Raw genomic sequence first — 576,716 nt, forward strand, 5'->3', positions numbered from 1 at the left:
CACTGGACATACAAAGACGAGTAAGTCATGGACTCTGCTCCATAGAGTTTTTTGTTGTTTTTTTTTTTAGTATTTATTTATTTGGCTGCACTGGGTCTTAGTTGCAGCACACGGGATCTTCGCTGCGGTGTGGGGTATATTTTTATTAGTTGTGGCGTGCATGTGGGACTTAATTCCCTGACCAGGGACTGAACCTGGGCCCCCGGCATTGGGAGCTTGGAGTCTTAAGACCACCAGGGACATCCCCTCCAAAGAGTTTTCTTTTTTTTTTTTTTCCTACCCTTCTTTCCTTATATGAAAGGTAACACACTATATTCTCTTTTGCACTTTGCTTGCTTTTTTAACCCATAGCTTCACTTTACTTTGTTCCATGGCTTTTTTTTAGCTTATTGGCTTTCTGTTTTCTTCTATGAGGAGCAAACCTTAAATGCTTGTTGTTTTCCCAAAATTACTGCTGCATAGTTTTATTGCATTTACTAAAATCATACTGTATTTACTTAAATCTTTTTTTTTTTTTCCAAGAAAAACTTGGATTTAACCTGTCACTTATCAGATGTGTGACTCTGGGACAAGTAAAATCTCTGAGTCTCTATTTTTCCTTGTAAAAATGGTGCCTTCACATCTATTATCCCAATTAAATCCCTCAAAGATAGCGCCAGGCTCGTGAAAGCCCCTCGGGAAGGCCAGTTTCTCCCCTCCCTTCCTCCTCATCCCCACCCCCTGCAAACCTTAGGCAGCTGCTAACAGCTCCTGGCCCGCAGGGAGAAACTTCACTGTGGAGAATTCTGGACCTGGTAACCAAAAGCAACACATTACAAAGACCTCTTGTTTTTAGGAAGCTGCATAATCTGAATGTTTCCAGGTGATTTATTTAGAAACCTCCTTAGAAAAGGAGTCAAAGTAAAGTAAAACTAATTTTCTCCATTCCCAGTTTTTTCCAGAAAATAGATTTATTTAAGAGAATTTATAGGCAAAGCCCTATTCAGGAGGAAAAGCTAAGAAAGCTCCCTTTTAGTTCCCCAAGTATGCTTTGTTGAGATGCAGCCTTGCTCCTTAAACCATGGAGAAGGGTGAACACCAACTGGGAGCCGACACTGCCCCATCCCTCTCCCATGACACACATTGAGAATCGATGTTAGTATAGCTTTCTTTAAGGACCTTGGCCTCAGAATCTTTCTGCATATGGTTCTTCAGGCAGTGTCTCCTACCTGATCTACCCAGGCAACACCTAAGCACCATCCCAGCCCAAAGGCTGCCAGGGCACCACTCCAGGTGTGGTGAAGGCAGTGTAGTTGCAAACATTCATAGATCTGAAGAGGGAACTCTTTGTTTGCACTTTGCTCCTTAGTAAGAAAAAGTTTCCCAATCACTGGCAGATCATTTGTAGCCAGGGTAGGTAACTGGGGTAGGACTCGGCATTGTTGTGGATGTGCGGGATCAGGGGCACCCAGAAACCTTTTGGGGGACAGTGTTGTGGTAGGGAGGGCTTCCTAGGGCATCTGGAAAAAAACAGCTGCTGTCAAGTGGCCAGGTAGTCCGTGTGCAACAGGGGTCACTGCCATGGCCAGGTGGGTGCCACGCTGCAGTAGGTTTGGCAGGTCAGACACAAGGACCCAAGTGGATGAGGTCAGTTTACTCCACAGTCAGCCCCCTTGTGCCGAGGACAACACAAAAGCGAAAGGGGCCAGATGACAGGCAACATGAGTGGGGACAGGGCACCAATTCTAGAAGGCAGTGAATTCACTTTATAGGCTGCAGCTGTACCCTAAGGAGCGGCCAGGTAGAAGGTCCCCGGCTGAAAGGAATGTTCTGTGAACGCCTCCTACGAGATGGAGAGGCCGACAAAGTGGCTGTGATAGCTCCTCACGAACTGCCCACCTTGCCACGTTCCTGGGATGATGATCTCAGGCCACTGCAACAAGACGAGGGGCAGCCTGCAGCCGAGCCTGGCGCACGCGACCTGTGTGGAGGTGTGCAAGGTTGCCAGGGTGCCACGGCAGAGCCATTTTCCTAAGGCGGCCACCCCATCACGTTCCACGGAAGGGAGTGGATATGAAAAAGGTTTTTACCGTCGAGTCTGCAGTTGGAGGGTATGCCTGACAGTCCTGAACTTCCTTTCACCCAAGGAAATTATCTCCAGATATAATTTGAGTTTGGTCAGAGGAAATTTCTTAGAGCCACTTGTTTCTAAAATGCTTAGTTTTTGTAAATGTCCAGAGTCCCTTGAAAGTCAAAACAGTTCATTTACCAAATACCTTCTCTTTAAAATAAAAAGGTTGAGGGAGGCTCCACACTGGGACTCCTTCCTTCTCCTCCTCCCTCCTTCCTTCTCGCCCTTCTCCAGATGGATATATAGTATCTGCCACTTATTCTGTGTTTAAGGGCCTGTCCGCAGATGGACTAATACCGCCTGAGCTGGTGAGTAACTCCTACGTCATGATCAGGAAAACAGGAAAAGGGACACGGAAGGCAAGAGGCAACTTAGAACTTCAGGTAACAGTCCAGCCTCCCAAGATCTTGGATTTGATGCTGCAGAGTAGAAAATAGAGTTTTGTGTGTTTTCAGTGATATGCTAGCACCATTCATGGAACATTGGGACTGCATAACTGATGTCTCAGATTGATTTTACCCTCGTCACCAGAATATCCCTAGGCACGCCCAGCCTGGGTGCAAACGAAGTCATGTGAACAACAATTACTCAGTGGTGTTGGCTGGTCCTCACTGACATACTGCAGGACCAAGTGTTTTGCGGGGGTCCGTGAGGGATGCCCCAGATCCGCTCGTGAACAAGCCTTGCCAGGACCCTCTTGGCTGCCACGCATGTGGGTGACTCCCCACTGAGGCTACCGGTTCGACTGGTATTTGTCTTCAGAGATCTTTGCTAACTGGCCAGGATTAGAGTGACTCTGGGATGAAAGGGTTGGTTTTCCACTTCAAGAGAATGCCTCCTCTTTGTAGGTAGAAGCATGTGGGTGTTCCAGGCCTTGCATTTAGGTCAGAGGAGCTGGAAAGATCCCCTGGAGTTTCCACACTGCCGTTGTCCCCCAGTTCAATGAGGGTATTCTCTTAGGAGGAAACTAAATTACACCACCACTTTGCCATTTAGAAAACTTCGCCTGCTCGTTTATTTTGCTTGGTGCGTGTCTTAGTCATAACCACAGCAGTTTGTAACCTTCGACTTGTCCCTGTTCCCTCTTTGGCTTTAAAATGCCACACAATCCCCCTGCTGAGATTGGAAAGAAACTCTCTTTTACTCTAATTTCAAGGAGAACTTGTAGAGTATTAGGATAATTGAAAAAAAAATCGATATCATAATATCAGGGTACAGGTTTACAGATGCCTTGGGGATGTCAGACCAACAACAATTCAATTGATTTGGGGTCTTGTTTTGGTGTTTGCACAGTTTCTCTGGCTTCCAGAGCCTCACAGTTTCTGTGTCCTGGGCAGTCATGTAAAGGCTCTTTGTTGAGAACTCAGATTCCAGTTTGCCATTAATCTGAATACACCCTGCTCACCTCAACCAAGTGTGAAACTAGAGGAGTCTCAGAAAGGAGCTATTCAGCTGAAATTGTATTTTTTATAAGAAAGTCTCAGCTGCCAAGCCGAGTATAGTGTTTGCTTACTTGGGCAGCTTATTGCCTGTGGGCCCAGTTTGTGTAAGAGGGATGGCAGGGATGAAGTTAAGCTCAGTAGTTTTCAATTATAGGACATTTAAAAAACAAAAACAAAAAGAAAAAACAAGAAAGAAAGAAAAGAAGAAAGCAAAGCCTGCGTTGAAATTGTGATCTTTCAACCTTATTTGTTTTCCATGTAGATGGTTATTTAAACAGTACTTTTCTCCTCAATTAGGTCTTCATACTAAAAGCAGAGGTGGATCCCAGAGGCAGCACTTCTTCCTCTCTGATGGTCTGAACAGTTTTCAATGGCTAATGGCCTATAAACAAGTAATATCTTATAGCCATTGAGGCCAAGAGAAGTGAAAAGGAGTCTTTGACAGTTATTGGTTTTCTTGGATAAAGCTTCTAAGCAAAACAGGGAGACTGCCATGCCAGAAGACTCTATTATTCAGCCTGCATTTGGTTCTCCAAATTCGGGAACTTGTGGACATCCATTTGTCAGCATTCAAGACAATTTGATGCTTCAAGGAACCTCACAAGGTTTTTAAGTGCAAGGTGATCAGATAGAATGATGTGAGTGCTCATCCCCAATCAGCCACATCAGCTTGGTTTGCTGGATAGCCCTCCTGAAGGAGGCTGCATGGAGAGGTCAATCCTTAATAGGTGGGAAGTTCCCCTCTGTTCCCTCTCTGCAGGGTGGTGCAACAATTTCCAGATGAAGCTCATCCTGGAGGAGAGGAGAGTGAGAGAGTTACCTGGTCCTCCTGTCCTGCTCTGGTCCTTCCTCTCCTTTCTGAGACTCTGCCACCTCCCTGACCTTGGAGTTCATGAGTTTCCCCAGGTTCCTTCCAAAAATTCCCCCTTTGCCTGAGTTACTGTGAGGAGAGTTTCTGTTACTTGCAACTGAGAGAACTTTAAATGACACAGCCTTCCACGGCCTGGCCCCTGCCTCAGCCTCAAGTTGCATGCTGTCACTGTGTGTCACACTGTCACAAGCCTCCTTGCCTCCCTAAGCATCTTGGGCAGGGACCAGGTCTTATTTATCTTTGTACCCCAGCACCTGTCACAATGCCTGGCACATAATAGGAAGTTAAAACATGTTTGTTGAATGAAGCTCAGGAAGGTAAACAGAAGTGGGATTTTCATTTCTGCAGGAAAAATGAGAGCGTAAGGCGAGGAACAGAGTTTCCCTATGGGTAGGTACCTGAAGAGGGTTCTGGCCCTAGAAAAGCAGTGATTGTAACAGACAGTAATGAACCTCAGAAGGGTTCGAAAGAGTGGTGCAGTCCGCGTGGAATTAGGTCCTCTCTCTTTCTTGCCGTCATATCCTGTTTCTCTCTTCCTGAAATATCTCTGCCTCCCATTCTACCAGTGCCATTGTATTAGGGGTTGGAACTGTCAGGTTACTTAGATTCAGAGTTCTCATTCCCTGCATTCCATGTCCTTGGTGATGTGTGTGTGTTGTGTCCCCTAATGGGAAGGGGCTACGGACATCACTGGAAAATAGGTGGGTCAGGATTGTGCATCCAGAGAGCCTAAGTCTATCTGAGCAAGTCAGGGAAGGCTCCAAAGAGGAGGTGGCATTTGGACTGAGACTTGAGGGATGATTAGGAGTTTAACAAGAGGGTGGGGAGCCCAATGTGTTCAGAGAGCTACAAGGACTATGGACTGTAGATTAAAATCACCCAGCTTAAGTGAGGGCAGGTGGCTGTCCAAAGAAGCAGGAGGAGTGATGGGGGGAAGTAAAGTTTGCATTGGATGTTTAACAGACTCCCACTTCGTACATTTAATAGGCCCTGAGATACACTTAGCAGAATTATACATACATTTTAAATTGCCAAGCTTACTAGAGAACCCCCTATGCAGCCACTTTGGTTATTTCGTGTGCCACCATCATAAGAAGCAAAGTCGTTAAGTATATAGACCCTGGAGTCAGGTTGCCTGGGTTTAATTCCCAGATCTGCCTCTCCTAGTCCTATGACCTTGGGCAAGTTACTCGACATCTTCATGCCTCTGGTGCATGATCTGTAAAATGAGAATAATAACAGTACTTCTTGCAATAAGTCATAGGGTTAAGTGAGTTAATACATGCGAAGCCCTTAGAACAGTGCCCAGCACGCAGCAAACACTCACTGATTGTTAGGCACTTCGTGATTATTTCTCTCATGAGGTTGTTTGCAATCGCCAGTCATGCACTCTGTGCATAACCCCATGATATTAATTATATGGTTTTAATTGTTCATTTGTGCATGGTTTCTCACTGGACTGTGAATCCCTCAAAGCCATTAGTTGAATAAATATCTCTTTCCAAAGTAATTGAATTCATGCATTCAAGCATATTTCCTACTTACTACGTTTATATATTGGTAACCCAAGGGGAGCACTTCTCTTAGGATGGTGACTAGAAGATAACATTATATTTTGGAAATTCCTCTTTCAGGCTGGAAAATCCTTGGTCACAGAAGCATTGTCTTCTTTATAAACCCATGTTGGTCCCCCTGAGACTGCCGCTGGAAAACTTGCTTCAGGGAGGTTCTGTCCTGTTCAAAGGGTTTAAAGAGCCCAGAGAAACAAGAAATATCTGAACATGGTCAGTTTGGCTGAAAATTTTTAGTAGAGCCTTGTTGCAAAACTTATAGCCAAGAAACCTCTTTCAAAGAGCCTTAACTCTCAAGAGATGGGCCAATTAAGATGAGCGGAGTTTAGACATCACTTGCATCCAGAGAAGCTGGTCCGATGCTCCTCGTCCGCTTGTTTTGGTTGACTTGGAGGAGAAAGGGCACGGAAGAGGTTTCCTGCTGAGACCACGGAATGAAAGATGGAGTTGCCTTAGGAGATTGGCTCCGAGTCTGCAGGACCCAGAGAGCTCCACAAAGGCTGGACCAGAGCCCCCAAGTGTGCAGAAGCAGGTGTGTGTTTGTGGGATGCCCAGAAGGCGGTCAGATGAGTCAGGACATTGGAAGACAGGAGATCTGAATTCTAGTTTTATCCCTTCGCATCAGCACAAACTTCTTAAGGCCTGGGTTTCCTTTTTTTTTTGCCATTGAAGAGTTTGATGTAGATTGTCTCCAAAGTTCTGTTTCTGGTGTTAAGATTTCAGCGTTGGCGCAGCAGTGCTGGGCACAGTTTAGGTTGAGCAAGTTGGCATTTATATGCAAGTCTCCCATGGCACCTGTCACCACCAGGACCCTTGTCTCCACCCTGCTCCATGGACCTCACCCAGCCCCACCTGCACTGCAGACTTCCCTCTTGAGGCCCCAGAGGCCCAAGCCCTTCTTGCCCACTCTTACCTGAAGCCTGGTTGTCTTCCTCAGCCCCCCGCGTGGAGGCTCCTTGTGCGCTCTCACCCCACATGTTTCAGGACTGGAGTCGGGATGGGTCTGCTCCTAGCTCCCTTGAATCTGGCCTCGGCCCTCCAGTCCTGTCACTGCCGTCCTCTCCCAACCTCCTAGTCACCTCTGTCCTCCGCTGGGCATCCGTGAGCCTGGCTCACTGCTTCTCTCTCCATCCTGACTCCTGTCACCATCTCTGGCGACTTGAACATCCACATGGACAATTCTGACGACACCGTAGCCTCTGAGGACCTCAAGCTCGGAGCACTTCACCTCTGATGGTCCACACAGCATGTACTCAAATACGTGTTGACAACATGTCGACAATGGGCACGTTTGAAGAGGTTTCATTTATCTTCAAAATTATGATACCTATAACTAGGGTGACCATATAATTTATTTTCCAAACTGGGACAATGAATGAAAGAGAACACCAAAATAATTAAAATTATGTTATTTTTGGAAATATTTACTTATTGATGACAAATTGGTTTTTATATTAAGGCCCCTGTAAAATAATTATATTCCAAAACTATTTTCCAAAATAAAATTTTTCTTCAAAAAATTAACTCGTGTACATTGAAAAAAAACTTTATATCAATTATCTGCACATTCAAAATCATAGGCAGAATAATTGTTCCTAGTACTTATGTTCTTTAATTAGTTTCCTAGCTAAATCTGTCACTAATAATGTGTCACTGGTATCTTTATGAAGAATTTCCTTTTTGAAGCTCGTTTTCGTATTTTGAAGGTTTTGAACAAATCTGTTTGCAATTGCTTTCGAAATAAAATCTATGGTTAATAAATTTGAAATTGCTGACACCTTTCTCTGTAGACCACAACATTTTTAACTGACAATAACTCCTCAGGTATTGAGAATTGGTAAGTTCTATGCAAATTCTGCTAAATGGATGCTATTTTCAATTCAGAATTTCTTATGTAAATATTTTGTCCCAAGTATTGACACAGGAACTGTCTTTTGGCCTCCATTCAGGGTAGCATTCTCAAGCACACATTTTTACAGGATATAACTTGTCAAGTTAGTCATCTCTATTTAGGATTCTTCTGAATGTTTCCCTATGGTGTATGTAATTTCACATCCTAATAAATGAGTCCTCGGTAGAAGCCAGAAGTAAAAAAGTGGAGTTCAACCAAACCCATGCCAGCTTATTTTAATGCAACTAGTAATAACAGTATCTAGTTAACAAATGAAATATGCAAGACAAATGCTAAACTAAATGGGACTCAGAACAACAGGCATAAACAGGGGCTCTCCCAGGAAACAGCTCTAACACTGACCCCTCCGAGGCAGCTCAGTAGTTCTCAATCCTGGCAGCAAGCAGATCATCAGTACCACCTGCCAATGCTCAGGCTCCCTCCCCAGAGACTCAGCTTTCACTGGATTAGGGTGGGGCCTGGGAACAAGCATTTTACTCTCAAGTGATTCTAATGTGCAGCTCGGGCTGAGAGCGGCTGCACCAGCCTGATGCACCACTTTTAAAGCCAGGTCAGTGTGGTCCTCCAGGGCCATTCCCCAACTGCTCCATATACTGCGGCAACACAGTGATTCTGATAATAGAGACCAGGGAGGTAAATCGGGAGCAGCCGTGCTGCTGTCACCTTGTCTCTGCACCCCCGTGGGTGTGCTGTCACCTTGGGCCAGGAGAGAGTGCACGGCAGGTGCTCTGGGGTATGAGTAGAGCAGAGAGGTGGCCCTGCCACGAAGCCTGTGAACACTACCCATGACACGGTCAGAGTGACTGCATGAAATCCTTTCAAACATTTAATTAAGCAACTCCTATATTGTCATGACAAAAATGAAACTTGTGGAGAGTTACAGAATTCTAATGGGGAATAAAAATGTTACAAATCTCACAAAAGCTCTAGTTAAGCCTTCGTAAGTGCTGTGTTCTATTCTCAATTTTTATTTTGAAAACAATTCTCAAAATGTAAAATCCCCAGCATTCCCAAAACAATGTATCATTTTGGCTCATTCTACAAATTTATGATCACCTTTCTAACTCTGTGTTTCGAAGTATGAAAAACCACACTGGCAAAGAAAAATAACATGCAGTTTCCGAGCCCTAAGTGCCTTGCTGCCCCACGTGTGTCCCATAAAGCGTTGGGGATTGTCCCAGAGCCAGTCGGGAAAGCGGCATCTGCTGGTCCTTTGCCTGCTCTGAATTTAGTTCCGAGGCTGTGAGTTGAACTCTGTACAAATGTTCTGGATGACCTTGGGAACCGCTTTGTAGAGGTTGTCGAACTCGTCCACAAAGAAGGCGTGGTCCCTGGCAGGGTGAGTGGCGATGACTTCCAGCTCGTCCTGTGCGGCCCATGCCACGCCTATGGCGTAGGTGATCACTCCTGTGGGGACAAAGCGTAGATGAAACAAACGTCCCCAAGGGAAAGTCCTGAAATGAACCCTTTCCTTCCTGCTGCTCTGTTGGCCATTGTGCTTGAAGGCAACCGAGTCCAAAATCAGAAATGTGCCCAAAGCATGAACATCTGCTGTATGCCAGCAGCAATAAAGTTGGTATAGTTGCTATCTCATAGGAGTTTACAATCTTTTCGAGAGAAAAAACAGGAAAATGGAGTAAATGCATGATAAGAATTTCATGTCCAGGAGCAGCATGGGGATGACATTTGGACAAGTGAAACTTTGGTGCCGTGCAGATTGCACCACATGGCACACACTTGCTCTGTGTGTAGAGGCGCATAAAATTCAGAGAGTCTTATATGCATCGAAAGTCGGTTCGAGATCTTTTAAATGAAAATGAAACTATGGGTAGTCAAATCCATTTCACCTGTCTTCACTAATCAAGGTCGTTTTAAGACTTGCCTGTCCTCCAAGTGGCACATAGCCTAAACAGTAAGATGTTTGTTCAAGTTGTACTCCAGAAACTTGGAGTCAGCTGTGAGCTGACCTTAGCGTCAGCTGCGTCTAGCTCAGCTGAGCTGGTTAAGACAGGATAGGACCACTGACCCTCCAACGGGGCATGCGCGAGTGCCCGTTTGGTGACCTTTAGAACAAGTGCAGAGGCCTGTAGCTTGGTTACGCCTGCGCAGAGCAACAGTTCCACACCTTTTTCTAATCACACTCCCCACGCCTCAGAGCGCCCTGCTCCTTTACTTGTTATCCTATAAATACCCCGAGCTCCTTGCCCTTGGGGAGGTGGATTTGAGGCTGGTTCTCCTGTCTGCCTTACGAATAAACTGCTGCAAACCTAGGCAAAAAAACGGTGGCATTGAATTACTTTAGGCTTGAGGGTGACTTTATAAGCCATAGGCTCCAACCTCATTCCCGGTGCAGGAACCCTCCTTGCACAAGGACCTGGAGAGCTGTGACCCAGCATCTGCTCCATCACCACAGAAAAGTAAGTGCTTACCGATAAGGAAGTGGCGGGCAGTGTTGACTGATGCAGGAGGTCATGGAAGATGAAAGGGAAAAGCGCTCTTTGGATTCAGAAGAAACAAAAACGAGATATTGGTAGCTTGAAGGGAGCAGCGGCAGGAGAGTAGATGCCAAAGAAACCAAGTGAATTGCTGTGAGTTGAGAGTGAAAAAGAAATGAAGATGTGGGGCAGCACATATAGCTGATTCTTTCCAGAAGGGTGGCTATAAAGAGGAGGCAGGTGGTAACTGGAGCTAGAACATGGGGTCAAAGAGAACTATTTCCCTTTTTAGGAAGAGAGGGACTTGAGCTGGTCTAGATGCAAATGGGAGCGAGTAGAGTAGGATTAAAGGGTTTGGACTGTAGCATGGAGCAGGGAGGAGAGGAGTTCGGAGGGCAGGGATCTGTTCTCAGTGGGGAAACAGACTGCCTGGTGTGTGGTTCTTGCCTGGTGAGCAGGCGTGACCTATTCCCATGCCCCCTCCAGGCTGGCCATGAGACGGGAGGGCAGAGCCTGGGTGAGGGTTTCCGCCCAGGCTCCTCTCCCCTGCCAGCCACTCACAGGGCCCACATCGTGCTCTCCAGCATCTTCCGGGTGCCCTGTCCTGCTGACTGGAGAGCCATCCACACCTCACGTGGTTCTGGCCTAAGCTGGCCTTTTTTTTTTTTTGGCCGTGCCACGCGGCATGAGGGATCTTGGTTCCCAGACCAGGGATCCAACCCGTGCCCCCTGCAGGGGAAGCTCGGAGTCCTAACCACTGGACTGTCAGGGAATTCCCTAAGCTGTTCTTCTATTGTGGCTTGCTGAGCTGAAGTTAAGTTGCCAGTTCCTTCTCTTACCTCTCCAGTGTCTTTTCTCTGAACACTGTCCACATTGGGAAAAGCCAGTGTTGGGCTTTAGACCCCTACCAGGTGGCTGCAGGAACAGCTTGGCTGCAGAATGGGGCTTAGACTGACTAAGCCCTCGTTTCTGCTCAAAGATGGAAGGACTGCCCCCCAGTAAAGACAGCATAAGCAGTACTAGAGATTTCTACTGGTAACCCAGCCTCGGCTTGGATACTCCCACAGTGCTCATTGCTTCCATGTCACTTGCATCTATTAGTCCTTGTTCTTTTTTTTTAAAAACCTTTTATATTTTGGTACTTTTTTTTTTTTTTTAAAGATTTATTGATTGATTGATTGCTATGTTGGGTCTTCGTTTCTGTGCGAGGGCTTCCTCTAGTTGCGGCAAGCGGGGGCCACTCTTCATCGCAGTGCGCGGGCCTCTCACTATCACGGCCTCTCTTGGTGCGGAGCACAGGCTCCAGACGCGCAGGCTCAGTAGTTGTGGCTCACGGGCCTAGTTGCTCACGGCATGTGGGATCTTCCCAGACCAGGGCTCGAACCCGTGTCCCCTGCATTGGCAGGCGGATTTTCAACCACTGCGCCACCAGAGAAGCCCGGTCCTTGTTCTTTAAAGCTGCCCAGAACATAACAGCCCTGATAGTGCCCAGGACATCTCCCTCGGTCTTCACTTCTCCTGACAAGTAGGCCAAGGCTACCCTCTGGGTGAGGTGCAAAGGAGGGGCATCTAGGAAAATGAGTGAGTGGAGCTGAACATGAGTGGGACCAGACATTTGGAAAAAGCAGGAGAGCCCTGGGCTTGTCGAGAGCTGCCCCACCTGCCTCCTCCCACTCACTTTGGAACTTTGGGCAGGTTGCTTCTGAGCCGTAAACCATCTTCCCTCTGCTGACATGAGCCCAAGGAGCCCTGTGAAGGCTGGCATGCGGCCACCTGCCATCCCACCATTATGAGTGCTCCCCACAGGGCAAATCACTGGGAAGACCATCTGAACCTGGTGTCTGGTTACTTTGGTTTCCAGAAGCCAGAACTGCTGGTTCCTAAAGGCTTGTTTATTTTTACACCCTTCCTTGTTTCAAGAAGGATTAAAAGCAGCTTTAAAGAATATGGAAAATCTTGCATCTGAACCCAAGTTTAATGTAGGCAGACACTCAGTTTACTTCTCTTATCATTACTATTATTACTATCACTTGGGGTTTTCTCCAGGTTGTTTGTATTTTCCTGGTATTTTATGGCACTTTCAAAACTGATTATACATAGATTCTGTCAAAAAGCATTAAATATGACCGATTTTCTAAATATTTACAAAAATATTTTGCTCACTGTTAATGGTCGTAAACTTTCTGTTGCCCTCTTCCAAATTTTCATACGGAAATATCTCTTTAAATATTTTGAATGAAAATTTCTTTGAGGTCTCTCCCAAACCTCCAATATCTGGTTAGCAGTTGCTTACAAAAATAGCACTTTTCTTTTAAAACATCCATTTTCTTCAAATTTCTAACACAATTTTGTGGTCTTCAATGGAGATGAAAGCCATGAGTCAAATTCCTCTTCAATGTGTCACATGTTGGTGTGCGCTGCCTCAGTGTGCGACGTTAAGGAGAGGGTTAACATCCGCAGTCACCCACAGGCCTTGGTTTGCCGTGACACTGTGGAAACCACCGTGGTGCCCCCTGCCTGACCCTTCTCTGCTGCCCTGCAGTGTTGAACTGCACCCCTAACACTCTCCCTACAGTTTTGAACAGTTTATTAGGTGATAGGCAAAACCAGTGCATAGAGAGACGTCCCTTCCTTGGCCCAGTGGCCCACCAAGCCCCAGAGGGATGCTCAGCCCCAGACTGGTCAGCAAGACCAGCTCACTCACCCTTGTGATGGGCGACCATGGCCGGTATTCGGACATCGTCATAGGACCTCCCGTCAGTGATGAGGATCATTAATTTCCTCTTGTTGGGCTTGGACTTCTTGAAGAGCTGCTCCAGGGCGTAGTTGATGGCAGCCCCCGTGCTGGTCCCACCACTCCAGTACCCCACTCTCTTGATGGCGTTGAGGACGTCAGGCTTGGTGCTGTACACGTCGAACCCAAACTCCAGCCGCTGCTCGTAGGTGTACTGCACGGCCCCGATCCGCGTGTCCGTGTCGGAAATCTCAAACTCTTTGCTGAGGTTGGCCACAAACTGGAGAACCGTGCGGAAGTTGCCCGTCCCTACGCTGCTGGAGCCGTCAATGATGAAGCCAATGTCGGCCGAGTTTAAGCAGGTCTTGCTGCAGGCCAGTCGGTCGGTGTCACAGACCCGCTTCACCAGGGGCTGCACGGTCTTGTGGAGGCTGAACCAGTTCTGCACATTGAGCGAGTAGAAGCCGTTTGTTCTGCACACAGCCTGAAAGACAGGGGGAGGCCACCCGCCAGGTCAGGGCCCTGGCCACGACCCCTTGCCACGACCCCTGACCCCCAGGGCGGGTGAAGGAGCTGGCAGATGCTTGTTTTCTGCACCAGGCCACCTAATGCTCTCTCTCCATCTCGGTTCACCCAGTCAGGTGCTCACCGGGGCAGAGAGCCGTCAAGTTATCCCTGGACTCACTCCCACGCCCTCAGCCAGGTCTCTGCTTTTGTGGAGAGCCGTCAGTCAAGCAAATCCACAGGGAGAGGGGAATCACTGGTTTCAGCTTCATATTTATGCCTCTTCAGGCCCCTCTGTTCATTTGTACTGGCAGCCAGCCATGAAGTTGGCATTGGTGGGCATCAACCCAGGAGAGATTAAAGAAAGCTTTTGTTCTGATTGGGAAAACAAAAGGCACACATGAGACATAGCTAAAGAATTGTTTCCAGAGCAGCCCTGCATCCAGCAGGAAGGGGGTTCCACATGTGTCAGACACCACGCTAGATGTTCTTAGATTATCTCACTAACCCCCCACCTTAACCCTACAGGGTGGAATTATAGCCCCCTTGTCATGAAGGAACAAACTGAGGACCAGCTGTGAAGTGACATCCCTGGAATCCTTGAGGCCGGAACACAAATCTGTCTGCTCGTAGAACCCAAGCTCTGTCCTCTGGACAACCCTGCCTCCAGGCAACTTAATATTTACTTGTGCCCAAGTTTGTTCCAGAAAAAAACTCAAGGCATCTGCAAATAAACATTGAGCAAGCTGGTCGGTGTGCTCCTGGAAGTGACCGTTTCCCCCTTGCCGCTGCCTCTCTGGGGGGCGGGGTGGGTGTGCGTGGGTCACAGAGAGAATCACAGACCTGATGGCTACGATCGAAGGTGTATAATTAAAACATTATCTTAAGACAAGAAATGACTTTAAAATGTCCTAGGAAATATACTTTAATTGGTTTGTAAAAACCTAATGGGGTTCATAAAACTTTCCATGGCTTAGGTGGCATATGAGATGGGTGTTGAGGCTGAGCTGAGTTGTAGCCAACGGATGGAGAGGAGGGATTCCCCACCACGCAGCCTGAGAAAGTCACAGCAGGACACCAGGTGGCTGGAGTTAGGAGGATGCGCCGGGAAGCTGGGTTAGGACCACACTCCAGAAGACCTTGGGAATAATAGGGAATAATGAAGGATTTGAAGCAAGGACCCCACAGGACTGGAAAAACTCTTCATAAACATGAGCTTCATTGTGAAATCTAAACTGGAGAGACCCAGGAGGGAGAAATAATAGATGTAAAGTAGTAGCTTGAACTGGGGAGGTGGCATTGGGCATGGGAAAGAGTGGACAGATGTGAGATACGTGACATGGGAGATGACAGGGTGTCCTGGGGTGACTCTGGGTGTCTGAGACAGCTGTGGGGCCCGTAATGTACAGTCCAGAGGAGGAAAGAATTTGGGTGGGAAAGATGATGCACTTGGCATTTTGCATGTAACTGTTAAGGTTCTTGGGGACAGCAGGTGGAGACTAGTCAATCAGCTGGAAACAAATGGCTATTGAGCTCCGGAGAGACCAGGGAGGGAGACATATGAGTGTGTCATTGCCTGTGAGCGAAGGCTGAAGCTGTGACCCTGGGAGAGGTTCTGGAGGGAGAAAACCTAGTGAGAGCAGAGGAGAGGGCCAAGAACTGAGCCCTGGGGAAGTCTACACTTAGGGTACAAGACAGAAAAGAGGAGAGAGCAAATGAAGTAAGAGCCACACCGTGTCCTAGAGGTTAAGGGAGACGAGAATTTCAAGGACAATGAAGTGCAGGATTCGTGCAGGGAGCTGAGCCCTAGTAGATCTGGAGACACAGAACACTAAAGCTGGCGGGCATCCCCCCACCCCTCCTCCTATCCTCTTCCTTTCCTTTTTTTTTTTTTTTTTTTTCTTTTTTATCATCTTTAATTTCTTTCATCAGTGTCTTATACTTTTCTGAGTACAGGTCTTTTGTCTCCCTAGGTAAGTTTATTCCTAGGTATTTTATTCTTTTTGTTGCAATGGTAAATGGGAGTGTTTCCTTAATTTCTCTTTCAGATTTTTCAGATTTTTTTATCCTGCTACTTTACCAAATTCATTGATTAGCTCTAGTAGTTTTCTGGTGGCATTTTTAGGATTCTCTATGTATAGTATCATGTCATCTGCAAACAGTGACAGCTTTACTTCTTCTTTTCCAATTTGTATTCCTTTTACTTCTTTTTCTTCTCTGATTGCCATGGCTAGGACTTCCAAAACTATGTTGAATAAAAGTGGTGAGAGTGGTCATCCTTGTCTTGTTCCTGATCTTAGAGGAAATGGTTTCAGTTTTTCACCATTGAGAATAATGTTTGCTGTGGGTTTGTCGTAGATGGCCTTTATTATGTTGAGGTAGGTTCCCTCTATGCCCACTTTCTGGAGAGTTTTTATCATAAATGGGTGTTGAATTTTGTCAAAAGCTTTTTCTGCATCTATTGAGATAATCATATGGGTTTTATTCTTCAATTTGTTAATATGGTGTATCGCATTGATTCATGTGCGTATATTGAAGAATCCTTGCATCCCTGGGATAAATCCCACTTGATCATGGTGTATGATCCTTTTAATGTGTTGTTGGATTCTGTTTGCTAGTATTTTGTTGAGGATTTTTGCATGTATATTCATCAGTGATATTGGTCTGTAATTTTCATTTTTTGTAGTATCTTTGTCTGGTTTTGGTATCAGGGTGATGGTGGCCTCATAGAATGAGTTTGGGAGTGTTCCTTCCTCTGCAGTTTTTTGGAAGAGTTTGAGAAGGATAGGTGTTAGCTCTTCTCTAAATGTTTGATAGAATCCACCTGTGAAGACATCTGGTCCTGGACTTTTGTTGGAAGATTTTTAATCACAGTTTCAATTTCATTACTTGTGATTGGTCTATTCATATTTTCTGTTTCTTCCTGGTTCAGTCTTGGAAGGTTATACCTTTCTAAGAATTTGTCCATCTCTTCCAGGTTGTCCATTTTATTGGCATAGAGTTGCTGGTAGTAGTCTCTTAGGATGCTTTGTATTTCTGTGGTGTCTGTTGTAACTTCTCCTTTTTCATTTCTAATTTTATTGATTTGAGTCCTCTCCCTCTTTTTCTTGATGAGTCTGGCTAATGGTTTACCAATTTTATCTACTCAAAGAACCAGCTTTTAATTTTATTGATCTTTGCTATTGTTTTCTTTGTTTCTATTTCATTTATTTCTGCTCTGATCTTTATGATTTCTTTCCTTCTGCTAACTTTGGGTTTTGTTTGTTCTTCTTTCTCTAGTTCCTTTAGGTGTAAGGTTAGATTGTTTATTTGAGATTTTTCTTGTTTCTTGAGGTGACATTGAATTGCTCTAAACTTCCCTCTTCGAACTGCTTTTGCTGCGTCCCATAGGTTTTGGGTCATCGTGTTTTCATTGTCATTTGTCTCCAGGTATTTTTTGATTTCCTCTTTGATTTCTCCAGTGATCTCTTGATTATTTAGTAATGTATTGTTTAGCCTCCATGTGTTTATGTGTTTTACGTTTTTTTCCCTGTAATTCATTTCTAACCTCATAGCGTTGTGGTCAGAAAAGATGCTTGATATGATTTCAATTTTCTGAAATTTACTGAGGCTTGATTTGTGACCCAAGATGTGATCTATCCTGGAGAATGTTCCGTGCACACTTGAGAACAAAGTGTAGTCTGCTGTTTTTGGATGGAATGTCCTATAAATATCAATTAAATCTATCTGGTCTCTTGTGTCATTTAAAGCTTCTGTTTCCTTATTTATTTTCATTTTGGATCATCTGTCCATTGGTGTAAGTGAGGTGTTAATATCCCCCACTATTATTGTGTTACTGTCGACTTCCTCTTTTATAGCTGTTAGCAGTTGCCTTATGTATTGAGGTGCTCCTATGTTGGGTGCATATATATTTATAATTGTTATATCTTCTTCTTGGATTGATCCCTTGATCATTATTTAGTGTCCTTCCTTGTCTCTTATAACATTCTTTATTTTAAAGTCTATTTTATGTGATATGAGTATTGCTACTCCAGCTTTCTTTTGATTTCCTTTTGCATGGAATATCTTTTTCCATCCCCTCACTTTCAGTCTGTATGTGTCCCTAGGTCTGAAGTGTGTCTCTTGTAGACAGCATATATATGGGTCTTGTTTTTGTATCCATTCAGCCAGCCTGTGTCTTTTGGTTGGAGCATTTAATCCATTCACATTTAAGGTAATTATCGATATGTATGTTCCTATGACCATTTTCTTAATTGTTTTGGGTTTGTTTTTGTAGGTCCTTTTCTTCTCTTGTGTTTCCCACTTAGAGAAGTTCCTTTAGCATTTGTCGTAGAGGTGGTTTGGTGGTGCTGAATTCTCTTAGCTTTTGCTTGTCTGTAAAGCTTTTGATTTCTCCATCAAATCTGAATGAGATCCTTGCTGGGTAGAGTATTCTTGGTTGTAGGTTCTTCTCTTTCATCACTTTAAGTATATCGTGCCACTCGCTTCTGGCTTGTAGAGTTTCTGCTGAGAAATCAGCTGTTAACCTTATGGGAGTTCCCTTGTATGTTATTTGTCGTTTTTCCCTTGCTGCTTTCAATAATTTTTCTTTGTCTTTAATTTTTGTCAGTTTGATTACTATGTGTCTTGGCGTGTTTCTCCTTGGGTTTATCCTGTATGGGTCTCACTGCGCTTCCTGGACTTGGGTGGCTATTTCCTTTCCCATGTTAGGGAAGTTTTTGACTGTAATCTCTTCAAATATTTTCTTGGGTCCTTTCTCTCTCTCTTCTCCTTCTGGGACCCCTATAATGCGAATGTTGTTGTGTTTAATGTTGTCCCAGAGGTCTCTTAGGCTGTCTTCATTTCTTTTCATTCTTTTTTCTTTATTCTGTTCTGCAGCAGTGAATTCTACCATTCTGTCTTCCAGGTCACTTATCCGTTCTTCTGCCTCAGTTGTTCTGCTATTGATTCCTTCCAGTGTAGCTTACATTTCAGTTATTGTAGTGTTCATCTCTGTTTGTTTGTTCAATTCTTGTAGGTGTTTGTTAAACATTTTTTGCGTCTTCTCGATCTTTGCCTCCATTCTTATTCCGAGGTCCTGGATCATCTTCACTATCATTATTCTGAATTCTTTTTCTGGAAGGTTGCCTATCTCCACTTCATTTAGTTGTTTTTCTGGGGTTTTATCTTGTTCCTTCATCTGGTACATAGCCCTCTGCCTTTTCATCTTGTCTATCTTTCTGTGAATGGGGTTTTTGTTCCACAGGCTGCAGGATTGTAGTTCTTTTTGCTTCTGCTGTCTGCCCTCTTCCTTTCCTTTTTAAACCTGGGGTCCTGTCTTTGGAGGAAGGTTTATGTGGGGTCCCACTGTACAAAATATACAAAAAATGGGCTGCTTTGGGGGGATGGGTGTGAGGGCCTGGATCCCCATCTGTTCTGCTCACATCTCCTGCCAGGCATTTCCGCAGAACTGAGGGGCAGCTGAGTTTGAAATCCTGATCTCCCTGACTTAATTCAATACCTTTTTCTTGTTTATCAGATTAGTCAATTTGCAGTGCATATGTGCCCATGTGCATGCTCGTGTGAAGGCTTGCTGGGCTGCCCACTTGAGGGCCCCTGGGGCTATAGGAGGAGCTCAGGGGAGCCTCTACTGTGAGACCTTGGGGACCCTGCTCCTCCCAACGTGCTGATGCTGGGCCTCAGTTCATCAGGTACATGGTGGTGGTCGTGGGGTGGGGGGTTGCTTTGAGAGGGTAACTGCAGGTTCCAGACTTACTAGTCTCTCACTGGAGGCCCTCCTGCCTAGAAATGAGCTTAACACCCATTTGAAGGAAAAAGAGACACAGCCTGGATGGCTGTTACAGCTTTGCAAAGTGTAGGGAATTCTGATGTTGGGTGGGTCTCCCACTTACATACCTTGTTTGCAAAGTTGGGCTCTAGCACGTACTGCTTCTCATTTTCAGAGGCACCTTCCATGGTGATGAAGAAAATGTTGATTCCTGACTCTCTTGCAAACCTTGATGCCTCCTCCACCTTGTCCGTGGGCCAGCCGTCCACCATCACCACGGCCACGTTGGGAGCACCGCCTCTGTTTCCATTAGATTTGGAAAAGAATTTCTGAGTCACAAAGGAGATGGCCCGGCCTGGAAGAAAAAGAAAACTCATGCTTGGAGTGATCATGGAACTGATCATAGCAGCATAAAGAGATGCAGAAAAATACTCATTCCCTCCCTTGTTGGCTTGTTTTCTTTTTGAATCACATTTACTAGTTTTAGGTGTACAGTTCAGTGGTATTAAGTGCACTCACAATATTGTGGAACCATCAACACTAGCTGTTTCCCTCCCATTTCATTTTAAGCCTTTAACTTCTAATTCTCTTTTTTTTTTTTTTTAATTTTACACCATTTGCGGCAACCTGGATGGACCTAGAGATTATCATACGAAGTGAAGTAAGTTAGACAAAGACAAATATTATATGATATCACACGTGGAATCTAAAAAATAATACAAATGAATCTATATACAAAACAGAAACAGATCAGACATAGAAAACAAACTTATGATTACCAAAGAGGAGAGAGAATGGGGGGAGGGATAAATTAAGAGTATGGGATTAACAGATGCTAACTATTATTCATAAAATAGATAACAAGGATTTACTGTAAAACACAGGGAACAATATTCAATATCTTGTAGTAACCTATAATGGAAAGTAATCTGAAAATATATATAACTGAATCACTTTGCTGTACACCTGAAACTAACTTAATATTGTAAATCAACTGTACTTCAATTTTAAAAATTAAATTCAAAAAATAATAAAAGTTTTAAAGACCAGCAAGCAGGTGAGAAAAACTTTCATAGGAACAAAAGTGTCCATTCTTTGCCTGGGTGCTGGAACCAACCTCACTAAGCCCCTGCGCCATTTCCCAGAGTGTGGGGTGGGGGGAGCTGAAGTGACGGGAACCTCTCCTTGGGCTGCGGCGACTTGGGGTGAGCCCGGTGCTCCAGCAGCCGCTGGGTGAGGAAGGCTATATTCTGGGTTCAGTGGAATCTTGTGCCCAGTTCCAGCAGGGGCACAGGTCTGGCTGGCTCGGGATGCGCTGCACCCACTAAGAACTAAGAGAAGTGTTCTAGCCTGGCTATGCCGCCTACCGGCCATGTGGGCCTGGGCAGGTCACTTGGGGCCTCTGGGCCTTGGTTTCCATGACGACAGCCTGCCTCAGCTGAGAGCAAAGGTTGAGAGGGATAGCACAGCCTCCCAGCATGGCTTTCTCAAGCATATACTTCACACTGTCTAGGGTATCATGAAATTTTTTGGAATCAAGGAGGGTGATCAACTGTTCCAGTTTTCCGGGACTTTCCCAGTTTTAGCACTGGAAGCCCCATATGCCCCTGGGCAAACTGGGATGACTGGTCACCCTAGAGTCAGCATAGCTGCATATAGTAAGGTAGGGCTCTTAAGCTGGGCTCTGTGAACCCCTGGGGCACTGGGGGTGAGTACCCACAAATCCCCTGAATTTATACACAGTATTTTGTGTATATAAGTATTTATTTGGGTACAAGGGCCATAGCTTTCAAAGGGGTCCTCAATCAAAAGTTAAGAGCTACCTTCTTAAGACATTAGGGTTAATGGCATTACACTCAATGCTTCTTTGGTTTTGGCCAGCATCCTGGCTCCACTGGCTAGTATAATCTTACCTGTCAAATGAAAGGATCAAATGGTTACATACTCAGTTGCTGGAGAAATGTCTCGGAGAACCCACGTGAGCTCGCTGCATAGAACACAGTCGCTAAGGGAAACGTTGGCTGCTGAGAACTGCTTTCACAGCCAGGGCTGATTTCCCTCAAGGCCCAAGGCACCCAGCATTACCCGCCCCCCCCCCCCCACCCCCGCCGCAGTTTAATGTTAACTGCCTGTAGACAGAGCACAGGGAGCCATCAGAAGATCACCTTGACCTCACCAATCTTAAATTTGGAGGTCATGGTCAATTTGTGCTCAATACATATTCCATCCACCTTCCAGCATGTCTTGAAAGCAGAGGCTGGAAATCTGAACACTACATTGTAGAGACTTCCTTGCAGCTAGTTCTGGATTTGTTTTAGTTTCATGAAATGATGCACACACATGAGATTTGATTCTGCTATTTCTGCTGACAAGTCTGTAGAGTGTTTGACTTCTCCAGGGAAGTGTTAGCAGAGGCGCCTATGTTTGGGTCACCAGCTTCCTTGGTGTTGAGAATGTAGGGTGCAGAGTATTCACTCTGTGGCTGTGAATGGAGCAGGCAAGGCATGGTTTTGGAGCTGGCAGCTATAGCAGAAACTTCCTGATCATGGTGGCTTCCTGGTTGAAGCAGATTCCTAACGAGGCTGTGGTGGCAGAATTGAGAAAGCAATTTCCTGATCTTGGAAGAGGTACAGCTCCTTGGAAGTCCTGGTTCTGCAGGTAGCCTTTGGAAGCCATCTCCGAAAGCTCAGCCTAGAGTCCATTTCTTCAGTAATTCTCAAAACCATTTAATACCCTGAAATAAATCCCTTTCTGCTTAAACCAGCTGGAATGGGTTCAGTTCTCTAAACCCAAACCCAGATCAATACAGGACAGAGATAGAACATGTTACCCACTGAAAGAAGGTATGCTGATTTTATTAATCCCATCAAAGAAACAGACTGTCTTCTGAAGTTTTAAAGTTTTTATTTTTTAAACAATTCTTTTTAAAAGTTTTAAATTTTATTTATTTTTGGCTGCGTTGGGTCTTCGTTGCTGCACGTGGGCTTTCTCTAGTTGCAGCGAGTGGGGGTTACTCATTGCAGTGCGCCGGCTTCTCATTGCAGTGGCTTCTCTTGTTGCGGAGCACGGGCTCTAGGCGCGTGGGCTTCAGTAGTTGTAGCACACAGGCTCAGCAGTTGTGGCTCGAGGGCTCTAGAGCGCAGGCTCAGTAGTTGTGGCGCACGGGCTCAGTTGCTCTGCGGCATGTGGGATCTTCCCGGAACAGGGCTTGAACCCGTGTCCCCTGCATTGGCAGGCAGATTCTCAACCACTGCGCCACCAGGGAAGCCCCTGAAGTTTTAAAGTTTTACTCCATGATACATTACTGGAATTTCACTGATCTAAGTATTAAATTGAAAACAAATCAGACTTCAATTCTATCATGTTCCTGATGAGGTACTACTGATTTGGTGTCTTGGATAGCAGTGACTTGGCCAGTGTGTATTTAGACTTGTTCAGAGATCAAAGGCTCTTCCTTTGCCAGATACTAATATACTGGTCTACAGAGACAGACACTGAGGTGGAGAGGGAAATAATTGATCAGGTTTCCTGTAACTTTGAAGATGATCCTTCAAAGCTAGTTCTACTCCCTGTGTGCACTCCATGTCAAGCAACTGTGGCTCACTTCTCCATTTCCCTGGATTGCGATGGTACAGACAGGTTCCCCAAGAAGTGGACAGCCTTCCCAGTGCCCCCAAAACCAGACCACCATTTATAAATTAGTACACTGGCATGGGCTCATTGGTGGCCTTTGAGCTTGGTTAGTGTGAAACTGTTTCCTAATGCCTGGTCACCTCTGGGGAACTGATAAAACGGAGTTTCTGGATCTGCCCCATTGAGGACTAGATCTTGACCTTGGAATTCTGGTACCCCACTGCCACCGCCCGCCCCATCACCACCACCAAGGATCAGATAGAGACTCAGCCTGAAACAAAGACCATGTCTCGTTTTGCACAGTTATTACTATAACAGGAGCTGATTAGAAAAAGACTCCCAAGGGGCACTGTGGAGCTTCCTGAATGGAACTGGTTACAAATTTTACTTATTTTTATTAAAAAAAAAAAAGTTTTTACAAAATATAATGAAAAATAGTTGATGACTCGGAGAACAGTCGGGATAGTCATGATTGCAGTTCCACTTGTCCTGAAGAAAGCTGCCATACTGAGGAACCAGGCGTGCTAGAACTCTCCAGCATGTGTGTGGTAATGATTTTTGCCCCCTGAATCCATGATAATACTTGAGGAAAGATACAGATATTATGTGAGTCATTTCTTGATGAATTATTTTGATTCTTTCCTTTTTCTATCTAGCATGTTAGCAGACGACCACACAGAAAGAGAACCATGGTAGCAAGAAGATCGGTATCCGGATCACATACCTACATTAGAAAGCCCTCCTCTCTGGGTAATTTTCTCTATGGCTGTCTTCAGATCCCGGGAATTCATGTGAGTCTTGAGATTAAACTGGGTAACAGGGTTGTCTCTGAAGATTCAGAACAAGAAATAAAAATTAGCTGGAAAGTTATTACACTTTGAGGAAAGCAGAAATCAGAGCTGATTGTTTTAGATATGAACAGAATGGAAGCTGCTTCAAAGCCTTAAGCTGGTGTTTATAAAATGCCCCACTGTGGACAGAAGTAATGGGAGGACTGGGTCCTCCGCAGTGTGTATAGAGAAAATCGGGCTGTTTCAGGGCTCCGAAGGCATGGGTTCTAGTTTTGACTATGCTGTTTCCTAGCTGTGTGACCTTGAGAAGTCATCTAACTTCTCTGGGCCTCAGTTTCCTCATCTAGATAAAAATCAAGATCATGACGTTTATGTTGTTAAAGAGCAGGACTGTTGTCCAGTGGGATTTTGCAAATGTCAGGGTGTCCCCAGGCTGCCCCAGGCTGCCCCAGACCCTCCTTTCCAGGAAGAGGGTCTCAGCTGATAGCCACCCCCGGGTTACCCCAGCACTGGAACTGCATCTTAACAGCCGTGTCAAGGAGAAGACATCCCTTCATCTTTCTCACTCTGTGGCTCCTGTGACTGGGTGAGAATATTCAAATCTTACCCAGAAGGTCAACATCTATTTTATTGAAGCCTGAAAAATGTTAGCTGCAGAGGAGTTGGAGTGAATTAAGTGGAGAAACAGAATGAGAACCCTTCTCTAGACCAGAGTCTCCTTGGGTAACAGGCTTGGGAGCAGCTGAGCAGGGGGTGTGGAATACCTTTCGTGACCAGGTGGAAGGTGTGTTGGGAGGGACGAGGGCTCCATGGGGTGGACGTGTGTGGTCACACTCAGGATGAAGTGGGGATGCACAGTGAAATCACATCTCTCGAAGCACTGACACTCAGCCACTGGCAGCGCTTCGTGCAGGTGTGACCTCTAAGGTCACACGGAGCCCCAGACTCCAAAAGCGCCTGCACTTGCTTCAATGCTCTGACGCTGCTGTCTTGAAATTCTTAATACTTTTTGAAACTGAAATGTGGAACTGCAAATTACGTAGCTCGTCCTGGCTGCAGATTACTGAGTCTTCAAGGAGAGGGAGAAGGAGACCTTTAAAAGCAGTCTTTCCATAAACACCTGGAGTAGATCCAGGAAGAAGCAGGTTTCGGCAGTTTCAGGTGGGAATTCCCGGGCCCTACAGTGGATTCTCAGCCAGTCCTTTGGGGAACCTGGCAGTGCAGTCACCAGGAAGCCAGTCCCCCAGGACCCGAGAGGAGACATCCTCTGCCTCCCTCCCCTCCCCTGCTCCGACCCTATTATCCGACCCTCCTAGCTATCACAAGGTGATCTATGTCGGAGGAGAGTTCGGAAAGAGGCTGGAAGGATGCCCCTCTGTCCTCCATCTCATTAGTGAATATGAGGGACACAGGCTGGTTCTTAGGCAAAACCAAAGCAAACTGCCCAGAAGTCCGCTTCTCTAAGCGAGAGGTGATGTGAAACTGGGAGGACCAACTACCTTCAGCGAAGACAAGGAAAGTTTAAGACAAGCTCAACTAGGGTGGGTGTTGGGGAAAAATCCAACCAGATGAAAAGCCACCAGGTGAAAACCAAGTTCTACTTTAGCATTAAACACAAACGAACAACAACAATAAAGCAAAGTGCAGAACAGAGAAATGTGGGCATTCTGGCTGAGCTCAACCTCACCATCAAGCCACATGCGAAGGCTGCGAACCGAACCGAGGCTGCTTTAACACACCCCACTGCTCAGGGCCCAGGGAGGGGAATCACAGGGAAGGAACTCTAGTACTTTCACAGTTAGTCTTCTTTCCCTTGGGGCTCCAGGGCTTTCCGGTTTCTATTCTCACAGATCAATTTCAGTAACTGCTGTACTTGCCCCCCGGCCACCTAGGCTCAAAACCTGGACCCCATCTTTACTTGCTCAGTCATAGGACCCATGGGACCTGTCAGGCACATCTCCTAAGTTCCTCTATGTGGAGCACTTTCTTTTATCCTCTCCTCTGTGTTTCTGTGCAACCCTCTGAGTTCAGGCCCCCTTACTTCTTGCTGGTTCTATTATGAGTCTCTATGTCAGTCTCTGCAATGCTGGGTATATGCCTGTCTGCTAGAGAACCCTTCCTCATGTTCAGCTCTGACTGTAAAACTTGGCTCAAAATCATCCGAGACTCCTATTGTTAAACTTCATATTTTGGCTTTCAAAGCCCATCCGTAACTTGATTCCAACCTAGCAGGCTCATACCGTTCTCTCTCTCACTCTCACCTATATTCTACTTAGAATGAGCTACTCACTATTTCCTGGTTTTCTAGCCCTGTGCCTTTGCTCATCGGTTCCCTCATCTGGGAAACCCCAATTGTGCCCACCCTCCAAGCTCCAGCTACCTGTCTCCCTGGGCCCCGATCCCAGCTGACAACCTCTGTACCTGCTTCCTCTAGCTCACGACACCTCGCACAGTATGTGGTACCTGCAGGCACTCCATTAACAGTATCAGAGAGACATACATTTCTTCTTTCCTCTTCTGTGCATCTCTACCTCTAAATGCTGGTGTTCCCAGCAGTTCTATCTCCCTCATGCATCCCTTCTTAATTTATGCACAACCCTGGGGGATCTCATCAACTTCAGCTACCTGGGGTTCACCGACCATTCATATGCCAACAGCTGTTTCGTGCACACTGGTCGGTCCTCTCTCTTGAACCTCAGAATAAATAAAAAGGCTTCCATACATCTGGAATACTTCCATACATCTGTGGTCCCTGGTGTGGTCCACAGGCTCCTTGGCTTTGATATTTCCAAAACTGAAGTCAATTATCTTCCATATCTGCTCCATCAAACCACCCACATCCCCTTCTGTAGTCCCTCTTCTGACTCATCAAGTCATCCCAGCAATATGCACTCTTGTCAGACCAACCTCTTAAATATTTCTTGTGTCTCTCTCATCCTTTCCATCCTCAAGTTTGGACTATGATCTTCTCTTTCCTGAACTACGGCTATAGCTTCCTACCTAGTCTTCCTGCACCACAGTGGCCTCTGCAGAGGATGTTTTATCCAAAGGTGCTAAGTGCCTATCAGAGGTGGATTAACTTGGATGTTAATGATACTTCTTCCAAGGGGCCTAATTTTGTATTTGTAATTTTGTGTTATTTTTCTTAAAAGAGTCCCCAAGCTACATAAGCTTCAGACTCCCCAAAGTCTGGATCTACCCTTGGTAACCAAGGAATATGAACTTTTCAGGGACTGGAAAAAAAAAGAATGAGTTAAAACAACAAAAGTATTATTAGCTAGAAAATAGAAAATTGAGAAATTGATATTGACAATAACAACTACGTAATTGTCTACCAAACAATGTTATATATGCCCCATTAACTGGAAAATTTTTGGCTCTACTTACATTTGAAAATGGTTTTGAGGCTAGATTTTCTCACTTTGAAAGATTTCCTGAGTGTGTCTGACGATTGTGAAGAAATCATAGCTGATCGTAAATTAAGCGTTGCTCATAGACAAATAATTTCAAAAGCAAAAACATAAAATTTTCTTTCAAAAGTGTTTACAGAAAAGTATTTAAATGTGGAAGCTAGTCACCTAGTCACATCCATAGTGTTCCCCTGCTCATGAGGCTGTCTGAATGTCGATCACTTTGTAGAGTGGTGGATCACCTCTTTCCCATACTACATGTACTGTCAAGTCCTGTTATCTGCAATAGTTATGTTTTATAAAGCTGCTGCAAACATCAAATTAGCAAGTTCTGAGCCATTGCTCCTAGGGAAAACATGGGGTTATGTTCCTGTGGGCCTCTGGTGACATTTTCATCAATAGATCAGTATATAAACTTGTTTTATGTATGTTTCTGTTTCAAGGTACCCAATTTAATATATAAGTTTCTTACAAATAATTATATGCAAATTTTCCGTATAATGAAACACTAGCTGAGAAGGGTTTAACATTTTCTTGACCCTGGGTAGTGCTACTGTAAATTTTTTGGCTTTCAGTCTCACAGTGCTATCCACTGTGCCTAAAAAAAAAAAATCAGTCATCATTTCATGAATTCCTAACTTCAGCCACTTTTCCTTCTTTTCCATAGCTTCATCATGCATTATAGATATTAGGTACTTTAGCACTTTCTGGAGCAGATCAAATCTGTTGATCACACACAGATCAACAAATTTCCTCTCTTTTTTGCTGAATATAGCAAGTCATCAATTCGTTATTATTGAACTCATGACTAACAGCACAATAAGTTGCCTGGAGGAATTTTATCTAACACCTGCAGTTTCTCCATAAGCACATCACAGCCTTCTTGTGCTTAGAACACTAGATCGCACTCCAACACTACACTTGGGGCCATTAAAAATAGTGAAATCACCAATGAGTGGCAGAAAAATGAGGTGCTAAATAGACTGTGAAAAGGACACTTGTTTACAGTACGAGCTGAAACTAGAAGGCAGAGCATCGCCTTGTTGAACCTCAGCTGGGAATGTTGTGTATTTCATACCCTCTCTGTGCATGTCCACACAACAACTGTGAAAGTGCCATAAGTATTGATTTTGGAGATACAAGTACATTTGAGGGAGTAGGTGAATTTGCAGATAGGGGATCTGTAAATCATGAAGATTGACTGTAACCTACTTGTGAACAGGTGCTATGTCCCAGTATTTCCTATCCCTGGTGCTTAGCATACAGGGGGTAATAGAGAATTATGGAAAGGAAGGAAGGAAGGAAGGAAGGAAGGGAGGGAAGGAGGAAGCTCAGATGTCCTCTCCTCTCTTAGATCATCCCGGGTAGAGCTGAATACTCCCCTCTGAGCTCCACACTCCACTCTCTTCCCCTATTACATCATAGCAGTAGATGACTCTATCTTCAGAAGCAGACAGATGAGCTATTCATATACCCAATGAATAGATGCTTTTCATTTTATTTAATGTTATTTTAAAGATATCGCCTCCCTTACTAGCTGGTGAAGTCCCGAAGAACAGAATCTCTATCACAGTTATTTATTTTTAATGAATTGAAAGGTTGGATCAGAGGACCTCTGAAACTCTTTCCAATTGCTAAAATTACGATTAGGAGTAAAGCCGCAGAGCTCATCCGCCAAGGGACTTACAGGCAAATGTAATCAAACCACTTAGATGAATTTTACATTAGTATCCCCTGCAAATGGCATAGTGCTTAGACCGTGGTAAACACTCAATAAATCTTTGTTAAAATGTAATGTAATTAAATTATAGGAATGAATGGTAAGTCTTTAACCTGCAGACTCTGGCAGCTCTCAGTACCAGAGCACATGGGTGTATGTGTCCTTTTTTAGGATATATGGGCTGGTGGCCTTTTATTTAAAAGGCACCAGGCTAGGGGTAGGGATTTTTTAAATAAAAGGAGAACCTTTTTATTTAAAAAATCCCTACCCCTAGCCTGGTGCCTTTTTCAGAGATGAAGATTATTTTAAAAGTTCAAAGAGATGTGCCACTATATTTTAATGTAAGCAACCTTTTAATTCGTAATTTTATTAGATCTCATTAAAGGAAAACACATTTTTTCCCTCAGTGATATCAAAGATTTCCTTTGAAAATAAGAGAAGAAAATAAAGATTTACAGCTCAAGGAGAAAATATCAAATTGTTCTATGTTTAGAAAAAGAGCTAAGGCTAATGAAGAGAAATGATAGGGAGCCAGCATTTGACTATGCATAGAAAGGGATAATTCATGCAATAGGAAAGGACTATCTCGCAAGTGTGTGAGAAGAAAGAATGCCTGTTAGAGATGGGCACAGGTGATTCCTAGGAAGGCTGGGGCCTGGGGGCAGGGAACTGGACAGAGCATCTGTGTCTCCAGGCCTCCCTGATGACAAGTCTCACCTGAGGCACCCTGTTAAACTACACAGGTTACCAGGTCTCCTCCCAGCAGAAACTCAATTCAGAAGGTCTGGGCTGGGGGTAGGGATTTTTTAAAATAAGGGATCCAGATGAATCTCATCCTTGGGACAGTTTGGGAAGCCCTGGATTTTAGAGGACTTCTGAGGCCCTTTCAGTCCTAAGGTTCCCATTTGGTTGAAGTCCCAGAGTCTATTGGTTTACCCCATAATGCTTTGAGTCACATGGAGTGAGCCTCTCAAATGAATTTTTATGCCAGTAGAGACATATTAACTAACCATATTCCCTATAACAAGAACCTTTTGAAACTGTTTCCTACAACAAGATATCATCACCTTAAGGTTAAAATAAAATAACATGACTATCCTTAGCCTTTTAATTAATGCTAAAGTGTGATGATTTATGGACTTAGTCATTGAGATGAACCATGCCTGTGAACTCAGGAGGGTGTTCTAGGGTGACCCTGGTTGCCTAAGGACATGCTGCTGGCTGCAGGTCGGGTGGCAGACTTGTCCCTTGAGGGTATTACCTGCTCAGAGTGAAAATGATTCTGCCCTTCCCTACAAAGCACTGAGCATGGGGCCCAGGCCGACCTGCTGAGGGAATTATCACAACTAGCCCCTTTTGAAAGGACACTGGCCGTTCTCACATTTCCTAGGATCAGAGACGTGGAGCAGAGTCTTATAATCAAATTTTGTTTTTAGAGGAGTAGGGTTTTTTCTTGGTAATTAGCAACAATAATTCCACCCCTCCACCAAAAAATAGAAAATGAATCTGCAAGCGTCTTCCTGCTGGAGGAAATGTGGGTGAGTAATCTGCTGATCTAAGAATTACTCTGGAGCCAGGGGGCTGTCCGGCTTGCTGTCTGTTACCACGTCGCTGGGCTAGGTAAGTCCAGTGACACGGAATGTCTTGGCAACAGACACAGTGTTTGGTGCTTTCCCAAACTTAGCCGTTTGGCCCGGTCGCCTGGGGATTTTGTTAAAAATGTAGATTCTTTTTTTTTTTTTTAATTTATTTTTGGCTGCGTTGGGTCTTCCTTGCTGCGCATGGGCTTTCTCTAGTTGCGGCGAGTGGGGGCTACTCTTCATTGCGGTGCACGGGCTTCTCACTGCGGTGGCTTCTCTTGTTGTGGAGCACGGGCTCTAGGTGCGCGGGCTTCAGTAGTTGCAGCATGCGGGTTCAGCGGTTGTGGCTCGCAGGCTCTAGAGCTCAGGCTCAGTAGTTGTGGCGCATGGGCTTAATTGCTCCACAGCATGTGGGATCTTCCCAGACCAGGGATCGAACCCGTGTCCCCTGCACTGGCAGGCAGATTCTTAACCACTGCGCCACAAGTGAAGTCCCTAAAATGTAGATTCTAACTCTGCAGGTTGGGTGCGAGGTCCGAGGTTCTGCCTTTCCAACAGCCTCCCAGGTGAGGCCGTGGATCACATTTTGAGTGGCAATGTCTTAGAGGATGCTGTAAGAATCAAGAAAATCAGCAGCGGGGCTGCCAGTGATAAGAGGAAGGGAGAAGAATAAATAAGAAGTCTGGAGCAGGCATAAGAAAGGCTGAGAGGAGGGAGGAGGATGGAGCTCCTATAGCCCTAGGGTGGCAACCTGGCGGGGAGACAGTTGGGGCCCGGGACACAGTGTTCACCAGATGAGAGCACAGCCCCGTGGGAATATTTGTGCCTTCACATTCTGGTTGTGCAACGGAATCACCTGGGGAGTTTTAAAAATGAATGACGCTTGGGTTCCACACTCAGAAATTCTGATTTAATCGATCTGAGGTTGGGTCTGGGCATTGGGATTTTCAGATGCTCCCCAAGTGGTTCTAATTTGCATGGGGGTGGCCACCTGCTTCTCTAGCAGAATGGTCCAGGGGGTCTAGGGAGAATGATCTCAGCATGGGTGGAGGGCACTGGGATAAGCCCCAGCGATGTGCGATGGGGGGTCGAGGGGAACCATTGAGTAGAAGTGGTGCAAGTCGAGGGCAGTGTCCTCATTTCCTTTGTCCCTCTGGGAGAACCACGTGGTGGGGAACAGGAAAAGCATAAGATTCTTGTGTGAGCTGTATTCCCAGCTCACTCAGCCTTGAGACTGTGTCCCCGAGGCCTGTGGCTCAAGGGTTCACCTGCCTTGAGAGAGGAGTGGCAGGGGGGGTCTTTGCAAGTGCCATTAGGCCCTGGAGAGCCCTCTCAAGCAGTCAGGCGGCTGTTCCGGATCCTGTTAGTTCCTGTAAAGGCAGTGTAGACTGAGGGCATGAGGAGAGGACGGGGCAGGAGTTGGAGAGACCTGTGCTCGGCTGGGTGCTGCCCTCTCACCTGGGAAGCCGAGCTGTCCCTTGCCCTCTTGAGGAGTTGGTGATTCTCACCTTGGCTACAGATTGGAATTATAGATGAAAAGACCAGCTTCTGGGTATTTGCAGGATTCTGGTTTAGTAGGGCTGGGATGGGGCCCAGGCATCAGCATCTCTAAAAGCTCCCCTGGTGATCACAATGTGAAGTCAGGGCTGGGCACTCCCTTCCTGCTCTGAAGTCCTGAGGTGCTGAGACTTGCAACTCCCAGCCCCCTCCAGCCGGGGCTCATGCCCCAGCCCCTCCTATCCCTTCCTTTGCTGCAGACTCAATGAAATGTGACAGAATGGTCCTCCTTGCCAGATGTATTAGTTGCCTATCTCAGTTGTAAACTTAGGGGCTTCAACAACACACTTACCAGTTTACAGCTCTCTAGAGGTCAGAAGTCCGAATTGCGTCTCCCTGGCAGGGCTCTGCTCCTTTCTGAAGGCTCTCGAGAGAGTCATTGCCTTGCCTTTTTCAGCGTGCATTTCTTGGTCAGGGCCCCTTTCCTCCAGCTTCAAAGAAAGCTGTCGCATCTTTCTGACTAATCTTCCGTAGTCACATCTCCCTCCAACTGATAATAGCTGGGAGAGGTTCTCTGCTTTCAAGGACTCAGCTGATTAGACTGGGACACTGGGTAATCCAGGACAATCTCCCCATCTCAGGGTCCTTGACTTTAACCACATCCACAAAGCCCCTCCTGCTCTGTGAGGTAACACATCCAGGGGTTCCAGACGTGGGCAGCTTTGCGGCCATTATTCTGCCCATCACACCAGACCCGACACCTCGTTTCTTCTCCCTCCTCTGGTTGCCCCACACTCAGTGGCTCAGTTGATCCACGGGAGCCTCTGGGCATCCTTCCTGCTTTGGGGGCAGGAAGGGAGGCTCAGCTGAGGGTGCGCAGTCAGGGCTGAGCTGGGTGGGCTGTGAAGTAAAAAAGTAAGGAGATGCAGCCCACCTCAGAGCCAAAACATGGGGCGCCTGTCAGAGAACCATGAGCAAAGAAAAACGGATTTCACTTTGAAATGAAGAGAAACCGATATTTTGCTTTATTCTTCTACAGCTGTTCTCCAATGTTGGTATCCTGGGGTTGATTACAAAGTTCAAAAGAACCTGTGCAATTCTGTTCCATTTATACTGAAATCAGGGACAAAAACAAAATCCTACGGAAGGTCCAGAGGGCATTTAGCCCCTGTGGATCCAGGTGGCAGCTAAAATGTGAGCTGCTTGTCTTCCTTATTCTGTTTGCTAGACTTCACCTAACAGCAACTTGCTCTGGCCATTCTTTCAGCTGGCCTCTTAATGTTCCTGTTGGTCATAAGCGCAATCACGAGCATGTTGGCTGTTTAACTGCAAATTAGAACATGTGTGCAAGATGGGGGCTTGAGACTTGGCCTTGTCTTCAGCAGTGTCTCTGTCCTCAGTTTGGTGGAAAGCCTCCATTATCAGGAGCTTTCTTGGCAGAGGAGCAAAATCTTGAAGTCAATTTGGTTCGACATGTTAGGGATTAACCCAAGATTTAACATCTCTCCTCTCCCCAGTGGTCATGCATTTAGCTGTGTGTTCTTAGGGAAGTCACTCAACCTCTCTGCGTCTGTGTCATACGCTGCGTCTCTTACTGGAGGTGCGTGATGACTGTGGAAGGAACGCTGTGGTTGCTGAAAGGTTAACGCGGGCCTGGGCTCCGAGCCTCTGCGGGTGCGGCGGGGGGGATGTGGGAGAGGGAGCATGATGGCACCACGGGGGCTGAGGAGCTCCCCCTGGTCCGGACCAGAATTAGGAGGCCAGCCAGCGCAAGGGGGAAGTTACAGAGGAGCAGAAACCACGAGCCTGGCAGGGGATGTTGCTGGGCCACTGAGGAGAGAGCGGAGTGGACAAGCAGAGAGACAAAGAGATGCAGGGAAAGGAGGAGGGAGGGGATGACCAAGACTTGCCAGTCCTGTGACATCACTCTCCCTTCACCTGCCTGCCTGGGTTGGTTTTCTGTTTCCTGCACCCAAAATATCTTTGTGTAGGATGCTTACGGATCAGGATACAGAACGAGCATTTTGTACATCAGGTCATTTTTAGCCTTCTCGTATTTTTATTTCTTATTTGCCTTCTGTTTCCTGTTAATAGTATGAGTCTTCTAAATTCCAAATTTAAAAGTCTAAGTTCTGCCTCAGCTCTAAGGAAAACCAAGGGAAGGAATCTTCTGGGGGGAGTCTCCCATGTGGACCCACGGCAGCAGTGACAGAGGGGAGAGGCCCGAGAGCAGGAGAAATTCTGAGCTCGGGAGTCCTCCAACCTTGGCCAGCTCCTTTCCAACCCCAGTCTCACCTTGAGTGCTCGTTCTTGCCAAGGTGGTCATTTCTTTTAGAGCCTTGTTTCCTCATTGTAACACGAGGAGGTGGAACCAGGAGCTTTCTAAGGCCCCACTGCTCTGTGATTCTGAGAGAGCAGGGCTGATTCCCTGTGGGTGTGAACTGGGCACTAGAATCCGGTGAGAACCCAAAGTACCTGTAGAGGAATCAGTTTCCCAGCCAGCCGAGCACTGGAAAGCCCTTTTCCAGAAACACTGGCCCCATGTCTGCATCGACCTCTGCCCCCATACACTTTCCTTCCCCACCCCCTTGCCCTCTCTCGCACTAAGACCATTTGCTGAAGAAAGGACGGATGGGAGCCACCCAGGTGGCTGAAATAAACGCAATTTCAGCTGGGTGTGTGGATTTCCCCTTCAGCCTCATCACACCTTCCTAATGCCTCTCTCCAACTGATTTTGTTCCCCGCGTTCCCCTGACGGATGTATAACCTCTGTGCAGCCATCATTTCATTGCTGATCATTCACCCACCTAATCAGAACCTGAGGCTGGAAGGGAGAGGATGGTCACCCAGCATGTTCACCCAACATTCACTGATTGGATGTCTTCTGAATACAGAGCCAGTCACTGAATTACAGAACATCAGGGCTGGCAGAGCCCTAATAAATCATCTGGTCCGACCAGCCTGTACTTTAGAGATGGCAGCTCTTACATGGAGAGGTTAAGTGACTTGCTTAGGGTCACACAGCGGAGCTAAGGCTAGAATTCAAGACGTCCTGTCACCAGTTCATCGTGCTTTCCACTCCACCCCGTGGCCGAAGGAGGGTGAAGATGATTGATTGGTTTGTATGAGCATAAAGTGAAGGAAAACAGACACATTTCCCTTAAGGGCTTTAAATTAATAAGGACCCTGGACGGAAAAAAAGATGAATAGGGAAGGCATTTTTAGAAAGTGACATTGGAAAGCCTGGAGGTAAACTCTTCCCTGTAAATGGTGATGACATTAGGAACACGTGAGAGAAAATGTCTTTTTGAGGGGAAGGAGTCTTTATTGATTTTTTTCCTTCCCTGCTACATTTGTTCTTTAATCCATGTTCCCATCAGCACACAACACAATGCTCCTGCCATTTTTCTTTTCCTTGACATATTTATCACCTTATTTTCATATTCTCCTATAAACCTTGGTATACACAGCTTTTAAAGCAGCTATTTTTAATGCAAGATGACATACCAAGCTTTGAACCCCCCAATAAAACTGACCGGGAACATCTGGCACTAAAACACTTACATTTCCTCCCCAGATAAGCCTGCTATTCATCTGCTAACTTTAAAAAGTAACACAAGAATGAAAATAGGTTGACGTCTTGAAAACAAGAAAACAATGACCAAAACCACGTATTTTCCTATTTCCAGTTAAAATCCCCCAGAACATCTGACATCGAGAACATGTGTAGCAATTGGTTATTTTCATATATTTGACTCTGACTATATACAAGTGCCACTTAGCTATTTTCCTTCACAGAAATAGAAGATAGTGCTAAATATGTTATTGGAATTTAATTCTAAAAATACAAACATTATAGGTTCTTATGAAAATAAAGCATTTTATTTCTTTGGACATCTCAAAACTAAATATTCTAATGTCTGTGACATAACAACCTCGGTTAAAATGCTGTTCTGGGATGTTCCCGGGAAATATTTGAAGGGACCGGAGATGGCCCCAGATGTTGTCAGGTGTGTGTTTTTTACTTTTCAGACTGTGGCTTCTGAGCAAGAGGTACCAAGGCCTAGGGTAGTGTCCAAGGCCGAGGCTAAGCTGCAGATCTGGGAGAAGGAGGGGCGGGTTGTGTCCGAGATCCTTTGTGGAAAGTGAGACAGTTATCCTGCCCTTAATCTTGATCAAAAGCCCACCTGTTATTTGAAATTTGTGCTTGTTTACGCCTTTGATTGCCTATTTATTTTCAGTTGATATCTGTATATCTGCTTTAGCGAGAAATCTATTACATCTGAAATAAGATTGACTTCTTATCCCCAATGAGAGAAAAGCTGAGATTGGATGTTAGTATGCGCCCTCAATGTCTACCCTACGTAGAATAGTAAAATGGACTGGGGACAGTCACCTGGGTGAGTGCTGGGGGCCATCCCCCCCCCTCCACCCCAGTCCTCCCCATTGCCGGGTGAGCTTTCCCAGTACCTGTGTGGAGGCCTAAGCTTGTCCAGAGAAAGGAGGAAGTTCAACCTAGAGCACCATGTTTTCTGGGCATCCCACTTATAGGTGGAGCACAGGAGCCCCTCAAACAAATACTCTAATAGTCAGGGTTGAAAGGGGGCCAACCTTGATGAGGAAACTGACCGTGAGAGAGGTGAAGGCCTAGCCCAAGGCCACGCAGCTTGTTATTGGCTGAGCAAAAACTTGAACTCGGCTCTCTTAATTCCCAAACAAATATTCTCTCTACCAGTCAGGAGTGCAAATGCCATTTAGTTTCAAGTGTGGATTAACTTGTCCCTCCTTCTGGAAGCCTCAGATTTCTTCAGCGGCATCTGGATTGCTTCCGTTTCTTTCATTTACATTCGTATCAGGGAAGAGAATGAGTCTGCTATGCTCTAGGATGTGTCGGTATTTTTTTCTGGCACAAAATTAAGCGTGGGACATCCCTTGATTTCTGAATTCAGGGCAGCACTTACCCGTACTGAACAACACCCATCAGTGGACCTGCAGGGCCAATGTCAAGAACTTGGGCAACGTCGGCCAGGAACTGCTTCTGGATTTGGAATCGACGTTTGCCAATGCTCGCGCTCCCATCAATTAAAAATGACAAGTCAACTTTGCAGCCTAAGGAATGGAAAGGGACTCTGTTATTCTGCTTCTCTCTCATTGCATTCACTGCTCACTCCCCTCTTCCTCCACCAGAGCCCCCTGAGATGCCAACGAAAAGAAAGTTAAAAAAAAAAAGTAGCAAGATGCAAGGTATACTTATTTATTTATATCCGTAACTGATTTTCACCGGGTACCAAGGTCCTGGACACTGGGCTGGTACTTATTTCCATGACTGTTGTAGAATTCTCTGTATCAGCCACAGTTACAGACTATAGAAGCAGGGACCTCCCAGTCAAGTCTAAGAAGGCCCTCAGAATGGTCTCCTAGTTCAGACCATATAAGTGCAGACCCCCAGATGTGGGCATTCACCCAGACTGAGTCCCTGGAGCTTATGGTCTTTTACTCTCATCCTAACTTTTTAGAATTGTGTGTTGGCTCTCTATAAAGGTGGGAAGAATCGGCAGGGCCAGTGCAGAGGGGAGGGCAGGAAGTGTAGATTGAGAAATGGATACTTATCTTATCCTTCACTTCCCTGGGTGGGGCAACCCTAGAAATTATCCACCTGTCTCGACAGATACCTGTTCTTATTTGTAGCTACCTTAGATTTTTGCCCCTTCTCTTAGTTGTAACAAAGACTAGGACAGCTCTGGTTAGGATCTCGGGACCTCTGCAAGTAGATGAAGGTTAGGGTGAAAGTGGGGAGATGGTGGGGCTGCAAGCTGGTTCAAACTTTCAAACGCTGAAAGGAACTGATGGAAAGCCACGTAAGCAAGTAGAAGTCGGTGTCTTTTTTATTTATGTATGTATTTTTGGCCGCGTTGAGTCTTCGTTGCTGCGTGCAGGCTTTCTCTAGTTGCGGTGAGCGGGGGCTACTCTCCGTTGCGGTGCGTGGGCTTCTTATTGCAGTGGCTTCTCTTGTTCTGGAGCACGGGCTCTAGGTGCGCGGGCTTCAGTAGTTGTGGCACGTGGGCTCAGTAGTTGTGGCTCGCGGGCTCTAGAGCGCAGGCTTAGTAGCTGTGGCGCACGGGCTTAGTTGCTACGCGGCATGTGGGATCTTCCCGGACCAGGGCTCGAACCCGTGTCCCCTGCATTGGCAGGCGTATTCTTAACCACTGCGCCACCAGGGAAGTCCAAATTGGTGTCTTCTTTGCTCTCGACTGAAATTATATCATCTCAGGATGATAAAACTGATTATTCAGTGCTGATCAGAAGTTTCTTATTGGGAGGTATGTAGTCCCTTGATTAACAAAAAATGAGGAATGAGTTCTTTAACAACTGCAATTTGGGAGACAAAAATATTTCAAAGCAGAGTTCCGTGGGCGAAAAGGAGAGAGACAGTAAAATTAGAAATTTCTGGACTGGAGTGTCTAGGAGGACATGGGGGCCAGCTCTGCCCTGTGTGGGAAGGGTGCAGCTGTCCAGACCAGCCTGGATCTCTAAGCTGCCACACGATCGCCCATGAGGCTGCTCTCAACTTCTGTTCTCTGCATTGTATTGCTTCCATGGGACTGGGGTCCTCCCATTCCCCAAAAGGAGAAGCTCCATGGCAAGGAGGGATATATATATATATATATATATATATATTTAATGAAAGGAAGAAATGAACATGAGTTGATACAGTTTTAAGCAGAATTGATGAGAAATATTTAGTAAAGAGTGACACTACAGAATTGGCAGGTTAAGGGCAAAAGTTCTGAGAACATGCTTTATTCTGTTGCTGTGGTGCATGGCAATCAAAACCAGAGGAGAAGTAGGTGATGACAGGGGCCTCTCTGGGCCTGGCTGACTCCGCTGCATCTGGAATCAGTGCCTCGGCTCACTAGGGACCTCGCAAGCTTTTAGACCCTGTGTGCCTGTATGGTCAGGGCCTGCGGACTCTTCCTGTTCAGCTGGCTTCCCCTGTCCTTTGCTGCCCCCAAACTGTCTATGCTCAAGCATGACCCTCGAGATGAAGATTGGAAGAAGTAAATAAAATCAAGAAGCGGAGTTCAGAGATGCCACTAAAGCCTGGGATAAAGCAAAAGAGAAGCAGAACTGCTCTATGGCTTGGCATGTTCCCCAAACAGGGCCAACCCTCTTTCCTAGGTCTGGGCTTGCGATGTGAATTGCCGCCAGCAGGTGGCAGTGGTGCTCTTTAGGGCTTGCCGCCCACTGGCACCTATGCTGGAAATGTGGACGGAGTCCCAGGCTCCACCCCAATCTATAGAATCAGCTCTCAGTTTAGCAAGATCCCCAGGTGATTCCTATGCACATTAAAGTTTGAGAAGCACTCCTGAAGAGAGGTTTTCCTTCAGATGTCAGCATAGTTCAACTTTTGGCTGCGTTGGGTTTTCGTTGCTGCGCGTGGGCTTTCTCTAGCTGTGGTGAGCGGGGGCTACTCTCTTCGTTGTGGTGCGTGGGCTTATTGCGGTGGCTTCTCTTGTTGCACAGCACAGGCTTTAGGCATGCAGGCTTCAGTAGTTGTGGCACATGGGCTCGGTAGCTGTGGTGCATGGGCTTAGTTTCTCCGTGGCATGTGGGATCTTTCCGGACCAGGGCTCGAACCCGTGTCCCCTGCATTGGCAGGCGGATTCTTAACCATTGTGCCACCAGGGAAGTCCCTCTCCTTATTTCTTACATCTTGAACTGTGCTCAAGATTGATGTGTTGATTTCATAGGTTTTAAGGAGGTGAGGTGTTTCTCTGTTTCCTTTGCTCTCTTCACTCATTAGCCTGATGGCTGATATCGGGATCATCTTTGCTCCTCCTTCCCAAGAATGTTTTAATGACAATGGATCCCGCTCAGGGCGTGTGCTCACTGAGACCCTAGTGGCTTCCTCATACAGAGATGAAAACATGCTGATGTGAAGATGACAACATCAGTACGAAAGGACAGAACTGGGTTATGAAATGTCCAGCATGAGCAATTTATTACGGTCACTGAGGTTGCAGCAGGAGGAAGAAAAGGTAAGACAGAGTGTCTACAGTAATCAATCTACCAATTTTCTTAATTGCTTTGGTTTTCTTCAACGTGATACAATTTTATAGATTAACGCTTTTTGTTGGCCAGTATATTAGGCCAGTGTTTCTTAACCCTGGATAAGTATCAGAGTTGCTTATGCAGCTTCAATAAATAAAGATGCCTGGGAATCACTCCAGGCGGTGCTTCTCAAGGGCTAGCATGCAAAGGAATTGCTTGATTCAGTAGATCTGGGGGCAAGTCTGAGGTTCTGCAGTTCTAACAAGCTCCCAGGTGACGTCAATTCTGCTGGTCCTCAGACCACACTTTGAGTAGCAAGAGCTAGAGAGAGACTGATTCAGTAGGTATGAGGCAGGAATTGGTACCTTTCATTTTTAAAAATGTCTTTAGGTGGGACTTCCCTGGCGGTCCAGTGGTTAAGACTTCGCCTTCCAATGCAGGGGTTGCGGGTTTGATCCCTGGTCGGGGAGCTAAGATCCCACATGCCTTGCGGCCAAAAAACCAAAACATAAAACAGTAGCAGTATTGCAACAAATTCAATCAAGACTTTAAAAATGGTCCATGCCAAAAAAAAAAAACCCCAAAAAACGTTAGTCTTCAGGTGATTCTCACCCAGAGGTGAGTTGAGACTCACAGCCCATTGGTGGCGGACTTGTCGCAACTTTCTGGGAGAATTTGCAGGTGCTCTCCTTGGCTTGCAACACACAGCTCCCTCCTGGTTTTCCTCTTTTTCTCTGGTCCCTTCTTTCTGGTATCCTCAGGTGGCTTCTCTTCCACCGAGTTAGTCTTAAAGGTCTTCAGGTTTAAGTCGTCTGTTTCTTCTTACTCTATCCTGTCTCCCTAGGTCACATTTTCTGTTCTGACAGCTTTGGCTTTGAGCTATGGCTCATCATCTTCCAGCTCTAAATTTCTGGCTGGGCTGTCCTTTCAGAATGTCAGATCTGGGTAGTTAACTCTCTGCTAGACCAAACGTCTTACAGAAGATGATAGATGTAAACACTCTCCTGCCCCAATGTGCTCGGTCCCCGTGGTCCTCATGGCAGCACCATTTGCCCTAGTTGTCCAAATCATCTTTAATGGCTCCCTCTCTCGCACTTCTACCTCTAACCCTCTGGATTCTTCCTTCTCTATCTCTTGAATTTGCCCATTTCTCTCCATTTATGCTTCCCTCTCTGAGCTCTGTGTACCATCATCTCCACTGGACCACTGTCCTCGCTGGCAAGCGAGTCTCCTCCTTTCATCCGCCTTGTCGCCCCACTCCACCCCACCCTGTTGCCATAGCGATGTTTTAAACATCTGATCCTCTTGCACATAGATAGTGTAAATCCTTCCAAAGCTTCCCTTTCCCCTTAGAACAAAGTGACAGAAGAGAGGAGATAAATAGATCCAGGGTAGGAGAGAGGCGGATTAGGGTGGGAGTGAGTGCAGAGAGGGGAGAGAGAGCAGATCAGATGTCAAAGCCACTATGGGCTTCTAGTTGTCAATTAACTTACTTGGATCTCCCTGGGATACTGGCTCCAAAGACTGTGTGCTTAATTCTTTTTTTGGAACAAATCCTGGAAAGAGCAGTAAAACTTTTGGTGACTTACAAGAACAGGAAGCATCTGGCCTCACCCCAGGGATGGGGACAAAATGGATATTCACACTCAGCTCAGGGGGCTTGGCTTACTAAGTGTGCTCTTCTCCATAACACCCCCATCTTAAGAGAGAAGAATGAATGAATACTTACCACCGACAGCCTACTAGAGACACAGTACTCCCCTGGGTGCTTACAGGCATTTGAAGTCAGGAGACTTGAGATTTGTCCCCTACCGCCCGTTAGGAGATAGCCATAGTCTCCTTATCTGAAAGCATTAAGCACTTTGCAGGTGTAAATTATCCCTCTGTAAAATTCTGAAAATCTTGAGGTCAGGGCACGTGTCTCACTCATCACGTGAACCTTTCGTGTGGTCCTCAGTCAACATTCAGTGACTGAGTTGATGAACAAAGATGAGTGAGACTGAGGACAGTCTAATGGGGGTTGGGTGTAGACTGGAGGGGAAGAGATGAGATACAAGCAACTCAAACAAATAAGAGAGTCTATAATGCTTCCCTTCCCCTCCAGCAGTCTGAGACCAGAGTACAGATGCAAAAGGGTTTAGGGCTTTGAGAGGGGGTGTATGTGAGTTGAATTTCAGCCTCAAGGGTCTTCTTCAGAGCTGTTTACCTGGGAGCCAAGTTCACAAATATATCATATAAGGAAATAAAGACAATAAATACGAGTCTTTTTAGGCTTGGTAAGGCCAATGAGTTTCTTGGGCAGAGTGAAACCTGCAGCACCAACCAGAAGTGAGTCTCCCCGTTTCTGGGATGCTGGGTAGCGCCACTGAGAGTCTCCCCCAGTGGAGGGAGGTGCTAAGGGCTCTGCTCGCTCCTGGCTGTGGTGAGCTTTCTCCTGGCTTGTTAGTTTTTCCAATTTGCAAAGCACATGATTTCATCTTCCCATTAAAGGTCAGCTTGCTCATCCCACTTCCTCACATCATTTAAAAAATTCACGAATGACATTTCTCAGCCAGGAGCTCCGGGAGGGGAAGAAATACATGTCCAGAGGCCCGAGTCCTCTCCTCCATCTCCCCCTCACCCACCCACCAGCAAAATCTGCCTTGGAACCAAGAGTCAGAAGGCCACATTTGCTGTTGGAGTTTCAAATACTTAACGCAGTAAACAGGGAACAACATTCATTCATGTGAAGGGAAAATCTGAATCCCATTTGCAAAGAAGGAAGAAGAAACAGAAGGAAGTCAAAGTGTGCTCCCAGACGGAGTGAGGGTCTAACCCATTTTGGGGGCCTGGAACTCACTCCCTTCTGCTTTTTTGTCTTCACATTTCCTTCCCCCTTAGTGATCCAGTCTTGTCCCTTACCCAGGCCTCCCTGTAGGAGTTTCAGTGGGCCCTTCGCATGGTCACCAGACCCTAATGTTGGAGGTGACACTGTTGGAAAGCCTTCTCTAGCTGAGCTTAGTCTCTGTGCCACCTGCTGTACGAATCTTGATCTAGTCATGGCCAGGAGGATGGGCTGTATAATTACCTGCATCTAGAAGCACCGATCCAGGTTTCCACAATTCAGTTTCCCCTGATTTTCAAAATTAAAAAGAAACAAACTCATTACTTAGATGAAATCAGCAGACGCTCTCAAGTGAACTGCCAGGATGATAATGTTTTCTAACTGTGGCAGAAAGTTCAGTAAAAAAGCATGAGACCAGACTTTGGGATGAAGCAACCTGAAATCTGTGGGATTTTCTCATTTAAAGCTCTTAAAGCCAAAGACAAAAACATCTTTACTCTTTTCTTCCTTTCCCTGTGCACCAAGAGTCACGGAATAATAGGAATCCTGGAATTCAAGGGGACCTAAAAGCTCATTCAATTTGAACCAACCTCCTAACCTGCTTCAATAACATCTCTACCTAAGCGAGTGGCTGGCTGGTGCTTGGATACCTCCAGAGACAGGGAACTCATTACATTTGCAACCAAAGTAGTGCATTTCTTCTTGGACTATTGAGACTTTGAGAAAACTTTTCATTGTATCAATATGAAATCTTTATCCACCCATCCATCCTTCCATCCACCCATCCACCCGTCACACTCAATAAGCACACAAAATATGCCCAGCATCATTCTGGGTACATTTGCCTTACCCATCTGTTTGTGTTTCTTTCCTTAGAACCACACAGAACAAATTTGGCCCCTTCAGGGAGCAGGCAGTCCACTCATTTCCTGAGGCTCTGCTTCTCATGGTGTGCCTCAAGCAGAATAGAGCAAAGTGGCACCTGGCATCCCATCTGTTTAATGCCCTTCACCACAAACCAGTGCTGATGAAGTGGCAGCGGTGGTCGGAAAGGGGAGATTCTTACCCAATAGTCCCTGATCTCTTTTGGAGAATTATGGCTGGGAGGGGCTCAGAGGCAGCACAAACATATTAGGAAGCCTCGTAAGGACACCCTAATGGCTGTTTCTCTCCCTCTCTCATTGCCTCCCCTCTCCACTTGCCTTTAGCTCTCAAGGCTGAGAGCATAACCAACTGTTTCATTTCTTAAAGGCCATCAGCTTTCCAGCACACTGCAATTATTAACACACTCAAATGAAGTGGTATTTTCTTTTGCATGATTAAAAGATGCCAGGCTATTTTGAAAGATAGTCTGTGTTCTTGCAGGTTCTGGGTTAATGGTGAGAACTGAGTTTAATTTGGCTCAGCCATTAACCAGGTGTAGGACCTTGAGCAAGTCACATGTCCTCGATGAACCTCAATTCCTTTTTGAGTAACATTAGCAGTTTGGGTGGGATGATCTCCAAGTTCAAAATATTTATGATGTATATGTTTAAACATTCAGCTTCTTTAGCCTCATTACTCTATCGCCACCTACTGGTAAAAATATGCGCTTTGCCCTTTTCCTTAAAAAAAGGTGCTGGTGACGTCTCAGTTTTTGCCCAAGGCTTTCAGCACCCTTGGGTGTGAGGAAGGATTAGAATGCTGGAGGCTCTATTACTTTGGCAGGAGATAAACCGTTCTCTGACATGAGGGATTTTCAAGCCTCTTACTCCTGTCCTGGAGGCCTGTCCTTCTGTCCATGCCACTTTCATTTGTTTGGGACAAGTTTGAACCAAATCGCTTTCATCCAAAAGCCAAAGGCTGAAAAAATATCTGGACGGCTCAGACTTGGTGTTCTGGGATTTGGTAGTAATGAGAAGTAGATTTGTGAGAACATTTGTGCTCTGGTGTTGAGGTCTGAGGGCGTGGTGTGGGGAGAACAGAAGTCAGAAGGCCCATCCTGAGTCTACCAAAACACTAGCTGGGGGTCTGGGGGGCTCACCTACCTTCTCTGATCTCCAGTTTTCTCCTGCGTAAAGCCGAGCTCATAGGGACTTCTCCTGCCCTGCCTCACATGAAGGTAAATGTATATAAAATCACTCTGAAAAGTGTAAAAGGTGCTCGTAAAAAAACAGCTAATTATTTTTGTGATAATCCTGGCTCGGTCACCTTATAGATACAGTCAGTGTCTAAGAGAGGTATTGATTTTGAACATGCACTGACCAAGCTCCTTCCGAGCATTAAGTCACAATAACCCTGTGGGTCAGGTACAGCTATGATCCCACTTTACAGGTGAGGAAACCGACGCACACGGAGTGGCAGAACAGAACATTAAGCCCAGGCAGGCAGGCTCCACCTGCATGTAATCACCACCTGTTTATCACACGGGAGGCGTCATGGTCGCTTCAGCATCTCAGGGTACTGGGTGAGGCCACGGAAAAGCTAGGCCTGGAACTACACCTGTAACGCACACGAAGCGTGAGGGCCCAGAACATTCCTGTTTTAAGATCCGTGACGACCTTTGCACTGGTTACAGCTCCTTCTGTTCCCTGCACATCTGGAAGTCACCAGCCCGGGACCCAAGTGGGAGCCCCCTAAGGGAGGCCCTTAGGGCTCTCAAATTTTATGGGGCAGAAGCACAGGTGACCCTTTAGCCCCCCGGCTTCTCCCCGGTGACTCCCGGTGCAGATTTTAGGAGGAGGTGGTCGTCTGAGAGGCAGCAGCCCCTGGAACCAGGGGACTCTGCACACCCCCTTTCTGGGGCCTGGCTTCATGCCCCGAGGGCTGCACATTTCCCTTGGAGAACTTTCTCTGGCTGCAGTGAGATGGGGGCACTCGGAGAGCAGCTGCAGCTGTGCCAGAGGAGCCTCGTGCCTGCAGCCCGACGCACAAGGGCTGTCAGAGAAGGCTGAGTACAGTCAGAGGTCCTGGGCAGGGGCCGTCAGGCCGGCGATGCGTCAGCAGTCCCGGGTTTACAGGTGGATTCCCTCCAAAGCTCCGTGTGGAATATTTGTTTGGCAGCCTCTTCTCGTGGAAACAACATCAACTCCACTGTTAGGTTTCCAGGCCAGTGAAGCTTATCTGATCAAACAGAGCTCATGGTACCGTGAAGCCCGGCAGCAACAGGATGGTTCCAAGGAAGAGTCCCCGAGTTGTTTAGCTTCAGTCACTCCAGTCCCGTCTCAGAGGGTCCCGGTAGGAGGGGCAGGGGCCTGCCTATGGGGGCTGGAGGAGGCCCCAGAATTCTAGAATCTGAAAATATCTGAGTCATCTTTGTAGTTCTAACAGCACAGTGTCTGACATATAGTACGCTCAGTAAATTTTTTTAAAATTAAAGAACAGTTCCCCTGCAGTGGAAGCGGTGGCTTAAATTGGGGACGTGTCCAGTTACACCTGTGGGCAGAAAGCATAGTGGGAGGAGGAAGCAGGAATCACTCGGGGTCATAAGTTCGGTGTCCCGTGGAGGAGAGGATGAAATATTGAGGCCGACGACAACATCATTAGGTCCCTACCTAGCTGCCTGGGTCTGTTAATGGTTTGCCCTAAACACAGATGGGGTATTTAATGGGGCTCATGAGATTCCGTCCCATGTGATGTAATTTTATCAGTGACTGGAAAGGAGACAGGTGGCGTGTTAATCAATTTGGTGGATGACACAGAAGTTGGAAGGATTGTTAATATATTCAATGACAGAATTAAGATTCAGGAAGACTACAGGATTGGGGTGACCTGCTTCTGTAGAAATACCTGAGAAAAAACCCTGGGAACTTGAGTGATTGCCAGTTCAGCAGGAGATGAACGGATGATGAGAGAGAACCTCCCCCCCACAGGGAACTTGGGATGTTTTCATGGAACCGGCGTGTTTAGGGCGAGAGGCAATGCCCGGGCACAGCCCTTGAGGCGTCGTGTCCTGCTCTGAGTGCCCTGCTCTCACTCACTGACGGACCGTGGTTTAGCTCGAGGGTGTGATGCCGAGTTACGTAAGGACCTGCTGGGGGGATGAGAGGAATTTGTCCCAGAAAAGATGAGACGTAACGGAGGACGTGAAGGCTACTTTCATATATTTGAAAGGCTCGCTAATTTATGCTCTTAAAAATATTGAAGACCCCCAAAGAGCCTCTGTTTGTATTGGCTACGTCTACTGATTTTTCTCATGTTAGAAATTAAAACTGTGCATCCTCTCATCTGAAACACAGTATTAACTATCCATCTATTTCACTATTTATTCACTTCAAAATAACAATAGACCTATCTATTCTATTCTAATATTTTTTATGAAAAATAACTGTTTTCTGAAACAAAAGCATTCAATGAGAAGAGTGGCGCATTTCTTCAGTGTCTGACGTAATAGAAGGCAGCTAGAATCTGATGTCAGTTCCTTCAGTCGATCTGTGGTGAAATCTCGTTTTTGTTGAAGGGTATGAAGAAAATCTGGCCTCACGCAGTTATGTATGCAGAGAAGTGAGGGTCTCAGAGAAGGCCTGAAAGCAGGTCCCCGGACCACACTTTGAGAAGTACTAGTTTAGAAACATTAGGAGCAGCGGGGCTTAAGTTCTAGATAATATGCTTAACAATGGGACTGGGAAGTTATCCTACACAGGGCAAAGGTCTCTGTCATGCCATAAGGGATGCCTTGGTTTGGTGGGAAATTAGATCAGAGGAACTTTATACGATTCTTTCCAATTCTACCATCTGCTGATTTTCTAGCTGAGGAATTGGGTGACTTGTCTGAAATGCACGATTATGTGGGAAGTGAGAGCCGGTCGAAGGGTAGCTAAGACCCCGCGTGCGAGTGCTTCCCGGCCTGCGGGAGCAAGCGCGGGGCTTCGCCACTGTCCAGGCCTGTGTGCCTTGGGGGAGGAGGGGCCCCAAGGCAGGGGCACGCGGGGGTCCGCGGGAGGGTCTGAGGCGCTCAAAGCAAAGCTGCAGGGGTGACGGTGGAGGGGGAGGAGCTGCAGAAAGGGGTAGGCTTTGAGGCTGAGAAAGGAGCTGGGAGCATCTGTGCGGTCAACGAGATAGAGCTTTCGTTAGTTACTGGAGCGTGGAGAGAAAGGGAGGCTCAGAGCTACAGACCCAGGGGGAAGGTTACGAAGGGTTATAAACAGGGAGTGGGATCAAATGCTCAAAACAGCCTTGGGTTGCTGGGCAGGAAAAAACACGAGCTGGAGGTCAAGTAAGCGCCTTGTTGCCATCATGCCCCAAGCCGAGTCTGATTGGCGACGTGTGTCTGGGTCTTTGCTCTGTGTCCCGGAGGCGGGTCCTGGGGTGGCACGGGGGCGGGTGGGGGGTGCCTCTCCAGCCGACCCAAACCCCTGACAGCCCTTGGGTGTCTGGACTGGCAGAGACGTACTCTCGACGCACTGAGAACGGACAGAGCAAAGAGATGCTTACTAGAGTTAAAACAACTTGGCATGACCTGGAGGTGAGCGGCAGAGGCCAGCAGGTGCGGGGAGAAGGTGTTTGTTAAGTGCGGCAGAGCAGGGACGGCAAGCAGCGGGCAGCCTCGCCAGGTTTCTGGAAAGCAGCTCCGGAGAATCCTGCCCTTGGATACCCGGGGGGATTACACAGGGTCAGTTGATTTACATGCAACCAGCAGTCTGCTTTCTCTTATTTTGCCCCCTGATGAAAGTGCCTTGGAAGTCAGCCAAGCTTTCTGTGGCTGGCTCTACTTTTGGGGGTTGCAGAGGAGGCACAGATCCTGGCCAAGGGCACTAGAGGAAGTAGTGCCCCAGGCTTGGCTGCCTGAACTGTCCCATGGGCCTGTTAGGGTCTAAAATGGCCTTGGAGTCCTTGGCCTGCCCAGCGATCTGATCCTTAAGCCCTTTGTCCTGAACAGCAGCATGTACGTTGCCAGAGGTGCAGTTGTGAAGCCACAGAAGCTCTTAGCCCTGTCCAGGGGACCTGGTGGAGCCCCTACTCCCGTCTGGAATCAAAGCAAAACAGAACCTACAGTCTCTAGGACTCTTTGAACTTGTGGAGGACAGACAGGTATCCCCCAGCAAGAGAAAGGCCTGGACTCTTCTGTTCCTAGTGCCCCGAGGCTACAAAGGAAATTGTATCTCAAGTCTGTCAACTCATGGACCAGGCCCCAAGCAGAGTTTGTGGAAAGCATCTAACCGGGTGAGATTTTTCTTTCTCATCTCTGCAGGCCTCAACAGCGTCTCAGAGAAGAGAACTTGTTTCTTCTCTCTGCATTCCCAGTTCTTGGGCCAAACCTTGAAGAGATGCACACAGAAGTGAAGAAAGGGGAGCCAAGGGAGTGTCGTAATTCATAGGAGAATTCCTGGAGAGAGAATGTATTTCTATTCCCCATATCACAGAACTACTCAGGCAAAATTGGCTCTGCCCTTTCCTGGGAAATGATAAAAATTTCTCTCTTTCTTTGACTCTTGTTCCTCAAGTATAAACCCGAGAGAGTATCCCTTTTCAGGTTTGTAAGAGCCTAGTTACTGAATCCTTAGGAATTTCTATCACAACCTCCACAAAATTGCCTCTGGGGAATGGCGATTGTGAAAGCTTTGCTTATTTAACAGCTTCCTTACTTTCCTTACAAGTTGGGCCCTTGAGCAGTATCTTTTGTTGGCATATCTGGTTTAATGCTTTCTGTCCAAATCTGAGTCCAATGACAAGGATTTGGAAAGACAAACCCCATGTAAACAAGCTTAACTTTCGTCAGTAGCTAGAAAGGTGAGTTCAGGTTCTTACCTGGATTAGTTAAGGTTCCTACCTGGATTAGTTCAGGGGCTATTTTGGCTGTTAGTGTAGGTGGTGGTGGACCAGAAATCTGTAATAACATTTGACTGGTCAGAGCATGAACTTTAATCTAACTGTTCTCATTCTTTCCTTGATCCATCCTAGCAAGACATTACCAAGGTCAGAACCAAGGTAAAGTTTGTCCTTGGGTGGTCTGAACCTGCCCTGGAGGAGGCATTGAAATGCGGGGAAAAAAAAAAAATGGATTTAACTCAAAACACTAACTGACAATTCCAGGTAACAGTAACCCTTGTACTTCACAACTGTCAAAGTAAGCATCTTTTACTAAAGTGCCATATTTCTTTATACTTCATTATTCTTACAATAATTCAGCTGTGCCACTCCTGAGGGGGTTAAAGTAATTCTTCAATAGAAATGTCACTTAACATTTAGCAATTTGCTTAAACTGCATTAACATGGTATTGATGCAAATAGCATTAGCTTTCAGTCATTTTTAAGGGTACACAATGGGTTATCCTTGAGTACTCTGTGGGAGAATCAAATACACTTCAGCATCCATTATTCACTGGGCAATTTTTCTGAAGCAAGGCTTTAAAAGGGAGGAGGGAGATGGGAGATTCTGTAAAGAGAGATGCAAAGTCCATTTTTGGGGAAAGGGGACCACATAAAAAGCAGCTGAGGGAAAGAACCAAGTTTCATGGAAGGGAAGAGATAAGAGGTCATGGGAAAATATCAGTTTTTCTTAGAATCAAATCTATCTGCCATAACTTTTCATTCCCTTTGTCTTCATTCCAATTATTTGGACACAAACTCAAAATAGCTCTGTTTTCTAATTATAAAGCGAACACATGCTGACTGTCAAAATATAAACTATGGGTAGTAAGGAATCATCTGCAATCCCTCTATACAGCAGTGGCTGGTTTACAATTTTGGTATATAGTGTTCTATCCCTTTTTCTATGCACATGTTCTCATGTGCAAAAACATAATTATAAAACATGAGATTGGTACCCATCCTGTTTTGTAGCATGCTTCTTTGACTTAACAACCTGTCACAGACCAATCTTCTGTCAGTAAGTGCACATATTTTAATAGCTGTATAGTAATTTCTTTAACTGTTCTGACAATGGGCGATTAAACTGTCTCCGTCTATCTTTCTATCATGAACAACATCTGTGTCCAGGCTTCTTTTGACTTTGGCTGATAATTACCTTAGGATATATTCTTTTTTTTTTAAAGAAATTCACGTTCTTTTATTTATTTATGACTGTGTTGAGTCTTCGTTTCTGTGTGAGGGCTTTCTCTAGTTGCGGCAAGTGGGGACCACTCTTCATCGCGGTGCGCGGGCCTCTCACCATCGCGGCCTCTCTTGCTGCGGAGCACAGGCTCCAGACGCGCAGGCTCAGTAATTGTGGCTCACGGGCCCAGTTGCTCCGTGGCATGTGGGATCTTCCCAGACCAGGGCTCGAACCCGTGTCCCCTGCATTGGCAGGCAGATTCTCAACCACTGCGCCACCAGGGAAGCCCAGGATATATTCTTTTAAGTGCAAATGCTGAGTCATTTCTCCATACTTGGGCCCAAACTGTGTTTTACCAATTTCCAATGTTAATTGGTGAAAAATGACATCTTATTGTTTACTTTGCATTTATTTGACTCCTGGTGAAGTTGAACGCCTTCTGTTGTATTTATTGGCCATTGTTAGTTCTTCCGTGGCCTGCCTGGTCATGGCCTTCACCCATTTTTCTTTTGGAATATTTGTCTTACTATTTTGTAAGACTGGATTTTAAGAAAAACCTTCTCCTGACACCTTAAGGAAGATAAACATTCAGAGATGAGATACATGTTGTTGAGAAGGGAAATTGCACGTGGAAGGGATGGGCAGTTGTAGATGCTGGTTCCTTCCTGTCCCAGGTTTCACCACTTCCTCCTCCTTAGCTGCCCTTGGTCAGGGGGTGGCATGGAGTAGAAAGGTGCATCACCATGCCTTGCCACTAGGTAGCGCTCTGCTCCCTTCCCTGGTTTACCCTTCAAGGTGGACATTCTGATGATATGTTAGATCAGCGGAGGCAACCATGGCACTTCTTGAGGCGAACCAGACCAGGAAAACAATGCCAGGCGAAGCCACGTTCCACCTTCCAAGCCTGTGGTAGATTCAGCAGGCCCTGCAGCTGGGCCTGACGCATTCTCCATCTTTTCCAGAACTCTTTGCTCAGCGTAACTATGGACCTCATTCTCCAGGCTGCCCCCTCTGGCCCCGGGATGCAGCCCTGCGACCTCCTGGCTCCGCTGGGTGCCCAGGTAGTCCTTGGCAGGCTCTCCCGTGAACAGCCTCGCTTCTGCCCTGTGGGTGGTCTCTGTCACTGTGGCTCTTGGCTCCCCGAGCCCCAGCCTTGACTTGTCCCGTGCTCCTCTCTGCCTTGTTGGGTTTGCACATCCGTGGGGCAGTTAGGGGGCCATGAAGTGGCCTTGGTGTCCAGCCCCGTCTTCCTTGAAGTCCTGCCACCTACATCAGCTCCTCTTCGTGGGCTAGGGCTGGGGGAACCCCTTGCTTTTCCTACTACAAAGTTTCTATTCTTTCCTGGACTCCCTCCAAGTTCCTGTGTCCTGTCTGAAAGGGCATCTTTACCTCATCGTAGAGCAAAGACGACTCATAGACCCCCAAATGCAGGCTGCTCCTGTTCCAGCTCACACTTCTCAGGTGTCCTGCTGCAGGGATCTTGGTGGGATGTGTTCACCGACGTAGCCCAAGACCCTAAAATGGTGCCTGACACACAGTGGGCACTCAAGAAATGGTTTTGAATGAATAAATGAATCAGGTTTTGCTTGCACGCCCCATCTACAATCACTTCTAGAATCTTTTGACTATAGTCACGTATATGAAAGGAAAAAAAACACTTCATAAATGCATCAACAGCAACTTGCTTGTCCATCAGCAGAAGAGTTGCTCTCATAATTAACAGAATATTTTCAGCTATTTGAAGAAATAAAGAAGTTATCTCTATATTAAATATTATTTAATATGGTTGGGCTAAAATATCACAGCGAATATCTGTAGCCAAGCACTAGGACAGGCATTCATGAAAGTAGACTGGTGGTTATCCAGGGCTGGGGGAGAGAAGGCTTAGGGGGACACAGTGAGTGACCATCAGTGGGTGTGGGGATTCTTTTTGGGGTGATGAAAATGTTCTAGAACTGACTGTGGTGATGGTCGCACAACCCTGTGAGTATACTGAAAACCATTGAACTGTGCACTTTATTTATTTATTTTTTAAAATTTATTTATTTATTTATTTATGGCTGTGTTGGGTCTTCGTTTCTGTGCGAGAGCTTTCTCTAGTTGTGGCAAGCGGGGGGCCACTCTTCATCGCGGTGCGCGCGCCACGCCTCTCACTATCGCGGCCTCTCTTGTTGCGGAGCACAGGCCCAGACACGCAGGCTCAGTAATTGTGGCTCACGGGCCCAGTTGCTCCAAGGCACGTGGGATCTTCCCAGACCAGGGCTCGAACCCGTGTCCCCTGCATTGGCAGGCAGATTCTCAACCACTGCGCCACCAGGGAAGCCCGAACTGTGCACTTTAAATGGGTGAATTGTATGGTAGGTGAAGAGTATCTCAATAAGGCTGTTATTTAAAAAAAAAAAATAGGCATTCAAACACCGATCTTCACTCTTCTTCATTCCTACAGAAAATCCTTTGAGTAGGCCATACACATTTTAAAAAGTCTTCTCTTCCTTCCTACCCCCCGCCAGTTTGGCTCCTTTCTTAGCAATTAGGGCACAGGCTGCACGGAGCGCTTGCCCTGAATATTTGTCTAGCAGTCTGTGGGGCGGCATGGACGTGGGTGCTGGACCAGGATGAAGAGCGAACACTGATGGGCTGCGAGGCTGCTGCCCAAAGCTCCTGTCCCCAGGCCAGGAATAAGGAAGCTTTGCCAGGCTGGGAGCCACTGCTTCAAGTTGCCTGAGGTTTTCCATCAGCACAGGCCCAACTTGCAACAGGATTTCCAAGCTCCTGGTGTAGCCAAATAAATATGCCCCGGGCTTAATTATATGTGTTATGTAAAAACTGACATCCTCTAAGGAGACACCTACACACTCAGCTACTCAAAAGTCTTTGAAAGAACCAAGATGGTGGGGGAGTGTCTAATATATTTCAGAAATCATTTGTATGGTATTTTTATTTGGGGACTTTATATTATAGCTTCTTCCACGAGTCATGCATACAGGGTGCCTGGCGCAGGGAGAGAACGAACTGTGAGTTCTGTTACTGGTGCTAACCGATCACAGCGGGAATTGGCTGTGCCTAAGACCCTCGAATCTTGTCACCCCACTGATGTCAAGGCAGGTCAGGCCCCTGATTCTGTGCTGCATCGTTAGTGCCTCGGGTGTTCGTTTATGGCAGGGATGCCTCCTGCAAGGGGATTCATGGAGAGCCGGCTGCCGGGCGTGAATCGCGGCTCTGCTGCTTCCCAGCTGTGTGGCTGGGGACCAGTTGCCTCACTGACCTACTCCTTGGTTTCCTCCTCAGTACGATGAATTAGTCAAACTAGAAGTAATGTATCTACTTTCTAAGGTTGTTCTGAGGATTTAATAGGTTAATATTTGTCAGGTGCTTAGAAGAATGTCTAGCACATTGAAAGTGTTTGGATTTGTTGAATAGAAAGATGACCAGGGAGCTGGGCTCTGACATGGAAGGTGGGGAAGGGGTTGTGCTGCAAGGCACTGATGTTAGGAAGCTGGAGGTGAGGCTGAAAGAACGAGTCCTAGGCACTTCCTCCTGGGACGAAAACGTGGCACCAGGTGGGAAATATTTGGAAAAAGTAGCTTGAGACAACAGGGACGCTCCCGCTGTGGAATTTCCCACCCTCTTGCCAGAAGACCTTCAGAGCTGGTATAGGTGCTCATTGCCCAGGAAGCCTGGTGTAGAAGTCTGTGTAAAACGGGTGTTTGGATTATCAAATGGGCTCCTAAGGTCGTATTTGATGTAATACTGAGATTAATTCCATAAACTGGACTTTGGTAAAACCTAAAACATGATTTAAGAAATGGATACAAGTGGGCAGACATAAAGCAATCAGAAAAGGAATAAAAACTTGAGCTATCTGGCTTTTCCTAAAGGGATTCTTTTTGTTTTGTTTGCTTCTAATATTTGAAGACTTCCGGGAGTATTCAGTTTGTCCCTTAAAACAAAACAAAACCCAACAATATTTACATAGAAATCTATTATCCCTTCAACTGAGCTTTTGGAGAAATGGGGATTTTGCAATGGGAAAGTTTCACGTCATATCCTACCTTCCCAAGTACGATTAACAGCAGTCCTTTTTTCAAATCTATATTAAGTCCCTTCTACATAGTTTGCTTAGCTTTTAGCTTGGTCCTGAATTATTACTGGGCTCAGGTTTACCCCTTGAATCTGGGAGGGCATGACACACACCCCTGGCCCAGGTCTCCAGCGCTCTCCCCTCACCCAGCTTAAAAGATAGGAGATAGGCTCATACACAGGCATTCAGACAGAGCTACTAACTCTAAAAACCCCAGTCTTCCACTCTTCTAGCACATGGCAACACACAGTCTACCTACTGACCCAGCTCCTGGCTTCTCTGGCCCACAGGCTGTGGTCTGAGGCTGCTGGTGGTAGAGCCTGCAGATGGGGGTGGCTTTGACAAGGTGGTGTGGGTGCCTTCAGCTGCGGCGGTCCCCAGTACTTGCATCAGGGGGACTGGCTGTGCTGTTGTCCCGGGAGCTGATGGGCTCTGATAGGCTTTTGTGGTCTCACCTGTAAGAAAGTGGAATTACACTGGGTCTTACGAAACAGCCGGTAGGCTCTTCAGGGCAGAAATAAACATTTCTTGAACACTAGCTATGAGCAAAGTCCTGTGCTAGCTGCTGTGGAGGAATGTACAATCTGGATGGAGGAATAAGCCAATAAACAAACCAAAGATGAAATAACAAAATACTTAAAAGACAGCTCCAAACAACATTAACATAGACAAGGCCAAACATGATTAACTGTCAAATTAATTTTCCATACACCAGAAGCAATGGTTCATGAACGTGTTTTTTTTTTTTGCTGTTTCAGTTAGTGTTGGCCTGGGGATAGGGCGTACTTTCAGGGCTTTCACTATTTTAGACAATGTGTCTTAGATGTGCTAGTTTAGATTTGGTTCATGACTAGCCGACTGACTCCTCTGGACCCCAGTTTCCTCATCTATAAAATGGGGTATCGGAACTAATTAGATGGTAAGGACCATCTAGATGATTCTTCTGAATTGTGCTCTTCATCCACGTGTGATGATTTAGATTGTTTTGGTAATTTTAAACGAGTCTGAATTTGTTAGGTTGAGGGCATGAGGACACGGGGCCCACTGGGCCTTGGCGTTGTATTGAGAACCGTGGGTCTGCGCCAGAAGGAGACAAAACATGGTCCCCAAAGTGAACGGCACCGCAGTCCTGGGAGGGAACAACAGCCACCAGCCACTTGTGTCTGCTGGACCCATGGCAGGTATGCCAACTTCTACACCTGTGCATCTCTATTAGTTTCCTGGGGATGCTAACAAATTACCATGTGCTCAGCGGCTTAAAACAACAGAAATTTATTCTCTCACAGTTCTGGAGGCTGAAAGTTGGAAATCAGTGTCACTGGACTAAGCTCCCTCCAGAGGCTCTAAGGCTCCCTCCAGAGGCTCTAAGCTCCCTCCAGAGGCTCTAATCTGCTCCCTGTCTCTTGCATTTCCTGGTGGCTGCTGGCATTCCTTGGCTTGTGGCCCCACGCCTCCAGTCTTCAAGGCCAGCATCTTCAATCCTCCCTCTGCTCCATCTCCATGTGGCCTTCTCCTCTGTGTGGTCAAATCTCCCTCTGCCTCCCTCTTTTAAGGATACATGTGATTGCATTTAGTCTCTTCCACAACCCTGCCCCCAGACAATCCTGGATAACCTCCCCATCTAAAGATCCTTAACTTAATCACACCAGCAAAGCCCCCCTGCCTTCCTCCCCACTCCTCCTTTTTTGCTGTATAAGGAAACATTCACAGGTTCCAGGGATTAGGACGTGGATATGTTTTCGGGGGTCGGTTTTCAGCCTATGAGAGCATCCCAGCTCTAGCCTTAACCCTGCTTAGGGATGAAGCGTCTTTGGTCACAGAACAGCAGGTCAAGGGGGGTAGCATCTGAGACAGAAGGAGCTGCACTCTTCATGGGAACCACCCAACCTCCTCTTTGGCATCATACAGCATGCTGGGCAGTGTCCGACCACAGCCCTGTCCAGCCGTGCAGACAGCTGTGAGGTGGCGTCGGGTGTTTGGACCCACTGCTCAGCACTGGCACCTGCTCATTTCCCCACCCTGACGCTATTACCTCCTGCGGGAGAGCAGGTCAGCACGCAGCGCCCTGGGATTGGGTTGGAGTTCGGCCATCCTGTCTGCTCTTGCAGGCATTAGCAAGGCAGGAAGTGGATCCCTCATTTACCCTGATGTTTGCTAACAGTTGGTTGCCTTTAATGCCACCTGGAGACTGTGCCAGACAGATTGCTAAAGAGCTGGCAGCGGCCTCGGGGGTTCAGCCAGTCTTCACGCCATCCTTGGGCAAAACTAGTGTGATTTATGACATTTCCATTACTCTAAAGGAATTGAGCTTTCATAACAAGTCCTAGGGAAGTTTCTAATTTCTCTGAAGTACTCTTCTGTTATACCCTCTGGTAAATGCTACCAGGCAGTAACGCCTCTTTAGGGAGACGCAGGCCCAGGTTCATACAGGGAAAAGCCATTTAATAGAATCACTTGTATATTTTATGAAATAGGATATAATTACTAACTTGGAGAGAAATATATAAATAAACTGACAGTACATTTTACTTGCAAAGTATTAATTGAACCGCAATTAATTAAATTAAAAATAAAACTTCTACTTGGAAATAGTCAAAATTTTTGCCACTTTAAACTCATTGGCTATGGAGGATCTGGTTTATCTTTTTCTCACACCATTGGCTAATTCTGAGGTTTCTGAACCCCCCCCCCCCCCCCCCCCCCGCAGTTTGCCTTTGCAGGTATTGATTTGCTAGAGAGCAGATTAAATATCCTGAGGGCAGCCATTTATGTTACTTGCTTAGAACACAGATGTTTTCAAGCACATCATAAATTCAACCAACAGAGCCAAATCCCTGGTCTTCCACTATCTTCCACAGAAGACCTAGTCGTTTTTGCCTGCTCTCCTTCACAGAATATAACTGTCTTTAAGAGGGAAATAGAGAAGATACTCTACCCCAGTGCTTCCAGTTCCTTGCTGAGCATAATGCCTGATGTGACCCAAAGTGAATTCTTCACGGGACCAGGTTCTTTTTGAGCAATTTGAAATAAAACCACCAGAATAGTTTCTTCGTACAACCTCAGATACATGGAAGTTTGGTCTTTTTTCAACGATTTTCATGGGAAAACATTTCAAAACTTCCCTTAGACTCGTAACGTATTACTCTTTGGACAAGGTCAAGGACAGCTCCAGACAACCACCTTCTCAACAGCACCAGGAGGGCCTCCCAGCTTCCTACACCTGGTCATCCTTAGGATCACAGTGGAGGTGATCCAGGGCCCTATTCACAGAGATTCTGACTCACTGATCTGGGCTGGGCCTTGGAAATCTGATTTGAGAACCACAGCCAGCGCCAGGCTGGAGTCTTGGCTCCAGCCCTCACCAGCCTGGCCACTAGGCTTTCTTCAGCTTTCTGAGCCTGGCTCCCTTTGCTGGAAAATGGGGATGGTCAGACCTACTTGGGGGACTGTTGTCACAGGTAGAGGTCATGTCTGTAAGGGGGCCACACAGTGCTTGGCACATGGTAGGCCTTCGATAAATGACAGCTGCTGACATCATCGTGATATGCCTCCCTCTCTCCCAGTGGAAAACAGTGCTTTCAGTAGGTGTCAAATGTGAGGTGACTGAAGGAAATTGAAACCAGTTTAGCAGCAACACCTTGGGGTCAGAGCGACAGGGAAGGATTTGGCTCTTCCCATGAGAACTTATAACATGCCTCGGGGTTCTACATGAGGGCAGGAAACTTAATATTCACTGAGCATCTACTATGCACCTCTTTTACAGAAGCATTCGCATATGATATTAATCACAATCCTGAAAATGATCCAACTATTCCCATTTTTAAGACAAGGGACAGATTCTCCAAGAGGTCAAGGAACGAGTCTCAGGTCACATGGACAGCAGGTAGCAGAGCCAGGATTTGGACCCACATTTGTTTGATGCCAAGTTCCACACTTTCTCCCACAAAAGGGGAACAAAGTAGAAGTCATGAGTCACTTCAAGATTCCTGAATGGGGTTCCCCTCAGAGGGTGGTCTGAGGTCTCCAGAGTTCTGGTGAAGTAATCTTACTCCCAAGACAGGGTGAAGGGGTGGCCTTGGAGGGTGTTGGCAGTGAGGGCAGATGGTCCCTGAACAGTCAAACTTATTACAATAAACTTGGGCTTGATTTTCTTCCAGGGCAAGGGATGACCAAGGGGAGTCAGGAGGGGGTTTTCCTGACACTCTTGCTCAGCAAGAGTAAAGATTTACTTTCCCTTCTCTTGTTGCGGTGCCGGCAATGTGCCTTCTCAGCTTTGGGGGAACTTCTACAAACCGACACTTACCTGTTTTTATTGAGCTCAGAGTAGTTTGAGACTCCAGCCAAATACCAGCTGCCTGTTTAATGGTTGCTAACTGCCTTGGGAACAGCGTTTAAATCTCAGGAATGTGTTTTCTCAGCAGGAGCTGCACACGGCAAAGCAAGATGCATCCTATTTTGTGAGTGAGATAATTTCCCATGAAAGAGGGTTGTTATGCTTTGGGGCGGTCGTCCTAACCTGATTTACCTGTTCACTCACATTCTTGGAGAGATCAGGAAGTGTCTTGCAGGGGCATGCTGGGACCCGAGCAGCTGCTGGCCCTCACATCTTCATTTCTTCTGCTTCCTTCCATTTCTAAAGGAATTTTATCACTGAAGGAAGAGTAGCAACAAAGGGAGCCACCCTTTTACGGTTCTCATTGGAATTTTTTATTTGAATTGGTGAAACTCACTCCATGGTGGGACTGTCACTTGAAAGAGAGGTTCCTCTAATCTTGAAGCTGGATGAGACCCCAGTATCCCTTTTATGTTGGAATCCTTATAGCTGAGCTCAGAGTCTGCCACAGAGCAGGTGCTCACTACATGGTTATTGAATGAGTGAGTGAATGAATGAACTTAATTTTTCAGGCTCTGACAACCATGAATAATCTTGTGATAGGAGGCTGATAGTGATACATGGTGATGGTGTCATCGAAGGTGGAGATGTTTTGGTAGAGGGGACAGATGACAGTAGCAATGCCTGACAGTAGCAATGCCTGATGTTTTGCTAATTTTAAATGTACGTAGCAGCATGGGAATTCCCTGGCAGTCCGGTGGTTAGGACTCTGCGCATTCACTACTGAGGGCCCGGGTTCAATCCCTGGTCGGGGAACTAAGATCCCACAAGCTGAGCGGTGTGGCCAAAAAATATAAAATAAAATAAAATAAAATAAAATAAAATAAAATAAAAATAAAGTACGTAGCAGCAAAGTGTGAGAAGGCACCCCGGCTCCTCCACATTCCTCCTGGCCGTCAGTGAGTCAGGCCTGCTGGGGTGGGCAGTGCTAAGCTGGACCACGGTGCCTGGGGCAGATAGAGAAGTTTTGAAAACGATCTCTGCTATGGAGGACGTAGAAACCAATGGATTTTATCACCTAAGTCGTCATTTGGCTGTAGTTGTTTTCTCTCCCTTCCACCCCCTCTCCCTTCAACTTGACCTGCTTCGAGGGGATGCGATCAGAGTTTGAGTGCTGTAGGGGCCGGTCGGAGTGGGGCCCTTGGGCAGGGGCTGAACCTTATCTGAAACAGGGGTGACCCGGCACGCTGCCTCAGGGTCACTGTGTAGGACAGGTGTCTGACACAGAGAAAGCACTTGCTGATTGATGGCTTCAGTCACAGGAGGTTGTGCAGGACTCTTCCTGTTGTCCAGATTCTGGCTACGACTAAAGTCAGAGGGCCCCAGTCCCCCTTTCTGCATGAGGAGAGGTGCCACTGAACTTCCTATGGGTGGGGCTGTCCCAGCAGAACCTGCACCATCACCAACCCCACCTGACCCAGGCTCGTCAGCAGAGGGACAGGACCAGAAGAGGGGGAAGGGTCCGAGGCCACCTCTGGGGGAGAGCAGTGTTCAGGGTAAGAGGATATTCCCTTCCTTCCTTCACACTTTGTCCTCCCCAAGCCAGACGAAGGGGCTTCAAGAGAACCTCTCATCAAGACCACGGGGCCTGCGGGGTGGGGGGTGGGGCGGGGACAGGCCCTCGTTTCCCGTTGGCCTTTCTGAGCTGCAGCACCGACAGGCCCACCTGGCGCACTGCAGGAGCGGAGCTCAAAGAGGAAGTCTGGGGGTGTATTCTGGGAGTCGAGAAGTATTCCCCCTCTCACGGGAAACAGGGAGTGCTTGGCATGTGGTCCCTGAAGCTGGAGGGCTTCCTTGAACATGGGGTCTGTTCCTGAAGTGGGGGAGGGGTGCTGCTGGAGGGGCTCAGGAGGCCAAAGGTGAGGTGAGATGGGACAAGAAAGGCGACCAACCTCATCCCATCCTAGTTCTCCTCAGGCCCCAAAAGGGAAGAGGAGAACCCCAGCCACTCCCGTGACTCTGTGTGAAGGAGCTGCTGCCAATGGATGGGGCCCCTAACTCAGAGAAAGAGACGGGGCCAGGATACAGTGGAGCACTGCCCCCGGCTCCAGATACCCACACACAAAACCTGCTGAGAAATCACTGAGAGCTTGGACGAGACAACAGAGAGGCCAGGGACACTCTCCCTCCACCAATTGGCCAGCCACTTAAGGAGACCTCTGTCCCCTAGTCCTCTCCCCCGGCCCACACCAGAAGAGGACAGGTGACATCTCAGAAATGGTCCACAGGGCACCACCACCCGCTGCCAGCTTGTGGGCGGGGTTACGGAACAGGTGGTTCCTTGCAATAAAACAAACAAACAAAAACAGGTCTAGATTACTGGAATAATTAAGAAGTCATTAAAGATATAGTTGGAGAGGAACTGGGGTGGAAAAATGAAAAACATTCCCTATTTGAATGCTAAGGTACCTCAAATCAGGATTCTTTATATACACTGAAATTAGCATAAGAAAACATAGGATAATGGTGTAGAGAGGGGTTTCTGAAGCCGGATTGTCCGGATCTGATTCTAAGCTCTGCTACTTACTTGCTGTGTGGCAAAGGGCACGTTACTAAACTTCTCTGGTGCTGCATTTTCCTCAAACTGTAAATTAGGGCTAAGAACAGTACATACCCATGGTATTGTTGGGGTGAATAAATACAATAATCAGATAAAACTCTTGGAACAGTGCCTGGCACACAGCGAAAGCTCAGTAAACGCTAACTTTTATTGCCTATTCTTAAACCATGTTCACCTTAAGTACATGAACAAAATCAGCTAGCTCTTCAACTTTCTGGAAGTAGTGTTAAATCCCACCATAAAACAACTCACAGCTTCTCTTTGTGTGAGAAATCAAAGCATACCTTCCCCCAGAAGAGACAATAATGCATAGTATAGTTCTTGCTTTCACACAGAAGCCTAGAAAAAGGTATATTCCTGGCCTGAGTTTTACTGTACCCCCTTGGTGGTTCACAGGAAGCTGGGTCGGCACAACCTCACAGACTGTATTTTTGGCCTGGGTTGTTGAGATGAGCTGCTTGCTGCTATCACATAAGCCACATCGTCCTCTTTGCTTCCCTCCATCTCATACGTAAGTAGAGACAGTCTTTTCCCTTTCAGCTGCCAGGGAACATTTCCACACAGAATGTCATGTCATCTTCTAAAGTAACTATACAGTCGAATTCAGGGCAACAGTCATTCTGAATGAAAATGACACAAACTCAGAGATAATCTCAGAATTGCAAAGCAAAAAATAAAGCCTCACTCTTCAGCACATTGATTTCTGTGCCCATGTTCCTGGCATCTGTTAAAATATTACCGGAGTCAGTGGAGCTTGACTGGTTAAGTTGCTTATTTTTATCCTATCCCCTAAAACACAATATTGTCTGTTTACAAAATCAGAAGATTTAAATGAAATCACACGTGGACACTTGCCTGCTTTGGCAGCTGGGCTTTTAGATGATGAATATGTAAGAAATGATGGGTGGGTTACACCCTTTTGGGGTTTACCTTCTGCAAAAAAAAAAAAAAAAAGGAAAACAACCACAACGATTTATTTCTAGAGCTAGAGGTTTTAGATGGTTTCGTTCTGTTAAGTTGACTCCCTCCTGCTGATTTGTTTCTCTTGAGTTCAATGAAATCAGTCAGCCTCCACACCCCTCTCCCTTGCTGAATTGTTGATTACAATGAGAAAGTCAAGTGGCATTCTGTTTTCCTGTATCACCTATGTTTTATTAATATTAGAAAGGAGGCAATAAAACCTCCATCAGAATTAACATGAGCAACCCTTATTTTGCCCATGAAGATGTGAACTGGAAGTGAAGTTTTCATACACGGGACTTTCTGAATGTTGAATCAGGTCAGTAGATGAATGGAAAAACCCTCCCCACGTTCTTTTCTCGGAGGCTGAGAGCTCTGGTCATCGGCTGGCTATATGTGAACAGCAAACCTCTCACTTCCACAGACCCCGTGGGACCCATCTGAATTCCACGGCACTAGAGAAACTTGAAAGTAAGTAAATAGAGATCGGCCTTGAAAATGACCATTTGTTGTCCACCCAGGGAGTGAAAGTTTAGATACCAGGCGAGGAGAAGGAATGCTAATGTGTATCAGGGAAACCACGGAGGCATAAAGAAGAAAAACGATCAGGGCTGGGGAGGCAAGCCGCAAGCCTGGTGTGACTGAACATGCCTGAGAAGGCTGCAGTCCGCAGTCCTCCTCTGCCAGGGAGTGCGGCTTGAAATTCCAGCAAGGAGCTTCATTCCACACGAAATGGAAAGTGTCACTAGAATGTAGAAGCCCCCCTGAGGCAGGTGATTTGTCTCACTTGGTGGCTGGTAAATTCCCAGGGCCTGGAGCAGTGTCTGGGATGTAGTAGATGCTCAATAAGAATAACAGAGGAGGGGCTTCCCTGGTGGCGCAGTGGTTGAGAATCTGCCTGCTAATGCAGGGGACGCGGGTTCGAGCCCTGGTCTGGGAAGATCCCACATGCCACGGAGCAGCTGGGCCCGTGAGCCACAACTACTGAGCCTGCGCGTCTGGAGCCTGTGCCCCGCAACGGGAGGGGCCGCGATAGTGAAAGGCCCGCGCACCGCGATGAAGAGCGGTCCCCGCACCGCGATGAAGAGCGGTCCCCGCACCGCGATGAAGAGTGGCCCCCACTTGCCGTAACTAGAGAAAGCCCTCGCACGAACCGAAGACCCAACACAGCCAATAAATAAATAAATAAATAAATAAAGTAGCTATAAAGACACTCTCTAAAAAAAAAAAAAAAAAAAAAAAAAAGAATAACAGAGGAATTATCTTAGTGTTTAGGTCTCTGTTAAAATTTAAATGCCTTTGGGAGGGGTCTCACCTGTTTTGCGATATTTACACCTGACAATGAAAGCATTTTAAACTCTCAACCTGAGGGAATATTTTTATAGGATGGGCTAGGGGAGGAGAGGTGAGGAGAGTCAAATGGGAGGTGGGAGGTGGAACACACTCTAGTGCCGGATTTCACCAAAGGTCCTCCTGGTACAAGGGACGGCAAGAGTCATGAGGCAGACAGAATAACAGGGTCTCAGGAGGGGCTTGGGATTGGGAGCAAGAACATCTAGGTTTCCCCTTCTGTTTTGCCATTCATTAACTGCCTCAATCTCTGAGACTCTGGGTTCTTTTGGTATTTTTTGTTTTTTAATTCAGAAAATATGGATAATGATGTGGACCAACTTACCACACAAAGTTGTAGGGATCTAAAGGTAAAAAAAAACAGTGAAGAAGTTTTGGAACTATGTATCACCACAGAGATGCAAAGAAGTTATTCTGGTATTACCTATACATGTCACTCAAGGTGGGGAAGAGGCAAATGTTGGGGCTCATGGGAGTTACCTCATCTCACAAAAGCCACCTGGGAGCCGGGCTGGGCACCTGCACGTCCTCGCCCTGGGCCGGCCCTGCTCCAGGTGAACAGTGAGTGAGGTTATTTCAGACCCAAGGAGGGCGCCTTGGCTGTGGGCCTCACTTTATCCACAGCGAGCGCCTCAGAGACACCGGCTCCCTCAGTTTCCTATTCTTCTCGCATCTAAAATCCTATGGTTCTCTCTGTTTCTATTCAGAAGGAAAAGGAGCCTGAGCTCAGTTTTCTGCAATGTGGATGAGAGGACAAACGGGCAGCATTAGGAGGTCCTTGCTGGACCTTTCCCATCCCTGAACTGTGGAAAGATTGTGCTGAACAAAAACACACGTCCCCTCTCCTGCCCCCTCCCAGCCCGCCAAAGTGAATTAATTAAAGACGCATAGTGAAAACATGTGAAAAGTGGAAATAAAAGCCTAGAGAAAAGTCATGGAGGCATCAGAGGCTTCAGAGAAGGACTCTGACACGATCCAGCAAAACTTGTTGGCCAGAAGCCTCCGGACAATGGAGAGCCTCCCCTGGCCACCGCCAGCTGAGACCTGTAGCCGGCATTTCACTCTCCTAACTCATTCATTGGAGACCCCTAGCCATTGCAGAAGCACATGTGTTTATTATCATTGGCAGAAAGTGTTTCTGGTTAAATGTCACTAGGTTGAATGAGAGGACATGGAAGTTGAGATTTATAGGGAATAATCACAGCAGATTGACTTTCATTTAAAAAATCCAAAACATCTCTACTCTCATGGAATTAATTTTCCTTGTAAACCTCTGCTGGGATTCTTGGACTGCAGGCTAGGCAACAAAGATCGAAACCCTCTTATTTCGCCAGGAGCTACTTGGTAAACACCAATGTGGAGATTATATGTCTATGATTGGCAAATTTGTATTCTAGACCTTAGCATTTTTATATGGCCCCAGTTCTGAATGTTTTGTTACAGGGCAAAGCTTGCAGTACTATGGTTGATAACCTCCCATTATTTGACATAGAAACCAGTGTAATTTGAACCCTAGGTGTGCAGAATTCCACAGGTAAGAGGAAACAGGTATTGCTTAAATAGAGAAGAATCTTAAAAGGTCTGATAGCAGTCCTATTAAAACTCTGATCAATGGATAGTAGAGGTTGGGACATGGGGTGTCTAAAGGTGCAAAAAACCCACCCAGATTGGAAGGCCTGATATATTATGAGACAGTTCTGTTTTCCTTGCTTTAGCTGGTCTTCCATAGGTAGTTCTTTCTCAGGAGAGTCACATGTCTCCTGATTTTGTGGGATGCCAGAAAGGTTTGCTAGAATGTAGTTTAAAATCCTGCAGTGCCTCTTTGGAGAAGATGGGAGATTCAAGGTCCAGTGTAGGGTAAGTATAAGGTGAGGATAGAATGTTGTGTTGTGCTCAAACGCTAATGAGGCATGTCAAAAGCTGGAAGGGCTCCCACTGGCCAAACCTGGAAATTTTGAGCAACAGGAAGAATAATGATGATAATAGACTATAACACATTGTACTTTAAAAAAACAATCTGTGAGTCCATAGTGGTACTTGAAAAAATAGTTGTGGAGAGAGGCGGGAAAGCCCTCTTCCTTGTGTAATAACACTAGCTAATAAATGTGGAAGAAATGACAGAATTAGAACAGATATAATTTTGCAATTTCTGATGTAATTCTTGCTACAGCAAGGATCATCGATAGATGTTAAAATCATTGGGTGAAATTTTGGAGGGAACAAGATATTCATGTTGTTTTGAAGTATCACCCTACAGGTTGCTATTAATTACAAAGTATCTTTACCATGAAGAGATATGGTAAAGTATCCAAGTAATCAAATTTAGCATCAGCGACAAATGGACAAAATGATATTATGTGTCTCCTGATATGGCCATTTGTGATACTACACAAGGGATATGCTATGATACCACCTATATAGTATTCTTGACAAAATATTTAACCTGAATCCAACCATGAGGAAATAGCTGGACCTGTTTGTGGTCCAGACTGTGGGACATAGTACTAGATGACTGGCTGGGACTTCAAAAATGTCATCACTACTTATGACCAAAAAAGGAAGTGTGGTGGTAGACAGTTCTAGATTAAAGAAGACTAAATAGACATGACAACTAAATACAATGGATGATTTTTGATTGGATTGTAGATCCCCCCCCCAACAAAAAAGAAGAAGAAATTACTGTGAAGAATATTTGGGGGATAGTTGGATACAACTGAATAAGAACTTTTTCTTATTTATTAATATTTATTAATATTATTGTATCAATGTTAATTTTTTAGATGTGGTACTGTGGTTATTTAGGAAAATGTTTTAGCTCTTACCATACGTGTGCTGAAGTATTAAGGGATAAAGTGTCATCATGCCCACAGCTTATTTTCACATGGTTCAAACGAAATATAAATAGATAGATAGATAAAGCAAGTATAGCAAAATATTAACAATTGGTGAATCTGGGTGAAGAGAATATGGTATTCATTGTACTATTCTTTTAATTTTTCTGTAAATTTAAAAGTTTTCAAAATAAAAAGTTAGGTTGGGGAAATTCACAAAAATAAAAAGAGGGGAGCAGGCAGGTCATGATGATGGTACAAAGACCTTGGTTATCTTTTTACTGTGAAATAACACAGCCATGAGTTCATTCATATTACCTCTTTGGAAGAGGAAAAAAAAAAAAGAGTGAAAATGATTATCTATAAAATCCTGTGGAGCGGGGCTTCCCTGGTGGCGCAGTGGTTGAGAATCTGCCTGCCAATGCAGGGGACACGGGTTCGAGCCCTGGTCTGGGAGGATCCCACATGCCGCGGAGCAACTGGGCCCGTGAGCCGCAATTACTGAGCTTGCGCGTCTGGAGCCTGTGCTCCGCAACAGGAGAGGCCGCGATAGTGAGAGGCCCGCGCACCGCCAAGAGTGGCCCCCGCTTGTCACAACTAGAGAAAGCCCTCGCACAGAAACGAAGGCCCCAACACAACCATAAATTAAAAAAAAAAAAAAAAATCCTGTGGAGCCAGGTAGTGAGAATGGACTAAACAGTGAAACAATTAATTAAAAAAAAGAAATCTCAAATAAAATTGTAGCTCAGCGTTCTAAAAACCTGTCCCTATCTATCCATTTACCAGAATTCTCAAGGAATAAGCTTCCAGATATGAGGCACATTTGGCATAACTAAAGGAGTAGTTCAAAAATCCAGTTATTAAATGTAATTCACTTAATTAAAAGTTTGATTGGACTTACTGATAGCTACTGTGTGTTTAAAATGAGTAATTGGAGCCCTTTAATATTTCCAGACTTTGTAGTGATTTATCACTGTAATTATAATTCATTGTTTCATGATCTTAACTATCAGAAGAACTAATGCTTCAGATTTTTATGAAATGAGGTGGGCCATAAACTAAAACTAATGGCACACTGAAAAGAGCACATTTCATCCCGTGAGGTCACTTAACCGAAGTGCCAGTTGTAGGGCAGCGTTTCTCCAGGGTGTGGGCATACCTGAGACGACAAAGGATTCTCTCCATCGTGGAAGGGATAACGACTGGACACCATTGGAGTAACTCCCTTTATAGCCAGACTGTCCAGCAACTTTCCGAACAAGTATTTTCCCTCCTGAGTTATCGAGCACACCACTGTGAAGAGAAAAAGAAAATTTTTTTTGAAGAAAGAACAGAAAAATATTGTTTGACATATAACAGACTTTGAAACCAGCCACCATCTTTATTTTTTTTCTTGTTCTACATGTTATACATTTTAAAAAATTTATTGGAGTATAGTTTATTTACAGTGTTGTGTTAGTTTCAGGTGTACAGCATAGTGATTCAGTTACACATATACATATGTTCATTCTTTTTCAGATTCTTTCCCTATATAGGTTATTACAGAATATTGAGTAGAGTTCCCTGTGTGATACAGTGGGCCCTTGTTGGTTATCTAATTTATATATAGTAGTGTGTATATGTTAATCCCAAGCTCTTAATTTATCCCTCTCCCCTTTGGTAACCATAAGTTTGCTTTCAAAATCTGTGAGTCTGTTTCTGTTTTATAAATAAGTTCATTTATATCATTTTTAAAAAATTAGATTCCACATATGGGTGATATCATATGATATTTGCCTTTGTCTGCCTTAGTTCACTTAGTATGATAATCTCTAGGTCCATCCATGTTGCTGCAAATGGCATTGTTTCATTATTTTTTTATGGCTGAGTAATATTCCATTGTATACATATACCACATCTTCTTTATCCACCCCTCTGTTGATGGACATTTAGGTTGCTTCCATGTCTTGGTTATTGTAAATAGTGCTGCAATGAACATTCTCTTTCTCAAGATTGCTTTGGCTATTTGGGGTCTTTTGTGTTTCCATACAAATTTAAAAAATTTTTGTTCTAGTTCTGTAAAAAATGCCATTGGTAATTTGATAGGGATTGCATTGAATCTGTAGATTGTCTTGGTGGTCTAGTCATTTTGACAATATTGATTCTTCCAATCCAAGAACATGGTATATCTTCCCATCTATTTGTGTCATTTTCGATTTCTTTCATCAGTGTCTTATAGTTTTCAGAGTACAGGCCTTTTGCCTCCTTAGGTAGGTTTATTCCTAGGTATTCTTTTTGATGCTATGGTAAATGGGATTGTTTCCTTAATTTCTCTTTCTGATCTTTCCTGATTAGTGTATAGGAAAGCAAGAGATTTCTGTGTATTAATTTTGTATCCTGCAATTTTACCAAATTCATTGATGAGCTCTAGTAGTTTTCTGGTAGCATCTTTAGGATTTTCTATGTATAGTATCATGTTATCTGCAAAGAGTGACAGTTTTACTTCTTCCTTTCCAACTTGGATTCCTTTCATTTCTTTTTCTTCTCTGATTGCCATGGCTAGGACTCCCAGAACTATGTTGAATAATAGTGGTGAGAGTGGACATCCTTGTCTTGTTCCTGATCTTAGAAGGAATGCCTTCAGCTTTTCACCATTGAGAATGATATTAGCTGTGGGTTTGTCATATATGGCCTTTATTATGTTGAGGTAAGTTCCCTCTCTGCCCACTTTCTGGAGAATTTTTATCATAAATGGGTGCTGAATTTTGTCAAAAGCTTTTTATGCATCTATTGAGATGATCATATGGTTTTATTCTTCAGTATGTTAATATGGCGTATCACACTGATTGATTTACAGATATTGAAGAATTCTTGCATCCCTGGGATAAATCCCACTTGATCATGGTGGATGATCCTTTTTGTTTTGTTTTGTTTTAAATTTTATTTATTTATTTATTTTTATTTATGGCTGTGCTGGGTCTTCGTTTCTGTGTGAGGGCTTTCTCCAGTTGCGGCAAGCGGGGGCCACTCTTCATCGCGGTGCGCGGGCCTCTCACTATCGCGGCCTCTCTTGTAGCGGAGCACAGGCTCCAGACGCGCAGGCTCAGTAGTTGTGGCTCACGGGCCTAGTTGCTCCGCGGCATGTGGGATCTTCCCGGACCAGGGCTCGAACCCGTGTCCCCTGCATTGGCAGGCAGATTCTCAACCACTGCGCCACCAGGGAAGCCCCGTGGATGATCCTTTTAATGTATTGTTGGATTTGGTTTGCTAGTATTTTGTTGACTATTTTTGCATCTATGTTCATCAGAGATATTCAGTCACCATCTTTATTTAGAGATAGGAAAGCAGGGAGAGTAAGAAAACCTTCACCTTGACCTGCAGCCCAGCCCCCAAGAATGATGCTTCCATCACGTGGCCTGGCATCTGACTTCCCATGTTCGATGTCCTTTTCTTTCGTATTACAGGACCTGACCATGCCTCAAATTTCTTTTCTTTGGCTTCTTAATTCCTACTAGTTCTCCCTGAAGTAAAACCTGTTTCCTGACAATTTCCAATTTGGTTTTGTGACATCACAGAACGACTCCAACTATTTCAAAAGCTGGTACATTTTTTTTTCCATTGTTTTTTTTTTTAAATTATTATTTATTTTTATTTATTTTTGGCTGTGTTGGGTCTTCATTTCAGTGCGAGGGCTTTCTCCAGTTTCGGCAAGCGGGGGCCACTCTTCATCGTGGTGCACGGGCCTCTCACTATCGCGGCCTCTCTTGTTGTGGATCACAGGCTCCAGACGCTCAGGCTCAGTAGTTGTGGCTCACGGGCCTAGTTGCTCCGCGGCATATGGGATCTTCCCAGACCAGGGCTCGAACTCGTGTCCCCTGCATTGGCAGGCAGACTCTCAACCACTGCGCCACCAGGGAAGCCCCAAGCTGGTACATTTTTAAAAGCAAATTATTCCTTTTATTTTGGGCTAGGGAACGAAGGTGTGTAGCTAAATTAAATTCATTTAAAAGAGTCCCCAAAGGCTGGAAATTGTTTCTTTAATTTCTAGGATTTTGAAGGTTTTAGATCCTGATGTGATAGTAACTGACATATCTAACTCTTTGCCTCCATTGAAGCAGGGGCTCCAGTATGTCATTTCCTTGCCCCAGAGCCTAACACGGCTCCCTTGGGTATCTGTAATCTACAGCACAGGGGAGCTAAAAAAGTTCTTAGATTTGTTCCCATCAACACCCTTCCTTCCCTACAGGAATGAGCGTTGCCATTTCCTGCCCTCCCACCTTCATGGTGAGTCAACAACTTTCAACACTCCACTTCCCAACAACTTGGAAAGAAAGTGATAATAATACTTGACATGTAAAGCCCTTAATTGCTTTAGAATCATCCCCACTAATGGATCTCACTGAGTTCTCCTAGCAAACCTACTGGCTGTGGAGCAGAGGGAATGCTGTTATTCCCACTTCACAGAGACAGGCTTAGACAGGTGGAGGGACTCACTCCAGATTTTGTAACTTCTAAATTGCAAGGTAGGGATTTGAACCCAGGTCTAAATGACCTGGAATCCTGGGTTTGCCCCACTTGGTCACAGTTGCCTCTCAGGGTTCAAAAGCCACGGGCATCTCCCAACACCAAGTCCTCATCCCTCCATCATGTCTTTGCAACCCTGCCTGCCCTTCTCCAGGCAGCTCTCAGTCAGGGCCCCTCACTTCTCCCAGCTGCAGCCAGGCCGGCCTCTTCTCTCCTGACGGCCCACTTGATTCCCACTCCTGTGGCTCTGTTCATGCTGTTCTTTGCTCTGGAGAACCTGTGCCTTCTCTCCAACACCTCCTTCTCCATGACTTTGCTATGCCCCTTCCTAACAATGCCTTCGAATCTTGTCTTTCCATGGAGACTCTGATTTTATTTGGTCTTGTGCTACTTCCTAAAAATTCCTTGAGTTAACTTTGTCTCCCAACTAGATTAGAAATTTTCTTATGGGAAGACAGTGGTTTTGCTTCTGCATTAGAAGGCCTGTCGGTGTGCGGACACCACTCATGCTGGCTTGGGAAAGCCAGTTATTAGGCTTCAGGATTGTGCCGGTTCATTTCACAATGGTAGTTTGAAATCAGCCACAATGGGAGTATTTATGCCACAGATGTTGGTAAATCAGCACTCCCCAGCCCTCCATTTAGGAGGGCTGGTTGGTGAACCTTTACCACCACACCACGGTCATAGGCTGAAAATTCAGATTATTTTTTAAAAAATTACCCCAATTATCCCATGGTCCCTAACTGATAAGTGGGGGAAACAGAAATAGCTCTTATCTGTTTACTTCCCCCCTGGAGAAATTATTCTGCCCCTGGATTTATACTCCATTGTATTGAGGAAATGTTCGTGCACTCATTCTTGTTTAAAAGTCAGAAGCGCTGTAGGTGCCACTCAGAGTGGAAAGAGGGGCTGAGCTTCCCTTTGCTCAGGCTGTTTAAAGGGAATGGGGTGGGCCCGGGGGGTTCTCAGGCTGGACGGGGAGGCTGAGATCCCTTGTGACAGTGATATAAGACCCAAAACCCAGACTTTGGGAAAGGCATGGAAACAGAACTCTTGTCTTCTCATGAGATTTTCCTGTTGCAGAAGAGAGTGATGCCTTGTGAATGGACTTCACTGGAGGCCGTGCACGTTCCCACACATTGTCCTAGAGGAGGGCAGATCCTGGGGCAGTCAGTGGTCTATCAACTCCAGGAGGCGACAGAAATCCCAGGGGAGGAATGCACCGGACGCTTGTTCACCACAGGAGATACCAGAGGAGGGAGAGAGCCTGAAAGGCTGTGGTTGTACTTATAAAGCAGATGGGGGCTCAGAGCCATGGTAGTTTGGAGAATTTATATAAATGCGACCTCATGTGTACCCTCATTGAGGTGGAGGCACTTCATATATATTCTCTCAAAGAACAAAACCAGTTCCACTCCTTTGCATTCCTCAGACACCCTGCATGATGCTGAACATGGCTTTGAGGTTCACCTCCTCCCTGACGCTGGTACCAGGGCACTGGGATAATCTGAGGGTCAGCTTAGTGGCTCAGAGAAAAGGGACTGCCCACAACGAGGCCAGGTTTTGAATGGCTGCCATTCTCAAGGTGGGCGTCTGGTCAGAAATCCATGCTCTGCATGGAGATGGCCTCTTCATTGTCCCATCTCAGAGAACTCTCCCCTCTCTCCAGGCCTTGGTCCCACTTTAAACACAGAAATTAGTTCAGGATAAGACTGAGCCAAAATATGATGCCTCAGATATGTTCATTATCCCTTTGGTTTGAAAGAATCAAGGGGATCACTCATAATAAGGCATCTGATTGTCATACTTTGTATGAAATTTAAATCCTTTAAGCTAAGTCTGAATTTCTAAACCAAAGTGTGCTCTCTCCAGTTTCCCAGTTCTGACTGCAGGGGACTCTGGCAGGACAGTGATGCGAGGTCCTTCACACATTTTCCACTCTATTTTCTGTCTTAAATCCTGCCTTCTAAAAACAGACTCCTTCTGTTTGTGAAAAACGGAACTGGTATTATCCAAAATTCCTATCTGTTTTCCCTTAAGACCTCTATACCTCCTCCTTATGGATAGTGACTCCTTCTTTCCAAACAGTTTCCTACAGTATCAGTCACTGGTCCAGGAAGCTACAAGGCATTCCGTTGCTCCAGCAGCGAATCTTGTTTCTTGAAACAGTCAGACTCTTCTCCTCTGTCCCTCTCCCCTCATCTATATTCTTGCCAGATAGTTCCTATGCTCCAACCCAAATGCTGGGATTGCTGAGTCCTGGTCCTTGTCAATGCCCTTCTTATTTTCTCTCTAGAGGTGTGTCTGTTCATCATAAAAACCTTTCCCCACTCTGACCGCCCCATCACGTCCTCACGTCCTCTCGGTTCTTATGTAAATGTATCACCTGGGCTCTGGGCTGGAAGTCAGGGGACACAAGTTCTAGTCCTGGATGTGCAACTAACTAGCAACTTAATTAACTTCCCTATGCCTCCCTTCCTCTTCTAACAACTGGGGATGCTAGCAGCAGCCTCATAGGGCTGAGATGATGCTAGAAGGAGAGGATCTCAGTGTAAGGGGTTATTGTCATTATGATGACATCTTGGTGAGCTCACATTAACTTGTGTGGCTCTGTACCTCACAGGACCAAGGAAAGGCAAGAGAGAGCCAGCAAATGCCAGACGAAGCAAGTGCCAACCATCTCAGACCACAGTTGGAAAAATACAGGCAGCCTTAAGATGGGCTCGGCCTCTGTAACATATGTCAGTGTCTACACAGACACAGACTGGAGCGTGCTAATGGTTGGCGGAGCTGTATTGGCATGCACATGTGTGTGTCAGGGTGTGTGTGAGCATGCACATGTGTGTTCTAGCACGTGTGGGAGGCATGCATATGCGTACAAGTGATTGTGTGGAGGCATGCACATGTTCACGTGTAGATCTGCATATCGACTTGGTGCACAAAATTGATTTCAGAGTGAAAACAAAATATTTTTATTCCACAGTTTGGAGTTAAGGAACAGCATTTGGTGTTTTGTTCTTTAACGTTCCTCTATATATCCTTAGTAGAGCTTTTGTATTCCCACTCCCATTGAAAAATCAGGTAGCTGTTCATCTCTTTGGCTGATGGGGAAAAGAGTATGGCTGACAAAGTCTATTAGTAAGTCTTAAATCTTATTTTAGGCATAGATTTTTTTTTTTTTACTTCTTCCCCAAATTTCAGAGAGACTACTGACTAGACACCTTGAAAAGGAATGAATTTTATGTCACCCCTCTCTCTGGCGGAGATACAACTGAACAATCAAGTGACTGGCATGCAAGTAAAGAAAAGGAAAAAGATACCGGAAGCCTGAATAATTGAGAAACTCATCAGTATCCAGCAGCCAACCACTGACTTTGAGCCACATCTCAAAGTAGTGCTGGCTGGTGAATAGAAGTGGGGGGACTGGACTTGGGTTCCAATCCCCACTCGGATACTTTTTAATGGTGTGGCTTTAGAAAGGCTATTCAACCTCTCTTCACCTTTAAGAGGTCGACAACAACGGTGGTAGATACCGCACAGGGGAATGGTGAGGGCCCCGAATTAGATAACACAGGTGGAGTGCTTGACACATACCCATTTTCAAAGATATTAAGCAAACATGCATTTCCCTGGGTTTTGGCTCCAAGCCTAAGCAAAAGAGGTGTGAGGCTTCTGTGAAGGTCGCTATTGCCTTTCCTCATTTAGGCAGTGACGTGGTCCAAAGCATGTCATGCCTCCTGTCCTCCTTCCCGGATCCCCCATCAATGGCTGACCAGGCAGGACCCCCTGTCACCCTCCTTCTCACTTTTCCTGTTCCTATTTGTCTCCAGGTCATCAACTGGAGCTGTGACATTTCTTCTCTAAACTTCTGGGCCTTCCTTAGTCATGTCCCTATTATCTCCTTGCTCAGCGCATACAGGTAAAAATAAAAATGCTTTACATCATCAAGAACTTTGGTTTCCTCATTATGAACACAAAAGAGTAGGATTCTCCCTCCCACCCCCACCCATTAAGGTGTAAAGAGAAGTCAGTCCTCCTTTCCAGAGAGATCTGAAAGGAGATCCAGGACCATGCACAGATTCTGGGTCATCCCGTGGGATAGGGCTGCCAGATAAAATACAGGATGCTCCATTAAGTTTGTTTGTTCTTGCTTGCTAATCAGGCAACCCTGCACCGGGGGCTCCCTGCCCACGCCCTGATTGCTCGTGCTTAAGAAGCTCAGCGCTACCCACCTGTGAACTGCAGCGCCACACACGCTGGAGTAGGATGCATAGACGTCAGTGCCATAAACGTGGTACCTGGGGTCTTGGCATCCTGCTGGACATTTCACAATGAACTCGGGATTGATTATCTTTCCAGCTCTCACATCACAGTTGATCTGAGGCACAGCTGGGAATGCAAAATGAGGTCAAGATTACACCTTGTGGTATCAGCTTATATATGGGGTGACTGTTAGGTCATAACTATTCATTTACTTAATCTCTAAAAGCCAGAGCCTGGGCTGACCCTGGATCCCCTCCGTATAATGAAAGCAAAGAGGTAATTAGGACACTCCTCAGACCAAAAGAGCAATCACCATCCACTGCACTTAACCTGCTGAGAGCAAGAACAAGAGGCTCATTCCTGTGCTTATTTGAACAATTAATTAATTGAAGAAGAGAACGCTGGGAAAAGACCTGCCTCCAGTGGTCAGAAATGTCAGCCTGAGTCCGCGATTAGAGAATACTGGTTTTTCAGTTGCTCTGGAGCTAGCCCAGGAAAAGAGGAAACTCTCAGAAAACCTCGCAGGAGGAAGAAAGGTATTCGGAAAGGGCAAGCGAGAGAGCATGGGCCTTGCGTCGGGACCAGCCGGGACAAGGTGGGCTGCTGCAGCAGAGGCCCCGGGCTGGAGCCTGTGGGGAGCCTGGCGATGGGCAGGGCTGGGCCAGGTGAAGGAGGCTTGAGTGCTTGCGTTCTGTGCGGGAGGTGGGACTCGATGGAAGGTGTTTGGACAGGGGAGATAGATAATGAAAGTGATCTTTTGTCTCGGTCCTAGAGGCTGGGTCCTAGCTCCAGGGTCAGGATGGGAGTGATCTTTCCTCATCCGCCTCCACACTCGGTGGAAAGCTGGGGACTGCCCTGCTAGGCACCCAGCGGAAGCTCATTCATTCTGTCCTCCCTCCTCTCCGGCTTGGTGACGCCATTGACAGGCTAGCAGCATTCACTAGGCAAGGCTGCGTTAGCCCGAAGCTTGCTTAGGGGATGAGACAGTGTAGATGCTCTAGTGGCAGTACCTAAAAGGGGGTGTGGCTGCATCTTCCCGGAAAAAAATTTCCCTCAAAAACTCCTGAATGAAAAGGTCTCCTAGAGGACCCTATATTGATGTCTGGGAGCTAGGAATAGATCCTCTAGAAGGGACTCTGAAACATAAGCACTATTCAAAGAGTAAGCAGGCTCAGGAGGGATCTGGAAACCACCAGATGGGAGGGCTGCCTGGCGGAGATGGGGTGTTTGGCCATAAGAAGGCGAGCATTTGGAGGCAAATACAGCTGTCTTCACACGTAGGACTGTCGTGTGCTATGACATCAGAGGACTGAGCTAGAACTAAGGGGGAGATTTTCTATGGAGGCATTTTTTGCCAAAAAGAACTTTCTAGTAAATGAAGTTGCCCTTGAAGGAAGGGGCTGGAAGTATGCAAGCAGGGACTGAACAGTTGAAGAGGGGATGTCTCCACTGGGTGGGAGGTAGAAAGAAAGCCCCGCCCAGTGGTAAGAGCCTGTGATTACAAACATGGATTCAGGATCTCTGCCAGGCCACCCATCCTCTAACTGGGTTACTGAGATGGTCTCAGAGTTGTTAATAGCTTCCAGCTGTATCCAAAATGCACTTTTTTTTTTTTTTTAACCCTTATGTGTCTGAATGGAGCAGAGTTGCATTTCATTCAGACCGGAGAGAGAACTAAAGTTAGAACTCCTGCTCTTTTCCTAACCCCCCTCCCAGACAATCTTGGCCACGCAGGGCTGGGCCAGCATGGAAGTCTTTCTCCTGGGAGCCCGGGGGCTGAGTGTGATCACAGGCTAAAACAATTTGTGGTCCACATTAGGGAGGGAAGCACTGCGCTTAAAATGGTTTTGTGGTCTCGTTCTTCCCACCACACGCTGCTTCCTCTCCAAAGTTATTTTCTTTTTATCTTTCATTCTTTTAAACCCTGATACTCAAGGCTGCCTTGACTATTTTGAGTCTTGGATTATTGTTCTAAAATGCCAGTTTTGGGACTGAAGATGCCTGTGTAGTCTCTCCTTAAATTAGTTAATTGTTGGATCACTGGGTGTAACTAAATGCTTTCAGCTCTCCTCCCTTCCACAGATCACTGCCCCACTCCCGAATGCATCTCCTCCCTTAGATGTAAAGAAAATGGAAGCATTCCTTCTCAGCTCTTAGTTACATGAAATAGGAAGTGACGAGCTCTGTGACTTGGGATTCAATTTGGATGTGACTTTGTCACCCTGAGAGTTTGGATCTCCTGGTAGGCCAACCCAACTCTTCTGGAGTTGTAAACTAGCTCTATCTAGAAGCTTATTGCATGAGTGTCATACAATGATCCAACCTATTGCAAGAAAGGTGCAGATGCGGTAGAATTTTCCATGAAATAGTTGGTTTAAAAAGACAAGGGGAAAAGTGTTGCATGGGAATATTTTGCTTCCGGCTAATCAATTCCCACCCCTCCCCACCCCACCCCTTCCTGTAGGGGGAATTTGTTTTTTGTTTTTCTTTTTGCTTTGTCTTGTTTTTACAAAGGCCTGGGCAAGCCCTTAAATAAGATCTGCTGCTTTATCTGCACCCAGCTGGATTAGAAAACTTGGTGAATTAGCTCATCCCACGGGGTGGGGGGCTGTAAAATGATATCAAGCACATATGCTCATGCACTTTGGAAGAACAGGGTACAATGACAAAGTTGGCTAAAGGTCAAATATTTGTTCAATTTGTACAGAAAATTCAGCTGGAGAGAGTGAGCTAATTACAATTTCAGAGTAATTGCCAAAATCATTGGAAAGTGTAATGTCTAAATCCAGCTGGCAAGAAGCAGCATCTGCATCTTTTTTGGCTGCTCTTCTTTGAGTATATGGAAACCACGATTTATTCTTTTACAGTATTTTCTCAGTTATTTGTGAAGTAGTCTGTTTTCTTATAACCTTCCAGGAATCTTCCATCCATCCACTTAAAGCCGAAATGATATGATTTATCTTTGCATTTACTCTGAATACATTTGAACTATTCCATCTTACAGCTTAGGTCTTCCTTTTCTCTCTCTTTCTCTTCTGTCGTATAGGTTCATTTTCTTTCTCTCTTCTTTTTTTTTAACATCTTTATTGGAGTATAATTGCTCCACAATGGTGTGTTAGTTTCTGCTTTATAACAAATGAATCAGCTATACCTATACATGTATCCCCGTATCTCCTCCCTCTTGCATCTCCCTCCCACCCTCCCTATCCCACCCCTCTAGGTGGTCACAAAGCACTGAGCTGATCTCCCTGTGCTATGCGGCTGCTTCCCACTGGCTATCTATTTTACATTTGGTAGTGTATATATGTCCTTGCCACTCTCTTACTTCGTCCCAGCTTACCCTTCCCCCTCCCCGTGTCCACAAGTCCACTCTCTATGTCTGTGTCTTTATTCCTGTCCAACCCTTAGTTTCTTCAGAACCATTTTTTTTTAGATGCTATATATATGTGTTAGCATACAGTATTTGTTTTTCTCTTTCTTTTTTTTTTTTTTTGGGTGCAGAGTCAGTTTTTTATTGAAGTACAGTTGATTTACAATGTTAATTTCTGCTGTACAGCAAAGTGACTCAGTTAAATATATATGCATTCTTTCTCATACTTTTCCATTATGGTTTATCAGAGGATATTGAATTTAGTTCCCTGTGCTGTATAGTAGGACCTTGTTGTTTATCCATCCTATATATAATAGTTTGCATCTGCTAACCCCAAACTCTCAATCCATCTGTCCCCCAATGAATTCATTTTTTTTTTAAACATCTTTATTGAAGTATAATTGCTTCACAATGGTGTGTTAGTTTCTGCTTTATAACAAAGTGAATCAGCTACACATATACACACGTTCCCATATCTCCTCCCTCCTGCATCTCCCTCCCTCCCACCCTCCCCATCCCACCTCCCCAGGTGGTCACAAAGCACCGAGCTGATCTCCCTGTGCTATGTGGCTGCTTCCCACTAGCTATCTATTTTACATTTGGTAGTGTATATATGTCCATGACACTCTCTCACCCTGTCACATCTCGCCCCTCCCCCTCCCCATATCCTCAAGTGCATTCTTTAGTAGGTCTGTGTCTTTATTCCCATCTTGCCACTAGGTTCTTCATGACCATTTTTTTTCCCCTTAGATTCCATATATATGTGTTAGCATACTGTATTTGTTTTTCTCTTTCTGACTTACTTCACTCTGTATGACAGACTCTAACTCCATCCACCTCATTACAAATACCTCCATTTCATTTCTTTTTATGGCTGAGTAATATTCCATTGTATATATATGCCACATCTTCTTTATCCATTCATCTGTCGGTGGACCCTTAGGTTGCTTCCATGTCCTGGCTATTGTAAATAGAGCTGCAATGAACATTGTGGTACATGACACTTTTTGAATTATGGTTTTCTCAGGGTATATGCCCAGGAGTGGGATTGCTGGGTTGTATGCTAGTTCGTTTTCAGTTTTTTAAGGAATCTGCATACTGTTCTCCATAGTGGCTGTATCAATTTACATTCCCACCAACAGTGTAAGAGGGTTTCCTTTTCTCCACACCCTCTCCAGCATTTATTGTTTGTAGACTTTTTGATGATGGCCATTCTGACCAGTGTGAGGTGATACCTCATTGTAGTTTTGATTTGCATTTCTCTAATGATTAGTGATGTTGAGCATCCTTTCATGTGTTTGTTGGAAATCTGTATATCTTCTTTGGAGAAATGTCTATTTAGGTCTTCTGCCCATTTTTGGATTGGGTTGTTTGGTTTTTTGATATTGAGCTGCATGAGCTCCTTGTATATTTTGGAGATTAATCCTTTGTCAGTTGCTTCGTTTGCAAATATTTTCTCCCATTCTGAGGGTTGTCTTTTCGTCTTGTTTATGGTTTCCTTTGCTGTGCAAAAGCTTTTAAGTTTCATTAGGTCCCACTTGTTTATTTTTGTTTTTATTTCCATTTCTCTAGGAGGTGGGTCAAAAAGGATCTTGCTGTGATTTATGTCATAGAGTGTTCTGCCTATGTTTTCCTCTAAGAATTTGATAGTGTCTGGCCTTACATTTAGGTCTTTAATCCATTTTGAGTTTATTTTTATGTATGGTGGTAGGGAGTGTTCTAATTTCATTCTTTTACATGTAGCTGTCCAGTTTGCCCAGCACCACTTATTGAAGAGGCTGTCTTTTCTCCATTGTATATTCTTGCCTCCTTTATCAAAGGTAAGTTGACTATATGTGCGTGGGTTTATCTCTGGGCTTTCTATCCTGTTCCATTGATCTATATTTCTGTTTTTGTGCCAGTACCATACTGTCTTGATTACTGTAGCTTTGTAGCAGAGTCTGAAGTCTGGGAGCCTGATTCCTCCAGCTCCGTGTTTCTTTCTCAAGATTGCTTTGGCTATTTGGGGTCTTTTGTGTTTCCATACAAATTGTGAAACTTTTTGTTCTAGTTCTGTGAAAAATGCCATTGGTAGTTTGATAGGGATTGCATTGAATCTGTAGATTGCTTTGGGTAGTAGAGTCATTTTCACAATGTTGATTCTTCCAATCCCAGAACATGGTATATCTCTCCATCTGTTTGTATCATCTTTAGTTTCTTTCATCAGTGTCTTATAGTTTTCTGCATACAGGTCTTTTGTCTCCTTAGGTAGGTTTATTCCTAGGTATTTTATTCTTTTTGTTGCAGTGGTAAATGGGAGTGTTTCCTTAATTTCTCTTTCAGATTTTTCATCATTAGTGTATAGGAATGGAAGAGATTTCTGTGCATTAATTTTGTATCCTGATACTTAACCAAATTCATTGATTAGCTCTAGTAGTTTTCTGGTAGTATCTTTAGGATTTTCTATGTATAGTATCATGTCATCTGCAAACAGTGACAGCTTTACTTCTTCTTTTCCGATTTGGATTCCTTTTTTTTCTTTTTCTTCTCTGATTGCTGTGGCTAAAACTTCCAAAACTATGTTGAATAGTAGTGGTGAGAGTGGACAACCTTGTCTTGTTCCTGATCTTGGAGGAAATGGTTTCAGTTTTTCACCTTTGAGAAAGATGTTGGCTGTGGGTTTTTCATATATGGCCTTTATTATATTGAGGTAGGTTCCCTCTATGCCTATTTTCTGGAGGGTTTTTATCATAAATGGGTGTTGAATTTTGTCAAAAGCTTTTTCTGCATCTATTGAGATGATCATATGGTTTTTCTCCTTCTGTTTGTTAATATGGTTTATCATATTGATTGATTTGTGTATATTGAAGAATCCTTGCATTCCTGAGATAAACCCCACTTGATCATAGTGTATGATCCCTTTAATGTGCTATTGGATTCTGTTTGATAATCTTTTGTTGAGGATTTTTGCATCTATGTTCATCAGTGATATGGGTCTGTAGTTTTCTTTTTTTGTGTGACATTTTTGTCTGGTTTTGGTATCAGGGTGATTGTGGCCTCGTAGAATGAGTTTGGGAGTATTCCTCCCTTTGCTATATTTTGGAAGAGTTTGAGAAGGAAAGGTGTTAGCTCCTCTCTAAATGTTTGATAGTATTCGCCTATGAAGCCATCTGGTCCTGGACTTTTGTTTGTTGAAAGATTTTTAATCACAGTCTCAATTTCAGTGCTTGTGATTGGTCTGTTTATATTTTCTATTTCTTCCTGGTTCAGTCTCAGAAGGTTGTGCTTTTCTAAGAATTTGTCCATTTCTTCCAGGTTGTCCTTTTTATTGGCATAAAGATGCTTGTAGAAATCTCTCATGAGCCTTTGTATTTCTGCAGTGACAGTTGTTACTTCTCCTTTTTCATTTCTAATTCTACTGATTTGAGTTGTCTCCCTTTTTTTCTTGATGAGTCTGGCTAATGGTTTATGAATTTTGTTTATCTTCTCAAAGAACCAGCTTTTAGTTTTATTGATCTTTGCTATTGTTTCCTTCATTTCTTTTTCATTTATTTCTGATCTGATCTTTATGACTGCTTTCCTTCTGCTAACTTTGGGGTTTTTTTGTTCTTCTTTCTCTAATTGCTTTAGGTGTAAGGTTAGGCTGTTTATTTGAGGTGTTTCTTGTTTCTTGAGGTAGGATTGTATTTCTATAAACTTCCCTCTTAGAACTGCTTTTGCTGCATCCCATAGGTTTTGGGTCATTGTGTTTTCATTGTCATTTGTTTCTAGGTTTTTTTAAATTTCCTCTTTGATCTCTTCAGTGATCTCTTGGTTATTTAGTAATGTATTGTTTAGACTCCATCTGTTTGTATTTTCTACAGATTTTTTCCTGTAGTTGATATCTAGTCTCATAGCATTGTGTTTGGAAAAGATACTTGATACGATTTCAATTTTCTAAAATTTACCAAGGCTTGATTTGTGACCCAAGATATGATCTATCCTGGAGAATGTTCCATGAGCACTTGAGAAGAAAGTGTATTCTGTAGTTTTGGATGGAATGTCTTATAAATATCAATTAAGTCTATCTTGTTTAGTGTATCATTTAAAGCTTGTGTTTCCTTATTTATTTTTGTTTTGGATGATCTGTCCATTGGTGAAAGTGGGGTGTTAAAGTCCCCTACTATTATTGTGTTACTGTTGATTTCCCCTTTTATGGCTGTTAGCATTTGCCTTTTGTATTGAGGTGCTCCTATGTTGGGTGCATAAAGATTTACAATTGTTATATCTTCTTCTTGGATTGATCCCTTGATCATTATGTAGTGTCCTTCTTTGTCTCTTGTAATAGTCTTTAAAGTCTGTTTTGTCTGATATGAGAATTGCCACTACAGCTTCCTTTTGATTTCCATTTGCATGGAATATCTTTTTCCATCCCCTCACTTTCAGTCTGTATGTGTCCCTAGGTCTGAAGTGGGTCTCTTGTAGACAGCATATATACGGGTCTTGTTTTTGTATCCATTCAGCCAGTCTGTGTCTTTTGGTTGGATCATTTAATCCATTTACATTTAAGGTAGTTATCGATATGTATGTTCCTATTACCATTTTCTCAATTGTTTTGTGTTTGTTATTGTAGGTCTTTTCCTTCTCTTGTGTTTCCTGCCTAGAGAAGTTCCTTCGGCATTTGTTGTAAAGCTGGTTTGGTGGTGCTGAATTCTCTTAGCTTTTGCTTATCTGTAAAGGTTTTAATTTCTCTTTCAGATCTGAATGAGATCCTTGCTGTATAGCGTATTCTTGGTTGTAGGTTTTTCCCTTTCATCACTTTAAATATGTCCTGCCACTCCCTTCTGGCTTGCAGAAAGATCAGCTGTTAACTCTGTGGGGATTCCCTTGTATGTTATTTGTTGCTTTTCCCTTGCTGCTTTTAATATTTTTTCTTTGTATTTAATTTTTGATAGTTTGATTAATATGTGTCTTGGCGTGTTTCTCCTTGGATTTATCCTGCATGGGACTCTCTGTGCTTCCTGAACTTGATTGACTATTTCCTTTCTCATATTAGGGAAGTTTTCAACTCTAATCTCTTCAAATATTTTCTCAGTTCCTTTCTTTTTCTCTTCTTTTTCTGAGACCCCTATAATTTGCATGTTGGTGCATTTAATGTTGTCCCAGAGGTCTCTGAGACTGTCTTCCATTCTTTTCATTCTTTTTTTTAAATTCTGCTCTGCAGTAGTTATTTCCCCTATTTTATCTTCCAGGTCACTTATCCGTTCTTTGCCTCAGTTATTCTGCTATTGATTCCTTCTAGAGAATTTTTCATTTCATTTATTGTCTTGTTCATCATTGTTTGTTTGCTCTTTAGTTCTTCTAGGTCCTTGTTAAACGTTTCTTGTATTTTCTCCATTCTATTTCCAAGATTTTGGATCATCTTTACTATCATTACTCTGAATTCTTTTTCAGGTAGACTGCCTATTTCCTCTTCATTTGTTTGGTCTGGTGGGTTTTTACCTTGCTCCTTCCTCTGCTGTGTGTTTCTGTGTCTTCTCATTTTGCTTAACTTACTGTGTTTGGGGTCTCCTTTTCGCAGGCTGCAGGTTCGTAGTTCCCGTTGTTTTTGGTGTCTGCCCCCAGTGGGTAAGGTTGGTTCAGTGAGTTGTAGGCTTCCTGGTGGAGAGGACTGGTGCCTATGTTCTGGTGCATGAGGCTGGATCTTGTCTTTCTGGTGGGCAGGGCTGCATCTGGTGGTGTGTTTTGGGGTGTCTGTGACCTTATTATGATTTTAGCCAGCCACTCTGCTACTGGGTGGAGTTGTGTTCCTGTCTTGCTAGTTGTTTGGCATAGGGTGTCCAGCACTGTAGCTTGCTGGTTGTTGAGTGGAGCCAGGTCTTAGCATTGAGATGGAGATCTCTGGGAAAGCTTTCGCTGTTTGATATTATGTGAAGCCAGGAGGTCTCTGGTGGACCAGTGTCCTGAACTCAGCTCTCCCACCTCAGAGGCACCAGCCTGATACCCAGCCAGAGCACCAAGACCCTGTCAGCCACATGGCTCAGAAGAAAAGGGAGAAAGAAAGAAAGAAAGAAAGAAGGAAGGAAGGAAGGAAGGAAGGAAGGAAGGAAGGAGGAAGGAAAGAAAGAAAGAAAGAAAGGATAAAATAAAGTTACTAAAATAAAAAATTATTAAAAATTAAAAAGTAATAACAAACAAACAAACAAACAAAAAATGGACAGACAGAACTCTAGGACAAATGGTAAAAGCAAAGCTATACAGACAAAATCACACAAAGAAGCATACACATACACACTCACAAAAAGAGAAAAAGGAAAAAAAAGTATATATAAAAAAGAAAAAGGAGAGAGCAACCAAATCAACAGACAGATCTACTAATGATAATAAACTCTAAATACTAAACTAAGATAAACATAAAACCAGAAACAAATTAGATGCAGAAAGCAAACCCCAAGTCTACAGTTGCTTCCAAAGTCCACCACCTCAATTTTGGGATGATCTGTTTTCTATCAGGTATTCCACAGATGCAGCATACATCAGGTTGACTGTGAGGTTTAATCTGCTGCTCCTGAGGCTGCATGGAGAGATTTCCCTTTCTCTTCTTTGTTCGCACAGCTCCCGGGGTTCAGCTTTGGATTGGCCCCACCTCTGTGTGTAGGTTGCCTGAGGGCATCTGTTCTTCTCTGAGACAGGATGGGGTTAAAGGAGCGGCTGATTAGGCGGCTCTGGCTCACTCAGGCCGCGGGGGAGGGAGGGGTATGGAATGTGGGGTGAGCCTGCGGTGGCAGGGGCCGGCATGAGGTTGCAATAGCCTGAGGCGCGCCGTGTGTTCTCCCGGGGAAGTTGTCCCTGGATCTCGGGACCCTGGCAGTGGCGGGCTGCACAGGCTCCCGGGAGGGGAGGTGTGGAGAGTGACCTGTGCTCGCACACAGGCTTCTTGGAGGCTGCAGCAGCAGCCTTAGCATTTCATGCCCGTCTCTGGTGTCTGCGCTGATCGCCATGGCTCGTGCCCGTCTCTGGAGCTCATTTAGGCGGTACTCTGGATCCCCTCTCCTCACGCACCCCGAAACAGTGGTCTATTGCCTCTTAGGCAGTTCCAGACTTTTTCCTGGACTCCCTCCCAGCTAGCTGTGGCGCACTAGCCCCCTTCAGGCTGTGTTCACGCAGCCAACCCCCGTCCTGTCCCTGGGATCTGACCTCTGAAGCCGGAGCCTCAGCTCCCAGCCCCCACCTGCCCCGGCAGGTGAGCAGACAAGCCTCTCGGGCTGGTGAGTGCTGGTCGGCACCGATCCTCTGTGTGGGAATCTCTCCACTTTGCCCTCTGCACCCCTGTTGCTGTGCTCCCTTCTGTGGCTCCAAAGCTTTCCCCCCGCCCACCCCCCATCTCCGCCAGTGAAGAGGTTTCCTAGTGTGTGAAAACATTTTCTCCTTAACAGCTCCCTCCCAGAGGTGCAGGTCCCATCCCTATTATTTTGTCTCTGTTTTTTCTTTTTTCTTTTGCCCTACCCAGGTACATGGGGAGTTTCTTGCCTTTTGGGAAGTCTGAGGTCTTCTGCCAGCGTTCAGTAGGTGTTCTGTAGGAGTTGTTCCACATGTAGATGTATTTCTGATGTATTTGCGGGGAGGAGGGTGATCTCCACGTCTTACTCCTCTGCCATCTTGAAGGTCTCTAGGTTCATTTTCATCTCTCTTTGGGTTTCATCTCAAAAGTGCAGAAATAAGACTTCCTTCAGAGGACAGGTCAAAACTAAGGCAGCTCAAGAAGTGTCCATCTCAGGTTTGAAGGGAGCAGGAAGACACTGATGTGGCAAATAAGACTCAGGGGACGGGGAATGGTGCATCCCCACTATTAACCTTGGGGGAGAACTTAGAAGTCATAAGAAGGTTTACTCCCAGGAACATTTGGAGAAAGCAAGAAGAGAGCATCTTCCATTCCTTCCTGAGTGGAGTTTTGTTGGTGGAAATGAGAGAACCCTGGGCTAAAGTCACAGAGATCCTGGGGGAGCCCAGAACTGCTTGAGTGGAAACTGCACAGAGACCTATTCCTCAGCCATCTGCTCTGCTTCCCCTCATATGATTCCTCAAGGTTACCTTGCCTTCTCATGGCCGTTGTGATTTTCTCGACAGAGCTCACATTAGAGCATCTCAGAATCTGCCAAGGATTCCTTCCCAGAGGCCCTTGGCACCAGACACAGGGAAAAGAGAACTATTTGCAACCCGATGGTTAGAATGAAAGGATAACCTTTAGATGCTGCTCACTGAGGTCATGTGTCTGCTGTACTGATCTCAGAGTGTTCCTGGGCAAAACTGGTACTGTTTGAGCCACTATCTTCATGCAACATTGGAATCTTAGAGGCACAGCTGCAAATGTTTCTGCTGTAAGTTGGTTCTTCTGCCTGACCTAATAACAGAGTGATTATTGGGTGATGTCCTACACAATAAGCCAATGATGTAGAGGCCAAATCAAACTGTATAATCTGTTTCTTATTTTCCATTCATCTTTTCAGTGAATGGGGCTTTCAAGGCAAGCCACATTGTTTTGGGAAAACAAATTTCTTCATCAATCAGAGGCGGCCATTGTAAGCTTGCCTCTTGGCTGTTAATGAGAAGAATTATTATAACATAAAAGCACTTATGCATAAACAGTTTTGATATGAAACTTAATTTTGTTCTACTGTGATATTCAACTAGAGTAAAATTCTATTTTTAAGAAAACTATGCAAAAATGTTAATTTAATGAAATAAAATGATCATCAAATAAAATTTGAAGATGAATGCTTCCTTCTCCTGACACCAGTGACCAGATCATGTTAATTCTTCTTTGGTAGCAAATTCTTTTGCAAAGCATTCTTTTCCATTTTTATTTTTTTTCTTTTTTAAAAAAATATTTATTTACTTATTTGGCTGCGTCGGGTCTTAGTTGCAGCACGTGGGCTTAGTTGCCCCATGGTATGTGGGATCTTAGTTCCCCAACCAGGGATTGAACCCATGTCCCCTGCATTGGAAGGCAGATTCTTAACCACTGGACCACCAGGGAAGTCCCTCTTTTCCATTTTTCTTAAAAAGTCTTTGACTATGTTGAGTCTTTTTTAAAAATTTATTTTATTATATTATAGTTGATTTACAGTGTTGTGTTAATTTCTGCTGTACAGCAAAGTGCTTCAGTTATACATATATATATATTCTTTTTCATATTGTTTTCAATTATGGTCTATCACAGGATATTGAATATAGTTCCCTGTGCTATACAGTAGGACCTTGTTGTTTATCCATTCTATACATAATAGTTTGCATCTGCTAATCCCAAACTCCCAGTCCTTCCCTCCCCCACCCACCCTCCCCCTTGGCAACCACGAAACTGTTCTCTATGTCTGTGAGTCTGTTTCTGTTTCATTGATAAGTTCATTTGTGTCATAGTTTAGATTCCATGTATAAGTGATATCATATGGTATCTGTCTTTCTCTTTCTGACTTACTTCACTTAGTATGATAATCTCTAGGTCCCATGCTGCTGCAAATGGCATTATTTCACTCTTTTTATTTAATGGCTGAGTAGTATTCCATTTTATATATATATATAATACACACACACACACACACACACACACACACACACATACACATACCACATCTTCTTTAACCATTCATCTGTTGATGGACATTTAGATTGTTTCCATGTCTTGGCTATTGTAAATAGTGCTGCTATGAACACAGGGGTGCATTTATCTTTTTAAATTATAGTTTTGTCCAGCTATATGCCCAGGAGTGTGATTGCTAGATGACCACATTGAATCTTTGGTCAAAAGCTATCAATATCTTTCTGCTGCCTTGAGGAAAAATTCCAAAATCTTTAAGGCCTTTCCACAGTCCCCTCCATGGAACTTCTGGGCTTGCCAATACTGCTGCTGGTACTTTTCAAATGCATGTTATCTTGCAAACTTGGCTTGTATCATTCCTTACACCTCGAAGCCTTTTTCCTTTCAGCTCTTCAAATGCTACTACTTTTTCAAGGTCCCAGTTTGTTACATTTTCTTTCATCTACTAGACTATACACTCCATGGGGGCAGGAATTTTTGTGTGTTTTGTTCGTTGCTGATCAACAGAATGTCTGCTGGATGAATGAAGGGATAAATGGAACCCATCCATTAGCAAGTCCTGCTAGTTTTATTTCCAAATCTGCAATTTCTCTCTGCTTTCGCCTTGGTCCAGTTCACTGACATTTCCTGTCTGGACTATTAACACAATAGCCTCCTAGCTTGTCTTCTTCTTTCCATATTGCTCACCCTTTGCCTCAGCCCTTTCTCCATTGAACAGCCAATGTGATACTTTAAAAATGTAATCACATTTCATCATTCTCCTGCTTAAAACCCCTCATTGGTTTCCTGCTGCCCTAACGTCCAAGCTCCTTAATATGTTCCACAAGGCCCTAAAGGATCTAGTCCCTGTATTCCTCTCTATTTACTCTCCTACCATGGTTACTTGGATGATGAGAAGTTACCAGCCAGCAAAGGTCTAGGAGGACCTTCCAGGCAGAAAGAAGAACCAGGACAAAAACCTTGATGTGGGAAAGGGCTTGGTGGTTTGAAGAACATGAAGGAGGCCAGTGTGCCTGGAGCACAGTGTGTGGGCTGGGGTAGGTCCATGATGAGGTCTGGGGAGTCAGCAGGGGTCACATCACATGGGCACTGTGTGAATTAATAGTCCCACTGTGACCAAGGTGTCAACAGTTGTTTTTGCTGGAACTCTTTTCAGAACTGCACAATATTATTTTCAGAAGCAATTTCCTTTTTCTTTTTGGAAAATTCCATTTTTAAAAGTTGGGATACCATTCACATACCATAAATTGGTCCTTTTAAGTGTACAATCAGTGATTTATAGTATATTCACAAGTTTGTGCAACCATCATTATCTAATTCCATATCTTCATCATCTCAGAAAGAATCCCAGTTAGTAATGTCAAAAGAGAGACAACAGGCCCAACATAGAGTCACTCGTGCAAAGCTCACGTTACCAAACCGAGACAATGCCTAACCTAACTGCAGTTTCATTCTTTCCCAGGAATGTAATCTTAACAAGTCCATCTGGAATTTCCTGGTCAGCACCAGTGAGGTAATCCACCTGACAGACTGCTGTCATCCTCTAAAGGAAGGTGACGTTGCCTGAAACAATCAGCTCTGCTAGAATAGTTCCCTGGTTCCCTGACCAGGGATCGAACCCTCGCCCCCTGCAGTAGAAGCTCGGAGTCTTAACCACTGGACCGCCAGGGAAGTCCCTAAAAGTAACCTACTTTTAATTTAGAAAGGATGTAATACACACTTTTTCACTTGACTCTTACAAAACCCTGAGAGGCATATTGTCCTCATTTTGCAGAGAGATAAGTTTATTTGTTCAAGCTCAGGTACCAGGAAAGTGGCAGAGCCAGGCCCTGAACTCATACCCTCTGGCTCCAGACACAGAGCTTTGCCAGCTCCACCTGGTTGCTTCTCCCATTACTGAAGAAAATGAGTTAAATGGTTGCTTCCCTACTCTAATCCTACGAGGCTTTTCTGAACTTGAAGATCACTGACAACCACTAGTGGGTAAATACAGGATATGTCTTGTAAATAGGTTGTCTGTCTGGGTGTGTTTGTGTGTGTGTGCATTTGTGTGTGTGTCTGTATACATCTGTGCATGTATCCCAAACACCTGCAAGGCAACTCTTCTAGTGCAATTTTCCTTGCATTCTTTGCCTGTTATTTCTGAGAACTGCCATGGCAGAGCTTATTCAACTGAAAATCTACAACACAGAGAGAGTCCACCTCCCTTCTCACCCACACACCAGAAGGAGGGCTAGAGAGTTAATCCACTTCCTTTTTCATGGTGTGAGAAACGGCACACACATCAATCTGTGTGGAGAACACACTGGTATTGGTACCAAGTGTCTAAGGAGCAAGCAAACATTGGGGGTTCCTTACAAGTTGCTATAGCTAACGACATGTGAGCCCAGTGAAGAAGCTGTGCGCTTGCTACACCCAAATCCTACAGTCACAGAGCTGTATGTCTTCAACAGTGTCCAATGGACTCAATAACCAAGTCCCAGAACAATTACCTCTTCCTGCTGAGGCAGTACCTCTGGGAATTATCCACCCTTTCCAGGTTGATTGCAAAAATCTTTCCATGCCTTACATGGTATTAAGGTTAACTTATTGGAGAGAACTATGTGAATTAAAGGTTATACATTTCACCCCAAGTTAAGACTATTTCAACAGACTCCAATGTAATGGAAATATTTCAGAACATGGCTTCACTGCCTGTGGGGAATATCTTGCTGTTGTTTATCTTGCTGACTGTTGTCTTCATCATGTCGATTTCCTGCTCAGAACACTTTCAGTGGTTCCCACCCTCTAAAGAATGGCAAAAAACAAAGCTTCTCAGACTGGCATTGCCTAGTCTTAACCCACCTTCCAGTTGCATCTCCCACGACTCCCCAACGCTTAAACACAGTCACGCCCCTCACTGTTTCCTGACCCCATCTTCCCCATGACATCTGGGCTTAGGGCACCTCGAAAGCCCTTCCACCTACCTCTGCAATTCCATTTATTTTTCATATCCTACCTTAAATGCTCCTTCAAGAAACTGGTATGAATCCTATTGTAGACCCCTTGTTATTCTTTTGTAGCATTTACCACATTTTGCTTTATTTTACAGTGTTTTGTTTTATTGTTGTAATTCGTCCAACAAATACCTAATGAGCACGAATTATTTGGTCTAGTTGAGAAGACAGACTGTATAAAAAAGCTCTAAAATAATGTGCAGTAAGTAGACAGCAGAGGAAGTGTAGCATACAGGAGCCATCTAAACTGGTTTTTTGTGTGTTGGCAATTGGTGTTGGGTCCAGGAAGGCTTTCCTTTGCATAATTTTATTTTACCTTATACAGGATGGGGTGCTCACTGAAGTCAGAGACTTTGCAGGATGGACAGGCAATAAATTGTTGGAGTTAATCATCACAGCTCTCACCTGTGTAACACTATCTCATCTGACCCCACTTTAGGCTAAGGCCATTGCTTCTGGAGCTCTTCTGGGGCTTCCTTACATGTAGAAAAGCTATTGAGGAGATTTTACAACTTAAAAGCTTTTCTCTCTCTAGCACAAACACTCTGCCAGACAGGGATCGTTCTAGAGTTGTTGGTAGACATAATTTATGGGGAAACATATGATGTGTTTATTACAGTATGGGCTAAAAGGTTCATGAGTTGAAGAGTAGGCCTTTTTCAAATGTGGAATCTAACATAAATGAAGTTAATCCTTAAAATCTATAAGGTATCTTGACTGCCTTAGGAGAAGTGTTTTATGAACACACCTAAACCCTTCAACCATTATTTGTAGCCTTCAACAGTCAAGAAAAGTGCAACCACGTTTTGGTCATTTGTTAGAAACTGCTTGAGTAGGTTTAAGCTGACTAAATATACTCGTGAGGTACCTGTGGGTAAGATCGGATCTATGGCTCCCAAACATAGCAGGAAAATGAGAGCCTTGAAAAAGTCACCTCTGTAAAGAAACTCGGTAAAACTCTCATTCTGTACAGTATGGTAAACTTTACCCTGCACCATACAGCAGGTTAATTTACTAAGACATTAACTTATGCTTATTCTTATTGTATTTTTCCCCTTACTATTCTAAGAAGGTAGTCAGACTTTTGTGTTCTCCTATCTCTGGAGCTCAAGGTTGCAAGAGAGGGCAGGGGTTGCCTGGCAACTCTCCCTCAAGGTTCTGGGAATTAGTTGCTCGGAAGCCTCCTCGTTTGAGGGGATTGGGCTTGGTCAGCCCAAAGAGTGATGGAGAGAAAATGACCTTCCACGACAGGGAAGGTGGGAGTGGGCAGGTAGGTCCCGGTAAGGGAAATGCCCCTGTTCCCTAAGCAGCTGCCTTGGATCAACATCACTTTGGAACAGTACCTGATGTGGTGCCCCTCTGGGTAGAAACTTCGGCATAGGGCTTCCCCACATTTGCCAAGATCCCACCATTCATGAAACAATGGAGCTACTCAGCTTATAGGAATAACATGTGCTTTGACACTGAGCAATGCAGGGGCTCTCTCTGAATGTTGTAAATTGCCTAAGGCTTCCAATGCCTGGAGCTGGGAGGGAGCAAGCCCTTGTAATGATGGAATTTTAATATCTCAGCCCTAGGCAATTGGCAGTCTGGAGTCAGACTTGATTTGATTTAGAAAATAAGATGCTGTGGTAAGCCAAGTGACAGAATAAAATTGTACCCAATACGACTGTGTATGTGAGAACAAAATACTAGCTTGGAATGAATGGTCATGTATGGGTGGGAGGAGTAGATCCGTAAGAACTAGTCCCATTTTTATTTTTTTTTTCATCTTTGCTTTCCCTTTTGTAAAAGCCCCATGCGAAATTATTTTCAACATGTACTACCTTTTTTGGCCCAAAGGGCCTCCAGTGGAGCTAACCAAGGTCCATAAGGGCTCCTGGGGGCCATGGGTAGACCAAACAAATAGAAAGAAGGAAAAGGAGATGAGAAGAAAAAGAAAGCAGAGGAAGTAGGGAGGAGAGAAAGTGACAATTACCTAAAGTAACAGTAACCGTATGCATAGACAGAATAGATGCCCTAGTGTGGCATAAGGTCTCAGGCCAAGCCAAAGGATTAAGCTCATGCATTTACTCTTTTTTCTATTTTCCCACATTTCTTCTACTTTACTTCCTATTCAGTCAGCCCTTGATGATCTTAACACCTCATCTGCCTCTAGGCAATGGATACTTAATTCCTAAATGGCTAGCTTGCCACAAGGCACTGGAAAAGCATCTGGTGTTGAGCCTCACAGAGACCTGAGTTTCAAATCTGGCTCTGCCAACTCATGGTACCATGTCTGGTCACTAGATCCTCTCAAGAGCCGAAAGCAGTGCTATGTGTGTAGTAGGTGTCAGTAAACTGTCCTCTGGGCAAAACTCTCAAACGACCTCCTCCTTGTTATTTTACCTTCAGTCCTCTGGGTGGTGAAGACTTTTAGTCCTGAATAAACACTGGTGAAAACTGAGGGCTGGCTAGGAAAGAGGCAGAGGGCACTGAAGAGAACCCATGATTTCACATTCACATCTGTAAGCATCCCTGATCTTGGGTACGTCTAGTCCAGCGGTTCTCAAATTTTACCAGGCGTCGGAATCACCTGCAGAGTGCAAGGTCTCCAGAATTCTGATCCTTGGATCCACAAATATTGATACTCACCTCCAGAAGGAGTTTAGGGGTCTCCAGGTATACAAAAGACACTCAGGAGGTCCATGTATTTATTTTTCCAGGAGTTAAGTTGTAATTGTTCTGTCTTCTACTTCACTGTATAAGTTTGTGTGAAATTCTGTCCAGACTTGGTAGATACTTTCATCCTACCTGTATATGAATGTCTATCTGTAATGCTTACTCACTAATATATTGTGTACTCTCTCTTCTCTCTTCATATGCTGGGACAAAGGGATTTTTGTTGGGTTTTGTTGTCAGGATTGTTTTACTTCCCTAACACAGCCCTAACCATCCTACTCTTCTCTGAAAACCACCCTCCCAGCCTAGGCTGATGCAGTTAGAGTTTCTCTCCCAGGAACTTGGGATCAGGGCTGAGAGACATGGTCTGCATGAACCAGGGGGTTGGGGGGTGGATAGTGAGGCAGACATGCAGAGAGAAGCAGAGGCACCAATTCTTGAGATCTTTCCACCTGGGGTACAGTCCCAGTGAGTGCGAGCTGCCCTCCCCACCTTGGGTTCTGCGAGACACCTCATGTCATGTGAGCTACCTCATGTACTGCCAAAATCTTTTCTGCTTAAGCAAATTGGCCTTGGATTTCTGCTAACTGCACCTAAATAATCAGCACTCAGATATTCCCCATTGCCCTCATTGATGAACTGCAGATTCCTAGACACAGTAACAAAGCTCTTCACGATGTGGTGCCTGCTTACCCCTCCATCTCTTATCTCAACACATGCACCTCCCACTCTATACCTCAGTCATATGGAACTACTTTTTAGCTCTTTCTCTTCTTCAGGGCTTAGGCATGCTTTTTCTTTCTGCTTGTAACACTCTTTTCCCCTCATCTTTGCCTGGTCAATCCCTATTAGGCCTTCAGATATCAGTGTAGGTGTGTCACTTCCTCCAGGAAGCCCTCCCAGATACATAGCTTTTTTCTCCATATTCTTGGAGTACCTTTAGCTCCCGAGTCCTAGCACTTACATAAGACACCATAATTGCCTGGTGACTTGTCTTTCTTCCTCTAGATTTTGAGCTCTGTGAGGGCACAGTCTGAGTCTCAATTGCTGTTGTATCTGGGTGTCTAACCGTACCTGGTACTTGGCCAGCACCCAATAAATACTTGTCAAGTGAATGAACGATGTACCTCCCTTGCTATCAGTCACCTGCCCCAGTGGCAGATTGACAAGGTTGAACAGAAAAAATGAAAATTACTTTGGCCTCAAGGTATAGATTACCATTTGGAAATACTCCTGAGGTAAAGAATCAGGTAACGCCATAGTTTGGGAATATCCTATTACTTTCATTTTATATTTTTCCCTCTTATTTAATGACCATGACAGAGTTTCTAATTAGAGAAAAGGCCTCATGCATACATTGATTCAAAAGTGCTGTATCACTAGGGAGATTTTGAGAATAAGGTTAGAATTTAGCATATCAGAAGTTGAATCCATTTGAGATCTCTCAAAGAGGTTTGCCCTTGGGTCGTTTAGCACAGACTTTCATAGTCACTGAAAACTGTTGTCATGGTAATCATGGAACCTTTTATGATTTTTGTAGACGAGTTAATGAAGATACTGGAAACAGCCCAAAGGAATTCATACTTGGGTGTGCATTTGTCTCCATATTAACCCAATCACTGTTTTGAACACACATCTGCCCCTGGCCTGATTCTCTTGGCTCTCCTTCCTGACAGGAATAAATAAACAACTGATTCCTTTTTAGTATTTCAGACTAGGAGGCTGTGGATGGCTGCCCTTTTGGTCTCATTTCAACAGGAAGTCCTGCACAAAGGGCTTAAAGGAACAGAAGAAAAAAAATGCTGCGTGAAACAAATCTCTTCTTTTATTTCAAAATTTTAATGTTGCTGATTTAAGGCACATAAATCTAATGCCTGTACAGAAGTTTCTTTTGTAGACAGCACAGAGCACTGAATATACCTAAAGTCTTTTTCTTATGGTCCTTCATAAATATACCTTAATTCAAGCGTCCATCAAGTCTACAAATTTACATACAGATAGCTCAGTGTGCTCACAAGATTTGAGTGTGAGATTTTCCATTTATGTCCTGTCCTGCTAGTTCTTTCCCAATATCCATTCTCTCTTCTTTCCTAATAATAGTACTCCTTACTTTTAGCTAGGCATGCAGATGCTTGAAATCAAGACATTTCCTATTCTCCCTGAATTCTGGTCAATGGTATTTAAGTAGAAGTGGTGTATTTGACTTCCTGGACTTGTCTTTAAAGGGAGTAAGTATGTGCCTTTCTTCATCCCTTCCTACTGACTGGAATGTGGACATGATGGATGGAGCTGGGGTAGCCATTCTGGACAATGAGTTGAGAGCCACGTTGAGAAAAGCAGAATGACAAGATAGAAGGAGTCTGTGTCCCTGAAGATTGTGAAGCTCCCATAAAAGCCCAGACTATGTTTACAGGAGAGAGAAAGAAACTTCAGTCTTATCTAAGCAACTGTTATTTTGGCTTTTCTGTCATCTAACCTTAACTATCACCCAAAAATGAAATTAATTATTCCTCTTTCCACTGATTGGGTGTGAAACTTTTCTGTGAGATTACCCATTGATTCCAGGGCACGCTGGAAGGTGGGCAGGTCTGCTGGACTTTTGCATTAGCCAGACTGAATTTTCTGGTATGGGGAATTGAGACAGAATGGCAGAAAAATACCTACTCCAGCTTAGGCATAGAGACATAGTGTCACCTGGTCTTTGTATGTGCATTTTGAATTTTTCTAATATAGTAGAACCACGTATCTACCCTAAAATAAGAACTCTTATTTCAAATGCTTTTTGGAATGAAGTAGATGACAAATAAGAATCATTACTAATTAGTCTGAGTGCAAAATATTGAGATAAGACACACAAAAAAAACCCCAAAACAGAAAAACCCCAAACTTTCCAAATTATCTGAAACAAGTGTAACAGTCCTCCACATGGGAGACACAAGTCTTGTACCAGTGAGGAACTGCAACTTTACTTACTGAATTTGGGCCTTTTAATCTTCTTTGTCATTTCTTTATTTGAGTGTATTCCGGTCACCAGCAAAACTACATGAAGAAAATGCAAAAAATCTAATCAATATTATTTCACCTAAATGCTTTCTCTCTTTTGACCTTTATGTTTGCTTCAAGCATATGTTAAAGTATTCTCGTTAGTAGAACTAATTTTCCCTTATTTTATGGTTGGGGAAATAAGATGTATACTTTGTGCTTTTCTTAGCCTCTGCTGAAAGGGCCTTTTAAAAATACCTCTTGGATATCTGTCCTGTGTTTTTGTTTTTGTTTTTTTTTTAATTATTTATTCATTTTTGTGTGCATTGTATCCTCACTGCTGCGCGGGCCTTCTCTAGTTGCGGCAAGCGGGGGCTACTCTTCGTGGCGGTGCGCAGGCTTCTCATTGTGGTGGCTTCTCTTGTTGCAGAGCACGGGCTCTAGGCGCGTGGGCTTCAGTAGTTGTGGCTCGCCGGCTCTAGAGCGTGGGCTCAGTAGTTGTGGCACACGGGCTTAGCTGCTCCGTGGCATATGGGATCTTCCCAGACCAGGGCTCGAACCCGTGTGCCCTATATTGGCAGGCGGATTCTTAACCACTGCGCCACCAGGGAAGCCCCTGTCCTGTGTTTTGCTGTCTTTAAATTTCACCACACCAGCTCCACCATCTCCACTTTCCAAAGGCAGGAACGTGGGTCTGGCGAAGCCCACTGATTTGCTTGGTCCCAGGAATAAATTATAGAGGTAGGATGAACACCCAGGCCCTTCCTGTTCTCTCTGCTCCGTTCCACACTGAGTTTCCGAATTCCCAGAGAACCGCATACGCATGCGCGCGTGTGCACTTGAAGTGCGCGCATGTGCCTGCGGGAGAGACGGGGAGGGCCTGATGAACGGCGTCCGTACAAAGCCTCAGAGGAGGACTCATTGGAAAGGAAGTCAAGGAGGAGGGGGACTGGGGAGACGAGAGAGACTCCTCTCTCTCGCAGGTATGGTGCGACCTGACTGTCCTTGGTGGTCCTTCCAGCCCCAATTGGTGCTGCGCCCCCCAGAGGCCAACTGCAGGTAGGTGAGCTTCCTTCTCAGAAACGAGCAAAACAATAGGGGAAGAAAGGGGAACTGTTTATCCCTTTAAGTTTAAAGTCGCGTTGCTAGTGTGAGCCTTGTGTTTTTTGTTTTTGTTTTTTTTTAAATTATTTATTTATTTATTTATGGCTGTGTTGGGTCTTAGTTTCTGTGCGAGGGCTTTCTCCAGTTGCGGAGACCGGGTGCCACTCTTCATCGCGGTGCGCGGGCCTCTCACCACCGCGGCCTCTCTTGTTACGGAGCACAGGCTCCGGACGCGCAGGCTCAGTAATTGTGGCTTGCGGGCCTAGTTGCTCCGCGGCATGTGGGATCTTCCCAGACCAGGGCTCGAACCCGTGTCCCCCGCATTGGCGGGCAGATTTTCAACCACTGCGCCACCAGGGAAGCCCAAGCCTTGTGTTTTTAAAATATAACATTGACCGAATTTTTCTTATTAGCAAAATAATACATGTTCCTTGTAGGACAGTAAAAAAACACACAAAAACAATACTACAGAAAATAACGGATGAAAGCAAAAAGTATAATATTTTCAGGCTTTTTCTCTATATATGTATGTATTGTACTTTGAAACAAACATTTGATGATGCTTATACTGTTTACAATGTGTCATAAACTTATTTCTACTTAAGGATATATAGAAACATTTTTTCTTGTCATTTAATGTTCCTCTCATAATTTTAACTGCCTACAAAATATTGCAATTCATGGACATACCATAATTTAGCCAACTCCTGATTTAATATAAATAGCTTTATCTTTGCATGGATTCCTTATTATTGCCTTAAAATAAAATTCCAAATAGGGTTTCTTGTCTGAAAGATATGCCCACTTAAATTTTTGATATATATTGTGAACATTTCTCATAGCAATTTTTTAATAATGTCTGAAAATGCTCACTTCTCTGTACCTAGACTAATTCTACCTATAAACAGAAAAGCATGTTTTTCCTTTCAAAAGGCTAGTCAGTCTCTATTCTTCTTCCTTCCTTTCCAGGCCTTCTTCTGCCTTACCCACCCAAAGATGATACTGCTCTAACTTACCTCCATTTTAGCTACTTTTTTGAGAAACCCACTTTCTGGATGGAGTTGGAATTCTGGAGGTGAACATGAGGCAGTAGAATAATTAAAATAGGTATTTTACTTCCTACTTTATGTGTTTTTTTTTTTTTTAACAGAACACAGATGCTTGATTAAAGCATAAATCAGGACTTAGGCATTCTTGAATTGGCAACTGTCTTTGAAGGAAAAAGTGGCAATGTCACCAAGTGTTTGTTAAGAAAATTTTTTATTTATCTCATGATTAGCTGAGCTGTGCCAATGATGTAGCTCCTGAATTATCCCGTTTTGACTATTAGCACTAGCTGAGGCCTGGACAGCCTGGATACCGTGTCCTGCAAGAACAGAGCCATGAAAGAGAACTGAGTGAAAACCAAACGTCTAGCCAAATAGAATGAAGGCAGACATTTTTTAGGTGTTATTTACTTCTGGGGTTTGCGTAGGGTGGTGAATGTCCTGGAGGTCTGATTTTTATAGTAGGCTCTGTGTCATTTAACTCTGTCTAAAGACCGCATCTTCATTTTATACACAAAAATAAATAACTAGAATATTTTTTAAAAAACAAGTACGAAATAAATATATAGAAAAAATTATGCGCGTAAAGCAGAGGGAGTAAGTGAAATAGTAGTAAATTTGGGTATCAGTTCTTGGTGGAAAACCAAATACTGTCTTTCTGGGGCTGTGTACCCATGGCACGTGGTTTATAAGTCTTGGTATCATTAGGACTATAAATATTTCAGTTAAGACCACCCCATCACTCGCATTTTCTCGCCCAAGACCCTCCAGGCTGAAAACATGCAGAGCTGGGTTCAGTTTTAAGCAGTGGTTAATAAAGTCATTATTTTCAGTGGTACACAGAGGCCCTCCCCTCAGCTTAGATGCTTGTTAATTAAAGCTCCCCAGAAGCCACTCCTCAAGGGGAGGGCTGGTCAGTAAGGCTGCAGATGTGCTTGTGCCCTGAAGCAAGTCATTGCTCATCTGCAAGACCTCTCTTGCTACCTTGGAAATGGTGACTTGCGTGTGGAATTTGGGTGAGAGAAAAATCAGTCTTGTGTTCCTGTTCTTAGGAAGCCTGGCAGAGCACTGAGATGGATGACAGATGCTCACTTCAAAGTACAAAGCAGAACACAGGTCTGAAAGCCCTTCCATGGGAGTAGTTAGTTATCTGGCCACAGCTGAGGCCATTAGAGTCTAGAGTCCTTGAGGAAATCAAGGCTAGAGTCTGAAGTTCCAAGGCAACCATGATTTACCAACTCTGCAGCAATACTTCTCAATTTTTAAACATTCAATGTTCCAGCTTTGAGTAACATGAAAAGTTCTCACCTTTCGCTAGTCGTGTTTGAAATTTCAAAACAAATTAAATACTGAATTTATTTTTTCAAATAAAAATTTTCCTCTGCTCTCTTTCTCTCTAATGTGGCCATCAGTATGATTAAGATAGGTGAGGTGCAATTGTTTTAAAATTCAATTTAAGTAAATTATCATCCACATAATTTATAGAGAAAATACAAATGAGTTAGCTTGAAACAATGTTCAGTCTCATTAATGATAAAAAATGCAGGCTAAAGCAGAATGACGGGATATTTTCTCATGGTGTGTACTGAATACTGAACACAAGATTATACTTAATCCTGGCATGGATTTGGGATTAGGGCAGTCCAGTACATTGTTGGTAAATTCTAAGCAGGTGGAGTCATTCTGGAAAGCCATTTGGTAATACATTTCAGTAGCCTTAAGAAACATTTATATTCTTTGTCCTAGAAAATATATACCTAGTAATATATCCCAAGTTATAATCAGAGACATAGACAAGGATTTATGTATAATAAAAGGTGTTCATTACAGCATTATTCCTAATAGCAATCGGAAATAATGAAATCTTGGAAATGTCCCAACAGTAGGGGAATACTAAGCATTTATTACAAATTATTTTAGCAGAAGATTAAATGACCTGGGAAGTTCTCAGCTCTAACTTTAAGCATGATGCTGACAAAATTAGAATATACGCAGAGAGAAATACCTGGAACAAATATACCAAAATTTTAATAATGGTAGAATTATAATTCCTATTTTATATTTTCTGTATTTTTCCCATTTCATAGTAAAGTTCTTACACATAAATGTTCTATGTTTTATGTAGAATGTTTCTTTTCGAATTAGAAAAAGACAATTGTTATTTGATTTGGTCATATCGAAATCAGATAGACTTATAATAATGAAAAGTGCTTTCTAAAATCATTGGCATGGTTAATAGGCACTTGTGTTTCACTTTTCCTGTCAGTATTAAGTCATAATCAGAATCCATTTATTTTCAAGAAAAGACATGAAGTGCCAGAACATTTAACCAATTATCAAATCAGTAAGTACTTACTGAATACTTATTACGTGTCTAGAACTTTTATAGGAATGCTTCATTCTAGCCCATAAATTTCTTGTGTGATCCCTTAGTGCCACTCAAGATACTAACTCAGGTGGTGTTGACAGGGACTCTCCTTCACCAAACTTTACTCAGACTCCTCTAAGCCCTCTTCTCAACTAGGCTTTGACCTTGGGCTTCTGTGTCTGTCCTTGTTGGGCCTGCATCACTTAGTTTTAGCAGGAATCTTGTTTAGAGAGAATCCTCCATCCTTGATACCTGATCACCCTGGTCTGCCTTTAGCAAGAGTCCTGTCTGGTCGGTTTAGCAAGAATCCCCTGATTCCCATGAAATCTCCTCTTAGTAATTTCCATCCCCTGACCCCTGCAAGCCGCTCCTTGGCTATAAATCCCCACTTTTCCTTGTTAATATTCGGAATTGAGCCCAGTACGATACTGAGGTCTCCTTTCCCCTATTGCAATGGTTCCTGATTAAAATCTGTTTTTACTGCTTTAAATACTGTCCAGCTCTGGTTCTCTTGAACAGTGTCCACAATGCCTTCCTGAAAACTGATTTATTAAGCAGATGATTTAAAATCAGCTCAAATTTCCCCTATGCTTTGCTTTTGACTTACTTACTTAGTGAAACATCTAGCATGAAATATATCAGAGCTTCATTGCAGAGACAGGATAACTTATTCTCTATAATCACATAAATCACAAAATTATGCTTCAGATCATAGAATATTGAAGCTGGGAGGAGCTTTGGAGGTCATCTTTTTATTTTGTAGAAAAGAAACCAAGGTCAAGGTTGACATCTCAGCTAAAGTGGCTTTGGAGGGGGAGGGGGCAGAAGTTGGAAGCAGAATGCAGGTTTGCTGGTGCAGCCTTAGGCTTTTTATGCTACTTTCTCCCCATAGCGCAGTCATTGATTACTTGTGGTGCTCCGATGACAGTGGGCAGCATACAGCTCTGCTACATCATAAATTTAAACATATTTAGAGTGACCATGCTAGCTCTGATATATACCGATTAAACACTTAATTAACATTAATTTAGAGGGCTTTTGGGGGATCTTTGGATGGTTCTCTGTGATATTATGATGTATGATAAATATATATTTTGGTGTTCCGGCCACAGTTCCTGCCTAACAGCTCCCAAAACCCTTGGAATGTCCTGAGTGATGAGAGCAATGGGAGCATCTTTTGTTATAATATATATATTTTTTACTGGAGTAAAATTGCTTTACAATGTTGCGTTACTTTCTTCTGTACAATGAAGTGAATCAGCTCTATGTATAACTATATCCCCTCCCTCTTGGACCTCCCCCCGCCCATCCCACCCTTCTAGGTCATCACAGAGCACCGAGCTGAGCTCCCTGTGCTATACGGCAGGTTCCCACTAGCTCTCTGTTTTACACATGGTAGTGTATTTATGTCAAACCTAATCTCCCAATTCGTCCCACCCTCCCCTTCGCCCCCTGTGTCCACATGTCTGATATCATATTTGATTTCTTGTCCTCAGTTCCTGAAATCAGAGCCATAAAGGTGAAATGGGTGTCTTGTTTTTCATAATAAGCCCCCTTCAATCACAACTGAGTTTATGTTAATGAGGTGGCTTTTGAAAATCCCCTAAAGATGAGGGAGCTAGTTGCCAGGGAAACCAACTGTGAATAGAAAGTTGGAATTTTCAGTCCCATCTCCTGATTTCCCAAGAGGAGAGAGGGGCTGGAGGTTGAATCAATCACCAATGGCCAGTGAGTTAATCAATCATGCCTATGTAATGAAGCCTCCATAAAAATCCAAAAGGAGAGGGTTCAGAGAGCTTCCAGGTTGAGGGATGAGAGCTCGTCCATGTGCCACCGTGCTGGGCCCAAATTCCACGGGGACAGAAACTCCTTTGTTCAGGACCTCGCCCTATGTATCTCTTTATCTGGCTGTTGATTTGTATCCTTTAATATCCTTTGTAATAAACTGGTAATCTAGTGAGTAAACTGGTTTCCTGGGTTCTGTGAGCTGCTTGAGAAAGTTAATCAAATGCAAGGAGGGGGTCATGGAAACCTCTGCTTTATAGCCAGTCAGTCAGAAGCACAGGTGACAACCTGACTTGCAATCGGCATCTGAAGTGTGTGTGTGTTGGGGGGCGGGGGGCAGTCTTGTGTGAGCCCTTACCTGCAGGATCTGATGCTATCTCCGGGTAGGATGGTGTCAGAATTGAGCTGAGTTGTAGGAAACCCAGCTGGTGTTGAGGAATCACTTGGTGTGGGGAAAAAATTCACACATAGGAATTGGGTGCAGAATCAGACTCTGAAACCTGAAAAATCCAACATCCCTGACAAGAATAATTTATTTACCAATATTTCTTGAGTGCCTGTGAGATGTGCTGAGAACTGAAAATGCAACAGTGAGCAAGACACGGCTCCTGCTGTCAGTATCGTACAGTGGCGGGGAGGCAGCCTCATGACGAGGTGAATGCCATGGAGTCGTGACTAGAATCAATACAGGGCACCAGGGAAGCCCACAGGGAGAGGGTCTGATCAAATGGAGGGCAGAGGAAGCTTCCTGGAGGGCCAGTAGGGGGTGTGGGGGTGAGAGGAAGAACATTCCAGGACAGGGAACAGCATAGTCAAAGACCTGGAAGGGAGAAATGACTCCACCTTCAGGGGAATGAGAAGGTCAGCACTTCCCACGTCCCTGGAAGCCAGGCTGGGCTCTGTGGTAGGGAGGAGAGCAGGAGAGGACGGCAAGAGCCATATGAGAGAGGCCTTGCCAGCAAGCAAGGCGCTTTGAGAGATGTGGGCTCTGTCATAAAGACAGAGGGAAAACACTGAGTGTTAAGTCAGGAGAGTGGGATCAGATATGGGCTTTAGGGAGATTAATTGGGGTGTGGTAGAGAATGAGTTAGAGGGGTAAGGATTTGGGGCAAGGGGGCTGTCACCGTACTGAAGAGGGTTTCGGGGGACTTAAGGGAAATGACCCTGGGATGGAGACAAGCAGATGAATAAGAGAGATTCCAGGGAGGGGCATATAAGGACATAAGAGAATCTGCGATAGGAGTCTCCCTTTTCTACTTTGATTTCTTGCTTTGTGAATGAGCAACCCTGAGGGGAAAACGGTTTTGCAGAAGGGCATGCTGAGAGGGGGCAAGACAAGCAAGGACAGTCAAGTTCTTCTTGGTTCCATGATGTGGGGGACATGGCAGAGTGTGAACCAGCCTCAGGGTTTCTGTGTTTTGTTTTGTTTGTTTTACAGTAGCTAAATCCTTCCTATTCCTAACCCCTGCCCCACTGTCATCCCACCCTGTGTTCACCCCTACTAACCTATAGGTTAGTATGGGGTTGCGGGGAGATAGCCTCTCAGAAGGGCAAGGTGGAAATGAAGGACCCTGTGCTCTCAACGAGAATATTCCTTAGCAAGTTGGTGGTGGAGTCAGGACCAGAGCCTTATCTTCCCTCTGACTCCCAGCCCAGTCTCCTTCCACCATGCTGAGAGCCCCTTGCCTTCCCAGCTTTGTCACCTCTTTCTCTTCCAGTCCTCAGTTCTGCCACTGTAGATTCCCTCTGCACAGACCTTGCACATTCTGACTCTATTATGGGTTAAATTGTGTGCCCCCCTCCCTAAATTCATAGGACTTCTGTTGGACTTCGTGTTGAAGTCCTAGCCCCCAATACCTCTGAAGGTGACCTTAATTGGAAATAGAGTGGTTGTAGATGTAATTACTTAAATTTAACTAAATTAGTTAGGATGAGGTCATCCTGCTGGAGTAGGTTGGGCCCCTAATCCAATATGACTGGTGTTATAAAAAAGGGGCAGTTTGGATATAGACACAGACAAACACAGAGGGAGAACGCCATGTGAAGGTGAAGGCATAGATTGGGGTGATGCCAAGGATTGCCATAGATTGCTAGCAAACCACCAGAAGCTAGGAGAGAGGCATGGAACAGAGTTCACTCTCACAGCCCTTTGAAGGAACCAGCCCTGCTGACACCTTGATTTTGGACTTGTAGCCTCTAGAATTGTGACAGAATAAAATTCTGTTGTTCTAACCCACCCAGTTTGTAGTATTTTGTTATGGCAGCTCTAGCAAACTAATATTGACTATCTAAAAGGCCTTTGTACCCTTCTGTGGCAATAGTTTCACAGTGACCCACAGGATCACTCTGCCTGACACAGAGTGGCCACAGCACAGTGGGGTCAAGATTAACCAAAGATTACCCTTGGGCTTAGTGCTAAACCCATCAGCACTTTTCTTTTGTCTGGCTGACCTGCTGCTCCTTAAGGGCCTACCCTGAATTGTGTTCTCTGTTGATAATATAAGTTTAAAGGGTTTCATCTCTAAAAGTATGAGTTGCCAATGGTACAAGTAAGGCCATGTCAGTGATAAGAATTTTTTTTTTTGGAGAAATTAAGAAATAAGTTCTCTAAATTCAGAATCTGTAAATATGCTTTATCTGAAATATTTGCTGGTTGCTGAATAACACACACACAAATATGTGTGTATATATGTGTGCTTAATATATGATATGTAGACATACATATGTATACATATGTTTGCTTTATATGAAAAATATATAGACATACATTCTGAATTTGATCTACATTTAACATTCTCAGTTAAACATTTCTCCAAAATGTTTATCATAAAAAGATACACTGAACTGTTTATATGCTCTGTCTTGGTTTAAATCTTTTGTTGGCAAGATTCTTTGGACATTAGGAGGATGTTAAAAGCGTATCCAGATACACATATAAAAGTACTTACCAAGGAACATTTCAATAACAGATGCCTTCATGGTGAGGACAACTATCCCCATAAATATCAAAATGGCACCCTAGAGAGGAAGAAACAATAACATCATTATATTTCAGCCAAGAGTTCTGAATTGGACGCACAGAGTGTAGGGAGGGGCTGCCTCATTTTGCATTGCCCTCTGGAGTCTTAGGATTTCAAGCTGCGGCTTTCTGTAAACAACTCATGGAGATGGCAGTGGCCAGCCGCACTGGTACCCAGAGAGGCTCTTCTCAGAAAACCTGTTCTAGCCACCAGCCTCCTCTTCTTCAGAGATTTGGTCTTAGACTAAAGAGGAAATAATTCCACAATTTCCAGAATATGTTCACCAGTCTTCAAATTAGGACAAAAGCCACACTTTCGGTATTTAGAGAACATTTTTAGATTACACATTGTGGGGTTTTTTTTTGTTTGTTTGTTTGTTTTTAATAAATTTATTTTATTTTTGGCTGCATTGGGTCTTTGTTGCTGTGCACGGGCTTCCTCTAGTTGCGGCGAGCGGGGGCTACTCTTCGTTGTGGTGTGCGGGCTTCTCATTGCGGTGGCTTCTCTTGCTGCGGAGCACAGGCTCTAGGCGCGTGGGCTTCAGTAGTTATGGTGAGTGGGCTCAGTAGTTGTGGCACACGGGCTTAGTTGCTCCGTGGCATGTGGGATCTTCCTGGACCAGGGCTCGAACCCGTGTCGCCTGCATTGACAGGCGGATTCTTAACCACTGCGCCACCAGGGAAGTCCTACAAATTGTTTTAGATTACAAAAACAGTTCACTCAATAAATATTTATTAAACTCTTATTGTATGTCTAGGGATGAGGTGATTAAAATTGAATTAAAAGATAGTTCTTGCTCTTAAAAGACTTATAGTTCAATAGAAGTGAGAAAACATACCTGGACAGAAATAACCATAACATTAGAGAGTGTGCAGGCCCCCAAAGGGAGATTAAGGGGAGTTTATGGACCAGTGGTTCTCAAACTTTGCTGCATATTAGAATCATCTGGGAGTTTTAAAAGGCCCTGATGCCCAGGATGCATCTCAGACCAATTGAATCAGAACCTCTTGTAGGTGGGGTCCAGGCATCAAGCGTTTTCCAAACTCCACAGGTAATTCCAATCTGCAGCCAAGTTTAAGAACCAGTGGTTTAAAGCAAGGCTTCCAAATCTTAATGTGCATATGAATCACCTGGGGATCTTGTTAAAATGTAGATTCTAATCCAATAGGTCTGGGATAGTGTCAGAGAGTCCCCAAGAGGTTAGGGAATTTAGAGGAGGGAGAGATTATGTCAGCTGTGGGAATAAGAGGAAGCCTCTTGGAGGTGGCAGCAATTGGGTTAACTCTGAAAGATGAAAATAGGAGATGAAGTGGCTCCAAGTTGGGGGGGAACAGCATCGACAGAGGCTCAGAGGTTGGAAAGCAGAGTGGATACAAGGATGCTATTGAAGCAAGATTTTTTTGACCCACCTCCTAGAGAGATGGAAATAAAACCAAAAATAAACAAATGGGACCTAATGAAACTTAAAAAGCTTTTGCGCAGCAAAGGAAACCTTAAACAAGACCAAAAGACAGCCCTCAGAATGGGAGAAAATATTTGCAAATGAAGCAACTGACAGAGGATTAATCTCCAAAATATACAAGCAGCTCATGCAGCTCAGTATCAAAAAAACAAACAACCCAATCCAAAAGTGGGCAGAAGACGCAAATAGACATTTCTCCAAAGAAGACATACAGATGGCCAAGGACTACATGAAAAGATGTTCCACATCACTAATCATTAGAGAAATGCAAATCAAAACCACAATGAGGTATCACCTCACACCTGTCAGAATGGCCATCAAAATATCTACAAACAAATGCTGGAGAGGGCGTGGAGAAAAGGAAACCCTCTTGCACTGTTGGTGGGAATGTAAATTGACACAGCCACTATAGAGAACAGTATGGAGGTTCCTTAAAAAACTAAAAATAGAACTACCATATGACCCAGCAATCCCACTCCTGGGCATATACCCAGAGAAAAGCATAATTCAAAAAGATACATGTACCACAATGTTCATTGCAGCACTATTTACAATTGCCAGGACATGGAAGCAATCTAAATGTCCATTGACAGATGAATGGATAAAGAAGATGTGGCACATATATACAATGGAATATTACTCAGCCATAAAAAGGAATGAAATTGAGTTATTTGTAATGAGATGCATGGACCTAGAATCTATCATACACAGTGAAGTAAATCAGAAAGAGAAAAATACCGTATGCAAACGCACATATATGGAATCTAAAAAAACGGTACTGATGAGTCTAGTGGCAGGGCAGGAATAAAGACACAGACGTAGAGTATGGACTTGAGGACGTGGGGGAGAAGAGGAAACTGGGACGAAGTGGGAGAGTAGCATTGACATATATACACTATCAAGTGTAAAATGGATGGCTAGTGGGAAGCTGCTCCATAGCACAGGGAGATCAACTTGATGCTCTGTGACGACCTAGAGGGGTGGGAGAGGGAGGATGGGAGGGAGGCTCAAGAGGGAGGGGATATGGGGATATATGTGTACTTATAGCTGATTGACTTTGTTGTACAACAGAAACAAACACAACATTGTAAAGCAATTATACCCCAATAAAGATATATAGATATATATATGATGCTGTTGATCCGTAAGGGGTTCCCTCTTAAGGCTACGGGGAAACCCTAGGAGGTTTATTCACACCATCATTAATTGAACATATGATCCCCGTTGAAAAGACAAGGAAACTAAGGCTTAGAAAGATAAAATGTCATACCCACGGTGGCCAGGCAGTGAGTAGGATTAGAATGGAGGTGGGAGTAGGTGGGAAGGATCTGCCCTGGGCTTAGGCGATAAGGAGTAACATTGTCTGTAGAGAATTTAAAGACTTAAAGTTGGTCTGCTCTTTATTATCCTTATAAACTAGCAATTCTAAACAATGTCAGTGATAAAGCACTCTTCCTCTCTGGGGCAGATGACTCCCACTACATCTGCTCCACCCATGCCACAGCTGTGTGGCTTTTAGGCTTTAGCTGGCATTCATAACCCTACCCTCTGCTCTGTCCACGGGTGTGCTAGGAAAACGGCTGTCTGAAAAAAAGCCCCGATTTAGCCCATTTGTCAATTTCTGTGGCATAAATCCTCCCACCGTGGCTGAAGTTGAAGTCACCAAAGTGACTCACTGCATGGAGATTTGGAAAGAGATAAACAATCTGGTACTAGCTAGGTCTAGAGCAAGCTTATATTTAATATGTAGATACAGTGCTGTGCAGAGTTTATTAACAAAAAGCAATGATTAGATTATGGTTGAGGTAGTAATACAAGCACTTGATGCAGTCAACTTAAATAAAACTGGTAGATGAAAGGCTTTATTACAATTAAATTAGGCAGCAAGAGTAACCCCAGACAGAACTGATCACTTTGTTAATTTCCAGCAACAGTTGCAATGTGTTAAATTTCCCAATTAAGGTAGTTGACCACTAGCTAAGGAAAAGGCAAATACCCATCTTTATCTTCAAAATAGAAATAGTCACATATATGATTGGCAATTTGATACTTAATTAGCTGGGTCATATTTTGGAAATAGTGTGATGACACATCATTTTTTTGTCTTATATTAATTAGAGGAGCTGCAGATCAACTCACATGTTTTCAGGCCTAAAAATTTAATTCTCCTGTTGGGATAAATGCAGTATATCAAGCTACCCTACCCGACCCACCTTACTAGCTCCACTAGTTGGCTGTTACCATATAGCATTGGACATTTTGTCTGTGAGTCATCATAGATTTCTCTTTCTCTCGTACCCCACATCTTTTCCATCAGCGAAGCCTGTTGGCTCTACATTCATAATATATCCAGAATCTGACCACTTCGCATCATCTTTACCATTGCCACCTGGTCCAGGTCATACCCTCTTTCACCTGGATTAAAGCAATTAGTCTCCTAACTAGGTTGTTTCCTCCTTCTCCTACAATCCAAAGTCCACACAGCCAGCCAGCGTGATCCTGCTCAAAGTAAGTCAGTTCATGGCATTCCTCAGATCAAAACTTCTGTGGTTCTCTACTTACTCAGAATAAAAGCCAAAATCTTGGCAAGTGGCTCAGGAACCCAATAGATTTGGCCACCATTGGCCCCTCTGACCTCTCTTCCCTCCATTCGCCTTCTCACTTATTAAGCTCCAGGCACACCTCTCCCCTGAGGGTCTCTGTAGTTACTGTTAACTCTACCTGGATGCCCTTCCCCCAGATCAAACATGATTTACTCCCTCATTTCTTTCAAGTCTTTGCTAAACATTATCTTCTCTTAGGATTTTCCCTAATCACCCAACTTAAAATTGTAAGCCCTCTCCCACCCACCATCAATTGTACACCCTCTCCTTTCCCCACTATCTTTTCTTCCCGTCACTTATCACCTCTGACATACTCTATACTTTGCTAATTGTATTTGTTTATTGTTTGTATTCTCTACTGGAATGCAAGCTCCATGAAGGCAGGGGTTTTTATTTGATTTTTTATGTGCTCAAAAAATATACTTAATCCATGAGTGAGTAGTTAGGGCTCTTTCCTTTCCCTAGGAAATAAAAAAAGGAAACAAAACAAAGGGAAGACAATCTGTGAATACTCTAAATCTACTGAATTGTATACTTTCAAAGGTGTATTTTATGGTATGTGGATAATATTTCAATAAGCATTATTATTATTTTTTAAAAGTATTTATTTATTTATTTATGGCTGTGTTGGGTCTTCGTTTCTGTGCAAGGCCTTTCTCTAGTTGCGGCAAGTGGGGGCCACTCTTCATTGCGGTGCGCGGGCCTTTCACTATCGCGGCCTCTCTTGTAGCGGAGCACAGGCTCCAGACGCGCAGGCTCAGTAATTGTGGCTCACGGGCCCGGCTGCTCCGCGACACGTGGGATCCTCCCAGACCAGGGCTCGAACCCGTGTCCCCTGCATTGGCAGGCAGATTCCCAACCACTGCGCCACCAGGGAAGCCCCTCAGGGAAGCCCCTTCAATAAGCATTATTGTTAGTCAACATACAAACCAAAAGGGAAGATAGAATTTTGGAGAGAAGGGCTCTCAGATCTGTCTTACAACTTTAGAAGACACCATAGACCGGACCTTTACACAAAGGGATGAATGGATAAAAAAACAGCAGGATTCCAGGAAGCATGCTAACCCCAGAGGAGATATCCCCCAAGTGCTGACTCATCAGTAATGGAACTCGACCAGAATCACTCTGGTCTCTTGGAATCAGAATGTTTGAGGCTTCTTTCTTACCACTTGAATTTCTCTCCTTGCTTGGTTCATTTACTTATACGTTTAAAATGTAAATGTGCTTTTTGAAATGTGTGAAAAAAATTCAAACCCTCTCTCAGCCATTCCAGAAACTGGGGATAAGAATGACCACCAGCACTGTTAAGCAGTTTCTGCAGGCAGTTCAACGTCAAGGAGCTGTAGGTGCACAGTAATGTTGGAACCTTAACATCTCATGTGCTCACCAGGGTTCTAGCAAAAACAGAACAATAAGGGTTTCCAAAAGAACATGTTACTGATTCATAAATGTATGAATTGTGCTGTGAGATGTAATATAAACAGTCCTGAATATGAAGTTCTGGTGAGGCAAATGAAGGCTGATTGTGAAGTAAAAATATACATAATGTAACTAGAGTAGCCAGCCAATTTAATTAGATCTCTTGTTGCCTGGAATTAGAAAAGAGCCGATTATTTATCGGTAATACATGATAATGCTGCTTTATATTTTTATGGTTCTTCACAGTGTTTTTTCTCCGATGTTTAAAATTATGGTAAAATACAAAAACGTAAAATTTGCTATCTTAACTATTTTAAAGTATACAATTCAGCAGTATTAAGTACATCCATAATGTGCCGTCATCACCATTAGCCATCCATTAAGAACTCTTTTTGTCTTGTAAAATTGAAACTCTATGCCCATTAAACAATAACTCCCCATTCTCCCCTTTCCCCAGCCCCTGGCAACCACCATTCCACTTTCTGTCTCTATGATTTTGACTTCTCTAAGTATGTCATACAAATGGAATCATACAGTATTTTCTTTTTGTGACTGGCCTATTTCAAATAGCATAATGTTCTTAAGGTTCATCCATGTTTTATCATATGTCAGAATTTCTTTCCTTTTTCAGGCTGAATAATATTCCATTGTATGTATATACCACATTTTCCTCATCCATTTATCTGCTAATGGGCACATGGGTTGCTTTTGTGTTTTAGTTATTGTGAATAATACTGCAATGTACATGGCTATAAAAATATTTCTTTGAGACCCTGCTTTCAATTCTTTTGTGTATGTATCAAGAAGTGGAATTACTAGATCATATGGTAATTGTATTTTTAATTTTTTGTGGAACCTCCATACTGTTTTCCAGAGTAGCTGTACAACTTTACATTCCCACTAACAGTGCACAAAAGTTCCAATGTTTCTATATCCTCCCCAACACTTGTTATTTTCTGTTTCATTTGATAGTAGTAATGGGTATGAGGTGGCATATTATTGTAGATTTGATTTGCATTTCCCTAATGATTAGTGATGTTGAGCATCTTTTCATGTACTTGTTGGCCATCTTTATATCTTCTTTGGAGAAATGTCTATTCATGTCCTTTGCCCAGTTTTTAATCAGATTGTTTTTTGATTGTTGTTGAATTTTAGAAGTTTTCTATATATTCTGGATATTAATCCCTTATCAGATATATGATTTACAAATATTTCTTCCCATTCTCTGGGTTGCCTTTTCACTCTGTTGATAGTATCCTTTGGTACACAAAATTATAAAATTTTCATGAAGTCCAATTTGTTTGTTTTTTCTTTTGTTGTTTATGCCTTTGGGTGTCATAGTCAAGAAATCATTGCCAAATCCAATGTTATGAAGCTTTTGTCCTATGTTTTCTTTTAAGAGTTTTACAGTTTTAGGTCTTACATTTAGATCTTTGATCCACTTGAGTTAATTTTGTATATGGTATTAGGTAAGGGTCCAACTTCTTTCTTTCTCCATGTAGATATCCCCTTTTCCTGGCACCGTTTGTTGAAGAGACTGACTTTTCCCCATTGAATGGTCTTGGCAAAAAAATCATTTGACCGTATATGTGAGGGCTAATTTTGGGGCTCTCTATTCTGTTCCATTGGTGTATATGTCTGTGTCTATGCTAGTACCACACTGTTTTGATTATTATAGCTTTGTAATAAGATTTTTAGATCAGAAACTATGACTCCTCCAGCTCTTCTCTTCTTTTGCAAGATTGTTTTAGCTGTTTGGGGTCCTTTGAGATTCCATATAAATTTTTGTATTTTTTTTCTATTTCTGCAAAAAATGTCATTGGGATTTTGATATTGCATTAAATCTGTAGATTGCTTTGGGTAGTATTGATATCTTAGCAATACTAAGTCTTCCAATCCATGAACATGGGATATGTTTCTACCTATTTATGCCTTCTTTAGTTTCTTTCAGTAATGTTCTATAGTTTTCATTGTACAAGTCTTTTACCTCCTTGGTTAAGTTAATTCCTAAGTATTTTATTCTTTTTGTTACTATTGCAAATGGAATTTTTTTCTTAACTTTTTTTTCAGATTGTTCATTGTTAGTGCAACAGTGATTTTTGTGTGCAACTGACTTTTGTGTGTTGATTTTGTATCCAACTACTTTGAATTCATTTATTAATTCTAACAATTTTATTGTGGAATCTTTAGGATTTTGTACATACAAGATTATATTATCTGCAAACAGAGATAATTTTATTTCTTCCTTTCCAGTTTGGATGACTTTTATTTCTTTTTCTTGTCTAATTGCTTTGGCTAGAACTGCCAGTACTATGTTGAATAGAAGTAGTGAAAGCAGGCATCCTTGCCTTGCTCCTGATCTTAAAGAGAAAGCTTTCAGGTTTTCACCATTGAGTATGACATTTTCTGTGGGTTTTTCATAATTGTCTTTTATTATATTGAGGTTGTTTTCTTCTATTCCTAGTCTGTTGAGCGTTTTTGTCATGAAATGGTGTTGAATTTTGTCAGATGCTTTTTCTGCATCAATCGAGGTAATCGTGTGTTATTTTCCACTTTCATTCTGTTAACATGGTGTATTACATTAATTGATTTTTGTATGTTTAACCATCCTTGCATTACAGGAACAAATCCCATTTGGTCATGCTGTATAATTATTTTAATATTCTGGTGAATTTAGTTTGCTAATATTTTGTTGAGGATGTTTTGCATCAGTGTTTATAGGGATATTGTATTGATATGGGAAACTGTAGTTTTCTTTTCTTGCAGTGTCTTTGGTTTGGTATCCAGGTAGTGCTGGCCTCATAAGATAACTTAAAAAGTGTCCCCTCATTTTCAATTTTTAGGAAATGTTTGAGAAGGATTGGTGTTAGTTCTTCTTTAAACGTTTGGTAGAACTCACCAGTGAAGTCATCAGGTCCAGGGCTTTTCTTTGTTGTAAGATTTTTGATTATTGATTCATTCTCCTTACTAGTTATAGATCTATTCAGATTTTCTATTCCTTCATAATTTAGTCTTGGTAGGTTTTGTGTTTTTAGGAATTTGTCCATTTCATCTAGATTATCCAATTTGTTGGTGTACAGTTATTCATAGTACTCTCTTATAATCTTTTTTATTTCAACAACAGTGGTTGCTTCAAGGAAAGAGAACTGGGTAAGTGGTGATCAGGGATAAGAGTGAGTTTTACAGTTTTGTTCTGTTTAAATCTTTACCCTTTGCACCTATGTTAATAAATCAGAAATTAATAAAATGATCTCTTGGGAAGACTTAACATATACAGACAGTGTTGATATCAAATGAGAAGCTACAGTAATCTCCTAACTCTCTCCTTGCTCCTTGCTTTTCTTGCTCCAGGTCATCCTTCCCTTCAGTTGGAAAGGATCAGCTTCCTGAAGCACAGGTCTGACTATGCATTCACCCCCTCAGAATTCTTCTTCACAGTCCATTCATTCTCTGTAGAATAAAGCCCAAATTCCTTAATGAACTTTTCATGAAATGTCCCAACTTACTTTTCAAACCATCTTGCTGCAATTCTCTTCTGTAATCCTCTGCTTTGACCCTAGCACACCCTGGGATTTTGGTCCTTTGTCTACACCCTGCACATCAGGGTTTTGGCTCATGTTCTTATTACTGTTCTATTTGGAATATGTTACCGCCCCTCATCTGCCTCTCACAAGCATATCCATCTTTCAAGGTTTGCTCATAGGCCACTTCTATTTAAATCTCCCTGATCTTCTAAAGTCAAAATTCATCTTCATTCATGCATGCCTTTAATCATTCAAAAAAATTTTGTGTGTGCACACTATGCTTGGCAGAGAGGAAGAAGGTGCAGGTCCTATCATCAAGTTGCTTTAAGTCTTCTAGAAAGAAACTGATGTGCACTTATCATAACTAGCATTAATGGAGCACATACTAAGTGTCAGTATTGTATTAACTCAATCTTCACAATAACCTGATGAAGTCGGGGCTATTTTTTGCCTTAATTTGAAAAGTAAGGAATTGGAAGCACACAGAGGTTAAATACTTTGCCCAAGGTTTGCAAACCTGGAAAGAAGAGGAGCTGCAATTCAAACCAGGCATTATGAGTGCAGAGATCCGGTATTTCATTTCACTACTTGCCATAGATGTTTCATAATAAACAAGTGTACTTCCCTCGTCTACATTCTGATTTAATTGGTCTGAGTTGAAATCACTATTGTTTTAAAGTGCCCCAGGTGACTCCACCGTGCAGCCAGAATTGAGAACCTCTGCTATTGAGGATATGGTGATAGCAAAAAGGGTAGATGATTAAATAGGCCTGGGGCATGAGGATTGGAAGAGGCTTGAATTAGTTTAACTGGAGATTGGAAAACAGTGAGTGGTGAGGGAAGGACAGGACATAAGAGATGGAGGAGCTTCAGGAACTGGGAGCTGTTGGGCCAGGCTGGGAGAGGAATCAGACTGTTAGAGAAGAAAGAAGGGGCCATGTCAGCCTTCAATGCCGTGCCTAAAGAATGTGGAATTAATTCTTTAGACAATAGGGAGACATGGAAGGCTTAATTATTTTTGCATTCATCATTTTTAATAAGCCTCCTAGAGGCTTACATGAGCCACTCACTTGGAGAAAATCTGCCCTAGTGGATGTGTAGGATTTATGTAACACTGGTGTTTGTCTAATCTATGGTGCTACGTGGGGGAGCACCTAACAGTACCCTTTGTCCACAAGGCAGAAAGAGCCAGTGTTCATTTGGAAGCATGTAATAGTTATGACAGGCTTGTGCTATATTTCCAAACTGCCAAAAATCCTGTCAGGACAGACATCTCTGAATGGGGAGAGGCCATATCTGCAGCCTTGCTTTCTCCATCTCTGCCAGATATAAAGCCTCAGCCGCTTGTCAGTGGATGTGGGTTGATCTGGTGAAGATGGAAAAAGGAAGGCTGGCACTAAGAGGGGCCTTTACAATGTGGTGGTGGTCTCAGTCTGCATATAAAACTTTATGCAGATAAGGAGCTGCCAACTGGAGTGGTGAGCAGCCTTGCTGAACGTCAGAAGAGTGACCTAATAGAGCCAATCTGCAAGGACTGGAAAGTGGATTACAACAGGAGAAAATCAGACTTCTATGCAGTGGATGCTTGACGCATTTTTAGAAGCCTAAGGAAGCCACAGAGAATAAAAAAGGAGGGATGGAGAAGCAGATAAAGGTGGGGAAACAAGGTTTCTAGAAATTTAAATTATAACATGCCCAGCCTTGCCTAAAATCATAATAAGTTCACAGACACGCCAAAACACACCGCCAGACGCAGCCCTGCCCACCAGAAAGACAGGGTCCAGCCTCATGCACCAGAACACAGGCACCAGTCCCCTCCACCAGGAAGCCTACACAACCCACTGAACCAACCTCACCCACTGGGGGCAGACACAAAAACAACGGGAACTACGAACCTGCAGCCTGTGAGGATAAGACCCTAAACACAGTAAGTTAAGCAAAATGAGAAGACAGAGAAACACGCAGCAGATGAAGAAGCAAAGTAAACACCCACCAGACCAAACAAATGAAGAGGAAATAGGCAGTCTACCTGAAAAAAAATTCAGAGTAATGATAGTAAAGATGATCCAGAATCTTGGAAATAGAATCGAGAAATTACAAGAAACGTTTAACAAGGACCTAGAAGAACTAAAGAGCAAACAAACAGTGATGAACAACAAAATAAATGAAATTAAAAATTCTCTAGAAGGAATCAATAGCAGAATAACTGAGGCAAAGAACGGATAAGTGACCTGGAAGGTAAAATAGTGGAAATAACTACCACATAGCAGAATAAAGAAAATAGAATGAAAAGAATTGAGGACAGTCTTAGAGACCTCTGGGACAACATTAAACGCACCAACATTCGAATTATAGGGGTCTCAGAGGAAGAAGAGGAAAAGAAATGGACGGAGAAAATATTTGAAGAGATTATAGTTGAAAACTTCCCTAATATGGGAAAGGAAATAGTAAAGTCCAGGAAGCACAGAGTCCCATACAGGATAAATCCAAGGAGAAGCACGCCAAGACACATATTAATCAAACTATCAAAAATTAAATACAAAGAAAAAATATTAAAAGCAGCAAGGGAAAAGCAACAAATAACATACAAGGGAATCCCCATACAGTTAACAGCTGATCTTTCAGCAGAAACTCTGCAGTCCAGAAGGGTGTGGTAGGACATAGTTAAAGTGATGAAAGGGAAGAACCTACAACCAAGATTACTCTACCCAGCAAGGATCTCCTTCAGATTCGATGGAGAAATTAAAACCTTTACAGATAAGCAAAAGCTAAGAGAATTCAGCACCACCAAACCAGCTTTACAACAAATGCCGAAGGAACTTCTCCAGGCAGGAAACACAAGAGAAGGAAAAGACCTACAAAAACAAACCCAAACAATTAAGAAAATGGTAATAGGAGCATACATATTGATAATTACCTTAAATGTAAATGGATTAAATCTTCCAACCAACAGACATAGACTGGCTGAATGGATACAAAAACAAGACCCGTATATATGCTGTCTACAAGAGACCCACTTCAGACCTAGGGACACATACAGACTGAAAGTGAGGAGATGGAAAAAGATATTCCATGCAAATGGAAATCAAAAGGAAGCTGGAGTAGCAATTCTCATATCAGACAAAATGGACTTTAAAATAAAGACTGTTACAAGAGACAAAGAAGGACACTACATAATGATCAAGGGATCAATCCAAGAAGAAGATAAAACAATTGTAAATCTTTACGTACCCAGCATAGGAGCACCTCAATACATAAGGCAAATGCTAACAGCCATACAAGGGGAAATCAACAGTAACACAATAATAGTAGGGGACTTTAACACCCCACTTTCACCAATGGACAGATCATCCAAAACAAAAATAAATAAGGAAACACAAGCTTTAAATGACACATTAAACAAGATGGACTTAATTGATATTTATAGGACATTCCATCCAAAAACAACAGAATACACTTTCTTCTCAAGTGCTCATGGAACATTCTCCAGGATAGATCATATCTTGGGTCACAAATCAAGCCTTGGTAAATTTTAGAAAATTGAAATCGTATCAAGTATCTTTTCCAACCACAATGCTATGAGACTAGATATCAATTACAGGAAAAAAACTGTAAAAAATACAAACACGTGGAGGCTAAACAATACACTACTTAATAACCAAGAGATCACTGAAGAAATCACAGAGGAAATCAAAAAATACCTAGAAACAAATGGCAATGAAAACACGATGACCCAAAACCTATGGGATGCAGCAAAAGCAGTTCTAAGACGAAGTTTATAGCAATACAATCCTACCTCAAGAAACAAGAACATCTCAAATAAACAACCTAAGCTTACACCTAAAGCAATTAGAGAAAGAAGAACAAAAAAAAAACCCCCAAAGTTAGCAGAAGGAAAGAAATCATAAAGATCAGATCAGAAATAAATGAAAAAGAAATGAAGAAAATGATAGCAAAGATCAATAAAACTAAAAGCTGGTTCTTTGAGAAGATAAACAAAATTGATAAACCATTAGCCAGACTCATAAAGGAAAAAATGGAAAAGACTCAAATCAATAGAATTAGAAATGAAAAAGGAGAAGTAACAACTGGAACTGCAGAAATATAAAGGATCATGAGAGATTACTACAAGCAGCTATATGCCAATAAAATGGACAACCTGGAAGAAATGGACAAATTCTTAGAAAGGCACAACCTTCCGAGACTGAACCAGGAAGAAATAGAAAATATAAACAGACCAATCACAAGCACTGAAATTGAAACTGTGATTAAAAATCTTGCAACAAACAAAAGCCCAGGAACAGATGGCTTCACAGGCGAGTTCTGTCAAACATTTATATATATATATATATATATATATATATTTTTTTTTTTTTTTTTTTTTTTTTAATTCTTGGCTGTGTTGGGTCTTCGTTTCTGTGCAAGGGCCTTCTCCAGTTACGGAGAGCGGGGGTCACTCTTCATTGCGGTGCGCGGGCCTCTTCACTATCGTGGCCTCTCTTGTTGCGGAGCACAGGCTCCAGACGCGCAGGCTCAGTAATTGTGGCTCACGGGCCTAGTTGCTCCGCGGCATGTGGGATCCTCCCAGACCAGGGCTCGAACCCGTGTCCCCTGCATTGGCAGGCAGATTCTCAACCACTGCGCCACCAGGGAAGCCCTATCAAACATTTAGAAAAGAGGTAACACCTGTCCTTCTCAAACTCTTCCAAAATATAGCAGAGGGAGGAACACTCCCAAACTCATTCTATGAGGCCACCATCACCCTGATACCAAAACCAGACAAAGATGTCACAGAAAAAGAAAACTACAGGCCCATATCACTGATGAACATAGATGCAAAAGCCTCAACAAAATACTAGCAAACAGAATCCAACAGCACATTAAAAGGATCATACACCCTGATCAAGTGGGGTTTATCCCAGGAATGCAAGGATTCTTCAATATACACAAATCAATCAGTGTGATAAACCATATTAACAAAGTGAAGGAGAAAAACCATATGATCATCTCAATAGGTGAGAAAAAGCTTTCGACAAAATTCAACACCCATTTATGATAAACACCCTCCAGAAAATAGGCATAGAGGGAACTTACCTCAACATAATAAAGGCCATATATGACAAACCCACAACCAACATCGTCCTCAGTGGTGAAAAACTGAAACCATTTCCTCCAAGATCAGGAACAAGACAAGGTTGCCCACTCTCACCACTATTATTCAACATGGTTTTGGAAGTTTTAGCCACAGCAATCAGAGAAGAAAAAGAAAAAAAAGGAATCCAAATCGGAAAAGAAGAAGTAAAACTGTCACTGTTTGCAGATGACATGATGCTATACATAGAGAATCCTAAAGATGCTACCAGAAAACTACTAGAGCTAATCAATGAATTTGGTAAAGTAGCAGGATACAAAATTAATGTACAGAAATCACATTCCTGTACACTAATGATGAAAAATCTGAAAGAGAAATTAAGGAAACACTCCCATTTACCATTCCAACAAAAAGAATAAAATACCTAGGAATAAACCTACCTAAGGAGACAAAAGACCTGTATGCAGAAAACTATAAGACACTGATGAAAGAAATTAAAGATGATACAAACAGATGGAGAGATAGACCATGTTCTTGGATTGGAAGAATCAACATTGTGAAAATGACTATACTACCCAAAGCAATCTACAGATTCAGTGCAATCCCTATCAAACTACCAATGGCATTTTTCACAGAACTAGAACAAAAAATTTCACAATTTGTATGGAAACACAAAAGACCCCGAATAGCCAAAGCAATCTTGAGAAAGAAAAATGGAGCTGGAGGAATCAGGCTCCAAGACTTCAGACTATACCACAAAGCTACAGTAATCAAGACAGGATGGTACTGGCACAAAAACAGAAATATAGATCAATGGAACAGGATAGAAAGCCCAGAGATAAACCCATGCACCTATGGTCAACTAATGTATGACAAAGGAGGCAAGGATATACAATGGAGAAAAGACAGCCTCTTCAATAAGTGGTGCTGGGCAAACTGGACAGCTACATGTAAAAGAATGAAATTAGAACACTCCCTACCACCATACATAAAAATAAACTCAAAATGGATTAAAGACCTAAATGTAAGGCCAGACACTATCAAGCTCTTTGAGGAAAACATAGGCAGAACACTCTATGACATAAATCACAGCAAGATCCTTTTTGACCCACCTCCTAGAGAAATGGAAATAAAAACAAAAATAAACAAATGGGACCTAATGAAACTTAAAAAGCTTTTGCATAGCAAAGGAAACCATAAACAAGACAAAAAGACAATCCTCAAATGGGAGAAAATATCTGCAAGCAAAGCAACTGACAAAGGATTAATCTCCAAAATATACACGCAGCTCATGCAGCTCAATATCAAAAAAACAAACAACCCAATCCAAAAATGGGCAGAAGACGTAAATAGATATTTCTCCAAAGAAGATATACAGATTTCCAAGAGACACATGAAAGGATGCTCAACATCACTAATCGTTAGAGAAATGCAAATCAAAACTACAATGAGGTATCACCTCACACCAGTCAGAATGGCCATCATCAAAAAGTCTACAAACAGTAAATGCTGGAGAGGGTGTGGAGAAAAGGAAACCCTTTTGCACTGTTGGTGGGAATGTAAATTGATACAGCCAGAATGGAGAACAGTATCGAGGTTCCTTAAAAAACTAAAAATAGAACTACCATATCACCTAGCAATCCCACTACTGGGCATATACCCAGAGAAAACCATAGTTCAGGAAGAGTCGTGTACCACAGTGTTCACTGCAGCTCTATTTACAATAGCCAGGACATGGAAGCAGCCTAAGTGTCCATTGACAGATGAATGGATAAAGAAGATGTGGCATATATATATATAATGGAATATTACTCAGCCATAAAAAGAAACGAAATTGAATTATTTGTAGTGAGCTGGATGGACCTAGAGTCTGTCATACAGGGTGAAGCAAGTCAGAAAGAGAAAAACACATTCCGTATGCTAACACATATATATGGCATCAAAAAAAAAAAAAAGGGTTCTGAAGAACCTAATTGCAGGACAGGAGTAAAGACGCAGATGTAGAGAATGGACTTGAGGACACGGGGAGGGGGAAGGGTAAGCTGGGATGAAGTGAGAGAGTGGCATGGACATATATACACTACCAAATGTAAAATAGATAGCTAACGGGAAGCAGCCACATAGCACAGGGAGATCAGCTCGGTGCTTTGTGACCACCTAGAGGGGTGGGATAGGGAGGGTGGGAGAGAGATGGAAGAGGGAGTGGATATGGGGATATATGTATACATATAGCTGATTCACTTTTTGATACAGCAGAAACTAACACACCATTGTAAAGTAATTATACTCCAATAAAGATGTTAAAAAATTTTTTTAAAAAGAAATTCATAGTCACTGAAAAAAAAAAAAACTTTATACAGATCATATTCCTCTGGGCTCAGCCCATAACACTGCATTTCCTGTTGCCATGACATCAGTGGTCACTATTACAATCCCCAGGATTCTGTGAAGGAGAGAGAGAGAGTGAGCCAGAGAGGACAGTAGTTTTTCTTTCTTATTTCCCTTCTTTTTCCACTTCTTCCCTTCTTTTATCTCAAAGAAACGCCAAAAGAAAAGTGCAAGCCAAACAGGCAAGAAAGGCAGGGGAAATCTTTGCCTTTTCTCAATATGTTGGCTCCTAAGGATGCACCCGGCTCCTTGAAGATGTCCCCTGAGTCAAGGCATCTGGACCGAACACTCTTGGTTGCCTAAGCAGAGCACCTGCTTCCCTGCTTCCTTCTTTATAACACAACCCAACTTGGTAAATGGAATAAATGTAGCCAGAGGGCTCAAAGGAAGCTGGTCCATCCCCAGCTCCTGGGGAGGATCCCAGTTCCAAGTCTATGCCAAGGATGGTTTTATATATATGTGTGTGTGTGTGTGTGTGTGTGTGTGTGTGTGTGTGTGTGTATAGTCCCCCTTGCTGGTGATTGCTTCAGGGCCGCAGGCTTGAGCCCGTCATCAGAGGGCTCTCTCCAGTTGATCATGACTATTCAAGGGTGGGCTGTGTCCCACGATGTATCAGACAGACAAGAAGGAAAAACTTTAATCGTATGTTTTTCAGGGTGAGGTCGCCTCTCTTATTGGAAATGAACAAGGGAGCAGGTTGTTCCAGGTATGCTGGCAGCCATGTTGTGACCATGGGGCAAGTTAGGCTGAGGAAAAAGCCAGCACATAAAGGAGGAAGGCAGCCAGATGAATCAGAGAAATGGAGCTGGAGCTCTGATTGTCTTGTGCCTAGAGGCTGGGGCTACCTCTGGACCACCTATTCTGTGAGATAAAATTTCCCTGTCATTTGGGCTTGCCGCTGAAAGATTATTCCTGACTGCTGTCTAACTCACCGTGCCTGTCCATACAGTGAATTCAACTAGGGAAGACTGTAACGATAGAAGTTTATATCAGAATCTGCAGAGTGTTTTCTCAACAGTTCTCTCATCCAGACCACCTAAGATCCTCTTGAGGCCATAGATAGACATTATTATTCCTGTAACTCAGAGCAGTGAAGTGACTTGCCTAAGGTCTCATGGCTCAGATCTTCTCGATTTTAATCTTGTGCTCTTTTTACTATATCAAGTTCCTTACGTGACTGTTACTGTAAATTCTGAGCTATACCACAATTTATTATATAATACTATTATAAGATTAAAATTCCACTCATTTGTATAGTGTCTTTCGCTTTTAAAAGACTGGTTACATCTATGCTTTAATCTCACAAGACCCCTGAAGTAAGCGGTTCAGATATTATAGTCAGATGCAGAAATAACAATCGCTGAAATTAAGAGACTCAGCTGGTCAAAAGCCTATGATCTGGAAAAAAAACAAAACAAAAAACAAAAAAACCTAGGCCAATCAAGATCTTTCTTGGGATTTTGCAATTAGGACCTTGAAAACTGGGAGCCAAGCTGAAGGTAGGGAGAGATGGAGAAGAGAAAGCAAGTGGCCCTGGGAGAATCAGGGAGAGGAGATGCTTATTTCCTGGCCACATCCCAGGTCCCATTTCCAGTCTGAAGGAGGCCCAGCTGGACTCAGTCTCTGGTGCATAACAGAGTAAAAGGTTTTTCGGGCCCTGTTACTCCAGCCAGTTTGAATTGGTTGCTGTTCCTTGAGGCTTTGATCAAAACGCTTTTCATGTTTGTTGTTTAATTACGTCCTATTTCCCTGAAATGATTGCGAGGGAAATGAAGGCACGTAAAATGAAAAGGCCATGTGTGCTTGTCTTTTGGTAGCCTCGAAGCAGGGGTCTCCAGAGAGGCCTTATTCAACTCTGGGGCCAGGCTCTAGGTAGAAGCATATCAAAGAATCCCAAGAACTGTGGTAGCCACTGAGAAAGAAGAACACAGCCTGCATACCTGGGATGCTCTGGGAGGAAAAATGAGAGAGGGAGACCTTGGAATCACGCCGTCAGAAAGTCCCTGTGGACTTCACGATATAGTTATGACCATGCTTCACAACCAGGGCTGATTTTAACCCCTCAGGAAAGATTCGTCAATATTTGAAGACATTTTTGGTTGTTAACAACTTGGAGCAGGGGATGCTGTTGGCATCTAGTGGGTAGAGCCAGGGATGCTGCTAAACATCCCACAGCACACAGGACGGCCCCCCCACAATGAAGAATTATCCAGCCCGACGTGCCAATAGTGCCAGGGCTGAGAAACTCTGATTTAGGAGGGTGTTTGTTTTTCGGTGTATGTATCAGAATCTTATGCTTGTTGATGTTCCAATCTAGGAATTTACCATAAATATTATAAGTACTTGCTTTCGATGACTAAAGTGTGTACTACTAAGGCTCTCTATCTCCAGGCTCATTTTTGATCACTGCATCACTCAGGGCAAATCCTAAAGCAAAGATATTCACTCCTGGGCAGTTGGGTGGATTAAAAAGAGCTTATGCGTGTGTTCGATGACCGATATATGCCCATGCCATTAGATTCATTGATCCAAGTGGCATGTTTCTACATGTCACAAAACCAAAAAGAGAAAGCCTTTTCTGGTGCATGTGTTTCAGACCATCATTTTGTACCTCGTTAAGAGTCTGACATATGGTAATGCTTACCCCACATCCACAAAGGCTTCAACCAATAGTGATCTCTAGTGAGACTGCAAACAGTAATTACGTTTCTGAAGTGGTAGTTTAGATCTTATATTGCCAGTGGGAAAAAACACTAGTTTGCAGACATGTCCCCAGATGAGCTCTAAAGAACTCCTTCCAAGAGTTATTTATCCTCTGTAATGGAAGTGGGGCACGAAGGGCAGTAGATCTGGGGGAAGGGCAGAGGATCTCAGGAAAAGACGAGGTGGACGATGGCTGCTCCTCTTAGTTACTCTGGACACTGTTCTCGGTTTCAAAGATTCTCCTGGAAGCTTTGGAAGATACGTTTCTCTCAGAAGCTTCTTTACCTAATGTGTTTGACACTGTGGATTAGCCCTCCCTCCTCCCAGTGAGTTTTCTGCCTTGGGCTTTGAGGTTTGTGGTTGCCAAGGGGCCGTCCACTGTGATCTGGAGCTGGTTATTTGGTTCAGTCCAACTGCGGTCCCCAGAGCCTAGACTGTCCCGAACACTGTGTGCTTTTTGGTCTGTCTTCAATTTTGAGGCCCAGAAAAACATTTTCGAGTCTGGCACAGCCTTCCAGCTGAGGTAGGAAGGAAGATGAGGGTGTGTCTGCAGGATCCATAGTATCTTCCTGTCTGCCTCTGGGTAAAGAGTGGGTTCGTCTCAGATGACAGGGTTTTAGGTCTCCTCGTGCTGCTGTGAGGCAGGCGTGGGGCTGCGGGTCAGAGTGCATTCCTGAATCCCAGCAACCAGAGGCTTGGGGAGAGCGGAGGGGGTCGAGGAGGGCAGTGACCGCCGCTGAGCTGTTGAGGGCTGTGGAGGATTAAGTCCCAGAAATTAGAGGGGACCAGCAGAAAGAGGCATTTAGAAGCAGGAGACCCAGCTTTCCAAAGGGAGCCGTGTAGCCTCATGCTCCAGAGGCCCTCTCGGACCTTTCCGGCTCTTCCGGAGCCTTTGAGCCCTCCTGACAGTCGTGGCAGAGCTGTCTAGTGGCCTGTTACACGAGATGGGATTGGTCCTTTGTTCCTCTTCATGGAAAGTTTTAGAAGTTTAGAGTCCTATAATAATATTGTTTGTTGAATGCTCACCATATGCTACACACTGCACATGTTGTGATCTTATTTATCATGGTGATCCTATCAGGTAAGTACTATTGTGCCCATTTTTCAGGGTACGAAATGGAGGCTCAGAGAACTTTAGGAAGCTGTCCAACTTCAGTAAGCTGTAAGTAAGTTATGGCATGAACATGTAGCAGAACCAGAATGCCATTCCAGGCTTCAAACATTTAACCCCACTCACTACCCCATTTTACTACTCTAAAGATGGTTTCACCTTCGTTTTTGTCTTGATGCATCTATCCTAGGCTTTTTGAAATACTCTGTTGACGATAGTTTGGATGTACACCGTGAAATACATACTTTGTGTGATAAAATTTTCTTAACTATAAAGATTAAGAGATTTTTTTGTTTAAGAGTCATATTTGGGCCTGAACTCACACATGGCGTTCTCTCTCTCACAAATGTTATTTAGGGTAAAGTGATGCACCAGCCATATTTTTAAGTTTAACCAGACATAACACACCCATCTAAATAAACATTTGAGAGTATTGTAATTGGCTTTGTAATGGGATGTTAAAATGGGATGATCCTTTGTCTTAGTTTCAGCTGAGACTAAGAGCTAACTACTTCCATGTTCTGAAGTGGTCTCCTTGAGGCTCCTCTCACCATTGCCTGAAGTGGGTGGGAGTGGGGAGACCACCGGCTCCCCTTCTGCATCTGGGGAGGGAGAGGAGGAGGGAAAATGCCAACAACGTTTCCTAAAGAAACTCTGCCTTCTGATCTCCAACTACCCTCTCGGCTTCTACAACCACTTATGTTGTCTGGAGGAATGCAGATGGCTGGGGATCCTGGTTCTTGGTTACTTCCTTTGGAAGTCCAACTTGGATGCCTGGTGACCCCAGTTGAAAAGACTGAGTAGTTGCATCCCTTGGGCTTGAGGGCATTGTGCACTGGTGTCTGACTCCTGATTAGGACAGGAGAGGGAATAGCTCATGACAAACAAGACTAGCTGTGTGAGAGTCAGCCTGAGGTTGCGTTAGGTCCTGCCCAAGCCGGGTGCAAGGAGAGCTCAGGAGATGGCAGCAGAAAGCCACTGGAGGTCGATTGCCAGCTGCTCAGGGGCTGAGGATGGAACCGTAAGCCCCCAGCCAGAGCAGATTCATATGTAATGACATCTGGGACCTGCAGTTGAGGGGTCCCCAGCAAAGTCGGGGGCATCTCTGAAGAGCCCATGGAAGTGCTTCCATGGGGACAAGAAACAGCTGTACATGCCTGCCAAGCCCAGGGAACCTGGATGCCAGCTCAGAACAGTACCAACCAGTAAGGACCTCTGTCACCTTTGTCTTTCCTCTCTGCACACTCTTCAACTCTGGACATGAAGAAACTACCATTAGCAGCCAAGCGGAAGGGTGATAAAGGTGCAAAAGCAGAGAAAGAGAATGAAGTCATGCCCCTTCCGTTGCAGAAAGCAAGCCTGGGGGTGGGGGATGAAACTGTGAATGCCATTTTCAAGATTTTAAGTATTACCTAAGTATTACCTCCACATTAATGACTGAACTGAGATTGTTTGGGGCTGTAATGTGAGCACGCTCTTTTAAAAAACTCCGAGCGTGATCTGCAATATTAAGGGACCTACTCAGATTTCATCCAGGGCAGAAGCAGGAACTGCCCACAGGTAGTGTGTGAGTGGGCACTGGGGGCATATGGGGAAAATCTGGGAGCGTTAGGATGGCGCCCTCTGTGTCTGCTTTCCAAAGGACACCCTGGACCTCACCTCCTGTCTTCCTCACTCAGCCTGCTCCCAAGCATGGTCCAACCTCAGGGCCTTTGCATTTGCTTTTCCCCTATTATCCACATAGGTTGCTCCCTGGCTTCCTTCACCTTTCTCTAGGTTTAAATGTCCCTTTATCAGACATTTATCTAACCACACAATGCAAATCATCACCCCTCTGTCCAGCCCCCTTATCCTACTTTCTTAAGTTTTTCATAGCCCATATCACCACCAGACCTAGACCTCTTACATGTATTTGTTTATTGTGTGGTCCCAGATTGGCAGCTCTAGGAGAATGGAGACTATCTTGTTCACTGTTCTTCCGAAGCACATGGAATTGTGGATGGCACATGGCTGTGGCCCAATGAATATTTGTTTTGCTATCATTGTCTATCTCTGCTTCCCCAGACCCCTTTTACTGTTCAGAGTACAGATCTACTCACTATGTTATAAAAGTGAATCCAGTCCGGGCAAGTTGACGTGTACCTTTATATCAAAAGCATGTTTTCTCTGTCTGGGATACAAAGGAGCCCAGAGGAGGGAATTCACTTCTCATTGAGATGTCAGTGAACTGATCTCTTGGAAACTATACATTGGGTTCCCCCAAAGGAATAGATTTCCTTTTTCTTTTTGTTTCTGAGAAGAAAAAATGCAGACATAATTCCTTCTCACTAGAGCCCGAAGGGTGATTTTTATGAATCTTTACCACATGTCCGCACAAACTTTAGCCTTTCTCTCACTGAGGGAAAGAATTTGAGCAATTTTTACTAGAGTCTTGTCAATGCAGAGGGCTTTATCAGGGAAAGTGATTTTCTGAAGTAGTCTGAGTCATAAGGAAGTACACTTCTTTCTGTGACTTGTTGCCAATTTAACCCTAGAATGAAGATAAAGGATACCTTTTGGGGACTGGCTACTCAAAGAACTTGACAATGAAGTCTGCTCCTTGGCCTTCCCCCTGAGAGTCAGGTCTTCCCAACACCATCTGCAAAGTGATTCTGAAGTCAGGAAGTTACTCAAGAATGACAGAAATAAAAACCCTCTCTTCCTAACAGCCTTTTGTGGCTTCCATGCCTCCACACGCTTCCATCAGTATTCCCGGGGAGTTTATACTTACAAGGAGGAATGAATTTCTTAGAAATTTGACTTGGCTTGAAAACAGTATTTTTAGGGATGGCGAAGATTCGTTTGATGCGGTGATAGAAAAACCAGGACCATGTGTAATTGTTGCCTGTCCGGTTAAGAATATGAGCTCTGAAGCTAGACTGCTTGGATTTGAAGTTGAGCTCCATCACTTACTGGCTGTGTGACCTTGGACAACTTACTTCTCAGTGTCTCAGTTTTCTCATCTGTATAATGGGGATCACCAATAACCACCCATCTCCTATGGTAGCTGTTAGGATTAAATGAGTTAATATGTGAAAAAGAGCTTAGAATAGTGCCTAGCACATAAGACTAACTCTGTAACTGTTGGCAGTATTTATTATTGTTGTTTTTGGGGTCATGATTACTATCATCATCATTGTTCTCATAACCATCCTCTTGCAAAACATGGCCCATTTAGACTTTAGGACTTGGCAGAGGTAAAGCCACCAGTCGAATCTCTTTCAGTAAGGTTCTGCCAGGATTAGCCGTGGCTTGATTTTAGGATTCTTGGTGAAGGAACCACATGGCTTTATGACTATCACTGGGCTAAATTCTCCTAGGGCCCCAGAAAGGAAGCAATTCTGTAGTTTTGTTCCTGCCTTCTCTGCTCAGAGATTTTTAGGGATCTTTGGCCCATTCTCATGGAAATCTTCTAGATGATTGTGGGACACTTGACTCAATCGGATGGCTAAGGAATGATGTCTAGCATTCTTAAAAAGAATTGAAAAAAGCATCTTGTGAAGTGATAATGTAGAAGAAATGGGCCTAAATATTTGTTTTTAATTATAAGACCAGAATCAAACACAAACGACAAAATATTTTCTAAGCTGAATCTAAACAAATGAATTTTTGTTTTGCTTTGTTTCAAGACCCTGGCCTGTGAATTTGACTCAGGAAGGATTCTGGCATCTGTCATCTTAGTTCACCTTTCTCCCTCAGGGTATAAGCACTAGAGGAATGCGGCAGTGGATTCCAGTCACATCTGCCGTGCGAGAGATTTGCCTTTTGCAGGTTGCCACACGATGTGCTGCCGATTTTATGGGTCTCAACTCAGAGCATCGGCTGGTGCCTGCTCCTTGCACTTCCCAGGCAGCCCCGAGCATTTCCGATAGGCGGTCTCTCAGGATTTCTTTAAGGTTTGCAGTCTGTTGGAGTGGAAAAGTTTTCTAGTTGGTTAAAAACAAACTCTGAATCCAGTATCCACAACTGTTTGTTTCGTGGTAACCATAGGAAAATGCAATCAACAAAACTGAAATAGTCTTTGCTCTACTGTGAATGCGATTTTGGCCCTTCACCTCCTGGTCTGTAAACAGGAATTCACCTAGATGATCTCAGACTGACTTAAGTTTGTTTGTGTGGGCTTGCCTGGTGGCGCAGTGGTTAAGAATCTGCCTGCCAATGCAGGGGACACGGGTTTGAGCCCTGGTCTGGGAAGATCCCACATGCTGCGGAGCAACTAAGCCCGTGAGCCACAACTACTGAGCCTGCGCTCTAGAGCCCGTGAGCCACAACTACTGAGCCTGCGTGCTACAACTACTGAAGCCTGGGCGCCTAGAGCCTGTGCTCCGCAACAAAGACAAGCCACTGCAATGAGAAGCCCGCTCACTGCAACAAAGAGTAGCCCCTGCTCGCTGCAACTAGAGAAAGCCTGCGTGCAGCAGTGAAGACCCAACACAGCCCAAAATAAATAAATACATAAATAAATTTATAAAAAAAAAATTGTGTGTGTATTTTTTTTTTTAATTAAAATTTCCATTTGGTTCTTTTTTTTTTTTTTAAACTACACTATGACCACATTTTTAAATTTATTTATTTATTTTGGCTGTGTTGGGTCTTCGTTGCTGTGTGCAGCCTTTCTCTAGTTGCAGCAAGCGGGGTCTACTCTTCATTGCAGTGCGCGGGCTTCTCATTGCGGTGACTTCTCTTGCTGCAGAGCACGGGCTCTAGGCGCATGGGCTTCAGTAGTTGCAGCATGTGGGCTCAGTAGTTGTGGCTCACGGGCTCTAGAGCACAGGCTTAGTAGTTGTGGCACATGGGCTTAGTTGCTCCGCGGCATGTGGGATCTTCCCGGACCAGGGATCGAACCTGTGTTCCCTGCACTGGCAGGCGGATTCTCAACCACTGCGCCACCAGGGAAGCCCTCCGTTTGGTTCTTTATTAATGTTTTCTATCTCTTTGTTGAACTTCTCCTTTTGTTTTCCTGATTTGGTTAAATTATTTATCTGTATTTTCTTACAGCTCTCTGAGCATCTTTAGGAGAATTATTTTGAATTCTTTGTCAGGCAGTTCATGTATCTGCATTTCTTTGGGGTCAGTTACTGGAGGTTTACTGTGTTTCTTTGGTGGCAGCGTGTTTCTCTGATCCTTCATGATGCCCGTAGCCTTGTGTGGATGTCAGTGCATTTGAAGAAGCAGTCACCTCTTTCAGACTTCATGGACTGACTTCTGTAAGGAAAGGCCTTTGCCTGTGGGAGGGGGCACACTGGAGCGTACTGTGACCCGGGTCGAGTGGGCCAGGGCCCCACGTATGGGGCTTGTGTTGCCTCCAGGTCCAAGGGGATGTGATAGCTTGACAGCTCAGGCCACAGCGTCAGCAGCACTGTGCTCCCTGGAGAGCGCAGCGGGGGGTCCATAGTGGCTGCCAGGGCTGTTGGGGTCCTCAGTGGCGCCTCCAGTGGCTAGGGACCAGGGCAGGCAGTACTGGTGGCCGGAGCTGGGGGTGTGCATGCACTGGGCTGCGGGACCAACTGCAGGTGCGTGTCCAGTGGCAGGGCCAGTTGCAGACACACATGTAGGGGCGAGGGCCAGGGTCAGCAGCAAGGGCTGGGGCCACCTTAGGGCACATTAGCAGCTGTGGGGCCCCTGGCTGTCAGCGGGCACTCCTGTCACTGCAGGGTCTCATCTTGGGCTGTGCACAGCAGTGGAGTCTGGCGAGGGGAGTTGGGGTGCAGGTGCGCAGCTGGAGAGGCTAGTTGCAGGGGAGCCCAGTGGTGCAGGCCAGTGTAGGAGTCAGGCCCTGGCTATCTGTGTGCACTCCTGGGCCTTAATGAAAATTTAAGAACTGGCACTACCAGAAAGCCATTTCTGTGGCAGCCTAGATTGGCCCTGGTCTGTCGCTTCTTTCTCGCCCCGTTCTCTGCACGAGCAGAAGCTGCTCGCTGCCGCTTGCACAGGGAACTTTCATGTCTGTGAAAACTAGCAAACTCCCTTTGCACTTCTCTCTCTCACTGTATGTGTGTTCAGGGTGCAAGGAATTTCACCACCTTCTGCAAACCACAGGGAGACGCATGTTCAGGCAACCAGAGGGGAACCTTTAGGGTTTCTCAAAATACAGACATTACAGAAGATGCCTCTCTTGCCTTTAATATTTGCTGAAATATTGATTAGTTCAGATCCTCTGGATGAAGAGATGGCAACAAATTTCTAATAATTATATTAATATCACATAGTTGCAAATATCTATTTGTTTACTACATCCAAAGAGTTAATGTTTAAAAGTTTGAAGAAGATTGCAAATGATTTGTTTCACAGCTGAGTTCTTCATTCCAATCCCATACGTTAAAAACTTACTTGCTAACGTTTGGTACTGACAGTTGTACCAGGTACAAGTTGAAGCTTTTTGCCACAACTCTATAAGGTAACCACTAATAATAGACCCTTTTTACAGATGAGAAAACTGAGGCCCAGAGGGTTTACAAAATTTGCCGAAGTTAACACATCTAAGAAGTGGCAGATCCTCCTGCCTGGCAAGCCCCCATAGGATCCATAAGCATAGGAGGGCCACTTGGCCTTGCCTTAAATTTAGATATTTGACACGAGGTTATACTGTCCTAGAAATACACCAGAGAACTAAAAGAAGTCTGTCATACAACTTGAACCAAACTGTCCTCAGTACACTATGGATAGATACATGTAAATGTACATGCACATATATATATGTATACGCACATAATTATATTTCATTAACATAAAATTATGTTACTAAGTCTTTAGTTAGGTAGACATAAACATTTTAAATATACCATAGGTTCTATAACCCTGTTTTGATTTTGTAGTATACGGAGAGTCTCAACAGTGAAATTGGCCTGGCCGTGTCTTAACACTGAAGATGTTTCAGTGCATAGAACCATAGGATTAGGAGGGAAACTTAGAGACTATTTTGTCCAACTTCTTCATTTCATTTGTGAGGAAATGGAGACACAGAGAACATTGAGTAACCTCCCCAAGGTCACACAGCTAGAACACCCTCCCAGTGACAGAGCCGTGTGCTCTGCACCCGCTGCTCTTGATACCTGGCTCATGCCTCCAAACTAGCAAGGAGAGGACAAGTCGCACACGTGGGCATGTGTCATGGGAACATCCTGGAGGCCACGAAACATTTATTTTACAACCAATGATTCCTTCCCATGCGGTCTTTTTTTTTTGAATATGTGGGAAAAATGATTCAGTTTTTTTTAGAACTTTTCACATTTCAAAACCCTTTTAAAACTGAGAATCGATATTGTACCTCATGACCATCCTGGGAGGGGGGTGTATGCAGGCATTGCTATTTCTATTTTTCAGATGGGGAAACAAAAGTCAAAAACTGTTACACAACTTTTCCAAGGTAACACAACTAGGTAGTAGCAGAGCTGTGACTGAAATTTAGGGTTCCTGGCTTGGGACATGGCACTGAACTGCACTGCTTTCCTGTATACAGTATGTCTTACAGGAATTACAGATGGGAACAGCACAAGCATTTTTGTTCTCCTGATGCTATTCACAAACCATTCTCAAACCCAATGTATTTTCTCTGAAAGAAACTATTCTTCATGTGATCAGCAACTTGGCAAAAAAGATAATTAGATCTTCTGAATGCTATTCATAAAGTAAACGCTATGTCAGAATAGATATTAAGCGTTTCCAAAGTTCCTAACGTATTTCCTTTCAGTGGTGAAGTGTAAGATATATTTAAATGAAGCTTAGTCTGGGAAACCAGCATATTGCAATTAAAAATGCAGCCCTTGTAGTCTTGCAATTCTTTGTCTAAAGCCTTTTACAAAAGAGGGTATTTTAATTCAATAAATAAAAGACAGGAAAAAAAAAAAAAAAGAGAAGCACTTCCAGCTCTCCTATGGGCAGCGTAGCTTGCAGTTCACACACACAGCAGAGAAAATACACAAACAAATAGTATTTGATCTTGCCTTGCTGCAGGCTATTTTCATCTTTCAAGAGACCAACGGAAAAACAACCTCAGAACGTTACCACCAAAATTTCCAAATTTATTGCAACACAACGTAATGGCAAAATGCTATTTTCTTAGTGCTCACATTTTTGAATAACCACCATGGCCAAGAATGCCTGGTTTTATATTTACAATAAACCCAAAGAAAATCTTGAATTCCCCTCTTGATTTGGGGATGGCAACGATGCGGGAGGTTGTTCAGAGCAAACCATCGAGTCTAATTATTCAGTCTTATCCTCTCTGTTTAACCTGAGCTTGAGGCATTTATTTCACGTTTATACTGGTTTAACACAAATCATTCTTAAAAGAGATTTCGTATCCTGTTTCCCTGTGCAAAGTTGGGCTACAGTAGTGACTTAACAATGCCATCCCTTTCTTGAGCTTATCAGTTTAAGAAGCATTCAACCTAAGAAAACACTTCCAGTGTAAACAAGATACAGAATTGCACATCCAGCCACATTCCTCCGAGATCTGTCTGAATAGAGAGAAGTATAGATCTACATTAAATAATTTCTCTTTTAATTTAGCATTAACATGCCCATATCCTTTTCTCCTACATTGTGATAAGCAATTCATTCTGTTGCTACTGTATTCCACGTAGGAAGTAAAGTATAAAAAAGGGCAAGACTTAAACGTCCTTTAAAGCTCTGCACAAGCATTATACTTTTCAACTTATTTTAACCATAATTAAGTTGGTTTAAAAGATACAGTGAAAGTCTTATTCTAATCTTATCTCAGCACAATTTATTTATAGTTGATATATGTATATTAGTTGTTTTCAAGGATGTCAACTACCACCCACTCCCATCTCACTTCTCCTGAAACTGAAATTTGTACAGACTGATTACTTGGTCAAGGGATGTATTCTAGTTTCTTATTGATAAATACCTTTTTGTGTTTTCATAACAAGGAATGGAAATCAAACTATCTACTTAGCTTAGCAATTCATCAGACATACCTTGTTTGAAGAAAGCAATTTTTTTTCAAAATTTTTCCACCACAGAGAATGGATATCCTTTTTTCCTTAAGCTTTTCTGCATCACAGATCCCATCCAAATTATTCTAAAGAAGAAATAAGAAGAGGTCCAAGCACCTTTCTCTTCTGAGAGGAGCTAATCAAACATTCCCATCAACCTCTCAGCACTTTGAAAAGCACATTTTACACCACACACACACATGCACACACACACACACACACACTCATACACACACACACACTGCTTCTCACACTGGTTTTAGTGCTGAATTAGGCGGTACTCTTTCAAATTTCCACGCCCACTTTTTTTTTTTTTTGGTGTGGGGGGCGGTTAAGGATTTCTAAATATTCTTTTCTAGCCCAAAGCACACCTTTTCAGCCAGCAAATTCTACAATTAGAAATTCTAAAAAGTAGCAGAGAAGCACCTAGATAAAACGGAAAATTTTAAGTATACTTTAAAATTGACTTAAGCAGGGCAATTAAATTTTCTTTTTCAAATGTTAGCGAACAGCTGGATTAAACTGCATAAAGAAAGAAAACTGTGCAAACATTACTGAGCTGATTCTACTGGACTCTCATTTTTGGAGTAAAAATAATTTTCCTACATGTTAAAGCTATTTTTTGGTTTAATTTGCTTCGGTCCTTTCTACATTTTGGCAAGTTTAATGAAATGACTGTAGTCTATGCTGCTGGGAACAGGACACAAGATAATGACAGTGGGAAGTAAAACCTGACTCATGTTTCAAAAACAAATGATGGATAGCTCACATAATAAGTGAAGCCTACCGGATTTTATTTACGTACATATTAGTGTCATCAATTAAATTGAAGGGATTCAGACCCAAAACATACATTAGCCTATCACAGCATCTTAAAAACAGACCATAAAAAAGTACATCTGGCACTCCTTGAGATTCAAATGTTTATCAGTATGACAGCTCCTTCTCTTCAGCAGGGTGGGAGGGAGCACAGAGTCGGTCCACTGCCTGCTGGGGACTGTGCACTCACACAGCCCAGCCCGAGGAGGAAAATCTTCCTTACTGGCATAGTAGCCTGGGGATTGCTCCTTATTTAAGATTATGGTTTGAAGCTTTTTCCCTCCACTTGGTTCTGCATTTAAATAATTTCTCTATCCTGTTTCTTCCTCCACAAAATCCTGAGCCTAGGTCCATTGGTGGTAAGGATGATACTGCCACATGGAGGATGGCCTGTCCCACCCTTTGAGTCTGGGAAGGTTTGGATGAAATGGCAACCCAAACATAATTAATAATATTATTATTAATGTTAATAATAATAATGCTAATTGCCATTTATGAAATACTTATGCTGGGAATGGTGATAAGCCTTCTACATAGATCAACTCATTTAATACTTAGAAGAACCTAGAGGGGTCAGTACTATTACTTCCGTACTACAGATAAGAGAACTGAGGCTCAAAGAGATGAAGCGACTTTCCCAGGGTCAGCCAGCTGGAAAGGCAAGAACTGGTGTTCAAATTCAAGGCTGTCTGACTCTGAGGCAATGTGCTATGTTAGGGTTTACAGCGTCTTTTCTTTCGTTAGTTTAATTTGTTTTCTTATGGTGAATAAGGCAGAATCAAATATAAACGTACTGAAAGCGTATGAAGAGATGCTCAAAGCGAAATGCAAATCGAAAAGCAATAATGTTTGCGGTGATGAAAAGTTTTCGAAATACATAATTATGGTTGCACACCACTATGGATGTAACTAATGCTAATGAATTAATTACCTGAAAAACGGTTAAAATGGCAAAATTTTTGTCATACATATTTACCACAATAAAAAATAATATTGAGAGAGAGAGAGAGAGAAATTCTCCTTTAAAATGAGCAATGAAATATCACTTTTTTACATTGATTAAATAATTTTAATTAATTAATTTTAAAATATCTCTAAGAGCTCAGGAAATTCTTTTAATTTCCTTGAAATTCAGTTCTCTCACTTTTTTTAATTTCAATTTTTAATTTATTTTTAATTATTTATTTATATTTTAAAAAATAATTTTTATTGGAGTATAGTTGATTTACAATGTGTTCAGATGTACAGCAAAGTGAATCAGTTATATATATACATATATCCACTCTTTCTTAGATTCTTTTCCCATATAGGCCATTATAGAGTAGTGAGTAGAGTTCCCTGTGCTGTATGGTAGGTCCTTATTAGTTATCTGTACATAGCAGTGTGTGTATATGTCAATCCCAATCTCCCAATTTATCCCTCCCCTCCCCTTCCCCTCTGGTGACCATAAGTTTGTTTTTTACGTCTGTGACTCTATTTCTGTTTTGTGAATAAGTTCATCTGTACCATTTTTTGATTAAAAACTTGTTTTTATTATTATTTTTTTAATATTTATTTATTTACTTGGTTGTGCCGGGTCTTAGTTGCTACGTGTGGGTTCATTAGTTGTGACATGCGAACTCTTAGTTGCAGTATGCATGTAGGATCTAGTTCCCTGGCCAGGGATCAAACCCGGGCCCCCTGCATTGGGAGCATGGACTCCTAGCCACTGCGCCACCAGGGAAGTCCCTATACCATTTTCTTAGATTCCATATATAAGCTATATCATATAATATTTGTCTTTCTCTGTCTGACTTACCTTAACTCAGTATGACAATCTCTAGGTCCATCCATGTTGCTGCAAATGGCATTATTTCATTCCTTTTTATGGCTGAGTAATATTCCACTGTATATATCTACCATATCTTCTTTATCCATTCCTCTGTCAGTGGACATTTAGGTTGCATCCATGTCCTGGCTATTGTAAATAGTGCTGCAATGAACATTGGGGTGCATGTATCATTTTGAATTATGGTTTTCTGCAGGTATAGGCTCAGAAGTGGGATTGCTGGGTCATATGGTAGTTCTATTTTTAGTTATTTAAGGAAGCTCCATACTGTTCTCCATAGTGGCTGTACCAATTTACATTCCCACCAACAGTAAACAAGGGTTCCCTTTTCTCCACACCCTCTCCAGCATTTATTGTTTGTAGATTTTTTGATGATGGCCATTATGACCGGTGTGAGGTGATACCTCATTGTAGTTTTGATTTGCATTTCTCTGATAATTAGTGATGTTGAGCATCTTTTCATGTGCTTTTTGGCCATCTGTGTGTCTTCTTTGGAGAAATGTCTATTTAGATCTTCCACCCATTTGAAATATCACTTTTCATCAGATTGGCTGGAATTGCAAAGCTGGAAAATGCCCATGGCAGACATATGGTGGCCCTGATGGGCTGCTGGTGGTGTGGACAAATGGGGTTATTCTAGAGAACCATGCAGAAGTACTTAGTCACATTACATGTGTACCCTAGGACCTATGAAACTCCTTGTGGGATAGCCTTTGGTGAGCTTCTTGTGCAGGGCCATGAGAAATCCATCCCTAGAAAATTAAGAGTAACTGTGTGGGAGATGCACAGTATGAAATATTATGTAGCAGCTAGAAGCAAAGAACCAGATGCAGGGTTTGAACAATGATCCCACACCAGATCACCTAGGTTTGACTGTTAGTTTTGGCACCTGCCATTTGGCAAGTAACCTAACTTCTCTGTTTCTTAGTTTCTTCTTCTGTAAAATGGGAAAAAATAATAAAACTGGTATCACTGAGTTATGACAATTAAAGGAATTAATACTTGTAAAGTTCTTGGAATCTTGCCTCATGTGAAACAAAAACACTACTGCATGTGTTTTTTAAATAAATAAAATGTACAGCAACACGACTGTATTCATTTTCTATTGCTCTGTAATAAATTACCACAAATTTAGTTTCTTAAAACAGCACCCATTTATTATCTTGTAGTTTTGTAGGTTAGAAATTCAGGCATGGTGTGACTGAGTTCTCTGCTCAGGGTCTCACAAGGCTGAAATCAAAGTGTCGGTGGGACTGGGTTCTTATCTAGAAGCTCTGGGAGAGAATCCACCAAATCAGGTTGTTGGCAGAACTCAGTTTCTTGCAGTTGTAGGACTGAGCTTGCTATTTTCTTGCTGGCTGTCAGCCAGGGGCTGCTCTTAACCCCTAGAGGTCACCCCACTCCTCATCACATGGCTGCTTTCATCCTTAAACCAGTCATGGTGTGTTGAATCGTTTTCGTGCTTGGGTTTTTTCTCTGACTTCCTCTTTTGCAAGAAGCCAGAGACAGCTGCTTTTAAAGGGCTCATGTGATTAGGTTAGGCCCACTGGGATAATCTTCTTATCTTAATGTCAACTGATTAGTAACTATAATTATATCCACAATATTGCTTTGCCATGTAACATAACATCATCATGCACCAGGGGCAAAGATCATGGGGGCCATCTTAGCATTCTGCCTACCACAACTATTGATCTTAAAAACGTTATTCTGAGTAAAAGTAAGAAACAGGATGAGAAAACCAATACAATACTGGGATGGTTAATTTTATGTGTCAACTTGACTGGGTGCCCAGATATTAGGTTAAACATTATTTCTGGGTGTGTCTGTGAGGGTGCTTCTGGATGAGATTAGCATTTGAATCAGAAGACTGAGTAGAGTAGAGTACCCTCCCCAATGTGGGTGGGCCTCATTCAATTCATTGAAGGCCTGACTAGAATAAAAGGCTGAGTAAGAAAGAATTCTTTCTCTCAGCCTCTGTCTTCAAGTTGGGACATTGGTCTTCTCCTACCTTTGGACTTGGACTTGGACTGAACTATATCATCAGCTCTCCAGGGTCTTGAGTTTGCTGACTGCGGATCTTGGACTTCTCAGCCTTCAAAAATCACCTTAGCCAATCTCTTATTGTATATCTCTATCTCTATCTATATATCTATATCTATATCTTTATTTCTCTCTCTGTGTATACCTCCTATTGGTTCTGTTTCTCTGGAGAACCCAGACTATTACAAATGGAATTATGAAAATTAACATATATACACCTAAAACAACAATATACATTTTGCAGGAGCATGTGAGTATATATATAAGTGAATATATACTCACCAGACCCTTGGTACTTCAGAGACTTGTACTGGCTGTTCCCAAGGGCTTCTCTTGCATATCTGCATGGCTCACATGCTCACCTTCTTCACATCTTTATTCAAATGTCACCTCCTGAGTAAGGCCTTGCTTGGCCAACCTGTTTAAAATAGCCCTACTTCCCAGCATTTCTACTTCCTCTTCTTTGTTTTATTTTCCCCATAGTATTTTTTATCCTTTAATAATATTTACTACTTAATTTTTCATTGTGCATCCCTCACTGGAAGGTAGGTTCCCAGAAGGCAGTTAATTTTTTTCTTTTTTTAATTCTGTTTTGGTCACTGATGTATTCCTATCCCTTTGAAGTGACACATAATAGGCATACATACAATAAGTATTAACTAAATGAATGATTACAAATACATTAGAATGCTTGCCTGTGGGGAAAGGGAATGGGAGTGGAGAATTGGGATAAAATGGAATAAAAAAACATAAAAGCAAAAGTCCTGGAGCCTTGTGTGGACCAGTGATGACGATGCTGAGAACTGACTCAACCCTCCGCTCCCAAGCCTGGCAGCAGAACCGTACTTACAAAATAGTCAAGTTGGTAGCTTCCGTGAAATCTTTGAGATTCTTTAACTAAAACAAGATCACAGCTTCCTGGTAAGTGTCCTTGAGCTTGCTGCTTGGCATTAACTGAACTTCTAGATTATTTCCAGTTGAGAACAGAAACTGTGATGTTCAGTGTTTCCTGCATTACTACTTGAGATTCTGTTTGCTTGTAAATCACTTATGGTTGCTTGAAAGCATCAGTTCTTTCCTCAATGACTATTTGTCACTACGTAAACTTAGTGTCTCAGTCTTGTACTGTGTCCAGTATAAAAACTCAAATCTCTTTTAGAACATTCTCTATTGAAAGTTTTTATTATTGTCATAAACACTGAACTTGGTGACTCTTTAAAATACTGCCTCATTTTTTTTTCCCACTCCAGAGATAAAACTCAGAGATATCAATGCATTCTTCATATCACAGATCCATTATTTTATGTGACTTTTAAAAATGCAGGATGGCAATTTAAGAGTCTAAGTAATGAGATAGCCTTTTCAGACACTTCTGATACTTTTACTGCATGCAGGTATAAAACACAAGAGTTACACTTTTCATAACACAAGCTCACTGAAATGTCTAAGGCTATATCATGTTTGATGCTACGTCAGTTTTTCATAGAAACATGATTTGCCTTGAACTCATTTACAGCAGTTTGGGGACTTTATCTCCCTGCACTTTGGTAGAAGCTTATTGCTACCAGATGTTATTTCAGTTTCCTGGACACCGTTGAATATCGCTGCTTAGTACACATGTTTTGAGTAGTGTAGGTGTGAATGGAAAATTTGCTAACATAATTAACTCTTGTTACATTTCTGTTATCCCTATCTGCCAGAAGCAAAGAGGTTATTACAAGGAAAACATGTTTTTCAAAAAATTGAAGGAACCAAACTGGGAGCATGAATAACCTACAAATGGTAGACTATAGGAAGTCAAAAGAGATTTTGCCAAAGAATGTAAAAGCCTCCAAAACTAGAAAGAAGAGTTCTTAAGAATAAATCAGAGGGAAAATTGATTAGAGATTAGATAGGAGTTATTGATTATGATTCAAAAGGTAAACTTAATGGTGCACAGGAGATAGTGAACCAATAGAATTCATATTCTTCCTCAGGCTATTTAAAAAAAACGATGTTAGGAAGATTACTACTCCCAAATGCCTCCCTGAAAGAAATGAGCTGGAACCACTGTATCAAATATTGGACAACACCCACAATATTCTAGGCCAAACTGACAAAAAATAAATGCAGATAAATCACTGTGATTGCAATAGCATAAAAGAGATTCAAAGACCTAAAGAATAGTATTGGGAACTGGAGGCCATAATGTAGATCCTAGCATTAAAAAAGGCTGCTGGTCTGGCAGATTAGCAAAATACAAAAGTACCTTATTCAAAACAAGGGCTCAAAATGGTTGGCAAGAGATTATAGGCGTTATATCTCCCTTTTATGCCAAGTAAGCAAATGGAATCTAAAATAAAGGATTGGTTCACTGAACACTCGTCAGCTGGGGCTCTGCTGATCTAAGCTGTGTTGTGCTGTGCTGTACAGATCTGCTTCTCATTATAGGCCTGTGTTTGACTATGTATTTATTTGGGTGCCCATGCTGCAGGGCAACAGCTGTACAGGGGAAGAGTTTCTTCTCATGGCAATGGCAAAGTCATAAGTGGGCAATAGAAAATATGTGAGGGCTGTTAAGATTTAGTCTTAGAACTGGCACACTGTCATTTCTTTTTAGCCATTTAATTGGCCAAAACAGTGACTAACCCCAGAGTCCAGGGGCAGGGAATGAGACTCTGACAATAGAAAGGCTATGGCAAGGGTGGATGAAGAGAGGTGTGAAGATTTTTATAGTTAATACACTGGCATATTTTATCAGCGTCCATGTTTGCCATTGTGTCTTTCTTCCCATACCTTCTGCCTGGATTCGGATTTCTTCTTGCTGATAAAAATGTTCAAGAAAGTAAGAACTGATGGATACTTTAACATGATATATATACCTTAGTCCTAAAATCCATCGTCTTACTTAAAGGGGAAACTCTAGAGGCATTTCCACTAAGATCAGAAACTCAGCAAGGATACCTACTATCTCTACTACTGTTCAGTATTGTACTAGAGATGTTAGCCAATGCAATTCAACAAGAGAAATCTATTAAAAGTAAAAGAATTAGTAAATAAAGAGTAACACTATCTCTATTTACCAACATAGAAATTTATATAGGGGTGTGTGTGTGTGTGTCTTAGCTTTGCTTGCTGAGAATGCCTAGAGGCAATGAAGCCCCATGACAGATGAGCACATATAGAACAAAAGCTTTGTTTCTAAATATCATTCTTCAATAAACAAAATCAGATACACTCAGAAAGCACGTGATTTTAGGGCTGGGGATGGGAAAATACAAGATGTACCTGGCCCATTTTGGAGCTAGTGAGAAAAACGATGGTAATATGTCAAAAGAATACAGGAGCCAACTTGAAGAAGCTCTCAATGGCCAAATCTGGGCAATTTGAACAACAAATCAAGTAATGATATTAATGAATTAAAACACATATAATAAAGGAATCATATTTGGGTTTGTACATAAATAAATAAATGGGGGAGAGGAACCGTTTTTCTTTAGAAAAGAATTCCAACTAATGAATGAAGAAAGAATGATGGAAATAGAAAATTACTGTTCAGCAAATAAGTAGTGGGTGAAAAGAAGATGAGAAACAGAATACTTATGTAGTCTCAAAGTATCTCCGCAGAAGATATTTATTAATTAAATAGGGGAAAATATCTTTACAGTGGAGAAACCTGGAAGATACCACTTAACCTTGTGATCACAGTTTACATTATCAGTAATTAGACTAATTGACATCTTGTGCCTCCTAATGTGATGTACTGGGAAGAACACAACATCACTTCTGTGGCATTCTTTCCAAAAGTGCATAGCTGACTTTAATTATGAGGACTCATCACACAAACCCAAATAGAGGAACAGTCTACAAATGAACTGGCTAGTGTTGGGTTGGCCAGAAGTTTGTTTGGTTTTTTCTGTAAGATGGCTCTAGTAGCACTTAGTTGTCTTTAACTTCATTCGAAACAGTTTTGTTAGACTGTTATGTGACAGCTGTCATATCAGTGTGCATTTAAAACAAGACTCATCAAAATTGGTGAATTTTTGTGTAGCCATTTAATATTGAAGATGGAAGAAAAAAAGCAACATTTTCGGCATATTATGCTTTATTATTTCAAGAAAGGTAAAAATGCAACTGAAATGCATAAAAAGATTTGTGCAGTGTGGAGAAGGTGCTGTGACTGATCGAATGTGTCAAAAGTGGTTTGTGAACTTTCGTGCTGGAGATTTTCCTCTAGACGATGCTCCACGGTCGAGTAGACCAGCTGAAGTTGATAGAGATCAAATCAAAACAGTAATTGAGAACAATCAATGCTATACCATGTGGGAGATAGCCAACATACTCAAAATATCCACATCAAGCCATGAAAATCATTTGCACCAGCTTGGTTATGTGAATCACTTTGTGTTTGGGTTCCACATAAGTTAAATGAAAAAAACCTTCTTGACCATATTTCTACATGCGATTCTCTACTGAAAAATGAAATGAAAACATCCCATTTTTAAAACAAATTGTGATGGGTGATGAAAAGTGGATACCGTACAACACTGTGGAATGGAAGAGATTGTGGGGCAAGCAAAATGAACCACCACCAACCACACCAAAGGCTGGTCTTCATCCAAAGAAGGTGATGTTGTGTATATGGTGGGATTGGAAGGGAGTCTTCTATCATGAGCTCCTCTGGAAAACCAAGCGATTAATTCCAACAAGTACTGCTCCCAACTAGACCAACTGAAAGCGGCACTTGACGAAAAGCATCCAGAATTAGTCAACAGAAAACACATAATATTCCATGAGGATAACGCAAGACCCCATGTTTCTTTGATGACCAGGCAAAAACTCTTACAGCTTGGCTTGGAAGTTCTGATTCATCCGCCATATTCATTGCACCTTCGGATTTCCATTTATTTTGGTCTTTACAAAATTCTCTCAATGGAAAAACTTTCAATTCCCTGGAAGACTGTAAAAGGCACCTGGAACAATTCTTTGCTCAAAAAAATAAAAAGCTTTGGGAAGATGGAATTACGAAGCTGCCTGAAAAATGGCAGAAGGTAGTGGAACAAAACGGTGAATACATTGTTCAATAAAGTTCTTGATGAAAATGAAAAATGTGTCTTTTATTTTTACTTAAAAACTGAAGGCACTTTTTGGCCCACCCAGTACTTTTCGAAAGTGCCAAGATCATCAAAGACAAAGACTGAAGAACTGTTATTGATTAAAGAAGACTAAGGAGATACAACAATTGATGCAACATGTGATTTTAGATTTGATCTTAGATATGTTAATAGGAAAATTGGTGAAATTTAAATGAAGTCTAAATATTAGATAATGATGTTGTATCAATGCTAATTTTCTGATTTTGATGATTGTATTGTAGTTATGTGAAATGTTAGTATTTGGGGAAGCTGGCTGAAGAGTACTGTCATCCCTCCGTATCCATGGGGGATTGATTCTAGGAATCCCTGCAAATGCCCAAATCTGTGAATGCTCAAGGTCCCTTATATACAATGGTGTAGTATTTGCATATAACCTATGCACATCCTCCGTATACTAAAGCATCTCTAGATTACTTTTAATGCCTAATATGTAAATAGTTGCTGGTGCTCAACAATTTCAAGTTTTGCTTTTTGGAACTTTCTGCAATTTTTTCCCCAAATATTTTCCATCTGCAGTTGGTTGAATCTGTGGATGAGGAACCCATGGATAGAGAAGACTGACTGTATGCATAATTCATTGTACTATTTTTACAACATTTTTATAAATCTGAAATTATTTCATTTTAAAAAATAAATCTTTAAAAAGGAAAAAAGATGACATAACAAATGGAAAATTCATACCCAGAATATCTTTCATACTTAGAAAGAGGTAACAAGTTTTTGTAGAAATAACATCAGATTTGTATCAGGAAACCTTATTCATGTCTTTTGGCTCTTTAGCCTCAAACTAGGCACTTGAACATTCAGATTCTTTATTTGTAAAATGAGGAATATAATTTCCCTGACCATTTTGAGTATCAAATGAGGTAAAGTTGATTAAAAAAAAAAAAACCCTGTAATCTGTAAATTGCTATACAAATTGTTATTATTAATGATAATTATCATATGGCTTGTTTTGGTTAAGATCAGAGGATTCAGGAATCAGATCCTTTTCTTAATATTTATAACTGCTGTGGAGAAGTACAGAATAGATTTTAGAGCTTTCCTATGGCATCCTACTGTGCTGGCTCCTAAATCCATATGAATGGAAACAAATGGAAGCCAGGCCTTGATGGGAAGCAAGGCAAGGTGATGCAACTGGGGATAAACCAGATTCCTGCCACATGCATAAAGGAAGGGCTCAGAGTGCCATTTAAGAGATACAGACAAAGAGCCTGGGTCCCTTATGCAAGGGACACCAAGAATGCCTGAACAAACCCTGGTCACAACAGACCAACATGCTTGTCATAATATTTGGGTCTTAATGTAGAAAAAGATGGCAGATTACCATTTGGAAATGTGTGTTAGGTGACTGTCATCTGGATGGACAAATAATTAGCAAGGTTTATGCTGCATCCTTGAGCTGGAGGTTAGCCAGTCAAGAGCCTGGCTCTCACGGGGTAGGCGTGTGGTTGGGGCCTTTCCAGCACTCTGATCCTGGAGGCCCCCTTGGTTCAGCACCACCCAGAGTCCTCTGGGGGTATTCACTAAGGTACTGTGTTGTGCCCCAAAGCCCCAGTTGTTACTGGCCCAGGGGCCGAGGGAAAAGCATCTGAAATCCTGATAGGTAGGGACAGGAGTCCCGCTATGTGTTATTTGAATAGCTTTATCTTTCTATGCCTCTGGTCTCAGGAAACATTGATAAGAATGGTGACTACAATATTAATACAGCAGACTCTTGAACAACACAGGTGTGAATTGCGTGAGTCCGCTTATATGTGGATTTTTTTTCAATAAATATATAGAAAAAACTTTTTTGGGATTTGTGGCAATTTGAAAAAACTTGCAGACGAACCTTATAGCCTAGAAATATGGAAAAACTAAGAAAAAGGTATGTCATGAATGCATAAAATATATGTAGATATACATATAACATACAAAATATGTGTTAATCGACTGTTTATGTTTTCAGAAGGCTTCTGGTCAGCAAAAGACTATTAGCAGTTAAGAGTTTTTTGAAGTCAAAAGTTATTTGCAGGGGCTTCCCTGGTGGCGCAGTGGTTGAGAATCTGCCTGCTAATGCAGGGGACACGGGTTCGAGCCCTGGTCTGGGAAGATCCCACATGCCGTGGAGCAGCTGGGCCCGTGAGCCACAACTACTGAGCCTGCGCGTCTGGAGCCTGTGCTCCGCAACAAGAGAGGCCGCGATAGTGAGAGGCCCGCGCACCACGATGAAGAGTGGCCCCCGCTTGCCACAACTAGAGAAAGCCCTAGCACAGAAACGAAGACCCAACATAGCAATAAATCAATCGATCAATTAATCAATAAAGTAAATCTTTAAAAAAAAAAGTTATTTGCAGATTTTTGACTACAGGGGTGGGAGGGTAGTCATTGTCCCTAACCCATCCCCCTTCCCCACGTTGCTCAAATGTCAACGGTAAAATTTATTGAGCATTTACTCTATACCAGGCACAGTTCTAAGCATTTTGCATCTATGAATTCATTTAATCTTCAAGCAACCCCAATGAGTAGCAATCATTTTAGAAATGAGAAAACAAGACAGAGAGTGACATGCCCAGGGCCACATAGCTAGGGAAACAGAATCAGAGTTTAAACCCAAACAGCCTCTCTTCTGACCGTGCTGTCTCCACCCCAGGTTGCTGTGAGGATCAAAACAGAAAAAATACGTGAAAGAGATTGTATAAAATCATAAAGCAGGATTTACAGAAGTAAGGCCTGTTTATTGCTTGGGAGGTAATAATAAAGAACATAATCTGCAACACCTACCTTGGCAGCATTTGCTGATAACTCCTCATTTAAAATTCGAATAAAGAATAAAAATGAGTCTTGAAAAATCTCTTTATTTTTTTAAATCATAAGCTAGTTGAGAAGGGATGTCCTGCTAACTGAGAAAAATGGGACAAGGTATGGTTTGGCTGAGCTTATTTTTCCAATTTTCTGAATGCAAAATTTAATGCAGACCAGAGCAGTTTTTCAGCAAATGGAGGTTTTCTGTGGTCCGATTTGTCTAGTTACGTTTCCTTCCACTCTGCTTTTAGGGTGAAGAAGCTTAATTTAATTTGCAAGTAAGAAAAGTGTTTTGCTTTCGCATGTTTTGTGATGTATTAATGTATAACAAGATTAATTAGCATGAAGGATTAATTACAAAGCACTTGAACTAAGTGAATGCTAATTATGATGAAAGCTCAACATAATCACTTCATTAGCAGAACAGGGAAAATGAAAACGGCATGCTCCCAATCCTGTGACAGGTGAGCAAAGGCAGGTAGGCTAGCTTTCAGGACAGTGCAAAAGCCGGTGGTCGGTGTCCAGCAAGTGGGCTGAGTCACAGGGCAATGGCAGTCTTACAGATTCCAGAATGGGCGCAGTTGACCACCAGATTGCCTGATTAAACAAAATCATGTTTGGAGATGCTCCCAAGTATTTTGAAACACTGAGTTAGTGACGTGACTGGGCTCAGCAGGTGTTAGGCTGTTTATTTACCTCTTTGTGCTCTGGTAGCTTCTTCTCACTCTCCTTTGAAAGCACCTCTTCTGTCTGTTCCTCAAACATGACATTCCTTAGTGGTCTAGCCCTGGCCTCTTTTCACCCAACACGCCCTCCATAGACACTAGTACAAAGTATGTGCTGAATATTTCACATCTTTCCGCCTGGACTCTTATAAGTTCCCCTGGCCATTATTCATTACCATCTTGACACTTCACAGGCATTACAAACCAAAATGTCCACAAAGGAGCTTGTCATCCTTCTGAATTCCCTGTCCTGATTTGTGGTGGCCCTATCCACCCAGCTCAGCCAGTAAGAATCAGAGAATTGTCACTACTCTCATTCCCACTTCATTGTTTTTCTAGAAAAAATATTTTTATTGAGATGTAATTCACATATCATAAAACTCACCCTTTTAAAGTGTACAATTTAGTGGCTTTTAGTATAGTCACAGAGTTGTGCATCTATGACCACAATCAATTCTAGAACATTTTCATCACCCCACAAAGAGTATCCCTTAACCATTCTCCTAATCCCTCCTCCTCCTAGCCTTTGGCAACCACGAAGCTACTTTATATCTCTATAGTTTTGCCAATTCTGGATACTTCATATGAGTGGAATTATACAATATGTGGCCTTTTGTGATTGGCTCCTGTCACTTAGCATAGTGTTTTGAGGTTTATCCCTGTTGTAGCATGTACAGTACTTTAATTCTTTCCAATGGCTAAATAATATTACATTGTGCTCATCTTTCTTGAATGGACAATTGTATAATTCCTAACTTGTTCCTATGCTTCCAGTCTTATCCCCTCCAGTCCATTCTCTATGCTGTTTCCAGAGGAATATGTAAGCACAAATCTGATTATGTCCTGCTTAATGTCTTTCGGTGGCTCCCCGCTCCTTGCAGGAGGAGGTCTAAACTCCCGAGCATGGTGTACCAGTTCTAGGGTGCTTCCACTGACTACCCAGCTTCTGTCCCAGCCCTCTCCTTCTGTACCGTGGGCGCAGCCAGAGGAGACCACCTACTCTGTTTGTTCTGTGTGGAGTGACCCCTTCCTGTCTTTGCAGGTACAGCTTCTCTGCCAGGAATGTCCTTCCTTGTAGACTCTGCCCAGCACACGCCTGCTCATCCTTCTCTATTTATATGTCATCTCCTCCTTGAGTTTCCATAGGACCTTGAAGGCAGCTCTGTTAGGGTATGTATCACTTGCTATAATTATTTGTGAATATCTGTGAACTTAAATCCAGGAGCTAAGTTTTGCTTCCCACTCTATCCTCAGGGCCTGATACAGAGCCTGGAAGACAGGCAGAAATTGATAAATGTTTGTTAAATAAATAAATGCTTGGAGATAGAAAGAAGCATAATCTTTTAAATATTCCTATTAGTAGCTTATACACTCATAAACAATGTGAATATTTTTGTCTGAGCACATGGGTAATAACAGGGTTACTAAATATCAGACTATTCTAGGAAAAAAAGAAGGAAAGATGCTATTAAAAAGAATAGAAATTTTATTTCCTGGGAATAGCTTAATTTATTTATCAAAAATTCACTAGGCAATTGCTGACCACTCTGTTTCATTCTGACCCCAGTAGCTCAAGGATCTCAGTAAATAGCTGGTTTGTAGAAAGAATCTGCTTTTGAATTTCATTGTGCAAAGTGTCTTTCACCTGTACGCAATGAATTTTGATGGTGAAATTCTTGTAGTAACTGAAGTCACGATCAGTACATGGAGGTATCAGAGGGCTCTGTTGCCACACACTAAATCCAAGAAGCCAAATAGAAGTCCTTCTTTTTAGGAAGTGGCGTGGTTGGCTCTCACTGAATTGATCAGCAGTCTATATGTTGTTCTGATTATTGCAGTCATCCCATGGTTTGTGTTTGATAGTTTTGAGGATTTTAAAAAGATTTCAGTTTTGAGGAGTTCTTGCTCTCTTTAATTCGTAGCAACAGTATGAGAACGTCCTTTTGCAATTCTCAATTGGAGATGGAATTGTAAAAGTTAATTGACTTGGCAGACAGGTTCACGAGGTATGTAATGTTCAAAGGCAGATCACAGCCTTTATGTGCTGCAGCACATAAGAGATCTAAGTGAAGCCGTGTTCTCAAACATCAAAGGTTAGTGAAAGTCAAGATGGCTAAGCTACCCAAATATTTTTTCTCTTTCCCTCTCCGCCTTTCTCCTTCTCTTGTTGGAATATTACTTGAATTAGCTAGTTGGACTCTTAGAATTCAAATTCTGATTAGTAAAGCACTACAGATATCTGTCAACCTCACTCCCCAGGGCAATCTAGGGTGGATCTGTGGAAGTTGAATGCTCGTAAGCAGAAAGAAGAATAATGAATTTCTATTAAGAACTTTGTTTCCAGTGTCCTGGCCAAGGGCAAGCCTTCATGTACATTATAAGATCCTTATTGCCTGACAAGGTACCATTAGGCCATCTCAGAATCCTAGACCTCTGGTACCTGAGAAGTAGCAGTCACACTCAAAAACATGGCCTTGCACATACGCTATGCCAAACAGAATTCTCAAGGAAAGTTTGGGTGATGCACAGAACCTGGATGTTCATATATGAAAATATATTTGATTGAATCCTTTTCTTCTCTGAACTCTTAATGCATTGATTGGTTTTATTTCCCCAGTAATATTAAGTCATACATTGCCCTTTTTGTTCTCTAGTTGTTTCCTGTGTTAACCATTTCTTTCCAACTGGATTTTAAGAATACTGAAAACAGGGTCCGGACATTTAGACTTTTCTAGCAAAATCAGTTAGTGCTGGGCAAGACTTTGATACTTGTTTTGGACTAGCATTCCTACTGATTACAATGATAAACTCTCAAAAATTACTCTGTCCCAGTCAAAATCCCAGCAAATTATTTTGTAGATATTAACAAACTGATACTAAAGTTTATCTGGGGAGGCAAAAGATCCAGAATAGCCCACACAGTATGGAAGGAGAAGAACAAAGTCAGAGGACTGACACTACCTGACTTCAAGATTATTAAGCTACAGTAATCAAGACCGTGTGGTATCTATTACTATATGTAAAAAGAGTAACCAACAAGGACTTACTGTATAGCACAAGGAACTCTGCTCAATGTTATGTGGCAGCCTGGATGGGAGGGGAGTCTGGGGGAGAATGGATATGTGTCTATGTATGGCTGAGTCACTTTGCTGTGCGCCTGAAACTACCACAACATTGTTAATTGGCTATACTCCAATATAAAATAAAAAGTTAAAAAAAAAAAGACAGTGTGGTATTGGCAAAATAATAGACAAATATATCAATGGAATAGAATAGAGAAACCATAATCAGACCCACATAAAGACAGTCAACTGATCTTTGACAAAGGAGCAAAGGAAATACAATGGAGAAAAGATAGGCTTTTCAACAAACGGTGCTGGAAAAATTGGACATCCACATGCAAAAAAAATGAATCTAGACCGACTTTACAACCTTCACAAAAACTAACTTGAAAAGGACCATCGATCTAAATGTAATATGCAAAACTAATAAACTCCTGGAAGATAACATAGGAGAATTCTAGATGATTTTGGGAATTGCAATGACTTTTAAATTACAACACCAAGGCACAACTCATGAAAAAATAATTGATGCACTGAACTTCATTAAAATTAGAAACTCCTGCTCTCAAAAGACACTGTCAGGAAAATGAGAAGACAAGGTACAGACTGGGAGAAAATATTTGCAGAAGAAATACTTGATAAAGCACCATTGTGCAAGATATACAAAGAACACTTAAAACTTAGCAATAAGGAAGTGAACAACCTAATTAAAAAATGAGCAAAAGACCTGAACAGAAACTTTACCAAGCAAGATATACAGATGTGAAATAAACATAAGAAAAGATGTTCCACATCATATGTCATAAGGGAATTGCACAATAAAGCAACAATGAGCTACTTCTACACACCTGTTAGAATGTCTAAAATCCGAAACACTGACAACAAATGCTGGGGAGGATGTAGAACAACAGGAACTCGCATACATTGCTGGTGGGAATGAAAAATGGTACAGCCACCTTAGAAGACAGTTTGGCAGCTTTCTTACAAAATTAAACATACTCTTACCATACGATCCAGCAATCACACTCTAGTATTTACCCAAGCTAGTTGACAGCTTATAGCCACACAAAAATATGCACACACATCTTTATAGAAGCTTGATTCATAATTCCAAAACTTGGAAGCAACCAGGATGTCCTACAGTAGGTGAATGGAGGAATAAAATGTGGTACATCCAGACAATGGAATATTACCCAGCACTAAAAATAAGTGAGCTATCAAGCCATGAAAAGACGTGGAGGAAACTTAAATGCATATTACTAAGTGAAAGAAACTAATCAGCAAAGGCTACATACTATAGGAATGCAACCATATGACATTCTGGAAAAGGCAAAACTATGAAGACAGTAAAAAGATCATTGGTTGCTAGGAGTTGGAGGAGAAGGGGAATTAATAGGCAGAGCACAGAAGAATTCTAGGGCCGTGAAACTACTCTGTGTGATACTATGGTGGTGGATACATGTCATTGTATATTTGTTAAAACCCATAGACTATTCAACACCAAGAGTGAACTGCTAATGTAAACTATGGTGATAACAATGTGTCCACGTAGAGTCATCAGTTGTAGTAATTGTACCACTCTGGTGCAGGATGTTGATAGTGAGAGAGGCTGTGTGAGTAGAGAGGGTAGGAAGTATATGGGAACATTCTGTACTTTCTGCTCCATTTTATTGTTAACCTAAAACTGTTCTAAATTTTAAAGTCTGGTTTTTTTTTTAATTTACTCTTTGGAGGCACTGGCGAGTGACCCAGAGATGGGAGACAGTGGAGGGATATGTCCTTTGAAAGAAAACCACACTGCATGAGAGCCACATTTATCTGGCTTTTGTCCTGAGAGTATTCCCCAGTCTGTGCAACCCCTGGGGGACAGAACTCAGGCTGGAGGTGGCTGTCTTATGGAGCTGAGAAGTCAAAGGTGGAGTCTGGGAATGCCGGAGCAGCTGGATATTGAAAAGAGAAGTAGTATAAAAGAGAGTCATAGGGTGGGGAACCCGAAATCTATGGTACATGAAAACTCCCCTCAAATTATTGGCAGGTATGGAACTGTGCATGCATGATGAGACTTCCAAGACACCCCAAAGAAAAACATCATCTGAAAGGCTGAAAAAGTTGACCAGAGACTTCTGCAGATGCCCACTGCCAGGGGAACAGGAATTTGGAGTTCATGTCCTGCTAAGTTAGATGGACTTGGTAAATACCTCAGGCTGTCCATTGAATTCATGGAAGGGCTAAGCCTTAGGAGTAAAGGCCGCATCCGAGGATTAAGAAACCCACCCTAAGATTAATGGCAAAACCTGTATAGATAGGCTTCCCTGGTGGCGCAGTGGTTGGGAATCCACCTGCCAATGCAGGGGACTTGGGTTCGAGCCCTGGTCCAGGAAGATCCCACATGCCGCGGAGCAACTAAGCCCGTGTGCCACAACTACTGAGCCTGCGCTCTAGAGCCCACATGCCACAACTACTGAAGCCCGCGCGCCTAGGGCCCGTGCTTCGCAACAAGAGAAGCCACCGCAGTGAGAAGCCCGCGCACCACAACGAGAAGCCTGTGCACCACAACGAGGAGTAGTCCCTGCTCACTGCAACTAGAGAAAGCCCGCTCACAGCAAGGAAGACCCAATGCAGCCAAAAATAAATAAATAAAATAAATAAATTTATTTTTAAAAACCCCCAAAACCCCAAAAACCTGTATAGATGACCCAAACAAAGCCTAAACCAGGCCTTCAACAGATAGGTGATCCATTCATAATTTAACTGCTAGAAGAAAAGTAATGCTTTTATTTTATTTTATTTTTGTTGGTTTGTTTTGAATTTTATTTTATTTATTTTTTTATACAGCAGGTTCTTATTAGTCATTTATTTTATACATATCAGTGTATACATGTCAATCCCAATCTCCCAATTCATCCCACCACTACCCCCACCCCCCGCTGCTTTCCCCCCTTGGTGTCCATACGTTTGTTCTCTACATCTGTGTCTCAATTTCTGCCGTGCAAACCGGTTCATCTGTACCATTTTTCTAGGTTCCACATATATGTGTTAATATACGATATTTGTTTCTCTCTTTCTGACTTACTTCACTCTGTATGACAGTCTCTAGGTCCATCCACGTTTCTACAAATGACCCAATTTTGTTCTTTTTCATGGCTGAGTAATATTCCATTGTATATATGTACCACAACTTCTTTATCCATTCGTCTGTTGATGGGCATTTAGGTTGCTTCCATGACCTGGCTATTGTAAATAGTGCAGCAATGAACATTGGGGTGCATGAGTCTTTTTGAATTATGGTTTTCTTTGGGTATATGCCCAGTAGTGGGATTGCTGGGCCATATGGTAATTCTATTTTTAGTTTTTTAAGGAACCTCCATACTGTTCTCCGTAGTGGCTGCATCAATTTACATTCCCACCAACAGTGCCAGAGGGTTCCCTTTTCTCCACACCCTCTCCAGCATTTGTTGTTTGTAGATTTTCTGATGATGCTGGTTCTAACTGGTATGACGTGATACCTCATTGTAGTTTTGATTTGCATATCTCTAATAATTAGTGATGTTAAGCAGCTTTTCATGTGCTGCTTGGCCATCTGTATGTCCTCTTTGGAGAAATGTCTATTTAGGTCTTCTGCCCATTTTTGGATTGGGTTGTTTGTTTTTTTAATATTGAGCTGCATGAGCTGTTTATATATTTTAGAGATTAATCCTTTGTCCGTTGATTCATTTGCAAATATTTTTTCCCATTCTGAGGGTTGTCTTTTTGTCTTGTTTGTAGTTTCCTTTGCTTTGCAAAAGCTTTTCAGTTTCATTAGGTCCCATTTGTTTATTTTTGTTTTTATTTCCATTACTCTAGGAGGTGGATCAAAAAGATTTTGCTGTGATTTATGTCAAAGAGTGTTCTTCCTATGTTTTCCTCTAAGAGTTTTATAGTGTCTGGTCTTACATTTAGGTCTTGAATCCATTTTGAGTTTATTTTTGTGTATGGTGTTAGGGAGTGTTCTAATTTCATTCTTTTACATGTAGCTGTCCAGTTTGCCCAGCACCACTTATTGAAGAGACTGTCTTTTCTCCATTGTATATCCTTGCCTCCTTTGTCATAGATTAGTTGACCATAGGTGCATGGTTTTATCTCTGGGCTTTCTATCCTGTTCCATTGATCTACATTTCTGTTTTTGTGCCAGTACCATATTGTCTTCATTACTGTAGCTTTGTAGTATAGTCTGAAGTCAGGGAGTCTGATTCCTCCAGCTTCGTTTTTTTCCCTCAAGACTGCTTTGGCTCTTCGGCGTCTTTTGTGTCTCCATACAAATTTTAAGACTTTTTGTTCTAGGTCTGTAAAAAATGCCATTGGTAATGTGATAGGGATTGCATTGAATCTGTAGATTGCTTTGGGTAGTATAGTCATTTTCACAATATTGATTCTTCCAATCCAAGAACATGGTATATCTCTCCATCTGTTGGTATCATCTTTAATTTCTTTCAACAGTGTCTTATAGTTTTCTGCATGCAGGTCTTTTGTCTCCCTAGGTAGGTTTATTCCTAGGTATTTTATTCTTTTTGTTGCAGTGGTAAATGGAAGTGTTTCCTTAATTTCTCTTTCAGATTTTTCATCATTAGTGTATAAGAATGCAAGAGATCTCTGTGCATTAATTTTGTATCCTGCAACTTTACCAAATTCATTGATTAGCTCTAGTAGTTTTCTGGTGGCATCTTTAGGATTCTCTATGTATAGTATCATGTCATCTGCAAACAGTGACAGATTTACTTCTTCTTTTCCAATTTGTATTCCTTTTATTTCTTTTTCTTCTCTGATTGCCGTGGCTAGGACTTCCAAAACGATGTTGAATAATAGTGGTGAGAGTGGACGTCCTTCTCTTTTTCCTGATCTTAGAGGAAATGCTTTCAGATTTTCACCATTGAGAATGATGTTTGCTGTGGGTTTGTCGTATATGGCCTTTATTATGTTGAGGTAGGTTCCCTCTATGCCCACTTTCTGGAGAGTTTTTATCATAAATGGGTGTTGAATTTTGTCAAAAGCTTTCTCTGCATCTATTGAGATGATCATATGGTTTTTATTCTTCAATTTGTTAATATGGTGTATCACATTGATTGCTTTGCACATAATGAAGAATCCTTGCATCCCTGGGATAAATCCCACTTGATCATGGTGTATGATCCTTTTAATGTGTTGTTGGATTCTGTTTGCTGGTATTTTGTTGAGGATTTTTGCATCTATATTCATCAGTGATACTGGTTTGTAATTTTCTTTTTTTGTAGTATCTTTGTCTGGTTTTGGTATCAGGGTGATGATGGCCTTGTAGAATGTGTTTGGGAGTGTTCCTTCCTCTGCAGTTTTTTGGAAGAGTTTGAGAAGGATAGGTGTTAGCTCTTCTCTAAATGTCTGATAGAATTCACCTGTGAAGCCATCTGGTCCTCTTTTGTTTGTTGGAAGATTTTTAATCACAGTTTCAATTTCATTACTTGTGATTGGTCTGTTCATATTTTCTACTTCTTCCTGGTTCAGTCTTGGAAGGTTATACCTTTCTAAGAATTTGTCCATTTCTTCCAGGTTGTCCATTTTATTGGCATAGAGTTGCTTGTAGTAGTCTCTTAAGATGCTTTGTATTTCTGCGGTGTCTGTTGTAACTTCTCCTTTTTCATTTCTAATTTTATTGATTTGAGTCCTCTCCCTCTTTTTCTTCATGAGTCTGGCTAATGGTTTATCAATTTTGTTTATCTTCTCAAAGAACCAGCTTTTAGTTTTATTGATCTTTGCTATTGTTTTCTTTGTTTCTATTTCATTTATTTCTACTCTGATCTTTATGATTTCTTTCCTTCTGCTAACTTTGGGTTTTGTTTGTTCTTCTTTCTCTAGTTCCTTTAGGTGTAAGGTTAGATTGTTTACTTGCGATTTTTGTTTCTTGAAGTAGGCTTGTATAGCTATAAAGTTCCCGCTTAGAGCTGCTTTTGCTGCATCCCATAGGTTTTGGATCATCGTGTTTTCATTGTCATTTGTCTCTAGGAATTTTTTTATTTCTTCTTTGATTTCTTCAGTGATCTCTTGGTTACTTAGTAACGTATTGTTTAGCCTCCATGTGTTTGTGTTTTTTACGTATTTTTCCCTGTAATTGATTTCTAATCTCATAGCGTTGTGGTCAGAAAAGATGCTTGATATGATTTCAGTTTTCTTAAATTTACCGAGGCTTGATTTTTTACCCAGGATGTGATCTATCCTGGAGAATGTTCCATGTGCACTTGAGAAGAAAGTGTAATCTGCTGTTTTGGGATGGAATGTCCTATAAATATCAATTAAATCTATCTGGTCTATTATGTCATTTAAAGCTTGTGTTTCCTTGTTAATTTTCTGTTTGGATGATCTGTCCATTGGTGTAAGTGAGGTGTTAAAGCCCCCCACTATTATTGTGTTACTGTCGATTTCCTCTTTTATAGCTGTTAGCAGTTGCCTTATGTATTGAGGTGCTCCTATGTTGGGTGCATATATATTTATAATTATTATATCTTCTTCTTGGATTGATCCCTTGATCATTATGTAGTGTCCTTCCTTGTCTCTCGTAACATTTTTTATTTTAAAGTCTATTTTATCTGATATGAGTATTGCTACTCCAGCTTTCTTTTGATTTCCTTTTGCATGGAATATCTTCCTCCATCCCCTCACTTTCAGTCTGAATGTGTCCCTAGGTCTGAAGTGGATCTCTTGTAGACAGCATATTGATGGGTCTTATTTTTGTATTCATTCAGCAAGCCTGTGTCTTTTGGTTGGAACATTTAATCCATTCACGTTTAAGGTTATTATTGATATGTATGTTCCTATTACCATTTTCTTAATTGTTTTGGGTTTGTTTTGGTAGGTCCTTTTCTTCTCTTTTGTTTCCCACTTAGAGAAGTTCCTTTAGTATTTGTTGTAGAGGTGGTTTGGTGGTGCTGAATTCTCTTAGCTTTTGCTTGTCTGTAAAGCTTTTGATTTCTCCATCGAATCTGAATGAGATCCTTGCCAGGTAGAGTAATCTTGGTTGTAGGTTCTTCCCTTTCATCACTTTAAATATATCATTCCACTCCCTTCTGGCTTGTAGAGTTTCTGCTGAGAAATCAGCTGTTAACCTTATGGGAGTTCCCTTGTATGTTATTTGTCGTTTTTCCCTTGCTGCTTTCAATAATTTTTCTTTGTCTTTAATTTTTGCCAGTTTGATTACCATGTGTCTCGGCATGTTTCTCCTTGGGTTTATCCTGTATGGGACTCTCTGCACTTCCTGGACTTGCGTGGCTTTTTCCTTTCCCATGTTAGGGAAGTTTTCGACTATAATCTCTTCAAATATTTTCTTGGGTCCTTTCTCTCTCTCTTCTCCTTCTGGGACCCCTATAATGTGAATGTTGTTGCATTTAATGTTGTTCCAGAGGTCTCTTAGACTGTCTTCATTTCTTTCATTCTTTTTTCTTCATTCTGTTCCGCAGCAGTGAATTTCACCATTCTGTCTTCCAGGTCACTTATCCGTTCTTCTGCCTCAGTTATTCTGCTATTGATTCTTTCTAGTGTAGTTTTCATTTCAGTTATTGTGTTATTCATCTCTGTTTGTTTGTTCTTTAATTCTTCTAGATCTTTGTTAAACATTTCTTGCATATTCTCAATCTGTGCCTCCATTCTTTTTCCAAGGTCCTGGATCATCTTCACTATCATTATTCTGAATTCTTTTTCTGGAAGGTTGCCTATGTCCACTTCATTTAGTTATTTTTCTGGGGTTTTATGTTCTTCCTTCATCTGGTACATAGCCCTCTGTCTTTTCATCTTGTCTATCTTTCTGTGAATGTGGTTTTTGTTCCACAGGCTGCAGGACTGTAGTTCTTCTTGCTTCTGCTGTCTGCCCTCTGGTGGATGAGGCTGTCTCAGAGGCTTGTGTACGTTTCCTGATGGGAGGGACTGCTGGTGGGTAGAGCTGGCTGTTGCTTTGGTGGGCAGAGCTCAGTAAAACTTTAATCCACTTGTCTGCTGATGGGTGGGGCTGGGTTTCCTCCCTGTTGGTTGTTTGGCCTGAGGCGACCCAACACTGGAGCCTACCTGGGCTCTTTGGTGGGGCTAATGGCAGACTCTGGGAGGGCTCACACCAAGGAGTACTTCCGAGAACTTCTACTGCCAGTGTCCTTGTCCTCACGGTGACACACAGCCACCCACCACCTCTGCAGGAGACCCTCCAACACTAGCAGGTAGGTCTGGTTCAGTCTCCTATGGGGTCACTGCTCCTTCCCCTGGGTCCCATTGAGCACACTACTTTGTGTGTGCCCTCCAAGAATGGAGTCTCTGTTTCCCCCAGTCCTGTCAAAGTCCTGCAATTAAATCCTGCTAGCCTTCAAAGTCTGATTCTCTAGGAATTCCTCCTCCCGTTGCTGGACCCCCAGATTGCTAAGCCTGACGTGGGGCTCAGAACCTTCATTCCAGTGGGTGGACTTCTGTGGTATAAGTGTTATCCAGTTTGTGAGTCACCCACCCAGCAGTTATGGGATTTGATTTTATTGTGATTGTGCCCCTCCTACCGTCTCATTGTGGCTTCTTCTTTGTCTTTGGATGTGGGGTATCTTTTTTGGTGAGTTCCTGTGTCTTCCTGCCGATGATTGTTCAGCAGTTAATTGTGATTCTGGTGTTCTTGCAAGAGGGAGTGAGAGCACGTCCTTCTACTCTGCCATCTTGAACCAATCTCAATGCTTTCATTTTTATTTTTTTAAACCTTTTATTTTATATTGGAGTATAGTTGATTAACAATGTAGTGTTAGTTTCAGGTATATGGCAAAGTGAGTCAGTTTGTATCTCTTCTTTTAAAAGGTAATGCTTTTAGAGGAAGATAACAGAATCCAGAGTTTTTAAAATGTATCATCTACAGTGTTTGGGCTACAATAAAAAAAAAGAAAACAAACAAACAAAAAACAAACAGAAAAAAACCTTTCCACAAAGTAAACTCCAGGCACAGATGTTTTCACTGGTGAATTCTGTAAAACCGTTAAGAAAGAAATAATACCAGTATTACACAAACTCTTACAAATAGAGAAAGAGGGATCACTCCCCAGTGTTTTGGAGATTCATCTATGTTGTGATGTATATTTATACTTCAATCTTTATCATTCTGTTATATGAATATACAAGGATTTAAAGCTGCTATGAACACTGTTACACAAGTGTTTTGTGGACATAGATTTTTAATTTGTGCTAGTAAATATACAGGAGTGGAATTGCTAGGTTGTATGTCTAATGTTACAAACTTAAATTGATCTCTACTCTGTTTCTGTTCCTGCTAAAAACACATGACACTCTTCTGGCCTTGTTCTTATCTGTAAAAGGGAAGATTCAGATTATTTGATCTCTAAAGACCCTTCTGTTTTCAAATACTATAATTATGCTATTAAGCCATTCCCAGATATTCTAATTTTTTTTATTAATTAATTAATTTATTTTTGGCTGCCTTGGGTCTTCCTGGCTGCACGTGGGCTCTCTCCAGTTGTGGCAAGTGGGGGCTACTATTCGTTGAGGTGCACGGGCTTCTCATTGCGGTGGCTTCCCTTGCTGTGGAGCATGGGCTTTAGGTGTGCGGGCTTCAATAGTTGTGGCACACGGGCTCAGTAGTTATGGCTCGTGGGCTCTAGAGCGCAGGCTCAGTAGTTGTGGTGCATGGGCTTAGTTGCTCCATGGCATGTGGTATCTTCCCAGACCAGGGCTAGAACCTGTGTCGCCGGCATTGGCAGGTGGATTCTTAACCACTGTGCCACCAGGGAAGTCCAATGTTCTAATTTTTTTTTTTTTTTAAACAACAGCTCCTGTTTATTTTTTTATTTTTATTTCTTATTTTATTTTTATTTATTTATTTTATTTATGGCTGTGTTCGGTCTTCGTTTCTGTGCAAGGGCTTTCTCTAGTTGCAGCAAGCGGGGGCCACTCTTCATCGCGGTGCGTGGCCCTCTCACTATTGCAGCCTCTCTTGCTGTGGAGCACAGGCTCCAGACGCGCAGGCTCAGCAATTGTGGCTCACGGGCCTAGTTGCTCCGCGGCATGTGGGATCCTCCCAGACCAGGGCTCGAACCCGTGTCCCCTGCATTGGCAGGCAGATTCTCAACCACTGTGCCACCAGGGAAGCCCAATGTTCTAATTTTTAATTAACTTTTTTATTTGAAATAATATCAAACTTACAAAAAGTTGCAGAAATAAATGTAGTACAAACATCCATATACCCCCTTTTATCTAAATTTACCTATTGTTAACATTTGTCCCATTTGCTTTGTCATTTGTGCCTTCTGTATCTATATAGCTGTAACCATATCTGTTTACATGGAATTTTTTCTGTACTATTTGAGGGTAAGTTATATACACATCATGGTCCTTTATCCCTAAGTACTTTAGTGTGTATTTCCTAGGAGTAGGGATATTTTCTTCCATAACCACATTACAGTTATCAACTTGATAAGTTTACATTGACACAATATTTTAATCTAATTTACTCTCCATATATAATGTCCTTTAAAGCATTTTACTCCCCTTCAATGCAGGTTTCAGTCTAGGGTCAGGTACTGCATTTAATCATCATGTCTCTTTAGCCTTCTTTAATTTGGAACATTTTCAGTCTTTCTTTGTCTTTTATGACATTAACATTTTTGAAGAATACAGTCCCTCTTCATTTTTATTTGATTTGACTTGATATATTTATTTTTTAAAATATTTTTTAATTAATTAATTAATTAATTAATTAATTTTGGCTGCTCTGGGTCTCAGTTGTGGCATGCAGGATCCCCGTTGCGGCATGTGGGCTCTTAGTTGCAGCATGCAGGCTCTTAGTTACGGCATGCAGACCTCCCAGCTGCGGCATGCATGTGGGATCCAGCTCCCCAACCAGGGATCAAACCCATGCCCCCCGCCTTGGTAGCATGGAGTCCCACCCACTGGACCACCAGGGAACTTCCCCGTCTTCATTTTTATTTTAATAGAAAATTCCTCATTTTATATCTGCCTGATTTTTCCTCTGCCTGATTAGATTCAGGTTATTCATTCTCAGCTGAAGTACTGCATGAGTAGATGATGTTGGGTCACTTTTGGGGTATTACATGGCAGTTGCATTTTAACAGAGACAGAAGCTCTAATCTGAAGGGATAATGTTTTAAGCATGATTTTCAGGATTTGGTGTTGGAGATACAGCACATTTTCTGCTGAATTCTCACTTGACCTTTTATTCATTCACACAACAAGTATTTATTGAGTATCTGCTATGTACCAGACACTGTCCTAGATGCTGAGAATACCGTGGCAAACTAAAAAGGCACCGTTTCTCTCCTTGTTGAGTTTATATTTTCATCAGAGGTTTAGACAAGAAACAAATAAACAAATACTGTAATGTGTATCTTGAGAGGAGGAATGAAAATACAAAGATGATGTGGTGGACAGTGGCAGGGGCCATAGGGTTTGCAGGGGCTAATTTAGTCATTTGAGCTGAGACCTGAATGACCAGAAGGAACCAGGTACGATGGCCCTAAGGCAAGACAGGGAAAGGAAAAATTTAGGGTGAAATCACAAAACCCTCAGAAATCCATTTCCAAGGTCATTCTTGAACTTAATCTCACCATTCTCTGTGTGATTTTCAAAACGTCAACTTCAATTTCATTCAGTTTCATTACTTTTCCTATCCTTCCATCTTACCTGCTTTAGTACCTCTGCTCCAACAATTTTTAAAGAATTACTGAGATTTTCAATCTCAATACCCTACCTTTTGTTCATTTCCCACCACCCTCATGTCTGCTTTTCTGTCCTTAGGGTTCTATGGTCATGCATCCTAAACTCCTTGACTCTTCCTCCATCATAATCATCTGGCTGAATTCCAACCATGGCTAACCTCAACTACCCACCTCATCCTCACCTGCTCCTGAGCTGCTGAAGACTGCCTGGGAAGAACACATAATATTCTGACTTGTGTCCTATTAAATTCATGGCCATAAATCTCACAGGCAGTCAACACCACCTATTGCTTCATTCTGCCCTCTTGTGTTTGCTCTCTCACTCTTCAAAAGACTGCTCACATTTGCCCCTCTGTCTTCTCACCGTCCATGTCAGTCCCTCCGCCACAGCCTCCACTATCCCCTGTTGATTTTGCTTCACATTTTCCGTAGAAGATAGGAACCAATTCAACAGGAATACTCTCATCTTTACACAACCAAGTCTACAAAATAATCTGCGTGTATAGCCTCACCTTTCCTTTCTGTTTCAGAAATTCTCTGTGCCCCTATACCATCCCTACTTTGCCTTGCAAATAACAATTTCTCCTTCTCTTCTGGAACATTCTTATCAGCACTCTAACATGCTCTAAAATCTTTCGTCTTGAAAAACAGACCAAAAGAACTTTCTCCCATGATTCCATATTTCCATCTAGTTACTGCCTCAAATTTTTGCTTCCCTTCACCTGCAAACTTCTTGAAAGTTGTTCATATTCACAGTCCCCACTTTCTTATTCTCTCTCTCACCTTTTCTAATGGGATTTGGTCCTCACTACTCCTGAAACTGCTCCTGCCAAGGTCACCCGTTACCTCCACAAAGTCAAGTGCAAGGACCACTTTTCTCTTGACCTCTTACTTGACCTTTCAGTGCATTTGACACGTTCTCTTTCTTGAAACCTTCTTTTCTGTGGCTACCCAGACAGCATGATGGCACCCTCTCTGGTTTTCTCCCATCTCACTGACTACTCCTCCATTTCCTTTGCTGGCATCTCCTCCTTTGCTTCGCCTCTATTTGTTGGTGTCCCCAGGGCTCAGTCCCGGTCCCTTTTCTCTATTTTACTCTCTTCCTAGGTGATCCACTGATTCCCATGCTTCTCCCTTCACCCATATTCCAATAACCTTTCTTCTGCACATGAGGGTCTCTAACCCCAGGCACTAGATTTCTGAGGCCACTGTCAAAGAGGATGGTAGATTTGCAGTGTGGTCTCTTCCCCCTGACCACAACAGTGACTATCCTGACTGGTTAGCAAATTAAGATCTGACTTGAGACAAAAAAATATAAAATTTATGATCTGAAAAGACTAGCACACATCATTAAAAAACATTTCTTATGGTAAATTATTTTATGATTTCAGCATGAGAAAGCTCATTTCCTACCACACATAGCCAAATGCACTGCAGTTTGTTTTAGTTTCAAGCTTCCTGGCTCTAAATTTAAAAGTGAGCTCAAGTCAACCAGAGTGCAGATTCTCTGTGTGTGGCCTGCCCGCCCTCCTTCCTTCCCTAATTTTGTAGTTGGAAACACCTTAAAAGGAAAAATAACTACCCTTTGGGCAAAATGAAGCAAAAATGTAAACCGCTTCTTATGCTCTCTTGAATGAATGTATGTTTCCCATCATTACATTTCGTGGTTCAGAGTAGGCTATTTAGAAAAAATGGAGAAAAGAAGTAGAAAAATATCAAAGCACATGCATAAAATCATAAAAATAGAAGAGAGGGCTATGTGAGAGCTTACTGAGAAAAAAAATAATAAACTTGTCTATTTAGTTCTCATGCCAGATGAATTTTTAGCATCTCTAAGAATAGGTTGGTAAGAATTAATAAAATGAGCTTTCTGCATCAAGCTTCCCAGTCCCTGCAGAATTCAGGTTGCTATTTACTCTTTGTGTCTTTGCACAATTGGCCTAACCCCTAATTCAGTCCTCTTGTCTAGAGGACTTATTTCTTTAGGGAAGTCTCCCTTCATTCACCACGTACAACTGCCATTCTACCCTCCAGAGCAAAGGAGGGATTCCCCTTGCCCCCCACCACATCTGCCCTGATGTCTAGATGATACTCTGGAAATTCCTGCAGAAGTGCCCATACATAGAAACTACAAAGTTTAGAAGAACTATAATTATGAATCACTGTGAGGTTGCTAGAAGGTTCTGGAAGAAGAAGCAGGGAAGGATAGCATTGTGGAAGTTAATCTTGGGGAGAAGGGGCTGATGTACCTTTTTTTAAAACCCTGGTTTTTATGCCATGTTCTGGAAAATGTCTTCATTATGCCTATTTCCCAGTTGCAGAGGTGGGTTTGGGGGTGAAGAAAGGAAGGAGAGGGTGTTTCTGAAGATCGTACAATATGTGTTTTGTTGTCTCCAAAGCAACTGGTCACATCAGTTTATCATTCAGGTTTTGTATTTTACAGCCACGATCTGTGAGGTTATAACCTTTGAGCTCTGTGCAAAGGCACATTAATACATTATATAAAATTAACAACCTCCCTCTCCTTGCTCTCAAAGACTTTTGCAAAGAGGCAGGTGGCATAAAGAAAGAGGTTGTTAAACAATGAAAGTCTAAGGGGCACATGTAATAAATTCCTCCTCAGAGCAAATAGTGCACAACCAGAAAATAGGGTAATGAGTAAGATAGAGAATGGGTAAATCAATGCTGAAGTCAACAGCAGTGAAAAAAAAGAGAAGAAGAAGAAGAAAGAGGTGAGGAGAAAAGTTAGGGTGCACTGAACTCCATAAGCTCTGGTCATCTGGTGGAAGGTGTCAAATTATCATTGAGCCCATGAGAGAAATGGCTATGCCTAAGAATGGTAATTACTGGAACGCGGGAGTCTTACAAGAAGGGTGAGGCAAGTAAGTTGGAGTTTAGATCTCTTTTCCTTTCGTTCCTTTTTTTTTACACAGCTTTATTGAGATATAATTTACATACCATAAAATCTGTTCATTTAAAGTGTACAATTCAATGGTTTTTACAGAGTTGTGCAAACATCACCATAATCTAAGTTTACAACATTTTTATCATCCCCCAAAGAAACCCCAGTACTAGTTAGTAGTCACTCCCATTCTGTCCTCCCCCCAGCCCCTGGCAACCATTTGTCTACTTTTGTCTCTATGGATTTGCCTCTTCTGGGCATTTCATACAAATGGAATCATATAACATATGGTCTTTTGTATATAACATATGACTGACTTCTTTCACTAGGCCTAACATTTACAGGGTTCATTCATGTTGTGGCATGTATCAGTGCTTCATTCCTTTTATGGTTAAATAATATTCCATTATGGAATACTGTTTGGGCTGTTTTCACTTCTTGGCTATTATGCATTTGAATAATGCTGCTATGAACATTCATGTACAAGTTTTTGTGTGGACAGATGTTTTCATTTCTTTGGGATAGATACCCAGGAATGAAATTGCTAGGTCATGTGGTAACTGTTTAACATTTTGAGGAACTGCCAAACTATTTTCCAAAGTGATTCCACTATTTTACATTTCCACCAGTGAGGCATGAGAGTTCCAATTTCTCCACATCCTTACCACTTGTTACTGTCTGTCTTTTGATTGTAGCCATCCTAGTGGGTATGAAGTGATGCCTCATTGTCATTTTGATTGGCATTTCTGTAATGACTAATGAAGCTGAGCATCTTTTCATGTACTTTTTAGCCATTTTTCCTGTCTCTCTTGCCACCACACATTCATTCATTATCCCCCAATCTTCCATCCTCTCCTCTCTCTGAAGATGTAGCACAGAACCTGGGTAGGCAGGACCTGTGTTGAGAGGCTGTTTTCTATGCTGAAACTGTCTCTCAAGGAAACCCAAGGACAAGTTCGTTACTATTGATTCTGAACCATTAAAATTACGAATTTTCGTTTAATTCAAGCTAACAGACTTTTAGTAAGTACTTTCAAGGTATTTATGTTCAAACTAGTGGAATATTATGGACTTACTGACCATCAGGCTTGACATCTGATGGAGAACACAAATTAAGTCCATCAGTAAGTATAAAATAGGGAGAATTAAGTAAATATCATAAGTAAAGTACTAAAGTGCTATCTATGGAAGAAGAGAAAGCCTTCAAAATGGGCTTACTGTTTGATTCAGCAATCCACTACTAGAAATCTATCCCAAGGAAATAAATACATATTTCCACAAAAGTTTAGGTACATGGGTATTTACCCAAGTGTTATTTCTAATTGTGAAAAATCAAACACGTCAATAGGTAGGTAAATAAATTGCCATACATCCATGTAATAATTATGCATTTGTTTTAAATGATTTACAAGTATATTTATGAGAAATATATGTATATAATTCATGCAGAAAGTATGAGAAATCTCCAGGGGCCAGAAAAAAAAAAAAAGGAAAATGAAAACCAGAATGGTAAACAGGTGAGCTGGTGCCACAGCAGGACTGGGGAGAAAGGGTTGGGGAGGGATTGTTAGGTTTAGTGATGTAGGGATTTAGGTTTTAACATTCATATGGGCAGGAGATAAGAGCTAGGGTCTACTAAATGTACTGCCCAATGTAAAGCCAGACGCCCTGAAGGACTAAATCTCAAGAAGGACGTGGATTAGGGCAAAATCCCACTCAGCAGCAGAAGTAACATGGAACTCTGTCATTTCAGATAGTCTCTGGGTAGAAAAAATAAGTTTATTTTGAAAATTTATAATCATGGACCTGTAACTCATATGGGTTTGGGGTCCAAATTGTACTATCTGAGTTCAAGAGGAGCCCAAGGTAGGAAATTTTTTTAAAAAGTCTCTTAGCCAGAGTCACCAGGTTCAGAAGCATTTTATGATTACCCGATTATTTGTAGTTGTAGGTTCTCCTATTTTTTATTTTATTTTATTTTTTTGAAGGAATGTTATCTTTTTTTAAATAAATAAATACATTTATTTATTTATTTTTGGCTGTGTTGGGTCTTCGTTGCTGCGTGCAGGCTTTCTCTAGTTGTGGTGAGCAGGGGCTACTCTTCGTTGCAGTGAGCGGGCTTCTCATTGTGGTGGCTTCTCTTGTTGTGGAGCACGGGCTCTAGGTGAGCGGGCTTCAGTAGTTGTGGCACACGGGCTCAGTAGTTGTGGCTCGCAGGCTCTAGAGTGCAGGCTCAGTAGTTGTGGCACACGGGCTTAGTTGCTCCACGACATGTGGGATCTTCCTGGACCAGGGTTTGAACCTGTGTCCCCTGCACTGGCAGGTGGATTCTTAACCACTGTGCCACCAGGGAAGTCCCTCTCTTATTTTTTAAAATGAAGTATAGTTGATAGCATGTAAGTTACAGGTGTACCATATAGTGATTCACAATTTTTAAAGGTTATACTCCATTTATAGTTATTATAAAATACTGGCTATATTCCCTGTGTTGTAAGGTCCTCCTATTTTTTATCAGCTTCTTTGAACCATTGTCATTTATTTCATTAATTGCCTGGCAGTTTGGGTTTGTAAACACCCACCAGTATATCTGCAATTCTTTGTAGCTCCACTCAACTTTTTACTGGCTCCATCTATGCTTTCCTTTTCTCTTTAGTATTTAAAAATGTTGCACCTTCTTCAGGTATCATAGCATATCCTGCTTTAACCATCATTATTTATTTTTTTAAAGGAGTTAGTGCATTTCATTCCCGATTTGTAAAAAATATATTTTTATTATTGTTGTGACAAGACTACCACTACTTTTGGAATTGTCTGCTCTAGGTTTCTGCTAACTTGTACTACTTCAAGATAGTGTAACATATTTTAACAGAAACTCAATATTTTTTGGAAGACTTGTTCATTGCTTTAGAAACTCATCTGGCTGGATAGTCTTGTTTTTGTTCTTTCAGATGATTTTACTTTTGAGTTGCAGTTCAAGTTTGGAGGTGGTGTCCTCCACAACAGTTGTCCCCCAGATGGCAATGAGAGGAGTGAGAAGCTGGGAAATGATGTCTTGTGAGAGAGTGTTTAAGGTCCTGGAGATGATCCATCCGAAAAACCGAGAACCCAGGAAAGCCAGAAGGACTGTCCCCAAATATCAGGATAATGAGAGGGGGAATAGTCAAGGAAGTTCTAGCTTTAATATGCAGAAGAAAATGTTAATTAGAGTCATTGCAACAACCAGATATATCATTGCAGGTGAGGTGCTTTTTATCAGTGGGGTTTGAGGAATCATGCACAGGCTTCAAGCCCAGACCAAAACTTTGCTCCCTTTTAGACCTGAACAAGACACATTCCATAGTAGGAAGAAAAAAATAAGTGTGTGAATTGTATACACAGTTGTCTTAAAATTTAGTGGGTTTAATTATGAGATGAACCATGGAAATAGGGTACCATTATATTTTATGCCCATTTTTGTCTCTTTCCTTTAAGGGAAGAGGATTTTCTGTGATGTTTCTAAGGTTCTTTTTACTATTTAAACGTCCTTACCTTTGGGGCTTCGTGTGTGGAAGAATAAGACAACACTTAGGACAAGTAGCTTTTATTTTCTCTTTACTCTTTGGATTAGACATTGAAGTATACAAATTAGAAAATATGAAGGGTATTTTGTTTCTAAGAAATATTAATTCATTTATAATACATAGATTAATGCACATGAATATGATTGGTTCTTTGCTTTTGTCAACTCCTAAAATTTGGTTATAGTCTCTAAACTAGAGAAAGTTTCTCTTGTAAAGCAAAACAAAACAAAGCAGAAAGGAAAATAGCAAAACCCTGATCAGATGTCAGTTGTCCCAAAGTTCCACAATGGGGCACTATTGAGTTTTACAAGTTGCCCTTTCAATGGGTAGCAAGGGAACCTTGCTATAAGTGATCACCTAAAAGGCAATGCTTTGGTTTCTCATAAAAGAATTATGTATTATGTATTTTTCTTAAGTGATGTTAACAAGTCCTCATCAAAGAGCTGAGTATATATTTGTATAACCTCGCTTCAGAAGTGCCACAGTCTCCTGTTAAAAGGTATCAATTGGGCCAGAATTCTTTGGAGATGTGAACAAGCATAGGGAAATTTAAAAATATGCAAGTGGTGTGCTGAAGGAAAATTTCTCTTCTAGGCTTTGCATTTGTGAATTATTTCAGTCGTTAGATTATTCTTAAGTATTCCAAAGGCCCTAAAATCCCACCAACTTTGAGTCTTTTCAAATATAATGTTGTGTGCCAATTTTCGGTTGAGATATGATATATAAATAACCTGTGAGTTCAGGTAATCTGGTGAAGAGAGCAAACTGATTGTTTGGCACTGTGTATGTAGACCGGATGATTAATTTTTGGTTCTATTTTCTTTTAAAATTATTCTTTTGTCATTATTAATGAATATATTTAGGCATGTATTTTTCTTAATGATCTTTTTGTTTCCTTTTGGATGAAATTGCTCTTGCGTAAGAGAGCAGTTTTGAAAAAAAAGGAGAAAAATGAATGTGTTAATGCAAAACATGTTTTTATCCAGTCCTTACTGAGCTTACAGAAGTATGGTATTTAGAGACATGGAGAGTTTCAGAGGACGCTTTGTTTAAACTGCATCCAGGGGGATCAAAAATATCCTAGCAGGGAAGCCATTTGGCTCCTACTTGGCTACACCCAGGGAAGGACAATGCTTTGCCTACCAAGGCAACCACTTCAAACAGCAAATTCTCAAAGATCTCGTCCCTTTGGCCTCAAAAGGGACGAGATATGCTGATCTCTGAGTGCCATCACAGCTGCAATAGCACTGACCATCTATCTCTCCTCTAAAGTGTGACCTCCTGGAAGACAGGACAGTACCTTAGTCATTATCACATCTTTGGCACAATGCCTGGAAAATAGTAGCCGTTGAAGAAATGTTGGTTGCTGCATTAATATTTCCGGGGACGGGAATGGCTTGTGGTTCCAGCCTCTCCGTCATTGCTATGTCACTATTCTCACCTGAGCACGATGGAGCTGTTCCTTAACATCACATGCATATACCAAGCAGAGCTAATTTAATGGGGAGAAAGAGAGCCAGTGTTCTTTCTGGGATTTAAAAGCTGAAATGCTAGCACTTTTAAAAGATTAAGGCCAATTTTTAATAATCCAAACTAGACTTTTTCTGGAATTGCTATCAAGCTCATCTGCTGCTTCTGTGCAACCTTTTGTTCTCCTCTTTGAAGTTCAGGCTGCCTGTCTGTCTGTGGCCTGAGACATTCCTCCCAATGTCTATGATCTTGTAACACTTAGCTGAACACTTGGCTTTGCTGTGACATGAATTTCTTCTGCACTCCTGTCATTTATTTCACTCCTGAGATTATTTCATTCGGAGCATTACCTCCTTCTGCCTGTTGGGGCCGTGTTTTCCATTTTGAAAAAGAATCCACTTACTGAAGAACAAGCAATCACACATAGCTCGATAGACCTCGCTTCTCCCAGTCATCAAAGAGTTCTCTGTGGAGTCACACTTCATGTTTTTCTGTCTCTCCCCCTCTCATCTGCTTCTCTTTCTTTCCTCACGTCTGTCCTTCAGTCCTTTTGGAATTACAGAGGATCTTATGGTCCGATTTCAGTTTTTAGATGCATGCATTTCTTTCAAGCCACCTACTCTTTGAGAATATCTAAGCATTGAATCTTCCCGCTCTTTTCTCTGATTTATTTGAAATTCTCTCAGGTTGCAAACAACTTTTTTCCTGATCATAAAAGTAAAATTGGTTCATTGGCAAAAATTTGGAAAATACAAAAGAGTACTGACAAAAAAAAAACCCCACCAGTTTGTATTCATGTCCCTCAGAGGATTCTGTTTTGCACTTTGGGGTGTGTGTTTGAGTGTGTGTATGTATTATGTATGTATGTATGTAAGTCCTAAGAATATGCCTGGAACCTCTCCTTAAGTGTGTGTACCATTGTCTTTGTGTTTGGGGGTAGCAAAATAGGAGGCCACATAAAAAGCCCCATGTAACATTCTGCTTTCATATAAATATGTATAATCTACATGTACTATAAAAGGATGATATTTTGAAGTATTAATTGATTAATATTTTCTCCCTATACTTTTTAGTTCTGTTACCTTTCCCCAGATGAGTCAGGAGACAGGAACTCCTTTGCTTCATGGGAGGCTGTTAGGATGGAACCAGATAACAAAAGCTGTAAATTCTTGGTTTTTAATTTCAAGAACTATAATCCAGGTGTGAGACTGAGGGATCAGGGAAAAAATAGGTGATCACCTCAACTCTCCTCAATATCTTTTCCCCTTTCCACTACAAATAATGAGGACATATGACAAAAATTGTGTTAGGAAATATAACAAGAGAAAGATCCCAATGACAACAGCAACAATAACAAAAATTATCAAGAAATAAACTTCAAAAGAAATGTACAGGGCTTCCCTGGTGGCACAGTGGTTAAGAGCCTGCCTACCAATGCAGGGGACACGGGTTTGAGCCCCGGTCTGGGAAGATCCCACATGCCGCGGAGCAACTGGGCCGGTGAGCCACAACTGCTGGGCCTGCACGTCTGGAGCCTGTGCTCCGCAGCAAGAGAGGCCGCGATAGTGTGAGGCCCGCGCACCACGATGAAGAGTGGCCCCCGCTTGCCGCAACTAGAGAAAGCCCTCGCACAGAAATGATGACCCAACACAGCCAAAAATAAATAAATAAATAAATTAAAAAAAAAAAAAAGAAACCAGCAGATAAAAGTGACTACCTTCTCTTTAAAAAAAAAAAAAGAAATGTACAGGACTAACATACAGAAAATTATTATAAAAATAACTACTGAGGCTCAGACAAAAAGGAATAAATGTATAGACATGCCTTGCTATTGGATGACACGGAGACTTAATATTACAAAGATGTTAATTCTCCCTAAATTAATTTGTAAAGTTCGTTCAATCCTAATAAAATCTCATCTTGATTATTTGTGAAATTTGATAATATGATCTCAAATATCAAATGGAAGAATAAACATGCTGGGATACTTAGGAAATTCTGAGTTGGACGGGATGAGAAAACTTGCTCTACCACAAATATATTATGAAGCTAAAATTTATATAATATAACTTTATATTATAAAATGTATTATGAAACTATAAAGATTTTTGCAGTGTGCTACTGGTGTGGGAATAAATAATCTGATCAATGGAACAGAACTGAGCTCTGAAATAGACTCCAAGGTACACAGAACTTTTCTTTCCCCAAATTTACTTCAATAATTTCCCAATTTTCTTTATTATAATCCTCCTTCTTCTATTAGCCTCCTTCTAGCCTTTCTCCTCAAAACATACAGAGTTATTGCCTAAAATAACATCCAGAGTTATTGCCTATATAAACCTTTGGCTTAAAAGCTTTTGATGGTTTTCCACCATAATTCAAAAAGAATCATGTGCCACAATGTTCATTGCAGCTCTGATTGCAATAGCCAGGACATGGAAGCAACCTAAGTGTCCATCGACAGATGAATGGATAAAAAAGATGTGGCACATATATACCATGGAATATTACTCAGCCATTAAAAGGAAATGAAATTGAGTTATTTGTAGTAAGGTGGATGGACCTAGAGACTGTCATACAGAGTGAAGTAAGTCAGATGGAGAAAAATAAATACCATATGCTAACACATATATATGGAATCTAAAAAAAAAAAGAAAAGGTTCTGAAGAACTTAGGGGTAGGAGAGGACTAAAGACGCAGACAAAGAGAATGGACTTGAGGACACGGGGAGGGGGAAGGGTAAGCTGGGACGAAGTGAGAGAGTGGCATGGACATATATACACTACCAAATGTAAAATAGATAGCTAGTGGGAAGCAGCCCCATAGCACAGGGAGATCAGCTCGGTGCTTTGTGACCACCTAGAGGGGTGGGATAGGGAGGGTGGGAGGGAGACGCAAGAGGGAGGAGATTTGAGGATATATGTATATGTATCACTGATTCACTTTGTTATACAGCAGAAACTAACACACCATTGTAAAGCAATTATACTCCAATAAAGACATTAAAAAAAACTTTTGATGGTTTTCCATGCAATTGAAATTAAATCCATATTCCTACCCTGAATACCCAGATACACTAGTCCTGCTAACCTAATCTCACAGCATGTCTCTCCATGCTCAGAATGTCTCAGCCACGCTGGCCGGTTTTTTTTTCCTGCAAAGAGCCAAATTCTTTTTCCCTTGGAGCCCTTGCATGCACTGCTGCTTCCACATGGCATGCTTGTCCCCTGGCTCAGTGTGAGCCTGGCTCAGTCTCATGCTTTGGGCTCCAACTTAAATTCAATGGGACTTCCTTCAAGCAGTCTGTAAGAGGAAGCTGCCCTGCATCTCCACCCCATCATTCTCTCTCTGCGCTGTATTTGTTTCCTTCGTAGCCCTTTGCAAAATATAATCGTTTACCTGCTTATTGTTGTCCTTCCACCATACCATAGGCCCCATTGTATGGCACTGTATGTCAGGGACTGTGCTTTGTTCATCACTGTCCTTTCAGATTCTAGCACAGTGTCAGGCACAGTAGGCATTCAGTCGACATTTGTTCAGTGAAAGAAGGAATCCATACATAAATAATTAATAAAGGTAGATTTTCAGATCACTGGGGTTATTTTGAAATAATGTTTGGACAACAGGATAGCTCTTCAGAACAACAACAAAAAATAGCACTAACTCTTTATCTTCTTATGCAAAAAAGAAATCTAAGGTTGATCAAAGTTTTAAATTTAAATTTTAAAACCATAATATTTTGTAAAGAAAACATGAGTGTATATATCTGGCAAGCTAATACATGAATACGATTCTATAAGATATAGGCAAAATTACTCTTACGTTAAAATTTTAAAGTCACAGGGACTTCCCTGGTGGTCCAGTGGTAAAGAATCTGCCTTACAATGCAGGGGATGCAGGTTCGATCCCTGGTCAGGGAACTGGGATCCCACATGCCGCAGGGCAACTATGCCTGCGCTCCACAACTGCTGAGCTCACGCGCCTCAATCCCTGGGGCCTGCGCGCCGCAACTAGAGAAAGAAAAGCCGCACACCACAACTAGAGAAAAGCCTGTGCCTCAATGAAAGATCCTGCATGCCTCAACGAATATCCTGCGTGCCGCAACTTAGACCCGACGCAGCCAAAAATAAATAAAAATAAATAAATAATAAATTAAAAAAAAATTTTAAAGTCACTTTATGTTATGTCAATATTTTTTGCATTAATGTATATTAAAAACCTCATGCTATTAGGAACATCACTGTTTCTCATCTTTCAATGTAAGTTGCTGTAACAGACTACTAAAGGCAAAGGCTTAAACAAGATAGGAGCTTAGTTTGCTCTTAAAAAAGTTACCTAGCTAAGCAGTTGAAGGTTGGTAGGGTGACTCTGCAACCCTTAACCTGCATCTTCCATCTCCCAGCCAATGGGAAGAAGGAGGGGTAAAGGGAAACACAGGCTATCTCATTCTCCAGAAGACCTAGAAGCTACTCTTGTGGACATGACATGCATATTTTCTGTTCATATTCCACTTTCCAGAACATGGCCATGCCTAGCTGCAAGGGAGGCTGAGAAATACAGCCTTTAGTTGGACAGACTTCTTCCAAGCTCAAATTTAGAAGTTCCATTATTAAAAGACGGGAGAATGGTTATTTATGCACATCTTGGAGTCCAAAGAGGAACTTGGCTCCAATGCTCCTGAGCTTATTTTTTTCTTCTCACGCATGTTTTGTCTTATATTAGTTTTTAAATCTATATGGATTTTTATATGGGTTTTTTCCCCTTCTGAAACGCAAGATTCAAAGTTCACGGGGAAGTTTATGCTTTTCTGGCCAGTATCACTTTCCTCAGTCTTTGCAAAAATTAATTCAGTGCATCTTCTGTTAGAAAATGCATTGCCCTTGTCATATGCGCTGATTCAGTAAGCCAAACTAGATGTTTTAGCACCATCTATGTTCCAGGTATTTTTTTCAAGAGCCTTTTTCCTAAGGATCCAAAATCATGTCCATTAACCTGATTTTGTAGAGCAGGGATCAGCAAACTTTTCCTGTAAAGCAAATATTTTAGGCTTTCTTGGCCACATAGGGTCTCTGTTGCATACTTTTTTGTTTATTTTACAACTCTATAAAATATAAAAATTACTGCTAGCTTTCAGACTGTACAAAAACAGACTGCTGGTCTGTATTTGGTACACATGCCTTAGTTAGCTTACTCCTGCTGTAGAGCGATGAGTGATAATGCATGTCTGTATATTTCTCTTGAACAATGAGGGAGTGGAAGTTACAGTATTCCTGCACCAGATGGTGTATATCAAGGAACTACAAGGAACCTCTTGCTCTCTGTAACCCTGACATAGATACGTTTGCTGCTAGACACTGAGTCTGATGGCCAAAAATTATGATATAGTCAGTATCATGAAGCTTTATGCTCTATTTATATCATGTCACCAGGATGAAAGTTGCAGTTTGTCATATATATCAATGCTTTTTTAAATTTTATAAACAACCCATTTGTATATATGTTTGTTAGAAGAATGCTGATGATACCCTAATAACTCAGACAATGTGTAGCTTAGAAATGATTTTCTAATTCCTAACTTAAAAACACCTACAGATTGCATTCTCTCTGAATATGCAGTAAATCATTCATTACATGATTAATCAGCAGGTATTTATTAAACACCTATCATATTACCAGGCATTGTACTAGGTTCTGGGAATGCAACAGTGAACAAACAAAGTCCCTACTCTCCAGTAGGGGGAGCTCACATTCTAGAGGAGAGACATGGAAAGTAAATAAGCAAGTACATTTAAAACACGTAGAGTGCTGACAAGTGCTATGAAGAAAAATAAAGCAGGGAGGAAGGAGAAATAGGTATTGTTTGAAGGAGCTATCATTGAGTGGTCAGGAATCTCTAAAATGAGGTGAGAGTTGAACTAGGTCAAGAAAGCAGCAGAGAGCAAGCTCTGCAGGTATCTAGGAAACAAATGCAAAGGCTTTTGGACAGGAGCTTTCATGATCAGGAAGGGGCCAGCTGGCTGGAGAGTAGAGAGTGAAAGGGGAGGGTGTTATAAAGATGGTCAGAGGGCTAAAGAAGCCAGATAGTGTAAGACCTTGTCATTCATTGTAAGGACTTTGGAGGGTCTTGAACAAAGAAGGGTTTTGATCTGACTTAGGTTTTAAAAGGACCACTCCAGTTGCTGTATAGAGAATAGACTAAGGGCAGGGTAGAAGCAGGGACTCTGTGTAGGATGCTATTGTAATTGTGCAGGTCAGAGATGACAGTGGTTGCACTGGGTGGTGGTAGGAACTGTAACTGTTTTCATGTGGCTCAGCACACAAGAAGTAGGTTTGTCTTGAATTATATATATTTATAATCCTGGAGGAATCCCGTACCACCTAATTGTCCCAGAATAGGTGTTGCAAGCCAAGACCTGTTTCAATGGAAAACACAGACTAATTAAACTAGGATTTATTATATGGTTTACTTTTATATCTCAAAATCTAGACATTGCCATGTTATTATTACTAATATAGAGTCCTGGCTATAAATTAGGATGACTTCATGAGGCAATGCTTCCTTTAATATTGAAGAGTTGATGGAACTCTATTTAGAGCTGAGTTATGTAGAACACTAATCTTTCAGCGATGGCTTGATTTTCAACCCTCTATTTACATCATTGGATTGCTTTGTTGCAATAAGGAATGAACACAAACAAATGTAACTCTATGCCTAACAATGCAGGGCAACAACTGCATATAAACAAAGCTAAGCTCACAGTGGATTCTCAGTTGATTGTGGTGAATGACAACCGAGTGATGGATTTTAGCGTTTAAAAATTAACACATTCAAGTGCTGAGGACACCGTTGTAAATTAGAGGACTATGAATACCCTCCAAGTTAATTTATTTTTTCTAATTTACTGCCATGGAGTGTCTTAGGTTCAGAGTGAATGAAGCTTATTATTTCGTCTCTGCCTTCCATCTCTCTGCCAATTTTTGAAGTTCACTTCAATGCTAAGTTTGGCATTTCTTTTTTCCCTTTACAATATTACCCCAACTCATTTACTAGTTGATTTTGTTTGTTTGTTTGTTTTTCTTTTTTACATCTTTATTGGAGTATAATTGCTTTACAGTGTTGTGTTAGTTGCTGCTGTATAACAAAGTGAATCAGCTATATGTATACATATATCCCCAGGTTTCAGTTTTTTTTTTTTTTTTTTTTTTTTTAAGTTATTTATTTATGTATTATTTATCTATTCATGGCTGTGTTGGGTCTTCGTTTCTGTGCGAGGGCTTTCTCTAGTTGCGGCAAGCGGGGGCCACTCTTCATCGCGGTGCGCGGGCCTCTCACTATCGCGGCCTCTCTTGTTGCGGAGCACAGGCTCCAGACGCGCAGGCTCAGCAATTGTGGCTCACGGGCCCAGCCGCTCCGCGGCATGTGGGATCTTCCCAGACCAGGGCTCGAACCCGCGTCCCCTGCATTGGCAGGCAGACTCTCAACCACTGCGCCACCAGGGAAGTCCCCCCCAGGTTTCAGTTTTAAGCCTTCTGTTTTTACTTGAGTCATTGGGCCTCTTAGAAAGCTCAACAATTCTGGGATCTTCATCTCTTATGTAGTTTCCAGGAGCTCCTGGCACTTACCACTATTTCCTCTTTTTTTTTCACACACACACACTGTATTTTATTTTTACAAGAGATAAATAAACTGACACCAAGCATTGTAAATGGATGGCCACAACAAAAGCAACAATGATTGCAATTACCAAACACGAAACACACTCATGCTATGTCATAATATTGACATTCAGTCCAGTAACTAGTTGATTTTTGGGTAGTAGCTTCTCTTAAAAAAAATCACAAAGGGAGATAGCTTATCACTGCAAATGCATCTTCTTGCTAAGATTAATCTTTCTTAGTTATTTTTTTGATAGTTATAGCTTATATAAAGGGAAGTATACAGGGATTTCCCTGGTGGCACAGTGGTTAAGATTCCGCCTGTCAATGCAGGCGACACCGGTTCAATCCCTGGTCCTGGAAGATCCCACATGCCGTGGAGCAACTAGGCCCGTGCACCACAACTACTGAGCCTGCGCTCTAGAGCCCACGAGCCACAACTACTGAAGCCCATGCATCTAGAGCCTGTTCTCTGCAACAAGAGAAGCCACCGCAATGCAAGCCTGCGCACCACAACGAAGAGTAGCCCCAGATCTCTGCAACAAGAGAAAGCCCGTGCGCAGCAACTGAGACCCAACGTAGCCAAAATAAATAAATAAATAAATACCTTTTATAAAAAAAAGGAAAGTGTGCAGATTTAAATAAACTATATAGCTTAATGAATTTTCATATATGTATATACTCATATAACTGTTACCCAGATTAAGATATAACATATTTACAAAATCCCAAATAACCCCTGTGTACCCTGCTAGTCAATACTCCACCAATGGAAATGATATTCTGCCCTCTAGCTCCATAGTTTTGCCTTTTTTTGAACTTCATACAAATGAAATCATATAGTACGTACTCTTTTGACCCTGCTTCCTTTTACTGTATATTAGGTATGTGAAATTCATCCAAGTTGTCACATGTAGCAGAAGTTTATTTTTTTCACTGCTGTTTATTATTCCACTATGTCAATATACGACAGTTTATTTATCCATTGTACTGTTGATGGCCTTTGGCTATCTCCAGCTTTGGGCTATTATGAATTAAGCTGCTATGAACATTTTTATACATGTCTGATAGTGGACATGCTTACTCACTTATGTTGACTGTGTACCGGGGGGTGGAATGCTGAGTCAGAGGGTCTATGTATGCTGACTACTTTTTGCACCAAAGAGTGCTTTTTATTACTGGACAAAGAACAAATTAGTGCCAGAAAGAAAACAGTGTTTGAGGACTGTAGGCAAAGAATTTGATAGAATATTTAATTGAACTACTTGGAATTGTTTGCTTGGTTATTATTTTTCTTTTTATAGAAGGCAGTGAGGAACCACAATGAGATATCATCTCACACCCGTTAGGATGGCCACTATCAAAAAACCCAGAAAGTAGCAAGTGTTGGCAAGGCTGTGGAGAAATTGGAACCTTTGTGTACTGTTGGTGGCAATGTAAAATGGTGTAACTGCTATGGAAAACAGTGTAGAATTTCCTCAAAAAATTAAAAATAGAACTACCATATGATCCTGCAATCCCATTTCTGGATGTATACCCTAAAAAATTGAAAACAGGATTTCAAGGAGATATTTGCATACTCATTTTCATTGCAGCATTATTCATAACAGCCAAGAGGTAGAAGCAACCAAAATATTTATGGGCAGATGAATGAATCAAGAAAATGTGGTGGGGCTTCCCCGGTGGTGCAGTGGTTGAGAATCTGCCTGCCAATGCAGGGGACACGGGTTCGAGCCCTGGTCTGGGAAGATCCCACATGCCGCAGAGCAACTAGGCCCGTGAGCCACAGTTACTGAGCCTGCGCGTCTGGAGCCTGTGCTCCGCAACGAGAGAGGCCGCGACAGTCAGAGGCCCGCGCACCGCGATGAAGAGTGGCCCCCGCTTGCCGCAACTAGAGAAAGCCCTCGCACAGAAACAAAGACCCAACACAGCCATAAATAAAAAAAAAAAAAAGAAAATGTGGTATGTACATACAATAGAATATTATTCAGCCTTAATAAAAGAGGGAAATACTGTCGAATGCTACAGCATGGATGAACCCGGAGGACATTATGCTGAGTGAAATAAGCCAGTCACAGAAAGATAAAGCAGGGTTCTACCTTGCACAAGGTACTTAGAATAGTCAAAATCACAGAGATAGAAAGTAGAATGGCAGTTGCCAGAGGCTGAGGAGAGGCGGGGGGAAGGCAAATTGTTGTTCAATGGATATAGAGTTTAAGTTTTGCAGTATGAAAAAGTTGCAAAACAATGTGCATATGGTTAATACTACTGCACTGTACATTTAAAAATGGTTAAGATGGTAAACAAAAAAAGATAGATGTTATTTTTTTTTTTTAAACGTTATGGCTTTGATTGAAAAATACTCCTCTCCGGTTTCAGGCAAACATATCTTAAGGAAAAAAGATGCAGACTGGTCTCTATTAGATTTACATGTTTTATAGGCCTTTGTAGAACATAAATGTATTTGCTCACTCAGGCTTTCTGTTCCCTTGTTACCAACATGAATGGTTTGAGGGAATATAAGATCCTTGAAGTTGAATAAAATTATATAATTGTTAAAAGGCAGTGAGGAGTGATTGCTGGTCTATAGAGATTAAGAATTTACAAGTACAAGACTTATTCTCTAGCTCTCTGACTAAGTGAATCTGTTTTTGTATTTCTGATCTTTGCATGAAACAAAAACCCTGAAGTTACAGTGACTCATAAATAACTGTAGTGAAGCATTAAGTCCATGACCTAGCTGGTTGCAGGTTGTCAATAGATGTGATGGAGCGTTAAGGACCTCTTGACAACAGCTGTGCTGGTGCTAGAGGCCCTACCCCGCAGAACAGAATGCTACCTCTGTGGGCGGGAACCATTGCCTGCCTCTCCGCTGTGGGCACCAGAACTTTAGGAGCAGATCTGAGGCTTTAGCGAGATATACCTTTCCCCAAATGGTCATGAATGTCGGTAAGTCAGAGGGCATCGCAGGCACTTAGTTGTTGATGAAGGGCAGGCTTTCCAGCCAAGGATATTATTGGCCCTTAGTTGTTCTAACCTCAGCTTCCTGAGTTGACCTTATTTGAAAATAGAACGGGTTATTCAGATGCTCAGAAAGAGTCACTGTTTAATGTTGTGGAATTTGGGAATTCGTTTTTACCTCTCTCGGGGCATGAGCCTTTGGGTTCGTGTTGGGCAGTCTTTGACCTTGGGCCACATGCTGCCTGCCCTACCCTTGTCATAGGGCCCAGGATCTAATTTCAGAGTCAAAGATTGGAATGCTGCTTCCATTTTGCTGCTTCCTAAATAGACCCAGATAACAACATTGTAACGGCTAAAATAAGAAGTCTTATTTTTCTCATGTGTACTCTAGTTTTCAATACAGCAGATAATCTAAACTATAATATTATACATTTTCCATGCAACTAAATAAAACTATTTTTATTTAGAATGAAAAAATAGTGTAAGCAGCTTAAATTATTTTCCGTTTAATATTTTTTGCTTTTCTTTCTTTTTCCCTTTCCTTCTTTCCTTCTCTTTCTTTCCTCCCTCCCTCTCTCTTTCCCTCCTTCCTTTCCTCCCTCTCCCCTTCCTCCCTTCCTCCGTTCCTCCCTTCCTCCGTTCCTCCCTTCCTTCCTCTCTCTCTACACCCCCCTTCTCTCTGCCCCCCTCTCTTTAGACACCAATTGAGTCCGTTTGGAGTAGAGGTCTCCAGTTTGAACTCTAGAGTCAGACAATCCCAGCTGGGCTCTCACTAGCCATGTAACTCTGGGATACCTCTTACCCCCTCAATGCATCTTTTCTTCTGTTATAAAATAAAGATGATAATAGTATATCTCTTAGTGTTGCTGTGATGATCACATGAGATGATTTGTGCCTGGCCTATAGTAAGTACTTGATAAATATTAGCTACTGTATATTATTAATATGCTGCACAAGTAACAACAAGAACGTTGATTTTAAGTAAGAAAAAAAGGAAAAAGCTCATAAGAGCAACCAAAAAGCTAAATATGATGGCAAACCTGTTGGAAGAGATCTTGAAACTTTGCTAATTAAATACTCAGGAAAGAAGCAAAAAGTAGGAAAAATATATAATTTTAGTCTCTGAAACAACAAGAATAAGATTGTTGCATTAGATGAACAAAAGTTAGTTCAGGCCATAAGCCACAACAAGGGAATTTTCCTAGTCATCAGCAGCATTTGTACTGGTAAGACGGATTCAGGAGATTACATTTCTTTGAAGTATATTGGAGATCAGAAAAATTTTGAGCTTACGAATCACCTGGCCCAACACAATCATTTTACAGGTGGATAGACTAAGCTTCCAGGAGGTTAAGCACTTTGCCTAATGTTACACATCTTCTGATGGCAGAGCTGGACTGGAACATGGGTGTCCTGATTGGAGCCCAGGGGGCCGTTCTACTGGAGCACACAGCTTTCAAAATGTGACAAGATCAAAACGCCCAGAGAACTTTCATGCTTTAGTGAGAATAACTTTGCATTCACAGCAGGGATTATTTTTCACCCCTGGAATTCAAAGCATCTGAAAACAGATATCATTATCTCAGGTTTACAATTGGAAAAAATAGGAATCAAGAGAGGTTCTCGGTTGACTGGCTTTGTTGCCCAGCTTCAGGCTCCATAAAAGCACCCCTCATGCCCATGCAGGCTGGTGTGTGAAGCTGCTGCAGGCACCTGCCCCTGATCCTGGGACACCTTCCGGCTTGCCTCCATTGCGCACTTCCGTATTCCGTCATCACTGTCTCCTCCCAACTAAATGTAAGATGCCCAAAGGAGATGTATTTTGTTGTTGTTCATAGACAAATCCCTACCTTCTTGAACAAGTGCCTGGCATTTATTTGACTATCAGTAAATATTTCTCAAATGAATGAAGAAAAAAATTGATTCTCTGGGCTTCTCCATCTGGTTACTTGGATTGGCAGATGCATTTGGGCCATGTGTCTAGGCTCTGATTTTGAGACCTCTACTGTATGTTGGCCAGTTCCATGCTTTGCAGTCTTGGGTGAAAGGAGCCTGCCTTTGGACTGCAGCCTGGATTCCAGGACACAACCTGCTAAGCATATTCTTTGCTCCACCCAAGACTAATAAGAAAGAGGGTAAGATTCTAGAAGATTGGACTTCTGTATTTCAGAAGTATAAAAAGGAATCCTCCAAACCCTGTATACTGTGGGAACTCTGTTGATGTTTCACTAGGGAAGTCAGTGAAGTGGGCCCTCTGGGAGAAAGAATAGACATAACGCCCATATACATAAATGCAGTGAATCCAAACACGGCCTTGCTCCGCTGTGCTCATCCGACCTGCCATTATCAAGGCTAACTCACCCTTCAGACTGGGTGTGTGAGGTTTTCTTTAGGCTGAAGCTGCCTTTGATGTTCATTTGAAGCTTACCTCACCAGCAAAAACAGACTACTTCATCCCTGCTGTCACAAAGAGTTGGACAGTGAAACATCTCTAGGCTTTTGCTTCATTTCTTTTTTTTTTAATTAATTTTTATTGGAGAATAGTTGCTTTACAATGTTGCATTAATTTCTGCTGTACAGCAAAGTGAATCAGCTATACGTATACGTATATCCCTTCTTTTTGGATTTCCTTCCCATTTAGGTCACCACAGAGCCTTGAGTAAAGTTCCTTGTACTATACAGCAGGTTCTCATTAGTTATCTATTTTATACATAGTAGTGTATATATGTCAATCCCAATCTCCCAGTTCATCCCAACCTCCCTTCCCCCTTGGTATCCATATGTTTGTTCTGTACGTCTTTGTCTCTATTTCTGCTTTGCAAATAAGTTCATCTGTATCATTTTTCTATATTCCACAAATGAACGATGTTATACATTTGTTTTTCTTTGCTTCATTTCTTTAAGCAAAACAGTTTCAGTCTCCCTGGTGAAGCAGACCTCCAGTCAACAACCTATATGTGTGAACAGAAAACATTCCACAAAGCCTGCCTTATACAGAACTGCTACATCTCCTGACTCCCAGATGTTGTCTGTAGGGTTTTATAGAATCCTCAGTGGGGTCTGCAAGTTTGCTGCCTTCACTGATGCGGTCACCTTCCCAGATGGTATGTTTGCCCTCCCAGGCTCCCAACACCCACCATTTCTGATATTTCACACCACTTTAGGAGTCATGCCAAAGATAGGCTGAGTGTGACCTTCTCCTCTGATGTATGCCATGGGAAGATGATCAAATATAAGGTCCATCGTTGTTCACGATGAAGCCCCTAGAGTGGATATTGCATTTTCATTTCTCATCCATCAAGAACAACCGTATCATCATCAACTACAGCTGAACTGGGCTGGTCAAGATCTGCAAAGTGACCATCTGCAAGCAAGGACAATCCGCATTGGTCACACACAGCTGACTAATGGCAACACGCTTCTTTTGGGGGAAAGGCTGGACAAGCCATCCAATGAGTCATCAAGATGGGCAAGCACTTCCAGACCATGGGAATGTTTTCAGTGACCTCTGCTTCAGCCCTAGTTGTTCCTATCTTTATGCTGTCATGTGATCAACAATAAGACACGGGGGTTAGAAGGGAAGATTATGATAAGTAATTGAAATAAGAAACAAACAGCATCTGCAACACAGGCTACTCCATGCACATACTTGACCAGGTCTTCTGATGGCCAAACTCTACTTGTTGCTACGCAGGTAACCTGTGATACCACATTGGCAGACCAGGTAAAACCCTTTCTCGTCAAACCTTTAAAAATAGCACACCAGGTAAAAACCCTTTCTCGTCAAACCTTTAAAAATAAAGATCTTAATTAATAACCCCTAGAAAAGATGTAAAGATGGGAGACCTCCTTCTCCTATAAGTAATCCTTGACGCTGTGCAGCCTTAAAGGCAACTGAAATAGGTGTGGGCAGTTCTGTGTTACCATAACACCTATTGATTGAAGAAAACTGTTCTGTGGCCTTGGAATGTTGGGTTGGCCTTTGTGAGGGACATGGTCATTATCAGAGAAGGAAGCAGAGGGGATTTTTGTGGCTTTGGTGAGGTTCCATCTAGTTCTGTACCTGTTTCCCTGGTGAACCATTCTGCGCTATGTTTGTTAGGAAGCTGAAGTGGGTGGGCCACTGATGGGTCTTTAAAGACAAGACCAATATGACTCTCCCTTCTTCTGCCTGGCCTCCATGACAGTACCAAAAGTTCAGATTATTCCACAGGTCATCAGGCTGTAGGCTTAGGAAAGGAAGTCAAGAAATGTTTTGCAAATAACTTATTATCAGAGGAAATGTCAGCTGAGTCAGGGGCATTGTTCCTCAAATGTACCCGGGTGTTGAAGGATTTAATTGGGGTGAATAGTTGAAGCAGGACAAAGATGGTTTTTCCTTGGGGACCCATGTACTCAGTTAAAAGGCCAAAACAGAAATGCTTATGCAATGACTTTCTTCCTAAAAATTCAGAACACTTCAAAAATTCCCACTAATTGTATTCTCACCACAACTCTGAAGGCTAGTACAGTTATCATGCAAATATGTTTTTAGGGCAGTTAAATGTGTTCCCATAATTCCTTTTATAGCCATGCATATTCATTAGGAACCCTGAAAATTTATTAAGTAATCACCAAACGTTTTCAAGGACTGCAAATGCAAACTTTGTGCTGGAAGAGGAGAGTATTTAGAGATACTCCGAGAATTTAAAGAATGATCAGCTCATTAAGTCTTCCGGCAACGTATATTTCAATTTCAATATTTAAGCTCTGGATATTTTCACTTGCTTTGTCTTGAATGGAGAAATTTGATTTTAAAGTCTTTTCTTATAGTGGGTTTGCATCTTTCCATCATTTCTGCTTTATGAAAGTAGATGCTATGTTATTTGGTGTGTAGATATTTATAACTATTGCATCTTCATTATAACTTGGAATCTTTAACATTATAAAGAAGCACTATCCAACAGAACTTTCTGTGATGATGGAAGTGGTTTCTGCACTATATAAATTAATGAACTAAAATTAAAGATTCATTTCCTCGGTCACATTACCCGCATTTCAAATAGCTACATGTGTTGCTCATGGCTACTGAAATGGACAGCACGGTTATATAGTATCTTCTTTGTCTTGCTTAATACACTTTTGGCTTGAATTCTACCTTGTCTGATATCAAAGCCTTAACCCCTGCTTTCTTTCGGTTTGCTTTTGACTAGCACTACTTTGCATAACCTTTTATTTCTAACCTTTCTAAATCACTTTTGTTTTAGGCAAGTCTCTTGTATACAGCATAGAGTTGAATTCTGCTTTTATCTTAGGTTAGTTAAGATTTATCTATATAACATCTGTGTTTGATCTCATTTCTTTCATTTTAAAATACATATTATAAATACTAACAGTCCCCTCTCTCCTTGGTTTCACACTCTGAGCAAAATAAAATTAGCTTGCACACTCTCTCATCTCTTGTTTGCTTTCCAATTTTAGTCAGTAATATTCTCTTTCTTAGTGTTTCTCTGTACTTTTAGGTGTCTACAGTTCTGTTTGTTAGCATTAAATCATATCCTATGACCCCCTCTTACTGCTCATGATGCAATTAATGTTATTCTACTTACCCTATTCTCTCCATCCTTTTTTCCTCCAAAATTTTATTGTGAAAATTTCCAAACTTAGAGTGAAGTTGAAAGATTTTTACAGTGAACACCCATATGCCCACTACCCAGATGCTGTAATTAACATATTACTATATTGGCTTTATCAATATGTGTCCATCTAGCTATTGGTCAATCCATCTCATTTTTTGATGCACTTCAAATTAAACTGCAGATACTAATACATTTACTCTTAAATACCTCAGCATACATATCATTAACTAGAGTTCAATATTTATTTAAAGTGTTTTTCTTTTGGTGTAAAATTTGTATGCTGTAAAGCACCCAAATCTTAAGTATACCTTTGCTAGTTTTGAAAATTGCATGCACCTGTGTAACCCAACCCCTAACAAGATATAAAAGGTTACCATTGCCCCTGCAAAATTTCCCTGGGGCTCCTTCCCAGTCAATCCCCACTCCCCTCCCAGAGGCAGACTTCTGATTTTTTTCCACCATAAATTAGTTTCACCGGTTTAGAAACTTCACGGAAATAGAATCACACAGTATGTACTCATTGGGTAAGAGTTCTTTCACTCAGACGTTCATTTCATTCAGACACAAAGACGTTCATAATGTCTTTGAGACACGTCCATGCAGTTGCTTGTATCAGTGATTTAGTCCTATTTATTGCTCAGTAGTATTTCACTGTAAGAACATATGGCAGTTTGTTGTATATTCTCTTATTAACACACACTTTGTTTCCAGTTTGGGGCTATTATGAGTAAAGCTTCTATGAACATTTTTGTACAAGTGTTTTTGTGAGCTTTTAAAATTTCTCTTTGGTTAATACCTAGGAGTAGAATTACTGGATCATAGGGTATGCCATAGGTGTATGTTTGGTTTATAAGAAACTTTGAGACCATTTCCCAACTGGTTGTACCATTTTATATCCACACTCACAATGTATAAGAGTGCTGGTTTCTCCACATTTCCTCACCAACTTTTGTGTTGTCAGTCTTTTAAAATGTTATCCATTCTAATGGATGTGTAGTAGTATCTTAATGGTTTTAATTTTCATTTCCCTGATGACTAATAATGTTGAGCACTCTTCATTCCTTTATTGCCATTTGCATATTTTATTTTATAAAATGTGTATTAAATTTTTTTGCCCGTTTTAAAATTAGGTGGTTTGTCTCTCTATATTGAGTTGTAGATTTGTTTATTTGTTCTAATATATTGGATACCAGTTATTTGCCAGATATACATTTTAAGAGTATTTTCTTCTAGTCTGTGGCTTGCTTATTCATTTTCATAGCAGCATCTTTTGATAAGCAGACATTTTTAGTTTGTTGACATTTGATTGATTGTTTTTAAAATTTATAGTTATTGCTTCTAGTGACCTAAGAGGCTTTTGCCTACCCCCAAGTCACTAAGACATTTTCTTATGCTCTCTTCTAAATGCTTTATTGTTTTAGCTTTTACATTTTGGGCTATGATCCATTTTCTCCCCTTTTCCTCCCACATTTTGTTAGATGTGTTAGTTTTACAATACCAGAGCACATAATATTTGCATATTATTTTCTACTCATTTCTGAATTTATTTTAGTCCCATTTCTAAATGTGTTTATGCTCACCACCAGTTCCTTTGCCAGTATTTCCCAGTTGTCTCATGGTTGGGTGAAGCTTGTCTGCTAGCAGGTTCCTAGTGAAGGGGGCCTGGGTACAATAGTCTCTGATTTTCAACCTCAATACTTGAGGGATGTTTGGGATTGATAAAACATCTTTGGTTCATACATTTTGCTTTGATTAATGTTTCAAATATTAGTTATGCTTATTGTTTATTATTTTTCCAAAGAGATTTCAGTTATATAGAAACTGGAAGAGAGATCCATTTATTTTAGACTATTTTCTGAAGATGTACATATAAGCATTTCACCTTAATACTGTCTTCAGGGCTTCTCTGGTGGCACAATGGTTAAGAATTTGCCTGCCAATGCAAGGGACATGGGATCGAGCCCTGGTCCGGGAAGATCCCACATGCCGTGGAGCAACTAAGCCCGTGCGCCACAACTACTGAGCCTGAGCTCTAGAGCCCGCAAGCCACAACTACTGAGCCCATGTGCCACAACTACTGAAGCCTGTGCGCCTAGAGCCCATGCTCTGCAACAAGAGAAGCCATGACAATGAGAAGCCTGTGCACCACAACGAAGAGTAGCCCCCACTCACTGCAACTAGAGGAAGCCCGTGCACAGCAATGAAGACCCAACACAGCCAAAAAAAACCAAAACCAAAAACAAACAAAAAAAACCTGTCTTCAAGTCCATGCAAAGGGCTGCAAAGGGCTGCCTTGTGGGTTCCTTTGGCACTAACAGTCATGATGGACTTCCTTGTAAAACTGGGTTCCTGTGAGTTTTGAAGTTGTGTGTAGCTGTGAAAGCACATAATAAATCTAAGATACTAAGAAAATATGTGCAATACTACTACTACTACTATTCACTACTGTTTTTTTTGGCCACACCAGGTGGCATGCAGGATCTTAGTTCCCCCACCAGGGATCAAACCTGTGCCCCCTGCAATGGAAGCATGGATTCTTAACCACTGGACTGCCAGGGAAGTCCCTCACTACTATTTTTATAGTGAGAAGTTTATATCTAAGAAGGCAGAGGGGGTTTCCCTAAAACAAGAGTAGAATTCTAAGGCTAGAAACACTAATTTATTAAGTTGATGACCCAAAATTTAGATAACTTAGTTTCTTATATAAACTTGGGACCCAGATGTGAATTAAATTTCAATTTCTGATTCTTAGGAAACCTTTGAGTAATTACAAGTTGGGTAACACAGCTGAATTCATGGGGTATGCATTTTTTCCCTACTTAAATCTTTCTGCATTTGATGCTTCCTTATTTAGCAAGTCCATATAAGGAATGAGGAATCCATTATCTCAAAACACATTAAAGATTTTTAAGAATCTCTTGTAAGCACAGACACTAACATCTGATCTAACTGGGTTAATGTGAGATAATCCATGGAATTCAATATGCTTCTCTGTTTATGTAATATGAGCATCACAATGATTTCCAAATACACGTCACCCTGGTATAAAAATAAAATTATATTAAAAAAAGGAAGTAAAAAAAGAAATATGTAACTTACAATATGCTGGAATTCTTTTTTTTTTTAAATTATTTATTTATTTATTTATTTTTGGCTGTGTTGGGTCTTCGTTTTCTGTGCGAGGGCTTCCTCTAGTTGCGGCGAGCGGGGGCCACTCCTCATCGCGGTGCGCGGGCCTCTCACTGTCGCGGCCTCTCTTGTTGCGGAGCAGAAGCTCCAGACACGCAGGCTCAGTAGCTGTGGCTCACGGGCCCAGTTGCTCTGCGGCATGTGGGATCTTCCCAGACCAGGGCTCGAACCCGTGTCCCCTGCATTGGCAGGCAGACTCTCAACCACTGCGCCACCAGGGAAGCCCTGGAATTCTTAAATATTGACTTGTGTAAGAAAGATTGAATTCATCTAATACCACACTGGCAACTGATGAGCAAAGAATAAGAATAGGGGATTTTTGCACCTTTCACATGAGGACAAGACCTAAAGTTTTCATGAGGACAGTCAGTCTCTGTTCACTGGAGTGAAAAATAACTAAATGGAAACTTTGCCTTCCATGGAAATTTTAATTTCAAAATAGAAATTGATATATTTAATGTTTCTTATTATAAAAATTATATATGCTTCAAAAATGTAAAAAATATAATTGCATATAAAATAGAAAATGAAAGCCCCCACTGCTACCCCCATAACTGATCTCATGCCACAGAGAAATCACTAATATTAATAACTTAGTGTTTCAGACATTATATAAATATGTTATGTATTATAAATTTTTAAATTGTATAATTTATAAATACAATTTTTTGCATTAATAGAATCTGTAGTCTTATCTTTTTGCATTCAACACCACATCTTGGACATGTTTCCATGTTAGTTCATATAGATCTACCTTCTCCTTTTCAGTGGATTGATAGTATATAGTAGGCCATTGTATGAATGTGCCTTTATTTATTTATTTTTTTAGGGATTGAACCCGTGTCCACTGCATTGGCAGGCAGATTCTTTTTTTTTTTTTTATTTATATTTATTTATTTATTTATTTATTTATGGCTGTGTTGGGTCTTCGTTTCTGTGCGAGGGCTTTCTCTAGTTGCGGCAAGTGGGGGCCACTCTTCATTGCGGTGCGCGGGCCTCTCACTGTCGTGGCCTCTCTTGTTGCGGAGCACAGGCTCCAGATGCGCAGGCTCAGTAATTGTGGCTCACGGGCCCAGCTGCTCTGCGGCATGTGGGATATTCCCAGACCAGGGCTCGAACCCGTGTCCCCTGCATTGGCAGGCAGATTCTCAACCACTGCACCACCGGGGAAGCCCGAATGTGCCTTTATTGAGTTAATGAATCTCTTGCTGATGCATAGTCAATTTGTTCCTAGTTATTTGATACTATAAACTGCACTGTGGTAAACACTCTTTTACATATATTTATCTACTAGGAGAATTTATATTTTTTTAGAAGTGAAATTTTGAGATGAAAAGGAATGGATATTTTTAGTTTTGATACCTAATGCTAAATTGTACTGTGGGGTTGTTATGGTTGGCTTGGAAGATGACCAATAAGAGAATAATATAAATTTAAGATACTGAGGCCACATTAAAATTAATATCTATTATTAAGTCATTATTTTTGTTATGAGAGAGACAATAAGACTAGTGAGAGATTTCAAGGTACTGATCAACTATTTTACAACACGGAGAGGTAATGAAATGGAAGGGATACTCTCCACCTTTTTATAAAATGGCAATAAGAGTACTTACCTCATAGGGCTGTTGTGATGATTTAATGAGCTAATAGTTGTAAAAGTCCTAGATGAGTACCTGGTACCTAGTAGGTACTCAGCGAAGTATTACTGATATTTCTATTAAGAGAATTTTTTCTCATAAAAGACTCCTCTCTTAGCTTTCATGATCACAGTTAAATAACTCCTTTTGGCTTCTGCTTTCATCAAGTATGAGACCATTGGTAAATACTTAGTACTATTTAGCGTGAACAAGAGACAGTTGTATTTAAAAATGAGTGATCACATTTTATGCTACAAGATGTGGGAGGCTAGGGATTCAGTCAAGGCAAAAGTTGGGGCCAGCAACATCTGCCATATGCCAAGGGTCAGTGCCTGAAAGGTGAGCAGTTACCAGCCCTAGCTCCGATGTCAGGAAGTGAAAGCAGGCCAACAGTCAACGAACAACATGACTCACAGGTAACAGGACACCCAAATGTCGGGAGTCAGAGGAAGCCAGGAGCCTGGCTTCAAGCACAGAAAGGCTCAGGCCAAGGCAAGCTCTGAAGTTGTGAAGTTCAAGGTGGCCAGCCAGGGGCCCAGGGGGACAAAAGCACACATCCATGCTGGAGAGACCTGGCTAATAGCTGTTTCTGAGCTCTTCCAGGCTGGCGTGGGTCAGAAACCAATCACAAAACAGCTTGTCTAGGTCCTCCAGGTACAAGTAGGTGAATGAAGCTGCAGAAAGTTAGGTCAGATATAGGAGGAAAGAAGAAATAAACTTCCTGAGGTAGCTGCAACACGCTGTGATGGAACCCTTCTATAGCAAAGCGTTAGAAAAGCTATATATGCTTGTATTAGCAAGCCTCGCATCTGCTATCATCCCTTGGGAAATGAAATGTTGCTGTGCTCTTTTCTTTGCATTTCTAAAATAATCAAATATCTAAAATTCATACAGCTTTGCTGAGATTCAAGCAATTATGGCACTAAAGCCTCCATCGTATGTCTGTGTCTTATCCTCTCCTCTGTTTCTTCCTCAAAGAGATTGGGAGGTGACGTTGGCAGGAGACATGGCTGTGTGCTACTATCAGGTAGATGGGGACAGGATCGTGTAAGTTATTTTATTTTATTTTTTAATTTAGTTATTTTTTGGCTGCATTGGGTCTTCCTTGCTGCGCGTGGGCTTTCTCTAGTTGTGGCGAGCGGGGGCTACTCTTTGTTGCGGTGCACGGGCTTCTCATGGCGGTGGCTTCTCTTGTTGCGGAGCACGGGCTCTAGGCGCGCAGGCTTCAGTAGTTGTGGCTCGCGGGCTCTAGAGCGCAGGCTCAGTAGTTGTGGGCACGGGCTTAGTTGCTCCGCGGCATGTGGGATCTTCCCGGACCAGGGATCGAACCCGTGTGCCCTGCACTGGCAGGCGGATTCTTAACCACTGTGCCACCAGGTAAGTCCCATCGTGTAAGCTATTTTAGAAGCATTGCTCTTATACTTGGAACCATGAAGCATGTATGGAAGTGTAAGTAACTGTCTGAGGCTGATCCCTAGAAAACAGTGCCTAAGGCTAAACCTTAAAACACTTTACTGGGGAGCCCAATCCCAGGAAGCAAGAGGGAGGCAAAGGAAGAAGGAGAGCGGGTTACGAAGCTGGCCACAGCTGGGTGACAAGTGCTGTTGATTGCTCATTCTTGCAGGATGTCTTCAGAAAGCTGTTATGAAGCTGTTGCAGCTCCTTTCTGGCGGTGGTGGGGAGAAGAATTATCCTCTGGCTCCCATTTCCAGTGATCAAAGTTTGCTCTGCAGGGCGTTACTGCCCCACACTTCCAGGTTGCACCACCTGCTCCCTCCATCAGCTGTCTGTCTCAGCTGTCTGTCGCGGAGGCTAGATCCAAGATGGCAACTGTTGCATCTGTAGCATAAATCACAGTCCTCAGGGTGAGCCAGAGTGTAGGCATGCGTCAGTGGCACTTCCCACATCCTTGCCTGCAACATGCAACCTCGCAGGCCCCGCTTGGTGGGTGCCCAGTGGGTTCCATGCCATCATTTAGCCCAAAGCCCATAGCGTCTCATGCCTCAGCAACAAGAGGGAAGTCCAGGTAAGATGCTGGCTGGTCATGCCCACAAGTGTCATGAGAGACTGCAGCATTGCCTGACGCCATGACCACAGGAACAATACAAGACACTGCTTAGGGCCACCTCAGCCAGAATGTCAAGCATGTGTCCGAATCTGGGGTGGCCCATCCATTGAGCCCAGTACTATGTCATTTACATGTTTCTGATTGTACAGTAATAACATACCATTTGAGCACTCACCGCACAAAACATTTTATACATAATCTCGTGTATGAGTCTCATTTAATATACATTGGTTTTTTTAATATATTGTTTTATATTCTATTTTTTCCACTTTATTTTCTATGGTGAAGATTTTCTCATCTCTTTCAATATTCTCCAAAAGCACGTTTCACTGGCAACAATATATTCCATGATGTGGATAAATAGTAATTTATTTCACTTTCCCATATTATTGAACACACTGGTTGTAATTCTCTGCTCTCATAAAGCATTCCATGTGTGCGAGTCAAATTTGTCTAGTCTCTGTTGTTATAAGAAGCAACCCTCAATTTTCGGTTGCTTAAAATAACAGAGATTTATTTTTCACTCACATATGGCGTTAGTAAGGGACCTCTGCACATCATAGTCATGTAGGGACCTAGTCTAACAGCAGCGCCATCTCTGATGTAGTTGGCCACTGTGCCAGAGGGAAAATATAACTCTGGAGAGATTCATAGGGGCGATTAAATGCATCCTGGAAGTGACACATGCCTCTTCTGAACTCATGGGTCAAGTCTAGTTGCAACCACGAGGAATACAGGAAGGGAAAAACAACCAGACATGGCAAATCTTACTGAGTGTGACACAATTACAAAAGTCCTTGTACATAAATCTTTTTGTGTTTTGCTACTTATTTCCTTAAACATTTATATAGGAAAATTGTTGTAATTGGCAGTATATAAACATTTTTATGCTGATGCATGCACTGGAGTTTTAAATTTTGGCTCTCAGACCCATACTTGCCCTTTAATACTCTCTTCTGTTCAGGTGACTGGGAGCCTGCAAACTACATTTCCCAGACTCCTTTGCCTGTTGGGTAGAAGCCATTTTTTTTCCTGCTTTTGGCTCCATCAGCAGCCTTGGGAGCCAACTGCAGGTGATTACAGGGTCCAGCAGCAAGTCCAGAAACACCAATGTTGACTTTCTGCCCAGGGCCTGTGGTGGCGCTTGTGGACCCTGTGTAATACCACCTTTTTCCTTTTGCTTCTCCAGGCCAAGGGGTAGAGTTAGTCCTGAAGTTAATGACCTCCAGGTAGCATGATCTTCCCCTTTGTTTTCTCTGGCCCTTCTGTTATCTGATCAACTCTTGTATTAAATTTCCTGTGTTTAAATGCCTGACTGGGCAACAACTGCTCTAATATATATGCCAAATTGCCCTCTAGAAAGTTTATACCAATTTACACTCCATCCCAAAGTGTTTGAAAGTACCTCTTCCCTTTAAACCTTCACCATAAAGAATACATTTGATATTATCATTTAAAAATTACCTTCTAGGGACTTCCCTGGTCATCCAGTGGGTAAGACTCCACGCTCCCAGTGCAGGGTGCCTGGGTTCGATCCCTGGTCGGGGAACTAGATCCCACATGGTGCAACTAAGAAGTCTGCATGCCACAACTAAAGATCCCACATGATCCCGCAACTAAGACCCAGCACAGCCAAAATAAATAATAAAAAAATAAAAAAATAAAAATTACCTTCTAATTTTATAGGCACTGATTATCTCACTTTAATTTGTATTTCCTTGTTTACTATCAACACTGAACTTTTAACTTGTGTATTAGCCAATTGTTCTTTCACAAATTGATCATTCATGATCTTCACCTATTTTAGGGCTATCTCTATTTTTCACAGATTTGAAAACATCTGTATCTGTTAACGACTTTCATTGTCTCTTATCTATGTTTCAAATATAATCCCAGGTTGTCATTTGCTTTTTGGTTCTGTTTATGGCATTTTATAACATAAGGAAATTAATTTTTTACAAAATTAAGTCAGTTCTGGTAGTTTACTGTAAGATTTCTGCTTTGGGATTGGGCTTTAAAGGCTTAATTAAGGTTTTTAAAATTTTCTTCGTAAAATATAGTTTTAACCAATTATCTGTTAGGGTCTAACAGATAACACAATTAGACGTTCATGGCTTGAGATGGTTTTATTATTTCTCCTTCTTTATACCTTTTCTTATCTGGATGACAAAAGGATGTACAAAGGGACAAGAGGATGATGGTACAGAGCCAGTTCACAGTGAAGTGAGATGCTCCCCACAGAATCACAGCAGCTCTACTCTCACTGGCCAATGAGCCCACCCACAGTTCCAGTGGAACGTGGTGCATGAAACTGCTCTCCTGCAGGTATCATTGTGGCATGAGAAGTAATGCCCAGAAGGTCAGACCTGCAGAGCCAGCTGTTGGATCTTTCTCTGTGTCAGTACAGCCAGGTCCTTCATCTCTTTATTCTGGGCCCCAGTCTTGAAAACTGGCTTTTCGTTAGTACACAGGGACTTCTTCTCTGGGCACTACCTCCCACTCCAAATTATGCTCCACATTTTTAGCTAATGCCCTTCTCTGCTCTTCTTTTTTTTTTTTTAAGGAGTGAAGCAGATTGTAAGCAGTACATAGAATGATTTGTTTTCTCATATACGCATTTTAAAATTTATTTTATTTATTTATTTATTTATTGGCTGTGTTGGGTCTTCCTTTCTGTGCGAGGGCTTTCTCTAGTTGCGGCAAGCGGGGGCCACTCCTCATCACGGTGCGCGGGCCTCTCACTGTCGTGGCCTCTCTTGTTGCGGAGCAGAGGCTCCAGACGCGCAGGCTCAGTAGTTGTGGCTCACGGGCCCAGTTGCTCCGCGGCATGTGGGATCTTCCCAGACCAGGGCTCGAACCCGTGTCTTCTGCATTGGCAGGCAGACTCTCAACCACCGCGCCACCAGGGAAGCCCTCTGCTCTTCTTTTAGGTCATTTAAGAACATGAAATTATGTGTTGGATGAACATGTATCTATATAAAATTTTATACATAAATAATTTATACTTAATATTTCACTGGAGAATAAGTCATTTTTCTACTCTATTGGTTTCTTTCTTTACTTTTATGCTTAGAAATTACTTTTCCATTCCAACATCAGGAAACCATTGATCTATCTTTTCTGTTAGTTTGGAAATAGCAGCTTTTGCTCTGAGCAGTGAACAGTGGTTAGGCTGTAGAAAAATCTTGTAGCAAACAGCAGTAGCTGATATACATAAAAATAACATATTTGTCTCCTGTTCTTTTTCTGAAACCTTTTTTTTTTTTCACTATGAAAAGCATAATTTTCCACTAGTCTGTTTCACTTCATTTCTCTCCTGGAGACTGTTCTGTTGGCCCAGGAAGAAAAGGGGATCCTGGACAGGGTGACTATTTTACACTTCCCAGTAGCAAATACTGCCACTTCCTTAGCATAGTAATAGCCTCACAGCTCTATCCACCTAGTCTAGAGGTTGGCAAACTTTTTCTGTAAAAGGCAGATAGTAAATCTTTTAGGCTCTGAGGGCCTTAAAATCTCTGCTGAAACTACTCAGTTCTGCCATTGTAGTGAGAAGCAGTCATAGACAATGTGTACACTAATGAGAGTGTTCCAATAAAGCTTTATTTATAAAAACTGTAAACAGTTGTAGACTTCTGCTCCAGTCTAGTGCTGCAGAAACAGGTAATCTGGTAAACATGATTAATGAACCCTTCAATTTTCGTTACTTTTGTGTAAGTTAGGAATGCCAACTGATTTGACTCTCAATGTTTGTTTAGTTTGGATGTTAGTTATTGCTGTAAGGTGAGGCAGTTTTTGACCTGTGTCATCTATGCCCTGTTCCTCTTCCTCATAGAGAGTCAAGTTCACTGTCTTTCAGGTCTGTGGATGGTTTCTGTGGCTGCTTAACTGTGGTACCATTTTGTCTTGGAGGTGAAGTGGAGAGCAGTTATAAGGTAGGTCAAAGGCCTTGCCTGAGAAGTCACTGATTGCTTCTGCCCACAGCAGTTTGTTCATTATCACAGGTTACAGGTTATAATAGCTGCTGAATAATTTTCAGGGGGTGAGGAGTGGATCAAATAGAAAAATAAAAGATCAAGAAGATCAATCTCCCCTTAAAATAATTCTGATCTCTGATCTTCACAATGCATTTAAGGACCTTCCTCCCCCTAGGTAAGTCAGAGAGTAAATCAATGAATAGACCTTTTCATCTTCAGTCCACACTTGCTCTCTTCCTTCCCACCTCTCTTCCTATTTTTTTCTTCTAAAACCCAATTTTAAAAAGTGGCCCATAGTAGTAATAGAGTAAAATATATATTAACCTTGTTCTCATTTCAGAGAATATTTCACGTTTCGCAATTTTCATATGTCCACTATGTTAGGACTTTCATTTGCCCTAACTTGTCATCAGAGAAGTTCAGAGAAACAGAAAGTACAGAAGGTTCTATTCTCTTGGAGGGTTAGGTGTATTTAGAGCAATTTTATCAACTAGACACCTGGTTCAAGCTCACCACATCTGGGCCTAAAATGGAATTCCAGCAAGTGTGGCCAACTTGGATCACCACGGTGTCTCCTTGAAGAGCATCTGTCCTAAGGGCAGATGGAGCCAGGACCAACTTGCTAAAGTAAATCCCAGAGTGATAGGGAAGGCATGTTTCTAAAAGCCATGAAATATCTGTAATTCAAAAGTATTCCTGACCCAGCTCCATAGATTCATGTCTAAGGATTGGCAAAAACAAAGATATGAAAACTCAAAAACTTGTCTATTAGCAGTTTTCTAAGACACCAGCGTGCAGTAGATTATAGAGCAAAAGACCGAAAGGCATTTCTTCCCCACCTCCCCACAGACCATTTTGTCCTTTTAGAATCTTGTGGACTGCCATGCATCAGTGGCTATGCTCAGCAGGAAGGTTCTCGATGGTTCTCGATGGAAGTGGCAAGGGCTTCGCAGAGGTGGTGCTGCACATCGGAATGGGCAACAGCTCAGAGCTGCCACAGTGGCACACAGTAGGTATGATGGGGCCCTAGGGGAAGCACCTGTGGAATCCAGAAGCCTGTGCAATGTTCAGCCCCTGTTGTGGTACCCAGCCATGGCACTTGTGTCCTACAGATGTGGTACTGATTGATGTCTGGCAGAAGCTGAAGTCCTCAGAAGGAACCTTGGTAGCTAGAAGAAGCAGAAACTGAAAAGACTTGATTCTAAGCACATGTGAGGCAAGACCTAGCTGAAGGTGAGGGCAGACACGGTGTGACCAGCATAAGTCAGTAAGGGCAAGTGCAATAAAACATGGATTATTATCTTTAATGTAGTTTGACCCAGAGAGTCCAATGGAGCCTTGCTTTATACGTAGAATATATGGAACCTAGAATCAAAGTTGACGAGGAACATAGATGTCCTTTAGTGGAACCTCCATCGCAATGCAGGATTCTTTTCTCTAGCATCCTTGGAAGAGCCTCTCAGCTTAAATGTTAATTAAGGGGAAGTCACATCCTTAAAGGTCTATTACATTGATGGATAGGTTTAAGTCTTTAGAAATTTTAATGTCTGTAAGAAAATATCCAAATCTCAGAAATGCTGAGCATATACTGTAGTCTGTTATTAACTAGTAATGTAAAATGTGACCCATAAGAGAAAATGTGACTATAGACATATTTATATACATAAAACATATATATCTTAATACACATATTTTTATATACAAATGGATCTCATTAAACTTACGTATAACATAATTTTTTAAAAGTGCTATTCTTCCAGTAATAAAACAGCATTAGTTGAAATATTATTAGCTGCCATAACAGATAAACCCCTGAATCCCAGAGGCTACACAATAAACAGTTTATTTCTTGCTAACTTGAAGAACAAAATGGATGTTCAAATTTGGTTTTCTTCCCAGCAGTGAATAAGAGAAACCCAGCTTCCCTCCACTTCATGTCTTTTTTACCTTTGACTGTGGTTTGCCAGGTCACTGTGCTTGCGTGCCTTAAGCCAGTGGAGGGGGAAGAAATAGAGGCTCTTGGGTGGAGGGTTTTCATGGGCTAGGTCTGGAAGGGGGACGCACATCTCTTCCATCCACATTCCATTGGCTAGAATGCATTCACATTACCACACCCAACTGCAAGGGAGCCTGGGAAATGTAGTCCGTACGTGTGCCCAGGAAGAAGAGGAATCTGGTAGGATATAGGCTAGCAGTGTCTACCACAGATATCCTCCCTGTTTGGCTTTAATAAAATCTCCTCCCGAGACACATGTTGTACATACTGAAGCATAGTCCAGTCTTTTGCAGTTTTAACTAAAGCTTTAAAAATTGTATGTTCATGAATATTTAACTACTTGCAAATGGCGGTAAATGTGAGGCCAAACCTGGCTGATTCCACCCACCTCCTTAGTAGAGGCCACTTGATTAGGGGCAGTGCAGATTTTTGGATCCTGAAGCTTGTATAATTTGGTGGAATCTGCTTAAGAAAAAGATACAAAATTAGCTATCAAACTAAATATTTAGAATGAGAAAAATTTATAACAAGTAACATTTTCTAAAAAGGTGACAAATATCACAAACATTATAAAATCCAGAAAAACAACATAATATTATAAAAGAAGTAACTTTCTTTTTTAAAAAAATTATTTTATTGGAGTATAGTTGATTTACAGTGTTGTGTTAATTTCTGCTGTACAGCAAAGTGATTCAGTTACACATATATATATTCTTTTTCATATTCTTTTCCACTATGGTTTATTCCAGGATATTGAATATAGTTCTCTGTGCTATACAGTAGGACCTTGTTGTTTATTCATTCTGTATATAATAGTTTGCATCTGCTAATCCTAAACTCCCAATCCATCCCTCTGCCATCCCTTTCCCCCTTGGCAACCACAAGTCTGTCCTCTGTATCTGTGAGTCTGTTTCTGTTTTGTAGATAAGTTCATTTGTGTCCTATTTTAGATTCCACATATAAGTGATATCATATGATATTTGTCTTTCTCTTTCTGACTTATTTCACTTAGTATGCTAATCTCTAGGTCCGTCCATGTTGCTGCAGATGGCATTATTTCATTCTTTTTTTATGGCTTAGTAATATTCCATTGTATAGATATGCCACATCTTCTTTATCCATTCATCTATCAGTGGGCATTTAGATTGTTTCCATGTCCTGGCTACTGTAAATAGTGCTGCTATAAACATAGGGGTGCATGTATCTTTTTGAATTATAGTATTGTCGAGATATATGCCCAGGAGTGGGATTGCTGGATCATATGGCAACTCTATTTTTAGATTTTTGAGGAACCTCCATACTGTTTTCCATAGTGGCTGCACCAATTTACATTCCCACCAACAGTGTAGGAGGGTTCCCCTAAAGAATTACCTTTCTAACACATCTCTATAATACTTTTCTCTTACATTTTGGCTGTTATTCTTGATTTACCTTTCATTGGACTGCAATTTTGTAACATCATTTTCCACAGACAACAGAAAGAAAATTCAATCTTTTCTCTAACATAATTTATCAATATATTTTTCCTTATTATTAGTAAATAATTAGTAATTTGGTCATCCTTCTTTGCTCTTCTGACATTTTTAGAAGGTGTAAGTGCCATATTTCCTTATAGCTGATCTTCAATTAAAGAATTTTATTTCAGAGAACTAAATATTGTTTATTTTATTAGACACTGGAAATGGATCTCTGCTTCCTAGGTCATTTAATATTATTAAACTCATATAAAATCAATGCCTGCTTCAGGGAGTATTAAAGCAAAGTCTTTAGCTGTGTCGCCCTTTGCTTTTGGGAGACTAATTTGATATCAATTTTAAATGTAGAACAAGCATAGAAACAAATCAATCTTCAAAACAATTCATAGAAACAAATTCCTAGGTAGGACACTGCCCGTAATAATAGTGGCTTATCATAGTCTCTCCTTTGTTCAAATACAAGAATCTGTCCATGTGCAACTGTTACTCTTTGTGTTTTATTGGGAGAATTGGAGAGATATTTTCAGTTCTCTGTTGCCTAAAACATTTCTCAGGTGCTAATGACAAAGCAAGTGGTTTCTGCTGCTTCTTAAATTTTGGCTGTCTTTACTCAATTAGTGAAATCTTCTGAGGAGTGAGAGGCTTCAGGATCTTCTGATGTATTATTTTTTCATTCCTATCAACTTTTTCCATGAACGTGTACACAGGCATCTCTGTTTGGAGGGCTGGAATTTGAGCCTTGTGACAAAGCAAACTCGAATAACCAAGGAGAGGAAATGAATAATAAAATTTTTTTGACAAATAAAAATGATGATATATTAGCATTAAACCATGTATTCAGCAAAGGAGAAAGGATCTGTATTTGTCAACTACCAAAGCCCTAAACTTTGAGGTAGGGATGATGGATGCATGTGCTGAACCAAATCATTTAACATCTCACAGCAAAAGGTAACCTTGTCATTTTCACCTGAACTGCATTTTCTTGCAAACTTTCTTTGGTCACAGAGAACCAAAGACACAGAATTGGTGTCTTTGGTCCTCTGTGACTTCCAGTACTTAATACCTCCCAGCCATCATTCTTTTATGATGGGACCAGAGATTTGGTAGATTTTCCCCTGATCTGTGACCCATTCAAGCAACTGCACTGCATCCTGACTGCAGCCTGGAATTTTGGAAGACTTTTCATTTAGATGGTCCTCATCTGTACTTCATTCTGTTTCTACTTGGTATTGTCTTTATTTGGTGGTTTAAATGTAGGTTAATTATCATTATAGTGGTGCCAGGTGATCTCAGTCGAGGTTGAGTTTGATTGTACTGGGTTTGCAAACTCCTTAAGCATTTGTATTTGTATGAGTTGATATTTATCAGGCATTGCTGTTTTTGAAAGAAAATGGGAGGGCTTTGTGCATGGGCTGCAGGGAATGGGAACCAGCTCAGAGAGATGAGAATAGAGAGGTTGTCTATGGTGTCTGTCCAGGGTGGTTAGAGCTAAAGTTTTTGAGTGTCATGGTGCTGAAATATGGTATAGGTTGAATTTGGTAGAATACAATGAGGAAAAGTCTCCCTTTGCTCTCCCATCTCAGCCTTTAACATGCTCTGTCCAATTTCTCCTCCCTACCTCTGACTGACATCTTGGTCAGATTCTATGGCTTTTCTGTCACTTTCATAAATCTAAACAGTCTCATTTTCAGGTAGAAAAAATCTGACTCAGTGTAAATAACCACTTCCATCTTATGTTCATGTCAAAACTTCTCCCCTCCCCTGCTCAGGGTTGACCTGGGAACCAGCAGGGGAAGGGGTTTAGCTTGCCTTTTCACTCTGTCTGCATCGCATCCCTTTTTGCTCTGCATCCTCCCTTCCTCCTAGGTTGAGGTCTCCTGCTGGAGTCTCCTTAACCCTGCTAATATCTTTTGGTGGGACCTTGTAAGGTGACTTGAGTCTAGCTACCTTCTGGGGTGTCCACTTGGCCCACAGGGGAAAATCATAACACTTGCCCAACAAACAGTGTATGTGTGTCTGCTTCCTCTGCTGCCTTCTCTCTTTGGACCTGTCATCACAGGCAGCTCCTCCAGCCTCCTGTCTACAGAATTCTCCAGGCAAGGGGAATCTCTAGTTTGTAAGTTCTGTTCCAAGAACTCTCGGTGTCCTACTCTGGGCCCATGGGAGCACTGGGATCTGGGTCCTGCATCTCAGTAACCATCTGGCTGGAGAGAAGGACACTGCTTACCCTCAGTGCAAGCTCTGCCCACTCTCTGGTTCTTGGGAAGCTCTCTCACTTGGCTTGAGTGGGGAGTACCCCAACCATATGGGGGGGCAGCTCTGCATCTCAATGACTCTAATCCTTTATACTTTCTAGTCTTCTCTCCTATAGATGAGTAATGGGATACAGGGAAAGGTCTGGCTCTGCTCTTTATTAGTAATTCACCCATTTAGCATTCTGTTACTGTTATTTCTAGGAGAGACCAATACTCAGAAGAAGGAACGGAATCATATCTGTCCTGAGCTCAAGAGGAGACTCCCAGAAACCACTGGTATGACCTGGGGAGGTGTATTTGTTTGCTAGGGCTGCCATAACAAAATACCAAAGATTTTGTGGCTTAAACAACAGAAATTTATTTCTTCACAGTTCTGGAGGCTAGAAGTCAAAGATCACGGTGTCACCAGGGTGGTTTCTTCCGAGGGCTCCCTCCTTGGCTTACAGATGGCCACCATCTCGCTGTGTCTTCACATAGTCTTTTCATTATGCACCCCTGGTGTCTCTTCCTCTTCTCATGAGGACACCAGTCATATTGGATTAGGACCCTACCCCAGCTACCTCATTTGAACTTAATCACCTCTTTAAAGATCTTATCCCCAAATACAGCTCTTCCTTGACTTACAATGGGGTTATATTCTGATAAGCCCATTGTAAGTTGAAAATATTAATTTGAAAATGCATTTAATTCACCTAACTCACCAAACATCATCTCTTAGCCTTAACCTTAAAGATGCTCAGAACACTTACATTAGCCAGTAGTTGGGCAAAATCATCTAACACAAAGTCTATTTTATAAGAAAGTGTTGGATATCTCATGTAATTCATTGAATACTGTACTGAAAGTGAAAAACAGAATGATTGTGTGGGTCCAGAATGGCTGTAAGTGTATCGGTTGTTCACACTTGTGATCACGTGGTTGACTGGGAGCTGCTGCTCACTGCCGCTGCCCAGCATCATGAGTGTCAGACCACGTATCACTAGCTTGGGAAAAGATCAAAATTCAACATCTGAAGTATGGTTTTGACTGAATGCGTATTGCTTGTGCACCTTTGTAAAGTCTAAAGATCCTAAGCTGAACCATGGCAAGCTGGGGACAGTCTGTGCAGTCATAGTCTGATGTACTAGGGGTTGAGACTTCAACATGAATTTGGGGGGAACACAGCTCATTCCATGACAGGAGGAGAAGGCTGAGGCTGGGGTTAGCTGGCCCCTCTGGGTAAAGCCCTGAGCATGGCTGTCCTCTCAAATACCACTCATCTGCTGGGTTTAGGCAGCAGCAGTGCTTGGAGTCTTGAGTCACAGAGCGGGAATGACTGAGCTAGTTCCACTGGAACGCCCAGTCTGGTGAGACTCAGGATCATTCAGGGTGTACACGCATCCAGTTTTCCAAAGAGCGAATCAGCCCTTCACAATTACAAAGCTACTCTCTCTTCATGATGTGGAATAAAAGTAACCTTTCTTTCTTTAAAAAACAACATGGAATTCCCAAGATACCTAGTCTTAACCCTCTGATACAAGATTAGAAACAGTTAGCTCACTTCTGACTGTAGTCAAATCCAGCAGAAAATTAAGCAATTATGTGTGTGTTTGCTTAAATTATGTAAATAATTATCTTAATAGGCCACTCTGCTTTGCTTTTGCAGATCCAAGCCCTATCTGACTTAAGTGGTTTATTTATTTAGATCCATAACATTTTGATGAGCCTCTTTGGATGCAGCAATACTGGTGCAGCTCCTTAGATGTCAAGACATTTTGACTACTCTTTTAAAAAAAAGAAAAGAAAAACCCTGTTAAATTTACAGCTTTAAGAAATTATAATGTAACATGTAGAACAGATATCCGCCCCCCAGTCTCAGCCCATCCCAGCCTCACTCACAATGAAATTTTCCTTCTCTAAAGATAGCAAAAGAAATGTCAACATCTCTGGAAACAAAATTTCGGAGGGAAAAAGCAAGTCGAAGACAAAGACCCGAGAAAATAAAAGTCCAAAGACACTCCAATTTTAATACTTATTCTTGTAATACCCTCATCGGTCAAATTTTGGAAGACTCCTCCAGCTGATTTCATGGAGTATTGCTGGATGCTGTGGTTCCCCATCCTAACACTCTTGAGACTGTGGAAATACCCTTATAAGAAATTTATATTAATACGTATACCAGAAAATAGAACATAATGCACATGATGAACATAAAATGTGCGACCTGGATCAGACAAAAAGTATCATAATTTACAGAATCCATTTAGCTCATCCAAATGTGATCCAAGCCTCCTGGTTTCTCTTCAGTTGCAGTCCTATGAACTGTGTGCATCTATGTCTTACTATATATCTGGAGGAGACTCTATTAATGCCACCTGGTCCCCTGAATGAATGTGCTGTCAGTCTTCCCCAGCGTCACCTTCTGACAGTCCGTTGTTGTGCTCAGTAGAGCTTATTTTTATTTTTTAGTCCCCCACCCTGCCAATTCAATAGGAGGTGGACTTGGTCTGTTTTCTGGAAGGCACCTTTTCCTCTTTATTTTTTTTCCTGTGTTGGGCCAGAGAGATTTCCATCTCTACTGAATTTCTTCTCCTCAGAGTTAGCCCCTCAAACTCAAGTCTTCAAATGACAACAGTCGATTTTATCAATCTTGCATTACTTTCTAGTGAAGTCAGTGTATATAATTGCAGCATAAAATACAGTTTGAATCAAAAAGTAAAATAGAAGAGATAATTAACAAGTTAACAGTCCATCAACAATTACTCCATACAGTGTATGAACTAATTTTAAATGTCTGATTTGAATCCACTTTAAAGAGATCAGATGTTGAATAAGCAGGGCATATCTGTACAGGGCAATTCTAACAACTGATTCAATAAAGCCACTCTGTTTAGAAAAAATCGTGGTTAAATACACATAACATAAAAATGATCATTTTAACATTTTTAGGTGTTCTGTGAGTTAAGTTCATTCACAATATGTGCAGTCGTCACCACTATCCATCTCCAGAATTTTTTCATCATCCCAAATGGAAACTCTGTATCCATGAAACACTAACTCCCCATTTCCCCCTCCTCTCAGCCCCTAGCAACCACCATTCTACTTTCTGACTCCATGATTTTGACTACTCTAGGTACTTTGTATAAGTGCATATGGTATTTATCCTTTTGTGTCTGGCTTCACTTAGCATAATGTCTTCAAGGTTCATCCATGTTGTAGCATGTGTCAGAATTACTTACCTTTTTAAGGCTGAATAATATTCCATTGCATATATACATACATATATACACACACCCTATTTTGCTTATGCATTCATTTGTCTGTGTACATTTGAGTTGTTTCCATTTTTTTGGCTATAAAGCCACACCTTAAAAAAATTTTATAGAGTTAGATTTACATGCAATAAAATGTACTTATTTTAAGCTTACTGTTCGATAAATGTATACACCTACATAGTCACCATTATCATCAAGTCATAGAGTTTTTCCATTACTCCAGAAGTTTTCCATGTGTCCTTTTGCAGTTAATTCTCCTACCCCAAACCATCCCATGCCCCAGGCACCAACCATCTGCTTTCTGCCACAGTGGATTAATTTTGAGAATTTTTTAGACCTGAATGATCTTGGTTGGTAATGAGACAAAGAATTCAGAATAAAGGGTTCATTAAATATGGGCAAGATAGGCTCGGGGAGACAAAGATGCTGAAATACATACAAGGACCCCAGTGACAGAGGTACTGAACTCAGGTTACTTGTGCACAAAAATGTCAGCTTGACTGATTAAGGTTAGGACTAACTTTCCTGTGGGAAAGTTAGAGATGAATGTTGATGTGGAAAAGCCAAGATCACAATCTTCTGAAGAGAAGAAATAATAAAGAATATATTACATTCCCATTGTTATAGTTCTTTTGTTCATATTTTGTCTTACTCATAGTCCTAAAGGAGGCAAGAATATTCTTCTACAAATTTTAAGAGCCATGTGTAGCCTCTTGCTCTTGTTTGTGGGAGGAAGAGTTTCCACTCCTCATTCTTTGTTCTGTGATAAGATGAATAGTGAGAGCATACAGTACTGACAATCATAGAGAAGAGGGAACAGAGAGGGCTTCACCATCCCAAGATGCCTCCGTGCACAGAATACTGCAAGTCTTAAAAAAAAAAAAAAAATTAGATAAAATTTGGCATATTCAACTCTGCATGATCTTAATTTCAGATGAGAAGAATTAAGAATATTCCAAAGCAGAGAATTTAGGCAGTTTAGAGTGTGCACTGGGTGCTTTCCATAACAGGATCCTTGAAGGTTAAATTGTTAGAGCTGTCATAATGTTAGATAAATAACAGCTGCTAATAGTTGTTTCCATTAATTTTTCTGAGACCAGCATTTGACTACCCAGAACACAACCAGGTATATACTTGGCACTGTCTTTCCTACTCAGTTATTTTGATACCTTGTAAGGCTGTGGCCATGGCCAGTCACCTTGGTTCCTTCTCTTGGTGGTGTAGCTCTGCTTCCACAGACCCTTGATCAAGTTCTGCTTGATCAAGACTCTGATCTGATCATTAAAATGAAAGATTCATCACTAACAAACTTGGACAATTAGAATTAAATATTCTTTAATAATAAAGCCTACACTGTGATATTTTGATTACTCAAAAGTTTCTTGATTTTTTTTTTTTTAATAGAGACAAAATGGAAAGAGCCCACCCTTTCCTTTTTTGGGAAACCAGCAACCTTTCCTTAAATTCTTGGTTCAACATATGGATTTCTCAATTCTTCTTACTTTTGTTGTGTCAGCTCTGTTTTTATTTATTTTTTACCTTGTTATTGAATAAACTTAGCCATTAGCTTAGCTTTTCTCAAGAAATTTTCATTTATATACATTCGCATTGTCTTACTCTTGCTTTATAATGCCTTCAGCATTTGCTTGTGTGATACTTTAAGAACCAGATATTTTCTGGTCCTGTGTTCAATGGTTTGTTTGTTTCTTTTGCAGTTCTTATATTTTCTGATTAATTAAATGTTTAGGTGGTCTATATGTTGAATAATCTACTTTTCTATTTTTTGTTACTTAAATTTTCACTGTGATATACTATATATGTGCAAAATTTAAATAACGTTGTCAAACAAGATAATTAACTTTTTCCATCTTGAATGATTAATCTGAGCATAATACCCAAGTGCCATGAAGCTCTCTTTAAAACTTACTCTATATTATCTTTCTAATTTTGAATCAAGTGCTGAAAATTCATTCTATAGGCTAACTTTTCTTAATACATGGAGTGAGCAAACATGTTTACACGTGTTCATATTTATCTGCTCTCTAGGAAATAAAAGCCTGAAATAAATAGATTTAGTTGGACAAATTAGAATTTGTCCTAAAATTTTCTACTAGAATTAGTAGAATTACCTCATGTGAGATACAGTGAGGTCAGGGGACCTCTTCTTAATCAGAAGCCTTTGGGTGTTGATGGAGTGAACTAAACAGGTGAGACTGGCAGGAAGTGTATGGTTTGGCCAGATCTGTGGCAACTTTAGGAAGCTAGAATTTAGCTGATGGGAAGAAGAGTTGCTGGAAAGTGGGCTAAGGTTGCTGTCAGGAAATTATTAAGTGAGGAGGTTTAGGGAGTAGTGAAACTGTAGGTAATCATTAGTTAAATCCATTTCACCTGTAACTTGCCTTCACTAATCAAGGTCATTTTAATTGTTGTTAAAAAGACTTGCAGGTCCTGTAAGCTGCATGTAGCCTAAACAGTAAGATCTTTGCCCAAGTCATTATCCAGGAATTGGTGTCAGGTGTGTCTAGTTCCAGATGAGCTGTTTAAGACTGGGTAGGACCACCCACCCTCCAACTAGGCATGCCTGCTGGGTGACCTTTTGATGTTAGAGGGCTAAAAACTCCACCCTCAGATTGTGCTAAACTCCTCCACTTCTGAACCTGCAGAGGCCTGTAGCTTAGTTCCACCTGTGCGGATTAACCACACCTTTTTTCAATCAGGCTCCTCAGGCCCCCCACGCCTCAGACTGCCCTACTCCTTTAGTCTTTATCTCATAAATACCCCAAGCCCCTTGTCTTCCTGAGGCGGGTTTGAGAGTGGTTCTGTCTCTACTTTGACTGCCTTGTGAGTAAACCCTCTGTTTCCTGGCATTTCAGTGCTTTTGCTTGCTGCTCCTCAGGCAAAATGAACCTGGTTCTGTAACAAATGTAACTCTGGGAGCTGGATTTTCTAAAAAAAAAAAAAAAAAAAAAAGCAGTTTGAGTGGAGGACCAAAAGGACTAAAGGAAAGAGCAGGCATAAAGAAATGAGGCCACAACCGGGTGGAATACAGACTCCTGCTGGATGTCCTTGAAGCTGTGGAGCTCTGTGCAGCCCCCAGGTAACCCCATGGGGAGAGAGGTGTGTGGAAGGCTTTGAAGTACTGCTACTTTATAATTTTACCTGGCTATGAACGTTTTACATTTAAACTTTTCTGTTGTTACTCTTTCATGTTTACAGTCATTATTTAAAATCTACAGGAGCACCAATTAACATTTTATTCCATACTATAGTTTCTTTCTAGTCTCATTGCTCTTTCCCCATAAAGTAGCACAGTTTTCTCCTAGGCACATTTTTGGGGAGCACTTTTATAGATTGTGTTGAGTGCCAAGATTACTATAGGTGTGCTAATATAAATTAATTAAGAAAAGTGATTCAAGTCTTGTTTTTGCAGTGGGGTATTCAAAGTGTCTGGGGTGATACCAGGTAATTTGCATTTAATTAAAAGTAAAAAGCCTCCTATGTGGAAAATTTGACTAAAATAAAATTCTGAGACCACTAAAGCTAACCCAATAGCAATTTATTTGCAGGCATATGAAAAATTTGACAGTTGTTACATTTAGGTGGGAAGAGTAAGTAATTTTGATTTCCACTAACAAACATACATATGCCACACAGGTAAATGGAAATACAGGTCAAGAAAAAAAATTATTTTTTGCCTTAGCTATGTACATAATTAGAAGAGCCTGAGTCAATTCCATAGTTTCTCATGACTCTAGCCCAATACCTAGAGAAAAATAGATCTTTGATACATGTAGAGTATCATTTTTGAGTAATATTCAAATAGGTGAATGTCAGCTGAGCTAATGTTGTCTCATCAACCCCAAAGCTATTAACCATTGAGTAATTAGTTCTAGCTCTTGGCTAGTTAGAGCTCAACATCTGCTCCCTTCATGGTTTCAAAGGAAATGGGAAGGTAATGATATTGCCTTTAAAGTAATTATCAGCAGTTCCTTAGGCTTGATTTATAGACGTATCTTGTTAAATATGGGACAAATCATTGAAATACGAGACAAAATTCATCAGAATGGTAAATAGGAAATTTTGGTATTAACACGTATTCTTTTTTTTTTTTTTTTAAATTAATTAATTTATTTATTTTTGGCTGTGTTGGGTCTTCGTTTCTGTGCGAGGGCTTTCTCTAGTTGCGGCGAGCGGGGGCCACTCTTCATCGCGGTGCACGGGCCTCTGACTGTCGCAGCCTCTCTTGTTGTGGAGCACAAGCTCCAGACGCGCAGGCTCAGTAGTTGTGGCTCACGGGCCTAGTTGCTCCGCAGCATGTGGGATCTTCCCAGACCAGGGCTCGAACCCGTGTCCCCTGCATTAGCAGGCAGATTCTCAACCACTGCGCCACCAGGGAAGCCCCTAACATGTATGTATGTATGTGTTTGTTTGTTTATTTATTTATGGCTGTGTTGGGTCTTCGTTTCTGTGCGAGGGCTTTCTCTAGTTGCGGCGAGCGGGGGCCAGTCTTCATTGCGGTGCACGGGCCTCTGACTGTCGCGGCCTGTCTTGTTGCGGAGCACAAGCTCCAGATGCGCAGGCTCAGTAGTTGTGGCTCACGGGCTTAGTTGCTCCGCGGCATGTGGAATCTTCCCAGACCAGGGCCCAAACACGTGTCCCCTGCATTGGCAGGCAGATTCTAAACCACTGCGCCACCAGGGAAGCCCCCTAACATGTATTCTTGAGGATAGGTTCCCACGTTGTCAAGACATGGACAGAGCATGTCTGGGAAAATCTTATTTTCTATTATTAACTTAGTATTTATTTTTCAGAATAGGAATTCATCTCTTATGACCCAACTATGTTCCGATTCCTAAATGAAGTATTTGATTACTGCAGTCCAAAGATACTGCTTCTGTCAGCTCCTAGGTATTTGTTGCCCCTACATATTCACACTCCCTTAGAATTATATCTTTTCCCCTAATTTTTTTTTGATGGTAAAATACACATAACATAAAATTACCATCTTAACCATATTCAAGTGTACAGTTTAGTGGTATTAGGTACATTTATATTCTTTTTTTTTTTTTTTTTTTTTTTATGTGGGATCTTAGTTCCCCGACCAGGGATGGAACCGATGCTCCCTGCAGTGGAAGCGTGGAGTCCTAACCACTGGACTGCCAGGTAAGTCCCCTGTGTAGTTATTTTTAAAATTTATTTATTTTTATTTAATTTTGGCTGTGTTGGGTCTTCGTTTCTGCGCGAGGGCTTTCTGTAGTTGCGGCAAGTGGGGGCCACTCTTCATCGCGGTGCGCGGGCCTCTCACTATCGTGGCCTCTCTTGTTGCGGAGCACAGGCTCCAGACGCGCAGGCTCAGTAGTTGTGGCTCACGGGCTCAGTTGCTCCGCGGCATGTGGGATCTTCCCAGACCAGGGCTCGAACCCGTGTCCCCTGCATTAGCAGGCAGATTCTCAACCACTGCGCCACCAGGGAAGCCCATTTATATTCTTGAGTAACCATCTCCAGTGCTCTTCATCTTGCAAAACAAATTCAATACACATTAAACAGTAACTCTCTACTCCCAATTATACGTTTTGGTATAAACGCTTTCCAGTTTTATCACTCTAACTGCATTGTAAGCCCGTTGTAGGGAGCAGTCATGTATTAGTTATAAAACATACACATTTGGTACTTACTGTCAGGCACTGTTCCAAGTGCTTTGCAAATATTAACTCGCATAATTGTTCATCTTTGTATGTTGCAGAGGGTCTAGCACGTGCTTTACACGTGGGAGACATAAAATATTTGTGGAATGAATTTTGGTACCATTTAAGCATTTCCAAGTGACTATTGCTGTTCTTCTGGTTGAAAAGTTACCAAAGGAGCCAGATTACTTTGGGGAAATGATCTGGGGAGTAATCTGACACTGGGTGCAAGTTTAAAGAAGTCCTTTATTTTAGCCACATTTAGGCCAGGTTCCCACTAAGGAAATCTTAGAGTAAAGCTATTCCTGAATGATAGACTATAGGAAGTGACTCAACGCAGTTAAAGTTTTCCTTTCTACCGGGACCAGCGCTCAACTCAAAGAAGACTCAGGAGAAGGGAAGACCCCGGGGCTGCAAGGCCCCGGGAGAGGGCCAAGCCTCCGCGGGAGGTAGGGGGTGGGGCCTCGGGCGGGGCGGTACTTCGGGGGCGGGGCCAGACCGCGGGGCCGGGGCCGGGGCCGGCGCCGGGGCGTGGCGGGGCGGGGCGCGGCGGGGCGCGCGACTGCACCAGGCGGCGATGGCGGCGGACGGGGACTGGCAGGATTTCTATGAGTTCCAGGAGCCGGCCCTGAGCCTCCAGGACCAGGAGAACTGTAACGCGAGCCCCGAGGCCAAAGCAGGTCCGGGCGGGGGAGGCGACGGCTTCCCAGCGCTGGCCTGCAGCTTGGAGGAAAAGCTGAGCCTGTGTTTCCGTCCCTTGGGTCCGGGTGCCGAGCCCCCCAGGGCGGCCGTGCGGCCCATCACCGAGTGCAGCCTCCTGCAGGGGGACGAGTGAGTGCGGGTCCCGGCCGGGAGCGGGCGGGAGCCTCCTCTGCCCCTCGTCCAGCCCCTCGGCCTGCCCGCCGGCCCTCAGTCAACAGCCTCGGCGAGACTCTGGCCGCAGGCTCCTCCCCGCACCCTCCTTCCGCCTCCATCAACTCCGGGGTCCCGCCCCTCCGTGTTCTCCCACTTCCTTCCTTGGGGCTTTCGGCCTCTGCGCCCCTGGCTATTTAAATCCCCTGCTCCCCTGGCCCCCAACGAACCCTTAAACGTCCTCCTCCTTCCTAGAAACCAACTCCTGTTTGGTTTAGAGGGGAGTCTTGTACAGAGCCCCGTAGTTTAGAGATAGTATCTCCTCGGGCACATGTGTAGACATTCATTCATTCAACTAGCATTTTTTAAGCGCCGGCTACGTGCCAGAGGCTGCTTCGCACTGGGAATACCAAGATGACTGGACATTACCCCTCTCAAGCAGAGGGCAACCTAGGGTGGGAGCTAGATTTGTAAACAAACATTTGTATGGGTGTGACAAACGCTCTAATGGATATATGTACAAAATATAGGAGATTTAGTGTGTGTGTGTGTGAGAGAGAGAGAGAGAGAGAGTCAGGAAGGACTTCATAGGGAAAGAAGTGTGAGAACTGGACCCTGATGGGTGAGTGGGAGTTTGCCTGGCAGGTGAAAAAAGGTCTAGCATTCTAGCTCAGGGATACAGCACATGCAAAGGTACTGACGTTGAAGCAGCGTTTTTGCCACAGGAATTTATTGGCTCCATCTGAGAGCCCAGGTTGAGTGTGAGTTCCCACAGAGGCATAAAGGAAAAGCTCTGGTTATTAATAGCAAGGATCTCCTAGTCTGGTAGGGAGACCAATGCATAAACAGGTAATTATTACAGAATCATCTAAGTGCAATGATAGGAAATTGGCAGGGCTTTATGAGAGCTAGGGGAATGGAGGGACAGAGGTTATTTAACTGCCCAGAAACCCAGTTATAATTTGGTTAGATAAGGGTTGTAATTATGTACCATAGTTTTACTCCAGAAGATACAGAAAGGAATGATGAAAGTGAGGGAATTTGACAATATTGTAATGTAGGGGGAGAGGAGCCCTGGAGAGGCTGAGGGTGAAATTATGGAGTAAACACTGAGGTTGTGGGTAGGGGTGGGTTTTCAGAGCATTGAAGGGATGGAGAGGTTAGGGAAGAATTCTTGAGAGAAGGATTCATGGGCATAGAAAGGGGCTTGTCAGTTTCCTCTGTGAATCAGAAGATTTATCAGGAAGAGGGGGTTGGGAATGGGGGCCTGTAAACATAGCTTAGCAGTGGTTCAGGCCCAGCTATGCTTGGAGACTATATCTTTTCATTGCTACCTCTGTACACTGTTCTGCCCAGGCATAGAAGGAAAAGTTTTTGATTGGATATTATACACACAGATATGCATGCAATCAGTGGCAAAAGATGACATTTTAAACAGTCTATTCCCAAAGAGAAGGTAGTGTTATACATAGATCTATATACTCGGAATCACTAGACTCAGGACATTCTCTGGATTTTAAAATTATATTTATTATACATTTGGGTTTATTAAGAATAACTTCTCAAAACAGATTAGTGGTTTGTACACAGATAAGATTCCCTATTTTTGCATCACCTGTACTGTCTGAGAAGTAGTGTATTTTAGCCTTTGCTTAAATCTTTGGTTGATATAAAACTTAAAAGTTTTGTTACTCTTGATAATGGTTTAGTAGATAGTAGATGTTATGTTGGTGGTACAGCATGTCACTTGATTTGGGAATGCATAAGAAATCTGTCTCTCTTTTCTGAGCTGGGGTTGCTCACCACTCGCATTGTCCCTGTTCTATTGCATAAATCTGCTCTCCATTGCTTGATAGAGTCCATTCCTGTTTCTTTCACTAGAGAGGGCTGAGAATTCTTTCACCCAGATAGTGCCTTGCCTTAGGGCACTTTATTTCACTTCTGAGTCCTGGTTTTAGTTTTGGTTAAATACAGATTGTGCTTATCTGCTAAAGTTTTACTTTAGTAGGGTCTGGTGTGGGATTCAATGTCAGCAGGACTTTGACCTTTGGAAAAGAGCTGCCCTGCTAGTTGTTTATGACTGGCTGTAATACTTTATGATAAGGATGAAGGTAGTTCATGTCTTGACTGGAGAATTCTACAAATCTTTCAGTTAACTCGGCCCTGTGTCTTTCCAACCACAAACGTTCTGGCCCTGGTGAAGATAGAGGACGGTGAATTGTGCTTCATTTTCTTGGTAGATCAAATTCACCCACAGTCAGTTCTACATGAAATCTTACACTCCACTTGTCCTTTTATTATAGCCTCATTTAAGAAGGAGCAAACAAGCAGACAAAACAAACCTCAAAAACTCTGGACTGTCTTCACCTACTGGAATATGCTAGTAGTTCCTACCCAGGGTTAGATACATGGTCAGTTATTCAGTATTTGCAAATCTTTTACCCAGGAAGATGTGGGCCAGAGAAACCCAGCAAATTTAGCATCCAGAAGTGTTGTTTCCAATTTGAGCACATTGGCATTAGAGGAGATGATTCCTGCTGAGAGGAGGATAGGAATGAACCATGCATATGGGAGATTTTCTGGGTAAATGAGCCAGTTTTCTAGAGCTTTTTGGGTTCACATTTTCATTGAGGCTAATGTGCATTCCAAAGCCAGACATCATTTTGGAATTTTTGGCAGTTGTGGTCACATTGCTTCTTCTCTTTAGCACCAAATCCCAATTCATTAAATCAGTATGTTGTTTCTCTATTTTAAAGCTTGCATTCTTATTTTTATGTTCCCGGTGGTCTTGTTTTTGTATCCTAGTATCTTACATGCTTGGAAATAAAACCCACCCAATTTTTTAGTGGCTTATTCACAATTGGATACCTGTTATAAATGTTAGGGTGTTTTTGGTTTTTTTGGTTTTTTCTTTATGACTTGTATGTGTGTATCTCTGGCCATTAAGTAGCTTATATGTGTAGTGTTTAACTTTACTTACCCTAATTAAATTTCATCTCATTTATATTTCTGAACTCATGTTTTTCATATAATGTCATTTAAAAGAAGAATGCTGGTTAATACTTTGGGACTGAAATTAATTTTGGTCATGAAATTGGAGTTTGCAGTCCTTATTCCGGTGTGGTTTGGGACTTTTCTCAATACAACTCATTTGAATTAATGCTTAGAGTAATAGAGTTGGAAGGAATGTCTGCTATTCTTGTCCAAGCTTCTCGTTTGAAAAAGTCCAGCTAACACCTACAGAGGTTAAGGGACATGGTCAAAGACTCATTGAGGATGAATGTAGACAAGTCTGTTTTCTGAATTTAGTCAAGTGCCCTTTTCATTTTACCCTGTTGCCTCCCCAAAATGCTGTTTGATAATAAGGAAGGGTAACTGCACTGGGTATAATCTGCATTTTATTGTGAACTCCCTTTCTTTCCCTTTTCATCTTATCTTAGTCTTAGTCTATTATAAATTAGATATTAAACCCTAGTCTCACATTGAGACTGAATTCTTTCTCCAGAAAATTCTTTCTTTTTGGTTAGAGAGAGATTATTCATTCTATGAAATAGTCTATATGTTTGGAAGTTACAGAAGAAAAATAAGTATAAAGCACAGTGTATTTACTACATGTTTTGGCTTGAGAAACATTGTTTAACCTTCCTGTGCTTTAGTTTCTATCTGTCAAATGGGGATAATAACAGTTCTTCATAATACTGTTTTTGAGGATTAAATGAGTTAATGTATGTAAATTGCTTAGAATATATGTAAATTGCTTACTTAGAGCCTGGCACAGGATACAGTGGAAATGTCAGCTCTCGACTTTGTGAGAGTTTTCTATGTCCTGTCACCTTCCCTCAGGACTTCTTGTCAGGCCCAGTGACAGGATTTTCCTTTTGTCTTTTTCTGGAGTCTCTACTTTGTTGATGCTTTTCTGAGAAACAATAGCCTCCTGTTTTTCTGCTTTGATACTTTTTGTTCTCTCTTTCACTGTAGTACTAGGTATCTGTTTAATAATGACATACAGAATGTTAACTTTCATTGATTGTAGTTTTCTTCTTTTTAAGGATTTGGAATGCCCTGACAGATAATTACGGAAATGTAATGCCTGTAGACTGGAAGTCATCCCATACTAGGACCTTGCATTTACTTACTCTGAACCTCTCAGAAAAAAGGGTAAGTTAGGAATTGCACCAGTAGTTTCTGAATAACTGATTCTGATAATGGAACTAAAAAGTAGCATTTCTGTTTAACCACAGTTGGTTGAGTTGCTTCTTATTTCCAAGCTTATCGCAATTGGAGTGGCCCTCTTTTGCCATCTCGGTTCTGCTACTGTCAGCTTGCTAGCACTTCCCTCCAATTCTTCCCCAGCACACAACTTTTTTATGTTCAGGTAAATTTTCATCACCTGTGTATGAACAGCAATGATCAGCATTTTTTTCCAGCTTAAATAACATAATTTTGATGTGCTGAGAACACTCAGTAAGAACCCTAGCCTTTGATTTAATATATAGAGGGTACTGGAATATCTACAGAGTTAGTTAACTTTCTGATGAATTTAATGACTTGCTAGATGTGACATATCATCTGAAGATTGTGTTTTTCTGTGAATATTGGGGAACCTTTAAAAGATTTCAGTTCTTGGCTTTTTAATGTGTTCTTGGCTACCTGTTGGAGGCTGCTATATATGTCTTGGAACTGTAAAGTGAAGACACCTTGAGTAAGAAGTGTGAGCACAGGTGATAGGACAACAAGGCGGACAGAAAAACGAAGAGAATTGCTTTAAGTGGAAAATCACAGTGTGGTTTAAAGCTGATGAGAAACGAGGCCAAATGGAAGTTTCAGGGCCTGACTCTTTAAATTCTTCATCAAATAGCAGTGTCAGCTCATGCCAGGTCTTTTGGCATGCTCCGTATTTCATTAAGTGTATTTGTGTAATTACCGGGAGTATAATGCAGTAGGGCTGTGAGTATTTTAAATCATTTTCTGAAATGATTTTCTTAAAAATGTGATTCAGAAAAGCTTGCTCCCTACTATTTTCTTGTAAAATATATAATTCTGACTATATTTCTTTGTATTCTAGTAGATACAGGATTTATTATTTGTACCAATTATTAATCCCCTTAAGCTGTTTTGCAGGCTGACCTGACATACATTTAGGGAAAGGAATAAAACAAAATATCTTATGATCTGTCTTCTGTTTATTTGCATCTTAGCTATCATTCTGGGCTTAGTTCAAGTTTCCCTTCCTCTCTGAAGCTTCCTATTACTGTTTTAGCCTTTGCTGATCTCATGGAATTATATAATTTTAGAGTTGGAAGGGACTTTAAAGGACACTTAATCCAGTCTCTCATTTGGGGGGAATCCCCATCTACAGCATCTCTGACAGACGGTCATTTTGCCATGGCCTCAATCCTGGCACGGAAGGAAAATGCACTCCTCTCTGTGGGAACCGGTTACGCTTGTTGGGGTGGGAAAATCGTAAAGGACTCATCTGTCCCACAGAATTTAGCCCCCTAGTCTCCTGCGTGCTGGTCCTCACAGTACTTTGTCCGTGTCTCAAATCATTATTGTGTTCTCTTATTATGTATCTGGGTCTGTCATTAGATTGTAACCTCCTGGTAGGTATCTTTGCCTTTCAGTAACCACCACTGTGCCTGGCACATACTGATTACTAAGACAAGTGTTTGTTGAGTGAACAAATGAATAATCTCATCAGTGAGGCTATATAAGGTCAGAGACCATGGTGGAAAGTTTTTTTTGAATGTTTTCTATATTATTTAACATAGTGTTGAATCCACAATAGCCAGTCAATGAGTACTTTTTTGTTTGACATATTAAAAAATAGTAGAGAAGAGATCTTTTCATAGTTTCAAAGGGAAGTACATTAGTAGCATGAATGGAACACTCTAATCCAGTTTCATTGAATATTGTTATTTGGTTACCTCTGGGGGCGTCACTCCCTTTATCTGCCTTTTGACTGTTTCAGTGCTAGAGCAATGGCATAGCCAAGGGTAGTGATTAGTAATGATGTGGAGTTTAGTACTAGTACTGGTTGTGAAAGCCTTACCTGGAAAACTCAGCAGGTTAAAATGGACAAGTGATCATCTAACATCTGTCTGTCTTGACATGACTACCCAGGTGTTGAATACAACTGAGATGAGAAGTCTAGTCCTCAGGAATGAGTAGCACACGTTAAGTTCCTGAAGAACAAATGCACAACAAGGTACGATATAAGAAGCAACCATGTTATTAGGTAGCATATAATTAATTTTTTTTAACCTGGGAAGTTGCCAACTGTGTGCTCTATTCTTTTCATAACTGAACTATGCACAATTTACCTTTCAGAAGCATTCTTTAGATTATTCCAGTTGTATAACAGTATCTATATGAAATTTTTATTTTTTAAATTTATTTATTTTATTATTTATTTTTGGCAGTGTTGGGTTTTCGTTGCTGTGCGCAGGCTTTCTGTAGTTGCGGCGAGTGGGGGCTACTCCTTGTTGTGATGCGCAGGCTTCTCATTGCGGTGGCTTCTCTCATTGCAGAGCACGGGCTCTAGGTGCACGGGCTTCAGTAGTTGTAGCGCATGGGCTCAGTAGTTGTGGCTCGTGGGCTCTAGAGCGCAGGCTCAGTAGTTGTGGCTCACGGGTTTAGTTGCTCCGTGGCATGTGGGATCTTCCTGGACCAGGACTCGAACCCGTGTCCCCTGTGTTGGCAGGTGGGTTCTTAACCACTGCGCCACCAGGGAAGTCCCCTATATGAAATTTTTGACAAAAGGGGAAGAGGTTTCTTTTTGGTTAGGATGAGAAAAACAGGAAACCATAGTTCCCTAGATTTGTTCTTAATTTTTTTTTCATTGATGTTTAAGATGGCACACTTCTAAATTTGATGGGTCTTTTCTAGAGTAAGGCAACTGGTACATTCCAAGTTCTTACATGGGCACATTTTTTCCATTTGAGGCAGCTTCAGTTTTATAGAGGGAAACAGAACCATGGCTCTGTATCTAAACCTGGCATAGGAAGGAGTGATGGGAATGTTTGGCAAAGAGGCACATTGATGCCGAGTGGGAGCATGAATGATGATACCCATGACAGTCAAGGTTAATTTTCAAAGCCCGAAAGGGATTCCAGCCCTTAGCATATGCCATCTCTGTGGGGAATGGGCTTGGCTCCCTCTCTGGAAAGATGGTCTGGGATCATTATTTCTGTTGTCATGGAAATTTATTCTAATGGCTTATTGGTGTCACTCATGTGTTTTGGCAATAGCTGTAAACCTGTTCTAAATCCAGTGCCATTCTTGATCATGCGTATGTGATAGAATGCTTCTAAATCATTTTGCCTTAGGAACATCTCCTGTGCCGTGTTTTTCCTTCTATCATGAGGATTTCTTCAGGGACAGGGACTTTGTTTAATGCACCTTTTTATCTTCAAGAGTAGAAACAGAAGATAATAATGGCTTCCTTAGGAGTAATTTTAAAATTAAAACTTTCACTTGTCTATAAGGGGAAAAATAAGACAAAACTATGGTCCTCAAGTCACAACATAGAGTTGTGATTTTGGGGGAGGGTGTTGAAGTTTTAGGATCAGTGAATGTAATTGTTAGGTACTCTACATCATCGTACACCCTCGTGTGGCACTTTTCATCTCCACTTCTACTATCTTGAAATCAAACATCCTCTCTCATCAAGAGCCAAATCTCTTGACCTTTCTCCTTTCTTATTAACACGATAACTGTCTAGTTTAAAAAAGTGAACTAAAGCTATAGGACTTAACATGAAAAAGCAGCCTCTGCCCTACTTACCTCATCATCCTTGATTTCATTTACCAGAGGCAACCACTTTCAACTACTTCAACTGTTTCGTCCAGCAGATAACATTCTCCTATCATTTTACTTGATTTTATTCAACTTAGACTTTATTCATTTACTTTCTACCCAGAGGATGAGGGTTTAGTACTCTCAAAGTCTTCCCTCCAGCCCTCCAACCACAACCCTCAGAAAAACTTTTGCTTCCCTCATCTTCCTAATATAATTATGTCAAAATTTTTGGTTATATTAACCTTCATAATTCATATTGACCTTTCTTTTAAAAATTAATTAATTTATTTATTTTTGGCTGTGTTGGGTCTTTGTTGCTGCACGCGGGCTTTCTCTAGTTGTGGCGAGTGGGGGCTACTCTTCATTGCGGTGTGCGGGCTTCTCATTGCGGTGGCTTCTCTTTATTGCGAAGCATGGGCTCTAGGCACATGGGCTTCAGTAGTTGTGGCACGAGGGCTCAGTAGTTGTGGCTCATGGGCTTAGTTGCTCCGCAGCATGTGGGATCTTCCCGGACCAGGGCTTGAACCCGTGTCCCCTGCATTGGCAGGTGGATTCTTAACCACTGAGCCACCAGGGAAGCCCTATATTGACTATATAAATGTTCACATTTAAGTACATTTTATGATTGTGTGTCCTCTTTTTTTTGTTTTTTTGTTTTTTCTTAAGGTAGTAATAATTGCCTTTTTGTGGTTGATTTAGGTTATCATTAGCTCACTAATTCAACCTCAACAGAGCCATAAAAGTCATTTTAGTAAGTGAAACACACTAGGTAATCTGTCAGGCTTTCTTTCTCTTTTTCTTTCATGCTTTTCTTGATTCCTCTGCAGTAACAATTCTAATCTGAACTGGTTACTCTCTAGTTTAGCTCCACAGTCATCATTCTGGGATCTTTACTTCACTGTTATTATAAGAATTCCCTTCACCTCTTTCTTGTGTTAGATCCTATGTCTGCTTCCTTTTTGGTTTTCCTCCTGGTTTTAATGGAACATACTCTGCATGGCTTTCTGAGAAAGGGTACCTGAGAGGTAAATTCTTTGAGAAATTGAATGTCTGAAAATCTCTTTATTCTAACCCCCTACCTAATTGTTAGTTTAGCTGGATATAGGATTCTAGGGTGGAATTTATTGAAACATGGAAATTGCATTGATTTTTTAAGTCTCTTTTGTTGCTGTTGAGAATTCAAATGACATGTTGATTTCTGATCCTTTTAATGTGATGGTTTTTTCTCTCTGGAAGCTTTTAGGGTTTTTTTTTTCTTCCCCCACACAGCTTTTTGAAATTTCATATGTTGAAGGCTATGTCCAGGCCTTTCCTAGCCTGATGGTACAGTGAGAAATCGAATGTGGAGGTGTGTCATCACCGTGATGCAGCATGGCATTGCAGTATGTGGTAGCAGATAGAGCTGGAGTGCTGATGTGGCTCCTCCCCCAGCCTAATGTTATGAAAGGCAGCATGTCAGTGTTTTTCTTTGCACTTCTCACCTGCAGGTTTCTTATTCTGTGGGGTGTATTCACCATTAAACTTCAGACCTGTAGGAGCTAGGGAGGCAGTAGGGACCTACATCCATCCAATTGTACCTTCAGTTTTTATATATATCCTCTGTAGTGGTAAATAATTTTCCCAGGTAAAATATATATTTTTTAAATTACGTACTATCTGCTAGAACTACACGGTTGCTTCTTACGTAGTTCCTAGTTGCCCATTTGTTCTTTGGGAACTCAGTGTGCCACTCCTTCTGATGAATAGAGTTCTAGTTTTGTTCTATTCATCGTCTGAATGGTCATGTCATGATGGATAGATGATCACTTGTCCATTTTAATCTGCTGGGTTTTCCAGGTCAGGCCTTTATAGTTAGTAAAGGTGAGGTCATTATTATAGGGGCTGTTGATATTCATGTGGGCAGGTTAAGAGACACCATACGATGTAGACATGGTGCAATACCCTGGTGGTGGCAACAGCAAGCAGCCCTTTAGCACCCTTAGGCATGAAGAGAGGTAAGGAGAGGGAGAAGTTACCAGAACCTGGGGAGAGTAGCTATGGGGGAGAGGTCAGCTGGACAGGAGCTGCAGCCTTTGGAATCTGGTAGGGAGGGAGACAGCAGAATAAATGCCCAGCCCTTCCCCTCCTGCCTTCCAGTCTCCTGTTAGTGTCTACCAGTGTGTTAACCCACCTGGAAGCCAGAAGTCAAGGGCATCCTTTGATGTAGCTCATAAAGGTCAGCCTCCGGGGGCACAGATTGGGGAGAAAAACGGTAGTGAGGCAAAGAGAAAATCTCCAGTAGTTTGGTTTAAAGATATTTTTGGAACCTAGAAATACTCTTTTTTGGAAGAAGAGATAGATATTCAACTGGAAGGGCTCAATATGATCCTCGTGGACAATTGCCATCTGCCAGGGAGTTGATTACTTATCTTTTACTCTGTTAAAGTTAGTTACTCGCAAACTAACTTCTGTGTTTTCTGTGGAATTTTTACATATACTAATCTTCCTATTAGATCATTAATTAAATAACATTTGCCCCTGTCTCCCGCCCCTCCCGCCCCATTTGCTACAATTCCCTACAAATTGCTATCGAACACCATATATTTTTGTACTTCCTAGACACTCTTCCCCTTGGAATAAATAGCTAAGTGTGTGTCCATTTGGGCAAGAGGGGATATATGCAGCACCTTAATTTCATATTTATTCTACATTCTTCTCATTTCTGTTTGAGATGACTATGCAAAGCACCTCACACACTGCCTGGTACGGAGCAGCTGTAATAATATCTGCCTTTTGAAGCTCTCAGCAGATGCTTCCCTCTGCAGCCTCCTTTACCCAGATGCTTCGACTTTGTTGTGATCAGAATGTCCTCCTCTTAACAGTGGGTAGTTTTTGTTTTTAGACGAGTGACAGCTTGCTCTTTGATACCTCAGACGATGAGGAGCTGAGAGAACAGCTGGATATGCATTCAATCATCGTCTCCTGCGTTAACGACGAGCCCCTCTTCACGGCAGACCAGGTACAAAGGAGAATCCCATCCATCAAGGGAAGGGATCCTCGGCTGAAAAACGATTTCTTATTGTGGCCATAAGTGATGGGGTGTTGGAATTTACTTATTTCTATTGTATTTTCTGGTAATACAGGCTTAACAGTTTTCTCCTGAGGAAAGAAGAAAGTATATGATGTAATCTGAAGCAGCTGGATTATGTTAGTTGGGAAAATTTTTCAATATATGCAATTTTCCAAGATAAGCATTGTTAAAGCAGTACAGCGGGTTACTTTAAAAGAGGGTTATTACTTACACTGGAATCAGAAAAAATCCTGTGAATTTTCTTCTTTCTTTACATTTAACCAGACATGGGCAAACTATATCTGTGCAGAAATTACCTAGTTTCTCTAAAACCTATGTAGAAATCATTAGCACTTATTAGAAGTCTTTATTGTGTACCCAGGAAAGAAGTGAGCATTAGTCCTGTGGAATGCTCTAATAATGTCAACCCTGTATTCATTTAAAACCAGTTGAATCAGCTTTCTCATTTTCTAAATACTCTTCCCACTTCTGCTGTATTGTCGAACTGTGGTGCAAGAGCTTCTTCCTGAAGTCAAGTGTTCCACAGCTACTGGGACTGTGAGTTCTACCGCGCTGTGTTTTTAGGCTGGAAAGACAAGGCTGGTAAAGAGAGATATTGTGGCAAGATTGGGAGGAGTACGTTAAAAATGTGTCATTTTGATGCTCCTCTTAGTCATATTTGTGGTTGGATTGTCCGAAGCTTGGAAAGAGCATGGTGCTTAAAAAACAAGATAGTAAGTTAGAGGGCTGAGTGCGGTACAGCCTGATATTCCAGTGAAAGTTCATTGTCTCCTCCGTACTCTGCCTGAAAACCATTAGCTATCTCTGCTTTTCATACTGAGAGGACTTCCCTGGTGGTGCAGTGATTAAGAATCCGCCTGCCAATGTAGGGGACACGGGTTCGAGCCCTGGTCTGGGAAGATCCCACATGCCACGGAGCAACTAAGCCTGCGAGCCACAGCTACTGAGCCCATGAGCCATAACTACTGAAGCCCGCGTGCCTAGAGCCCATGCTCCACAACAAGAGAAGCCAACGCAACGAGAAGCCCACGCACTGCAACGAAGGGTAGCCCCCACTCGCCACAACTAGAGAAAGCCTGTGCGCAGCAACGAAGACCCCAACGCAGCCATAAATAAGTAAATAAATTAAAAAAAAAAAAAAAAGGACGGAGAGAAACAGATTCTGTAGCCTCTTTCAGTGTCTCATTTTCCTGTTTAAAATGCCTGTTTTGGAAACTCTTCTTACTAATTAGCATAATCCCCACTCGCTCAGGTTTACCTGTTTTTCCTTAGTACTAAGTGTTATACGTTAGGCTTAATGATTCATATTGTATTTTTTTAAATAGTTTTTTTAAACTCTTAGGTCCATTTTTTTTTAAAAATTATTTTTATTTTTATTGAAGTATAGTTGATTTACAATATTGTGTTAGTTTCAGGTATACAGCAAAATGATTTGTTTATATATGTATGTATATATCTGTATCTTTAGATTCTTTTCCACTATAATTTATTACTATATATTGAATATAGTTTCCTGTGCTATACAGTAAATCCTTGTTTATCTAGTTTATATATATGGTAGTGTGCATCTGTTAATCCCATACTCCTAATTTATCCCTCCCCCTCCCCTTCCCCTTTGGTAACCATAAGTTTGTATTCTGTGTCTGTGAGTCTGTTTGTTTTGTAAATAAGTTCATTTGTACTATTTTTTAGATTCCACATATAAGTGATATCATATAATATTTGTCTTTCTCTGACTTACTTCACTTAATGTGATAATCTCTAGGTCCATCCATGTTACTGCAAATGGCATTATTTCATTCTTTTTTTATGGCTGAGTAGTATTCCATTGTATATATGTACCACATCTTCTTTACCCATTTATCTGTTGATGGACACTTAGGTTGCTTCCATGTTTTGACTATTGTAAATAGCCAATTTTCACTGAGTTCTATATCCTTCTCAACTTCTGGAATTTGGAACAGGACAAGAAACTGCTGTAAGATTTGAGCAACACAGTATATGACAGTGGATCATTGTTTCAAAAGCAGATATATTTCTGAAATTTTCCTGCTTTCATGTAGCTTTTTTTTCCTCTTTAAACTTCTACATTTAAAGTAATTTTTAAATATACCTTTATCTTCCAGTGAATTAATATATGAAATTCTTTTTCTGCTGTTAAAGGAAAATTTTGCTATCATAGAGGTAATTTCTTGCTTTACATATAAATTTTTTTACACTGTTGTATTTTCTAAATTTTATGTCAATTTTATTAAATAGCTTTAGATTGAGCACTTGGATGTGGTATATGGTAAATCTTCTGTCACTTGCTTTCTTTTAACTATGACTATGATCTGGTTCTGGCATGTCTGAAGTAGATTATATGTGTGTTTGTAGCACCATTTCTCAGACATTACGAGATCTGATAGGGCCTACTGAATCCTGATGGACATATTAAATCATATTTTGTTTATTTTTCTGTTTAGTATATTGTAACTTTTTTTTTTTTTTTGGTAAACCATGTGTACTCTTACAGTCAATTTTTGTTATTGAGAACACTGACTCCTGCACACTGTTAGTTAATGGAGAATTTAGTGTACTTCTACTGTGGTTGCTTCAGATGAGTGCCTTGTTACAGCTGGGTCATTTTTCCTATGTGTATTTAATTAACAGTGGTTTGTGTATTTTGGAAGGTGATTGAAGAAATCGAAGAAATGATGCAGGAGTCACCAGACCCAGAAGATGATGAAACACCCACCCAGTCAGATCGGCTTTCAATGCTTTCCCAGGAAATTCAAACTCTTAAGAGGTCTAGTACAAGCAGTTATGAAGAGAGTAAGAAGCCTGACTTAAATCAGTACTCTTTGTGCTTTTGTATACCTCAGCCATGTAGTGGGACCATCTCCAGAAGTCTTTGGCTCTCACAGGCTGTGTTATATACCCTTCCCCTGCCTTCCAGGGGAAGGGTATATATAATATATGCCCCTGCCTACTCGGGGCATATATTCATCATTGCTCAGGGACTGTGTCATACTCACCTTTGAATACTGTATTTGTCTGCTTGGGCTGCTCTAACAAAGTATCACAGGCTGGGCGACTTAAACCACAGAAATTTGTTTCTTACAGTTCTGGAGGCTAGAAGTCCGAGATCAAGGTGTTAGCAGGTCTCATTTCTTCTGAGGCCTCTTCCTTCTGTCCTCACATGGACTTTCCTGTGTGTATCTGTGTCCTAATCTTCTCATTTTTAAGGGCATCAGTCACATTGGATTAGGGCCCACCCTAATGGTTTCATTTTAACTTAATTATCTCTTTGAAGACCCTATCTCCAAATACAGTCATATTCTGAGGTACTGAGGGTTAGAACGTCAATGATGTCCTCTCACATAAAGGGAAGTGCTGAGAAAAAACTGAAAAGGGGTTTCAGGGAATATTCTTCCCTTCATCTTCCCAATTCTCAATAAAACTCACACATTGGGGCATATGTGTTTAAATATGTATTTAGCTTAACACAACATTGTAAAGCAACTATACTCCAGGACTTCCCTGGTGGTCCAGTGGTTAAGACTCCGCCTTCCAACGCAGGGGGTGTGAATTTGATCCCTGGTCAGGGAACTAAGATCCCATATGCTGCGCGTTATGACAAAAAAAAAAAAAAAAAAGTGCAACTATACTCCAATGAAAATTAATAAAAAATATGTATTTAGCTTAATTCTTTCAAATTGCCTTCTCCTCTCTTCAGTGGTGTCCCGGAGCCCTGCTAAGTTGCTTGTGATTTCTTGTCAGCAGGTATTTTCTGTACCCTTCCTCTGCTTTTGTGTTTGTTCTTTTTCTTTTACAAGCTTATTAAGTCTTGACTGAACTACTATTCATGGAATGATTTTTTTTTTTTTCAACATCTTTATTGGAGTATAATTGCTTTACTGATTTTTAGACAAGTAAAAAAATTTTGTTATACTTTTCTTCTCAGTCATTTGAGAAGTAACTTTGCCTACCTACCTCTACTCAGACCTGCCCACCAGAAGTTTGAGGAGTCTGAGAAGATCATGAACAATTTAATTACTTAGAATATGATGTTTTGCTCTTTGGCATTAAACACCTTGTTGTGCTGCCTTGAAACATTTTGGTCTTAGTGTCTGCTGTGCTTTGCTTTTTGGTCATAGGAGTGAAAAGGCTGTCTGTATCTGAATTAAATGAACTGCTGGAAGAAATCGAGACGGCCATCAAGGAGTACTCTGAAGAGCTGGTACAGCAGCTGGCCCTGCGAGATGAACTGGAGTTTGAAAAGGAAGTGAAGAACAGCTTTATTTCAGTTCTCATTGAAGTGCAGAACAAACAGAAGGAGCACAAAGAAACAGCCAAAAAGAAAAAGAAACTCAAGAACAGCAGCTCTCAGAATGGGAAGAACGAGAGAAGTCACCTGCCCGGCACAGTAAGTGATGTTTTGCAGGTAACATCGCACTCTGGAAACGGCTTCAGTGGTCATTCCAGTGCTTCGGACCAGCAGAGGCGGGCAGGGCCCATGCATACAGGAGTAGGGGTGCTTCTCACCAGAGAGCTAAAGGGATTCTGTTCAAGAATGCCACTGTGCTCTGCTCCTTCAGAAAGGTGTTTTCTTGGTGAGTGTATAATGGTTATCTGGATAATTCAATGCTGAAATATTTAGGAGGGAGGTAAGTGGAAGGAAGAGGGGGAATAAAGGAGAATGTTTGAAAGAAAAAGAAGCTTTAGCAGGTGACCATTTCAAAACATCATAAAGTTAATAGGGGTGATTTATGTTCGGCTGGTGGGCAAATGAATGGTATTGCTTTCTTGTTTTTGCTTATCTCTTGTGAGTTGTATAGTAGGAAAAAAAGGGGTGCTTTTAGAGGTAGCTGAACTGTGCTGAGCCTAAAAGCGTAGGTTGACTTGTAAACCATTTCCTCCTGATTTACGAGTGAAGTTGGAATGTGAGGATGTTAGAGGCAGTTACATGACATCGGCCATTTGGCCTAGTATTTGGCAGACTAGAATATTACTGACTGGTGAAAACAACTTTAGGATATTTGAATCTTTGACTCTTGGTATGAAGTTTTTTGTTTTCTGCTTTTCATTTTTCTTAAGGTGTCCTGTTAACTTCACTTGATTAAATTTCATTATAAACATTAACTGTTAAGTATTTGAGATGCATTTCCTTATTGGTCTTATGGCCATTTCATTATTCTTTGATCAGTTGAGACCTTGTACCTTTGTTAAGTATTTGAGATGCATTTCCTTATTGGTCTTATGGCCATTTCATTATTCTTTGATCAGTTGAGACCTTGTACCTTGTCACCTTTATCTTGTTTGTATGTGAAGAAGTGTTGGTTTTATTTTTAGAGTAAAATAAAAGGAGAGAAACCCTTTTTTTTTTTTTTTTTTTGGTAAGAACACTGGGATTTTAATTTTGTAAACCACATATTCGAGTGCTCAATAACAGAATGTTGCCCATAGAGAATTGGGGCCTGGGCTGAGAACTTGCCTCTGCCCAAATGCAATATCACGCACTACTACCAAGAGCTAACAACAGGTCTGTCCAAATGCTAAGACCAGGGACTTCAAAATCTCCATCTTGAGCCTTACAGGACTTCAGGGCCTTTATCTTTCAGAGGTGGAGGGGCCTGACAGAGGCTTTGAAACCTGCTGAACAACAACTCCCAGGGCACATCCTGGGACTCAGTTCCAATCCAAAGGCCTTTCTGAAGGTTGTAGTGCAGTTGTCGACCCCAGTCTGTTAGCAGACCCCAGATAGACCCGGGAGAGCTCTAGATGGGCAAAGGGATTTATTTTTCTAAAGGGAGTGTACTTTTTAAATTCATAATATTGATAACATGGTAATGCAGATCATCACAGACTGGCTGTTACATGGTTTGCAATTATAAAGGTTCTGTCTTTGACTAAGTCTTGATTCACTTTTTTCTAAAGAATACTTATCAGAGAAATAGATCTCATTAATCAGACTCTGATGGAATTGAGGACAGACAGTGCAGTTCTGGGGTGCTGAGCCACCAATGAGAGTTAATACAAACAAAAAGAATCTTACAATTTAGCCCATTCATTATGCTGTTTTTGGCCTATGAGTAAATGCACATTTTCTTAGTGTAATGTCGTTTGTACATAGAAAAGACAGTTTATAAACTGACTTTGCAAAAGTTGCCAGATATGTGGAACAAAATACTTTTTAGAAATGGTAGTATTGGTTGAAAAGTGTTTAGTCACTTCTAGTGACTACAATGAAAAAAACAGACAGCACCCACCAAACTAAAAAAAACCCACCAAAACATGCAAAAACCAAAACATTTGTTTGAATATACAGTCCTGGAAAGTTTGCTTTAAAATATTAGGGACAATATTTTGTATCTCAGATTTTTAAAAAATTGTACCCTTTAAATCGCCCTATAATGCAAGTGTGATTAAATAAAATGCTTAGTTAAGAAGTCATAGCATGGTTGGTAATGTCTGCCTGTCTGCTTTTAGGGATTACATGTAAATCCTCCGTTTATTCCTGTTAACACTTGGCTGAGGAAAATAAATGTATCCCTAGAGACATTTAAGGGCTTCTTTTTCTAACTCCCATATAAAAAAGGTTAGAGTGGATTCATTGTGTAATTTTACATGGCATTTATATTGAGAAATGGATTTGACAAGGCAACATTTAGGTCTTATTTGAACCTTTATTAGTCTTGAAATAGATTCATAGGAACAGTAAATTTTTTTTTCACAATATTTGGACTTGTGAAGTTGCTTCTTGAGTTCTGATCTGCTATTTGTGTCAAAACCTTTAATCAGGCTAGTAATGGCATGGTTAAACTTGTAGTACTAGTTCCCTCCTTCTTTCTGACGCCTGAAATGATGGCAAAAGACCATTCCATTTGTGACACAAGGAGCCTGAAACCTATGATTCTGAAAATAGTGGTTGGTGGCTCAAAAGAACCTTAAAGTGAACTGGCCAGTTGGCTAAACAGATTCCAAGATAACTTCCTTTCCAGACCTTTTGTATAATATACAGTTTTGGCAAGGCCTGATCTCTATGAGTTAGCTATCATCAGTGATACTAATTTCTAAGAATTGGTGATATCGTGCCTTACCTGTTTTCTAATAACATTGGTCACTTTTTTCTTTCTACCTTAGATATGTTTTATTAGCAGGACTTGTACTTTTTCCTTAAGCATGGAATAGCTTCCTGCCATTTTTCCTTAGCATATTTCTTTGAAACAAAACATCAATTTGTAGTTGGTATCACACTTTATCCATCATTGCTAGCTTGTTCTCTTAGGTCCAGAGATACTGTAATGAAATACCTGCGTGTGAATAGAACTGAGTTAAACTCTTTAGGTGTTCATTTTGGAGACATACTTTGTTTGAAACATTTGCTGCAGTGAGAAAAAAATTTAGGGGGCTTAGGGATGCTATTTATAAATATTAAATAAAATACTGAGTATTATAAAAGTGAAATGTTGATTTGTTTTAATTTTTAAAGTAATCTGTTATATGTTGGATAAGATAAAGCTCTTCATTCAGTAAATACTTGCAGAGTGTCTTTCTTGTGCCAGACACTGAAGATACAATGGTGAATAAAATAGGCAAGGCCCCGGGCCTCTTGGAGCTTACATTCTAATGAGGGAGACAGGTGCTAAACAAAGAAAAGAATGAATAGACAGCGTAACTTCAGGTAGTAATAAATGCCACAGAGAAAACGAAAGGCTTGGTAAGGTTATTATCAGTGCTGTGGGGAGCTGTTTTTGAAGGGGTGGTCACTGTGTCACTGCCCCTTCTGATTGGCAGGGCAGGCTGTTCTGTCCCTCTCCAGTTCTCTGTTTGGAGGGGAGGTTGGAAGAGTAGATCTTCTCCTTGGCAAATGAGACTCAACAGATTCAAAAACTTTCTGTCTCCTTTATCCTGTTCAAAATCTAGAGAAACAGGGGTGGGGAGTAGAGACTGGAATGGCTGAAGGGCACTGTCTGTTAATGGGTTTGATGACCCACATGCACTTCTTTGAACTGACTATGCTGTTTTGGGCCGTGATGCTTCTATTTATGCTACTGCCTTTTCCTAGAACAGCCCTCCTTCTCCTTTCCTGCTTCCACTGTCTACTTGGGAGGTTTTTTTTTTTTTTTTTTTTTAAACTCATTCTTCAAAATCATGGTCAAGCAGTGTCTTCCTTTCTTAGAACTTTTCTAGATGACTCTTCCTCCAGTGCAGAATTGACAACTCTCTCCTTCTGGGGTTAGTATTATTCTTCTTAACTATTTCTGTTAGTACTGTCATATCATATTGTAATTTTTTGTTTTCATGTCTGTCTCTGTTAGGTTCCCTAAGGATAGAAAATGTAACTTTATTTTCATGGTATACCCAGGTCCCACATTAGGTACTCAATAAACTCCTGATGAATAAATAGTTAAGATTTTTTTTTTTTTTTTTTTTTTTTGCAAATTTGTATTTCTACCTTGGATCTTTCTGCCAGGTGCCAAATGTATTGAGGCTGAATTGCATATTGATTAAGAACTTTGGGTTAAGAGCTGTGTTTGAATCATGATCCTGCCACTGGGTACATACTCCTTTGAATTTTGGAGGGATTAAATGAAATAATGTATGTAAGACTAGCATATATCCTGAGTAAATGCTAGTTATTATATGTCCAACTGTTTACTAGACATTTCTCCCTGAGTATCTTGCGGGCATTGAAATTTATCAGACTAATGTTACCATCTTCCTGAAGGTGAACTTATTCCTTATATATTTCTTTTGTCAGTGAAACTAGTCTACTCATTCACCAAAACCAGTGGAATTTTTTTTTTAAATTTATTTTATTTTATTTTTTGTTTAGAGGAATAGGTGGATATGTTTTTATTTTTTATTTTTAAATGTTTACTTATTTTTTAATAGGAACAAACTACTTATATTGTCTTTATTCAGAAAGAAAAAGTGAATTACAACACTCAAGGATATCCTTTTCTGCAATACAGTTGACCCTTGAACTAATTAGGGGTTAGGGGCACTGACCCTCTGCTCAGACAAAAAATTAAAACCAGTGGAATTTTTAGGTCAAAGAATATGCAGTTTTAAACAGTCTTTTCAAATTGTCCTACATAAACATTACCCAGTAACAGCATAAGTAACTGGCCATTTCTCCAAACCTCCAACTTATGATGGATATTATTAACCTTCTCATATATACTGATCTGATAGGCAAATAAGGTTTTGATCTATTGACTGTATTCTTTTGTGCATTGCCTGTTATATCACATTTGAGTTGTTTTTCCTATTTATTTATGAGGGTGCACATACTTCTTATGTCCTAGTACTATATTCTATTGTAATCATTTGCTTAAATCTCTCCTTAGAAAAGAGTGCAGCCTTCCCAAAGGCTCATTCACATTGTTTCCCCAGCACCTCACCTAATTTTTCACTTAATGCATGTTTGTTAAATTGAAACTTCACTATAAAGGAGATGGAATCCCAGAGGATTTGTGGTATTTGAATTATTATTGTTCTATCAGGGATTTTTTTTTTTTGGCTAGTCTTCTGTTTGTATCAAATAGATTCACAGGTCATTGAATTTCAGTGGCAGTTCACATGAGTAGAAGAACAAGTTGAAGTATATCAGTTATCTTTAAATTAGTAATTTAAAAAATTAAAGTAATTTAGTAGTGGTTGTCATCTGGAGTTATCTGAAGTTGTAAAGACATTAGTATTTACCTGCCTAACATCATACCTTACTTAGTAAGCTTATAAGGATGAAAACAGACGTACTTCCTCCTTTAGAATCCAGTGTTTGTAACTTAAAGTCATGTGTAAGGCTTCTTATTCGAAGTCTAGGATTGAAAAGATGGGAATGTATAGTATCTTTTCTGTTGTCCATATCACATTGAACTTTCAAGAGAGAGTTCTAGTGTGTTGCTCTCACCACCAGCAAAAATGTATAATTCCTTCAATCTAACCTGAAGAAGTTTGTTCTGAAAACTTCTGGGATATTAGCAGTCAGTGACTCCATTGTAAAAAGAATCATATTATCCTAATTTATTGCTTTTGGGGGTTGGCGAGCTAACTGCTTAAGGATGAGGAGGAGCTAGGGCTTGGATGATAGATGCTCTTTCTTGTATATATTTTTCTTTCACAGATGCATTGCTCCATCTGTCTTTATGACTCACTTAGCTCATATTCTGACTAATAGTCAATCTATTTTGTTTCTCTTTTACATGCAAAAATGCCCCAGTAATATTTTTTCATTTAATCTTGACCAAAGCTGACTTTAAGGTAAGAGAAATTTATTTTTGTTTAGACAGCTACTATTAGATTGTTCTGAAGTTGTTCTAATTTATGCTAGCAATAAGCCTGGAAGGAATTGTTCTGGCACAACTATTTGAATTTGGTGCTTTTTAAAATAATAAGGACCTGGCTTTTTGTTGTTGTTGTGCCTTCTTTTCAATTTGGAATTTTAAAGATGATTTAGCCCAGGGATTGGCAAAGCAAACTACTGCCTGAGGGCCAAATCAACCCTCTGCCTGTTTTATAAATAAAGTTTTATTGGAACACAGCTATGTCATTTCATTTACATGTAGTCTATGACTGCTTTGGTGTTACAAGGACAGAGTTGAATAGTTGTGACAGAGACTGTGTGGGCTGCAAATCTAAAATATCTACTATCTAGCCCTTTATAGAAAAGTTTGCCAGCCCCTGATTTAGACTAAAATTTGATAAAATTAAAAATTAGAAAAGATGTAAACTCCATTTAAGCGAGTTTGTGAAGATAAAGAGATCACTATATTGTGACTAAAATTTATTATAAAATGTAGCCTTGTTTTATCCTAAGAGTTTGTTGAGTTACTCCTTTGCTTAGGGCCCCTCCAGCAGCCTGAGTTGTGCCCACAGATGGTGACCAGCCATCTCCAAGTCACGTGCCACAGGCACCCCACCTGGCAACAGCCCTTTGTGCTGTGTGTGTCAGATGCCCAGTACGCTGGGTGAAGAGAGTCAGCAGGTAGCCCAGTTGTCCCCAGATTGGGGGTAAATGAAAAAAATTAAAATGTTGGCAGTGCTCCGGGCACATTGTATTTATACACAGTGATAAAAGGTAGTTTAAAGAAGGCAGAGGAGAAGGAGGAAAAGGGCTGTGTCCTCCCCTTTTCTAAGTAGTGGTAGTTGAGAGGATAAAGTCTGCCCTTTATACATACTTGAATGTAAATACTAACACATTTTCAACAATAATTTGTTGGTGATCTTTGATAGTATTTCTCTGCATTTATTTATTTCAAAGAATATTCCTAAAAATTAGTGTTAGGCATAAAATGGAAAGTCATTGTAGAGTGGAGAGAAACTTAGTTGTGTCATGTTTATTGTTTTAATAATTCATACCTATGAATTACGAATTATTTTAGATGTGAAACAAATTTTTTTTTAAATTTATATATTTTTGGCTGTGCTGGGTCTTCGTTTCTGTGCGAGGGCTTCCTCTAGTTGTGGCGAGTGGGGGCCACTCTTCATCGCAGTGCGCGGGCCTCTCACTGTCGCGGCCTCTCCTGTTGCGGAGCACAAGCTCCAGACGCGCAGGCTCAGTAGTTGTGACTCACGGGCCTAGTTGCTCCGCAGCATGTGGGATCTTCCTGGACCAGGGCTCGAACCCGTGTCCCCTGCTTTGGCAGGCGGATTCTCAACCACTGCGCCACCAGGGAAGCCCACAAATTTGTTTTTTGAAAGGTAGTATTGCCTAGAGAAATATGTTATCAGCAGTTTTTGAAATCTTACCATTATCCACTATTCGTTTTCTGCAATGGTTTTTTGGTGTTAGACTGGTAATAGTGAGCTTTTATGACTCAGCAGTTACTGTAATAAAAATCAGGAGTCTATTCTTTTTTTTTTTTTAATTTATTATTTGTTCATAAATTTATTTTATTTATTTATTTTTGGCTGCACTGGGTCTTTGTTGCTGGGCGCGGGCTTTCTCTAGTTGTGGCGAGCGGGGGCTACTCTTCGTTGTGGTGCGCGGGCGTCTCACTGCGGTGGCTTCTCTTGTTGTGGAGCACCGGCTCTAGGCACGTGGGCTTCAGTAGTTGTGGCACGTGGGCTCAGTAGTTGTGGCTCGCGGGCTCTAGAGCGCAGGCTCAGTAGTTGTGGCTCACGGGCTTAGTTGCTCCGTGGCATGTGGGATCTTCCTGGACCAGGGCTCGAACTCGTGTCCCCTGCATTGGCAGGCGGATTCTTAACCACTGCGCCACCAAGGAAGCCCAGGAGTCTATTCTTGACTCCTTTATGTCTTGGAGAGGTTTGTTAATTATTTGTTAGTATGATACAAATTCACATAAAAGCCATAATATGCCAGGAAATTGTGATCTTATTATATATTTAGAGTATCTGTAAGTATCAGAAAAGAGTTTATAAAACTGCCAGGGTTAATTATTTTACTCTAGTTTTAGTAGCTTTGAAAATGTTTGCTGATACTTAATTACCATATTAAGATTAAATTACATAAAAATCTTAAAAGATCTTCAGATACAAAAACTTAAATTGATGCTAGTCCATTTAACTCCTAACTTTGAAAATCTTCATTCACATCTTTCTGCTTTGAGATTGAACTTATAAATTAGTAGTTCAATATTTAAGACATGTTCAAATATTTATCTGCTTTGGTGTAACTCATATTTTCTCACTTACTTGGATCTTTTTCAAAAAAGTATTTTTTTGGTAGAATTTGCATTTATAACTGATTTATCATTCACATTAAAATTATTTGATTTGAAGAAGTGTCAAAACAAGCAAGATCAATTTTTACATCTTAGGTAATAGCTTACTAATTATTTGAATGTTTTTACTTTTTTTTTTTACATTTAACTATTGCTTTCAATTCTATGCTGTTCTCATGTTTTGTATTTTGATTATTTTAAGAATTTTAACTAAAACATTAACTACTATTCCATAAATTAATATTTGAAATCATGTCACTCAAACTACTAAAAATGATGTGATGTATAAAGAACAATAATTATGTTTGAATTTTACTTTCTTTTGAACCTCGAGTATAAAGAATATTAATGGAGTGAGAGCATAGATTAGAGTCAGAAATAGATGAAAAGGCATTTCCTAATTGCTTTTCCCAACCTTTTTTTCTGTTATTGAGCTTTGATATTGAGATTTTTAAAAGCTTTTCTGGCTAGTTAGAGATCTGTGCCACTGGGATCAGGTGAGGCCTCAGCTTAAGAGAAAAGCTAAGAAAAGTTTGATAGCAGGAATAGTCTGAATTTCCTGACCTCTGGGTTAGTTTGACTTTTCCCTGTCTTGGATCCTGCTTTCTGTGAAATGAGTTGAGCTGGTGAATACACTGTGCAGAGAATGAGTTGGTATGGTTAAGACTCTGGAAAAGAATGAACAAACCACAACTCTCTATCTGATTCCGTGTTGCTTTTCAGTTTAGGTGGTATTTTCTAGCTCTTTTCTTTTTATTATTCAGAAAGACCTTGAATTACCTAAAAGTGTTACTTGTTTTCTGTTCAAGTTTTCTGGCTGATTCAGTCTCAGACAGTAGTATCTTTTCCTTGTGTTGTCTTCAGACCTTTTAAGCTAGAGACTATAATGAGGGTGGTTATTTCTCAGTTGCCATTTTATTTATATGAGGAGAACTTGAAATACTGTTGTTTACTGTTTGGGAGAAAAGCAGAAAGGTATGGTTATTTCTGTTTGGGAGTTATGTCCCAAATGTTGGTCTAGCCTTTTGAAGGGAATACAGCCCAGACTTTTTCTGAACATTTATATTTGTTGAACACCCTGCTAAGTGCTTCTCGTGGATTATTTCATTTAATCCTCACAACAACCTTATAGAGCAGGTATTATTGTTGCTGCCATTTCATAAATGGGTAAACAAAAGCTCAACAGGCCTTAGCTCACAGAACCAGTGTACATTGGTGTGAGGATGTACAGAGTTGTACAGAGGTGGGTGCAGGGAACCCATGGCTCTGGAAGTTCTGTGCAGGCATATTGTGGATGGGCATGGAGGTCTTGGCTCATTTCTTTGTCTTTCAGATTTTTATAGATTTTTTTTTCTTCTATATCTTGTTTACACTTTGTTGTTCCTGGTTTCGTCTGAGAAAAGTTTCCAGAGAATGACTGATTTTGAGACTTTCATACGTACTCACGCCAGGGAAGCAAATGGTCGTGAGGCAGTCGTGAGTATTCTCAGTATGAACCATGTGACCGAGGCCCTGAACTCAGTAAACCCCTTCCCCTGTCCTTGCCACGTTACTTTGGCACTTTGTCAGCGGTGAGGGGAACAATAAAGTGAATACTGTAATGCTTAATCATTTTCCTGCTTATAAAAAGGCTCCCATCAAAAATTGCATTCTGCGAAGGGCATTTTACAGAGCTATTAACTCCTTCATAAAGATGCGGTGGATAGATTACGAAATAATTTTAAACTCACAGAACCTTCACAGGCGCTTCGCTTTGAATTTGAACATTTGGATCCTTTACGTCAAACCTAGAAGTGGTGGATTACCTGGAGGCATGATTGGGCTTTCTGACATACTTAATACTGCTGTTATTTTAATTAAACTGTAACAACCCTTTATTGAATGTCCTTTGTTTCATCGAGCATTCATAACCTTGAGACTTAACTTCTGTCAATGCTTTGACATGGCTCTGGCACTGTCACCTTCAGAAATGTTCAACAAAGAAATGCCTCTCTTCTCCCCTCCATCCCTCCACCCCCCCCCCCACCCCCCCAACTTACAAAATGTAAGCATAGAGAGAGTCTTCCCTCTGGCCCAGTTAAGTACCATAAGCACCTAATAACACTGTATCTGCCCTCAAGCATGTAAATGCAGTGTTCCTAAATGAGGTGATGTTTACTAAAAGTAAATTTAGTCTGCCTCTGAGGTTTTATCTTTTTTAAACTCATTTGGCCTTCCAAGAGGGTGTATTGTTTTTGGAATTTATAGGGCAGTTGTAAAGCAGACTCTGTTGTGTGTTTTGCGGAGCTCTTTTCCTTTTCCTTCCTTGTCTCGCTGGTAGTCTTTTCATTCTGTGATCCTTCTAGTTCATTGACCTTCTACTTGCTACGCTTTTATTATCCCAGGGGTTTTATATTTCTTAGTCACTACACTGTTTTACAAACCATGTCAACAGGATGATTTTATCTTTATTAATCTCATGTTGACTTCTCAGACTAGGTTCTTCAGTGGGCTTTTCCAGAACTCCGCTGTTCACACCTTTGACAAAAAACTTTATATCTCATCATGTCATCCTTCTTCTGTTCACCCTCAGATTATTTTTGCCTTTTAGCTCTTTTAAAAATGTTTCTCTCCTGCAAGAAGTCAAGAGGCCTCCCGATATGGTTACCACAGGCTCTAAGAGTGGTCTTAGGTGTGTTACAACTTCAGCTTAGCAGACGTTTATAAATGCCTGCTGTGGCACAGGCGCTGTGCAGGTCACTGGGATGGAGAGACTAAGACCTAGTCTCTTCTCTTCAAAGTGTACTCATGTCACAGAAGAAAAAGGAAGCCACGGGAGTAGACAGCTCTGAATGTATCATCTCGCTGGGCAATTCTGTCATTCTAGAGCACTAATATCATAGCTTATGTGACCTTTTAGTCATGTACTGTTCCGTGTGCCTGTGTGTGCGTGCATATGTATGGTTTGGATTTGCCTTCCTAAGAAATCATGTATCTTCTAGGTGGAGTTAACTTGTCGATTCACAGAAGTTACAAATAAGAAGACCTTTAAAAATGACATCATTTAATCATCCATTTCACAGATGAGGAAATGGGCCTCTGCAGGCTTAGGGACTGCTGTCATGTCACACAGTTAGTGGCAAAGCTGGGAGAGAGCCCAGATTTCTGATTTCTAGTCCAACATTTTTCTATCCAAGAAGACTGTTGAAAAATTTTCTGATTCCAAATACTTTTGACTAAGGTGTGATTCCTGGTTTCATTAAAAAAAAAAAAAAAATCTGGAAGTATTTCACCGTTAGGGGAAGTAATTGCTGAAAAATTTTGCAGTTGAAGCCAATGACGATCAATCAAGTGCCTCCTGCATGCTGAGGATGGGCTTGTGCTTTGTGGGCATACACAAGGGGTATCTGACATCATTTCTCTCCTTAAAGATTTTGAGATAGGGTTGAGCTTATGAAAAGTTAACCTAACCAAAACTTTCTTTTTTCTTTCTGCTCTGTTTTTTAGATCTTGTGCTTCATCCCCACTTTAAAAGAAAAAAACTCTTTCTTTTTTCCAGTTTTATTGAGAAATAAATGCCATACATTGCTGTGTAAGTTTAAGGTATATAGCATGAAGGTTTGATTTATAAATATGGTGAAATGATTACCACAGTAGGATTAGCTAACATCCATCTTCTCATATAGATACAATAAAAAGAAAGAAGAAAGGAGAAAAAAGGTTTTCCTTGTGACGAGAACTCCTAGGCTTTACTCTTATACATTGTATTGTCAGTGTTAAGTAAAGTCATCATGTTGTACGTTACATCACTAGTGCTTATTTATCTCATAACTGAAAGTTTATACTGGTTGACCACCTTCCTCCAGTCCCCTCTCCCCACACCCTCCACCTGTGGTAACCACAAGTGTGATCGCTTTTTCTATGAGTTTAGGTTTTTATTTTTTTAAGATTCCACATATAAGTGAGATCATACACTATTTGTCTTTCTCTGTCTGACTCACTTCACTTAGCGTAATGCCTTCACGGTCCATCTATGTGGCAAATTAAACTTTTATCTTTTCATGTAGTACTATTAGACAAACATATATTGATATGTAATTATGTGCCAGGCATGGGTGTTAAGGATGCAGAGTAAATCGCAGCCTCCAGGGACATGCTACCTGTGGGCAGGGGATCTGATGACAGACCATCCAATGCACATGCAGTGATTCTCAACCAGGCCAATTCTGTCCCCCAGGAGACATTAGGCAATGTCCGGAAACGTTTGTCACTGTCACTACTTGGCGGGGGTGTGTGTCACTGGCTTCCGGCTGAGTAGAGGCCAGAGATGTCATTCAACATCCTACAATTCACAGGACTGCTCCCACGTCAAAGAATTACATATCTGTAATTCAGTGTCAGTAGTGTCAAGGTTGAGAAACCCAGGGATAGGGTAATTATTGCTATATTCAAAACAGCTACCACGTTTTTAGTGCTTTCTGTGCCTGGTACCGTCCTGTGGTAGCGGTGTGTGTGCATTACTGTCACCCCGAGTTTGGTTGAGGGGTCTGAATTGAGTCCTGAGGACAAGCAGAGGAAGGAGGGGACAGGCATACCGAGCAAAGGGGGTGGTGTGGGCAACCACCTGGAGGTGACAGGGCGCCTGGGGAACCGCAGCTTGTTCATTATGGCTAGAAGTCGAGGGAGGAAGTGAGTCAAGAAGAAGAGGGTGTGGAGTAACAAAGTAGAAGCCAGAAAATGGAGGGCTTTGTACTGTATGCCTCGCTATGGCATTTGGTCCTTATTTAAAGGCTGTAGGAAACCAAGGAGAGGTTTTGAGTGGCTTGTTACATATTCAGATTTGTCTCTTGGAAGGGTAACTTCAGAGTTTCAAGGAGAAAGTAATCGGAAGGAGACAACTAGAGATAAGGAATTGACTTGGAGGCTGTTGCTGTCATCAGGAAAGAATTGAGCCAAGGAAGTGACAGCAATGGGAAAATAGTTGAATTTCAGAGATATTAAGGCGGTTGAATCTATCGGTTGGGGCTCTGGAGAAGGGAGGGGCCAGGATTGGGTCATTGATTGCTGCCTTGGGGTGGCATAGATAGAACATGTGTACCCCTTCCCCAAAGTGAGATATGCAAATCTCTTCAACAGTAACTGCATCTAGCACAGTATCTTCGGGGGATGTCTGTCCTTCCCATCAGCTCTGGATGATGTAGCTCCTTATGGTACAAAGAGTAAGCCTCCCATTCCAGCACATCCAGCACATGAAGATGGAGAGAGAACAGGGCCGCTGTAATAAAACCTTCTTATTGGAAGGAGGGCAGAATGGAAATACTCAGTAGCTACTGTTTCACATCCCGCTGCAGAAGAATAACAGGACCCCTGCTCACTGGCCGCAGGGTGAACTCCTTGGTTGGCCAGTTTGGCTGCTTTTGGTTTTGTTCTGAGAGGATCTCTTGTCTGTTGTCCTTTGTAGCTCATCTGGGAGGGTGTATAATTCATGTTTCAGCTCAAATGTCACCTCCTAGGAGAACTTTTCTGTGACCTCCCAGTATAAAGTAGGCATCCAGGTTTTAATTGTTGTAGCCATTGGCAGGGCGTGCATTATCTGCAGTTATCTAGTTCCTTTACTTGTTTTATTTTTTCTGCTCCTCTTAGGCTGGAATGTCAGGTCATGAGGGTGGGAGGGGCCTTGGCTGATGTGTTCGCTTTGAATCCTTAATACCTGGAATAATATGTGACTCAGTATATATATATATTTTTTTTAATAAATTTATTTATTTTTATTTTATTTTTAATTTTGGCTGTGTTGGGTCTTCGTTTCTGTGCGAGGGCTTTCTCTAGTTGTGGCAAGCGGGGGCCACTCTTCATCGCGGTGCGCGGGCCTCTCACTATCGCGGCCTCTCTAGTTGCGGAGCACAGGCTCCAGACGCGCAGGCTCAGTACTTGTGGCTCACGGGCCCAGCCGCTCCGCGGCATGTGGGATCTTCCCAGACCAGGGCTCGAACCCGTGCCCCTTGCATTGGCAGGCAGATTCTCAACCACTGCGCCACCAGGGAAGCCCCCAGTATATTTTTTGAAAGAATGAATAAATGAAGGAGGTATAGAATGCTGAAGGAGAAACAGGCTTTTAATAAAAAAAAAAAATTTCTGGGGGAGAGGAAGATGAATTCAGTCTTGGATATGATGTGTTTTTAGAATGTTTAAGTACAAGTGTCCAACAGACCACTAAACATACAAGTCCGAAGCTCAGGAGGGAAATTAAAATAAAGGTAGCTAGTGTTTCTTGAGCCCTTCCTTTGTGCCAGGCTCTGTTCCAAGCACTTTATTGCTCTTAGTAAAGTGGAGCTGTAGATCTACAGAGGCAGAAGTTGAAGTGGGAAAAGTCAGAATGTGCATGAGGAAAAAAAATAGGGACACAATCCCTGGGAAACACCAGTATATAAGAGGTGAGCAAAGAAAGAGGCACTTCTCAGAAGAAGCAGCCTAGAGGCAGGGGGGACTCTGGGAGAGTGTGGTGTCTAGGAACCCAGGCAGGCAGGGAGGAGAGCTTACTGGATGTCTGCGAGGGATCTGAAAGGTGTCCACAGACCTTGGCATCAAAGAAATGATGCTGGGCAGAGCTGTTTCTGGAAACCCTGGGGAAAGAGAGGTTGAGGGTTTCAGAATTTAAAGTTGGCAATGTGGGAAAGAGCTAGCAGAGGGGAAGAGTTTGAACATGCAGTAAAGGGAGAAAATTGTTACTGAGTGGTTTCTGGGGAGGTGGGAGTTGATGGCAGCTGGAGCATTGGGGGTGGAACGTTCTCAGCGGTATCTCATAGTTGGTTTCTTTGTGCTTCCCCTGAATGTTCTGATTTTTCTTGTTCTGTCATTTTCCCAGTTGAACCTAGTTGGCTGCCGTGTTGCTTGCCTGGTCAGGATACAGTGGGGCCTGACTGGCCACAACTACTGACTCAGCTGTCATCAGCCGCAAGGGCAAAGGTTCTACTGGGAGTTCCTTTACTTAACTTCTTTCGTTTTTTATGTTCCTAAGTTACTGTGGCTTCACATGATTGCATTTTCATTTATTTCCACTAAGCCTGGTTGCATGAAAGCCACCTTTCACAAATACTCAGGCTATTGGCAGTTGAAATGGCTCAGTAATGTCCACAACTGGACATTTAATAAAGAAATTTAAATTACAGCTTAAGAATTTAAAAATTTGCATAAACTGCTTCCACCCCCACCCGCAAGAGACGGGAATTAGGTTTCCAACTGGGAAAGGTAAAGATGGTGTTTTTAGAATACACTGTTCAAATATGAAGTATACCTTAGTTTTCTGATACATGGATTCTAAAATGCTTCATCTTGCTTGAGATTTTCTGAATTTGTATCTGCCTTTAACATGCCTGTAGATAATGGAGTGAAGTAATATAGAAAATTCAGTATTTTTCTCTTTGTTGCTTTTGAAAGGAACTACGTTTGATAGACATAATTTTTTTAAAAAAAGAGCTGACTTGTTTATTTGAAAAGACTTTCCCGTAAGTTTTATTGCAGACGCTGGAGGCTAAGAGGTCCTTTCTTTTGATAATCTCTTTAAAAAATGTGAACAAGTTATATGATAGCATGTGAAAAATCTGCAGACATGGTTATCTGTAGGTTTTCTTTTAAAACTAGCCTACTTCATCAAAAGAAGAGTTACGCTGCTAGCAAAGTACAGCATGTTTAGTGGAGCTGTCTTGACCTGGACCACACTTTGAGAATCACTGGGCTACACTATGCCTTTCTTGAGGGCAGAAACCATTGCCTTAGTTTCCTTTTTTCTGTTCATTAGGGCCTGGTAAAATACTCTTTATGTTGACTCCTCAAATGTATTTACTGATTCAACTCACCCCTATAAAATTACAGGGGGAGGAAGCATCCGGTGAATCAGGACTGAACTTCCTTTTCAGAATGCCTTTCCCCTTAATTAGTCATGCGGTAAGAGGATCCATCGAAGTCCTTTGACTGAGCAGCCACAGAGGTGCCACTGGACTCTTTTTCACTGTCTGATGACATTGTAGACTGGTTACAAATCAAGATGAGGAGTGTAGGAAAACAATATTCCCTTTTCAGTACAATGAATTCTAGGAAGTCTTGGAGGTTGCTGGGAGAAAAAAGCTAGAATTGTTTCCAAGAAACAGAATGGAAAAGTCTGCAAAAGTCTTAGGGGACCTCGCTGGCACATGGGATCCACTCTGCTCTCCAGGAAGCATATGTGCTCTTCTAGTTCGAATTTTCTGCCCCAAGGCGATGGCAGGTGTCCTGAAGAGTGAGTGGGAAGCAATAATCAGCTCTCCAAGTAACAGCATTTTCATTTGCCAAATGTTATGTTAATGTTCTCCAAACTTATGGTAGAAATGTGCAAACTTAGACTGAAAATATGCATACTGTCAGTGTTAAGTTTTCAGACTTTTGAAAAAATGTAGGTAAACAATATCAAAAGGTATCTTTAAAGTTATGTGGTAAATTTTGCATAAAACAAATATGTGTACAATTTACAGTGTTTATATTGGAGCACATTTATCAGCTACGTCAGGAAAAATCTTCATATATAGTTGCATGAAAGTAGTTGCTTTTGCATTTGACTTGCAAAGAAATGGAAGCAAAAGCATTTTAAAACAGCATGATTTTGTCTGCTTTATCTGAATGAGTTAGTGGCATTTTCTAACTGCTTGCCTCTTGGGTACATAAGTCATCATGGTACATTCTTACTAATAGTCTTTGAACTTCTTTCTCTGTCCTTTTCTTCTGGGCCGTATATCGCTGCCTTTAGCGCTTCAGCATGGAAGGGATCTCAAATGTCATTCAGAATGGCCTCCGCCACACCTTTGGAAATTCAGGTGGAGAGAAACAGGTGCTTGGTTATTCTTATTTTCTTCATTCTCTGTTTTTTCATTCTCTGTGTAAGTGAGGTCCTGAAAGCTGGCAGTCTTACTAATCTACTAAGACTATTGCTTAAAGAAATGAAAGTTCATTATATTTATAGCCTTGATAATGCATAGAATTTCCTTTTAGGAAAAAGCATTTTTCAGATTAGACAGTAGATTCAGCGTATTCTTAATACATGTTTTAGAACTCTATTTTTCACTTTTACCTTTAAACGAATAGCTGTTAACATATTGACTTAATGAATTGCATGTGTAGAATATATAGCTGTGAAAATAACTAAACTAGAATATGCTACTGTAATTCTAAAAGTTTAAGAAACAAGATCTCATTTTGGGGGAAAGAAAGCCAGATGTTGGTATCTTTTAGACTACAGTTCTAGGTCAAAATGTTTATAGAGCATCCTTACCTACTTTTAAATGATAATTCATGTGCTTTTAAGGTGTATCATGTGGTCAGTCAACTCAGTTGTCTGCTGAATGAGGCATGAGACATTATTTATACCAAATTATACATGGATATAAATATACAGTCAAATGTGTAGCAGTTTGCTTTTTATTAGCATTTTTTGACATAATGACTTAAGGAATGTCAAGAGCATGGGAAACACATCTACACTGAATGTGCTTAGAATTTTCACAATTGAAACCTTCACTTTAAAAAGAAAACTCTTCAATTTAGTTCTTAAGTGAAGAGTGAGAAAGTGTGCAGAGTGTAGCTTGTAGGCAGTTTATCAGAATAAGGCATTTGAGCCTAGGTTTTTACTGCAGATAGTTCTGTATTACTCAAGAAGGGAAATAATTGACATTAAATAATCCTTCACACTGACATTTGCAGCTCATAAGTGGACTCCATTAAGGGATGGTTGAATTTTTATTTTTTATTTTTTGTTCTGGTGCCTCTCACCTCTCTCAAACCCACAAGATGGCAGAATAACTTCCAAACTGACCCAACATGTGGGAGTGGGGCAGGAAGGCCTGAAAGTTTGGCTAGACAGCATGCATGCCAAGGTGCGGCTTCCTGGCGCTTCTACAAGTTGCCCGACATGCATGCTATTAGCGAGACCCCAGGAGGGCGTGTTTTGGCTTCTTGTGTATTCTTTACAAAGAAACATGTTTGGTTATACAACTGGGCGTCATCTTGGAGAGGCCTACACCATAAAGATGGTGGAAACTAAGTTTCTTAGAAATTGAAACAATTCATTGTAATCAGTTATTGTTAAGCAATTCTATTTTGTTTTTTGATTATGAGTGGGATAAAATTGCTCAAAGAGGATTAGGAATAGAGCTGAGATTCAGGACTGGGGCTAAATAATGGGTGGGTCTGGAGAGATTCCAAGTAAAAAAAAACTAGTAGATCTCTAGATAAGCACATGCAAACTACATTGAACTATACATTTTTTGGTGGTGTGGCCAGAATAGGAGAATCTGGACAATAATTTTTAGATTATGCTTTCAAGGGACATAGTTATAGGACATAACTGATACTTGTGAGCCTTTACAGTAGTGAACTAGGCAGTTTGTCTCAATATCAGACATGAATTTTCATTATTCATTAGGCCATTATCTCCTTTCACTTTTCTCTTTTCCTTTAATACCTTTAAGCATTGATAACTACTTACACAATAATTTAAAATAATAGTAATACATCTTTAAAATTATTTGGGTAAGTGTTTCTTTTTTAGCTTCTGGAGAAAGCTGGTATTCATTTTTAAAGTTGTCAAGTTATCCATGTGACTGGTTTTGTTCAACCAGAAAAAAAATGGTCTAAAACAGAATCATTTGACTGTTGGGAACTATTTTGTTATGCAGAATGGTTATGTTTTTAGTTTAAATTACCATTTCAAAAATGTGTTGAAGTATGCAAGGAGAATGTTAGATAAGACTTCACTTTAAAAATGAACAAATTGGACACATCACTCTCAGACTTACTCCTGTGAAATTTTCAATAATTGAAAGGCGAAAAAGTAGATATTTATGTAAACAGGTGGGCAAAAAAATGAGTTCCAGCTGAGATAGTAAGATACCTGTGTTCATCACTAAAGTGGCTCATGTTTCTCATGTTATAAAACGAACCTTCTAGTAGCTCTATCAAATTTTTGCAGAGAAGGTAATTCAGATTTAAGTGACACTTTTTTTTTTTTTTTTAACTTGGCAGTACTTGACAACAGTCATTCCTTATGAGAAGAAAAATGGACCACCATCTATTGAAGATCTTCAAATATTAACAAAAAGTAAGCAAAGACAAAATTAAACTGTTACCTTATTTACTTTTGCTGATTCTAAAAGCTGATTTTAGTTGGCTGGTTTTGTTTCTGTTATTGTTTTATTTTGTCAATTTAGGATAGTAAATGATGGATGTCATCATTTATTCCTTTGAGAATGAAACCATAAATGGTTGTGACAAACACAGCACTCAATCTAGAGTTGATTTGTATTTTTCCTGCTTTTCTTATCTTTTGAAACATTTACAAGCTGAACTTTTGGAGGAAAAATGTAACAATTTCCCATCACTTCTTGTATATTTAAGAATATATCCATTTATCAATTAATAAGGTGCTTCATGGATCTTATATTAGTATGACTGTCAGAAACTCAGTAGGAAAGATTTAGAAATGCAGCCTAAAACACTCTCCTTTCTTAGGAATGTAGAAACCAAGGTAGGTAGTTACAGGTAGAAAAGAAATTGATAGTAATATTTTAAGAATATTTATTCACTCAGCAAATATTTAATGAAGGCCTACTCTGTGCCAGGCCATGCTCTGAGCACTTGGGATACTTCAGTTAACAAAGCAGACAAAAATACTCCACCTTCAATGGGCTTGCATTTTAAAATAATTTGTTAGACTTCAGAGACATTCAATATAATGTATATTTATGATAGCCATAAATGAGCCCTGAATTCTGGTTCTATCCGTTACTTATAGGGATATCCTTGGAAGTCATTTACACTCTCTCAGTCACAGTGAAAAATGAGGATTAAAATATTTGCTCTCTTTACCTCATATTAAATAAATTAATGTATGTGTGATTTGGGATAATTCAATCACTTGGCCTTGTTTTTCTTGAAGGGATTGAATTTGCTGCTCTGTTTGGTTCTTTCTATTTATAAATATTTGTGATAACTGTGAAATAAAGAGGGAGCTGAACGAGAGAGCATCACATGAGTGGATATTAATGATGATATTGATTTTGGAAATTGAGGTGATTGAGGCATGGGTGGGGGGAGCACGAGGAAAGAAATGTCTTACTTGCAAGCAGCCTGCTTGCTAACCTGAAGCTTTTATTCTTTCCTTTGAACAGTACTTTTCCAGAACATTTCATACTTATGTGATGCCAGCCTGTATAAAATAAAGAATTAAGAGATTAACTGGGTGGCTAGCCCTCTACTTTTCAGGAAGAATGAGTGTCCAGGATCACACAGGAGAATGGTTCATTACAGGGCTGCGTCTCGTAATTTCCAGTCCGCCGCACTTTTTAATAATGCTGGATTTTAATAGTGCTGGTTTTTGGTACGTGATTTTATGTAGAACTGAAAACAAATCTAAAATACGATTGGAAGCAGAAATACTGAACATTAAGTATTTCTCTAAGAAGAGAGCACAAATATTGCCTAGAAGCCAAGAATTACTGAGGGATCTCAGCTTCTCAGATCAAGGACAAACACATACTTGGCCAAACCAAAGTTGTCATAATTCACACATCAGGATGTCCTAGGCCGATCCTTAGATGATGTCTTTATAGACTGACACAACTTGGAATTTGGGGTGAGTGAATGTATGTAGGGTGTGTGAATGCGTGTCCAAGTTAATATACTACATGAAGACAGTAGATGGAAGGATGGCCTTTACTCTGAAAGTTTAAGAAAGGTGAGTTATCTCCTGAAAATTCTGGGGAGAATCTGAGCCTCTGCCGTCCCCACCTATAGATGTTACTGCAGGGGAAGCCCCGTAGAGACAGGCAGTGTTTAGATATGTATCCTTCTTCATAGAAGCTGTTGGAGGTGCAATAATAGTAGTGATAAGAATTAGAATAATATTAGTTGTGCTAATAATGATGGTAATGCTTACATAGCGTATATTATGTTCCAGGTACTAGTTTAAGTCCTTTACACCTGAATTAGTAACTTACTTAATACTCACAACAACCCTTTGAGACAAGTCTAATGATTATTCCCATTTTACGGATGAGGAACTGGGTGATTAAGTAACTTGCTCACAGTCCCACCGCTAGGAAGTGGCAGAGCCGGGGTTTAAACCCAGGAAGACTGACTTGACGGTTACACTAGGTTGTCTTGTCATGACGTCTGGGGGAGAATAGTGAGGCCTTTCCCCAGGATGCTCTGGAGAGTTTGAGTTGGCAGTCACTGTGAAAGGGCAGTATAGGTGGTCTAGATGTTTTTTAACCACTGTAATAGCAGCTGTGTTTTCTATTTTGTCTTTGCTTAGAGATCAAATTGTCAAAGATTCTCTTTAGGATGAGGCGAAATCACCCAGGTGCCTCTGGAGTATCAAGAAGTAAGCAGCCTGGCTGGGTGCTTGCTTCATGGAAGTCTGTTCTTCATTTTGTTTTTTTCTTTAAAAGTTTCCAAGAAGCCTGACTGATGTGCTCCTTGGAGAGTACGGCTAACTCTTCATTTCCCTAAGAGTTCCTCCAGCTCATGAGACCTGCAGCACCAAGGTTCTCCTCTCCACAGCTCATAGAAGTGTACATTATGGTAACTCACTTGCCAGTATTTATGGTGACAAAACTGGGGCTCTGTGTAATAACCCAGCTCCTGTTTCCTGCCTCCACTGTTCAGAAATTTTAAATCAGGGAAATAGCTCTCAGGTAGCTGCAGTATTCTTACCTGAACGAGGACTTATTCAACTATAACAAATTCTTGAACATTTGCAGTTGCATTCTCTCATCCAGAAAATAGTCAATTTGCATGAATTGGTTATATCATGTAATTAAGACTAAGGCTACCATGATTGAGGTTATCTGAATTTGAAATTCTTGTATTTTCTTTCTCCTTTATTTTGCAGTTCTTCGTGCCATGAAAGAGGATAGTGAAAAAGTTCCGAGTTTGTTAACTGATTATATACTGAAAGGTGAGTTTTAGAATAGTGTATGTGCAGTGGTTGGGAAGTTTTGATTGGTCAATAAATGCATTGTCTTGCTAATAGATTAAAAAGTAACTTCCAAATGCGCAACTTATATTTTGCAGGGTGAGAATAGATACGTGATGACTTATTTATGCTTCCAACATTATAAAGTACGGTTATATAAAATTTAATTTTTATTTGAAGTCCTGGGCTAGAAATAATTTCCACAGCTAAATTATAAACATCAAGGAAGGCAATGGAGGGACTTCCCTGGAGGTCCAGTGGTTAAGACTCTGAGCTTCCCCTGCAGGGGGCACGGGTTTGATCATTCCTGGTCGGGAAATAAGATCCCACATGGCTGCGTGGAGCAGCCAAAAAAAAAAAGAAGGCATTGGAGGAAATATTATGGAGATATTGCCATAATTATGTGAGTCTCAGGTGTTGACACTGAGGATTTGAGAAAGGTGGCCTCTGTCATCTTGGGGACACTAGAAGAAGGACGGATGAAGGAGGGAACAGTTAGATCAGTTAACAGTCCCAAAGGGAATATGAACGGGGATGGGGTAAGGGACAGGGAGTGGAGGGAGAAAGAGAAAAAGAATGGACTTTCATAAAGCCAGGGCAGTGAAGAACGAGCCATAAATCTTACGAGCAAGGTCAGGATCTCACGGGATGGGAATAGTGATGAGGCAAAGGAAGATCGTTTGAGACTTTAACGAGCTCACCTACTTTGCTGAGGAAGGAAGAAAATTTGGATGATAGAGGGACTGAAGAACTTATTTAATTATAGGCAAAAGTAATACTTTTCAGTGAAATTATTTCTTAAGAAGTAGCAGCTTTTTAGGTAACATGTTTTCAGAGCATCGTAAAATGCATCCTGTAGTGTTTGATCCAATTTTGAGAGCAGTCCTCCTCTGGTCACACTTCTCTTCTTTGGGTTCTCTCTCTTCTCCATCAAGAGTAGTAGCTAGCTGAACCAAAGGTTGGGATTTGTGAGACATTAGATAACTCAGATGGGACTTTTCTTCAATCATAGCTTCATAAAGGGGGGGAACCCTTGGTATAGTCATGAGCACAAAGTGAGTATTACGTGAGTATCACCTGTAAGACCTGACACCAAGCCAGCCATTAGTAGGTTAACAGGAGGGTAGAAAAGACTAAGTTGACATGATCGTTTTTTAAATAAGCTTCTTTCTTTTCTTTCTGATGGAGGAGGGTTTTCTCTTCCTATTACGTTCTGAATTAAAAACAAAACAAAACAAAAAAATCTGACATCTTTGTTTGCTTTTGTGTTGTGCTAGCATTGGTATGAAAGCTGGATTGTTCTGAGGTTTGTTCTTCATAGATGTGAATCAGGAATGAGATGCACATAAAGAACATGTCTTAATTTTCAATTATAGTGGGTCCCTAGGGCACTGCCATGAGGGCCAGAGATAGAATGAGCTTCTGAAGCATTCTCTAGCTATTTTATCATCAGACTGCATGGGAGAAGTTTATGACCCAGAGAGCAGTGTTCCAGGGGGATGTGGGCGTGTGATTTGTTTTTTAACATCTTTATTGGAGTATAATTGCTTTACAATGGTGTGTTAGTTCCTGCTGTATAACAAAGTGAATCAGCTATACGTATACATATATCCCCATATCTCCTCCCTCTTGCGTCTCCCTCCCACCCTCCCTATCCCACCCCTCTAGGTGGTCACAAAGCACCGAGCTGATCTCCCTGTGCTATGTGGCTGCTTCCCACTAGCTATCTATTTTACATTTGGTAGTGTATATATGTCCATGCCACTCTCTCACTTCGTCCCAGCTTACCCTTCCCCCTCCCCGTGTCCTCAAGTCCATTCTCTACGTCTGTGTCTTTATTCCTGTCCTGCAACTAGGTTCTTCAGAACCTTTTTTTTTTTTTTTAGATTCCATATATATGTGTTAGCATATGGTATTTGTTTTTCTCTTTCTGACTTACTTCACTCTGTATGACAGACTCTAGGTCCATCCACCTTACTACAAATAACTCAATTTCGTTTCTTTTTATGGCTGAGTAATATTCCATTGTATATATGGGCCACATCTTCTTTATCCATTCACCTGTCGATGGACACTTAGGTTGTTTCCATGTCCTGGCTATTGTAAATAGAGCTGCAATGAACATTGTGGTACATGTCTTTTTTTTTTTTTTTTTGAAGATTTATTTATTGATTGATTGATTGATTGCTATGTTGGGTCTTCGTTTCTGTGCTAGGGCTTTCTCTAGTTGCGGCAAGCGGGGTCCACTCTTCATTGTGGTGCGCGGGCCTCTCACTATCGCGGCCTGTCTTGTTGCGGAGCACAGGCTCCAGACGCGCAGGCTCAGTAGTTGTGGCTCATGGCCTAGTTGCTCCGCGGCATGTGGGATCTTCCCAGACCAGGGCTCGAACCCGTGTCCCCTGAATTAGCAGGCAGATTCTCAACCACTGCGCCACCAAGGAAGCCCCCATGTCTCTTTTTGAATTATGGTTTTCTCAGGGTATATGCCCAGGAGTGGGATTGCTGGGTCGTATGGTGGGGGTGTGATTTTTCCTTTCTTCCCTGAAAACCTGGGACTGTAACTGCGACCCTGCGCCGCCTGCCCTAGGGAGGCGGCGTGCCTCCAGCTCTGCTCCCCTTGCTCAGGCCGCTGGCTCTGGTCTGCGAGCGCAGGTCTAGCTAGACTGTACCTGCGGCTGACGAGCTGCTTGTGTGCATGTGTTGCAGTTTTGGTCTTGGCTTTGTATTGTGAGGACTGGGTGGAAAAGAAGCTGGGGTTCAGACTAAAGGGCGACTCTGTGCTCTGAGAAAATGAAGAGGGGCGTGTAACACTCAGAGGAGTTCACGTGCGTGGGAAGGTGAGGATGGAGGGCTGTTTAAAACGCTCTTTTCCACCCATTCTGGAAATCCATAGCCAGTTAGTGATTTCTCTTCCTTGGGGACCAGTAGAACATTTTGCCCAGGAAGAGGGTATTGCTCAAGGGAGAACTCTCCTTCCCCTTTCCTGGTGGGACTCTCTCCTTGTTGTTTTTAACGCCAGTGACTATGGCTTAGCTGCCTACATATACCACCTTAATTTCAGTGCGAAGGTGAGACGTGAAAGAAGGTAGAAAAGTGGCCTCATTTGGCCTGGAAAAGATGGGACGGATGCCGTATGGGCTACTTAAGCTTCTCTTTCTCTCTGCTGTGTAATTACGCCCCCGCAGCCTGCTCCCACCCCGGCCCTCAACAGCCGTACCAAAGGCTAGTAGTGTAGCTCTGGCTGCCACTGTGCTGACCCCAGATGGGAAGAAAATTGTGTGCAGACACTTGGATCCTTCTTTGACTTCACTGGGGAGCCGTTTGCTGTGTTACAAGCCTTGTACAGGGCTAACGTTATGGGTTTATATCTCTAAGTGGTACCCTAAGAGACATGGCCTTTTGGTGTCTCATTTCTGGGCAGTTCTCATCAATGTGTCTTGAGAAAACGTTTCATTGTTGGGTGTAGCCTTTTATACCTTAGAAAAAAATTGCTACTATAGATCCTTGCATTAATGTTTAGTTCTAATGGTGTTTTTTATATACATATAAAATGTATATACATAAAAATGTGTATAAATATATATACATCTTGTGTAAATATATACAAAATATTCATTTCTATTTAAAAGTTTTTGTTTTGTTTTGTTTTGTTTTTCTTCCTCTAGTTCTGTGTCCTACATAGGGCAGCATAACTTCAGGAACAGCTTTATCTTCCGTGGACAGCAAACTAAATTGCTTATAGCATTATTCTGAAAGCTGGCTACCATTACCTTCCTGCTATTGGAAACTCAGGACACCTGAACTTGGGTTTGTGATTCAGTATTACTAGACCATGCCTTCTCTAATGCTTTATATTACGAACCAAGGGAACTATGGCACTGTTTTGAATTCTATAGATGGTTTTTTGTTAAATACTAACAATTATGAACTCTTCTCTTTTCCAGCTTTATAGAGTAAGGGGGAGTGATGTTAATTGTGCACGTGCAGTTATATTTTTCATGCCTGTTTGAGTTTTTAAGGCTTTCTAGATCTAAACTGCACTCACTCAAGAACTAGATCAAAGCATTGAGAGATTTATACTCGTTATTTTTCAGTGCTGGCAAGAACCAACACTGATTTTTTTTGTAAGAGAATTGTCAGTGTAAATATTACCTACCAGTATTGTCCAGAGAGACTAAGACTTAAAAATTGAGGTGTTCTTGGAAGAAGGGAAACCAGAATATGCGTTGTCTTGGCTTAATACTTAGTCAATATCGAAACAGCTGGAGATGACTGATTTTAGAGGTTGCTGCGTTTCACCATTGTTCACATTTTAACCATTAAGATGCCATTTACTTTCAGAATCTTGTATTGTTTAACTTTAGAGGTTTCAATGCTTCATTTCACTTGTCTGTGAAGAAGTGTCCTTTAAAAGGAGTTTGTATCCTTTGAGGTGCTTAAGAAACTGTGTGCTGCAGCATTGCCCATTTCCTGTTACTGTTATATTTTATTCATGCCTATGTGTTTTCCTAAAGTACTAATTCTAGAAACAGCTACTCATGGATCCATCACTAGTCATGAAAAACTTTTGCCAGTTCCAATCAAGTCAATGTCATTTAATAAATATTGGGGAAAAAAAAAAGGTAATATACACTCGAGAGCTTTATTTTTGAGTTTTTGGTTTTTTGATTTTTTTCTTCCCTTAACAGTGCTGGATCCCTCCCCTCACTGTTCACACATTGTCCATCATTATAGCGTGTGAGCTGGTGAAATCTTGATTAGCCTCATGATGCTAAGGAGGGGAGAGAGGGACTTTTTTCAGGTCGTGCTAAGCTGCTGTGGAATGATGGAAGTCCTGTTCTTTTTCTGGGTCCGTGAGGCATTCCTAACAGCCACGGCAGCTTCTTCCCATTGACAACGTGAGTGTAAGTAGAATCTGTATAGGACCTGCTGTCGGGCTTTTAAAATTCCACTTAAACATCTGTGAGCATACAGAGCTACCCGTATTCCTGACTCTGCTCCGTAACTGGGACACCAGGACTGCAACGGCAGTGGCTCAGTTTGGAGTTGATGCCAGTGTGGCACTTAAGCCGTTCTCTAGGAGTATGTGGAACTTGAGATGGTTCCTTGTTTTATTAATGTCTTATTTGAAAGTGGATATGTGGAACCAATTTGTCCCTTGCCCTTGAATTGATGAAGAGGCATACTAATACAATAATATTAATACTTTAATCTGAATTTGTAAAAATTGTCTTATACTGAAAAAATATCACTTTGGAGGGCATCCTAAAGAGTCAAAAGAGATTTTTTTTTTGAAGCGACTCAACAGTGGTGTGTTTATAGTTCATTCTTAAGTTGATGCCTCTGAAATGTATGAAAAATATGCTATTTTTTCCTGTCAACTCAAAGTCCCCTCTTAATGAGGTTTCCCCTGTTTTGCTTGGTAACCTCTTTCTTCAGCATCAGTAAAACCCTAGGGTTTCCCTCTATAAAACCTTTCTCTTACACATGATGAATGAGTTTGACCCTAATGATGAGATGGGCGTGTTTCTGATCTGTGACTGACAACAGGTAGGTTTTAAGTTTCTCTCTCAGCAGCATCCCTGTGCGGTACACTTGATTGCTGGGCCGGGGGGCTGGGCCAGGACGACACCTTTTTTTTTTTTTTTTAACAAGGATTCCTTGGGAAAGGCCTGCCTTCTGAGAGAAGCGCTGGGGCTGCTTGTGATGCCGGAACTGACAGCCTTAAAGTAAAAGGACGAGTCATCTTTCTCATCTCAGACACAGAATCTTTTTGAAAGTGACACTGTGTGATTTAGAGTCAAAGTGTTTATTTGCTGCCAAGAATCAAGTTGCAGGTAATCCTCTTACAGCCTTGTTTTTTGAGGAAAACAAAACAAACTGTAGAACTATAGTGCACTCCAAGTGCCATATATCTATTTTATTCTTCAGGAAATTATATTTTTCTTTTACAGAGCACAACAGGAACCAAAGTAAAAGAGTAATAGATATAGCACTCAGGATAAATCAAATCTTTAAAATAATAAAAAAAATTTACACCTCGTCCTATATCCTGTTAGTATTTTCATAATATGGCCATGATTGAAAAAACAAAAAGCAAGCATTTACAATTTTTTGATAGACTTTTTATGCCAGGAATGGATTAATTGTCAACAAAAATTTATACTAATCAGGCTGATGTAAGTCTATTTTGGTAACATATCATTAACAAATTTATTTTGGAGATAAAAATATTGCCCCTTGATAATAAATCTTTTTTTCTTTGATGCAAACAGCTAGAACACCTTTTTCTTTTCCTTTTTTTTTTTTGATATTCTAAGACAAAAGAAATGGTTAATCTTCAGATTAATAAATTAGGTCATTATAATAATAAATTAATTTTTTTTAAAGTTCAGCAACCTCTGTCCAAGTATTTACAACAATACTTGAAAGTTCCTTTACAAAACAGAACACATTTTCTTTTCACATTAAGCATACTGGGTATCTGTGTCTTTCACAACAAGCATTTTAAAAAGAAAAATCAATGCAACAAATGGGTAATTAGTATAAAAGTGCTAAGAGCTGTTTGAAAAGTTAACACTATAGTATACAGTCAGTTATATCTGAGGCAAACTACAACAAACTTCCAGCTTATTATGGACAATATTCCAGTAGTTGTTTCAAACAGTTGTTTGAAAGAAAAAAAAAAAAAAAAATCCAGGAGCTGATTAGTGATGCAGATAAACTGCCATCAAGGTCTCTGGCTAGTGAGCAAATTGAAAACCAAAAGCAAATCCAAATGAGGAAGATTTTAATAAAGGAATACCTTCTCCATAGCAGGTACGATGCTGACTGCTCAAGGCGTGTGCATACACACACAAACACACATACACCCAACACTCACACGTTTCTCTTCCCAATTAAACTGCAAGTAGATTGAGACTTTGTGTTAATCAAAAATTTAAGTGATCAAAAGCACTGATATGGAATGCCTGTTTGTTTTTGTTCTGGTTAAAATCTCATAAAAATACATTCAACAGGAAAACATAAATTGTATGTGTATAAATATATATGCATATATATTATATACACACGCACACAAATACTTTTGTTTTTCTGAAGCATAAGATAGTTACATAAATATTCCTATAATTGCTAAAGTTTAAAGAGGCATAATTTTTTTTTTTGAGCTTCAACAAAGGTGCTTGAATAATATACAATTAAAATGAAGTAGTTTCTATTTTGTAGAATCAGTATATAAGGAAAAAAAGATCCCCAAAGTCTTTTTTTTAAAAAAAGTTTCTTCTTAAGCTAGAGCTTCAACGAAAACTATGAACAACCAACAGAACAGAAGAAAGCAACAACAAACAAGGAAGTATAGCCCCTGGAAATGCCTGGTGTCCTTCACCCTCTTCTCCTTCCTGCCACGCTGCTGTCAGAAAAGCTCCAGTGCTCACATCAAGAAACGACTCAGGTTTTATTCATTTGCTGACTCTGCTAGGAACTGGCTGATTGGCTTGGAAGAAAAAGAAAGCAGCAAAAAGTATAACTAACTGTATATATCCTTAATCACCCGCTTTAGAGAAACGTCGCTACCCCATTTCTCTTGCTTCCTCACCACCTACTGCAGCTGTGACTGTATATAAAAGAAGCATGTGGCTTTAGGCCTGGGTTGGCTATCAAAAGGGTCTGATGTGCTCGTCTGGTAGTCTAAGGTGGTTATGGCAGCTGGATCGCAAGGCCTTTTTGTTTTCCTGCTCACTCAGGCCTGAGCTTTGCAGCAACCAGTGCAAGTCTTCCGAGCAACAGGAAAAAAAATATCCTCTGGGCCACTGGACTGGATTTCTCCGCAAGCCAAGCTGACCAATTTGTCTTCCCATCACCACCCTCCCACCCATTCGCCCCGACCAAACTCACTGTCCCCGTCCCCAAGTATCTCTACAGCTATATTACAAGCAAATATATCTCAGCAACTTTAAAACCTTTGGTTCTAAGACAACACTTGGTCAGTTATCTTGAGGAAGAGTGGGAATGCTTGTTCTGCACACTGCTGTCGACAGAGCCCAGCCCAGGAAGTCCTCAGCGCTGTACATCAAGTCACAATCCAAAACAATCCACTAAGCAAGTGCACGAATTCTAGTTTAAGAGCAGATTGAGTCGTTTTTCTGTCTTTCAAAACCTCATCCACACTGCCTCTCTTCACACCGTTTGGTAGAAATTGTCTGCCTGTAGGTGGTTCTGTTTTTGCATGCTGTAGAAGCCACTGAATCTGGCGTCTGGTTCTGCGATTCTCAGCATTCTCTGGGAACTGTCCACCTGGACTCGGGTTCCTTTCTTGCAGTCCACAGATACCAGCTGATTATTTAAAGAAGAAGGCTATTTAATGGGAGGAGGAAAAAGAACCACAAAGAATTAGCTGCTTTACATATCTATCTCAGATCAACAGATATTTAGTACCTCATTCAAGTGAGAAAACAGCATCACAGCACATGGATGGGCAGACTATGTGGGTTCACATCCTGCTCTGGTGCCAACTATACTTTTTTTTTTTTTGTGGCTGCGCCGCATGGCACGTGGTATCTTAGCTCCCCAACCAGGGATCCAGCCTGTGCCCCCCGCAGTGGAAGTGCGGAGCCTTAACCACTGGACCGCCAGGGAAGTGCTGCCAACTGTACTCTTATGAGGGATACTGACAAACTGTGTTTAAGGGTGAAATGTCAATAACTTACGTCAAACGGAGGGGATGAAGGAACTGAGAAAATATGGAAGTGACATAATTATTTTCAAATCCTTGAAGTACAGACTAGTGCTTAAGAGGGTTGAAAGATGAGTGGAAGGTACCAGATAGGCAGATTTTAAGATAAATGGACCATTTCTTATCAGGCTGTAAAATCAGCATCCCAGGTTGGGCCAGTCTGTCTATATCCAGCCATACACACTATGAGCGGCTCTCTCCCCATCTCTGCAGGTAGGGACTGTGTCTTGTGCAGCCCTATATCCTGACCCAGCATGTGCCCAGCACAGAGGCAATTCACATATTTGTTGTAAGAAGATCAGTGGTAGGATAACCATCTGACAGAAATTTTACGTGAAAGTATTATCTGGATGATAAATTGGCTGTTTTCAATTCTTGAGGTTGTATATCTTTTTTCTTTAGTAAAAACCAAACTGCAAAAGGTAGAGTTAGTGTTCAAAGGAATTATGATTTATTTCCCTTCATGAAAATGAATTATTTCCTGCTTTTTAAAATAGGCAGATTGAGGCCCTTTGCATTTGTATTGACAACAAACACATATTCTTTCCCCTGCAATATGAAATCTGACTCTGTCCACCTTGTCTGGTATTATTTCACACAATCTCTTCATCGTTTGCTACCTTTCCCCTTTCTGCCTGCCTTTGACACATCTGCCTGTCCTTTGGACTTTTGTACATTGTCATGATCTTTTAGCTCTCCTCTTGCCCTCTTCTGTGTGTTATCTCCCTAACCTTGTGATTTTTTTTCTTCCTCTCCCAATTCTAAGTTGATAGATGATTGAGAAATACCAAGTGACCAAGTTTTAATATAAACAACAATCACTTAGGAATCAATCCAGGGGTATCTGCTTATTTGAAAACTTTAAAGTAAATCCAGGAAATTGGATCTGTGAAAGGTCAGGATTCATTAACTGATGGAGACTTGATCCAGCCATCTAGCCCAGGGCAAATACTATATATCTTGATCACCACAGCTTGATGTGCATTTGAAGCTATGAAGAGCAAAGTAAACATTTCACTGGCTAATAGAGAAGATATCAAGCAACTAAGGAAATCTAAGCATACAAACTTTCCTAGTTTGATCGTTTAAGAGGCTGAAACTTTGTCAGTACAGTACCTTAGTTGGTGTTCGATACCAGCAAAGCAGTGGTATCCACTGTTTCTTCTGATTGATGAACAGGAATGCTATAATAATAGAGAGGCCTATTATTATGGGAACCACAACTGAGGCAATGGAGTCCAGCGAAGAATCTTCTCCTGAGTGCAGCCTGTTATTATCTCTGTAATCTACCTGGAGGGGACCCACGTCTAGAAGAAAAAAAAATTACAAGCATTTATTACCTAAACCAGAATTTTTAAGGATTATTTTAATTACATTGCAAATAGAGATCAGCAACGTGGTTTTATTGCTTCCTAGTACTTTAAGGCTAAAACATGATTAAAGTCTAATGTGGATCCAAAGAGCTCTTATGAGAGGGCAGAGCTCTTAGGGATGGATGTAAAAAAGAAAATATTAGGGTGAGAAGGTTTAGTAATTGGGCAGGATGATGCTGATTCTAGCTAGTAAAGAAAATAAGAAAATTCTTACGTAAACTTTAAAAAAAAGTGACTAGGGCTTCCCTGGTGGCGCAGTGGTTAAGAACCCGCCTGCCAATGCAGGGGACACGGGTTCAAGCCCTGGTCCAGGAAGATCCCACATGCCATGGAGCAACTAGGGCCATGCGCCACAACTACTGAGCCTGTGCTCCAGAGCCCGCAAGCCACAACTACTGAAGCCCGTGCACCTAGAGCCCGTGCTCCACAACAAGAGAAGCCACCACAATGAGAAGCCCGTGCACTGCAACGAAGAGTAGGCCCCGCTCGCCGCAACTAGAGAAAGCCCGTGCACGGCAACAAAGGCCCAATGCAACCAAAAATAATAAGTAAATAAATAAATTAAAAAACATTTTTTTAAAAAGTGACTAAAATTAGACTACTGAAAATATTTTGATTAATGTTAACCTTTATGGTCTTCTAAGATTTTGAAGCATAAACATCAGCTTAGCTCCCTGTTTACTAACAAATAGGAGACTAGGACAAAGTATATGCTTCTACTTAGTAGTGTACTAGATTAGACTAATTAGTAGTGTACTCGTAAAAACCAAGCCAGAATCAAGAGCTTGGTCTTTTGGTTAATATTCTGGTTTACTGAGCTCTAAGCAAAAATGCTGTACTTTTCATAAACTTGAAAACTCACTGGACCTATTGGATCATTTTCCTGCCTTAGTTATTGTACAAGGGACGTTTAATTTTGCTCTTATAAATGATGGTCTTTTCCTTTAAATCATCATTCTTGCAATGAACACTGCAGACAGAGATAACAAATTTAAATAGATACCAATCAGGAGCACTCTCTGAAGATTTCCTTATTTTTCTTTTATTTTGTTTCAAATAAACCACTGTAGTCAGGATGTCTTTAAATGCATCAAAGACCAGGTTAGCGAAAGATGCAGAACACATGCAATCAAAAGGACTTGCTTTTAAATTGTTTTGGAAACTCAGCTCATGAAGTGGCACAGCTTTGTGATGTTAATACTGTCTATAGTTTAAAACTCAGATTTTAATTAATATCCTTCTGTGTGTATGTGGGGGGACGGGAAGAAGAGACCCTTCCTAGTTATTTTAGACAGTGTAGATGGTAATACTTTATAGGAAGGGGGGGAAAAAAAGGGAACATATTTATCAGCATCAAGAAAAATGCCAAAGGGGGGAGTTCCCTGGTGGTCCAGTAGGTAGGACCCCGTCCGCACTTTCACTGCTGAGGGCGCGGGTTTCATCCCTGGCCAGGGAACTAAGATCCCGGAAGCCATGCGGTGCAACCAAAAAAAAGAGTAGTTTCTAATTGCCAAAGGTAAAAGTAACATTTTACTGATGAATTCAGGTTTCAAAAACACAATGAATAAAGAATGAATTTTCACCTTCCCACATTCCAAATGATATTGGAAGTGTTTTTAGGAATATATGTCATATAAGAAGATTAAAAAGTAAATTAAGGAAAATCTTGGGGAAAGGAAAATGAAGCTTCAGTTGAGGTCTGTTACAAAATTTAGTCCTTAAATTCTGTTTTGATGCAAAAAGCAGACCATAAAATTAGCTTTAAGCTTCCTAGCAGCCAAAGCAAAAATGGAAATAAGCAACATCGATAAGATTCACAATGTCTTTAAGATGAAAACAAATCAGTTGCTTAGGAGAATCATAAATTTTCTTGCTACTGATATATGAAGAAATTTCTCCTCAGGGTCTTTATAACAGAAATATTATGTAATACAGAGTCCTCAATGTAACATAATAAATATGGCTATTCTTATGACTAAAGCTCAGCATCCAGATCAGTATGTGGCACAGAGTAGGCACTAATATTTGTTGACTGAATGACTGTAAACATAATGCTGAAGCACCATTCAGTCAGCAATTATATAAGGAGCCAAAACATGGGTCCAGGAATCTGGTGCTCTGGTCATCTGGCTTGATCCAAGCATAACACAATATCTAGCGTAACAGACCATTAATCTCTCAAGCAATGAATACTGCTTCTTCCAAAAGAAATATAAAAACAGTCTAATAGTGATTTTGAAAATGTCCTTGGAGTAGACAGGAGGCAGTACTGAGTCATGACTAAGAGCAAGCTTATACTCTTTTGATCAAGAGGACTACTTTTAGAGAGAAGGCAAGATTGACAGGAACTTGGCCTTGCTTTACCACTTAGCTGCTGAGAGGCAGAATAACATCTCTATTACACACGACTAAAAGGACAGAGCAAGGGGGAAAAAAAAAAACACATGGACTTAAGCCTGATGAGTGGAAAAATCAACACATTAGTAATAAACTGAACTCCTCATGGAGTGAAAACTACCTGGAAGTAGAGGGTAACCTAATGGCATAAATGCTTAGTACAGAATCCACAGGGACAAGTGAGTAATTTATTATTACTCTGCTTACGAAGTTTATTCACACACATACCTTTGAGAGATGGCTTAGAAATTCCAGATACCAAGAAGCTCTTATGACCAGGGACATAATTCTTTCCATCATCATTAAGCCTCTGAGCATGTGGGACCAGAAAAGACGCATTTTACCCACTTACCTGCAGACTTATTTCATCATCCTGGGTGGTTAAATATGTTACAGCCAAGGAGGTCTTTCTTGGAGTGGTTATTTGAACTTACTTGGGCACGTATTTTAAAAGGTTACCCAAAAGAAGTTTTGAAAATTAAAAAAAAAAAAAAAGTAAACCATACACAAGACTAGACAGATCTCAACTGACTTTGGCACTTACCTCTGGGGATATGGATAATGTCATTTTCACTAGGTGTGGGCCACAGGGGAACCTCCAGGTCAATCTCTCCACGATGATTTGTCTTCTCAATGGGTATATTGGTTGGTTCCGGGACATACATTTCTAAAAGAAGGGGACATTTTTCATAAGAGATGATGGATGGGCTCCTTATTGACTTGTCTCCTCAATCCAAATGGATGGTGCATTCAGTACAACACAACATGTCCTGGGACATGAAAGATCCAGTTTCCACCTTGACATCATTAATGCTAGAGAGTTACTAGCTTTGTAGGGGTGGGAAACATGTCCTATAACCATTTAAAAAGATGGGAGATTACTCCTCCACCTGGGTCAGAAGCTCTGCTTTTTCATGACAAATGCTGTTGGCTCTACAGATTCGTGCAAGCTGATGGTCACTGGCTGAAATGAAAGGATTTCTTTTACTTTCCATCTGCTAAATTATACTTTAATAACTTGTTCTTTAATAAATGAGTGTTGAATCATTTATATGAAATATGTCACAGGAAGTGAAAAAGTTAAAGCATCTTCCATTCTTTATTCATTTCCCCTCCACTCCCTTCCCCTCAATGGGAATGGATGTTGGCAGAGCTCATGAGGGGCTGCCCGATTTAAGTCTTAAATGTCTACTATGTTATTCCTGGAACCATGTAGATTGGAAACTGATCTTGAGTAAACATATTAATATTACCTAACTCGATCATATAGACACTTTCGTCAACAAGATACTACAACATGAAACAAAACTGAGAATGATATTCATTAATCTCCAATATCAGGATTTTTTTTTTTTTTTTTGAAGCCAAGTTCTAAAGGGACCAGTGAGAAAATTCAAAGCTTTCCTTGGTTCCTACATAAATATCTGTATATCCCTACTTCATCTGGCTAACAATAATTAGCCAACTTTTAAAAGAAGTAATTCTTAAGAATCTCTGTTTTCAAAATAAAACAACAGAAGTCAGCCTCAATCATGTACTTCTTGGCCAGGGCCTGCCATATTATTAACTGATTTTTATATTAAGGTTACCCAACATTGGTAATACGAAATACTCACTAATATACAGCCTAATTTAGTCCAAAATAAAATGCATGAAATACGTTATATAAGTTAAAAGAAAATCCTCTCTGCTCACAGTGATCACTGTCTATCCCAAAGTTACCAGCCTTTCAAGAAGTGAACTTTAAAAAGGATAAATCTGAGAGAAGGGAAGAGTGATAGAGAATAGAATACGTGCTAAACTTCCACTGTGAGTTAACTGAGCACCTGCCAGGGAAATAAATGCTAAGACGTTAAGAAATTGCCCAAGATTATGCACCCAGGAACCAGCAGAGCTGGGCTTTCAATCCAGTTCTGTGATTCCAAAGCCCAGGTCTTCCTATTGCCCCTAAGAATAAAGTCACTTTGGCTTTAGCTTTTCTTACTTAAATTATAAGACCTCAAACACGGCAAGAACTAGACACTCTTAGAGTTTTGAAAGGTTCAGTAGGTCTCTAAAAACTCTAGAATTAAAAAGAGAAGTTATTGAAAACATTTTCATTCACAGAAGCAGGGGTCTGAGTATAAACTAGTGATTGCAAACTTTTCTATCATATCTGCATCACCTGAGGAGCTGATAAAATGTGCTGACGCTCACAGGTCCTGACTCAATAGGTCCGGGCTGGGTGGTTCTGGGGTGGGTGTGTGTAGGGATGGCGTTCAGCTCGCCCACTGAGACATCTCGATATGTGATACCAATTTCCTGGAGGAATTTGGGAAGAAAACCCCCTTGACATTTACGTGACATCTTTCAGTGCCAGGGCACCCTGAGCCCCTGCCCTGTCTGGTCCAGTGCACAGCCTTGAGCTTTCCTATCACAACAGGGGCTGACCTGCCACTGCCTTCTGAGGCCTCGGGAGAAAAGGCTAACATGAGATCCATGCGGAAAACCTGTGAATGTCAGCAGCTAAGCAGCAAAGACCTCCTCTGCTGAGACCCCCAGGGCTGGGGACAATTCAGTTCAGCTCAGGGTCTTTCCTGAGTGACAGCAGCAGGCAAGCAGCTTTGAAATTCTTGTGTCTCATACCTGCCTACAGGTAGATTTCAGTGAAACCCTACAAACAACAGACTTGACAGTGTGAGTTCTCTTCCCACAGGTGCTTATTAGAAAGGCTCTCCTTGGCAACAGAGGGGAAAGTTGGAAGGATCTACCTAGGATGGAGGAGGATGTCTTACTCAGTGATTACTTAATCACCACTGTTCAGCAAATATTTCCCAAGTATTTCCTATGTGGCAGGCACTGGCCTAAGTTTGGGGGATACAGTTGTGAGCAGGACCAGTCCTGCCCTCATGGGCCTCTCATGATGAGTTACTTCTCACCGGCTGGCAGCTCATGGCCTGTCCTCTGGACCAGTTTGCTCCACTAAACTCAGTTCGGCTCTGATTAAAATCTACCCACACCTCCTTTATCATAAAATACTCAAAGCTCTAGTTCAGAGCCCTCAAGTCTAAGGGGAGAGTGTCACTTCCCTTTGATGTGAACTTAAGAGGGAAGCCACCTCTGAGCAGTTTTGCCAAAAAGGATAAATCTTTCAGCAAAAAAACTGAAGAAACAAAAAGAAGTGTGGGTGCCGCTGTGTTTCCATGCCTAGGCCCAGGCCTGCCATGGCCAAAGACTGCATTCAACCCCAACTCTAAAATAGAACCCTTCCAGCATTTACTACAAGAGCCCTTTATAAAGCTGCTGGCATTGTGGATGACAGGGCCAAGGGAGTGACACAAAACTTTACCTGGCTAGGTGGCACAGATCACGGGCCACTTGGTCACAATTAAAGAATTACAACTGGAGTCAGATTTGACCTGAACTTCAGAGGAACCTAAGACAACTTAACTGGGGATGTATTTTCCAGTCAGAGGCACCTGGCCCATTGTAACAGCCAACTTCCTTAAAATGTCCTTTTCTGGATATGGGGCAGGGTGCTTGGGGCTTACAAGGTGAGGACACCATTTTCTGGGAGATGGAACCATAAGTCAACTTAGGACTGGGGACTCCTGGGTCGTCTGCTAACTAGCTGCATGGCTTTGGATAATTCACTTAACTTTTCTGACCCTCAGTTTTCTATAAAATGGGACAAGTACTAACCAGCAAATCAGTTCACAGGTCTGGTACTTGTATCCAAAGATGGCAGAGGGGGAAAGTGCTTTGTAAAGGTGAGGCTATTCAGAACGTTAGCTGATGTGCATAGGGGACAAAGCCAGGTAGCTTGAGCTTTCCAGGTGAGAATCGGCAACCTGAAACTTCAGAGGGCCCAGGAGAAAAACGGGACAGGAATCCAGGCTTCCTGGCAGGCCACACTTAATCAAATGTAAGGTGGCAGAGCTCGCCTGACTGCAAAATTTGGTGAGATAAGATGGAGAAATGATTCATGAATAATACATCAGAAGCAGAAGGGGGACTTACCAAATTAAATTCCAATCCAACAGTAAATGCTGACTGAGAAGTCGTTGGAGAAATCTCTAGTTATGAGCAGGATGTTAGTGAAACCTGCACTCTTTCCTCTATTAAACTCGCAACCGAGGAGAGTGGATCTTTCCCTCCATTCCTGCCGCCATCACCTGAATTTGGGTCCTAATCATCACACACCTGGGACGTCTACAGTGCAAGTCACAGCTGTCCTGGCTTCTGGTCTCTCCCTGCTTCAGTCCTCCTACAGATTACTGTTTGGCTCCCCAAAGCACCTCCATGATCTTGTGTTTCATCTGCTCAAAAATGAGCCACGAAGGACAAAGGACAAAATCTACCTCTCCATTTGACAATTAAGGCCCTAAAAATCCTGACCAAAGTCATCTTCTCTGTCCTTATTTCCCGCTACTAGAACTCCCTACTCCAGGGGCATTTGGCCTTGACCTTTCTGTCTCAGGGTCTTTGGTCAGATCACCCTTTCACTCCAATTAAGAGAACCCACTGTTTTTCAAGGTCTAGCTCAATCCTTCAGTGAAAGCCTCCAAGATCCCCCTCTACTCTACAGGAAAATCCTATCTGTGAACTTAGCGCTCGTGGTCTGTAGCTGGGCTGTGTAATGGTTGTCTCCAATTCACCCCCTCCCCTTCTCTCTAGAAACCACTCTAAGTAGGTTTTGCCGCCACCACTGTACGCAAATGGCTCTCGTCACGACGACTAGGACAACGCTGAGTGCACAGCAGTCAGTCCCTGCTTCTCACCTGATGTCACCCAACAGCACTCCTCCTGCCCTCTCTCCATGTGGCTCCCAGGTCATAGCTCTCTCAGTTGCTTCCCGGGTGGCAGGGGTTCATTCTCTGTTCCCTCTGCCAGTCCCTCCCCACCTGCCCAGACCCCAAAGTTGGAGGGTTCCTGGGCTCAGTCCCAGGCTCCCTTTTCCTCTCTATATCCACTCACTCCTTGAGTGACCTTGTCCGGTCTCAAGGCTTAAAAACCACCTGTGGCTGACAACGTTCAAGTTTATAGATCCATCTCCCATTTCTCTCCTGAACTCCAGATCAGACAGATGCACTGTCTATTCATTATCTCCACTTAGATGTCCAATGGAGATTTCCAACTAAAAACTCCCCAAACCAAACTGACTTTACACCAGAGCTGCAACTCCATGTTTTAGTCAAAAACATTATAGTCGTCCTTGGCATCTCTCTTTCTCTCACTCCTCACATCACGTTCAAATCCTATGGATTCTACCCTTTCACTAGAATCAGAACCCAACCACTTCTCCCACCTCCACAGCTACTGCCCTGGTCCAAGCCACACTCACCTCTCACCTGCATCACTGGCCTCTCTGCTTCCACTCCTGCACGTCACATCCCATCACTCCTCTGCTCAAAACCCTCCAGAGTTTCTACCTTGCCCAATACAATTCTAAAATCACTCATGAGATCTCATGTTTTGGCACACGGCTACTTCTCTGCTTTCCTCTAGTTACCCTCCCTGCTCATGGGGTCACATCCACACAACCTCCCTGCTTCTCTTTGAACGTTCATGGCATGTTCCCACCCCCTGGGCTTTTGTCTTGCCTATACCACAGAGATTCTGCCTCTACCCCATGATTCCTGCCACTCTCCTGGGTCCCTTTATAAATGTCATCTGATCAGTGAGGCATTCCCTGATTATCAGAACATCCTGTCTCCTCTTCTGCCTAGCCCCTCCTCCCCGACCCCGGCCTCGCTATGTGTTTTCTCTGTGACCCTTATCCTCATCTTGTGCGCTATTTACTGTTTACTTATGTGCTGCCTGTCTCTCCCTACGAAACCATCAGCTGTGTGGACGGGGACTTGTTGGATTCACCCTTGTCTCCCCAGGGCCTCGAGCAGTGCTTGCATAGGGTAGGCACGAAATGAATCTTGAATAAATAAGATCAAGTTTCACCATTTGAACTGCTCAAGGCATATTACTAGGAAAACTGGTATGAAACTTGTGAAACAGGTGAAATGTAATAGATAAAGCAACTCCAATGAGAAATACATGTTTTTCCTCATTCTTCTCGTGCAGAACACTTAAGGATTTTGTTTTTTCCCTATGTGGACACCGAGGGATACAACATCACAGATGTGAACTTGTGACTTTCAATTTACACCTTAAACAAGGCCAAGGAGACTAAACTGTGAAAAGCACCCAATAAGAGATCTGAAAAGGACTCAGCCTCCTGACCTGGCAGAATATCCCATCCTTTTTAGGGGATAAATGGACATTTTTAGACGTGCCCATTAGGGCTAGTTTGCACAACAGCTAAACAAAAGGCAAATGTATGCAGAGCTCAGTGAAACTCTTCGGGTTTAACTGGCTATCCCATTTTACAAGTGCACGGTGTAGATGCCCTTCTAAGTTGCCCTGACTCCTAGCCCACTGTGCTGCACGGAGCGAGAGTCTCTAACACAATGCCGCAAGAAAACACAGAATCGAGGTGAAGATGGAGGGGCTCTTGACTTGCTCAGGACCTCTCTGGGCTCCTAGAGTGAGCCCTCCCTTTGGTCTGTGTGGTCTGGACTGCCTGTGAAGTCTGTGTGTTCAGGGCTTTAGATCTGGAACACTGCCCAAAGGCTGTCCTGCCGCGGGCTCAGGTCCCGCATTGCTGGGAACGAGGGGCAGAAAACAAAGGAGCTGTTTTGGCAGGAGACACAGACATGGAAACCAGGAGAAGGCCTGGGGGAGGATCTGGGCAGCTGTGGGGGACTTAGGTTTGAAACTGGGAGGCGGATTACTGAGCTGACATGAAGGGTGGAATGTGGGGACAGACGTAGGCATGTGATTCTGCAACAGCCAGCTGGGGGCGTGCTCTGTGGTTCGGGTCTAGGTGGGAAGAGATGGAGAGTTCACGGGAGGGCTTGGGAGACGGCTCCATGGGGTGGCCTGGGTACTACTGGAACTGATGAACTGAAGAAAGATGGGACCAGCTTCGTATTCTTTAAATGCAGCTCTTCCATTCTGGTTCTGATAGCTATTCACCTTAGAACAGCTGTTAAGTGTATTCCCTACTGTGTCCGATGATGGACCTTTTCCGCTAGGCTCGTCCAACACTGCACTAAAACTGTGCTACTCGGACACGGCAGGTGTCACTCACAGGTCTGTTACACCCATAAGGTCTGCCACTTAACGTTTAGAGAATGCAAGTCAGAAGACAGCAATACTGGCATGGAACCAAAAATCAGGCACTCACCTAGTTGGTCACAGGCTCTCAAGTTACCCGCCAGGTCTCTGTTTGGGCCACAGGAGCTAAGGGACGGGTGGGGGAGGTTCTGAGTCTGTCCTAGCTTCCTCTTCAATCAACATCACAGCTTGGAAAGTGGCAGGGCAGCGGCTTAGATACCTGGGCACATAGGGCAGCAGCTCCCTTCCACGTTGATGGGCTCGACGCAGGGCAGCGGCGGGCAGCTGACAGTCGAGCAGAGGGTCTGGCCCTGCAGGCAGTAGCAGTGTGTGCAGCTGTCAATGTCCCAGCGCTCCTCATCAGCGTAGGCCTTCCCGCTGAAGTGGCACACCACCTTCTTTGGGATTGTGTCCTCTAGTGAAAAGAACGGCACATGGTGGAGTCACTCCATGTGACAAACACAATTTCTCATCATACTTGAGACATGAAAGGGAAAAGCTCTACACAATCGCAACATGCTCTAGGATTCCCAGAATTGGGTAAAACTTCTGCCTCCCCAGTCCCTACTGTTGTTTTCCTCTGCTCAGCAGAAGCCTCTGAACTCTCATCTTGTGGCCTGAACCTGATCAAGGGCCACTAAGGCTGACACAGGTGGTAACTATAACAACCAGCTGGGAATGATACCCGTTGGCCAAGAGTCATTAGACTGTCATTGCAAAATATACAAACTTAATCATCGCATGGCTGTTGAACATAGCACATGAAGAAACTAAAACTGAAATACAGATAGGTAGGGAGACAGGATCACAGGTTTTGTTCCATGGAAAGAGAGAAAAAGTCCAGCTGAGTATACTTATAGAAACAACTGAAGAAATTCCCATCTCCAGTTAATCTGTGTAAATGATGCAGGGTAATGATAAGGAATGACAGTGGTCTGTTGCAGGCAACTGGCAGGCCTCCTGTGCTCTCCCAGAAGGGAATCAGCATTGAGAGAACCATTTCCTTCATTTTTCAGGGATGCTGGATGGATCTCCCTCTCAGTAACCAGGACATTCCTACTTCAAAAACAACCTCACTTCATTTCAATCCATTTTTTTTCCCAGCAAACTATGCTTTTTGAGAACAATATATTTTTAAGAGCTATTTTTTATGTATAAGAATTTACAGGGCTTCCCTGGTGGCGCAGTGGTTGAGAATCCGCCTGCCAATGCAGGGGACACGGGTTCGAGCCCTGGTCTGGGAAGATCCCACATGCCGTGGAGCGACTAGGCCCGTGTGCCACAACTACTGAGCCTGCGCGTCTGGAGCCTGTGCTCCGCAACAAGAGAGGCCGCGATAGTGAGAGGCCCGCGCATCGTGATGAAGAGTGGCCCCCACTTGCCGCAACTAGAGGAAGCCCTCTCACAGAAACGAAGACCCAACACAGCCATAAATAAATAAATAAAATTTAAAACAAAACAAAACAAAAAAGGGTTCATTAAAAAAAAAAAAGAATTTACAGCTTAACACATTCTGCTTGTCTTTTTTCTCCGTTCTCCCCTACCATCCTCTCATCTTCCCTCTCCCAACCTTTTCCTTGAAAGTTCCTTTCTCTTTGATTCAACACCTTCTCCTGGTTTCTGTGAACTTACTAGTGGTCACATTCCCTCTAGAGCTCAGAGCGAGGCCCAATGCCCAGCAAAGCAGCGATGGGGCCAATCAATGGAGAAACACGGGATGGGGGTGGGGCAGCCCCTCCCTGTCACCGGCCAGGCCGATAACTGGATGACCCTGCAAAGCTGGGGAAATTTTATGCTCAGATTCTATGGGCAGCTCCATTCCCCACTGGTCACTAGTAAATGAAAAACTATAAAGGCATCTGGAAGGAAAGTTCCTTAGGAAAGAAGTGGTGTCTTCTCCCTGGAAGGCACCTTGGAAGCTCTGAGAGGGGCAGTATTCACTGCCCAGGCACAAAGGACAGAACCCACAATGCCTGAGGGGCAATAAGGAACATATCTATATGCAGGGCGTCAGGACCCCAGCCTCTGCAGCCAAGTGCTTCCGGGCGGCTGGAACCACTCTGTAAAGACCTAGCATGAAGCTTCCTGTTGAGCTTTTCCAGAGAAGGGTCACAGGCAGAAATATCTGTCTTTGGAATCCACATTCTCTTCTTACCAATTACTCAAGTATATGCCCCTGACTAAATGGCACTAATAATGTCCTATGACTATAGGATTTTGTGTTTCCAAAGGTATGTCTTGGTCCACTGTGGAGTGTTATAAGTAAGCATGGAAAGGACTCTATGTCTAGTGTTAAAATGCATAATCTCTGTTTCCCAATGCATTTTCATTATTTCTCTCATTACTGTTGCTTGATGTTCAGCAAGGGATATTAAGCAATCACAGAAAGTTCTAGTTGTAAGCAGAAATTCTTTTTCAATATCTATTTAAAAATGTACTTCACTGTATTTGTGAGTGTTCCACAGAAAGGGTTCTGGTGCACTGAATGTTAACCTTAAAAACTCACTTGGAGGCTTTCACACCAAACTCGTGGTAGAAGTTTTTGCTAATCTGAAATCCTTAGAGGAGGTGACTTCATTAAGATACCCAAAATGTACATGTCAAATGGATGAGTAGAATCATGTAATGAACTTAATTCAAGTAATATACTGACCTTGAGCCAACACGTCATTGAGGACATTAGATTTGCCATCAAATCTAGAGTCTATTATGCAGAGAATTCTTTATGAAAGGAAGCATTTCTTCATAAGGCAATACTACTGATTATATTTCACATAAACCTTGTAACAGCTCACATGATGGACCAATGTCACCGCATAAAATTTGAGTAACGTATTACTGTGCAAAGACCTGGGAGAAGAGAAGGTTACATTCCCCACCCTATCTTGTCCATCACCTTCTCCTGTGCTTTTCCTCCCACAGGCATCTTGCCAGTTCTCATCTTAGAGAAGAGGAGGAAGGGAATGAGAAAGAGGCACAGAAAGGATGAGGGGGCTTCCCTGGTGGTGCAGTGGCTAAGAATCCACCTGCAAATGCAGGGGACAGGGGTTCGAGCCGTGGTCCGGGAAGATCCCATATGCAACTAAGCCCGTGCGCCACAACTACTGAGCCTGCGCTCTACAGCCCGCGAGCCACAACTGCTGAGCCCGTGTGCTGCAACTACTGAAGCCCGTGCGCCTAGAGCCCATGCTCCACAACAAAGAGAAGCCACTGCAATGAGAAGCCCACACACCGCAAAGAAGAGTAGCCCCCTCTCACCGCAACTAGAGAAAGCCCACGTGCAGCAACGAAGACCCAACACAGCCAAAAATAAATAAAATAAATAAATTTATTTAAAAAAAGGAAATAAAAATTTCCTTTGCCAGGAAAGAGGGTATATTTGGCAAATTTCCCCCAAACCACAAAAATAAAATAAAATAAAGTAAAAAAAAAAAAAAAAGGATGAGGACTTCGTAATAAAAGAAATTCAAGTCAAGGCCAAGCACTGGTCTGTATTTTCTTAAGATCTAGGCAAAAACACTTATTACATCTTAATATATTAAATCAATGCTAATATTTGTAAAGTTAAAACTATAAAATTAAGATATTAAAAATAGTAATTATGTGTTAAACATTATAAAGACATTCATTCACTTATTCTACAAACTTTTATCATCAATGGGAAAAAAGGCAGGACCAGGACCCTGACCCAGAGGACTGAGCAGAAGTGGTGGAGACAGGCTTGCGACCAGGACTCCTCACCAGGTACCATGCAGCAGCCACAGTGCTGTGAAGTCAACGTGGAGTTGGACAACACAACACGGAGGGTGAAGCAACTGTCTGCTGGGGGAACTGGGAGAGGCTTCACCCAGGATTTGATGCTTTAGTTTTACTTCGAGGGATGAATAGAAGATAAAGAAGCTGGAAGGAAGGACACTGCAAGTAGACGGTGGTGCATCCAACAGTTTGCCATGTTGGAACGACAGTGAGGGGTGTGAGGGCCACAGGCAGGATGGCTGGAGATGAAGTTGGGATCAGATCGTAAAGGGCCTTGAAGAACAATGACAGATTTAGAGCCTTCCTGCAGTGGAGGAGACGGGCCTTATCAGCTTTGTCTTCAAGAAGAGAACTCTGGAATATGACCATGTGGAAGACTAAACAGGGTTAGGAAGATGGGGACGCTGTTCACTGGGATGTGTTACAGGCCTGGATTAACGCAGAGGTGATGGAGGTGGAAAGGCAAGGCTAGGCTAGCTATTACTGAGAAAGAGTGGTCAGGATATGGACAGTGAGGGGGGCGGACGTGTGAAGGACAACCCTGTTTCTTGCAATGGGAGGTGATGCAGAGGTAATTCCAATATATGAGTCACTTTCCTGCTTTAACAGATAAACAGCTGGAGCCTGTCAAGGACCTGGTCGAGCCTTATCAAACCAGATATTCCAGCGGGTCAATCAGAGCTGCAGCAGTTGACCTTCAAACTCTTAGCCTTTCAGTGTGAACATGACCATGAAGCTGCCTCTAGGATAGAACTGATTTGGGGCTCAACAAGGTAAAAGGGAACACATTTTAGTCACCAGTGGTGAGAATGTGGGGTAACAGGCAAAACTGGCAGTATCCCTCATGTATCCTTAAAAACATTATACTTCTTTAATCCAATAATTCTATTTCTAGTCAGCTATCCCAAGGAAATAATCAGAAAAGGCCTAAAATAAGTTGTTTATGTAGATGTTCATCACAATATTATTTATAATAGCAAGAAATTGGGGAAAAAAAACCTGTGTCCAACAATAGGGGATATTTTAATGACTCAATACAATCTTAGCAGAGAATATTGTGCAGCTGTTAAAATGCATCATGTGTAGTATAAGCTCAACCACGTAAAGAGGAAAATTTAAAACTGTCTGGAAAGAAACGAAAATGTTAACAGTAACTGTTAGAATCAAGGGTGAATTTTTCTCTTTAACTTTTCTTTTGCAATGAATATGAGTTACTCTTGATAAGGCAACAATATTAAAATGATTATTTCAAACAGATATGTGCATGCATTATCAACCTCCCCTCCCATCCCCAACACACACACACACACACACACACACACACACACACACACAAATACACAATGAAGAGAAAAGCTTAGTCTGAGCCTGGTTCTAAAGAACCTGGTAATGTGCTTTCTGAACGCTACTGACCCACTCTGAAGAATTTCAATGGTCTGCAAGAAAATTAAACCACAGAAGACATGCCAGAGAGCAAATGCTGAGCTACAGCATAACGTAGTGTCTATGCAACTGCTCATCAAGTAATTGTATGAGATCACTGTCCCAAGGAGTATTTATAAAATGATAAAAGAGGGAGAGTAACTACTCTGGATCTCTTGGAGGCAGTAGGTTGAACCAAGAACTTCGACGACATATTCGATGAAACTGAAGTTTCTCATTCGATTTTGTTACAAAAATAAATCTTTTTCTGAATTCAATGAAGATTAAGAGTTCAATCGAGTGCAGCAATATGACAAAGAAACGGTGAAACCCATTCAATGGGAGCCGCACAGGGATGCTGCAGCAGGCTCTGCACACAGCTGCGGAGCTGGAGTCTGATCAGTGGGGCCCCGGGAGATGCAGGGGCCACAACGAAGCTCTTCCCCTCCAGGGAGGGGCTGACCGCCATGGACCCAACTTCCAGGTGCTTCTACCAAGTTAGCTCTATTCCATTCAAGCTCTCCTCATCAGATTACCGTGGAAACATCTCACCTTCAATTTCACTTCATTTTCAACGGAATTAACTCTGACTTGAGATCAGGAAGCTATCTTATCAGGTTTAAACAACTGGGGGTGGGGGAGGGGTGGGTAGAGCACAGAGGCCGATGCCAATCAATCGCTGGTTGAAAGCAGGGGCCGAAAGAATGAGTCTCTCGCTGGAGGTGGCAGAGAGTGCAAAAGGGACCAGTGGCCCCAAAAAGACCTTGTAAAGGGACCTGATTATAGGAATGAGGTATCTCAAGGTCTGCCCAGAAGTCTAAAACCAGTGTTTAGGCTCGTGTGCAGAGCTCAGCTGGACCACAGCAAGATCTAAGACCTGCATGATCAGCACTCTCACAGCTGATCTCCTTACAGACGGGAGGTCGGAGGACGCAGGTGGTAGAGGCAAGAGGGACGGTCCTGAAAGAAGGATCTAGGGCCAAGCACTGAAGAAGAGAACTAGCATCTGCTGAGCATCCGTGGTACCCAGGCACTGTGATCAAAAGCCTCCCATGGTTCAGCCTCATGGCAACTCTCTGAGGTAGGGCTGTCTATCCTACTCTTGGGGAAAATCAGGTTCAGCGAGGGGAAGGAACCTGATGTAACCAAGCCAGTAGGCGGTGGAGCCGGCATCTCCTCCTGGCTCCATCTGACTGCAAAGCCCCCATTCTTTGCCTTGAGCTCTACCTAACAGCTCCCCTTCTTACCCTCCCAGGAACACACAGAGCCCCCTTCAGGTGGCCTCAATTGTGCCTGGGCCTCTCTGGAACAGTGGACAACTTTTTGGCTATCCAGCTTTTTCAGGTGGAGGCCAAGCTGGATCCAATGTGTGACCAGGGTTGAGCCACGGTTAGCACTGGACGTTTTATGTCAGGGCCAGCTGGCTTGAGGACGTGGACTTCAATCCATGACAAGCCCCATTTCAGAGTCGGCAACAGTTTTCGTGATATCTCCACATCTGATCAGTCTGAGTCGCAATATCAATATATTTCGCAACAGTAAAGTTTGTTTCTTCAAACATGCTTTAAAACAAAGCCCCATTTAAGACATGGGTTGGTCACCACTCTGTGGAATTTTCATGTGAAATAAATGAGGACTCCTTTTTGTAAAAGCCTTGACTAATTTTTTCTGAGGTGGCTGCTATGTGGCCCAGATTAGACTAGATTAGATTTTATTACTTAGGTTCTAGTTAATGAGGCTTTATAGAGACATCTTTTCTTTTGACCAAATTTCATCTGAAAAGCCAGTGATCTAAACAGAGGCCTGAAAGTATGTTGTGAATTTCAGTTGACTGATGGATCCCGGTGCCCCTATTTCTTTTTTTTTTTTACTGAAGTATAATTGATTTACAATGTTGTGTCAATCTCTGCTGTACAGCCAAGCGACTCAGTTATACACATTTTTTTAAAAATTTATTTTATTTATTTATTTTTGGCTGTGTTGGGTCTTCGTTGTGGTGCATGGGCTTCTCATTGCAGTGGCTTCTCTTGTTGCGGAGCATGGGCTCTTGGCGCGTGGGCTCCAGTAGTTGTGGCACGCAGGCTCAGTAGTTGTGGCTCGCGGGCTCTAGAGCACAGGCTCCGTAGTTGTGGCACACGGGCTTAGTTGCTCCGCAGCATGTGGGATCTTCCCGGACTAGGGCTCGAACCTGTGTCCCCTGCATTGGCAGGCGGATTCTTAACTCCTGGGCCACCAGGGAAGTCCCTATACATCCTTTTTTAATATTCTTTTCTGTTATGCTGTATCACAGGATATTGGATATAGTTCCCTGTGCTATACATTAGGACCTTGTTGTTTATCCATTCTAAATATGATAGTTTGCATCTACCAACCCCAAACTCCCAGTCCATCCCTCTCCCTCCCCCTGCCCCCCTTGGCAACTACAAGTCTGATCTCTATGTCTGTGGGTCTGTTTCTGTTTTGTAGATAGGTTCATTTGTGCCATATTTTAGATTCCACATATAAGTGAGATCATATGATATTTATGTTTCTCTGACTTCACTTAGTATGATAATCTCTAGTTGCATCCATGTTGCTGCAAATGCCGGTGCCCCTATTTCTTACACGCTCATTTCTTTTCCTGGATGGACCACTTCCTCCCATGGCACATTTGGGTCAATCTGACAAAGCTCTGTCAGAAAATTTTAGAAATGACTTGGTTTACAGGGAGACATGGTGGCTAATCTACCCAATTTGCGGTTCTAAATAATAAACTAATGAAGTCATTGTAGTTTTGGGGGGAAAACAGCATAGTCTAATTGAAAGTCCATATAAAAGCATTTTAAGCTTTAAGGCTGAAGAGGGATGCAGAAATAGAGATGTGGGAACTGTCCAACTAAAAGTAACCTAAACAGTTTCTATTTGGTTATCGAGTGGGCTGTCCATTTCATTCTGACTGTGGTATTCATCACTCCAACTGGTTGCTTATGCTGACAGTGACATTAGGTTTATTCTTCAATACCTAATGATAATCATAACTTCCACTTACTGACTGCCTACTATGTACTGGGCATGGTGCTAACCAAGCATTTTTTTTTTCTTCTTTTGGCTGTGCCACATGGCTTGTGAGATCCTAGTTCCCCGACCAGGGATTGAATCCGGACCCTCGGCAGTGAGAGCAGAGTCTTAACCACTGGACCACCCTAACCAAGCAATTTTCACAAGTCAATTCCACATGCTCTCCACAGGCCAATGGAACAGGGTGTTATTTGAATTCCACAGAAAACCAAGGCACAGGGAGAATAAGTAACTTGCCCAAAACGCATGGCTAGGAAGTGGCAGGGCCAGGATGGAAACCACACACACCTCCACAGTCCCCGCACATTGTCTGCCTGCCTCGTCCCCAGCGGGATAACCTGAGAGCTCCATGTTCCTGGGCAAGGATCTGGGCCACACAAACAAAAGTGGTTACTGCTCACTAACTCTGGAGAATGGGCGCTTAGACTTCCTACCCCTTACATTTGTTGGGGCTCAAGGTCTTTGCCTTCAAAGGTAGATTACCCTTCAACCGACTGCATGAGACATCTGCACAATCCTATCAAGGAATGGAGATACAGTGGTTATTGAGGACTTGTGGTTCTTCTCAGGCAGATTTCTATTTAACACTCCTCTCTCTCTCAAGGAAGAGGATTCTAGAAGAATGTTCCAAGGAAAACATGAGGTATGACACTAATATAATAAGGTTTATTTTTAAAACAAACACATCAGGAGTTACATACCCAAACACATGTGATCCCTTTCTACGTAGTCATTGTTGAGGGCTATAAACGTACTCCGGTGATATTGCCCCTGCTTCATACAGCTTTGGAATTTTCCTTTTGCAATGACATCCAGAGCCAAATTTTGAAACAGGCAAGGAAGACGATCACTATTTTATGGCCATTCCTTGGTTTAGATCAGCTTTGGTATTTGGTTTCCTCAGCTCTGGCCTCTATCTTATCCATCAGATCGGCTTGAAATGACTTTTGGCCTCTATCAGAAACAAAGTCCCTCCCTGCTAAAGGATGGAGGTTTACTGCTGCGTCATTCTCAGCATCGTGTGTCAGGAGCCTGGAGCACTCATGCCCATAGCTCCTCAGGCAGGCCAGCCATTTAACTCATGCAGCGCTCAGACATATGTCTTATATTTTTGGATTCAAAAAGAAGCAATATTGGCTTCCCTGGTGGCGCAGTGGTTGAGAATCCGCCTGCCAATGCAGGGGACACGGGTCCGAGCCCTGGTCTGGGAAGATCCCACATGCCGCGGAGCGGCTAGGCCCATGAGCCACAATTACTGAGCCTGCGCATCTGGAGCCTGTGCTCCGCAACAAGAGAGGCCGCCATAGTGAGGCCCGTGCACTGCGATGAAGAGTGGCCCCCGCTTGCCACAACTAGAGAAAGCCCTTGCACAGAAACGAAGACCCAACACAGCCATAAAAAAAAAAAAAAAACACACACACACACACACACAAAAAGAAGCAATATTATCTTGCATCATGTTTGACTACAATAAAAATATGTGATCTCTTTCAGTGATAGAGTTTGGAAAACTCAGCGTGGTTTTCCCTTTTTCCTCTTCCTCAATTCTGGTTATCTGAAAGGGCTGAGGAAGAAGTGGCAAGGCCTTGAAATGTTAACTCCTTTCGAGCTGACCTCTCCACCTGTCTGAACCTCGCTATCTTACTTCTTTTTAAGATAAGAAGAGGCTTACCAGGCTGTTAAAAGTTGGACTTTGCTTTTACTCTTGAGCTATTTTACTAATTACACCATAAAGCTAATTAACAGTAAAACCTGGATACTAGAATCATGTCGTTTTCTTCCTCTATAAAAATCCAATTATTTCAGGAGTCACTGATGTAGTAGCTCAGGACCTTGCTCTGAATCTGACCATGATGAAAAGAAAGCATTTCCAGATTCCCCACCCCCTTTGCTCTGTGAAAGGTTTTAAAACCTAAAATCCACTAGAATCTGCATTACCGTTGGACTTCTCCATTTCTACCAGGAGACAACGTTCCTGCATAGATAGTTCAGATTCTAACTCTGGTTGTGATGGCCATGAAGTCAGAGCCTTGGTGTGGGAGTAGCTTCCGAGGAGGAAGTTCGGCAGCTTTAGAAATTGCATCAGTTCTTCCAAATCTCCAACGTACTATTTAGAGACCTGAAAAGTAATTTACTCTGGGATGCTCGTGGCCAAGAAAGTAAATGCAGCTCTTACTCTCAGAGTAAGTCCCACTGCAAAACAATCCAGCGCAGTTGTGCAGCAGGTGCTCGTTCTCTCTGCACATCGCTGTAGAGAGCACCGTTCTAAACGCCGGGGGTGCAGTGGTGCACAAGGCAGGTGGGGGTCTCTGTCCTCGGGGATGTGCTCCTGGATCCAGAGGATCTCCTCAGCTCTGTGTGATTTCAGTTCAAAACAGATGCGCCAAATGATTTGAAAAAAATTGTGCAAACTGCAGGCCCTGCCAGTGATATTATACTTCAAATCAGTTTAAGTGTGACGTTCGAGGGATTTTAAAGAAATCTTTCGTGCAGTCATTTAGGCAGGTGGAGAAAGATACCAGGTACACTATGGGTAACACAAGACTTAGAAGAGAGACTGAAAAAGGCAGCCAAGTGTTTCCACTGACATGGCTGACTTGGGTAAGTATAGAGGAAGTGCTTTTTAAAATTTTGGCTTATGACTGTAACAATGCATTACAAATACTCTATAACTCCCACAAAGGAATGAGATGCTACTATTACCTTATACTTTATTTTCTCTTAGCTGACAAGACACTGTGATCCCTGGCCTTGTGACATCCTCTGTATTTTTATATCCCAAGTTGGGCACATTCGGGGCACAAACTCCACGATGGAGGATCAATGGAACGTGGGTGCCTCCTGTTTGAGAAACCAGCTTTTACTTTTTTTACATAAAGTGGAGACAAACAGAAATCAGAATGAAGAAGGAATCTGAGCAAATAAACAAGCAGGTCACTAAGAAGTGGACAGAGATTTGCAGGCATAGAAGAGGACGACTGATTTTGAACATGCTGGCTCGCTGGACCTCCACAGACTGGAAAAGAATATAAAAGCGGAACTCAACTGAAGTCTTACTAAAAACAGACGCAGGTGGCCTAGGCAATTTCATTGAGGCAGAGATCTAATACACAGTAATTTTATCAGCAAATGTTTAGAGTTTTTTGCCTAAAAATGCAAAAAAAACTTTATTAACCTCAAAAATTGCATACTTTATCTTACAACTTTTAGCTTCTAATAAATAAAACATCTGCTCTTAATTCACTTACATAAAAAGAAAAAACTGAGACAAATGTTGCCATATAGGCTGACTCCTACTTCCATATAATGTCTTTTTTTTTTTTTTTTTTTTTTTTAGCAGAGAAAGGTTTATGGCAGGGCCAAGCAAGGAGAACGTGTGGCTTGTGCTCAAAAACCCCAAACTCTACAATGTCTTAACTGCTGTAAAGGCAGATCAGACCACAGTTTTGAGACTTTTCTGAAAGTCCCATTTTTGCTTTATTTTATTCTACTTCTGGGACAGGAGTCCAGGTCTCCTTTATAAAGGCGAAAAGAGCCTTTCAGGTTTCTTCAACATACTGGAAAGAACAGGTGATGACACAGGGTTCCAAGTTAATAGAGAAATTATAAACTTCCCTGAGTTCCACCAAGAGAAATCTCACCAAACTGATAAACATAGTAACTTCTGGCTGATTCCTACTTCATGCAAAGAGGACGGACTTTCTCAGTAATAGAACTTATTAATCTTTGTATTAAGCATCTGTTATGGGTTGATTAAGCACTTCATGGATAGAAGTTCAAGGAAACATTCCATTTCCAACTTGATAAAGAGTATAAAGACTGACTCTTACATAGGCTAAGAAAACTTTGAGGTAGAAGCCCAGCGTGGCCAGTTTCTGCACCAGAGGAGTTTCTGCACCTACAGGAGGTGGTTCATCCTGTCACAGCCCAAGAGCTGTCAGGAACACTCCACCAGCAGCCTCCGGGTGGGTTTGCAGACTGACTTCAGGTCTGATTGCATTTTGTCGCTGAAATGTAATCCTGCTATAGAGGGTTGTTCCTCCCTCATTAGAGGGTACACAGTCAGGGCTGGCCTCCTGGGCAGAAATAAGAGGCAAAAGGCACCTGCTAATAATCTCTGGAAACACCAGCGCCAGCCTCCCTTCTGTGCAGCAGACGTCTTTAAAACAAGAACATGGGGCCGGAGCCCTGACAAAGAAATGCCACTCAGAGGTTTCCCCCAAGTTAACTAGAACAACTTGAATTTCTGTTTACACAGCCGGGGGCCTGGAAGGGATACTGAAGTGAGAAGAGAAAGCTGCTTAGGGGATAAGCAAGATGAGATATTTCCTAGGGTGGAGGGCAGGACCTAATAAACAAACTGAAATCAAACCCTGTTTATTTTTGTTGGGACAACTTTAGACCAGTTCCAAAGTTAGTACAGTGCCTGACAACCAGAATGCCGTCAGTCTTAAACTCTCTAAACATTACACAGAAAAGCATCCTGCTTCCCTTCCCTTTTGTTTAAAATCACTCGGCACTAACTGTGACCACCGGGGCTGTGGAGCAGGGCCCCCTGGAACTGAGAGCTCTGAAGAATGTGCAGGAAGCACCCCGGGGCTCCTTCTGACAAGAACACTCCCCGATTATAAATGCCACAACCTCTGTTTCCAGGAATCATAGCGGATCCCGCACAATGAGTCCTTGAACTCCTCAAATGGGACTAGCCTCTCAACGCAAACAGAAAAATAGAAGAGCTCCATTCTCTCTCCCACGAGACATCCAGAAGTATGGGAGGACAGTGAAGTGCTGAGGTGTGGGGCCAGGCACGGCCACAACCCGGCTGCACTACAACCCCTTAGACAGCACGCTGCTCCCACCGGGGTCACAATAAGGTGACTGAAGTTGTCATGCGCTATTTATTTAAGCAAAGAGTGTGCAGGATGAGGTACACCACACCAAAGTGTTTTCTCAGATATTCTCGCCCTTCAAAAACTTATCATTGGGACGCAATATCCAGGCCTTTCTCCTGCAGAAGGACGGATGCCATATTTAAAGTGAGATACCAGAGTCCACGTGACGTCTGTTACCCACGTCAGGTGCACCCTGTGTTAGGAGAGCTGTAACTCTTGAGCCAGTATATAGTCGTATCCCGTTCACTGTTTACAAAGTGCTTTCATATATGTATATTATGTCGCTTAATTTTCATAGCACTTTAGTGAAGCACAGGATGATATTATTATTCCCATCTTATAGATGAGGAAACTGAGCTACAGTTACGTCCTACCACTGAGACCTACAGCTAGAACGTGCCAGAAATGGGGTCAAAGTACATTCTCTTTCCAATACACAGAAGTTTTTAATTTTAAGAAAACACACTGGAGAAACAGCTGTGAAAAGTGTTCCAATGATGATGCCGGTATCATAACATTATGGCTTAAAAATGTACAACATTTAGTTCTGTGGGTTGTATATCTTAGAGATGCTGAATTAAATATTTACTGTTTGATTCCTGGGCTGAGTTAAATACACAATAATCAACAGATGTTCCAAAGAGATACTATTTGTATTTATCTCTAAGAAAAGATACCTATGGGACTTCCCTGGTGGTCCAGTGGTTAAGACTCCGTGCTCCCAATGCAGGGGGCCCGGGTTCCATCCCTGGTCAGGGAACTAGATCCCACATGCATGCCGCAACTAAGAGTCCACATGCCACAACTAAGAAGTCTGCATGTCACAACTAAGAGGCCCGCATGCCGCAACTAAGAGTCTGCACGCCACAACCTAGACCCAGCGCAGCTAAAATAAATAAATAATTAAATAAATATTTAAAACAACAAAACAAAAAAAACTCTGTAATGATCATAGAGGAAAAGAATCTAAAACACAGTGGATATATATATATGTATAACTGATTCACTGTGCTATACAGCAGAAACTAACACAACATTGTAAATCAACTATATTCCAATAAAAATTTTAAAAAGATACCTAAACAAATCAACATAAATCTAAGCAAAAAAATGAATGTGGTATGATAGACTGACTTGATATAAAGCGTAGGCATGGTCCCTACCAAGAAGAAACATTATTAACCATTTGCTAGTTAAAGATCACTATGGAGAGGAAATAGAATTACACCATCACGACTGAGTGCCAAGCCAGCTGGACTCCACCTGAAAGCTCTAACTCAAATATTAATATAAGACATATAAAAATATTAAAAAATAGCTAACCTCTAATCAGACAGATGTACAACCTACAAGAAAATCATTTTTTCATGTACCATCTATAATAGAACTTGTTTTCAGAGATCCTTAAAGATATGAGATACTTAAAGACACTTAAAAGATACTAGATGACTTGAAGACATGTAATCAGAGCATCGTAACTTTGTTCACATCAAATTACGAAATAAATATGCGTGTGTATATATACATACACACACACATAACATACAAACAACTATCATCCCAAGATAACTAACCTTCAACAAAAACTTAAATGAGAAAGATGCACTGACTCAGGGATTTCCAGCCAAAAAATATCTAAATATCTGATATATAAATATCTCTAAATATATGACCTCAAATATTTTCTAAAATAATACACGGTTACAAATAAGTAAAAATGCTTGCCAAATGGTAAGTTTCAAAACAACATTCTATGCACTGAGTCATACTTATGACTTGGCCAACACAAGGGCTGCTTACGCAACTCTTCATCGGGGGACACCTGAGCATCTACATTTCCAAAGTCAACAGGTATGATGTAGCAGCAATATGAGCTTGAAGACCTCATACATTAAATTAAGAAAGATCTTTATGATCAAGGTAGTGCCTTTCTTTATAATATTTCTGTAATAGATAATATAAAATTTATATTACATAATGTAAATATAATAGTTATGAACATAACCTTCAGGAATGACTGCACCCCTGGCCATGGTGCAGATCTGCTGGGATGATCTTGCTAGACAGAAGTTGCTAGAGTCTGGCCCTTCGCAGAAGCATCACCCACACAAACATCAGAGCAAGGGTGATGTGTCAGGACAAGCATCCCCTCAGGCACAGGAAGTGCCGGTGCTGTAAGGGTTTTGGGCTTAATTGTTTGCTGCCCTTTAGGAGCGATGGAATAAAGATCTCACTGAAGCACCGAAATAATGTTTTGCTCCAGAGAGGTTAGAAAGGCATGGAGCATGTAGTCAGTGATAAGGCTATCAAGGCTATCTTGCATGGTGAAGTCTGTCATGGCGAAGGCATCTGTTGTTTATAAGGAACCACATATCAAATCTGCTATCACACATTAGAATTCCCAACAGGCCTTTTATCCTCCCCCCGCCCCCGCCCCGATCTACATTCAAGTCATCTCTTGATTCTTGTTCCCCTTTCTTTAAGCCATCATTACAGTCAAAAAGCCTATGAAAATAAAATCTAAGTTTGTGTGTATTTGTGTAGGAAGCTGGAATATAAAAAAATTAGGGAATCAGAAGATGTTCCATTAAAATGATTGGGTAATTACTACTTAGTTTCCTTCTAGGACAAGGATGAATTCCCTAATGATGGGTATTATAAGTAATTAGGCAAAGCTGTTCACTTTTCAAAATTAATCATCAATCCTATTAATTATGTCTGTATTACACATTCTATTAAATTAGCACACATAATATGAGGCCTTCATACACCAGAAGAGAAGCATTATCATTGCACTTTAGTGACTTGATAATTTATCTGAAAGGAACACAAACATTCGTAATTACACTACTTTTAGTAGGATCACCCTTTTCAATTCTCTTGTGGTAAGAAAAAAGGCTACTTTACAAGGTGAAAGCAAGCACACTTTTCTTCAGGGGTTTTAGCACTAAAAAAGAAGCCAGATTAAAGGTAGGTTTGAGGTTTTTAGAGATCCATATTTGACTGATTAGGGAGAACATTCCCCCAGGGAGGAGACCTGCAGCCATGGTGAGGTCAGCACTATAGGCTTGGAGGAGGCACATGTGACCCCGGGAACAGATTATCTGGGTTAATAAGGGGCTGAGTTCAAACTGAGAAAGCCTAAAACGAGACAATGAAAGCACTGGTCCTCGATGCCTGCTGAGAAGCAACTGGGGGCTTTATGACATGCAGAATGATGGCCTTCCTACCTTCTTCCTTTGCTAGGTGATCTTGATGGGGATGCAGGCTTTGCCACTGGGGCATCACCAGTAACCGCCTGCAGGTGTACTAGTGCTGCCCGGGCTTGGTGCCCTTACAGAGGGACCACACTCACGTGAAGCTGACAAGAGAATAAGCCTGGAGAGGCCAAGGGAGCAAACTGGAGGGTCAGAAAATCCCCATATCACAGTCATGAACTGAACTTGACTTCATATGCTTGGACATAACCTGGTCCTTGCTACTTGCAGAAAAGTATGATGCATATAGAGGCTCCTAATGACTATTTCAGTAAGAAAACATGTATGAAGCACTAAGATGAATGCAAGGACAACAGCACACAGCATCACACATCAAATGTTAAGACTCCCCAATACATTCCCCAGAAGATACGTCATAGGTTTATACAGTACAGTTATACCTGTGTCAAGGGGAGGGGGTAGTAGTTGTGGAGGGAGATGTAACAGAAATAAAATTTCCACTCTATCATTATGAGCTTATATGAACCACAATTTAGTGAAAGTGCTTACAATCTAACTTGAAATCAAAATCACAAATTGGGGCCAAATTGGTATTTTCTTCCCCACACTAAAGATGAATGTATAGTCTAAATCAAGGGTTCCCAGCCCCTGGGCTGCGACCGCTACCAGTCTGAGGTCTGTTAGGAACCGGGCCGCACAGCAGGAGGCGAGTGGCGGGTGAGTGAGTGAAGCGTCATCTGCGGCTCCCCGCCGCTCCCCATCGCTCGCGCTACCAGCCTGAACCAACGCTACCTCCCCCCATGGAAAAACTGTCTTCCATGAAACTGGCTCCTGGTGCCCAAACGGTTGGGGACTGCTGGTCTAAATAATGCAGGAATTGGAATAGGAAAATATGCAGGCAAAAAAAAAAAAAAAAAAAAAAAGACAGCACAGAATACTATGATATGCAGGTTTCTTTCCATAAGTTTGGTTTTGTTAAATTGGTTTTGTGAGAAAGAGAAGTGATTTACTGTTATCACATGGAAACAAATTTACTAGTTGAGTAATCTACTAATCACACATATTTACCAGTTAAGTAGCAAAACACAACAGGAACTTTTTTTATCTAAAAATAATTAAATTTGAGGGTTTTCAACACACAAGAAATTCACTGCTGGGTTTTTCCTCTGAAGGTAATAGAATTCTCAGGCCTCCTGGGCCCTAGTTTCCAACTGTGATCCAAGTGCCCCTGGTTGATTTATCATCTGTTTCCTTTAGGACTGAAGTTTTGGTATTTAAATACAGTGGTCCTGGCTGGACATTTCCCCCTCCCTCCACCAACACCCTGGTCTGGAATAGTGGCCTGGTTACACCTTTCATTCAGGTCTCACCAAGGGCTGTGCCACTTTCCAGATGACTGTTGGTCAGCTCTCTGAGAAGACACGTAGCAGTAAGCTGGGTGGATGCCTTGATACATTTTTGGCTCCATTTAGGAGCTACGAAGCTTTCGGGTATTACAGCAGACCCAACGCTCCAGTCACTAAGAGGGGCAGCAACCGTATGTCCCGATTTACTAGGGACACTCCCGGCCTACAGCCATGGTCCCAACATAATTATTAACAGTCCCCACTTCACTCACAAAAGCATGGTTTAAAGAATAAATTGGATAGACAGCACCCTATTAAAAGAATCCATCTTTCACACATAATTTTTAATTTTCCCCGACCATTACATTGAGAAACTCAAGCTCTGTAAAATTCCTGAGACCAGAAATTGTGCTTTAAAAATCTTTCCCTCTCTTGTATACCAATGCGTAGAATAAGTCTCCAGAGGAAGTGGCCCCACAGAGTGGCCAGAGGAGCTGTCCTGATAAGCTTGAATGGTGGCCAATGTGCACCTGAGCGCCATTTATCGACTCATCTATGGGGATCGTTACAAAGCCCTGTGGCCAGAGGATTTCTCCTCCTCCTCAGGCATCGCCCCAAATATATGCACTGACTTGCATCTACGAAGCATGCAAAAATCTTCAGCAATAAATTGCACGATGCCTGTCATTAATACAGCTTGCCTAATTTTTCACCTGCTAACTCTGATTACAGGTTCACAACTGGACTGTGATATGTCACTGTCTTTCACTTGACTTTATGAGCTTTACTTGAGACAAAAGCAATCAAAGAGAGTGAGAGCCTTGGGAGCAGGGACTGTGCCTGTAGTAGAGCTGCCAGCTGTCTGAGCCTCGCCTTCTGGACTCCAGAACGGCATCTGGCTTGTGTCCATAGGACCAGTTTTGGTATAGACGTCAGGGGCTGATATACATATGTCCTCTGCTCACAAGATGTATCCCCGTGGGTCACATGAAGGAGAGGGCTCTGTCAGTCACTCAGGCCTCACTCTGTGTCCCTAAGCCCTCCACACGGACAACCACATGGTTTAAATAGAATCAATGAAGTGTTAGCAGACAGAGGAGTAATTGGGGGATTAAATTAGTATATGGTATTTAGCTGATCTCAAGGCAGTGGCAAGCTTAGGCACTAAGTGTACTCTGATATGGGACATGGTGTTTCTCTGTGGACAAAAAGACCACGGTCAGTAACAGGGTGAAGGAAGAGTTCCAATATTGAAAATCCTGAAATGGCAAAGGAGCCCAAGAGAGACAGCGCTATAGCATCACGACATCCTCAGAGAGCATTTCTTATTCTTAGTATGCTTTATCTCAGGAACACATCCACCATGTCTTTCCTCCGCCTGATGTGACTACATTGATTCTATGTGGCACGTCAACCAGAAAAACAGATTTCAAAATTGTTAACTGATCTAGGCAAATGGCTGTCAATGTAGATTTAGTGGCCACTGGGAGAAAGGAAGGATTTTTTTTCTTGGTCTTACCTATGCAGTAGGGACAACACTGGCCTTTTCTCAACACAGGTCTTTCACAGGATACTGAAGGGCAAGACTCAGAGTAACAGCTAATTACGCTATCCATGCACACGCAGCTGGTACACACATCTGGCTTCCAGGACTCCGCTGCCAGGAATATATCCCCTTCATCATTTTTGCAGTAACTAGGCACGCTGTCATTATGGGATGAGGAAGGCTGGATAGGTTCATCTGGAAAAATGAACAGAAGGTCAGCAGAAAAAAAGATGCTGCAGGCCACCCACTGTGCAACACAGTGAGTTTCACTCTGTCCCATACAAAGCATGCTCGGTCACCAGGGCTTTGTGTGCCTCCTTAAAATGGACTCAGTAATGACACAGCACATCTGACTCTGACAGGGTCTGGAGTTTTAAAACAAAAACAACAAAGACCAAAAGGGATCTGTTGCAGAGATTCTGTTAGTTGCTTGCACGATATCCACTCTACCTTTCCTCCTTAACTTAACGAGCTCCTGATTTTAAGGTCGGGGGTGGGGTGGCTGAGGCCCTGGATCACAAGGGGGATGTGTCACGTGGGACCACTGCTCCCTCCTTTTCTAGTCTCCGGCACAGCTAGGGGTGGCCATGTCACCTGGCTGTGGCTAACGGATTCACTGGCTAATCAGGGATTTCTGGGAAAGCTTTCACTTTCTTAAAAGAAGGGCAGATGTGAAGCTACCCACATGCTTCCACATTCTTCCTGCCTTGAATATGAGTGTGTCGCCTGTAGCTATAATACCCTTATCATACCTGTAAGAGAGAGGCCTTGATATCACTAAGACACTAAATCAATGGGGTCAACATCTGTCTCCAAGCTTCTCATAATGTATGGAAAAGAAACCTCTGTTTAAAAACTGTAGCTGGGTTTTCTCTTACTTGCAGCCACACGCAGTCCTAACCAATTAACACCCAAACAGATTTTCAAACTGTATGTAACACTTCAATGTTCAGGCAGTCACATTAATGGCTGAAAGATGATGGGAAATGTAAATCACTCCTGAGGATGCACCTACAGAGAAATCATCTGCAAGACTTGTGTGTTTTTGCTACATAAATACAGACTAGAGGGTCTCCAGATCTAGTAACAACTTGAAACAGAAAAGAACATCACCAGAAAACTCAGATATCTCTTTGGGTCTTGCCATTCACTGAATTGACTTGAGAGCTGTAAGCTCAAGCAGAAAGCTGACTGGGATACAACAAAGGAAAGTGTAATACTAGTTAGTGAGGTTTCCTAGTTTAGAAATGTCACAATTGCACTGACAAGAGAGCACTTCCAACCACTTTTGCACTTGAGAGTCTAGAAAAAGCCATGATGGTCCCACCCAGCAAACCTCTAAGAGAATCCCATTTTCTCAAAGGATACAGGGTCAGAAGAATCATCTGTTCTCATAGTCAACATCATGAAGTCTGCTCTTTCATTTACATGTAGTTATCACAGTGATGCAGAAGCTCTAAGTGTCCCACTTTCCTCCCATCCACCTCCTGAATACACCCTACAGCCAACAAGTTTGATTTGACAAGAGGAGTCTCTTTGAGAAGCGGGGCAATTGCTTTATTTTGGGCTCTGAACCCAAAGCGTGCAACTGTATCTCCTACTGCCAGTCCTGAAGGCAGCGACAGTGAAAGAAGAGCCATTGGTTCCATTGTTCCAAATGTGCTTCAGGTCCAATTTTAGGTAAGTTTCCATAGATCACATGCATATGAGTTAAAGATGGTAAAATGGGATTACTTTCTCAGGCATCTCTTCTGGATCATCCATGTCTAGGGATAATTTCTTTTTAAGAGATTGACTGATGTTAACTTTTGATTTGGCTGGAAATCAGGGCAACTCACACTACTCTACACGAGGCTCTGCAAATTGCCACGAGGTTTCTGTGTGTTATGACAGCTTAGCTCTCACAAGCAACACCCAACCTGGTGTCTGAAAACTTAGAAGAGGAAGCAGGGACGGCAGCGATGGAAGCATGAAATAGTAGCTGAAATGAACATCCTAGAGTCTGGAGGGGACCCCAGGAGACATGGGAATGTGCCGGCAGAGCTGGAGTGAGAGCTGCAGCTGAGATGCAGTGTCTGCAGGTCTTTAGCCCCCAGAGCAAGAGACTTCTGAGCCCTGACTGAAGACGTCATTTGGGCATCTTGCCCAGGCTATCTTCCTCCTTTGGGCCTTTCTTTCAATTTTTAGGAAAAAATGAGACCCCTTCTTTACACTTCTGATTCTAAATATTAAGTCACTTATTTTGTTTTTACCAGTTCTTTCACTGGTGTTCATTCATTCTTTTTATTTCTATACCAGAGAAATAAAAGAAGAAACGAGGGATCTCTCTTCCGTGCTACGCTTCTTTCCAACTTTAAAAAATCAAAAATGAAAGAGAATTTTAAAAGCGTGAAAAAAGAAAGAAGTGCTTTTCTATTCTCTGCCTTTCTCACCTTGGTGAAGTATCATCACCTACAGGGATGCTCAGTCTTTCTTCATGAGCCCACTTCCGTTTCTAGACCTTGCTCTAAACCAGGCCAGAGGAGAGGGGGAGTTAAGGACAGAGGGAACGACAAGGCATCCCAGGAGATACAATCACCATGAGGGATGCAACTCTTCTAGTTGTACATATATATCATTTTGGGACAACTTTAGGATGCAAGTATCCTAAGATTAGAGATGGTATTTTTCTAGATGTGAAATACTCCATTTATCAATGCTGCTGTCGAAATTTACTGCAATGTGAAGAAATCAATGTTCTGAATTTTAAGACTTTTTATCTTTTTATCGCTGCAACACAACCATGAACGGAAAGTTCAGAAAGATCAATGATGGGGTAGGTGACTGATTTTAAAATACAAGAGCATTCTAGATACAAACTTATTCACAGATTTAAGTGTAACCTTCAGAATACTGATCTAGGAAACAGAAAGTCCTGACATTTAAGATGAAGGCTATCACTGAAGTATCTCTCAAGTTATATGTAAAGTAAGGGAGAGTCACCTAGGCATACGTTTATATAGGAGAAGCCAAAGCCAGGCACACATGGGGTGCTTGTTCCTGTTTCTAGAGGGGAGATCTCTGCTCTGCTAGAATCGGCAGGGCCTCTGCTCACGCGCACTGGCCTTCAGACCTGGCTCTAAGAAATCAGTCCTTGGCACACACAGGAGTCCCATTTCCAGGGAGCTCTTGTTCTTTGCCTGGGCTGAACCTCTGAGTCCAGTCAGGTGTCCCACCAATAAATTTGGGCCAACCCCTATATTTGTCCTCAGATCCTCGGACAAGTGGGAACAGAGGTACTTCCCACTTTAGTTAAAGCTTCCTGGGTTCCACGTGCTCTTAATGCTTTCCTTTCCAGGCACTCCTCTCACTCTGTCATGATTTACTTAAAGGTGGAGTACTGGATTGCTCAGCTCTTCTTTTGGATTACTGCTCCATAGGACAGGAGTTGTGGCTGTTCTCATCAACCCCGGGATCCCCATGGCTCAATTCAGGCATTCCATAAGCACTTGTAAAATGAATATATGAACGGATATACATTCATGATCACCACTGAAGAGACCACTCAGAGTAGTTTCCACCAGGAGGATGGGAATAGTCATGGTCATATATTAACAGAGAAATGTTAGGGTTTGTGTCTAAGTAAAAGAGTGATGATAAAAATATAGGAGGGACTAGGGTATATCCTAACAACGTAATACATCTGAACTATTTCTTATACTAGAAAAGACATTGCACTGATTAAGCTTTTCAGATTAACATGGTTGAAAATTACGCCAAAGATTCTGTACTAAGATGATAATACCTCAGCAGCAGGGCATGATGACAACAGCAAATAATGTTGCTATCCCCACAATTTCCTCTGATGCAATTAAAAAATATCATCAATGTGAACCCAGGAAGAATTCTGGACATCAACTACGCTGGTTATATAATGACAGAACAATAGATTCTAGCTGGCTGACTAGATAATCCAATGTAAAAAAAGTAATAAAATACAAGGGCTTGTGTTTTACTAAGCAGAAATGCTCTAAGACCATACATTTAGAAGGTAAATGATTATTGATTTAAGTTGAAAAGATAAAAGACTGAGCAACAACAAAACTATTGTGCTGTCAACTTGGTAATTATACAAATTAAGTCATATATTCTAGTGTTAATTAGAATTGCTACTTTCGTTGCATCATCAGCAACTTATGTTTAAAAGTCTGACAAAATTTCATTATATTTGTTTCATGACCATAAATTCACCTGCTAAGGCCAGATTATCTGAGAACTAAAAAAACCAAGAAAACAATAGTACTCTTTGTACATATGCAGTGCTGGTCACTTAGTACTTTTGGATCTTAACTTAATCATCACAGATTTGAGAAGGTGGGCATTATGCATCTTTTAGCGATTCCTCTGTTTAACATTCTCAAAGTATCTCCACCACCCTTACATATTTCAAAGAATTTTATTTACATTATTTATCAATAACTGCTCTTCACATTTTGTAAAGACAAAGATGACTTTTCACATTAGCAAAATCATCTGGAATCATCTGGTACAGCAGGACTGTCTCTTGAGTCTGAGATGCAGGGTTAAGAAAAAAAGGGTAGAAAGAAACAATTTTTTTTTTTGCTGTTGTTGTTCAAAGTCACCTCAGGTGCAAGGCATATTGATTGCATAAATATGCGGTCGATAGAAAGGAATGAATTTAGAAAGCTGCCTGCCAGATGTTCCTGCCCGGGTTACTGGAGACTGGGTCTGGCACACTCCCACGTGGGGCTCAACCCAGCCCACCGGTCCTGCAGAATGACAATGCCCAGACTGCAGCCCCTCCCCGCCGGCCCAGTGCATCCCGAGGCGCAGTGCCGGTTACCTGGACACTGTGGGCAGCAGGAGTCCTGGGTGCGCGTGGGGTTCTGGCACAGCAGCGGTGGGCACACCTCTGTCTCACACAGCACCCGCCCACTGTGGCAGGTGCACTGAGTACAGGTGTCAATGTGCCACGTTTCTCCTTCCACAAAGTACTCTCCCCCAGGGGCATGGCAAATGGAGGGGGTGCTGAGCTCCGGCTTCTGCACCACAAAGTCATCTGGGGAACGACACAAAATCCAAACACAAGAAATTATTCATCTGCAGTCTTACCAGCTCGGGAAGAACCTGGTGCTGTGGGCTTTAAGGGACAGAGAAGATGAATTGGCTGTTTCCCTCAAGAGAACAGGGAAGAAAACATTCCATGCACAGAAATATAAGGCAATAGCAGAAGAGCTAGTTTCAGGAAGTGAGGTTCAAGTGGTTCCAGTTTGTCAATAGTAATGAGAGGCTCCAACGAGATAATTAAATTACGGGGACTCCTACTGTTGAAGAGAACAGGAGCCCCTTAGGGGATGTCTGCGAATGTGTAGGGTTATCTAGAATAAAGATCTCTCATTTACTGAATGCTTACTATGGTCCAGTTTCCATGTTAGTGCTTTACATATGTCACTTCACTTATTCCTTACACCAATCATGTGAACAGGTACTGTTATCCTATTTAACATATAAGGAAACTGAGAACCCAGAATATTAAGGGCAGACAAGGGATCTGAACCCAAGTCTATGTTTGTCTGGATCATGGATACACCTCCAGATTAAATACAATTGTAAACTGATTTGTGCCCCATTCACTTCATTATCTCTGGGACCCTGAGTCCTTTCAGGCTTAGAAATAAATCCTACTGTTGAGCAGGACACACCCCAATCCCGACCAGCTGCCGGCACACTGAGCAGGAAAGCTCTTTCAGAATCAACAGTCTGAACCCTCACCTGAGACTAAACATTTGTTTGGCGATATGATCAAGAGAGGTAAACGCCCAGGGGCCGATGACAACTAAGTTCTTTCCCCAGACGAGAGGCGATTTGGGGCTCTTGGTGAGATGATAGTGATAGAGAGGGAATTTAATGCTGCAAATGTCTAGAGAGGCACTGGGAGTTGCCCTCAAGTTGTGCTGGGGAAATGAGACGTATGAAGATATTAACCATATTCGTGTCATCCAAATACAACAGGCGTTTCAAGAAGGTGCTGACAGTGTGCAACCCTGCGGAGAAGCCATCTGGAGACACCATGGCGGGCTCACGCTTGGAGATCAGTGGAATTTGGGCCTCCGAAGAACTATCCTGTTTGTGCAGAGATACTCAGAGCTGACGTCTCCTAAGAACTCACGGGCTGTGACTTTCAAAGCAGTGGTCAGCCTGAGAGGTAGCAATACTGATGAGATACAGTGGTGTGGGCCCAGCTCCAGCTAAGAAGGCACTGTATAACTTTTAATACAGCTTTATCTCAAGGGAGCTAGTAAAGACTGGAACTTTGACCAAATGGACATATCACAGAAAACTGACATCAGCCAACGCTTACATTCATAACCAACCGGGCCAAACTTTCTAGTATATGAGGAAAGTAGAAAGGAAGATAATTAGAATGAAAATTGAGCTGCGATGAGATAAAAGTGCATTTCTCACCGTTTATGGAAAAAGAAAAAATAGTTCCAAAGACTATTAGTAAACTACTGTTGGAAAAAGTCTCCCTTTTGAAAGGACTCGGAGAGGATCGACAATTGCTGCCCTTTTAAATGCTGACACGTAAGGAAGTGGTCAGAAGAAAAATGATGTGTGTTTGCAGGTGTCTTACTCTGTGAATTCCTTTGCTATATATATACCCATGTGCCTCAAGGCAAAACATGAGTGACCAGATAGACGGAGGTGATAGAAAAACTGAAAGGTAGAGGGTAAGAAAGATAGGGAAAAAAAATCTGAGACACAGTATCATTTGGTGAATCTTCTGTCAGAGGAGTTCAGAGGCTGCTCACTTATCTCAGAAGGAAAAACAGCTGATCCTTGAATAGAAGGCAGGAGAAAATATTCTTTAAAGTAGGACTCCACAATTGCAACAATGCTGGGGTCTCTATTCAGAAAGATCCATATGTGGCAACTCAGTAAAGACTTTTGGGAAAAAAACATACCTACACATCCATACTACATATATCAATACCTGTATGTTTTTATATGTGTATATCTAGATAGTCACACATCCACAATAATACATCAATAATTCTGTGTGTGTTTAAGAACTTTCCATATCTCTGTAATAGAGAAAACTAGATTTGGTTTCACTGACTTTTCAGTGCTTAAGTCAATCATCTATTCTTAGTAATATCTTTGCATTTCCACCTGTCGGAGTTCTTCACTGAGTCCACTGTTTAGCAAAGACCCAGGTGCAGGCCACACTCTGCACACTCATGCCTATAATTAAAGCATGGGGTCTTCATTGGAACAAATGACTTTTCCTTCCCCAAAGAGTCAACACAGAGTTCTGTCTCATTAAATTGTTCATTTATCTTCTGTTTCAGTGGACACTAGCGGTTTTTCATATTTAACTAGCAAAACATGTGAATGAGGAAGCAGTTTTGACACAGAGCACATCTGGCTTAACTACGCAAAACAAAACAAAACAACTTTGTCATCTGGTCCCCTATAGGGGTATGGGGGCTGCCTGTCACTTTGATACCTTAGTTACTGAGGTGTGTAGAATGTCAGGGCTAAAAAGGACTTCCAGTGCCCCTCTGCCAACCCCCTCCCTGGCAGGCAAAGCAGGTGCAGACTGAGGTGCCAGCATGCGGTACCTCCCTCCCAGGCCAGGCCTGCCTTGTTGCAAAAGGCCCAGGCCTCAGGTTCCTGACTGCACCCGTTGCACAGGTGGAGGGAGATACAGAACCAAGACTGACCGGGGAAATACGATCCCTACCCCAAAATCGGACAGTACATTTCAACTTCAAAAGAAATCCGATGCAAGAATCAGGAGACTTCATGTCTCCCTGGCCCTCTAGCTGACACACTACTTTACTCTGGGTAAGAAAGCTAATCTCTCTGTGTCTGTTTTCCAAACAAAAACTGCTTAAGCATATTTTCCCCTAATTCAGTGGCCTCCACTCGGTGGAAGAAATAATAACTATGAAACCATGCTGAGCTCTTTGGATCAAAGGCACTAGATGAGGTATTACGGTAATAATTACTGTTATGGACAACCATAATTTGGACCGCTATGAATTATAAATCTGTTATGTTCTTCTACTAACTTATCTTGATTACCATTATTATGACTGTAAATGTTTTGGATGTGTGGTCACTCTAAACATCTCCATTTGGCAAGACTACCACATATCCATTAATTTAAAAAAAAGCAATATCCACAGACTTCAGTAATTCTCTCCCTCTCGAATATTACTTTATAAATAAGAAGCTTTCATGGAATAAAATTAACAACAACCCCCTCCAATTAACTAAGACATTCAGTCTTAATACACTATCCGTAAGATGGAGAGCTGGAGCTTTAAGTACATAAGCCCACAAACCTGTACACAAATGTAGTTCAAAGACCAATGTAATTGAGTAAACCTTCAAAAATAAGGAGAGTGGTTTTAGAGCTTTAGAATAATTCTCTGGTTTTTGGCTAATCATGTATAGCACCCTGGCTGACACTCGTGGCTATTGTTGACAAAAACCAAAGAGCTGAAATATGTTCCAGGGGTCGTCCCCTGCACTTCCCCCGGAATTACAGATGTGATGAGGCAAAAGTCACTTGCTTAGGGAGCACACGAGACGGCGGCCAGCTTTTACCTGAACATGACGGGCAGCACTGTCCCGGATGAATGGTGGGGTTGCCACAGGCAGGCACCGGGCAGGTGATCAGAGCGCACATTTCCCGTCCACTGTGACAGTAGCATTCCCGGCACCCATCATGCCAGCTTTCCTCATTTTTATGATGATGACCCTCCATGGACAGACATGTGCCTGACAGGACGGGTGGCCCGGCTGCAGCAGGGACCTCTGGACAGACAGAAGGCAGCCTGGTAAAGAAGGAGCTACTGCACAGGAGAAACAGCCTGTAGTTCCTTACAGGTAATGCTACCCAGCCACCAAAAATCCTGTCTACATAGCACAGCTTGTGACACAGGAAAAGATCGTGAAAAGAATTTAAGTTAATATGCTCTCAATTTTGAAAAAAGGGAAAAGGGAGAAAAAAACCCTGCAAATACGTTTCTCTGCTATTGGTAGGCTTATAACTTATTTTTCCTCCCTTCACTCTACGTTCTCATATTCTATACAGTAAACAAGCAATGACTGATTTCAGCGTGAATGTTACACATATGTTTAATACATGCAGAATAATCACTCTAGAAATCATCATTCGGGGGGCAATCCTGGGCCGCTAGTAACTAACAGATTTTTGTTCAGCAGAACAATTGAAGCAGTGACTAGATTTCTGTTTACTCTGACCCCCTAAAAACACTGTTAAGGTGGTAACTGTCCAACTCTGAAAAAACACAGAACAAACTTTAGGGGTCTTTTACTGCTTCATCTGTGGCTCATGTGGACAGCTAAAACCAACTGGGGTGGGCAGTGGCGCTGGAGCTGGGGTAAGGGCTCACACAGCTTCAGGAACATTCCTTGAGGGGGGAAGTCCTGCAAAAGGTACACCCAGGACTCACACCTATACACAACTATAGGCTGGCATGTGGTTATTCAGCAAAAGTCTACATTCTCAGGGAAAACTGTGTTACCAAGAAAATACACAAGCAGACTGTTTAGCCTCACCCACCCTCAAAGGGCTGTGAAAAGGGACCTTCGCTGTATCAATCGTCTCGATCCATTGCTGGACAGAGGGAGACTCTATGGAAGCCAAGATAAAGATGCTTTAGGCTAAAGTTCCTGAGACAAGTAAAACTGAAGAGCTAAGAAGTGATTAATTTCGTCAACGTGTGGCCCGTTCCTTTAAATTCTATTCTGAGCTCTTATTCCACTGAGATGAAAGGACAAGGGATGGTCCTCTAGAGAGTGACAGTGGTGTCAGAGTGGACAGCAATCACTGAAATTATTTCATTGACTTCCGTTCTTGGTTTCTGTGCCTCTGACTGCTCTGAGCGGGGAAGGGTTATGCGCTGGGACTTACCTCTGCACTTGCAGATAAGACAGCCACGACTGTCCTGCTGGAAACCCAAGGGGCAGATCTTACTGCATGGGAGCTCTGGGCATTTCTTACAGCGACAGATGTCACAGCCATGCTTATTCTTCCTGGGTAATTAAAATTTTGTCAGAGGTCAGAAAATCCAAAAGTCTCAAGTGATACCCAAGTGCTTAGACCAAGGGTCACTGAAGTGATATTCTCATTAAGCAGAATGACTTGACCCTCTGCTCTCAAAACCCCCTGGAGTGATGTGTAATTAGCTCCCTGTGGCCAGGACCACCACCCACCCATGGCCAATGGTTAGAACTGTCCAAGCACTTAGGTGCTCTAGGATGTGACTGTCAGAATCCCAATGACATAACTGTTGATTTAATTGGGAAAAGTGGTACCACAGTACAAAAAGATGAATGTGCAGCTCCATGAATAGGAAGGTGAAGGATATATTGCTGGTCAATGTTGGAGGCCAGCATTAGGGCAGAAGTCCTTCTTCTGTCAGAACCATAGGCTTCCTCAGACGACCACATTCTCTTGAGAAATTTCAGACACTACTAAACATTTTACTGAGATATCTACGGAATTTTTTAGCAGATAGGAGAACTTAAGGATCCATTGACCTGGGAATGCTGCGTAAATGTTGATGAAGAACAAAACGTTTAAGAAGTCCTGCAGTCAATGTCCAGTAATTACCTCAATTAGTCAGAAAAGAATACCAATTGAAAAATGCTCCACCTGTGGGGCATGACTGAAGCACGGAGGATAAAGGGAAATGGCTGGATGAACTTTTTTTTCCCTTTAATAAGCTAGAGTGCCTAAATTTTGTGTTGATCAGAAAGATGATAAATATATGTTTATTAAAAGATCACCATAGTTTAAGAGGACAAAAAAATTCTTAGCAACAATTCCTTATTTTCTCTAAAAGGAGAATGACCCTATTACAAAAGGTGCTAACCCGCCCTCCTGTGTCTTCTGTCCACTACCTGCAGCTCCTCTCTTAGGCGCCTCTACATCTCCTCTACAAGCTTTGCCCTAGTTGGGCTTCCTGGGCAGCAGAGAAGGTGGAGTTAAGTCTATTTATCCTTAGGTTTCATCCCAAGGAGCCCTAAGTGGCAACAGTGGTGTTCAACTAAAAAAATAAACCCTGTTCTTTCTCATCTTGGACAAATTAAGGGGCTCTAAAAGAAGATGGTCCCATGGGAAACCGTTGGTATATAACTGCCCAAGTGACAAACTACAATCTGCTAAGTGAAATGAGAACTGAACACTAGGGTCTACGTATTTATATCAATATAATGAAAACAATGAATTAAATGAATGCTCCGCACTCCTGTCATAGACTGTGCCATTTTCAAGCCCTAACAGGGCTTTAATGGATTTGTTTGTTCACTCATTTATTCACCTATCCGTTCCTTCTTCCTTCTCCCATTCCCTTCTCGGTATTTCTCCCTCAGAGGCTGTCCCTGAAACATGTGCTAGCCAATGCAGTATTCGTTTGCCTACAAGAGTCAACTTGGTCCTTCTTGAATGTGTTTACTGACAGGAATACCAAGTGGAATCTATAATCCTCTAAGAGTTTTCTCTCCAAGGTGAAGTTTGGACTTGAATGCAGCCTTGGTTCTGAACTACCATAACACTGCAGCAAGTGGTTGTAGGTACTATTATGATAATAATACTTTATTCTACATCAGCAGGTAAGCTAAGAAATAGTTCTACTTTTATTAATATCATATTCATATTTTAGGATTAAGAACAATGATGATTTATTAGTTTACTTGGGGAATTTTAAAGAATAATGTTCCCAAGCTAATTATCCAATTAAAATTAGAATTAAGGTTCCCCTCTCCCTGCTAAACTAGAATTTCCAAGAGGAAGAATAAAAGCAATGCCTTTAAGACGCTGGGCAAGAGGTGATGGCTCTAAATCCCTTATAATTACTAGCACTATATAAAAATATAACAAAGTGAAAAGGCAGAGAGACCAAACTGGAAGGAACCAAGGCAGGAATGACTAAGCAAAATTCTGAAAGGTTATTTTTAAGGAACCAACTTGACATAAAGACAGAAGTAGATTCTAAGACAGACACAAAAGTAACAAGTGTGAAATGTCTATTTTCCCTCTAGAATAATCTGAATTTTCATGGGATTTGATTCAATAAAGAATATTTTAAAATACAAGTCATAGTTCTTATCACCAAGGAAATTCATAAGATCTACTGCTATTTAAAGAATATTATAAACGTAGACAAGCATCAAGGTAGGACAGGGAGGCGTGACAGGTTAAGGATGCTCCATGTTGCAAATCAGTAGCTGTCAATTCATCTTAAAGTACAGATTAAATAAGCTATCACAAAACAGTTGCTGCGACAGTGGTGCAAAGTTGAAGCGCTTACGACACCGGGACCTCATGACAGTTCCACTCCCCTTGGCAGTGTCCAAAGGCCCTTGCTATGAGGAAATCTCACCTAACAGCCCCGAAGTGTCATAACAAGGCTCTGGCCCATCTTCAAAAAAGAGTAAAACTTGATTCTTATCTTTGGAGATACCTCCTTTCCCTGCTTTCTAATTCCTCTAACAAAACAAGTATAGATATTCTGGATTCAGTACATTGCTGATTCATTCACAAACACACACAAAACAGCCAACAAAAAAAGTAAGAGACATTTCGTCAAGTTATAGATAATTAAGAACAGATCTTCTGACTTAAGAAGTACGTACAGATATCCAAATGGACAATACTTGTCACAGATTATGAGTCTGCACTTCTTGGGGCGTGGGCGGCACTGACAGATCTCACAGTTGTGGGCGTCGGTTAGGAAGCCGAAAGGGCAGTCCAAGGTGCAGCCTCGTTTGAGGCCCGTGCAAAGTTCCTCCCCTGTGAAGACACATGGACAGCACGTTTCTTGCAAAGATGAAAGGAACAGAACATTTGACACTTCAATGCCTTCCCCTAATCTTCCAATCTTCCAGCGATGTAAATTTCTCAGCTCTACCACAGCATCAGCAATGGTTAAAAATTATAGATTGTGCTATTTCATGGTTATCAGAACGTAACTTCATGTTTTGGTACTAATATACACAATAAAGTCCAACTCTGAAAAACAGATTTCTGATGTGTACTCCAGACTGGGGCTAAAGAGCAAGCTGGCAACTACTATTTGAGATGCGGACAAAACGGAGGGCATTTTCTCATGAAATTTGTTCTTATCAGCCATTTCAAACCACTGATTACCATTTATTGTTCAAAATGTGAGAAGTGGAAACTTACATCCCAAATTTCATTATGTATTTTTGTTCCTACTGCATGCCCATGAGAAACACATTCTTAAAGGTTCACACACGTTTACTTTTATGAGTTCTAGATGTTACCATGTAATACTGCGTACCATACGCAGCATAAAGCATTGCTTACCCTTTCTTTAAAAGGTATATCTCTAATAACATAATACAAAGTGAAATAATCAGTGTTTCAATTAGATATTTTTTTCCCTACCGTTGACAAATATCCAGGTATTTAGATACATTTAGTTAATTGACAAAAAAAAAATGTATGTGCCAAAGAAATACCTAGATTAATGTTTAACTATCCACTATTTAAAATGTTCAAACTCTCCGCTGTTAGCAGAATCTGGAGTGATGTTTAACTGTCCTCTGTTAGTCAGTTATAACTTATTATTGTAGAAGGGAAAAAAAGGAACAAAGAAATGGTGGCTGGCACAAGAAACTTCTATTAGCTTAATGGAAACCTTGTAAAGAAATTTTAAAAGGTGTGATGTAGGGCTTACTAGAGTAATATAGGCAATAAAAACGTTAAGGTAAATAAGAAAAGCATGCTTGGTGATGTAACTAAAGCAAATTGAGACTTGTCTGAATTAAATGCAGAATTTGAAAGATAATCAAATTTAAAGAAGTAGACATGATGATGGCAAAAGTATGGCAATATCTGATTATAGTTCTGCGTGGACTGGTAAAATGGGAAGCTGAGACTACTTTTGTTGGAATAATAAATGAATTTTATGTGGATATCCTTTAAGCATAAACATTGTAAATTATGTATAAGTTACTGGGAAAAACAGAACACATTTGTCCCCTCCACACACAAATCTTATAACCTAAAATTAAACCTTAACTACAATTAATAGGTGAAATGGGTTCATATTTTACATAAATATTTTAAGATAGCATCTTTTGCGAATCTTAGCTGGCAATACTTGCATATTTAGTTTGCTATCTTTTAAAAAGGATAATGTGATTTATAGTATAATTTTCTACTTTGTCATCATCATAAACCTTTCATTACACATATTTAATATAACCTCGTGGGTCTGTATCATACTGTGAAGCAACTGATTACTAATTTGCATCCTTAAAAGTGAAATTCTAAATGGCTCATTTAAAATTTTATAATTATATGACTTGAAAGGTCATCATTTTTCATCTCTTTCCCATTATTAAGGGAATGATGAAGGAGGGAGAAGACTGTCATAGCCACATTTCTTTCTCTGACACCAAGATCTAAGTGGTGAATCCATTTTTCTATTGCAAAAATTTTAAGTCTTGACACCAAGTAGATTATGTTGAGAAATAGATGAACTGACAACACTGTGAGAACATCCCTGGGGATTAAATTCCTTGAAACTCTGAGTCTGAGCACCTTTGTGCCTTTATTTCTCTGGTCCTGTAAAAAAGGAGTTTTCCCATAGTTTTTAATCTAGAATGGGCTTCATCCTTAATGAAAGCTGTTCCATCACTAAGTTTAAAAAATTTGATACAAACTAAGTTTGTCTTTACCTCTGCTTTGCAGTGGAAGGGAATTTCAAGCAAAAGCTGCTATGTGTGAACAAAAATACAGGACGTTCATAGACTTCGGACTGGCTGTGACATCTTGGGCAGGTTGCCACAACGCTGCCCTGACTTGGGACTGCTCACCGTCCTGCTATCTCGTTTCTCCTCCCCAGTAGAAGGGAGCTCTAGGGCAGGGACCTATTTTCTTTATTTACACAGTCCAGGTGCTATCATGGTGCTCAGCATGGAGTGAGTGCTCAATAAATACTTGCTGAATGAATGAACCAATCAAGATTCTTGCTATTTACTCCTCTACTCTCATCAAGACTGCCACATTAACAGAAAAATAATGGGATGAAAAAACTTACTGTTAGTACTGAAAAATTTCACAATGCTGGCACTTGTTAAACATCTCCAAATACCACCTTCTAGCTTAGAAACAGAGAACATTAAAGATTTCAAGGTATTCCTAGATCCATGTATCAATTATGGATTTTTCTTCAGAGAAGTATAACGTCAAGGCAAAACATTTACATAAAGAGCAGAACAGAGAGATTAGAAACATCTTATTCACAGATGGGTGGGAGTTTATTAGTTTGTTTGAAAAGCTTTAGTACATCACTGGAGGCAACCACAGAAAGAATGGTGGCTTTATGTTCATAATTTTTCAACATTATGACTTTGTTGTGATCTAAGAATGCTTTCTAATCCAGAGGGGAAAATTACCATTGAGGAGAAAGTGATAAATAATGGCAAAATACAGAGCCTGTGCATTATGGCTGGTCGATAGCAGCTATGCAGTAAACTCTCTGTTTATTCAGGAGAAAAAAAAGATGTTTTTGCTCCCAGGGCCAAAATGTGGCCCAACTGTGTGGGAGCATCGTTTGTACTTTGTTGTAATTGAACACCATGGAGCTTGCACACAGAACACAGTGTGATGGTGCCCCTAGAGTTGTGTTGTGCTTCTCTGTTGCAGGACTTCACACTCTTGGGTTCTGGCAATTCTCAGCAACATGCAAGCAGTTAAGGATACCATGAATAAAGTTCCTGAGACTGTTAAATAAAGAAGTGCAACACTGCAAATGGTGGTCCCAACCTTGACCTTGATAAGTGTTTGTTCAGAGTAACAATGAAATGAAAACAGGAGCCTGCCTCCTTGTATTTGATGCTGCGACCTTCTTTAGATGCTTGATTCAGATATATGTTTCATGAAAATTATGAAAGGTTTTTTTCTCCCTGCTACCATTAATTTTCTATGCCCTCATTGGTTTCTAGTTAAAAGCACTATTAACCCCTAGAATTACAGATTGTTAAAACTGGAAGAGCAGTTACGAATAATCTGATGAAATCCACTTGATTTAAAAATGTAGATGATAAGATGCTAAAAGATGGATGCCATTTAATTCACATAGATGTCATTTACTACATATAGTACCTATAGTAAGCTGAAATGTATTATGTATGTTTGACAGCAAACATTTTGGTTAAAAAGGAATGCTACTAACAGCTTGTACCAATGAACTGTTAGATTTTTAGTAGCTTATCTAAATGATTTTAGTTTTAACTTTTGCTGCTATCATACATTCTTAAGCATTTTCTACCATGTTTCTTTTCTTTATTCTAAGTATGTCTTTGAAAAAAACTTAAATTCTGTATATGCCCTTGATGCATTACTTTGTTTCGCAGTGTTATAAGAAATGTTATTTGTTACAGGTTAAAAAAGAAAAGCTACAGTATGTTCAAATAAAAGAATCCTTTGTCATATACCTTCCATGTTCTTTTGAAGAACGTGTTTCTACTGGGTTTTGATTTCAATCTTCAAGTGACTGTCTATAATATGCTTGATTATATTGCAATAGCATTATAACATATTAGCATATTACCAATATTACCAACACATTACCAAGATTAGTCAGGGATAAGGTCCATTTTTATCTTTTTTGTACCCCTAGTTCTTGGTGTATAGTAGGCACTCAATAAATGCTAGATGAATGAAAGAAGGAATGAATGAGCAGACAACAGGCCAGTAACAGGGGAGAAATATTTATTTGGCATTGGTCTTATTTTAAGAAAGAAATATTGATGCCAGTGGTCTATATATACAACGTCTAACCCCTAACGGAAAACTTGGGTATAAATGGTTAGGACCATTGCATGTGAAACAGGCTTTGGTGGGATGCAGAAAAATAACATAAAGGAGAGATTTAGACAAAATCCATACTTATCACATAGCTGCAATGGGAAAAAGAATATACTTAGCTATCCTTCAGTACCAGGGACTTCCTTTTTTCTAAAGCCAGGTGAAAGAGAGTGAGAATATTCGAGGGTTAAAATTAAAAGGCAAAAGGAAAGTTGTTTGTGTGCGTGTCCTCAGAGGACAGGAAGAACGGGAGGCAGGTTGGTGTCGGAACAAAGGAGGGAAACGGGGGGCTTTCCACGTCAGCTAGCTCTAGCTGACTCAGAAATGCATGTTATAAAACAGCTATCGTGTCAACAATTACCGTATGTCGGGTAGTAAAGCTAGCTTTGCATTCACTAATTAGTCCTCAAAACAACCCATTACTTTGGTATTATTACCTGCCCTTTACAGATGAGGACACAGAGGCTCTAGGAAATAAAGCAACTTGCCCTGATCACCCAGAAACAAGTCAGTCTGATGCCAGAGTCTGGGAGGAGAGCTGGGTACATACAGTCACAAGAATCTGACAACCGAGGATGTGGCAGGTTGATTTAATTTGACTCACCGCCCAAAGGTGTCAAATAATCAGGATTGCTAATGGGAGGGGATGAAAGCAGAATGCTCTATGGCTCTGTCATATACTTTCCGTGTACTTTTGTGTATGATATAGACAAAATGACAAATTCCAGCTGACATAAAATGCAATGATCTCCTGTACATATTTCCTCCTATGTGTTAATGAAATGGAGGTGCAAAGCAGGTAGTATGCATGGATATTCCTTTTACAAAGCCAGAAAGCAACACTAACACAAAGACAGGCAGAGCAGAATTTTCCTGATAAGTCTCAATTTGCAAAAAGCCAGTCACATGCTTCTGACTTGCTTCAATGACAACTGAGGGAAATGCTTCTTTGGATTTAACTACAAAGGGCTCATTGTGAATCAGCAGGGGTCTTGTGTAGGTGTGCCCATGTGGCCAAAAGTTCATAATAGCAAAGCCCAGGTGAAGATGGTAGGCGGGGTGATTAGGCATAATGAAATCTATATTTTTAGACATCAAAAAGTTCAGGAAAAAAAAATTAGATATGCTCCCATGATCAGAAAGGATGTACAGCCCAAGAGATATGAGAAGGATTAAAATATAAACTCTTTGTGATACAATCACCAATTATCTTGGTGTCAAAAAATCAAAGTTGACCATTTAAGCCAACAAATATGGCTACCAAAGCAGCTCCCTAGTAAACTTGGCTTTCCAAAGGGAGGTATAAAAGGCAGATAAGTGTATAACAGGGACTGGTCCTCCTCTGAACAGAAACAAGTGTAGGAAGGCAGGCAGTCCCCGATGGGTGGAGGCTTATGGGAAATTTAAAGGTGGAAACAACCATCATCACAACAACAGTTTGATAACCTCCCTTTCAGCACCAAGTCCATCCCACAGACAGTGTGATGGTAACAAGTAACTGAGAAAATCGAATTATGCAACTCCTACTTAGTATCTGTCTTCACCGAAAATATTCTTACAAAAGAAAGCATTGAATGATTAAGGTGAAGAGGAATACAGAGCCCAAGAAAACTGATATATAAGAAAGAGATCATCTCTCTACATTAAGTAATTCTAACTCTCTGAATCCAGGGTAATTATACCCAGAGGCTCATGGAGAACCTGCTGATTACAGAAGCATTGTCCATATTTGGAGACATCAGAGGGAATGGAAAGAGATTTCACAAAACTAAAAGAGGCCAAATGTCACTTCAAAAGGGACAAAGGATTCTAACACTACAGGAACTAAGCTTGACATTCACAACTGAAAATTCTGCAGAAGGAATGGTTAAACATGGGATATGCGACATTTACGAAAGAAAGCAATGACTACCAGGAGCCAGTATAGGTTCATGAAAAACAACCCATGCCCTACTAACTTCGTTTTATGTTTAAAGTAGGGTTTCCAGCAAAGGAATGTTGTAAATAGAATGTATTTCGATTTCAGATAAGATACAGATCAAGAGTTTCAAGATTTCCTTGTGGAGATGGAGCTGATATGTTGTTAGCTGAATAACTCCATAGAAAAAGTGAGGATTATGTTCCAAGTCATTTTGCAGGAAGGCCTTCAGTGCTAACAGGGCTCTCTCCTTGGTTCTATACAGTTTAATTTGTTTTAGTGCAATGATTTAGATGAGGACATGTAAGTTATGCTTATTTGATATAAGCTGGGAGGCATAGATAAAGTATGAGGTCATATCATCAAGATTCAAAAATATCCCAACTAGTTGGTAAACGGTTGAAAACTCTCAGGGTAATTTCTGGTTAAATTTGGCCCTGCATTTATATCATTAAAAAAAAAAATCAAATGTTCAAATACAGAACAGATGAGAACCACCTATGTGCAGCTGATGTAAAAAGTACCAACTGGTTCTAGTTGCTTATGAACTCAGTGTTTGCCAACAGTGTATAATCCAAAGAGCAAATGCTCACTTAGACCACACAACAGCACTGCAGTGACCAGACCAGATTCTGCAATACTTTGTTTCTAGGCCACACATTTACATAAGGACCAAGAAAGTTCTAGAAACTATGTCACCTGGGGAATGACTAAAGATGTTTATTCTGGTAGAAGAATTAGAGGAATTCAAAATCGTTTTAAACATGAAGGGCAATTTTTTTTTCCAGTAAGGAATGCAATATACTCTATCACGTTTCAGAGATCATGGCCTGGAGACATGATTGGAATCTACATGGAAGAGAGCTGGGATCAAGAAAGTGGAGCACATTCTAAAGATTATGGCTGCCACACATGGAATGTGACACCTCTGTGTGAGTGACCTCCTTGTCACTGATGACCCCGGCAAGGGCGGTACTGAGAGCTCCCTGGGTGTTTGGAAACATGTGCTCCAGAGCTCCCAGGGCTGCACCCATGATGCAGCCAGACATCAAGGAGTATCTGAATATAATGAAATGAAGGCAAAAACCGGAATAAAGGAGCAGCTCTTTTTCTCCAAATGACTGTGTGTTTATGTTAAATACACTTTTTTTTTCCTTCTTTCAGGTTGCTAAGGGAATGTCATGAATAGGAATGAAAAAAAAGATATTCAATCACACAATATGCTTTGACAATATTAGGTTCTGAAAAAACACAGTCTTGCATGTACTCACTGCTTTTGCACTGACAAGTTCGACAACCATTGTGATCAAGTTTGAAACCATAAATGCAGTCCTTCTCTGTCAGGGTGCAGTTTGATGACTCTCCACACGCAGGTGGATCAATTGTGATGTAGGTTGGTTCTAATAATAAAGAGAGAAAAGAAAAAATCAATGAAACATATGATTACCTCTTAGATGCTATTCAATCTTTGAAATCCCACATTATGGTAAGTCACAGGAAAAAACCTAATCAGTAATCTTCATCAAATCCTAGACTTTTATACTTTCATAATGTTGTTAACCCCTGAAAAAGAAATATTTTTATTTAAATTTTTGAAAATCCGGATGCTCTATTTCTTTACATTTGAGCAATTTATGCATTTTGGGGTACCCTCACCCCTATAGAAAGCAGACAAGAAAGGTTAAAATGAATTTAAATCGTTATTCTTCTATTTCCTCCTGATGTTTTCTGAGTTTTTTTTTTTATAACAATCAGGAAACAGCTTCCAGCTGTCAATTATCTCACTCTCCATTTTGCAATACTTCTGAAATCTATTAGCGACTTTTCAAGTTAATAAATCAGAGATGTTTCTGAGACTTTAAAATATCTGAATTTCTTTGACCTTTTATGTGACACTCTCTCAATTATTATAGATGACATGACAGATCACATCATCTATAGGAGCTTATACTCAGGGCTTTAGGGAGTGGGGGAGAGAGACACAAGCATTCGGGAGGAAGAGAGAGCAGCCATCCTGAGACGAGATGCACAGAAGAAACCAAGGCCAGAGGTGATTTTGACCTTCACTGCCATGTTAATAATGAAGAATTGTTCTGGGTAGTAACAGTAATCACACGCTTACGTAAAGTGTATTATGCGTCTATATAACATCTGAAGTGCTCTTCATAAATGCCTTCAAGTTTTGGATCACAGTCGGAAAGAGATGGGTGCTGTCATTATCCCTATTTTACGGATGAGGAAATCCAGCATACTGACTTGTCCAAGGTCACAGGGTTAGTAAGTGGTGGACCCCAGATTCAAACCAGGTGTTCTGGCTCTAGGGTCACACTCTCAGCTTCTGTGCAGTACAAAGCGCATTGTAATGGTACCTGTTTTGCAGTGATTGATAAGGGACAGTTTATACAATGTCAGACTGTGGAGAGAGTGTTGTCAAAGGGAACAAGGACACTGACATATTTACGTAGCCTCTTTTCAACCCAAAGATACTATGAACTTCTTCAGAGTAAGCTGGTTCTCACAATATCTTTGTGAAGCGCTAAGTACAGAATGTCTCTACCTATGTTTTCACAAATGGAAAACATGAGGTGCAGAGAGGGTAAGTGGCTTATCTAAGTTTACATAGCAACCCAGTAGCAGGCTGGGAACAGAACAGAACAGAGGTGCCTGACCTCCTGTCCAACACTCTATCCATTAGTCCACACTGTCTTCTCAAGTTTCACCTCCCGTTACCATGGAAGAGAGACCAAAAATAAGTGTTTTATGTGCCACTGATAAGATCAAGAGTTCTACATTTTTATCCACCTGCTAAAAGAGGCCAGTGATTCAACTCTTCACAGGTAGCGAGCAACTAGGACTTATTAAAGAGATGCTTTCATCAGCATTCTCCCAGTGAAAATCTGTATGAAGACGGTGTAGCACATTCTCTATTTTTATTACAGCACAGTTGGAAGAACATCTCCCTGAAATTTTTATCTAAGATTTCCACTGCTGTGAAATTTCTAATTTCCTTCCACGACTAAAGTATCCTTTCTGACAGGTAACTGTAAACATCAAAAAGTGGTTTAGTTTTAGGCAAGTTTTAAGACTTAGTGAATTAAATATAGTAGCGCTGCTCTCCTCCATTCTCTTAAAATTTACTGTAAATATCGTCGGTTTTTAAACCTACAGTCTCTCCTTTATCACTACTCTTGTTATATACCCAAGATAATAATTCTGTTTCAGCCTTTAGCCATAAGACTGCTGAGGTTTCGTCAAAATTATTCTAACCACAAATATAAGATAGAGCAGGGGACCTGGATCGTGTCTGAGTAAACCATACCACAGATGATCCCATCGAAGGAGGAGTTAGGTCTACATTCCAGAGAGTTAACAGCAAGGATCAGGGAAGGATTCTAAACTCTTTGTCCAGTGCTTTAGTGCATGGCTTACGGGCAAGGAAATGTCTTGGGCACATATGCACAGACCCAAGCTTGTATTCTTTTTTTTTTTTTTTTTTTTTTAAAGGACTTGATCATTTTTTTTTTTTTTTAATTTATTTATTTATGGTTGTGTTGGGTCTTCACTTCTGCGCGAGGGCTCTCTCCAGCTGCGGCAAGCGGGGGCCACTCTTCATCGCAGTGCGCGGGCCTCTCACTATCGCGGCCTCTCTTGCTGCGGAGCACAGGCTCCAGACGCGCAGGCTCAGCAATTGTGGCTCACGGGCCCAGTTGCTCCGTGGCATGTGGGATCCTCCCAGACCAGGGCTCGAACCCGTGTACCCTGCATTGGCAGGCAGACTCTCAACCACTGCGCCACCAGGGAAGCCCCCAAGCTTGTATTCTTTACTGACATTTAAGTTTATGAGAAACTTTTGCCTTCAGAAAGTATATGATGGAAAAATATACATCTGGGCAGATGACACTGACACTGAAAATACATAATAATCACAGGGCTTATGGGATTTTATTTTCAGTGAATTTTAGGGATTTGTTAAGAGAATCAATGGTGATGTGCATACTATTTTTGGTACATATTATGATTAATGGATGGGATTAGGATTGTGCTCTGTGGCTAGAAAGTAAAAAAAAAAAGAAATTGGGTTGTTTGAGGATCAGAACGATACTGACAGTCCCACCCTTTATCCAAATGACTGTAACAGCTAGGTAGCCAGCTCCAGGGGTACATCAAGCACACATTTCTTTAGCAGAAGAAATATGTTCAACACGTTTCCCTATAACATTCAGGATAACAGCTTGAGCTCAGTTTAACAAATGGGGGAAAAAAATGCATAGAAGGGCTATTTAAGTAGGTGCTGGTTCTACAACGCTGTGTTGTAAATATTTTAGGTAAAACAAGTCCTCCTGGATGTCTTCCAGGCCTCAGATGATGTGGCAGAATGCAAAGAAGCCAAACATTATTCTGTGTCTCTAAAATTAATATTTCCCCATTCATCGATAATGTACATTAGAGGGAAGAAACCGGAAAGTATGTAAGTTTCAAATTCTGACTCCCTCAATATTTATTAAAATAAAACACAGAAAAACTCAACAAAACCAATTTACTCTAAAACTATTCACCTGCCCCTCAATAGATGAGGCTGAACACAACACTCATTGTGATACATTAAATGTAGACAGAAGTCTAAATTATTTTTAAAAAGCATTTTAACACTAGTCATCTCACTTTATTACGTTAAATAAGTTTTGTTTTCCTTTTCAAATACAAAGTGGAACAAATTTTAAAAACCTTTTAAGGATGGTGGCGCATGTGTTTGGGGTACTTACTTACTGCTGTTGTCCTCTGTCACTGGAGTAACTGCTGATTTGTAACAGACACATATGCCGGCAACTAGCTGTCTCCTAACATTTTATCTAAAGTCATACATTATGTACTATTCCCTTTCATCATTCTCTCAACATTTTAGTGCTCAGTTTCCTACCATGTGAGGCCATCTCTATTTTAGAATTCTGTAAACTATAAATTGTCTAGCAAAAAACCCTGACATTATCATAAACGGATCTGAGAGTCTGCTTTCAGTACAGTATATTAATATGTAATCTCAGAACTGGTCCTGTTACTAACATCAGGGCAGTCTTTTGAGAATGAAGTGCTGTGAGTCTACTGAAATTCAATTTCTTATTCTACATAATGAACACCAAAGTGAGACACACTTGATACCATCCTGAATGAGAGTATTTCAAATCAACATTGCATTTACAGTCCTTAGAGAATAACCAAGAGCTGGTTAGACTTTTTGCATAGTTTCTATACAAGGAAGTTCTTGGTGGGGGAAGAGGTAAGTTTGAAGAGTCCAGAATCATGGTATCACAGTATGATTGTTTCTAATCCAAATAAATAAAGGAGCTTGAGGAAGTGTTAGTGAAATCTGTGAAACGTGCACTGTGCTTGTTAGAGCAGCCTGAAATTTGTGTATTGGGAATTGTTATTATCCCACACCTTCTTTAGTCTATGCCACAGTGCTCTGAATATGGAATATATACTGATGGGTCTTGGCCTGAAGACCAGATGATTCTCATTTAAATCCTACTTTTCTGTGCTCTTAGATTCCATGGGGGTACAATACTGACATGACATGCTAGAGAGTACATGCTCCTCTAGAAGGATGACGGCGATGCCATGTCCTTGGAGAGTTTGGTGATTATCAGTTGAACAGAGGTCCTGCTAAGACTTTTGGAGACACATGCATCTGCCTGTTGCTGGAAGCAAAGAAAATGGTCTCCCTTTAAATTGGCTGGGCAGATATGTGTTAGTGGGCCTCTTTCAGAAGAGAGAAATGGTCTTGGATCTCCTTATTTAGGAGAATGAGAAAATGCTTGCACAAAGATGGATTTGGCGAGGGGAAATTCAATGAAGTACTGCTTACAGGATCACCCTGAAATTCCATCTCATCTTGTATTGAATCAGCTGAGGAATTAAAGAAATACCTTAATGTCCTCCAAAGGAAGAAGGCTTGAAACAGCAGGAATTCATTGTCTTTGGCTACAACTATTTCTAAAGGGAACCCTGGAACCGCTTCTTTGTGGAGAAGAATTCTAGAAATATTTTCTGAGCCTAGAAGCAATAAAGAACAAAAATGGGTGTTTGTTATGTCTATATCCATTTGCTGTTTCCTACCCTGCATCTGGGTGGGAATCTCTACTTTCCTCAACCTGTCCTTTTCCTGAATGACTTTTAAAGACTTTCCAAGTACCTTATACTGTCCGGAAGAGCTATTTTTACAAGAACCCTTGGGTTTGTGTCAGGAATGCAGATGTTCAGCACCAATTCTTATCCCAAGTCTTAGAAAACAAAATTCTGGAAAAAAACTATTATAACTTGCAGTAACATAAGCAAACACATATTGACTCTTTATTTTATGTTTAATTAAAATTAGGAATGGATATTTCTTTCACATCCTAGGAAGCCCAACAAACCCCTTATCAGTAAAAACATTTCCAGGAAAACACTCACATTTTTCAAGATTTAGAGAACCTCAGACACTAAGTTTCTGAAGAACACCACCAATATTCTACACTGATGTTCAAGTATTTTCTAGAAGCAATTTTATCTGCTCAATGGGGATATTAAGGCACTGTGATCACAATTAATTTGGTCAAGAGTATAAAGTTGAAATGAACATCACTGTTTTAACTCCAAGGCCACAGCACTAGACCATAAGGTAACATACATTTCATTATTCAGGGGGTATAAATGTGTTAAGCAAATCTAAGCTCTATACTTTCTTGCTTTTTGTTATTTTATTTTATGGAAAATTTTCCAAAAAGAGGAAAGGAAAGTAAGAAGTTGAAACTCCAATCCAACCTCTTAAGGTGTTGACTTAAAGTTTTAATATCAATCCTGTCATCATCATATTGGATATTTCAACATGTTTGGGACAACAACAGAACAAAAAAAGAATGTATTTTGACAACCAGTTATTTAAAAATGTGTAATAATAATGTTAATTTGCTTCTGAAACAATGTATATAATCACTGATTTTTATTTTTCAGATATAGCTTAAATGAAAATGTTAACAGATGCTTTTTGGTGTCTAAACTGTATTACTCCATCGAACTCTGGGTTTTGAATGAATACATACACGGTTCTTCTCATTAGCTTGATTACTACGAGCTGTTTATCTTGCAAATAATACTAATTATCTCCATTGAGACATGTGTGAAGCACTCTTTCTGATTAGCAACCCTGGGAAGGCTGACAGCCAATTAGTAGCTCTTGAGTATGGGTGGGGGGTGGGTGACTCTGGAAAAGTACACTCGTGTAAGGCATACAGAGCCACCGTGCCTAGGACTGTCTGCAGCACTGACTCTGCTAGGAGGGTAATATTAGCTCTGGTTTCAGACCTCAGTCGTCTCTAGGAGTACTGCTGCTTCCCCGTGCTGTGCTCTGGGTGAATGGCAGGCCTGGAGGGCCTGGCTGTGGGCAGCAGCTGTCTACCAGCACCCTAGATTCCTAGGAATCAAACAAGTGCATGCACGCGCACACAGACACCCACAAACCAAGAAAAGTTTTCCTGGAAAAATCTCTCTATAGGCAAATTTCTAGAAAACATAGTGTTTTTTTAATGGCAGATATGTTCTTAAATTTCTTTTATAAGTTAAAAAAATTTCATATGGAAGTAATAAGATAAAGAAAGCTAATTCCTATCTGTCTCTTATTACTTCTCCTTTTGGGATTTATTAATGGTTTGCATACTTCACGTAGCTTTTCTGTGTAAATTCGCAAGCCTGCTTATTTGATTGCGAGAAACAAAGATGAACAATTATGTTGTCTTTTCAGACCTAATTCAGGCACTCTCTTCCTTAAGATTTCTTGGGGGTGGTGGGGGTAGGGGGAATGGCTGGACTTGGTTAAGCAATGTGAGTATCTAATAAGTGGGAAAATTCCAAAGCTTCACTTGGTTTATATGGCTAAATATATCAGGCCTCCTTATAGCCCACCAATTACTGGTAGCCTGTCCAGGGCCATAAAACTGGAGATAAAGTTGGCTAAGACAGAACCAAAGGAGATAGCTTATCTGTTTTACTGTGTCTTCATATGTCATTCTGTTACCACAGTGGCTTTTCAAATGTGACCATAACTAGTCAGAAAACCATTCAAATAAATCAGCAAATTGTTAACATAATTGCAGCCTAGGAAAAGGTAAAGATGAAATGTTCCCAAATGAAGCTAGAGGGAAAACTCTATTAATGTAGACAATAAGAAAAAAAAAAGTTGAGGATACAAAAATTCCCTAATCTGGAAGTGGGAATTTCCATGGGGTATGAATGTGTATTTAAGAAAGTCTTATTAAGTCATGGAAAAAAACCTCCTACAGTTGGAATTTTCAAATTCTTTCAGCCACTACACATTTATCCTTTTTTTCCTTTGTATATATTTCTCATAACAACACCTACATCCTTGTAATTTCTAAAGTACTTATCTCAGAGCAGTTTCTTTATTTTAAAATGAATGGTGTGAAAATGTTCCCAAGACTTGTATTATTTTATGGGCAGATAGAGAAGCAATATATTTACTTTAGGCCTATTTATTAACTTTGTATGCTTTTCCAAGGAATCTTGGCTGTCGGTCATATTTTTCTTCCTTTACCAATCTCATGTTTAATAGGAAAAGACAGTACTACAATTATGTGATTATTAAAAGACCACAAAAAGAAAAATTAAAAAAAATTTTTAACAGAGAATGGGATATCTTTTTCCAGGAATTCAGCTTGAGAGAGCTCACAAAATGATTGGATTCCAAGAATAATCTGGACCTTTTATACTTGTCTTATATTTTATCCTTATATTATTGTTATTGTTTATTTTCAGAGAGACTATATCTTGGTAAACTTTAACTGGGAAAAATGTGCCATATTTATAAGTACATGTGTATATGTGTATCTGCACATTTTAATAGCTATATTCAGCTGGGAGAGGGGTGTCAGATGGTCAGAATTCTGTTATTTCAACCTGCCCCTCTGGGAAATGGCTGAGGACCAGCGGGGAAGGATCTTCACATTAGGGGCAATGGTTTGTTCACTGTTTACAACTTCAGCATCTAGCACAGTACTTGGCCCACCGTAGCCCTTAATGAATGAACAAAGAGGACAAAAAGACACCTGAGAACTGAAAGTCAGGACACATTTTTAGAAAGAGCCCCACTCAATATTGTCCCCAACAGGCCGAATCTATAATTTCCTAACTTTTGTAGAATTGGACAGTATGTTCCTTAGGGTCTTCGTCAAGGCAGAAGTCCCTTGCACATAGTAGGTACTCAATAAATGAGCTCCACTGAAGTAGCAAGCTAGATCAGAAGGCTGTTGTGAACCTGACACACTAGTAACAGTGAAAACTAAATGCAAGTCCCCAAACCCAAACAGTCTAAAACGAGGTACTCGGTAGCCTATGAAATGGTTAAATTATGATCTGCACTTCTGGCCTAACAAGGCACAAAAGTACACAGAGCACTGTGAAAGGCCTCCTTTCAAAATTCTTAACATAAAATCTGACACCCCAAATTTCAATTATCTGGGGAATCCATTTCTGTGACTACCTCACTCCTTGATGGTGCCAAATAAGTAAAGTGTTATTAAAATAGTCCTGAAAATAACCTGGCACTCACTCAACTCGGCAGCTCACCTCGTACTGGATGAAGGATGGGTGCTCGTGCCGAAGGCCCAGCAAATCTGCCTGCTGATTAAGCAACGACCGGCAGGAATCAGAGTGAGACGAGGGAAGCGTGTGGATGAGAAGGCACAAGTGTTGACGATGGTCTATCTCGGTGCTGGGCACACTCAGTGGAGACTTGACTACCACTGCTCAGGGCCTGCAGCCTGGCTGGGTGTGAATGACGCTAGGCCCAAGGCAAGCGTGAGGACAGAGACATCTGGGGAGACAGCTCAGCCCTCTCGGGTGGAGCTGTTTCCCCAGGTGGGAGAGGCAGGAACGGACAAGGGGAAGCAGGCTTTCCAAGAGGTCAAACAGCAAGGTCAAAATTCCAGGCCGAGGTTCGCGGAAAGAACCTGGATCAAAGGCTAGGTCACAAAAGATAAAAATAACAGTAACTGGGTCTCAGTAATGAGAATGGAGCCAGGAGCAAGAAAAGCTTTGAATCTGAGCCACGATGATCAAATACTTTGATATTCACTGACTTATTTTCTTCACCCTCTCCCTCCTTACGATAAGGGTCTAGAGAAGCAATGCCAAGGACATGGACTTGGGGTTAGAAGACTGAGCTTGAGTCCCTGTTCTTTCATTATCTTACACATGATGCTGAACCTCTTTGGGCTTCTATAAAGTGGGAATTCCCACTCTTCCTACCTCACAAGATCATCGTAAGACTCAAATAAGATCGTAAAGAGGGGACTATTCCATAAACTCGAAGTGTTAACAGAATGTTACTTGTTGCTATAGTTATTGTTGAAATGACTATCCTGCCTGCTTAGAGCTAGAACTGGTCTCAGATGATGGCTCAGTAAATGAATTATGAGTCCTTTTGCAAGCCTCAAATGTTCAGCTGATAAATGCTCTGACAACTGGCTTGGCATTCTGAATCCTGTCCATTGTAACTTAAGCATCATTTCTATCTCCACTGATAACATGAAAAGCATCTGGGATGTGGGTGGGTCCATGACATCCTTTCATATGGTCTGGTAAGCTTTGGAGGGTGTTAGTGACTGGCCACTGGCGCCTTTCACATTTGCTGAGCTGCAGTCTGAGTATCATTGTTTCGACTTTTGACTGTGTCCATGGTGTCTCGAAGAGAAGAGAAATCTCTTCGTAATCAGCTTATCCAGTGTGAGTTGAAACAATGCTTCTGTGTGCCTGGCTGACCCCATGCTTCCTCTCTCATGATGGGTGCCTTGCTGGATCTTCGAAGATGAGGACAAATTCATCACAGTACAATTTATACTGTTTTGGTAGTTTTGCCAGTGGTTCTGCCATCCTCAAGTTGAAAGAGGATATGGAAAATCCATCTCTAAAAGATGTCTTTGATCAGCAAATCTTAGTTTCAGTAAGTCAGTGACATGAAACTTATGTCAATAATAAGAGATAATTCAACCAGTACTTTCTTAACAATAATACTGGTGGGGGTGGCCATGTTTGAAACAATAATGTCCTCAGTGTCTCTGTCACAGCACTGCAGAACACCCCTATTGCTTTCATCTGGTCTAAGATCTCCATGGAATCTTTTTAAAACTTGGTTCCCAGAAAGCATGGGAGAGTCACAGTCTTGAAAAGATCCAAGCTTGCTGCCCTCTTGCAATATGCAAGGCCTGAGGCCAGCCCAAACTGACAGTTTATTATCTCTGAACATTTTTTTAGTTTCACGAACAAAATAGAGACTCCCTGAACTGCTTTAAAATGTGAGCTGATTTGCACGGCAATAGCTTTCCAATTAAGGTGAAAAGGAACACCATTTTGTGTTGTCCTTCAAATACCCAAACTACGGGTGGCAGGACCACAGTGCAAGGCACCGGCGCAGGGGCACCGAATACATAAACAAGCATTAGATATACTTTGCTGGATTCCAAAGCAGACCCAAGGCAGTCTCAAATTATATATGTATACATTTTTAAAGTGAGGAAATGAGGACCAAGGTAACTTTTAAGTAGAAAGAATACGCTGCAGCCAGGGATGAGGTCGGCACACAGGGTGCATGCTGTGAGGTCCTGCCTGGTCGGGGACGTGGCTCATCTCTCAGTCTGCTCTAGCAGTCAAGGGGAAAAATCAAACCCAGAGCGCTACATGACTCTCAGGGTCCCCAAGGACCAAGCACTTGTTGGTCTTAGAATGTTCTTGGGGATTCTTAGTCTTGGTTCATGATGCTGCAGAATGAGAGCTGGAGCCTTGAACCAAATCTTATTTTCGACTGGCAGCGAGTATTAAATTCTGTGGTGTCCAATGGTCTGGATCCCTGAATTGGGCTCTGTTTCAAACGAATGTGATAAATCCAGCTAATCTCTTAGATGTGAAAGTAAAATTCACTGGATGTGTAAACAGGTATCCTGTAGACATACATGGCAAGGGAAAACTTGGTCAAACTGCTAATAATTCAACTCGAATTGAAAAATGTGTAAAATGCAATGCATCACTATCCTCTCATGTTTCGAACAAATTTCAAAAAAGTTCTAACTGTTCATTATTGCTTGTCCCATATCAAATTTGGATTAAACTGATGGTATGACCCCGGACCAAGATCTGGCCCTGCCAAGCCCCCGGGGAACAGATTTCCCAATCTGCATGGTGATGGATAGTGAGCATTTCGCGAGTCTCAAATGCAGAGGATGACAGGTGGGAACGATCCAGCTCCCTGACACCTCAGCAGCCACCTGTGACGGGAGGTCCATCAATGGGCAAGGGATGTTCTCTAGTAGACATTTTCATTCCTTCGCTCCGCCCTGTTATTTTACAACAATATTGCAGCAGATATTTTATCTTCAACAATCGGCCAGACACAGCACAGAAAACACTTCAATAGGGCCTTTAAAAACAGTTCACTGGGTTGCTCACCATCTCTAATACTAACCCTCATGTATTAAACAATGTGAAATCATTTTGCTCATTTAAGGTTAAGACTATACAATGAGACAGTTTAAAATGGTACAATCGGAAGTGGAGTTCGAAAACTAAAATATTAGAAATAAATTATATTGGAATCACCACCACTTTTAAAATAGTTATTTCTAGAGCGGAATTATTTGTCTAATTTATTTGAAAATAAGTTTGAATGGAACACCTGCAATTCCACAAAAAGTTGTAATAGAATAGATGACCATTTAAATATATGCCTCTAGTCCCTAGAAGTCATACAAATACTATGTGGTAAGTGAAATGATTTTTTTTCCCCAATAAACACACCAGGAATTGTACTTACAAATAAGTGTTACTGCTAAAAGCACTCACTTTTGTGGGCTATATGCTTGTGCTAAAATGTTGTTCATGTTAAAATTCTATTTGAAACTTCTCTTCAGAACTGCTTTCAGAGGAAATTACTGTGTCATAGAAGACAGAGTGCCTTTACTTTACTGTCACTTTTTGCTTCTTCTGAAAAGTTTTACCCAGCTAGATCACCCAGCCTTTCCACCAGACTTAGACGTGAATGACTTTGACTATTTCCTAGAGTCTAATAAACCTTTAAAGTCAGGGGTTTACAAAGCTAAGAAGTTTCAAAAGGAAGTGCGGCAAGCTGCAATGTCAGTTTCAACAGAGAAGTACCAAAAATATTCTGAACGACGGTATTCTTGCAATAGCTGTACAGTTCCCATATAACTATTTTGAAAGGTAAAACACTTCACTTGGATATGTAAATCTTGGTTATGTTTTTAAAAATAATTTCATTATGTTAAAAATAATTTCACTACTTTATAGTTGGACCTTGCATTGATGGGAACAAATAAACAAGCTTCATATAAAAAGTGCTGTCAGGTGCTTTAAATACAGGTGTGCTGAGACCTATCCATTCCTTAGAATTGAGGCAAACAGTGGAAGGAGATGAAGATGAGGATTTTAAACTAAGATGGTCTAATAAGCCATGGCTAGTAAAGCAGGACATCTCTCAAAACGTAGACAATGTGATTACCAGTTAAAATGCTAAATTCTATTAGGCTGACAAAAGCTAAAAGGAAACCAATTCTGCTACTTCTGGTCAATGGTTGTACCCTAAAGAAAATGGAATCTTTCTTTTTAATGTCCATAAGCCTTTTCTGAAGGGCATGTCTCTTAATAACCTTCATTAACTTCTGTTTGGTTGCCTAAGAGTTGTCTCTTATCCAAAAAAAGTTTAACACAGTCTCAGTAGAGATTGTGTTTATTTAAGCTTGTTGGAAAAACATTCCTATCATTTCAAGAATGACTAAATATTTTTCATTCACATAGCTGGCATTCCAGACTCTGTTTTCCTGCCTCTGTTGATTAGATGAAAATTAGCAGGCCCAAGTCTGAACTATTAGATTCGATTATGATCTTAGTAGGAAAATTATGAGACTCCTGGCAGTAATGCCCATTTAGGTATGGGAAGTAAACAGCAGAGGAAATAAAGAGGAACCTGCCCCTTGCAGGCCACTTCCACAGGGAAATACTTAATAGCTGGCACTGCCAAATGCTGGAAAATCACAGGCAAAGGTTTCTCTAATCAAGTGTTTCAGAATCAGCTCTGAACCATACCATTCTAATGTTATTTGAAATACCTAAAGATATTTTAAATCCCCAGAGAAAATAAAAAATACTGTGAAATTCATTCATGAACAATTTTGGATGCTTAGGTTAAAGGACACCTAGGTTGACACATGGTCATCTGCTATGCATTTGTTACCCCACATATGACCTTATTTGGACAAGCCAAAAAACACACTGTGCTATATTTTAATTTCCATTTATGGAACTAGTTTCCAGGACATTTAGAGTTAAAGGATGAAACAACATGCCTAACAGTCTTTGAAATATTACGAATATTTTATTATTCTTGGCCTACTAATAATAGCATAGTATATGGCACTGAAGCAGTACCACCCATAAACTGAGTTTTGATCCCTGTTATGTACCAGAACATTAATATCATGTGACCCTGTGGCATCTTTGACTTCACTGCCTCTGGGGTCAGCCAAACTATGTTTGATTCCTTGCCACAGAAGCAGTAGCTTAATCGTTTGAGATACTGTTTGGTGAGGAAGTATTATGGGCAGGGCTGGAAACATATTTTCTTGTTTCAAGGAATTCCCACCCAGATATGTGCCTGGTACAGACTTTTCCAGCAGCCCAGTAGAAACCTCATTTGAAGGGTGGCTTGATTCAAACCATATCAGAATTTATGGAAAGAATATAGTGCTCCCATAAAATTAGTATTGACGATGAGGAGGACAGTCTATTTCACAGCTCAAAGACCTCCAGCTCCTTAGAGGACCACAGCATATGATCTATTGGGTGAGCTGATGCTGAAGTGGCGCATTAAATCCACATGGTCAAGAAATGCCTCATGGCCTCTCTTCAACACTGTCCCAAGTAGGACCAGGATTTCCCAAGTAAGGGATCCAAGAAAGCCAATCGGCAGGAAGACAGTTGATAGCACAGCTATCACATTCCATCCTAAGTCCAGAGAATTAGAAAGACTCCATGGACAGGGAGTCAATTTTTATTCCTCCACTTCAAGAGTTGGCTAAGTCCAGGTTAGCAGAATCACAAGGCCTGCCTGAAACTCAGCTCAGCTTCAGACAATAACTCTGCAAATAACTTTCATTTGAAGTCCTTATTATGGAAAACGTCTTTAAAACACTGAAGTAGATAGAATAACATGATGGACCCTCATATACCCGTTACTGAGCTGTGACAATCTACAAATAACTCTTTTATTTCCTGTGTGAATTTGGAAATGGATTTTGCTTTTGTTTCAGAGAAACAGAAATAGTACAAAGGAAAGTACCCATTGTGGTTGGAAAGTACCCAACCACAAGCACGGAATTTATTTACTAGCAACTCAAATCCTAATATTGACTGCTAACTTGTAAAATATTACCTATGTTGTTTCTAGTTCTTGAAAAGTGATACTCTTGGCGTTGGCTCTGAAAGCCCCAGGGTCATCAAAACCATCAACTCATCTCAGCTGTAGACTCTGCACATACTGGGCCTAAAGAACACTCAGGTCACAGTGGCCACCTGGGCAGGGTCCAGCTACAGCCCAAGATGAGACAGCAGATCAGATCTGACATCAAGACTAATCAGGGATGATGAAATTCTTATCTTCTGCATCAGGTGGAGATGGCCTCACACTTGTCCACATACCTTGCATCTTTCTTGTTGCGTCATCACGGTCATGTCATTACATCATGCAGCCAGTATTTCCCTCCCCAACACCTTATCTTACTTTTAATTATAAAACAAACAGATATTTTTTTTCATGGAAAATGGCACCCTGTCCTCAGGGTCCCTCTGACATTAAGAATCAACTTAGATAGGATTTATACCTGGCATTACTGGGAAATCAACAAGCAAATTATTCTCAATACCTAACTGTGATATTAAAAAAAAAAAAAAAGTCTAGCTGAAAACAAGGCAGTGGCACTTACACACTCTCAGGGCAGGTCTTAAAAGCAGTACATTAAATGTGACAGTGAGCATTAGCCTTGGAGGGTCTGGAGAAGGCCCACTTTAATTCTGCGATTCTGGACTTCAGGGGCTGAACTGAGAGAGGATAAACCACAGTTTACAAACCAGTCTTGGAAGGCTGCCCCTGGGTGGGAGTCGAGAGCTAAGTGCTCATCAGGAGGGTGAGGAGTCAATCTGAAGCTAACTGGTCCAACTCACCTGTAGGCATCTGGACCCACCGTGTCCCAAACATACTTCGTATAACACTCTGCTTTCTGTTCTCAAAGTGCACTTTCAAATAGAAGCATTTACACATTAATCTTTCTTCAGTTCACCAGAGGTCAGCATCTGACCCCTTTAACAGCATTGGTTAAGGAAACCCTCTATCAGGGTCTGCTGTCTTACTCCAGTCTTTTCCCCCTTCACTAACTCACTCACTCATCATCCATTCATTAACCATTTTTGAGCACCTACTTACATGACAGGTGCTGCTTTAGGGATTCAGAAGCATATGGTAAATCCTAGCTCATGGGGGACGTAGCCTCTTTTAGGCTACTGGTCAGTAAGTGCACTTTGTCTCAGAGGCAGAATCCTTGCAGGGGTCCAGAGCCAGGGCTCTGGAGATACACTGCTCTGCCACTTCCGAGCTGTAGGCCCTTGGGCAAGTTACATGACTTCTGAACTTTGGGTTCTGTGATCATAAATTGGGATGGCAGTACCTGCACAAGAGGGCAGTTGTGAGGACCAAATGGGCTGATGCTCTCAAAGCACTGAGGCCTGGCTCCCAGTCACAGTGTGCGAGAAATGTCAGCCACTCTCATTAAGGGCTACAAAGAAGATGATGCAAATGGTGCTAGATGCCGAGGAAGACAATTCTGCTGCCCTCCTTTTTTGTTTTTATTTGTAAGAAAATAAGGACGTATCTCCCATATAGATGCTTAAACTGCAAACTTTATCTGCTATTCCATGTGTTTCCATTCTAGCTTTTTACAAGGGCCAGAAAATAAAAATAATGCAATTGATGAGCAAGAGGAGATGTAGAGAAAAGCCAACAGCACAAAACATAAGAATACAATCCGTTATAGACTTACAGACCGGGATGGCTTATCTGTATACCTGAATTGGGTGTTGACACTAACTTGCTAAGACTTAATCAAGAGAGTACTTAAGTGCCAATTTAAACAGCACTCAGGTACTTGTGAATTGAGTTAGCTGTCAAGTAACAGCATAGTCTTTAAGGGCCCCCAGGTTCACATTCCCAGTCCTCCAGGAGTAACCAAGCACATTATGTTGTCATTTGGAAGGTATGTATCTCTAATAACAACAGCAGTCACAACAAGGTTCTTCCTCCCTGAAGGTCCAAACACACTATATTTGGTGATGCAGTAATTTATTTAGGAAGAATCTAAACCCACAATCCTCGTGTGGGGTCCCTTTCATCAAATTTCAGACTCTGACTATGTACCTTGGGACTGTAGCTAATAAGGGTGAGAGCCAACATTTGTTATGCAATTGTGTACAGAGGAATTTACTGTGTATAAACTGCATAAATACCAGTCTTTCTGTTTCCTCCAAATAATTCTGGCTGATTATTTATTACACAACAATGCCTTGCTTTTTTCTTATTTTGTCTAATCCTTTGGCTCTTCGGAAATCACTTGAAATTCTATTTTAATAGGCTACTGAATAACTGCTGAGAAAAATATTTTTGAATACTTCCAGAGTCTTTCTTGGATCCTGAAAACTAAGCAATAAGATTTATTTACCTTGCATTATTTTGCAAGTTTATTATTATTAATAAATAAGTTTATTACAATATTATTCATAGATAATAATAAGCTTTTACGATCATTATCCTAAGCTGTACACTGTTTTTTTTTAATCCCCATGCCAAAAGAATCTTTTGTCTTCTGAACACATCTTAAAATGAGGGTGTCACTGGAGAGTAAATGCAGTCTTACGTGAAACTTATTATTTAACTGACTTTAAAACAAAAACAAGAAACAGAAGATAAATTAGTTCTCTGAGAACTAAACAATGGAACCTTCTGCAAGGCTGAGACCAGCAGAGCCTAACAGCTTGGAATAAAGATGCCGAGCCTGGTGAAGTGAAGGAGACAACCTGAATGTGAGGCCTGAGAAGCAAATCGAGGATGGGTCTCAAAGGCATCCTTCCCCCGAGGTCCTCAAATTCAGGGGAGAGGGCAGGTGGGAGATCACATCAAAAACACCTGGAGTAGTTGTCAAACTGCAAATGATCTCCTCCCCTGTCATCAAACTCCTGTGTGTCCCAACACAGGGCCAAAAGCCAGAGATGAAGAGAGATGTAAGGGAACTAGAAATAGGGGCAGGAGGAAACTGAGATGACCTCTGGGAGCAGAGGAAGCAGACAAAAATGTAGTTGAATCTGACAGACTTCAGTTGATCCCAGCTCAGCCACATATTGACAACTGACCTTGGGAAAAATTATCTAAGTCTCTCTAAACCCTAATTTCTTCATCTTTAAAATGGTATAATAAGGCCTTTGGCAGAGTGTTGATGCGAGGATTAAATGAAATCAGGTACAAATAAAAAGCACTTACCCCACAGCACCTGAATGCAGACATTCTGTTTTTCCTGGTTTAATTTAAAACAGCCTAAATAGTTTCTTTGACGTTTACTAGGAATTGTCCCTTATTTAGCTTTGTGTCCGATGTGGTATCTGGATTACGGAAGGTTCTTAATAAATTTTTTGGAATTAATGGCTGACCCAAACTGTCACTCTTTTCTCAAACAGTGGAAGATAAGATTACAACGTGACCCATGTTGCAGAGACCAAACTCTAAGTAATCAAACTAACATCTACTTCCTACCCAAACATCTATATGACATAAGAATAAATCAGTTTCTCATACATATAATATATATTTTTGTCTATTCACCAACTGCTTCCCTTCTCTACTCACCACAATGGATATGCTAATGATGGCCAAAGATGAGCGCAAAGGATTTTCCTTTCTTACTTTTAGAAAAAAGGCCCTATTTTATTTTAACAAGTTTTTCAAAGCCTTATTTTCAATCTAGACTCAAGACTCATGAAGTTAAAAGGGTTACTGTTTACTGGATTTATATGTATGCTTTTAATTTTTCTTACATTATCATGCACATACATATACTTAAATATTTCAAACCAATAACAGATTGCCCTTAATTCTCAGGGATAGATGTTCCCATCTTTATCTGCTTCAGCAGGGCATCTTTCCTTGTAAAGCTGACCGTACATCATCAAACATATTATCGCACACTCCTTTTTCCAGCACTGAAATGCTGCCTTTAGGGGATAGGAGGAGTGTATGTGTGAGGTGGGTGGGTGATTTCCACAAAATTGGTCATCTGGAAGCTATAAAGTTTTGGAGTGTGGCAGCTGCATTCTGAGTAGAGTAATGGTGAGGGAATTAGTGATGTCAATAGAACCAGAATCCTCCAGCTTAAATTTTTATATGATTTTTAAGGTCTTTAATAATTCTAACCCCTCAGAAGTTAATGAAGCCAGTCAGGCAAACTCTGAAGTCTGAGTTGATTAAAATTTTGGTAGAAGAAAAAAGACTTCTTGATAGAGGACTCAGTCTACTTGACTGAATTTCTGAAAAGACCTGTCAGTTCCTTAATAGCTGTTTTTAAAAATTCTAGAAGGATCCATCTTCCACAAGGACTAATTTTTGACCCACTTTAGTTCATTTCACTATGCAAATGTGCTTCTTAATGACAGACACTCTCTATTGGACCTGTCAGTATAGATATCCAATCTCTTGTTTGTAGTAACAGACGTGGACCAAGGATTAAGGCTGACTTGAGTAACTGTGCAAAGAATCTTCCCAGGATGGGGGAAGTGGCCTGGAATAGCGGTTGGGATGGAAAGACTAGTCCAGGATATCTCAGGCTCTCTCCATTAAACAGGAAGAGAGGTAGTGAAAGCAGGTAACCAAGACATAAGAAAAAGCCCAAGAGGAACTGCAAAGCCACAGCCATCGAGATATTAGAAGCAGAATGGATGCTCAGGGTGAGGACTCCAGGCAGTGAAAACCACCTTTGATGGCTCCAGGTTTTTCTTCTAGCTGCCAGGACTCTTGGGCTTATGGAAGCATTACAAGTTGAACAAGCTATGCTTTGAGTCATGGGTCTTATTTCCAATTTCATTTCATTTCATTGTGTTGACCTTTGGATGTTAATCAGGCTTGCGGTGAACTGAATTAAAATGTATATATACTTCGACCGTAAAGTATTCAGACAAGCATTATCTGCAGTGGCAAAATAAAGACCACACTATTCTCACTGTAAATGTGTAACATTTCCCCCAAATGATTAGTTTGGGCTGTATAATAAATTCATCTGCAACTGGTAACAGCATGAAGCAGACATTATGCCTGAGGAAACAGAAAACAAGCAAGCACATACTGGTAGAAGCTTATCCAACACGAGATATTCGCCAGGGGCTCGTTAGAATCTACGAGGGTTACCTTCACACACGGGGCAACACTCCCCAGGCACTTTGACGGGGTTCATGCAGCTCTGTCCGCAGGCCGTCGCGACACAGTGGGGTTCTCCGTTGATGCATTGGCAGAACGTGCAGTCGTCCTCCCGCCACCGGTCCCCGTGGGCACGGATCTGACCATTGGCATAGCAGCCAGCGGGATTATTGAAAGGATACACGGGATCTAAATTAAAACATGAGTTCAGAGTAAGACTGAGGGCATTCTACATCTTATCTCTGCCCGCACCTAGAGACATTTTTTTTCCCAGGTTCTCGTCATCAGCAGTTCTTTCCCAGCTGTGCTCAGCAGCAGCTCAGGGCTGCAGGAGGTGTCTCTAGGGGGACATGCAAAAGCAGCTGTCATGCTGAATTTCTGTCCACCCATCCTGACACGGCACACAGGGCAGGGGATCTGAGGCATAAAAACCAATGTGCAGGTGTTATCATTTCATAAAGGTGCAAAACTTCGTGGACGGAGCTGTGGGCTGGTCGTGCTGATCTGTTTTAGGCTCTGATGATGCCTTCTGAGTTGCCAGCTTAAATGTTTATTACACCTTCATTTTACCTCCTGTAAACTGGAAAGAATAATGCCCCATCTAACTTATAGTGAGCCTGTTATTTCTAGGACTAACTGAAGTCTATCCCACGGTGCCTGGAGGCACAGTGAGGTGTATACAGTCCCCTGCTGTGGCCTTATTCAGGACAGGGCTGACACAGCTTCTCTAAACCATACATGGCACTGCTTGTGCCCTGGAGGGAAAGCTGTGAACCTACGCCATTTTTCTCCCCCAAGCTGAGCAGTCAAGCAGCAGCTGAGGCTGGGGAACGTAGGTAGCTGAGGATAGTGTAAAAAAGTTTTCTGAGGTTGCTGACAAGCACATAAATAAAAAACCCCCAAATATCCTTATAAATGAAAGCAACTAGATAAATCACTCAATGTTCTTTTTCAGAAACATAAAATCTGGCCTCAAGAAGCAAGTGCTGCTGTGCTGGAAGCAAAGTCCAGGCAGTTCCGAGTTTGGTCCTCTTTATTCCAAAGAGGTAGTAGGGCATTACAAGAGAGTTAGAAGGCCAAAACTGAAAAGTATGCAGTCACAGCTTCAGAAGGGCAGTCTGCCAGAGATGCAAGCAGCCAAGAGACCTGAGTTAGATAAGACTTTATAAAATTTCTTTATAAAAAATATTACACTGCATACTTCATTTCTACTTTGAGCCTGGATCTGAATTCCAGGGAGTGAGACATAACCGGATCTTTGCCCAGACAACTCATTATGATTATTACACAGAGGTCCATATCTATGTTTTTACACGACCAACTAGCTAGGGAACAAATCAATTGGGAAGGTTAAAAGTTTGATGTGACTTTCTTAAAATCCCTGATGACACCTAAAAAGTGAACCACCTTTCTCCTATGTTAGCAAAAATAATTTCTAACAGGGAAGATGGCCTCCCTGTTATGAACCACTGTTCAATGTTAGGAATGTAGTTTGCATACTCTAAGCAATTTCATATCTTCAGTATTATGTGGTAAACAGAGCTCAAATATTGAAAAGAAATGGATTTAGAAAACAGAAAAAGTTATGGAACATGGCATGAAATTCTGTCCTCCCATTTCACGTGCGGAGGTAAGGGCAGGGTGAGTGTCAGACATGAGACGGATGTGCCTGACTCCAGACTGAAGGTCTGTGGTCCGGGCAGGACAAGAAAGCTCACGCGATCCTCCTTTCTGGGGAAACAGTGTAGGGCAGTTAGACCAGAGACACAATCAGGCACTCACTGCTCCTGGCTTCACTGGAAACTCAGACAAGTGACTACTTTTCTGATTATCCTGATCCTTAAAATGTGTGGATTGTAGTACATGATATTCAGAGTTATCATTCTGAAATGTTTATTGTTTCTGAATAGGAGAGACAGGAGGGTCGAGCCTGCTGGAGGAACATGGACCTATTATTTCTTGGAGGGAAAAGGGGAATAAAGAGAAAGCAGGCCCTGGGGATCCTTCTGCCCAGGGCCACAGTGGACACTTGTCTGGGCCTTGCCCTGGTGTCACCACCGTGCCACACCATGACCCCACTCTCACCACCACACGTTTTCAAAGGACGGGGAGCCCTGCTCTCACCGGAACTGGCGTGGGTATCGGAAAGGAAACGGTCGGTTCCTTTCTGAGCTGACTGGCTGAGGTGGTCAGTGATTAGGGCGGTCCTGTCCTAGCTGAGCAATCTGAGGGGAGCAGGGTAGGTGGAAATGTAATGTCAGGATGAAGAGAAAGTCCCAGGACTTGCCAGGGAACTGCTGGAACCACAGAGGAGGAACAGAAAGCACCTCCGGGAAACCTCAGGTCGATCTGTGGAAACAGGTGACCGCTGTCTACCCCCAGGGTGTAACTTCCCTCAGGGAAGTACCGACAGTTTCAAACAGTCTACCTAGCATTACCCAAGTCCTAAAAGGTAGACCACGATGACAAAAAACGGGAACTTCTTCAATCTTCCTCTATTTTGGAGTGAGATTGAAGTAGGTCAATTTTGATATTAAGTCCCTAAACCATGTCCTTTCTTCTTATTCTCTGATTGGCACCTGTCCTTACCTTCACACACAGGGCAGCACTCCCCTTCGGGCACATAGTATCTCTCGCAGTTCAGCTCACCACACTGGGCGGTGAAGCAGATGGAAACACCCCCTTGGCATCGACAGAACCGACAGTTGTCCATTCGAAACATATCCCCATCGCTATACTCCACATTGTTGAATACACAGGCTGGCTTTGTTTCTAAAGGAGTTAAAACAAACAAGGCAGATTCAAAGTCATTTCTGAGTGGTGTCCTTTCATACTTTTCAAACAGCCTCTAGAAAATACTGTCTGACAGCAGGTTAAAATTTGATGGAAACTTACTACACTCAATATAATTTTTTACAACAGAAGCGACAAAGCAATGCAAAGTAAGGTAGAATAAAATAAATAAAACACATCACTATTCTCATTATACTAAGGAATAGAAATTCCTCTTAGTAAAATCTATACTGGCGTCTCCTTATCCCAAATAAAGGTAACCATGTGACCATGAAACTCACATTTCTGATTTGTGCTTTAAAAAGATTTTTTGTTAAACAAAACTTTTTTTTGTTAAATAATTCTCTACCCTCAAGTAAATGATCCTGCCTCCACATTAGGTTTTGTTCTGCCTCAAAAAATTTATTTAGGCCTTTTAAGAGGTTATGTTCTTCTGTTTCTCCAGTGTTTTCTCCTAAATTCTTTTTTCTATCCTGTTTAATAATCTGTAATTATAATAGTGCTTGGCCTTTAAAAAAACACTTTCTACATGCATTGCCTCACTTAATCCCAATAACAAAGGTCTGATGTAGAAATACTTATCCTGAGTGCAGAAGTGAGGAAATCCTGGGTAATTTGCTCAAAGTCACACATTTAGCAAATGATAGAAGCAAAAACAGTAGCTCTTCAACTAAAACCTTGTACTCCTTCCATTGTGTTTCAAGGCTATGTTCTGCTAAGGACTCAAAGCCCTGCACTTATAATTCTTATAATGACACCAATGATTTAAAATCTTTTCTCTGCCCTAAAACAGTCTCCCTAAATCCATTTCTTAACTCTAATTTTGGTTGACTTAAAAGAACTCCCACCAGACAAAGACATCACAAGAAAAAGAAAACTATCTCTTATAGACATAAAAAATCCTCAAAAAAAAAAAAAAATACTAGCTGACTGAATCCAGCAACATACAAAAAAGATTATATACCAAGTGGGATTTATTCCAAGAATGCAAGGTTGGTTTAACATCCAAAAATCAATTAATGTAATACAGCATGTCTATAGAATAAAGGGAAAAAAAACACAGGATCATCTCAGTAGACATAGAAAAGATATTTGACAGAATTCAACACCCTTTCATGATAAAAACTTTCAGTAACTTAGGAGTAGAAGTTGTTAAACAGCAACTTGGTAAATGGCATCTATGAAAAACCCACAGCTAACATCATACTTAATAGTGAAAGGGTGAATGCTTTTCCCTTTAAATCAGGAACAAGACAACAAAGTCCACTCTCACCACTTCGATTCAACTTTGTACTGGAGGCTCCAGCCAGGGCACTTAGGCAACAAAAAGACATAAAAAGCACCCATATGAGAAAGTAAGTAGGAAAACTCTCTCTACTTGCAGACGACATGATCTTGAATTTTAAAAGATTCTAAAGAATCTACTAAAAAACTAGTGAACAAAAAGTTTGGCAAGATTTCAGGGTACAACTGCAACTCAAATAAATTGTATATCTACACACTAGCAAAGAACAATCTGAAAATGAAGTTTAAAAAAATTCCATTCACAGTAGCATTAAAAAGAATAAAATATTTAGTAATAAATTTAATAAATGAAGCACAAAACTTGTACTTTAAAAACTAAAAAACATTGTTCAAAGTAAAGAAGGCCTAAATAAATGAAAATATATTCCATGTTCATGGATTGAAAGATAAATTGTTAAGGTGAAAATATTCCCCAAATTGATCTATATTTTCATTGCAATCTCTATCAAAATCCTACTTGGTTCTTTTGTAAAAACTGACAAGCCAATCCTAAAACTCATATGGAAATGTGAGGAACCCAGAACTGCCAAAACAACCTTGAAATGAAGAACAAAGCTAGAGGAGTCACACTTTCTGATTTCAAGACATACTACAATGCTACAGTAATCAAGACACTGTAGTACTGACATCAGGATAAATATACAGTTCAGTGGAATTGATTAAGAGTTCAGAAACAGGGGCTTCCCTGGTGGCGCAGTGGTTGAGAATCTGCCTGCCAATGCAGCGGACACGGGTTCGAGCCCTAGTCTGGGAAGATCCCACATGCCACGGAGCAACTGGGCCCGTGAGCCACAACTACTGAGCCTGCGCGTCTGGAGCCTGTGCTCTGCAACAAGAGAGGCCGCGACAGTGAGAGGCCCGCGCACCGCGATGAAGAGTGGTCCCCACTCGCCACAACTAGAGAAAGCCCTTGCACAGAAATGAAGACCCAACACAGCCAAAAATAAATTAATTAATTAATTAATAAAAAAAAATAGTTACCACTCTTTAAAAAAAAAAAAAAAAAAAAAAAAGAGTTCAGAAACAAACTCTCATATTTAGTGATTTTTAACAGGGTGTCAGGATAATTCATTGAGGGAAAGAATAGTCTTTTCAACAAATGGTGCTGGAGCAACTGGATATCCACGTGCAAAAGAATAAGAATGGACCACTATCATACCATATACAAAAAATAACTCAAAATGAATTACAGAACTATGATCTAAATGTAATAGCTCCAACTACAGAGCTCTTAGAAGATAACAGGAGTAAATCTTTGAGACTTTGTGATTAGGCAATGGTTTCTTAGATACGACACCAAAAGCATAAGCAACAGAAGAAAAAATAGTTAAACTGGACTTCTACTTTTGTGCCTCAAAGAACACCATAAAGAAAGAAAAAGATAACCCACAGATTAAAAATATTTGTAAATATCTGATAAAGGACTTGTATCAGAATATATAAAGAACAACAATAAAAACAACCCAATTGAAAAATAGCAAATATTTGAATAGAAATTTCTCCAAATAAGATACAGAAATGACCAAGAAGCAGATGAAAAGATGCTTAACATCATTACTTATTAAGGGAATACAAATCAAAGCCACAATGAGACATTACTTCATATCCTAGGATGGCTAAAATGAAAAACATATAGATAATAACAAATGCTGATGAGGATGTGGAGAAACTGAAACTCTCATACATCGCTGGTGAGGATGTATATGAAACCCAGAGTTACCGGAGGATCCAGCAATTCTACTCTTAGGTATAACCTTATCCAAGAGAAATGAAAACATCTATTCACATAAAAACTTGTACACAAATGTTTATAGCAGTGCTATTCATAATAACCAAAAAACGGGAAACAACCTAAACGTCTATCAACTGATGTATGAATGAACAAAATGTGGTATATCCATGTAATGAAATATTTCTTGGCCATAAAAAGGAATGAAATTCTGATATATATACTAAAACATAAATGAACCTGGGGAACATTATGCTAAGTGAAAGAAGCCAGTCAAAAAATACCACATACTGTATATGATTCTATTTATATGAAATGTCCATAATAGGCACATGTATAGAGACAGAAAGTAGATTAGTGGTTGCCAAGTACTGGAGGGTTTGGGGGAAATGGGGAGTGACCGTTAATGAGTTTGGGAATTTTGGGGGGATTGATGTAAGTGTTCTAAAATTGATTGTGAGAATCAAACAATTCTGTGACTACATTAAAAACAGTGAATTGTGCAACTTCACTTGGTGAAGTGCATAGTATGTATCTTAATAAAGCTGGTAAAATAAAAGTACTTCCAAGCTAAAGAAAGTTCTCCTGAGCTAATGCACCCTGTTTAATAAGATGGGAAAAACCAGATCATGATACACACAACTCTCATGGGCTCTGCTGTCCTAACGTCATTTCTCCATGTCACCTTGGATATTTGAAATATTTGAGACTTTCACTGCATTTTAATTTGAGTATATTTACATTTGTTTTGTACTTGGACAAACAAGTACTTTCTCAGTTGATTTTATAACAATTCTGTCAAGAAGACAGAACAAATATTAATAGCCACTTCTTCAATGAGGAAAATGAAATTTAAGGAGATCAGGTAACTTGTCTAAAGTCACATAACTAGTGTGAGATGAGATGTGTGTATATATTTACGCAAGCAGTAAATGTGCATGTCTGAACCTCTTCCCTAGTGCTGGCTGGATATACTATTTCTTTTTTCAGAAAACTCATGTCAGAAAGAATCATCTTATTACAGCTCAGAATTTATTATACTTTTAGCTAACATACTAAACTGAGCTGGGATTGGAAGAAACTGGGCAGCTGGACCACAAGTTCCAAAGTGTAGAAAATGGAGTGCTTTTTATCAATCAAATTTGCATGCTGTGGAAGGAGGCAAAATACTGCATTCTAACAAAATGCTGAGCTTCCATTCAAACTGAAGAAAAAAATATTTTAGAAACCAATCAATATTAATTATCAATACTTATTTGCCTTAATCAACCACAGCTACCATCTGGGTGAAGCCACAAATCTTGGTGTGAGATTTGAAGGAGTGAGAAGGGAAGGCTGTGGTTATGAATAAAGCGGCTCCAGATGAACTTGCTTTTACGGTGGGTTGTGCAGAAACGTGAGCGGGAGGGGATGGGATTGACAAGAGTTACATTTCACTAGCTAAGGCACAGAGAGCAAGGGAATGGAATTTAGAGAGATGGAGAGTCCCAGAAAACACAGCCTTGAAAACACAATCGATTCTTTAGGATTAAAAAAAAAAAAAAATCACACAACATAATGAAATCCCTATTTGATGCTGAGACAAATTTATAGAAGCTCTTCAGAAAAGTGCATGATAAAAATGGCTGGCAGTGGTCTTTGAGGAGCAATGACCAATTACTTCTTCACCTGCTGGGGATACATGTGAATCTTCGAACCCTATGGAGTTTACCACTACCTCTATAAGAGGACATTTTCCATGGACAGAGAAAAGAATAATATTATAAATAAAATAATTTACTGTGTAACTTGTACTTATCAATGCATAAAAGTGCATATGCATTGAGATGCACAAAAGTGTCTTTTTAGGTATTTTTGCACGTTTTTTGTGTCTGCCCAATTAAATTTTATGTTTCTCAGTTCTGGAATATTCTCTTCCCTCTTTAACATATTCCAGAACTCCTGAAAAAGAACGTTATAGACTGTTAATAACTTCTACTGCCTGCCAAATTACACTGATTGGCAGACGGTGATAGGTATATAATTTTAGCAAAGGAAAAGACTAAAATGTAGAACTTCACATCAAATGTGAAAATGGAGAAAAAATCCAAATAGGTATACTTCCGTTGCTTTTTCTCTTTAATATCTCAGTAGGAAATGGCTAATGTCTTGCCTCTGGTCTCCTTTCACTGGGGGTAAGCTGTAGAGGAAGCAAGTGGGCAGACTTAAGAAGTCAAAAGAGAGACAACTGTATGACAGATGAGAAATGTCTGAAAATTACTCCATAAATCAGCAACAAACTGATGTAATCACAAAGACAGGGTACATGAGCTTCCAGATAGCTGAAGGAGGAAAACACCTTTTCTATGGGGGAGAAGCAGGGTGTGTGAGCTAGAGAATACCAGGCAGATACTACTTCAGGATAAGGGAAGGGGAACAATACTTACAAAATAGGACTGCAAAAGACTGTATCACTCTTAAGCAAAATTAGCTTGATAAGACCCCAGGAACACAACAGATGCTCAATAAATGCATACTGAGTGGAATATTTCTTTCAAAGTGCCATATTCTCTCCATCACTGTAGAAGTAGACATTATGTCCCTAGAAATATTACTGAGTATTATTGCTAAACAGACAATGGGTTATCATTAGAAGTTTTTGTACTAATTTTCTTAACAAACTGCAGGTCTTAGTTTTCTAGGCCCAAATTTTACATGAGGGGCAAGCTGACTTTGGGTATGGCTCTCCTGTGACTGATGGATTTGACATGTGAGTGTGTCTGATGCTGGAAGAGTCAGTTAGTGGCTACAACACTCAAACCATGATGTTCTAGTTTGGATTTCTGTGCATGTACATTGGACAGCTGATCATATCTAAGCAACCATATGACTGTTTCCATATTCTGGACGTGGATGACTTCCCTATTCAAACCCAAATGCCTCTAGAAATGAGCGAGCTGGGCCAGTGTAAGGCAATAGGGTGTACTGTAACCAAATGGAGAACACATGTCCATCTAAAAGTAGAGGCCATCACTCAGCTCCAGCTGACTAATGACAAAAGTTTTGCTTATGGGCAGGAGCAGACACAGAACTGTTTCTTGAAGAAGATCTGGGATTATTCAACACTGCTGTGGAGGTCATACTTCTAGGGGACGATACTAATGTCTTCTAAGTTTACACAAAAGGAGCTCAGTCATACCACCTGTTCCTTTGGTTTCTAAACAACAGGGTTCTCATTCAGCCAATACCTCACAGGTCCTCCTTTCAGCCCTTAGTCACAGACCATAACAATCCGATGGGCAACTCTCCCATCCTCCCCCCACAAAATAAAACCGAACCCAACAGAAAAGAGAACGAATATTTATGGAGAATGTTCTTTCCATCTATTCATCTAGGCTAATGTTTTCAAAACTCAGGAGTTCTTGGATTCTCTGTGAATATTTTTTAACCGTCTGTGTTCACTATAACGCTTGTCTTAAAAGAATAACATAAGCATATGGGTCACCTGGATGGCAGCTTAGGAGCCGAGTGCTGGCAGGCAATCTCTGTTTCTGCACATGGGGTTAGTTAACATGCAACCCACTGTCTCCTGAACTGGGGTTCCCAGATCTATTCCTACGTGTTCCTACACGTTTGGGGGTTTCTCAAAATCAATCAGTAGTCCTCTAAGCACCCAGGTTCCAGCTGGGTGTCAAACTCACCTCTGAAAACTGCTTTTGCTGAGGTGTATTTTAATATTTTGCTTTTGCTTTTTATTGAGAAGAGTAGCCAGAGGAAATCTGTTTCCGCATTTAAGGGATTAAAGCAACTAAGGATAGGATCTATTGTGTCATCCAGCGCTCTCTTTTCAAGCTTCCATACGAGCAGAGTATTGCCCTGTTCAGCAGGCTTCTTGTCTCTAAAAATAAGAACTGCAGATCTGATTCTATCTCCTTTTTCACTTTGATGGCCAGGACGCTGGGGGCCTAACTTGACATTTAACTCCAACAATTAAACAGACAGATGCTATGGCCTGCATACCTGTAGGCACTTTCTTTTTGCTTTTCATTTTCAACTTTTACATACAACTCTACGGTTCTGATTCTCTTTTCTCATTAATATTTTACCACTATGTTATTGTATCTGTTCTCAGTGTAAAGTTGCCTCAAATCCTTTGTGCATAAGCAAGGCTTTCTATATATATATATATATTTTAAAGCCATATATATATGGCTTTTTAAAATATGTATATATAAAATAGACCTCTGCTCGTCTGGGCAATGATAATGAATTTTTGATATGTAATATCCTCTAATGGTGACCTTATGACAACAGTATGATTTTCCCAGGGCACCAGTTGCCAAATAAACAAACAAACACATACACTTACACACGAATATGTGTATGTGTGGAGGGGAGGTGTGTGTATGTATGTGACAAAAAAAGTGAAATACAGGCTTTGAGACAGAATTCCATAAACACTATTCTGTGGGATTTTGAATCTTCAGAGTACTGTAGTTTCTAGTCTCATCTACAATGACTAGGATAGAAATAGACACACTATAGCAGGACACGAAATAAAGCAAAGATCACCCAACCAATTTATGGTGGCAAGAAAGAGGCAAACACCAGAAATCCTGTGACTGCTTTGTCATCTCAACATTTTCTCACAGCTGAAGGCAAGTCCTGTTCCTGAAGTCAGGGCTCTATAAATGGGGGCAAGGCCACTGAGGTGGCGGGGGGCAGTTATCAGCTGTCCAAACCGTATCACACTGGGGAGAGATGTAAAGTTAATGTCCTGATGAGAAAGTCATGACACTTGGGTTTCTATAATCAAGAAGCAAGGAAAGAAGAAAGGAACTCCTCTTCCTCACCCAGAGGATACAACGGCAAACTGTATTACTAGAGGTGATATTTCCTGGGGACAAGAGACTTAAGATTAAAGTGTAGGGCAGTAAAAGATGGCAAATTCCCATAAAGTAAGCCCTCTATGGGCTGATAATTAACAGCCACTCTAGAGGGAACTAAGATGATATGAATCAGATCACTTGCTCACTCACCCACCCAACTACCCATCAGAACCTGAGTGCACTCTGAGAGGCAGGCAATGTGCTAATAACACAGACACAAGGATAGATTCTCTGTTCTCTGGCAGTTCAGATTCTAGCATGAGAGACAGACGTGCAGAGGGATGAATACTGGAAGGAAGCACATCTGAGATGCTGGAAGCCCAGGACAAGGACCAACTACTTCTGTCTCAATGGTACAAGTTAAATATTCACAAAATGTCACCTACAATCAATTCACTTCAGCAGTACCAGAGGCTTGGCCATTTGCTGGTGGTTAACAGACATTACTACCGGCTGGATAATAATACGGGTGGAGAGAAGCACTGAGAAGAGATTTATGCACGTGGAACTTTTCCTGCACTTCTCCCTGCATGCCTGTATTTATAAAGGTCTTTAAGTCAGGAGGCTCCCCTCACCTTCTCCATCCCCCTGCAATGTCCAGAACAGCATCTTTGGATATGAACAGGAGGTGGGCACACAAAATTATAAAGACTATTTGCTCTTGAGGCACAATTTCAAGTGCTTCACATATAAAACCTCATTTAATTTACTGTTATTCACTCCATTTGACAGATGTGGCAACTGAGGCCCAGGGAGACCAAGGGATGCCCAAAGTTACACAGCTACTAAATGGAGGAACTAGTTTTCAAACTGAAGTCATTTAGTTGTAGTCTATGTTCTTTTTTAACCACAAAGCCATACTACAAGTGTTTCTTCAAAGCAAAGCAAAGCAAAACAAAACAAAATATGCAGCCACTGGACTAAATACTACAGGACTCGGTGAAACAGGTCTGGACTTTAATATAACCTTTTCTTGTGGGGGAGGGGCAGCTTGGGAGGAGGGCAGAAAAGCTTCTGAACCCCGATTTCTTGTAGGCAGCAAATATGGACGCTTCTATATGCGTAATTTTGTTATATTTGTCCAAATCCAAAATCATTTTCCCTGTGTGTCTAGGTGTTGACTAAACAATGTCCTCTAAAATTACTGACATTTCACTTGCTTGAGTTTATTCTTTGTTTTTCTTCTGAAAATTCTGATGGAGGGACATGTTTTAGGCTCTCCTCCCTTCTAGCATCTAAATTCAATAAATGCCAGGTCATCACACACCAAGGGAGAAAGGTGGATTCTATTTGAAGTAATCTTACGACTGAAGGATTGTTTTTCTGGTCCACAAGCTTCCAGCTCCAACTAGGCCAATATAATGGCCTCTAAGTAGGAAAACGCTAAACTAGAGGAACAGTGTCTTTTCTCTTTCAAATTGTGGACACTCCAATGTGGTGTTAGTTACAAAGATTACCTCTGACAATAATGCAATGAGATCTTGAATGACAGGAGGGAGATGACCACATTTTCCATGATCCTTTTCTTGCAATCCTAAAATTTCTGAACTACTGAAACACAGCAGAATATGATGGCTACATGCAGTCTGTGATTACACTTCCAAAATGCTCCTTCTAATGGATGGAATGATGATTCCTTTCCTTTCTCTACTGCCTAGTGGGATCTTAAACAAATATTCTGAGTTTCATCAAGTCCCTGAGTATATTCTCTGCCTTTTAAAAGACAGAAACAGCTAGATTGAACCCTCCCTCCTCCTCCTGCACAAATGTACACTCTCTGAGAACAAGAGAAACCCCACGTACCATTAACACATTCAAAGACATCACAGCACTTTCCAGGTGTCCCATCTCCACGAGAGACTATGCGGGGAGTGGATCCCACCTCACACACGGGGAAACCACATAAGCCAGAGAGACACTCGCATCTGAAACCAAAGAAAAGGGAAGGAAAACCCCATGAATAAACAACAACACAGAAGTCGGGAGACCACAGACAAAGTGGCTGTGGAAAACTATTCACCCCTCTCTATGACACTGTCCTGTTTATCTGGTGTCGCTGGGGAATGGGGAGCGTGTCCTAACATAACTGGCATTCCAGATAACTAAGGCTCATCTCCTCAGTATACGCCCAGATATTTAACGTTAACCATTTTGACAGAAATATTCCTAAAATGCATTACTTCATTTCTTACTTAACCAGACTGGTATTGAGCATAACAAACATTTTCTTGATGACTCAGGGCCATCTTTACATGCATACATTATCCTGTTACTCCAGACATCAGTGATGATTGCACGGTCTGACACAGAATGATCCTCCTGCGTTAAATGATTCTATGTTGCTGCTTGGCTGCTGTTGACCTTTAGGTGTTTTTCAGCAAATTTTCTGACTCTTCTTTCAACTAATAGGTTATTAGTGTTGGCTTTTTTTTTTTTTTTTGTAATCTGTGTGATTGTGTCTAGTAGCATCCTCCTCTGGAGCTACATTAATTAATTTATAATTGTGTATAATAAAAGAAATAGACTCTGATTGAAGACCGAGGAGCTTTGTAAATAAAGGGCATAAGCTTTAGCAAATGGAGTTTGTGACAGCTATCTGGAAGCTGAAGGTCTTAATGTTTTGGACCTTCTAGGCTGCATGTGTGCACTTCTCTGAATGCAAACTACCTCTGTTGGCTCTCACCCTTAACTTCAACTCCGCTGCAAAACTTGCCTGGCCATAGGAAAAGAAGAGGCAGGTAAATATAAGAGGAGAAAAAGATATTGTCAACTGCCTGATGTTGATGTGTTATAATGAAATAAGAGGCAGGAAATGAGAAGCTCAGGGCAGCAGGGTGTCACAGGATGTAAATGTAATACAAGGAAGGAGCAGCTAGACTCTGCCCTGGGACTCCCCTGGCAATGGAAGCGTGGGTCAGAGGGTAGAGAGGATGACTAAGGGAGTTCCCAGGTTGGCAGGAGTGAAAGGAAGACATCCTAAAAAGAGACATCCTTGCCGGAAGTATGTGGGTATTTATGTACCAGAGAGGACAAGATCAGGGGAGGGTAACATTCCCAGCAGGGAAGAACCATTAGCACATTAATTCTGTTTTTTCCCTCTTCTTATTTGTTTTGTTCTCCTATTTTTCTTTGGATCTTTCATAAATTAAAATATGATTGTTGTCCACAAGTACTTCCATAATCAGGCCTAGAGGTTTAATGACATTTATAGTTAACTGTGGAACTAAAAAGGAAATGAATTAAGTTAAAATTTGCACCAAACACCATTAAAGCCACTGGAAAGGTGTGAATATCCCCTCTCAGGCTTCTTCCATGTGGGGAGATGGTTATATATGGATTATATTGGAGAAGAGGGTGTTAGGTAATTAAAGTTTTGCTGCAATGGTATTTCTGACTATGGTTTAAAATAAATGTTTGGCTGTTTTGTGTGAGCAAAGCTGGGAGCTCTTGATTCATAATCTCTATTCCTACCGGACAATCACCTTCTATAGCTGAGTAAATATGAACTGAGCTTTTAGTCCCTGGTTAAGGTTATCCCACAGTCTCTCATTTGTATGTGCCTAGGCACTGCAGTTTTAAGCAGATGATCATATCCCTGTGACATTACAGTAACAATAGCTCATTTACATTTATTGCACTTCATACTCTGTACAACTTAAACTCTTCAGTTTACAGATTAATGGGGGTAGAGTACTGAGAGGCCCCACCCTGATCGCAATATCTGGACGTCATTACAGTGAAAGCATCCTACAAGAATAGCTGACTAACCTTTTTCCACATCTTTGGGAATTCCCCTTCTCTCCCACTGACCTGTCCTAGGAAATTACTTTAGGTTAAACACCAGGAAGCCCACGATCAACCAATAAATACCTCCTCTGATGCCTTTCAACCCTTCAGAGACCTTTCCTCAATACGTGTGTGCACTTGCGTGCCAGGCTTTCTGCTGGGCCGACAGAAATCACACCAACCTGAAAACCATGACTGAGTTTGCCTTTTTTTCCGCTTTTTACATTTGATCTATTTCCCAACATTTAAACATCTCTCTTGTTTTCTCAGAGACCCATACAGGTTGTCTCCAGCATGTTGCAGAAGATCTAAAACTGCACAACTGCCTAGTGACCCACTTAGGAAAGGAAAACCCTTTAGGTTGAATTTTTATTTCTAAACCCAGAATGATTGCACACTAAAGATCCAAGGATTCAGATGCCCTGGTTTTGGCTGGCAGGCTGGCTCCCAGCTCCTTCCCCTTCTCTACCAGCCCCTTGGCAAGCCCTCCCTACTTACTGCCACCTTTTGATTGTTCACAGCTTCCCCGAACCTGAGACTAGCAGATGTTCAAGACCATTAGCACCTTAATAAAGAAGGAACTTATGAAGGAATCAGAAAAGGTTAAAATCTGGGCTCACATCAGATATCTATCGAGCAAGTATCTATTAGGTTGAGACTTCACAAAACTGCTTTCTTTGCAGATCAAAAATAGTCAAATAGCAATTTCACAGAGTTCAACATAATACAACTCATGTGAGTTATTTTTCGACAGATACGTCTACACACACTCTCAGGTAACAAACGGGGGCCTCATCAGGACGCTTATTTGCCAAGGAAATGTATTATGTCTATACATAATAAATCAAAATCAAACAAGGCTTCCTATCCTGTATTTTCCACTAGAAGAGCCTAGAGTCTTCTTGTAGTGAGTCACTGAATTACGGAACAACTGAAGCACTCAAACAGAATCTTGCCCTCATCACCTTTTCTCTTCATTCTGATTCTTTTTTTGGTCCCTCCTCCCAATCTCCCTCTTACCCTTTACCCCAATGCCTGGATAAAGAGCAAGCAATGGAATGGAGAAAACATGTGGATTAGCGGCTGAGGAAATGGACTGACATGAGTAAATCGATGTCCACACTTACCCCTCACTTCTAAAACCTTCCCTCCTCCAACTTCCAGCTTCCGACCTGGTCTCCTCTCACCAAAGTCTCCCCTTCTCCCAGTTCATGCCACGCCCATCCTATGGCTCAGTTCCTGTACTTCTGGAGTCAAAAACCTTCAGTTACTCTTCATTTAACTGATCAACTTCTCAGCCTAGCATTCAACACTCTCAAGTCCACAGATCTTTATTCGAATTCAATCTCGCAGTATTTCTCTTCATTCTCCTGATGCTACAGTCACCTTCTATTCTCCAGACAAGCCCTCCCTTTGCTGTCTTTCCACTGCTCACCCTACTGTCTCCTGAACATTCCTTATCTAGCCCTCATCTCCAGCTGTCTGTCTAGATACCATCTGTCTTTCCAGGCCAACCTCAGATAATAGCTCCTCTCTGAAACCCTGAATACCACACTTCTCTTAGGACACCTGGAGCAGAAGTGCTAAGGGTTTTTAAAGAAAACAAATAAATAACAGTTTTACTGAGATACAATTCACATACTGTAAAATTCACCCTTTTAAAGTATACAATTCAATGGTCTTTATATTCCCAGGGTTGTGCTACCATCACCGCTACCTAATTTTAGAACATTTTCATCATCTCATAAAGAAACCCTGTACTTCCCATTTCTCCTCTCCCAGCCCCTGGCAACCACGAATCTCTGTTCTTTCTCTATGGACCTACCTATTTTGGTCAGTTCACATAAACAGAATCATGGGCTAAGGGCTTTTTAACCTCCAACAAGAAGCAACTTGTATTTACCATTTGCCTGAAAAATCAAGCATTTAATGTTATCCTCAGTATTAAGATAATCATCAATCAAGGTACCAAACTAATAAATGTCTGCATAATGTAATCACAGCTGCAGCCAGGTAGGCTGGTGAAGCTGTCTTTTTTTCTCTCTCCAGCAGGTAATGGATTCAGCTTAGTGGGCATGTGGGTGGCTGAGTACAAAGACGAACAGCACTCAGAAAAACCATCTAAGCCCCTAGAGGGCACTCCCCTCCTTAGGAGGCCCATGCTGGCTGCTCTGCGGGCTCAGAGGCAGTGCACACTCATGCATTCCCTTCCGGCCGTTTGTTTCCTGGTCTATACAGACAGTCCCAGAGTCCTAGCACAGCTTACAGGGTGCTCCCAAGTCTAGGCTCTACTGCTCCTCTAGCTTCCACATTCTACTGGCCCCTCTACATGCTCCTGCACACGTGAGTAACAACGGCAATCTGCCATTCACTGAACCCCTACACCCACTCCCGTCACTCAGTGCCACAAGCTCAGCGTCCACTCCGCCTCAAATCCCTGCCTCTCTTGTACCCCAGGTGAATTCCACACAGCCTTAAGGCCACGGCCCTACAAGGCTTTCTCCGACCAAAGAAGCAACCAGGATTAGTTTTCTCTCCTCTTGGAGTGGACCTGTTCCTCCTATGAAGTCAAAATCCTACTGTTTCTCCTGTGAATTCCCCTAGTGCAGGGGCATGTCTTATTTGTCTTGTAAATGAAAAAATGAATGACATGAAGACATCCAAACAATAATCTAGAATAAACATTTTTTTTTTCATGGCTAGTAAGTCAGAGGTTAGGCCATGCATTGTTTTTACAGTTTTTATGTTTATAAATTTTAAACTCAGGGCTAATTGGTGCAGTGCTTTTCAAAATCAGTCTGTGGAGGGAAAGACTATGGAATTTGTTTAGAATGCAGATTCCAAGGTACCACAGTCAAGGACTGTTTCTCAGAGTCTGGGGCAGGGCTCCAGAATCTGCCTGTATAATAAGCTCTCCAGGAGACTCCACTGGAGGGAATCTGGGACCCACTTTCTGAACAACTTGCTCCTAAAGGTGCAGTGTCTCAATCATCACAGTTTAATTTGTACTTTCCATTGGAAAAAGCTGTGTACAACTAGTTTTATCATTTTAATTAGTAGCACATTTTTATTAGTAGCACTTGCTCCTGCCTGAATACAGTTGCCTATGAGTGAGAGACACATAGAGCGAAGAAAACAGTAACTTTATTTACTATCCAATACCATCCATCATCCACCAGAAAATGGATGACTGCTAGCAAGCCACTTAAACTCTGGGATGCTCAGTTTTCTTGTCCATAAAACAAGATGGTTGGACCTTAATGAGCTTTCTCCAAACTATAAAATCCTGTGATTCTATTACTGTCATTCCCATCACTGCCACAGTCTGATTCCAGCTCATCCCCTTCCGCGGCTTCTCCTCGCCTGCACTCTGTCCTTGGAGCACATCACCATCTCGCCCTTCCACACCCACCTCCTCCTTACCAAGCACCTCAACCTTCAGGCCTGGCTCAACATGGGCCTTGTCTCTGACGTTGTGTTGTTTTGTTTTGTTTTTTGTTTTGTTTTGTTTTGTTTTGGAGGGGAATGCAGGAAAAGAAACAATATACTCAACAAGTTGAAGAATCAATAGTTTGTTTCACCAGAGTGACTAGAGAAACTGTAAAGGATGCTAAACGATAGGGAGTTAGAAGAAGACACCGTGGGGCGAGGAATCCTCTTTGCCACTCCCACCACCACTCAGCAAAGCAGCAAACTGTCAGCCTCCTCATCTTCCCCAAGCAGATCCTTATTCCCTGCCCCTTCCTGGGGGGAAAACGACTCAGTGAGGCCCCTGCAAACATGTCTCCCAACCCTGCATTTATTCCACATCCAAACTGAGTGTTGAGCCCTTTGAAAGGGGAGAAACACTGTCTATAAATCAAAAACAACTCTATTCAGGTGGGAAGGAAGGCTCCCTTCACACAAGAATGAATGTGGAATTAAAAGGGCAAAGCATGTGTACTACTAGGATTCCACACAGGGTAACAATGAAACTGTCAGCAAAGGAAGTTACAATGACACATAAAACATATTCTTATCCTATAAAAAGTATTTTCAACTTTAATTAAATCTGATGTACTATCTTTCTACGGATTAAATTTCTTACCTCTTTCTAGGTATGGGTAAGATTAAAAAAGAAAAGAAGACTGCAAATTAAACATCCAAAAAGAAATGGGTTTCCCACCTCAATGGGTTTCCATCAACTATCCTGATGGAAAACTGCACTCCTCCCTACGGAAGTTTCTTAGGACCACCATGTTTCTCCTGCCTCATTATAAGATTTACTGCTAAGTAACAAACCCTCCTTCACCCTTTCTCCTGCTCATTCCTCCTGTGATGCCTTACATTTCCACCACCCAGGGGGTTAGGCACGTGCCTTAGTTGCAGCAGCAAGCACACGACCCAGCTCTAAGGATCACACGTGCCTCCTTCCAGAAGCCTCCCTGCTCCTCTTTTCACCTGTAAAACCAGAAACCCCATGTTCTTCACCACTTTCCCTTCAGAGACAACAGCAAACTCACTCTGCATTTTTGGTTGCTGTTGTCATGTTTTGCTTTTTTCTGCGGGGAGCAACTGAAGGATATGCTCCAGTATAGGGACGGTATCAATTGAGGGCAAGTAGGTAAGATATTCCTCTGCATTTCTTACTACGCAGTATTGGCAATAATGATAAGGTCCACTGCAAGCCCTTAATGACGTAGTCATTTTAGCTGCCCTCTTCCCAGCTTTCTCAAGGAGCAGATGATTATGGCTGGATCCTCAAGGCTGGCCTATGGCTCAGGAAACTTATCCTTAGGTGCTAAGTTTGAGAGAAAAGTGGTATAAACTGTAAGAAAATAGAGGCAGTGGGCCCGCATGGTTCCTGGAAGATCTATAAACTATCTTTCAGAGTCAAGCCCCACAGTAAGCAGGTGAGGTCAGGAGAAAGCAAGGGCACTTCACCTCGGGTACCGCCTCCACGTGACTGCTTAAAGAAGAGGAGAGTTGGGGCAGTTCCCAAGAGACTCCCTCCTGCAAGGGAGCCAGAGGCACAGACACACAGCTGGGAAGCACCCCCAGGGCCCGTGCCCCTGTAGAACCGTGAGAGCTGGGATCTGGCAGGCATCCTAACTGCTCTCAGTTCAGCCCAACAAGCTGATAACAACCACGTCCCAGGACAGGTAGGCTCTCTGCCTTCACCTCCCCAGGCCCGGGGGAAAGACACTGGCGTGTGCTCCCACAGTGGGCAGGACGGCCGCAGAGGGGGACAGGAGAGGTGCATGGAGACCCAGGCGGGAAAAGCAGGAAGGAGGGGAAACCGGCACGTGGCACTCTGAGAAGGAGGAGGAGTGGGTCTGGTGGGGACAGGACCTTGTAACAGAAACACCAGGTGTTTCCATTTCAGGGCTGGATTCGCCGACCGTATTAGAAATGGATGCTTTGGAATGTGGAATCAGCTTGTTGGTGAACATGCAGTGATCCCGTAACTATCTGCCGAGTGTGTGCGTGTGGTAGGCACTCAGCCGGGTAGGGCTGGGGATACACGGGGTCCTGACCCTCCGTTTAGGAAGTCTGGTTTAGGGAGGTGTCAGATATACATAATCACACACCAGAACACAATCGGATGGGGACTATTCTGTCTCCTCCCCGGAGCACGTGATGCACAAACACTAACGACATCAGGACTGAACCTCCTATTTGAGAATCTGGACAAATCCTCCACGGCCTGGGCTGGGCGGCTAACGCTCCTTCTGCAGCCTGAGCTGGTGCTGAAAGAGCTGACTCTGAGCACACGTCCACGGGCTCCCTGTGGGCTGTCGACTCCCAGACCTCTCATCCTTGTCATCAGTGCAAAGTGCAAGGTCCTCTGGTCTCCCGTCCTCAAGGGAATGCACATCCCCACAGAGAATCGCTCTGCTTCCCAAGGACTCATCCTCCCACGCCCACTGCTCTGCCTTCCCCACCCTTTCCTCTCTCAGCATCTGATCACCATCACAGAGTACACCATCAAATCTGTCCTAACCTGGCTCGCCTGAAAACACTACTTCCTTACCGTGAGACCATGAATTTCCCCACACTCACTCTTCACCTGGGGTGGAAGGGAGGCTGACCGTCCCCAAGCTGACCACCGTGGGCTAGCCCAAGGAAAGCTGTTGCTTTCCTCCCTCATGCAGGCCCTCCCTCTCTGTGGCTTTGTCTCCTGCCCATTTCCTATGGGGGTGGAGGTTCAGAGAATGTACTCTGACATCCGGCAGTCTTAGGTTTGAGTTCTGGCCACTTAGGAGCTGTATGACCTTGGGCATCACATCACCCCTCTAAGCCTCACTTGTACCGCATGTAGGACGAGGGTGATTAAAGTACCCATATCTCACAGGACTGCTATGTGGATTAAATAAACTGATATGTGAAAAGTACCCAGGATAGTGCCTGGAATACAGAAGTCCTCAACACCTGTTAGCTATTTTATATATATCATTATTATCTGGAAGCTTACGGGTCTATGTGGAGGAAGCAGTTTCAACATCCTGACCTCGCTTGATCTTTTGGAATCCAGTGACCCTTGCTGCCCCTCCACTTCAGCCACTTTCTTTACTAGCCACAGCAATCTCAAATTTCAAGTCAGATATCCTAGTCGCTGAGCACAACAGTTCATCCTTCCTTCCAGGTCTCTCAGGCCCAAGCTCCCACCACACCAACTCTTCAACCTCCCAGAGCCATCTACTCCCAAATCTCTCCCTTTTCTTCTTAGCGTGGGCCTCATCCTGATGGTACCTCCTTAACAATACAGCCCAAACCCATGGCGTTTTACCTGAGTCACCACCTTCATGATACTTCTAAATTTCCTGCCCCTTTAACCTCCATCCATATCTTCTCTCTCGACACCAACCCCAAGTCAGTTACACCCAGAGCTGGCAAACCTGTATTCATTCAAAGGGAAGTGGGATGTTGCAGACAACTCTAGAGGGTCTGTGTCCTCTGAAGGGGCTTCACTACTCACTCCGTGCAGAAACGTAGAGTGTTGCTATACCTTTCAACTGCTCAAGAGAAGCCAGAGTTTTACGTCAAGCATCCCAGTTTTTAAATGCTGATGACTAATTTAAAGATGGCAAAAAAAAAAAAAAGGCAAATCAAAGAAAACATGTCTTGGGGTCAAATTCAGCCCAAAGGCTGCCAACTGCAAATATGCAAGCTGTTGATGACTGGTGGAGAGAAAAAAAAAAAAAGGGTACACACTCAGCAGTAGCTATTCCACCTCTTCAACACTGGAGTCCCTCACGTGTCCAAAGACTTCCATTCATCCCTAAGGATCATTCTTCCAACTAGAGGCACAAAGAGCTGATGCTGTGTGTATATGTGTGAGTAGGGGAGTGTGAGTGGGCACAGATGGGAAGTGTCCAGCAAACAAGGGGAAGTGGAGATGGAGGGAAAGACATTCCAGGAGGAGGAAAGAACCTACTCACATCTACAGGGCAAGAAAGAATAGTGTTTTAGGTTGGAGCAAATGGTTCAGCCACCAGAAGCATATTCTGTGCTGGGATTGGGACTGGAGGATACTGTGGGGAACTTGCAGGAGGCATGGCTAGTGAGATAGGCCAGAGCTGGGTAACAAGGGGCCTTGCATACCATACTAAGAAGTATCTTTAATTGAAAGCAATAAGAAAGTAATAAATATCTTGAACAAGTGATGGAGTCTTGCAAAGAGATGATTATCTAAGAAAAAAAACCAACACTGTCATGAATTCCATTTTTCTTGAATCATAAAGATAGGCAGGATTAGTCGTAATGTTTTTTATTTTTTCTTTTTCTTTTTTGTACTGAAGTGTAGTTGACTTTTTTCTTTTTTAAACATCTTTATTGGAGTATAATTGCTTTACAATGGCGTGTTAGTTTCTGCTGTATAACAAAGTGAGTCAGCTATACATATACATATCTCCCCATATCCCCTCCCTCTTCCATCTCCCTCCCATCCTCCCTATCCCACCCCTCTAGGTGGTCACAAAGCACCGAGCTGATCTCCCTGTGCTATGCAGCTGCTTCCTACTAGCTATCTATTTTATATTTGGTAGTGTATATATGTTCATGCCACTCTCTCACTTTGTCCCAGCTTACCCTTCCCCCTCCCCGTGTCCTCGAGTCCATTCTCTACATCTGTGTCTTTATTCCTGTCCTGCCCCTATGTTCTTCAGAGCCATTTTTTTTTTTTTTTTTTAGATTCCATATATATGTGTTAGCATACGGTATTTGTTTTTCTCTTTCCGACTTACTTCACTTGTATGACAGACTCTAGGTCCATCCACCTCACTACAAATAACTCAATTTTGTTTCTTTTTATGGCTGAGTAATATTCCATTGGATATATGTGTCACATCTTCTTTATCTATTCATCTGTCAGTGGACACTTAGGTTGCTTCCATGTCCTGGCTATTGTAAATAGTGCTGCAATGAACACTGTGGTACACGACTCTTTCTGAAGTATGGTTTTCTCAGGGTATATGCCCAGTAGTGGGATTGCTGGGTTGTATGGTAGTTCTACTTTTAGTTTTTTAAGGAAACTCCATACTGTTCTCCATAGTGGCTATATCAATTTACATTCCCACCAACGGTGCAAGAGGGTTCCCTTTTCTAGTGGTAATGTTTTAAGTTGTAAGACACATTAAAAGTTTAAAAATCAATGACCACAATAGCCTAGAATGCCCTTTCCTCTTTCTCCATCTAGTGAACTCTGACTCATTCTTAAAGACTGAGCTCAGAAGTCAAATCCAACAGTTTTCCAAATAGGATCTCTTTGCTCTGTGAGCTTACTGTTTTTTGCACACTTCTGTTTCTAAAGCACATAGCCCTCTAAATTGCATTGTTTTCTACATGTTTGCCTTTCCTTGATTTATTTTAACATCTTTATTGGAGTATAATTGCTTTACAATGGTGTGTTAGTTTCTGCTTTATAACAAAGTGAATCAGCTATACATATACATATATCCCCATATCTCCTCCCTCTTGTGTCTCCCTCCCACCCTCCCTATCCCACCCTTCTAAGTGGTCACAAAGCACCGAGCTGTTCTCTCTGTGCTATGCGGCTGCTTCCCACTAGCTATCTATTTTACATTTGGTAGTATATGTCCATGCCACTCTCTCACTTCGTCCCAGCTTACCCTTCCCCCTCCCCGTGTCCTCAAGTCCATTCTCTATGTCTGCGTCTTTATTCCTGTCCTGCCCCTAGGTTCTTCAGAACCACTTTTTTTTTTTTTTTAGATTCCATATATATGTGTTAGCATATGGTATTTGTTTTTCTTTCTGACTTACTTCACTCTGTACGGCAGTCTCTAGGTCCATCCACCTCACTACAAATAACACAATTTCGTTTTTTTATGGCTGAGTAATATTCCATTGTATATATGTGCCACATCTTCTTTCTCCAAAGAAGATATACAGATGGCCAACAAACACATGAAAGAATGCTCAACATCACTAATCATTAGAGAAATACAAATCAAAACTACTATGAGGTATCACCTCACACTGGTCAGAATGGCCATCATCAAAAAATCTACAAACAATAAATGGTGGAGAGGGTGTGGAGAAAAGGGAACCCTCTTGCACTGTTGGTGGGAATGCAAATTGATACAGCCACTATGAAGAACAGTATGGAGGTTCCTTAAAAAACTAAAAATAGAACTACCATACGACCCAGCAATCCCACTACTGGGCATATACCCTGAGAAAACCATAATTCAAAAAGAGTCATGTAGCACAATATTCACTGCAGCACTATTTACAATAGCCAGGACATGGAAGCAACCTAAGTGTCCAATGACAGATGAATGCATAAAGATGATGTAGCATGTATATATGCCTTTCCTTTAGATGGTAAGCTCCTTGACATCAGTGTCTACGTCTTATTCCTACAAGGTTAGCATAACATCCAGCACATGATAAACACTCGAATATTTCTTCTCCACACAGACTAAAAACACTATGGGATTCAGATGCTAGGACTTGCCACAGCTTAACTATCTATAAATTTAACCAGAAGCATATACTGTGGGAGGCAATGATGAGATTGAGACTTACAAGGTGCATCCCTGTCCTCAAAAAAGTACACAATTTAATGTCTTAGGAAGTGTCATAAGAGTCTTCAAGAATCCATGATCTAGTTATGAAGATCAAAGTACTCCATCATCTTATCATAAGAGTCATGACATACAAACAAAGGCAAAATCACGAAAGGATCTTTTAAAATGCACTTGTCTGCATGATACGTTCACAACAGATTAACTGGGCATCAAGTCCAAGAGAAACCAGCTGTCTCCACCTTCAGGGTTGCAGTCAAGCAGTTAAACATCTGCTGGGCAAATATAACCCTGAACCCTCTGCACTCTGTGTCTACACAGTGGTGAGTCTTATCACTTACATCCTATGTAAAGGTGCAAATGAAGAGTAAAATATAGTCCACCAAATTTGGGGTTGCTTCTGGCATTTCCAGAAGAGGTAGGATTTTAATATGTTAGATTTGCTTATTAGTTACGTAAACAGCTTCACAGAACATTTCTGCAGAACTGTCTGGAGCTGTTCTTCCGTTCAGCTGTGTCATGACGGTGATGATTTCAAAGGAGGGTGGGTGGGGAAAGCCCTCTGAGGTTCAATATTATCCGGGCTGTGGATTCCACTTTCCAACTTAATTGAAAGTCTTATGGAATTCAGCTGAGTTACTCTCTTTGAGCGAGAGTCAGAAGGCCATGTCTTCATCATCTGGTGATGGCCAGGCTCACTCAGATCAAACTGAAAGCCTCTGAGTGAGAGCCCTGAGCTTTGTTTCAGGACTGAAACAAATATAAACTAAGACGAGACACTGGTCAAATGCATGGTGAAATGCAAAAGACATAAGGCACTAGTATAGGAAGTGCAGGGCTTACACATCTGAAGTGAATTATTGACAAATTAAACTCTCTACTAGGGAGATAGTTCATCTCCAATGGTCAAGGGCTTTACTTCTAGGAAAGCATATTTTCTTCATTCTGGGGATAAGTCCAATAATAACATGGAATTCCTACAATTATTTTGTTTTAAAAACATCAGAGTTTAATATAGACTCTGGCTTTTTTCGTCATGAGTTGACTTGCTCTTTTGGGCCAAAAATTACTGTGACAGAGGGCAACAGAATAGACGTTCTTTTCTTAGTTGAGAAAGAAGGGCTTCAAATATATTTCCAAATTTTTCTGCATGTGTTTAGAAACAGAGAGAATGCTACCATGATAGCATGTCAAGAGTCAGGAATGCTTTAAATCTGTGCTATGCTAATCCATATTTTACATATTGGATAACTTAATTTTATTTATTCCCCAAAAGCAGCTGGATAAATTATTCAAATTAAAGGGAACAACCAAAAAGTGAACTGAATTAGAGATACTTGTCTACTAAAAGATTAATCTTACCAAAAAAACCCCAAAACTGTTATTAAGTGCCGTCTTCTTCAAGACAAGGTCTTGGGAACAGATGGACATGATAATTAATTACAAGATTCTTAATTTGATAAAGTCCTTTTGAAAATGAATATTCAGGGATAATTTCCACTGGTTAGTTTCCATAAGCATGGTACATGCAACTTAATTACCTAGCACACTGTTAAGAGCATAGGGATCTACAATAACTGTTATTTGATGATCTAAAGAACTTAACACCGTCTCAAAGAACTAAGGGGGGGGGGGGCTCCCTGAGCTTTGAGAAGGAACCTGCCTTTTCTGAGCCACCTGCAGGAAGTTTCTGGCTTTGACATCCGTGTCTGGTTGGGCTGATGTGCCCTGTGATGACAGTCTTGTCCTCCGTGTTCCTGACCCTTGTGTAATCCTCCCGCCCACCCTCCAGGCCCTCAACACCCTCCTAAAGGCGTCAACCAGCAGAATGATAGGCTGAGGCTCTGGAGTCAAGACTTGACTGGGGAGCTCTGGAAAGCTGAATCACCCAAGTGTAAGTGTAGCAGCAAAGTCTTGACACTGTCCCTCCAAGACTATTACTCAAAAGTGGAGAGATGTTAATGGAGCAGAGGGTTACAATGGGACTTCTCTGTAAGAGCATACCTGTAGATTCCAAGCTTTGAAACTACAGGCAAATATGGAGGGATATGAAAAATGATCATCAGTCATTGTGTGTGTGTGTGTGTGTGAGTGTGTGTGTGTGTGTGTGTGTGTGTTCCCTTATTACCTTCCAAAGGTCTGAGACTTTTCTGAGACTGGCAGAGGTGATATTTGTTAGGTACTGAGTTCCTTCAAGCCTTGTCCCTATCTTATCCATTACCACCAAGCCCAGTGTTCTCTGTCTTCCATGAGGTTCTCAATGAGTCTTGGCCATTTAACTGAGCATTTCCAAATCTGCACCTTGTTTTCACTCACTGTAGCTTTGTGGTTAGATTAAGTTTGATGTAACTCAAGCGCTTCTGAAAGGAAAAGACAACCTGCCAAAGATTCCATTCTGTTGGCTTCAGCCGGGATGAGTCAATTTCAGGCTATAAATTCTGAAACCCCGGAAAGCTTCTTTTCTAAATATCTACATCCAGTCACAAGAAACAGCGTGCAGCAATCTGCTAAGACTCTATTATTGTAATACAATACAGTACCAACAAGACAGATTTTCTTGAGAGCACAGAGAAATCAGGATGGAGGAATGGGAACTAAGCATCCTAGATTTTCAGCCTGAAGCAGCAGAGTATGACTATCTAGATGTTGTGGTAAAGGAAAAAAAAATTCATGACCTTCGTTCTGGTCATGGGCTGTATATCTGATGTATCTTTCTGATACAATAGGGTTGGGCATCCTTCTTTTTTTCTTGTTTCCTTTCCTGGAATTATAGTGTTTGGAGTTGTTATAATATGACACGGTATGAGTGAGAAATTGTCTTCTAAGGTCAGTGTCTTACAAGACAGAAATAAAACTGAGGCTCAAACAAAGAGAAGGGAACTTAACTCAGTAGACCATTTTTTATTTTAAGAGACATAGAAAGAAATGGTGTAATCATAAAGTTAGGAACAGAGAATCTAAACCTCTTCCACAAATATAATGCCCTCTGTGTGTATACACAAGTTAGTGTGAAATAAAGAAAAATGCAATAAAAATATGGAGACGCTGGATAAAGAGGAGTGACAGGGAAGACAGACAAAGACAGACTTTACCTTAAGGAAAGTGGAGTAGCAATAGCTGGGGAGAGACAGGTACAAATACTGGTGTGGGAGCCAGCCAGCAGCCATGCACAGGCTGCTGGGAGTTCATGGTGGTGAGCGTGCAGGGGTTCGAGGATGCCACACCCAGCACGCTCCCCACAACGTACCCAGAAAGGCAGGCAGACAGGCAGAGATATCCACATTCTATGAGAAAGCACTTTAACACAGTAAGTCCTTGTCTTATGGATTCAGCCTTTGGCCACACAGTCTCTGCTCCTGCTATATAAGGGGCTATCTATTTACAGATATTAAAAAAAAAAAAACAACTAACTAGCAGTATTCAACTAGCCATTAACCAACAGGCAATCTATTTTGCTGGATTACCACTCAGCTTTCACAATTCAACCAGTTCTGAGCATCCTGGTTTAAATTATTAGTCTAAGAAAAAATTATTATTATTATTTCATTTTGCCTTTCCTATTTTTTTAAAAAGAAAATGGAAAAAAAGAAAAAGTAACCGTAATTCTTTTATGACTTCCTTTGGACTTTACACCCTTCCCATCATGATGAAAACCATGTATTTCTCCCATTATCTTCTGAGTTCTGGGATTTTCTAAAATTTTCCTTCTCATTTTTTTCTCAGGAGTCTCCTATCACCAGCAGATTGGGGTTCCCCCCCCCCAAAGGGTTTGGGAAAAGTCAAAAAATTTAAATTTAAGTAGAAGTTACTTTTGAGATCATCAAATCCCTCCTCCCCTCCTTCTCCCTCAGGTAAGAAAACAGACCCAGATGATGTGAGAGGCTTGTCCAGATTCATGCAGAAGTGGACCTGGATTCTAGAACTCAGCATCCAGGCACAGGCTCTTTCTGCACAGCACCAGGTGACGTGTGAGGGAGTATTCTTTAGCTGCTGAACGGTCTACTCACATGTACACATTTGCCCACAGACTACACTGTAAAAGAAAGTGTATGACATGGAATGTTAGGTCCCCTGAGCGGTGGGGCCGGAGAGGGGCTATGGGGAGTGAGCTCAGGACCACAGCAGTACGGTGCTAGCTGGTGATTTGTACTCACAAAGCCTGGCTCTGCCACTCAGCGGGCAGGACCCTTCCTGAAACGGGAGAGCCATACAACCCACCTCCTGCGGGTGGGGCAGCGCTGGGATTCAGGTTCAGCTACATTTTCACTGGAACTGTACTCAGAATCTAATGTGCTCAAGACATTCTATTAAACGTTTTAGAGAAAACCAAAGTCACATATTAGTCAACCTTTTAGCCTACAGATAATCTAAAATTTTTAATTACTTTGGACTAAGAAGAAAAAGTTAAAAATGCTTCCAAATCTTGATTTAAAAATAAAAGAGGATTTTCAGTATAGTCTCAGAAAGCAAGAGATATAAATGTTCTGGATATAGGTTCTGGAAGAGAATCAGACCCTTTAGTCAGAGAGAGGCTGCAGCCAGGAGGGAGCTTGGGAACCTGGCTTGATACACTGCATACAACCCAGGAGAAACCCTATTTTAAGTTTTTCAACATTATAAACACTGACTTAATTTATTTCCACCTCAAAATAACTAGATTGGATTTTTCTAAATAACTATTAAGGAATGGATATTTAGAGACAGAAATTGACAACAGAATGTTTCAGAACAAAAAGTTGTGGAAAAATCTCATTAAAATAAATTTAGAATGGGTGACTGTCAATAACATATTATATTCATTCATCTTCTTAATAAAAACATAAGAATAGTTACATAACAAAGCAAAAGGCATAAGGGTATTGAAACACTCATTTGACTTACAGTAAAAGGGAATACAGTAAAGGTATTACTTCTTAGATTTTTAACTAGTTAATTTCTCCCCTGTGAACCTGTATCTAAAAAGCCTGGTGAAAAATTACAGAGGCAAAGGGAAAACTCTGTAAAATGCAGCACATACATCGGGGATAGCAAAGGGTGAGGAGTGCAGAGAAAAAACAAAACAAAACATGATCTGGGAGCTTTCTTCTTAATAAATAGTCTAAGCTGGCCGACACAGGAGGACATGGGTTGCACAGAGGTACAGCCCAGGCTGGATCTACCCTCCAACCAGACCTGGTGGGTCTATTTCTCTCAGACAACTATCCATTCCAGAATCAACCATTACCGAGGGAATTACTATGCACGTCTTTGAAAGTTTTTTTTTTTTCTGTTTGTTTTAAAAATTGACCTGGTTTTATCAGGCAGATCTTATGGCGTCCAAAAATGGCACTCCCTGTTGCGTGATGAGAGAAAATCAAGATCAACTAGATAGTCACAACATTCCATAAGGAGAGGAGTTAAAAATAATGATTGGCTAAATGATGCTTAAAGTCGAGGTGGTGCTCAGAGGCTCCTAAATCATGTATCTACTCCCAGGTGAACTGCTGACTGGCAAGTGAAGGGAGAAGCAGAAACAGAGCAGCTGAGAGAAAGGAGGGCCCTGAATCCCAGGGCCAGAAGGACATTAGTCTTTGGAAAGAAGGTCGCAGAGCTGCAACACTCCACCAACTTTCGACCATTAGAAAATGAAACCTAAGGGGGCCCCTATTTTGATGACATGTATGTTATGGTGGATTAAAAATGGTCACAAATTCTTTGCAGCTTCTCCCATCAAGAGGTGGAATCCACTGCCCCACTCCTTGAACCAAGGCTCTCCCTGTGAATTGCTTACACTATCAGAATGCAGTGGAGGTCATGCTGTGTGACTTCCAAGTTCTTGGTCTCTTTTAAGGCTTTGCTACTTCCTCCCTTGCTTCTGCCATCACATAAAGGAGCCAGGATGAAGGACCACACAGGGGGTGACAGGCCTTTCCAGCCAGACATGTGAGAATGATGCCACCGTAGACCACCTTGCCCCAGATGACCCACCAGCTGGCTACAGAAGAACCTCCCAGTTAAAACACTGAGGCAAGAGAAATAATAAATCTTCACTGTTTTAAGCAACTACTTTTGGGGGTGCCTTGTTACACAGCAATGTGTAACTGAAACATGGGCATGCTGTGTTAATATGTACTATGCTGATATAAACAAACATGATGGTGAGATATAAATTCATATTCTTTGATATAGTTCCTGAACTTAAAAACAACAACAAAACATTGTATAAAAAAAAAAAAAAACTGCACTGGAGAGTATAGGGCTTTGAATCAAAGAACCTGGGCTGAAGACTTGGACCTGCTCTGTCCCTTGTACCAAAAAACATTTGTGATCTTGCACAAGTCACTTATTTTCTCAACCTCTGTTTTCATATCCATAAATTTCTCATGGAGTCAGAAAGATGACAAAATGAGGGCAGCAAAGGTAAAAAATGCTTTGTAAACAGCAAGGTACACTACAAGTTTAAGCTGTCACTGTTACTGCCACCTAGATGTTACTTAAAGACTTTCCTGTTTTTCCTTCCCTGCAAAGACATCATTTGATCAAAGCATCTGACATAACTTTCTCTTTGTAAGTTTCCTTTTGCATGGAGGCAATGGCATGCACACATGTACAAAGGGTCTTGCAGAGACCATGAGGTGTCATGAGCCCCATGGACAGTCCCATTTTTCCTTTTTGTCATCATGCAGGGTTCAGGCCCAATTTAAGGCCCAGAGCCACTAAGTCTCATTCCTTTTCACTATCTCCTGAAAGGTACGATGAGCTGCCGTATACCTCACAACATATTCTAGCACCAACAGAAGAGAAGAGGATGAAAAGAATTAGTGGAGTGCTTGGACACCTAAACCAAGTTGAGGGAAGGAAGAATTAAAAATGATAATTATATCACAAAGAATGATATCTAAACAGGATGAAGTTCAGGAGAAAAGACAGCAAAAGAGGGGACAATGAAGGATGGGCCATTAAGAAAAAGCAGAGACTCAGCAAGGGGAGAAGGACTAACGTATCCTTAGAAAGGGAAGAGGTGGGTGGGAGAACCAGTACTTGTCAGGCATGGAAGTGGAAAGAGATATCCATGCACCAAAAGGACATCTGGAGGGGAGTATCTATCACTTGGAAGAGCTCAGCTCATGTTCCATGAATGAATGAATAAATGAACTGAGAACAGGCAACTCAAAAGAAAATTCACAAAGTGAGCAAGTACTTACACCCAAACAGGGCAGTCAGAGGCCTTAATGGGTGACACAGTCTCACTGGGAATGGCAATTCCATTTGGATGGTAATGAAGGAGGGAGGGATTTATTATTTAAGATGAGGGCAGAATGTCCACAAATTCCTTTTTTAGTCTATGCAAGTATAATAAGTCCTACAAAAAAGGGGCTGTGACTTCCACCTAAGGTAAACCTCTACTGCTAAAGTTTCCAATATTTTACCTTACTCTGTCCTGACTGTAAAGGGCTTTTCCCCCTGAATTTGCCACACAATCAGTTTTGATCTCAAATGGCTCTAATTTCTTAACAGTGCTCTTTATGCTGGTAAAGGTCAAGTCATCATAACAGGGTTTTGCATATTCTAAAATGCTCTTCTTTATACCTAATCATGGTCTCAAAGAGAAAACCTTTGACGTGGATCACACACAAGGATAAAGTTAGGTAGTTTTCTTCTCTTAAAATACTACCACTATTGCAACATATTAGGCTCTCTTCTTTTTATTTCCACTTTCACGTGATTGTTTGGGTTTTTATTCTCTTATCAAAGTATGACCTGTCTGTCATCCTCCTTAATAAGCGGGAACCCATTTAATATGCTCAACTAGGTTAAGTCACAGTCTGAGTGTATTCTGCATTACTGATTCATTCGGAATTAATGCATACACAGAGGAAAAGAAAGAAGACACAATCCCTGACCTGTAGAAATGTCCTTTAGCTGGTGAGACAAGACTTTACCCATGTTAACAGTTACATAACAATGCAAGGAAGTATATGATTAATTGGAAACATGGACAGGATATGTTGGGAGTACCTAGGGAGTGAGACGGGTGTTGGCTGAAGAACAAAGACCTTGTGGATGAAGTAGAATTGAACTGGGAGTCCTGCAGGATGAACAACACTATTAGAAAAGGTAGAATGGAGAGATAAAGGCATCTCATGCTTTGAGAGGTGAGCCCATTGCCTGGAGTGGAGGATTTTTGCAATACTGAGAATTGGCCATAAAGAGGGGGGTTGGGGGGGAACTGCAAGGGTCTTATAGTGAGACAAGGAGTAGTATTACCACCTAATGGCAGGAAGATAATTTTTCTCTTCTTCAACATATAAGTCATCATGGTCAATAGTGGGCCTGTTCATTCATTCATTCATTCATTCACTCATTCATAAATGTAGGTTACCATTTTATATCAAGTCCTGTTCTATGTACTAGAGGCTATAAAATACTCCCTTCCCTTGAGAAGCACACAGAGTAGGAGAGACTGACCCAAAAAAATCAATGATTTCCATGTATTATGAAAAGGGCTATGATAAAGAGATACATGGGAATTAGATTACAAGGGAGCAGAGGAGAGACACCTAAGTCATCTTTAGGGGCTGAAGACTGAAAAACACTGCAAACAGAAGGAAATGTAGTCCTGAAAGAGGAGAAGTTTGTAGAAGGGGAAGGCAATCAGGGAAGAGCCCACTGCAAATGCAAAGGCCCAGAGCCCGAGACAGCTTGGGGGGTGGGGGGGATCCAGTTCAGGTGGGAACACAGGATGCATGTGGAGAAGGGGCAGCAGGGGAGGAAGGGTCACTGACTATTTAAAATACAGGAAACCAAAGAGCTGTGAGAACTTATCCCTCCCTGCAAATAATTTACCCTGGGATTTTTGGATGGCTTCCTTCTCCATGCTTCCAATTTCTTCATTAGAGCCACCTTTAACTGAATATCCTTTGGTTCTGAATGCCAAAGTCAAAATTAGGTCAATACGTAATAATCACCCTAAGGTTTATGTTTACCAGACTCACGGAAGCTTGGGGATAAAAACGGAAGGCTTCTACTTGAACCTCCTTTCCAAGGTAACATTTCTTCTAAGCATTCCTGGAAGGTGGCCATCCAGACGGAAAGAAGTCTCTCCGGCCCCAGGGAGCTCAGTTTATCTCAGGAAGCAGCCCAGTGCATGACTGTTCATCATTAGTTGTAAGAAATATTTTTTCCCTTAAATTGAAATTAAGTATGTCTTCCTGTTGCTTCTATCCATTTCAACCCCTTAGAGTGAAAAAAATAGCCTACTGTGCCTCCTACATGCAAATGGTGCTACATTACATTTGTAACAGTGAATTGAGAAATGTCCCTTTTGCTCTCTAAAGGTCTTGTTAATTGACAACTGGCTTAGTTTTGATTAATTAGGTGGTCTAATATCATGTGCCACCTTCCTTTTCATGAAGACCTTGAAGGGACATCTGTCACTGTTAGTAATACTCCATTTTCCTCCTTTACTGATTAGTAATACCTTACGTTTGCACAATACTTCAACGCTTTCCAAACATCTTCACATAAATTATCACAATGTAGTGTCGTAAGAAAGTGCTACGCCACTGTATGTTACCTTCACAAAAATCTCTGCACCTGTTTTATGATGCACTATAAAGGATAGGGCAAGTCCTGTAAAATATGTCTGAGAGAATACTATGGTTTCTGACACAACAATGGCTAGTAAATGTCAAAGAATTAACGTGTTTTAAGAGAAGGAAGAAGAAAAAAGTAGTTATCAGAACAAACTCTGGATGTCTACTTCAATCATGGACAAATGACTGATACTTTCCTTAACTACAGACCATACACATTCCTACCTTAGCAACCCATTTGTTTAATCACAATTACTCATGCAACAAACACGGATGCTAAGTGCCTGGCACAGGGACTGAGGGAGAGAGAGCTTAGATATGGGGGGTTAAGGAAGGTACCACGTTAACTCTGGATATTAAATGTAAAGCAAAAGTTGAAAGAAATGAGATGGCTTAGTCAAAATCATGACTTACTGACCTGGGAAAGATGGAGGGGAGGACCTGGTAGGGAAGAGGGGAGGGCACTCAGCAGGGGAAATAGAACGTAAACCCTGTGATTCCAAGCACGGTCTTTCCCAAAGCAAAGCACAAAGTACCAGCTCTACGGTGGTGCTATGAAGACGGTCAAGGATGGGGCCTGGGGACCCTTGCGTTCTGGAGTAAGTCTGGCCCTGCAGGGTTAAGGGCATGTCCTGCTACTAAGACTAAACTGACAGCAGCTTTTTCCCCACCAAGCCAAAGAGAGATGTGCTTGTTCCTCCAGAAAGCATTATAGGAATTTAAACTCCTTGTTGCCTCAGCAAGTTATAGGTCTGGGTAGATGTGTGATTGCAAACGTCAAGGATCCCTGGGGAGCAATTCTATGATGCATGCAGTGTTTCACCCCATTGAACACAATGGTTAAACACCTGTAAGATTCACTGCACAGGATCAAATGACATGCCTACTATGGATCGATACCTTGCTGCCTTCCCGGCTCCAGACTGAGGGACACACGTGCCTGTTTAGTTTGCAGCCTGCAAAAGTGCACAGGCACCCCAACCTGAGGAACCTCTAAGGATTAGGGACTTAACCTGAGGACAGCTGACTTTGGCCCCAGGAACGATACATGGAACTACCAAGTCATAGTAACCGTTCAGTGACTTCTCCATAGAAACAGGAGGATATTAGGGTTCTCTGACCCTTGGGGAAAACAAACGGCATGCCTGAAACTGTGCCTTTCGTGAATGCTAACACACAGGACAGAGGAGAAAGCGTAAAAAACGAATGACGGACCGACCTTGTTGGCAGGGTGCAGCAACCATCCGCTGTGAGTCTGACCTGAGTTTCGTAGCTGTCCAGGGGGCACACGGCCTGCTGAACGGAGGGACACTCCACAGTGCTGCAGTCCACGCTGAAAACTGGGGGGCAAACAGAGGCACCATTCACCGTTACGTTTCCTTGCATTTTGAGTCCCCAAATGAAACACTGGCTCTTCAAATTTCTGTAGTTTCCTTGCTTCCTGGAAACCCTGTCTTAGCACTGGCATTTTCATTTCCATCAACGTTAGAGAACTGTAATATGACCCAAATCTTCTGTTCAAGAAAAGAAGGGAACAAGACACTGAAGAGTTAAGATGCAGACACAGAGAAAGACAGAGAGTTAAACCAGTGGTGGTTCTGTGGATGGTGACGATCAGCCCGAGGCATTTCTGATGAAACAGTTCAAGAGATGAACAAGGGCTTGCTTGGCTTGAGCATTTACCTAGCAGTTAAAAAAAATCTGACCCATGGTTAGAAACTTTGGAAGAGGAAATCTCTGCAGTCCAGACCTATTCACAGACCACATTAGAAATGCAGCCACGAGAACAAAGATGTTAAAAATACCATAGATCCAGAAACAGCTGGGACATGACTACAAAATAAATGTGGCAAAGAAGCTGAGTAAACAGTCAAAGATGACTTAGCACATGCTATAAAGCTAAAGGACGGATGGTGGGGAGCTGGCAAGGAGGAAGATTGGGGCTGAGTATTTCATTATAAAATGTCTGGCATTTTGATGCATATATTTATCTAAAAATAACTTTCTGTTTTATGTACGATGATTGTTTTTAAATGTAATACTTTAAAGTGACAGATATATCTGCAAATGAGGATGATGACCTCCTCTGGGGGAATGAAGCAGGCAACCACAGTACCATAAATTTTAACCCTACTGCCCCCATCAAGCATACTTTGAAGGAAGAAAAAAGAAGAAGAAAAGAGAAAAAGACAGGGTCGCTCTCTGAAGGCACTTCTGTACCAGTGGATTATCTGGTTCTCTGGCTGGAGGGCAGAAGCCAGGCTGCCATTAGCCCAGAGGAACAGGTTTGCAGCACCCCACTGTCAAGTGGTCAGGGTGGGGCGGGGCACGGGGGAAGGCTGGCCGCCGCCGCCCTCTGATGCAAAGCAGCGAGGCTGCGGGGACCAAGCCCGTGCATACCTGGTTTGCACTCATAGAGGTCACAGCACTCTCCCGGCTTCCCTGAGGCTTTGGACACAAGTATGTTCAGGTATCCTGGCTGGCAGACTTTCCGCAGGCAGCCCGCGGGGTCGCACACGCAGCGGCTGGGGAGGGGGCAGCACTCCCCGGGGGGTGCGTAACCCTCGATCAGAACGGAGTCTTCAGGACAACGCGGAGAGAACTGGACTTCACAGCGGGCCTTGGAGCAATCTGGCTTCTCTTCTAAATGGGAGAGAAAGAGTTTAGCACAGGCCCAGGGGCAGCATGGGGCACTCTCCCCATAAGTGCAGGCAGCCCTGATGATAGACTAACTAACAAAGAGTACAGCAGGGACAGAAATCTGGTGAGAACCCTCAAACACAGCTAAGCCGCCCATGGAAATCTTTCCCGTGACCTGCTCATGACACCAAAGCGAGAGGTGGAAGCTGCCTTCTCCATCGGCCCGTCCCCTCCCTTGTGTTGAACAATCCATGTCCAGCACATGGATCAGGTGAAGAAAGGTGGAGGGAAGATGCCTATGTGATGTGGAGACTCTGAAAACGGGACTCAGTCACTGACCAAGGGAAAAATCTTTAAGTTTAAGAGGAGTTTTAAGGGCCGTTCTTTGAAAACAGTGTCCATTTAAACACCAAAACAGGCCCACAAATACCTAATGGCTGTTTTGGGGACTGAGGACAAGATGGATGACAATCACCACGGAGGAACTTGACCTCCAAGCTCTGAAATTTGAGGAGATGAACAGACTAAGATGATAGGAAAGCTTTAGCAAGATGGATATTGAGCCAAATTCCCATGTAATTTCCCGAAATGGCATCTGGTGTGTTTCTATCCCTAGCAGAAATCCATCAAATGTACCTTATTCTCCTTTCTCCTGTATTATGTCACCAACCTATTGCTGCACTTCCATTTTTACAGATAAGAAAAATAAATCAAGCAAAGCCCTAGCTTCTGGAGCCCCAGTGCGCAGCTCAGTTTCTTGGTTTAAGCTTTAAAGAAACTTATAGCCACATTAGGCCCTTGTCAATTGCATTATTATGAACTTTCATCAAATCTTTAACCGTGGTCATTTTTAAGTCTTTTGTCATTTACAGACAGTTCTGGGTGTACTCTGATGCTTCTGCAAAAATGTTCCTATAAAAGGGTTTCATCTTCAAGGAATTCATGGAAAAGACTCTGACAAGTACAGGTTTCTGATAACTGACTATCGTGCTGAACTGAATGAAGAAGCATTTTCAGAACTCTAATGGAAAACTGATGAACTCATAAAAGTGCTAACAAAAGATCAAGATGAAAAAAAAATTAATTACATGGGACTGAGTGAACTGATGAGGATGATTATAATTTTTGTGACTTTCTGTTTGAATAAAAAAAAAAATCCCACAAGGACTCAGAGGCAAAAAATATACAAATCAATTTTCACTGCAAAGTAAAGGAGCTGTTACAGTGGAGGATTACTGGACTGAATGTCAATATCATGACATAGTATGAGTGTGTTTCGTGTTTGGTAATTGCAATCATTGTTGCTTTTGTTGTGATCATCCATTTACAATGCTTGGTGTCAGTTTATTTATCTCTTGTAAAAATAAAATACAGTGTGTGTGTGTGTGTGTGTGTGTGTGTGTGTGGAAAAAAAAAAAGAAAAACGTTCTGGAGGTGGATGGTGGTGATGGTTGCACAAACAATGGGAATGTACTTAATGCCACTGAACTGTACACTTAAATATAGTGAAGATGGTAAGTTTTACATTATGTATATTTTATCACTATTTCTTAAAATAAAGAATAATACCTTTTTAAACTCAAAAAAAAAAAAGTCTGAAATAAACCAAAAGCACATCATCATGGCCTCATGACCTTGAGTGGAAAGAGTTCGGAAAATGTTGGGTGAAAATAATGCCATGTAGTATTGGGGTACATTCATAAGCTCTGTCTTTCCTAAAGTAAAACCCACAAACAATCACAAAGCAGGGTTAGATGCAAGAGGTCTCCTAGTTCAGCCTTCTAAACTAAAAATTTTAGTCTATTTTGTACATAAAGAACCTGAGGCCCGAGAATTCAAGCGATGTGTCTAAGGTCAGTGGTAAAATTAAAGCAAGAATCCAAGCTTCCTGACTTTCAGTCCACTTAGCTCTTTATATTACAAAAGTAGGTCTATTTTCAAAATCAAGTGTCCCTCAGGTCATTTCTACCTTGATTGCTGTATCTTTCATTTCACCGTCCATCTTCCTTGTGTAACTATTTCTTGTTTAATCAGAAGATAGCACAGGAGAGCCTTCATACTCATAGTTCTGGTAAATTCATTCAAAAATATTTCTTGAGTGCCCGCTGTTCCAGCAGCCTGGGACACACCACAAGGAAAACAAACAGAGATCCTGGCCCTTATATAGTTTACAATGCACTGGAGGGTGATATAAAATAAACAATAAATGTTATAAATAAGCAAACTATATAGGAGCAGAGGATGATAAGTGCTGGGTGGGGGAATAGAACAGAGCAAGGGGGAATTAGTGCATGGAAGAAGTGGGGGGCAGTTACAGTTTGGTCGGGGGACTTCCCCGGTGGCACAGTGGTTAAGAATCCACCTGCCAATGCAGGGTACATAGGTTCGAGCCCTGGTCTGGGACGGTCCCACATGCTGCGGAGCAACTAAGCCCGTGCGCCACAACTACTGAGCCCGCGTGCCACAACTACTGAAGCCCGCGCACCTAGAGCCTGTGCTCTGCAACAAGAGAATCCACTGCAATGAGAAGCCCGCGCACTGCAATGAAGAGTAGCCCCAGCTCGCCGCAACTAGAGAAAGCCTGCGCACAGCAGTGAAGACCCAACACAGCCAAAGAAAAATTGAAAAAAAAAAAACAAAAAACAAAACAATTTGGTCGGAATAGGCATCACTGGGAAGCTGATGTTTGAACAGATTTGAAGGAGTGAGGGGTGGGCCATAGAGATACCTGGGAGAAGAGCACCCCAGCAGAGGGCACAGCTACTGCACTCCTGCGTGTCCCAAGAGGAGCAAGAGGCCAGTGTGGCTGCAGCAGGATATACAGAGGATACATACACCCAATTTTCATATTACAAGCCCAAGCAACTGTCTTCAGAAGAGAACATACTTAAGAGGAATTCCACTCCTGGATCCCCATCAGCGTGGGCAGAACAAATCAAAGAGCTGAGGAGGAGAAAGCGAACCTTGGCTGTATGGGAGATGGGAGTGTGGAAAGCACACTGAGTAGATGTCTTATCTGTCAAACACAAACACGTGGTCTCATAACTAATACGAGTGCCATGACTTTAACTGCAAACTGCGCTTACTTTCTACTCTTGTTAATGTGCTGCAATTAACTTATTCTGTATCACATTCTATTACATTCTTATTCTAGAAAATATTCGGTATGCATAATCAGACTTTTAAAACATAAGCTTCGGGGCTTCCCCGGTGGCACAGTGGTTGAGAATCTGCCTGCCAATGCAGGGGACACGGGTTTGAGCCCTTGTCTGGGAAGATCCCACATGCCGCGGAGCAACTGGGCCCATGAGCCACAACTACTGAGCCTGCGTGTCTGGAGCCTGTGCTCTGCAACAAGAGAGGGCGCGATAGTGAGGGGCCCGCGCATCGCGATGAAGAGTGGCCCCCGCTTGTCACAACTAGAGAAAGCCCTCGCACAGGAACTAAGACCCAACACAGCCATAAATAAATAAATAAAATTAAAAAACAAAAACAAAAAAACACATAAGCTTCAAAGAAAGATGTTTTCATGAAAACCCAACATATTAGATCTTCCTAGTTATTCTGCTCTTTAAGTTTCCTTTAACAGTCCCAACATTGTCACTGACTGGTATGTATTTTGCAGCTCAAGCCCTGAGAGATTTATTTACTTCTGAAGACCTGCCTTAGTAACACACGCGGCATAAGGTAGGCTACCACAGACACTGTCTGAACCACAGTCTGAAATGATTTAAGAATGTTAAAAATGAGGATTACATCTTATTATAAATGCTTTTTCAACTTTTCTCAGGATTCATATTGGGTTTCCCTTTAATTTACTAATATAATCAATTAGTAGATTTTAAACCAGCCTCGTTTTCTTAGAATAAACCCTCTTTCTAAAGATCCAGCTGGGTGTGACTTCCTAACATATTAAGACTTTTAGATTAATAAGCTTGAGTAATATTAGCCTGCGGCTCTCTCTTTTTGTGTGTGTGTGTGCTGGCCTCATCCGGTCTTAGCTCCAGAGTTATACTAACTTTTTCAATGACCTGTTTATCATTCTACCTCTTTCTCGGCTGTAAAGCAGTTCAAATACCACAGGAATTATCTATTCTTTGATGTTTTCATATAACTCATGAACCTATCTGAACTCAGTATATTTTTAAAGGAGGAAAGGACAGATTTCTTTGTTGGTTATTAGATTATTCAGGTGTTCCACCTTTTGTAGAATTATCTATACTAACATATATTAGAAATATATATAACATATGTTTATATATATTAAGAAATACCTCATTCATCTAGAGTTACAAACTCATTTCAGGCTTTATGGAGCAAGCTTTCTTTTTTGTGGTTTATGTGTTCATGGGTTCTCTCAAGTTTTTGAATCTCTTCCTTCTTTGTCTTTCAGATTGTTTAACTGGCTTTTCTCTAGGTTTAAAATTGATGCTTAGTTCACTTCTATTTTCTCAGAAGTGTGAATAACTTTTTTTTTTTGAATAACTTTAATTATGATTGTAATACTTTAGCCAAATATTGCTTTGGTTATATTCTAATTTTTGATACGTACTACTCTCAATGTAACTCATTTCTAATTCAATTTTGATCTCTTCTTTAACTAAAGACTTTTTAGGACAATGCTAATAAATTTCTGCGTGGCTTTCCTTTTTCCTTTCCTTCTCCTTGGCTTTCCTTTTCAGTTTAATTTATGGTTTCACTGCCCTGTTGCCAGAAAATGTAGGCTATACAATTTTCCACTTCTGTTAATTTCTTGAGTTTATCTTTTGTTTTTGTTTTTTTGGCACGCGTGTATGTACATGTGGCCTATGGTCAACTTTTTGAATACATGAGTATTTGAAAAGGACATGTATTCTCTGTTTATTGAATCCAAACTTGCGCATCTATTAAATCAAGCTTAATTATGACATTCTGCTCACTTACATCTTACATTTTTAAACTGATTTCCAAGAAGGATCTATAAAAAAATCTCCCACTATGAACCAGCAACTTCTCCTCATATTTCTAACAGTTTTCACTTTAATTTTTCAAGGATGTGTGGTTAAGTTCATGACTAGCAGGCAGAAGATTCAAGCCTGTTATACTGACTTGGCAAATTGTAAAGTGATGCTTTCAAAGAATTTAGATTTCTAAGATCTAAATCTTTCTTTCTATTTTGTAATCGTTAAGTGTCTTAGCTTTATTCTCCTCTTCATTCTACCCTCTATTCACTTTTCAACAGATTATCTAGAACACTCACCCAGCATCCTTCCCTTCCCCCATCATCAGCCTGTCACTTGAACCCAACTATGGTTACCATAGCACCAGGAATTGTTTTTCTAAAACCTTCTTTCTCAGCCTGTTTCTAAATAATTCTTGCAGTCGATTTCATTTATTCATCTGTGTCTCCATCTCTCCTCCATGGAGAAAATAAGGAGAAAACTACAGACACACCATATATTTTCTATCATTTAGAAGGCTTTTCTGACATTACCTCTGAATTTTAAATTTTATCCATTTGAAGAGAAGCCTCTCCTTACTCTTTCCCTATGGTGTCTAACAAGTCTATATATAGTACTTAACTTAATTAACAAGCTCTTCAGTCTGGTTGCCCGGGCAACACTTTGCAACTGGCATCTTAAAACAAAAACAAAAACAAAAAAACTGCCCCAGATATAGAAAGTCTAGAGTGACAGGATCACTTGCAACAGAGGTAATTAAGGGAAATAAGCTGGTTTCATCATATTAATTATCTCCCTTTAAGAGGTTAGCCCTCAAAATATTGACAGGGTCACCCAGTATTAAAGTGACTTTACAATAATAATGGCAAGTTTGTATCAATCCTAGTCACTTTAACCTGCATCTTGGCCAGTTGTAGACTTTTTCCAGGTCCATAAGTCAACAGGAAAAGTAAAATCATGATCTACAAGCAACAAATGCATTCAAGGGTTTTCTGCTTTAAACACAGATTTAAAGAAAACCAAAGACGAATGAAAAACCACTAAATGGAAAAAGAAAAAAAAAGAGAAAAATTATACTGCCAGATTCTCATTCTAGCTATTTAATTTCTGTAGAGTCTCACACATCTGACACTGAAGCATTCTTCCTCTTTCAAAACCTCTTAAAATGGCCACTTAAAAATAACAGCAGATATGCTGCACGCTTACTAATGGAAAAACAGGCCACATAAAATGGACCAGTGAATTTAGACAGGCAAATACAAAGTCAGTGCTGGTGGGTACTCTGTGCTTTGCTGAAATCTATCCCAATTCTCACGTATACAATCCACATGCACACAGGCAACCCATCATCATTCTGAGACAATTCTTGGGAGTTCCAACTATGGAGCTATTTCAAGGGACCCCAAATTTGGATTAGAACTAATATCACAGAATTTAGTAGATAGAACGTAGAGTTAAGAGGGGAAGAGTTTGGGATCACTGTTTTCCCCATACCTTACTCTGGTAATCTCCCTCCTTTATAACCTCACTCCTTTAGAATGTGAAGTCCTGCAGTAGCTATGGCATCGGCCTAGGGTATCACAGTGGCCACTAGGTGGTCCTGGGAGACACACCTCATGGTACCAGCTGAGATGCAATCTATGAATCCTTCCTTCACCCATTCATTCAGCACGTATCTACTGAATGAGTTCCATGTGCCAAGGATTCTAGGCACAGGGCTTGGAGCAGGAAATAAAACAAAGTCCTTGCTTGCCTTCCTGGATTTACCATTCTAGAGGAGTTACATAATAAACAAAGAACTACACAGCATAATGCCAGACGGTGACAAATTCTTTGAAGCAGAATCGACAATACGACTGTAATGCATTGGCCAGGTGGGTGACGCAGGTCTCTCTTGAGGACATGGCACATGCACAGAGACTTGAATGAAAGAAGGGGGAAGGCAGGCAAACTGCAGGGCAGGGGTGTCCCAGGTGCAGGGAACAGCAAGAATAAAGGCTCCGAGGCAAGAACAAACCTACTCGCCACGTAGAAAATATCTGTCTCATGACTGTTAAGAAGAAATCTGAATTAGTATAATTCACAGGTAGAAAATACCAGTAAAGACTTATAAGAAAAACATTTTGCTGGATGATGTTTCTTATTAAGGATTCAATTCTCATGATCATGCTAGAGCAGTGAAAGAATATCTACCAACTAGGCACCTTCTCCGTGTGAGGTGCCATGCCTCGCCTCGTGCTCACACCCCTTCCCACTCCTGTGTGAAAGAGATGAAATCGGCATTGCTACTTGGCAGATGAGGAGACAGGAACAGAGAGACTAAGAAACTTGGCCAAGGTCACAAAGTAAGTGGCAGAGCCTCCAAAGCACGATCTTCACACTAGTCCACAATGCCAAGAGCAAAAGTAACTTCAGCTTTCCTGGTATTTGTATGTTGAGTCAATGGCTACATTTTTTGCTCAAGTATAGAATGCAAAAGTCATTTGCAGGGACTTCCCTGGTGGCATAGAGGTGAAGAATCCGCCTGCCAATACAGGGCACACGGGTTCAAGCCCTGGCCCGGGAAGGTCCCACATGCCGCGGAGCAACTAAGCCCATGTACCACAACTACTGAGCCTGCGCTCTAGAGCCCATGAGCCACAACTGCTGAGCCCGTGTGCTGCAACTACTGAAGCCTGCGCGCCTAGAGCCCGTGCTCTGCAAGAAGAGAGGGCACCGCAATGAGAAGCCTGCATGCCGCAACAAAGAGTAGCCCCTGCTCTCCACGACTAGAGAAAGCCTGCGCACAGCAACGAAGACCCAACGCAGACAAAAATAAATTAAAAAAAAAGTCATTTGCAAAGATAAAGAGGTTCAGGGTCTTCAGCTGTGTCCTCATCACTTTCTGGTTGGCCATCCTCCCCATCTCATTTGCTTCTTGGCCATACAGACATAAAGGAGGAGCTCTCTTATACCCAGCACTATTTTGTTCTGAAGACTTCTACTACAAGTGCAAGACACATGTCATCCCTGCATTTTTAAATTTAGAGGCTGACTCCTTTAAAGTTACACTGTGAATTCTTTTCATTCACATTCCATGATTTTATCATAACCTTTTTCGGCAAGCTTCGTGGTGAAGACTTGTTCCACACAACCATAACCCCGAGGGGAAAAAATTAGGCTTGTTGATACAGTCCCAGAAATATTTCATATTTCTGCTCGTTCGGAAACACCAGCTGTACTTTCCCAGCACTTTCTTTTACTCTGAATTTAGGATTTAACAGTGATGGCATCTACACAGAGCCTTTCCCTGGTGGTTTGTTAAACATGTCACATTAAATTGTTTTCAGAAACCTAATAAAGTTAGTTTGTACCAGAGTGGGATATAAATTAGCCCAATATAAAGAAAAATAATTAAATGATCTGTAAGACCACAACACGCGATCCTTGAACTCAGTGGTTCTCAACCCTGGCTGTGCATTAGGATCACTTACAAAGCTTTTAAGAATGCCACTGTCTGGATTCCACCTCCAATCAATTATAGCAGAATTTCTGGGGAAGGAGCCTGGGAATTAATATCTGTTTCTATAGCTCCCTAGGTGATTCCATTGTGTGATTGGGGTTGAGGACCACTGTGTTACTCCTCCAAGCAAAATGGGAATCTTTACAATGAAGTTCTCTACTGACAACAGAGCTTCACCAGGGGCATGTTCAAACATCCTGGCAAATGGCAGCTGGCCAAATGCCAAAGCAGCACTAAGCCCTCCAGATCTCTGCCTGCCTCCAAGTGGTCCAAGCTGTATGCTGAGCCCATGGTACCTCCAGGAATCTCACAGACCACACATCTTTTCTAGGCAGGATGTTACTGAATTGGGTTGAAAACGATGCTTTCCATTAGAGCTTTGCTGGACCAGCGTCAGTATCCGCTGGGAGCCTGTTGGAGCTACAGAAGCGTAGACCCCGTGCCAAGCCTACTGAATCAGAATCTGCATTTTAGCAAGATTCCCAGATGAGACAAACTGCCCTAGGTTGGTGGTTCTCAAACAGCAGTCCGTGGACCAGCACATCAGCCATTTCCTGGGAGCTTGCTAGAGAGGCAACTCTAAGGCCCACATCAGACCTGCAGAATCAGAAACTCTGAGGGTGGGGCCCAGGAGTCTGTGCTTGAACAAATCCTCCAGGAGATTTTTCATGCATACTATCGTTTGAAAACCACAATGCTAGAATTTTGATTCTCAACCCTGGCAGCACATTAGAATCCCCTGAGGAACTTTAAAAGTTCAAAAGCTCAGAATACATCCCAGACCAATTAAATCAGAATTACTAGAAGTGGGACCCCAGCATCAGTATCCTTTAAAGTCTCCCTGATGACTCCAATGTACAGTAAGGGTTTATTCACTGTTCTAGCCACCTGCCACCCCTGCAGTCCCCTATACTCCCAGGGGATCGGAAGCCGCTTTAAATCTTAGGAAATCTGAATCAACAAGTTCTCTGGAATCTTCCTGGGAGAAATGAGAAAAGCTGAAAGGGGTTTCCAGCATCTGCCTCTGGTGGTAGGTGCTGGGGTAGAAGGAGTAGGGAGTGGGAGAGAGATTAGCTCCCAAACGAGACCTGTGTGCATCCTCCAGGATTTAAAATCCTAACTTATGAAAGTTTATTAGAATTTTGAGTCCAGAGACATTTTATCTCATCATCTGTTAATTCACACCAGGAATATGTATTCAGTTTACTCCCAGAAGGATTTGTCATTCAAATAATTATATTCATGTCTTCATACACGGTAACAAGCTTTCAAAATGTAACAATGAATTTATTTTTTTTAAATCTGGCAATAAAGTAAGGCCTAAGGATAGTTTGGATAAATGTAAAAGACCTGAAGATTGGTTTCAAAAAGATTAATTTTACCTAATAAACTATAGCCTTCTCTGAAAACCTCGTGTCCCCTTCTGGCCATAAACACAAGCCCACAAAAAATGAGTGAAGGGACTTCTCTGGTGGCACAGCGGTTAAGAATCTGCCTGCCAATGCAGGGGAAGCAGGTTCGAGCCCTGGTCCGGGAAGATCCCACATGCCGCAGAGCAACTAAGCCCATGTGCCACAACTACTGAGCCTGCACTCCAGAGCCCGTGAGCCACAACTACTGAGCCTGCGTGCCACAACTACTGAAGCCCGCACGCCTAGAGCCTGTGCTCTGCAACAAGAGAAGCCACCGCAATAAGAAGCTTGCGCACTGCAACAAAGAGTAGCCCCTGCTCGCCGCACTAGAGAAAGCCGGCGTGAAGCAATGAAGACCCAACTCAGCCAAAAAAAAAAAAAAAAAAGAATGAAAATTATTAAAGAATGGGACAAATGACTAATGATGAAAACTTAAACGAACTAAAGTTTGTATAGTCAGTTCAGCAACATCTTAAGAGGAATCTTCATAACAGCTTGAAAATGTCATAGAGGCATAAACATGAGAAATGAAGAATTCCCCACGGTAGCGTTTAAACGGAAGGCAACATCCATTATAGAACACAAACAAAGCCTCTATTGTGCTGAATGATTCTGTGTCTTTGGGTGGGTCGCTTTCCATACTTCAAGTTTTCCTCCACAGAGGAAAGGATACTGCTACTAACTTGGTTGTTACTTTCTTTAATCCTGACATGGATATGAGAAAATGTACTAAAATGTCCGATGTGAAGGAGGTGAAATGAAGGGTCTGGTGTTCCGCATCTGTAAAATGAGGGGCTGGCCCCTGCGGGCATCTTATGAACGTGCTCCAGCCAGAAGCCCTGGGAGCCCTTCCTACGCAGTCAGGTTCCAGGGGCTCTTGGCTTCTGCTCAGCTAAGGAAGACCAACAAATGACTGTTCCATTAAGGGAGGGGCCAGTCTTTTTCTTTTAGAACTCCAGTATTTGTTACCACTGTAGAGTTTTAGCAGTACAGTAGGAAATGTGATCTTATATGATTTAAAAAAAAAAAAGAACAGTAAACCAAGGTTCTGTCAGTAATACTGTCAATAACTTCCTGAGTCCCAGAGGTGGCATATGGATCTCAAAAGTCTCCAGAAGGACCCCAAAAAATATTATGTGCTGACCTAACGTCTTCAAAGTTTCCTCAAAGTGACTATACTTATGCAGTTAAAATGATCGACAATAAAAGGCAGATGAATGAAAGACGGGTAGAGTCTGCAGAACACGGCTGCTGCTGTCTTTGCTGACGGTAGCAGTGGAAATAAAGAAGAGCAGGCTCTCTTACTGTTCAACTGGTAGTTCTCATGAGGGTCTGCACATTATGGGGGGAAAAAAAAACCCGTGTGGCTAAAATTACAGAAAGAGAGTTGTGAAAAAATATTTTGGCCATTTATTTTTTTCTTCCTCTTCCTCCCTTTCTTATTTCTGTCTTGCTAAAGATAAACTACTTGTTTGCAACACTTACTTGTCATTTAACAGAGGTTACTTTTTATCTCTCTTACATGGGGGTCAGTATAGCTACCGGTCTACCACAAAGATTTGAGAGCCAGAAAGAACTAGGCTCAAATCTTGGCTCTTCTACAGCTAGCTGTGTGATCTCAGGCAGGTTTTTTGACCTCTCTGGGTCATAATTGCCTCAGGGTTGTTTTAAGTGTCAAGTGAGATAATAAATATTGCAAGTAGCCCCGTGCCTGGCACATCTAAGTGCCCAAGTGATAGTAGTTCTTATCATCACCATCATTAATTATTAGAAAAAGTCTGAGCTTTGAGTCAGACCTCAGAATACTCAGTATACCATTGTGTTAAACAGGGCATAAAAATACTTATTCTACAAGTCTGTTTGGAGACTAAAACAATATATACATTCTTTCATATATAAAATATTATATAAATGTAAAAGAATATTTCACGTATTTTATATGTATACGTGTATGTATGTGTATAAACATACACACACACACACACACAGAGGACACTCACAGGCCCTCTTGTTAGTTCACTTTCCTTCTCAGTTTGTTTTAAACCTAATGCCCAACATGATGACTGGGCATAATGAACACAGATGTGATCATTAAATGTTTGCTATTATTGACAAAGGTAAAGATGACTATGAGGGGCTTCCCTGGTGGCACAGTGGTTAAGAATCCACCTGCCAATGCAGGGGACAGGGGTTCGAGCCCTGGTCCGGGAATATCCCACATGCCGCGGAGCAACTAAGCCCGTGTGCCACAACTACTGAGCCTGAGCTCTAGAGCCCATGCTCTGCAACAAGAGAAGCCACCGCAATGAGAAGCCCGCGCACCACAACGAAGAGTAGCCCCCGCCCTCCGCAACTAGAGAAAGCCCGCGCGCAGCAATGAAGAACCAATGCAGCCAAAAATAAATAAATAAAATAAATTTTAAAAAAAAGATGACTATGAAACACACACAAATATGCCCTATATCACATACATATCTTAGCATGCCCAGCACACATCGTCACCCTACTATGCTAAAAGTTGTGCTCAAGTGCTGTTTCTCTGCCAGTTTCCATTTACTTTAATTCCTTTTTTTAAAATGCTGCTTTTTGAGAGACCGGTCCTCACTCTGGAGAGAAGGAAGGAAGCTACCTTATTCAGGTTGTTTTCCCTAGAGAGTCTTCCCAGCTATTTCTGCATTCAGGATGTGTGATGGGCCTGCCTACAAAGCTACCAGATTGACGGGATGGCATATATGGTAATGAGTGCCCCCCCCCAGACAAACAAAGGCCTCCTGACATTTACCCCTGTACCATGAAGGAAGGCCCTCCCGGGTAAGAAGCTGCCACTTCCTTGCAGACCACCTTTGATGGTCAGCACCTCTCCAAACAGCCTCACTCCCTTCCCATGACTTTCTCTGAAGGCTTCTCCACCTTTCTGACCGTTCCTTCGGCTCCAGCACCAACTTTCTAATCAGACATGCGCTGGGCCGAGCCCCTGAGAGGGCCCCACGTTTCTATGCTGTCTTTGTATCCTTTGTGTACCCACGGCGTAAACCCTCGTCCACTGCAACCGCTGAGAGGGCACCCGGAGACTACAAATATGTGAGCTGCAGCTGAGCAAAGGGACATGTTTACTTTCCATCCTGAACTACAACTTGACCTGCAGCAAAAACAAAAATACTGCAATGTGTATTTTTTCCCAGAAATGATAATTATAGTACTCCAAACATTTTTCCAACTTCAACTACCAAAATGGAAAAGGCATTTCAAAAAATAATTTATTAAATAGGCACTTATATTCTTGGTAGCCCTTACATGGAAATTCTACTTTTTTTCCTCCATAGCCATGAAAGGGCTTAGCTCTTGGCTCAAAACCTCTTCCAGGCTAAGGTGGGGCTCAGCCTGCCGGGCTGAGAGGTAAGTGGCTGAAAAGCCTTCCCCATTCATTGCAGTCAGCATGGGATTATAGCACCTTTTTCCACTTCAAAAATACCAGCGATTTAAGAAGCACAGTTTGTACATAGGGTGATACAAAGGCACTTCTGCACATCTGGCTGATGATACTCCTGAACCAGAAGCAGGAGGCCAGATGGGCTCCTGGTACCAAACTCAGGAGGTACAGTATTTAGACCCCTTACAGGAGCATCACATGAATCCCAGCTTATTTTTACTCCTCTCTCTGAAGAGAATGCTTCCTCACCTCATTCCCCACCTGGTCCTTTTCCTCTAGCCACGTTTTTTTTGGACCCGGTAACTCTCATTGGGATACAGCCATTGTAACTACTGTTCTCAGCTTTTCAACGCCCTTTAGACCCCCGATTCTCACTTGAACATGCTAGAGGGCTTTTGAAAGCACAGACTGTGAACCTTATCTCCAGAGCTGCTGATTTAGTTCAGATGGGTTGGGGCCTAAGGATGTGTATTTCTAACAAATTCACAGTTTACTGATGTTGCTATCTGGGTACCACTGCTTTAGATCACATCTGTTTGGAAATTTTAGTCTCCCGTAAGCTCAGCCGCCCCTTTCTCCTGCCCCTAGGCCAAGCTATTTCTCTACCTTTGTCTCTGGCTGTCTCTATATAGACATGTGGTAGAGCTGGCTTTAGGTACAAGAGGATAGTGACATACACTAGATGGACTTGATGGATCTGAACAACAGAGGTCCTAGCCAATCTCACCCTCTTCCATATTAAATAGCAACCCGCATGGAGTTACCATCTCAGGCCTGAGGCAGAATTCAGACAGCCGCTCCTGGAGAGAGCAGACACACTGATCAGGCCTATATGTTGGATGGCAAGAGAGGGTAGGGCTGCTGCCAAAGTGAACACTGTGCTTAGTGCTGGGGCTGCTCCCACCTTTCAGGGACACAGCTTATTTCCAAATATTTTCAAATACAACACAGGACACAATGATTCCATTAATAAGTCTAAGCAGAACGAATTAAAGGGGACACAGCAGTTTATGATGCAGCAACTCTCACAAATTCACACTCCAATAATTCGGAATTTGTGGCAATTAGGAATAAGAGTGCCATGAAATTTAAGTGTACGTGTATTGTGGGGCCCAGGCTCCACAAAGTTGCTCAGGACCTAAGTTCCTTTTATTTTTTTGGCTCTTCAAAACCTGCTGTGTTAGCCCTTGTCCAAAGAGTCTTCCCACCGGTGGGAAGAGAAGAAAGTGGAAGGGAGTCACAACCCTAAGGGGCATAATGTGAGAAGTTATACTATCGCTTCTGCTCCCTTTACGTGGCCAGGACTTAATCACATGCCACACCTACCTGCAAGGGAGTCTGGAAATGTAGTCTTTATTCTGGGTGGCCGTATCTCTAGTTAAAATTGTATATCTATGGGAGAACAGGGGAATGGACACACGGACATGAGGACAACGAGAAACCTCGACAGTAAGTTTCCGATGAAAGTAAACTGTATAAACAAGGGAAGTATCTTGCCCTTTGAAGAATGAAAGTAAAAAAAAAGCATTCTGAAAAATCACTTGGGAAACACTCAAATAAGCAATACATGAGCTTCTTACCAAAGATCCACATCTAGGTGTTAAAAGTACCAGGAAGGTTCTTATTCATTCAGCAAATCCACAAATATTTAATCATCAACTACCACGTATAACATACTGCAGTAAGTTGTATATTTTAATAAGAGCAAGGAGATATATATAAATAGAAAAACCTTAGCTATCAGTGAGCCTAGATTTTCCATACATATAAACTTGAAGCAGAAAGCCTGGGCTTCTTTTGCAATGTTCTATAACTCAGAATTTTCAACAAATCAATCTAATCCTTTCTACAACTAAGGTATGAAAAAAAAGATGGATTGGAGATTTGAAGGTTTAATTGCAGGAGGAATTAATAGGCTTGTTCTTGCATAAAAACATGGGAATTTTATTTTTTTACATCTTTATTGGAGTATAATTGCTTTACAATGGTGTGTTAGTTTCTGCTGTATAGCAAAGTGAATCAGCTATACATATACATATATCCCCGTATCTCTTCCCTCTTGCATCTCCCTCCCACCCTCCCTATCCCACCACCCCTCTAGGTGGTCACAAAGCACCGAGCTGATCTCCCTGTGCTATGTGGCTGCTTCCCACTAGCTATCTATTTTACATTTGGTAGTGTATATATGTCCATGCCACTCTCTCACTTCGTCCCAGCTTACCCTTCCCCCTCCCCGTGTCCTCAAGTCCATTCTCTATGTCTGAGTCTTTATTCCTGTCCTGCCCCTAGGTTCTTCAGAACCTTTTTTTTTTTTTAAGATTCCATATATATGTGTTAGCATACGGTATTTGTTTTTCTCTTTCTGACTTACTTCACTCTGTATGACAGTCTCTAGGTCCATCCACCTCACTACAAATAACTCAATTTTGTTTCTTTTTATGGCTGAGTAATATTCCATTGTATATATGTGCCACATCTTCTTTATCCATTCATTTGTCGGTAGACACTTAGGTTGCTTCCGTGTCCTGGCTATTGTAAATAGTGCTGCAATGAACACTGTGGTACATGACTCTGTCTGAAGTATGCTTTTCTCTGGGTATATGCCCAGTAGTGGGATTGCTGGGTCGTATGGCACTTCTATTTTTAGTTTTTTAAGTAACCTCCATACTGTTCTCCATAGTGGCTGTATCAATTTACATTCCATGGGAATGGTTTTATCCACAGGACTTACTTGCCAAAGGAGAAGAAAAGTTTTCTTCATCAGAAATTCTTAGAGATAAGTAGAGAAAACAGTGGCCTGGAGAAGCCAAGTGACTTGCTCAGGTCGCTCGACCTGGAAGGGCCAGAAGCCAGGTCTCCTGGGAAATCCCACGCTGGTTCCACCAAGACACACAATCATCATCCTGGCTTCCTCATCCTTCAGTCTGCAGTCTGATATTCATCTCTTCCGTAACACTTAAGACTGCTTAGATTCTAGCTTAAAAATCTGATCACAGGGACTTCCCTGGTGGCGCAGTGGTTAAGAATCTGGCTGCCAATGCAGGGGACACGGGTTCGAGCCCTGGTCTGGGAAGACCCCATATGCCACAGAGCAACTAAGCCCGTGAGCCACAACTACTGAGCCTGCGCTCTAGAGCCCGCGAGCCACAGCTACTGAGCTTGCGTGTCTCAGCTACTGAAGCCCGCGTGCCTGGAGCCCGTGCTCCGCAACAAGAGAAATCACTGCAATGAGAAGCCTGCGCACCGCAATGAAGAGTAGCCCCTGCTCACCGCAACCAGAGAAAAGCCCTCGCGCAGCAATGAAGGCCCAACGCAGCCAAAAATAAATAAATTAATTAATTAATTTTAAAAAGTCTGATCACAAAACTTTATCATGAAATCAGCTAAATATACAAATCAAACCAAACCAAAAGTAACCTTTACAAGTGGAATGGCTAAGAAAGGTCAGAAGAGCAACCTCTGGTCACAGGGTGGCTGGGGTGCTGTCCACCACCCAGGTGCTGATAGGCTACACACCCACACAGGCAGAGCCTCGCCCTCTGAGACACAGAGAACAGATATGCTGGGAATGGGAGGGATGGCAGGCCTGCCAAGATTGACTACAAGGACAATCTGCATGCACACCAAAGGCCTTGGGACTGGGCCCTGGACGGAGTTGGCTCCCATGAGGAACACCCTAGTGCCGCTATTCCACAGGGACTTCTCTGTAACAATCTAATCCCTAGGAAACTTGGAACTCTGGCAATTTCCCCCAGCTCATTCAGAAGATGAGGCCCAGCCAGAAAAAAAGTGGAACTCTAAGACCAGAGGAGCTGGTGATACCAGACAGGGTGTCTCAGCATTAGAGATGGTAGAAAGCCTCATGTGGAAGGTAGAGATCACTTCCAGGGCCTTGGCCTGGTGTAGCCTCCACCTCTGGGAGCTTTTCTGTCTGTAAAATCCCTTTAGGTTGCCATGGCTTCCTCACATTTTCAACAGCGCTTCTCTGCTCTTGTTCTGCTCCTTGGTTTTGTGATCGACCAGACTTATCTGGACATCTGCTCCTGGTGAAATCCTACTGATGCATATCCCACGATATTGAGACTCGGTCTTATGCTTCTGCCTGCCCAGTCCTGTCACAGCACCGTAGATCCCTTGTCGAGCAACGAGGCCAGAGCCAGCTTCTCTATTCCCTCCCCTTTTCTCCTCTTCTTTTCCTTACTAATTTCCTGTTTCGAAGTCACAGCTATCCTTATCCCTAGGAAAGCCACTTTTTAAAATTCAGGGTTTATGTCAATATTATCCTTTGTCCATGCTATAACTGAGAGTTTAAAAACTTGCCTTGGAAGGAGATTGGATATGAACAAGGAGGGGAGGTAATCCCACAAGTTTACTGTAGGGATACTGGGAGCTTGTGGGCTTGCTGTATGTGAATTTCTATTCTAAGTATTTTTCAGCAACAGAGTAAGATGCTACCTTTCTCCCTGACTTGATGCCCAATCTTGGACCTCCAGGATCTAGGGAGACTACTGCCCCAATTTCCAGTTCTACTTGGAGATGCACCGTTTCACTGCCCTCCCTATTCAAGATGATTTCCTCCTACGAGGCTAGAACAATCTGATCAGCCAGATATTCTTTCAAAAAACATAGCCAGTGTTTGATACAAGTGGCTACTAATATATGCTAGGAATTTTACCTGATCTTAAAGGCTTCAACAACAAGAGATTTAAGAACATCGCAGTTGACCTGCAAGATTAACGGTGTAATTTAAAAAGGCTGTTTAGTCACCATATCATTACTGGGCCTCCTATAAAAAACAGATGGAAATATAGTAGACTCAGAATTTCCACAAGAGAGTTCCCAAGGTCTTTGCAAACACTCTAATTGGTGCATGATGCCACAGATTACAGGTGCCCCAGAAAGTGCAATCTTACACACTGGCCGGTATACTCACTGAGGTATTTCTAGTAATTGCTCGTTTTTGAACCATGTATTTTAGAGATTCAATCTACTGCCAAACACAGCACACCAGCTTTTTAATTTGTCCCAGATTTCTGTTATCTGGTTAAAAAAAAAAAAAAAAAAAAAAAGCTGTCACTCTAGGACCTCTTTACTCCCCCCTTCAGTCTTTATCACCAGCCCTAGCAGCTGCTTTCTTTCATAAAGAAAAAAAATTTTGACCAGTTCATGACTTGCTACATATGTGATAATGAGCTAAAAACAACTGGGCAGTTGGCTTGTCACCAGCTAAGTGATCCGCTCCTGCAGAGGTATTTCAAGCACACCTGATTCAAATTACAAATTATTACATGTCACGGATCTTCTGGGTCATTGTTTCATGAATAATTGAATTCGTGAATGTTAAATCAATGAATCGCAAGGGTCTGTTGTGTTGATTTCTCTGTAATGAATCTTGCGTAAGTCATGGTTGTTCCTATTTAGCAATAACCTTGTACCTAGCTCTCCCCCTCCCCAATGCCCAGTTAAGAACGCATTCAGAAGGCTCCTCCTCATCTGAGCCTCTAATGAGAATGTTGGGGACGATAGAGTTTGTCCCAGTAAGCCTCCTTTTGAGTCAGAGAAGAATTTCTCACTTAGCAATTTCAAGGGCACTGTGAGGTCTAATTTCCATCCTTAATTATGTCAATAGGAAGCAAATATTCCTAAATTAAGATAATTACTTTTTTTATACTGGAAAATAACTTAGACTAACTTACAATCACAACTTAAACATAAGCAACCTAAGTTTAAACCTGCAGAAATACATAAAGCTGACTTAGTTCAAGTGAGTTTTAAGTAATGAATAGAACAGCCACCTTTAACAGTATTCCTGGTGAAATTAACAGAAAACCTCTGCCCAGCAGATGATCTTCTGAAACTAATTCTGAATGAACCTATCTTATGGTTGAGGTCCTATTCTCTGTATGTTTAATGCCCTAGTTGCCACTTTTAAAGCTGAGAACCACACCATTTTTACGTTAGCCAGAATGCCAAAGTGGTATTCATTCTTTCACTTACAAAAGTTTCTGCAGCAACTATGCGACCCACAGTTAAGTGTGATACATGGTTCCTCACCTCCACAAACTCACTACAGGGTTTGGGATAAAGAACGGAGCACCAGCAACCACAGACCGGGCTGTGGCCACAGACTCGGGCCCGTCACTGACTGCTTATGTGATCTTGTATAATTCTTTGCATCTCTATGGGCTTTCTGTTTCCTCCTCTATCCATGGGAAGATCAGCAGATGATCCCCAAGGTTTTTTCCACTCCAAGAAGCAGAGAACAATACAGGAAAAGTTAAACAACAACACAAAACAGTAATCAGAGGTGACCCAATCAGAGGTGACCCAATATGTTATTAAGTGTCAAAGGAGTGCTAGAGACAAGGAGGACTCTGACTTTAGAGACAGGAGACAGTACTGCTCCTGGCAGCTGTGGAGAAAGCTCTCTGGAGGAAGTGTCATTTTTATCAAGGCCTTGAGATACGGGCAGGATGGAATGCAGGTGTAGCAGGGAGGTTGGGCACAGGGCCTCCTGCTAGCCCGGGACGTGGTGAAAGGAGAGTGATGTGTGATACAGCAGCCAGCCACACTCCCATCCATTCCACTTCCCAGCGACACACAGCCCCAGTGCTGAAGAGCGCCCCATGCCCTTACCTGCCCCTGTGCTCTCACCTGGGGCAGCCATTCCTTCCAGTGCTCTTTCCCCATACTCACCGCTAGCCAGAAGCCGCTATCTACCCACCCAGCATTTGCTGAGCACTCATTACATCCTGGGTACTTTGCTAAGGATTCGCAGTTACAAAGTGAAAACACACGGTCCCTGTTCTCACAGAGAAACCTGGTTGTTTTCAAACAAAAGTCATCTCCTCTGTAAAATACCCCTTCACCTCTGTTTCCCCCACAAGTCTGATTCCTTCCTCTATTTTTACAGACTTGGTATGTATATCAGTTTTACAAAATGTTCGCACTGTATCATTAATTACCCATATTTATACCTTGGCATTCTACGATCAACTGTGATTTCAATGAGGGCTGGACTCGAGTCTTGTACTCCTTTGTTTTCCTACTGCCCAAAATAATGCCTAGACCACAGCAGTCAGCCAATTAACTCCTATATGTCTCACTAATATCCTCTACTACTCCTAGTGTCTCTACTTCTTCCCGTCTGTCTATCTACTTGCCCACCTACCTACCTATTGAGTTCTACTACTTACTACTAGTGTATGACCCTGGGTAACCTCTCTTAGCCTTAGTTTCCTCATCTGTAAAATAAGGATAATAAGTTTCTACCTCAATGGTTTGTTGAGAGGTTTAAGTAACACATGTCAAGAGCTTACACTAATACCTGGCACATAAGTAAGCACCCTCTTGTTAGCTCTGATTATCATTAGCTGCTGATCTTAAAATAGTTACAAAAGGTTCTGGTATCTTTTTAGAAGTCATGGAACCAAACCAACAAAGGAAAGTCAAAGCATCAAATGATACAAGGGCAAAGGACTCAAATAATTTAGCACAACAGTCAGGAGCACCAACGCAAAGCACAAGCCTCTGATCTTAGCTATACAATAGCAAAGGCCTGGACTCTTTAATAACTGTGTAATTATTACTATTATCTTCCTTTCAAAATGTCTGCATACAATGAACTGCATATTCCTAGAATACTGTATTTCAGCCACATTGATTTTGTTAACAAAGGAACACTGTAAAATTGATACAGTGCTTAAGCAATTGAGCAGAGGCTGTGTCTCAAGTTGTAATTAACTTTATGGACTTTTCAAAGGTCTCCAGATCTAGGCTGGTAATTATTTTAAAGCATTAAAAACATGTTCTAAAAAAAAAAAAAACATGTTCTATCAAAAGCCTCAAATGGATGTGCAATTCAGTGAGTCCTGGCTGACTGTGGCTTAGGGGCCCCCCAGTATGACACTAGTTGCCTTAGGAAATACAATGAAATTCTCAAAATCAGTTCTGAAAATAAACGACCTAAATTTATTTGTAATTTTTAAAAGGCTAAAGAGCATTGAACTGAATTCTGAAGTACTCAAGAATCTCTGATGTAGACAATTCAGAGATTCCATGGTGAGAGTTGTAAAACATTCTAGCATGGAAGTAATTCCTTTCTCACCCAGCACTCTAATATTGTTTCTGTTATATATACTATTTATATTCTTGAAAGCCCATTTGAAAGAAAAAAGGCTTTAGACTGGATAATGCATTGTGGTATTTCTGTAACTAGTCCTTGGGTCTGACATATTTAAGGCAGCTGAGAAAATATGACAAGGAGAGACAATGGACAAGAATCAAGAGAACAAACTTTAGCCCCAGACCCATCACTGACTCAGCAATAACAGGACAGATAGATCCTGGTGAGAACAACCATTTCCAAGGGATTAAATGGAGCATTTAGGGAGTTGCAATGAGAACATTACAAAAATAAAACTGGCATCATTACCTCTGGGGGGAGGAGGCAGGGAGGGGCAGCAGATAATTTAAGTCAAGAAAGCAGCTGACATATACCACAGTATTTAAAATTTTTTAACCATAGGTATTACATCAGAGTCCCTGACAAACCATACCTTTAGTATAATAATAACAGCCTCAGGAGCAGAACTTACTCCTTTCCAGATGGGGAAGTTACTACTTAAATTAAGGGTGAATTGAAGGAGGGATAAGTAGTGAAATAACTTGTATAGAATAAACCCTGGCAGTTACTGAGAGCAAAGCTTCTCAGGAACAATGTTTTGGATATTCAGAACTTCAAATGACGCAACCGTTCAATTACACAGGGGAAAGAAAAAGGGTTTGCCTTACTGCATTCTATTTGCTCTGTTTGCTGGAACCTCTATTAACTGGTGCAAGTATATTCCCACATATACAGTAATATACTAACTAATGTTCTTTTTGAATTAAAAGATATTAATTACATTTAATGTATAAGATATGACAGCAAAAAAGGGAACAAAGCCCCCAAGAAACAAAATAATAGAACTTAACACATTCAGATCATGTTATTCTACGAAGTCATCTTTATGAAGTTATATAGTTATTCCAATTCTGCCATTTCTCAACACCTTTCTGTAATGTTCCTTGTGACATTTTCTTTAAAGGCAGTTCATGAGATTTACAACAAAATCAGCCTTGGTGCCTCATAGTTCTACCTTATATTTTAACAAAAATAGAATTCCCCGAAGTGCTCACCTATTTTATTAATCGGCTATGACTCCATATGCCTTTTGGCTATTTCCCCAAATCAAGTCCACGTTATAAAGAATGAAAGTTTTTCATTACCAAAGGCATTCAAAAGAAAAGTGCTACAAATGCTGAAGGCAACTAAAAACAAAAGAAGGAAGGAAGGAAAGGAGAAAAGGGAGAGAGGAAAACATTCATCCTTGTTCAAGGACAGCCTCACTAAAACAAGCACATGGGCTTCTAAGGTAATGACTGTGAACATCTTCTAGATTTTAAAATATGTTTGGAATTCGGTTCAAATAGTCCCCACCTAAGAATCTTAATATGAGGTATATCTTACTATTACATTGTATTCTACTCTTTTGGCCAGTAGGTAATTCCCTTTCCCTGAGTAAGGTAAGACAATACTTTTGCAACCTGATTGAAACGTTATTATCTTCTCTTTAGTTTTCTGACTGAAAATAGAAAAGAAAAATGGGTTTAAAATGAAAAAACAGCAACTGGGTTCATATCTAGTCATCTTGTTAAGACCAGAAAAATGACTAATAAAAATGTTTTTTGGAAAAAAAATGCCATCAAGAAATATGTTGTTTGCTTTATGAAGATTAATTTTAAACAGTATTTAACAGAAGTAAATAAGCATTTTAAACAGCATTGATTACAACTCTTCAACAAAGTCCAAATGCTTCTTCATATAGCATCATGTAAATGTGTAATTTCTTCCCCCAAATTTTAATTTAATTAGGAAAAACAAACCACTGTTGCATAAAAACCATACATTTAAGCTTACATAAAAACTTCTTTGGAAAATATCTCTGTATTAATCTTACCAGTTAAGAATATAAGCACTGAAATTAAGCTGTTTATAGCTTTGGATTTAATTTAATTCATAGTTGCATAGGACCAAGGATCAAAAGGTTGTATGAAACACTAGTTTTTACAGTGCTACGGCAATAAAATTTCCTTTAGCTTCTTCACTCAGTGCTCTCAGCTACTGATGTTAAACACCACAGAGCTCCCAGGCTTTCCAGCGGCTTCTATGGAATGAGGTAGCACAGGCAGGAGGGATCTAAGAAGGGGAACATGGTATGGGCACACCAGCCCCCTAGGGACTGAAGAATAGAGTCCAAACTATACCACAGCACTCGGAGCCCCTGGCATCTGGGCCTGACCAATCCCATGACTCATTGCCACCATCTGCCCCCTTTCTCCACTCTTGTAGGACCCATGCATGTTCCAGTTACAGTGAGAGACGCTGCTTCCTCAACTGTCCCATATTCTCTCGTTTCTCACGTCTTTATGCCTTCTCCTCCTTCCTAGCCGGCAAACTCTTTCTTACCCTTCAAACTTCAGCTCCTTAGACATGAAGACTTCCCTGACTTTCAAAAAGAGTCAGGCACTGGCAGGAAAAGTGTAATGGAAGTACCCACACCTGCCTCTCAAACGACACCTGGGACCCAGTCCTGCAAGAGGAAGGGGGGCCTTTGCTACAGTTCTAGCATTTATGTGTCTAGTGTGGTGCAGTGACATCACTGGTAACCTTTAAATCTTGATGGACTGAATAGTTGAGAAAAAGTAACAACTAATTAAGAACATGGGCTCCAGAATGATCCCACTGGGTTCCAATCTTAGCTCTACCTCTACCTGGCTGTGCAACCTTGGGCACGTTATTTCACCTCTTTAAAACTTACTTCATGGGGTTCTTGTGTTTATTAAATAAAATAAGCCATATAAAGTGCCTGGTGACAGCCGGTACATGGTAAGCATGCTAGAAATGTTAGTTATTATTACACCACAGTCCCATTCTCAGAAATAAGAGACTTTTTTTTTTTTTCTTTCTTTTTTTTTGGATGCGCCGCGTGGCTTGTGGGATCTTAGTTCCCTGACCAGGGATGGAATCCGGGCCCTCAGCAGTGAAAACACGGAGTCCTAACCACTGGACCGCCAGGGAATTCCCAAGAGACTTATTTTTAAACAAATGAATTAAGCTAATATAGTTTGCTGGCAAGAGAACATTTTAAACATGGAAGGTCTGAAAAACGAGATATAAGGAGAAAGAGTGCAGGAAGTTGGAGAGAGAATTAAATATGTGTGAGTTAAGAGCTCAAACAAATACAAAGACAGGAGACAATAAGACTAAGAGGAAATAAGAGTCAGAAGTAAGAGATGAACGTTGAAAATGAGCAGAGAATGGAACAGGATTTTTAAGTTGCAGGGTCAGTAGAACAAAGAAAACAATCACTTCATTGGGCCTTAATGCTATCAATTTGGTATGAATTTATTTATGAGCTGTCATCATTTCTTAATCTCACCACCAGATATGACCACTGTATATGACCACATCCGAGGTATTTCAGATGTGCTGCACAGAGCACCCGTGTCAGAGTATTTCTAGAAGTCCTTCTTTGATTTATTTACTCATGCATTTCTCATCTTTAAATAATAATTGGCTCCAGAGAAAATAAAATGAAACCTTATGCTCAGATTCTAACTTAAGCTTCAGGAATAAGAAAAGTAATATTAAAAGAGCTAGCCGCTCCCGTGGCATGAGACCTCTGTCTTAAAATCAGTGCATTCAGTCTCTTCAACATGACAAATAAGTATACCAAGAACTTGGCACATTACAGAGAACATGGAATGTCAATGCCCTGCGTGCAGCTTTAACAAGTTGCCAATATCAAAACTACCTTTTCTGGGATGCCAGGGAATCTATCTTGAGTGGCAATAAAATGCACTCTTGTTAATAATGCAAATAGGGGACTATAACGTTAACCTAAGTACTTCAAGGAGCTGCAGTTTTTACTGAATCACGTGCTCATCCTGACATCAATCTCAACTTTCCAAAGAGGTACTAGATGTAAATCAAAATGACAAAGCTATTAATGAAACTGACTAAAGTATATGTACGTTTCAATGTTGCAAAGAGTCAACAGGGCCTCTCTCAACAAAATTACCATGTCTCCTAATAACAAAGAGCTGTATGTATGACCAGAAGTCTAATTTTAAACTTTAGGATACCTTCTTAGACATGAAGCCTATCAACCACTTTATTGAATCGTCAGAAAATTTCCTTAAACACGTTAGTGTTGAATTAGCAACATCCACTTATATTTATCACAGGGCTGATGTCAGGATAAATCAGCTTAATAATTACAACAGGAGAGAGGAAGGGAAGTGAGGAGGAGAAGAGATAGAAAGGAGAGCCTGGATTTGTATCCGACTTTAAACAGTAATGGTCTAGGACACAAGTCCAGGATCACCTAACAGATAAAGGCAAGGAAGGCTCTGAGAGGATAAATGACTTACCCAAGGTCACAAATCCATGACGACTTGAGGACTGAGACCCAAGAGAAACAAAACTTTCAATCAAGGCAATCTACCGCAGTTCTCTGAATCCTCTCAACCTAGTTGCATAGAGTTGTGGACGCGACTTCCTATCGAGAGAAGGTAACTTTACCTCATTTTGGGGGCTGATTCCTTGGTTTAGCGGCTTTACCACCTTCGCATAGTAAAGGGGGCCTGGACACGGCAGAACAGGAGCCAACGCGTGGAAAGTCTAAACATCAGTACTTAAAGTCTGTTGTGCCATCTGGGGCCTTGCACTCTTGTTTTGTGCCTTGAATTTCTCCCTCCCTTCTGTTTATAAGCATGTTTAAATTTCTAAAATTCAGAAAGTAGAAACCACTCTTCTTTTAGATCTTACATTACCTTCTGGCGACAATTCTAACCTACTCCTGTTCCTTTCGTCACTGTTTGGTACTCACTCACAGCAATGTGCCGGCCACTGCGAGCCCCACGGGAAGATCCGCATTGCCCCTGCACACGTGGGTGCTTCTCCATTCCCACCCCACCTCCTGGGTCTGGAGGGCCCTTTGTCCTTCTCCATCTATTGAATCCCGTCCATTCTTCAAGGTTCAAATAAAATGCTACCTTCTCTGGGAAGGAATCTTATCCCTGACTTTCCCAGTCAGAATATCACTCAGCACCCTAGTAGACTTTTTCCTGTACCTCCAATCTATGAAAATACTTACTTCATTCCACTTTCTATTCTAGTGAATTGTTTTCATGCCTGCCTCCCCAAGAAAACTGGAAGTATCTGAGCTAGGGCTACATGTTATTTACTGTTGTGTATGTGAATGTTCACTGCAGTAAAATCTTCTTTGGTAAGAATTTGTGACAAATTTATTCTGGGTCTTCCTATTACTGTTTTTAAGATATCATAGATGCAGTGGAGACTGTTTACCTTTGAAGACCCTGGAAGGATCCCAAACTCCAACCACCTAAATAACAGACCCCTGAAATAAAATAGATGGAATCCAGAATAAGGAAAACAAGAGAGAAAGGTGAATTAAATATATGATCTGCTATAATAGAATTTTATTATTTCAGGCTACCAATTCTTCCATAAACTGCATTAACTTTGTTAAATGGGTAAATATTTTAGGTTAGCAAAAAAAAAAAAAAAATGAGGTGCGTTAATATTGCTGGAAATAGGCCAACATACAAGGCTATTTCAGTGTAATAGCGGAAATGCAATGATAGAGGTAGATAGAAGAGAAACAAATTAGAAGTATGGAGGAAGAGATGATAAGGGAAGAAAGAAGAGGGGTGAGGAAAAGGCTGTCAGGAAAAGTTACAGAGCAAATTAATCACTGTAGACACAGGAGCTAAGTGGCCTGGATAGGAGTCAAGAACAAAAGAATAAAGGAAGAATTACAACATCTACATTGAGGAGAATGACATGCTTCTGCAGGGGACACATTGTCTAATGTGAGTGAAGGGATTCTGATTAGAGGCTGTTGTGTCTTTGTTATCAGCTGAAATGTCTAAATTGATTTGGATTCTCTTCCTACCTCTCTGCTCCCTAACCCGCCCACCAATGTCTGACATGCTGAAGGTGGAATCAGAAACAGAGCCCTGGCAATGACTTTCGCTGTGCAGCTGGCCACGCTCTGAAGCCAGGACAGACTGGGCTCAGGAAAGAGGATTTTCAGCTACAGAACAGATTCTCCCATTAATCAGGAATGGTCATGGGAGGAAGAATCTGAGCCAGTCAGCTACTGGTTTGGATATTGCTAATAATTTCTCTCTTTGGTTTCTGGAGGATCTGTGCCAGGGTTTCTTCCAACTACACACAGCAAGTATGATTTTGCCTTTGTATGTGAAAAAATTGGCAGCAATAATACCGAAAAGAAATGTGACTAGGGCCAAAAGGGTAAGCTTAAATGAAATTAGGCATAAGTAAAATCAAGTGACAGGTCAAAAAATACTAAACCTATTATGTCTCTTCCTTTCAAAGGATAAATAGAGTATTACAGTATGAGTCGGTGTCCTCTTTTCTATCACCTGGAAATCCCTAGTAATTACATCCTTCTCTCCTTATCAGGTCAATGGCAATTAATATTCATGATCATGACCCTGAATTTTTCCAAATTCTGAATATCTTTTATACTTGAGGATACTTTCTGACAACCAACCTGTTTCTACTATCTCTTTATCAACTTTCTATTCTTAACCCCTCTCCTTATAAGCCTGCAATGGATCCACAATGGCTATAAGATAAAGTCTAACTTTTAAAAGTATGTCATGAGTGATCTTTTATAATTTAGTTTTCATCCATTTTTTCAGAATCATCAGACATTTATTAATTACCCTCTAGGTGCCAAGCACTGTCTCTGCCTTCAGGGGATATGGGCAGGCATGCAGGAGAGCAAAATGTGGTATAAGTACACAGCCTAAGAAAGTATAACAAGGTCCTACCACATTCAAACACAGGTCCTCGGCTAGGGGATTGGGAGAATGGTTTAAACAGCATGGGGCCTCCTCCTGAGCTCACGAGTGTGCATGAAAAGGAACACACATGCACTTGCATTTCCCTAGGTGGCCTTGGTTCCCTCTGGGATCCTAGTGTCAGATAAATCATGCCTGAGACAGGAGATGCATGTTGTCAGAAACGTACAGAAAGAATCTGTGAACAATTTTAAAGAGAAGCTAAGCAAACTGGGGTGTGGGTTGTACTGACACTCCTGGGGAAGAAATAGAAGCATTCACCAAAGATCAGAGAGGAACACTGCCTATGGCAGAGCCAGAGGATTAGATAGTCAGCAGAAGACCAAGCTGAGGAACCACAACCAAGATGGAGTCTTAGAATTTTGCTCTTGTGTTGCAGACAGTGATACACGTTAATGACTTAATTTCCAAACACCATCACTATATGAAGAGAAGGACTCAAAATCACCCCTACTTTGGTGTATTTGTTGCATTTCAAAGGGTAACTTTGACTCCACCTAGCTGTTGCCCAGTCTTCCCCACCTCAGGAAATGGCACCAACTGTTGAAGCCAGCAGTGTGGGGTCAGTCTGGAGCCCACCTCTTAACCTGACCCTCAAATCCAATCACTTTGAGACTTTTTAACTGTACCTCTAAATGACACACAGAATCCACTCCCTTCTCTCCACCTCCTCTGCCAACACCCCACCTGGCCACGAAGCACCCTCTGGGCTCTCCCTCAGTGCCCTCCCCAGCCCCCTGGTTCCACCTACCTCCTGCTACAAGACACTTTCCTCAGAGCAGCCAGAGTTCACCTTCTTAAAAAGGGCATCCTATCAATCTCCACCTGAAGCTCAAAACCCTTTAATGGCTTCTGATCACACTTAGAGTAAAATCCAAACTCCTTATCTTAGAGTCTCTGTGATTTAGTCCCTCCCTAATCTTCCACTTCCTCTCCTGCCGCTTTCCCCACCCCACTTGCTACACTTCAGCCCCTAAACCTTTCATCCCCCAGCACACAGAGCTCGTTCCTTCACTGGGCTTGCTGGGTATGGGTTCACTCTGCCTAGAATGTTCTTCCCTAGGCTCCTCGCACAGCTACTTCCTTCTTAACTTTCGGTACCACTTAAACATCATCTCTTCAGAGACTTTTCTCAAGCTGTCCTATTTTGGTCTCGGCATTCTGTTATCCAACCGCACTTATTATACTTTTGTTTATGGCTTTTATTTATTTTCCCCATAAGACTGGAAGCTCGGTGTTACTGGGACCTTGTCTGTCTTGTTCACTCTGTATCTACCACAATGTCTGACACAGAGCGAGTGCTCCACAAATATTCGTAAAATGAATGCATGAATGAATAAATCAGGGGAAACTACAGAGGCATCTGCTAAGGGCAGATGACTATCCCCTTCAACTTGAGTTTATAGGATAAATATATTCAATACATAAACTTCAGACAAAACAAGCTTTTGTGAGCCAGACGGCTTTGAAAACTACTTTTAAAGCTACTTTTTTTTTTTAACATCTTTATTGGAGTATAAGTAAGGCTACTTTTAATTTTAAGTCTGTTAACATCTCTGCATACTAGTACTGCTTCCTAACTTTTCCATCTCAGAACTACACAAATGGCCCACAAGCACTGGCGATGCCAAAGCCAGAGGGTCTTCAGCAGTGAGTGGCTAAGGTGACCACTGTAAAGAAAGACATATGTTACCAAACTCAACTCCTATGAAAAAAAGAACACCTAGGGGATGCTGCTTCATATTATTCAAGATCTCAAGGAAAGCTCACACACACAGAAGCTTATTGGATGTAAAGCTGAGAAAACATGAAAATATGAAGATGTTCACAGCTTACTGTTTTGATATGAGTATTTAAATCAATGGGAAATCAGATGCCACTGTTTCATTCCCTAAAGTTTTCAGTGACCTTTCCTTAGTGATAAATGATACACATGGCTGAAGAGTACTAACAAAGCTGAAATAAAGCACCCATGTCAACATACATACACTTTATAAGAATTTTAATTAAACTAGGTTCTCTTCTCAAGCTACCGGAGAAACTGCTGAAAGAAACAGCTTCAAGCAGCTAAAAATCCAGATGCAGATCCTCAAACCATATACAGATGAAATACTTCGAACAGTGGCAACGACTCAAGAAGCTCAAAAAAAAGAACACTGACTGCTAATATGAAGTCTTGAGTATGTATACATGTGTTTATGTGCACGTGTGGAGGTACCTAACTTTATACAAAATTTGTATTTGTGTGGGATTCTGTTTGTTTGTTTTCCGGTTCTAGGCTCCCTGTGAAACAACAAGCCATTCAATGAGGCCCTGCCACGGAGGGCAGAGCAGAAACATTGCTTTTGGCCTCACAACTGTCCTTTCCCGCTTGTGTGAGAAGCCTGTGTTGACTGTACTGTGAAAAAAATTTAAGGAAAGAAAAGCTCTACTGTTGTAACTGTGCCAAAAAAGTATAAAGAAACAAACCCAGATGCTAGAATGTGAGGCATTTCCTCTGCTGTGTGACTATGTCCTTTAACTGAAGGTCAAAAGAACATTAAAGGACTTCAATATTTTAAAGCCCGAAGTGGATATTTTTGTGGCCCTCTCAGTTTCTACATGCCAGTGACACACGTTTAACTGACATTAAACGAGCAGAATTTATTCAGAAGCATTCAAGGGAAATCCTGGTATCGCTTTCAAACACGATTTACTTAAATTTCTAATGCTCTCTATTAATACAGATTGGCTCATTTCCCTGACTGCTTAAGTTTTTCCAAAATGCCACTAAGTGAATAAAGTCATTTTTAAGCCCATTTCACAGTTACTACCTCCCAATCCCTCAATATGTCTATGTGCTGTAATTTCATAACACTTTTTTCTGGGGACATTCATTTATTTCTGATGCTACAGATAACAGTAAATAAATGCAAGATAGAATCACTTTATTTCTCTTCTTAGGAAGTACTTAACATCAGATTTGATAAAGACTTCAAATGTGTTTTCTGGTAATAGAAAACAGTACCTCAGCCCATGGGAAATACAACAAAATCAACCATGTTTCATTATGTTCAGAAAACGTTTATCAAATGGGCCACCCCATTTGGTTATATCACTCGTATCAGTCAAAGTCTTCAAAACATATCTGAAAGAAAGGAATCTTTAAGAGCTGGCAAAAATCTTGATAGAAAGGTTAATATGATTGAGGAATAGACGAGTAACTCAAAACCATGAAGCATCAACTCAGTATGTGATTTAATTAAAATCTCTCTGAACCGAGCAGTGATACAACTATAAGATGTGGCAAAGATGGTATAGAGGTCTCACATCAATCAATAGAGCAGTAAAACACAGCAAAGAACTCCCACTGCAGAGCTCTGAACGGCCATATGTGGAGGCTCCTGAGAAACACTATTTCACTTGGGGTGATCCAGAATCACCTAACCTCAGAAATGTGGAGACTTCTATTTTCTGTTGATCTTTACCTTCTTCCCTAGTAGTCTCCTTCCCATATATAGAAAATTGAAACAGTTTGTCAGTTAACAACCACTCCCCTTTTGTTTACCAGAATTCTGAGTTATTCACTGGAATGTTTTAAATAATTCTGTTGGGAGTCATCATGGTTACTAATGGACATACCATCTAATCATGACCCGTAGCCTCTTGTCTACCCAGAGGGAGACAAGCTTTCTGACTTGTTGCTCTCGAAATGTCAACAGAAGGAAGACAATTTTCAACGTTATCTCTCATATTTCCTTTGCTGTTCAAAGGGTCAGCTTCACTAGCGTGTGGGAAGCAGATAGACAACACGGTTTAATAGCAAAGTTGGGTGTGGTTGTTATGGTGATAAGGGAAATGAAAGTGGAAGGAGTTTGAATAATATTTATTTGAAGACTCTTGCCTTGTCCTCTATAAGCTATTCACAAAGTGCATAATATTACACCAATTCTTAAGAAAAACTGTTGGAATGCAGAGCTGGGGCTTAGATTCTACGACTAATAGATGAGCAAAATTCTCAGAAAACTCTTAATGAGAGAAGGTAACACCATTATCAGCACTGTCATATTTAATAACATATAAGTAAATACAGACATATACATATCAGGTAAGATAAAAAATAATCCTAACATATAAGTAAATACAGACATATACATATCAGGTAAGATAAAAAATAATCCTATGGTTGCATTTATTTCCATGTATTAACTATTATGCCACCATGTGTGTACATGTGCTTACATACATCTAGCTATTGATTCATATATGCACATGGGACATATGTGTATAGATCGCACTTTCTGGCACAGAAAATACACAAATGCACATGTGACATGTATAATTTTTTTTATAGAAAAAACATGTTTCCTATGCACATAAACACACTATTATAGATCCATATGGGGTATACTCTCTGAATTAAAGATGTCAGCTTAGTTATTGATATATCTAAAAGACCCTCAGGGAAAACACTATAATACAGCCTGAATTTAGGTAGACACAAAGTCAGGCCAGGTGGCATGAAAGAACACATAAAATTTTGGGGAGTTCCACGTCACACTGAGATGTGACACCACAGCCTAATTTGTCTGAAAAATTCCTGATGGAAAAAAAATAAGTTGGCTCTCAATTAGAAAACACTCAGAAGGTTCCACTGTGATTAGCAACCCGAACACCAAAAGGCACCGGGGACATATAAATAGGATCATATTATATTTTCCTTTTACTGCCATAGAGATAAATATCACTTTATATATTATAGGTAAGGTATTTAGGAAGTTTAAAAACCTCACTAATTGCCCAGATCTGGGTCAGAAACAATTGAGATTGTTAGATTTTGTTTCATGCTTTAGAAGTAAGCCAGCCAGGTCCTCTGAGGCCATAGCAGGACCACCATGGGACAGGTCACCAGTGCCCTTGCTCAATGTGGTTTCAAGGATACTTGAGGAAGCCACTTTAAATGCACCTCTGCCATGAACTCAAACCGCATCAAAACACTGAAACAAGCTTCCTTTCATGTCCACTGTTGCAAAAACACACCCCTGATATTTATAAAAGCTCTGTGAAGCAGACTGGACTTTATTTTTGCCAAAACAGCAAAGAGAGTAAATAACAGTCTTTTATATAATTAAATACATAAACAAGATCAGAATGTTTTCCAGACACCTTTGAAACGCCCTTCTATTAAGGGAACAACTGGTCTTACCTATCTTTCTAACTTTCAGGACTTTGTGACTCTTAAAAACAGACCATGGGAACAGATTTTGATGAGGAAAAAAAATCCCTTATTTCATTTTCCAAACTGGGTAAAAGGAAAAAAAAATAAGAAGGACACGATAAAATATGAGCTCATTTTACCGACACGCAGCTTTTCTCTATGTCTATAAAACCTGGATTTTATCTATAGACAAATACACGGATATATTCAGAAAAAGGGGTATCAATTTTTTTAACATTATTAAATTCCTGTATTGTTCTTTTGTTATTGCAACAGGAAAAGAAAGGCTACTGATAAGGAGAAAGCACTTTACTTGCTTTTCGGGAAATTAAAAAAAAAAAAGAATCCCAGCAGCAGAGAAAAGAATAATGAAGTGTAGGAAAACCAGGAAGTTATCAGCCAGAAATGAAAAACACATCCACAATTTAAAGGAGCATTCCAGTCTCTGAAAAACTCACACAAATATTAATTCATTACATGTTAATTCCTTCCCTCTTCCAACTTTACAGGCATTACTTATACTGTTACTTCCTCCTGATGCAAAGAACACTTAGAAACAGAGACCGAAAATCAAAAGCAGGAAGGCACCCTATAAAAGGTGTATCCCCAGCTTTAGATGTTTCAACAACCAATGTGAATCCACTATCCTTATCTTAGAGACTATGCACCATTAGACGAATGGTCTCATAAGTTTCAAAATAAATTATTCAAATGCTCAGAACAATATCTTAGTGGTCAATATGAACTAAGGAATGAGTCAAATTTTCCTTTTATTAGAGCATTTCTAATTTTAAAAAACCCCAAATATTGAATTTTAGTGCTCTTAAATAACTTTCCTGAGAAAGTAAACATTTCACAAAGAAGATATAGCACCAGCTCTGGAAGTAAATATAGTAGTTCTATAAATCACAAAATAGCTTGTAAACTGATTAAGCTTTGATTTATTTTTTATCAGTATCTTCTAGAATGCCAACCATGTACAACACAATTCAGACCAGGAATGGCCAATCTGCCCTTATTACAACTGCCTGTGTGCCCATCTCATCTCTCCCACTAGAGGCGACATCCTTTCCATGTCTCCTTGAATGCCCCGGTACAGCTGGGCTGGACCCAGGTCCATGCTCCCCAGGTGTGCAGGACACAGTCAGGAAGGGGCAGGATTAACTTTAGGGATTCTTGCTACATGCTAAAGAGTTCTCCTCCTTCTGGGCTGAATTCCTTCGATAGGAATTTCACAATTAGCAAGGATTATAATGCGAATGCTGGATGAAGCAACATTCTAGAGTGTAATCGATCAATAAGAGGTAAGTATTTAAACATTTTCCTAGATTACTGGTGCTGGTGGTAAAGAGAGAAAGGATGCTGGGCTTTTGAGGTGGGAAAAATCTGAAAGAACAGAATGGGGTGGGCTTAGGGGAGAAAAGACAAATTTGGCAGTCTTCACCATTTTCTCCTAAATTAGCTCTGTTAGCCTACAGGAAGAAGTGGAGGAAATTGTAGCTTTGCCTAGAGGTATATCTTTATGCGTGATTATATGCATTCATGGCTGTCTCCTTCCATTAATAAAGATTTTCATGTTTTTTTAAAAATTAAAACCCTCTTTATTCAAAATGTTTTTTTTATTGTTGTTGCTTTTTCCTGGAGGATCTCTTAATCAAGGTACTAGGTAAATACTGGCAAGGCTGGGAAATGGAAAAAACACACTACCTACCAAAGAATCCTTACCTATATTGATAAAATTATCAGAACATCTGAAATGACCACTTTTTGATGCAATGCAAATTCCTGCTAAAGCGATCATGCTCCCAAACTCTTTCTTGAACTTCCCTCTGAACAGACTTTTTTTTTTTTTTTTTTTTTGCATAAGCAGAACAAATACAATCCACCAAGCTTGCCTGAGTTATCCAAAACCCCAAGTTATGGTATGGGAATACTGATTACACTAATTAATGAGGTTTTAATGGCTTGAGTTTGGGAATGACAACTCCTGATGGTCCACACCCTCTGCGACTCTGATGGAGACAGCTGGCCTGAGGCCGGAGGACACAGAAGGGGCAGCTGTAACTCCTCTCAGAGAGGCCGTGCTCTGGGAAGTGGTCCCCACTCGGGCTCCCTTTGCAGCAGCTCAGAAAGCCTCCTGGGCTGGGATTCCAGACCCTTTGCTCATGTCAGGAAAAGCCTCTGTGGGGGCCAGCATTTAGACAGACACAGCTGGGCAAAGCAGCAACTCAGCAGCTCTGTGTGATAGAGCACACGCCAAGCCCTGGGAATAACTGAGAGGTCACCTACAGCCAAGTCAGAAACCACAAATTCGCAAGGGACTACTCAGCGCTACCCAGAAGCTAAAACGTTAACCTGCTAAAGGCCAGCTTTAGATGAATGTTTCTTAAGCATCCCTGGTAGGTGGAAATACAGTTTTCAGCATGGTCCCCAAAGAATACCATTTCTCTGGCTAAAGGTGTCAGGTTGTTTTTTGGCCTTTTAACAGTGAGTGTGTTTTTTAAAACAGTATTACTAAGCATATGGTATTTAATCTTGAAACAAGCATACACTTGTAGCAAAAACTGTTCACCTACAATTTCTGGTACTCCTGTCACTAACCTGGGAGAAGGTATAGGAAGAGGACAGACAGATGGTTGAGCTACACACAGCTTGGGACAGAAGAGATGGGCTGAAAGTACAGATAAAGAGCTAAAGCAAACAAAGGGGAAGGACATCAATAAACAGAACAAAGTAGTACTGCCAATTTACCTGTAACTGTACAGCAAGCATCCTCTAAGGGTCAGATTGAAAAAAAATTTTACACCATTTATTGTAACCCCAAAATGATTGAATGAAATGCCCCTCTAAAACACACACACACACACACACACACACACACACACACACACTCCTATCTTAGCACAAGGATATAACAAATTTAATCATGACTTTTTTTCCTGCTAGGCACAAGAAATCACAACTACCAGAAGGTCACTGCATGACTTCCAGCAGTTAAAATGCAGGTATAATTATATAGTTATTCAGTCAACTGCTCCTCTCCAACTGGGCTTATGCAAGTTCCCCGAGTTTCCTGTTTTGATTTCCCAGATACTTGAAACTGGTTTCCGCCTCTTGGTAGATGTTTTGGTTTTTTTTTTTTTCCTCTGTACCAGTTATCAAGACATCAAAATAACAATTTGTACCCAAAACATAAAACTCTAAAGTACTGACTTGGTTGTCAACGTAAATAAAATACTTATGAAAATAAATAACTTTGTCTACACTTTCCCCGGGATGCTGCTGGAATTTAAAGTGAAACACGTGTATTTAGATTGCAAAATCATTTTACATATATGAACCAAACAAGGAAAGATAATCACATTATCAACTTATGACTTTTTATAGAGGGTAACAGCAATACAGATTTAAAGTTGCATAAAAGCCTTACTGCCTTAATTAAACAAGTACCTTAATGGCACTTGGCCAGCTAAAGCAAAAATCAAAATCAGGGGAACCTTGATGGTAAGGAGGTGAAGGTAAGGTTAAATGTGTTTTTTATTTGGTTAAGGGAAGGGTTAGTGTTTCTAAACTTGGTAAGCAATGTTAACTTAATTCCTCAAAAATATATTTTTAAATTAGATAATCTAAAGCAATATATTCACAAGCATAACATTGATTTCAGATGTACCTAGCCTAAGAAAAATAGAATCTGTGATGAGTAATTTTAATGAAGTAAATGACTAACTTAAGAATTGTGAATCGGTGCATATGAATGTCTGGAAGCAGAGAAGGCACAGTCCCTGCAACACAGAATGCCTGGCTTCAAAATAAGTAAGGATCAGAGTTTGAGAGATTCTCTTTTTTTTTTTGGTAGTTCAGTACATATATTTTATTATCAAGGATTATGTAACAGCAGTTTTGAAGGGCCAAGTGCTTCCCAAAGTTCCCTGAACTTCATAAACCTTGTAAAATGTACAACACCTATCTCCGTTTCTATCCGCCCTCCAATGGAATAATTACAGTACTGATAATTTGTAAGGACTGTATAAATTTAATGCTGCTGTATCATAATCTTACAGTACACAGCAGTTATATTTTGAGAGAACATTTAATTTGACTCTCAGTGTGTCTAAGCCTGTGAATGAATGTTTACACTGGATCATTTTTACTATAGTCAATACTATATTATGAAAGATTTGGGGATAGTGATATTTAATACCATGCAGATAAATATAACTAAAAAAAATTCATAGATATAAGGTCTTAGACATATTTCTAAAGTTTAGCAAAGGTCAAAAAGGTAAAGTTATATAGAGAATCATCTCTACTAAAAACAAAACAATTTCCCCAGCATCCAAAGTTTGGGAATTTGTTTGTTCCTCACCATGTGATCTCACACATGCAGTATGAAATGCCTCAGTGGGGTTTTAATTTCTTTTTAATATTTACTTGGAAAAAAGTTTTTAAAGTCATATAATAAAACCATTACTATGTATTAATATTTGAAGTAAAGCAATTTATACATAGGCTCCGTTTTTAAAAACAAAAATGTATTAGAAAGTAAGTCCAATGATTACTTAAAGACAAGATGTTCTCTCACAGCAGTACAGCAAATCCAGGGAGGCAGATTCACATAAACCCTCTATGACTTTGCTACTCAAAGTGTGGTGAAAAACCAGCCATAACAGCTCCTCCTGAGGGTTGGCTGGAAATGCAGACTCGCCCATCCTGGTCCAGTCCCGGTAAATCAAAATCTCTGTATGACGGTCAAGCTCTCTCAACTTTAAGAAACCTATGCGATTTCCTGTGCGTGATACCCAGGGCTCACCGTGGACCTCAAGCCCCATGTGGGAATTCGGGATGGGACAGAGTTGGGTGTACCCGTCATCTCTGTACTTGTATTATGGGATGGCAGCAGATTTCTTGCTACAGATGAAAGTGCCTCCATCCAGCACTGTTCCAGTGGCGAGAGGGTCAAGAGGGAATTCTGCTGCACTACCTCAAAGATGGACTGGATACTAAGTGATATGCCCAGCTCTCTTTGATCATATTTTCTTGGGGTACTTTTTTGTGAGCATCCCACCCCCAGAAAAAACCAAAAAACTTTTAAGTAAAAAAGTTCTGTGAATAAAAGCAGAGAGAATCGTAATTCTTTCTACATACTAATTAAATGTGTGTCTACTGACAAACATTACAGATGGCATTAAGAGCCAGAATATCTGATTAGGCCACACAGCACAGGTTGTACTGCAGGCTACAGACCAAGAGAAAGATAACAACCAAGAATAACATTTAGCACTTACACTTTACTTGTGTGAAAAAAATAAGTGCAATGTAGAAAACTAAAAATGGAGTAAGAAGCTCACATAATAGTTAACATTTCCTTAGGCAGGACTGAAATAGTAAATTTAGGGCACAGAATAATTAATAAAACTTAAGGCTCTGAAGCAACTGCTATTTGGATTTTTAAAAACTGAAACAAAAGTCTACTAAACAGAAGCCATTTGTCTGTGTCATAATTAGTTTAGCTTCAGAGGATACATCTTACAATGTAAAAATCAAACTTCCCTTTGCTTTTTAAGCAGCAGAAAAAATACAGATATAAAAGCCCATATAAACATATTCTTTCTAATCCTTAATTTCTGCTTAAGCATACATATCATGCAATGTAAGTTTCCGAGATAGGACAAATGCTTATAAATATCATTTAAGACATTTATAAAATATCTTTAAAAAAAAAATCAAGGGCTTCCCAGGTGGCGCAGTGGTTGAGAATCCACCTGCCAATGCAGGGGACACGGGTTCGAGCCCTGGTCTGGGAAGATCCCACATGCCGCGGAGCAACCGGGCCCGTGAGCCACAATTACTGAGCCTGCGCGTCTGGAGCCTGTGCTCCGCAACAAGAGAGGCCGCGATAGTGAGGCCCGCGCACCACGATGGAGTGGCCCCCGCTTGCCACAACTAGAGAAAGCCCTTGCACAGAAACGAAGACCCAACACAGCCAAAAATAAACATATAAATAATAAAAATAAAGGAATTCCTTTAAAAAAAAAAATCAAAAGCCAATTTCCACAGTGGATCTAAAATGTGAGTCAATTTATGCACCTGACCTTTCAGGCAATTTAGAAAATGGTCTTTCAGTTAAAGGCAAAACAAAGTCAAACTGGTGGCATCTGAGGTTCAGTGACTCATAGCATGTGCTCGATACATACTTTTTGAGTGAACAAATGAATGAATGAATAAAGAATTAAAGCAGCTCTAAAATGAAAGGAGCAGCCTCAGAAGGCACTTGTACAGAATGCTGAGGAAAGGATCCTTCTGGACTCAAAGAGTCTACGACTACAACGCTATCTCTTCACCTTCCTATCCCATTATTTCATCATCTTAGCGCTCCTACTCTGAATGGCTCTAATCTCAGGTGGGTCTGACCTCCTAGACTCAAACACTTGTAAAGGCTTTCTTGAATAAGGGGGCACAAATCAATGAAGTAACCGATCAGTTAATTAAAATGATATATTGTTTTATGCATCCCACTATGTTGGGTGCCAACAGCTGTGTTTTAGGCTAACTTTCAGTCTGCTGACGTTAACAGTTCTGAGGCTTCCTTCCACTATACTAACAGAGCACTCGACTCTTCCTGCACCACTGTCGCTGCACAGGTCATTTCGTCTTGATTTTGGTGTGTTAACACTTACTTTAGGCGCTTTTTCCTCCATTAAGCACGTTACTGTCACATTAATCTTCCTAAAAGTGCTCATACTCCTCCCATCACTTATAAACTCCAAGGTCACTGACAGCACCATACTCTCCCTGGGAGGATGACTCATGAATCCTTATCTCCAGCCCAGATCTCTGAGTTCCAGACCCATAACTCCCATTTTTCCCATGATTCGCCACAGATACTTCAAACATAACAAAACAGACTCAATATCCAGCTCATCCTGCCTCCCATAAGGCTGCTTTCCTTGTATTCCACATCCTAGTATATGACACCACTATACATAGCCTGACTATCATGCCCCTGCCAAGCATCTATCTTTTTTTTTTTTTTAAAGCTTGATTTTTTTTTTTTTTTTTTTTTTTAGTTATTTATTTATGTGGGATCTTCCCGGACCAGGGCTCGAACCCGTGTCCCCTGCATTAGCAGGTGGATTCCCAACCACTGCGCCACCAGGGAAGCCCCTCAAGCATCTATCTTGACAATCACCCCTCACCCCCAAATCTGGGAGTCTTCCTCTTCCTCACCCTCCAAAGTCAATCAGCCACTAAAGCCCACTGACTTGCCACCTTTATCCCTTCCATCTGGCTCCCTCTGTCCATCCTCTCTTGTCTATCTCCAATGCTGCTCTTCAATTCTCCTTTCCCTTCTGTTGAACCACTCAATGCATTTCTCCAAGTTGGACTCGGTTCCCAATTCCTCCACAAAGCCTTCCTTTACCCCTCTTATGAATGTATAGCAGTTCTTATTTCTTATTTGTCCACTCAACATAAGACAATGATATAAAATACCTCATGACAATTTTTGACTATCTTTTCTCTAAAATATCTTATAGAGAAAAAATAATTAAATACAGCCTGAAATTAGAAAACTTTAAACATTACCTCTAAGTGCTTTCAGCTAAAACAAAGGAGGACTTTCTTAAGTCCCAAGTGTCTTCTTCCTTTTGCAAAATGTTCACTGCATATAGCTCCAAACAGGAATAAGTTCCACAGCACCCAAACTATTCCAGTAATCCACGTGATGTGTGATGTCAAGCAAGTATATTTAAGAACATATTTTATGGCTCCCACACAGATATCCCTTTGGCTAGACTCTGCCTAGTGATAGATCAGTGTGAATTTGGGTTGATTTTATTTTTCTCTAGAATCTCCCAACAAGGTCAGACCTCCTTGTGGAAAGGGCTGACTTTTCCTCAAGGATGTATGTCTGTCTTTGTAGCCCTCAGTATACTTATCATGAAGCTATATATATGAATGCTACTTAATGAGTTAATTACATCAAAAATTACTTAAATGACAAACAGCTCTACTTCGGTGTCAAATTTAATTTATCCAAAACAAAGCTCTTGAGTCCTCCTTAAATCTGCTCTTGCTCCTAGTAAAGAACACTACAGTTTGCTTAAACCCCAAATCTAAGAGTTCTCCTGGATTCCTCTTTCTCTCACCCCCACATGTCTACAAGTCTACAACAAGTCATCAAGTCAACAAGTCATCAACAAGTCTAGTTCCAAATCATCTCAAACCCACCCATCTCTCCATCTCCAGCTCTCAGGTCTGAGTCCCTCTTATCTCTTACCTGAACACTACCTGTGGACAATTTCCCATTCTTGCATCTTTCCAGCCTCCTCCCAAGTCTCTTCTCTACCATGCTCATTTTTTAGAACACATACCAAATTACATTACACTCTTGTTCACAATCCTTTAACAGCTTTCCTATGTACTCATCACAAAATCCACACACCTCGTCATTATCTAATACAAGGCGTTGTGTGACCTGGCCCTTACCCACCCCTCACCCCCCATGACATTCCAGCCACACTGACCTTCTTGCTTTTTCTCGACATTCTTTCAACACACCAAGCTCTCTCTCAACTCAGAGCTTTCGCACTTGCAGTGTCCTCTGCGTGGACTTCTCTCCCCTCAGATCAGCACAAGTTCGACTCCTGCTTACAGTCAGATTTCAGGTCAAATGCTCTTCCTTCATGGAAAACTCCCCTGACATCCTTATCTAAAACAGCTTCCCCAGTCAACCCAGTAATTCTCTATCATATCATCCTGACGATTACTCTTCATAGCTCTTATCATACTCCGTGATACTTTCCTGCTCACTTTTGTGTTTATTGTCACCCCTCCCCTTCTGAATGTGAGCTCCACGAAAGCTGTATCCTCAGCAACTGGAACTGTGACTAGTACATGTTTGGCACTCAATGAATATCTGATGGATGGATCGACAGACGAATGTTTTCTAGGGTGTTTTACATCCTTCTCTGAATCTGGCATGATTTCATATTTCTGATTACTTCTCGACTTTATTACCACCACTCTGAATTATAGTAATTTTTTTAGAAAACAAAAGCTACTTACCCCAACCTGTAGTCACATGCAAACTTAAAAGTCCAACCTATTCACTGTATCATGGAAGTCTTTCGTATCAACTTTAACTACCATTACCAAGCCCAGAGAGGCCCCTCAAGAAAACCCTTGTGGCAGCCACAGAGGCTGGTACTGTTTTTGTTAATGTGGTCCCCTCTACTGATGGTGTATCAATTTAACTTTTGTGGAGCTCGGTACAGCATGTACCAAACCGATGATAAATAGGTAGTATGGCATAAAACTAAAAGCTTTGTTAAGATCAAGGTGGGATGACTTGCAGTTCATTCCCTTTATCAGTCTTTCTCTTCTTCCTCAGAGAAACAAAGATGATTCTGACAAATTATTCCGTACAAAGGCATGGCCGCCTGTTTATCCAGTATCCTATTTCCTCTAAATTTGTGACAAACTGACTTTATGATGATGTGTTCATTAAAATCCAGGACCAATACCCTCCCTTTTAAAAAAGTATAATACACAAGAACTTTTTTTAAATACCCTGAAACTGCCACTGTTCTCCATAAATTTATAAATATGGTATTGAAATGCTTTGCAATGACTTCCACACATTCTAAAAATGTTGTTGTAATTATGCTTAAAATTCATGTTCAGAATTCGCTCACAAAACGTAGTAATGGGGACCCACATTTTCCCATTATGCTCTGGCAAGAACACTAGTCCTTCTGCCCCACCCTCAACTGCATACATACCTTCATGTTACAAAATGCCCCAGAGAGCAGTCCTCAAAGGAAGGCTTTTAACTAGAACTAACTATTCACCTTCTCATAACAAACCTCAAGAACTAAGTCTAAACTTACCAGGTACATCCATCATCTCTGGACTCAATCTTCCTTGGCTCTGCAAAATCACCCATGCTCTGCACAACCCTCCCATCCGAATCCTTCTACTGTGCCTTCTAGAACTCGTGGATTGTCATCACCAAAATCCCCTTTGCTGTCATTCTCCCCTCTAGATGGTTGCCTTCACCTTTGTGCTCTAATGGAAACCTGGGTCCTCCTCCCTGACTGCTCTCTGTTCCCTGAAGTCCTCTCAAGTGGGGACGGATTCACCGCCCACATGCCATAAATCCTGGGGGTGGGGTAGAGGTCCTCTTTGTTCTCATCACTAATTTCAGATCATTCTTCCTCTTCCCCTTAAAAAAATAACATCTTGTTTGCATAAAGCACATGCAATCACATGATGTACCAACTACATGTAGGTGTTGCATTTATCTACAGAACTTCTGCCTCTGTTCCTTCCCTACTGACTGCTGCTGTATCCTTCCCAGCAGCAATGGCATGGCCAGTCACCATAAGCACTCTCTTGCATAACTCTCAATCTCAGTGCCCTTCTCTTTGTATCAGACTCATCAGGAAAAATCCTAACCCTGGTTAAAGCCACCTCTCCACCTCCACTGCATGCACCAGAGCTGGGGAAAAGCGCACAACTGTGCTGGCTGGTCTCCCTTCAAATTTATAACCTCAAGTAAGCTATCAGCACTAGCAGGTGACCCTAATACATTTCCCTACTTAATTCACTCGTCCTCTCTCTGAGATGTCTATTTTCCATTTCCTCTCCCTCCCCAATTTTTCACACCCCTTCTTACGCCTCAATGTCAGCTGATGGCCTTGTTTTACACATCTCTGAGAAAGAGGAACAATTTTGCTCCTCTCCCTCCTCAAAGACTTTGCTCCTGCAGTCATCACCTTTCTTACATTATCAGTTTCTCCCTTTTTACTAGATCATTCTTGTCGTCATTCAAACATGCTGTAATATCTTCCATATTTTTAAAGTGCCTCTTGACCCTAAATCCCTCTAAAACAGCCACCTCATTTTTCAGTTCCACCTTTTGAGATGTTTTCCCATTTCTGTTACTCGTACTATCATTCTTCTACTCTTTCACGTTAGGAACCCCAGAATCATCTTTGTATTTTCATCCCTCCCTTGTCTGTTAGCAGATACTGCACGTTCTTCCATCAAAATGGCGTGTTTCCATCTCTTCCTTGCTTTTCCCCTGCCATCCCCTAGACCAGTCTCTTGTGACACCACATCTAAATAATGGAAACAGCTCTCCAACAAGCTCCACCAAGCTCTCCAACAGAAGCTCCACCTGCAAATTCCTTCCACGCCCCACAACCCCAATCTGCCTAACACTGATTTCTCCACGCTCTGCTGCTGTCGGCTCATAAACCTACAGTGATTTCCGATAGCTCTTATCACCAGGCCTAACCTCCCTGAGCCATGTGGAAGACATTTCATCATCTGGTCCTGTCCTGCCTCCCCATCTTTAGTTCCTATCACCTATCAACATAAAAACTTGCTCTTTTACAGGAGTTCCCTGGTGGTCTTGTGGTTAGGATTTGGCACTTTTATTGCCATGGCAAAAAAAAAATAAACTTGCTCTTTTAGATTCATTTCCCAAGTGTCTTTCATGTAAGTCATGCAACTCTCACTTGTACATTTTATTCTTTTGTCCATATCATTCTTCTTCCTGGAATCCATCACCATCCAAATTCCAAATTGTTCAGACTCCTCCTCCTCCACAATACCTTATCATATAATGCCAGGTCACATTTTTTTGGCCCTAAATTCCTATAGCATCCCAAGTCTTCATTGCGTTTATTAATGATTTAATTATATACAGTGATATACCATCACTAACTCTTTCATTTGCAATATATACTTGAATAGAAGTAGAGCTTTTTCTTCAAAATTATCTCACAGGAAAGGGAAATCCCCCAATATTGATTTCTTACAAGGCCTCAAATATTACAGAGTGCTTTATTTAAAAAAAAACAAGTACGATTTGTGGAAGATACATAAACCTTAAATGACCTCAACCAGTCCTACTCTCGGATTATAAAGAGGCCATCAGACAGAATCTGTTAAAAAAAACAAGGGGAGGGGGGGCATAGAGAAATTTAATCAGCCACAGTAATTATTCCTGAGGGAATGATGTCAAAATTGGAAGTGCTGGATCTTGTAAACAGCCTTTTCAGAAACACCTGAAAAATCAATGCAGTCAATCTCCACACTGTAAAGATCATAAATATACACCTCACTAATTAAAAATGTAACTGTCCTAGTTTTATGTGAAAAGATACCGTGTTTTGGAACAAAACTTCTTGTGATAACTTGGATTCAAAATCTGCTGCATCTCCAACAACTTAGATGGCAGTAAAGAGCGTGTGCTCAGGAAACAGTGTTAAATGACACGGAAATCAGCTCCAGCAAAGACAATGACAGTGACGGTGAGGCATTTGAAATAGGACTAAAACAGTTTTGTGAAATGTAAGAACAGCAAAAAGTAATACTCTAAATTGCTGTATTATTTTATATGACGTGATAAAATCTGTATGAATAATTAAATTAATTTAATAGACATTTGACCGCTTCATCTCTACCCCTGCAAGTTTATACACTGAAGTTGGCAAAATATACTATTTTTTTAGCGGACAACGGGGGTGAAGACGGGGGGAGTAAAGAGCCGCAAGACAATAAAAACGAGTTTGGTAACTGTGTTGTCTATGGCATAATGTGATTCAAAAAAGACTTTACACGGTTAGAACTTGGTTTGTCAGTCATCCACCGTGTAGAGCTGAGTTTTTCAATTTTCAAATGCAAGGACTAGAATAAATGTTATCTAAGACTCTCTGTGTTTCCAAAATTTTATTTCTGTTGTTTTCTATTGTACTCTCTTTTAAAGATTCAGCAGCATTGGTAAACACAAAGAGTAATGCTATTTTAGAGGCTACTGCACATTTCCCATTCTTTACTGCCATTTAATATGTCTGAGAAACTTAATACAATTCAAAAACTTCAGCCCTTGCTCTACTGCCCTTATAATCTTGATTTTGGACTTGGAAAATCCTGGGTATTCCAAACTATATTACCAACTTCTCCATCTTTGAGCAGCATCATTGTAAAGACAAAAGGTATACTTAAAGTCTCGTTCAGTTTTCTTTTTTCCTTGAGCAGAACCTGGGGCTCAGCAAGAGTTCAATGCTGATCAGGGGCAGGGCTGAGACTCAAGCCCATGCCACACCCTCTGTTAATTCTGGTGGTGAGGCACAGCACTCAGCTCTGGGCATGCCACTCCTAATTACTTGATTACTTGATATTTTCAATTCCTAAATTTCTTTTCTAGGTTTTATGCATGAATGTATAAAAGTTATAGGCCACGTTATTTTCTTGTTATTTTAATGTGATTTCTGACTTCATTCCAGAGGGGAAGCACCCAATGACCCATCCACACCTATATGATTTTCAGCCAGTCTCAGCCTCCGATCGCCACTGCACAAATCTCCCACCTCTTCTAAAGAGATGCACGTTCTTGCCAGATGAGCTGCATTTCTAATTAGCGCTCTCCTCATGGAGCACCATCCTATGGTAAATCACGCGGAATGGACATGGTAACAACAGATGCTGACCTCAAGCATGCCACGTGTGAAATCATCCATTATGCAGAGATGACCTAGGCAGGCTGGCACAAACTACCCTGGCCGTACTACCACAGCATGACCATTCCACCGCTTTCAGGAAACACACACGTGCGTGGACACACAGGCACACATACGCCGTCACGTCCGTACCTAGTCAACTCTCTGCATCTTGTTTGAGATTATCAAAGCTACCAATCTCTGTAAGCTTGTCTTTGCCCTTGCCAGCTCAAATACCATCACTGCTCAGAGTTACACAATGCTAACGCTTATGACTGAAAATGCGTACTTACCTTCAATCCTCTTTAAAGCTGAAAGGCACATATCCTTCCTTGGAAACTCAAAGGGATTGTTACAGGTTCGAATGGTGTCACACTCACATTTCCCATTGATTATATTGCAGCCAGAGACAAGGTTTTCATTGCATGGTTCAAAACCAAGCAGTTGGTCATCATCCCAGTTCTCATCTGTAAAACAATTAACCACATAATGTTTGCTTGTTAGCTTCATTCAAAGGCCTGTCTGAAAGCAAAAATGTGCGAGGATGTCAAGATTAACATCCGATTTTGACACCTCAATTTACGAAAGGCAGTTTGGCTGCAATTTTACAAATGAATGAAACCCAACCTCCTAATAAATGAGAAGACTGAAATATAGCCATACACGTCAACATTAACTAGCTATATATACAAACGTTTCTGATCAAAAACCACTACTCCTCTGATGTGTTATTACAGAAACAATTGAGATTCCTTTAAATTTCTTCATTTTAAACAAAGATTCCAGGATTTTCCCATGTTCAATAAAACTACATCTGTCAATCTACAAAATTATTCCCAAAAACCCCCAAATTTTTTACCCCATCTGGTAGAAACCAGCTTCAGGTTTAAAACAGCTCTGCAACTTCAAATATCAAGGCAGTGCTAATAAATGTAAACAGACACCACCCAAGGAGTCAGGAATGGGATACAACGGAGGAAATGCCCTCCAATGCACTTCAGTACAAATGCTAATGTCCATTACTGCCCACAACCAAAGCCAGAAACAACAACAAACAAAACTAAGGGCTACAGCCTAGTGAGAGGCTGAGGTCGTCAAATTCTGCGGCTGAGACCATATCAGTGTCCTGGGCCATGGAATGGAGTTGACTGTAAGAAATCAAGTAGATTTTAAAACCAACTTTCATGGGAACCAGTTCAGACAAATGAAACAAACATGACAGAACCACAGCAAGACTCAATCCTTAACAATATTCCTCATAGTTGAAATGCCTCTTGTAGGAAACCAGACTATTTCTCTGAGTCTCTGTGATGTTATGAGTTTTTCCCCCCTCTTAACATTATCTTTAATAGATACTTTATCACACCTTAACTGGGTACTGACTATTAAATAGTAAACATGTTTCTGATAACCATATCTGGAGAGAATCTTTTAAAAGTGCTTGAATTTAAGATACTTAAACTTGTTGCTCAAAGTAAGGCAGGTATAAAGACATCTTAAGAATGTGTTTTCACAAAAGACAGCGCAAACAAATGGCTATAATTTTTATAAGGCTAACTTTTCCTTCTGGTGACATCGTTGACTTACTGCCTAAGTCAGGAAAAGACTGTTCTCCCTCACTGAAATAAATAATTTTCTTGTCAAGGGGTTTTTAGAAGGATATCATTTACAAAATAAAGAGCTTCAGGGTGATTATTTGAAAAGGGAGAATAGAAAATCTCCTGTGTTTTGATTTCAGAAGATCAGGCTCTCTTGTTTGATCAAAGCTTCATCTCTTAGTAAAACAATTTTAGAAGTTTAAACAAAAACACAAGTTATCTGTTTTAAGATTTATTTTCCTATTTAGACTGTATTTGGTCTTTAGAAATAACAGGTATATAACATGTATACACACAAAGGGACATTCCTATCTTCAAGACAACAGTGAAATTACTAAATTACTTTCAAAGGAAAACCAGAATAGAATATACTGAAACAACTCAACACAGTAAAGTAGGTGATAATTTAGTCTTTGGTTATAACACATGACAAAATGGCTCACGTAAACAATTTCTTATCTCTATATTTAATTGATGACATGTTATTAGTACCACCAGCCTAATACAGTTCAGCAAAATTTACCGTAAAGAAATTCTTTTGACCGTATATTCAAATTTGTAATTCAAAATTAGTTCAACCCTAGGAACCTAAAAATCAGTAAGAAACTCAAGTAACATTTGAACTACTGAAAAACTGTATTTCTCCTCTTTCCCACCCCATATTCCAAGAAGAAATCTTTATTGCTATCTTTGTAAATATATGCAGTTAATGTATCACCAAATCAAGTGGATTCTGATGCAGATTTTTTTTTCCACAATAAACATCCCTTCCCTCCATCATAACTGGAACTCCCTGAAGACATCACTCTCCTGAACCACTGCAACATCCTCTAACCTGTCTCCTTGCACTACCCCATTTCCCACACTGTCAACCAGAATCATCTTCCTCAAAAGACAAGCCTGCTCATTGGTTCTCTCTTGCCAACAAGAAAAAGTCCGAACTTCTTACTGTATAATACAAGGTTCTTCATGGTACAGCTTGTACCTACTTGTACAGACTCATCGTGCACCAATCCCTCACACATCCTAATGCTCCAATAAGCACACAGATTCTCACTACAAACCCTCAATAAATGCTCCCATGCCTTTGCTCACAGAGTATCATCGCCTGGAACACCTCCTTCTCGCCTTCCTCTGATAACTCCTATTCATTTTTCAAGACCCGAGTCAAATGTTACCTCTTTGAAAAGTCTTCTCCAACTCGGAGCTCTCTATCCTCCACGCTCCTACAAACACCTGTGCACACCTCTTACCCTTTCTAATAATGGTTTCATGCAAGTCTAACTTCCCCATTAGACAAAGAGGCCTCATGTGCAGGAGGAGCCAGGTCTTATCCAACTTTGAACCCCCTTAACCCCAGGACTTAGTACAAGCGTTCAGTAACTCTATCTAGTTTTTCCATTCACTGGTATGGTCAATGCTGTTGACTATGCTTTTTTTTTTTAACAGAAAATGTCTTGTAAACAAATGCATAGACGTATAACAAGGAAAACATGTTTCATTATAATGAACATGTTTACATAATAAAAATCTTATTCAAAAACCTTATTAGTGAAGCATTAATGAGGCAGGCATTTTGAAGAAATGCTCAGAAATACTTTGGTACCTTTCTCTCTAGGCATTAGCTGTCATTAGTCTCTTTCCCAGTTCAGCTCTAGACTTCAGCCTCTTATCAGCTGGCTGGCATCAACAGCCCCTCCAAGAAGTCCATCTCAGGGCCAATTTGTTTTCACTGCCAGATGTTTTTCTCTGCCCCCCCACAGGAAGACCACTTCCCCTGAGTGTGGAATCAGAACTAAAAGGCAACTTCCCTTAATGCCCTCTCCAGCTCCTGACTGTTCTCAGCAGAAGCCTCTCGGCAACAGCGACAGGCTGCACCTGATGGTGCACAGCTAAGCCTGACCATCCCCTCAGGAAATGTCACGGTCACCCGGTCCAGTCAGGAGGCCTCTGACTCTAAAGGCAAAAATGTCTTACATGCTTTTATTTTCTTTTTTGAGAGGAAACCCTTTCCATTCTATGCCCCCCATCCTAATCAATACTTTGTTTTTCTTCTTGGCAAATAGTTCCCTTAGCAACCACTGCTTTATAGGATCAAGTACAACATGTTTATGAGACAAATGCTTTTATGTTTTTCTATTACAGAACATTACACTTTAATGTAACAGCCATCCAACAGGGACTGAAAGCAAAAATTTAGTGAAGTCTGATTATACAGAAATCAAATCTGAGCCTAATACTGCCGCTGACAACACTTGGCAAATTTGATGTTTTAAAATTTCTTTTCTTAAGTAAATCCACATATACAGCACAAGGATCAAAGTTCTGATTCTGATATAGTTTCTGATTTCTCCTTGGACTGGTCAGGACTTTAAAAACAAGGAGCGGGGGGCGTGATTAAAAACAGGAGTACTGCCCTTTAACTATTTATATCAAGTAGTTTTTTCCTAGTGCTCTCCATGGAACAAGATGTAGTCTCCAAGCCTGCAAGGTCAAGATAATTGAGATACCTCTGCAAATGTATTTTTAAGTTTGTAACTTCTGCAAGATACCAAATCCGAATGTGATTTTCTCTATATACAAAATGAAAGAAACGTGATAATTTCATGTATGAATTAGAATTCATGCATGTTCAAATATATGCAAATATGTGAGTACTCCAGTGAAGAGTCAGTTATAACTAACTGCTAACCTGACATCTCCACTTGGATATTTAGAAGAAACCAGGAAATGATATTTTACCTCAAGACAACTGTGGGACTTCAGTAGGCAGGATTATTTCATGCATTCTTCCCATTTCATTCCAGAGAATATTCACAAGATGTATAATCAAGGGTTGAAATTTAATAAAATTAATAACCTGTACTGCTTCAATAAAGGGCATTCTTAAAGGAAACTGATTTTTTTTTCCAACATCTTTATTGGACTATAATTGCTCTACAATGGTGCGTTAGCTTCTACTGTATAACACAGTGAGTCAGCCATACGTATACACATATCCCCATATCCCCTCCCTCATGCATCTCCCTCCCACCCTCCCTATCCCACCTCTCTACGTGGTCACAAAGCACCAAGCTGATCTCCCTGTGCTATGCAGTTGCCTCCCACCAGCCAGCCATTCTACATGTGGTAGAGTATGTCCATGTCACACTCTCACCTTGTCCCAGCCCACCCCTACCCCTCCCCATGTCCCCAAGTCCACTCTCCACATCTGGGTCTTTATTCCTGTCCTGCACATAGGTTGTACAGAACCATTTTTTTCTTTTTAGACTCCATATATATGTGTTAGCATACAGTATTTGTTTTTCTCTTTCTCACTTACTTCACTCTGTATGACAGCCTCTAGGTCCATCCACCTCACTACAAATAATTCAATTTCATTTCTTTTTACGGCTGAGTAATATTTCATTGTATACATGTGACACATCTTCTTTATCCATTCATCATCAAGTGTCGATAGACACTTAGATTGCTTCCATGTCTTGGTTATTGTAAATAGTGCAGCAATGAACATTGTGGTACGTGATTCTGTTTGAAGTATGGTTTTCTCAGGGTATATGCCCAGTAGTGGGACTGCTGGGTCATATGGTAGTTCTATTTTTAGTTTTTTAAGGAACCTCCAAACTGTTCTCCATAGTGGCTGTATCAATATACATTCCCACCAACAGTGCAAAAGGGTACCCTTTTCTCCACACCCTCTCCAGCATTTATTGTCTGTAGACTTTTTGATGATGGCCATTCTGACTGGTGTCAGGTGATACCTCACTGCAGTTTTGACTTGCATTTCTCTAATGATTAGTGATGTTGAGCATCCTTTCATGTGTTTGTTGGCAATCTATATATCTTCTTTGGAGAAATGTCTATTTAGGTCTTCTGCCCATTTTTGGATTGGGTTGTTTTTTTCATATTGAGCGGAATGAGCTGCTTGTATATTTTGGAGATTAATCCTTTGTCAGTTGCTTCGTTGGCAAATATTTTCTCCCATTCTGAGGGTTGTCTTTTCGTCTTGTTTATGGCTTCCTTAGCTGTGTAAAAGCTTTTAAGTTTCATTAGCTCCCATTTGTTTATTTTTGTTTTTATTTCCCTTTCTCTAGGAGGTGGATCAAAAAGGATCTTGCTGTGATTTATGTCAGAGTGTTCTGCCTATGTTTTCCTCGAAGAGTTTTATAGTGTCTGGTCTTACGTTTAGGTCTTTAATCCATTATGAGTTGATTTTGTGTATGGTGTGAGGAAGTATTCTAATTTCATTCTTTTACATGTAGCTGTCCAGTTTTCCCAGCACCACTTACTGAAGAGGCTGTCTTTTCTCCATTGTATATTCTTGCCTCCTTTATCAAAGATAAGGTAACCATATGTGTGTGGGCTTATCTCTGGGCTTTCTATACTGTTCCATAGATGTATATTTCTGCTTTTCTGCCAGTACCAGACTGTCTTGATTACTGTAGCTTTGTAGTATAGTCTGAAGTCTGGGAGCCTGACTCCTCCAGCTCTGTTTTTCTTTCTCAAGATTGCTTTGGCTATTCAGGGTCTTTTGTGTTTCCATACAAATTGTGAACTTTTTTGTTCTAGTTCTGTGGAAAATGCCATTGGTAGTTTGAATAGCAATTGCATTGAATCTGTAGATTGCTTTGGGTAGTAGAGTCATTTTCACAATGTTGATTTTTCCAATCCAAGAACATGGTATATCTCTCCTTCTGTCTGTATCATCTTTAATTTCTTTCACCAGTGTCTTACAGTTTTCTGCATTCAGGTCTTTTGTCTCCTTAGGTAGGTTTATTCCTAGGTATTTTATTTGTTTTGTTGCAATGGTAAATGGGAGTATTTCCTTAATTTCTCTTTCAGATTTTTCATCATTAGTGTATAGGAATGCAAGAGGTTTCTGTGCATTAATTTTGTATCCTGCTATTTTACCAAATTCATTGTTTAGCTCTAGGAGTTTTCTGGTAGCATCTTTAGGATTCTCTATGCATAGTATCATCTGCAAAACTGTGACAGCTTTACTTCTTCTTTTCTGATTTGGATTCTTTTTACATCTTTTTCTCCTCTGATTGCTGTAGCTAAAACGTCCAAAACTATGTTGAATAATAGTGGTGAGAGTGGGCAACCTTGTCTTGTTCCTGATCTTAGTGGAAATGGTTTCAGTTTTTCACCACTGAGAACGATGTTGGCTGTGGGTCTGTCATACATGGTTTTATTATGTTGAGATAAGTTCCCTCCATGCCTACTTTCTGGAGGGTTTTTATCATAAATGGGTGTTGAATTTTCTTAAAAGCTTTCTCTGCATCTATTGAGATGATCATATCGTTTTGCTCCGTCAATTTGCTAATATGGTTTATCACATTGATTGATTTGTGTATATTGAGGAATCCTTGCATTCTGGGGATAAACCTCACTTGATCATGGTGTATGAGCCTTTTAATGTGCTGTTGGATTCTGTTTGCTAGTATTTTGTTGAGGATTTTTGCATCTATGTTCAACAGTGATATTGGCCTGTAGTTTTTTTTGTGTGTGTGTGTGACATCTTTGTCTGGTTTTGATATCAGGGTGATGGTGGCCTCGTAGAATGAGTTTCGGAGTGTTCCTCCCTCTGCTATATTTTGGAAGAGTTTGAGAAGGATAGGTGTTAGCTCTTCTCTAAATGTTTCATAGAATTCACCTGTGAAGCCATCTGGTCCTGTGCTTTTTGTTTGCTGGAAGATTTTTAAATCAGTTTCAATTTCAGTGCTTGTGATTGGTCTGTTTATATTCTCTATTTCCGCCTGGTTCAGTCTCAGAAGGTTGTGCTTTTCTAAGAATTTGTCCATTTCTTCCAGGTTGTCCATTTTATTGGTATATAGTTGCTTGTAGTAATCTCTCATGATCCTTTATATTTCTGCAGGGTCAGTTGTTACTTCTCCTTTTTCATTTCTAATTCTGTTGATTTGAGTCTTCTGCCTTTTTTGCTTGATGAGTCTGGCTAATGGTTTATGAATTGTGTTTATCTTCTCAAAGAACCAGCTTTTGGTTTTATTGGTTTTTGCTATCATTTCCTTCATTTCTTTTTATTTCTGATCTATGATTTCTTTCCTTCTGCTAACTTTGGGGTTTTTTTGTTCTTCTTCCTCTCATTGCTTTAGGTATAAGGTTAGGTTGTTTATTTGAGATGTTTCTTGTTTCTTGAGGTGGGACTGTATTGCTATAAACCTTGCTCTTAGAACTGCTTTTGCTGCGTCCCATAGGTTTTGGGTCGTCGTGTTTTCATTGTCATTTCTTTCTAGGTATTGTTTGATTTTCTCTTTGATTTCTTCAGCGATCTCTTCGTTATTTAGTAGTGTATTGTTTAGCCTCCACGTGTTTGTATTTTTTACAGATTTTTTCCTGTAATTGATATCTATCTATAGCATTGTGGTCGGAAAAGATACTTGATATGATTTCAATTTTCTTAAATTTACCAAGGTTTGATTTGTGACCCAGGATATGATCTATCCTGGAGAATGTTCCATGAGCACTTGAGAATAAAGTGTATTCTGTTGTTTTTGGTTGGAATGTCTTATAAATATCAATTAAGTCCACCTTGTTTAATGTATCATTTAAAGCTTGTGTTTCCTTATTTATTTTCACTTTGGATGATCTGTCCATTGGTGAAAGTCAGTGTTAAAGTCTCCCACTATGATTGTGTTACTGTCGATTTCCTCTTTTATGGCTGTTAGCATTTGCCTTATGTATTGACGTACTCCTATGTTGGGTGCATAAAGATTTACAATTTTTATATCTTCTTCTTGGATTGATCCCTTGATTATTATGTAGTGTCCTTGTGTGTCTATTGTAATAATCTTTATTTTAAAGTCTATTTTGTTTGTTATGAGAATTGCTACTCCAGCTTTCTTTTGATTTCCATTTGCATGGAATATCTTTTTCCATCCCCTCACTTTCAATCTGTATGTGTTCCTAGGTCTGAAGTGGGTGTCTTGTAGACAGCATATATACGGGTCTTCTTTTTGCATCCATTCAGCCAGTCTATGTCTTTTGGTTGGAGCCTTTAATTCATTTACATTTAAGGTAATTATCGATATATATGTTCCTATTACCATTTTCTTAACTGTTTTGGGTTTGTTATTGTAGGTCTTTTCCTTCTCTTGTGTTTCCTGCCTAGAGAAGTTCCTTTAGCGTTTGCTGTAATGCTGGTTTGGTGGTGCTGAATTCTCTTAGCTTTTGCTTGTCTGTAAAAGTTTTAATTTCTCCGCCGAATCTGAATGAGATCCTTGCTGGGCAGAGTAATCTTGGTTGTAGGTTTTTCCCTTTCATCACTTTAAATATGTCCTGCCACTTCCTTCTGGCTTGCAGAATTTCTGCTCAAGGATCAGCTGTTAACCTTATGGGGATTCCCTTGTACATTACTTGTTGCTTTTCCCTTGCTGCTTTTAATATTTTTTCTCTGTATTTAATTTTTGATAGTTTGATTAGTATGTGTCTTGGCGTGTTTCTCCTTGGATTTATCCTGTATGGGACTCTCTCTGCTTCCTGTACTTGACTATTTCCTTTCCCATATTAGGGAAGTTTTCAACTATAAGCTCTTCAAATATTTTCTCAGTCCCTTTCTTTTTCTCTTCTTCTTCTCGGACCCCTATAATTCAAATGTTGGCGCATTTAATGTTGTCCCAGAAGTCTCTGAGACTGTCCTCAATTCTTTTCATTCGTTTTTCTTTATTCTGCTCTGCAGTAGTTATTTCCACTATTTTATCTTCCAGGTCACTTATCCGTTCTTCTGCCTCAGTTATTCTGCTATTGATTCCTTCTAGAGAATTTTTAATTTCATTGATTGTGTTGTTCATCATTGTTTGTTTGCTCTTTAGTTCTTCTAGGTCCTTGTTAAACGTTTCTTGTATTTTCTCCATTCTATTTCCAAGATTTTGGATCATCTTTACTATGATTACTCTGAATTCTTTTTCAGGTAGACTATTTCCTCTTCATTTGTTTGGTCTGGTGGGCTTTTACCTTGCTCCTTCATCTGCTGTGTATTTCTCTGTCTTCTCATTTTGCTTAACTTACTGTGTTTGGGGTCTCCTTTTCACAGGCTGCAGGTTTGTAGTTCCCTTGTTTTTGGTGTCTGCCCCCAGTGGCTAAGGTTGTTTCAGTGGGTTGTGTAGGCTTCCTGGTGGAGGGGACTGGTGCCTGTGTTGTGGTGGATGAGGCTGGATCTTGTCTTCCTGGTGGGCAAGACCGAGTGCAGTGGTGTGTTTTGGGGTGTCTGTGAACTTATTATGATTTTAGGCAGCCTCTCTACTAATGGGTGGGGTTGTGTTCCTGTCTTGCTAGTTGTTTGGCATGGGGTGTCCACCACTGGAGCTTGCTGGTCGTTGAGTGGAGCTGGGTCTTACGTGTTGAGACAAGACCTCTGGGAGGGCTCTCACCGATTGATATCACGTGGGGCCGGGAGGTCTCTGTTGGACCAATGTCCTGAATTCAGCTCTCCCACCTCAGAGGCTTAGGCCTGACAGCCAGCCGGGGCACCAAGACCTTGTCAGCCACACGGCTGGAGAAGATGGGCTATGAGTTGATTGCCTGCCACTGCCCTGTCGTAGCTCTGTCTCAGCTGTCTCCAAAGGTCACCCAGATACATTGGGTTATTCCACCATTCCTCAGAACTTACACATGCCAGACTGGGATTTGCAGATGTCCTCCTGATACTCTTCATTGAAATATGTTGCATTCATGGTGGTGAGAGATATGCTAATAGTGTTGGCTCTCTTCAGTTCAGAGACTGGGACAGTGTGAGCCTTCATGTGGCCAAGTCAGGAGCAGCTGGCCAACAGTCCCAAAGTGATGTCATGTCAGATTCCAAGAAGGCTTTCTGCACCGCCCGAGCAGTAGTCCCAAGCAGCCGCTCTGCTCAGCTGTAGCACTCTTGGGAATTTGGTGGTACCCCCAAACAAGGATTTCTGCCGGCCCTAGAGCCTGACTTGCCCACCCAGGCAAGGAGCCGAGGAGAGCATCTCCCGGCCCTGTCTCACCAGAGAAGCGGACCGGAAACTGATTTTTTATTTGGTTTGTTATTTGGTTATTAGTATTTACTTTACTGCAAGTGCATAGCGGTGACTAACACAGTTTGGGGCCATAGCCTCTGCTCATGCTAAGATGCCAGCAGTTTTACCAGAATTGTTTTTGCACCAGCAGTGCAAATGTTGACACAGAATAAAAGCAAATAATGTTAATATTACTGTGAAAATAACTTTGACCTCATGTACTACTTGAAAAGGTCTCAGTGCCCCCCAGGGGTCTGTGGTCCACACTTTGAGAACTGCTGTTCTAAAGAGCATGTCTTGCTGGTACACTTAGGCCAAGACAGCATAGGACCCAGGTTTGAGAAATAACAAAAGATACTGGGTACCTCTTCTCCTAACAGTTACTACTGAACCATAAAAACACGTTTCTCTAACGTGATTTTAGTTATACATAATTTGGAAAAAAATGATGTCAGTATAATGCAGAAGGTGTGTTGGTTCATGTGTGATTTCCCCCAGCACATTAATGTTATAAAAACATCAGGAGCAAGTTTTCTCACAATAAAAGGAAAAGTCTTCGCAGTTAAATGAACACCTTAAGAAAAGGCTTATAATCTTGTTTAAATTCCTTCCTTTAGTGCAAGAAATGGCTGCTCTAGTGGTTGAACTTTCCACTACATTTAACTGTCCGGGGAGGTTGAATGTACAAATGAGAAAGCTAGAGATATTCTCTCGTTTTAAAAAAATCATGATGAAGAAACTACCCCTGGGGACTTCCCTGGTAGCGCAGTGGTTAAGAATCTGCCTGCCAATGCAGGAGACACAGGCTCGATCCCTGGTCCGGGAAGTTCCCACATGCCACGGAGCAGCTAAGCCCGTGCGCCACAACTACTGAGCCTGCTCTCTAGAGCCCATGAACCACAACTACTGAGCCCGCACGCCACAACTACTGAAGCCCGCGCACCCAGAGCCTGTGCTCCACAACAAGAAAAGCCCCCGCTTGCCACAACTAGAGAAAAGCCCACGCGCAGCAATGAAGACCCAACGCAGCCAAAAAAACAAAAAAAAAAAACAAAAAACTACCCCTGGATCTTATATTTAATTCTGATGAAACTAGTCTCCATTCAGAGTTAAGTATCTGTGAGGTCCCATGCCCTGAAGGAAGCAGCCTGAGCTCAGGAGTGTGTAAAGCTGCAAAGGATGGGCTGCCCAGGCTCCAGATGCAAATGTTAAGAGCAGCTTACCTGAGTCAGGAGCTTTATTTGGATTCTTATTGTTTATATTTATCCTCTGTGTTCACAGTTCCATAGGTTTTGAGTGACCTGCCCCATCCCTATTTTTCCCAACAGCTCTATTACCTTTAGTGTAGTGAATGATTTTGCAAAAAAAAAATTTGTAAGAGTGTACATGTGGTACCAAAGCAAAAACACCTGAAACACCTGCACTTCCAACAGTCACCTTCAGTCTAACCCTGGACTTGGTCTTTCTGTTCCACAGACTACTTTCCAATATTCTTGATGATGCCTGAAATTCCTTCTTTCCACAGCTGATATAACAGATTCTAAGTGCAAAGGCTACTGAGAAAGGAGTTGTGATCCTCAGGGTAGGAGAGGGGAAAAGGACGTGAAAGAAGAGGAGTCTTGGAAGATGTACAGAGACACAGCCAGCTCCAGATCTGGGAAGCAGCAGCCCCGGGGGCTACACCCGCTCTGTGCCCAGGAGCTCAAGGAACCAGCCACGGCAACTCTGGCCCAACTGGTTCCAGATTCTCTGCTTGTCAAAATATATTTCCATCTGCTTGCTGGTGCCTGAAATTCCAGTAACATGGAATAAAATGTTTCAGGTATGACCGCACTTATTGGACAAAGTACTGTGTGTTCATCTGAAATGTCCAACTTCCTGAAGGCAGAAGGCATTTGTAGACTCAGAGCCTTACCTTTCCTACCTCATATCAGCTTAGGGTAATGGAGTTTACTCCAAACCAAGATATGGCTACACCCCATTGTGTGGTATTCCACTTACCAGAAACACGCTATAGCAGATATTAAAAAGCAAGACAAATTCGTGGTACACACTCAGAAGCTCACAGTAATGGAATTCTGTTGGCAGAAGAGAGGCTGCTGGGAATATATATCAAATTAATTCTCCAGCTGTTCACATATCCCTGTGGCTACAGTAAGATGCAAATAGCTAGTACTGGCATCTCTTTCCATGCCAGCCTAGAAACTCCAGTGTAATGTAAAATTGCTGCTCTTAACTCCCCCAGCTCCCGGCTGGCTGTTATCGTGCATTCAGCTCTGCTCAAGGAGGAATCTAAGGCAGTGAGCTTTCATTCTCTCTCCTTCCAGCTTAAGGCGGATGTTCCAAAAGCTGGTGCTTCCCTTTCCCTCTCTTCCTCATGCTGTAATCAGTGCAAAGCAAGAAGGGCAAAATTATGGTTATCAGTAGAAATGATTCATGACATAAAAATCTGTTTTATAGGCATTTCCACAAAGTAAAACTATGTGAGGCATATGTAACTGTGTATCAGAGTAGACCAAGCCTTAATCTAAAACAATGGAAATACTAAAATCTGCACACAATTTTTTTTGAGGACTCTTAAACTGATGCAAACCTCTAAATATATAACAAACAAACATGACCACTGATTCATATTATGTCCAAGTGGGGAAGTCTTTGAAAAATAAACAGTACTGAACCAATTTACTAAACCAATTTATAGTAAAACATTTATGAATGATAAGCGAATGTTCCATTGCTGTAACTGTTGTCAACACCTCAGCAATACACCTATCAGAGGAGGACCAGGGACGAACTGTAGCATGTAAAGTCATTTGTTCATTCATTCTTTCTTTCAAACATTCATTCCTCAATCAGTTATTGGTATCTATTATACATCAAGAACTGAGCAAGGTACTAAGGATTTAAAATGCTAGGAAAGAGGAGTTTACAGTATAATTTCCCACTACTCTAACCAAAATCATACCAAGTATGTGAATAAAATGTTCCTAGGAATCTTGAAACAGAGGAAAAGATTAAGTAAGGGAAGGATAATTTCCTTTTTGATAACAGGAAGCTGGTGGGGACAGAGAAGAAGTTAAGAAAAGATAAGCAGTATTTCTAGAAGGAATTCATGAAACAAGATAAGGAGAGGAGAAACCAGGGCTACAGAACACAACTCTCTTATTTCACAATTCTGCCTAAATTAGGGACTATCTACCCTCAATTGCATATAGAAAATCAGATAGCCCAGAGGTCTGTTCTCATGGAGAGGCCCCGGTCCAGGGGACCACAACCTTAGCTTTGTCATTAGAGTGACCCTGAACAAGGCATTTGGCCCCCTCGGCTCCAATTTATTTCATCACTAAAACGGAGGTGAGATGGATAATCTGTGAGGTCCCTTTAGACTTCCTCCTTGTGTTTCCTTGATTCTGGCATCTTAGCTGAAACTGTACAATGCTAACAATTTACTGGTCACAGTGTCAGAGAATCACACGCTTATGGTGGTCACAATTTAAATTTAAAATAATTTCCCATTTATCAAACTAGTTTAAGGTCTGGAAAACAATCACTGTGCAGAGTAAGGCAAGCCAAAGGTGCTTTTAATATAACAAATATCACTTTGCAGGACCTTTCTAGCACCTCCAATCCTAGAGGATTTACTGGCTGAGGTCTCAACAGATTAAAACAGGATTGGCCTTGAATTGATAACTACTGAAGCACTGAGTCATTACACAGTTGCCTCTACTTCTGTATATATTTGAAAACTTCTATGATAAAAAGGTTTTTTTTTTAATGGGAGGGGATTATGGGAAAATTAATCAAATACTTAAAAATGAAGAACAGTAGATATGTCACATGTCAACATTGATGGGACACAGCTAAGGCAGTGTTTAAAGGGAAATTTCACAGGAAATAAGAAAGGTTAAAAAAAATGAGCTAAGCACTCATCTGAAATTAGAAAAAGATCAACAAAGCAAATCCAAAGAAACAAGAAAGATGAAGTTAATAAATACATGGAGAAAATCAATGTAACAGAAATAAAAGCAACAGAAGTGATTAACATAATAAAAACTAATTCTTCAAAAAGATTATTAAGATATCTCATAAATGGCTTATGACTAACAGTCCCATATAGCATGTTACCTCATCCAGGTACTTGGACCTATAAATATATTTTTTCAATCAGTTTCTCTTTGGTGTGGTTTTACCAGGAAGTTACTCAAAGTCAGACACTAAATGGTTACATTTCTGAAATTTTTTAAAATAATCAAAACAGGATACTTGATTGCTCATGGAAACTCTTCCCTAGCTACAACTAGTCTGACTGAACCCAATGGTGTAGAACTCAACCCCCTTTCATTTCCCCTACTTTGAGACTGAATCTCAATATTTTAAAAGGAAAATCTCAGGCCTTCTCCACTGGCCCATGCTTATGCAGTGCTGGACTGGCCTTCTGGCCAGGCACATGTCATTATTAAGCAACACAGTCTTCTCTGAGCATGAATGTCCACTAAAACATGTAACCCCTTGTTTAACCAGCTTCAAAGAATATTGGTTTTGTTATCAAATGTACTGCTGCTGGGCTTCCCTGGTGGCGCAGTGATTGAGAATCCGCCTGCCAATGCAGGGGACACGGGTTCGAGCCCTGGTCTGGGAGGATCCCACATGCCGCGGAGCAACTGGGCCCGTGAGCCACAACTACTGAGCCTGGGCATCTGGAGCCTGTGCTCCGCAACAAGAGAGGCCGCGATAGTGTGAGGCCCGCGCACCGCGATGAAGAGTGGCCCCCGCTTGCCGCAACTAGAGAAAGCCCTCACACAGAAACGAAGACCCAACACAGCCAAAAAAAATTAATTAATTAACTAATTAATTTTTAAAAAATGGATGCCATTATTAAAAAAAAAATGTACTGCTGCTTAAAAATGGATACATCTTAGTTGAGGGAAAAATTATCTTGGAGAAGTACCTAATTCTTTCACATTTCCTCTCTTCATCTAGATTCTCTAAAAGCTGTCCTTAAAGCCAGGTGATTAGCCATCCCTTAGGTACCTGGCTCACAGTGTTTTATTCTCCTACAGAGGTGCTTTGGTGTAAATAACACCTAGTGAGGGTGTTATAAGAACAGCCCTATCGGGCTTCCCTGGTGGCGCAGTGGTTGGGAGTCTGCCTGCCAATGCAGGGGACACGGGTTCGAGCCCTGGTCTGGGAGGATCCCACATGCCACGGAGCAACTGGGCCCGTGAGCCACAATTGCTGAGCCTGCGTGTCTGGAGCCTGTGCTCCGCAACAAGAGAGGCCACGATGGTGAGAGGCCCGCGCACCGCGATGAGGAGTGGTCCCCGCTTGCCGCAACTAGAGAGAGCCCTCGCACAGAAACGAAGACTCAACACAGTCATAAATAAATAAATAAATAAATAAAAGAACGTGAATTTCTAAAAAAAAAAAAAAAGAATAGCCCTATCAAACTTCTTAAGGATATGGAATTGGGAAGCAACGGTCTCCAAAGAAAGTCCACCATCTGGCCATTCCAGTCTCTGGCACAGAACACGAAGCCTGTTTAGATTTGACCCCAGTCCACTTCTCCACCCTCATCTCTTCCACTCTTCCCCACTTACTACAGCAATACTTCATAATGATGTGCTCCCAAATGACCCACACTGTTCCTGACCCCTGGGCTTCGCACAAGGTGTTGTCTCTGGCTAGAAAGCTGCTTCTCTTTACCTGCTTTGAAAGCTCCTATTTAGTCTTTAATACTTTCTCCAGGTTTCATCTGCTCTATAGGGACTAAATCAAGAATTGTCTCCTCTGTAGGAGTTCTGTTATACATCCATTAAAATTATTTCACTTACGGCAGTATAATGAAACTGCTCATCTAATCTCCACCAGAAAGTGGGTTCTTTTTATCATTGGGCTATCATAGGGCTTGCAAATAGTAGCTCAGCAAAATAAACATTTGCAGAGGGAGTAAACAGGAACAGGAGGAGTTGAACTTAAGCAAAGCAATCTGAATCTTTAAGTGCCAAACTTTTTCTGGAAAGTAAGTTTGGTGGTAGGAAAAAGTCAATTATTCAGAAATAACTGAGAAACATCTTTGGATCTTGGTCTTCCTACTTTTGAAATATTAATACTAACTCAAGTTTTCTTTTAGCCTCAACATTTTATTACCCAACACTTCCACATATCACATATTTATATGTCAAATGAGTGAAAAAGTGTAATATTCCTCGACCATGTTGGATAAATAATAACTTAAATAATAAACTCTATTATCTCCCTTCCTACCACTTTTGTCTATCATGACCATAATTAGATAACGTGACACAAGTTAATGCTTCTTGCCAGAAAGGTACTTGTGGATATGAATAATACACAGTATCATTTTATAAATATTAATGTATGCTCTAGCCTAAAATCTGTTAGTCAAATGACCAAGAGTCAAACAGAAGGCTAGATGTGGGAATGCCTTTTTTCTTGACTGTACTCATCCAACAGTGTAAATCACGACAGGGAGAAGAAGAAATGTGACCAGAATTTCAAACAACAAGAAAAACAAAATGAGCATGATATTCTGAAAATAACCACTTTGAAAGATACAAATTTTTCATTATACTAGCTGAACAGTTAGCACAGATAATGAAGCACATTTCACACCCACCCCGCCAGTCAAATCTTCTGATAAGAGCTAACAATTCCTAAGCCAGGGACCTTACTAGGTGCTTTCCATAGACTTACACATTTAGCTGAGGAGGAAAGCTAAGCAACCAGGTCTGAATTCCACACAGACATATCACCAAGCAGGCAACAAGAGGAATTGAAGAAATAGGGAAGTAAGGTGGTCGAATGGTTGGACAAAATGTCAAGTCCAAGTGAGTCTAAAGAACCCAAGCACCAGGGAAAAGAAAGAGAGGAACACTGCTATTTTTCCATCTCACACTGGAGATGCCCATCTCGAGTGAATATGGCCTAGAGACCCATGGCTGACGGTCATCACCACAAGGGCTGGCACAGCCTCTCTGACACCTTCTCAGCCAAGACAATGGAGTTGCTGGAGAACCTCTGGAAACATCCAAGAACAGAAAACCCAACAATATAAACATGACCTCAACTATTCTATCATCCAGGAAACAAAGGTTTCCTTGTGAAAGCAATAATGCCTCCACATAAAGCAATACTCCTGAGGCGAAAGTAATGATTTCTAAAAGGTGTAATGATCTGTAAGTAGCACTAAGGAATCTTTTCAGGATAATGAATTAGTGAAATCAGTTAGCAATCATTTTGAAGGAAATATCTTTGCAAATCAACTTGGGCCCTGCTGTGAACCCCACCTTAGTAATTTATCTGAATTCTTCAAAGTGAACAAAGTAGAAGATGATAAGAAGTGAAAGCGTGATCACCTTTAATTCCAACAATTATATTTCTAACTGATCCTTACCACTAACTCTGATACTGTTCTACAAAGAAATATCATCCCTAAATATCACGCCCTCAATCCCAAACCTTTATATTTTTGTGAGCAAAATTATCTCTATGTGTGATCTTATTTATCCCTATACACTCCATGGATCTCCTGCTATCTGGTCCTGGCAACAAAGCACAAGTTGCCAGCAATATTCAATGAACATTTTTTTTATGTGCTCAGTTTCGTGGTAAGTGAAAGTTTGATGTGTATGTCCAGATCTTTTCTTTTCTTGAAACATCATTAAAATCCACATTGCTACTGTATGTTTATATGGGAAGAAGTGTTATATAAATTAGATACCAGAATCAGGGAATTCCCTGGCAGTACAGTGGTTAGGACTCAGTGACGGCGGGGGCCCGGGTTCAATCCCTAGTCAGGGAACTAGGATCCCGCAAGGCACACAGCATGGCCCCCCAAAAAAAAAAAGAAATGAGAATCAGAGAGCTGTGGCCTATTTAGAAACCTCATGCCACACAGGGCCTGTCTGATACATTGATTCTTAAAGGCATCAAGTCCTTGAAATTCAACCTGAAACTCTCCTCCTAGAAGCAAATGTAGATAAGGGGACAATGAAAAGCAGGACTCTTGCCTTAGGGTATGTCAAGAAATGAATATTAATCGTTTGGGAGAACTTTGATTTGTACAGCAATGATTTAATCCCTAAGATTTCACGTGATATAGACCATACAAGCAAATATAACGAGACCATAAAAAGATTAAGCAATCTTAAGAACATGTTTGAAAAATACATTTGCACACTTCCCACAACACTGGAGTTTCCTTTGCATAGTAATCAAACATCTACACCTAACAGATGCCAAGCTCTGAGACCCTGGGGGTCTCAGCCATGACACCAACACTATCCCCCAGTCTTCAATGGCTCCCACCTGCCTCCACAGTCAAGTCTAACCCCTCACACTGATAAAAGAGGCTTGTGCTCGGCCCCAGCTAGCCTCCCAGTTACGTCCCACTTTGAGGCCAGCACCTCTTCCCTCCCCAGCACTAAAGCCTCAGGGCCTGGGAACCCACGTCCCCCCCCACCCAGAACATCGTCCCTCCACCCCAGTTCTGCGCCCATTCACTCCCCCACCCCTTCAGGATTCTGATCAATCTGAACTTCTCGGCATGACTTTCCATGATCACTCTAAACTGCAACCACTTCCCCTTCTCGGCTTTATTTTTTCTGCACAGACTGTATATCCCTCTGGCACGGTATATGTTTTACTTACTGACATTATTCATTTTGTCTCTCTCTACTGCAAAGCTCCAGGTAGGTAAAGATTTTTGTCTGTCTTGTTCATAGCTCTATCTTTCGCACCTAGAGCAGGGCTTAGCACACAGTAGGTCCTCCATAAATATTTACTGAATCAATTCTCTGAGTATTTTGCTGATTGCATGTCCTCTGCGAGGCACGTGCTTTCTTGCACTGTTTAACTGAAAATCTGCTACCATCTTACTGTGTGTGGCTTAAATGTTTTCTCCTCAAAGTTAACTTGATTTTCTCCCACCCACTTCACTTATCCAAAGACACTGCAGCTGTCTGTTTGCAGCTGGATTCTGAGCTGCTGGGGGGATAGGGTCCCAACCGCCACTTACTGAATGGAGAAAATGAAAGTGAAACTGGACTAAGGGACTACTCCATTAATAATATCCTGTGGGGGGAAAAAAAGCAGCAGCTTCAAAGATATTCCGTGGGTATCTAAGATTTAGGTTTACTTATGTTCTTCAATACTTATGCATTTATATTTAACATCTTTCTGGAATGTCTGAGATGCAAAAAAATATACTTTATAGTAATTCATGCCTTCCAGAGGTTTAGGAAGCAAGTACCTTTTGGGTATTTTAAAACACTGCAAAGAAACTTTAACTTTCTTTCAAAGTTAAAGAAAACAGTTGATAAATTTCTACATTTCAAATTTGAACGCATGCATGCATAAACATACACATATAGAGAATAACTAATTTGCTTCCAAAAAGAAACATAAATAAAAACCACATGAATCACCCAGTCCTTTTTCCACATGCTACAGCAGCATGTATTCCCACATGCAATTAGGTACGTGAATTTTGCAAGAGCTCGACTCTGCAATGTTATTCTATTCAAACTTAGTCTTTATAGTGTAAAAGAAGTCATCAGTAAATTGTTCAAATGATAAAACTCACAATTTCTGGAAATATAGCTCCCTTAACTCCTACCTGAAAGGTTAAAAATTACCATCTATTTTATTAGGTTCAATAAACCTTTCAAGAACTAATGGTTGGGGCTTCCCTGGTGGCGCAGTGGTTGAGAATCTGCCTGCCAATGCAGGGCACACGGGTTCGAGCCCTGGTCTGGGAAGATCCCACATGCCGCGGAGCAACTAGGCCCGTGAGCCACAACTACTGAGCCTGCGCGTCTGGAGCCTGTGCTCCGCAATAAGAGGGGCCGCCATAGTGAGAAGCCCGCACACCGCGATGAAGAGTGGCCCCCGCTTGCCGCAACTAGAGAAAGCCCTCGCACAGAAACGAAGACCCAACACAGCCAAAAATAAATAAATAAATAAAAATAAATAAATAAAAATAAAGGAATTCCTTTAAAAAAAAAAAAAAAAGAACTAATGGTTGTTAGAATATAAAAGAAAATACCAAATATAGACCATTCCCAAAGGATGCTCTGCTCAAATCCATACCCTATTTAACTAACAAGGATCACCAATTTTCAAAGGATTAGAATATACAAAGATACGTAGTGTTGAACATATATACAAGCACTTAACACGCTCTTTAATAATTCTGTTGTTTTAAACTTCCAAGTGCCCCCACTCCATCACTCTCTATTCCTTTACCCTGCTCTATTTTTTTTTTTACAACATTCATTTATCTAGCAGTGTATCATAGAACTGTTTGCTTTTTTGGTTAGTGACTCCCCTCTGTAAGTTCTCTGAGGCAGGGGTTTCTTTGGTTTAACCACATCACAGTGACTGTCATGTAGCAAGTGCCTGATTAATATCTGTTGAAATAAATCATCACAACAGGCTATATGATCGGTGCTTAAATGTGAGGCATATCCAATGTGCTGGGGGTCAGAGAGGAGGGATGGCTTCTAGGAGGAGGTATTGTCTGGGTACAGTCTTGATGTCATCAAAGACTGGAGGAAAGGTGAAAATTAAATCATTTGGAGAGATGTTTAGGTTTCAATCTAGATAGTCTAAAGTCACGTTTAATGAAAATAAATGGCTTTTTCAGTCATAAAAAAATAAATAAATAAACTCTCAAGTTTATAGAGGATTGCTAGGTTCTCAGGGAAGTCCTAAGATGCACACCTTGAGTAAGATGCTTACCTGCTGCACTGCCTGCAGCATCCCTATGGGCCTCACCTGGGGGCTTTCGGTATCAATTAGGTGGAGGAAGGGCGCCACATACCCTGGTTGGCAGGACCAGTGAATGAGTCTGATAACCAAGACATTTCCACTTAGCAACAGGGCCACTACTCCTAGGACTCTGTACAATGTCACACGAGAAAGAAGAAAAGGAGACGAGCGCCCTCACTTCAGTGGGATGTAGCATGACCACGGAACACTAATTATCATTCAAGACAACCCTGGGCACGGGAAGAATGAACTGACTCAGCTTGGAGAGATTCCAGCTACAAACGAAACCCAATCCCTTCAATCCCTTCAGGTACGGGCGGCAGCTCTCCTCTTTAAACAGGTGTTTCAGAGACGCTCTGCCACCTCTTGTTTCTATTCCTTCCCCACGAGCATGGAATTTACCTGTAAACCGCCCCCCCCCCAACGAAAAGCTGGCTTGCCATCCTGGCAGACCTCACGTGCAGTCTGGCAAGATGTTCATGGTTGCACAAGGGTCGGCACAAGGCAGCTCCAAGCCCTTGCTGTGCATCCTGCAAAGTGCTTTCACAGGGAGGAAGCTGAGGACACGAGGTGCCCTTATCTGGGAACAAGGCAAGGAGCTGGTGTGGACTTCATGACCAAGGCTCGACCTCATGGTTTTTGAAAATCTAAGAGAGGTAACTGAGCAGAGCATGCACAAGGTGGGGGTGGGGGGGGGGCATCACTGACAGAACCCAGAAAGGGACAGCTAAGTGCCAGTCAGCCTCACACCTGAACGGGCAACCACCCGCTTCACTAACTCTGTCTTGCGAAGGGTGAGCATGTTAAAAAGCTCTGGAGTCTCAAAATGAGGCGGAAACTTCTTTAGAAAGGTCTTTCCCACCTTTTAACATATTTGGCTTCTAAAGTGAGAATGTGTCCATCTGCACAGGGGCTGGACATCCCTTCTCTCCACCCACCACCCTCAGGTCCGTCATCTCCTGCAACAGTTTCCTCTGCCTCTGGTCTGCTCCTCCCTTTCCCCCTCAAACCCTTTCTTCCTCACCCCAAGTGCTCTGGCAGTGCACCCCCTGACCCAGCACTGAGGAAACCTACCCCCCAGCGCCCCTGCTGCCTGGTCTCCCGTGTTGGGGGAGTCAACTGAGCCGACTTGGGGAAGCGACACTGCCCAGCACTTCCTTTCCCTCCGTCCCACCCCAAGGCCAAGGAGCACTCTTCCCCGCCTCCCCTGAGTCCTTCCTGTTTCCCAGGCCAGGTCCATCCAGGACACTCAACTGCCAGAGGTCAGAGTGCCACATTCCAGGGCCTTCACAGCCCCACGGGGAGGGCTCGGATTCCTGCATGGGGGGTAGGGGTGGGGCAGGGAAGCGGGCAGGGACCGAAAAGTTCAGCAGAGGCTGATTCGGCCGCTGTGCCCACTACTCTGAGACCAAGGTCAAGGGGTGGGGAGGGCAACGGGGGTCCCAAGAGCTCCCTCCAGAGTGGGCAAGAAGAAGCCCCTCAACCTCTTTGGGCTTGGAAGGAAGAGGCAGGTGCTGTAGAAACTGTAAAATGCATTAAGATAACATGACAAAGTGTTATGGGCCTTGGTCCCTTAATCTGTAAAACGAGGGGCTGACCTAGAGATGCTTTTCTAAGGGCCCTTCCAACTCCATAATTCTCACTCCTGGTACAGCTCTGTGGCCTCAGACATTTCCAGGATCTGATGTATTTCTGGCTAACAAATAGAATGCCATTCTCACTCAGAAGGCAACCAAACCTCTTTAACCTCCCAAAGCAAAATTCTCCTCTTGCAATGTCGGATTCCTCTGCCTCCAACTCAGTGTCTCCCAGATTCTCTTGGTGTCTTTCTTGTGATCTCTGTGTCCTTCGGGTTTTAACTCAAACCCTCAGGTCCTGGCTTCTCAAGGGCTTCCCAATTTCCCCTGCTTGCAGAGCCCAAGGAAATCAGAGCCCCAAGAGAAATCAGGCTCCTGGATGTGCATCCCATCACAGAGATCTAAGGGCCACAGCATCATGGGACTTGAAAACTCAGGCCCCACCTGGACCTAAGGGGGTGGGGAGTGGCACTGGGAGGCATGGTGCCCAGTGCTGAGTCCCTCAAACACAGAAGTTCCACTCCACTGCTGTCAGAAGCTGTGCAGGAATGAAGACCTGGAAGCCCAAAGCAACACTGTGTGAACAGATGAAATAAGCAGACTTCAGTCTGGGCTTGGGACCTCCTAACTCCCTCCCAAGACAGTCAAGATGACTTCCTCTCCTGGAGGATGGGGGAGCAAGCCTAGCGTTTGACCTACTTGGGACAGGAGTCAGCCTGCTCATCAGCTACCTGATTGATGGGAACAGAATTTGGGAGGGAAGGAAAAAAACATACGGTGCTGGGGCTTCCCTGGTGGTGCAGTGGTTGAGAATCTGCCTGCCAATGCAGGGGACACGGGTTCGAGCCCTGGTCTGGGAAGATCCCACATGCCGCGGAGCAACTAGACGCATGAGCCACAGCTACTGAGCCTGCACGTCTGGAGCCTGTGTTCCGCAACAAGAGAGGCCGCGACAGTGAGAGGCCCGCGCACCGCGATGAAGAGTGGTCCCCACGACTAGAGAAAGCCCTCGCACAGAAACGAAGACCCAACACAGCCAAAAATAAAATAATTAATTAATTAAAAAAAAAAAAACGGTGCTGAGGAGACTGGGGAGGGGAAATAACAAAAGAGGAACCCACTTAGGGCTGCCATTCATATGATAGACAGTCATAAACAGCATTCGTTAGCCAGGTTCTGCCTCTATAACATGCTCTGTGGACAAAAACACTCCCACGTGGTCAAAATCCACCAACTGTACTTCAGCCAAATGTCTATCTTTCCCCTTTTTTGAAACCAACCATCGTTTTTAATAAATCCCTATGAGTAAAGTCTGACGGCAAAGACTAAGTCTGCAGACAAGATGATAAAAAACAATCCTGCGAAAGGTATCCTGATGTAGAGTCATCTCATTCTAAGCTATCGCTTTTAGTGGGGGGAAAATAACAACCCCTCCCTCCCCCAGAATCCCTGATCAATTATCACTTCCTTCTGGTCAAGCCAAGATTCAACACAGAACACTCCCTTTATTCACTAAGACCCAAACACTAGTGAGAGAATACGCATTCTGTGTGGTGAATCATCTGGAACTAACTAGAATTTGGACTTCTTCTCCCCCACGTAGACACTACCGTTCATAAGAAAATGGTTCAGAGTTCTGCTCAGTACAATCTGTACGTCACCACCACGTGCTGCTCTCCCTGTACTGTTGGGGCTGCTCCGCTGCCAGGGCTGACGGTCGCACACGAGCTCAGCGTGGAGCTGCACCAGCAGTGCTCAGACGGTCAGAAAGTGCGTCCTTTCACCAAGATCAGGTTTTATGAATGGCGGCTTCAGTGTGGGTGAGACAGACAGAGACAGACGGATGGCAATCATACACACCTGTTCTTTTTATAAAACTATGAATCCTGATGACCCACCTGTGAAATAATCTTGCCACACAAGAAACATACCGCACGCATTTACACTGAAATAAATTTATTTTTCTTTTAAGTTGAGTACCGGGGAGGATTTAACAGTTTAAAAAAAAAAAGTCTGGAATACACGGAGACATTAAAAAAACGGGCGGGGGGGGGGGGGGGAAACCGTTATTAAAAATGACAACAGACAACAGAAATGACATTTAAAAAGTCTGTTTAAAGCTCTTCCGACTTCTCCATAAGGAAAAAGGACTGTTGCAATCTTTTTGCATAAATCATTTTTTGAATCAATAAATATTTTTAGAACGAAAAGATGCACTTACAAACCACTGACAAAGAACTTCAGGATCATGTTCTTGTCACCTTTATGGATATGACCGGTTTTCTGAAACCATCTTTTCCAAATTGTAATCTCCAGGTCCTGGGTCAAAAACTGCTGTCCTTGTGATCACCGTCCCTACTAACACAAGGATGTATATTCTTTAGTCCCCGCCACGGGAAATACTATCAGCATAAACTTTTAAAACCAACTTTTTTAACTTAAAAAAACAATGACTCACCTCCTTCTGTCAGAGCTGCGATCTTCACCCTGAGGACGGCCCAGACACCTCATCAAAGACGAGTGGTAGTGACCTTTCCCCCACCATCTCATCGAGACCATTTGGGAACCATTTGTTCCTCTCACAGTAGATGAGCAGGAACTCTGAGAGCAGCCCTCAATTCAATACCCCAACAATAAGACAGAAACACTCATATTAGGTGGCAACAGCCTAGGGGGAAAAATCATAAACAAAATCTCCTTAAAAGCACCTTCCAGGCATCGGTGTGATGTAAGGTACAGAAAAATGTCCCATGATTTACTTATTAACTGAAAACATTATTTACGGAACAACGGCCACTTGCATGGCCCCATGCTAGGTGCTGAGTGGGCTGCAGAGAGGTAAGAACCTATTCGATTAAAGAGCACCTTGCTACCCATCTCCACCGTAAAAGCAAACGTAAGTTAGAACGTAGAGTGAACCCACAAAGCAAGAGCAGAGCCTTGTTTTAATACAGCCATCAAATATGCTGGAGTTTGAAATCTTCCAATAACAATGCTTTCTGGAAATAAATCACCTGATTAAGCTATTTTACCCTTTCAAAATTACCTTGGGAGTCAGTAAACATGAATCAAACTTCGACGTACCGAGTGTGTTAGGTCTGATGAACATATCATAGGTACATGGTTACTGAAAATGAATTTGGAACATTCTGCTACTCTATCCCCAACCAGAGGATAAATGTCTCCATGCCTACAATGCTTTCTTGCAACCAAACATTACTACTTTTATTTTATGGTAAGAGATGAGGAAATCATTCTTCCTCTTTCTGAATGCTACAACTATTCAATAAAATATTTAATGAGTACCTATTATGTATAAACCACCGCGTTCAATGCCGATGATACAATGACAACTAACATTCAGTATGTGCTTACTATGTATAAGCCACTCTTCAAGTGCTTTACACAAATGAGTCTACTTAGTTGTTCCTCATAACAACCCTATAGATTCCTCGTAACAATCCTATTTTACAGATGGAAACTGTGCACAGAGGTCAAGTAGCTTGGCCAGGGTAACGCATCAGGCAATTCCCTAGGCGGGACTATGAACTGACTTCAGAGCCAGAACTCCCTCTAGTATACCATACTGCCTCCCATTAATAAAACATGGTTTCTCCTTAAGGAACTTATTATCTAAATTTCTCCTGAGGAAGTCATTTCCTCCGGGCAGTGTTTAAGACTGCATCCCTAAAGCTCCCTGACAAATGGAAGCAATGCATGCTAGCCCTTCAGGCGGGTAAAATGCCCCAAGTCTAGGGTGATTCACAGTCTGGCGAGTAAGCAACAGGGCTGAGGAGGCAGGGCCAGAACAGGGAGCGAGGCCAGTGCCACCAGAGAAGGCAGGCAAGTTGCCCCAGGATGAGGAGGGCTGTGGCCGGGCTGGCTGGGCAGTGTCCCCAAGTTCCTGACAGCAGAGAGCACCTGTGTGCAAGGTGGGGGGTGGACCCAGGGCAGCAGCTGGATGTGAGCCTTCCTGAACCCACATGGCTGGATGCAAGGGAAAAGGATTCAGAACCTGCACAGAGGGAATCAGTGACCAATCCACAAAGAGACAAAAGACTCAGGAGGAGCTCAGGGGCTCCGGAGCTGCCGCCCTTGCTCTCTCTGGGTGCACTGGAGATGGTGATATATACACAGAGACATACACACAGAGCCATAAAGCCCCACATCCCACCACTCCTGCCCCAAATGCTATATGTGTCTAGTATTTACACAACCGTCTTTTCCCAAGATGCTTAGTGTTCTTACTTAAAAAAAAAAAAATCAAGTCGCATGGCAGGTCGGGAAGTTAGTTATTTCACTATAAGTACAGAAAGAAAGGGAACAGAGTGGCCATGACTGGTGCATTGGGGGAGACTTTCGAGACACCCACCCAATGAGATCCAGACACTGAGCTTTGCCCCTTGGAAGCACCAACTCTGAGAGGTAAAAGCGTGAAGCAGCTATAAACAGATCTATCCATAAACAAATATATCCAGCGTTTACCCCTGGCGAGAACACCTGAGTCTACAACCTCCCTCAAGGTCTATTTATGACTTCTCCCACAGTCTCACATCGCAATAGCCAGAAATAAACCCAGGGCTCTCAAACCCAAACCTGTCCTCCTCCCACTCATCCAAGCTGGCCAAGCTCCAGGGCTCTGTGAGCAAAGAAACGCAGCCGAGCGACACTGTGCTAGCACTCACGCATTGCTGGAACATTCCTCTGAACACAGAGGCTTACTCTCTACCATGTGACGACAAGGAGCACACAGGTCAATTTCATTATCCACTGATTTAAACATTTCTAATCATACTGTTAGGAAGCTTCTGAAAAGAAAACACAAGCAGTTTTGGCTGATAATAAAGACCAACTGATTAATAATTAACTGTTTAGCCCTGGAGGCAATCTATTGATTCCCACCTTCAAATAAAGTTCTATAAATTGGTTACAACAGGAGCTACCTGTCCCCCTCCCCTGTCCCAAACCTTTTCCCCAAGAGTCGTCAGCCTTCCCACACCTCTTTATATTCATCCTGGAGACACGATTTCAGCACACATATTCTGGTGGTGGTAGCAGATCTCAAGTAATTGCTTATTATTGTTGAATGTAAATATCTATTAAACTTTGTGCTCTAATTGTTTAAAAAATTTTACACACTTGCTGACTTTAGTTGTTATTGTCCCATGATATAACTAAAATTCCACAAATATCCAAGGTTAAACTATTAAATTCGATGTGATTTCACCTTCAAATTACTTTTTCAATACAAAGTGTACTCTTTTATTTTAAATCAATATGACCATACAAAAAGTATTTGTTAAATTCTAGTTGTGCACATGCATTGCTTTGCTATATGTTGTGGCTTAAAGAAGACTGAACAGGTACTCTCTCCAACTAACAAGCAGTCAGGTAAATGACCAGTGCTTTCTAGATTGAAATATGTTGACTGGTATATACCATGCATGATTCACAAATTTTCAAAAATTCGTAATTCAGAAACTGTAATTTAATATTAAAGAAGTAATCCAATTTTTGTCTTCCTTTTGATGATCTAAGAAGCACTTAAAATTTATGTAAAATATATCTGAAGACTGGTGATTTGATTCTGCATACTGCTTGCACAACTGAAAATTTTGAGTTTTAAATTTAAAAAATTACAGAAATGAATCTGAAATATTATGACAGATGTTATCTGTACCTTTCGAATGTGAAACCAGTATCTGAGTTGCAAAAACTATTTATTAATATTATATCATCAGTAATAATACAAGGGAAAAAAAATAATAATAATAGAAGGGAAAAAAATTCTGTTTCCCTGATAGAATTTCAACAAACTTAATTGAGAAAATGATCCAAGTTTTTTGAAGTGTTATATGTGTGCCTTGCTGGATAACTTCTAGTACCTCTGGTAGAAGTGGGCAACTATTTCAAATCCTCAGATAAAATCATCAGTAACAAGAGCCTATGTCACAGGCATGCAAAGCACAAAGGCTGCAAATTCATCTTGGAGTAAGTATCTAGTCCCTACTTAGGGCATAGTTAATTATATCCATTTTTCACACTAAATAAAGTTGTAATCCAATAATGCACTACCAAAAAAGCAACGGAATTAAAATGTCTCTACCCAGTGGGCTGGTTATTTGCACAAAACCAAGTCATTACTAAATGTTACAGAGCTTCAGTGTCCTCAGAGTCAGCACAGTCCTGGTGGCAGCAAGGATCTAAGACAGAACAATGAAGGGCCACGGTCCTCATGCCACAAGCCTGAGACAACAAAGGACGGGACGCACAGGGAGCAAGTGGTCAGACCCTTAGGAAGGGGACAAGAGGCAATCGTGGTCATCTGCTTGGAGAACCTAGGCACTCATGAAAACAAATTAAGATTACAAAGAATTTTCCGTTAAATTCACCTTGAATGACTATTTTTTTTTCCCTTCTTGCCTTTTATATAGTCCTGAAAAAAAGGGGGAAAAGGAAGTGAAGTAGAAAACTGTAGTCAGTATATCTGATTAATCTGCTGACACTGTAATAATAGGGTCTATACAGCAACATAGGAAGATATACTTGGTATAATTTTAAGTGGAAACAAGCAAAACATAAGATGTGTGATAACAGACACAGAGAACAAATGTATGGATACCAAGGGAGAAAGGGGCAGGGTGGAGGAACTGGGAGACTGGGATTGACACATATACATTATTGATACGATATATAAAATAGACCACTGATGGGAACATGCTGTATAGCACAGGGAACTCCACCTAACGCACTGTGGTGTCCTAAATGGGAAGGAAGTCTGTATGGGAGGGGATATCTGTATGTGTATGGCTGATTCACTTTGTTGTGCAATGGAAACTAAAACAACATTGTAAAGCAACCATACTCCAATAAAAATTTTAAAAAAGATGTGTGATTAAAACATTATGTATATAGAAGAATACCAGACTGGGTTTTAAGTGGAAAGAAGCAAGATATAAGATGTATGATAAAATATATATAGAGAGAGAGAGGAAGACTAGACAGGGTATACATATAAAAACACACAACTAGTTCTTCTATTTGTAATAAGAGCATTTTGGGTCACTGTTTCTCTTCTCTGTTTCCCAACTGTCTAGTAAAGTTATGTTGCCTTTATAATACTTTTCTTAAAAAGAAAGCAAAGGACCTAATATTTGGTCCCAACACACGTAGCTTAGTTACGGGAAATAAGATGTTCAAGAAATAAAACTACAGAGAGGAAATTTAGGTAACACCTCTGAGTGATCATTAAAGGGATCTGGGTCTCTTTTTACAAGACAAGACCTTTTCCCCCATGTAACTAAGCTCCAAGAATCTCTGAGTATGAAAAGTTCTAGGGAATTTCTGCATCAGCCCTTTTGATGGTCTAACCTTTCTTGACACATGGCAAGGGCAGGACATCAGCTACCATAAACCTGACGAGGACCTTATTAACTGCAGAAGAGAAGACACAGGGGCGAGATGCCCACAGCTTTATGTAAGTTGCTAAGGAGTCAATCTACAAATATTTATTTATATAAAATAACTAATAATGGCCACACACAGAATTTTTTTTTTCTGTTGGAATTAACAGAACCTAACAGCTCCAATTAGAAGAAAATGCTATCATCACAGAAGAATGGACATAGAGACTATCAGAACATGAACACTGACCCCATGAGGATTTTTTTTTTTACATGTTTGCACATTGCATGTATGGATGTATGTGCACATATAATTTGCAATGTCTGCACAGCTGTCCACTGCAATGACAGTTTTCTACTGTAACAAGAGACAGGAAGACTCTGTTTCCATTAACACTAAATTACACTCACACTAGCAGCCTGCCCACTGAACACCGTCAGTCCACGGGCTCCCCTGCAAGGCTCCCCTAGGTCACGGATGACTTAGTCTCTACCCCTCAAAGAGCCCCATCTGCTTGCTTTCTCTAGCACAAATGTGACCTTTTCTCCCCACGTGCTGTCTCTGGGTCCAGCTATAGGCATGACAGCCGGTGAGAGTCTGATTCAAGAAACTGATTTCTCTCCAATAGCTCTGCAAGGTTCTTTTCAGGACTCGGAGCAACACAGCTATCTATATGGCTGAAAATGGTACTTGCTGGTTGCACTTCACACCCTCTTCTCTGGTTCTTGCCTTCCAGGAAGTCTACTTTTCAGTTACAAGGACTGTTTACCTTGGCTTATGACCAGAGGGGCACTCCCCTCCTTCAAGTGTGTTTCCTAGTCCTCTGGCCTCCATTCATTTATTTTGATAAAGACTGAGGGTAAATGTGTCATTCTAGCATCAAGAACAGCTCTGGGTCCTTCACCCACCACCTCACATTAACCGAGGAACCACAGGTTTTGAGAGGCACACATCTCTGATTTGAGCAGCATCCACCATTAGGTCAAATACTCCCCCTGCTGATAATGTGGAAGAGAAGACAACACTCAAGGAGAACATACTTGCCCCCAGGGTCTGGGAGCTGACTTCTAAACTTTCAACTGTAATGAAGCCATATGAAAGTTAAAAAGAATATTTTTAAAGAGTTAGAGGAAAATCAAGTGGACCCTCAAAAAACTACCTTGCTTCGAATCTTCGCTTTTCCTTGCCAGCTAAGCATTATAACTTCACCTAGCAATCAGTTCCAGCTTGCCCTCCTCCCCGTTCCACCAATGTATAACAACCAATGGTGAAGAACAAAAGGCTCTAAAGTGAGTTACTGGAAAGCCACCAATTCATGACACCCGCATTATAAACAATTACCATCAGGCTGTGAGATGAGAATCTTAAAGGCGGGAAAGTTGAAGGGACACGCCACAGCAGAGACATCAAAATTAAACCTGCCCTCAGAGAATGGAGCTCTCTGTGCACATTCACTAAAGTGATAAAAGGGTTTGGGGGCCCGAGCTTATACCCAAGATAATTCTGTATATATGTTGTCTAGGACCCTGTATACTTCATCTCGGCCAAACCTCTCTTCTCTCCCAGTTGAAAAGCTTAGTGCCAAATGTAACACCCAAAGGTTGTAATTTGCTGTTGTATCCTTAAGTGTCTCCTGTTGCACTGTCTGAATTTACAAACCACTTTCAGACCTTTAGAAAAGTAAACAAACAAACAATGAGTTCATGGCTAGCGCTGAAGGAAAAAACAACTCCACTCTGCTCAATAACAAGTTGGGACTCCAGCCATTAGTCATCAAGAATTCCTCAGTCCCTGAAGTCATAGGGTTTGGAGTAAATCCAAATGGGATTCTGTTTTTTTAAATTCCTTATATTGCATTCCTACGGACTTCCTGTGCAAAACCACTGTGAGGCATTTTTATTATTCACAGTCACACACTTCCACCCTCATGTTGTTGGCTTAGGAGTTCCTTCCTCAAAGAAGCTGTACAGTTAAATTCCTGAGGACATGTGCAGATCACCTGGGGCAGTAAACAGGCTGTGTCATGCACTGGCACAGCTCACAGACTAAGTGTTCAATACATGTTTGTTAAATTAAACTCCCTCCTCATTCGTCAACATTCACGTCTTAGACGCAATCCTAGATTCGCTGAGAAATCGGAAGTCTGTTTTATCATCATCAATTATTCATATGGTCACTTGAACTGTGTCTATAAAGTAATTCATAATTGTTTATCAGTTGTTTACAAGCAGCTGATCACCATAACATCTCAACTGCTCCACACACAAGATCCCTGGCGGTAAGAAGGTTATAAGCAGCCACCCATGAGGAAAATTCTTACAAGCGGATGAAGGTTTGGTGAATGAAAGATGACACCTTTATGACAAACTGGCAAGAAGAAAAGTCCCCACAAATAAAAATTACTTTTAAGTATTTGCCAAAATAAATACAGCTGAAACTAACCCCTCGTAGCAAACTTTAAAAAAATAAATTCTAAGAATGATTTGGGGGAAAAGGGGAAGGAGAGGACATGGGACAGTTTCCAGCTGCCTTCTGCCAATAATATGACTTCCCCCTGGGAGTCTCTTTACAGGTAAGTGTTATCTATTTCAGTTTCCACAATACAGACCAAATAGTTCAGATAGAAAAGTTCTACAGAATATCTTGGATGACCTTGAGTCTAGATTTAGTCAACAAATGCTCATTGAGTTCTTCCTGTGTGCCAAGCGCTAGAATAACACACAATCCTGGCACTCAAGGGTATCAAAACGAGGCCGGGAGACAGAAATTGAACTCTAACAGTGTGAAAAGTGCTATAACAAGGGAAGGAGAAAGTGCTATTTACAGGCCCTGGGCAGGGGGGGAGGGCTGGGAGGATGGCATTATTTTTTCCTGGGCAGGGCAGGAAGGCTTCACAAAAGAAGCAGCATAAAATGGTAGAGGCTGAGGATGAGAACACATTTTGAAGGATGTTAAGATAACTCTGGGGAATCTGAAAGCCGACACCACATCAATTTTCCAGTGGCTGCTTTGCCTCCACACCTTTGGTGGCAATATATATTAGGAAGTACATGTCAAACATACCTCCTAATTTCCTGAGTTCTCAAAGGGTCTCTGTCCAAGATAAACTTGAAATAAACTATAGTCAGGTACTGAATTTAGGAGTCTAATTTTCCTTTACCTGTGGGCTTTTAGTAATAACATGCAAATTACTAAGGCTCTACGGGAAGTTAAATGCTTATTATACTAAGATTATTTAAAAAAAAAAAACGTAAAGTTGGCATCATTATGCATATGACAAGAAAAAAAGCTCACTGTTCCTTCTTTCCTGGTAGTCATCCTTCATGGTTTCTCTCTTGGTAGCTCTTGATACCTTCTACTTTTCCATTCTCTCAAGAAATAGTATCACCCAGGCATTTCTGACGCAAAGGTACACGCTCACACAGTCACACACAGTTTAAAAAATATAATACATGGACTATTTTCAGTGCCAAATGTAGCTGTAATTATATATTTCTTTTGGACGTGTTTTATGTTATTAAAGCATGTAAATACTTTATCTCCCTCAAGTTTTCCAGAACTCTATTGGCAGAGAGTCTTTTTCCTTTCTCTTTCCAAAGCATCGAATACAATTTCCTGAAGAGATAGTCAAACTTGGTTTCTGAGGGCTCACCTTTTCCCAGCATAGCCTTTGGAAATATAATTTCATCTCCTTCCAACAAAACACACCTCTGGCTTCTTTTATCTCCCTTTTTTTTCCCCTACAGAGGTGTTCCATTTCTTACCCTAAATTTCTGCTTTTCCTTCCTGCATCTAAACTTGCTGTGTAAGGCCAGAAACTATGTTTAGTGATAATCTACTATAAATCACCCCACATTGCCTTAAGGATAATAAAACTTTTGTCCCAATCACTGAGAAATGAAGTCAGTCATTTTCCTGAGCTCCACTTGTCCACAGATAGCTATCCCAATTAACCAGGCAGTTTAAAAGCCAAAGCATTTTAATTAAAATTGTTTTTTTTTAATGTCATAAAACAATGCACCGTCTTTATTTATTAAGAAGTCGTTTTCAGTTTACTGATCTACAGGGTAGATAATACACTTAATTTGCTTGAAGCATGGAAGCTCTTCTCAGCATATCCGTAATACAGTGCAAAGTATTCTTTGTGTTGTGCCCTCAGCAACTGAACACACACGCGCGTGCACACATACTACATCCAAAGGCATACAGGAGTTATCACAACTTCCTGTCTCTCAAAGTCACATCTGTAACTGGACCAGGGGCCAGTTGCTGATGCTACGGATATATTTTACCATCCTGGGCACAGCTTTTTAAGCCAGCAGGTCTACCACAACTTTGTAAAGAGCCTTGTTTTATGAAGTTTTATCACTTTCTGACCCACAGCACCATATTCCACAGTGTCAAATGAGTTTTATGTACTGGCAAACATTGCTCCCCCTCCAAACACTGCTACAGACGCCTCTGCCAGTCTGTTAGCACAGACACCATTACTGGAAGGGTCCTCACCGAGGAACTGACACTTGGCACCAACTTCTCTTAATAGTTGGATTATGTACAGAGAGCTGCATGCAGCCATGCTGGGGAGGGTGTGAAGGCAAATGGGAAGATGCTGGAACGCATGCCTTTCCAATGGCTTTCAGGGCACGTGAGACCCAGCCGCACTGGGTCGTGGCAGGGATTCACCAGGAAAGGAGGAGGGCCAAACCACGGCACAAAGACCTGGGCATGGGAGATACCAAATGGACCTTCTAGAACACTCTCACGGCAGCAGATGCACACTGAACCCTCCGGCTGCTTCCCAGAGAGAAGTGATGGGCCCCAGGCATTCAGAGTTTTCTTCCTGTCCCCACAATTTAAAAGTTTTTAAGCTAATATGCACCAACCAAGCAGGAAGAAAACCAAGTAAAGACCTGTTGTTACAGCAAAGAAGAGTAAAGCAGAAGCTCTTTAGTCAAAAGCTCCCATTAGTAAATGAATACCCCACACCCCTCAATGGCTATTTCAGAGGCCACCACCACTAGCTATCCAGAAATCTACCCTGGGAGAGGAGACGACCTGGAACAGGATTTAACTTTTAATATTATCTTTAAAAAAGAAAAAAGAAGAAGGAAAGACAGAGCAAGCTATAGTACTCCACTAGAAGTGTTTTCCATTTAACAATATAAAATGTCTACCCAGTTATTAATAAACTTATAGAAGTTCTACAGATTAGAGCAAAAAGAAATCTTTGGGAGCAAAAAGCAAAATGTCATAGAAAACTAAAAATTAAATAAGTTCACATTGCTAGGGATTGGTGGCTTAGGTAATTGAAATTGAGAATCATGGAAGAGATCTACATAATAATTAGCTGCTGAGTTTTCTCCTGTCACATACTCCCAAATGGAGTATTTAGTGTTCAGCAGACTTATTAACGAATAAATGCCCGACTGGAATTAACTAGCACCTCATTCTGGAAGGCTGCTCTTGGCAAAAATGTAATATCCACAAGGCACAGCAAGTTGATTGCTAGTGCACACCGCGGGCTGGGCTGTGAGCATCGCATTCTTTAGAATCATACGTATTACATCAAGTTTCAGAACCACAGGTCCACACCACCTAACAGCACAACACCCTGCCACTGGACAACATGCATAGGAAGGGTGAAGTTTCTAGACCCCAAGAGACAACTTTCCAAGCTTCATGGTTGGCCTGAACCTGAAACATCTTTATTGAAGATCTGCCATCTTGCACACACGCAGAGAGCTTTCTGGTCCTGTGGCTCAGGGACACAGAGGGAAGGGAGCTGTGGTAGCAGCAGGTCCCTCTGCAGAGCCTCATTTGTTTCATCCTCCCAATATAAGGCGCCCAAGTGCCCATGTGGCCAGGGCCCCTCCTTTCATGCATGATCACTGTTATGTTTCTTTAAATTCAGCTGCTCCTTAAGGAAACTCCCTGGCAAGTGAAAACAGCAGCAAAGGTAAAAGAATGCTGAGAATTTGGCTGCTGCCTGCAGTATTAGGAAGAACAGCAATTACTCAACTCTCTCTTAGTGTCAGAGGCAGAAATAAGCATGTGAATTTGGGCAAGTTTTGGCCTGTCTTTGCTCAAGCTTCTCCCTTTGTAGTATCTGTCACCTCCCTCAGTCATAATAACTAATGAAGTAAATGAGAAAATGGAGAAAGAGTGAAGGCAGCAGGTCAGCACAGACATGGAAGAGAGGCATAAACTCTACCTTGAATCCAGACTAGGCCACAGTTAATAAGGCTTAAAGATCGCTGGCATTCAAAAGATGTTACTAACTTCCTGATATCTATGTTTTGCTGTCCCCATTGCCTCACAATAAACATAACTGCGGGAGAACTCTTGATCTTTTCTTCCAAGCCCTTCCGTCTAGGGCACTTGGCAAAGAGTCATGTAGACACTACCACTTTTTTCTTCTCTGGCTTTGCAAACACAAGGTAATATTTGACTCTTGCCCAGCACTTCTAGGTCATAAAAACATTGATCTTATGACTAGAAGGGCCTTACGATATCATCTGGTTCAGTTCCCCTGCCTTTAGGTAGGTAACTATTTAATTCTCTTTCGACAAATTAAGGCAAAGTCAAGTCAAGGGAAGCTGAGGAGGTTTTATTTCAGTAACCGGGCTATCAGGGGATGAAGGAAGATCCGGAAGCCACGGCTATTTTTTTCTCCTTAATCATACTACTCTCATGTACAAGAATTTTGCAAAGTTTACTTTTCTGAGCAGCCCTAAATCCTTCCTGCAACAAGTGAGGATCTATACAAATCCATTCATTCTTTTGATGAAAATATGGAAATTTATTTGGCCTTTCATTTTAATGTCGTAGACATGGTAATAAATTTTCCTAAAACTTGTCTGAAACCTAAGAACTCAGTATTTCTGGACAACACACAGCATACCCAATCTTTCTCCAAACATTTAAAAATCTTTCAAAGACTTTGGCTTTCAGAGATAAAACTGTCTAAAATCTATCCCCTTTTCCTCCCTGAGAATGTAAATGCCCTTGCCTTTAAAAAGGCAAAGCTCCCAACTCTGGAAAGTGAGGGAAGGTTTTCAAGATCTGCATTTGACAAGATGATGGAATGCCCTGCCTCTGCACAATTATAAACACACACTCTGAGGGGACCAAGCCCACACATCCTGTATGCACGATTCCTCACACCTTATGGGTCTGAAGTAGTCCAACTAATTCTTAATACTGAAAGTCCAGTTCAGGCCACACTTTCTCAAGACAGTTTTACCTTATTTTGGCAGGTCTTTTGGAGTCTTAAAAAAAAGAGGTATCACAAGTCTCCAATGTTGAGATGCCTTTTGTTTTATCACAGTTGTGAACTGTTTTGCTTGTGGCCTTTGGATAAGATGCTAAATAAGTTACCTCTTGTAGACCAGGACTTTGCAGGCTCAGGTTTCATTGTGCCCTGCCAGAAATTCCTTTCTGTTTTGAATCTGAGATGTTTGTTTATGGTTTTTGTTTTGAAATGCTAAATAAGATAGGCACAGTTTCTAGTTACAGCCTATACCTTTTTTTTTTAAAAACCTTGCCATAGCCAGAGTGGCTGGTTGCTAAGGACTTAGCTAAAATTTCCAAAGAGCAGACTCTTCAGATTCTCTTCTGAGGAACCTGAAATGTAAAACGGCAACACCTTAAAATACAATGAACACTTAATTTTCTTTCTTAAATGTTCATAAAACCAGTGTTCCCAGGATATTTCAAAATGAAGGTGTTCTTTTTGGATGTGACAAACATACTTAAACAAAACTCTGAAATTTGGAAGTTTATCTCATCTTGTAGGTTACATGTTTGAATATCAACACTCTTGATGAAGCACTGCAATGAAAGGTACTAGAGAGTTTCTGTTTAAAAAAAAAATTCAATTTCTACTGTGTGATAATAAGGTCTGGTTGTCAAGAAGAAAATAAAGAGTTGTAAACTACTGATTCCAAGGACTACATCATCATTATGTTTCTTTCTCCTTATTCCATAACAGCCAATATAAAGCATTTGCCTTATGAGTTCTCAGCCCATATTTACTGGATGAACATGATACTTAGTACCAGGTATGAAGGAAAAGTCACAGTTCTGTCTTCCTGAAGTGGGACCACACCTGTACTAGGAACCAGAGAGGCAAGAACGTCAGGTGTTTTCATTCTAGGCGCTCTTTTCTAGCCTTCCACTGCAGCACACACAGACTCTCCAGAGAAACCACAATGCAAATCCACAGTAAAGCTGCAGTATTAGTCCACATGAAAGATGGATGGGACACAATGGATCAAGAAAAGCAACGCAGATGCACTCTGGGCTGCGCACCATCTCCTGCTCATTCCCATGCCTGCCCTGGTCTCTGAGCTGGCGGGCCTGCTGCTGCTTCCTTCTGGAACCTCAGGATCCCAACGTGCCTTGCCTTGGCGATGCTCCGTGGGGTCTCTGATGTCTCCAGCCATGTCTGGAAACCCACACAAAACTTCTAACAATAAAATGAAATTTAACGCACTTTCATGAAACCATATGCCATCCGTATTAAGATAGGTCACCTTTTAAAAAAATATTTATTTGAAATAGCTCTCTGGAAGTAAGGATTCAAACTGCAAAATAGAGCAGATGTCCACCTTCTCCTGAAGGACTAAAGGGACTGAGAATTACAGTCATACTGGATCAAACCAATGACAGTTTTTTTGGCCCAGAGACCCTGGACTCACGGCCCTCATTCTTAATGCTTCACAGTCCCTTTCTCTCTGACAAACACCGGAGACCATAGTTCTTGGAGTCCCCTGTCGAAGAGATTTAGTTAAGTGTGGTCAATGCACAAAGAAGATTTTTTTTTTAAACTTATAGAGAGAGAAAGCTAACAAAGAAAAAAATGAGAATGGACAAAAAATAGAACGGAAATTAGAAAAATTAGAATATTAACTACCTTTTAAAAAATCTATTTGGTACCAGGTACTATACTGGCCATTACATATATTTTTGTGTGTATATACATGTATATACACATATACACAACACACATACATGTAATCATATATATATTTAATATAGGTCCTAATTCTCTCCAACCCTAACTGTAATTACTTGATAAAAGCTATTAATATTCCATTTTCACAGATGAGGAAACTGAAGCCCAAAACAAGCAAGCTGGTTGTTCATAGTTGAACACAGTTGATTTAAACATAGGTTTGTGTGAGGACTTCCCTGGTGGTCCAGTGGTTAAGAATCCGTCTTCCAACGCAAGGGATGCGGTTCGATCCCTGGTCGGGGGACTAAGATCCCACATGTCACGGGGTAACTAAGCCTGCGTGCCATAACCACTGAGCTCACGCACTCTGGAGCCCACGCGCCACAGCTAGAGAAAAGTCAATGAGCTGCAAGGAAGAGCCCACGGCTGCAACGAAAGATCCTGCGTGCTGCAACAAAGAGCCCACGTGCCACAACTAAGACACAATGCAGCCAAATAAATAAATAAATATTTTTTTTTAAAAAAAACACAGGTTTGTCCAGTTCCAAGGCCTATTTTCTTTTTCCTACAACATCCTGCACAGATGAGTGAGAAGGAGGAGGGAAGAAAAGAGACCTCCAGGCCTGGCTTGCTGCTGCTCCCCCCTAAATCCTTCCTGGTAGTCACTGCTGGAGTCAGGGCCCCTCTTCGTTGCCCCCAAGATGCTCAGCACTTCCTATCTCAGGGCTTACCAGCTGTAAGGAACTGTCTTGGGCTACAATGGACTGTCCCAGTTGTCACTATCTACCTTCAGACCACAGCCTCTGTGAAAGCAGGGCCCCTATCCTATTTATTTTGGTTGAAAACGAATTATTAGACTAGCAGGTAACATTATCAGTTCTTATTATACGCCCTACTCACGCTACGTGCTTTACAGGCACTAGCTGTTTGCTACTTCAAGTGTGGTCCTGCGATCAGCAGCATTGGCATCACGTGGGAGTTTATTAGAAATGCAGAATCTCAGGCCCCATCTGGACCTACTGCATCAGAACCTGTATGTTTAATGAGATCCCCCAGGTGATTTGTGTGCACATTAACATTTCAAAAGCACAGTTTTATCTCATTTAATCCTCAGAGAAAACATAGGTGGTACCTATTACTATTCACAGCTGGGAAACTCAGGCTTAGAGAAGTTCCGTGCTATCACTAGAGTTCAGCACAAAGACCAGACAAACGGCAGCTGCTCAGTAAATATTCATGGAAGGAGGATGGCGGGGAAACAGGTAGGGCTAGAAAGAGAACGGAGGAATGGCCTGGTTAATTAAACACCTGACCTCTGGTTTTGCCTAGTTTGTACCTACTGCCAGGACAGGTGAGCTGCAGCAATACAGGCTGTTTCCTTAGCTCCAGCCAGGCCAAATCCTGTGCTGACCAGCAGTATGGACACTTCAGGAGCTAGGAACAAAATCCTCTTCCAGAATAAAATGTGAAGGAAAATGCACATTGCTGATAAGTGTGAGTTTAGGTGCTCCTCCTTCCCCAAATGAAATATTAGTCCACAGATAAATGGTTAAATTTACAATTCTTACAACTTAATGCAAAAAATTTCAGATTCCTCCCTCTTTATTTTTACCCCAAATACACAAATTTTGTAGAAATTATTTAGACCAAGTGTAACAAATGGGCATCAGGAGGAAAGGTAGCAAATAGCTTCAGAGGCCTTTAAATACGTTTTTTAACTCAACGCATTTACGGTGTTGGGGTAGGAGGGGACCTGAACTCAGTAATAATTCGCTTTCTTTCTAAGAGCCCAAACTCCTTGAGATCAGTTACTGAGGTAGATGAGGATTAAACCGAACAAGACAATGAGCCCATATCAGGTTATTTTACTTATTCTGGTTAGTAGCTTTGCTGTTTACCACGTGCTAGTCATTCTTCTAAGTGCTTCATAGGGATTCCTTCACTGAGTCCTTATAGCAACCCTATTATTAACCCCACTAAACAGATGAGAAAACTTAAGATGCATGGAAGCAGAGTGCAGATTTGACCCCAGAAGCTAAGTTTCTAACCATTACATTCTTGGATCAAGGTATAAGTATTTCTCACAGAGAATTAATTGGGGTTGGGAGAGGGAGATAAGGAATTGAACCCTGATCACTTAGTAACTGCAGAAGAAAAAGGAATCTCTTTTGATTTTTTTTCATGTGGGCCCAAAATGAACACTTACCAGCATTTACCTCAAGGGCATTCTTAACTTTAAGTATATTCAACCACCCCTCTGTCCTGTCGGCAAGACCGATGAGGTCTTGTCCAAACACAGAGGTTTTCCATGATTTGATTAGGCTAACTGGCCAGGACAAGTAGCAGAGAGTGGGTGAAATCAGGAGATGCTGATAAACTGACACCTCTCAGTTCACTGCCCACGCTCATCTGCCTAGTGGAACAAACTAGAACAAAGAGAAAATCACTCCCAAAAGGAAACCTGCCATTTTGAACCACAGCTGGTAGAGCGTTAAGAATGCAGCCTCATTCTTAGATGTTGGGAAACACCTGATATGTATCGCAAAAGCTCTGAGAACGGGTAGGATCCCTTCCCCCACCAAAAGGGAGCTCTGACTCCGAATTTTGATAGTTGGAATTTGAATTCTCCTTTTCAGCTTTGCCACCAGAGCCTGAAAAGATCACCTCAGATCCTGTGATTCCTAGAACAAATTTTACCCACATACCTCACCAACTAATCATATACAGACCTGAGAAATCAGTTCTACTTGGCTTGAACTTATGTAGCCTTTTGAAGGTCTTGCCTCATTCTTTATCTTGATTAAAAGAGTATCTGGAAGGCTTCCCTGGTGGTGCAATGGTTAAGAATCCACCTGCCAATGCAGGGGACCCGGGTTCGAGCCCTGGTCCGGGAAGATCCCACATGCCGTAGAGCAACTAAGCCCGTGCGCCACAACTACTGAGCCCGCGTGCTACAACTACCAACGCCTGCACACCTAGAGTCCGTGCTCTGCAACGAGAGAAGCCACCGCAATGAGAAGCCTGCGCACCGCAATGAAGAATAGCCCCCGCTCGCCGCAACTAGAGAGAGCCCGCGCGCAGCAACGAAGACCCAACGCAGCCAAAAATAAATACATAAAATAAATAAGTTTGTTAAAAAAAAAAAAGAGTATCTGGAGTAGGGCACAGGTCTGAGAGGTCCCCAGGCTTCCCAGCCCCCCACCCCCACCCCAACAGAAGGCCTTGCACAGAGTAGATCAATGAATGAGTGAGTGATTTCTATGCACAGAGAAGTGAGAGCTTTAAAAATTCAGCTCTGGAGAATTCGACCTCTGAGAAGGAAGGCTTTCAGTTTGTTATTCATGCACGCTTGGCCAGTCCACTGTTTCTTCCTCAAATAATTAATTGAGCTTTACTGGGGGGTGTCTCCAAAGCCCTCACACTGCCTGTGCCTTGCGGAACACGGTGTTACAGGAACCCTGCTTCACCAAATATATTTACCTTCCAGTCATCTACCATCTCCTACCCAGTGGTATTTACACACTAAAGCGGCACTGCCATCTCTCATGTTAGTGCCATAGCCTGAAAGACGTTAAACACACCCACATTTTTCAGGAATTTCACAATTAATGTCTGGAATGTGTTTTGGATTATTCTTCAAAGGATGACATAGTTGCCCTAAGATGAATTCAATATTTTTCCCTTCTCCCATTTGTCATTCTTTAGTCCTCCCACTCCATTATCTTTTTAGGGTCATCTGTTTTATCTATTTCCCCCCAACTTCAAAATTCCTGTCCCTTGCCTCCCCAAAATGTTCCCTTGTTCATCCAGATCATTGCATTTTAAGCAAGCCACACCAAACACAGAAACCTGCACCATATCACTAATACCTCCTACAACTGGTTGTGATGCCAGTTGTAATGTAAAGTCTAAGGATTATTCAGACAGTTTTCTTCATAAATTATTAATAATAAATAATATTATTTATTACAATAAATCAACCTGTATGTTCACCACTGCACTGCCAACATACTGCTTATAGATTTTCCCTGTCACTGTTAAATACGTGTTAATGGCAGCAAAATCTCCAGACTTGCTATTTTTGCCCTTCTGGTGCTATGCGATTCATCTGTCCTTTGCCAAGTGTTTTATGTGACTGGACTCCTCAACGACAGTGAGGGCTCTGTAAGCTCGACAGTCAAAGTGAAGGTCACGAAGTCCTGTCATTTGTATAAGTGCGGTGAATAGTCTCTCCATGTTTTGTCAATATTTACTTTGGGGAAGAACTAATTATTTCCTTGTTTACTTACACTGGTTCCTCTTCCCATACCGTATTAACGTGATTTTATAGGCCCTCTGCTTGCTTCCGTCCCTGGCATCTAAGAGCTCACTCTACCTAAAGACTTTTGAGATGGAAACTGGAACACCTTCCTCAAAAACAAGGAGCCCTGGTTTTTTAAATTTTTCTAACGCCAGTACAGGAGTATTAAACTTTTCCTGTCCCCTCTTCTATTTAATTAGTAAAAATTAAAATCCATGGACTCTTAACTCTAAGTCCTATGTTACAGAGGGATGAGAGGAGATCTGTGGCCAGTGCACAACCAAATGGTTTGGTGCATTCCCTGGCCTCCTAGAGCCTGCTCTCTGGGCCTTGCTCACCTCAGGTCCTCCACAAACCTTCTTCCAAGGAGCCACCAACTCCAGTGACTGAAAAGAAACCATAACCTTCAACGCCAACAGTTTCAGAAAACAACATTCCATTCTTTGCTCTAAGTACCCAGCCCACATCCTCGGTTCTACTCACTGCCCCATGAGAAGTGGGTGGTAAGAAAAGTTAAAATACCTGGGGGAAATCAAAGGAGGGCTGTGTTTTGAAAGAGACAGTTCTTAGATGGCAGTACTGAAAACACGGAAAGTTCAGTTCCATAAACATGAAGCCACTGAGTAAATAATCACTGGGAGAAAAAAAAAAATTGGTGCTTATCTGTGATAGCGATCACCTGGCTCTAATACAAAGTTCTCAGAGCAGAGCCGCTCCATAGTGTCCACCAGGTTCCAAATCACTCTGTTCTCACAAACTGTCAAACTCAAGCCACTGCTGCCTTTTCATTACTTAGAGAAGGCTGGTCATGCTCCCCCAGCCCCACCCCACCCTTTACAGAAGCATACTGAACTATTCCACAGAGGAAGAAAAATGGTCCTCACCCCTCATCTCCAAATATAATCCTCATTGGCCAATCAAACATTCTTCCTAGAGGGGCTTCCCTGGTGGCGCAGTGGTTGAGAATCCACCTGCCAATGCAGGGGACACGGGTTCGAGCCCTGGTCTGGGAAGATCCCACATGCCGCGGAGCTACTGGGCCCGTGAGCCACAATTACTGAGCCTGCGCGTCTGGAGCCTGTGCTCCGCAACAAGAGAGGCCGCGACGGTGAGAGGCCCGCGCACCGCGATGAGGAGTGGCCCCCGCTTGCCACAACTAGAGAAAGCCCTCGCACAGAAACAAAGACCCAACACAGCCATAAATAAATAAATAAATAAATAATTTAAAAAAACATTCTTCCTAGAAAAATCCCACTTCAGTAGTTTTTCAAAACTCTGTCTTTGATCTCCCAAAGAGGTCTCCCACCCAGTCTTCTCCCTCAGGAGTTCAGAATCCAAACTTATTTTTTTTTTTTTTAAATATTTATTTATTTATTTATGGCTGTGTTGGGTCTTCGCTTCTGTGCGAGGGCTTTCTCTAGCTGTGGCAAGTGGGGACCACTCCTCATCGCAGTGCGCGGGCCTCTCACTATCGCGGCCTCTCTTGTTGCGGAGCACAGGCTCCAGACGCACAGGCTCAGTAATTGTGGCTCACGGGCCCAGCCGCTCCGCGGCATGTGGGATCCTCCCAGACCAGGGCTCGAACCCGTGTCCCCTGCATTGGCAGGCAGACCCTCAACCACTGCGCCACCAGGGAAGCCCCCAGAATCCAAACTTATTTGTCTGGCTTCTAGGCGATTTACCTAGAGGCAGGCAGCCTAGCCAAGGAGCAGGCCACTTAGGAAGCTGCAAAGGGCAACAGGAAGACTCACCAAATCAGTGGAAATGGGAAAGGGATCTGTACCTTCCCAGGGGCCAGAAAGCACTTTATAGACAGAGCAGAGAAGAACGTAGGTATCTGGCTCCCTGCGCAACTTTAAAAATGCATGTAGCCAAAAGTAATTTTTTTAAGGAATAAGTAAGTCAGGATTTACTTAGTAATGATCTAAATGATGCTGAAAAGAAGTCCAAGTGTATGTGTCACATGATCCACCCTTCACGTCATTTAACTTTCAGAAAATATTTTTTCTTCAGTGTTCTTTCTGTGGAGAAGACTGTTCATCCATGTATTCAATGCACATTCACCGGGAGCCTACTATGGGCCAGTGGGCCTTAAAAACCTAAGGCAGGGAACCACAATTTGGAAGGGGTTCATTTCTGCCCCAATTTACCTAACTCACTTTGTGAACTGCAGTTAAAACCATGTGTTTGCTGTGGTTTTTTTCCCCTCACAAAGCCAGTATGGGGAATGATACAAATAAAAATTACTGCAAGTTGGTAAATAGAGCAATGTAATTTGTATTTAAATTACATCATCGAAAGCAGGTAGATTAGTCACGATAACACTTCTATACCATGCAATACGTTTTCTCAGTGTAGTCTGTTAAATAAGAAGTTTCCAAAAGAGTTTTCATTAACAGATACAACCAGTAGGGGTCATTTTAGTGCAAAAATTGCAGCAAAAGAGACTTCAACATGAATAAAATGTATCAATTCCTATTTCTGTTAGTTATGTGTGAATTTCTGAATAAAAATGGAAACTGAGGGAAACACTGGCCACTGAGAAATTTCTTGCCAATTAACAGAAAAACAAAAGAGAAAGCACCTTCTAGATTATTACTGCCATGGAATGACTCCTCTAATTCTTAAAAAGAAGGAAGAAAAAAGGCCACTGACTTATCCTGTTTTCCATAAATCTTGTAGTAAAGTGAAAATTCTTGGAATTTTAGACACCCTATTGAAATAGCTGTCTAAATCCAACCATTATATCATGCTAGGTAACACTGCCCTTCTTTGGGTTCATGGATTTAGAGTGCAACTTGACTGCTGCTTTTAGAGTTCTAAAAAACAAAATAAAATAAGAAGCCCTCAGCACACAGTTTTGGTAGCTGAAAACAGACTGGCTAGATGGAAAGTGTTGCTAGAGAACACTAAATGAGATATCATCACGGTAATAAATACTTCCAAGCATTTTCAAGGCTAATACCAAGTGCGTGGGGTGTTACCAGAAGAAACAAAGCTATGAGGGATCGCATCATTTCAGAGGAATGAAACGCTCACCAACAAACTGCCAAAATAACTCTATACTATGATACCAGAATGTTGGTGCCAAAACACTTGATTACCGTGAATGTTCCCTGAGCTCCACACTTCCTTCACCAGAAATCTATCATGAAGAAACAAAACAAGGGTTAGAGTCTTTAGAACCTTCCCAAGTCCTTCTCAGACCCAGTTTCTACCACATTTAACCTTGTTTCAGGTTGCTTGTTCTTTTTAGATTTATAGGAGGCTGGCTTAAGTAAACTATACACTCCAAGTGGCAGGGTTCAAAGATGCATCTTTTCGTCCAACTCATTCAGAATTCCCAAAGTCAAACACATAAAATAGTATCAGAAGTTAATCTCCTGGCCGTTTTTCTTCTTGTAAGAAATAAAAACGTTATGGGACTTAACACCAGGTGAGAGGCTTTTGTACTTGAGGCAAACAAACTCTTCTAACCCAAGGGTGCAGTGGTGCACTTCCCTCCAAGAGTTCCCTTCACTCATTACTGCCCACTAGCCTCCCACTAGCCTCCAAACCAGAAAGGCCTTCCTGACTTTCCAGAACTGTCCAAACTTTAAAAACTGCAGTTATCAATGAATATGCGTGTGTGTAAAGAAAACCACAGAATGGAAGCCTTTTAACAGACCCATTTTATCCTTAAGGCTGCTACCTCCTTTCTCAGTATCCCAGCACAATAAACACACATAAGGATGCTTCAGAATAAACCCCTCCCTGGTCTCCTGCGTGCAGGCTGTGAGTACTAAGGAAGGGACGGGGCAGAGGGCGCCTGTCCCTCCTCCTCTCCGTTCCTCCAGAAGTAAGGCTGCTGCGCTCTGCTCATACACCAGGATGCCCCAGAACAGCATCTCGCCCCAACGTCAGCCCAAGCAGGGAACCCACTTTTAACTGGTGCTGAGCCCTTTTAATTTGGTATAAGCCAAATAAAAAGAACTCACTGCGTCTCTCTAGACCCCAAACCTCACCAGGCACCCCGAGGCCGAGGCCGGCGGTCAGGGCTTAAGGCCGACACCCATCAACAGTGGTTCTCCCAAGGAGGGAGGCTCCACTAATCTAATCTTTCTCCCTCCGTCAGACACCATGGTGCACAATACTTAAGTGCAGCAACCAGCAGAACAATCCTCGTTATTAAACACACAAAAAGAAGGAACCGGCAACACGATTGGAAACACGCGGATATCTGATCTTAAAAAGCAGCAACTAATAGAAACAACTTTTCACTCCTAGGTGCCAGCCCCCCGCCCCCGCCCCTTCATTCATGAGAGAAAGCCTTTGACCGTTTTCAATAGGCAAACAAACGAGTAACCACCGTATGTAACTTCCCCTGGGCTGACATATTCCGGAGCTGAAATTGATTTATATGCGCAGGAGGAGGAAGGGGGTGAAGGAAAAGCGCAAGGAAAAAATAATAAAAGAGTCACACAGGGAGTGTGAGCTAGAGACACGTCTCCTCCGCCAGCAGAAAATGGACTTCCACGGACGCGGTGCAGCACTCGGTTCCACACTGCGCTAGTGCGGGGAGGGCGGCAGGGGCCGGACTCCCCGAGGGGCTCGCCACAGCCTCCGCAGTGCCCCCTGCCCGCGGCACCCTCACCTCCGGGCGCACGGCCGGGCCACCCCACCCAGCCCCAGCCGGATGGGCCACACGTGTGCGCGTCTGTGCGCGGCCAGGGGCGATCCCCCACTTGCCGGCCCCCACCCACGAAATCCAACCTCGCCCGCGGCTGGCCAGGCGTCAGGGGGAGCAGCGAGCGGGAACCAAGGGACGCCGGGCTATCTCCCGGGGGTGGCGGGCGCCCCTCCTCCCGAGGAGCCCTCTCTCCTCGGGAAAGTCTCGGCCAAACTTTGTTCGGCGCAACCAGCGCCGAGGGGGCGGCGCGGGCCAGGTGGGAGGGGGCCAGCGGCTGGCGGCCGTACCTTCGCAGACGCCCACTTCATACTCGGTGATGGAGTCGCCATTGAGCGGGGGGCGGATGACACAGCGCAGCCCCCGGTCGCAGGCTCCGTGGAGCCCGTAGGCGCCGCCGCAGCTCTCGTTCCTCTGGCGGGCGCACATGTAGCAGCAGCCGCAGACGCCCTGCACGATGCTCCCGGGGCAGCTCCTGGGCTCTTCGCACTTGGACTCGTCGCAGGGCAGGCAGACCAGCGCCCGGGTGCCGGAGCGCGCCAGCAGCAGCAACAGCCCCAGCAGCGAGACCAGGAGGTGCCCGCAGCCGGCCAGCCCCCTGCCCCCCGCCACCAAGTACATCCTCCTGCGCCGCCGCCGCCTCCTCCTCGCAGCCGGGCCGGGAGCGGGGCGGGCGCCCTCCCCTGCGCGGGGCACACGCGCCGCCGCCGCACCCGCAGCCCGCGGTCCTCGCCGCCCCCCTCGGGGCCCCCGGGGCGCGCCTCCCCTCGCGGGGCGAGGCCCCCGCCCCCCTTGCGGGCCGCGCCGACCCCGAGCCCACTAGCGTTGGCGCCAGCGGTGGCTTCCCCTCCTCCTCCTCCTCCCGGGAGGGAGGGGGAAAATAGAAAAAAAGTTTCCTCCCGGCAGCTCCGGTTCAACCCAAACTTCTGGCGGCGGCGGCGGCGGCTGCGCTCGGCTCCAGCCCCGGCTGGCGGCGCCTCCTCCCTGTCCTCCTCCGCGTCGGTCGGCCCCGCGGCGGTGGCGGCGGCGGCGCAGCCTCCGGGCCGGTCCCCGCCTCCCGAGCCGCCAAGTGGGCGCGGTGGCGCAGCAGAAGGTCCGCGGCGTCCGCTCCGCGCGCCCGGCTCGCCTCAGTCCTGCGCCGCTCCTCCGGGCGCTTGTTTATGGCTCGAGCCTCGGCCGCTCCGGCTGCGCCCTCCCCCATCCTACCTCATCCCCCAACCCGCGCCCCCCCCCCCCCCACTCCGCGCCGCGCGCCGCTCATTGGCTGCCCCCCCACCCCGCCCGGTCCGGCCGGTCCCCTCCCCCCTCCTCCGCCCTCCCTCCCCGGCGGCCGGGCCCTTCCTCCCTCGCACGCCTCCTCCTCCAGGCCTCCCCCTCCTCCTTTTGCGCCTGCCGGAGCCCGGCGCACAGAGCCGGCCCTGCGGCCGAGTCTTCGCGCGCCTCTGCGGCTCGGGCATCGCCGGCGTGCTGCGGCTCCGGGCGCACCCGGCAAGCTGCGAAGAGTCGCGGCGTCCCGAGCGCCCGCCAGCCCCGGGGCCACCGTGGCTGGCCTGGGAGCCCCGAGGGCGAGACGGCTGCACCTCTGGGGCCGGCTTTGAGTTCGGAGAGTGGCGGGGAACCCGGAGCTCGGGGACGACGGGATTGCTGCAGCCCTTGGCTGGGGCACCCGCCGGATCGAACCCCGGGAAAGGGAAGCAAATGCATGGAACCTCCGCAAAACTGGATGAGAATCCATCTTCCACTCGAGCTGGGAATAGACTTTGTAAAACATATTATGTAATGGAGTCTCGCGAAGCTCGAGACGCCTCCAGCGAAGCTGCTGGTGAATTAATTAAGTGCTTTAAATGGTCTAGGTAAATATTCCGGGGGGGCGGGGAGGACTGTTGGGGGCCGCTGTAGCTTGAGTTGCGTTTTAACTGTCCACATCCTGTATGTTTTGTCGCTCTGCAGTCTGTGCCGAGGTGCTACGTTAAGGGAAGGGGCGAATGGAAAGTGGACGTAAATTTTTCTCCCTTGAGTAAGGCCGAATACTGGATTACTACAAGTCTTGACATGACTAGACCTGCATATCTCATGCATCATTAATGTCATCTGACATTGCCCCTTTTTTCCCCAAGCTCACGGACAAAAGTGGTGGGTTTTAATTTTTTCATTTATTGTGAATGTGCTAATAAAGAAGATGTTCTTTGTGTTAAACCAAGTAAAGAAGCAGCTGAAGTGATGCAAAATGCATCGTGTGGGGATTGTTTCTCATCTGTAGCTGTCAGAAAATCTTCTCGAAATGATAGGCTCTGTAATGGCTCACCATTCACAGGATGTGTTACAGGGTCAATAATATTAGTGAATTAACAAAAAGTGACTTGGATCAGTGTGGGAAAAAAAAAAAATCAGATCTTGTGGCAGGTGTGAGATGGGAATGGCCAGCCGACCTTTTGATCCAAGATGGTCTGGCTGCAGGAAGGTGGCAGCCAAGTGGATCTGAAAATCGTGACTAATGAACCCAAAGTTAATAGCAGGGTAGTGTAAGGAGAAAAGAAACAAAGATGCCTTTGACATCTTATGTTTGCAGAACTAATTTATACTTCTTCTAAATATTTTGGTTTAACCACTCTAATCCTAAACGGAAAAGACAAAGATACCAGTGGAATATTCCCCAGTCACTGGCATCAGAAAACTAAGCGTTTCTCCAATCATATTTCTTTGTCCTGAAGAGGGGAAGAGGCTCATTAATTATCACTGATTATCAGAGGGTAATAGAGAAAACATTCAAAAGTGGAAAGGGGGGAGTGAGCACCCCATTTTCTGGAAGAATTTAAAGAGCTGTCGAGATACTAGTTTCCAGGGAGGCTGTAGAAACAATTCCTGCATTTGTGTAGGACGTCAGGTTAGACGACCTCCAAAGTACCTCATACTCTAAAGTTCTACAATTATAAGTATTAAGTAGTAAAATCATTTAAAATATGCTAGATATTCTATTAGAAAAATTCAAGAAAAATAAAACACAACACTGTTAAACATGATTGTTTCTTGTACCCCAACAAGGCACCAGAACTCCACTGTGGGATTTGCCAACAAACTGTCATCATTGAGCTGTGTTAAAAGGCCCTTTCCACTCTTGCAGAGGAGGTTATCTATATTTCTGTTCAAATGCAAGTATAAAGACATTATTAAAATGCAGCAGGTAACATTGTGGGACTCAACAGGAAAAGCCAAGGTCAGGCAATGGAAAAAAATACAGAAGTGAGAAAGCTACAGTAGGTTGAAAAAAGGGAGTAATAATCATTGCCATGGTCTTGCTTTTTTGTTTGTTTATTTTTAAAGGCAATATATTAAAGGTTAGGGAAAGCTAGAGATTGAACACAGGCAAGGGACAATGTAGACAATCCATCGTTCCTGGGGTTCCAGAGGTAGAACCTCCTGCAAGGTAGATAGACACAGGTGATAGTCTGACTTCTCATGGGAATTCAAGTCACTCTTAGACTAAGTTGGATGTAATAGCTGAGAAAATTCAAGTTACATGTGGTCCTTTGCCATAGAATTAATAGAGAAACAAAAGAAAACAAGCATAGTTCCTTAAAGCCTATAACTAGTGGCAAATAAGAAACCTGCAAGGGCCTGGCAGCTTATCTGAAACCAGTGTGTGAACTAGGAGCTCAGTTACGAAATAGCTGTTTCCTCTCTGGGATCTAGGAGGGACCACAGGTGGCCAGAAGCCAAGGCAATGAGATTGGGGCTCAAACACAAAAGGATTCCCTCATCTTCAGAAACCAGACTAAGGATACAGAAGAGGTTAGGTGGGCCCAACATGATGACCACAGGGGGTCAAGGGAGAAAGAGGACTGGGAGGGATTACATAGACCCTGAAAGGCATGTACAAATGTAAGAGTTAGAAGTATACACGGAATATGGTTTAATGCCTCCTCTTCTGGGAAGCATCTTGAGCTTATTCCCTTAGCCATTCTACAACATTTTATAAGTACTTCTGCTTATAACATTTACCACGTTATATTACAAATGTTTATATATATATAAATAAAATATATAAATAAATATTTTGTATTAAGTCTTTCTCTAAATAGCTCTGATTCACCCCCATTAGATTGTCAGCTCATTGGAGAGGCCAGGACTTATAAGAATGCACACATGCAGCAGTGAGTTGACAAAGAGAGGGATGGAAGAATTACAAACAAAAAGATATTTGAACATTTCTGTCTGTGGCCCTTCTCTCTTGGTTTTAGGAAATACCTCTTTTTTAAAAAAAGCACTATGGCTGGTTGGGGCAGGAGGGAGTCTTCCAAACTGGGGAAAAAACAAAAAACCCACAGGTCTGAAAGGAAAAGGAATCAGAATATGTGGCTGGTGGAGGTCTGGAAGAAGAGAAAGTCCGCCCTCTATTGGCCATTGTGGGGGTCGGATGGGAGGGGTTTGCTAAATTGTTGAAAATGTCTGAGAAGCAAAGTGCCCAGTTGGGGGCCTAGCAGTAAGTGGAAATGAGAGGGCAATAGACAAACTGCCAGCGTTAGAGCCCTCCTCCTTAGATACGATGTCTAGCCCAGCCTCTCTACTGTAGTCAACTCTGGGAGGTGCCTGCTGTGCGTGTTTTCTCTTCCTGAAACTAAAATAGAAATGTAGAAGTTATCTTTTGAGTCAGATACACAGACTCTTAGAATTGAGTTGCAAAAAAAGTGTCATTGTTTTATAAAGATGTTGCATACATACTAGAAAAATCTATGAAGAAACCAGGACAACAGCAAGTCTGACTCCTTTCACCCTCTTCCCCCCACCTCTCTGCTCCCCCTCAACTGGGATCAACTATGCATGGGTTCTCAGTTATCTAGGCTTAGGCAATTTCAGTGACATAGAATCCCCAGTTTGGGGGCTAAGCGTCTGATCTTGGGCTCTGAACCTGGTACTTGGACTCATTTTTATTAAGGGGGGAGGCAGTTCCTGTCTTATCTGCCCCGCCCATGTATGGCAGCTGCTTCAGGGCTGGCAAGGATATGCACAGAACAGAGGTTCTCTTTAAGGTTTGGCCTAGGATCCTGTCTCCCTTGCTCATCCCTTCTGAATCTGTTTCCCCTTCTGTAACATGGAGACCAGAATGCAGAGGACCAACCACACAGGGCACAGTGTGGATAAAATTGCTGTTGTCCTTTTCTGTTGTTATTTTTAGAGTCCTTCTCCTTGAGTGTCTCCTCGGGCTTTATGCTTGAGCTGGGATCCCTGCTCTGTGATATCTCAGCACCTATTCCTATGTAGCATCTGCGTGACCAGATACTTGCTTTTCTTCTTCTTCTGATCATTCAGTTGATCCCACTTTGGCAGTCTGTCTAATCTTGGGCCGTTTGTGATATTTTCTCGGACTCATTCCAGTCAAAGACTTATTTTCAAGGGTAGTCATTAGCAGTAATGATAATAATAATAGCTAACCTTTATAGAGCGCTTGCTAATAAGCACTTCATATGGCTTATTTTAATTAATCTACAGAATAGCCCTATAAGGCCAAAGCCATATAGTATCTCCAATGCGTTATGTTTTCTCCACTTTATAGTTGAGGAATTGCAGATGCAGGAGGTTGTGTGATTTGCAAGGGCTCAAAGCTGTGTGAGTGGCTTTCTGGTTTGGAACCTAGTGTGTTAAACTGCCTCATGCAGTAAGTTGGGGAATGGGAAGTTGCTTTTCATTGCAGTTTTATTGTTTTTTGTGGACCTGCTTTAAATTGTTAATATATATGAGGGTATCTTGCCTTCTTCGCTAATTTGCATATGAAAAATAGTGATTAGTGTTTTTTGAAAAATGGAAATAGCTCCATTGTTTTCCTAATTACTAAATTACAATATTTATATAGTGTTTACTTTATGCATATTGACTGATTGCCTGGGTATATTACCACTTCTAATCCTCACTCCAGCCTGATGAGGTAGGTACAGAATTACTTGCATTTTGCAGGTAGGGATCCAGAGACACAGAAAGGTTAAATAATATGCCCAATGTCATATTTATTTAAAAGGAAAAATTGGGATTCAAAACCAGGCAGTATGGCTCCAGAATCCACATTATGCAATACTACTCCTAATATATATTCTTTACAAATACATGCCCATTGAGGGGGAGGTTGAGAAAATATAAGTTTTTTTTAAAAAGGAAAAAATACCACCCATAATCCCACCGTTGAGATATTAACCACTCTACTAACATTTGTTATACATCTTGAAGCCTTCTTTTCTCCTTTAAAGTATAAAATAAAAGATGGAATAGTCATCCTAATTTATAATTGCTTTTTCACTTATCTGTATACATGGCATATTGATCTTTAGGATCAATAACTGCATCCTTCTTACCACTGAATATTATTTCATTGAATGGGTGTACTATGTTATATTTAATCATGACATAATAATGTACTTTTAGGATTTATTGTTTGTTTGTTTTACATTTTCACTGTCATAAACAAAGCTGCAATGGGTTCCCACTTAGCCAAATTTTCCAATTGTCTAGTGATTTTCTTTGGCCAATTCCTAAATTGGAATTGATAATTGTGGGTCCAAAAGTATGCTCTTTTTTCACAGGCGTTGCCAGATTGCCTTCTACAAACTCTTATCAGCACACATTCCCTCCAACACTTAGTGAAAGTGCTCATCTCCCCAGTGCAGAGGGCCCTCGGGTTAAAAACCTTTCCCTGTTTCTTGGAAAGCACATTACATTGCAAAGCTTTCTTTTTTTTTTTAACGTAAAACATTTTTTTTGCTTTCATTATTTTATTAGATCTTTTAAAATGTTCAACATTTGAAGGCTTTAACTATGAATCATCAAATATTTTAACCTTACAAATTACCAGGTCATGTAACCTGGTAAATTATATGCAGTATGATTTTAAGGGAAAGTGTTATGTCCTTACTTAAAAATTTTCTCCCAAGAAAGAAGTGTTTTTATAAAACTGAACTAATGAAAGGGAATAAATGATTGAGACCCCTCCAAAAGGTAAGTCTATTTTAGTTGATATTCTGTGCTTATAAGCATTCTTCTCAATGGCTGGAAAAAACAAGAGTAAGAAAACTGAGAAGAGAGGACCTACGCCTGCACTATAGAGAAGAGGAGGGATTTCCACCTACTATAGTGCTACCCACGTCTGTCTTCTCTGTCTACCCAGCTGCCTGTTCATCTCCCTGCTTTCAATTGCCTGAAGATTCATAGATCCAAATTACAGATGCTTTTCCCCAAATCTAAATGGCATCTATGTTAAGAAATACAGTTACAGTTTTTCCAACAATGATGTCATTACTCAACACATTCTTAAAATGTTTACTTTGGAATTGCCTTGTGTAATCTCATGAGAAAATAAAACTCATTGTTTAATCGTCATATCTGACCCAACATATTATAACTTACTTTTTACAATATCAAATTCATCCTCTAAAGATGGAGATTTGTTGTGAATATTTAAAAGAACCAACACATATTCCAGAGGAAACCTTTTTTAAAAAGTGTTTAAAAAATGATGATCACTTCACAATATATACAAATATTGAATCATTATGTTGTATACCTGAAACTTATATAATGTTATATGTCAATTTTATCTCAATAAAAAAAAGTGATAGGCATCGGTAGTTTTCATGGAACAAGTATACAGTTTTTCCAAGTAACTGCTGACAAGGAGACATCACTCATTTGAATGTAAATTCTGATATAATAATGTTCATCAGAATACTTATTTTTTATATTCACAGCCTATATATCATACAGCTGTTTTGTCATTGAAATGAGAATTTATTACCTATTTTCTGGGGATAATGGTAGTGCTTACCAATATCTATATTCCTTCTTTTATTCTGGACACACAACTAGACAACACTTACCACTTTCTTTTCAGTAGATGGGGGCCACAGAATATAGATGGAAGTGATGGGGATCTTGTCCAGACTGGCCTCTAATCCTGTGTACTTTGCAAAATCCTGTGTACTTTTTTCTTCTCTCTCAGCTGGCTGGCTGCAGAGCATACCACAGGGGACTCTGAAGCCCTACAAGTATTTAGAACCATTAAATGGATAGATCCTGGGTCCCTGAATCACTGCATGAAGCAGACCTCCTCTACACAGACGCATTCACATACATCTACCTCATGGAATCTCAGGGGACTGTAATTTAGGTGAGAAATGAATCTTTACTGTGATAAGTCACTGAGATTTGGGGCTTATTTGTTACAGCAGTTAACCTATCCTAAATACTATTTTAGCTTAAACTGAAATAAAATTAACCATTTATTCTTACCTTAGCTATTATTATACATTCTCAGGCAAGATGCAATTTTGATGTGCACTCATAACTAACTTGCACTTGTTTGTAGACTATATAATGAATGTATAATGATTAGGTTACCAATCCTGGCATTTAAAATATTTTCAGTATTATAGTGTTCCAAGAAGACCTGAGCATTTTGTTAGTACTGATTAGTGGCAATAAAATAAGTAATATCAAAACTTTCCACTTATTCAAATGAGAGGGTGGCCATCTATATTATGTTACCCAGTGAGTTTTATTTCCTGAGCTTCCACAGTCTCAGACAATCTCTGCCCATGATTTTATTGTGGGTCACCAAGATCCTGTCCTGTGCAACTCAAAAAAGAATGAGGCTCTTCAAACCCTCATTTTCCTTCTTTCTTCCAAGTCCTTCAGAACATATTACTTCCTCTCCAAGCCTCTTTTGCAAGGCTGCCCAGGTGTGCTCCCCTTTGAAGCCTTCCCCACTAGTATCACCCTCATTGCATCAATATCCATAGGTTTATTATGGACTTTAAATCAGCACCTCCTTCTATTTCTCATTTGAACTTAAGGAATATTTTAATATTTTGATTTGATATTTAATATACTGATAGCATATCCATATTCTCTATCATTAATGTATCTTGATCATCTTACTGCCTGCATTATATGTTCTTCACTAGCTTTTTCAAGCTCAAAGTTAGGTTCATGGAACAAATCAAGTTCATTGACCAAATGCTAGTTGCCAGTAGGCTGTGACTGTGTAAGTGACTACTAGTCTGAGATTAACAAGAAAACTAGAAGATTGAGCTTGTAAGGCATGAAATGTCACAGGAAGAAAATATTCCACAGGAAGGAAAGAGATTCCAAGAGTGTCTTCATCATCAACTGATTATTGCCAAAGACCATGTCATGTTTCATATTAGATTTGCCAGAGCTAGCCATTAATGCCATTATGCCATTAATGCCAATCACAGGTGTTTGAAGAAGAGGACTATCCATTTTTTCCCTTGACAAATTATTAACCAAATGAGAAATGTCTTCAACAATGATGAGGTATTGTGCCATAAAGTACTCTAATGGAAATAACTTTATCTTGGGAATCAGATTGATCTGGGATCAAATTCGGACTGTGTTAGTCACTTGTCTGCGTGACTTTGAATACGTAATTTAATAAGAGTTTCATTTTTCTCATCAGTCACTTGGGAAATTAGCACCTACAGGATTCAGAGCATATAATAAATTCTTAATAAGTTTTCTAGTATCTTTAATAATGGGATTTTTTTTCTTAACCTATAATAGGTTCAGATATTTACTAAAGGTTTGCTACTTGCAAAGCTTGTAAGATGGGGTCTGGTCTGTGGTTTACAGTAGTACTTCTGGCCTGTGTGAGGATCAAACCCAGGAACTTCACCTCATAGTGATTGTACTTCCTAGCAGTCTGTACTTCCTCGAAAATGTCACTTTTCATGTCTGTCTCCCCACTTAGGGTGCGTGATTTCCTATTAGGCAGGATAGGAACTTAGAAGCTAGGAAGCTGGATCTCACATTCTTAATCCCGATTCTAACTACAAAAATAAATGTCACTTTTTTGTGTGCTTGAGGGGCCCACTGTCTAGGATGGGCAACTGGTGAATCAACTGTTTCAACACAGTGTAATAGAAACTTACAAAATTAAGTCTACATGAGGAAATTGGAGAAAGTTTCACAAAACTTTTTCATGAATGAGAAGATAGTTGGGTTGGATCTTCAAGGAAAAATAGATACCAGTTTTAGGGGGTAAGAGAGATTCCAAACAAATAAAACAGTGAAATGCTTAGAATAGGGCTTGGTATATAGCAGATGTTTAGGAATGTTGAAGGAAGGAAGAGAACCTATGCTTTTGCAATTAAAAAAAAAAAATTAAGTTGGAGGCAACTGGATGGCTGGTGGCATATGTTAGGAGAGAAGTCCAGTAAGGTTGGGCTGGATAGTGAAGGCCCAAAATCTGTAGCAAAGAATTTAGAGTTCATCCTACAGGGAGTGTTTGGAAACTTCAGAGGCAAGTGACCTTATGGGATTCCTATTTTATAAACATACTATTTATTATTGATTTTAAGACACAGTTTTAAAATATTTTAACAACTCTGAAAGTGAGATGCAGCCCACCATTGATGGTGTGTCATAGATTAATTGGCAGTTGTTTATTTTCTTTCTCAGTGGTATATAAAATAATGTGGTTGCTTACAAGTGATGGCACCTTATATTTAATAAAAAGTTTAAATTATGGCAGCAGAGTAAGAGAGGAACAATGAATGGAAGCAAGAAAACTAATTGGGAGGTGTACCAAATAGCATAGCGATAATGAACGGTAATGAGCTGTGACACAAAGCCAAACATGCCACAGTAGATTTTGAAAAATGCAAAATAAATCAGGAGTTCCTGAGTTTAACGGGTTAGACTTAGCTTCTGGTTTTCCATTTTGTTATTTTGCCACATGGTGAGAACCTGAAAACAAGCTTCTAGCTTTTCATTAAAACCATATTTTCTCAGATGAATAACAAGTATATATAGTATTACTTAGCATCTATTAGGCATCAACACTTTGTGAGGAAGGTAAAAGACCATTGAAACTGGAGGCCCCTTCAGTACTGAGATTTCTTTCTTTATAGAAATAAAGGCACTTTATAGAGGCTTGGAAGAGGCTTCAGAGATCCTGAAGTTCAACTCCTTCACTTTATCAATGAGGAAAATGAGGTCTTGAGTGCTAATGATCTTAAATGTGCTGACGCTTCGCCATCTCATACACACTGGGTCTAGCGTGGAAGCCTCCGCCACGCGCCTCTGGGCTAGCAGGTTACTCGCTTACCTCTGCATGTACTCTGACTCTAGTTATACTACGGAACAGACAGTGTGAGAGGATCTTTTCCTCCAATTGCCACACTTAGAGCTAATAAATTTGTTATCAGTTCCCCTCTCTTTTTTTCTGACTCATTCTACAGTTGCAATCTTATTCCTTTTGCCTAAACACCCGGCTGTCTGTATCCTAACCTCTGCTGATGAGTGATGATGCCTGGGGTGGGGCTCTGTTGCCTGGGCATTTGGTGCCTGAGTTTCTGATGGGCACCAGCTGCTTTTCTGTGCAGCAGCTACTACCATACCACCCTGAGGCACTTCACCTGGTCCGAAAGTACAGTCTCTAGAAAACAGAACTCCCCACATTACTGTTTTTTTCCCCTCCATCTGACTCTAGAGTGTTTGCTAGGTGGATCTGTTGAATATTTGCTCCTTTCTCCAAGCCCCCAACTCTGAAACCCTTATTTAATATGAAAACCACTTTCTTATCTCTAAGAAACAGTATAGGGGGCTTCCCTGGTGGCGCAGTGGTTGAGAATCTGCCTGCTAATGCAGGAGACACGGGTTCGAGCCCTGGTCTGGGAAGATCCCACATGCCGCCGGACAACTAGGCCCGTGAGCCACAACTACCGAGCCTGCGCATCTGGAGCCTGTGCTCCGCAACAAGAGAGGCCACGATACTGAGAGGCCCGCGCACCGCGATAAAGAGTGGCCCCCGCTTGCTGCAACCAGAGGAAGCCCTCGCACAGAAACGACGACCCAACACAGCCAAAAAAATAAATAAATAATAATTAAAGGTGCTAATAATTTTTTTTAAAAAAAGAAAGAAACATTATATACCAGTAGGATGTGTGGGGCTGCATCCCTTCTTATTGGTTGGGCCAACTTCTCTCTTCACTGGGGACCCCTCCTAATTGTCCTCATTGGTCAGGCATTTGTTCTGATTAATCAATCAGTGCCCAGGCAGTTTAGATCCCAAATATTTTTAACAACTCTGCTTCCTTGTTAGGTTCTATTAATTAAGCACGTGGAACCGAGTAGATGCTAAATGCTTTTGATATCTTAACGATTTTAATCCTCATAGCAATCTCATTATAGGGTATGATCAAACATGTTTTTACAGAAAAGGAACTGAGGCTCAGAGAAATTACCTGAATATCCCAAGGACATAAGCCATGTGCCTGAGTCAGGATTTAGATCCAAGTCCTGGTGACTTCTCGCATCACTATGACGCTGTAGTACCCTCTATCTAGTACCAACTCATCATACATTGAGTCTGATCTGTTTGTCTTATTCCAGGATCAGAACGTCTCGGCTAGGCTGCTTGGTGCTTCCATGTCCTTACCTACAAAGATTAGAGAAGTGGCGATTTACCTATTCAGAGCCATGAGTTTACCCAAGCCTTCCAACCTAGCTTCTAGGTCTTTCCCACTGCCTCTGCATCCAACTCACCCTGGTCCTGATCCGCAACTTGCTAAATCCTGCTTAGGTGATGCCTAAACTGTTTATGCCACTGTCAGACCTGTGCAAGGATTTGAACGCCTTTCCTTATTCTCTTGTTGCGATATCCTAAAAGCCACCAGAGGACTAAGAAGAGAATTTCCTTTGGTTTCTGATTTGTTTCTTACTCTAGAACTCTCTTAAGTTTTAAGTTCCTAAACTGAAATTTGAGGAGTCTAATCACATCATCAGGACGGTTTACCTGCAAAGAGAGCAATAAAACATACATTTAAAAAATGTTTTAAAGTAGAACTGGTGGTTTAAGTTTGAGCAGGTCATGAAACCATACAGGATTGCACTTAGTAATATAGCTAATATTTATTGAGCACTTAAAATGTTCTCAGTTCAATTCTAAATACTTTATGTATCGATACATATTCTCATTGAATTCCCAAGAACTCTATGCAGTAGGGACTATTACCTTCATTTTATAGATGAGGAAACCAAGGCACAGAATAGTTAAGTAACATGACTTTGGTCACCCAGATTTTGAATGAAAGAGTCAGAATTTGAGGATAGGCAATCTGATTCCAAAGCACAGGCTCTTAGTCAAGCCTAAGGATTATAATGTTTTATTTAAACAAATACAGACGAATCAAATATACAAATGAGTATTGTTTTTCAAAGCACTCATGTTGTCACCTTGGCAAAACAAACCCAATTTCTAAGAATGTTGCCATTTCTCAAAATATTTTTGGAACTGACCTCTGATCCAGTTAAAGTCTATGAGAAAACTAGACTCATTAGGCTCATACCTTGGTTTTGATTAAAAAACAGCTTTACCTTAGTATAAAAATTGTGCCATAAGTCAATAAAATTGATAACGTTGCCTCCCCCAAACGGAAATATATAAGGACAGGTAACTCCCAAAAGAAGAAATATAAATAACCATAAACATATGAAAAGATGTTCAACCAAATATAGTCAAAGACATGCAAATTAAAATAGTGAGAAAACACTTTTCATCAATCAGATTGACAAATATTTTTAAAGATTGGCAATATCCAGGATTAGCAAAGATGGGAGTAAGGAATACTTTCATGAATTATTGGTGATAGCATAGCTTGGTACAATCTTTCTGGAAGGCAGTTTAACAGTACACCTCAAAATATTAGCTGGGTGTATCCCTGATCCAGATTTGAGTTTATTCTAAGAAAATATTTCTTATTCTAAGAAAATTTATTATTTTAAGAACTCTTTCTAAGAAGAGAATAAGGTCAAGTGTACACATAGCTAACAACCAGGATGTCCATCATAGTCTTGTTCATAGTTGAAATATTGAAAATAAACTAAATGTCCATGAATGGAGTGCTGATTAAATAAATCTATGTAATAGAAAATTATAGTTATTAAAATGATGATGTGGTTCTATATTTATTGTATTGGAGAGATATCCACAATCTAGTGTTGATTTTTTTTTTTAATACATTTATTTATTTATTGGCTGCGTTGGGTCTTTGTTGCAGTGCATGGGCTTTCTCTGGTTGCGGAGAGCAGGGGCTACTCTTCGTTGCGGTGCATGGGCTTCTCATGGCGGTGGCTTCTCTTGTTGCAGAGCACAGGCTCTAGGCACACGGGCTTCAGTAGCTGTGGCATGTGGGCTCAGTAGTTGTGGCTTGTGGGCTCTAGAGCGCAGGCTCAGTAGTTGTGGCGCACGGGCTCAGTTGCTCCGTGGCTTGTGGGATCTTCCCAGACCAGGGCTTGAACCCATGTCCCCTGCATTGGCAGGTGGACTCTTAACCACTGCACCACCAGTGAAGTCCCTAGTGGTGATTTTTTTAAAAGCAAGTAATAATACAACAATTATGGTGGAATCTCATCTTATCTCATTTTGTTTATATCTGTATCTCCACTATCCATCTCTTAAGACACAAACACATATAGATAATATTCTGGAAAAGCTATTTACTGATATATTAAGAGTGATTATCTTTGTGTGTTAGGATTTCATGCAATTTTTTATGCCATTATTATTTAATGCAATTTATTTTTATATGTTATATTTTAATTTTACAATATTCTGTTTACATAATTAGGAAAAATTAATTTGTTTACATGGGGAAAAAATTACTATTACCTAGCTGGATCATTCACAATCTTTACCAAACATGGTCTTCAAAAATTTTGGACTATATTCAAGACAGGAAATACACTCACAGATAAAGTGAGCTTGTCTCAACTAAAGACATTCTTTTGTTATGTGAAACACAGATCAATCTCAAAAGAGAATTTACAAAATTGTTTCATAATGCCATTGAAATAAGACTCTCCACATGGTGATGACAATTAAGTCTCAATATTTATTTGAAGATATAATTTTGGATTGTTTGTTAACAAAATCATCTCACCACTTTTATTGCTGTGCCTCATATACTCTGTTTATTTACACCAGTTTTCATAAAAAATTTGAGAGAGCTGAGCCCTAAAGAAATTATCTCACCTGGTGGATGAACAAGCTATAATTTCTTTAGCTTTGGCATGCATTGGTAAATGAATGCGTATTTTTACTTGCTTGACCAAGCTCAGGAATCTGCAAATCTGCTAACATTGCATTATGTGGATGGTGCCCTGAATAATACCATGTGCCCTGTCGCAAAAGCTGAGGCTGCGCTTGTGGAATTTATTTTATTCCAATTTATGAGGACTGCTGCACACAAATAGATTATTGTAGTGTCTGTGATTAATGGGACACCACATGGCTGCATGGACTTCATAAATCACTTGATGCAATGTCTGAGTGAATTTTACTTGCAAAATCAGTTTCAATCAGCTTGACTCCAAAACTGGGTAAAGCAGAAGATTGTGTCCAGTTGTGGGAGGTATCGAGGTGGTGTAGCAGTCAGTGCTGGGTCAAGTTTTATGCCTTTTGTTATCAGTGATGTGGAAGAGTGAATAAGCAGCACGTTAATTAAATCTGCAGATGGAATTGGAAAAGTCACAAATGCTGAGAAGGCCAGGGAAATGATACAAATTGGCCTAAAGTGATAAGTGGGGGTTGGAATAAAGGCCAAAAATACAACAGACCTGAGCATGCGTGCACACATGTACACACACATGAATTAATATGTGATTAAAGAAATCAGTTAATTTTATAGCTCTCCTAAGATCCTGAACATCATAAGAAAACAGTTTGGGAATAATGAATATGAAAAAAGAATGACTGCAGGGTTTCATTCTAAGATCAATATTTAGCATTTGTTTTGTTTTTAAAATAATGATTTTATTGCTTTTCTGATACATGGTAACAAATATTCATCATAAAAAATCAGAAGCTACAGATCAGCAACAATAAAAAATATTCTCTATAATCCCATCATTCTGTGGGATATATAATCATATATACATATATATGTATAATAAATGAGAAAATTAGATCATATTGTATATTCAATTTTTTATCCAACTTTATTCATGTAAGAATACTTCTTTTTTTAAAAGGCCAGGTTCCTGAGAAACTTGCTCTACACCCACCTTTTTCTTGCTCATTGAATTTGTTCCCTTCAATCTTAGTAATTAGAAACTCAAAGAAAATGACAGAGGGCTAATATTTGTAAACACTAAAGCTGGAGAGGAAAAAAGAAGAAAAAGAATTTTCTTTGAATACTCTGCCTGCTCCTTAGAAATTCCTGACACCACCAGCTATCCATCTATTTCTTTTAGCCCTCATGGGTCAGCCTTTCACCAAGGGAACAGTCACAGAATTCCCCCCATCTCGCCTGACCTTGCAGGGAGGCTGGCCCTCTGATCCTGAGAATTTTTGGCATTTCAGCAGAATCACTATTATGAACTGAGGAACACTCCTATTTCCACAAACAATTTAAAAGGAGGAGAAAATTCTCTACAGTAAAGATTATTCACAAGGGTTGAGGAAGGTAGTTAATCTAAGACAAATGTCCTTCATAGGGTAGAGCTGGGGGAGGGGTGGAAGGAGGGGAGGAAGAGGAAGAGAGAGAAGGGAGGGTGGGAGGAAAGAAGAAAAACAGAAATGAAGAAAAGTCTGCTCCCCCCACCCCTGAAATATAGCTCTGAGCTTGCATGAATGTGTATTTAAGATGGAATTTCTTCGCTAAGGAAAACTGAATAAATGAAATAAAAGTTTAATTCAAACAAACATAAGCAGAATCTGAATCCTATTTTGAATCAGACCTGAAAGTGCAGGGAGAAGATTGTATCATCAAGGGAGGACAAAATCATCCTTGCAGTTAATTCTGGAGTCTTGAATTTGTTATCAGGTGCTCTTAACAGGAAGTCAGCTTCCCCTTTCCCAGCTCTGGGTTCTTGGTGAGGAGGGTTGCACAGGCTGGCCTGAGCTAACCTGTCCTCACTCACAGTGGCCAGACAAAAGGGAAAGAGCCATGGTTGGGAGTCTATGTATACTGGGTTCCAGTTTTCTCACCAACTACCTGGTTGTCATTAAACAATTCCTATCACCTCTTTGGGTCTCAGTTTTCTCATTTGTGCAGTGAAATGTTCGCCCTGGATCATCTTTAACATCCTCTACAGTAGACCTGTGGTACTAAATCTTGGTTGCACGTTAGAACTACTTGGGAGTTTTCAAACCCTACCATGCAAAGTTCTCCCTCCAGATCATTTACATCAGAATCTCTGAAGTGGGACAGGTGTCAGTTGTTTTATGCTCCCTGGGTAATTCCAATGTGTTGCCAAGGTTGGAAATCTCTAAACAGTACTAGATAATTTTTGATTCTGAAAATAATAAGAAAAATAATAGCTAACTTTTATTGCATGTTCACAAGTGCCAGAAGTACTTTATGTACTTTGCCTCATGTAATCCTCACAAGGACCTCAGGAGTTAAAACTTACCATTTCTCCAATACTACAGGTACTGAAATTGAGGCTTAGAGTGGTTAGGTAATTTGTTGGAAGTTACCCAGCTAGGAAGTACACAATTTGATCCCAGAACCCAGGATCCTGCCTCCTAAGCAACACTGAACAGCCTCTTATAAGTGGAGTTAGGCTTTGGAAGTTTTGTAGAATTTCCATTTTATTTTCCATAAAATAAAACTGGTTGAGAATATTTCATTCTGGTTCTGTTTCCTGTCTCTACTTCTAACTTTGTAATTCACTACCATTTTCACTCAAAGTGCTGTAGGGGCTGGGTTCTAAACCATCTGTAACAAGTATTGCCATATATTCTGGTAACTAGTACTCACATAATCCTTACTATGTGATAGCCACTATCCTAAGTGTGTTTTGTGTTTTTGTATATTTTTCAAAACTGACCACAATATGTTGAAGCTCCTCTCATCAAGAAGTAGTCTATTTCTTTACATCTTGATTCTGGACTTGGCCACATGTGTTGCTTTGGCCAAAGAGATATCAGCAAATATGGCACAAGAAAAGGCTTGGAGAGTGCTTGGGTATTTGTGTGTGATCTCACGTTTCCACCCTTAGAACCCAGATGCCACACGAAGAAGTCCAGACCAGCCTATTAAGTGCTAGAGATACACAACTGAGTCACCTACGCCAAGTACAAGACACGCAAGTGAGGCCAACCAGCCCCAGCTGACTGCTAGCTGACTGCCAGCTGACTGCAAGCTGACTGCCAGCTCATGAATGAGCCCGGGGAGACCAGCAGAAGAACCACTTAGTTGAGCCCAGGGCAAATTTTCAACCCAAATAATCATGAGCTAATAATTGTTGTTACAAAGTATTACATTTTGGGGCAGTTTTTAATGCATCAAAAGCTAACCGATATACATATATTAACCCCTTTATTTCTCATACAAGACTGTGAGGTAGATTTTGTCTTTATCTCCATTTTGTAGATGAGGAAACTGAGGTGCAGGAAGGTTAAGTAATCTGTCCAAAGTCACTTAGCTGACAAGTAGTTGCACTCGGTTGTGAACCCAGATAGACTGGCTCTAGAATCCATGCTCTTAACCTCCATGCTATGCTATCCTATAAGTGTACATCTTATAAGTATATGCTTTCCTGTGTTCATTTTCAATGACTTAGAGAAGGAACAGCACCAAAAAGAGGAATTTATCACAATTTCCATCCCTTACATTATTATTCTAGTGTTTTGTTCTCTTTCTTTCCTTTACCCATTTGTTCTCTCAGTATTTATTAAGCTTCTACTATTTTCCTGTGCCAGCCACTAGGGCTATAAATATGAATCAGACACATTCCCTGCCCACAAGGAGATCACATTTTACTGGGGGAGACAACAATGTCAATAAATAATTGTAACACAAGATGAGGAGTGTTATTATATGGACCTTCAGAAAGCACTGTCATGGTGCAAAGGCGAGATGATTAGCTTTCTCTAAGGGGGATGAGGGAAGTCAAAGCTTGTCAACCATCATCATTATTACTTTTATTGTTTTTTTCATGTACTCTTCATGTATTCACTTTTTAAAAAGGGAAGGCTTCTTTATTAACACTGATTTTTATTTTTCCTATCTTCCTCTCTTCCCCTTCCTTCCTTCTTTCTTCCCTCCTTCCTTCCTTCGTCTTCTTTCCTTTCATTCTACCTCTTTCAAATATCTATTCAGTACCTACTTTGTTGCCAAGCACAATTTCTCAATGAACAAGACAGACAAGCTCTCTGCTTTCATGTAGCATATACTGAAGTGAATGGAGACAGATCATAAAGCAGCAAGAAAAATTTTTATTGGTAATAAGTGCTTTACAGAGACTTAAAACGGATGATATGATGGTCATCTCAGATAGACCAAGTGGCTGCTTTAGATGGAATAGTTAGAGAAGATCTCTTTGAATAGGTAATCTTTAAACTGAAATATGAATGACTAGAAGTGAGGCATTCAAGTATGAGACATAAAAGTATTTCTGGCAGACAGAACAACTAGTGCTAGTTCCTAGGCTGAGAACAAGCTTGAAGACTTGAGGGCATTGTGGGGGGATGGGTAGAGGAATGGGGGAAGAAAAGGGGGAATCAGATATAGTGAGGAAGGGACAAGATTAATGGGTTGGAGGTCTCAATGAACTGCTGGGATGGGTGTTCTAGAGCAGGTGACTCTAAGGATAGAAGGCTGTGAGCAAAGAATAGAATGCTTGAAATTGAGATTTCAGACCTATAGCGATGACAAGGTGAAGAGTATGAACATGACAGTGAGTGGGTGAAAAGGGATGGAGAAATAGATCATTGGAGGCAAAGAGGTTATTAAAACTGAATTGGTGGCCCAAGATTTATTAAGAAAAATATTTAGAAAAATCAACAAAAAACTCATTAAGAGCAGTCAACTGAGAACTCCTAAAAGGTATTTTCATGTGGCACAATGATGTAATCTATCATGGCAGGTTGCAGACAAATCCTCATTCAAACTTGTACCTACTGTCTTCAGGACCCTTGTAGTTTAGCCTCAAATAAGAATTGGGAATAGTTTTGGGGGTTTAATTTCAATTCAAAAATTGAAAAAAATATGAGTTGGAACCAGTCAAGGTAGGGCTCTTTAAAAATTATTTTTTATGAGGCCACAATTTGAAGAGAGAAAGTATAACCTATGGCAGTCATTGTCAATCAATTCAGATCCCACTGCCCTTTTTAATAACAAATGTTTTGTAAGGCCCTCTTTATTTTCTTTGTGGGTAAATTATAGATAACCTGCATATACATATAATTTTAAAAATCAATATAATTCTCTAACTAAAATACAAGGAGTAGTTAAAAGAAAACAATATACTACTCTATATTAATATTTCAATAAGTAAGTGCTTAGACACAGTAACATTAGAAGACACAGTAAAATAGAAAGACATATACTTGTACTTAATACATAGGATCCCCTGTGAATTTAGCTACAAATGCAGATTGATATAGGTGTGTTATTTTAGTGACTTAAATTCCAGGAATAGCATTGCTTTGAGTGATTAATTTATTTCTAAAATGACTAAGTGCTCTTGGTAAAGTTCTGAACTTAAAAGAGAACAATCTTCTATTTAATTGATGGCTGCTTTCCTAAAAAACTCAATATATATTAAAACTACAAAAATGCTTTTATATTTTTACATATATTTACATATGTTTATATGTAAAACAGATTCAGGTTCCAGGATGAGGTCTTTAATAAAAAATTCTTTTCAGCAACATGAAAAATATAACAAGACATTAAAAAATGATGCAAAACACAAGACAGTTCTTCATTTAAGGGACTGCATCATGAAGTGTAGGAGGCATATCATCCTTTGGCCCTGCCTACTGAACACCAGGAGCGACACACTCCTATAATCATTGTAGCCACAAAAAATGATACCCATAAATTTTGAAAAACTGATACGTGGGTCGCACCCCAGAGAGTCTGTTTAATTGATCTAATGTGCAGCCAGAGTTAATCATTGATATGGAGAAAGCCCAAGTAAGAGCTAGGAGAGGGGCTTCCCTGGTGGTGCAATGGTTAAGAATCCTCCTGCCAATGGAGGGGACACAGGTTTGAGCCCTGGTTCGGGAAGATCTCACATGCCGTGAAGCAGTTAAGCCCGTGCGCCACAACTACTGAGCCTGTGCTCTGGAGCCCACGAGCCACAACTACTGAAGGCCGTGCGCCTAGAGCCCGTGCTCTGCAACAAGAGAAGCCACCACGATGAGAAGCCCACGCACCTCAACGAAGAGTAGCCCCTGTTCGCAGCAAGTAGAGAAAGCCCGCACACAGCAACGAAGACCCAACGCAGCCAAAAATAAAATAAATGAAATAAATAAATTTATTTAAAAAAAAAAAAAAAGAAGAGCTAGGAGAGGAGTGTCTGTGCTGAAGGACAGACACTTTATTTTGCAACACGGTCATCAAGAATGGTTGTGCAGGTTGTGTACTGCATAGCCCTAGAGGGCACAGGGTCACAAAGACTCTGAGGCACTCTTTTTTAAACCATATTCTTTTTTTTTTTTTAAAGCTTTTTCAAAAAAATTTATTTATTTTATTTTTGGCTGTGTTGGGTCTTTGTTGCTGTGTGTGGGCTTTCTCTAGTTGCAGCAAGCAAGAGCTACTCTTCGTTGCAGTGCCCAGGCTTCTCACAGCGGTGGCTCCTTTTGTTGCGGAGCATGGGCTCTAGGCGCACGGACTTCAGTAGTTGTGGCACACAGGCTTAGTTGCTCTGCAGCATGTGGGATCTTCCCGGACCAGGGCTCGAACCTGTGTCCCCTGCATTCGCAGGTGGATTCTTAACCACTGTGCCACCAGGGAAGCCCTGAGGCACTCTTCATCCATCCCCTAGAAACCACAAACTTGCTGGCTGGCTCAAGTAAAATCATATGTGAAGATATAAATATATTTTAGGTAACATGAATTTTTCTTTAAACAACTTTAATTGGGTAGTATTTTAAAATATTTTGAAGGTATCTTTTCTCATAAAAGCCTACAAAATTTTGTTGCATATGTTAAAGATTTATTACATTTATCAAAGATTTTTTTAAAAATCAAAAATCCCCCATACCCACAAACTCATAACCCACATATCATCTTTTGCCTTTTTCCAAGACACCTTATTCTATCAGAAGTCATAATAAAACAAATCTGGTGGTACTCGGAAGATTTTGACAAAGAACTTCCTGAATTAGAAAGACAGTTGAATTTCAGATATTCTTGGAAAAATTATGTGCAAATTACCATATTAGGACAATCATATATATGAAAACACTTCATAGAGAAAAAAGGGGTTGATTATTTGATACTACAAAGTATTGTGGGTGAATGGGTTCCCCCGCACCCCCCTATTCATATGTTGAAGCCTTAACTCCCAATGTGATAGTGTTTGGAGATGAGGCCTTTGGGAGGTAATTAGGTTTAGATGAGGTCATGAGGGTAGGGCCCTTATTATGGAATCGGTGCCTTTGTAAGAAGAGGAAGAGAGACCAGAGCTCTCTCTCTGCCATGTGAACTCACAGTGAGAAGGCTGCTGTCTGCAACCTAGGGAGAGAGCCCTCACCAAGAATCAAATCTGCTGGCACCTGGATCTTGGACTTCCCAGGCTCCAGAACTGTGAGAAAAAAAAAAAAAAAAAAAAAAGTCTGTTGTTTAAGCCACCCTGTCTGTGGTATTTTACTATGGCAGCCCAAGCTGACTATGACACAAAGCAATTCTTTACTTTAGAAGATGAAACTCTTATTTACAAAAGGATTTATTTTATGCACCTTTATAAAGCAAGCTTCCTTAATACAGTGATACAGGTACTTGGTCTACAATATTCTTTGGGTCACACTTCTTAAGCATCTGAATATTCATTTGACAGTATTTTGACAGTATTTATTTCATTTCTACAATGTGCTCTCACTATGCTAGACTCTGGGTATTTCATTTAAGATGAGACACCATCTCTGCCCACAAACAGCTTTTGGTTTGTGAAGAAGATGATTAGCTGACAAGTCAAAAACAACATCACAAGTGGTGAAATAAGAGTTGTGAACAAAGTACCCAAAGGACAGTACAGGTAACTCAGCCTGGAGAAGGTAGAAAGAGCCTTACTGAAGGCATGGAAGTAGTTGGATTGAGTCTTGAAAGACTAGTTGACATTTGCCTGCTGGAGAAGCAGGAAAAAGAGTGATTCAGGCAGAGAAAATAGCAGGTGCAAAGGCACTGAAGTCAACAAGTAAATTGGCAGAAGTGTAAGGCTGGGGCTGAGATGGGCAATGTTGATGAAGTTCAGGATATAGATTAGTTACAGTCTGTGGTGGGTTTTGAATGTCATGCTAAGAAGTTTGCATTTTGTCCTGCAGAAAACTGGAAGTCTTCCAGAGTTATTAAGCAGAGGATAATATCAATTTTTTTCTTTAGGAAAATAACTGGCTGCTGTGTGGAAGATGGGCAGCAAGAGGGAAAGACAGATGGCACAGAGAACAGTGTGGAGACCTGTGCTAATGGGCACCATGCCTAGAGGTTTCATGTGTAGATTTTACCCTCTGCTGTCAGGGCAGGAGTTGCTGTAGGCAGGAAGGTAGGTTAGAAAGGAAGCATGAAGGTGGCTATCATAAGTAAACAGGTCAGCGACTGAGCCCAGCAAAGTGGGTAAATACAGAATACAGTATGCAGGGATGGAGTCTGGTCCAGAGAGGCCAATGGAGGCTGGAATCAGGAACCTAACCTAGTAGAAAAGAAAATGACAGAGACAAAAAACAGTGGAACAGGAATCCAAGCCAGAGGGTCTGGGAGAGAGATGACCAGGGTTTAGGCAAGAGGTCTGACTTTTAAAATGGCACCAGATAATAAACATGCCAGGGCTTCTGAAAATTTAGTGTGCATCAGAATCACCTGGACAGCTTGTCACAATACAGATTCCTGGGCCCCACCCCAAGAAGTTCTGATTTTATAAAGATCTGGAGTAGGGTCTAATCTGCATCTCTACAGGTACCCATGAGATGCTGTTACTACTGGTCTATGGACTAAATTTTGAGTAACAAAGCTCTAAGGGGACTTCAAGTTCTAAAATTACCTTAATTGTTCTCAGGATTTAAAAACATCTGAACCTTCACGGGTAGACTTTAGCTACCAGACTGGAGAGAGGTCTGAGTGGGTGCAGAAAGGCCACTTCCTGACAGACCCAACATGTGATCTGAGAGGCACCACAGCAAAGTAGGCAGCTGTACATCAAGGCCAAATGAGACTTGATTAAAAAAAATTTTTTTTTGGTTCCTCTTCTCTGCAGGCAGCTGCTAGGAAATGAGACTAATGGTTGTTTAAGGAAAAGTGAGAGAAAGAGGCAGGACTAAGCAAGCACTACACAGAGGCTGTCTCTTTGGAAACTGGATCTGTCAGGCTGGGAGCTGTGGGTCCTGCCCGTCCAATCCTTCACTGCTCCAGCAACCCCACACTGGGAACATATGGGCCTCTCTGGGCTGACTGAACTCACCTTATTCTGAAGCACCTCCCCCAGCTTTCTGAGGCCTTAAAATGGGAATGAAGGGGTTTGTTGCATTATTAAAAAGAAAAAAATTAGGTGAAAATAATCAAATTCTTGAATTGATTAAATTATGGTGTATCTTTTACTATGACAGACTGAAGAGGCTTCCAGAAACTAGGCCAAATTTTCTGGAGAGTTGCCAGTAATCACATGGCATGAATACATATATATGCAAGATGTTAATGCTCAACAATTTTTTTTCTCTCCTGACAAGCTGTGAAGGTAACAGTAACACTGAAGCCATAACCAGTACAACCCAAGCAACAGATGGCAACTTGCTTAAATTGCAAGATGGATTTGAAATTGGAATTGATTAAAATACTAGTGCCTATAGTAGATGAAAAGGAGTTGATTCATTTCCCAAGATCCTTCAAATATGGAAATTATTAATCAGTGAGTCAGCTACTTTATCCCTAGGTATTAGCACGTACAAACACAAATTCCTCTAATGTTCCTACTTTTGTGACAAAAATTCCTTTAGTTGTGTAAGCAAACAAACACTCCACTTCTGCATCCTTGAATAAACATAAAAAGTAATCAGAGCAACAACAACTAGAACTGTGCAGGGTATGTACTAGGTACTGCTTATGTATTTGTTGAACAAAGGAATGCATGAATGAATGAATGCCAAAGCAGAAGGTGGAGGTAACTGTCAGCCTAGCACTAGACTGGGACTACAAAAATGGAGGAAGTGTTCATTGTTTGGCTACAGAGCTTCCAATTTAGAAAGAGGGAGATGAAGAAGGACAGGAGAGATGGAGGTAGCAGGGAGGGAAGGAGAATAGGAAAGCCTGGGTATACTGGTCAGGAGAGGCTGGGGAGACCAGGAAGTTCAGCACAACAGAGACTTGAATGACTGAACTCCTGATGAAAAACACTCTAGCAAAGTAGCTCTTTAGACAAAAAATGGAATACAATCAGCATTGATATAAACAAGCTCTTGGTTCTAAATATTTGGCAAGCAATAGCTGCAAATCTCAAAGGTGAGTGGGAAAAGCTGGACTGGCTGTATTGGAGGTTTGGGAGTCTATCTTGAAGGCTCCTAGGGAAAACTATGAAAGTTTGAAGTGTTGAGGATACCAATTTATTCAAAAAGTGTTTATTGATCTCCTACTACGTACAACTATTTTGCTTCGCACAGAAGTGGATAATATGGAATTCCTGTCCTCAAGCATCACACAGTCTATATGGAGAGAAAATATATGTTCAAGAATAATTATCTAACAGGACAAACTTTGATAAATGCCCAGAAGTATGCGGATAATTTAGAATATTCATCCAGGGGGAGGCCTTCAACATGGTGGAGGAGTAAGACGTGGAGATCACCTTCCTCCCCACAAGTACATCAGAAATACATCTACATGTGGAACAACTCCTACAGAACACCTACTGAACGCTGGCAGAAGACCTCAGACTTCCCAAAAGGAAAGAAACTCCCCACGTACCTGGGTAGGGCAAAAGAAAAAAGAAATACAGAGACAAAAGAATAGGGACAGGACCTGCACCAGTGGGAGGGAGCTGTGAAGGAGAAAAGGTTTCCACACACTAGGAAGCCCCTTCACTGGGGGAGAGACGGGGTGGTGGAGGGGAAGCTTCGGAGCCACGGAGGAGAGCGCAGCAACAGGGGTGCAGAGGGCAAAGCGGAGAGATTCCCGCACAGAGGATCGGTGCCGACCAACACTCACCAGCCAGAGAGGCTTGTCTGCTCTCCCACCGGGGTGGGCGGGGGCTGGGAGCTGAGGCTCCGGCTTCAGAGGTCAGACCCCAGGGAGAGGACTGGGGTTGGCTGCGTGAACACAGCCTGAAGGGGGCTAGTGCGCCACAGCTAGCCAGGAGGGAGTCCGGGAAAAAGTCTGCATCTGCCTAAGAGGCAAGAGACCATTGTTTCGGGATGCACGAGGAGAGGGGATCCAGAGCACCGCCTAAACGAGCTCCAGGGACCGGCGCAAGCCGCGGCTATCAGCGCAGATCCCAGAAACGGGCATGAAATGCTAAGGCTGCTGCTACAGCCACCAAGAAGCCTGTGTGCAAGCACAGGTCACTATCCACACGGCCCCTCCTGGGATCCTGTGCAGCCCACCCCTGCCAGGGTCCTGTGATCCAGGGACAACTTCCCCGGGAGAACACACAGCATGCCTCAGGCTGGTGCAACGTCATGCTGGCCTCTGCCGCCCCAGGCTGGCCCCGCATTCCGTACCCTCCCTCCCCCCGGCCTGAGTGAGCTAGACCCCCCTAACCAGCTGCTCCTTAAACCACGTCCTGTCTGAGTGAAGAACAGACGCCCTCAGGCGACCTACATGCAGAGGCGGGGGCCAAATCCAATGCTGAACCCCAGGAGCTGTGCAAATGAAGGAGAGAAAGGGAAATTTCTCCCAGCAGCCTCAGGAGCAGTGGATTAAATCTCCACAATCAACTTAATGTACCCTGCATCTCTGGAATACCTGAATAGACAATGAATCATCCCACAATTGAGGCGGTGGACTTTGGGAGCAACTGTAGACATGGTATTTGCTTTCTGCATCTAATTTGGTTTTATGTTTATCTTAGTTTAGTATTTAGAGTTTATTATCATTGGTAGATTTGCTTATTGATTTGATTGCTCTCTTCCTATTTTTTTTTTATATACATAGATATATATATATTCTTTTCTTTATCTCTTTTCGTGAGTGGTTATGTGTATGCTTCTTTGTGTGATTTTTTTCTGTATAGCTTTGTTTTTACCATTTGTCCTAGGGGTCTGTCTGTCTGTTATTTTTTTGTTCCTTTTTTTAAAAATTGCTTTTTCATTTTTAATAATTAAATTTTTTTTATTTAATAACGTTTTAATTTTATTATTTTATTTTATTTTATTCTTTCTTTCTTTCTTTTTTTCTCCCTTCTCTTCTGAGCCGTGTGGCTGACAGGGTCTTGGTGCTCCAGCCGGGTGTCATACCTGTGCCTCCGAGGTGGGAGAGCCGAATACGGGACATTGGGCCACCAGAAATCTCCCAGCTCCATGTAATATCAAATGGCGAAAGCTCTCCCAGAGATCTCCATCTCAACGCTAAGACCCAGCACCACTCAACAACCAGCAAGCTACAATGCTGGACACCCTATGCCAAACAACTAGCAAGACAGGAACACAACCCCACCCATTAGCAGAGAGGTTGCCTAAAATCATAATAAGGTCACAGACACCCCCAAAACACACTACCAAACGTGGTCCTGCCCACCAGAAAGACAAGAACCAGCCTCATCCACCACAACACAGGCACCAGTCCCCTCCACCAGGAAGCCTACAAAACCCACTGAACAAACCGTAGCCACTGGGGGCAGACATCAAAAACAATGGGAAAACGAACCTGCAGCCTGGGAAAAGGAGACCCCAAACACAGTAAGTTAAGCAAAATGAGAAGACAGAGAAACACACAAATGAAGCAGCAAGGTAAAAACCCGTCAGACCAAAGAAATGAAGAGGAAATAGGCAGTCTACCTGAAAAAGAATTCAGAGTAATGACAGTAAAGATGATCTTGGAAATAGAATGAAGAAAACACAAGAAACGTTTAACAAGGACCTAGAAGAACTAAAGAGCAAACAAACAATGATGAACAACACAATAAAAGAAATTAAAAATTCTCTAGAAGGAATCAACAGCAGAATAACTGAGGCAGAAGAACGGATAAGTGCCCTGGAAAATAAAATAGTGGAAATAACTACTGCAGAGCAGAATATAGAAAAAAAATGAAAAGAATTGAGGAGAGTCTCAGAGACCTCTGGGACAACATTAAACGTAGCAACTTTCGAATTATAGGGGTCTGAGAAGAAGAAGATAAAAAGAAAGAGACTGAGATGGAGCTTCCCTGGTGGCGCAGTGGTTGAGAGTCTGCCTGCCAATGCAGGGGACATGGGTTTGAGCCCTGGTCTGGGAGGATCCCACATGCCACGGAGCGGCTGGGCCCGTGAGCCACAGTTGCTGAGCCTGCGCGTCTGGAGCCTGTGCTCTGCAACAAGAGAGGCCGCGATAATGAGAGGCCCGTGCACCACGATGAAGAGTGGCCCCCGCTTGCCGCAACTAGAGAAAGCCCTCACACAGAAACGAAGACCCAACACAGCCATAAATAAATAAATAAATAAATAAATTAATTAATTATTTTAAAAAAAGGGACTGAGAAAATATTTGAAGAGATTATAGTTGAAAACTTCCTTAATATGGGAAAGGAAATAGTTAATCAAGTCCAGGAAGCGCCAAGAGTTCCATACAGGATAAATCCAAGGAGAAACATGCCAAGACACATATTAATCAAACTATCAAAAATTAAATACAAAGAAAAAATATTAAAAGCAGCAAGGGAAAAACAACAAATAACATACAAGGGAATCCCCATAAGGTTAAGAGCTGATCTTTTAGCAGAAACTCTGCAAGCCAGAAGGGAGTGACAGGACATATTTAAAGTGATGAAAGGGAAAAACCTACAACCAAGATTATTCTACCTAGCAAGGATCTCATTCAGATTTGACGGAGAAATTAAAACCTTTAATTTCAAAAGCTAAGAGAATTCAGCACCACCAAACCAGCTTTACAACAAATGCTAAAGGAACTTCTCTAGGCAGGAAACACAAGAGAAGGAAAAGACCTACAATAACAAACCCAAAACAATTAAGAAAATGGTAATAGGAACTTACATATTGATAATTACCTTAAATGTAAATGGATTAAATTCTCCAACCAAAAGACATACACTGGCTGAATGGATACAAAAACAAGACCCATATATATGCTGTCTACAAGAGACCCACTTCAGACCTAGGGACACATACAGACTGAAAGTGAGGGGATGGAAAAAGATATTCCATGCAAATAGAAGTAAAAAGAAAGCTGAAGTAGCAATTCTCATATCAGATAAAATAGATTTTAAAATAAAGACTATTACAAGAGACAAAGAAGGACACTATATAATGATCAAGGGATCAATGCAAGAGGAAGATATAACAATTGTAAATATTTATACATCCAACATAGGAGCACCTCAATACATAAGGCAAATAATAACAGCAATAAAAGGGGAAATCGACAGTAACACAATCATAGTAGGGGACTTTAACACCCCACTTTCACCAATGGACGATCATCCAAAATGAAAATAAATAAGGAAACACAAGCTTTAAATGATACATTAAACAAGATGGACTTAATTGATATTTATAGGACATTCCATCCAAAAACAGGAGAATACACTTTCTTCTCAAGCGATCATGGAACATTTTCCAGGATAGATCATATCTTGGGTCACAAATCAAGCCTTGGCAAATTTAAGAAAATTGAAATCGTATCAAGTATCTTTTCCGACCTCAATGTTATGAGACTAGATATCAATTACAGGAAAAAATCTGTAAAAAACAGCAAACATATGGAGGCTAAACAATACACTACTAAATAACCAAGAGATCACTGAAGAAATCAAAGAGGAAATCAAAACATACCTAGAAACAAATGTCAATGAAAACACGACGAACCAAAACCTATGGGATGCAGCAAAAGCAGTTCTAAGAGGGAAGTTTATAGAAATACAATCTTACCTCAAGAAACAAGAAAAATCTCAAATAAACAACCTAACCTTGCACCCAAAGCAATTAGAGAAAGAAGAACAAAAAACCCCCAAAGTTAGCAGAAGGAAAGAAATCAAAGATCAGATCAGAAATAAAGGAAAAAGAAATGAAGGAAAGAATAGCAAAGATCAATAAAACCAAAAGCTGGTTCTTTGAGAAGATAAACAAAATTGATAAACCATTAGCCAGACTCATCAAGACAAAAAGGGAGACAACTCAAATCAATAGAATTAGAAATGAAAAAGGTGAAGTAACAATTGACACTGCAGAAATATAAAGGATCATGAGAGATTACTACAAGCAACTATATGGCAATAAAATGGACAATCTGGAAGAAATGGACAAATTCTTAGAAAAGCACAACCTTCTGAGACTGAACCAGGAAGAAATAGAAAATATAAACAGACAAATCACAAGCACTGAAATTGAGACTGTGATTAAAAATCTTCCAACAAACAAAAGCCCAGGACCAGATGGCTTCACAGGCGAATTCTATCAAACATTTAGAGAAGAGCTAATACCCATCCTTCTCAAACTCTGCCAAAATATAGCAGAGGGAGGAACACTCCTAAACTCATTCTACGAGGCCACCATCACCCTGATATCAAAACCAGACAAAGATGTCACAAAGAAAGAAAACTACAGGCCAATATCACTGATGAACATAGATGCAAAAATCCTCAACAAAATACTAGCAAACAGAATCCAACAGCACATTAAAAGGATCATACACCATGATCAAGTGGGGTTTATCCCAGGAATGCAAGGATTCTTCAATATATGCAAATCAATCAATGTGACGCACCACATTAACAAATCGAAGGAGAAAAACCATATGATCATCTCAATTGGTGAGAAAAAGCTTTCTACAAAAGTCAACACCCATTTATGATAAAAACCCTCCAGAAAGTAGGCATAGAGGGAACTTACCTCAACATAATAAAGGCCATATATGACAAACCCACAGCCAACATCATTCTCAATGGTGAAAAACTGAAACCATTTCCAGTAAGAGCAGAAACAAGACAAGGTTGTCCACTCTTACCACTGTTATTCAACATTGTTTTGGAAGTTTTAGCCACAGCAATCAGAGAAGAGAAAGTAATAAAAGGATTCCAAATTGGAAAAGAAGAAGTAAAGCTGTCACTGTTTGCAGATGACATGATACTATACACAGAGAATCCTAAAGATGCTACCAGAAATCTACTAGAGCTAATCAATGAATTTGATAAAGTAGCAGGATACAAAAGTAATGCACAGAAATCTCTTGCATTCCTATACACTAATGATGAAAAATCTGAAAGAAAAATTAAGGAAACACTCCCATTTACCATTGCAACAAAAAAACTAAAATACCTAGGAATAAACCTACCTAAGGAGATAAAAGACCTGTATGCAGAAAACTATGACACTGAAGAAAGAAATTAAAGATGATACAAACAGATGGAGAGATATACTATGTTCTTGGACTGGAAGAATCAACATTGTGAAAACGACTATATTACCCAAAGCAATCTACAAGTTCAATGCAATCTCTATGAAACTACCAATGGCATTTTTCACAGAACTAGAACAAAAAATTTCACAATTTGTATGGAAACACAAAAGACCCCAAATAGCCAAAGCAATCTTGAGAAAGAAAAGAGGAGCTGGAGGAATCAGGCTTCTGGATATCAGACTATACTACAAAGCTACAGTAATCAAGACAGTATGGTACTGGCACAAAAACAGAAATATAGATCAATGAAACAGGATAGAAAGCTCAGAGATAAACCCATGCACATATGGTCACCTTATCTTTGATAAAGAAGGCAAGAATATATAGTGGAGAAAAGACAGCCTCTTCAATAAGTGGTGCTAGAAAAACTGGACAGCTACACGTAAAAGAATGAAATTAGAACACTCCCTAACACCATACACAAAAATAAACTCAAAATGGATTAAAGACCTAAATGTAAGGCCAGGCAGTATAAAACTCTTAGAGGAAAACATAGGCAGAACACTCTATGACATAAATGACAGCAAGATCCTTTTTGACCCACCTCCTAGAGAAATGGAAGTAAAAATAAACAAATGGGACCTAATGAAACTTAAAAGCTTTTGCACAGCAAAGGAAAACATAAACAAGAAGAAAAGACAACCCTCAGAATGGGAGAAAATATTTACAAAGGAAGCAAATGACAAAGGATTAATCTCCAACATTTATAAGCAGCCCATGCAGCTCAATATCAAAAAACAAACAACCCAATGCAAAAATGCGCAGAAGACCTAAATAGACACTTCTCCAAAGAAGATGTACAGATTGCCAACAAACACATGAAAGAATGCTGAACATCACTAATCATTAGAGAAATGTAAATCAAAACTACAATGATGTATCACCTCTCTCCAGTCAGAATGGGCATCCTCAGAAAATCTACAAACAGTAAATGCTGGAGAGGGTGTGGAGAAAAGGGAACCCTCTTGCACTGTTGGTGGGAATGTAAATTGATACGGCCACTATGGAGAACAGTATGGAAATTCCTTAAAAAACTAAAAATAGAACTACCATATGACCCAGCAATCCCACTACTGGGCATATACCCTGAGAAAACCATAATTCAAAAAGAGTCATGTACCACAATGTTCATTGCAGCTCTGTTTACAATAGCTAAGACATGGAAGCAACCTAAATGTCCATCAACAGATGAATGGATAAAGAAGATGTGGCACATATATACAGTGGAATATTACTCAGCCGTAAAAAGAAATGCAGTTGAGTTATTTGTAGTGAGGTGGATGCACCTAGAGTCTGCCATACAGAGTGAAGTAAGTCAGAAAGAGAAAAACAAATACCATATGTTAACACATATATTTGGAATCTTAAAAAAAAAAAAAGGTTCTGAAGAACCTAGGAGCAGGACAGGAATAAGAGATGTAGAGAATGGACTTGAGGACACGGGGAGGGGGAAGGGTAAGCTGGAACGAAGTGAGAGACTGGCATGGACATATATACACTACCAAGTGTAAAATAGATAGCTAGTGGGAAGCATGGCACACTGAGATCAGCTTGGTGCTTTGTGACCACCTAGAGGGGTGGGATAGGGAGGGTGGGAGGGAGACGCAAGAGGGAGGAGATATGGGGATATATGTATATGTATAGCTGATTCACTTTGTTATAAAGTAGAAAGTAATACACCATTGTAAAGCAATTATACTCTAATAAAGATGTTAAAAAAAATTTAAAGAAAAAAGTCCAATTTCAAACTCAAAAAAACGAAAGAATATTCATCTGTCCATTCATTCATTCATTTCTTAGAAAGTGTGCAACTCTGAAATTTTGTATATTCGTAAAAGTTTACAACCATCACCACTATGTATTTCCATAATATTTTCATCATCCAAAAAGGAACGCAGTAACCATGAAGAACAGTTGCTCTTCATCCTCTCCCCCGCCTCCATCTCTCTAGCCCCTGACAACTACTAATGTATTTTCTGTCTCTGTGGAGTTCCCTATTCTCAATTGATTCCCTCAAATAAACTGTCCATAATGTAAAGTTTATTTCTGGACTCTGAAATATATTCCAGTGATGTTTATGTCTACCTTTATGCCAGTACCACACTGTCTTGATTACTGAAGATTTATAGTGAGTTTTGAAATCAGGAAATTTTATTTGAATTCTTCAATTATGTTGCTCTTTTTCCAATTGTTTTTGCCTATTTGGGGTCTTTTGCATTTCCGTGTAAATTTTAGGATCAGGTTGGCAATTTCTGTAAAAAGTCAGCTGGGATTTGATTATATCTATAGATCAATTTGAAGAGTATTGGAATCTTAACAACATTAAGCTTTCCAATCTATGATTGTGAGATTTCTTTCTGTTTATTTAGATATTCTTTAATTTCTTTCAACAGTATTTTTCACTTATTTTGTACTAAATTTATTTCTAGGTATTTTATTTTTTGATACTGTTGTAAGCGGAATTATTTTCTTAATTTCATTTTCAGATTATTTATTGCTAGTGTATAAAAATACAATTGACTTTTTAAAAAATAAATTTATTCATTTTATTTATTTACTTTTGGCTGCGTTGGGTCTTCACGCAGGCTTTCTCTAGTTGCAGCGAGCGGGGGCTGCTCTTTGTTGCAGTGCGCAGGCTTCTTATTGCGGTGGCTTCTCTAGCTGTGGAGCACAGGTTCTAGGCGCGCCGGCTTCAGTAGTTGTGGTTCGCGGGCTCTAGAGTGCAGGCTCAGTAGTTGTGGCGCATGGGCTTAGTTGCTCTGTGGCATGTGGGATCTTCCCGGACCAGGGCTTGAACCCATGTCCCATGCATTGGCAGGCAGATTCTTAACCACTATGCCACCAGGGAAGCCCCTGATTTATATTTTTAATTCCTCTTGTAAAGTTGTATTTTCTAAATTTATTCAGTTTCATTTTTCCTAACTTAGTTTCTTGATTCAAGAAGTGGCCCATAAGTTTACCGAAGATTTTCCTATTAATATTGTTATCCTCAATGGAACTTTTGATAAATATTGAGTAGCTCTGAGTTCAAATTAATCATCCTTAATGTGAAAAGGCAGAAGCATTTGTACATATTTTGGGGGGAATATTTTCAAATGTAATTTAATGTAATATTTAATCTTCATTCTAATCATGTTCTTCAGTTTCTTTTCTTTTCTTTTTTTTTTGGCTGTGCTGCCCAGCTTGTGGGATCTTAGTTCCCCAAACCAGGGATTGAACCTGGGCCCCCTACAGTGGAAGAGCAGGGTTCTAACCACTGGACAACCAGGGAATTCCCAGGAACTGTGTTCTCTTTCACTCAGCAGTGCTGGGCCTAGGGTTTATACCCTCTGGGGAAAGTTGAAGAACCAAAGAAAGACACATGTCCAGAATAAAAGACCATTCCTCTCCTGGTGCCTTCCCTGGAACCATGCACATCAAGATAAGGAGTGACAGTATCCCTGGGCTAGGCCAAAACTCCCCTAAAGAAGTAGTTTTGGGTTCATTATAGTTCATTGAAGAAGGATATTCAAGACCCTAAAACTTTGGTCTCTAATTATAGCCACAATAGTCTAGAAATATTTTATAATGGGTGTAACCAAATTCCCCATATGGGACACAAAATAATTCAGTAGAACACCAACAGAATGTATTGCTTTGGCAATCTAAGCATTACCTACAAAGTACACCTAAATACTTGAATGAATTATGTTGTTCTTGAGGTTTTTAACCTTAAGCCAGTGAATGTTGGTGCTGTGGACCTCTTTCAAACATGGTGCCTGGGCTTCTGTTTGACTGTAAGTGTTTGGTGTAGAAAGTAGAGCCAACATCTATTAAGACCACTACATGCATGACAATAAAATGAAGCCATCTACATATGTGAAAATGCTTATCTTTATTATTTAATTAATTAACTAATTAATTAATTAACTGAAGAACGGGGAGTGAAGGAGTGCATGCACCCAGGTCATTAAAAAAAAACAACTTATTAAGATACTGATTAAAAATAAGGAAGGTCAGATATGTCCTTATTTTACTCCGTTTGAAATTATTATTTCTTTAAAAAGATTTTGCCAACAACCATATCCCTAACCACATGGTCAAATGCAGGCTCCATATTAGTTTTTAAAATGGGGAATCTCTATTGAGCTAATGCAGTATAGGCCATAATTGGCTGATCTTAGAGTCAAAAGTGCTCTACAGGACAAAATAGTACGTTGTTTTAAAAAGATTTTACTTTAAGGTGACAGGGAACATAAAACCGTAGAGAGTAGAGGAAGAAATGTATCTAAAGCTTTCTTGCTCTTTGGATTGAACAGGTTTGAAGTTCATCAAGAAGGGGTTGAACAACTTAAAAGGTAATGGGTTAGGAGAGGTATATTCCAAGTCCGATTAGGTAGACTTACACCTGTAGAAATTACAAAGAGAAACACATTTTTGCAAATCATTAGGGTCCATCATCCAATTTTGTGATAGAAAATATTCTGTGGATCCTCTTTGGACACAGTTCTTAAAAATCAACTACAAAATATAATGAAATGATACCAGGTCCCAGGTAAAAAAGGAGCCTGGGACCTGCAAAGTTTGGGGCCAGTTAACCTTTAGTTTATAAGTTGGGAAAACCAATTGGCCCAGGTTTTACTAGAATTTGAGCTACTTTAAATTCTCCCACAAAATTCTTTCCTTCAGTTATTATTTTCCATAATTTTCTGCCATTACCTGTTTTGGTGGCCAAATTCAGTCATATTTATTGTATTTGACATTTTTAAATCCTCAAAATGGAGGTTTTTAAAAAATTTTTTCTTTTAATAAATTTATTTATTTTATCTTTGGTTGCATTGGGTCTTCGTTGCTGCACGTGGGCTTTCCTTTAGTTGCATTGAGCCGGGACTACTCTTCATTGCAGTGCGCGGGCTTCTCACTGCGGTTGCTTCTCTTGTTGCAGAGCACGGGCTCTAGGTGCGTGGGCTTTAGTAGTTGTGGCACACGGGCTCAGTAGTTGTGGCTCGCGGGCTCTAGAGCACAGACTCAGTAGTTGTGGTGCATGGGCTTAGTTGCTCTGCGGCATGTGGGATCTTCCTGGACCAGAGCTTGAACCTCTGTCCCCTGCATTGGCAGGTGGATTCTTAACCACTGTGTCACCAGGGAAGCCCCAAAATGAAGCTTTAAGAAGATTTAAATTTGATAAATTCTAAAGGGCTTCCCTCAATTTTTACTTGTCAGGTTCCCCAAAAAGAAGTCTTTGTCAATTCAAGCCACAAGAGTCCAAATCCAAAATTTTCTGGAGCCCACTTCAGAGATAACCTATTGATAAAAGGAGGAAGTAGAAACTCATTTCTTACAGCACAATGGAGGAATTTTAAATGTCTCCTGGATAACAACAGGTCATCAGGATAAGCTGAAACGTCCTCATTCCATTAGAAACTTCTTAGCCCCCTAAGTTCCCCAGTCCAATCAGGAATACAGATGGGCAACTGGAGAGGTCCACCCAGGTGAGGTTTTAAAGGCAGAGTGGGAACTACATGGGAATGAACTCAGAAGAATCTAACCACAAAAGCCATTGCTCCTTTGATATCTATTGGGTTGGATACTGTGTTTTGTTGTTGCCTTGCAGATTCCAGATTTGGACAAATCATTTTTCTTGCACATTGGAATCACTATGCCTTTCCACTCTGTGACTTCTACCCACTCCTCAAATATTAAATATTAATTTTCTCTATGATTTGACAATGAGTGGATATGTGGCCAGAAAGTCGTGGTATTGGAATCAAAACCAGTTAATGACTCAGTTTGTTCACAGCTTAGGGATGTGTGTGTGGGAAGGAAAAAAGTCTCTTTTACAGATGCTCAATCCACACACGTTCAGACTTCATTACTCTTGCTGCTAAAGGCGTTCTGGAGACCACTAGGTGTCACTCTGCACAGATCCCTACACTTGGAGATGCAAAGGCAAGAAAGAACTTGATTCCTTGGAAAGTTGTTCTCCTTTTCTTTAGGAGACAGAGAAAAAATTCTGCACACAAGGAGTTTAATTCCGCCTTTCTCATCAGGAAAAGTCTTTAACTTCTCTTTTATTTGGATCTGAAGGAAAACTTTCTTGAGTTCCCTCCCCTCATGTTTCTTTTTCTCTTAAGTTTAAAGCTAAGGAAAAGCTTTTTTTTTTTTTTTTTTTTTATGAAGAAACACATATTGAAAGCTAATGAATCCCATGTTTTATGAGCATTGTGGAGGTGGGGGTCACATAGTCAAACATCTCCTGAGACTCATCAGCCTTTTTGGGCAGAGCAAGCTTTAAGAGAGGGGGCCACAATTATGGTGCGATTTGAAGCCATGACTGCATTTCCCCTTCCTCAAATATCCACTTCATTAGTGAGTCCTTCCTATCTGTAGCGCAGTTTGCACTAGTCTTACTCCGGGTTGGGCACATTATGTAAGTAAGAACATTGCTATTTAGATGTATATTTGTTCTATGGCACCCCTTACAAGCACTTTAACATTAAATTATGTAAGTATATTGAGTTAAAATTATATTATCTATATGTCCTTTTGAAAGACACAGAGAATGTATATTTAAGGGTAATTGTTTCAAATAATGAAGAAAAAGGAAGAAGGGATAGGTCTTGATTAAGACAATTAAATTGGACAGGATTGGGCCATAGGAAATGTCGAGGCCAAGTAGATCAGGGAGCGTAGAGGGACATTATCTATCCTTGTTTCAAAATTACCTCTCTCTTTCTCTCTTTTTGCATTTTCTGGCTTGTTACAAAAGATACAACTCAGGAACAGCCAAATGGAAGCAACACATATGGCAAGATATGGGGCTGGTGGCATGCAGAACTTCTGTGCCCTCTCTGGGAGAACCACTCTCCCAGCACCTCAATATGTTCAGCAACCTGGGATCTCTCTGAACCCCATCATTTAGAGTCTTTATGGAATCTTCGTTACACACTCATGACTGATTACATCATTGGCCAATGATGATTAACTCAACTTCCAGCCCTTCTCCCTTCCCCCGAGATCCAGGGTGGGGTGAGGCTGAAAGTTCCAATCCTCTAATCAAGCCTTGGTCTTTTGGGGGACCAGCCCTCATCCTGAAGCTATCTAGAGGCTCCCAATCACCTTATTATCACACAAAAGACACTATCATCCTACCCTATTTCTCTCTTTTTATCACCATTCCATGAACACCCCTTTTCTCTCATCTAATTTGGAAGATACAAAAGGTTTGGGTTGTATTTCATAAAGTGCTCAAGAAAAGCAGAGTAATATATAAATTGTCTACCATGCTCTGGATGCATATTTTGTGCATTTTGAACATGAATGCATTTCAATTATCCTTCTGTAGTAGAGTAGGAAAATAAAATACAAAGTCTTAAGTAATTTTCCCAAGTTCCCATAGCTAGAATGAAGCAGAGCCAAGGCTAGAACAGAGTAGAACCTTTATTTGGCCTTAAGGGGATACTCTGTTTGGATAAACCTGCACAAGAACTTAATGATACATGTATGAGGGCATTTCTTGCAGCATTGTTAAATGGGAAACCTAGAAACAATCTCAGAGTCCGTGAGTTGGGTAATGGTTGAATACATTATATTCCTGTTATAAAGAATAACATAATTCTATAAGTACTTGAAGGGAAAATTTTCCAAGCTAGGTTATAAAATGAAATGGTAAGATGCAAAGGATTATATACAGTATCATCCTACTGATTTTAAAAAGAGGATACACAAACACACACACACACAATTGTATTCTCTCTGAAGGCAGACTTCTTTCCTTTTGCTCACTGATGTAATCTCATTGTCTAGAATGTTTCCTGGTGTGGTGACAGACCTTAAGGTGACCCCCCAATTATTATTTTCTTAGCATTCACATCTTTGTGTAATCTCTTTCCCCTTGAGTGTGGATGGGACCTGTGACTTGCTTTTAATCAACAGAATATGGCAAATATGATGGGCTGTCAATCTCATGATTATATTTGATTAGGATACATTAAATATAAGACTTTGTTAGCAAAGTGGAGCTAGAGATTCTTCTTGCAGTCTTGATGAAGTAGGTGGACATGTTAAGGAAGCCCAGGAGGTAAGGTTTATAATATCTATTCATGTTGTTGTATATGAGTTCAGTTCCTTTCTGTTGATTAGTATTCTATGATATGACTGCATTGTACTTTACATAACCTTTCACCAGTGATGGACACCCAAGTTGCCTCTATTTCTATGCTATCGCAAGTGATATCTTGGTGAATATCTGTGCAAACATCACAGTATGGAATGTGGGCATATGGGATATATGTGCAGGACTGGGATTGCTGGGCCATATGTAATATGGTAATTAATTTTACTAGGTACTGCCAGGTTGTTTCTGGAATGGCTATACCTTATAGCAGTGCAGGATGGTCCTTGTTTTCTCATGTCCTCCCCAATACTTTTTATCTGACTGTATAATTGTTATATTACTCTAAAACCCCAGTTTATTATCTTCAAAGTTCATGTGCTTGTTATGTTTAAATAATATCCTAGTCATCCAAGTTTTGAAGACATTCAAAGATATGTTTTTAAAGATGAAAAATACAGGGCTTCCCTGGTGGCGCAGTGGTTAAGAATCTGCCTGCCAATGCAGGGGACGCAGGTTTGAGCCCTGGTCTGGGAAGATCCCACATGCTGCGGAGCAACTAAGCCCGTGCACCACAACTACTGAGCCTGTGCTGTAGAGCCCGTGAGCCACAACTACTGAAGCCTGCGTGCCTAGAGCCCGTGCTCTGCAACAAGAGAAGTCACCGCCATGAGAAGACCACGCACCGCAATGAAGAGTAGTCCCGGCTCACCGCAACTAGAGAAAGCCCGCGTACAGCAATGAAGACCGAATGCAGCCAAAAATAAATAAATAAAATAAATAAATTTTAAAAAAAGATGAAAAATATAAATACTCAAAAGTTCCAGACATTATTGTACCCAAATTTAAAAGATAGGTTATTTGAATATTTTTTGGTCCACTTCTGTTTGCTGTTCTCCACTGACTTCTTTTCTGATGTGAAAGAAAAATAGGGTTGTGAGAAGGGGGAAGTTTGAAATATTGCACTTAAGTGTCAGGGAAACAGACATGTGTATGTGTGTATGTGTACATCCTGCACACACACACACACAAAGGGGGAAAGGAAGAGAAGCTAAGAGATGAAAGTGGAAGGGAAACAAGAGTGACATGTAATAACAAAGGGAGATGTTTTTTCTTTAAAATGTTGATTGGAAGTGACGGTGATAAGGGTAGGGGATGATGGAGATTCTTAATATGAGCTTGTATATATGTGTGGAGTGATGGGGGAGGCAGGACCACTGACCAACTTCTGCTTCAGCCCGTTGCTTAAGCCATCTCCATATATAGAACAGAGCATTGGAGATTTACCTCATCTAAAGAGCAGTAATCAGTGCCATTGTTCTTTTGTGCTTGGGGAGAGTAGGAAAAGGTAGAATACAATGACTGAATTAACCATTAGGGTCATGTCAGCATGACCAATTTCTTCCTTGCTTTTTTTCCTTTACAACTAAATGGTCCAGGTGCTGGAAAAGAAACTTGTAACCAGAATCTCCTCATCACCAAATATTATCTTTTAATTGCTAAACATGCCAGGTTTAAATAGTTACCACCCAATCTGCTTATCTGAAGCACATAAAATAGGTATTTAAAGGAAATTAAGGCCTATATAGGTTTTTCCTAACGAATTTTGCTTGAAGAATGAATTGAAAAATAGCAATTTCTCTTTTACCAATTATGACTGATTTAAGCATAGCTGTCTTATACAAATCAGCAGCAGGAAAAATGCCTTTTTTATTTTGAATTTTATTTATTTTTTATACAGCAGGTTCTTAATAGTTATCTATTTTATACATATTAGTGTATATATGTCAATCCCTATCTCCCAGTTCATCACACCCCCCACCCCCCACTTTCCCCCCTTGGTGTTTGTTCTCTACATCTGTGTCTCTATTTCTGCCCTGCAAACTGGTTCATCTGTACCATTTTTCTAGCTTCCACATATATGCGTTAATATATGATATTTGTTTTTCTCTTTCTGACTTACTTCACTCTGTATGACAGTCTTTAGATCCATCCACATCTCTACAAATGACCCAAATTCATTCCTTTTTATGGCGGAGTAATATTCCATTGTATATATGTACCACTTCTTCTTTATCCATTCGTCTGTCAATGGGCATTTAGGTTGCTTCCGTGACCTGGCTATTGTAAATAGTGCTGCAATGAACATTGGGGTGCATGTGTCTTTTTGAATTATGGTTTTCTCTTGGTATATGTCCAGTAGTGGGATTGCTGGGTCATATGGTAATTCTATTTTTAGTTTCTTAAGGAACCTCCATACTGTTCTCCATAGTGGCTGTATCAATTTACACTAACAGTGCAAGAGGGTTCCTTTCCCCACACCCTCTCCAGCATTTGTTGTTTGTAGATTTTCTGATGATGCCCATTCTAACTGGTGTGAGGTGATACCTCATTGTAGCTTCGATTTGCATTTCTCTAATAATTAGTGATGTTGAGCAGCTTTTCATGTGCTTCTTGGCCATCTGTATGTCTTCCTTGGAGAAATGTCTACTTAGGTCTTCTGCCAATTTTTCAAATGGGGTGTTTGTTTTTTTAACATTGAGCTGCATGAGCTGTTTATATATTTTGGAGATTAATCCTTTGTCCGTTGATTCATTGGAAATATTTTCTCCCATTTGGAGGGTTGTCTTTTCATCTTGGTTGTAGTTTCCTTTGCTTTGCAAAAGCTTTTAAGTTTCATTAGGTCCCATTTCTTTATTTTTGTTTTTATTTCAATTACTGTAGGAGGTGGATCAAAAAAGATCTTGCTGTGATTTATGTCAAAGAGTGTTCTTCCTATGTTTTTCTCTAAGAGTTTTATAGTGTCTGGTCTTACATTTAGGTCTCTAATCCATTTTGAGTTTATTTTTGTGTATGGTGTTAGGGAGTGTTCTAATTTCATTCTTTTACATGTAGCTGTCCAGTATTCCCAGCAACACTTATTGAAGAGACTGTCTTTTCTCCATTGTATATCCGTGCCTCCTTTGTCATATTTTAGTTGACCATAGCTGCGTGGGTTTATCTCTGGGCTTTCTATCTTGTTCCATTGATCTATGTTTCTATTTTTGTGCCAGTATCATATTCTCTTGACTACTGTAGCTTTGTAGTATAGTCTGAAGTCAGGGAGTCTGATCCCTCCTGTTCCGTTTTTTTCCCTGAAGACTGCTTTGGCTTTTCGGGGTCATCTGTGTCTCTATACAAATTTTAAGATGATTTGTTCTAGCTCCATAAAAAATGCCATTGGTAATTTGATAGGGATTGCATTGAATCTGTAGATTGCTTTGGGTAGTATAGTCATTTTCACAGTATTGATTCTTCCAATCAAGAACATGGTATATCTCTCCATCTGTTTGTGTCATCTTTGATTTCTCTCATCAGTGTATTATAGTTTTCTGAGCACAGGTCTTTTACCTCCTTAGGTAGGTTTATTACCAGGTATTTTATTCTTTTTGTTGCAATGGTGAATGGGATTGTTTCCTTAATTTCTCTTTCAGATTTTTCATCATTAGTGTATAAGAATGCAAGAGATTTCTGTGCATTAATTTTGTATCCTGCTACTTTACCAAATTCATTGGTTAGCTCTAGTAGTTTTCTGGTGGCAGCATCTTTAGGATTCTCTGTGTATAGTATCATGTCATCTGCAAACAGTGACAGTTTTACTTCTTCTTTTCCAACCTGTATTCCTTTTATTTCTTTTTCTTCTCTGATTGCCGTGGCTAGGACTTCCAAAACGATGTTGAATAATAGTGGTGAGAGTGGACATCCTTGTCTTGTTCCTGATCTTAGAGGAAATGCTTTCAGATTTTTACCATTGAGAATGATGTTTGCTGTGGGTTTGTCGTATATGGCCTTTATTATGTTGAGGTAGGTTCCCTCTATGCTCACTTTCTGGAGAGTTTTTATCATAAATGGGTGTTGAATTTTGTCAAAAGCTTTCTCTGCATCTATTGAGATGATCATATGGTTGTTATTCTTCAATTTGTTAATATGGTGGATCACAGTGATTGATTTGCATATATTGAAGAATCCTTGCATCCCTGGGATAAATCCCACTTGATCATGGTGTATGATCCTTTTATTGTGTTGTTGGATTGTGTTTGCTAGTATTTTGTTGAGGATTTTTGCATCTATATTCATCAGTGATATTGATCTGTAATTTTCTTTTTCTTCTTTTTTTAAAAATATATTTATTTATTTATTTATTTTTGGTTGCATTGGGTCTTCATTGCTGTGCACGGGCTTTCTCTAGTTGTGGTGAGCGGTGGCTACTGTTCGTTGCAGTGCGCAGGCTTCTCACTGTGGTGGCTTCTCTTGTTTTGGAGCATGGGCTCTAGGCGCACGGGCTTCACTAGTTGTGGTTCACAGGCTCAGTAGCTGTGGCACGTGGGCTCAGTAGTTGTGGCTCATGGACTCTAGAGTGCAGGCTCAGCAGTTGTGGCATACGGGCTTAGTTGCTCTGCAGCATGTGGGATCTTCCCAGACCAGGGCTCGAACCCGTGTCCCCTGCATTGGCAGGCAGATTCCCAAACACTGTGCCACCAGGGAAGCCCTTTGATTTTCTTCTTTTGTAGTATCTTTGTCTGGTTTTGGTATCAGGGTGATGGTGGCCTCATAGAATGAGTTTGGGAGTGTTCCTCCCTCTGCAGTTTTTTGGAGGAGTTTGAGAAGGATGGGTGTTAGCGCTTCTCTAAATGTTTGATAGAATTCACCTGTGAAGCCATCCGGTCCTGGACTTTTGTTTGTTGGAAGATTTTAATTCACAGTTTCAGGGCTTCCCTGGTGGCGCAGTGGTTAAGAATCTGCCTGCCAATGCAGGGGACACGGGTTCGAGCTCTGGTCTGGGAAGATCCCACATGCCGCGGAGCAACTAGGCCCGTGAGCCACAATTACTGAGCCTGCGCGTCTGGAGCCTGTGCTCCGCAACAAGAGAGGCCACGATAGTGAGAGGCCCGTGCACCACGATGAGGAGTGGCCCCCGCTTGCCACAACTAGAGAAAGCCCTCGCACAGAAACGAAGACCCAACACAGCCAAAAATAAATATAAATAAATAAATAAATTTATTAAAAAAAAAAAATCACAGTTTCAATTTCATTACTCACAAGTCTGTTGGTCTGTTCATATTTCTATTTCTTCCTGGTTCAGTCTTGGAAGGTTAAATCTTTCTAAGAATTTGTCCATTTCTTCCAGGTTGTCCATTTTATTGGCATAGAGTTGCTTGTAGTAATCTCTCATGATCCTTTGTATTTCTGTAGTGTCAGTTGTTACTTCTCCTTTTTCATTTTTAATTTTATTGATTTGACTCCTCTTCCTCTTTTTCTTGATGAGTCTGGCTAAAGGTTTATCAATTTTGTTTATCTTCTCAAAGAACTAGATTTTAGTTTTATTGATCTTCGCTATTGTTGTTTTTGTTTCTATTTCATTTATTTCTGCTGTGTTCTTTATGACTTCTTTCCTTCTGCTAAATTTGGGTTTTGTTTGTTTTTCTTCCTCTAGTTCCTTTAGGTGTAAGTTTAGATTGTTTATTTGAGATTTTTCTCAAATTTGAGATGTTTCTTGAGGTAGGATTGTATTGCTATAAACTTCCCTCTTAGAACTGTTTTTGCTGCACCCCATAGGTTTTGGATCGTTGTGTTTTCATTGTAACTTGTCTCTAGGTATGTTTTGATTTCCTCTTTGATTTCTTCAGTGATCTCCTGGTTATTTAGTAGTGTATTGTTTAGCCTCCATGTGTTTGTGTTTTTTAAGTTTTTTTTCCTGTAATTGATTTCTAATCTCATAGCATTGTGGTCGGAAACGATGCTTGATATGATTTCAATTTTCTTAAATTTACCGAGGCTTGATTTGTGACCCAAGATGTGATCTATCCTGGAGAATGTTCCATGTGCACTTGAGAAGAAAGTGTAATCTGCTGTTTTTGGATGGAATGTCCTATGAATAACAATTAAATCTATCTGTCCTAATGTGTCATTTAAAGCTTGTGTTTCCTTATTAATTTTCTGTCTGGATGATCTGTCCACTGGTGTAAGTGAGGTGTTAAAAGTCCCCCACTATTATTGTGTTACTGTCTATTTCCTCTTTTATAGCTGTCAGCAGTTGCCTTATGTATTGAAGTTCCCCTATGTTGGGAGCATATATGTTTATAATTGTTATATCTTCTTCTTGGATTGATCCTTTGATCATTATGTAGTGTCCTTCCTTGTCTCCTGTAACATTCTTTATTTTAAAGTCTGTTTTCTCTGATATGAGTATTGCTACTCCAGTTTTCTTTTGATTTCCATTTGCATGGAATATCCTTTTCCATCCCCTCACTTTCAGTCTGTATGTGTCCCTAGGTCTGAAATGGGTCTCTTGTAGACAGCATATATATGGGTCTTGTTTTTGTATCCATTCAGCAAGCCTGTGTCTTTTGGTTGGAGCATTTAATCCATTCACTTTTAAGGTAATTATCGATATGTATGCTCCTATTGGCATTTTCTTAATTGTTATGGGTTTGTTTTTGTAGGTCCTTTTCTTCTCTTGTGTTTCCCACTTAGAAAATTTCCTTTAGCATTTGTTGTAGAGCTGGTTTGGTGGTGCTGAATTCTCTTAGCTTTTGCTTGTCTGTAAAGCTTTTGATTTCTCCATCAAATCTGAATGAGATCCTTGCTGGGTAGAGTAATCTTGGTTGTAGGTTCTTCCTTTTCATCACGTTAATTATATCGTGCCACTCCCTTCTGGCTTGTAGAGTTTCTGCTGAGAAATCAGCTGTTAACCTTATGGGAGTTCCCTTGTATGTTATTTGTCGTTTTTCCCTTGCTGCTTTCAATAATTTTTCTTTGTCTTTAATTTTGTCAACTAGATTACTATGTGTCTCGGCATGTTTCTCCTTGGGTTTATCCTGCCTGGACTTGGGTGGCTTCCTGGACTTGGGTGGCTATTTCCTTTCCCATGTTAGGGAATTTTCCAACTATAATCTCTTCAAATATTTTCTTGGGTCCTTTCTCTCTCTCTTCTCCTTCTGGGACCCCTATAATGTGAATGTTGTTGAGTTTAATGTTGTCCCAGAGGTCTCTTAGGCTGTCTTCCTTTCCTTTTATTCTTTTTTCTTTATTCTGCTCTGTGGCCATGAATTCCACCATTCTGTCTTCCAGGTCACTTATCCGTTCTTCTGCCTCAGTTATTCTGTTATTGATTACTTCTAGTGTATTTTTCATTGCAGTTATTGTATTGTTCATCTCTCTTTGTTTGTTCTTTAATTCTTCTAGGTGTTTGTTCTTTAATTCTTCTAGGTCTTTGTTAAACATTTCTTGCATCTTCTCGATCTTTGCTTCCATTCTTTTTCCGAGGTCCTGGATCATCTTCACTATCATTATTCTGAATTCTTTTTCTGGCAGGTTGCCCATCTCCACTTCATTTAGTTGTTTTTCTGGGGTTTTATCTTGTTCCTTCATCTGGTACAATGTCCTCTGCCTTTTCATTTTGTCTATCTTTCTGTGAATGTGGTTTTCCTTCCACAGGCTGTGGAATTGTAGTTCTTCTTGCTTCTGCTGTCTGCCCTCTGGTGGATGAGGCTATCTAAGAGGCATGTTTTCTGATCGGAGGGGCTGGTGGTGGGTTGAGCTGGGTGTTGCTCTGGTGGGTAGAGGTCAGTAAAACTTTAATCCACTTTTCTGCTGATGAGTGGGGCTGGGTTCCCTCCCTGTTGGTTGTTTGGCCTGAGGCAACCCAGCACTGGAGCCTACCCTGCTCTTTGGTGGGGCTAATGGTGGACTCTGGGAGGGCTCAAGCCAAGGAGTACTTCCCAGAACTTCTACTGCCAGTGTCCTTGTCCCCACAGTGAGCCACAGCCACCCCTCGCCTCTGCAGGAGACCCTCCAACACTAACAGGTAGGTCTGGTTCAGTCTCCTATGGGGTCACTGCTCCTTCCCCTGGGTCCCAATGCGCACACTACTTTGTGTGTGCCATCCAAGAGTGGAGTCTCTGTTTCTCCCAGTCCTGTCGAAGTCCTGCAGTCAAATCCCGGTAGCCTTCAAAGTCTGATTCTCTAGGAATTCCTCCTCCCGTTGTCGGACCCCCAGGTTGGGAAGTCTGATGTGGGGCTCAGAACCTTCACTCCAGTGGATGGACTTCTGTGGTATAAGTGTTCTCCAGTTTGTGAGTCACCCACCCAGCGGTTATGGGATCTGATTTTATTGTGATTGCGCCCTTCCTACCATCTCATTGTGGCTTCTCCTTTGTCTTTGGATGTGGGGTATCTTTTTTGGTGAGTTCCAGTGTCTTCCTGTCGACGATTGTTAGGCAGTTAGTTGTGATTTCAGTGCTCTCGCGAGAGGGAGTGAGCGCACATCCTTCTACTCCGCCATCTTGAACCAATCTCCGGGAATATGCCTTATAGTTAAATGATAATCCATGGTAATGGAAGGGACTAAGATTTAGATAATGGAAACCAATGGTTAAAAAAAAGGTAGACAGATTTTTGAAATGCAGTCACCTAAACACAGACTCATACTTTGCAAACACCAGCCTGCCTCTCTCTGGGGTGTGGTCTCCTCTCTGCCATTTGGGACCTGGGAATCAGGCCCACCTTCACCCTCCCCCACATTTGTGTTGGTGGTGGGGCAATAGGTAGACTAAAGGGGAAGGTTCAAATGTACCTTGAACATCATCCCACTCCAGCCTCCATCTGGTGCTTGATTCTCCCCAACTTTGTGCCATGTGTCTGTCCAGATTCTATGTCAACATTTCCAAGGATTAAATACTGTCTATTCTACCCGTAGGCAATATAGTAGAAAGATCTAACTTTTGCTCTATTTAAGCACATATCTGCACTCATTTGGCATCCTCCTATTAGTCCTGTTTCTGACTTTTTAGATGACACAGGAAAAAAATTACTGCGTATTTATAGCGATAGCATTTGGAAGGCTTCCGTCATTTCAATCCCAATGGTTTCCCTTTGTAACGAAAAACCATTTCCAGTTTTCATGAATATTCTGTGTCACAGTTTGAACCTGTCTTGGTCATTATCCTCTGGACACCTTGTTTTCTAATAATCCTCAAAGCTTAGCACTCAAAACCAAGCATAATATGAAAAGAATAAGAGATTGAGGAGAAGGGGAAATCGCCTAGAATAAAATGTGGTCAGGCATGTTGGTAAGTATGTCTTGGGTGTTAAATTCTTTTAGTGTGTATTTCAAAATCCAAGATGGTTGTTATAAATACACAGATAGAATGAGATTTTAAAATATAATGTTAATAGTGATGTTTAGGTACATGATAAGCAATTGACATTAATAGTAAGAAAAGTGGGTGTGGAAGGCTGTAGATGGCCTCATGATGCTGAACAGGTTCCTGGGCCCCAGCTATTGGATGCTGGGGAAGAACTAATTTCCACGGCAGGCATGGGGGGTACCTGGGTGCCAGGGGGCTGGTGTGGGCCACTCACTGGCAACTAATTCTGCACTGCTTGATTTATATCAATGGCAAATTTAAGAAGCAGGATTAATTAAGCTGCCCCTCCATGGTTCCCTTTGTTGGTGTTGGCTCCTCCCAGTTCAGCTCCTGCTGCATCTGGAATGGCAGAAGCCCTCAGGATAGATATTGAGGAAATCTACAATTCAACTTAAACCTTTATGTTTCTGAAAATAGTTTTGATATTTTAACACACATAGCATTAAACTTCACTCTGAAACTAGATTACTCGTTTATTGTAAAAGGATACAACTCAGAAACAACCAAATGGAAAAAATGCATAGGGCAAGGTATGGGGGAAGGACTAGGGGACTTCCATGCTCTCTCCAGGCCCACCACCCTGCCAGCACCTCCACATGTTCACCAACCCAGAAGTTCTGAGATTTTTTTTTTAAAGGAAAAGTGATATAGGGCAGAATTAAAATGTTAAGGTCCTAAAAAACTAATAAATAATGCAATAATAATGAAACCATCTATAGAAAGAGGGAATAAAGTCATTCTGCCTATTACCTCTTGACTGCAATAGCCTCCTTGCTTTCACTCTGGTGCCTCCTCACTCCTTTTCCATGTTATAACCAGAGTGATCCCTTTCATCACTCTACTTAAATTCCTTCAGTGGCTTCCCATTTTTCTTGGGCCAATGACCAATGTTCTTAGTAGTTCCTACATGGTCTGCATCATTGTTCCAGATTTACCCTGTGTCACTTTCCCTTGCCCTCTGCACACACACTGACCCTTGTCCAGTTATTTGAACACACCATGGGCCATTGCTATGCTTCCCCCCCGATCTTCATCTAATTAACTGCCACTTATCACTGAAAATTAAGCTTAAATGTCATTTCCTCAGGGGAACCCATTCCTGACCCTCCACTTTAGGTCAGATCCCTTTCTTAAGTGCTCTCAAAATTTCTTTCCTTCAGAGCACTTATCTCAGTTTGTAATTGTGTATTAGCACGATTATTAATTTAATGTCCGTGTAACAGGGGTGTGTTAATCACTGTCCCAGCTTGAGGAAGAATCTCACCAAGACTGGCCACGGACACTCTTCCCTTCCACACCTCTACCACTTTCTGTATTTCCAGGATCTCACTTTGCCTCTGATATGTGTGTATGTGGACAAGAGAGGGGTTATCCTCACAGGTTGTTGGAAGGGGACTGATCAGTTTTTCTTTATATGATCACAGGCTCTGGGCAATGGAAAGGTCTCCTGTTTCACTTGGCTCCCTGGTGCTGACAACAGATGGTGCTTCACTCACAAGGAAGGTGGGCAGAACTGGGAGGGTAACCCTTCCCTCTTGTCTGCAAGCTCCCTCTTGGTCTGATCCCGGCCCTATATCCCTGACTTTCCTTCAACATGCTTCCTCTCCCTTTCTTTCCCTCCTCACTTCCTCCTACTCCTATAACTCTATCTTGTGGGATGGAATTGGTGGGGGAGGGAATGCTAGAATAAAGTACTTCTTCCTAATCAATTTGGCTAATTGAAAAAAATCTTAAATCTGTGCTTCAGCTTTTAAAACTGGAGTAAGAATTTGGTTTCTGAGCTCTAGTTCTTTTGTGATAATACTTCCCTGAGGTAGTTAGATGCCTTGTGTCTAAGTGCCCGAACGAAGGAGGGTCACAGAGAAAAAGACTGAGTAGGTGATAAGCAGATTGGCCATTATACAAAATTATTACCCAATTACATGTCTCTTCCCATCAAACTGTGGAAACAGAGATGATGTCTCTTCTTATCCAACTTCATATCATCAGCATCTAATGCAGTGTCTGGTTCATATTAGGGACCCAAAAACTACTTGTTGAGTAAATCAATAAGTGAATAATTGAAAGAGGAGATAAATAAAGTGACAGGCAAGAGCCAACATGACTGACTTTGAGATGAAGGGCCTGGAAAGCAGGACCTGATAACCAAAGACAGAGACCCTGAGCCCAGAGGAGACAAGATAGATAACAGCAGAAAGACCAAGTCTCTAGTGGATTAAGAAAAAAGAGTCTACCTAAGAAACAAATGGTCTGTGGAGATAGGAAAATAGGCTACTCTGGAGTTAGAGAAAAATCCACACTTATTTTCTAGTAGAAGAAAATTTTAAAAAAATTTGTTCATTTTTGCATAAAAGCTAAAAGTTCAATCTACAGACCCAGTAGGTATTAATAATGTTTTATAATAATGAATTTTAAAATACCAGACACTGTGCAAAGCACTTTATTCACATCATCACACTTAACTCATAATAAACGTATGAGATAGTATTTTTAATGCCAATTTTACAGATAAAGAAACTGAGGCTCATAAATGGAATACCACATCAATCAGCTGTAAAAAAAAAAAACCCATTTTTTTTAGTGACAAAGAACATCTATGAATGGAAATGATCTATGATTAAGGGAAACATGTTCATTGTATAATGAAAATCTTATTCATCCTGATGATACTTTTTAGTCTGCTTGTCTTATTCCCCCATCATGACAGTGGATTTGCCTATTTTCCTTTGTAGTTCTGTAAATTTTTTACTTTATCTATTTTGAGGCTACATTATTAAGTCCATATAATCTTAGGATTATTTTATCTTTCTGTTGAATTGAACCTTCTATAAAATAAAGAAATTCTTTCACTAGAAAAAAAAAGGAAACTGAGGCTCAGAGGGTTATGATAACTTGCCCAAAGTCTCACGTTAATAAGTGGTAGAGCCAGGATTTAAATTCAGATCAGAGGAACCCCAGAGTCAGAGTTTTAGCCCCAGTGCTTATTCACATTCATAAAATGCTTTATAGTTTTTCAAAATGTTTTTTTAACACTTATTTGTAGACACTATCCTAACAACCCCAAGAGTAGGCAGGGCAGATGCTACCATCCCCATCTTACAGGTGTCTAAAAAGAATAAAGGCAAAGTGTGCCTGTCCTACAACTTACTGATGGTTTAAAACCTGAGCTGCCACTATTTACAATAGCCAGGACATGGAAGCAACCTAAGTGTCCATCAACATGAATGGATAAAGAAGATTTGGCTCATATATACAATGGAATATTACTCAGCCATAAGAAGGAACAAAATTGAGTTATTTGTAATGAGGTGGATGGACCTAGAGTCTGTCATACAGAGTGAAGTAAGTCAGAAAGAGAAAAACAAATACCGTATGCTAACGCACATATATGAAATCTAAAAAACTGTACTGATGAACCCAGTGGCAGGGCAGGAATAAAGATGCAGATGTAGAGAACAGACTTGAGGACACAGCGGGGGAAGGGGAAGCTGGGACAAAGTGAGAGAGTAGCATTGACATATATATGCTAACAAATGTAAAATCGATGGCTAGTGGGAAGCTGCTGCATAGTACAGGGAGATCAGCTCAATGCTTTCTGACTACCTAGAGGGGTGGGATAGGGAGGGTGGGAGGGAGACACAAGAGGGAGGGGATATGGGGATATATATATACATATAGCTGATTCACTTTGTTATCAGAAACTAACACAACATTGTAAAGCAATTAAACTCCAATTTATTTATATATATATATATATATATATATATATATATATATATATATATATATATATATATATATATATACACCTGAGCTGCACTGGTCAGGGAAATGGGATGGTAGTTAAAGATACTAAAATCTACATAACTTAAATTGATTGATTCTGATATTACTTAATTGCCTATACTCTGGAACCTCAAATATGTTACCCTGTGCAAACCACACTCTCTGTGGGTACACCTGATCTGCTCTATAATCATCATGACTTGTGAGAACTGCCCGCCCATCCACAGGGGCTGGCCTGGCTCCCATGTTCATAGCATGTGAAACTCTCCCATCCTTTCCCCACTGTCACTGATGAGAACAGGGTGCAAGCCTGATTCAGAGAAGCCAGTTAATTTCTCTGTGTGGTTAGAACGGAGGGACATGGGAAAACTGAGCACTGGTGGGAGAGAGACGTGTAAGGGTGGGAAGGGAGGTTGGCAACTGAATTGAGAAACCGAGAAAGCAGGTCATGGAGAAGGAAGAATGAACGAATCAGGCAAGAAAAGAGAAGCAGAGCTGAGAAACAAAGACAACACCTCTTCTGGATTCCTAAAGTATTTCCAGTTTCTGGTTCCAATTCTATCTGGAGGCCCGACGGCTTTCCTGGCACACTAGCTGGAGTTAGGTTTGGTTGTTTGCATCCCAAAGTGTCCTAAGTGAAGCTCCATTTCTAGTTGATGGAGGAGGACTGAGGAGTGGAAAGAGCTGGCCGACGCCAGGGTGATCATGTGTCTGGGGACGACCTGTGGAGGCCATGGGAGAAGTCTCTGCTTTGGAGTGATAGCCATTGTATAAGTAGAATGAGGCAATTGCTTGGGACTGCTAGGGATATAAAGACTTGTTAAATCATCGCAGGACTCAGGTGGTAAAGGGGAGGAAGCTTTTGATCATCTACAAAGCACATGAATATAACAAAAAGCAATCAGGTGTGCACTGTACTCCTTTTCTGTTTTCCCTTCTTTGGTTACTATGGTAGTGGGACCAAGCTTTATGATGGCTTCTTGCTAGACACTTTTCTATATATTACAATTATGACGAGTCTAGAGAACACTGAAGTACCAGGATGAGGGGTAATGCTGTAACTAACATCTGTGTCATGCTCTACACCTTACAAAGTGCTTTTGCATTATTATAGTGTTGTGATTCATGGACCATCTATTGTATATCAGGTGCTCTGTCAGGGCTTTTTATATAATAGCTCTGATTCCCCCAACCACACCCAGAGGGAGGTATTCTCATCCTTAATTTACAAATCAGGAAATTGAGGATCACAAAACCTAAATGACCTGCCTGTGAATATTCAGACACCAAGGTTTGAAAAATGCCTTTGGGCTGCATTTGGCATTCCTATTGCCATGTAATGATACTTTCCCTCACTCTTCATTTCACTCCATTCATTCATAGAGATGAGAGGGAATACACTTGCATAAAAATATTCATGATTAGGTCATGGTAATGGCAAGGGAAGTATTCAAAAATAATTGAGGACTGTAACATAGAAATATAGAACGACTCAATGAAGTCAAGGGTGAAAGTATCAGATCAATTCCATTCGATTCTCTCTGGCAGAGGTGAGAAATGAGACTCTCACCAATTTTAATTTATCTATTTAACAAATTCAACAAATACTTATTGAATGCTTGTCTACTCCATGCCAGGTATTGTGTAAGACACTGGAGATAGAAGTTGGAAATATATGGATACAATTCATAGTCCTAATGGGCTCTTGAACCAGTGGGGAGACAGATTTATAAACAATCCCAAAGTAGTCTCTTAAGAGCACTGAGGGAGGTAGGATATTTTACAGGGAGCAATAGGAATTTAAGTAAAATGTGTATAAAACGTTTGTTTTCACTGGGGGGTGCAGATCAGGGACACTGAATGTATCACAGAAGAGGTAGTGAGGGACTGGGGTGTCAAGGATGAGTAAGAATTTGTTGAGTGGACAAGGAGGTATTGTTAGCATGCAAAAGATCACCGTCTTTTTTTTTTTTTAAACAGCATTTCTATTCTTTCAGATGACTTTTTTTTTTTTTGGTCACACTGCCCAGCTTGTGGGATCTTAGTTCCCTGACCAGGCCAGGGATTGAACCTGGGCCACTGCAGTGAAAGCGCCAAGTCCTAACCACTGGACTGTCAGGGAATTTGCAAAAGATCACCGCCTTGTTTCAAGAATTCGTGTGAAGGAGCAGAGTTCAGAATTTTCAGAGCTGGTTCCTCTACTAGTCTGTGAATCCATTTTTTCTTGGGATGAACATGGGCTAGAAGAGGGAGGTGAACAGCAATGAAAGGTGCTTATTCAAACTCTGCTACTGTAGAATTTCCTGTCCTGAACTTACCACATGTAGCTCTTGTGCATGCAGGTGTGTGTGAGTCTGTGTTTGTGTGTGTGTGTGTGTGTGTGTACTCATCTTCTTGTGCTTTTCTTCCATCTGCTATTTGAGGAGGGAGTACAGCAACCACTGTGATGATATATAATCTGATAAAGTGCTAATTATATTTCTGGTTATATTTCTTTTTTTCTTGCCACGATTAATCCGTATTTCATTAGTAAATTTCACATTATATGTATGATACTTATAGATATTTTTGTTTACATGTTTAATTTCCATATCAGCTGTGTGTTCCTTTAAATGCATTTCTTTGGTTAAACAGTTGTTGTTTCCAGATGGAAACATATCCATCAGTACACTTTATTAGAAATTTAATTTGGTTGTGGATTTCATCCATCAGTAAATAAATGGTCAATTAATATTTAACAATTTAAAAATAACTGCATAATAATTGCACTAAAATGCTCAGTAGTATCTTGTTGCATACTCTGAGCATTGCTTAAAAGAACATTTATTCAGACAAGAAAGTTGTTGGGTGTTATAAAATATCTAGAACAATAGCATGAACTTTGTGATTTCTTAAACACTCAGGTTTTCCAGATCAGTGAGAGCATCTAATGCAAAACTGATTTAATGTGACATATTTTAATGAATGCATTATCAATTGGTGACTAAAGACCATGTGAATTGATTTGTCCATTTGCCCAACACATTATAGGGCAGGCTACTAAATGCATATAGATCATGCATTGGTAAAGACAGGCTGCTTTCTAGATGTGAAGGTTATATGTGTTGTGACCAACATAGTCCCAGTGGGAACCATTCTTGGAAATTATAATTGAGTCATTGGGATATGTTATTAGTTTTAAAAGTAATTGATTTACATAAAGTCTCAGGAAAATATTGAATGCAATATAATGCAGAACCAAGGCTGCAGTGTTGTTAAATGTGAAAACAGCCCCTGGTAACTCAATTTGCACAATTTGACACAAAAAGGCACCAGTAAAACTACATGCCTGTGATGTGGGATCATAAGTGAATAAATACTTTAATTGGTAAGTATGGGTAAGACCTGAAAATACTTCATGGTCATCCCAGCCCTTCCGTGAATTGCTGATCATGTGAGAAGGCTTTAGTTTCCTTCGGGGAGAATACTGAGGGAGAAGGCAATACAGACAGCATAGTTGGATCTTGATGGGTTTCATTTCATTCCTCATGGTATTAATACCAACAAGAAGTGGTTTTTATAGTAGTACTGACTTACTACTTATCCTCCTGGGTTGACATTGTCAGTGGATGACACTGGATTAGTATTTTATTTTTTTAATCACTAACCTGGATAATGCAATTATGAGCATTATCAAGTTTGCAAACAGCACCAAGATGGCAGGGCTTAACACCTCAAAGCTCACACACAAAGAGCACAGTGTAATCTTTTGAGTCAAGGAGAGCACTTCCAAATCCTCTTCAATGATCTGACGATAGTCTGTGGCTTATCGCTGAAATGAGAAAGTACAGGGTGCTACCTTCTGTAGAACCTGTTGAGCTGTAAGAGTTACCTGGATGACGTTTTGTTCCAACTCAACAGCTTTGCACTAGCCAACACACAATAGACAATAAAGCATTATCAAAAACTCTCGAACTGGCTCCAGGATGTTGGCTGTGTTTTAGCAGGCCTATGAAAATCTCCTCTCCCTCACAATTCACTTCATTCATAACACTTTGTCTTAGAAATTATAAATTTATTTGTTGAATTTACTAGTTCTATAAGCACAGGACTAAGTATATCTTTTAAAAAATTTATCAATATATTCCCAGTGTCCAACACTTAACATGTGTTCTGTATTACTTGAAGAATAAATGAACCAAATTTATATTTAGTGACTCTTCCACAGAAGTCCAGAATTCATCTTCATCAAGGGCTCCATTTTAAGCCTGAGCTGTGCCAGTTACTGGGTTCAGACACATCTGGACTTGTCCTTTTGAAGGGTGGGAGGCACAGAGGAATCTATGTCTATTTTATTGAGTTAATGTGCATGGGAGGAAGAGGAATGAAAATATGGCCCCCAAACCTCCTGTGTGGAGCATGATGATGAAAGGGGGGCAGGAAGTGAAGGACTGCTTTCCATGAGGGCTCTGTGAGTTATGTAGACACACATGGTGTATGACATAAGTGGATGAGAGAGGATCATCCCATTGTTCCTAGGGCCACCCTGGCATCTCAAGGGTTGGCATCTTTGGGAGGGCACAGGTGTCACAGACATGAATATACTCACGAGAGGAGCGGTACCATTGATAGAAGAGACACATTTAATGAAGTGGACATCAAATGGAGGGCAGAAGATAAGAAGAACGTGGCAGGATGTGTACTTCACTGACAGCTTCCTGATCCCAAGAGACACTTGGGCATTCCCAGATACAAGCAGAGAAGGATTTATCCCTTTTCAAGTAGATGGGGGTAAGAGCCAATGAGATGTGCATTACTGCTGCTTCAGTGATGCCATCTGCACCCATAGGTTCAAGAGGCCTGGAAAAGCTTAGGTTACATTTCTATCAGGAAATTTTTTATGCTTCTCCAGCTCATTGATTGGCAACCCTTAGTTAATATCTCCAACTGACACGTTTAACTTTATCTAATTGTCTTTCAAGCTTCTGGTCAAAAACTAAGCTTCTGGGTTGGATATTCCATGAATCACAGAAAATCCATTCCTAATTTGTCAGGTGGATGTTCTGAAAGGAGAATTGATAGCTCTGGATTCATATTCATCTAGTCTGTAGACTGTGGGTGTGAACTCCTATCCTCAACTGAGAAGCCCCAGGGGGGCAATGTTTGTGTCTTATTCACTTCTGAGTCCTCAGGGCCTCGCTCCATGTCTGGCACAGAGGAGATGTTCAGGAAATATTTCATGAACAATGTTTTATTTAACTTGAAAGGGCAGAGTACACGTAAGTTGAATTTCAGATAAAGTTATTATTTTCATGGACAAAGAGAAAGGAAAAGCAAGTGAGGGTCTCAACAGATCCCACAATGCAAGGTTTCTGAATTCTTCTTTTTCTTAATTCAATTTCTCACCTTTCAGCTTCCACTCTAACAGCTGCTACTCAGACCTGCTCCCACGTGTGGCCTTGAAGACACCATGCTACCTGTCAGCTGGGTTCCTGTTACCAGGCAATGCAGCTCAGGCAGGGTACATTCTGAAATGTGTTTGGTGTCCTTTTCCTCTAAGTGCCATTCTTCATATTAACAAGGTGAATTGCGTGGGACAAGCTCACTGAGATTTGTAGACTGAAATCTCTGGCAGAAGGTAGGGATGACACCTGACCACAGCACCCTGCTTTTTCTCACCCAGTGTCATCTCCCTCCCTCAACATCACCCGAGCCTACATCTCCCACTAACTTGATTCTTTTCTGAGAACACTGGAACATCACAGACTGCCTGATTCTGATGGATACTTTGAAGTCCTTCTAGAATTCAGATAATAATTGCTGGAAAGAGTAAGGAGTGAAATAACCATGCAAAACCCCATAGGTTTCATTGGCGTAGTTAAGCCTAAAGTATCAGTATAAGAAATGTGTCCATCTTCTTCCAAAATTGTGATGGTGTCATGCTGCCAACATGGTTGGTCAATGGGAAGGACCATATGGGCTGTATGTGCCACTGAATGCAGCACACATGGGCAGTCCCTCCAGAAGGAACACACTGTAAGGGGTTGACTGGGACTCAGTATTGACTAGTTCAATACTGGTTTTATTTTCTTCCCAGTGATGTGAGTATTCAGCCAGTGGTGCCATCCCAAGTTATGAGTGTCATGCTCCACTCTGAGCCAAGTATTGGATGAAGATTGACTTTTTTCTTATCTTCAGTGTCATAGTGTTTTAGCTGAATTAAATGGATAGTTCCCTGTTCCGTTTTTAGTTCTATTTACATAAAACATTTCAAGTAGGAACACTGTCATGTGATACTTTTCTTGATCAAGATATGTAAATTAATTCAATTAATTTATTTATCCAGTCAAGACATACTTATTGAGTGCCTACTATGTGCCAGATCCTCTTCTAGACCCTGGGAACATGCCAGTGAGCAAATCTTTAAAAAGTTCACATTTCTTTAATTCAGGTTTATTCCAGTAAAGTTAAGTTTCCACTGTTTAAAGATATGTAGGCTCTTACAGATGGCCAACAGGCACATGAAGAGATGCTCAACATCGCTAATTATTAGAAAAATGCAAATCAAAACTACAGTGAGGTACCACCTCACACCAGTCAGAATGGCTATCATTATAAAGTCTACAAAGAACAAATGCTGGAGAGGGTGTGGAGAAAAGGGAACCCAAATACACTGTTAGTGGGAATGTAAGTTGGTATAGCCACTATGGAAAACAGTATGGAGGTTCCTCAGAAAACTAAAAATAGAGTTGCCATATGATCCAGCAATCCCACTCCTGGGCATATATTGGACAAAACTATAATTCAAAAAGATAATGTACCCCTATGTTCATAGCAGCACTATTCACGATAGCCAAGACATGGAAACAATCTAAATGTCCATTGACAGATGAATGGATAAAGAAAATGTGGTACATATATACAATGGAATAATACTCAGCCGTAAAAAAGAATGAAATAATGCCATTTGCAGCAACATGGATGGACCTAAAGATTATCATACGAAGTGAAGTAAGTCAGAAAGAGAAAGACAAATACCATATGGTAGCACTTATATGTGGAATTTAAAATATGACACAAATGAACTTATCTACAAAACAGAAACAGACTCACAGACATAGAGAACAGACTTGTGGTTGCCAAGGGGGAGGGATGGAGTGGGAGTTTGGGGTTAGCAGAATGGATAAAGAACAAGGTCATACCATAAAGCATAGGGAACTATATTCAATATCCTGTAATAAACCATAATGGGGGGCTTCCCTGGTGGCGCAGTGGTTGAGAATCTGCCTGCCAATGCAGGGGACACGGGTACGAGCCCTGGTCTGGGAAGATCCCACATGCCGCGGAGCGACTAGGCCCGTGAGCCACAATTGCTGAGCCTGCGTGTCTGGAGCCTGTGCTCCGCAACAAGAGAGGCCGCGATAGTGAGAGGCCCGCGCACCGCGATGAAGAGTGGCCCCCACTTGCCGCAACTAGAGAAAGCCCTTGCACAGAAACGAAGACCCAACACAGCCATAAATAAATAAATAAATAAATAAAATTAAAAAAAAAAAATCAAGGAAAAAATACTGACATAATTTAAAAAAAAAAACAAAAAAAACCCATAATGGGAAAGTATACAAAAAAGAATGTATATGTATGTATAATACAGCAGAAATTAACACAACATTATAAATCAACTATACTTCAACAAAAAAAGATATGTAGGCTCTAACATAGCAAGGTCTTATATCGTAATAGGGTTTTGGCTTTATTTTCTTATTGTTTACTGTTCCTGTAGAAATATTGACAATATCTTAGGTTTACCTCTCCTCCTCCCTTCCCTTCCTTTCCTTTCTTTTACTTTTCTCTTTCCTCCCTCCCTCTCTCCCTTCTTTCCTTCTTCTTTTCTCTTTCTGGCAATATTAGTCTAAGTGTCACAAGCCCATAAAAGACAGTGACTGACAATTTAATAACAGAGAATTAAGGCCTTGAGATGTCGCTAGAAAGTAGGAAAATAGGAAGTGAGGGATACAAGTGCATGCTCATGTAAAAAACATCTCAATGGTCTTAGTGATGTGGTAGCTGTTAAATGGAAGGGCCATCTGATCCTTCCTTTCTGAGATGTTCCTATCTTGAATCTGCCCGTCAATTAGCATCTACAGACACATGCATCTTTCTTGACAGAGAGCACGTGATATGGGGAGACGGATTGACAGGGACCAGGTCTGACTTTAATTGTAGGCGATGTTGCTATTGTATAGCCCTCTCCTGGGGGCGGGGGTGGCGAGGAACATGGACATGATTTGCAACATTGATTGATTCTGAGAAATTGCCCAATAAACCCTGACTACCACAGGTGGTATGCAGAAATACGTTTCCCTGATTTCTGGTTTCCGAATCATCATACCTTTCTACTCAGAATGCACGCTCTCCTTTCACTTGGTCCCTTTGTTGCCTCTGGAGTCCATCTGCAGAGCTGGCCATCGCTTTGGAGGAAGATGAGCAGCAGGATGCTAGGCTGTGTGTTTGCTTCCTGGAGAAACATGACCTGTAGAAGACACGGTCCGAGAGTAAGGAATTTGACTGCTCTCAAGGCCCAGAGGGACCAGAGGCTCTGCCTCCCGCTCTCCCTGGAAGTCCATTGACCAGATCCACCTCTTCCATGCTGTCGCCACTGCTGACTTGAGTCCTTCAACCACTGCAACAGCTGCTGGCTTGGCAGAAGTGACATAGGTTTTGCATACACTATTTGTGATTCTTGGTGAAGTTCATATTTCTTTACCATCATATTTTTTTTTGTTACTGTCTTTTCCTCATTTAGTTTGAATACTACTTCAGGGTTGGGATTGTTTTAGTATTTGCACATTTTAACAAATATGAACTAAGCTGTCAGTCACAAGAGGAAGAAAATGAATCAGTTTCCGCCTATTTTCTTCATCTATTTACTTGTTCATTTGTCTTTAGTTCAGTCAGCAGATATGCATTGAGCACCTATTTCATGCCATCCATTGTTGTAGGTATGGGGATATAGCAGTGAACAAAATAGACATTTCCTGCTGTAGTATTCCAGAAAGGGGAGATAAATAATAAACAAATAAGCACACGATATGCCATATGGTGATAAGTGCTATGGAGAAAAATCCTGCAGGAACAAGCAGTTGCAATTTTAAGCAAAGAGGTCAGAATGACCTTTCTGGGAAGGTGATATTTAAGCTCAAAAATTGAATAAGTAACTGTACTTCCCATTCTGCCTGCAATTCATTGTCTCCAATCTCCAGAGCAATTCAGACTCTACCTTCTCTACAAAACCCAGCCCCATCAGTGGTCATGTTTACACTTACGCTAAGAAACATATTTTTTGATTAACTGAAATTCAAATTTAACTGGGTGTCCTGTGTTTTATGTGGCAACCTTAGCACCCCAATGCTTACCCCAAGCTGGAAATATTCCATCTCTCTTTTGAGCTGCCATGTCATTCTCTTCTTTTAAGGCACCACTTGGGCACTCATTATAACTCAGCAGTTACTTTATCAGGCTAGCTAAGCACTCCCTTGAGAGTCAGGGAGTAAAGGCAGAGAAAATGTGGTAAGATTCAAGACAGGGAGGTTCCAATTGCAGAAAATTGGGTCATAAAGGCCCAGAGTACAGCAAATTCCTAGGGAGATATTTGGAGAGCGCCAACATGAGGAAGTATTGCTAAATGGGGGCGGAGAAAGTGCCAAAGTCAACTTCAAAATTAGCTGGGGTTTTAGCAGATGAACAAGGATAGAGCTTGATACCGAGGCAGAAAGTTTGCTTTTTCTTTCTTTAAGGAGCTGACCTTGCCAGAGCTGGGGTGAAGCATTTATTTCACCCTCTTTCTTCCCCCCAGCAGGGACCTGACACATATGCTTAACTACCAGGAACAGTGGCAAGTGCACACACCTGCTGGCCCTGCTAATTACCAAACGCCCCCCAGGATGAGGGCATGGGCTTAACATCTGGGCAGAGGTAGCTGACTGTTAGAACCAGAGAATGTTGGCGTTGCAGTTCTTGCAGATACCTGGATCATTAATCAGAGAAATATTGCTTTGTACCTGGGAAGCAGGGCCAGAGAGTCTTTTACTTTCGATTAGTGGGTGTTTGTTACAAAAAGAACATAAACAGATTTTCTTAGCTTTCCTGCAGTAGAGAACATTCGCACCTTGGATGAGCCTGATGTGAACTCATCTATATTTAGGTAAAATTTGTTGCCTGAAACGTTAATGAAAGGTGCACTTGCCAGATTGCTTCCTCTATAAATGACCTTAGTACTTCTATCTGATCATATTGTGCCCCTATTGATTTTAAACCCAGGCACTTTGATAATGTGGGCAAAGCAGCGACTGTTAAAAGGCTTCCAGAGAACACTATTTAACTATTTCCCTTTCCTTTTTACTATGCCCTATAGGCTTGTCAGGTCTTTTCAAATTTATTTACTGTTGGAGGCATAATAATGGCAAAATTTTAAAGCATTTTCTCCATGCCACTGTCTCAGGCAGTGTGTTAAGGACTCCATAAAAATGATCTCATTTAACAACTCTATGAGGAAGGAAATTCCTCCCCCAAATTTACATAGGAGGAAACTGAGGCTTAGAAAGATGAAGAGATTTGACTAAGGTCTTGCCTCTTTCCATTGGTCTGGCCAGCCTGCCCGTTTCGATGCTTTTGCAGTTATACAGGAATGACATGCAGAAGGAGGCTGTTTCTTGGCGCTAACCTCAGAAGAGGGATATTTTGACATTCCTCCAATTTTGACTGTTTGTCACACCTCAAGTTCTTTCCTCACTCAGCTGATTTGTGACTGGGACCTCCTCTGCCTCCCTGGGGCTATGGGTCAGACCTGTGGCCTGTGATTTCTAGGAAGAGAACTCATGTTCAGTGCCCTGGAACATATGCCCACTATCACCATGTACAAGGGAGTCATATCAAGATCAGGTTTGAATTTTGAGGTTAAATGAAAGTCATTGTTTTTTTTTGGTTCCATGCATACATTTCTTTATTGATATTACTGTATGCTATATCATAAATATAGTAATTTTCTATTTGTCTACACTGCAGATATTTAAAGGATTTTGGTAGTTACTTTAGAATAAAGAAAAATGGGAACGTTTGTCTTCCATTCATGAACCTGAATATAATTTCCACTTTTAAGATAATTAAAAGGAAGTATATTTCATCTAGGTGTCATGGTTAGAAAACAAAAAGCAACAACAACAGCCCTTTTAAAACAATCCTCCTCAGAGCAGTGTCTCTATTGAAGACATAATCCAAAAGGAACCTTGGTTATTTATCTGCTGCCCTCTGAGGTAACAACTAGAGTTTAAGATTTCCTTGGAGCAAGTGCTAATCACACAACTTTTATTCAAGCGTTTAAAAATCAACACAAAACTACCCTTTTAGAAAATATTTGGGACTTATTTAAACCTCTTAATATTCAGTGGGGCTGAAGAGATTTAAAATCAAGGTGTTAGAGGGACTTCCCGGGTGGTCCAGTGGTTAAGAATCCGCCTTCCAATGCAGGGGACACCGGTTCGAGCCCTGGTCGGAACTAAGATCCCACATGCTGCGGGGCAAGCCCGTGGGCTCGAGCTGCGCCCCAGCTAGAGGGAAGCCCGCACATGGCGACGAGGATCCCGCGTGCTGCAACTAAAGACCTGACGCAGCCAAATAAATAAATAAAAAATAAAATATATATAAAAAAAAAAAAATCTATCTAAGTGTTAGAGTACAGTACTGTAATGGTAGATACATGTCACTATACCTTTGTGTATAATCCATAGAATGCCAAGAACGAATCCTAAAGTAAACTATGGACTTCGGGAGATAATGGTGTGTCAAGGTAGGTTCATCACTTATAACAAATGTATCCCTCCTGTGGGGGATGTTGATAATGGAGGAGGCTACACCTGGGGGGGGGGGTGCGGGGGTATATGGGAAATCTCTGTACCTTCCTCTCAATTGTTCTATGAACCTAAAACTGCTCTAAAAAATAGTCTTTCAAAAAAAAAAAAAGGAAAAAAATCAAGATGAGACATTGCACTGAGTAGTGCTTCCCCAAATGTGGGCTAAGACCACCAGCATTCAAATTATAGGGGCTGCCTGTTAATAATGCAGGTTTCTAAGCCCACCGTGCCTACTGAACCAGAAGCTTTGTTTTTTGGGCCCAGAAATCCAAATTTTTAGAAATTTTTAAAGTTGATATTTTTAAGTTTTTTTTTTGTTGTTGTTGTTGCTGTTTTTTCCATTTCCCTACCATACTAATGTTTGAGAGCTACTGGAGTAGAGAAAGAGGCCTAAGCTTTATTGTCTGTCAGACCTGAACCTTGACGCTGTCATTTTGTAATAGTATGACCTTACGTAAATACTTAACTTCTTGGTGTTCTGGTTTCCTCATCTGTAAAACGAGAATAATAGTATTTTCCTGGAAAGATTAGACATCATGTGTAAGAACCGCCTACTATAGTCCTGGCATATTGTAAGCATTTAACTGTAACAGCTACTATTATTAGTCATGCATCGCCGGGGTGAAATAGCTTCTCCTGACGCCAACAGAACTGAGTCTCATAATAAATCATTTAACACTTTCCATCAATTAACTTTCAAGGAGTTACTTGAAGTAGAAGAAAGCAATTGATTGAATGGAAGAGTGAGTCACTTCAGAAAGGTCTTTCTTGAAGCTGTGGGCAGCTGTGGCTTGAGGGGTGCTGTCTCCTAGAGCAGTGCTTCCTAAACCTCAGAAACCACCAGAAGCTCCCGGGGTGCTTGCTATCCATTCCCTGCTTGCCAGATCAGACCTCTGGGGTGGAGAACCAGAATCTGAATATATGATAAGCTCCTGAGTTGATTTTTAAGGAGCCAGGGAAGCTTTTGTTCATAGACCAACTCTGGGAAAGCACAGCCTGCCATACACAGTTGATGTACTGATGTTATATAACTCTTTTCTTCCTTCCAACTCAAACACTGAGCCCAGGGAATATGATTTCTAGTAGTAGTAGTAGTGGTAGTGGTAGTAGTAGTAGTACTACTGCTACTAATACTAATAATAACAACATTTACCAAGCCCTTCCTGTGAGTCTGGCATTGTTCTAAACTTTAAGTACATTAACTCTTTAATCCTCATAGCCATACTCAAAGATAAACATTATAATTATCTATATTTTACAGAAAAAAAATGTAGGCACCACTGTCAAGCACAGAGAAGGTCTGAAGTGAGAGGGCTTTACCTCTTCAGCTTAAATGAGCTTAAATGAGGATCATTTGAATGATCCTTCTGCCAGTTGGGACGAAGGGACAGGTCTGGAGCCAGGCCGGCCTCTGGGCAGATGAGAGTTGGGGACAGAGAGGCCTGGCAAACAGCATGTGGTCCTGGAGCAGTGTTATCAGGTAGTTTGGACTGGATGGTGGTTAGAGGCCCTCTACCATCGCACTGTAACATGCTGGCGTGTTGTGGGAATCATGGGGAAAGCACCAGGTCTGTGCTGTGTTTAGTCCCTAAAAGCACGACTGTGAGGGAAACAAGTCTCTCAGGCTCAACACTATACTCCTGTCAGGAAACACAAGGAACTTCCTGCTTGGAATCCCCCATAGCTCATTTCTCAGGCCTTGGAGGCCATTTCTTGGAAGTCCCGGGGCCCAAAACTCCCTTTTTTTCCCTATTACATGACTTTCCCTTCAAAAACGGTGGACACTGCGGATACACTATACAGCACAGAGAAATATAGCCATTATTTTGCAATAACTTTAATTGAAGCATGATTTAAATCTATAAATATATTGAATCACTATGTTGTATACCTGAAACTAATATAAAATTATAAATCAACTATACTTCAATTTAAAAAATAGCAGGTATTCCCATCTTCAGTGTTCCTGAAGATAAGCACACAAACTCTTTTCATTATAACCTTTTTTATTAATCGTCAATAAAAGGAACTAGGAAATGGTAGAAATCAAATTTAATGAACACAGTCACATTGCAAAGTGGTCAAGAATCTCAGGTTTTTCAACCCAGCTGATGTACCTGGGATTGTTCCTCTTTCTCGTAGACTCCCCAGATCAAGTTCTCCTCTTTTATTCATTATCTCACCAAACCTCTACAGTCCCTCAGCCTTCAGATGCTCTGGGAAATGGTTCTCTACCTTGAGTGTGTGGCAAAATCTCCTAGAGGTCTCAGTATAATTTCTGGGCTGGAGCAGGTCTGCAGTGGGGAATGAGAATTTGCACTTTAACAGCTTCCCAGGTGCAGCTGAGGCTGCTGAGGCAGGGATCACACTTTGCGAACTGTTTTCTGGTAGCTTAAAGCTCTTGGGCTTAAGGATATAATTCAGGCTGAAACATAGGTCATGTAAAGAGGGGAGGGATCACCAGAAAAAATAAAGAATGCTTAGTTAAATATGAATTTCAGGTAAACAAATAATCTTTTTAGTGTATGTCCCAAATACTGCATGGGACAGACTTAAATTTAAAAAAATATTTGTTGCTTACCTGAAAATTAAATTAATTGGAGTGCCTGTGTATCTTGCATTTTTATTTGGTAAGTCTGGCAACTCTATTTCAAGGACGTCATGTTTGCAAGTTTTCTGATAGCATAATAGCTACTCTGTAACTCAAGCTATCTTCCTAGATATTTTCCTTCCACCACCTAGCTCTCAGGCTCCTGAAATGCATTTCCCAACTCTGAGATGGGTCCCTCTTGTCCCAGCCTTCCACTGAGACACCCCTCTAGGACCTACCTGCTAACTTAGTCCAGGGGTTGACTGCATAACAGCCCCTTGGAGCTTACTATTGCCATTCCTCTTCTGTATCTGAGTCTTTCAATTTACTTTAATAGAGAGGATTTGGGGACAAGGCAGGAGAGAAAGTGGAGCCCACAAAGCACGCAGTCAGCTCCCTATTTTGCCGATGCCAAGACTGGCCAAGCTGGTGCACCTGAAAGGATTTCTTAGCAAGCTCAGAGGGGGGCAGTTCGTCTATCCAAGCAAGCAAGCCTGGTGATATTGCCATGCAGAATAAATGTTAATAACACATAGTGCATAGTGTGTAAGTGCTGTTTCTAGGCAAGATAAGGATTGCAATTTGTGTTTAATTTTTAAATCCCATAATTGCTTCTGTAGAGGCATTTCTGAAGTTTGACAAGCTTCCTTGCTAGGATGTGTCAACTTCAGAGTACATTCCTAAAAGCAGCAGGAGATGTCTTTGCCACTGACTATAATAATGATGATAATGATGAGATGGATAAGGAAATTACTGAATGGAGATCAATCTTATGAGTCTTACATTTAGCTGGAGTTTAACATCCAATGACAATGGTCATTTCCAAAAAAGGAACACTATATTTGAACTCACAGCCCAGCATCTCTGTGAAGACTGCAGAGTTTGGGTCTTACAATTTTCTGCAAATTTCTGGAGTCCATATTTAGAGGACAACATACTTCTCTTCTTTCAAATACTAATAATTCTGCTTCAAAGAGCAGTGATTCGAAGTGCTTTTCCAGTAACGCAGTCCTATTTCCGGGTACTCTAATAATGCTAATCGGAACCCTTGGGTTTATTTTTGTTTTTCTCCAAGGAATGGATTTCTTGTATTATAATTCTAAAACCTACCCTTGTTTGAGAAACAGATGTTAGAAGAGAATGCAATCAAAAGCGAGAAGAAATGACTGTAGCTGAGAGCAAATATTTATTTTCACATGTATCTAGTGGCTTCCTATAATAAGTCATCAATGAATAAAAAGTCATATAACAAATGTCTGTTGTTTGTGTGCAAAAATGCTATTACTAACCCACCATTAGACACGACATGCATTCTGAGTGTTTTTCCATTAGTCCTGATGTATTTGGGCAATGTCACTCATAGCCTCTTGCCTCATCTTACTAGTAATCAGTAGCAGGCATCTGCCAAAAAAGATAGCCAAGATCTTCTGGTATTTTTTGTGGTCAAGGAAAACAGTGAGATTTCTGCTCCTAAGAAGAAGTGAGCCCATTTTCTCAACCTGACAGGAATATCAGAGATTTGGAGGGTTTAATAAAGGTCAAAGTTGAAAGGTAGTATACATTTTCCTACCAGGAAAGCCAATCTACTCTATTCCTGCTATACACTCCAAGTGCTAACGAAAGATCAAATATAGCAGCAGGGAAAGACAGTAGTCAGTTAATGAATTCTCTATTTACATTCCAAACCAATAAGCTAATTTTTTGTTTGTTTGTTTGGCTTAACAGATTGTGCTTTAATTACAAGCCATTAGCCAGTCATTAATAAATGAAACAGTTTGGATTTCATAAATATTTTTGAATTTTATACAACTCATTTAACATTTTAATATACAGAAATAATGCCTGATTTAGGAGAAATACTTAACTGAGATCATGTTACTTGCGCATAGCCCAGCTTTTGTGACTCAGTCCAGCAGAGGGAGCATTAGGGTAGGCGGGGGTGGGGTGGATAGGGGGTGGAGGGATAGGGGGTGGGTCTCTGAAGTCACTGTCTTTACTCAGGTCCTGACTCTTTCATTTATTAGTGCATGACCTTGGGCAAGCTACCTAAGTTCTCTGTGCCTCAGTTTCCTCATCAGTCAAATGGAGGCAATTTTATTACCAGCCTCTGAGAGATGTTTCCAACATTAAGTGGGATAAGGCATGTGAAGTGCCTAGCACAGAGTGAGCGCCCAATAAATATTAGCTAAAAACAGAATAAAATCAAACAAAATTTAAACTCTGTTTTGAGCTATACCTGGATAGTTCTCTTATTACATTTTGCAATTATTGCATGAAGCAGAGACTATGTTGCCTACCTAATGAAATTTAACCAACAAATATTTGAATTTTGGAATAAACCTATCTTATACACTGATTAGGGATTCACTGGATATTAAAAGTAAATGTATTAAGGACATGTTTAATAAAATCAAAGACCCCCTTGTATTTAAGTCATCATTCTAGAATAAATATTTGCTTACTGTCTAAAGCAATAAAGAGAAGAGTACAAGGTAAATATAGTTTCATTTGGCATCATTAAAATGGTGTTTCTAATATTATTTTTTGTACATTTATTAATAGGCTTTCATTTTTTAAAAAAAATTTTCTAGGTCTATGATTTTTGGACTTGGGCAGTAGCACCAAGTCATTGGAAAAGCAGTGAATGGAAACAGTGCTGTCTTCATGGATGTGGTTTCTGTGGTCTGGCTCTCTCTGCTGCAGCAGTCATGGCTTGATAGGGAGGGAGGGTAGGCATGGAACGAAGTTGGGCAAGGTAAGTGAGATGTGTCAGTGGGAATCTGGGTGGTTAGACCACTCAAACTGGGAAAATGGAGTGTTGGTGATTTCCTGACTATAACAGGTTTTTGGGGGATGTAATCCCCAGTTTCCATAACCAGAGAGGTCCAAGAATCAATAGATAGGAGTATAGGGCAGGAAGGAGGTAAGCTAAGGGAACATGTAGAAGAGTGAGTCTTCTCTGTGCCCTATTTGCTCTCCCACATGTGCTAGAGGAACTTGGGAATATTTTTTTTTATAACTACCTTGACATTACTAATTGGAATGGGCACTCACTCCTCCTCCAATCTCGCCTTCTGTGGTTATAGATAAAGACTTTACCTTGGTGGCTTTTGCTTCCACCAGGGACTCTGTATAAGCTATGAACATTCTAAAAAATAATCTCTGCAAGAGTAAAATGGGTATTTGCTGGCTCACTTACTCTGCGAATTGATTTGATAAAATTGATTTCCGTTTTATATCTTAAATATTTTGTACAACCTAGAAGAGGTTGAAAAGCGTTACATCACATCTAACACACAAGTCTGGGCTTTCCTCCGTATTCACAAAGGCACATGCTTATAACGTCTTGTACTGATTTATCTTGTCTTCTTTTTTTCAATTACTTGCTGATGTCATCTCTTTTGGCTATTCCTGAAAGGATAGCTAAACTTGCCTTCTTTACTTTTTTACCTTCTAGCACATATCAAGTCATACTCAACAGAACTACCGTTATCAAGCACTTACTGTATATGCTCTATATACTGAGCCCTGTTCAGTAAGCCTTACATATGTTACTTCATTTAATTCTCGACTCAAGCCCACAAGGCAGATATTCCTTCATTTACAATCGGGGATTCTGAAACTCAAGAAAATTTAAATACTGTTCTCAAGGTTAAACATCTACTGAGTGGTACACACAACACTCACAACTAATTCAGTTCAACTCTAAAGTCCATTCTCTTTCACTAGGCTATGGTGAATAAGAACTTTGCCTATTGAGTGCTGGGTTATTTCATGTAGAAGCCAACACTGTTCTTATATTATCTGTCTTTCTTGCCAGGCAATGCTATCCTTCCTACACTCTCAGTCAGTTTCAACATTGTTCAGCCTCTGCACAAATCAAGATAGCACAACCTCTGCACAGATCAAGATTCCTTTTTCTGTATTCCAAATATATAGTATTGACCATACTACTTGCAGCACAGTGCAAGGCACTGTAGGGGATACAAAAATACATGAGCCATGGCCTCTGACCTTAGGAGCTTCCATTTTAATGGCAAAGGGATAAACATGAGAAAAACTGCATGCAAATGTCTACAATATGAGGCAGAATAAAAGTACCATTATTGAGATTATAATCCATGATAGGAATTTACATGAAGGAGAAGGCAACCACAGAAGCCTCTCCTCTTTGGATCTTGGTCAAGGTTTGGCTTTTTTTGCTGTGGTTTATGGGGAGGGGGAACCAGAGAGAGAATTTGTCAGCCATATTTCAATGGTTCATTGTCACTGCCATTTTGTACAAACAGCTCATTTTTGGTGAGAAATAATAATCAATGCAAAAGAGGATGTAGGCAGGGCTGGGGTATGCAGACACTCCTTTATTTCACTGATATTTTCTCCAGGTTGTGACAGTGATGATAACCTCTAAGAGAGAGTGAAAAAAAAATTCTACTGCTCTCACCACAATTATATTCAATCTGACAACCAACAATTCATTAATTAAATTTAATGTTAAATTTGTGAAATTTATTGAGTTGGGATATACAAAGATAAACTGAAGTTTATATTCTATAGAGAAAATAAGATGTCTATACAAATAAATATCCCATGGTAAGAAATGATAAAAATCATTAGAGAAGGACAGAGAAGTCATCATAGTATTTGAGAGGAGGAATAGGTTATTTTCACTGGAGGAATCAGGGGAGTCTACACGAAGGAGGTGATAATAACCATTAAGAGCTAACCTGTTGGGCTTCCCTGGTGGCGCAGCGGTTGAGAATCCGCCTGCCAATGCAGGGGACACGGGTTTGAGCCCTGGTCTGGGAAGATCCCACATGCCGCGTAGCAACTAAGCCTGTGCACCACAACTACTGAGCCTGTGCTCTAGAGCCCGTGAGTCACAACTACTGAGCCCGCGTGCCGCAACTACTGAAGCCCACGCACCTAGAGCCCGTGCTCTGCAACAGGAGAAGCCACTGCAATGAGAAGCCCGCGCACTGCAACGAAGAGTAGCCCCCGCTCATCGCAACTACAGAAAGCCCATGTGCAGCAACGAAGACCCAACACAGCCAAAAATAAATAAATAAAATAAATAAATTTATTAAAAAAAAAAAAAAAGAGCTAACCTCTTTTAATTGCTAACCAGGTACCAGGCCTTAAGCATGTATTAACTTATTTAGTGCTCACAACAACTCTATGAGGTAGATGCAATCCACCCCCCCACCCCGCATATTTTCCAGGAAAAGAAACTAAGGTATAGAGATTAAATAACCTGCTAGCAAGTGACCTGCAGTTTGGCTTTAGAGGCTGGTCATTTAACCGCAGCTCTATTCACCAGCCTGTGCCAGGAAGAATGGATAGGAGTGGTTTCCCACCAGAGCTAGAAGAACAAGTAGAGAGGCAGCAGCAGGAAAGGACAAGGAGGGTATGGGGAGGATGGCACATAAAGGGAGGTAATCATAAACAATAAAAAGGTAGGCTATGTAATGTTAGTTTAGAGTCAGGCCATGGAGAACATTGAGGAGCTATCTAAAGGGGTTGTACTTTAGTTTTTATGATTGACAGTTTTTGAAAAGCCTTGTCATATGATATAGGTGGGCCGCAGGAGAGCTAATCTGATAGCCATATACAAGATGAATACAAAGGTTGTCAAGAGGCAGGGAGAGCAGTTAGGAAGTTAAACTCCGTAACAGGGAACATAGCTTAGAGTGATGGGGTGATGAAACTGAGGATGACAATGAGGAATTGCAAAATTGAAAGTGAGAAATTAAGAATGGCAGTCATGGAAGTGTAAAATTGTGAGAGAGATGTTACTTCCTGAGGAGTCAAAAGAGATGCTTGAGTTTTGAGTTTGGGTTATTGCCAGGGCAGGGGTGTTATCCACACAGCTCTGGACCTTTGGGGAAGTGAAGTTTGAGTAGAAAATGAAGTTAATTTTGTATATATAGTTATGCAGATAAAATTTTCTGTTGGATAATCCTCTGACAGAAAGTTTGATAATAAGTGGATTTTTTAATTTTTAAATTTTTGGCTGTGTTGGGTCTTTGTTGCTGCATGCGGGCTTTCTTTAGTTGTGGCGAGCGGGGGCTACTCTTCGTTGCAGTGCGTGGGCTTCTCATTGTGGTGGCTTCTCTTGTTGCGGAGCATGGGCTCTAGAGCGCAGGCTCAGTAGTTATGCCGCACGGGCTTAGTTGCTCCGCGGCACGTGGGATCTTCCCGGACCAGGGATCGAACCTTTGTCCCCTGCATTGGCAGGTGGATTCTTAACCACTGTGCCACCAGGGAAGTCCCAATAAGTGGATATTTGACTGCATTCTATAGGGTTTTAAAACTTTTAACCCCAAGCCAAAGTAAGGTCTTGGTAAGGAAAGGATGTACCCTCAGATTTGAGATGGATATCTATGTAGATGCTTGAGAGCACTACCAGGTACATGAGAAGGTGTTCAGCACCTCTAATCATCAGAGAAATGCACGTTAGAACCACAATATGATATCATCTCACACCTGTGAGAATACCTATTGCCAAAAAGATAAGCGTTGGGAGGATGTGGAGAAAGGGAACCCTGTGTACTGTTGGTGGGAATGTAAATTTGTGCAGTCACAGTGAAAAACAGTATGAAGGGTCCTGAAAAAATGGAAAATAGAACTACTATATGATTCAGCAATCCTACTTCTGAGTATATAGCCAGAGGAAATGAAATCACTATCTTGAAGAGATTTCTGTTCATTGCAGCATTATTCACAATAGCCAAGACATAGAATCAACTTCAATGTCTCTCAACAGATGAATGGATAAAGAAGGATATATAATGGATGTATACATTATATATATATATATATATATATATATATATATATATATATATATATAATTCAACCATAAAAAAAGGAAATCTTGCCATTTGCAACAACATGGATGAAACAATTTGGGGGCATTATGCTAAGTGAAATAAGTCAGACAGAGAAAGACAAATACTGTATGATATCACTTATATGTGGAATCTTTAGAAAGCGGAACTCATAGAATCAGAGAGTAAATTGATGATTGCCAGGGGTTCAGGGGTTGCGGAGGGAGGTGTTGGGGGAAGTTAGGAGATGTTGGTCAAAGGGTATAAACTTCAGTTAGAAGATGAATTAAGTTTTGGAGATCTAATGTACAGCATGGTTACTCTACTTCATACTGTATTATATACTTGAAAGTTGCTAAGAAAGTAAATCTTAAATGTTCTCATGACTACCACCATGGCAAAGAATAGTAATTATATGAGGTGATAAATGTATTAACTAAACTTATTGTGGTAATCATTTTTCAAAATGTAAATGTATCAAATAATCACATGTGCACCTTAAACTTAACAATGTTATATGTCAAATATGTCTCAATGAATCTGGAAAAATCAGGAAAAAAGCTTCTTCCTTTCCTCTTTGGTCTTTCTTGGCCTGTCATTTTGTTGTTGTTTTTATTTGCTATTTAAAGTGTGATTCCTTGGGCATGAGATATGTACTTGCAGGGTGATAGTAGACCCTTCCAGGTGTGCAGTGCACATGCCTGACCCCAGTCACCCACATCTGTATTCAGGCCCCTGCTGGGCATGGAAGGGGGCAGTGGTCACTAAGCAGGAAGAGTGCTTGGTCAAGAACTTGTCCTAGGGTGAGTGAAGTGATGGGAGCTGGAACCACATACGATCCAAGGTTCCAAGTCCCTAGTGTATGCTTCATGGTCCCATCAAATTTCACTTATAAAAGCAAATTCAAGATGGTGACAACAGAGCATTGGACTCCAAATATGGGGACCCTTCTGAGTGCAGGGCCCTGTGGGGCTCTGCTGGTTGAATGTCCATGAAACTGGCTCTGTTGAGCAGCAGTGGGAATGACAAAGATCTCAGAATAGCAGTGGCTACGTGGCAGCACTTAAAGGCAAGACATAAGGTGGGCTTAAGTACTATGATAGAAAATTTGAAATGGCAGCCAGGTGTCCTGAGACAGAGAGGTCTGTTGACACGGCTAATATAACTTGGTACTTATAGAATGAAATAGATGGGCAGGCGAAAAGAATGCTGCTGCATATATAGTCAGAAGAGATCAAGAATGAGCAGAAGACTGGGGTCAGCCACTTCAGTGAAAAAGTCACAATTCCTTGTTCTGTTTCCAGACCTAAACCAAATCTCAGATTCATCAGCAGAGATAAAGTTCCTATGATGAAGGACCCTGAATAAACACAGAAGTTGTATAGTAATTCCTTTGATCCTTCCCCAAAGGGATTTATGGTCATTTACTCTGGTAACCATGTACTGGGCAGAGAGAAATACCTAGAACTCTGAAGTGTTGTTAAATCCAGAGTCCAAACTGATTCTGATAATTGGGAGCCCCAAATCCCATTATGATTCCATTTTTATCTCTTGTAACAGTCTTTATTTTAAAGACTACCTATTTTGTCTAAGTCTTGCTATTCTGGCTTTCATTTTTTTTGTAACAAAAATTGGTCATCAACCTTTATTATTGTCAACCCATCAATTTAATTCTAAACAAGCAGAGGACACCAGAAGGTAATTCACAGCCAGTAACTGAACACAGTAGAAATGTTCTCACTCAGCAATAATCAACTGCTGCAAATTAAAATCAAATGTGCGGCTTTCTTTTGATTTCCATTTGCATGGAATACCTTTTTCCATTCCCTTACTTTCAGTATGTGTGTGTCTCTAGATCTGAACTGAACCTCTTGTAGGCAGCATATATACCAGTCTTGTTTTGTATTCATTTAGCCACTCTATGTCTTTTTGTTGGAGCACTTAGTACATTTACATTTAAGGTTATTATCAATATGTAGGTTCTTATTGCCATTTTGTTAATTGTTTTGGGTTTGTTTTTGTAGGTTTTCTTTTCCCTTTCTTCTTTTGTTCTCTTCTCTTATATTTTTGATAACTACCTTTAGTGTTGAGTGGATTTCTTTTTCTTTTTTATGTGTATATCTATTATAGGTTTTTGGTTTGTGGTTAGCATGGGGTTTTTATATAGCAGTCTATATATATACATGATTGTTTTAAGTTGCTGATCTCTTAATTTCAAATGCATTAAAATACACTGCAGTTGTAGTCTCCTCCCCTCATGATTACTGTTTTCAATATCATATTTTACATCTAATTGTTTTGTGTATCCCTTAAGTGCTTATTGTGGATATAGATGATTTTACTACTTTTGTCTTTTAATCTCCCTACCAGCTTTGTATGTGGATGATTTCCTACCTTTACTATATGTTTGCCTTTATTGGTGAATTTTTCATTTTGTAATTTTCTTGTTCTAGTTGTGGCCTTTTCTTTTTCTCCTAGGGAAGTTCCTTTAACACTTCTTGTGAAGCTGGTTTGGTAGTGCTGAACTCATCTATCTTTTGTCTGTAAAGCTTTTGATTTCTCCGTTGAATCTGAATGAGAGCCTTGCTGGGTGGAATATTCTTGGTCATAGGGTTTTCCCTTTCATCACTTTAAATATCATGCCACTCCCTTCTGGCCTGCAGAGTTTCTGCTGAAAAATCAGCTGATAGCCTTATGGGAGTTCCCTTGTATGTTATTTGTTGCTTTTCCCTTGCTGCTTTTAATATTCTCTCTTTATCTTTAATTTTTGTAATTTTAATTACAATGTGTCTTTGGCGTGTTCCTCTTTGGGTTCATCCTGTATGGGACTCTCTGTGCTTCCTGGACTTGGATGACTGTTTCCTTTCCCAGGTTAGGGAAGTTTTCAGCTATTATGTTTTCAAATATGTTCTTGGTCTCCCTTCTCTCATGCTTCTCCTTCTGGGACCCCTATAATGTGAATATTAGTGCCCTTGATGTTGTCCCAGAGGTTTCTTAAACTGTCCTCATTTCTTTTTTTTCTGTTTAGCAGTTGTGATTTCTACCACTCTGTTTTCCGGCTCCCTGATTCGTTCTTCTGAGTCATTTAGTCTACTACTGATTCCTTCTATGTATTTTTCATTTCAGCTATTATATTTTTCATCTCTATTTGGTTGTTCTTTATATTTTCTCACTCTTTGCCAAAGGCTTCTAAGTTCTCGTTCTCTGCAGCCATTCTCCTCCTGAGTTCTTTCATCACCTTTACGATCATTACTCTTAACTCCTTCTCAGGTACAGTGCCTATCTCCACTATACTTAGTTCTTCTTCTGGGGTTTTATCTTGTTCCTTCATCTGGAATATGCTCCTCTGCTGCCTCATTTTGTCTAAGTTGCTCTTTGTATTTTTATGTATGTGGTAGGTTATTTACATTTCTCGACCTTGGAGAAGTGGCCTTCTGTAGGAGATGTCCTATGTGTCCCAGCAGTGTACTCCCCTCTCATCACCCAAGCTATATGTTCTAGGGATTTCCTCTAAGAAGGCTGTGTGGGTCCTTCTGTTGCAGCAGGTTGACTGTGTGGTCTGTTACACTTGGCTGGCCTCTAGTCTGGTGGGTTGCCAGGCCCTGCCTTGTGCAGATGCTGCTGCCCTTGCTGGCTGGTGGGGCCTGGTCACTAGTTGGCTGGCTGCAGAACCCTAGGGGGCCCCGGGGCTAGTGCGGGTTCACTGGTGGGTGGAGTCAGGGTCCAGAAGACTCTGGGGCTATTGCCCTCCCACTGGTGGGTGAAGCCAGGTCCTGGGGTTAGTGCCGGACTAAGGGCAGGCAGGGCCAGGTCCTGAATCCAGATGCAGTGCCCAGGGATCCCAGAGCTGGTGTCAGATTGCTGGGGTGTGTGTGAGTTCCCGACACAGCTGGGTATGGGGTCCGGGGTGTCCCAAAGCTTGTGTTGGTCTGCTAGTGGGCAGGGCTGGGGTCCAGCTTGTCCCACGGTAGGGTCTGGCCGGCTGTGGGATTGTGGTTTTCTGCCCACTGGTGGGTGGAGCTGTTGTCTGGCCCGCCGGTGGGCAGGGCCGTGTGTAGCGGTTTGTCTAGAGGTGACTGTGGGCTCTGGAAGCTGCTGAGTGGGGCTGTGCCCGTGCCCGCTTAGTCGTTTGGCCTGAGGCGGGCGTCCCAGCTCTGGCGGCTGCAGGCTGCTGGGCGGGGCCAGGTCTGGTCTGAGGCGGGCGTCCCAGCTCTGGGGTCTGCAGGCTGGTGGGCGGGGCCAGGTCTGGCGCAAACGAGCGAGAGGGAGGAGCCCCCCCCAGTGGCGCCAGCTGGCGCCGGCTTGTTGCGGTAGAACGAGCGCCTAGATATTTCTGCCCCAGCATGAGCCGAAGCTGCCCTCCGCCTCTTTAGGAGACTCTCCAAGACCAGCAGGTAGGTCTGGCCTCAGCTCCTATCAAATTACTACTTTTGCCCTGGGTCTCGGTGCGCGTGACATTTGGTGTGTGCCTTTAAGAGTGAAGTTTCTGTTTCCCTCAGTCCGTTGGGACTCCCGAAATTAAGCCCCACTGGCCTTGGAAGCCAGATGCTCTGGGGGCTCGTTTTCCCGGTGCAGGACCCTCAGGCTGGGGAGCCCAATGTGTGGCTCAGAACCCTCACTCCTGTGGGAGAACGTCGGTCACCCGCCCCGGCGGCGGTATGGAACTTGATTATACCGTGAGTCCGCCCCTCTTACCTGTCTTTATGTTTTCACTTGCAGAAAATCTTTTCTGGTAGGTTTCGGTCTTTTTCATAGATGGTTGTTCTGCAGATAGCTGAGGTTTTGGTGTGCTCGTGAGAGGAGACGAACTCAGGGTCCTTTCTCCTCCGCCATCTTGGCTGATCTCATGACTGACTTTTAGATGATGGCTGATTAAGTGGCTTCAAAAACCACTACACTTTCCTTCTTTTAAGCTACCTGGCAAAGCTATAAATGTAGCTGAAGAAGCTGCAAAGACATTTTCTCTCTGCATTATATTTCCATTTTTAGGATAAAGGAATATGGGCGTGAGGTAATACCTGCAATTCTAGCCCAGATCATTATTCCCTGGGTCCACTGGGTTCATGGACCCACCAAGTCCATGACTACTGTGTCATTCCCCAGGTTCAAAAAATGACATTGGAATGGACCTAGTAGTTGACAGCAGTTGCAGGCATTGTGGTCCCCTTATTTCCCCATTTTAATCAATAATCTGGTCTCTACTAAAACCAAATGGATCATGGTCGGTGAGAGAGGCCCATTACAAACTTAACCAAGTAGGAAGCCCAGTTGCAATTGTTGTGTTAGATGTGGCATCTTTGTTAGAGCAAATTAACAAAACCGTGGGCACGTGGTATGTGGTTATTGATCTGCCAAATGTGTTTTCCGTATTCATCAGGAAGAAATATCAGAAGCAGTTCCCTTGTACAATGACATTATACCATCAGGATATTGCCCTGGGGTTATGTGAATTCTTCCTTTCTCTATCATAATATGGTCTAAAGGGACCTGGAACATTTAGATATTCTGTGGAACATCACATTGTTCTTTTATATTGATGACATCAATATGTTTTTATATGTCAACGTCAATATTTTGTATCAATATAATTTTATATTGATAAATTGCATGTGAGGAGCTACAAGTGGCGAGTACTCTGAAAGCCTTAGTAAGAGAAGTGAGGTCCAGAGGGTAGGAGATAAACCCTATAGATTCAGGGGCCCACCACAGGCCTAAAGAAGAAGTAATAAAACTTGGTAAACCTCCTCAACTTTTGGTGGTCAGCATACTTTGCACTTGGAAATATTGCTCCAATCATTTGCTGAATGACGTTGTAAAATACTGCTAACTTTAAGCGAGGCCCAGAAAGCACTCTGTAGCATACCTAGACTGTGATGCAAGCAGTCCTGTGGCTTGGACCAGATGACTTGGCCAATCCCACAGTACTGGAGATATCAGTCGGAGGAAAGAATGTTGCAATGGCACTTGTGCCAAGCCACAATAGGAGAGTCTGAGAGTAAAGTCCTAACTTCCTGGAGTAAGTAGTGCCATCTGCAGCAGAGAACTATATATTATTTGAAAATCAGATCCTGTCATGCTACTACCCCAGCAGACTGAATGGGATGGCCATAACTGCCCATCATGAACTAGATACTGTCCGAGCCACCAAATTGGGTCCATCAATAATCTAACTTAGTAGGGCTTGAAGTAGTAAATCTGGAAGTGGGCTCGAGCAGGTATAGAGGGTACAGGTAAACTACAAGAACGGAAGCCCCAAGTCCCATATCACCCATCACAGTTGTACCAGTACCTTGAATTTTGCTCACACCTAGGTCTTATGGTGTGGGCTGGGGTTCCTTATAACTAGCTGACAGAGGAGGGAAAAAAATCCAAGCTTGGTTCATGAATGGGTTGGCCTGGCATGTTTGTGAATATCAATTTTGACTGCTGTGAATATCCACGTTGACTGTTGGTACACTACAACCCCATTCTGAGGTGGCCCTGAAAGACAATGGAGAAGGGAAATTCTCCCAGTGGCCACAACTTTGGATATTGTACTTGGTAGTCCACTTTATTTGGAGAGAGGAATTGCCTGAGGTAAAGATAAATGTGGACGATGGGCAATGGCAAAACGGCTTAGCTGATTGATCTTGTTCTGGAAGGAGCAAGATGAGCATATTGGGGACAGATATGTCTGGACAAGAGGAGAGCAGATGGACCTATCAGAGTAGGCACAGAGGGTAAAGATACTTGTATCACCTGTTAACATATACCAGGGAGTTCTCCCTGTGGAAGAGGCACTGACCAACCAAATGGATGACTCAGCCAGTTTATGTCAGTCATGGATGTATTTTGAAGTTAGAGGGGAAAGAATTTCCTGATGGATTAGATGGAGGTATGACAGAGAAGAGTCAAGGAGGACTCCAAGATTTTGGCCTGAGCAGTTGGGAAAATGGAGTTGCCATTCACTGAGATTGGGTGGAGCAGATTTTTGCATAAAGATCAGGAGTTCCCTGTGGGGCATGTTGGTTTGAGATCTCTTTTAGACACACAAGTGGAGATGCTAGTAGGCATTTGATAAACGAGTCTGAAGTGGAGGAGAGGAGTTCAACCCAGAGTAGAAGAGTCATGACCTGGTGGAAAAAATCACAGGAATGGTCAGAGAAGTCCTGTCTGGTGTGTTGAGGGACCCAGGACAAGGCCTTTCCCCTCCATTGCATTGCTCATGTGTATCATGAGGGACAGAAGTGTCAGGATAGTAAGGTTTCTGACAACTTTGCCAATCAAATTCTGAGCAAATTTTGCAGAGTAGGAAAGATTGAGAGCTTGGGCATTGTTTCAGTAGAGCCAGTATATAGAAACTTCTAGTGTTCATTTTTGACACTCCTCTTTTTCTGCACACATTGGGAGAATTACACTTTGCTGCATTCCTTGCAGTGAGGCAGGCTTATATGATTAGTTCTGGCCTTTGGGTTGTAAGATGGTTGTGGCTTCTCTACTGAGGCATTTGATTGCTAGTTCAAGTCTCTGACTCTCCAGTGCTCTCTTCCCCTGCTGTAGAGAGCATGGAACACGTAGAGAGAGATGCAACAGACGGAGGGAGGTGCCACTGAGGACTTGCAGCCCTGGATTGTGCAGGAGGCTTTTGTGTTGGTTAAGCCATTGAGATTTTGTTGTTGCTTGTAATTGCAGCATTGCATGATCTATCCTGACTGATATGGTCTGTGGTGGAAGTTTGTGGAAATAAGGATCTGGTCTTTATACCTGGAGTAGGGAGTATGATAAAAAGAGGAGGAGTCTAAGAAACCAAACTTCACTCATCACTGTTTTCCTCAGGCCTGTGAAGAGCAAACATATCTTCTCTTGCGTAAATGTGTTTCAAGTTTTATTTTGGTTTGTACGTTGTTTTTCAATCAGTTCTCTCTTTTTTCTTTTCCTTTATGCTGCTATAGAGAACTATAAGACTTATTTTGATCACAATAAATCTATAAAGATGTACAACTAGACTTCACCAGTTTTAAATAACCAGACTTTTCAGTTGCTTAAAGATACCTCTCAGGGTGAAAGTTCACCTACTGAACAATTAAACAATTAAGTCACGGATGGTTAATGGAGTTTCAGTGTACCTAACATTTATTAATGATAATATTGGACTTACGTTTTTAAAGCTAGTCAGTTAGACTTAAAATATACTAGACACATCTGTCTCAGTCCTTTTTATCCTTTGTGGGTTAGGCCTGAGAATAAAAATTTGTATGCATTTGGAGGAAAAAATAATTTATGATGCAGGGTTTTTACTTGTGTGGTGTCTTATGTTCACTTCTCATTTGTCTTCCTATAATGCTGTGGGGGGAATATACCACTGAGGTTTGGATTAAACAAGTCAAGGATACGGTACTTTGTAGAGTTTGTATTTGATGTTTGGTGAATATTGGTCTGAATCCAATTTATATAAAAAACTCAGCAAAAACAGTAAAATAAGTAACAACAACAACAAAATTATAGAAACAAAAAAGCTACCCAATACATTTGTAGTTGCGAAATAATTTTGCACCAAGTTAAAGAAGCAAACTTAATATTACATGAGTTTGCTAGTCTGTCAACACCAACAGCTATGTTTACTTTGAAATCTGTGAAATAAACCAGTTGATAATTAAAGAAAGCTCATTACCAAGCAAATACAAAAACAGTCATTCATCTTTGAAAGATGGCATTTTCATTACAGAAACAGCAGAAAAAGACTTAGGAAACTAATGAAAAAACATAAAATGCAAATTACTGCAGCTAATTGGTTGTGTCTTCAAACATATTAGGAATTATTAATTTATAAAAGAGTAAATATTTTCCTTTAAATATAAGATGAAGAAATGATATCCTTCCCTCATGGTTAGCATTAAAATTATAATGTTTTATTCTTCTCTAGTATAGTTGTATCAAAATTTTGTTGAGAGGATGAAGAGTAAAACTCAAAGAATTCAGATTTTCTCCAAAGTTCTAAACTCATCTGTTGAATAGCTAGTTACATGTTAAATTCCCAGTCTCAACATACAGTTAATAAAGAACCAAACTGAAGACACACATATTAGCCCGTAAATTCTAAGAATATCACTTCTGCTTTGTTCACCGTGTCATACCAAGCATTTTTCAGTGTCTGGCACAGAGCCATTAAAATAGCTGTTATCAAGGTAATCAACAATTTCCAGCTTGACAAATCAGTACTAAGACCTCATCCTACTTGATATTTGACACAGCTGACCATTCTCTTCTTCTTGAAATGTCTTCTCCTCTTGGCTTCTGTGATATCACTTATTTTCTTCCTACTTCATTAGATATCTCTTTGCAGTCTAGTGGCTTCTTTGCCTCTTTTCAACATTGCAGGGCCCCAGGTGTCACTCACTCCCTCATTCTCCCATTTGGTGGTATCATCTAATCCCATGCTTTTAAATATCATCTAGATGTTGAGACAATAGATCTGATCTTTTCCCTGAGTCCAGACTTGTATATCTAATTGCCAAGTCAACATTGCTTCTTAGATATCGAATAGGATTTCAAATCACCATGCAACATCATGAATGAATCTCAAAAGCATTGTGCTAAGTATAAGAGGTCAGAAACAAAAAACTGCACACTGTATACTATATGATTTCATTTATATGACAAATTTATGGTGATTCCCAGTGGTTTGTGGTGGGGAATGGGATTGACTGAAAGGTAATTTGTGGAGTGATGGAAATATTCTATATCTTAATTACGTTAGTAGGGTGATGGTTACATGATTGTACACATTCGACAAACTCATTAAACTACATCCTTAAAATGGGCAAATTTTTTGCACAAATTGTTTGCATTAATTATTCTTCAATAAATCTGGTTTTAAAAACTGCCCAAATGTCTTTTCATTACAATTAAGATAAACTCAAAATATTTATCATTCTTGTTTCAATCACATTAGTCTTTGTTCCTCAAAATTACTACACTCATTCCCATTCCTGTACTTTTACCCTAACTCTTCTGTTTGCCCAGATATTTCTTTCTTTGGGTATTTCATTCGCTAACTAGATTTATTTCAGTAGCCAATCTTTCAGAGAGACTTTTCTTGTCTTTAGTTTCTAAAATAGGTCTTCCCTCTCCTTTAAGTCAAACTCTATCCCATTACTCTGTTTTAAGTACTTAGCACCAGTCTTTCTTACATATTTATTTGCGTCCTTGTTTATTTTCCCTCTCTCCTCACTGGTCTGCAAGTGCCTGAAGGAAATGGAAACTGTCAATTGGATTCACTGCTGAACCTCCCAAGATAAGGCCAGTATCTGGCGTATTGTAGGCATTGAATACAGTTTGTTGAATGAATGAATAAAAAAATGAATATCAGGAACTTAATAAGTGTTTGTTGACTGGCTGACTGAATGAACCCTAAACCACAATTGTAAACACTGGCACTTCATGTTTAACTAACGCATCATGGTACAAAGAATGTGGATCAATGATGCTAATGGAGTGTGTACTTGAAGCATACACATCCATCAACAGGCATTTATGAAGGACTTTCCATGTGAGTGGCACTGAGCTACAGGTGGCAGTCACTTATTTTGAAGAAAACATTCTGTCAATCATTTCCACCCAATTGTTTAAACTTTCTCAAGTGAATAATTTTCAGGGAAAACCTTCTTAGTTCACAGTTCAGCAAGAAACCTGTGGAAAGTGTGGAAGTAACTTATTTTAGTCCTTTTTTTGTGTGTTTTTGAAATTTTGCTCTTAAACCAGTTGTTAGGAGGGTTTTATGGATATTTTTGCTAGATTTGAGAAATTCTGAAACCAAGTATTATTCTAATAAATCACTCTTGGTATAGTAAAAAAATACACTTTGTTTCTGTAAATAGGTACATTAAAAAAAAAACGTGTAGCCAACTCTATTTTGAGGAACATAAAGGGTAGTCCTGCCTTGGATAGCTGAAAATATGAGTAACTGGGCAGTAAGTGATCATACCACTGGCACTTAACCTAGTGATCATTTTGATAATGCTTATCAAAATACATCACAAATTAAATCTGAACACACGTGTTTTTGTGTGTAAACAAATTTGAACCCAGAGTAGAACACCTTGTGCTAATCTGAATGAATAGTACTTAGAGACAGAGCAGTGAAATCATCAATAAGAAACACAGACATGCACACACACACACACACACACAGTGGAAAACAACTCTTCTTTATGATAGCTGTGGTCTAGTCTTAATTATTGGACCTTATGCTATTTATTTATTTAATTTTTGTTTTGTTTTTGATGGACATATTAGTCCAAATGAATCAAGAGGACAAAAGCCTCTCCCTGGAACTTAGGTTTGTGCTGCACTGAACTCCCATGACTCACTGCAGCAACATCACTCCTTTCTGGAAGAGGGTGAGGTGGAAGCAGGTGAAGATAGAGTGTAGGTGGGAGAGGAGTTCAACAATGCTGTCTGTCATCTCTGCTCCAGATCCTCCAACTCTCCTTCTTCTAAAAAGTGAATCATTCATACTTAGTGATAGAGACAATCAAAGTTCCTGGTAATTATGTCTTCTAAAGTAGCACCAGGTCAAGGAAAGTAACAATAATTCAGCAACTTCATGTATCAAATGATGGTATGTCAGTGAGAGACTTGAAAGTGTCAAATCCTGATCCTAAATGTTTTGCTGTAATTGATATTATACTGTTTTCTATAGTGTCTGGGTTTAGATTCATTTAGTAGCATCTGAAGAAAAACAAGTGCATGGTTTCATTTAATAATTAACATGTGATAATGTAAAATTGATTAATCTATGTCACTTTTCCTTTGCTTTTAAAGGTTACGTACTTTATGTTGAACCCTCAATAGGTACATTTTAAAGATTTCTATGCCCAATGTTCTCAGATCTAAAAATTGTGGGGAAAGAGTAGTACCTTTGCTCCCCCTCCAAGCAACCATCTCTTGACTTCTGAACTTATAATTATCAAGGTACAAGCTGAAAAAAAAATAGTGAAAGCTCCTGTCACTATTTTTGAGAGTTCCCCCCCACCCCCCCACCCCAAAAAAAACCCGGACACTGGCTTGTTAGGCCTCCTTTCTGGAGTTGGCATTGTTTATCCGTTTTGCTTCATGTCCTTGACTGAAGGAGTTTCTTTAACTCTGGATATATAGAGAAATCATAGCATTATTTAAAAGTAATTGAAATGACTCTACAGAATGAGAATCATGAAAGTGTCCTATTCATTTTTCTTAAAAGAAGAACAGCTAGAACAACAAGTGAGAGAAATAATAAAAATAGGCACTACTTGCTGTCCACCTGTAACCTGTCTAATGCCAGAGCAGGGGCTTTTAAAATAATCGCAGGATTTCCCTGGCATCCAGTGATTAGGACTCCGAGCTTTCACTGCCCTGCCGAGCGTCGGGGTTCAATCCCTGGTCGGGGAACTAAGATCCCAAAAGCCACTTGGTGGGCCATTTTCACAAAACATAAAAGTAAGTGCTACTGAGACTCTGAATGGTTAGTTTCCCATTCATTCCCAGGATCAAATAGATAGAAAATGCCAGGATCCGAGCCAAGTGTCTGCTCAGTTTATTCTACCCCCACTTCAGGATACTTATATGTGATGTACGATGATACACTTGTAATTATATTTTCATCTCTTTTCTGGTTGGGTTCAAATTTGTGTCTCTGTTTTAGGTGACCTTGTCTAGGATTGTCTTCAATGTCCTTTTTTTTTGGGGGGGGGTTTATTTTATTTATTTATTTATTTATTTATGGCTGTGTTGGGTCTTTGTTTCTGTGCGAGGGCTTTCTCTAGTTGCGGCAAGTGGGGGCCACTCTTCATCGCGGTGCACGGGCCTCTCACTATCGCGGCCTCTCTTGTTGCGGAGCACAAGCTCCAGACGCGCAGGCTCAGTGGTTGTGGCTCACGGGCCTAGTTGCTCCGCGGCATGTGGGATCTTCCCAGACCAGATCCCCTGCATTGGCAGGCAGATTCTCAACCACTGCGCCACCAGGGAAGCTCTGTCTTCAGTGTCTTAAACTATTCTTGTTCTGTGCTGTAATTCATGAGGCTTCTCCCTTCTCTGTATCAGGGCCCTCATTACTAATTGCTAAGTGGTCATTAAAAAATGACCACTCTCTGGGTCTACAATAGCTTGAAATTCAGAATGTAAAGATACTGTTCACTAACCTGTTGAAGGGATGCAGCTCTTTCTCTTCTATGCTTTCTTTCTGTTATCTCCTGGCCTCCAGCACTTACCACCCTGGGAGTGACTTCTTTTTGGTTTTCAAGGTCCTAAAAATCTTCTCTCTGTATCTGAGCTCACTGCTAGCTGTCCTTGGATTCCTCGTGGTCAACATTCTGCCTGCCTTAGGGGCTGGGGCGGATGTTTTGAAGGGAGAGGCTCTCCTAGGTTGGACCAGAGCTGAAAATGAATGGCTGCCATCACAGCTCTTGTGGAATGCAGCTATAGTCCTTGTCTGCACATAGCAGCTCTTGGTTCTGTGCTTCAATCATTTTATGTCCACGAATTGTGTGAGCTACACAATAAATGTAGATTTTAAAACAATGCATACCATCTAAACTGGGTTGTCTATAATGTTTCAATTAAAAGTGTCTCTGTTACTAAGTATTTTTGTGTTTTTTCTCACACTGATAAAAATTAAAACCTCAAAATCCTGAGACACACACTATGATGAAAATAAATATCTAAGGCATCATCTGAATAATCAAGATTAAGTTCAGGCTGCTACAATGTATTGTATTTTACTTTTCTGAAAGTCAGACCTCCTGAAAGACAACTTTTGATAAATTCTATCAGATATTTTATTAATCCTAATTCAATTTAACAAATATTTTTTAGACTATCTGCTATCCACTTTATTCTAAGCTGGAAGCTGGCATTATGAAGTAAGTATAAAACAGTTTCTCTACTCAAGAAGTTTATAGTCTAATTAGAATATACTAATAGATAGGGGTATGTATGTTTGTGTGTGTGTGTGTGTGTGTTTGTATGAAACAATTAGGTAAAATACAGCATAATATATGGTTATGTTTTAAAATATGATATTTAGATGATAAGTATGACAGGAAGTCACAGTATTGAAAACAATTTGAAAGTTTCTTCAGTGTGCTAGACCTTCTAGTCCTCTCAGCTGTGAAGTTTTGACTCAGTTTGGAAAAAAATAATATCCTCAACAAAACAATTTTAAACCTGTGGCTTTTTGGTATCCACTGTTATTGCTTTTCTCTCCATGTAATAAAGGGGCAATGTGTTCCTTTATCCTCTTCTTACTATGGAGTCACTGAGCCACTTTTTTACTGTCTTTTTTGTCTTCCTGCCAGTTGCATCTCTTTTCTTATTTTGGTTTTCCCGACTGTGCTCCAAAAGGCTGACCTAAAGTCAAATTATTTACTTTCCTGGGAAAAATATCTTCTTTCCTATTCTTATCACTTTGTTCTTCAGCTTTAAGTTTAAAGCTTAATTCACTGATTGGTATATTATTATCAAGTCCCCACTTAAGGATGATACAAGGTGACACATACCTCTTTTCTTCAAAAATATTTTTTACAATTTACAATTTTAGAATTGCAAGTTGCCAACATTCGTGTGTAACACATTTCTAAAAAAAAAAAAAAAATTCCATGGGGAAATTTGACACAAATCTACAAATATAATATTTAGACTGTGTACTGTAATAAAACCCAAAACTACATTTTTAGATGAAAACTGTTACTTTTTTTGATGAAGTCACAAAACTCCATCTCATACTATATTTAATGCTTTTGTAAAGAGTAAACTTTGGAGAAATAATCTGAAAATGTGCCTCACTAGAATAATGGAAAAGTGTGGTACATCATGAATCGATATAAATTTATTTTTGAGGAAAGCAAAGTGACAAGGATGGACAATGAAATGTTCCAAGCACTATAAAATGTATTGAGTTCCAGAAACCAGACAATTTTGTATGAAATGCCTTTAGGATTGGTTTTCCCTAGGATAATAAACAGTGGGAAAATGTACTAAAAATACAGAAAAAAATTATATTTTGAGAAGCATATTAAATCAGAGAAATGATAGTGTCATAATTGATTCCATAAAGACTCTCAGAAAAGCAAACCTGATACAACGAGTCTGAAGCTTAAAATGGTGAATCCAGCTATCAGTGGTCAATGAGAAACAACTTAACAATTGCATCAAAAAGTTTGGAAAAAGTCTCCAAATAAAACCCCTAACAACAAACCCCCGAAACACACTGGCACATCTGATTAAGATGAGGTTTTATAGTGTGTACCCTTATTTATTCTGATACTGTGGCTACTGATGGTCTATGTATCCTCCAAGGCTCTGTTCAAAGTAACCCCTCCAAGAAGCCTAGAAGCTTCTACCTCTCTTGAGGCTTGATCTTTTACTCTAATTTAGATTTTCTTGGTCTTGACATTTTTTTATTGATATGTTGACTTTATTTCCTGAAAGCCACTTCACATCTTTGTATGAATAAATATTAACATATATAATACATGCATAAGATATGATGATGTATGGATTATAGCCTTAAGGTCTCAATGATCAGATCTTTCTGATGCCATTCAAGTTTTTTCTTATCTAGAAAAATAACCTAATTGGTAATTATAAGTATAAAAACAATAATTATACCCAAACTATTCTTTTAGAACATGGTTTAAAATATAAAACAGACTAACAGACTAATTGTTGTCAGTTAATCTAAGGGTTTAAGTAATAATTTTGAGGGTAGGTTAAATGATTTATCTGGAATCTTTTGCTCCTGTTTGGGAGGTGGCTCCTCCAAATGTTAGTTTTAGGCAATTTATTTAATCTATGCCTCTTTTCTTCTTATATGAAATGGGAAAATTAATGGTGCCTACCTCATAGGATTGTTTTAAGGATTAAATGAATTAATATTTTTAAAGTGTTTGGAATAGTAAGCAAGTATTTAAACATTATCTAAGTGTTTGTATATTATTATTCATCTCCCAATTCAATGACTATCTCTCTAGCTGTGTCAGATGTTATTAAACCTATCCATTATCCATTGTTTCAGATTTCATTATTGAATTTTTCTTTTATTGAAATTTTATTTATTTATTTATTTTTTAAAGGACACTTTTTAAAAAAAAATTTTATTTGTTTATTTATTTATGGCTGTGTTGGGTCTTCGTTTCTGTGCAAGGGCTTTCTCTAGTTGCGGCAAGTGGGGGCCACTCTTCATCGCGGTGCGCGGGCCTCTCACTATCGCGGCCTCTCTTGTTGCGGAGCACAAGCTCCAGACGCACAGGCTCAGTAATTGTGGCTCACGGGCCTAGTCGCTCCGCGGCATGTGGGATCTTCTCAGACCAGGGCTCGAACCCGTGTCCCCTGCATTGGCAGGCAGATTCTCAACCACTGTGCCACCAGGGAAGCCCCTGAAATTTTATTTATTTTTAAATCTCATTGTTCATTTGTTTTTTGCTTGTTCATATTTTCAAAACAAAAAATTTCCTTAGATAAATTAAACATAATTATTTTATATTCTATGCTCATTAAAAGCCTCAAGTCTGATACCACTTGAATTTAAGTTCTTGGCTTGAGGGGTTTTGGATCATCCAGGAAGAATGGATTTAGGCTGGGAACACATACAAGGGCTGATTTTTGGTTGAGAATTTTCCAGGAAATTTTTCTTTTTGTTCTTCTTCACCCAGTGCCAAGGTTCAAGATGAGTGGTTTGACTTGCTATTGCTTGGAGCTGAGAGTGGGAACAGACTTATTTCTACTTTCATTCTTTTTCTGAGATCTGAGGATATAGTTCTTTACACAGGGCTCTTTTTTATACAGGGGTCTCCCCATCTTTTGGTGGACTTCTGTCTACTCAGCTCTCTCGGAGGCCTTGAAAAAAAATCAAAGCTCAAGCGCCCCTGGATTCAGCAAATGCCCTTATCCTTAAATTTATTTCCTTTCTTTTCTTTTTTTTTTTAAATTGGGATTCAGAACACTGAACATGAGATGTATCCTCTTAAGTTTTTAAGTTTACAATACATTATTGTTGGCCATAAGCACTCTGGTGCAAAGCAGCTCTCTAGAACTGTTCATCTTGCATAACTGAAACTTTATTACCTGTTGAACAGCTACTTCCCATTCTCCTCGTCCCCTTCCCTGGCAACTCACTGTACTACTCTCTGTTTCTATGAATTTGACTATTTTCGATACCTCATGTAATTGGAATCATGCAGTATTTATCCTTTTTGTGACTGGTTTTTTTCACTTAGCATAATGTCCTCCAGGTTCATCCATATTGCTCCATATGGCAGAATTTCCTCCTTTTTAAAGGTTGAATAATATTCCATTGTATACCACATTTTCATTCTCCTTTACCCATTGATGGACATTTAGGATGTTTCCTATCTTAGCTATTGTGAATAATGCTACAATAAACATGAGAGTGCAGATATCTCTTGAAGGTTCTGATTTCACTTCTTTTGAATACTATATACCCAGAAGTGGGATTTCTGGCTCATATGTTAGTTCCCTTTTTAATTTTTTGAGGAACCTCCATACTCCTTTGCATAGTGGCTGCACCATTTTACATTCTCACCAACAATGTGTACAAGAGTTCCAATTTCTCCATATTCTTGCCAATACTTTTTGTCTTTTGTTTTTTTGATAATAGCCATTCTAACAGGTGTGAGATGATATCTTACTGAGGTTTTGATTTGCATGTCCCAGGTGACTAGTGATGTTGAGCATCTTTTCATATACCTGTTGGCCACTTGTATATCTTCTTTGGAGACATGTCTTTTGCTCATTTTTAAGCAGGTTATTATTATTATTTTTTGATATTGAGTTGTATGAATTCCTTACATATTTTGGATATTAACCCCTTCTTAGATATGTGGAATAGATGTTAATTTATTTGCTGTATGCTCTTAGGGCCATTTCCAGAGACTTTAAATGTTTGTTCTTTTTACATAATTTTCCACCAGTTTCTCTGGGTGTGGGTGAAGGGTGAATCCATGGATCTCTTCATGCTCTCCTGCCAGAAATGAAACCCATATATTTATTTTTAAATGATATAATAGACACATGTGATAGAAATTATATAAACACATGAGAACTAGAGCATTGACACTCATTCAATCTGTATGTGCTCTTTGTTTATACCATCCCCTGCTTTCCTCACCCCTCAAAGTGACCAGATTTTAAAATTTTATATTGTTCCCTTTATCTTTAAAAATCATTTTACCAAATAATTATGCAGGCCTGAAATATGTAATATTTGACATTAATTATTTTTAAAATTACACAAAGACTGTTTCCTAAATATAGCCTTCTGGGACTCAGTTTTTTCACTTACATTATATTATTAAGACTTCTCCATATTGCAGCATGTAGCTGTAATTTATTCAGTTTTATTTACAAATAAATTCACACCGTGGAATGTTATGTAGAAGTACTTTCTCCTTTTGATAGATACAGGGTTGTTCCCAGGTTTTCTTTTTATTCAGTGTTTAGCTCACTCTACCATGACTTCCATCCCCAGCACTTGACTGAAACTGGTGACGGTAAGTTATTAATTACTTCTGTGAGGCCCAAGTGAGTGGACACTTCTCAGTCCTCATGTTACAAGACCTCACTTTGCCATTCAGCTGAGTTGGCTTCTCCCTCCTTGAAAAGCTTGCTTTCTTGGTTTCCATGATACTTCTGTTATGGTTTCTTTCCTGCTTCTCTGATCCCTTCTTCATAATCTCCTTTGTCCTTTCCATCTTCCTTCCATAGTTTCTAATTGATATTTCTGACGGCCCGATCCTGGGAACTCTTCCCTCACTTGACTCTCTCTCCTTTAATGTGGAGAAGTATCACCTGAGGAACTTATTAAAATGCATATTTTGGAGTGTTCCCAAAGAGATTCTGATTTAGTAGGTATAGGAGAAGACACAAGAGTTTGCATTTTTAACAAGCGCCCATCTCTGAGTGGATTTAGGTAGTTCTCAGAATTTAGTCTACTGTCTCTTCTGCAAAAATGTCTTTGCTTTGCTCAATTTGTTATGTCTTCTAGAGATTTTATAAAATTCAAAAATTTTAAGAGAAATCACTGGCACTAATAACACTTTAGAAAACCCTGGATTTAGAATTACATTTAAACAGAGCAGAGTAGGTGTCAAGTGTTATATGATATTTTTTTCTTTGTTTTGGAGATGGCACCTAACAGAAGAGCTAGCTGTATGGCAGATCCACTTGTTACCAGGACTGGAGTATCTTTTATAGTCAGTGGTACTGGTCAAGCTAAACAATTCTTTGAAGTAAAGGGAACTAGAAAAGCACAAAAACCATAGCTACCTCATATGGAAAAGCTGACTAATAGAAATGCTTTCCTTGTTATCTATAGATTTGGGCAGTGTAGAGTCGATGTGCAAGATAGTGCTAATAGGTAGGTAGGGTTCAGAAAATTAGCATTTTGTAGGCCACATTAAGGATTTTTTTTCTTTACATTATTGGAACAAGATGCCACTGGAGTGTTTTAGATATAGTGATCAGGTGGAGGCAGAAGGTCCCATGATTTCAGATGTATACTTTGGAAAGCTCACTTTGGCTGTGTGTGGTTAATCAAATGAGTATGGGGTTCAAGTGTGCATATTGGTTGAGGGAAGCTAGTTAGAAGGTTACTGTTGAAGTCAAGGAGAGGTAGACTGTGGCTTGAATTAGAATGGTAGCAATAGAGATGGAATTTGACTCTAAAGATCATTATAATTTATGGTCAGCTGAGTTTGTAATTGGATTGGATACAGGAAATGAGAAAAAAGCAAGTTCAAGGAACTTCCAGATTCCTGACTACTACTACTGGATGAACAGAGGTGCTATTGACCAAGGAATGGAATGATGCTAAAAGAAGGCCACTTTTGTTGTCTTTAGATCTGAAAGAGAGTGATCTACATAGACAAGTCCTGTCTTGTGGTTTTCCTCTTTTAGTGGATGAACAACTAAGGAATGTCTCTTCTGTATATTTCACATTTATTAATCTCATCATTGGCAGTTATTCCCATATTGATGAAAACATGGTGCTGACAGTTTCTGTCTCCTGAAGAGAGAGTGCTTTGGCTCTCTCTTGGGTTCCAAGTCCAAACATCCAAGGGAATGTGCTCATTGGCCCAACTTGCTCAGGTGGCTATCCTTGGGCTAATCAACAGTGGCCATGTAAGAGCATAGCAACTCCTGTGGGGCCCATGTGAATGGAACAGGGTGGGAAGAATTAGGGGCTTGTGGGCATATTCTATAGCAAGTATCCATGTCATACTTGCTGGGAAAAACAGAAAAAACAATTCACTCTCCACAGGCCGTTGCTGGTTTGGTAATGTTTGCCTGATCTTGTTTTGGATAGAACATAAGCACCCATAGTATTTTCCTTAATACCATAAAGTACTGTGAAGGCCTTGCCTTAGTACTTGTCTAAGCACTAGAAAGTAATATAACAAAGCTACAGTAATCAAGACAGTATGGTACTGGCACAAAAACAGAAAAATAGATCAATGGAACAGGATAGAAAGCCCAGAGATAAACCCATGCACATATGGTCACCTTATCTTTGATAAAAGAGGCAAGAATATACAATGGAGAAAAGACAGCTTCTTCAATAAGTGGTGCTGGGAAAACTGGACAGCTACATGTCAAAGAATGAAATTAGAACACTCCCTAACACCATACACAAAAATAAATTCAAAATGGATTAAAGACCGAATTGTAAGGCCAGGTATTATAAAACTCTTAGAGGAAAACATAGGCAGAACACTCTATGACATAAATCACAGCAAGATCCTTTTTGACCCACCTCCTAGAGAAATGGAAATAAAAACAAAAATAAACAAATGGGACCTAATGAAACTTAAAAGTTTTGCACAGCAAAGGAAACTATAAACAAGATGAAAAGACAGCCCTCAGAATGGAAGAAAATATTTGCAAATGAAACAACTGACAAAGGATTAATCTTCAAAATATACAAGCAGCTCATGCAGCTCAATATTAAAAAAAACCAAACAACCCAATCCAAAAATGGGCAGAAGACCTAAATAGACATTTCTCCAAAGAAGATATACAGATTGCCAACAAACACATGAAAAGATGCTCAACATCACTAATCATTAGAGAAATGCAAATCAAAACTACCATGAGATATCACCTCACACCAGTCAGAATGGCCATCATCAAAAAATCTATAAACAATTAATGCTGGAGAGGGTGTGGAGAAAAGGGAACCCTCTTGCACTGTTGGTGGGAATGTAAATTGATACAGCCACTATGGAGAACCATATGGAGGTTCCTTAAAAAACTAAAAATAGAACTACCATATGACCCAGCAATCCCACTACTGGGCATAAACCCTGAGAAAACCATAATTCAAAAAGAGTCACGTACCACAGTATTCATTGCAGCTCTATTTACAATAGCCAGGACATGGAAGCAACCTAAGTGTCCATCAACAGATGAATGGATAAAGAAGATGTGGCACATGTATACAATGGAATATTACTCTGCCATAAAAAGAAACGATATTGAGTTATTTGCAGTGAGGTTGATGGACCTAGAGACTGTCATACAGAGTGAAGTAAGTCAGAAAAACAAATAGCGTATGCTAACACATATATATGGACTCTAAAAAAAAAAAATGGTTCTGAAGAACCTAGGGGCAGGACAGGAATAAAGACGCAGATGTAGAGAATGGACTTGAGGACACGGGGAGGGGGAAGGGTAAGCTGGGACGAAATGAGAGAGTGGCATGTACATATATACACTACCAAATGTAAAATAGATAGCTAGTGGGAAACAGCCGCATGGCACAGGGAGATCAGCTCGGTGCTTTGTGTCCACCTAGAGGGGTGGGATAGGGAGGGTGGGAGGGAGATGCAAGAGGGAGGAGAAATGGGGATAAATGTATATGCACAGGTGATTCACTTTGTTATACAGCAGAAACTAACACACCATTCTAAAGCAATTATACTCCAATAAAGGTGTTAAAAAAATAAAGTAATATAAAGTACTCGCTTGGTGTACTGCAGTCTGGGATAAATTGTACTTTCTGGGTTATGGCACATAAAACATTTTATCTTCCTACATTATAATTTCCCTTCTGTAGTTCTCCATCCCTATAAAAAAAAGAAACTTGGTTATAGTAAATGTGGTATAATGTCATTTTACTGTACCAAGAAACTGTCAGTTTGTTCTATAAGACTATGGATTTTATGAACTTCCTATTGTGTGTATAAGGAACCCCCAGGGCTTCAGCCCCTTGTTCGAGTATAATCTGTGCCCTCCCTCACCCTAGCCTCTAAAATCTTACTCACTTTATGTCGGGAAGTGTTAAATGATTTCTTTGATCCCAAACTGATTCACCTGGGTAATCATCCCATCATTCCCCTGGGGTTAAACGAGTATAAAGATTATGATAGTACTTAAGAAGGAACATGAAAAGATAAATTTATTATGACTAAGACGGACAAAATTGGGACACAATTGCTTGAACATAGACGACTTAGGCAAAGGGGAAAAGCCAATTATCGTATGTTGAAAGATGTTAGGCAGTAATTTAAAAGCTTTCCTATTTGCATAATCATTTTGCATCAGTGTAGGATTGTTTATCTTTCTTTATGGGCTCTTACTGATAAGTCGTAAATTGAACTTCCTCTGAGAGTGACACAATAAGATATCCTTTCCTCTTCAAGTAAACACACTATTTTATGACTTTTTAAAAGGTAAGGGGGTTACTTATATCATTTTGTATTTTGATTTTTAATTACACATGTTGCTTATGTTTCCATCGCATTATGTTTTCTTTGAGAAACACAAGGTTGTGTTGGTTTACAGGAATATTGAAATTATCATCAAGGGGATGTGACTACCCGTTGATCCTTGAGCTGCACCTGGGTAGCTGGGGGCTCTTCACCTCCTCCGCTGTCCGTAGAATCTACTTTCATTCCTACAGTGGGAGTTGTTTTCAAGGACGCAGCCTTGAGAGAGTAATGTGTTGTTGAGACCATCTGGACGGTGTGATTGATGTGATTGAGCCCAGTTAAAGCTCTATATAAACCTTGGAGAGATTCTGGTGGGCGGGTGCAGTGATCTCCTTATCTTGAGGTCGCCCAAGACATGCCTCCTCTGTAAGTTCCCTTGCTTATTAATACGGTCATCTACCAATCTGGAGTGGTCTCAATTTTTCTTTGATTTCTCCTTGCCCTCCATGTATGGGGGCTGGTTTCAGATTTCACCTGGGAAGCTGTCCAGGTTTGTGAATCAACAAAGAGATAAAAAATGTCTTGAGGTTTAGAAAAAATAGAACAGTGGAAGTCTCACATTTTTATGTGTTTTAAGCCATTTGAGATTTTTTTTCTAAACTATAGCAACTCCTAATTAGACACTATGACCTATTGTAATACAGCTGAATAACAAAAAAAGGAAAACGACTAGCTAGGATTACTTTGCTATCTCATTTTATCATGGAGTATCATCTGAATCTTTTCAAATGCCAGATTTAAATAAGTCATATTTCATGTTTCTCACTCTCCTATTTTTCATTCATTTTAGTTGCAGGGATATTTTGAGTTAATATTCTCTTTGATATTTTTGTTTGAAATTATCCCTTGAGTTAGAGGCAATGTTAAGAATAAGGAGAAACTTACAGACTCTCCTGTTATGTGCATTTCATGGGTACTGAGGAGAGAGTAATGGTGAGGAGAGGAGAGATTCAATACATATCTTTCTCACTGACCATGCTTTAAGTCTACTGTTCATTCATTTGTTCATTCATCAATATTTGTTGAATATCTATGATGTTTCTAGGAAAGAGGGAATAGCAAAGAAATGCAACCATTGCCCGTGTAGAACTCCCAGAAAGAAAGGTATGCAAACCGGTTATTACAATATAGAGTGATTAATATGATGGGGTGGAATGGAGTACAGGGCAGCAGCACATGAGTATTGTAGGGTTTGAGGAGACAAGTCAGGGGAGTGTCTTGGGAGAAGTGTCATTTGAATTTAACATTAGGGGATAAATTGCTAGTTGAGTGGAACAAAGAGAAAGGATATTTCAGTTAGGAAGAATCACGTGCACAGGTGTGGAAAAGATAAGCTCATTGGGGATAATGTGCATGGCTTCCCATGGCTAAAACTTTGAATGCCTCTGAGGGGTGGCAGGTGAAACTGGAGAGAAGTACAGTAGCCAAACAATGTTTGAAGGTGATGGGAAACAGTCTGCCCTACCCACGAAACACCATTATTAACTTTTTCTTAATTTTGTGAAATCTTTCCCAAAGCAATTTTCTACCTTGGAAGTCATCATAAGTCAGATTTGTACAGCTTTGAATTTTCCTGATTAACGACCAGTTCTCCACTTCACTTTGTAATTGTACGCTAGGCCTAAGTCCCATAACTATTTCTTTAAGTTGATAAGCCAAATACAAATCCTTTTCTTCCATGTTAAATACCAGTGAGTGCTATTGTGAATTGATGAACCCCTGTTATTTGTGAAATTACCTCTATTGTTAGAGTCTGACAAATTACTAACAGATACACATCACAAAAATGCCAGGCACTTCAGCTCATTTAACTGCTTTCATTGGCATTTTCTTCCTTCCCCCCCATGATTACTGTCATTTTTTTTAGCTCTGTGTTAAATCACCGTCTAATTATGCATCATCACAGCAACTCATAACAGTTGAGCATGTCTCGCTCCTAAATTTTAAAAGCAACTCTGTTGAGTCAGGCTCACAATGAGAGTGTTGTCACTTCTCTTGACCTTGCTTTACCCTCTGGGGCTTTGGGATTTTTGAGTTCCATGATTATGGTGGGAACCTGCTAGAGAGTGGTGTGCTTTGGAAAAGTTCATTGGTCACTTGGTAAGGTGAAGAATAAGGAACAAAGCAGGAAATCGTCTCCCAGCTGTTTCACTGCCACTTTGGATGACCTGATTTGTTTTCTTATTTCTAAGGTACCTTTTTAATAAAAAGACATTGACTGATGGGAAGCTGGAGATTGAATCTCACGTTTTTGGCCAAATGTGATCATTTTTGTATAAATGCTTAGTAGATCTACAGGTCACTTAATTTGTGTTCCCTCATCTATTAAATTAGCATAGTCCTTCTTCCTATCTCATAGAGAAGTTATGCGGATAAAATGTCCTAAATTATTGCTTGGTGCCCACTTGTTAAAGGCAGACTGTTCAACATGACTTTCAGGGAATGTTGCCTTTTCTTTATGTGTAGTTATGATTTGAATTTGAATCTTAGAAATTATTCTATTGTTACTAACTGGGAAATTTCAGGTAGTAGATTTAGGGAGTCCAGCAGAAAGTATCAGTTTTGATCCTATTTAATTCCCATTTAGAATGTGGAATCTAAGTTGACTGGGGCATGAGCGAGCCATTCTCCTGTGGTTCCCAGTGTATTTCGGGCTCCACGAACTCTATTTTCATTTCTCATATATTTTGATTTTGATGTCTATATAAAAATACCAAAGAATTTCAATAGGTTCATTTATAATCATAATCTCACCCGGGATCATCACCTGTTCTCATTTATCAGCATTGCCAAGGAAATTATTTTTATTTAATGAAGAACCAGCTTCTTTAACAGATGTTTCATAAATTTAGAAGATGCCCTGCACTTCCCCATCAGTGAAGGAACACCTAGATGCTCTCGGCATATGCAATAACTGATATAAGTATTTTGCTTGCTTGACCTTTAAATTTCTTATAATAAATTACAAATTATTCAACTCCCCAAGTCAGTAATCAATATACAATGGCAGATTGCACAGGCCCATTTATCTTCCCCTTTGTGTTTTATCTTGAAGACCATTATTCAAAAATTGTTGGCTGCAATGTGTGATAATTGGTGCTTCTACAGACTAGCTTAATCTACAACCCATCAAAGTAAATATTATTTCCATTTAAAGCTGTAGAACCAGAGGCTTAGAGATGCTAAGGTCATTTAGCCGGAAATAGCAGAGTCAATATTCAAACTCAAGTCTCTCTGATTTCAAAACACATGTTCTTTTTATCCCTGCCTACCCTACCAGCCATGCATAGTTCCATGAAAATTTTCTGGTAAATGTATAAGAAATATTTTCTCATAATTCTCTGAAGAGATATACTATTCAAGGGACTCAAGAAAGTCCTTCTCAATTACCTTAGATTATTGACGTTGATTAAGAAAAGAAAGAATTGGGGCTTTTACAGAGACAAGAGAAACAAAGAGGATCTTATATTGTCGTATATCCTTAAGAAGGTAGTACGCAGTCAGAACACACTAGGCCGTGGGTCAGATTATCTGTGAACGAGAAGGAATCTGAGAAGTGCTGGTGGGGGTGATCATTTAGTGTTAGAGGGTTCTGACGTGTTCTAGAATGAATTAAGGACTTGAAACATCATCTCTGATGTCTGGAAACATTCCCCCACTTAGAGTTCACTATGCTAAAGGTTAGACATTACTTTTCATGCTCAAATCTTCCAAGTTACTCTGCATCTTTGAAGCACTAACTATGCTGTGAGGTGGGAAGTTAGAATATAGTTTACAGTTTAATTTGAGAAACTTTACCATTTTATTCCCAGTTAGCCTCACACGGACACTTGTTTTATTCAAGCAGTCATGAGTGTTTTGTTTTGTGAGAGGGGAAGCTTTTATTGATGCTTCCCACATTCTATTTCATTTTATTCTCTTCAAATTAATTAGAAGAGAAACAAAATTTGATTTCCAATTGTTTCCCTGAATGAGTCTTTTGTTTTTTTTTTTTTACTCTCAAAGCTGAGTTACTTTCCTGTTGTTGCCTTGATCATTTTATAGAACCAGGTAACCTTGTTTTCCCATTTGCTCCTCTTAAACATTTCTCGCCAGATATCTACTCACTCAGTATCCATCCATCCACCCATCCATCCATCCATCCATCCACTCCTCCATTAATCCATCTAGCTATTAGTTCATTTTTCAATTAATTAAATCAGTCATCAGTCATCATTCAACTTTCACTTCCTTTTTGGACATTGTGTTTATACTTTATTGAAATATTTTGTAAAAATACCGATAATTAAAATGACATGTTTTCTATGTGCAGGTATTTATTTTATTGTGATAATAAAGAGGATATTATAGAAAATTAGTAATATACAGACATGTCTATACCCTGAATATGTGAGTATAAATTGATATACACTCATCAAATGTAATTTGGTAACATGTTTCAAAATTTATAATGTATCTGCTTTTTGACCCAGTGAATCTGTTACCAGTAATTCATCCTAGAGACATGCTTGTACAGATAAAGAGGTATGAATAAGATGAAAATAGAAACATTGCTAAACTGTAGATAACCTAAATGTCTACCAATAGAAGTCTGCTAGAAAATAGCTATTTCTTTTTAGTACTATTTTAAAACTCAAATTAAATTTTTCCCAGACTTGCTCCTTCAATATTAGTTTTGTGGGTTAATTAAATTTGATAACAAATAATGACTTCTCCTATTTGATAATTGACTCTCCTCTTTCCAAACAGGATACTTGTCTTCTCTATTCTTAAAATGAATTTATATATTCATTTAACAAGTGTTGGGACTTCCCCAGTGGTCCAGGGGGTAAGACTCTGCACTCCCAATACATGGGGCCCGGGTTCGACCCCTGGTCGGGGAACTAGATCCTGCATGCATGCTGCAACTAAGAGTCTGCATGCCGCAACTAAAGATCCCGCATGCCGCAACAAAGACCCGGCACAGCCAAAATGAATGAATGAATGAACGAATGAATGAATAAATAAATAAATAACAAGTGTTATACTGTACACTTACCATATGGCAGGCAACGTTTGAGGTGCTTGCACACAAAATTCCTTCCCTCATGGAACTTATGTTGCAGAGAAGGGAGACAGAAAATTTACAATAAATATAGTAAACAAATTATATGGAAGTCAATAAGTGGTTTAGAAAAAAATGAGCAAGGCAAAGGGTGTTTGGAGCACTGGAGATGAGGAGAATGCTACAGGTTTAAACTGGATCATTAGGATAGATTTCATTGCGAAGGTGACATCTGTGAACAGATTTAAAGGAGAAGAGAGAGTTAGCCAAGCAGATATCTGGAGTGTGTAAAGTCAGAGTAGTTGGACTAAGGGATGAGAGAAGAGTAATAGGAGATGAAGTTAGATGAATAATGAAAAGCGAGATCATATGGGACCTTGTAGAACATTTGAACGACTATGGCTTCTGAGTGAGATGGGGAACCCTTGGAGATTTTGAGCAGCAGAATGACACAATCTGATTTATATGTCAAATAGGTACTGTGTTGAAAAGAGATTGTAGGAGGAGATCCAGTTAGTAGATTATTATCATGCAGATCAGAGATGGTGGTGGCTTGAATGAGTGTGTAGTGAAGGTGGTAACAAGCAGATGAGGTTGAGAGTGGAGTTGTCTGAATTTCCCAACAGTAGATGATGGGATTTAAAAGAGAGGAGTCAAAGATAATTCCTCATCAGTTAAAATGAGAAAGGCTGTGGGTAGTCAGTTTGGGAAGGAGGATTACGTGGTCAGTTTTGGATATCTTAAATTTGAGATGTCAGATATCTAACTGGAGACTTCAGCTAGGCAGCGAGGAATATAAATCTAGAGTTCAGAAGAGGTCAGGGCTGCAGTTTTAAATTTGGGAGTTATTGGCATGTGATGGGTATTTAAAGCCACGAGACCTGACGAGATCACAAAATGAGCGAGCATAAGTGTACCAACACTGTGAAGTTGGGCAGGAGAGGTGGAACTGGCAAAGAACATGAGGAACCACTAGTGAAGTAAGAAGAAAACAAAGAGAGTGTATCCTGGAAACCTAATGAAAAAATGAGTTTCAAGGAGGAGGGAGAGATCAACTCTGCCAAATGCTATTGACAAGTCAAGTAAGCTAAGAACTGAGAGGTGGGTCATAGGGGTCATTGACAACCTTTAAAAGAGTAAACACTACAATCTTTTTTTTTTTTTGAATTGGAGTACAGTTGTTTTACAATGTTGTGTTAGTTTCTACTGTACGACAAAGTAAATTAGAGTTCCCAGTGCTATACAGCATGTTCTTAGTAGTTATTTTATACATATTAGTGTATATATGTCAATCCCAATCTCCCAATCCATCCCACACTACAATCTTAATAATGATTATGAAAGGATTTTTGTTTTAAAGTTGAAATCGAGGAAATCATGGTGAAGACACATTAAAAAGAGTGTATTAGCAGGATAACTTTAAGAAAAGTTATAGCCATTTTGAGCCAACAGATGTTTGGAAACATTTAAATAATAGTACAAAGCAGAATTATATAGATTAGATTATGTCACAGTTCTTTTTTATTGTTTCCAATTCTTTACATAAAAAGAATATGTTTTTATAAACAATAAGGACTTAACTGTATAACAGAGGAAACTATATTCAATATCTTGTAATAACCTATAATGGAAAAGAATCTGAAAACGAATACATATATATATTTATATGTATAACTGAATCACCTTGCTGTACACCTGAAACATTGTAAATCAACTAACTTCAATTAAAAAAAGAAAAAAAAAAAGAATAAGTCCATGATTCAAATTAAAAAACTATATTTAAAAGTATACTTTGTGATGTCACTTTACGTCTGTGCTTCTTTAGTCTATTCCCTACCCCTATATTTTTTTGCATATACTTTAAGTATTATTGCAGATATTAGCAAATGCAAATATATACTTACCTTCCCTAATTCCTTACTCAGAGGGTAGCATACTATAAACACATTTTCATACTTTCTTTCTTTACTAAACAATATCTTAGAGGTCTTTCCACATCAGTATAAAGAGAGCTTCCTCATTACTTATGGTTGGGTAGTGTTTAATCATCATTTATTTAAACAGTTTTCTTTTGATGGGCACTTGGACTTTTTCCTAACTTTCAAAATTAGATACTGCTATGACCTTATATGTTTCACATGTGTTCAAGTATATCTATAGGATAAATTCCCTGAAGTGAGATTGCCTGGTCAAATTTTTTGTAAATTTTATGTACACTGTCAAATTTCCCTCCATAGAGATTCTACTATTTTGCATTCCCACTGGCCAAGATATGTGAATTCCTGTTACCCTAAAGCCTTATCAACAGAATGTGTTGTCATATTTTTGAATTTTTGCCAATATGGTAGATGAAAACTGGTATCTCTTATGGTTGAGGCTGAGCACATTTGTATATGTCTAAGGATCATTTGTGGGTTTTTTTCCCTGTGAGGGTTCTGATCATATGTTTACCCATTTTCTATTGGATTGTCAATGGCTTTCTTTTAGATTTTTAGGAGCTTTTTATGTATTAGGAAGATGAACTCTTGACTATGAGTTGTAAATATATATTTTTTCTTATTTTCCATCTTGGATTTTTTTGACCACTTAGTATGCCATTTTTTTCTTTTAAATGCAACTATGCATTTGAATTTATAATTTGTTTTATAGCTTATAGATTTTAAGTCAGTTAAAATGTCTTCCCCATTCCAAGATCATAAAGGGATTTGATATGTTTTCTTCAAGTACATTTTTGAGCCATTGGAGTTTGGCCTGGTATGTGAATGGCCAGATAGCTACCCAGAGGCTCCAATGTCACTTATTAAAAAGTCCATTTTTACTTCCATTGATTGGAGGTTCAATCTTTATTATGCATCAAAATCCCACATATTTAGATCTATACTTAGCTTTTCTGTTCTGTTCTGTTGGTCCACATAATCTTCTGCTATTTCACTGCTTTAATTATTGTGGCTCTAGACTATTCTTGAATTTAATGAGGTCCATTCTCATCCTCTTCTCTTTCAGAGTTCTCATGGCTATATACCATAATTTGAATACTTGTGGAATCATTGGTATACTTGTAATTATGACATTAAGCGAAATAAGCTTTAAGAATTATTTTTAGTTTGTAGTTATTGAAATCCATTTAATCTTCCATTTATCCCATTAATATTCCTTGAGCACTTATTATGTGCTTAGCACTTTCTACATACTTGGGAATGTCAGTGAGCGCAACAAACTTCTGCTCTCTTGTAGCTTTGTAGCCGTGTAAATTAGTTCTGAGTCTTTTAAGAAAAAGTTCTATTTGATTATTTTTCACATCACCTGAGATTGAATTAAGGCAGAGTGTCAACTTTGCCATCTCGATATTTTTTGAAGGAAATCATCTTCATCTTGTGCAACATCTATAATAAATCATCTTTGATCCAGAATAGTAAAGAATATAAAGAGTGTGAAGAAAAGAAGAAAGTGCTAGAGAAAAATGAGATACCCAAGAGATATCTTGTTTTTTCACTTACCTCAGTTGAAATTAAGTATCTATTTGGTATCATAAATTTGCAGTATTGTGACCATAGGAACATTTCAGCAGTTGACAAGTCTAAGAAATGATTATTCATGCACTATATCAAGTGCTTAAAATTTGACTCCTAAACTGTTAATAATAAAATTGCAGTAGTAATTTTTTTGATTGAATTCAGGATTTATTCTCAAATATAGGAGCTATGATAAGATATCTGGCATCAGCCTTGGCTTTGGCTGAATATTGCTTTTAGCACTTGACCACTTAGTATGACATAAAAATAGATATTCTGAGGTCCTTTATCATATTTTTTTCCAAAGACAGAAGCCAAAAATGGGAATAACAGAGGTATAATGCCTGCATATCAGTGGCATGTCAGGCTCATGACAATCTTTTCATTAGTTAGAAATGTTCTCAGCCCCAGATAAACTGTCCAGTGAGCAAAACACATGGAGGCAACTTACCTGGACTTTGCCCTTCTGCTCTATAGGGTATATCCCATAGTCCTTTAGCAACAACCACACATCTAGCATAAATTGTTTTAGGCCTTGAGAGTCGAAAAACCAGCTTATTTAAGGATGTAGTAAAAAAAAACCACATTTAAATAGTATACAACAAACATTTAAAACTGATGTGCAAAATAATTTTTATAGGTCTTTATTTATGCTGTTGCTTTTGCCTGCAACCTCCATTTCACCTGCCTTACCTTTCAGATCTCAAAAGTTGCCTCTGCAAGAGCACTAGAGCACTTTTCTTCCCCCAGAACTAGCTTCTAGGCAGTTAAGAACATTAGTTATCTATAGTATAGTGATTGTGTCATAGTGCTTGGATTAAGTCAGTGGCGTCCGTTAGACTCACCTGGAGGGATTGTTAAACCACAGACTGGTGGGTTCTACCATCAGATTACTAACTGAGTAAGTCTGGGATGTGGTCCAAGAATTTACATTTCTGACAAGTTCCTGTATGATGCTAATGCTATTTATTAGCATCATTTTATTTTAGCAACAATTTTATTTCATCTGAAAGCAGCATTCTACTTTATTATTGGTTTGCAGAATAATGAGGTCCCCACTGAAGTTTCTATTCTCTTTTCATCAACACCTTCCCACCATCCCCCCCCTTCCCAAGGCAACCTGGAAAGCAACAGCAAACTTTGCTGTGTTGGACCGTCCTTCACAAGGAAGGATACTCCAAATGGTCCTCTTGCCATGTGGAACTGAAGAAGCTGAGGATAAGCCTGGGCAAAAATGTGGTCCACTGACTGCTGAGTCAAAATACATTACAGCTTAGGACACAAGACACCAGAAGCAAATATTTTGAAATAAATCTGAAAGCAAAGGTTAAAAATGTTGACAACAACATACACACTTAGCTTTCTTCTCATTTCTGTTTCTTGCTTTAAAGGTTTTCTTATTCTCTGCCCAAATATTTGTTGACTTGGGAACTGATGAAAGGACAGAGATGAAAAAAAACTTGTCTGTGACCTTACTCTTTGGCTTATGTTCATTAAAATGATAAAACCGGATGAGGTAATTTTTATTCTGCTATTTTCTTTTCTTTTCATTTTTACTCTTCATTCTACTTTTAGATTGCTCTTTCTCTTACCTTACTTTCCCTAAATTCATCTTCCATTGTTAGCACTACCTGTAGTTCAAAAGTCTTTTCAGATGTAAAATTCTCTGCTGCATTTATTGTCTGGCTTTTAATTTTTAATGTCTTTCTTTTTTCCCCCCATACCTACTACTTGTATTTTTGTTTTCCTTGGATTTTATCTTGTTGGCAGCTGGCATTGTCTCCTTTATTTCATCCTGCTCGTGTAAATATTGTCAAAGCACTCACCTCTGTTTTACCCCAGAGGAGAAACTAGTGGATAAAGAATATGCCACACCTTTTCTTTCTTTCAAAGAACAGATAGCTGGGACTTCCCTGGTGGCCCAGTGGTAAAGAATCCGTCTTCCAATGCAGGGGATGCGGGTTCAGGTTCTATCCCTAGTCAGGGAACTAAGATCCCACATGCCTCGGGGCAACTAAGCCTGCGTGCCACAACTACTGAGCCTGAGTGTCTCAACTAGAGAGCCCGAGTGCTGCAAACTACAGAGCCCATGCACTCTGGAGCCTGCACGCCCCAACTAAAGAGAGAGAGAGAGAAGAAAAGAAAAAAAACTAACATACCACAACTAGAGAGAAAACCCTCGTGCCACAACAAAGAGCCCGCGCGCTGCAACGAAAGATTGTGCGTGCCACAACTAAGACCCAAGGCAGCCAAAAAAAAAAGAAAAAAAGGATAGCTATTTCATGTGAAATGTCTCTCTTGTAAATTTCTTTATATTTCCCTTTAATAGTTAATCTAGTTTTTTTAAAAAAATTTATTTATTAATTTATTTATTTTTGGCTGCATTGGGTCTTTGTTGCTGCATATGGGCTTTCTCTAGCTGCGGTGAGCGGGGGACACTCTTCGCTGCGGTGAGCAGGCTTCTCATTGTAGTGGCTTCTCTTGTTGCGGAGCATGGGCTCTAGGCACATGGGCTTCAGCAGTTGTGGCACACAGGCTCAGTAATTGTGGCTCACGGGCTCTAGAGCGCAGGCTCAGTAGTTGTGGCACATGGGCCTAGCCGCTCCGTGGCATGTGGGATCTTCCTGGACCAGGGCTTGAACCCATGTCTCCTGCATTGGCAGGCGGATTCTTAACCACTGCGCTAACAGGGAAGTCCTAGTTTTTGTTATTTAAAAAGCAGTGTCATCCCCTTCTAAAGATTTGTTCTATGTTAGAATCTTGTGAATTCTTACCACCCATAGAAAAGGAAAATATTATAAGGAATGGAGGAAGATCAAAAGTGAGGAAGAGAACACCATTTCACCTGTTGTACTCTCTCTTTAGGACAGTTGTGTAAGATTTCAAATTTTATATAAATGCTTTAATTATATATTGATATGATTCCCAGCCTTAAGTGCTTAAGTAGGTAATAATATTAGACTGTATTTCCTAAAATCTAAAAAATATCTGTTTTGAAAGTCACAATGGGGTTATCTCTAGGAGATATGTGTTCAATGTGTTAACTGCAAATTTTGGTCAGTGAAATTTTCTAGTTTTTTAAAAAAATTTTTTAAATTTTATTTTTTTGGCTGCATTGGGTCTTCGTTGCTGCGCGCGGGCTTTCTCTAGTTGCGGTGAGCGGGGGCTACTCTTTGTTGTGCTCGGGCTTCTCATTGCGATGGCTTCTCTTGTTGCGGAGCATGGGCTCTAGGCGCGCGGGCTTCAGTAGTTGCAGCACTCGGGCTCGGTAGTTGTGGCGCATGGGCTCTAGGGCGTGTGGTCTTCAGTAGTTGTGGCTCATGGGCTCTAGAGCGCAGGCTCAGTAGTTGTGGCACATGGGCTTAGCTGCTCCGCAGCACATGGGATCTTCCTGCACCAGCGTTTGAACCCCTGTCCCCTGCATTGGCAGGCAGATTCCTAACCACTGTGCCACCAGGGAGTTCCTTCTATTCTAGTTTTAATGATGGTTTTTGCTTCTGGCATGACTGGATATCTTGTTGACTCTGTACCTTCCTAGGATCCAATCAAATCATCTTTATATTAATTTTGTTAAGACTTTTCTAGCAGACGGGAAAAGGTAATATTAGTGACTTGTAAGATTTTGACCTTGTTGATGTAGTTTGTGGACCAGAATAACAAAAAAATTCTTTATTTAGTGTAGTTGGTGTCAACTATCCCTGTGCCTCAGAACCATCTGGAGATTTAAATAAAAACTAGATGCCAGGAGGGAGGATCAAGATGGTGGAGTAAAAGGACTCTGAGCTCACCTCCCCCTACAAACACATCAAAAATTATAGATGACAGAGCTTAACTCTCAAAAATTTAATTTCAATTAGCTTTGGGGGAGGTGGCAAGGAGTATTTTAGAAAACATCCGAGTTGATTCTAATATGCAGTTGGAATTGTGAACCATTGATTTATCATCAGATTGATAAACTGTGGAAATATATACAGGTGCAAAAGCATCTTCATGGCACTAGGCAAACCACAGCTTCTCAACACGTGTCCTTTTTTTTGGTATATCCCTTGGAGTCCTAAGAGATGACTTGAACTCTGGCCTCACAATGGTTAAGTTTGCCCCTGCCTTTTCATCTGCAAGGCTATTATATGCCATTCCTTTGAGAATAAATATAAATGTCCAAATTATTGATGAAAATCAGGGTGAGGGGATTAAAGAGTGGGGAAGCATCCATTACAATGTGGGACAATGAAAGAAAGTGCATGTGCTTTTGTTTCTGAATCTGGCATAGTGTGCTAGTAATCTGGTGATATCTGTCATGTCAACCTCGCCTGCAAACTTATTGTTGTCTGTCTATAGAGATGTGACATTAAGTTGCCCATATACTGTGTTATTTATTTGTTTATAGGTTAATTGTTCAGAATATTGATCTCCTGGGCTCATTTTCCCATTCTTTCTCAAACACCCTTTCAAATCAACAGACATAAACTAGGACAGATTCTTCCACACAGGGGACTCTTAAATGATGCAGATTCTTTCTATTTGGTGCCTTTTAAAAAATCACTCTTGCAAGAAAGAATAATCCAGTATAAATATCAGTACCACTCTGGAAGTTACTGCAAGGTTTTAGGCCCTCATTTTTGGAGAGATGCAAGGAACTAACTGGAAGACACCAAATTTTGACCACTTGCCCTTTTGATTAATTTAGCGGTGAATATAGAGAGGGAGGACTCTAAGTTGCCAAAAAATTCTGTAAATTTTTCAAAGAAATAACTTGAGGATGTATTATTCAACTATGTAAGAGCTTCTGTGGGACTCTAAATCTGCCTTAAAAATGCAACAAAACATAAAAGCTTAATTCTGAACAGTGGGGATACAGACTGTCACTTGACCCCCCCTTTTCTACTACCCATAGTTGTAATTACACTGTAACTTTTTTTTTAACATCTTTATTGGAGTATAATTGCTTTACAATAGTGTGTTAGTTTCTGCTGTGTAACAAAGTGAATCAGCTATAAATATACATATATCCCCATATTTCCTCCCTCTTGTGTCTCCCTCTCACCCTCCCTATCCCAACCCTGTAGGTGGACACAAAGCACCGAGCTGATCTCCCTGTGCTATGCGGCTGCTTCCCACTAGCTATCTATTTTACATTTGGTAGTGTATATATGTCCGTGCCACTCTCTCACTTCGTCCCAGCTTACCCTTCCCCCTCCATGTGTTCTCAAGTCCATTCTCTACGTCTGTGTCTTTATTCCTGTCCTGCCTCTAGGTTCTTCAGGTTCTTTTTTCTCTTTTAGATTCCATATATATGTGTTAACATATGGTATTTGTTTTTCTCTTTCTGACTTACTTCACTCTGTATGACAGTCTCTAGGCAGCACTGTTTACACTAGCCAGGACATGGAAGCAACCTAAGTGTCCATCAACAGATGAATAGATAAAGAAGATGTGGCATATATATACAATGGAATATTACTCAGCCATAAAAAGAAACGAAATTGAGTTATTTGCAGTGAGCTGGATGGACCTAGAGACTGTCATACACTGTGACTTCTGTCTTAATTTTGTAATGCATTTGTTTTTTTATTTAGCAAAAAGTAAATTCAAAGCCTGCTGCTTGGCCAGTGGGTTGGTATGTGAAGAGAAGCTAGGTTAGGGGCTTACAGGGGGATTTTAATTCCCTTGATGGGAGTGTGTGTAAACAGAACTGGGAGACTCAGGCTGGACGGTGCTACGTGGAGGCAGCACTTGAAGTAGAACCCTGATTTTGGCCTCTGGGCTCAAGAAATCAACCAGAATCCAAGATGACCTCTAAGAATGAGGGCAGAGAAACTGTTATAATCTAAGAACTAGAAACTGAATATGAAGAGAAGGAAGAATCCAAAACTGAGGACTCAGTAGCAAAGAGGGATCAAAAGCAGGAGATAGAAATGTCGATGCAGAAAGGACTTTGAGGAGCAAAGGTAGCTAACATAGGGATGGGAGTTGGCAGAGACATCAGAAGTGAAAAAGAATGGGAGGAGATGGGCCAGAGTCCTGGATGAATTCAGCCAGGCAAGAGCAGATTGCTTTAGTTGTCTGAATTCTGCTCTTGATTTTACTCTATTTTTTTATATCTTCTTTTTCCTTTGGTATTACTTGGTATTATTATTTAGAAGCATATTTTATTCTTACAGAATCTAATGATAAGATATTGGACAAAGACAGTTCTACAGGTGGATAATTTGTTTCTTGAAAGCATTGTTGCAGCCTCTGTCAGTTGAGGTTTTTTGGGATATTTTTTCTTAATTATAACTTCCAGTTACACACCTAAACATCTTGCGTTGTCTATATACGTATTAATCAAACTATCAATCAATTTCTTCCTGGGATTGTTCTGCCCTCTAGGTATATTTCATTTAGAAATTGATTAAAACTGAGTTAGTGACCTTCATTTAGCTTATTGGCTTCTAGCCTTTCTCTAGAACCTGCCTCTTCACTCTTTAATGTGGTCTTCCCTCTCTGTCTCTTCTTCCCTTGGAGACAATTACCTATTGGTAGAGAAATTCTAGAATGTATGTTAATGTTCATTCCCAGAGTGTTTTGCTACTGAGCCTCCTTACTGCAAACAGATTGCAAATAAATTGTCTTCAGTATTCTCCTGCAGCATATTCATTTTGTGTGTCAGTTGGTAAATATTATTATGGAATAAGCATGGCATTGCTAATTAAATGTAATTGATAGTTTGGTCATTTTCCCCTGAAAAGTTAGAAGGAAGAAAAATACATTCTTATATTTTTGTTGATCTGTTACAATCAGGCTAATCATATGGAAACCAAGCACTTACATTTAATTTTAGAAGCCACTAATTCTTGCCTTCCTATTATTGAGTTGTTTCATGAGGTTAAGTCAACAGTGCTACATGAAACAAAAGTGTTGCATCCAAAAGGAAAGGCTTTTTGGATTCGCCTCATAGATGTCTAGTAGTTGACCTTGAGCACTTTTTAAGATAGGGAAGAATTGAGCTCAAGAGGACCTCCATATTTTGAGTCAAATCCAGCAATATTTAACAAAAGAGGTTTGAACTTAGCTATCACTTATTGAGCGCATACTGTGTAAGAAAGGGGATGTGCTTTTTTTTGCTCATTCAAGAAAGATTATTTTTCGTCTCCACTGAGTAAAGAGTGAGGGGATGTGGTTAGGTTAAATGACAGAAAGAGTCTACTTATGGCTAGGATTTCTTTTGTGGTTATAAGCTCTCTTTTCCACAAGGGAAGTGGTTTTCAGAGTGTAGAGCCACCAGCACACTCTTTCTTCAGGTGACTGTTTTATCTGTAATATGAAAATGTCTGTATTCTGGGTTCTACTATGGATAAATAATTTACTTGCAATTTAAAAATTTTAGAACCGTGGTAAAATTTGGGGAACTAGCAAGTGAGAACAGATCGGGTAGATGACCTATAAGTTCTTTGAGACCTTTGATGAGAATGATGCCATGGTCCAACATATGAATAAAAATATTCTCTTAAAAGACTTCAGTTTCTGCCTTAAAGTGAAGTTAGAAGATTTTAAAAGGCTGATTTATTTGTAAAAAATACAGTAAACAATAAAACTATGCATAATATACTAAAGAATCAGAATCCTTTATATCAGATATCACATGGGGACCCAGGACTGGAGTTCACTGGAAACTCAGTTTCTTCAAGTACTGTGTGTCCCCCTCTTGCTGGAAAAGACTGGTGGATGGGGACCTAAGTATTGTCCATATCTGCTTTGGCTATTATCACATGGCTTGGAACAAAAACAGAAACCAATACAATTGTCTCACTTGTTTATTTGAATTAAGAAACATAAAGGGAAGTTGCCAGTTAGTGGTGGAATCTGAGGTCAAAGGGTCATGATCCTGAGAGTTGGAGCAAACTTATGAATCAGTATAAACCATGGGGGCTTCTCTTCAGTGAAGAGCTGAGAATGGAACAATCATCCATAGAGAAATTGAGATGCCCTAAGGGAGAGATTATAGGTCTTCTCTGCTTCTAGTTTCTAGAAACCTCTTAAAAATACACCATTAGCCCTGAGATTCAAGATAATTATTGTATTTTTAAAATACATTTCACTTTACTTGCAATTTTATTTCTTCTCTTTGCAGCCAAACTAACCATACTAGAGTAATCAGTTTTACTTAAACACAAATAATTTTTGCAAGGATGTGTTCAAGAAGCGATGTTTTTCACATTCTTTATTTCATTGCTTCATTTTACTTCTACAGCAAATACATTTTTTTCCTGATATACAACATTTATTATTAGTGTGAATAATTTTAAAGGATATGTTAGTGACATAAAATTTTGGAAAACTGAATATAAAATGCATTTGTATATTTTGATCCAAACCAATTTTCTATGATCAATTTTTATTTTTAGTAATTCCAATATATGCTATATGCTCTTTTCTGAGTTACAAGTCGTATTCAGTGGTTAATGAGGATGGTAATGAACAATTTAATGAGAGGGGGAAAAAATACCAGCTTTGTAAATGTATAGAAGTAACTAGACATTTGATGCAACTTTTAAGTTTCTGTGTGTATAGATATTACCTCATTGACCTATACAAGAACTTGTTTTATTTTATTGAATAATGGCTTCCAATTGGAGACTTATATGTGTTTACTTTAAAGCTTTTCTCTTACTCTTGATGGGATGTCGTCTTCTCCCCAGCTGTGGCCATGGCAGCTGGATGTGGAGGAGGTGCAGGCTGACACCTGGCTCTGAGTCTTCCCTCCCCACCAAACCAATTTCTCTGGTGTTGTGGACAAGAAGGAAGCATATGGGAGGCATAAGTCTTTTGTCATGACTGCCCATGTATCAGAGGTGGATCAGTGTCTTCCCTTAGGCTTAGTCTGGTTTTAGCTGATGCTGGTAGTATCCGCTGGTATAAAGGTTTCTACCCAGATGGTGTACTTGGTTTTCTTTGAGTGGTATTTACCTTTACCTCAGCTCTGTCACTGAAGCATCCCTTAGAGGAGCAGATGTGTCTCCTCTGCTTTTTCCCCAGCAGAACCTACTTCAACTCCTTCTTTGGACTGGACATCCCATCAACTGGCCCAGCAACTGTCCAGGCATTCTCAGCCCATCTCTGTGCTCTTTTCTGTGGATGGAGCTGAGA

The 576,716-nt window shown here is 41.3% G+C and overlaps 3 protein-coding genes and 1 long non-coding RNA gene across 5 annotated transcripts; 2 read left to right on the forward strand and 2 right to left on the reverse strand.

Moving 5' to 3' along the window:
• Window positions 1-8,780: 8,780 nt before the first annotated feature.
• Window positions 8,781-136,099, reverse strand: VIT (vitrin). The gene is made up of 14 exons (XM_059942913.1): window positions 135,935-136,099; window positions 106,580-106,649; window positions 97,320-97,385; window positions 75,736-75,892; window positions 68,160-68,293; window positions 62,715-62,792; window positions 55,170-55,361; window positions 43,097-43,141; window positions 41,523-41,585; window positions 36,939-37,086; window positions 23,704-23,807; window positions 19,475-19,701; window positions 13,046-13,559; window positions 8,781-9,313 (listed from the first exon to the last, which is right to left on the reverse strand). The coding sequence occupies exons 2-14, from the start codon at window positions 106,629-106,631 to the stop codon at window positions 9,135-9,137; spliced, it is 1,959 nt and encodes a 652-aa protein (XP_059798896.1). The 5' UTR covers window positions 106,632-106,649; window positions 135,935-136,099; the 3' UTR covers window positions 8,781-9,134.
• A 46,428-nt stretch (window positions 136,100-182,527) lies between these two features.
• Window positions 182,528-183,459, forward strand: LOC132376791 (uncharacterized). The gene is made up of 2 exons (XR_009506415.1): window positions 182,528-182,596; window positions 183,306-183,459. It is a non-coding gene; the product is annotated as an uncharacterized LOC132376791 (long non-coding RNA).
• A 30,851-nt stretch (window positions 183,460-214,310) lies between these two features.
• On the forward strand, window positions 214,311-257,347 carry FEZ2 (fasciculation and elongation protein zeta 2). 2 transcript variants are annotated; one of them, XM_059943607.1, is made up of 9 exons: window positions 214,311-214,592; window positions 218,663-218,771; window positions 225,295-225,411; window positions 228,156-228,297; window positions 229,623-229,891; window positions 246,916-246,996; window positions 249,186-249,261; window positions 252,055-252,120; window positions 255,804-257,347. In XM_059943607.1, the coding sequence occupies exons 1-9, from the start codon at window positions 214,339-214,341 to the stop codon at window positions 255,818-255,820; spliced, it is 1,131 nt and encodes a 376-aa protein (XP_059799590.1). In that variant the 5' UTR covers window positions 214,311-214,338; the 3' UTR covers window positions 255,821-257,347. The 2 variants fall into 2 exon arrangements, with proteins under 2 accessions (XP_059799590.1, XP_059799591.1); XM_059943608.1 differs by lacking the exon at window positions 246,916-246,996 and having other exon boundaries at window positions 255,804-257,345.
• Window positions 257,348-257,928: 581 nt separating this feature from the next.
• CRIM1 (cysteine rich transmembrane BMP regulator 1) lies at window positions 257,929-463,086 on the reverse strand. Its single transcript, XM_059943606.1, has 17 exons — window positions 462,659-463,086; window positions 414,368-414,541; window positions 366,882-367,124; window positions 365,701-365,821; window positions 342,896-343,017; window positions 332,987-333,169; window positions 330,389-330,586; window positions 311,106-311,234; window positions 303,710-303,866; window positions 300,984-301,105; window positions 299,651-299,860; window positions 295,875-296,090; window positions 291,005-291,226; window positions 272,015-272,209; window positions 265,187-265,309; window positions 261,989-262,179; window positions 257,929-260,493 (listed from the first exon to the last, which is right to left on the reverse strand). Exons 1-17 carry the CDS (start codon window positions 462,987-462,989, stop codon window positions 260,317-260,319), a joined length of 3,114 nt encoding a protein of 1,037 aa, XP_059799589.1. The 5' UTR covers window positions 462,990-463,086; the 3' UTR covers window positions 257,929-260,316.
• Window positions 463,087-576,716: the final 113,630 nt, after the last annotated feature.

Source organism: Balaenoptera ricei, chromosome 13, assembly GCF_028023285.1.
Source record: "Balaenoptera ricei isolate mBalRic1 chromosome 13, mBalRic1.hap2, whole genome shotgun sequence".
Taxonomy (NCBI): Eukaryota; Metazoa; Chordata; class Mammalia; order Artiodactyla; family Balaenopteridae; genus Balaenoptera; species Balaenoptera ricei.

What these genes read in the sequence shown, in the direction of transcription:
- VIT (XM_059942913.1), bottom strand. Translation starts at nt 106,631, where the DNA reads ATGGGGATAGTTGTCCTCACCATGAAGGCATCTGTTATTGAAATGTTC. An exon ending in ATCGGTGCTTCTAGATGCAG is followed by an intron (nt 41,586 to 43,096) that starts GTAATTATACAG and finishes TGCTCTTTCCAG; the next exon opens with GATTTGTTCCAAAAAAAGAA. An exon ending in ATGGGTGTTGTTCAGTACGG is followed by an intron (nt 23,808 to 36,938) that starts GTAAGTGCTGCC and finishes CTGAATCTTCAG; the next exon opens with AGACAACCCTGTTACCCAGT.
- FEZ2 (XM_059943607.1), top strand. Translation starts at nt 214,339, where the DNA reads ATGGCGGCGGACGGGGACTGGCAGGATTTCTATGAGTTCCAGGAGCCG. An exon ending in TACAAGCAGTTATGAAGAGA is followed by an intron (nt 228,298 to 229,622) that starts GTAAGAAGCCTG and finishes TTTTGGTCATAG; the next exon opens with GAGTGAAAAGGCTGTCTGTA. An exon ending in GAAGTCACCTGCCCGGCACA is followed by an intron (nt 229,892 to 246,915) that starts GTAAGTGATGTT and finishes CGCTGCCTTTAG; the next exon opens with CGCTTCAGCATGGAAGGGAT.
- CRIM1 (XM_059943606.1), bottom strand. Translation starts at nt 462,989, where the DNA reads ATGTACTTGGTGGCGGGGGGCAGGGGGCTGGCCGGCTGCGGGCACCTC. An exon ending in TCTTATCTGCAAGTGCAGAG is followed by an intron (nt 299,861 to 300,983) that starts GTAAGTCCCAGC and finishes CTGTCTGTCCAG; the next exon opens with AGGTCCCTGCTGCAGCCGGG. An exon ending in GTGCTGCCCGTCATGTTCAG is followed by an intron (nt 296,091 to 299,650) that starts GTAAAAGCTGGC and finishes GTCGTTCCCCAG; the next exon opens with ATGACTTTGTGGTGCAGAAG.